Below are 429,400 nucleotides of genomic sequence, written 5' to 3' on the forward strand. Positions count from 1 at the left end.
CAGTGTGCAAAGGCTGCAGACAGTGACTCAGTGGTTGTGTATGTTCTCAGCTGGGAGGTGCTGAGTGCTTTAAGGGACCACTGAGACAAAGTTTTTCCTCAAGGCTTTTACTCAAAGGGAATTGTACTTCTTGTTCTGTCATTTACCTTAACTTACTCCTGTCATCGTTCTTACCCTCAGATCCATATCTCCAAGAAGTTTGGCTTCACCAAGTTCAACCCTGATGTATTTGAAGAGATGATGGCTACAAAGCGTCTGATCTCAGATGGCTGTGGGGTGAAGTACATCCCCAGCAGAGGCCCTCTGTCCCGCTGGAAGGCTATTCATGCTGTGTAGATGTTCTCAGAGGCAACCAATAAAAGTGGGTTTGATTACAAAAGTGACGACTTTTACTTTATTTCACGAGTCCAATCACACAAACGAAAAGGGTGAGGGGGGAGGCAGAGCGAGATTTGACGGAGCTGCCTCAGTTCTGTTCTCTCTATTCTAACTTTCCGCCAATGATTCATTGACGGAAAAACCTGTCCATGACCTGAATATCTTTAATATCTGAATGGCCAAATATATTGACTTGCAGATCGTAAACTTCATGTGACCACAGGCCCAGGCAAGGACCGGATTTCAAAGTTTTACAGTGTACTGGCCCAAAGATCTATAATGACACATGAGTAAAAGCTAGACTGAGATATTTACACACTTTAATCTAAATAGCATTAGAGAATTATGTAGCCAGCACTGTGGCCGAGGATAAAGAGCATGTGATGGAGGCTCTGCGCAGAGCCAAGTTTAAGTTCCCTGGACGCCAGAAGGTAAGGCAGCACATGGTTGATCTCAACACTCAAACCTTGTGGTGATGTCTTTATTATTTAACAGTTCAAATATTGTGACGTGAAACACTTGGAGGACAGAAGTGGAAAGAGTTATCATGCATCCCCTAAAACTGCAGCTTATTAAGCCGACTGGTCTTGCTGCAGTGCAGTTCCAGTGTGCAAAGGCTGCAGACAGTGACTCAGTGGTTGTGTATGTTCTCAGCTGGGAGGTGCTGAGTGCTTTAAGGGACCACTGAGACAAAGTTTTCCTCAAGGCTCTTACTCAAAGGGCGTTGTACTTGTTCGGATTGTTCTCACCCTCAGATCCATATCTCCAGGAAGTTTGGCTTCACCAAGTTCAACCCCGAAGAATTTGATGAGATGGCTACGAAGCGTCTGATGGCTGTGGGGTGAAGTATATCCCCAGCAGAGGCCCTCTGTCCCGCTGGAAGGCTCTTCATGTTGTGTAGACTTTCTAAGAGGCAACCAATAAAAGTGGGTTTGATTTTTAAAAAAGTGACGACTTTGACTTTATTTCACTGAAGTTCTATTTATGAAATTTATCCAGACTCAGCCAGTGGTATAGGGAATTTTCAAAGCAAGTAGAAATGCATGGTCTTGACAGTTATTAGGAAAACATGCAATATGTCTAGAACTTGTTTAGACGATTTTATTTTTTTGGATCTGTCAAGCCAAACAATGCCCTGCCATTCTACAACTAACTATACAATACTATTATTTTGACCAAGTCTGAGTTTACAAGTGTCCAATCACACAGACAGCGAGGGGGGAGGCAGAGTGAGATTTGACTGAGCTGCCTCAGTTCTATTCTCATTTTCAGCCAACGATTCACTGACGGCAAAACCTGAATATCTGATTAGCCAAATATATTGACATGCAGAGTGTAAATGTCATGTGACCCTAGGCCAATGAAAGGACCAGATTTCATTAAAGTTTTTTTAGTGTACTGACTCAAGCCGAGATATTTACACACTTTAACCAAAATATTTTGATGCATTCATGAAATTATAGAGTGACAAAGAAAACTGTTGACAATTTATTGCTATTTTTACCTGCTACAACAAAGGGAAACACCAAACCTTTATGAAGAGAACAAAAGACACTGGCATGTGTAGCCCTCTTTGAAATAAATAGCTGCAGACTTCTTTTTTTGGATTTATCCACGCCTACCGGGATCTGGGGTCAAAAACTCAAGATTAGTAATAGGATGTGACACATATTTTAGTTGACGAAATATTAAAACAAAAAGTGAGTGCAGGTGAGGCGGACACAGAAACTGAAGCCCGGTACAAACAGTGTTGCCAACTTGGCGACTTTCCAAATCCTCTTGGCGACTTATATTTGTCCAAAGCGACTAGCGACAAATCTAGAAACATTTTCTGGTGTTTTGGAGACACTGACGTGAAAGAAAGTAAAGTTCTGCAGTGACTGCCTTCAACGAGCGACGGGTGCTGCCGTGAGCCCCTCCGCCGTCCCAAAGCACTCACAGGCGGCCAGTAGCCTTGCACAGCAGTCCCAGCTGCAGAGAGGTGAGCCACACTCTGCGTCCTCCAGCCGCCGCTGATCCCTCCCTGGTTTACAGAGCGGGATGTAAATGTTGTAGCCGTCTATACAATTTATAGTTATGTCAAAAAAATGTAACTTTTTTACTGACTTGTTGTAGGCTCCTAGGTGGAGCATACGGTTAGAAACTAAGAAAACCCCCCCAAAACTTAAAACAAAACAAAGTAACTCTGCCTGAGTGTCTCTTTTGGATCACTTTGCCGCTCCCAAGCCTGAGGGTTGGACGTAGAGCTAGCAATTCCACCCCATATAACAGCCTTTTGATTAAGTTTTAAATTCTAACATTTAACAATACAGGACAAAATCGATTTATGTTGAACATCCAGGGAAGGGACATAGTCAGTGACCTCATATAAGTACCCGGGTGTTCACCTGGACTGGATCGATCATGCCACTGCAGACTGTATCTGCTTCGGAGACTGAGGTCTTTTGGAATGCAGGGGGCGCTCCTGAAGAATTTTTATGACTCTGTGGTGGCATCTGCCATCTTCTTTGGAATAGTTTGCTGGGGCAGCAGCATCTCAACCGCTGACAGGAAGAGACTGGACTGACTGATTAGGAGGGCCAGCTCTCTCCTGCGATACCCACTTGACCTAGTGGAGGTGAGGGGACCAAGGAGTATGATGGCGAAGCAGTATTCTCTAATGGAAAACCAGTCCCACCCCTGCAGGACACCATCACAGCCCTGGGCAGCTCCTTAAGCACAATACTGATCAACCCTAAGTGTCTGAAGGAGAGGTATCACAGGTCGTTCCTTCCTGAAGCAGTAAGACTGTACAACAGGCTCTGCTCCAAGTAAAACTACATGCACCACCACTATGGGCCGTCACTTTAACATTCTCAACTGTGCAATATTCACTGTACTATATTCATTTGTATAAGAATTCTGTGCATTATAAACCGTTATGTGCAATCCATTCACTGTACATATTCTGACACATAATATATTTATTTACACTGTACAAACAGATTTAATCACATTTATAGTTCTATATATTGTTGTATATTTTCCATTTCTTTATATTCCTATACCCAAGTACTGCATGCTACTCATGTGATGTCTTCTGTTGCTGTAAGATTGACAATTTGTCTAATAAATTACTTCTTATTCTTAAGTCATTCATGTTTGTCTGTGCATCTGCTCGCACTCTTTCCCTGGTGTAATCGACAACTGTGTCATTTGGGAGCACTTATATTGCACATATACCAAATATCTAACACTTATTTAATGATTGCTATTAGCTAGGTATCGGTCAGCCTACTTTGTGTACCCCTGAGCAGGGCAGTTGCAGACCGAGCAGGTAGGTGTGTCCTTCTGCTGGACGGCCGTTGTTATATCCAAATATGGAAGTTAAAGGTAATCTGACTCCAAAATGCCCAATGGCGAAAAAAACTGTTAGAAACCAGGTGTTCACAGAAGAAAAGCCCTGCTAACATTTATTTAGCCCATATTTTGGAAACTCTAACCACGTTTAATATGACAATCCAATATTTTAATAAAATATCCATTATCAAGTGCTCAGGGTGGTTAAGATCTTCTTGTGCTTTGCAGCTCATGTCTTCTCAACCAGCTGTGGGAAAAGGCAGTGTTGACTGCCCAGCAAACTCAATTAGTGCTGGCCCTCTGTTGCTGAAACAACTGGACCAAAACAACTTTACCACTGTCATTTTAACTTTCTGATTGTCACCAAAATATTGGCCCCATTACCAGTAGCAGAGTTTTCTTTCCCTAATCTTCAAATTATTTATGGTCCCCCTTATGGTGTTCTTGTATGATGCTTGTTTGTAAGCATTTCAATTCCAAGATACACTCTTTGCTGACATAATGTCTGGACATGTACGGTATCTTGTTGCGGCTGGACCACATGTTGTTAGGGCCAAATATTCCACATAACCCTGCACTGCAGAAATGTTTGATCTGATGTTTAACAATTTTGGGATTTTGGAGACAAGTTTCCGGCCTTGCAGCTCATCCTGCTTGTCAAATGTCTGCAGCTATAAGTTCAATATGCTTGTTCACTCCTGACTGGGCAAATCTGACTGAGAACAAGTCCGGAGCTCAGACAAATAATTTTTTTTATTATTTCTGGATCATGACAGGAGAATAAAACTCTTCGAAATACCATGAAATTACATGATTACTTGTTCTGTTTACTTTATTTTTAGGCTCATGATATTGAAATTAATATTGCTGCTGCAATTATATATAGGATGATAATTTCTCCTTTCCTTTCATAAAGGATGGTCGGGTGTTTCCTATACTAGAGATCAGTTAGAATGAAGCCTCTTTCCCCATCATTTAGTGAAATCTAACAGCTCTTATTATGGCAGCTACTGAAATACTTCCAGGTCATTTCAATCAGTTGGGAACCTTCCAAAGCTAAATGGTTAGGCTGCTCTATCGTACCCATGGTCCAGTGTTTCCTGTGCTAATGGAGATCAGTTAGAGAGCATTGAAGCTCCTTGCCTTATCATTTGGAGAATTTCATTGGAGAACAGCTCCTATTATTATGGCGGCTGAAATACTTCCAAGTTATTTCACTCAGTTAGGAAGGTTCCTGGGCAAAGGACTGTTCGAATGCACTCCATATTTCAGAAGCTGCTGTTGTTTGAATTCTCTAAACGATGATTCATAGTATTTTCTGTTACTAAGTAACCGACTGTAGCTGTACGGATGAACTGGATGTTTTCTTAACTGGAGTCTGGGGAACAAAATAGGCTTGTTTTAATTCATTAGTGAGTTTTTCACTACAGTATCAAGCAACTGGGGGCTTTAACATACAGTGTAGGAGCCATTTAGCATGTTTATTTTATATTCTAAATGTATGTAAATAGCAATGTGTATTTGTTTGTAAACTAACATTTTGACCACTTGATGGTAGTATGCACTTGATTATGAAGTAACACTGCTCAGTTGATGTTGGTCAGGTGTTTAAAGGTCATAGTTGTGTTCAGCCCCACTGAGCATATTGTTGAATTGTTATTAGAACAAACTTTTTTATAGTGCAATGCTAGATGTGGTGGGAAGGAATGACTAGGTAAGTTGGGTACCCTATACACTCACTCACGTAGGTACTCTCTTTTGTTTAGAAACACTAGTCAGTTTGGTTGTTACCACCCTTGCCAATCAGCTTAGGCTTTCAGCGAGCATATTTGAGTGGGATGCAGCTGATTTAGCTATGTTGCGAGAAGCAAAAACGCAGCAGCTTCGGTCCCAGGGTCTGCCTTCCCTTACTGATGGCGACATCAGTAAACAACTATCCAGGGAGGACATGGCTCTCCACTGTCGGAGGAGGACCCGTGGTGAGGAGACCACCATTCACCTGCTGGAGGAGCTGTTGGGGATCTTGATGGACAGCAGAGGTAACGACTCCCTTGGTGTTCCCCTGTTTGACAGAGAGAGGATTGAGCACATCTGGCGTGTCCAGAGAAAGCACGTCAAACGCATCTAGGACCCACCAGGTGTTGCTCTATACATCAAAACAGGGGAGCTCACAAAGGGAGGTGTACGGTTATCTGTGTACAGATGTGCCAGAGGTTCTACATCAGGGGTGCCCAATACGTCGATCGCAATCTACCGGTCGATCGCAAATGTAGTATGGGTAGATCACATACCACATGCACGATTGGACAAGAGGCAGTCACCTGGACGCTCCGGCGCTCTCAGAGCTAATATACGAACGCGCCAATTGACGTACCCGCCCTTAAAACCACCAAGTGTGTACACTGGGAATTCGGACACAGGGTCTAGCAAGCTATCCAGTTGGCTAGTTAGCCTCCGATTTATTTCTTCTAAACGTAAGAAAGGGTATAAAAATGAGTGGGGGAGCTGGACCAAGTAAGACGTCAAAAACCTACCACTTCAATACGGAATGGGAGGACGACTTTTTTTTCACAATGTCATATTCGAATTGCGTTTGCCTCATCTGCCAGCCTACCATTGCTATTCTGAAGAAGGGAAATGTGGAGCGGCATTTTCGGACTGTTGAGAAAGAGAAAGGTGAAGGAACTAAAATCCCAGTTGTCCGGACAGCAGTAATTTTTCTCACATCTGACCACAACAGCGAAGGCAGCCAATGAAGCATCATTCCGGGTGAGTCACTTCATTGTTAAGCACAAGAAGTCCTTCCAAGACGGAGAGATGGTAAAAGAGGCATTCGTTGAAGCAGCTGACTCATTGTTCAGAGACTTTAAAAACAAACCAGAAATATTATCTTCAGTCAAAGCTCTCCAGCTATCCAGAAGGATAGTTACACGGCGCAGTAAAGCCATAGCCGAAGATTTAACCCAGCAACTTTGGAAGGATATCTCGGACTGCAAGTGTTTCTCACGGCAATTTGACGAGTCTACAGACGTGAGTGACACAGCCCAGTTGTGCATTTTTATTCGGGATGGTGTTTCCCGAATGCAAACGAGGAGCTGTTAAAGGGGACATATTATGCCCATTTCACCACAGTTGATATGGCTCCTTGGGGTCTTAATGAAATGTCTATAACATTTTTTGGTAAAAAAACCACAAGGATAATTTAAAACAGCACCCTTTTAACCCTGTCTAAAACAGCCTTCCTCAGATTGACCTGTTTTGAGTGCCCCCCCCCCCCCCCACCGCCCCGCCCCTGCTCTCAGCAACAACCCATCCCACTTCTCACTGCCCCGCCCCCGACACACACACACACACAGACACACATCTTAAATCCCCCCTTTGCATATTTAAGGTTGTTAAAATCATTTTAAGTCACTGTCCTACACATATATTTCTGTATCTGTTTGTTGTGTTTCTTCATTGAAGCTACAATTTTCTAAATACTACACCTTCTGATAAAGATGTACATTATTTAAATACATGCATTAGATATGTGTGTATACACTATAATTGTATGTGTATATTTCTTGATACAGGGCATATATTCTGAGCGCACACACACATCCAGTTTCACGTCTTAAATCTACCCTTAGCATATTTAAGGTTCGTAAAATAATTTTAAGTCACTGTCCTACACATATATTTCTGTATCTGTTTGTTGTGTTTCTTCATTGAAGCTACAATTTTCAAACTACTACACCTTCTGATAAAGATGTACATTATTCAAATACATGCATTTGATATGTGTGTATACACAATATAATTGTATGTGTATATTTATTCTTAGAGGGCATATATTCTGAGCACACACACACACACACACAGATCGTGGAGGGGCTACAGCTCTGGAGGCTAACACTGCTGCAACTTTTGCGGCGAAATGCACTTAAAACCCCGGGTATGAGTTTATTGAGCAACGGATGTAATGGGGTGTTATTATATTCCAGCTAACTTTAAGAAACCCTGCAGTGAGTATCGTCTCAAGGGGATGTTCCAATTGCCGACAATGAGGAGGGGGGGATATGTATTTCTAGTGCCTTCTTATTTTCATTTTATAGCCAATGATTAGGCTAAAGGCCGAATTATAGTCGGGTTGCACGCACGCACGCATGCACGCAAGACACGCAACACGCCCCTTTCGTGCCCTCTGCGGGCTTGCGTGCGTCCGCCAATTTTTCTAACTACACGACAAAGCGACGCGAGCCTCACGCAGCCCGCAAGGCTTGTGATTGGTCTGCTTACTACATCCCGTCCGGAGTCTAACTTCCGGTTTCATGCCCCACAATACGCGGAAATCACGGAAGATTTAGAAGAACGAATATGACCACTTGTATAACCCGTCACTGACTGGCCGATTTGTCCGCCAGAAATAGGCTATGAGGAGCCGGAGTAGCGATGTAAATAAACAGTCGACGAAGAAGAAGACGTCTCTTCTTTGTGTGTTTTGACTTTACTCCGCCTAGGGTTCTGGCGGTGAATTGTGTTGCAACACGCGCAGCACGTTAGAGAAGTATAAACCAAAACGAGTCCGTTGATGCAGCTGCGTTGCCTTCCGCGGTTGCAGTTGCAGGACTATAATTCTGCCTTTAATCAGTACTTACAAAAGGAGTAATGTTTTATGTACCTTTTATTTTCATGTGTATATGTTGTATATAAGTATTCTGGTCTGTGAACCCCCCTGTCGCGCTGTGGTACGTGCCGCTCAGGAACCTGTCTCTCTGTCTGCATTTGGAGCTGAAAGAGACAGGTATGGTTATGGAGTGTTCCACTTCTAAGTGTCATTGTTACGTTTAATGCATGTGTAGCAAAGCGGTAAATGAAAGGTTGCCCACAACGCCACCTGAGGAGTTTCACCTCAGGAATATAACTATTGATAATGTGTGCAACAGCACAGGTTCGTTTAAATCACTCGGGGCAAGGGACGTTTAAATCAATAATAAACCAACTTTAATAAACACAAATACACATAATCGAAACACAAAAAAAAACCTAACACTTGAGTTAAAAATGAATAACTAACTGGACAGGGCTGTGACTTACCGCAGCGGCGAGAACCAAACAAAAGGGGGAAGGGGCTAATAAAACAAACCACCCGTGACACAGCACACCAAACAAAACAGGTTGTGAAGAAAACTCCCTCCACCAGGAATTGGGTCGCCGCCTCCGGGCCACAGCACCTGACCACAACAAAAATATTATTAAAACAAGTCAAGGTTTAAAACACATTTAAACAAACAAACAACAAAATAACACATACAAACCCGATAGAACTGAGTTAAATGTAACTATAAGATATGGGCGTCCCCCTGCACCTGTTCCCTCCACGTGCCGTGAAGGCGTAGCGTGAAGTATAGATCAAGGGTGTTGGTTAACAAGGACACGGAGCTGGTCAGTTCACATAATAGTTCTTGTGATATTAAAATCAACAATATAAAACCGGAGTTTCAGTAAGTGGACCCCAAACCCCAGGGGTGCCAGAACAGCAGGTTCCAGGTCTGTACACACGGGGCTGCTGGACGCCGATGAGGGGGGCAGGACCTCACCCACCGTGTCAGGCCAAGGCAGTGTCTCCGTAACCCGGAGGGAAGGAGTGTTGTTAGCCGCCGCCAAGTCCTGTAGCATTAGCTGTAAGGTGGAATCAGTGTCAGCTATGGCATGGTAGAAGCAAGGGCGGCAGACAACGTTACTCACCCCGCTGGCGCGCTACCGCACTCGTCTTCCCTGGTGGAGCGACTCCACGCTGTAAGCCAGGCCGGCAATGCGACAAGGTGTCTAAAGCCTGAAACATGCTTCTGCGACTGCGTCTGCGTCTTTTCACGCCGCTGTGGCGCAAGACTCGTTGTCATTCATGCTTCCCCAACCGTTGCGCGTCTTACAAAGCAATTCCGCGCCAGAACACTAGGCGGAGTAATGCTTTTTGTCGAAGACGACCTGAGAGACGCCTTCTTTCTTCTTCATCGATTGTTTATTTACATAGCTACTGCGGCTCCTTGTAGCCTTTTTCAGGCGGACAAATACGCCAGTCAGTGACGGGTTATACAAGTGGACATACTTTCGGATCTCTTCTGCCAAACGCTCTTCTATTTGGTCCATATTCATTCTTCTAAATCTCCCGTTGTTTCTGCCTGTATGGGGCATGAAACCGGAAATGCAGCTCCAGAAGGGATGTAGAGCAGACCAATCACAGCCTTGCGGGCTGAGTGAGCTTGCAGAGCTTTGCCGTAAATTTTAGAAAAGTGGGGCGACGCCCGTCAGCACGTAAGAAGGGATACATAAGCACGTAAGGGACCCGGAAGGGCTCTTGCGCTTACAGGCCCGTGAAAACGCAGAAGCATGTTTCAGGCTTTAGTCAAGAGGCACCCACAGCCACGCTATCCTGCTGTCCGACCAAGGTCCCGGAACGAAACAACAGCACCAGGGGGACCGCAAGTAAGAGTGGGCTGCTGCCTTAAATAGGTGCCGACAGCGCCCCCCTTGACGGGGAGGGCGCATGCAGGCACAGCGCCCCAAGTGGCAGGGAGGGCACCCGCATCTGGCCACACATGCTACTGTGACAGCTTTCTGAAAGAGCAATATAAGATGGCTGTAACGTGTAAAGCGCGGAGTTTGAAGAGTTATTTCAGAAGTTAGGGCTGCAGTGTTTTCCCTTTGAAGTGCGCCGATTCGTGCCGCAGCAACCCGCGGTATTATGGGAAATGTAGTTTTCTTGTGGGATTTGTACAGAACGAATGTGAAGTGCATTGTTTCTTTTCAAATGTTGTTTGTGAACCCACATTAAGTCATTGTGTATACTCTGTGATGGGTTAGACATGTAAGGCAGGGAATATTTATTTTGTCCTTTGGTTTACATAATTATTTCATGCATCCTTGACAGCAGTCTAAGGAGATGTGAACTGATGCAGTCCCTGTTACATGTTTCATCATTACAGGTATGATTGTCAAATTAATCACTATACGATCATTGCAATTGACTGGTTTTGTTTATAATGTATATATATTTTGTTATACTCTGTCTGCATTTGGAGCTGAAAGAGACAGCAGTCTAAGGAGATGTGAACTGATGCAGTCCCTGTTACATCATTACAGCCTAAAGAGCCAGTAAAAAGATATCCAAAGAGAGCTGTGGTGTCGGGGTGATTTTGTGGTGTGTCGCAGACTCGCTACACGGAGGTGGCAACGAGCTAATGGTGACCGGCACCGGTGCGTGCAGCTCAGGGTACGTGGAGCAAATCTGTACGGGCCATAAAAGTTATAGGGCGCAGCTCTCTCCCCCCTCCTCCTCCTCTGCTTCGCCGCCTGGGCATCACAGGAGAGGTTGTCCGCTGAGCGAGCGCCAAAGCACGGGTACAATGCAGCCGGAGACCAGGACTGCAGTAAAGTGAGCCGTCATCTGGGAAGCCAGCCGCCACTCGGGTTTTTGTTGCGCGTCTACAAGTGCCTCATACGGTTAAGCGGTAAAGCCGTTTCACCCAACCATGCTGTTTTACCGTAAAGCCACAAGTAGACGCGCAAAAAAAACGTTCCGGTGCTATTTTATAACAAAGCTCCACAAACAGCTGTTTTAAGTTATACCTGCTGTTTCAACCGGGCGACACACACAGAAGCAACGACTCGGGTTAGCCTCCCGGCCGGGGTTCCACATGCAAAAACGTGCACAAGCAGCCATTTGAAGCAACTTTAAACACAAACTAACAGCTAACTAGCGTTAGCCCGCTGCTGCTAACCGTAGCGGGACACACACAGGGGACACACAGGCTGGAGATTTGTCACAGATCGATAATGATCAATGATGAAAATGAGACATACCCTTCAGACGTGGGGAACCGGGCACTGATTGCTGTGAGGCTAACGCCACCTAGCTTACATGTCACCGTCAATTACCGAAACAAAACAACAGCTTTTCTAGTTGAAGACACTCACTGCGACACGAGACACGCACCGTCAACGCTCCCCTGTCCATGGGGAGATCAGTCAGGCGGCTGCTGCCAACCATAAACAATAACCGACAGGTCCACCAAAAGCGAGCCACAGACATGGGTCCAGCAGCCAAACATCACCTAAAGAGCCCGAGCTGAGGAGGGGGCTTACCCTGTGACTTACCCCGACCGCAGGCTCTGCTTCTCTGCCAGATCTCTGCCTCTCACCCCGCTCACCAGCTGGTTATTGTCCCGCAGCCTCGACCTGAGGAGGGTGCTGTGTCTCCTCCTCCACCAGATCTCCGCCTCCGGGGGGGGGGGGGGGGGGGGGCTATGCCATGTAGACCGACTGTGACGTCAATTCTGGTCGTATTCCCATTCGACACACTATGGTATAGTTTCTTACATAGAGGAAAACAAATCAAGGGAGTTGTTTTTTTCCAGAGTTTTTGGGACGGTAGACATGCCAGATACCCACACTAACGTGTAGAAGCACCGCAAAAGTGGATTTTTCATAATATGTCCCCTTTAACAATACTGCCCATGAAAGAACACACGTGAGGAGGACATTTTTCAGTCTTTCAAAATCTTTAAAGAGAAAACCCAGCACCCAGTGTGCAAAATGGATTCATTGCCAAGTGCAGGGAGGACAATGCTTTTCCCGGACTTCCTCAATTACTATGGCATAGTACACCAACAAGCGTTATGCGCAAAAATGCTCAACATGAAAGAGATAATGGTTGCGGCAACGAAGATCGCCTGTTCTATTTGCGCCAGATCTCTTCAGAGACGGCTATTCCGTGCGCATCTGGAGAAGGCTGACTGTGAGTGCTCTGAGTTATTGCTAAAAACTGACATGAGATGGCTTAGTCGAGGGAAATTCCTGCAAAGATTTCGAGAACTTGAGGCTTCCGGTGTCATGGTGGAATGAGGACATCCTCTGTTAACTCTCCTCACCTATTTTGAACTTCATTCTGTTTAAAACACGTGTTTAGTTTAAAGTCACGTCGCACTCCTTTACTGAAACCTTCTTCTCCATTATTCATTACTGTTTAACCGGTAAATATGTCAAAGAAAGCCGGTAGAGGTACACAAGGTGGCAAGAATGATCTGGCCATGCCACCCGAAGTCGGTGCTAGCAATCAAACGTCGGACAATCCTAGCTTGGAGCTAACGCACTGGCGTTGAAAGAACTGCGAGATGGCATCAAAGAGGATGTGGCTACGGTGAGGGACGAGATATTATCAGAGCTACGTTCATCTGTTTAGACCCTCCAAACAACCGTCTCCATGCACGTTGAAAAAATTGCAAGCATCGAAACCTCTCTGATGGATGTGGATCTGAGAGTTACTGAGCTTGGAACTTCCCACACCGCATTGCAAGCTGAAAACTCCAAGCTACACGCTAAACTGGACACTATTTATTGGATTTTTACAAAGATAATGCACAGTCAGCATTTGAAATACATCCTACATAACTCCGATCCCATGTGCCCTCCCCCCGACCCCTTGACACGACACACCACCAAATATTTAAATAAATGTCTGTATACAATATTGAGTAAATAACACACAAAACAAATAAACATGTAATGTACACTCCTTATAAAACCAAGTACATCAGCACTGTGCTATACTAAAGGAATTATGAATCGACCCGATCTGTTATTTCGGCCTCCATACCCTTTCAAATGTATCTGTAACTCCCCTCAGTGTATATTTAACCTTTTCAAGCTTCAAATAGAACATGATCTCTTTATGTAACGTTTTGTGGAAGGAGATGGACCCAGGAACAGAGGTATTTAACAAAGCGTATTTAATATAAAAATAATCTTAACTAGCCAAAAACACAAAACATAAACACTAATAGAGTGGAAAAACTTCAAAGACAAGAACAAGAGGACAAAAACAATAGGAAGCTTACAAGAGGCTCAGGAGATCAGGACAGGGTAGGAACACAGGAAAGGACAGCACTATGGAACATCAAGAACAGCAAGACAGCAAGAATGGCAACACAGCAACAACAATCCGACAAGGACAAAGGGAAGGACAGAGGCTTATATACACAGGGGGAAGGCAGGGCCAATTAAACACAGGTGAAATACATGAGGACTTGGACACACAAGGAACAGAGACTACAAAATAAAGCAGGAATAGAAACAGAGTGCAAACATGAAAACAACTCAAACATAAACAACAGAGATCTAACAGATAAACAGAAAACACTTACAGAATTCAGCCTGACAAATACAATCTAAATTGCCAGACTGTTACACTTTAAGCCATCTTAAATCGTGTGAGATGGTGGCACCGGCCTATTCCAGTTAAGGAGGATAAGGCGCCAAGCTAGCAGAGTGGTAAAGGCGATCACCACATGCATGCCAAACAGCCATACTGTGTCTTCAGGCATCACCCCAAAGAGTGCAATAACAGGTTGAGGTTCAATCGTCTCCATCCGGAGATTAAGGAGTTTTTCCGTGTAGCTAAACAGCAGAATGCAACCAACTAAACGACGATCAGTGGCTGCTAGACTTAGCATTTTTAACCGATCTGACCAACATGTTGAATGACCTTAATGTAGAGCTGTAAGGAAAAGACACAACCATAATCAATATGATCATCCCAGAAATGCTTTCAAACGGAAAATGCACATCTGTCCTCAAAGGTGCAGCGCCAGGATTTGGAACTTCCAGAACCTCACATCGGAGCTGGAGACGCAAGGCAAGGCATGTGTGCAACTTGACAATGCAAGCTACAAAGAGCAGATTGAGAACTGTCTGTCAGAGTTTGACAGACGCTTTCAAGACTTTGTTTTACTGGTGCCAGTAGCTAGATTCAAGTGCTACCCTTTTCGAGAAGATACTGAGGTTGATTCACTCGCATCAGAAATTGGAACACTTTCACCTGAACTCATCTGTAGTGGAGGATGAGATTTTGACACTACAAGCTGACATTCAGCTTAAGTCCAGGGCTCATGGACAATTCTGGAACTTACTCACAGAGGGAAAGTACCCCAACATGAGGAAATGTGCTACCTCCTTGACTGCATTATTCGGCTCTACTTATTTATGCGAATCAGACTTTTCCCACACAAAGATTATTAAGTCCAAATACCATTCCACCTCGACTGATCACTTGGAGGTGTGCTTGAGGCTGGCTATCAGCAGCTACTGTCCGGACTATGCATCCCTGGCTGACTCTATTCATGCAAATCGTCAGAATAAGGTAGGTACCCTACTGTAAATCTGTTGATAGGTAAGCTAAATGTGCTGTGGCTTCTGCTACGTGCTCAGGACCACGGATAGCTCTGCTGGTGTATGGGTGCCTGTGCTGCGGCTGTGCTATTCTAAATCTATTGAAATGTAGTCTATTGTGCTGTAGCTTCTGCTGTGTATGTGTGGTCTGGACCATGGATAGCTCTGCTGGTTGTGTGTAAGGGTTCATGTGCTGCTGAGGGTTGCTAACCCTAACCCTGTTGAAACTGAGGCTATAGTACTGTGTTGCTGTGTGCTCAGGACTATGTACAGCTCTATTGGTTAGTTTGGTCTCTTAGCTTGATTGCTTCTTGTGCTTTTTACATGTAGGGAAGTGAATGGACAGTTTGAATCTATGAAAGAGGGAGAGAGAGATCACACCTGCATGTTCTACACATGGACTGGAACTACAAACTATTTTACAAGTAAAAGCAAATAACTATGAGAGAGAGCCTACTGTACATAGTAATTTAAGTAAGAGTTACAACTATAGCTCCATGTTACCTTTAGTTTATTAATAAATCTCTTATTTTATATTTAAACAATGTAGGGTAACCTTAATTTGTTCTTATTTCAGTACATTTTTGTGTTGGTAGCAAAGCCAATATGGTTTATTTGGTTGGTAGGTCATATTGAGCTGGTCATTTCAAAAGTAGCTCACAAGCCTATAAAGTGTGGGCACCCCTGCTCTACATCATTAGTCTTTTCATCTACACCTCAACCGCTTTACACCAGATTTGTGTCTGTCAGACATTTAAGTTTATATGTTGTATAGCTCAAGAATATTTACTTGTTTGATATTTAATATGTATTTACTGTGTACTTTTAGGGACGAGTGCCAACAGTCTGAACTTTCAGATATATCTCCTGGAAGGGCTTTGAAGATGGAGCCAGGACCCTGGGGTTGCTGCTATGTCCACTGGACCATCTTCTTTACGGAGCTACTCGGGTGACCTGATTCACTGTGTCAACAGTTATGAGAAGCTGTTTGGCAGGAAGGTGATACCAGAGTTCTGTCCACCCTCACAATACACTGGTGAGCATTTGTGATTACATTAGTAATTTACATCATTTTTTAAACCCTTTATTAACTGTATCAACTTTAGTAAACAATTCAATTTGCTTCTGTTGTTTCGGGAGAGCTGATAGGGATGCAGTATCTGTTCCCGCAGACTGACTCAGGCACTGCAGGATATGCAACCTGATTCAGAGGAAGCTACAAAACTAATTGAAGAGCATGACATGGAGGACGACATTGAGGAAGATGAGGGCTTTGCGGATATAACAGAAGATCCATTAGTGTTGAACCTGGGGGTTCTTCAGGCTTCAGCCTCTTAGACTACTGCCTGTATTTCTGAATCATGTTCACAGAGGTCCCCTAAATTTTGTGTCCTTCAGATCACCAAGAAGCTCGCTGGAACAGCTAAAGGGCCAGTGCACTGGCTAACCTCTGGGGGTAATGAGTACGGTCAGGTACTCATCAGTGTGATGACCGCTCAGGAGGGAGCTGGCCTGGACTTGATGGCAGCAGACCTGGGGAAGAGGTACCAGCAGGCTGGTGTGGATCCCCCTGTTGCCTTATATGTGGACTGTGGCCTCTGCACAGAGGCAGGAGAGACCAAGCTGAAGGCCAGATTCAGCTGGTGGCCAGACATTATTATAAGGCTGGATATCTGGTACTTCATGCGCAGACCTGCCCTGGGATGCACAACAGATGCTCATCAGCTGTACCCAGGATTTATGTCTGCGAGCATATTTGAGCAGCTGATTTAGCTATGTTGCGAGAAGCAAAAAGGCAGCAGCTTTGGTCCCAGGGTATGCCCTTCCTTACTGATGGCGACATCAATAAACAACTCTCCAGGGGGGAGATGACTCTCCACTGTCGGAGGAGGACCCTTGGTGAGGAGACCACCATTCGCCTGCTGGAGGAAATGCTGGGGTTGTTGATGGGCAGCAGAGGTAACGACTCCTTTGGTGTGTCCCTGTATGACAGCGAGAGGATGGAGCACATCTTGTGTGTCCAGAGAAAGCACGTCAAATGCATCCAGGACCCACCAGGTGTTGCTCTATACATCAAAACAGGGGAGCTCACAAAGGGAGGTGTGCGGTTACCTGTGTACAGATGTGCCAGAGTCTTTTCATCTACAGCTCAACCGCTTCATACCAGGTTTGTGTCTGTCATACATTTAAGTTTGAATAGTCCAAGAATATTTCATCGTTTTATATTTAATGTGTACTTTTAGGGATGAGTGCCAACAGTCTGAACTTTCATATATATCTCCTGGAAGGGTTTCACAGATGGAACCTCGACCGTGGGGTTGCTGCTCTGTCCACTGGACCATCTTCTTTGCGCAGCTACTCAGGTGACCTGCTTCACTTTGTCAATGACAATTATCAGAAGCTGTTTGGCAGGAAGGTGGTACCAGAGTTCTGTCCACCCTCACGGTACACTGGTGAGCATTTGTGATTACATTAGTAATTTACATCAGTTTTTAAACCCTTTATTAGGGTTAGGGTTATTTGCTTCTGTTGTTTCAGACCTCATAGGGATGCAGTATCTGTTCCGTCAGACTGGTCAGGCACTGCAGGATATGCACCCTGATTCATAGGAAGCTGCAACCCTGATAGAACAGCATGACGTGGAGGACGACATGGAATAAGATGAGGGCTTTGCTGATATTACTGAAGATCCCATAGTGTTGAACCTGGGGGTTCTTCAGGCTTCAGCCTCTCAGACTCCTGATCCCTCCGCCAATTCATCTGGCCTTCTGTCCCTGGCTCCTGGCACATCCACCCTAGTTCCTGGTACTTCCAACCTGGCACCTGGCACATCCACCCTTGCACCTGGCTCATCCTCTATGGCTCTTTACACTGTAGCCTCTAGTTCATCCTCTGAAGATCAAGATGATATCCACACCGAAGATGAAGACATGGTAAGTCTAGCGGTGTTCGTTTTAGAATATGTATGTAGATATGAGCATGCTTCTTAACTATTTTTGATTACATATGTCAAAATATTTAATCAATAAACAAACAAAGTATTGTGAGTGAAATCCTTACATCTTCTAAACTGTTGAATTTTTTTTACAGGCTGTGGATGACCAAAATCTCCCCGGACACCAGCATGTGGACAGACTTGCTGAGTATTTGTTGGGGCTTCGGGATAAGACCTCTCTTTGTCTCAGCAACCAACAGGCGAATGCAATAGTGTCACTTTGGGATATGCTGAATGAAGGTGACAATCAGCGGGTGGTTTATGCTGCACGACATCAGGAGAGACTTTTGAGTTGATGGTTCAGAAAGCCAAAGAAGCTGTCGGTTGGTGGAAACATTTACAATAGACTCTGCAATATACACCCAAGCCCGGCAAAGAAGGGTATGAGGGCTGATTCAAGATTGTCAATCATTTTTAGGGACTACCGTAAAATAAGGCAGCTTATTGTTGGCAACTGCCGGGTGATGCAGGGAACTGAAATTCAGATGATGGAGGTGATACAGAAAACCCTCATCCGGTGGCATAATAAGAGGCAGTAAAAGCAGGAGCTCTCTGTGCTGCTCCAGGGCACTGAATTGCCTCCAGACCTCCCAGAATCAGAAGAGCCTCTTCAGTATGCAAGAGTGCTCCATGCTGCACCCTTGCCGGCACGACAGGAAAATCAGTACCAGCTGCCGCAGAGTACGGCAGTTCAGGCACAACAGAGGCAGACGGGATTAAAGGCCAATGTATGCTTCTCCGTTTTGACGGACACGGACATATAGGACCGCCTTTTCCAACGTGGAACGCCCTCTCCGGGCCTCTCCGCGGCTCCTCGGAGAGCTTTTCGTGCAGCTCAAATTTTTCTAACTACACGTCAAAATGGCGGACAGCCCACGGATAGCACTTGGCTGTGATTGGGCCACTAAAAACATCATTTCCGCCCGGCGTCATTTCCGGACCTCTAACTTCCTGTTTCATTCCCTAAATCACAATAAACCTAAATCACAACTAAGACTCTATGATTAATGTGACAAGTGTGTCAAGCCAGCGGCGTTGTCCGGCTGACTGTGGCTGGTTAGAGCACTTACAGCATGTGTGTACGGTCACATACGGTTATAACGAACTTTGATAATGGGGATAGCGGGCTAGCCACCATGCTAACTGCCGTGGGAACAGCGCAAAAACCCTCTCACTTTAATCCCACGGCTCTCATGACACTGTTTCTCAAACACCGTCAGGTTAGAAGCAAACACTTGGTAGTAGTTAGTATCGGGTGTCCGTGCTGACTGTGTGTGGAAGCTGGGGGGGAAGCTAGCTGTCTCCGTGTAGCTTCAAGCTGTTGCAGCTGTTGAATTAGCAACGCAGTTTTGAAACAAGACCGGGGAACCGCTGCGTTAAGACACGATAACATAAGCATTTTGACCCGTTGGGTGTCACTTTATTTCAGCAAAACTGTCGCGTCATCAACAGCCCTTTTCTGTTGTCATCGTTCACTGTGTGTGAGGAGCCGGGAGGACGTAAATAAACCAGCGTGGACTACTTCTATATACCTCATGAGGTAGGCTTCTCTAAGCTCGACTTCCGTGGCGCCAACCACTGTTCTGGCGGTGAATTGTTTTCGGAACAAAAAGGCTCGTAGAACTATAAATCAAAAAGTGCCCGTCCGCTCCGTCCGTCCGTCCTTCCGCAACGGACTCGGAGAAGCATACAGAGGCCTTTAGGAGAGTTATAACACTTACGTCTATCCAGTTCTCCCAACAAAATGAATAGACAAGCTTAAATCGGGCCTAAGCACGCCCCTACAATTGGCACAAACCATGATTGTTATTGATCACCGTTACTCCAACGTTCTCTCAACATATCAGCTACACATCTGTACATTTAAGTCATGAACGTTATATATTGACGTACATATGGTTCTGACATGCAGTACAACTACAAACTGCATTTTAATTTTGTTTCAATTCTTAAGCACTGAAAATCAACCATTTGTCGTTTTTACAAAGATTTTTCTAGATTTGTTAAGTAGATATATCTAGATTTGTTTGAGGTTTTTAAATAAAACCAACATGGAAAACTAAATGTGAAAACTTCCTTCTATCCACATGCACGCACGTACACACGTAGGCACGCGCGAGTAGGCACATCAGTGGGCCGCGGAATACTTTCTAGTCAGAATGGTGGTCCCCCGGACAAAACCAGTTGAAAACCCCTGGTGTAGCAGCAGATGAAGATGTAAACACGAATTGAGAGCTTTTGGTGACGCTGGTGTTGATGTGTTGTAAGCATAGACATGCGATAGTGTCGTCGCCATGCACTAAACTTGACCTCGCCTCCGGCGATTTGACAAGCGTGTTTGTTGATCCAGGATTTGAGAAGGAATAATTAGACACTTATACATGAAGTTCTGGAAATTGAACATTTATTGTAAAATAATGAAATACTTACAGAGAGTCTCTGGGGTTCTGCCGGACACGTCACCAGGTTCACTGGATCATGTCGAGAAGAAGCTCAGTTCAATCCTAAGTCCACAGTATATATAATCAGACACAGGGTGGGCACAGAGGCGGTTCTTTTTCCCTGAGGGAATTCAGCCATTGGCCAGATGTACACTGTTTCCTCAAAGTGCAGTTTTTTGCAAGCACATCACTTTCAACTGACCAGGTGTCCCACTACTGTGGCCTTGGCAAACAGGGAGCTTGCTACAGTGGAGAGACCCAGCAGATTAAGCATTTCAGGAGGATTTCATACCTTTTTCTCACCATGTTTCATGAAGCACCTCATTGTATTAGTTCTGGCACGTCCTCTCTCTTTTCTGAGCATCCGTGCTTTCATTATTTCAAATCTCAAGATGAATTTCCATCACACACTTTTCTCTGAATTGTATTTTGGGTCAGATTGACATTCAGATTGACACCTGCTCTTTCTGTGGTCGTGCTCTGGGCCTGACCCTGCGTCTGAGTCAAAAAGATTATACATCATTCTAAATATAAGAAACAGTTGTAGCACTATTGATTATATGGATTATACAGTTAATATTTGTTCACAGGATATAGGTAAAATATAATCACAAGATACAGAGAAACATAGATATCTCAACAATAGCCACAGCGACCTTTATATGTTGCATTATCCCTCAGAGATTTCTGTGTTGCTGTGAACACAACTGACCACTTGGGGCCTGTACTACAAAGTGAGTTCAAATCCTGCTATGTAGTACAGGACAGAGACCTTCTGCCACATTGTTCATCTTCCATATATCCTGAAAAATATAAACTAATTAGGTTCAATCAACAGTTGAACTCGGATCAATGGATTCAATGTCCAGAGTGTTGACCATTACACTATGGAGGCACAACATAGAGCAACCAAGTCAACACTGCCAGTCCTTCAGGTTTGCTGCAGATACACATTACAGACCAGGTATCCTTTTACCGTGCTTCTGCATGTCCTTCCTCCTCACTCACCCACTGACCTGCGCTCACTTTACACATTAACGATAGACACTGATCATAAGTAGTTAGCAGCCATGTTGTGTCTTGTGTAGCTCACATGGCAATGCCATCTCTTCACTGGATAAGCATTTACTGTGTCGGCAGCAACTAAAGAGACTCAACAGAAACTGTCTGCCCCTGACCACCTACAGGAGTTAAATCAAAAGTAAGCAGGAGCCAAGTACACAGACCTAATTGAAATGAATACAAGCACTACATACACAACAAATATAATGATAAAATGTAGTCTATGAAATATGAGGTTACTCAGATCAAAAGCTCTACTGAGCTTGGCTTTGTTGTGTAACAAGTAAGGAGGAAGTTCAAAAAGTGCAGCAGTTGAAGTATTTGGTTACAAAGAAAAACTAACTCAAAGTAAACATGGGAATCAGTTATGTCAGTGGTGTCTGTAATGTGTCAGTGTGTGTATAAAAATAAGACTCAAACAATTATCAATATTGTGCCACTGCCATGTCCATATGGTGGTTGACCTTGTGAAGGGGAAAGCGGAGAGAAGGGAGAGCCCCGTCTTCAGCCCTCTTAAATACTTGTCAGCACAGGTGTGCCACATCCCTGCTGATTACTATGGTCTCTCTCTGCCAACAGGAGCCTGAAACACAAGCACAACACCACAGCAGGTTTGTCACATCTCCGCCCCACCCATATAAGAACAGAGTCCTTTAGGTGGAGTGCAAAGGACCTGTTATCTAGTATCTACTTAAAGTATGTTTAAATAAAAGGCAGCATGTTCTTGTAGTCTTCACAATTTTACACTACTTTTTTGAACAACTACTCAATAAATTTAAATTGGTTACCGGGATGTTAAAGTACCTATCTACTGTTGGGATTTTAAATTTTACGTTGTCTGTGTTGTAACAATTCGCCCTGTTTAAAACCCCAGGGGAAAATTACTACGCATTATTTTCAAGGCACGGGTGGATTAGTCCCGCTGCATACGGCGCACGCCGACTGCCCAACTTATAACAAACGAATAATCACCGGTTAGACCAATATTCTTGTCATAGGTCCCACCACACATAAGATAATATATATAAACCAAATAAATCAAGACAAGTTGCGTACGATTATCTGTATTTACCAAACAACAACACCCCCACATATCCCATCAACACGTCCCCGCAAACAAAGTCGGACATGAAAACATAAGCACGCTATTTATACAAAACCCAAACATCAATATTTCCCCCACCCCAAGTTCATCACATAATCCCGAAGCGACGTCCCCCCAAACAAAAGATAAGCAGGTGTGGCGTGGTGAGTTGTCGCAAACCGTCCCAACAGTGTCCACGATGTCCTCACCCCTTCCAGGAGCCCAGAAAACGTTCAATACTTGCAGTAATCCCTTAAAAGTCTCTCAGGCAATAATCCCGCTTCTTCAGAAAATCCCATGAAGGTTTTAAGTGGTCGCCGATCCCTCGAACCTCTGGTCGCTCCGCCAACCAGCACCAAAAAAACAAAGAACCCCCTGCTGGACGTCACTTCCCCCATATTTATCATATTTGCCGCTACAGAAACCCAAATGCACATCATAACACATATAATTAACAAATACATACAAAGATCCCATCCCTCATCCTTATAATTTGAAGGCGTCTGACCCATGAAATATGTACATTTTATTGATACATAAAGTGCACTGAGGTGACCTTTACAGTGTGTCTGACTGAACTCTATAAACAACAAAAAATTAGGGGGGAAGCAGGAGCAGTTTGAGCCAAATATTAGGCCTTCACACAAATGATTTATAATAACCTTTTCTTCTTAGTGTTTAATCTTGAAATTACCTAGAAATGTGTGTGCGTCAACACGCTGGTCAGTCTCACACCTGTCTTGATAAAAGGTCTGAGTGACATTGTTTTGGTTAAGTTGTTTCGACTGTTAAACAAACAGAACATACAGCCGATAAAGCAGGAACACAATATTCTTGCCAAGAGGATGGACTACGCCTGCGCACTATTGAGTAAGCACCAAGGAAGACTTCCCCTCGTTATAGACCAATTCTGTTCTATCTACTGTTATAAAATATTACAGATGCCGTCTGTTTGATAGGACTCGTGACTTCTCCGGTGCTGCTAGAGTGCCAGGGTAGTGTGTTGGATGCCCATTGTTTTGCTGTAAACGTTGCATACCTTTTCATTGCTTCTGAATAAATACTTGAATTAGACCAGACCGGCTCTTCTCATATTTAGGATAAACGAACACGCAACGACACTACCTAGGTACGTAAGAAGCAATTTTTAAGATTTGGGAGAAGGAAACACTGAAAAAGGATGCGTTAAGCAACTTATGTCTTAAGGTAATGCTCACTGATAGACTCAATGTAAATAACCCCACTCACTCACTGTTTTAATCGCACACTAGATGCGCTGTGCTGTATGAAATACTTTGTCAAAGTTTACTTTATCTGATATATTTCATCATTGTGTTTTCACAGCCTGAGCTTACCCCCCACAACGAGGCAGTCACTGCACATTTGAGATATGCCTTTAATTTGGCTTTTTCGAATTTAAAAACCCTGTCAAAATGAACACCAAGACTCCTAACAATATTAGGAGCCAGAGGGCCAATACAATAACATCAGTCTTATTGTTATTTAATTTTGGGGAAGTTTGAATTCATCCAGGATTTTATGTCATTTAGGCAGTCAAGCTGGGGCTGCAGTAAAATCTTAGTTTCAAGGTTCAGGGGCAAGTATAACTGAATGTCATCTACAAAGCAGTGAAAAGAGACATTATATTTAAAAAATATGCTATACAGGGTCTAGAAAGGATCCTTGAGGTACCCCACATGTAAGTGAGGCCTTCAGTCACTTACATGTATGTAGTTACCCAGGTGGACAGAGAAACTCCTATCTGTTAAGTATGACTGACACCTCCTTAGTGCTGTATCTTTAATCCCTACAGAGTTGATAGCAGGATTGCGTGATCGTGTGTTAGCATCGAGGTCCTCTCTCAAGGCCGATATATGCTACTCCGTTTTGACGGAGACAGACACATGGGAACACCTTCTCCGACGTTGAACGCTCTCTTTGAGCACCTCGGGGAGCCCTCGGAGAGCTCTACGTACACCTCAGATTTTTCTTACAACCCCTTGGCTGTGATTGGTCCGCTAATCATTTCCGAACGACATCATTCTAGAATATCACATTTGCGGACCTCACACTTCCTGTTTCATTCCCTATATCACAATACCTCTGTCTCCTCTTCTGTTGTTGTTCTCGTCTCATAAAATACGTTACAAGCAAGTCCTCTTCCATGTCAAGCAGCTCCAGCTCCATCAACAGCCTTTGTCTGTTAGTTGCCATCGTTCAATGTGTGTGAGGAAAGCCGGGAGGAGGTAAATAAACAATCGACGACTTCCACTGTACGTACAAAGACGTCATGAGGAAGTCTTCTCTAAGCTCGTCTTCGACAAAAAAAACGTTGCACCACCTACTGTTCTTGCCCTGAATTGTTTTCAGCACCCACAGCCTTCGGAGAACCATAAATGAAAAAGAGTCTGTCGTATCCGTCAGTCCGTAACGGAGTCGGAGTAGCAGATTTTAGCCTTCAGGCTCTGGAATTTTTTCCTCCTGCCTCACAATCTTCTCTCTATGCGCTTTGATGGTGTTGCGCAATGGAGCTGAATCGGCTGGGTCCATGCTGGCCAGTTTGTACATCAAGGGCAGATGTGAAGTTACCTAAAGGAACAGAGACAAGCGTGAGTGTCAAAGTAAAACAGGAAGTGACCTATAACATGATACAGGAAATATTGTGTTTGTGTGTGTGTAACCATGACAAACACAAGCTATATGCTATTTACTACTGTAGATGTCTGTATTATGTGAAACTCAATTAGTGGATCTGTCTCCTCAGAATCAGGTTGCATGTCCTGAAGAAACCAGTCTGTAGACGCAAGTACTGAACCCAGATGAGCTCCCCTGAAACAATAGAGATGAAGTAAATCAATTACGGAACTTAATTAATTGCATAAATTAAAGATATAGAGCCAGCTATTCTCTGGGGAGTTTTGTTGCTGGACAACGTAATATTCTGGCTGATGGGGACTCTCAGGTATTTAAGAGTCTGCCGTCAACCTGTGGATGGGTTGATGTAATGTTTTAATCTCCTGAATCCAGTATCACTTCTCGTGTTTTGTTCAGGTTATCTCCGGGTTTTTGACTTCTTCCCTAAAGGCTGACTCATTGTTTTTGGCGATCCTGCCCAAAACGATGGCTCTGCCCAAATGAAAAGCAAACTGTCAGAAGTGGTTTCGATAGCAGCGGCTGATTATTCTACCTCTCTCCAACATTTCCAACATTTGACCAATCACAACACAGAAATGTGGAAACGTTGAAGCAGCAAAAGTGAGTATAGAGGTCACAGACAGCGGCGCTGGGGCTGCCTCTGACAGCGAGGGGACAGTGACAATGCATGAAGGGGGCCACCGCCGGTGGTAACGGTAAGCCAGCTTTACGTAAGCATGTTACGACGCTAAAGCTAACAAGTCATTCATTGAAAACTACCAAAGTTATATATCAGTATGAATATGTGGGTTACAGTATGAAAACAGCTTACTCTCAGTATTTACACATTTAATACAGTGGTATGACATAACTATAAATATAAGAGTAATTTCATGTTCATGTTGTCATATACATTTTAGCTTTCTATGTTACAAACACTTTCACCATTATTTCACTTTTTATCTCCCGCTAGGCAAAAAAAACACACTCAGGTTATGAGGGAACTTGTTCTTGTTCTCGTGTTCGTATTTTAATCATCCAAAACTGTAGGATTATAAAATTCAGAGACAGCTGTGATTTCCTCAATCTATAGAATTTAACCGAATTATTATTATAGGCTCGTGTTTGTACTGAGACTGTTCGGTTCTGTCGGTCGATCTGTATAATACTGGATTCAGTTCAGCACAAAGATCACAGATCTATATAGTCTACATTAGATGATCAGACATCGCTGAACCCTCGCTTCCTCCTCATCCTTCCATTCGCGTTCATCCATCACGCAGAATCACGCACCAGTTTCACGGCAGTATTTATATATTTATGTATTTATCACGCTGGGATATTATTTGGAAAGTGAATAGTTTTTCTTAATTTCTTCTAAGTGATCTCCAGTGCGCTTTGTGCACCTGATGGCATGGTCACGTTAACTGCAGTGATTTGATCGGCTCTGTTACTCCGCTGTTTATTTGCTGTAAGTTGTTATATATATTTTTCAATTAAAAGGTTTGTATGGAACATATATGTTGCGAGAGCACAACTTAAGCTATTGGTTTTAATGTAAATGATGGGGTGGATCAATAATCTGGCTTTAGTTCACCTACTCCAGCTGCATCAGCACTTTCCCATCTCCAAAATGTTCGTACGCATGGGTCAGAGTTTGCGTGGAAATACGGACATTTTCCCAATGTTTGGGTGAGAAGAGGGCATACGTACGTTTCAGGCCCTGTTTTGTGCGTTATGCGGTTTTAAATGAGAACTCTGGGCTTTTATTGTTTTTGAGTGGTGGCATCACCTGCTTAATCCCCAATTACTCAATAGGCTCTAATTCCCTAGCTGCTGATTCTATCAGTTCAGTAAATTTGATAGGGTTTAGGAACTCTGCATCATCAGAGCAGGTGTCTGTATTTTTGTATAAAGATTTGTAAAACTCAGCAAAGGAATCTGCTATTTTATCGGGTTTTGTAACAAACGTTTCTTCTGATTTTATTTTCTGTACTGTATAAGATGATTGCTGTTTTCTAAATCTAAATGCTTATGATCTGCTTGCCTTGTTACCGTGTTCATGGTAGCTTTGGTTTGTGAATCTTACACTTGCCTCCATTTTATCTGATAGTAGGCTGTTTTTATCTGATAGTAGGGTTGCGTTTAGGTCATTTAGTCGACTGGCCGCCGAAGATTTGTTATGTTTATTTTCAAAATCTTTTATTTTATCTTCAAGTTCTGTGTTTAGCCTCTTTTTCGCTTCTCCTAGCACATGTACATGAAATAATATGGCCTCTGATGTATGCTTTGGCACAATCCCACAATATAAAGTGTCGTTTCAGCCGAGGTACTGATATCCAAGTATTCCTTGAGTTCTGCTGTGATAAAGGAGGTAAATTCTTTATCATTAAGGAGAGATGCATTAAGTCTCCGTTGTTTAGATGTTGGTCTTTGGACTAGGTCCCATTTTAATGCCACAGGTGCGAGATCAGATATAGTTATAGACAGAATCGCAATGTCCACTATCCTATGTGAAACTTGCTTCTCCATATATCTACTTTCTGATGCAGAATTTTCTTTTTCTGAACAGGGCTATGGAGACCTTATAACTGATAACTTTTATACTTATGCGATGTGCAATTTTCATATTTTGGGAGTTCGTGCCGAGAGATGGGAAGCAGAAGCAACAGTCAGCAAATGGGTCGTGTATCTTGTTATGTAGAGTGTGGGGAGTTGGACTACTAGATAATGGAACCAATAGGGGTGGGGTAAACAAGAATAGATGATGAGATTGTTGTTCTTATGTCCAACATAGGATACCTGGGGAACATGATCAGAACAAGGGAAATACAACAGTTGTAACTGGCATATGTCTGTAAAGTCAAACAGCTCCTTAGGTAAAATAGTGTCTGAGTTGCACGCAGAGCTAATAATTTATTAAATGTAAAATAGAGTAGGAAATAATAGTGTGCCAATATGTGAAAGTGCTAAACTCATTGGGCAGTCTTTACTGCGATTAACAGCCTCAGTGGATGGGATAATTTTCTTCCAAACATACTCTATAGTATAGGTCTGTCTTCGTTGTGTGAAATCTGGAGTCTGGATAACTTTGGCAACTGTTTTGGGGTCCGCTTTAATTATTTTAGTGGCCAAACCTGAGCTTTCACTTCGGGTGGGGGAGGGTTGGTCCAGTTCACCTGGTGGGCTCTGTCTTGTGGTGCTTGTAGGCCACGATGAGCTACCGCCGGATTTATATTTGTATTTTGAAGCTTTTTCTGTCAAAACAACATAGCTTGCATAGCTTTTGGCCTCATTAAGTTGTCTTCGGTGAGCTTTGAGGCTGATATTTATGTAATAGTAGCTGTTTTTTGATGAAAATATTGTCGGTTCTAAATTTGCGTTTTACTCCATATCTTGCTCACTACCCGAGTGGGTGTTTTTAATGACAGTTAGCAGCACAACAACAGCAATAAGAATAATAATCGTGATTATTATACTGATGAAGCAGATGACAACGTTCAAAAACATGGTATGTGATTTACAAGTTGATATGAGAGGTTGTCTCTGATGTTAAGTAGAATAAATGTCCTCATGAGGGTCAGGAATTGAAAGATTTCAGGAGCGCAGGTAGGTTGGAGAAGAAAATGTAATTGCACAAGAAACTATTCTCATAACTACGTAATGTGAATAAAAATAGGAGGAAATTCTTATGATTGATGAGCATGCACCTGCGCTTTCCTGGAGTCGAGAGTTCGGAATGTTCAAAAACATCAAAAGTGATATATTTGTGGCAACTAGAAATACATTTATCAAATAGAAATAGATCAAACATTTTCCCTTTTGCCTCCTCTTTTCTCTTCTTCCCCTTCTTTGACGACTATTGTTCCCCAGCTTGAAGGCAGTGACCTTAAGTTCACACCGTACGCGGAAGCGACGCCGAAGCGCCGCGCCGTGCTAATCCCTAGCGCTCCGGCACTTGGCTGTTTACACCGGACTCTGAAGTGCCGTGCAGCGCTAATGATATCACCCGTTGACCCAGTAGTATAAAAGCATATACTTACTTGCTGCTCCAACTTTCGCTGCAACAGCGTCCCAACATTTGTCTTTTTTGGTGTTGTGCCGAGGATCATACAACTCACTCTACTTCTCCACTTCAATTAAATCAAATCAAATCAAATCAAAGTTTATTGTCTCTTGCACCAATGATAGCGTCATCAGAGCAGTGAAATTCTTGTGACATGGCAGGCAACATCTACGCAGTAGACGACTTTACAAAATAGAAAAATAACATACTATGTAACATAACATGTAACATAACATCATAACATATAACATAGTCAAGTGAAGCAGCAGTTTACAATTATTAATTTAATATCATCCATCTTCAAGAACTTCTCCGCTGTTTGCGCCGTTCAATGTCGGGTGTCGAGGGTGAATTACGTATTCTCCACTCAAGCCTATGTGGAGAATACGTAGCCCCCCCCTCTCTTTTTTTCATCTTTATGACTGCTCTCTTTTATAAGACCCCTCTGTAACGATCGTGCACTTCATACATTGCCTTATAAATTGTAAAAGTGTGTTCAGTTATTCTAGTAGATCTCCTGTGATTTATGTTCAAAGTGTTTCCATGTTTTCACACTGTTTCTGTTTCCTGTTTTATTTTGTAGTCTCTGTTCCTTGTGTGTTGTTTCTGTCTTCACTTCCTGTAGGTGATTGTCTTCCCAGTCCTCATGTGTTTCACCTGTGTTTAATTGGCCCTTCCTTCCCTCTGTGTATATAAGCCTCTGTCCTATCCTTTGTCCTTGTCGTATTGTTCTTGCTTCTTGTGTTGTTGCTCTTCTTGCTGTCTTTCGTTGTTGCTGTTCTTGCGTTGTGGCTGTGCTCGCTGTCTCGCTGTTCTTGCTGTCCTAGATGTTCCATGTTGCTGTCCTTTCCTGTGTTCCTGCCCTGTTCTGATCTTGTAAGCCTCCTTGTGCCTTTGTCCTTGTTTTTGCCTTTGCGTTTTTCCACTCTATTAGTGTTTGTGTTTTTTGGGTAGTTTAGATTATTTTTATATTAAATACTCTTTTTGTTAAATACCTCTGTTCCTGGGACCATCTCCTTCCGAAAACCCTAACCCCCTGGACTTACTCCTGAGTTTCTCCTGCCAGCCTTTCCTGTAATTGAGCAAGAATATGAAAAGAAAAATGGAAGGTGTAGAAGGAAATCAGGTTACACAACATCATTATCACACAAGTAATTGGAGAGGACGGAGGACCCAAACTAATTTGGGGAGGTGTTGCAAAGAGAATCTCATAAGGTGAAAGATTAGACCATGTTCGTTTCATCATCCTCATGTACATCAGCACCAGAGGCAGGATCTTTGTCCGTGTGCGACCTGTGTTTTCACAGCACTTTGAAAGCTTAGTTTTGAGTGTGCCGTTCTCGCGTTACACAGCTCCACCACTGGCTGGATGATATGCACAGTGTGTTCACACATCTATACCTAGATGAGATTCAAGTTGTTTGACAGCCTTGTTTACGAAGTATCTGCCGTTGTCACCGGAAATTGTGCTAGGAGTTCCCCATCGTGAAAGATGTCTCTTAACAATGCTTTGTTGACCACACTTACAGCTTGTTTTGAGGCAGGAAAGGCCTCAACACATTTTTACCACATGTCGACCATCACTAAGCAGTGAGATTTACCTTCTCATGGTGATACCTCTATGAAGTCCATCATCAGATCCATCAACAAGCGTTGGGTGTGCTGCCTGGCTGGTTACAGCCACTGGCTTGCCGACATTGTGTGTGGCGCAGACAACGCATGCCTGACAGTATTTTTGAGCATAGGTGAAGAAACCTTTTGTAAACCAATGTTCTTGGTCTCCCCATTTTAGATGATATTTATGTGAGCTAACTTAGCATAATGAGGGAAGAAATGTTTAAGCCATCATGGTTTGTTGTCAGGTCCATACCACACACCAGTTCGGAACATAGCACCAGAGGTCTTCCATAGGGAGATCTCAGGAGGAATGACAGTGAACTGTACCGCAGAGAGAGAGGAGGACATATCAGAAGTGGTAAATACTGTCTGTTTATCAAAAACAGGAAATTACATATCAGATGTGAGTGTGACAGCCTGTTTTTCGAAAGAGGAAGTGGGAGGCGAGCCGCAGCTTTAGCAGCAGCATCCGCTTTGGCACTGCCTCAAGACACCACTTGCGTAGCCCTTGTATGTGCCAGGACATTTGCATACAGCAACCGTCTTTGGGAGCAACATGTCAGACAGAAGATCTGTGAAGAGACTGTGATGTGCTATCTTTTTACCAGAAGATGTGAAGAGATGTGAGAAGTTTCTGTTTTGCCAAAGGGCGCCAAAATCGTTAGTTACACCAAATGCATATCTGGAGTCAGTGTAGACTGCAAGTGTTTTACCAGTAGCCAATTTGCATACTTACGTGAGAGCAAAGAGCTCTTCTGCTGAGAGGTGATGAGAAAAAGAACTCAAGAGGTGGATATCGTTATCTGAACAAACCGGGAAACCAACACAGTTAGTACCAGAGACAGGGTCACGTCAAATCAAAGTTAAAAAGTGGTTTGTCAGAAAGGTCAGGTCGTGGTGAACACTGGTCTTGAAGTTCAGCAACACAGTTGTGTTCTTCCCTGTCGTCCGGAAATTTTTCTTGCAATATTATGACAAAATTGCACCTAGAGCTTCTTTTTCATTCCCATTATATAACAATAAAAAACAAGTTTCAATGGTCAGGAAAGACTCGCAATCAAAGCAAGAAAGGATATTCAACCCGGAGATCATCAGTGGAGGATGAGAGTGAACATTCAAATGACATTTGATATTCGAAACACTACTATATTCATGTAAAATTAACATATCACCCTAAAAATGTCATATTTGGAGAGAAGGATGAAAGAGCAGGGAGAAATTACTCACCATGAAGGAAGAAACAGTATATGAAACCCCGACATTATTACTGAAGGACATTATTGAATTATTGTAATGATTTTTTTCTTGCTATTTTATGACAAAATTGCACCTTGAGTGTCTTTTCCTTAACATTATATAACAATAAAAAACAAGTTGCAATGGTCACAAAGCAACCATACTATTGATGATGGTGGTGATTCACATGTATAAATAAGGTATTGTGGGTTGAGTTAATCGCTTACGGCCATACCACCCTGAACACGCCCGATCTCGTCCGATCTCGGAAGCTAAGCAGGGTCGGGCCTGGTTAGTACTTGGATGGGAGACCGCCTGGGAATACCAGGTGCTGTAAGTTTTTTACAATTTTCTTTGCAACCAGCAGAGGGCACTGTTGCTGCTGCTTTAAAGGAGAAACGCCTTTGAAAGAGCATGAAAGACTCAGCATCAAAGAAAACCAGGATATGGAACACACACACATCGTCACTGAAGGCAGAGAGTAAACATTCAAATGACTTTTGATATTCGAAACACTACTTTATTCATGCACTAGTAACCTATCACTCTCAAAATGTCATATTTGCAGAGAAGGATGAAAGAGCGGGGAGTTTACTCACCATCAAGGAAGAAACAGTATATGAAACCCTGACATTATTACTGATGGAAATTGTCATGATTTTGTTTCTTGCAATATTATGACCAAATTGCACCTTCAGATTCTTTTTATTTAACATAAACAACAACAAAAGATAACTTTCAATGGACACAAAATAAAAGGAAAGTGTTGATTATGGTGATGATTCTCTGTATTGCCAGCCGAGCTTGGTGTTGCTCCTGCTTCAGAGGAGACACATTTTGGAAAGAGCAGGAAAGACTCGCAATCAAAGCAAGAAAGGATATTCAACCCGGAGATCATCAGTGGAGGATGAGAGTGAACATTCAAATGACATTTGATATTCGAAACACTACTATATTCATGTAAAATTAACATATCACCCTAAAAATGTCATATTTGGAGAGAAGGATGAAAGAGGAGGGAGAAATTACTCACCATGAAGGAAGAAACAGTATATGAAACCCCGACATTATTACTGAAGGACATTATTGAATTATTGTAATGATTTTTTTCTTGCTATTTTATGACAAAATTGCACCTTGAGTGTCTTTTCCTTAACATTATATAACAATAAAAAACAAGTTGCAATGGTCACAAAGCAACCATACTATTGATGATGGTGGTGATTCACATGTATAAATAAGGTATTGTGGGTTGAGTTAAACGCTTACGGCCATACCACCCTGAACACGCCCGATCTCGTCCGATCTCGGAAGCTAAGCAGGGTCGGGCCTGGTTAGTACTTGGATGGGAGACCGCCTGGGAATACCAGGTGCTGTAAGCTTTTTACAATTTTCTTTGCAACCAGCAGAGGGCACTGTTGCTGCTGCTTTAAAGGAGAAACGCCTTTGAAAGAGCATGAAAGACTCAGCATCAAAGAAAACCAGGATATGGAACACACACACATCATCACTGAAGGCAGAGAGTAAACATTCAAATGACTTTTGATATTCGAAACACTACTTTATTCATGCACTAGTAACCTATCACTCTCAAAATGTCATATTTGCAGAGAAGGATGAAAGAGCGGGGAGTTTACTCACCATCAAGGAAGAAACAGTATATGAAACCCTGACATTATTACTGATGGAAATTGTCATGATTTTGTTTCTTGCAATATTATGACCAAATTGCACCTTCAGATTCTTTTTATTTAACATAAACAACAACAAAAGATAACTTTCAATGGACACAAAATAAAAGGAAAGTGTTGATTATGGTGATGATTCTCTGTATTGCCAGCCGAGCTTGGTGTTGCTCCTGCTTCAGAGGAGACACATTTTGGAAAGAGCAGGAAAGACTCGCAATCAAAGCAAGAAAGGATATTCAACCCGGAGATCATCAGTGGAGGATGAGAGTGAACATTCAAATGACATTTGATATTCGAAACACTACTATATTCATGTAAAATTAACATATCACCCTAAAAATGTCATATTTGGAGAGAAGGATGAAAGAGCAGGGAGAAATTACTCACCATGAAGGAAGAAACAGTATATGAAACCCCGACATTATTACTGAAGGACATTATTGAATTATTGTAATGATTTTTTTCTTGCTATTTTATGACAAAATTGCACCTTGAGTGTCTTTTCCTTAACATTATATAACAATAAAAAACAAGTTTCAATGGTCACAAAGCAACCATACTATTGATGATGGTGGTGATTCACATGTATAAATAAGGTATTGTGGGTTGAGTTAATCGCTTACGGCCATACCACCCTGAACACGCCCGATCTCGTCCGATCTCGGAAGCTAAGCAGGGTCGGGCCTGGTTAGTACTTGGATGGGAGACCGCCTGGGAATACCAGGTGCTGTAAAGTTTTTACAATTTTCTTTGCAACCAGCTGAGGGCCCTGCTGCTGCTGCTTTAAAGGAGAAACGCCTTTGAAAGAGCATGAAAGACTCAGCATCAAAGAAAACCAGGATATGGAACACACACACATCATCACTGAAGGCAGAGAGTAAACATTCAAATGACTTTTGATATTCGAAACACTACTTTATTCATGCACTAGTAACCTATCACTCTCAAAATGTCATATTTGCAGAGAAGGATGAAAGAGCGGGGAGTTTACTCACCATCAAGGAAGAAACAGTATATGAAACCCTGACATTATTACTGATGGAAATTGTCATGATTTTGTTTCTTGCAATATTATGACCAAATTGCACCTTCAGATTCTTTTTATTTAACATAAACAACAACAAAAGATAAGTTTCAATGGACACAAAATAAAAGGAAAGTGTTGATTATGGTGATGATTCTCTGTATTGCCAGCCGAGCTTGGTGTTGCTCCTGCTTCAGAGGAGACACATTTTGGAAAGAGCAGGAAAGACTCGCAATCAAAGCAAGAAAGGATATTCAACCCGGAGATCATCAGTGGAGGATGAGAGTGAACATTCAAATGACATTTGATATTCGAAACACTACTATATTCATGTAAAATTAACATATCACCCTAAAATTGTCATATTTGGAGAGAAGGATGAAAGAGCAGGGAGAAATTACTCACCATGAAGGAAGAAACAGTATATGAAACCCCGACATTATTACTGAAGGACATTATTGAATTATTGTAATGATTTTTTTCTTGCTATTTTATGACAAAATTGCACCTTGAGTGTCTTTTCCTTAACATTATATAACAATAAAAAACAAGTTTCAATGGTCACAAAGCAACCATACTATTGATGATGGTGGTGATTCACATGTATAAATAAGGTATTGTGGGTTGAGTTAATCGCTTACGGCCATACCACCCTGAACACGCCCGATCTCGTCCGATCTCGGAAGCTAAGCAGGGTCGGGCCTGGTTAGTACTTGGATGGGAGACCGCCTGGGAATACCAGGTGCTGTAAGCTTTTTACAATTTTCTTTGCAACCAACAGAGGGTACTGTTGCTGCTGCTTTAAAGGAGAAACGCCTTTGAAAGAGCATGAAAGACTCAGCATCAAAGAAAACCAGGATATGGAACACACACACATCATCACTGAAGGCAGAGAGTAAACATTCAAATGACTTTTGATATTCGAAACACTACTTTATTCATGCACTAGTAACCTATCACTCTCAAAATGTCATATTTGCAGAGAAGGATGAAAGAGCGGGGAGTTTACTCACCATCAAGGAAGAAACAGTATATGAAACCCTGACATTATTACTGATGGAAATTGTCATGATTTTGTTTCTTGCAATATTATGACCAAATTGCACCTTCAGATTCTTTTTATTTAACATAAACAACAACAAAAGATAACTTTCAATGGACACAAAATAAAAGGAAAGTGTTGATTATGGTGATGATTCTCTGTATTGCCAGCCGAGCTTGGTGTTGCTCCTGCTTCAGAGGAGACACATTTTGGAAAGAGCAGGAAAGACTCGCAATCAAAGCAAGAAAGGATATTCAACCCGGAGATCATCAGTGGAGGATGAGAGTGAACATTCAAATGACATTTGATATTCGAAACACTACTATATTCATGTAAAATTAACATATCACCCTAAAAATGTCATATTTGGAGAGAAGGATGAAAGAGCAGGGAGAAATTACTCACCATGAAGGAAGAAACAGTATATGAAACCCCGACATTATTACTGAAGGACATTATTGAATTATTGTAATGATTTTTTTCTTGCTATTTTATGACAAAATTGCACCTTGAGTGTCTTTTCCTTAACATTATATAACAATAAAAAACAAGTTGCAATGGTCACAAAGCAACCATACTATTGATGATGGTGGTGATTCACATGTATAAATAAGGTATTGTGGGTTGAGTTAAACGCTTACGGCCATACCACCCTGAACACGCCCGATCTCGTCCGATCTCGGAAGCTAAGCAGGGTCGGGCCTGGTTAGTACTTGGATGGGAGACCGCCTGGGAATACCAGGTGCTGTAAGCTTTTTACAATTTTCTTTGCAACCAGCAGAGGGCACTGTTGCTGCTGCTTTAAAGGAGAAACGCCTTTGAAAGAGCATGAAAGACTCAGCATCAAAGAAAACCAGGATATGGAACACACACACATCATCACTGAAGGCAGAGAGTAAACATTCAAATGACTTTTGATATTCGAAACACTACTTTATTCATGCACTAGTAACCTATCACTCTCAAAATGTCATATTTGCAGAGAAGGATGAAAGAGCGGGGAGTTTACTTATGGAGGACCATACATGACTTAAGTAAAAATAAATAAATAAATAAATGTATAAATAAAAACAGAAATAAATAAATAAATGAATAAATAAAAATGGAAATAAATAAATAAATACAGAAATAAATAAATAACTATGTTAATACCAAGAGAAATGTCAAAATAAATGTCTTAAATATATTTGCACATTTATTTATTCCCTGATACATTTCCTTTTCATTTGCAGTGTCCTTATGCTAATGAGAAAGGCGGGCCTAACCGCAGTCTCATGCAGGATTGGTCACAGGAGTGTAATGATCCAGCCCTACGTCTGCCTCTCAATGCTGACTGGTGTCCAGTAGCTGTTTGCAGCGTTGAGCCAGTTCACACTTAAAATGAACTAGTTCAAGTTCAGAGGGTTAGTTAAGGTTATTTTTTATTGGGATGATTTAGGTGTCAGTAGTCCTGACTGTGAGCGTCACGTGTTGTACTGAGCACAAGGAGCGAGCCGAGAGGAGAAGGAGGAAACAGAAACTCCAGCTCGTTACAAACCACCTGCAGCTTCTGCTCTGATCATGAAGCAGCTGATCTCTGAGCAGATGTGACCAGAGAAACTCTGTGTTTTCACTGTTTCCACTGTTCTACAAAGTCACTGACCGGCTGCTTCACGGTGAAGAGCTCAAGTCTCAGTCACTTCCCGTGTCTCTGAGCGAGTGTGTGGAGCAGCGCAGGGGCTGTGTGTGTGTAGCTCAGTTGACCAATCCTGCTCGAGACTAAGGTTGGGCCCGCCTTTCTCATTAGCATAAGGACACTGAAATCGAAAAATAAAAGTTGGAATAAATGTGGAAATAAATAAATAAATGTGGAAATAAATGCAGAATTAAATAAATCAATGTGTTAAACTTATTTCCACATTTATTTATTTATTTCCACTTTTATTCTAACTTTTATTTATTTCCACATTTATTTATTTCCACATTTCAGTGTCCTTATGCTAATGAGAAAGGCGGGCCTAACCTCAGGATTGGTCAACTGAGCTACACACACACACAGCCCGCTCCGTCTCCCACTCGCTCAGAGACACGGGCAGTGACTGAGACTTGAGCTTTTCACCGTGAAACAGCCGCTCAGTGACTTTGTAGAACAGTGGAAACACAGAGTTTCTCTGGTCACATCTGATCAGAGATCAGCGGCTTCATGATCAGAGCAGAAGCTGCAGGTGGTTTGTAACGAGCTGGAGTTTCTGTTTCCTCCTTCTCCTCTCAGCTCGCTCCTTGTGCTCAGTAGAACACGAGACGTGACGCTCACAGTCAGGACTACTGACACCTAAATCATCCCAATAAAAAATAACCTTAACTAACCCTCTGAACTTGAACTAGTTCATTTTAAGTGTGAACTGGCTCAACGCTGCAAACAGCTACTGGACACCAGTCAGCATTGAGAGGCAGACGTAGGGCTGGATCATTACACTCTTGTGACCAATCCTGCATGAGACTGCGGTTAGGCCCGCCTTTCTCATTAGCATAAGGACACTGCAAATGAAAAGGAAATGTATCAGGGAATAAATAAATGTGCAAATATATTTAAGACATTTATTTTGACATTTCTTTTGGTATTAACATATTTATTTATTTATTTCTGTATTTCTTTATTTATTTCCTTTTTTATTTATTTATTTATTTCTGTATTTATTTATACATTTATTTATTTATTTATTTTTACTTATGTCATGTATGGTCCTCCATATTTACTCACCATCAAGGAAGAAACAGTATATGAAACCCTGACATTATTACTGATGGAAATTGTCATGATTTTGTTTCTTGCAATATTATGACCAAATTGCACCTTCAGATTCTTTTTATTTAACATAAACAACAACAAAAGATAAGTTTCAATGGACACGAAATAAAAGGAAAGTGTTGATTATGGTGATGATTCTCTGTATTGCCAGCCGAGCTTGGTGTTGCTCCTGCTTCAGAGGAGACACATTTTGGAAAGAGCAGGAAAGACTCGCAATCAAAGCAAGAAAGGATATTCAACCCGGAGATCATCAGTGGAGGATGAGAGTGAACATTCAAATGACATTTGATATTCGAAACACTACTATATTCATGTAAAATTAACATATCACCCTAAAAATGTCATATTTGGAGAGAAGGATGAAAGAGCAGGGAGAAATTACTCACCATGAAGGAAGAAACAGTATATGAAACCCCGACATTATTACTGAAGGACATTATTGAATTATTGTAATGATTTTTTTCTTGCTATTTTATGACAAAATTGCACCTTGAGTGTCTTTTCCTTAACATTATATAACAATAAAAAACAAGTTGCAATGGTCACAAAGCAACCATACTATTGATGATGGTGGTGATTCACATGTATAAATAAGGTATTGTGGGTTGAGTTAATCGCTTACGGCCATACCACCCTGAACACGCCCGATCTCGTCCGATCTCGGAAGCTAAGCAGGGTCGGGCCTGGTTAGTACTTGGATGGGAGACCGCCTGGGAATACCAGGTGCTGTAAGCTTTTTACAATTTTCTTTGCAACCAGCAGAGGGCACTGTTGCTGCTGCTTTAAAGGAGAAACGCCTTTGAAAGAGCATGAAAGACTCAGCATCAAAGAAAACCAGGATATGGAACACACACACATCATCACTGAAGGCAGAGAGTAAACATTCAAATGACTTTTGATATTCGAAACACTACTTTATTCATGCACTAGTAACCTATCACTCTCAAAATGTCATATTTGCAGAGAAGGATGAAAGAGCGGGGAGTTTACTCACCATCAAGGAAGAAACAGTATATGAAACCCTGACATTATTACTGATGGAAATTGTCATGATTTTGTTTCTTGCAATATTATGACCAAATTGCACCTTCAGATTCTTTTTATTTAACATAAACAACAACAAAAGATAAGTTTCAATGGACACAAAATAAAAGGAAAGTGTTGATTATGGTGATGATTCTCTGTATTGCCAGCCGAGCTTGGTGTTGCTCCTGCTTCAGAGGAGACACATTTTGGAAAGAGCAGGAAAGACTCGCAATCAAAGCAAGAAAGGATATTCAACCCGGAGATCATCAGTGGAGGATGAGAGTGAACATTCAAATGACATTTGATATTCGAAACACTACTATATTCATGTAAAATTAACATATCACCCTAAAATTGTCATATTTGGAGAGAAGGATGAAAGAGCAGGGAGAAATTACTCACCATGAAGGAAGAAACAGTATATGAAACCCCGACATTATTACTGAAGGACATTATTGAATTATTGTAATGATTTTTTTCTTGCTATTTTATGACAAAATTGCACCTTGAGTGTCTTTTCCTTAACATTATATAACAATAAAAAACAAGTTTCAATGGTCACAAAGCAACCATACTATTGATGATGGTGGTGATTCACATGTATAAATAAGGTATTGTGGGTTGAGTTAATCGCTTACGGCCATACCACCCTGAACACGCCCGATCTCGTCCGATCTCGGAAGCTAAGCAGGGTCGGGCCTGGTTAGTACTTGGATGGGAGACCGCCTGGGAATACCAGGTGCTGTAAGCTTTTTACAATTTTCTTTGCAACCAACAGAGGGTACTGTTGCTGCTGCTTTAAAGGAGAAACGCCTTTGAAAGAGCATGAAAGACTCAGCATCAAAGAAAACCAGGATATGGAACACACACACATCATCACTGAAGGCAGAGAGTAAACATTCAAATGACTTTTGATATTCGAAACACTACTTTATTCATGCACTAGTAACCTATCACTCTCAAAATGTCATATTTGCAGAGAAGGATGAAAGAGCGGGGAGTTTACTCACCATCAAGGAAGAAACAGTATATGAAACCCTGACATTATTACTGATGGAAATTGTCATGATTTTGTTTCTTGCAATATTATGACCAAATTGCACCTTCAGATTCTTTTTATTTAACATAAACAACAACAAAAGATAACTTTCAATGGACACAAAATAAAAGGAAAGTGTTGATTATGGTGATGATTCTCTGTATTGCCAGCCGAGCTTGGTGTTGCTCCTGCTTCAGAGGAGACACATTTTGGAAAGAGCAGGAAAGACTCGCAATCAAAGCAAGAAAGGATATTCAACCCGGAGATCATCAGTGGAGGATGAGAGTGAACATTCAAATGACATTTGATATTCGAAACACTACTATATTCATGTAAAATTAACATATCACCCTAAAAATGTCATATTTGGAGAGAAGGATGAAAGAGCAGGGAGAAATTACTCACCATGAAGGAAGAAACAGTATATGAAACCCCGACATTATTACTGAAGGACATTATTGAATTATTGTAATGATTTTTTTCTTGCTATTTTATGACAAAATTGCACCTTGAGTGTCTTTTCCTTAACATTATATAACAATAAAAAACAAGTTGCAATGGTCACAAAGCAACCATACTATTGATGATGGTGGTGATTCACATGTATAAATAAGGTATTGTGGGTTGAGTTAAACGCTTCCGGCCATACCACCCTGAACACGCCCGATCTCGTCCGATCTCGGAAGCTAAGCAGGGTCGGGCCTGGTTAGTACTTGGATGGGAGACCGCCTGGGAATACCAGGTGCTGTAAGCTTTTTACAATTTTCTTTGCAACCAGCAGAGGGCACTGTTGCTGCTGCTTTAAAGGAGAAACGCCTTTGAAAGAGCATGAAAGACTCAGCATCAAAGAAAACCAGGATATGGAACACACACACATCATCACTGAAGGCAGAGAGTAAACATTCAAATGACTTTTGATATTCGAAACACTACTTTATTCATGCACTAGTAACCTATCACTCTCAAAATGTCATATTTGCAGAGAAGGATGAAAGAGCGGGGAGTTTACTTATGGAGGACCATACATGACTTAAGTAAAAATAAATAAATAAATAAATGTATAAATAAAAACAGAAATAAATAAATAAATGAATAAATAAAAATGGAAATAAATAAATAAATACAGAAATAAATAAATAACTATGTTAATACCAAGAGAAATGTCAAAATAAATGTCTTAAATATATTTGCACATTTATTTATTCCCTGATACATTTCCTTTTCATTTGCAGTGTCCTTATGCTAATGAGAAAGGCGGGCCTAACCGCAGTCTCATGCAGGATTGGTCACAGGAGTGTAATGATCCAGCCCTACGTCTGCCTCTCAATGCTGACTGGTGTCCAGTAGCTGTTTGCAGCGTTGAGCCAGTTCACACTTAAAATGAACTAGTTCAAGTTCAGAGGGTTAGTTAAGGTTATTTTTTATTGGGATGATTTAGGTGTCAGTAGTCCTGACTGTGAGCGTCACGTGTTGTACTGAGCACAAGGAGCGAGCCGAGAGGAGAAGGAGGAAACAGAAACTCCAGCTCGTTACAAACCACCTGCAGCTTCTGCTCTGATCATGAAGCAGCTGATCTCTGAGCAGATGTGACCAGAGAAACTCTGTGTTTTCACTGTTTCCACTGTTCTACAAAGTCACTGACCGGCTGCTTCACGGTGAAGAGCTCAAGTCTCAGTCACTTCCCGTGTCTCTGAGCGAGTGTGTGGAGCAGCGCAGGGGCTGTGTGTGTGTAGCTCAGTTGACCAATCCTGCTCGAGACTAAGGTTGGGCCCGCCTTTCTCATTAGCATAAGGACACTGAAATCGAAAAATAAAAGTTGGAATAAATGTGGAAATAAATAAATAAATGTGGAAATAAATGCAGAATTAAATAAATCAATGTGTTAAACTTATTTCCACATTTATTTATTTATTTCCACTTTTATTCTAACTTTTATTTATTTCCACATTTATTTATTTCCACATTTCAGTGTCCTTATGCTAATGAGAAAGGCGGGCCTAACCTCAGGATTGGTCAACTGAGCTACACACACACACAGCCCGCTCCGTCTCCCACTCGCTCAGAGACACGGGCAGTGACTGAGACTTGAGCTTTTCACCGTGAAACAGCCGCTCAGTGACTTTGTAGAACAGTGGAAACACAGAGTTTCTCTGGTCACATCTGATCAGAGATCAGCGGCTTCATGATCAGAGCAGAAGCTGCAGGTGGTTTGTAACGAGCTGGAGTTTCTGTTTCCTCCTTCTCCTCTCAGCTCGCTCCTTGTGCTCAGTAGAACACGAGACGTGACGCTCACAGTCAGGACTACTGACACCTAAATCATCCCAATAAAAAATAACCTTAACTAACCCTCTGAACTTGAACTAGTTCATTTTAAGTGTGAACTGGCTCAACGCTGCAAACAGCTACTGGACACCAGTCAGCATTGAGAGGCAGACGTAGGGCTGGATCATTACACTCTTGTGACCAATCCTGCATGAGACTGCGGTTAGGCCCGCCTTTCTCATTAGCATAAGGACACTGCAAATGAAAAGGAAATGTATCAGGGAATAAATAAATGTGCAAATATATTTAAGACATTTATTTTGACATTTCTTTTGGTATTAACATATTTATTTATTTATTTCTGTATTTCTTTATTTATTTCCTTTTTTATTTATTTATTTATTTCTGTATTTATTTATACATTTATTTATTTATTTATTTTTACTTATGTCATGTATGGTCCTCCATATTTACTCACCATCAAGGAAGAAACAGTATATGAAACCCTGACATTATTACTGATGGAAATTGTCATGATTTTGTTTCTTGCAATATTATGACCAAATTGCACCTTCAGATTCTTTTTATTTAACATAAACAACAACAAAAGATAAGTTTCAATGGACACGAAATAAAAGGAAAGTGTTGATTATGGTGATGATTCTCTGTATTGCCAGCCGAGCTTGGTGTTGCTCCTGCTTCAGAGGAGACACATTTTGGAAAGAGCAGGAAAGACTCGCAATCAAAGCAAGAAAGGATATTCAACCCGGAGATCATCAGTGGAGGATGAGAGTGAACATTCAAATGACATTTGATATTCGAAACACTACTATATTCATGTAAAATTAACATATCACCCTAAAAATGTCATATTTGGAGAGAAGGATGAAAGAGCAGGGAGAAATTACTCACCATGAAGGAAGAAACAGTATATGAAACCCCGACATTATTACTGAAGGACATTATTGAATTATTGTAATGATTTTTTTCTTGCTATTTTATGACAAAATTGCACCTTGAGTGTCTTTTCCTTAACATTATATAACAATAAAAAACAAGTTGCAATGGTCACAAAGCAACCATACTATTGATGATGGTGGTGATTCACATGTATAAATAAGGTATTGTGGGTTGAGTTAATCGCTTACGGCCATACCACCCTGAACACGCCCGATCTCGTCCGATCTCGGAAGCTAAGCAGGGTCGGGCCTGGTTAGTACTTGGATGGGAGACCGCCTGGGAATACCAGGTGCTGTAAGCTTTTTACAATTTTCTTTGCAACCAGCAGAGGGCACTGTTGCTGCTGCTTTAAAGGAGAAACGCCTTTGAAAGAGCATGAAAGACTCAGCATCAAAGAAAACCAGGATATGGAACACACACACATCATCACTGAAGGCAGAGAGTAAACATTCAAATGACTTTTGATATTCGAAACACTACTTTATTCATGCACTAGTAACCTATCACTCTCAAAATGTCATATTTGCAGAGAAGGATGAAAGAGCGGGGAGTTTACTCACCATCAAGGAAGAAACAGTATATGAAACCCTGACATTATTACTGATGGAAATTGTCATGATTTTGTTTCTTGCAATATTATGACCAAATTGCACCTTCAGATTCTTTTTATTTAACATAAACAACAACAAAAGATAAGTTTCAATGGACACAAAATAAAAGGAAAGTGTTGATTATGGTGATGATTCTCTGTATTGCCAGCCGAGCTTGGTGTTGCTCCTGCTTCAGAGGAGACACATTTTGGAAAGAGCAGGAAAGACTCGCAATCAAAGCAAGAAAGGATATTCAACCCGGAGATCATCAGTGGAGGATGAGAGTGAACATTCAAATGACATTTGATATTCGAAACACTACTATATTCATGTAAAATTAACATATCACCCTAAAATTGTCATATTTGGAGAGAAGGATGAAAGAGCAGGGAGAAATTACTCACCATGAAGGAAGAAACAGTATATGAAACCCCGACATTATTACTGAAGGACATTATTGAATTATTGTAATGATTTTTTTCTTGCTATTTTATGACAAAATTGCACCTTGAGTGTCTTTTCCTTAACATTATATAACAATAAAAAACAAGTTTCAATGGTCACAAAGCAACCATACTATTGATGATGGTGGTGATTCACATGTATAAATAAGGTATTGTGGGTTGAGTTAATCGCTTACGGCCATACCACCCTGAACACGCCCGATCTCGTCCGATCTCGGAAGCTAAGCAGGGTCGGGCCTGGTTAGTACTTGGATGGGAGACCGCCTGGGAATACCAGGTGCTGTAAGCTTTTTACAATTTTCTTTGCAACCAACAGAGGGTACTGTTGCTGCTGCTTTAAAGGAGAAACGCCTTTGAAAGAGCATGAAAGACTCAGCATCAAAGAAAACCAGGATATGGAACACACACACATCATCACTGAAGGCAGAGAGTAAACATTCAAATGACTTTTGATATTCGAAACACTACTTTATTCATGCACTAGTAACCTATCACTCTCAAAATGTCATATTTGCAGAGAAGGATGAAAGAGCGGGGAGTTTACTCACCATCAAGGAAGAAACAGTATATGAAACCCTGACATTATTACTGATGGAAATTGTCATGATTTTGTTTCTTGCAATATTATGACCAAATTGCACCTTCAGATTCTTTTTATTTAACATAAACAACAACAAAAGATAACTTTCAATGGACACAAAATAAAAGGAAAGTGTTGATTATGGTGATGATTCTCTGTATTGCCAGCCGAGCTTGGTGTTGCTCCTGCTTCAGAGGAGACACATTTTGGAAAGAGCAGGAAAGACTCGCAATCAAAGCAAGAAAGGATATTCAACCCGGAGATCATCAGTGGAGGATGAGAGTGAACATTCAAATGACATTTGATATTCGAAACACTACTATATTCATGTAAAATTAACATATCACCCTAAAAATGTCATATTTGGAGAGAAGGATGAAAGAGCAGGGAGAAATTACTCACCATGAAGGAAGAAACAGTATATGAAACCCCGACATTATTACTGAAGGACATTATTGAATTATTGTAATGATTTTTTTCTTGCTATTTTATGACAAAATTGCACCTTGAGTGTCTTTTCCTTAACATTATATAACAATAAAAAACAAGTTGCAATGGTCACAAAGCAACCATACTATTGATGATGGTGGTGATTCACATGTATAAATAAGGTATTGTGGGTTGAGTTAAACGCTTACGGCCATACCACCCTGAACACGCCCGATCTCGTCCGATCTCGGAAGCTAAGCAGGGTCGGGCCTGGTTAGTACTTGGATGGGAGACCGCCTGGGAATACCAGGTGCTGTAAGCTTTTTACAATTTTCTTTGCAACCAGCAGAGGGCACTGTTGCTGCTGCTTTAAAGGAGAAACGCCTTTGAAAGAGCATGAAAGACTCAGCATCAAAGAAAACCAGGATATGGAACACACACACATCATCACTGAAGGCAGAGAGTAAACATTCAAATGACTTTTGATATTCGAAACACTACTTTATTCATGCACTAGTAACCTATCACTCTCAAAATGTCATATTTGCAGAGAAGGATGAAAGAGCGGGGAGTTTACTTATGGAGGACCATACATGACTTAAGTAAAAATAAATAAATAAATAAATGTATAAATAAAAACAGAAATAAATAAATAAATGAATAAATAAAAATGGAAATAAATAAATAAATACAGAAATAAATAAATAACTATGTTAATACCAAGAGAAATGTCAAAATAAATGTCTTAAATATATTTGCACATTTATTTATTCCCTGATACATTTCCTTTTCATTTGCAGTGTCCTTATGCTAATGAGAAAGGCGGGCCTAACCGCAGTCTCATGCAGGATTGGTCACAGGAGTGTAATGATCCAGCCCTACGTCTGCCTCTCAATGCTGACTGGTGTCCAGTAGCTGTTTGCAGCGTTGAGCCAGTTCACACTTAAAATGAACTAGTTCAAGTTCAGAGGGTTAGTTAAGGTTATTTTTTATTGGGATGATTTAGGTGTCAGTAGTCCTGACTGTGAGCGTCACGTGTTGTACTGAGCACAAGGAGCGAGCCGAGAGGAGAAGGAGGAAACAGAAACTCCAGCTCGTTACAAACCACCTGCAGCTTCTGCTCTGATCATGAAGCAGCTGATCTCTGAGCAGATGTGACCAGAGAAACTCTGTGTTTTCACTGTTTCCACTGTTCTACAAAGTCACTGACCGGCTGCTTCACGGTGAAGAGCTCAAGTCTCAGTCACTTCCCGTGTCTCTGAGCGAGTGTGTGGAGCAGCGCAGGGGCTGTGTGTGTGTAGCTCAGTTGACCAATCCTGCTCGAGACTAAGGTTGGGCCCGCCTTTCTCATTAGCATAAGGACACTGAAATCGAAAAATAAAAGTTGGAATAAATGTGGAAATAAATAAATAAATGTGGAAATAAATGCAGAATTAAATAAATCAATGTGTTAAACTTATTTCCACATTTATTTATTTATTTCCACTTTTATTCTAACTTTTATTTATTTCCACATTTATTTATTTCCACATTTCAGTGTCCTTATGCTAATGAGAAAGGCGGGCCTAACCTCAGGATTGGTCAACTGAGCTACACACACACACAGCCCGCTCCGTCTCCCACTCGCTCAGAGACACGGGCAGTGACTGAGACTTGAGCTTTTCACCGTGAAACAGCCGCTCAGTGACTTTGTAGAACAGTGGAAACACAGAGTTTCTCTGGTCACATCTGATCAGAGATCAGCGGCTTCATGATCAGAGCAGAAGCTGCAGGTGGTTTGTAACGAGCTGGAGTTTCTGTTTCCTCCTTCTCCTCTCAGCTCGCTCCTTGTGCTCAGTAGAACACGAGACGTGACGCTCACAGTCAGGACTACTGACACCTAAATCATCCCAATAAAAAATAACCTTAACTAACCCTCTGAACTTGAACTAGTTCATTTTAAGTGTGAACTGGCTCAACGCTGCAAACAGCTACTGGACACCAGTCAGCATTGAGAGGCAGACGTAGGGCTGGATCATTACACTCTTGTGACCAATCCTGCATGAGACTGCGGTTAGGCCCGCCTTTCTCATTAGCATAAGGACACTGCAAATGAAAAGGAAATGTATCAGGGAATAAATAAATGTGCAAATATATTTAAGACATTTATTTTGACATTTCTTTTGGTATTAACATATTTATTTATTTATTTCTGTATTTCTTTATTTATTTCCTTTTTTATTTATTTATTTATTTCTGTATTTATTTATACATTTATTTATTTATTTATTTTTACTTATGTCATGTATGGTCCTCCATATTTACTCACCATCAAGGAAGAAACAGTATATGAAACCCTGACATTATTACTGATGGAAATTGTCATGATTTTGTTTCTTGCAATATTATGACCAAATTGCACCTTCAGATTCTTTTTATTTAACATAAACAACAACAAAAGATAAGTTTCAATGGACACGAAATAAAAGGAAAGTGTTGATTATGGTGATGATTCTCTGTATTGCCAGCCGAGCTTGGTGTTGCTCCTGCTTCAGAGGAGACACATTTTGGAAAGAGCAGGAAAGACTCGCAATCAAAGCAAGAAAGGATATTCAACCCGGAGATCATCAGTGGAGGATGAGAGTGAACATTCAAATGACATTTGATATTCGAAACACTACTATATTCATGTAAAATTAACATATCACCCTAAAAATGTCATATTTGGAGAGAAGGATGAAAGAGCAGGGAGAAATTACTCACCATGAAGGAAGAAACAGTATATGAAACCCCGACATTATTACTGAAGGACATTATTGAATTATTGTAATGATTTTTTTCTTGCTATTTTATGACAAAATTGCACCTTGAGTGTCTTTTCCTTAACATTATATAACAATAAAAAACAAGTTGCAATGGTCACAAAGCAACCATACTATTGATGATGGTGGTGATTCACATGTATAAATAAGGTATTGTGGGTTGAGTTAATCGCTTACGGCCATACCACCCTGAACACGCCCGATCTCGTCCGATCTCGGAAGCTAAGCAGGGTCGGGCCTGGTTAGTACTTGGATGGGAGACCGCCTGGGAATACCAGGTGCTGTAAGCTTTTTACAATTTTCTTTGCAACCAGCAGAGGGCACTGTTGCTGCTGCTTTAAAGGAGAAACGCCTTTGAAAGAGCATGAAAGACTCAGCATCAAAGAAAACCAGGATATGGAACACACACACATCATCACTGAAGGCAGAGAGTAAACATTCAAATGACTTTTGATATTCGAAACACTACTTTATTCATGCACTAGTAACCTATCACTCTCAAAATGTCATATTTGCAGAGAAGGATGAAAGAGCGGGGAGTTTACTCACCATCAAGGAAGAAACAGTATATGAAACCCTGACATTATTACTGATGGAAATTGTCATGATTTTGTTTCTTGCAATATTATGACCAAATTGCACCTTCAGATTCTTTTTATTTAACATAAACAACAACAAAAGATAACTTTCAATGGACACAAAATAAAAGGAAAGTGTTGATTATGGTGATGATTCTCTGTATTGCCAGCCGAGCTTGGTGTTGCTCCTGCTTCAGAGGAGACACATTTTGGAAAGAGCAGGAAAGACTCGCAATCAAAGCAAGAAAGGATATTCAACCCGGAGATCATCAGTGGAGGATGAGAGTGAACATTCAAATGACATTTGATATTCGAAACACTACTATATTCATGTAAAATTAACATATCACCCTAAAAATGTCATATTTGGAGAGAAGGATGAAAGAGCAGGGAGAAATTACTCACCATGAAGGAAGAAACAGTATATGAAACCCCGACATTATTACTGAAGGACATTATTGAATTATTGTAATGATTTTTTTCTTGCTATTTTATGACAAAATTGCACCTTGAGTGTCTTTTCCTTAACATTATATAACAATAAAAAACAAGTTGCAATGGTCACAAAGCAACCATACTATTGATGATGGTGGTGATTCACATGTATAAATAAGGTATTGTGGTTTGAGTTAAACGCTTACGGCCATACCACCCTGAACACGCCCGATCTCGTCCGATCTCGGAAGCTAAGCAGGGTCGGGCCTGGTTAGTACTTGGATGGGAGACCGCCTGGGAATACCAGGTGCTGTAAGCTTTTTACAATTTTCTTTGCAACCAGCAGAGGGCCCTGCTGCTGCTGCTTTAAAGGAGAAACGCCTTTGAAAGAGCATGAAAGACTCAGCATCAAAGAAAACCAGGATATGGAACACACACACATCATCACTGAAGGCAGAGAGTAAACATTCAAATGACTTTTGATATTCGAAACACTACTTTATTCATGCACTAGTAACCTATCACTCTCAAAATGTCATATTTGCAGAGAAGGATGAAAGAGCGGGGAGTTTACTCACCATCAAGGAAGAAACAGTATATGAAACCCTGACATTATTACTGATGGAAATTGTCATGATTTTGTTTCTTGCAATATTATGACCAAATTGCACCTTCAGATTCTTTTTATTTAACATAAACAACAACAAAAGATAAGTTTCAATGGACACGAAATAAAAGGAAAGTGTTGATTATGGTGATGATTCTCTGTATTGCCAGCCGAGCTTGGTGTTGCTCCTGCTTCAGAGGAGACACATTTTGGAAAGAGCAGGAAAGACTCGCAATCAAAGCAAGAAAGGATATTCAACCCGGAGATCATCAGTGGAGGATGAGAGTGAACATTCAAATGACATTTGATATTCGAAACACTACTATATTCATGTAAAATTAACATATCACCCTAAAAATGTCATATTTGGAGAGAAGGATGAAAGAGCAGGGAGAAATTACTCACCATGAAGGAAGAAACAGTATATGAAACCCCGACATTATTACTGAAGGACATTATTGAATTATTGTAATGATTTTTTTCTTGCTATTTTATGACAAAATTGCACCTTGAGTGTCTTTTCCTTAACATTATATAACAATAAAAAACAAGTTGCAATGGTCACAAAGCAACCATACTATTGATGATGGTGGTGATTCACATGTATAAATAAGGTATTGTGGGTTGAGTTAATCGCTTACGGCCATACCACCCTGAACACGCCCGATCTCGTCCGATCTCGGAAGCTAAGCAGGGTCGGGCCTGGTTAGTACTTGGATGGGAGACCGCCTGGGAATACCAGGTGCTGTAAGCTTTTTACAATTTTCTTTGCAACCAACAGAGGGTACTGTTGCTGCTGCTTTAAAGGAGAAACGCCTTTGAAAGAGCATGAAAGACTCAGCATCAAAGAAAACCAGGATATGGAACACACACACATCATCACTGAAGGCAGAGAGTAAACATTCAAATGACTTTTGATATTCGAAACACTACTTTATTCATGCACTAGTAACCTATCACTCTCAAAATGTCATATTTGCAGAGAAGGATGAAAGAGCGGGGAGTTTACTTATGGAGGACCATACATGACTTAAGTAAAAATAAATAAATAAATAAATGTATAAATAAAAACAGAAATAAATAAATAAATGAATAAATAAAAATGGAAATAAATAAATAAATACAGAAATAAATAAATAACTATGTTAATACCAAGAGAAATGTCAAAATAAATGTCTTAAATATATTTGCACATTTATTTATTCCCTGATACATTTCCTTTTCATTTGCAGTGTCCTTATGCTAATGAGAAAGGCGGGCCTAACCGCAGTCTCATGCAGGATTGGTCACAGGAGTGTAATGATCCAGCCCTACGTCTGCCTCTCAATGCTGACTGGTGTCCAGTAGCTGTTTGCAGCGTTGAGCCAGTTCACACTTAAAATGAACTAGTTCAAGTTCAGAGGGTTAGTTAAGGTTATTTTTTATTGGGATGATTTAGGTGTCAGTAGTCCTGACTGTGAGCGTCACGTGTTGTACTGAGCACAAGGAGCGAGCCGAGAGGAGAAGGAGGAAACAGAAACTCCAGCTCGTTACAAACCACCTGCAGCTTCTGCTCTGATCATGAAGCAGCTGATCTCTGAGCAGATGTGACCAGAGAAACTCTGTGTTTTCACTGTTTCCACTGTTCTACAAAGTCACTGACCGGCTGCTTCACGGTGAAGAGCTCAAGTCTCAGTCACTTCCCGTGTCTCTGAGCGAGTGTGTGGAGCAGCGCAGGGGCTGTGTGTGTGTAGCTCAGTTGACCAATCCTGCTCGAGACTAAGGTTGGGCCCGCCTTTCTCATTAGCATAAGGACACTGAAATCGAAAAATAAAAGTTGGAATAAATGTGGAAATAAATAAATAAATGTGGAAATAAATGCAGAATTAAATAAATCAATGTGTTAAACTTATTTCCACATTTATTTATTTATTTCCACTTTTATTCTAACTTTTATTTATTTCCACATTTATTTATTTCCACATTTCAGTGTCCTTATGCTAATGAGAAAGGCGGGCCTAACCTCAGGATTGGTCAACTGAGCTACACACACACACAGCCCGCTCCGTCTCCCACTCGCTCAGAGACACGGGCAGTGACTGAGACTTGAGCTTTTCACCGTGAAACAGCCGCTCAGTGACTTTGTAGAACAGTGGAAACACAGAGTTTCTCTGGTCACATCTGATCAGAGATCAGCGGCTTCATGATCAGAGCAGAAGCTGCAGGTGGTTTGTAACGAGCTGGAGTTTCTGTTTCCTCCTTCTCCTCTCAGCTCGCTCCTTGTGCTCAGTAGAACACGAGACGTGACGCTCACAGTCAGGACTACTGACACCTAAATCATCCCAATAAAAAATAACCTTAACTAACCCTCTGAACTTGAACTAGTTCATTTTAAGTGTGAACTGGCTCAACGCTGCAAACAGCTACTGGACACCAGTCAGCATTGAGAGGCAGACGTAGGGCTGGATCATTACACTCTTGTGACCAATCCTGCATGAGACTGCGGTTAGGCCCGCCTTTCTCATTAGCATAAGGACACTGCAAATGAAAAGGAAATGTATCAGGGAATAAATAAATGTGCAAATATATTTAAGACATTTATTTTGACATTTCTTTTGGTATTAACATATTTATTTATTTATTTCTGTATTTCTTTATTTATTTCCTTTTTTATTTATTTATTTATTTCTGTATTTATTTATACATTTATTTATTTATTTATTTTTACTTATGTCATGTATGGTCCTCCATATTTACTCACCATCAAGGAAGAAACAGTATATGAAACCCTGACATTATTACTGATGGAAATTGTCATGATTTTGTTTCTTGCAATATTATGACCAAATTGCACCTTCAGATTCTTTTTATTTAACATAAACAACAACAAAAGATAAGTTTCAATGGACACGAAATAAAAGGAAAGTGTTGATTATGGTGATGATTCTCTGTATTGCCAGCCGAGCTTGGTGTTGCTCCTGCTTCAGAGGAGACACATTTTGGAAAGAGCAGGAAAGACTCGCAATCAAAGCAAGAAAGGATATTCAACCCGGAGATCATCAGTGGAGGATGAGAGTGAACATTCAAATGACATTTGATATTCGAAACACTACTATATTCATGTAAAATTAACATATCACCCTAAAAATGTCATATTTGGAGAGAAGGATGAAAGAGCAGGGAGAAATTACTCACCATGAAGGAAGAAACAGTATATGAAACCCCGACATTATTACTGAAGGACATTATTGAATTATTGTAATGATTTTTTTCTTGCTATTTTATGACAAAATTGCACCTTGAGTGTCTTTTCCTTAACATTATATAACAATAAAAAACAAGTTGCAATGGTCACAAAGCAACCATACTATTGATGATGGTGGTGATTCACATGTATAAATAAGGTATTGTGGGTTGAGTTAATCGCTTACGGCCATACCACCCTGAACACGCCCGATCTCGTCCGATCTCGGAAGCTAAGCAGGGTCGGGCCTGGTTAGTACTTGGATGGGAGACCGCCTGGGAATACCAGGTGCTGTAAGCTTTTTACAATTTTCTTTGCAACCAGCAGAGGGCACTGTTGCTGCTGCTTTAAAGGAGAAACGCCTTTGAAAGAGCATGAAAGACTCAGCATCAAAGAAAACCAGGATATGGAACACACACACATCATCACTGAAGGCAGAGAGTAAACATTCAAATGACTTTTGATATTCGAAACACTACTTTATTCATGCACTAGTAACCTATCACTCTCAAAATGTCATATTTGCAGAGAAGGATGAAAGAGCGGGGAGTTTACTCACCATCAAGGAAGAAACAGTATATGAAACCCTGACATTATTACTGATGGAAATTGTCATGATTTTGTTTCTTGCAATATTATGACCAAATTGCACCTTCAGATTCTTTTTATTTAACATAAACAACAACAAAAGATAACTTTCAATGGACACAAAATAAAAGGAAAGTGTTGATTATGGTGATGATTCTCTGTATTGCCAGCCGAGCTTGGTGTTGCTCCTGCTTCAGAGGAGACACATTTTGGAAAGAGCAGGAAAGACTCGCAATCAAAGCAAGAAAGGATATTCAACCCGGAGATCATCAGTGGAGGATGAGAGTGAACATTCAAATGACATTTGATATTCGAAACACTACTATATTCATGTAAAATTAACATATCACCCTAAAAATGTCATATTTGGAGAGAAGGATGAAAGAGCAGGGAGAAATTACTCACCATGAAGGAAGAAACAGTATATGAAACCCCGACATTATTACTGAAGGACATTATTGAATTATTGTAATGATTTTTTTCTTGCTATTTTATGACAAAATTGCACCTTGAGTGTCTTTTCCTTAACATTATATAACAATAAAAAACAAGTTGCAATGGTCACAAAGCAACCATACTATTGATGATGGTGGTGATTCACATGTATAAATAAGGTATTGTGGGTTGAGTTAAACGCTTACGGCCATACCACCCTGAACACGCCCGATCTCGTCCGATCTCGGAAGCTAAGCAGGGTCGGGCCTGGTTAGTACTTGGATGGGAGACCGCCTGGGAATACCAGGTGCTGTAAGCTTTTTACAATTTTCTTTGCAACCAGCAGAGGGCCCTGCTGCTGCTGCTTTAAAGGAGAAACGCCTTTGAAAGAGCATGAAAGACTCAGCATCAAAGAAAACCAGGATATGGAACACACACACATCATCACTGAAGGCAGAGAGTAAACATTCAAATGACTTTTGATATTCGAAACACTACTTTATTCATGCACTAGTAACCTATCACTCTCAAAATGTCATATTTGCAGAGAAGGATGAAAGAGCGGGGAGTTTACTCACCATCAAGGAAGAAACAGTATATGAAACCCTGACATTATTACTGATGGAAATTGTCATGATTTTGTTTCTTGCAATATTATGACCAAATTGCACCTTCAGATTCTTTTTATTTAACATAAACAACAACAAAAGATAACTTTCAATGGACACAAAATAAAAGGAAAGTGTTGATTATGGTGATGATTCTCTGTATTGCCAGCCGAGCTTGGTGTTGCTCCTGCTTCAGAGGAGACACATTTTGGAAAGAGCAGGAAAGACTCGCAATCAAAGCAAGAAAGGATATTCAACCCGGAGATCATCAGTGGAGGATGAGAGTGAACATTCAAATGACATTTGATATTCGAAACACTACTATATTCATGTAAAATTAACATATCACCCTAAAAATGTCATATTTGGAGAGAAGGATGAAAGAGCAGGGAGAAATTACTCACCATGAAGGAAGAAACAGTATATGAAACCCCGACATTATTACTGAAGGACATTATTGAATTATTGTAATGATTTTTTTCTTGCTATTTTATGACAAAATTGCACCTTGAGTGTCTTTTCCTTAACATTATATAACAATAAAAAACAAGTTGCAATGGTCACAAAGCAACCATACTATTGATGATGGTGGTGATTCACATGTATAAATAAGGTATTGTGGTTTGAGTTAAACGCTTACGGCCATACCACCCTGAACACGCCCGATCTCGTCCGATCTCGGAAGCTAAGCAGGGTCGGGCCTGGTTAGTACTTGGATGGGAGACCGCCTGGGAATACCAGGTGCTGTAAGCTTTTTACAATTTTCTTTGCAACCAGCAGAGGGCACTGTTGCTGCTGCTTTAAAGGAGAAACGCCTTTGAAAGAGCATGAAAGACTCAGCATCAAAGAAAACCAGGATATGGAACACACACACATCATCACTGAAGGCAGAGAGTAAACATTCAAATGACTTTTGATATTCGAAACACTACTTTATTCATGCACTAGTAACCTATCACTCTCAAAATGTCATATTTGCAGAGAAGGATGAAAGAGCGGGGAGTTTACTCACCATCAAGGAAGAAACAGTATATGAAACCCTGACATTATTACTGATGGAAATTGTCATGATTTTGTTTCTTGCAATATTATGACCAAATTGCACCTTCAGATTCTTTTTATTTAACATAAACAACAACAAAAGATAACTTTCAATGGACACAAAATAAAAGGAAAGTGTTGATTATGGTGATGATTCTCTGTATTGCCAGCCGAGCTTGGTGTTGCTCCTGCTTCAGAGGAGACACATTTTGGAAAGAGCAGGAAAGACTCGCAATCAAAGCAAGAAAGGATATTCAACCCGGAGATCATCAGTGGAGGATGAGAGTGAACATTCAAATGACATTTGATATTCGAAACACTACTATATTCATGTAAAATTAACATATCACCCTAAAAATGTCATATTTGGAGAGAAGGATGAAAGAGCAGGGAGAAATTACTCACCATGAAGGAAGAAACAGTATATGAAACCCCGACATTATTACTGAAGGACATTATTGAATTATTGTAATGATTTTTTTCTTGCTATTTTATGACAAAATTGCACCTTGAGTGTCTTTTCCTTAACATTATATAACAATAAAAAACAAGTTTCAATGGTCACAAAGCAACCATACTATTGATGATGGTGGTGATTCACATGTATAAATAAGGTATTGTGGGTTGAGTTAATCGCTTACGGCCATACCACCCTGAACACGCCCGATCTCGTCCGATCTCGGAAGCTAAGCAGGGTCGGGCCTGGTTAGTACTTGGATGGGAGACCGCCTGGGAATACCAGGTGCTGTAAAGTTTTTACAATTTTCTTTGCAACCAGCTGAGGGCCCTGCTGCTGCTGCTTTAAAGGAGAAACGCCATTGAAAGAGCATGAAAGACTCAGCATCAAAGAAAACCAGGATATGGAACACACACACATCATCACTGAAGGCAGAGAGTAAACATTCAAATGACTTTTGATATTCGAAACACTACTTTATTCATGCACTAGTAACCTATCACTCTCAAAATGTCATATTTGCAGAGAAGGATGAAAGAGCGGGGAGTTTACTCACCATCAAGGAAGAAACAGTATATGAAACCCTGACATTATTACTGATGGAAATTGTCATGATTTTGTTTCTTGCAATATTATGACCAAATTGCACCTTCAGATTCTTTTTATTTAACATAAACAACAACAAAAGATAAGTTTCAATGGACACGAAATAAAAGGAAAGTGTTGATTATGGTGATGATTCTCTGTATTGCCAGCCGAGCTTGGTGTTGCTCCTGCTTCAGAGGAGACACATTTTGGAAAGAGCAGGAAAGACTCGCAATCAAAGCAAGAAAGGATATTCAACCCGGAGATCATCAGTGGAGGATGAGAGTGAACATTCAAATGACATTTGATATTCGAAACACTACTATATTCATGTAAAATTAACATATCACCCTAAAAATGTCATATTTGGAGAGAAGGATGAAAGAGCAGGGAGAAATTACTCACCATGAAGGAAGAAACAGTATATGAAACCCCGACATTATTACTGAAGGACATTATTGAATTATTGTAATGATTTTTTTCTTGCTATTTTATGACAAAATTGCACCTTGAGTGTCTTTTCCTTAACATTATATAACAATAAAAAACAAGTTGCAATGGTCACAAAGCAACCATACTATTGATGATGGTGGTGATTCACATGTATAAATAAGGTATTGTGGGTTGAGTTAATCGCTTACGGCCATACCACCCTGAACACGCCCGATCTCGTCCGATCTCGGAAGCTAAGCAGGGTCGGGCCTGGTTAGTACTTGGATGGGAGACCGCCTGGGAATACCAGGTGCTGTAAGCTTTTTACAATTTTCTTTGCAACCAGCAGAGGGCACTGTTGCTGCTGCTTTAAAGGAGAAACGCCTTTGAAAGAGCATGAAAGACTCAGCATCAAAGAAAACCAGGATATGGAACACACACACATCGTCACTGAAGGCAGAGAGTAAACATTCAAATGACTTTTGATATTCGAAACACTACTTTATTCATGCACTAGTAACCTATCACTCTCAAAATGTCATATTTGCAGAGAAGGATGAAAGAGCGGGGAGTTTACTCACCATCAAGGAAGAAACAGTATATGAAACCCTGACATTATTACTGATGGAAATTGTCATGATTTTGTTTCTTGCAATATTATGACCAAATTGCACCTTCAGATTCTTTTTATTTAACATAAACAACAACAAAAGATAAGTTTCAATGGACACAAAATAAAAGGAAAGTGTTGATTATGGTGATGATTCTCTGTATTGCCAGCCGAGCTTGGTGTTGCTCCTGCTTCAGAGGAGACACATTTTGGAAAGAGCAGGAAAGACTCGCAATCAAAGCAAGAAAGGATATTCAACCCGGAGATCATCAGTGGAGGATGAGAGTGAACATTCAAATGACATTTGATATTCGAAACACTACTATATTCATGTAAAATTAACATATCACCCTAAAAATGTCATATTTGGAGAGAAGGATGAAAGAGCAGGGAGAAATTACTCACCATGAAGGAAGAAACAGTATATGAAACCCCGACATTATTACTGAAGGACATTATTGAATTATTGTAATGATTTTTTTCTTGCTATTTTATGACAAAATTGCACCTTGAGTGTCTTTTCCTTAACATTATATAACAATAAAAAACAAGTTGCAATGGTCACAAAGCAACCATACTATTGATGATGGTGGTGATTCACATGTATAAATAAGGTATTGTGGTTTGAGTTAAACGCTTACGGCCATACCACCCTGAACACGCCCGATCTCGTCCGATCTCGGAAGCTAAGCAGGGTCGGGCCTGGTTAGTACTTGGATGGGAGACCGCCTGGGAATACCAGGTGCTGTAAGCTTTTTACAATTTTCTTTGCAACCAGCAGAGGGCACTGTTGCTGCTGCTTTAAAGGAGAAACGCCTTTGAAAGAGCATGAAAGACTCAGCATCAAAGAAAACCAGGATATGGAACACACACACATCGTCACTGAAGGCAGAGAGTAAACATTCAAATGACTTTTGATATTCGAAACACTACTTTATTCATGCACTAGTAACCTATCACTCTCAAAATGTCATATTTGCAGAGAAGGATGAAAGAGCGGGGAGTTTACTCACCATCAAGGAAGAAACAGTATATGAAACCCTGACATTATTACTGATGGAAATTGTCATGATTTTGTTTCTTGCAATATTATGACCAAATTGCACCTTCAGATTCTTTTTATTTAACATAAACAACAACAAAAGATAAGTTTCAATGGACACAAAATAAAAGGAAAGTGTTGATTATGGTGATGATTCTCTGTATTGCCAGCCGAGCTTGGTTTTGCTCCTGCTTCAGAGGAGACACATTTTGGAAAGAGCAGGAAAGACTCGCAATCAAAGCAAGAAAGGATATTCAACCCGGAGATCATCAGTGGAGGATGAGAGTGAACATTCAAATGACATTTGATATTCGAAACACTACTATATTCATGTAAAATTAACATATCACCCTAAAAATGTCATATTTGGAGAGAAGGATGAAAGAGCAGGGAGAAATTACTCACCATGAAGGAAGAAACAGTATATGAAACCCCGACATTATTACTGAAGGACATTATTGAATTATTGTAATGATTTTTTTCTTGCTATTTTATGACAAAATTGCACCTTGAGTGTCTTTTCCTTAACATTATATAACAATAAAAAACAAGTTGCAATGGTCACAAAGCAACCATACTATTGATGATGGTGGTGATTCACATGTATAAATAAGGTATTGTGGGTTGAGTTAATCGCTTACGGCCATACCACCCTGAACACGCCCGATCTCGTCCGATCTCGGAAGCTAAGCAGGGTCGGGCCTGGTTAGTACTTGGATGGGAGACCTCCTGGGAATACCAGGTGCTGTAAGCTTTTTACAATTTTCTTTGCAACCAGCAGAGGGCCCTGCTGCTGCTGCTTTAAAGGAGAAACGCCTTTGAAAGAGCATGAAAGACTCAGCATCAAAGAAAACCAGGATATGGAACACACACACATCATCACTGAAGGCAGAGAGTAAACATTCAAATGACTTTTGATATTCGAAACACTACTTTATTCATGCACTAGTAACCTATCACTCTCAAAATGTCATATTTGCAGAGAAGGATGAAAGAGCGGGGAGTTTACTCACCATCAAGGAAGAAACAGTATATGAAACCCTGACATTATTACTGATGGAAATTGTCATGATTTTGTTTCTTGCAATATTATGACCAAATTGCACCTTCAGATTCTTTTTATTTAACATAAACAACAACAAAAGATAACTTTCAATGGACACAAAATAAAAGGAAAGTGTTGATTATGGTGATGATTCTCTGTATTGCCAGCCGAGCTTGGTGTTGCTCCTGCTTCAGAGGAGACACATTTTGGAAAGAGCAGGAAAGACTCGCAATCAAAGCAAGAAAGGATATTCAACCCGGAGATCATCAGTGGAGGATGAGAGTGAACATTCAAATGACATTTGATATTCGAAACACTACTATATTCATGTAAAATTAACATATCACCCTAAAAATGTCATATTTGGAGAGAAGGATGAAAGAGCAGGGAGAAATTACTCACCATGAAGGAAGAAACAGTATATGAAACCCCGACATTATTACTGAAGGACATTATTGAATTATTGTAATGATTTTTTTCTTGCTATTTTATGACAAAATTGCACCTTGAGTGTCTTTTCCTTAACATTATATAACAATAAAAAACAAGTTGCAATGGTCACAAAGCAACCATACTATTGATGATGGTGGTGATTCACATGTATAAATAAGGTATTGTGGTTTGAGTTAAACGCTTACGGCCATACCACCCTGAACACGCCCGATCTCGTCCGATCTCGGAAGCTAAGCAGGGTCGGGCCTGGTTAGTACTTGGATGGGAGACCGCCTGGGAATACCAGGTGCTGTAAGCTTTTTACAATTTTCTTTGCAACCAGCAGAGGGCCCTGCTGCTGCTGCTTTAAAGGAGAAACGCCTTTGAAAGAGCATGAAAGACTCAGCATCAAAGAAAACCAGGATATGGAACACACACACATCATCACTGAAGGCAGAGAGTAAACATTCAAATGACTTTTGATATTCGAAACACTACTTTATTCATGCACTAGTAACCTATCACTCTCAAAATGTCATATTTGCAGAGAAGGATGAAAGAGCGGGGAGTTTACTCACCATCAAGGAAGAAACAGTATATGAAACCCTGACATTATTACTGATGGAAATTGTCATGATTTTGTTTCTTGCAATATTATGACCAAATTGCACCTTCAGATTCTTTTTATTTAACATAAACAACAACAAAAGATAAGTTTCAATGGACACAAAATAAAAGGAAAGTGTTGATTATGGTGATGATTCTCTGTATTGCCAGCCGAGCTTGGTGTTGCTCCTGCTTCAGAGGAGACACATTTTGGAAAGAGCAGGAAAGACTCGCAATCAAAGCAAGAAAGGATATTCAACCCGGAGATCATCAGTGGAGGATGAGAGTGAACATTCAAATGACATTTGATATTCGAAACACTACTATATTCATGTAAAATTAACATATCACCCTAAAAATGTCATATTTGGAGAGAAGGATGAAAGAGCAGGGAGAAATTACTCACCATGAAGGAAGAAACAGTATATGAAACCCCGACATTATTACTGAAGGACATTATTGAATTATTGTAATGATTTTTTTCTTGCTATTTTATGACAAAATTGCACCTTGAGTGTCTTTTCCTTAACATTATATAACAATAAAAAACAAGTTGCAATGGTCACAAAGCAACCATACTATTGATGATGGTGGTGATTCACATGTATAAATAAGGTATTGTGGTTTGAGTTAAACGCTTACGGCCATACCACCCTGAACACGCCCGATCTCGTCCGATCTCGGAAGCTAAGCAGGGTCGGGCCTGGTTAGTACTTGGATGGGAGACCGCCTGGGAATACCAGGTGCTGTAAGCTTTTTACAATTTTCTTTGCAACCAGCAGAGGGCACTGTTGCTGCTGCTTTAAAGGAGAAACGCCTTTGAAAGAGCATGAAAGACTCAGCATCAAAGAAAACCAGGATATGGAACACACACACATCATCACTGAAGGCAGAGAGTAAACATTCAAATGACTTTTGATATTCGAAACACTACTTTATTCATGCACTAGTAACCTATCACTCTCAAAATGTCATATTTGCAGAGAAGGATGAAAGAGCGGGGAGTTTACTCACCATCAAGGAAGAAACAGTATATGAAACCCTGACATTATTACTGATGGAAATTGTCATGATTTTGTTTCTTGCAATATTATGACCAAATTGCACCTTCAGATTCTTTTTATTTAACATAAACAACAACAAAAGATAACTTTCAATGGACACAAAATAAAAGGAAAGTGTTGATTATGGTGATGATTCTCTGTATTGCCAGCCGAGCTTGGTGTTGCTCCTGCTTCAGAGGAGACACATTTTGGAAAGAGCAGGAAAGACTCGCAATCAAAGCAAGAAAGGATATTCAACCCGGAGATCATCAGTGGAGGATGAGAGTGAACATTCAAATGACATTTGATATTCGAAACACTACTATATTCATGTAAAATTAACATATCACCCTAAAAATGTCATATTTGGAGAGAAGGATGAAAGAGCAGGGAGAAATTACTCACCATGAAGGAAGAAACAGTATATGAAACCCCGACATTATTACTGAAGGACATTATTGAATTATTGTAATGATTTTTTTCTTGCTATTTTATGACAAAATTGCACCTTGAGTGTCTTTTCCTTAACATTATATAACAATAAAAAACAAGTTGCAATGGTCACAAAGCAACCATACTATTGATGATGGTGGTGATTCACATGTATAAATAAGGTATTGTGGGTTGAGTTAAACGCTTACGGCCATACCACCCTGAACACGCCCGATCTCGTCCGATCTCGGAAGCTAAGCAGGGTCGGGCCTGGTTAGTACTTGGATGGGAGACCGCCTGGGAATACCAGGTGCTGTAAGCTTTTTACAATTTTCTTTGCAACCAGCAGAGGGCCCTGCTGCTGCTGCTTTAAAGGAGAAACGCCTTTGAAAGAGCATGAAAGACTCAGCATCAAAGAAAACCAGGATATGGAACACACACACATCATCACTGAAGGCAGAGAGTAAACATTCAAATGACTTTTGATATTCGAAACACTACTTTATTCATGCACTAGTAACCTATCACTCTCAAAATGTCATATTTGCAGAGAAGGATGAAAGAGCGGGGAGTTTACTCACCATCAAGGAAGAAACAGTATATGAAACCCTGACATTATTACTGATGGAAATTGTCATGATTTTGTTTCTTGCAATATTATGACCAAATTGCACCTTCAGATTCTTTTTATTTAACATAAACAACAACAAAAGATAACTTTCAATGGACACAAAATAAAAGGAAAGTGTTGATTATGGTGATGATTCTCTGTATTGCCAGCCGAGCTTGGTGTTGCTCCTGCTTCAGAGGAGACACATTTTGGAAAGAGCAGGAAAGACTCGCAATCAAAGCAAGAAAGGATATTCAACCCGGAGATCATCAGTGGAGGATGAGAGTGAACATTCAAATGACATTTGATATTCGAAACACTACTATATTCATGTAAAATTAACATATCACCCTAAAAATGTCATATTTGGAGAGAAGGATGAAAGAGCAGGGAGAAATTACTCACCATGAAGGAAGAAACAGTATATGAAACCCCGACATTATTACTGAAGGACATTATTGAATTATTGTAATGATTTTTTTCTTGCTATTTTATGACAAAATTGCACCTTGAGTGTCTTTTCCTTAACATTATATAACAATAAAAAACAAGTTGCAATGGTCACAAAGCAACCATACTATTGATGATGGTGGTGATTCACATGTATAAATAAGGTATTGTGGGTTGAGTTAATCGCTTACGGCCATACCACCCTGAACACGCCCGATCTCGTCCGATCTCGGAAGCTAAGCAGGGACGGGCCTGGTTAGTACTTGGATGGGAGACCGCCTGGGAATACCAGGTGCTGTAAGCTTTTTACAATTTTCTTTGCAACCAGCAGAGGGCCCTGCTGCTGCTGCTTTAAAGGAGAAACGCCTTTGAAAGAGCATGAAAGACTCAGCATCAAAGAAAACCAGGATATGGAACACACACACATCATCACTGAAGGCAGAGAGTAAACATTCAAATGACTTTTGATATTCGAAACACTACTTTATTCATGCACTAGTAACCTATCACTCTCAAAATGTCATATTTGCAGAGAAGGATGAAAGAGCGGGGAGTTTACTCACCATCAAGGAAGAAACAGTATATGAAACCCTGACATTATTACTGATGGAAATTGTCATGATTTTGTTTCTTGCAATATTATGACCAAATTGCACCTTCAGATTCTTTTTATTTAACATAAACAACAACAAAAGATAACTTTCAATGGACACAAAATAAAAGGAAAGTGTTGATTATGGTGATGATTCTCTGTATTGCCAGCCGAGCTTGGTGTTGCTCCTGCTTCAGAGGAGACACATTTTGGAAAGAGCAGGAAAGACTCGCAATCAAAGCAAGAAAGGATATTCAACCCGGAGATCATCAGTGGAGGATGAGAGTGAACATTCAAATGACATTTGATATTCGAAACACTACTATATTCATGTAAAATTAACATATCACCCTAAAAATGTCATATTTGGAGAGAAGGATGAAAGAGCAGGGAGAAATTACTCACCATGAAGGAAGAAACAGTATATGAAACCCCGACATTATTACTGAAGGACATTATTGAATTATTGTAATGATTTTTTTCTTGCTATTTTATGACAAAATTGCACCTTGAGTGTCTTTTCCTTAACATTATATAACAATAAAAAACAAGTTGCAATGGTCACAAAGCAACCATACTATTGATGATGGTGGTGATTCACATGTATAAATAAGGTATTGTGGGTTGAGTTAAACGCTTACGGCCATACCACCCTGAACACGCCCGATCTCGTCCGATCTCGGAAGCTAAGCAGGGTCGGGCCTGGTTAGTACTTGGATGGGAGACCGCCTGGGAATACCAGGTGCTGTAAGCTTTTTACAATTTTCTTTGCAACCAGCAGAGGGCCCTGCTGCTGCTGCTTTAAAGGAGAAACGCCTTTGAAAGAGCATGAAAGACTCAGCATCAAAGAAAACCAGGATATGGAACACACACACATCATCACTGAAGGCAGAGAGTAAACATTCAAATGACTTTTGATATTCGAAACACTACTTTATTCATGCACTAGTAACCTATCACTCTCAAAATGTCATATTTGCAGAGAAGGATGAAAGAGCGGGGAGTTTACTCACCATCAAGGAAGAAACAGTATATGAAACCCTGACATTATTACTGATGGAAATTGTCATGATTTTGTTTCTTGCAATATTATGACCAAATTGCACCTTCAGATTCTTTTTATTTAACATAAACAACAACAAAAGATAACTTTCAATGGACACAAAATAAAAGGAAAGTGTTGATTATGGTGATGATTCTCTGTATTGCCAGCCGAGCTTGGTGTTGCTCCTGCTTCAGAGGAGACACATTTTGGAAAGAGCAGGAAAGACTCGCAATCAAAGCAAGAAAGGATATTCAACCCGGAGATCATCAGTGGAGGATGAGAGTGAACATTCAAATGACATTTGATATTCGAAACACTACTATATTCATGTAAAATTAACATATCACCCTAAAAATGTCATATTTGGAGAGAAGGATGAAAGAGCAGGGAGAAATTACTCACCATGAAGGAAGAAACAGTATATGAAACCCCGACATTATTACTGAAGGACATTATTGAATTATTGTAATGATTTTTTTCTTGCTATTTTATGACAAAATTGCACCTTGAGTGTCTTTTCCTTAACATTATATAACAATAAAAAACAAGTTGCAATGGTCACAAAGCAACCATACTATTGATGATGGTGGTGATTCACATGTATAAATAAGGTATTGTGGGTTGAGTTAATCGCTTACGGCCATACCACCCTGAACACGCCCGATCTCGTCCGATCTCGGAAGCTAAGCAGGGACGGGCCTGGTTAGTACTTGGATGGGAGACCGCCTGGGAATACCAGGTGCTGTAAGCTTTTTACAATTTTCTTTGCAACCAGCAGAGGGCCCTGCTGCTGCTGCTTTAAAGGAGAAACGCCTTTGAAAGAGCATGAAAGACTCAGCATCAAAGAAAACCAGGATATGGAACACACACACATCATCACTGAAGGCAGAGAGTAAACATTCAAATGACTTTTGATATTCGAAACACTACTTTATTCATGCACTAGTAACCTATCACTCTCAAAATGTCATATTTGCAGAGAAGGATGAAAGAGCGGGGAGTTTACTCACCATCAAGGAAGAAACAGTATATGAAACCCTGACATTATTACTGATGGAAATTGTCATGATTTTGTTTCTTGCAATATTATGACCAAATTGCACCTTCAGATTCTTTTTATTTAACATAAACAACAACAAAAGATAACTTTCAATGGACACAAAATAAAAGGAAAGTGTTGATTATGGTGATGATTCTCTGTATTGCCAGCCGAGCTTGGTGTTGCTCCTGCTTCAGAGGAGACACATTTTGGAAAGAGCAGGAAAGACTCGCAATCAAAGCAAGAAAGGATATTCAACCCGGAGATCATCAGTGGAGGATGAGAGTGAACATTCAAATGACATTTGATATTCGAAACACTACTATATTCATGTAAAATTAACATATCACCCTAAAAATGTCATATTTGGAGAGAAGGATGAAAGAGCAGGGAGAAATTACTCACCATGAAGGAAGAAACAGTATATGAAACCCCGACATTATTACTGAAGGACATTATTGAATTATTGTAATGATTTTTTTCTTGCTATTTTATGACAAAATTGCACCTTGAGTGTCTTTTCCTTAACATTATATAACAATAAAAAACAAGTTTCAATGGTCACAAAGCAACCATACTATTGATGATGGTGGTGATTCACATGTATAAATAAGGTATTGTGGGTTGAGTTAATCGCTTACGGCCATACCACCCTGAACACGCCCGATCTCGTCCGATCTCGGAAGCTAAGCAGGGTCGGGCCTGGTTAGTACTTGGATGGGAGACCGCCTGGGAATACCAGGTGCTGTAAGCTTTTTACAATTTTCTTTGCAACCAACAGAGGGTACTGTTGCTGCTGCTTTAAAGGAGAAACGCCTTTGAAAGAGCATGAAAGACTCAGCATCAAAGAAAACCAGGATATGGAACACACACACATCATCACTGAAGGCAGAGAGTAAACATTCAAATGACTTTTGATATTCGAAACACTACTTTATTCATGCACTAGTAACCTATCACTCTCAAAATGTCATATTTGCAGAGAAGGATGAAAGAGCGGGGAGTTTACTTATGGAGGACCATACATGACTTAAGTAAAAATAAATAAATAAATAAATGTATAAATAAAAACAGAAATAAATAAATAAATGAATAAATAAAAATGGAAATAAATAAATAAATACAGAAATAAATAAATAACTATGTTAATACCAAGAGAAATGTCAAAATAAATGTCTTAAATATATTTGCACATTTATTTATTCCCTGATACATTTCCTTTTCATTTGCAGTGTCCTTATGCTAATGAGAAAGGCGGGCCTAACCGCAGTCTCATGCAGGATTGGTCACAGGAGTGTAATGATCCAGCCCTACGTCTGCCTCTCAATGCTGACTGGTGTCCAGTAGCTGTTTGCAGCGTTGAGCCAGTTCACACTTAAAATGAACTAGTTCAAGTTCAGAGGGTTAGTTAAGGTTATTTTTTATTGGGATGATTTAGGTGTCAGTAGTCCTGACTGTGAGCGTCACGTGTTGTACTGAGCACAAGGAGCGAGCCGAGAGGAGAAGGAGGAAACAGAAACTCCAGCTCGTTACAAACCACCTGCAGCTTCTGCTCTGATCATGAAGCAGCTGATCTCTGAGCAGATGTGACCAGAGAAACTCTGTGTTTTCACTGTTTCCACTGTTCTACAAAGTCACTGACCGGCTGCTTCACGGTGAAGAGCTCAAGTCTCAGTCACTTCCCGTGTCTCTGAGCGAGTGTGTGGAGCAGCGCAGGGGCTGTGTGTGTGTAGCTCAGTTGACCAATCCTGCTCGAGACTAAGGTTGGGCCCGCCTTTCTCATTAGCATAAGGACACTGAAATCGAAAAATAAAAGTTGGAATAAATGTGGAAATAAATAAATAAATGTGGAAATAAATGCAGAATTAAATAAATCAATGTGTTAAACTTATTTCCACATTTATTTATTTATTTCCACTTTTATTCTAACTTTTATTTATTTCCACATTTATTTATTTCCACATTTCAGTGTCCTTATGCTAATGAGAAAGGCGGGCCTAACCTCAGGATTGGTCAACTGAGCTACACACACACACAGCCCGCTCCGTCTCCCACTCGCTCAGAGACACGGGCAGTGACTGAGACTTGAGCTTTTCACCGTGAAACAGCCGCTCAGTGACTTTGTAGAACAGTGGAAACACAGAGTTTCTCTGGTCACATCTGATCAGAGATCAGCGGCTTCATGATCAGAGCAGAAGCTGCAGGTGGTTTGTAACGAGCTGGAGTTTCTGTTTCCTCCTTCTCCTCTCAGCTCGCTCCTTGTGCTCAGTAGAACACGAGACGTGACGCTCACAGTCAGGACTACTGACACCTAAATCATCCCAATAAAAAATAACCTTAACTAACCCTCTGAACTTGAACTAGTTCATTTTAAGTGTGAACTGGCTCAACGCTGCAAACAGCTACTGGACACCAGTCAGCATTGAGAGGCAGACGTAGGGCTGGATCATTACACTCTTGTGACCAATCCTGCATGAGACTGCGGTTAGGCCCGCCTTTCTCATTAGCATAAGGACACTGCAAATGAAAAGGAAATGTATCAGGGAATAAATAAATGTGCAAATATATTTAAGACATTTATTTTGACATTTCTTTTGGTATTAACATATTTATTTATTTATTTCTGTATTTCTTTATTTATTTCCTTTTTTATTTATTTATTTATTTCTGTATTTATTTATACATTTATTTATTTATTTATTTTTACTTATGTCATGTATGGTCCTCCATATTTACTCACCATCAAGGAAGAAACAGTATATGAAACCCTGACATTATTACTGATGGAAATTGTCATGATTTTGTTTCTTGCAATATTATGACCAAATTGCACCTTCAGATTCTTTTTATTTAACATAAACAACAACAAAAGATAAGTTTCAATGGACACGAAATAAAAGGAAAGTGTTGATTATGGTGATGATTCTCTGTATTGCCAGCCGAGCTTGGTGTTGCTCCTGCTTCAGAGGAGACACATTTTGGAAAGAGCAGGAAAGACTCGCAATCAAAGCAAGAAAGGATATTCAACCCGGAGATCATCAGTGGAGGATGAGAGTGAACATTCAAATGACATTTGATATTCGAAACACTACTATATTCATGTAAAATTAACATATCACCCTAAAAATTTCATATTTGGAGAGAAGGATGAAAGAGCAGGGAGAAATTACTCACCATGAAGGAAGAAACAGTTTATGAAACCCCGACATTATTACTGAAGGACATTATTGAATTATTGTAATGATTTTTTTCTTGCTATTTTATGACAAAATTGCACCTTGAGTGTCTTTTCCTTAACATTATATAACAATAAAAAACAAGTTTCAATGGTCACAAAGCAACCATACTATTGATGATGGTGGTGATTCACATGTATAAATAAGGTATTGTGGGTTGAGTTAATCGCTTACGGCCATACCACCCTGAACACGCCCGATCTCGTCCGATCTCGGAAGCTAAGCAGGGTCGGGCCTGGTTAGTACTTGGATGGGAGACCGCCTGGGAATACCAGGTGCTGTAAGCTTTTTACAATTTTCTTTGCAACCAGCAGAGGGCACTGTTGCTGCTGCTTTAAAGGAGAAACGCCTTTGAAAGAGCATGAAAGACTCAGCATCAAAGAAAACCAGGATATGGAACACACACACATCGTCACTGAAGGCAGAGAGTAAACATTCAAATGACTTTTGATATTCGAAACACTACTTTATTCATGCACTAGTAACCTATCACTCTCAAAATGTCATATTTGCAGAGAAGGATGAAAGAGCGGGGAGTTTACTCACCATCAAGGAAGAAACAGTATATGAAACCCTGACATTATTACTGATGGAAATTGTCATGATTTTGTTTCTTGCAATATTATGACCAAATTGCACCTTCAGATTCTTTTTATTTAACATAAACAACAACAAAAGATAAGTTTCAATGGACACAAAATAAAAGGAAAGTGTTGATTATGGTGATGATTCTCTGTATTGCCAGCCGAGCTTGGTGTTGCTCCTGCTTCAGAGGAGACACATTTTGGAAAGAGCAGGAAAGACTCGCAATCAAAGCAAGAAAGGATATTCAACCCGGAGATCATCAGTGGAGGATGAGAGTGAACATTCAAATGACATTTGATATTCGAAACACTACTATATTCATGTAAAATTAACATATCACCCTAAAAATGTCATATTTGGAGAGAAGGATGAAAGAGCAGGGAGAAATTACTCACCATGAAGGAAGAAACAGTATATGAAACCCCGACATTATTACTGAAGGACATTATTGAATTATTGTAATGATTTTTTTCTTGCTATTTTATGACAAAATTGCACCTTGAGTGTCTTTTCCTTAACATTATATAACAATAAAAAACAAGTTGCAATGGTCACAAAGCAACCATACTATTGATGATGGTGGTGATTCACATGTATAAATAAGGTATTGTGGGTTGAGTTAATCGCTTACGGCCATACCACCCTGAACACGCCCGATCTCGTCCGATCTCGGAAGCTAAGCAGGGTCGGGCCTGGTTAGTACTTGGATGGGAGACCGCCTGGGAATACCAGGTGCTGTAAGCTTTTTACAATTTTCTTTGCAACCAACAGAGGGTACTGTTGCTGCTGCTTTAAAGGAGAAACGCCTTTGAAAGAGCATGAAAGACTCAGCATCAAAGAAAACCAGGATATGGAACACACACACATCATCACTGAAGGCAGAGAGTAAACATTCAAATGACTTTTGATATTCGAAACACTACTTTATTCATGCACTAGTAACCTATCACTCTCAAAATGTCATATTTGCAGAGAAGGATGAAAGAGCGGGGAGTTTACTCACCATCAAGGAAGAAACAGTATATGAAACCCTGACATTATTACTGATGGAAATTGTCATGATTTTGTTTCTTGCAATATTATGACCAAATTGCACCTTCAGATTCTTTTTATTTAACATAAACAACAACAAAAGATAAGTTTCAATGGACACAAAATAAAAGGAAAGTGTTGATTATGGTGATGATTCTCTGTATTGCCAGCCGAGCTTGGTGTTGCTCCTGCTTCAGAGGAGACACATTTTGGAAAGAGCAGGAAAGACTCGCAATCAAAGCAAGAAAGGATATTCAACCCGGAGATCATCAGTGGAGGATGAGAGTGAACATTCAAATGACATTTGATATTCGAAACACTACTATATTCATGTAAAATTAACATATCACCCTAAAAATGTCATATTTGGAGAGAAGGATGAAAGAGCAGGGAGAAATTACTCACCATGAAGGAAGAAACAGTATATGAAACCCCGACATTATTACTGAAGGACATTATTGAATTATTGTAATGATTTTTTTCTTGCTATTTTATGACAAAATTGCACCTTGAGTGTCTTTTCCTTAACATTATATAACAATAAAAAACAAGTTTCAATGGTCACAAAGCAACCATACTATTGATGATGGTGGTGATTCACATGTATAAATAAGGTATTGTGGGTTGAGTTAATCGCTTACGGCCATACCACCCTGAACACGCCCGATCTCGTCCGATCTCGGAAGCTAAGCAGGGTCGTGCCTGGTTAGTACTTGGATGGGAGACCGCCTGGGAATACCAGGTGCTGTAAGCTTTTTACAATTTTCTTTGCAACCAACAGAGGGTACTGTTGCTGCTGCTTTAAAGGAGAAACGCCTTTGAAAGAGCATGAAAGACTCAGCATCAAAGAAAACCAGGATATGGAACACACACACATCATCACTGAAGGCAGAGAGTAAACATTCAAATGACTTTTGATATTCGAAACACTACTTTATTCATGCACTAGTAACCTATCACTCTCAAAATGTCATATTTGCAGAGAAGGATGAAAGAGCGGGGAGTTTACTCACCATCAAGGAAGAAACAGTATATGAAACCCTGACATTATTACTGATGGAAATTGTCATGATTTTGTTTCTTGCAATATTATGACCAAATTGCACCTTCAGATTCTTTTTATTTAACATAAACAACAACAAAAGATAAGTTTCAATGGACACAAAATAAAAGGAAAGTGTTGATTATGGTGATGATTCTCTGTATTGCCAGCCGAGCTTGGTGTTGCTCCTGCTTCAGAGGAGACACATTTTGGAAAGAGCAGGAAAGACTCGCAATCAAAGCAAGAAAGGATATTCAACCCGGAGATCATCAGTGGAGGATGAGAGTGAACATTCAAATGACATTTGATATTCGAAACACTACTATATTCATGTAAAATTAACATATCACCCTAAAAATGTCATATTTGGAGAGAAGGATGAAAGAGCAGGGAGAAATTACTCACCATGAAGGAAGAAACAGTATATGAAACCCCGACATTATTACTGAAGGACATTATTGAATTATTGTAATGATTTTTTTCTTGCTATTTTATGACAAAATTGCACCTTGAGTGTCTTTTCCTTAACATTATATAACAATAAAAAACAAGTTGCAATGGTCACAAAGCAACCATACTATTGATGATGGTGGTGATTCACATGTATAAATAAGGTATTGTGGGTTGAGTTAATCGCTTACGGCCATACCACCCTGAACACGCCCGATCTCGTCCGATCTCGGTAGCTAAGCAGGGTCGGGCCTGGTTAGTACTTGGATGGGAGACCGCCTGGGAATACCAGGTGCTGTAAGCTTTTTACAATTTTCTTTGCAACCAGCAGAGGGCCCTGCTGCTGCTGCTTTAAAGGAGAAACGCCTTTGAAAGAGCATGAAAGACTCAGCATCAAAGAAAACCAGGATATGGAACACACACACATCATCACTGAAGGCAGAGAGTAAACATTCAAATGACTTTTGATATTCGAAACACTACTTTATTCATGCACTAGTAACCTATCACTCTCAAAATGTCATATTTGCAGAGAAGGATGAAAGAGCGGGGAGTTTACTCACCATCAAGGAAGAAACAGTATATGAAACCCTGACATTATTACTGATGGAAATTGTCATGATTTTGTTTCTTGCAATATTATGACCAAATTGCACCTTCAGATTCTTTTTATTTAACATAAACAACAACAAAAGATAACTTTCAATGGACACAAAATAAAAGGAAAGTGTTGATTATGGTGATGATTCTCTGTATTGCCAGCCGAGCTTGGTGTTGCTCCTGCTTCAGAGGAGACACATTTTGGAAAGAGCAGGAAAGACTCGCAATCAAAGCAAGAAAGGATATTCAACCCGGAGATCATCAGTGGAGGATGAGAGTGAACATTCAAATGACATTTGATATTCGAAACACTACTATATTCATGTAAAATTAACATATCACCCTAAAAATGTCATATTTGGAGAGAAGGATGAAAGAGCAGGGAGAAATTACTCACCATGAAGGAAGAAACAGTATATGAAACCCCGACATTATTACTGAAGGACATTATTGAATTATTGTAATGATTTTTTTCTTGCTATTTTATGACAAAATTGCACCTTGAGTGTCTTTTCCTTAACATTATATAACAATAAAAAACAAGTTGCAATGGTCACAAAGCAACCATACTATTGATGATGGTGGTGATTCACATGTATAAATAAGGTATTGTGGGTTGAGTTAATCGCTTACGGCCATACCACCCTGAACACGCCCGATCTCGTCCGATCTCGGAAGCTAAGCAGGGTCGGGCCTGGTTAGTACTTGGATGGGAGACCGCCTGGGAATACCAGGTGCTGTAAGCTTTTTACAATTTTCTTTGCAACCAGCAGAGGGCCCTGCTGCTGCTGCTTTAAAGGAGAAACGCCTTTGAAAGAGCATGAAAGACTCAGCATCAAAGAAAACCAGGATATGGAACACACACACATCATCACTGAAGGCAGAGAGTAAACATTCAAATGACTTTTGATATTCGAAACACTACTTTATTCATGCACTAGTAACCTATCACTCTCAAAATGTCATATTTGCAGAGAAGGATGAAAGAGCGGGGAGTTTACTCACCATCAAGGAAGAAACAGTATATGAAACCCTGACATTATTACTGATGGAAATTGTCATGATTTTGTTTCTTGCAATATTATGACCAAATTGCACCTTCAGATTCTTTTTATTTAACATAAACAACAACAAAAGATAAGTTTCAATGGACACAAAATAAAAGGAAAGTGTTGATTATGGTGATGATTCTCTGTATTGCCAGCCGAGCTTGGTGTTGCTCCTGCTTCAGAGGAGACACATTTTGGAAAGAGCAGGAAAGACTCGCAATCAAAGCAAGAAAGGATATTCAACCCGGAGATCATCAGTGGAGGATGAGAGTGAACATTCAAATGACATTTGATATTCGAAACACTACTATATTCATGTAAAATTAACATATCACCCTAAAAATGTCATATTTGGAGAGAAGGATGAAAGAGCAGGGAGAAATTACTCACCATGAAGGAAGAAACAGTATATGAAACCCCGACATTATTACTGAAGGACATTATTGAATTATTGTAATGATTTTTTTCTTGCTATTTTATGACAAAATTGCACCTTGAGTGTCTTTTCCTTAACATTATATAACAATAAAAAACAAGTTGCAATGGTCACAAAGCAACCATACTATTGATGATGGTGGTGATTCACATGTATAAATAAGGTATTGTGGGTTGAGTTAATCGCTTACGGCCATACCACCCTGAACACGCCCGATCTCGTCCGATCTCGGAAGCTAAGCAGGGTCGGGCCTGGTTAGTACTTGGATGGGAGACCGCCTGGGAATACCAGGTGCTGTAAGCTTTTTACAATTTTCTTTGCAACCAGCAGAGGGCCCTGCTGCTGCTGCTTTAAAGGAGAAACGCCTTTGAAAGAGCATGAAAGACTCAGCATCAAAGAAAACCAGGATATGGAACACACACACATCATCACTGAAGGCAGAGAGTAAACATTCAAATGACTTTTGATATTCGAAACACTACTTTATTCATGCACTAGTAACCTATCACTCTCAAAATGTCATATTTGCAGAGAAGGATGAAAGAGCGGGGAGTTTACTCACCATCAAGGAAGAAACAGTATATGAAACCCTGACATTATTACTGATGGAAATTGTCATGATTTTGTTTCTTGCAATATTATGACCAAATTGCACCTTCAGATTCTTTTTATTTAACATAAACAACAACAAAAGATAACTTTCAATGGACACAAAATAAAAGGAAAGTGTTGATTATGGTGATGATTCTCTGTATTGCCAGCCGAGCTTGGTGTTGCTCCTGCTTCAGAGGAGACACATTTTGGAAAGAGCAGGAAAGACTCGCAATCAAAGCAAGAAAGGATATTCAACCCGGAGATCATCAGTGGAGGATGAGAGTGAACATTCAAATGACATTTGATATTCGAAACACTACTATATTCATGTAAAATTAACATATCACCCTAAAAATGTCATATTTGGAGAGAAGGATGAAAGAGCAGGGAGAAATTACTCACCATGAAGGAAGAAACAGTATATGAAACCCCGACATTATTACTGAAGGACATTATTGAATTATTGTAATGATTTTTTTCTTGCTATTTTATGACAAAATTGCACCTTGAGTGTCTTTTCCTTAACATTATATAACAATAAAAAACAAGTTGCAATGGTCACAAAGCAACCATACTATTGATGATGGTGGTGATTCACATGTATAAATAAGGTATTGTGGGTTGAGTTAATCGCTTACGGCCATACCACCCTGAACACGCCCGATCTCGTCCGATCTCGGAAGCTAAGCAGGGTCGGGCCTGGTTAGTACTTGGATGGGAGACCGCCTGGGAATACCAGGTGCTGTAAGCTTTTTACAATTTTCTTTGCAACCAGCAGAGGGCCCTGCTGCTGCTGCTTTAAAGGAGAAACGCCTTTGAAAGAGCATGAAAGACTCAGCATCAAAGAAAACCAGGATATGGAACACACACACATCATCACTGAAGGCAGAGAGTAAACATTCAAATGACTTTTGATATTCGAAACACTACTTTATTCATGCACTAGTAACCTATCACTCTCAAAATGTCATATTTGCAGAGAAGGATGAAAGAGCGGGGAGTTTACTCACCATCAAGGAAGAAACAGTATATAAAACCCTGACATTATTACTGATGGAAATTGTCATGATTTTGTTTCTTGCAATATTATGACCAAATTGCACCTTCAGATTCTTTTTATTTAACATAAACAACAACAAAAGATAACTTTCAATGGACACAAAATAAAAGGAAAGTGTTGATTATGGTGATGATTCTCTGTATTGCCAGCCGAGCTTGGTGTTGCTCCTGCTTCAGAGGAGACACATTTTGGAAAGAGCAGGAAAGACTCGCAATCAAAGCAAGAAAGGATATTCAACCCGGAGATCATCAGTGGAGGATGAGAGTGAACATTCAAATGACATTTGATATTCGAAACACTACTATATTCATGTAAAATTAACATATCACCCTAAAAATGTCATATTTGGAGAGAAGGATGAAAGAGCAGGGAGAAATTACTCACCATGAAGGAAGAAACAGTATATGAAACCCCGACATTATTACTGAAGGACATTATTGAATTATTGTAATGATTTTTTTCTTGCTATTTTATGACAAAATTGCACCTTGAGTGTCTTTTCCTTAACATTATATAACAATAAAAAACAAGTTGCAATGGTCACAAAGCAACCATACTATTGATGATGGTGGTGATTCACATGTATAAATAAGGTATTGTGGGTTGAGTTAATCGCTTACGGCCATACCACCCTGAACACGCCCGATCTCGTCCGATCTCGGAAGCTAAGCAGGGTCGGGCCTGGTTAGTACTTGGATGGGAGACCGCCTGGGAATACCAGGTGCTGTAAGCTTTTTACAATTTTCTTTGCAACCAGCAGAGGGCCCTGCTGCTGCTGCTTTAAAGGAGAAACGCCTTTGAAAGAGCATGAAAGACTCAGCATCAAAGAAAACCAGGATATGGAACACACACACATCATCACTGAAGGCAGAGAGTAAACATTCAAATGACTTTTGATATTCGAAACACTACTTTATTCATGCACTAGTAACCTATCACTCTCAAAATGTCATATTTGCAGAGAAGGATGAAAGAGCGGGGAGTTTACTCACCATCAAGGAAGAAACAGTATATGAAACCCTGACATTATTACTGATGGAAATTGTCATGATTTTGTTTCTTGCAATATTATGACCAAATTGCACCTTCAGATTCTTTTTATTTAACATAAACAACAACAAAAGATAACTTTCAATGGACACAAAATAAAAGGAAAGTGTTGATTATGGTGATGATTCTCTGTATTGCCAGCCGAGCTTGGTGTTGCTCCTGCTTCAGAGGAGACACATTTTGGAAAGAGCAGGAAAGACTCGCAATCAAAGCAAGAAAGGATATTCAACCCGGAGATCATCAGTGGAGGATGAGAGTGAACATTCAAATGACATTTGATATTCGAAACACTACTATATTCATGTAAAATTAACATATCACCCTAAAAATGTCATATTTGGAGAGAAGGATGAAAGAGCAGGGAGAAATTACTCACCATGAAGGAAGAAACAGTATATGAAACCCCGACATTATTACTGAAGGACATTATTGAATTATTGTAATGATTTTTTTCTTGCTATTTTATGACAAAATTGCACCTTGAGTGTCTTTTCCTTAACATTATATAACAATAAAAAACAAGTTGCAATGGTCACAAAGCAACCATACTATTGATGATGGTGGTGATTCACATGTATAAATAAGGTATTGTGGGTTGAGTTAATCGCTTACGGCCATACCACCCTGAACACGCCCGATCTCGTCCGATCTCGGAAGCTAAGCAGGGTCGGGCCTGGTTAGTACTTGGATGGGAGACCGCCTGGGAATACCAGGTGCTGTAAGCTTTTTACAATTTTCTTTGCAACCAACAGAGGGTACTGTTGCTGCTGCTTTAAAGGAGAAACGCCTTTGAAAGAGCATGAAAGACTCAGCATCAAAGAAAACCAGGATATGGAACACACACACATCATCACTGAAGGCAGAGAGTAAACATTCAAATGACTTTTGATATTCGAAACACTACTTTATTCATGCACTAGTAACCTATCACTCTCAAAATGTCATATTTGCAGAGAAGGATGAAAGAGCGGGGAGTTTACTCACCATCAAGGAAGAAACAGTATATGAAACCCTGACATTATTACTGATGGAAATTGTCATGATTTTGTTTCTTGCAATATTATGACCAAATTGCACCTTCAGATTCTTTTTATTTAACATAAACAACAACAAAAGATAACTTTCAATGGACACAAAATAAAAGGAAAGTGTTGATTATGGTGATGATTCTCTGTATTGCCAGCCGAGCTTGGTGTTGCTCCTGCTTCAGAGGAGACACATTTTGGAAAGAGCAGGAAAGACTCGCAATCAAAGCAAGAAAGGATATTCAACCCGGAGATCATCAGTGGAGGATGAGAGTGAACATTCAAATGACATTTGATATTCGAAACACTACTATATTCATGTAAAATTAACATATCACCCTAAAAATGTCATATTTGGAGAGAAGGATGAAAGAGCAGGGAGAAATTACTCACCATGAAGGAAGAAACAGTATATGAAACCCCGACATTATTACTGAAGGACATTATTGAATTATTGTAATGATTTTTTTCTTGCTATTTTATGACAAAATTGCACCTTGAGTGTCTTTTCCTTAACATTATATAACAATAAAAAACAAGTTGCAATGGTCACAAAGCAACCATACTATTGATGATGGTGGTGATTCACATGTATAAATAAGGTATTGTGGGTTGAGTTAATCGCTTACGGCCATACCACCCTGAACACGCCCGATCTCGTCCGATCTCGGAAGCTAAGCAGGGTCGGGCCTGGTTAGTACTTGGATGGGAGACCGCCTGGGAATACCAGGTGCTGTAAGCTTTTTACAATTTTCTTTGCAACCAGCAGAGGGCCCTGCTGCTGCTGCTTTAAAGGAGAAACGCCTTTGAAAGAGCATGAAAGACTCAGCATCAAAGAAAACCAGGATATGGAACACACACACATCATCACTGAAGGCAGAGAGTAAACATTCAAATGACTTTTGATATTCGAAACACTACTTTATTCATGCACTAGTAACCTATCACTCTCAAAATGTCATATTTGCAGAGAAGGATGAAAGAGCGGGGAGTTTACTTATGGAGGACCATACATGACTTAAGTAAAAATAAATAAATAAATAAATGTATAAATAAAAACAGAAATAAATAAATAAATGAATAAATAAAAATGGAAATAAATAAATAAATACAGAAATAAATAAATAACTATGTTAATACCAAGAGAAATGTCAAAATAAATGTCTTAAATATATTTGCACATTTATTTATTCCCTGATACATTTCCTTTTCATTTGCAGTGTCCTTATGCTAATGAGAAAGGCGGGCCTAACCGCAGTCTCATGCAGGATTGGTCACAGGAGTGTAATGATCCAGCCCTACGTCTGCCTCTCAATGCTGACTGGTGTCCAGTAGCTGTTTGCAGCGTTGAGCCAGTTCACACTTAAAATGAACTAGTTCAAGTTCAGAGGGTTAGTTAAGGTTATTTTTTATTGGGATGATTTAGGTGTCAGTAGTCCTGACTGTGAGCGTCACGTGTTGTACTGAGCACAAGGAGCGAGCCGAGAGGAGAAGGAGGAAACAGAAACTCCAGCTCGTTACAAACCACCTGCAGCTTCTGCTCTGATCATGAAGCAGCTGATCTCTGAGCAGATGTGACCAGAGAAACTCTGTGTTTTCACTGTTTCCACTGTTCTACAAAGTCACTGACCGGCTGCTTCACGGTGAAGAGCTCAAGTCTCAGTCACTTCCCGTGTCTCTGAGCGAGTGTGTGGAGCAGCGCAGGGGCTGTGTGTGTGTAGCTCAGTCTACCAATCCTGCTCGAGACTAAGGTTGGGCCCGCCTTTCTCATTAGCATAAGGACACTGAAATCGAAAAATAAAAGTTGGAATAAATGTGGAAATAAATAAATAAATGTGGAAATAAATGCAGAATTAAATAAATCAATGTGTTAAACTTATTTCCACATTTATTTATTTATTTCCACTTTTATTCTAACTTTTATTTATTTCCACATTTATTTATTTCCACATTTCAGTGTCCTTATGCTAATGAGAAAGGCGGGCCTAACCTCAGGATTGGTCAACTGAGCTACACACACACACAGCCCGCTCCGTCTCCCACTCGCTCAGAGACACGGGCAGTGACTGAGACTTGAGCTTTTCACCGTGAAACAGCCGCTCAGTGACTTTGTAGAACAGTGGAAACACAGAGTTTCTCTGGTCACATCTGATCAGAGATCAGCGGCTTCATGATCAGAGCAGAAGCTGCAGGTGGTTTGTAACGAGCTGGAGTTTCTGTTTCCTCCTTCTCCTCTCAGCTCGCTCCTTGTGCTCAGTAGAACACGAGACGTGACGCTCACAGTCAGGACTACTGACACCTAAATCATCCCAATAAAAAATAACCTTAACTAACCCTCTGAACTTGAACTAGTTCATTTTAAGTGTGAACTGGCTCAACGCTGCAAACAGCTACTGGACACCAGTCAGCATTGAGAGGCAGACGTAGGGCTGGATCATTACACTCTTGTGACCAATCCTGCATGAGACTGCGGTTAGGCCCGCCTTTCTCATTAGCATAAGGACACTGCAAATGAAAAGGAAATGTATCAGGGAATAAATAAATGTGCAAATATATTTAAGACATTTATTTTGACATTTCTTTTGGTATTAACATATTTATTTATTTATTTCTGTATTTCTTTATTTATTTCCTTTTTTATTTATTTATTTATTTCTGTATTTATTTATACATTTATTTATTTATTTATTTTTACTTATGTCATGTATGGTCCTCCATATTTACTCACCATCAAGGAAGAAACAGTATATGAAACCCTGACATTATTACTGATGGAAATTGTCATGATTTTGTTTCTTGCAATATTATGACCAAATTGCACCTTCAGATTCTTTTTATTTAACATAAACAACAACAAAAGATAAGTTTCAATGGACACGAAATAAAAGGAAAGTGTTGATTATGGTGATGATTCTCTGTATTGCCAGCCGAGCTTGGTGTTGCTCCTGCTTCAGAGGAGACACATTTTGGAAAGAGCAGGAAAGACTCGCAATCAAAGCAAGAAAGGATATTCAACCCGGAGATCATCAGTGGAGGATGAGAGTGAACATTCAAATGACATTTGATATTCGAAACACTACTATATTCATGTAAAATTAACATATCACCCTAAAAATGTCATATTTGGAGAGAAGGATGAAAGAGCAGGGAGAAATTACTCACCATGAAGGAAGAAACAGTATATGAAACCCCGACATTATTACTGAAGGACATTATTGAATTATTGTAATGATTTTTTTCTTGCTATTTTATGACAAAATTGCACCTTGAGTGTCTTTTCCTTAACATTATATAACAATAAAAAACAAGTTGCAATGGTCACAAAGCAACCATACTATTGATGATGGTGGTGATTCACATGTATAAATAAGGTATTGTGGGTTGAGTTAATCGCTTACGGCCATACCACCCTGAACACGCCCGATCTCGTCCGATCTCGGAAGCTAAGCAGGGTCGGGCCTGGTTAGTACTTGGATGGGAGACCGCCTGGGAATACCAGGTGCTGTAAGCTTTTTACAATTTTCTTTGCAACCAGCAGAGGGCCCTGCTGCTGCTGCTTTAAAGGAGAAACGCCTTTGAAAGAGCATGAAAGACTCAGCATCAAAGAAAACCAGGATATGGAACACACACACATCATCACTGAAGGCAGAGAGTAAACATTCAAATGACTTTTGATATTCGAAACACTACTTTATTCATGCACTAGTAACCTATCACTCTCAAAATGTCATATTTGCAGAGAAGGATGAAAGAGCGGGGAGTTTACTTATGGAGGACCATACATGACTTAAGTAAAAATAAATAAATAAATAAATGTATAAATAAAAACAGAAATAAATAAATAAATGAATAAATAAAAATGGAAATAAATAAATAAATACAGAAATAAATAAATAACTATGTTAATACCAAGAGAAATGTCAAAATAAATGTCTTAAATATATTTGCACATTTATTTATTCCCTGATACATTTCCTTTTCATTTGCAGTGTCCTTATGCTAATGAGAAAGGCGGGCCTAACCGCAGTCTCATGCAGGATTGGTCACAGGAGTGTAATGATCCAGCCCTACGTCTGCCTCTCAATGCTGACTGGTGTCCAGTAGCTGTTTGCAGCGTTGAGCCAGTTCACACTTAAAATGAACTAGTTCAAGTTCAGAGGGTTAGTTAAGGTTATTTTTTATTGGGATGATTTAGGTGTCAGTAGTCCTGACTGTGAGCGTCACGTGTTGTACTGAGCACAAGGAGCGAGCCGAGAGGAGAAGGAGGAAACAGAAACTCCAGCTCGTTACAAACCACCTGCAGCTTCTGCTCTGATCATGAAGCAGCTGATCTCTGAGCAGATGTGACCAGAGAAACTCTGTGTTTTCACTGTTTCCACTGTTCTACAAAGTCACTGACCGGCTGCTTCACGGTGAAGAGCTCAAGTCTCAGTCACTTCCCGTGTCTCTGAGCGAGTGTGTGGAGCAGCGCAGGGGCTGTGTGTGTGTAGCTCAGTTGACCAATCCTGCTCGAGACTAAGGTTGGGCCCGCCTTTCTCATTAGCATAAGGACACTGAAATCGAAAAATAAAAGTTGGAATAAATGTGGAAATAAATAAATAAATGTGGAAATAAATGCAGAATTAAATAAATCAATGTGTTAAACTTATTTCCACATTTATTTATTTATTTCCACTTTTATTCTAACTTTTATTTATTTCCACATTTATTTATTTCCACATTTCAGTGTCCTTATGCTAATGAGAAAGGCGGGCCTAACCTCAGGATTGGTCAACTGAGCTACACACACACACAGCCCGCTCCGTCTCCCACTCGCTCAGAGACACGGGCAGTGACTGAGACTTGAGCTTTTCACCGTGAAACAGCCGCTCAGTGACTTTGTAGAACAGTGGAAACACAGAGTTTCTCTGGTCACATCTGATCAGAGATCAGCGGCTTCATGATCAGAGCAGAAGCTGCAGGTGGTTTGTAACGAGCTGGAGTTTCTGTTTCCTCCTTCTCCTCTCAGCTCGCTCCTTGTGCTCAGTAGAACACGAGACGTGACGCTCACAGTCAGGACTACTGACACCTAAATCATCCCAATAAAAAATAACCTTAACTAACCCTCTGAACTTGAACTAGTTCATTTTAAGTGTGAACTGGCTCAACGCTGCAAACAGCTACTGGACACCAGTCAGCATTGAGAGGCAGACGTAGGGCTGGATCATTACACTCTTGTGACCAATCCTGCATGAGACTGCGGTTAGGCCCGCCTTTCTCATTAGCATAAGGACACTGCAAATGAAAAGGAAATGTATCAGGGAATAAATAAATGTGCAAATATATTTAAGACATTTATTTTGACATTTCTTTTGGTATTAACATATTTATTTATTTATTTCTGTATTTCTTTATTTATTTCCTTTTTTATTTATTTATTTATTTCTGTATTTATTTATACATTTATTTATTTATTTATTTTTACTTATGTCATGTATGGTCCTCCATATTTACTCACCATCAAGGAAGAAACAGTATATGAAACCCTGACATTATTACTGATGGAAATTGTCATGATTTTGTTTCTTGCAATATTATGACCAAATTGCACCTTCAGATTCTTTTTATTTAACATAAACAACAACAAAAGATAAGTTTCAATGGACACGAAATAAAAGGAAAGTGTTGATTATGGTGATGATTCTCTGTATTGCCAGCCGAGCTTGGTGTTGCTCCTGCTTCAGAGGAGACACATTTTGGAAAGAGCAGGAAAGACTCGCAATCAAAGCAAGAAAGGATATTCAACCCGGAGATCATCAGTGGAGGATGAGAGTGAACATTCAAATGACATTTGATATTCGAAACACTACTATATTCATGTAAAATTAACATATCACCCTAAAAATGTCATATTTGGAGAGAAGGATGAAAGAGCAGGGAGAAATTACTCACCATGAAGGAAGAAACAGTATATGAAACCCCGACATTATTACTGAAGGACATTATTGAATTATTGTAATGATTTTTTTCTTGCTATTTTATGACAAAATTGCACCTTGAGTGTCTTTTCCTTAACATTATATAACAATAAAAAACAAGTTGCAATGGTCACAAAGCAACCATACTATTGATGATGGTGGTGATTCACATGTATAAATAAGGTATTGTGGGTTGAGTTAATCGCTTACGGCCATACCACCCTGAACACGCCCGATCTCGTCCGATCTCGGAAGCTAAGCAGGGTCGGGCCTGGTTAGTACTTGGATGGGAGACCGCCTGGGAATACCAGGTGCTGTAAGCTTTTTACAATTTTCTTTGCAACCAGCAGAGGGCACTGTTGCTGCTGCTTTAAAGGAGAAACGCCTTTGAAAGAGCATGAAAGACTCAGCATCAAAGAAAACCAGGATATGGAACACACACACATCGTCACTGAAGGCAGAGAGTAAACATTCAAATGACTTTTGATATTCGAAACACTACTTTATTCATGCACTAGTAACCTATCACTCTCAAAATGTCATATTTGCAGAGAAGGATGAAAGAGCGGGGAGTTTACTCACCATCAAGGAAGAAACAGTATATGAAACCCTGACATTATTACTGATGGAAATTGTCATGATTTTGTTTCTTGCAATATTATGACCAAATTGCACCTTCAGATTCTTTTTATTTAACATAAACAACAACAAAAGATAAGTTTCAATGGACACAAAATAAAAGGAAAGTGTTGATTATGGTGATGATTCTCTGTATTGCCAGCCGAGCTTGGTGTTGCTCCTGCTTCAGAGGAGACACATTTTGGAAAGAGCAGGAAAGACTCGCAATCAAAGCAAGAAAGGATATTCAACCCGGAGATCATCAGTGGAGGATGAGAGTGAACATTCAAATGACATTTGATATTCGAAACACTACTATATTCATGTAAAATTAACATATCACCCTAAAAATGTCATATTTGGAGAGAAGGATGAAAGAGCAGGGAGAAATTACTCACCATGAAGGAAGAAACAGTATATGAAACCCCGACATTATTACTGAAGGACATTATTGAATTATTGTAATGATTTTTTTCTTGCTATTTTATGACAAAATTGCACCTTGAGTGTCTTTTCCTTAACATTATATAACAATAAAAAACAAGTTGCAATGGTCACAAAGCAACCATACTATTGATGATGGTGGTGATTCACATGTATAAATAAGGTATTGTGGGTTGAGTTAATCGCTTACGGCCATACCACCCTGAACACGCCCGATCTCGTCCGATCTCGGAAGCTAAGCAGGGTCGGGCCTGGTTAGTACTTGGATGGGAGACCGCCTGGGAATACCAGGTGCTGTAAGCTTTTTACAATTTTCTTTGCAACCAGCAGAGGGCCCTGCTGCTGCTGCTTTAAAGGAGAAACGCCTTTGAAAGAGCATGAAAGACTCAGCATCAAAGAAAACCAGGATATGGAACACACACACATCATCACTGAAGGCAGAGAGTAAACATTCAAATGACTTTTGATATTCGAAACACTACTTTATTCATGCACTAGTAACCTATCACTCTCAAAATGTCATATTTGCAGAGAAGGATGAAAGAGCGGGGAGTTTACTTATGGAGGACCATACATGACTTAAGTAAAAATAAATAAATAAATAAATGTATAAATAAAAACAGAAATAAATAAATAAATGAATAAATAAAAATGGAAATAAATAAATAAATACAGAAATAAATAAATAACTATGTTAATACCAAGAGAAATGTCAAAATAAATGTCTTAAATATATTTGCACATTTATTTATTCCCTGATACATTTCCTTTTCATTTGCAGTGTCCTTATGCTAATGAGAAAGGCGGGCCTAACCGCAGTCTCATGCAGGATTGGTCACAGGAGTGTAATGATCCAGCCCTACGTCTGCCTCTCAATGCTGACTGGTGTCCAGTAGCTGTTTGCAGCGTTGAGCCAGTTCACACTTAAAATGAACTAGTTCAAGTTCAGAGGGTTAGTTAAGGTTATTTTTTATTGGGATGATTTAGGTGTCAGTAGTCCTGACTGTGAGCGTCACGTGTTGTACTGAGCACAAGGAGCGAGCCGAGAGGAGAAGGAGGAAACAGAAACTCCAGCTCGTTACAAACCACCTGCAGCTTCTGCTCTGATCATGAAGCAGCTGATCTCTGAGCAGATGTGACCAGAGAAACTCTGTGTTTTCACTGTTTCCACTGTTCTACAAAGTCACTGACCGGCTGCTTCACGGTGAAGAGCTCAAGTCTCAGTCACTTCCCGTGTCTCTGAGCGAGTGTGTGGAGCAGCGCAGGGGCTGTGTGTGTGTAGCTCAGTTGACCAATCCTGCTCGAGACTAAGGTTGGGCCCGCCTTTCTCATTAGCATAAGGACACTGAAATCGAAAAATAAAAGTTGGAATAAATGTGGAAATAAATAAATAAATGTGGAAATAAATGCAGAATTAAATAAATCAATGTGTTAAACTTATTTCCACATTTATTTATTTATTTCCACTTTTATTCTAACTTTTATTTATTTCCACATTTATTTATTTCCACATTTCAGTGTCCTTATGCTAATGAGAAAGGCGGGCCTAACCTCAGGATTGGTCAACTGAGCTACACACACACACAGCCCGCTCCGTCTCCCACTCGCTCAGAGACACGGGCAGTGACTGAGACTTGAGCTTTTCACCGTGAAACAGCCGCTCAGTGACTTTGTAGAACAGTGGAAACACAGAGTTTCTCTGGTCACATCTGATCAGAGATCAGCGGCTTCATGATCAGAGCAGAAGCTGCAGGTGGTTTGTAACGAGCTGGAGTTTCTGTTTCCTCCTTCTCCTCTCAGCTCGCTCCTTGTGCTCAGTAGAACACGAGACGTGACGCTCACAGTCAGGACTACTGACACCTAAATCATCCCAATAAAAAATAACCTTAACTAACCCTCTGAACTTGAACTAGTTCATTTTAAGTGTGAACTGGCTCAACGCTGCAAACAGCTACTGGACACCAGTCAGCATTGAGAGGCAGACGTAGGGCTGGATCATTACACTCTTGTGACCAATCCTGCATGAGACTGCGGTTAGGCCCGCCTTTCTCATTAGCATAAGGACACTGCAAATGAAAAGGAAATGTATCAGGGAATAAATAAATGTGCAAATATATTTAAGACATTTATTTTGACATTTCTTTTGGTATTAACATATTTATTTATTTATTTCTGTATTTCTTTATTTATTTCCTTTTTTATTTATTTATTTATTTCTGTATTTATTTATACATTTATTTATTTATTTATTTTTACTTATGTCATGTATGGTCCTCCATATTTACTCACCATCAAGGAAGAAACAGTATATGAAACCCTGACATTATTACTGATGGAAATTGTCATGATTTTGTTTCTTGCAATATTATGACCAAATTGCACCTTCAGATTCTTTTTATTTAACATAAACAACAACAAAAGATAAGTTTCAATGGACACGAAATAAAAGGAAAGTGTTGATTATGGTGATGATTCTCTGTATTGCCAGCCGAGCTTGGTGTTGCTCCTGCTTCAGAGGAGACACATTTTGGAAAGAGCAGGAAAGACTCGCAATCAAAGCAAGAAAGGATATTCAACCCGGAGATCATCAGTGGAGGATGAGAGTGAACATTCAAATGACATTTGATATTCGAAACACTACTATATTCATGTAAAATTAACATATCACCCTAAAAATGTCATATTTGGAGAGAAGGATGAAAGAGCAGGGAGAAATTACTCACCATGAAGGAAGAAACAGTATATGAAACCCCGACATTATTACTGAAGGACATTATTGAATTATTGTAATGATTTTTTTCTTGCTATTTTATGACAAAATTGCACCTTGAGTGTCTTTTCCTTAACATTATATAACAATAAAAAACAAGTTGCAATGGTCACAAAGCAACCATACTATTGATGATGGTGGTGATTCACATGTATAAATAAGGTATTGTGGGTTGAGTTAATCGCTTACGGCCATACCACCCTGAACACGCCCGATCTCGTCCGATCTCGGAAGCTAAGCAGGGTCGGGCCTGGTTAGTACTTGGATGGGAGACCGCCTGGGAATACCAGGTGCTGTAAGCTTTTTACAATTTTCTTTGCAACCAGCAGAGGGCACTGTTGCTGCTGCTTTAAAGGAGAAACGCCTTTGAAAGAGCATGAAAGACTCAGCATCAAAGAAAACCAGGATATGGAACACACACACATCGTCACTGAAGGCAGAGAGTAAACATTCAAATGACTTTTGATATTCGAAACACTACTTTATTCATGCACTAGTAACCTATCACTCTCAAAATGTTATATTTGCAGAGAAGGATGAAAGAGCGGGGAGTTTACTCACCATCAAGGAAGAAACAGTATATGAAACCCTGACATTATTACTGATGGAAATTGTCATGATTTTGTTTCTTGCAATATTATGACCAAATTGCACCTTCAGATTCTTTTTATTTAACATAAACAACAACAAAAGATAAGTTTCAATGGACACAAAATAAAAGGAAAGTGTTGATTATGGTGATGATTCTCTGTATTGCCAGCCGAGCTTGGTGTTGCTCCTGCTTCAGAGGAGACACATTTTGGAAAGAGCAGGAAAGACTCGCAATCAAAGCAAGAAAGGATATTCAACCCGGAGATCATCAGTGGAGGATGAGAGTGAACATTCAAATGACATTTGATATTCGAAACACTACTATATTCATGTAAAATTAACATATCACCCTAAAAATGTCATATTTGGAGAGAAGGATGAAAGAGCAGGGAGAAATTACTCACCATGAAGGAAGAAACAGTATATGAAACCCCGACATTATTACTGAAGGACATTATTGAATTATTGTAATGATTTTTTTCTTGCTATTTTATGACAAAATTGCACCTTGAGTGTCTTTTCCTTAACATTATATAACAATAAAAAACAAGTTGCAATGGTCACAAAGCAACCATACTATTGATGATGGTGGTGATTCACATGTATAAATAAGGTATTGTGGGTTGAGTTAATCGCTTACGGCCATACCACCCTGAACACGCCCGATCTCGTCCGATCTCGGAAGCTAAGCAGGGTCGGGCCTGGTTAGTACTTGGATGGGAGACCGCCTGGGAATACCAGGTGCTGTAAGCTTTTTACAATTTTCTTTGCAACCAGCAGAGGGCCCTGCTGCTGCTGCTTTAAAGGAGAAACGCCTTTGAAAGAGCATGAAAGACTCAGCATCAAAGAAAACCAGGATATGGAACACACACACATCATCACTGAAGGCAGAGAGTAAACATTCAAATGACTTTTGATATTCGAAACACTACTTTATTCATGCACTAGTAACCTATCACTCTCAAAATGTCATATTTGCAGAGAAGGATGAAAGAGCGGGGAGTTTACTCACCATCAAGGAAGAAACAGTATATGAAACCCTGACATTATTACTGATGGAAATTGTCATGATTTTGTTTCTTGCAATATTATGACCAAATTGCACCTTCAGATTCTTTTTATTTAACATAAACAACAACAAAAGATAACTTTCAATGGACACAAAATAAAAGGAAAGTGTTGATTATGGTGATGATTCTCTGTATTGCCAGCCGAGCTTGGTGTTGCTCCTGCTTCAGAGGAGACACATTTTGGAAAGAGCAGGAAAGACTCGCAATCAAAGCAAGAAAGGATATTCAACCCGGAGATCATCAGTGGAGGATGAGAGTGAACATTCAAATGACATTTGATATTCGAAACACTACTATATTCATGTAAAATTAACATATCACCCTAAAAATGTCATATTTGGAGAGAAGGATGAAAGAGCAGGGAGAAATTACTCACCATGAAGGAAGAAACAGTATATGAAACCCCGACATTATTACTGAAGGACATTATTGAATTATTGTAATGATTTTTTTCTTGCTATTTTATGACAAAATTGCACCTTGAGTGTCTTTTCCTTAACATTATATAACAATAAAAAACAAGTTGCAATGGTCACAAAGCAACCATACTATTGATGATGGTGGTGATTCACATGTATAAATAAGGTATTGTGGGTTGAGTTAATCGCTTACGGCCATACCACCCTGAACACGCCCGATCTCGTCCGATCTCGGAAGCTAAGCAGGGTCGGGCCTGGTTAGTACTTGGATGGGAGACCGCCTGGGAATACCAGGTGCTGTAAGCTTTTTACAATTTTCTTTGCAACCAGCAGAGGGCCCTGCTGCTGCTGCTTTAAAGGAGAAACGCCTTTGAAAGAGCATGAAAGACTCAGCATCAAAGAAAACCAGGATATGGAACACACACACATCATCACTGAAGGCAGAGAGTAAACATTCAAATGACTTTTGATATTCGAAACACTACTTTATTCATGCACTAGTAACCTATCACTCTCAAAATGTCATATTTGCAGAGAAGGATGAAAGAGCGGGGAGTTTACTCACCATCAAGGAAGAAACAGTATATGAAACCCTGACATTATTACTGATGGAAATTGTCATGATTTTGTTTCTTGCAATATTATGACCAAATTGCACCTTCAGATTCTTTTTATTTAACATAAACAACAACAAAAGATAACTTTCAATGGACACAAAATAAAAGGAAAGTGTTGATTATGGTGATGATTCTCTGTATTGCCAGCCGAGCTTGGTGTTGCTCCTGCTTCAGAGGAGACACATTTTGGAAAGAGCAGGAAAGACTCGCAATCAAAGCAAGAAAGGATATTCAACCCGGAGATCATCAGTGGAGGATGAGAGTGAACATTCAAATGACATTTGATATTCGAAACACTACTATATTCATGTAAAATTAACATATCACCCTAAAAATGTCATATTTGGAGAGAAGGATGAAAGAGCAGGGAGAAATTACTCACCATGAAGGAAGAAACAGTATATGAAACCCCGACATTATTACTGAAGGACATTATTGAATTATTGTAATGATTTTTTTCTTGCTATTTTATGACAAAATTGCACCTTGAGTGTCTTTTCCTTAACATTATATAACAATAAAAAACAAGTTGCAATGGTCACAAAGCAACCATACTATTGATGATGGTGGTGATTCACATGTATAAATAAGGTATTGTGGGTTGAGTTAATCGCTTACGGCCATACCACCCTGAACACGCCCGATCTCGTCCGATCTCGGAAGCTAAGCAGGGTCGGGCCTGGTTAGTACTTGGATGGGAGACCGCCTGGGAATACCAGGTGCTGTAAGCTTTTTACAATTTTCTTTGCAACCAGCAGAGGGCCCTGCTGCTGCTGCTTTAAAGGAGAAACGCCTTTGAAAGAGCATGAAAGACTCAGCATCAAAGAAAACCAGGATATGGAACACACACACATCATCACTGAAGGCAGAGAGTAAACATTCAAATGACTTTTGATATTCGAAACACTACTTTATTCATGCACTAGTAACCTATCACTCTCAAAATGTCATATTTGCAGAGAAGGATGAAAGAGCGGGGAGTTTACTTATGGAGGACCATACATGACTTAAGTAAAAATAAATAAATAAATAAATGTATAAATAAAAACAGAAATAAATAAATAAATGAATAAATAAAAATGGAAATAAATAAATAAATACAGAAATAAATAAATAACTATGTTAATACCAAGAGAAATGTCAAAATAAATGTCTTAAATATATTTGCACATTTATTTATTCCCTGATACATTTCCTTTTCATTTGCAGTGTCCTTATGCTAATGAGAAAGGCGGGCCTAACCGCAGTCTCATGCAGGATTGGTCACAGGAGTGTAATGATCCAGCCCTACGTCTGCCTCTCAATGCTGACTGGTGTCCAGTAGCTGTTTGCAGCGTTGAGCCAGTTCACACTTAAAATGAACTAGTTCAAGTTCAGAGGGTTAGTTAAGGTTATTTTTTATTGGGATGATTTAGGTGTCAGTAGTCCTGACTGTGAGCGTCACGTGTTGTACTGAGCACAAGGAGCGAGCCGAGAGGAGAAGGAGGAAACAGAAACTCCAGCTCGTTACAAACCACCTGCAGCTTCTGCTCTGATCATGAAGCAGCTGATCTCTGAGCAGATGTGACCAGAGAAACTCTGTGTTTTCACTGTTTCCACTGTTCTACAAAGTCACTGACCGGCTGCTTCACGGTGAAGAGCTCAAGTCTCAGTCACTTCCCGTGTCTCTGAGCGAGTGTGTGGAGCAGCGCAGGGGCTGTGTGTGTGTAGCTCAGTTGACCAATCCTGCTCGAGACTAAGGTTGGGCCCGCCTTTCTCATTAGCATAAGGACACTGAAATCGAAAAATAAAAGTTGGAATAAATGTGGAAATAAATAAATAAATGTGGAAATAAATGCAGAATTAAATAAATCAATGTGTTAAACTTATTTCCACATTTATTTATTTATTTCCACTTTTATTCTAACTTTTATTTATTTCCACATTTATTTATTTCCACATTTCAGTGTCCTTATGCTAATGAGAAAGGCGGGCCTAACCTCAGGATTGGTCAACTGAGCTACACACACACACAGCCCGCTCCGTCTCCCACTCGCTCAGAGACACGGGCAGTGACTGAGACTTGAGCTTTTCACCGTGAAACAGCCGCTCAGTGACTTTGTAGAACAGTGGAAACACAGAGTTTCTCTGGTCACATCTGATCAGAGATCAGCGGCTTCATGATCAGAGCAGAAGCTGCAGGTGGTTTGTAACGAGCTGGAGTTTCTGTTTCCTCCTTCTCCTCTCAGCTCGCTCCTTGTGCTCAGTAGAACACGAGACGTGACGCTCACAGTCAGGACTACTGACACCTAAATCATCCCAATAAAAAATAACCTTAACTAACCCTCTGAACTTGAACTAGTTCATTTTAAGTGTGAACTGGCTCAACGCTGCAAACAGCTACTGGACACCAGTCAGCATTGAGAGGCAGACGTAGGGCTGGATCATTACACTCTTGTGACCAATCCTGCATGAGACTGCGGTTAGGCCCGCCTTTCTCATTAGCATAAGGACACTGCAAATGAAAAGGAAATGTATCAGGGAATAAATAAATGTGCAAATATATTTAAGACATTTATTTTGACATTTCTTTTGGTATTAACATATTTATTTATTTATTTCTGTATTTCTTTATTTATTTCCTTTTTTATTTATTTATTTATTTCTGTATTTATTTATACATTTATTTATTTATTTATTTTTACTTATGTCATGTATGGTCCTCCATATTTACTCACCATCAAGGAAGAAACAGTATATGAAACCCTGACATTATTACTGATGGAAATTGTCATGATTTTGTTTCTTGCAATATTATGACCAAATTGCACCTTCAGATTCTTTTTATTTAACATAAACAACAACAAAAGATAACTTTCAATGGACACGAAATAAAAGGAAAGTGTTGATTATGGTGATGATTCTCTGTATTGCCAGCCGAGCTTGGTGTTGCTCCTGCTTCAGAGGAGACACATTTTGGAAAGAGCAGGAAAGACTCGCAATCAAAGCAAGAAAGGATATTCAACCCGGAGATCATCAGTGGAGGATGAGAGTGAACATTCAAATGACATTTGATATTCGAAACACTACTATATTCATGTAAAATTAACATATCACCCTAAAAATGTCATATTTGGAGAGAAGGATGAAAGAGCAGGGAGAAATTACTCACCATGAAGGAAGAAACAGTATATGAAACCCCGACATTATTACTGAAGGACATTATTGAATTATTGTAATGATTTTTTTCTTGCTATTTTATGACAAAATTGCACCTTGAGTGTCTTTTCCTTAACATTATATAACAATAAAAAACAAGTTGCAATGGTCACAAAGCAACCATACTATTGATGATGGTGGTGATTCACATGTATAAATAAGGTATTGTGGGTTGAGTTAATCGCTTACGGCCATACCACCCTGAACACGCCCGATCTCGTCCGATCTCGGAAGCTAAGCAGGGTCGGGCCTGGTTAGTACTTGGATGGGAGACCGCCTGGGAATACCAGGTGCTGTAAGCTTTTTACAATTTTCTTTGCAACCAGCAGAGGGCACTGTTGCTGCTGCTTTAAAGGAGAAACGCCTTTGAAAGAGCATGAAAGACTCAGCATCAAAGAAAACCAGGATATGGAACACACACACATCGTCACTGAAGGCAGAGAGTAAACATTCAAATGACTTTTGATATTCGAAACACTACTTTATTCATGCACTAGTAACCTATCACTCTCAAAATGTCATATTTGCAGAGAAGGATGAAAGAGCGGGGAGTTTACTCACCATCAAGGAAGAAACAGTATATGAAACCCTGACATTATTACTGATGGAAATTGTCATGATTTTGTTTCTTGCAATATTATGACCAAATTGCACCTTCAGATTCTTTTTATTTAACATAAACAACAACAAAAGATAAGTTTCAATGGACACAAAATAAAAGGAAAGTGTTGATTATGGTGATGATTCTCTGTATTGCCAGCCGAGCTTGGTGTTGCTCCTGCTTCAGAGGAGACACATTTTGGAAAGAGCAGGAAAGACTCGCAATCAAAGCAAGAAAGGATATTCAACCCGGAGATCATCAGTGGAGGATGAGAGTGAACATTCAAATGACATTTGATATTCGAAACACTACTATATTCATGTAAAATTAACATATCACCCTAAAAATGTCATATTTGGAGAGAAGGATGAAAGAGCAGGGAGAAATTACTCACCATGAAGGAAGAAACAGTATATGAAACCCCGACATTATTACTGAAGGACATTATTGAATTATTGTAATGATTTTTTTCTTGCTATTTTATGACAAAATTGCACCTTGAGTGTCTTTTCCTTAACATTATATAACAATAAAAAACAAGTTGCAATGGTCACAAAGCAACCATACTATTGATGATGGTGGTGATTCACATGTATAAATAAGGTATTGTGGGTTGAGTTAATCGCTTACGGCCATACCACCCTGAACACGCCCGATCTCGTCCGATCTCGGAAGCTAAGCAGGGTCGGGCCTGGTTAGTACTTGGATGGGAGACCGCCTGGGAATACCAGGTGCTGTAAGCTTTTTACAATTTTCTTTGCAACCAGCAGAGGGCCCTGCTGCTGCTGCTTTAAAGGAGAAACGCCTTTGAAAGAGCATGAAAGACTCAGCATCAAAGAAAACCAGGATATGGAACACACACACATCATCACTGAAGGCAGAGAGTAAACATTCAAATGACTTTTGATATTCGAAACACTACTTTATTCATGCACTAGTAACCTATCACTCTCAAAATGTCATATTTGCAGAGAAGGATGAAAGAGCGGGGAGTTTACTCACCATCAAGGAAGAAACAGTATATGAAACCCTGACATTATTACTGATGGAAATTGTCATGATTTTGTTTCTTGCAATATTATGACCAAATTGCACCTTCAGATTCTTTTTATTTAACATAAACAACAACAAAAGATAAGTTTCAATGGACACAAAATAAAAGGAAAGTGTTGATTATGGTGATGATTCTCTGTATTGCCAGCCGAGCTTGGTGTTGCTCCTGCTTCAGAGGAGACACATTTTGGAAAGAGCAGGAAAGACTCGCAATCAAAGCAAGAAAGGATATTCAACCCGGAGATCATCAGTGGAGGATGAGAGTGAACATTCAAATGACATTTGATATTCGAAACACTACTATATTCATGTAAAATTAACATATCACCCTAAAAATGTCATATTTGGAGAGAAGGATGAAAGAGCAGGGAGAAATTACTCACCATGAAGGAAGAAACAGTATATGAAACCCCGACATTATTACTGAAGGACATTATTGAATTATTGTAATGATTTTTTTCTTGCTATTTTATGACAAAATTGCACCTTGAGTGTCTTTTCCTTAACATTATATAACAATAAAAAACAAGTTGCAATGGTCACAAAGCAACCATACTATTGATGATGGTGGTGATTCACATGTATAAATAAGGTATTGTGGGTTGAGTTAATCGCTTACGGCCATACCACCCTGAACACGCCCGATCTCGTCCGATCTCGGAAGCTAAGCAGGGTCGGGCCTGGTTAGTACTTGGATGGGAGACCGCCTGGGAATACCAGGTGCTGTAAGCTTTTTACAATTTTCTTTGCAACCAGCAGAGGGCCCTGCTGCTGCTGCTTTAAAGGAGAAACGCCTTTGAAAGAGCATGAAAGACTCAGCATCAAAGAAAACCAGGATATGGAACACACACACATCATCACTGAAGGCAGAGAGTAAACATTCAAATGACTTTTGATATTCGAAACACTACTTTATTCATGCACTAGTAACCTATCACTCTCAAAATGTCATATTTGCAGAGAAGGATGAAAGAGCGGGGAGTTTACTCACCATCAAGGAAGAAACAGTATATGAAACCCTGACATTATTACTGATGGAAATTGTCATGATTTTGTTTCTTGCAATATTATGACCAAATTGCACCTTCAGATTCTTTTTATTTAACATAAACAACAACAAAAGATAACTTTCAATGGACACAAAATAAAAGGAAAGTGTTGATTATGGTGATGATTCTCTGTATTGCCAGCCGAGCTTGGTGTTGCTCCTGCTTCAGAGGAGACACATTTTGGAAAGAGCAGGAAAGACTCGCAATCAAAGCAAGAAAGGATATTCAACCCGGAGATCATCAGTGGAGGATGAGAGTGAACATTCAAATGACATTTGATATTCGAAACACTACTATATTCATGTAAAATTAACATATCACCCTAAAAATGTCATATTTGGAGAGAAGGATGAAAGAGCAGGGAGAAATTACTCACCATGAAGGAAGAAACAGTATATGAAACCCCGACATTATTACTGAAGGACATTATTGAATTATTGTAATGATTTTTTTCTTGCTATTTTATGACAAAATTGCACCTTGAGTGTCTTTTCCTTAACATTATATAACAATAAAAAACAAGTTGCAATGGTCACAAAGCAACCATACTATTGATGATGGTGGTGATTCACATGTATAAATAAGGTATTGTGGGTTGAGTTAATCGCTTACGGCCATACCACCCTGAACACGCCCGATCTCGTCCGATCTCGGAAGCTAAGCAGGGTCGGGCCTGGTTAGTACTTGGATGGGAGACCGCCTGGGAATACCAGGTGCTGTAAGCTTTTTACAATTTTCTTTGCAACCAGCAGAGGGCCCTGCTGCTGCTGCTTTAAAGGAGAAACGCCTTTGAAAGAGCATGAAAGACTCAGCATCAAAGAAAACCAGGATATGGAACACACACACATCATCACTGAAGGCAGAGAGTAAACATTCAAATGACTTTTGATATTCGAAACACTACTTTATTCATGCACTAGTAACCTATCACTCTCAAAATGTCATATTTGCAGAGAAGGATGAAAGAGCGGGGAGTTTACTCACCATCAAGGAAGAAACAGTATATGAAACCCTGACATTATTACTGATGGAAATTGTCATGATTTTGTTTCTTGCAATATTATGACCAAATTGCACCTTCAGATTCTTTTTATTTAACATAAACAACAACAAAAGATAAGTTTCAATGGACACAAAATAAAAGGAAAGTGTTGATTATGGTGATGATTCTCTGTATTGCCAGCCGAGCTTGGTGTTGCTCCTGCTTCAGAGGAGACACATTTTGGAAAGAGCAGGAAAGACTCGCAATCAAAGCAAGAAAGGATATTCAACCCGGAGATCATCAGTGGAGGATGAGAGTGAACATTCAAATGACATTTGATATTCGAAACACTACTATATTCATGTAAAATTAACATATCACCCTAAAAATGTCATATTTGGAGAGAAGGATGAAAGAGCAGGGAGAAATTACTCACCATGAAGGAAGAAACAGTATATGAAACCCCGACATTATTACTGAAGGACATTATTGAATTATTGTAATGATTTTTTTCTTGCTATTTTATGACAAAATTGCACCTTGAGTGTCTTTTCCTTAACATTATATAACAATAAAAAACAAGTTGCAATGGTCACAAAGCAACCATACTATTGATGATGGTGGTGATTCACATGTATAAATAAGGTATTGTGGGTTGAGTTAATCGCTTACGGCCATACCACCCTGAACACGCCCGATCTCGTCCGATCTCGGAAGCTAAGCAGGGTCGGGCCTGGTTAGTACTTGGATGGGAGACCGCCTGGGAATACCAGGTGCTGTAAGCTTTTTACAATTTTCTTTGCAACCAGCAGAGGGCCCTGCTGCTGCTGCTTTAAAGGAGAAACGCCTTTGAAAGAGCATGAAAGACTCAGCATCAAAGAAAACCAGGATATGGAACACACACACATCATCACTGAAGGCAGAGAGTAAACATTCAAATGACTTTTGATATTCGAAACACTACTTTATTCATGCACTAGTAACCTATCACTCTCAAAATGTCATATTTGCAGAGAAGGATGAAAGAGCGGGGAGTTTACTCACCATCAAGGAAGAAACAGTATATGAAACCCTGACATTATTACTGATGGAAATTGTCATGATTTTGTTTCTTGCAATATTATGACCAAATTGCACCTTCAGATTCTTTTTATTTAACATAAACAACAACAAAAGATAACTTTCAATGGACACAAAATAAAAGGAAAGTGTTGATTATGGTGATGATTCTCTGTATTGCCAGCCGAGCTTGGTGTTGCTCCTGCTTCAGAGGAGACACATTTTGGAAAGAGCAGGAAAGACTCGCAATCAAAGCAAGAAAGGATATTCAACCCGGAGATCATCAGTGGAGGATGAGAGTGAACATTCAAATGACATTTGATATTCGAAACACTACTATATTCATGTAAAATTAACATATCACCCTAAAAATGTCATATTTGGAGAGAAGGATGAAAGAGCAGGGAGAAATTACTCACCATGAAGGAAGAAACAGTATATGAAACCCCGACATTATTACTGAAGGACATTATTGAATTATTGTAATGATTTTTTTCTTGCTATTTTATGACAAAATTGCACCTTGAGTGTCTTTTCCTTAACATTATATAACAATAAAAAACAAGTTGCAATGGTCACAAAGCAACCATACTATTGATGATGGTGGTGATTCACATGTATAAATAAGGTATTGTGGGTTGAGTTAATCGCTTACGGCCATACCACCCTGAACACGCCCGATCTCGTCCGATCTCGGAAGCTAAGCAGGGTCGGGCCTGGTTAGTACTTGGATGGGAGACCGCCTGGGAATACCAGGTGCTGTAAGCTTTTTACAATTTTCTTTGCAACCAGCAGAGGGCCCTGCTGCTGCTGCTTTAAAGGAGAAACGCCTTTGAAAGAGCATGAAAGACTCAGCATCAAAGAAAACCAGGATATGGAACACACACACATCATCACTGAAGGCAGAGAGTAAACATTCAAATGACTTTTGATATTCGAAACACTACTTTATTCATGCACTAGTAACCTATCACTCTCAAAATGTCATATTTGCAGAGAAGGATGAAAGAGCGGGGAGTTTACTCACCATCAAGGAAGAAACAGTATATGAAACCCTGACATTATTACTGATGGAAATTGTCATGATTTTGTTTCTTGCAATATTATGACCAAATTGCACCTTCAGATTCTTTTTATTTAACATAAACAACAACAAAAGATAAGTTTCAATGGACACAAAATAAAAGGAAAGTGTTGATTATGGTGATGATTCTCTGTATTGCCAGCCGAGCTTGGTGTTGCTCCTGCTTCAGAGGAGACACATTTTGGAAAGAGCAGGAAAGACTCGCAATCAAAGCAAGAAAGGATATTCAACCCGGAGATCATCAGTGGAGGATGAGAGTGAACATTCAAATGACATTTGATATTCGAAACACTACTATATTCATGTAAAATTAACATATCACCCTAAAAATGTCATATTTGGAGAGAAGGATGAAAGAGCAGGGAGAAATTACTCACCATGAAGGAAGAAACAGTATATGAAACCCCGACATTATTACTGAAGGACATTATTGAATTATTGTAATGATTTTTTTCTTGCTATTTTATGACAAAATTGCACCTTGAGTGTCTTTTCCTTAACATTATATAACAATAAAAAACAAGTTGCAATGGTCACAAAGCAACCATACTATTGATGATGGTGGTGATTCACATGTATAAATAAGGTATTGTGGGTTGAGTTAATCGCTTACGGCCATACCACCCTGAACACGCCCGATCTCGTCCGATCTCGGAAGCTAAGCAGGGTCGGGCCTGGTTAGTACTTGGATGGGAGACCGCCTGGGAATACCAGGTGCTGTAAGCTTTTTACAATTTTCTTTGCAACCAGCAGAGGGCCCTGCTGCTGCTGCTTTAAAGGAGAAACGCCTTTGAAAGAGCATGAAAGACTCAGCATCAAAGAAAACCAGGATATGGAACACACACACATCATCACTGAAGGCAGAGAGTAAACATTCAAATGACTTTTGATATTCGAAACACTACTTTATTCATGCACTAGTAACCTATCACTCTCAAAATGTCATATTTGCAGAGAAGGATGAAAGAGCGGGGAGTTTACTCACCATCAAGGAAGAAACAGTATATGAAACCCTGACATTATTACTGATGGAAATTGTCATGATTTTGTTTCTTGCAATATTATGACCAAATTGCACCTTCAGATTCTTTTTATTTAACATAAACAACAACAAAAGATAACTTTCAATGGACACAAAATAAAAGGAAAGTGTTGATTATGGTGATGATTCTCTGTATTGCCAGCCGAGCTTGGTGTTGCTCCTGCTTCAGAGGAGACACATTTTGGAAAGAGCAGGAAAGACTCGCAATCAAAGCAAGAAAGGATATTCAACCCGGAGATCATCAGTGGAGGATGAGAGTGAACATTCAAATGACATTTGATATTCGAAACACTACTATATTCATGTAAAATTAACATATCACCCTAAAAATGTCATATTTGGAGAGAAGGATGAAAGAGCAGGGAGAAATTACTCACCATGAAGGAAGAAACAGTATATGAAACCCCGACATTATTACTGAAGGACATTATTGAATTATTGTAATGATTTTTTTCTTGCTATTTTATGACAAAATTGCACCTTGAGTGTCTTTTCCTTAACATTATATAACAATAAAAAACAAGTTGCAATGGTCACAAAGCAACCATACTATTGATGATGGTGGTGATTCACATGTATAAATAAGGTATTGTGGGTTGAGTTAATCGCTTACGGCCATACCACCCTGAACACGCCCGATCTCGTCCGATCTCGGAAGCTAAGCAGGGTCGGGCCTGGTTAGTACTTGGATGGGAGACCGCCTGGGAATACCAGGTGCTGTAAGCTTTTTACAATTTTCTTTGCAACCAGCAGAGGGCCCTGCTGCTGCTGCTTTAAAGGAGAAACGCCTTTGAAAGAGCATGAAAGACTCAGCATCAAAGAAAACCAGGATATGGAACACACACACATCATCACTGAAGGCAGAGAGTAAACATTCAAATGACTTTTGATATTCGAAACACTACTTTATTCATGCACTAGTAACCTATCACTCTCAAAATGTCATATTTGCAGAGAAGGATGAAAGAGCGGGGAGTTTACTCACCATCAAGGAAGAAACAGTATATGAAACCCTGACATTATTACTGATGGAAATTGTCATGATTTTGTTTCTTGCAATATTATGACCAAATTGCACCTTCAGATTCTTTTTATTTAACATAAACAACAACAAAAGATAACTTTCAATGGACACAAAATAAAAGGAAAGTGTTGATTATGGTGATGATTCTCTGTATTGCCAGCCGAGCTTGGTGTTGCTCCTGCTTCAGAGGAGACACATTTTGGAAAGAGCAGGAAAGACTCGCAATCAAAGCAAGAAAGGATATTCAACCCGGAGATCATCAGTGGAGGATGAGAGTGAACATTCAAATGACATTTGATATTCGAAACACTACTATATTCATGTAAAATTAACATATCACCCTAAAAATGTCATATTTGGAGAGAAGGATGAAAGAGCAGGGAGAAATTACTCACCATGAAGGAAGAAACAGTATATGAAACCCCGACATTATTACTGAAGGACATTATTGAATTATTGTAATGATTTTTTTCTTGCTATTTTATGACAAAATTGCACCTTGAGTGTCTTTTCCTTAACATTATATAACAATAAAAAACAAGTTGCAATGGTCACAAAGCAACCATACTATTGATGATGGTGGTGATTCACATGTATAAATAAGGTATTGTGGGTTGAGTTAATCGCTTACGGCCATACCACCCTGAACACGCCCGATCTCGTCCGATCTCGGAAGCTAAGCAGGGTCGGGCCTGGTTAGTACTTGGATGGGAGACCGCCTGGGAATACCAGGTGCTGTAAGCTTTTTACAATTTTCTTTGCAACCAACAGAGGGTACTGTTGCTGCTGCTTTAAAGGAGAAACGCCTTTGAAAGAGCATGAAAGACTCAGCATCAAAGAAAACCAGGATATGGAACACACACACATCATCACTGAAGGCAGAGAGTAAACATTCAAATGACTTTTGATATTCGAAACACTACTTTATTCATGCACTAGTAACCTATCACTCTCAAAATGTCATATTTGCAGAGAAGGATGAAAGAGCGGGGAGTTTACTTATGGAGGACCATACATGACTTAAGTAAAAATAAATAAATAAATAAATGTATAAATAAAAACAGAAATAAATAAATAAATGAATAAATAAAAATGGAAATAAATAAATAAATACAGAAATAAATAAATAACTATGTTAATACCAAGAGAAATGTCAAAATAAATGTCTTAAATATATTTGCACATTTATTTATTCCCTGATACATTTCCTTTTCATTTGCAGTGTCCTTATGCTAATGAGAAAGGCGGGCCTAACCGCAGTCTCATGCAGGATTGGTCACAGGAGTGTAATGATCCAGCCCTACGTCTGCCTCTCAATGCTGACTGGTGTCCAGTAGCTGTTTGCAGCGTTGAGCCAGTTCACACTTAAAATGAACTAGTTCAAGTTCAGAGGGTTAGTTAAGGTTATTTTTTATTGGGATGATTTAGGTGTCAGTAGTCCTGACTGTGAGCGTCACGTGTTGTACTGAGCACAAGGAGCGAGCCGAGAGGAGAAGGAGGAAACAGAAACTCCAGCTCGTTACAAACCACCTGCAGCTTCTGCTCTGATCATGAAGCAGCTGATCTCTGAGCAGATGTGACCAGAGAAACTCTGTGTTTTCACTGTTTCCACTGTTCTACAAAGTCACTGACCGGCTGCTTCACGGTGAAGAGCTCAAGTCTCAGTCACTTCCCGTGTCTCTGAGCGAGTGTGTGGAGCAGCGCAGGGGCTGTGTGTGTGTAGCTCAGTTGACCAATCCTGCTCGAGACTAAGGTTGGGCCCGCCTTTCTCATTAGCATAAGGACACTGAAATCGAAAAATAAAAGTTGGAATAAATGTGGAAATAAATAAATAAATGTGGAAATAAATGCAGAATTAAATAAATCAATGTGTTAAACTTATTTCCACATTTATTTATTTATTTCCACTTTTATTCTAACTTTTATTTATTTCCACATTTATTTATTTCCACATTTCAGTGTCCTTATGCTAATGAGAAAGGCGGGCCTAACCTCAGGATTGGTCAACTGAGCTACACACACACACAGCCCGCTCCGTCTCCCACTCGCTCAGAGACACGGGCAGTGACTGAGACTTGAGCTTTTCACCGTGAAACAGCCGCTCAGTGACTTTGTAGAACAGTGGAAACACAGAGTTTCTCTGGTCACATCTGATCAGAGATCAGCGGCTTCATGATCAGAGCAGAAGCTGCAGGTGGTTTGTAACGAGCTGGAGTTTCTGTTTCCTCCTTCTCCTCTCGGCTCGCTCCTTGTGCTCAGTAGAACACGAGACGTGACGCTCACAGTCAGGACTACTGACACCTAAATCATCCCAATAAAAAATAACCTTAACTAACCCTCTGAACTTGAACTAGTTCATTTTAAGTGTGAACTGGCTCAACGCTGCAAACAGCTACTGGACACCAGTCAGCATTGAGAGGCAGACGTAGGGCTGGATCATTACACTCTTGTGACCAATCCTGCATGAGACTGCGGTTAGGCCCGCCTTTCTCATTAGCATAAGGACACTGCAAATGAAAAGGAAATGTATCAGGGAATAAATAAATGTGCAAATATATTTAAGACATTTATTTTGACATTTCTTTTGGTATTAACATATTTATTTATTTATTTCTGTATTTCTTTATTTATTTCCTTTTTTATTTATTTATTTATTTCTGTATTTATTTATACATTTATTTATTTATTTATTTTTACTTATGTCATGTATGGTCCTCCATATTTACTCACCATCAAGGAAGAAACAGTATATGAAACCCTGACATTATTACTGATGGAAATTGTCATGATTTTGTTTCTTGCAATATTATGACCAAATTGCACCTTCAGATTCTTTTTATTTAACATAAACAACAACAAAAGATAAGTTTCAATGGACACGAAATAAAAGGAAAGTGTTGATTATGGTGATGATTCTCTGTATTGCCAGCCGAGCTTGGTGTTGCTCCTGCTTCAGAGGAGACACATTTTGGAAAGAGCAGGAAAGACTCGCAATCAAAGCAAGAAAGGATATTCAACCCGGAGATCATCAGTGGAGGATGAGAGTGAACATTCAAATGACATTTGATATTCGAAACACTACTATATTCATGTAAAATTAACATATCACCCTAAAAATGTCATATTTGGAGAGAAGGATGAAAGAGCAGGGAGAAATTACTCACCATGAAGGAAGAAACAGTATATGAAACCCCGACATTATTACTGAAGGACATTATTGAATTATTGTAATGATTTTTTTCTTGCTATTTTATGACAAAATTGCACCTTGAGTGTCTTTTCCTTAACATTATATAACAATAAAAAACAAGTTGCAATGGTCACAAAGCAACCATACTATTGATGATGGTGGTGATTCACATGTATAAATAAGGTATTGTGGGTTGAGTTAATCGCTTACGGCCATACCACCCTGAACACGCCCGATCTCGTCCGATCTCGGAAGCTAAGCATGGTCGGGCCTGGTTAGTACTTGGATGGGAGACCGCCTGGGAATACCAGGTGCTGTAAGCTTTTTACAATTTTCTTTGCAACCAGCAGAGGGCACTGTTGCTGCTGCTTTAAAGGAGAAACGCCTTTGAAAGAGCATGAAAGACTCAGCATCAAAGAAAACCAGGATATGGAACACACACACATCGTCACTGAAGGCAGAGAGTAAACATTCAAATGACTTTTGATATTCGAAACACTACTTTATTCATGCACTAGTAACCTATCACTCTCAAAATGTCATATTTGCAGAGAAGGATGAAAGAGCGGGGAGTTTACTCACCATCAAGGAAGAAACAGTATATGAAACCCTGACATTATTACTGATGGAAATTGTCATGATTTTGTTTCTTGCAATATTATGACCAAATTGCACCTTCAGATTCTTTTTATTTAACATAAACAACAACAAAAGATAAGTTTCAATGGACACAAAATAAAAGGAAAGTGTTGATTATGGTGATGATTCTCTGTATTGCCAGCCGAGCTTGGTGTTGCTCCTGCTTCAGAGGAGACACATTTTGGAAAGAGCAGGAAAGACTCGCAATCAAAGCAAGAAAGGATATTCAACCCGGAGATCATCAGTGGAGGATGAGAGTGAACATTCAAATGACATTTGATATTCGAAACACTACTATATTCATGTAAAATTAACATATCACCCTAAAAATGTCATATTTGGAGAGAAGGATGAAAGAGCAGGGAGAAATTACTCACCATGAAGGAAGAAACAGTATATGAAACCCCGACATTATTACTGAAGGACATTATTGAATTATTGTAATGATTTTTTTCTTGCTATTTTATGACAAAATTGCACCTTGAGTGTCTTTTCCTTAACATTATATAACAATAAAAAACAAGTTGCAATGGTCACAAAGCAACCATACTATTGATGATGGTGGTGATTCACATGTATAAATAAGGTATTGTGGGTTGAGTTAATCGCTTACGGCCATACCACCCTGAACACGCCCGATCTCGTCCGATCTCGGAAGCTAAGCAGGGTCGGGCCTGGTTAGTACTTGGATGGGAGACCGCCTGGGAATACCAGGTGCTGTAAGCTTTTTACAATTTTCTTTGCAACCAGCAGAGGGCCCTGCTGCTGCTGCTTTAAAGGAGAAACGCCTTTGAAAGAGCATGAAAGACTCAGCATCAAAGAAAACCAGGATATGGAACACACACACATCATCACTGAAGGCAGAGAGTAAACATTCAAATGACTTTTGATATTCGAAACACTACTTTATTCATGCACTAGTAACCTATCACTCTCAAAATGTCATATTTGCAGAGAAGGATGAAAGAGCGGGGAGTTTACTCACCATCAAGGAAGAAACAGTATATGAAACCCTGACATTATTACTGATGGAAATTGTCATGATTTTGTTTCTTGCAATATTATGACCAAATTGCACCTTCAGATTCTTTTTATTTAACATAAACAACAACAAAAGATAAGTTTCAATGGACACAAAATAAAAGGAAAGTGTTGATTATGGTGATGATTCTCTGTATTGCCAGCCGAGCTTGGTGTTGCTCCTGCTTCAGAGGAGACACATTTTGGAAAGAGCAGGAAAGACTCGCAATCAAAGCAAGAAAGGATATTCAACCCGGAGATCATCAGTGGAGGATGAGAGTGAACATTCAAATGACATTTGATATTCGAAACACTACTATATTCATGTAAAATTAACATATCACCCTAAAAATGTCATATTTGGAGAGAAGGATGAAAGAGCAGGGAGAAATTACTCACCATGAAGGAAGAAACAGTATATGAAACCCCGACATTATTACTGAAGGACATTATTGAATTATTGTAATGATTTTTTTCTTGCTATTTTATGACAAAATTGCACCTTGAGTGTCTTTTCCTTAACATTATATAACAATAAAAAACAAGTTGCAATGGTCACAAAGCAACCATACTATTGATGATGGTGGTGATTCACATGTATAAATAAGGTATTGTGGGTTGAGTTAATCGCTTACGGCCATACCACCCTGAACACGCCCGATCTCGTCCGATCTCGGAAGCTAAGCAGGGTCGGGCCTGGTTAGTACTTGGATGGGAGACCGCCTGGGAATACCAGGTGCTGTAAGCTTTTTACAATTTTCTTTGCAACCAGCAGAGGGCCCTGCTGCTGCTGCTTTAAAGGAGAAACGCCTTTGAAAGAGCATGAAAGACTCAGCATCAAAGAAAACCAGGATATGGAACACACACACATCATCACTGAAGGCAGAGAGTAAACATTCAAATGACTTTTGATATTCGAAACACTACTTTATTCATGCACTAGTAACCTATCACTCTCAAAATGTCATATTTGCAGAGAAGGATGAAAGAGCGGGGAGTTTACTCACCATCAAGGAAGAAACAGTATATGAAACCCTGACATTATTACTGATGGAAATTGTCATGATTTTGTTTCTTGCAATATTATGACCAAATTGCACCTTCAGATTCTTTTTATTTAACATAAACAACAACAAAAGATAACTTTCAATGGACACAAAATAAAAGGAAAGTGTTGATTATGGTGATGATTCTCTGTATTGCCAGCCGAGCTTGGTGTTGCTCCTGCTTCAGAGGAGACACATTTTGGAAAGAGCAGGAAAGACTCGCAATCAAAGCAAGAAAGGATATTCAACCCGGAGATCATCAGTGGAGGATGAGAGTGAACATTCAAATGACATTTGATATTCGAAACACTACTATATTCATGTAAAATTAACATATCACCCTAAAAATGTCATATTTGGAGAGAAGGATGAAAGAGCAGGGAGAAATTACTCACCATGAAGGAAGAAACAGTATATGAAACCCCGACATTATTACTGAAGGACATTATTGAATTATTGTAATGATTTTTTTCTTGCTATTTTATGACAAAATTGCACCTTGAGTGTCTTTTCCTTAACATTATATAACAATAAAAAACAAGTTGCAATGGTCACAAAGCAACCATACTATTGATGATGGTGGTGATTCACATGTATAAATAAGGTATTGTGGGTTGAGTTAATCGCTTACGGCCATACCACCCTGAACACGCCCGATCTCGTCCGATCTCGGAAGCTAAGCAGGGTCGGGCCTGGTTAGTACTTGGATGGGAGACCGCCTGGGAATACCAGGTGCTGTAAGCTTTTTACAATTTTCTTTGCAACCAGCAGAGGGCCCTGCTGCTGCTGCTTTAAAGGAGAAACGCCTTTGAAAGAGCATGAAAGACTCAGCATCAAAGAAAACCAGGATATGGAACACACACACATCATCACTGAAGGCAGAGAGTAAACATTCAAATGACTTTTGATATTCGAAACACTACTTTATTCATGCACTAGTAACCTATCACTCTCAAAATGTCATATTTGCAGAGAAGGATGAAAGAGCGGGGAGTTTACTTATGGAGGACCATACATGACTTAAGTAAAAATAAATAAATAAATAAATGTATAAATAAAAACAGAAATAAATAAATAAATGAATAAATAAAAATGGAAATAAATAAATAAATACAGAAATAAATAAATAACTATGTTAATACCAAGAGAAATGTCAAAATAAATGTCTTAAATATATTTGCACATTTATTTATTCCCTGATACATTTCCTTTTCATTTGCAGTGTCCTTATGCTAATGAGAAAGGCGGGCCTAACCGCAGTCTCATGCAGGATTGGTCACAGGAGTGTAATGATCCAGCCCTACGTCTGCCTCTCAATGCTGACTGGTGTCCAGTAGCTGTTTGCAGCGTTGAGCCAGTTCACACTTAAAATGAACTAGTTCAAGTTCAGAGGGTTAGTTAAGGTTATTTTTTATTGGGATGATTTAGGTGTCAGTAGTCCTGACTGTGAGCGTCACGTGTTGTACTGAGCACAAGGAGCGAGCCGAGAGGAGAAGGAGGAAACAGAAACTCCAGCTCGTTACAAACCACCTGCAGCTTCTGCTCTGATCATGAAGCAGCTGATCTCTGAGCAGATGTGACCAGAGAAACTCTGTGTTTTCACTGTTTCCACTGTTCTACAAAGTCACTGACCGGCTGCTTCACGGTGAAGAGCTCAAGTCTCAGTCACTTCCCGTGTCTCTGAGCGAGTGTGTGGAGTAGCGCAGGGGCTGTGTGTGTGTAGCTCAGTTGACCAATCCTGCTCGAGACTAAGGTTGGGCCCGCCTTTCTCATTAGCATAAGGACACTGAAATCGAAAAATAAAAGTTGGAATAAATGTGGAAATAAATAAATAAATGTGGAAATAAATGCAGAATTAAATAAATCAATGTGTTAAACTTATTTCCACATTTATTTATTTATTTCCACTTTTATTCTAACTTTTATTTATTTCCACATTTATTTATTTCCACATTTCAGTGTCCTTATGCTAATGAGAAAGGCGGGCCTAACCTCAGGATTGGTCAACTGAGCTACACACACACACAGCCCGCTCCGTCTCCCACTCGCTCAGAGACACGGGCAGTGACTGAGACTTGAGCTTTTCACCGTGAAACAGCCGCTCAGTGACTTTGTAGAACAGTGGAAACACAGAGTTTCTCTGGTCACATCTGATCAGAGATCAGCGGCTTCATGATCAGAGCAGAAGCTGCAGGTGGTTTGTAACGAGCTGGAGTTTCTGTTTCCTCCTTCTCCTCTCAGCTCGCTCCTTGTGCTCAGTAGAACACGAGACGTGACGCTCACAGTCAGGACTACTGACACCTAAATCATCCCAATAAAAAATAACCTTAACTAACCCTCTGAACTTGAACTAGTTCATTTTAAGTGTGAACTGGCTCAACGCTGCAAACAGCTACTGGACACCAGTCAGCATTGAGAGGCAGACGTAGGGCTGGATCATTACACTCTTGTGACCAATCCTGCATGAGACTGCGGTTAGGCCCGCCTTTCTCATTAGCATAAGGACACTGCAAATGAAAAGGAAATGTATCAGGGAATAAATAAATGTGCAAATATATTTAAGACATTTATTTTGACATTTCTTTTGGTATTAACATATTTATTTATTTATTTCTGTATTTCTTTATTTATTTCCTTTTTTATTTATTTATTTATTTCTGTATTTATTTATACATTTATTTATTTATTTATTTTTACTTATGTCATGTATGGTCCTCCATATTTACTCACCATCAAGGAAGAAACAGTATATGAAACCCTGACATTATTACTGATGGAAATTGTCATGATTTTGTTTCTTGCAATATTATGACCAAATTGCACCTTCAGATTCTTTTTATTTAACATAAACAACAACAAAAGATAAGTTTCAATGGACACGAAATAAAAGGAAAGTGTTGATTATGGTGATGATTCTCTGTATTGCCAGCCGAGCTTGGTGTTGCTCCTGCTTCAGAGGAGACACATTTTGGAAAGAGCAGGAAAGACTCGCAATCAAAGCAAGAAAGGATATTCAACCCGGAGATCATCAGTGGAGGATGAGAGTGAACATTCAAATGACATTTGATATTCGAAACACTACTATATTCATGTAAAATTAACATATCACCCTAAAAATGTCATATTTGGAGAGAAGGATGAAAGAGCAGGGAGAAATTACTCACCATGAAGGAAGAAACAGTATATGAAACCCCGACATTATTACTGAAGGACATTATTGAATTATTGTAATGATTTTTTTCTTGCTATTTTATGACAAAATTGCACCTTGAGTGTCTTTTCCTTAACATTATATAACAATAAAAAACAAGTTGCAATGGTCACAAAGCAACCATACTATTGATGATGGTGGTGATTCACATGTATAAATAAGGTATTGTGGGTTGAGTTAATCGCTTACGGCCATACCACCCTGAACACGCCCGATCTCGTCCGATCTCGGAAGCTAAGCAGGGTCGGGCCTGGTTAGTACTTGGATGGGAGACCGCCTGGGAATACCAGGTGCTGTAAGCTTTTTACAATTTTCTTTGCAACCAGCAGAGGGCACTGTTGCTGCTGCTTTAAAGGAGAAACGCCTTTGAAAGAGCATGAAAGACTCAGCATCAAAGAAAACCAGGATATGGAACACACACACATCGTCACTGAAGGCAGAGAGTAAACATTCAAATGACTTTTGATATTCGAAACACTACTTTATTCATGCACTAGTAACCTATCACTCTCAAAATGTCATATTTGCAGAGAAGGATGAAAGAGCGGGGAGTTTACTCACCATCAAGGAAGAAACAGTATATGAAACCCTGACATTATTACTGATGGAAATTGTCATGATTTTGTTTCTTGCAATATTATGACCAAATTGCACCTTCAGATTCTTTTTATTTAACATAAACAACAACAAAAGATAAGTTTCAATGGACACAAAATAAAAGGAAAGTGTTGATTATGGTGATGATTCTCTGTATTGCCAGCCGAGCTTGGTGTTGCTCCTGCTTCAGAGGAGACACATTTTGGAAAGAGCAGGAAAGACTCGCAATCAAAGCAAGAAAGGATATTCAACCCGGAGATCATCAGTGGAGGATGAGAGTGAACATTCAAATGACATTTGATATTCGAAACACTACTATATTCATGTAAAATTAACATATCACCCTAAAAATGTCATATTTGGAGAGAAGGATGAAAGAGCAGGGAGAAATTACTCACCATGAAGGAAGAAACAGTATATGAAACCCCGACATTATTACTGAAGGACATTATTGAATTATTGTAATGATTTTTTTCTTGCTATTTTATGACAAAATTGCACCTTGAGTGTCTTTTCCTTAACATTATATAACAATAAAAAACAAGTTGCAATGGTCACAAAGCAACCATACTATTGATGATGGTGGTGATTCACATGTATAAATAAGGTATTGTGGGTTGAGTTAATCGCTTACGGCCATACCACCCTGAACACGCCCGATCTCGTCCGATCTCGGAAGCTAAGCAGGGTCGGGCCTGGTTAGTACTTGGATGGGAGACCGCCTGGGAATACCAGGTGCTGTAAGCTTTTTACAATTTTCTTTGCAACCAGCAGAGGGCCCTGCTGCTGCTGCTTTAAAGGAGAAACGCCTTTGAAAGAGCATGAAAGACTCAGCATCAAAGAAAACCAGGATATGGAACACACACACATCATCACTGAAGGCAGAGAGTAAACATTCAAATGACTTTTGATATTCGAAACACTACTTTATTCATGCACTAGTAACCTATCACTCTCAAAATGTCATATTTGCAGAGAAGGATGAAAGAGCGGGGAGTTTACTCACCATCAAGGAAGAAACAGTATATGAAACCCTGACATTATTACTGATGGAAATTGTCATGATTTTGTTTCTTGCAATATTATGACCAAATTGCACCTTCAGATTCTTTTTATTTAACATAAACAACAACAAAAGATAAGTTTCAATGGACACAAAATAAAAGGAAAGTGTTGATTATGGTGATGATTCTCTGTATTGCCAGCCGAGCTTGGTGTTGCTCCTGCTTCAGAGGAGACACATTTTGGAAAGAGCAGGAAAGACTCGCAATCAAAGCAAGAAAGGATATTCAACCCGGAGATCATCAGTGGAGGATGAGAGTGAACATTCAAATGACATTTGATATTCGAAACACTACTATATTCATGTAAAATTAACATATCACCCTAAAAATGTCATATTTGGAGAGAAGGATGAAAGAGCAGGGAGAAATTACTCACCATGAAGGAAGAAACAGTATATGAAACCCCGACATTATTACTGAAGGACATTATTGAATTATTGTAATGATTTTTTTCTTGCTATTTTATGACAAAATTGCACCTTGAGTGTCTTTTCCTTAACATTATATAACAATAAAAAACAAGTTGCAATGGTCACAAAGCAACCATACTATTGATGATGGTGGTGATTCACATGTATAAATAAGGTATTGTGGGTTGAGTTAATCGCTTACGGCCATACCACCCTGAACACGCCCGATCTCGTCCGATCTCGGAAGCTAAGCAGGGTCGGGCCTGGTTAGTACTTGGATGGGAGACCGCCTGGGAATACCAGGTGCTGTAAGCTTTTTACAATTTTCTTTGCAACCAGCAGAGGGCCCTGCTGCTGCTGCTTTAAAGGAGAAACGCCTTTGAAAGAGCATGAAAGACTCAGCATCAAAGAAAACCAGGATATGGAACACACACACATCATCACTGAAGGCAGAGAGTAAACATTCAAATGACTTTTGATATTCGAAACACTACTTTATTCATGCACTAGTAACCTATCACTCTCAAAATGTCATATTTGCAGAGAAGGATGAAAGAGCGGGGAGTTTACTCACCATCAAGGAAGAAACAGTATATGAAACCCTGACATTATTACTGATGGAAATTGTCATGATTTTGTTTCTTGCAATATTATGACCAAATTGCACCTTCAGATTCTTTTTATTTAACATAAACAACAACAAAAGATAACTTTCAATGGACACAAAATAAAAGGAAAGTGTTGATTATGGTGATGATTCTCTGTATTGCCAGCCGAGCTTGGTGTTGCTCCTGCTTCAGAGGAGACACATTTTGGAAAGAGCAGGAAAGACTCGCAATCAAAGCAAGAAAGGATATTCAACCCGGAGATCATCAGTGGAGGATGAGAGTGAACATTCAAATGACATTTGATATTCGAAACACTACTATATTCATGTAAAATTAACATATCACCCTAAAAATGTCATATTTGGAGAGAAGGATGAAAGAGCAGGGAGAAATTACTCACCATGAAGGAAGAAACAGTATATGAAACCCCGACATTATTACTGAAGGACATTATTGAATTATTGTAATGATTTTTTTCTTGCTATTTTATGACAAAATTGCACCTTGAGTGTCTTTTCCTTAACATTATATAACAATAAAAAACAAGTTGCAATGGTCACAAAGCAACCATACTATTGATGATGGTGGTGATTCACATGTATAAATAAGGTATTGTGGGTTGAGTTAATCGCTTACGGCCATACCACCCTGAACACGCCCGATCTCGTCCGATCTCGGAAGCTAAGCAGGGTCGGGCCTGGTTAGTACTTGGATGGGAGACCGCCTGGGAATACCAGGTGCTGTAAGCTTTTTACAATTTTCTTTGCAACCAGCAGAGGGCCCTGCTGCTGCTGCTTTAAAGGAGAAACGCCTTTGAAAGAGCATGAAAGACTCAGCATCAAAGAAAACCAGGATATGGAACACACACACATCATCACTGAAGGCAGAGAGTAAACATTCAAATGACTTTTGATATTCGAAACACTACTTTATTCATGCACTAGTAACCTATCACTCTCAAAATGTCATATTTGCAGAGAAGGATGAAAGAGCGGGGAGTTTACTCACCATCAAGGAAGAAACAGTATATGAAACCCTGACATTATTACTGATGGAAATTGTCATGATTTTGTTTCTTGCAATATTATGACCAAATTGCACCTTCAGATTCTTTTTATTTAACATAAACAACAACAAAAGATAAGTTTCAATGGACACAAAATAAAAGGAAAGTGTTGATTATGGTGATGATTCTCTGTATTGCCAGCCGAGCTTGGTGTTGCTCCTGCTTCAGAGGAGACACATTTTGGAAAGAGCAGGAAAGACTCGCAATCAAAGCAAGAAAGGATATTCAACCCGGAGATCATCAGTGGAGGATGAGAGTGAACATTCAAATGACATTTGATATTCGAAACACTACTATATTCATGTAAAATTAACATATCACCCTAAAAATGTCATATTTGGAGAGAAGGATGAAAGAGCAGGGAGAAATTACTCACCATGAAGGAAGAAACAGTATATGAAACCCCGACATTATTACTGAAGGACATTATTGAATTATTGTAATGATTTTTTTCTTGCTATTTTATGACAAAATTGCACCTTGAGTGTCTTTTCCTTAACATTATATAACAATAAAAAACAAGTTGCAATGGTCACAAAGCAACCATACTATTGATGATGGTGGTGATTCACATGTATAAATAAGGTATTGTGGGTTGAGTTAATCGCTTACGGCCATACCACCCTGAACACGCCCGATCTCGTCCGATCTCGGAAGCTAAGCAGGGTCGGGCCTGGTTAGTACTTGGATGGGAGACCGCCTGGGAATACCAGGTGCTGTAAGCTTTTTACAATTTTCTTTGCAACCAGCAGAGGGCCCTGCTGCTGCTGCTTTAAAGGAGAAACGCCTTTGAAAGAGCATGAAAGACTCAGCATCAAAGAAAACCAGGATATGGAACACACACACATCATCACTGAAGGCAGAGAGTAAACATTCAAATGACTTTTGATATTCGAAACACTACTTTATTCATGCACTAGTAACCTATCACTCTCAAAATGTCATATTTGCAGAGAAGGATGAAAGAGCGGGGAGTTTACTCACCATCAAGGAAGAAACAGTATATGAAACCCTGACATTATTACTGATGGAAATTGTCATGATTTTGTTTCTTGCAATATTATGACCAAATTGCACCTTCAGATTCTTTTTATTTAACATAAACAACAACAAAAGATAACTTTCAATGGACACAAAATAAAAGGAAAGTGTTGATTATGGTGATGATTCTCTGTATTGCCAGCCGAGCTTGGTGTTGCTCCTGCTTCAGAGGAGACACATTTTGGAAAGAGCAGGAAAGACTCGCAATCAAAGCAAGAAAGGATATTCAACCCGGAGATCATCAGTGGAGGATGAGAGTGAACATTCAAATGACATTTGATATTCGAAACACTACTATATTCATGTAAAATTAACATATCACCCTAAAAATGTCATATTTGGAGAGAAGGATGAAAGAGCAGGGAGAAATTACTCACCATGAAGGAAGAAACAGTATATGAAACCCCGACATTATTACTGAAGGACATTATTGAATTATTGTAATGATTTTTTTCTTGCTATTTTATGACAAAATTGCACCTTGAGTGTCTTTTCCTTAACATTATATAACAATAAAAAACAAGTTGCAATGGTCACAAAGCAACCATACTATTGATGATGGTGGTGATTCACATGTATAAATAAGGTATTGTGGGTTGAGTTAATCGCTTACGGCCATACCACCCTGAACACGCCCGATCTCGTCCGATCTCGGAAGCTAAGCAGGGTCGGGCCTGGTTAGTACTTGGATGGGAGACCGCCTGGGAATACCAGGTGCTGTAAGCTTTTTACAATTTTCTTTGCAACCAGCAGAGGGCCCTGCTGCTGCTGCTTTAAAGGAGAAACGCCTTTGAAAGAGCATGAAAGACTCAGCATCAAAGAAAACCAGGATATGGAACACACACACATCATCACTGAAGGCAGAGAGTAAACATTCAAATGACTTTTGATATTCGAAACACTACTTTATTCATGCACTAGTAACCTATCACTCTCAAAATGTCATATTTGCAGAGAAGGATGAAAGAGCGGGGAGTTTACTCACCATCAAGGAAGAAACAGTATATGAAACCCTGACATTATTACTGATGGAAATTGTCATGATTTTGTTTCTTGCAATATTATGACCAAATTGCACCTTCAGATTCTTTTTATTTAACATAAACAACAACAAAAGATAACTTTCAATGGACACAAAATAAAAGGAAAGTGTTGATTATGGTGATGATTCTCTGTATTGCCAGCCGAGCTTGGTGTTGCTCCTGCTTCAGAGGAGACACATTTTGGAAAGAGCAGGAAAGACTCGCAATCAAAGCAAGAAAGGATATTCAACCCGGAGATCATCAGTGGAGGATGAGAGTGAACATTCAAATGACATTTGATATTCGAAACACTACTATATTCATGTAAAATTAACATATCACCCTAAAAATGTCATATTTGGAGAGAAGGATGAAAGAGCAGGGAGAAATTACTCACCATGAAGGAAGAAACAGTATATGAAACCCCGACATTATTACTGAAGGACATTATTGAATTATTGTAATGATTTTTTTCTTGCTATTTTATGACAAAATTGCACCTTGAGTGTCTTTTCCTTAACATTATATAACAATAAAAAACAAGTTGCAATGGTCACAAAGCAACCATACTATTGATGATGGTGGTGATTCACATGTATAAATAAGGTATTGTGGGTTGAGTTAATCGCTTACGGCCATACCACCCTGAACACGCCCGATCTCGTCCGATCTCGGAAGCTAAGCAGGGTCGGGCCTGGTTAGTACTTGGATGGGAGACCGCCTGGGAATACCAGGTGCTGTAAGCTTTTTACAATTTTCTTTGCAACCAGCAGAGGGCCCTGCTGCTGCTGCTTTAAAGGAGAAACGCCTTTGAAAGAGCATGAAAGACTCAGCATCAAAGAAAACCAGGATATGGAACACACACACATCATCACTGAAGGCAGAGAGTAAACATTCAAATGACTTTTGATATTCGAAACACTACTTTATTCATGCACTAGTAACCTATCACTCTCAAAATGTCATATTTGCAGAGAAGGATGAAAGAGCGGGGAGTTTACTCACCATCAAGGAAGAAACAGTATATGAAACCCTGACATTATTACTGATGGAAATTGTCATGATTTTGTTTCTTGCAATATTATGACCAAATTGCACCTTCAGATTCTTTTTATTTAACATAAACAACAACAAAAGATAACTTTCAATGGACACAAAATAAAAGGAAAGTGTTGATTATGGTGATGATTCTCTGTATTGCCAGCCGAGCTTGGTGTTGCTCCTGCTTCAGAGGAGACACATTTTGGAAAGAGCAGGAAAGACTCGCAATCAAAGCAAGAAAGGATATTCAACCCGGAGATCATCAGTGGAGGATGAGAGTGAACATTCAAATGACATTTGATATTCGAAACACTACTATATTCATGTAAAATTAACATATCACCCTAAAAATGTCATATTTGGAGAGAAGGATGAAAGAGCAGGGAGAAATTACTCACCATGAAGGAAGAAACAGTATATGAAACCCCGACATTATTACTGAAGGACATTATTGAATTATTGTAATGATTTTTTTCTTGCTATTTTATGACAAAATTGCACCTTGAGTGTCTTTTCCTTAACATTATATAACAATAAAAAACAAGTTGCAATGGTCACAAAGCAACCATACTATTGATGATGGTGGTGATTCACATGTATAAATAAGGTATTGTGGGTTGAGTTAATCGCTTACGGCCATACCACCCTGAACACGCCCGATCTCGTCCGATCTCGGAAGCTAAGCAGGGTCGGGCCTGGTTAGTACTTGGATGGGAGACCGCCTGGGAATACCAGGTGCTGTAAGCTTTTTACAATTTTCTTTGCAACCAGCAGAGGGCCCTGCTGCTGCTGCTTTAAAGGAGAAACGCCTTTGAAAGAGCATGAAAGACTCAGCATCAAAGAAAACCAGGATATGGAACACACACACATCATCACTGAAGGCAGAGAGTAAACATTCAAATGACTTTTGATATTCGAAACACTACTTTATTCATGCACTAGTAACCTATCACTCTCAAAATGTCATATTTGCAGAGAAGGATGAAAGAGCGGGGAGTTTACTCACCATCAAGGAAGAAACAGTATATGAAACCCTGACATTATTACTGATGGAAATTGTCATGATTTTGTTTCTTGCAATATTATGACCAAATTGCACCTTCAGATTCTTTTTATTTAACATAAACAACAACAAAAGATAAGTTTCAATGGACACAAAATAAAAGGAAAGTGTTGATTATGGTGATGATTCTCTGTATTGCCAGCCGAGCTTGGTGTTGCTCCTGCTTCAGAGGAGACACATTTTGGAAAGAGCAGGAAAGACTCGCAATCAAAGCAAGAAAGGATATTCAACCCGGAGATCATCAGTGGAGGATGAGAGTGAACATTCAAATGACATTTGATATTCGAAACACTACTATATTCATGTAAAATTAACATATCACCCTAAAAATGTCATATTTGGAGAGAAGGATGAAAGAGCAGGGAGAAATTACTCACCATGAAGGAAGAAACAGTATATGAAACCCCGACATTATTACTGAAGGACATTATTGAATTATTGTAATGATTTTTTTCTTGCTATTTTATGACAAAATTGCACCTTGAGTGTCTTTTCCTTAACATTATATAACAATAAAAAACAAGTTGCAATGGTCACAAAGCAACCATACTATTGATGATGGTGGTGATTCACATGTATAAATAAGGTATTGTGGGTTGAGTTAATCGCTTACGGCCATACCACCCTGAACACGCCCGATCTCGTCCGATCTCGGAAGCTAAGCAGGGTCGGGCCTGGTTAGTACTTGGATGGGAGACCGCCTGGGAATACCAGGTGCTGTAAGCTTTTTACAATTTTCTTTGCAACCAGCAGAGGGCCCTGCTGCTGCTGCTTTAAAGGAGAAACGCCTTTGAAAGAGCATGAAAGACTCAGCATCAAAGAAAACCAGGATATGGAACACACACACATCATCACTGAAGGCAGAGAGTAAACATTCAAATGACTTTTGATATTCGAAACACTACTTTATTCATGCACTAGTAACCTATCACTCTCAAAATGTCATATTTGCAGAGAAGGATGAAAGAGCGGGGAGTTTACTCACCATCAAGGAAGAAACAGTATATGAAACCCTGACATTATTACTGATGGAAATTGTCATGATTTTGTTTCTTGCAATATTATGACCAAATTGCACCTTCAGATTCTTTTTATTTAACATAAACAACAACAAAAGATAAGTTTCAATGGACACAAAATAAAAGGAAAGTGTTGATTATGGTGATGATTCTCTGTATTGCCAGCCGAGCTTGGTGTTGCTCCTGCTTCAGAGGAGACACATTTTGGAAAGAGCAGGAAAGACTCGCAATCAAAGCAAGAAAGGATATTCAACCCGGAGATCATCAGTGGAGGATGAGAGTGAACATTCAAATGACATTTGATATTCGAAACACTACTATATTCATGTAAAATTAACATATCACCCTAAAAATGTCATATTTGGAGAGAAGGATGAAAGAGCAGGGAGAAATTACTCACCATGAAGGAAGAAACAGTATATGAAACCCCGACATTATTACTGAAGGACATTATTGAATTATTGTAATGATTTTTTTCTTGCTATTTTATGACAAAATTGCACCTTGAGTGTCTTTTCCTTAACATTATATAACAATAAAAAACAAGTTGCAATGGTCACAAAGCAACCATACTATTGATGATGGTGGTGATTCACATGTATAAATAAGGTATTGTGGGTTGAGTTAATCGCTTACGGCCATACCACCCTGAACACGCCCGATCTCGTCCGATCTCGGAAGCTAAGCAGGGTCGGGCCTGGTTAGTACTTGGATGGGAGACCGCCTGGGAATACCAGGTGCTGTAAGCTTTTTACAATTTTCTTTGCAACCAGCAGAGGGCCCTGCTGCTGCTGCTTTAAAGGAGAAACGCCTTTGAAAGAGCATGAAAGACTCAGCATCAAAGAAAACCAGGATATGGAACACACACACATCATCACTGAAGGCAGAGAGTAAACATTCAAATGACTTTTGATATTCGAAACACTACTTTATTCATGCACTAGTAACCTATCACTCTCAAAATGTCATATTTGCAGAGAAGGATGAAAGAGCGGGGAGTTTACTCACCATCAAGGAAGAAACAGTATATGAAACCCTGACATTATTACTGATGGAAATTGTCATGATTTTGTTTCTTGCAATATTATGACCAAATTGCACCTTCAGATTCTTTTTATTTAACATAAACAACAACAAAAGATAACTTTCAATGGACACAAAATAAAAGGAAAGTGTTGATTATGGTGATGATTCTCTGTATTGCCAGCCGAGCTTGGTGTTGCTCCTGCTTCAGAGGAGACACATTTTGGAAAGAGCAGGAAAGACTCGCAATCAAAGCAAGAAAGGATATTCAACCCGGAGATCATCAGTGGAGGATGAGAGTGAACATTCAAATGACATTTGATATTCGAAACACTACTATATTCATGTAAAATTAACATATCACCCTAAAAATGTCATATTTGGAGAGAAGGATGAAAGAGCAGGGAGAAATTACTCACCATGAAGGAAGAAACAGTATATGAAACCCCGACATTATTACTGAAGGACATTATTGAATTATTGTAATGATTTTTTTCTTGCTATTTTATGACAAAATTGCACCTTGAGTGTCTTTTCCTTAACATTATATAACAATAAAAAACAAGTTGCAATGGTCACAAAGCAACCATACTATTGATGATGGTGGTGATTCACATGTATAAATAAGGTATTGTGGGTTGAGTTAATCGCTTACGGCCATACCACCCTGAACACGCCCGATCTCGTCCGATCTCGGAAGCTAAGCAGGGTCGGGCCTGGTTAGTACTTGGATGGGAGACCGCCTGGGAATACCAGGTGCTGTAAGCTTTTTACAATTTTCTTTGCAACCAGCAGAGGGCCCTGCTGCTGCTGCTTTAAAGGAGAAACGCCTTTGAAAGAGCATGAAAGACTCAGCATCAAAGAAAACCAGGATATGGAACACACACACATCATCACTGAAGGCAGAGAGTAAACATTCAAATGACTTTTGATATTCGAAACACTACTTTATTCATGCACTAGTAACCTATCACTCTCAAAATGTCATATTTGCAGAGAAGGATGAAAGAGCGGGGAGTTTACTTATGGAGGACCATACATGACTTAAGTAAAAATAAATAAATAAATAAATGTATAAATAAAAACAGAAATAAATAAATAAATGAATAAATAAAAATGGAAATAAATAAATAAATACAGAAATAAATAAATAACTATGTTAATACCAAGAGAAATGTCAAAATAAATGTCTTAAATATATTTGCACATTTATTTATTCCCTGATACATTTCCTTTTCATTTGCAGTGTCCTTATGCTAATGAGAAAGGCGGGCCTAACCGCAGTCTCATGCAGGATTGGTCACAGGAGTGTAATGATCCAGCCCTACGTCTGCCTCTCAATGCTGACTGGTGTCCAGTAGCTGTTTGCAGCGTTGAGCCAGTTCACACTTAAAATGAACTAGTTCAAGTTCAGAGGGTTAGTTAAGGTTATTTTTTATTGGGATGATTTAGGTGTCAGTAGTCCTGACTGTGAGCGTCACGTGTTGTACTGAGCACAAGGAGCGAGCCGAGAGGAGAAGGAGGAAACAGAAACTCCAGCTCGTTACAAACCACCTGCAGCTTCTGCTCTGATCATGAAGCAGCTGATCTCTGAGCAGATGTGACCAGAGAAACTCTGTGTTTTCACTGTTTCCACTGTTCTACAAAGTCACTGACCGGCTGCTTCACGGTGAAGAGCTCAAGTCTCAGTCACTTCCCGTGTCTCTGAGCGAGTGTGTGGAGCAGCGCAGGGGCTGTGTGTGTGTAGCTCAGTTGACCAATCCTGCTCGAGACTAAGGTTGGGCCCGCCTTTCTCATTAGCATAAGGACACTGAAATCGAAAAATAAAAGTTGGAATAAATGTGGAAATAAATAAATAAATGTGGAAATAAATGCAGAATTAAATAAATCAATGTGTTAAACTTATTTCCACATTTATTTATTTATTTCCACTTTTATTCTAACTTTTATTTATTTCCACATTTATTTATTTCCACATTTCAGTGTCCTTATGCTAATGAGAAAGGCGGGCCTAACCTCAGGATTGGTCAACTGAGCTACACACACACACAGCCCGCTCCGTCTCCCACTCGCTCAGAGACACGGGCAGTGACTGAGACTTGAGCTTTTCACCGTGAAACAGCCGCTCAGTGACTTTGTAGAACAGTGGAAACACAGAGTTTCTCTGGTCACATCTGATCAGAGATCAGCGGCTTCATGATCAGAGCAGAAGCTGCAGGTGGTTTGTAACGAGCTGGAGTTTCTGTTTCCTCCTTCTCCTCTCAGCTCGCTCCTTGTGCTCAGTAGAACACGAGACGTGACGCTCACAGTCAGGACTACTGACACCTAAATCATCCCAATAAAAAATAACCTTAACTAACCCTCTGAACTTGAACTAGTTCATTTTAAGTGTGAACTGGCTCAACGCTGCAAACAGCTACTGGACACCAGTCAGCATTGAGAGGCAGACGTAGGGCTGGATCATTACACTCTTGTGACCAATCCTGCATGAGACTGCGGTTAGGCCCGCCTTTCTCATTAGCATAAGGACACTGCAAATGAAAAGGAAATGTATCAGGGAATAAATAAATGTGCAAATATATTTAAGACATTTATTTTGACATTTCTTTTGGTATTAACATATTTATTTATTTATTTCTGTATTTCTTTATTTATTTCCTTTTTTATTTATTTATTTATTTCTGTATTTATTTATACATTTATTTATTTATTTATTTTTACTTATGTCATGTATGGTCCTCCATATTTACTCACCATCAAGGAAGAAACAGTATATGAAACCCTGACATTATTACTGATGGAAATTGTCATGATTTTGTTTCTTGCAATATTATGACCAAATTGCACCTTCAGATTCTTTTTATTTAACATAAACAACAACAAAAGATAAGTTTCAATGGACACGAAATAAAAGGAAAGTGTTGATTATGGTGATGATTCTCTGTATTGCCAGCCGAGCTTGGTGTTGCTCCTGCTTCAGAGGAGACACATTTTGGAAAGAGCAGGAAAGACTCGCAATCAAAGCAAGAAAGGATATTCAACCCGGAGATCATCAGTGGAGGATGAGAGTGAACATTCAAATGACATTTGATATTCGAAACACTACTATATTCATGTAAAATTAACATATCACCCTAAAAATGTCATATTTGGAGAGAAGGATGAAAGAGCAGGGAGAAATTACTCACCATGAAGGAAGAAACAGTATATGAAACCCCGACATTATTACTGAAGGACATTATTGAATTATTGTAATGATTTTTTTCTTGCTATTTTATGACAAAATTGCACCTTGAGTGTCTTTTCCTTAACATTATATAACAATAAAAAACAAGTTGCAATGGTCACAAAGCAACCATACTATTGATGATGGTGGTGATTCACATGTATAAATAAGGTATTGTGGGTTGAGTTAATCGCTTACGGCCATACCACCCTGAACACGCCCGATCTCGTCCGATCTCGGAAGCTAAGCAGGGTCGGGCCTGGTTAGTACTTGGATGGGAGACCGCCTGGGAATACCAGGTGCTGTAAGCTTTTTACAATTTTCTTTGCAACCAGCAGAGGGCACTGTTGCTGCTGCTTTAAAGGAGAAACGCCTTTGAAAGAGCATGAAAGACTCAGCATCAAAGAAAACCAGGATATGGAACACACACACATCGTCACTGAAGGCAGAGAGTAAACATTCAAATGACTTTTGATATTCGAAACACTACTTTATTCATGCACTAGTAACCTATCACTCTCAAAATGTCATATTTGCAGAGAAGGATGAAAGAGCGGGGAGTTTACTCACCATCAAGGAAGAAACAGTATATGAAACCCTGACATTATTACTGATGGAAATTGTCATGATTTTGTTTCTTGCAATATTATGACCAAATTGCACCTTCAGATTCTTTTTATTTAACATAAACAACAACAAAAGATAAGTTTCAATGGACACGAAATAAAAGGAAAGTGTTGATTATGGTGATGATTCTCTGTATTGCCAGCCGAGCTTGGTGTTGCTCCTGCTTCAGAGGAGACACATTTTGGAAAGAGCAGGAAAGACTCGCAATCAAAGCAAGAAAGGATATTCAACCCGGAGATCATCAGTGGAGGATGAGAGTGAACATTCAAATGACATTTGATATTCGAAACACTACTATATTCATGTAAAATTAACATATCACCCTAAAAATGTCATATTTGGAGAGAAGGATGAAAGAGCAGGGAGAAATTACTCACCATGAAGGAAGAAACAGTATATGAAACCCCGACATTATTACTGAAGGACATTATTGAATTATTGTAATGATTTTTTTCTTGCTATTTTATGACAAAATTGCACCTTGAGTGTCTTTTCCTTAACATTATATAACAATAAAAAACAAGTTGCAATGGTCACAAAGCAACCATACTATTGATGATGGTGGTGATTCACATGTATAAATAAGGTATTGTGGGTTGAGTTAATCGCTTACGGCCATACCACCCTGAACACGCCCGATCTCGTCCGATCTCGGAAGCTAAGCAGGGTCGGGCCTGGTTAGTACTTGGATGGGAGACCGCCTGGGAATACCAGGTGCTGTAAGCTTTTTACAATTTTCTTTGCAACCAGCAGAGGGCCCTGTTGCTGCTGCTTTAAAGGAGAAACGCCTTTGAAAGAGCATGAAAGACTCAGCATCAAAGAAAACCAGGATATGGAACACACACACATCATCACTGAAGGCAGAGAGTAAACATTCAAATGACTTTTGATATTCGAAACACTACTTTATTCATGCACTAGTAACCTATCACTCTCAAAATGTCATATTTGCAGAGAAGGATGAAAGAGCGGGGAGTTTACTCACCATCAAGGAAGAAACAGTATATGAAACCCTGACATTATTACTGATGGAAATTGTCATGATTTTGTTTCTTGCAATATTATGACCAAATTGCACCTTCAGATTCTTTTTATTTAACATAAACAACAACAAAAGATAACTTTCAATGGACACAAAATAAAAGGAAAGTGTTGATTATGGTGATGATTCTCTGTATTGCCAGCCGAGCTTGGTGTTGCTCCTGCTTCAGAGGAGACACATTTTGGAAAGAGCAGGAAAGACTCGCAATCAAAGCAAGAAAGGATATTCAACCCGGAGATCATCAGTGGAGGATGAGAGTGAACATTCAAATGACATTTGATATTCGAAACACTACTATATTCATGTAAAATTAACATATCACCCTAAAAATGTCATATTTGGAGAGAAGGATGAAAGAGCAGGGAGAAATTACTCACCATGAAGGAAGAAACAGTATATGAAACCCCGACATTATTACTGAAGGACATTATTGAATTATTGTAATGATTTTTTTCTTGCTATTTTATGACAAAATTGCACCTTGAGTGTCTTTTCCTTAACATTATATAACAATAAAAAACAAGTTGCAATGGTCACAAAGCAACCATACTATTGATGATGGTGGTGATTCACATGTATAAATAAGGTATTGTGGGTTGAGTTAATCGCTTACGGCCATACCACCCTGAACACGCCCGATCTCGTCCGATCTCGGAAGCTAAGCAGGGTCGGGCCTGGTTAGTACTTGGATGGGAGACCGCCTGGGAATACCAGGTGCTGTAAGCTTTTTACAATTTTCTTTGCAACCAGCAGAGGGCCCTGCTGCTGCTGCTTTAAAGGAGAAACGCCTTTGAAAGAGCATGAAAGACTCAGCATCAAAGAAAACCAGGATATGGAACACACACACATCATCACTGAAGGCAGAGAGTAAACATTCAAATGACTTTTGATATTCGAAACACTACTTTATTCATGCACTAGTAACCTATCACTCTCAAAATGTCATATTTGCAGAGAAGGATGAAAGAGCGGGGAGTTTACTCACCATCAAGGAAGAAACAGTATATGAAACCCTGACATTATTACTGATGGAAATTGTCATGATTTTGTTTCTTGCAATATTATGACCAAATTGCACCTTCAGATTCTTTTTATTTAACATAAACAACAACAAAAGATAACTTTCAATGGACACAAAATAAAAGGAAAGTGTTGATTATGGTGATGATTCTCTGTATTGCCAGCCGAGCTTGGTGTTGCTCCTGCTTCAGAGGAGACACATTTTGGAAAGAGCAGGAAAGACTCGCAATCAAAGCAAGAAAGGATATTCAACCCGGAGATCATCAGTGGAGGATGAGAGTGAACATTCAAATGACATTTGATATTCGAAACACTACTATATTCATGTAAAATTAACATATCACCCTAAAAATGTCATATTTGGAGAGAAGGATGAAAGAGCAGGGAGAAATTACTCACCATGAAGGAAGAAACAGTATATGAAACCCCGACATTATTACTGAAGGACATTATTGAATTATTGTAATGATTTTTTTCTTGCTATTTTATGACAAAATTGCACCTTGAGTGTCTTTTCCTTAACATTATATAACAATAAAAAACAAGTTGCAATGGTCACAAAGCAACCATACTATTGATGATGGTGGTGATTCACATGTATAAATAAGGTATTGTGGGTTGAGTTAATCGCTTACGGCCATACCACCCTGAACACGCCCGATCTCGTCCGATCTCGGAAGCTAAGCAGGGTCGGGCCTGGTTAGTACTTGGATGGGAGACCGCCTGGGAATACCAGGTGCTGTAAGCTTTTTACAATTTTCTTTGCAACCAGCAGAGGGCCCTGCTGCTGCTGCTTTAAAGGAGAAACGCCTTTGAAAGAGCATGAAAGACTCAGCATCAAAGAAAACCAGGATATGGAACACACACACATCATCACTGAAGGCAGAGAGTAAACATTCAAATGACTTTTGATATTCGAAACACTACTTTATTCATGCACTAGTAACCTATCACTCTCAAAATGTCATATTTGCAGAGAAGGATGAAAGAGCGGGGAGTTTACTCACCATCAAGGAAGAAACAGTATATGAAACCCTGACATTATTACTGATGGAAATTGTCATGATTTTGTTTCTTGCAATATTATGACCAAATTGCACCTTCAGATTCTTTTTATTTAACATAAACAACAACAAAAGATAACTTTCAATGGACACAAAATAAAAGGAAAGTGTTGATTATGGTGATGATTCTCTGTATTGCCAGCCGAGCTTGGTGTTGCTCCTGCTTCAGAGGAGACACATTTTGGAAAGAGCAGGAAAGACTCGCAATCAAAGCAAGAAAGGATATTCAACCCGGAGATCATCAGTGGAGGATGAGAGTGAACATTCAAATGACATTTGATATTCGAAACACTACTATATTCATGTAAAATTAACATATCACCCTAAAAATGTCATATTTGGAGAGAAGGATGAAAGAGCAGGGAGAAATTACTCACCATGAAGGAAGAAACAGTATATGAAACCCCGACATTATTACTGAAGGACATTATTGAATTATTGTAATGATTTTTTTCTTGCTATTTTATGACAAAATTGCACCTTGAGTGTCTTTTCCTTAACATTATATAACAATAAAAAACAAGTTGCAATGGTCACAAAGCAACCATACTATTGATGATGGTGGTGATTCACATGTATAAATAAGGTATTGTGGGTTGAGTTAATCGCTTACGGCCATACCACCCTGAACACGCCCGATCTCGTCCGATCTCGGAAGCTAAGCAGGGTCGGGCCTGGTTAGTACTTGGATGGGAGACCGCCTGGGAATACCAGGTGCTGTAAGCTTTTTACAATTTTCTTTGCAACCAGCAGAGGGCCCTGCTGCTGCTGCTTTAAAGGAGAAACGCCTTTGAAAGAGCATGAAAGACTCAGCATCAAAGAAAACCAGGATATGGAACACACACACATCATCACTGAAGGCAGAGAGTAAACATTCAAATGACTTTTGATATTCGAAACACTACTTTATTCATGCACTAGTAACCTATCACTCTCAAAATGTCATATTTGCAGAGAAGGATGAAAGAGCGGGGAGTTTACTCACCATCAAGGAAGAAACAGTATATGAAACCCTGACATTATTACTGATGGAAATTGTCATGATTTTGTTTCTTGCAATATTATGACCAAATTGCACCTTCAGATTCTTTTTATTTAACATAAACAACAACAAAAGATAAGTTTCAATGGACACAAAATAAAAGGAAAGTGTTGATTATGGTGATGATTCTCTGTATTGCCAGCCGAGCTTGGTGTTGCTCCTGCTTCAGAGGAGACACATTTTGGAAAGAGCAGGAAAGACTCGCAATCAAAGCAAGAAAGGATATTCAACCCGGAGATCATCAGTGGAGGATGAGAGTGAACATTCAAATGACATTTGATATTCGAAACACTACTATATTCATGTAAAATTAACATATCACCCTAAAAATGTCATATTTGGAGAGAAGGATGAAAGAGCAGGGAGAAATTACTCACCATGAAGGAAGAAACAGTATATGAAACCCCGACATTATTACTGAAGGACATTATTGAATTATTGTAATGATTTTTTTCTTGCTATTTTATGACAAAATTGCACCTTGAGTGTCTTTTCCTTAACATTATATAACAATAAAAAACAAGTTGCAATGGTCACAAAGCAACCATACTATTGATGATGGTGGTGATTCACATGTATAAATAAGGTATTGTGGGTTGAGTTAATCGCTTACGGCCATACCACCCTGAACACGCCCGATCTCGTCCGATCTCGGAAGCTAAGCAGGGTCGGGCCTGGTTAGTACTTGGATGGGAGACCGCCTGGGAATACCAGGTGCTGTAAGCTTTTTACAATTTTCTTTGCAACCAGCAGAGGGCCCTGCTGCTGCTGCTTTAAAGGAGAAACGCCTTTGAAAGAGCATGAAAGACTCAGCATCAAAGAAAACCAGGATATGGAACACACACACATCATCACTGAAGGCAGAGAGTAAACATTCAAATGACTTTTGATATTCGAAACACTACTTTATTCATGCACTAGTAACCTATCACTCTCAAAATGTCATATTTGCAGAGAAGGATGAAAGAGCGGGGAGTTTACTCACCATCAAGGAAGAAACAGTATATGAAACCCTGACATTATTACTGATGGAAATTGTCATGATTTTGTTTCTTGCAATATTATGACCAAATTGCACCTTCAGATTCTTTTTATTTAACATAAACAACAACAAAAGATAAGTTTCAATGGACACAAAATAAAAGGAAAGTGTTGATTATGGTGATGATTCTCTGTATTGCCAGCCGAGCTTGGTGTTGCTCCTGCTTCAGAGGAGACACATTTTGGAAAGAGCAGGAAAGACTCGCAATCAAAGCAAGAAAGGATATTCAACCCGGAGATCATCAGTGGAGGATGAGAGTGAACATTCAAATGACATTTGATATTCGAAACACTACTATATTCATGTAAAATTAACATATCACCCTAAAAATGTCATATTTGGAGAGAAGGATGAAAGAGCAGGGAGAAATTACTCACCATGAAGGAAGAAACAGTATATGAAACCCCGACATTATTACTGAAGGACATTATTGAATTATTGTAATGATTTTTTTCTTGCTATTTTATGACAAAATTGCACCTTGAGTGTCTTTTCCTTAACATTATATAACAATAAAAAACAAGTTGCAATGGTCACAAAGCAACCATACTATTGATGATGGTGGTGATTCACATGTATAAATAAGGTATTGTGGGTTGAGTTAATCGCTTACGGCCATACCACCCTGAACACGCCCGATCTCGTCCGATCTCGGAAGCTAAGCAGGGTCGGGCCTGGTTAGTACTTGGATGGGAGACCGCCTGGGAATACCAGGTGCTGTAAGCTTTTTACAATTTTCTTTGCAACCAGCAGAGGGCCCTGCTGCTGCTGCTTTAAAGGAGAAACGCCTTTGAAAGAGCATGAAAGACTCAGCATCAAAGAAAACCAGGATATGGAACACACACACATCATCACTGAAGGCAGAGAGTAAACATTCAAATGACTTTTGATATTCGAAACACTACTTTATTCATGCACTAGTAACCTATCACTCTCAAAATGTCATATTTGCAGAGAAGGATGAAAGAGCGGGGAGTTTACTCACCATCAAGGAAGAAACAGTATATGAAACCCTGACATTATTACTGATGGAAATTGTCATGATTTTGTTTCTTGCAATATTATGACCAAATTGCACCTTCAGATTCTTTTTATTTAACATAAACAACAACAAAAGATAACTTTCAATGGACACAAAATAAAAGGAAAGTGTTGATTATGGTGATGATTCTCTGTATTGCCAGCCGAGCTTGGTGTTGCTCCTGCTTCAGAGGAGACACATTTTGGAAAGGGCAGGAAAGACTCGCAATCAAAGCAAGAAAGGATATTCAACCCGGAGATCATCAGTGGAGGATGAGAGTGAACATTCAAATGACATTTGATATTCGAAACACTACTATATTCATGTAAAATTAACATATCACCCTAAAAATGTCATATTTGGAGAGAAGGATGAAAGAGCAGGGAGAAATTACTCACCATGAAGGAAGAAACAGTATATGAAACCCCGACATTATTACTGAAGGACATTATTGAATTATTGTAATGATTTTTTTCTTGCTATTTTATGACAAAATTGCACCTTGAGTGTCTTTTCCTTAACATTATATAACAATAAAAAACAAGTTGCAATGGTCACAAAGCAACCATACTATTGATGATGGTGGTGATTCACATGTATAAATAAGGTATTGTGGGTTGAGTTAATCGCTTACGGCCATACCACCCTGAACACGCCCGATCTCGTCCGATCTCGGAAGCTAAGCAGGGTCGGGCCTGGTTAGTACTTGGATGGGAGACCGCCTGGGAATACCAGGTGCTGTAAGCTTTTTACAATTTTCTTTGCAACCAGCAGAGGGCCCTGCTGCTGCTGCTTTAAAGGAGAAACGCCTTTGAAAGAGCATGAAAGACTCAGCATCAAAGAAAACCAGGATATGGAACACACACACATCATCACTGAAGGCAGAGAGTAAACATTCAAATGACTTTTGATATTCGAAACACTACTTTATTCATGCACTAGTAACCTATCACTCTCAAAATGTCATATTTGCAGAGAAGGATGAAAGAGCGGGGAGTTTACTCACCATCAAGGAAGAAACAGTATATGAAACCCTGACATTATTACTGATGGAAATTGTCATGATTTTGTTTCTTGCAATATTATGACCAAATTGCACCTTCAGATTCTTTTTATTTAACATAAACAACAACAAAAGATAACTTTCAATGGACACAAAATAAAAGGAAAGTGTTGATTATGGTGATGATTCTCTGTATTGCCAGCCGAGCTTGGTGTTGCTCCTGCTTCAGAGGAGACACATTTTGGAAAGAGCAGGAAAGACTCGCAATCAAAGCAAGAAAGGATATTCAACCCGGAGATCATCAGTGGAGGATGAGAGTGAACATTCAAATGACATTTGATATTCGAAACACTACTATATTCATGTAAAATTAACATATCACCCTAAAAATGTCATATTTGGAGAGAAGGATGAAAGAGCAGGGAGAAATTACTCACCATGAAGGAAGAAACAGTATATGAAACCCCGACATTATTACTGAAGGACATTATTGAATTATTGTAATGATTTTTTTCTTGCTATTTTATGACAAAATTGCACCTTGAGTGTCTTTTCCTTAACATTATATAACAATAAAAAACAAGTTGCAATGGTCACAAAGCAACCATACTATTGATGATGGTGGTGATTCACATGTATAAATAAGGTATTGTGGGTTGAGTTAATCGCTTACGGCCATACCACCCTGAACACGCCCGATCTCGTCCGATCTCGGAAGCTAAGCAGGGTCGGGCCTGGTTAGTACTTGGATGGGAGACCGCCTGGGAATACCAGGTGCTGTAAGCTTTTTACAATTTTCTTTGCAACCAGCAGAGGGCCCTGCTGCTGCTGCTTTAAAGGAGAAACGCCTTTGAAAGAGCATGAAAGACTCAGCATCAAAGAAAACCAGGATATGGAACACACACACATCATCACTGAAGGCAGAGAGTAAACATTCAAATGACTTTTGATATTCGAAACACTACTTTATTCATGCACTAGTAACCTATCACTCTCAAAATGTCATATTTGCAGAGAAGGATGAAAGAGCGGGGAGTTTACTCACCATCAAGGAAGAAACAGTATATGAAACCCTGACATTATTACTGATGGAAATTGTCATGATTTTGTTTCTTGCAATATTATGACCAAATTGCACCTTCAGATTCTTTTTATTTAACATAAACAACAACAAAAGATAACTTTCAATGGACACAAAATAAAAGGAAAGTGTTGATTATGGTGATGATTCTCTGTATTGCCAGCCGAGCTTGGTGTTGCTCCTGCTTCAGAGGAGACACATTTTGGAAAGAGCAGGAAAGACTCGCAATCAAAGCAAGAAAGGATATTCAACCCGGAGATCATCAGTGGAGGATGAGAGTGAACATTCAAATGACATTTGATATTCGAAACACTACTATATTCATGTAAAATTAACATATCACCCTAAAAATGTCATATTTGGAGAGAAGGATGAAAGAGCAGGGAGAAATTACTCACCATGAAGGAAGAAACAGTATATGAAACCCCGACATTATTACTGAAGGACATTATTGAATTATTGTAATGATTTTTTTCTTGCTATTTTATGACAAAATTGCACCTTGAGTGTCTTTTCCTTAACATTATATAACAATAAAAAACAAGTTGCAATGGTCACAAAGCAACCATACTATTGATGATGGTGGTGATTCACATGTATAAATAAGGTATTGTGGGTTGAGTTAATCGCTTACGGCCATACCACCCTGAACACGCCCGATCTCGTCCGATCTCGGAAGCTAAGCAGGGTCGGGCCTGGTTAGTACTTGGATGGGAGACCGCCTGGGAATACCAGGTGCTGTAAGCTTTTTACAATTTTCTTTGCAACCAGCAGAGGGCCCTGCTGCTGCTGCTTTAAAGGAGAAACGCCTTTGAAAGAGCATGAAAGACTCAGCATCAAAGAAAACCAGGATATGGAACACACACACATCATCACTGAAGGCAGAGAGTAAACATTCAAATGACTTTTGATATTCGAAACACTACTTTATTCATGCACTAGTAACCTATCACTCTCAAAATGTCATATTTGCAGAGAAGGATGAAAGAGCGGGGAGTTTACTCACCATCAAGGAAGAAACAGTATATGAAACCCTGACATTATTACTGATGGAAATTGTCATGATTTTGTTTCTTGCAATATTATGACCAAATTGCACCTTCAGATTCTTTTTATTTAACATAAACAACAACAAAAGATAAGTTTCAATGGACACAAAATAAAAGGAAAGTGTTGATTATGGTGATGATTCTCTGTATTGCCAGCCGAGCTTGGTGTTGCTCCTGCTTCAGAGGAGACACATTTTGGAAAGAGCAGGAAAGACTCGCAATCAAAGCAAGAAAGGATATTCAACCCGGAGATCATCAGTGGAGGATGAGAGTGAACATTCAAATGACATTTGATATTCGAAACACTACTATATTCATGTAAAATTAACATATCACCCTAAAAATGTCATATTTGGAGAGAAGGATGAAAGAGCAGGGAGAAATTACTCACCATGAAGGAAGAAACAGTATATGAAACCCCGACATTATTACTGAAGGACATTATTGAATTATTGTAATGATTTTTTTCTTGCTATTTTATGACAAAATTGCACCTTGAGTGTCTTTTCCTTAACATTATATAACAATAAAAAACAAGTTGCAATGGTCACAAAGCAACCATACTATTGATGATGGTGGTGATTCACATGTATAAATAAGGTATTGTGGGTTGAGTTAATCGCTTACGGCCATACCACCCTGAACACGCCCGATCTCGTCCGATCTCGGAAGCTAAGCAGGGTCGGGCCTGGTTAGTACTTGGATGGGAGACCGCCTGGGAATACCAGGTGCTGTAAGCTTTTTACAATTTTCTTTGCAACCAGCAGAGGGCCCTGCTGCTGCTGCTTTAAAGGAGAAACGCCTTTGAAAGAGCATGAAAGACTCAGCATCAAAGAAAACCAGGATATGGAACACACACACATCATCACTGAAGGCAGAGAGTAAACATTCAAATGACTTTTGATATTCGAAACACTACTTTATTCATGCACTAGTAACCTATCACTCTCAAAATGTCATATTTGCAGAGAAGGATGAAAGAGCGGGGAGTTTACTCACCATCAAGGAAGAAACAGTATATGAAACCCTGACATTATTACTGATGGAAATTGTCATGATTTTGTTTCTTGCAATATTATGACCAAATTGCACCTTCAGATTCTTTTTATTTAACATAAACAACAACAAAAGATAAGTTTCAATGGACACAAAATAAAAGGAAAGTGTTGATTATGGTGATGATTCTCTGTATTGCCAGCCGAGCTTGGTGTTGCTCCTGCTTCAGAGGAGACACATTTTGGAAAGAGCAGGAAAGACTCGCAATCAAAGCAAGAAAGGATATTCAACCCGGAGATCATCAGTGGAGGATGAGAGTGAACATTCAAATGACATTTGATATTCGAAACACTACTATATTCATGTAAAATTAACATATCACCCTAAAAATGTCATATTTGGAGAGAAGGATGAAAGAGCAGGGAGAAATTACTCACCATGAAGGAAGAAACAGTATATGAAACCCCGACATTATTACTGAAGGACATTATTGAATTATTGTAATGATTTTTTTCTTGCTATTTTATGACAAAATTGCACCTTGAGTGTCTTTTCCTTAACATTATATAACAATAAAAAACAAGTTGCAATGGTCACAAAGCAACCATACTATTGATGATGGTGGTGATTCACATGTATAAATAAGGTATTGTGGGTTGAGTTAATCGCTTACGGCCATACCACCCTGAACACGCCCGATCTCGTCCGATCTCGGAAGCTAAGCAGGGTCGGGCCTGGTTAGTACTTGGATGGGAGACCGCCTGGGAATACCAGGTGCTGTAAGCTTTTTACAATTTTCTTTGCAACCAGCAGAGGGCCCTGCTGCTGCTGCTTTAAAGGAGAAACGCCTTTGAAAGAGCATGAAAGACTCAGCATCAAAGAAAACCAGGATATGGAACACACACACATCATCACTGAAGGCAGAGAGTAAACATTCAAATGACTTTTGATATTCGAAACACTACTTTATTCATGCACTAGTAACCTATCACTCTCAAAATGTCATATTTGCAGAGAAGGATGAAAGAGCGGGGAGTTTACTCACCATCAAGGAAGAAACAGTATATGAAACCCTGACATTATTACTGATGGAAATTGTCATGATTTTGTTTCTTGCAATATTATGACCAAATTGCACCTTCAGATTCTTTTTATTTAACATAAACAACAACAAAAGATAACTTTCAATGGACACAAAATAAAAGGAAAGTGTTGATTATGGTGATGATTCTCTGTATTGCCAGCCGAGCTTGGTGTTGCTCCTGCTTCAGAGGAGACACATTTTGGAAAGGGCAGGAAAGACTCGCAATCAAAGCAAGAAAGGATATTCAACCCGGAGATCATCAGTGGAGGATGAGAGTGAACATTCAAATGACATTTGATATTCGAAACACTACTATATTCATGTAAAATTAACATATCACCCTAAAAATGTCATATTTGGAGAGAAGGATGAAAGAGCAGGGAGAAATTACTCACCATGAAGGAAGAAACAGTATATGAAACCCCGACATTATTACTGAAGGACATTATTGAATTATTGTAATGATTTTTTTCTTGCTATTTTATGACAAAATTGCACCTTGAGTGTCTTTTCCTTAACATTATATAACAATAAAAAACAAGTTGCAATGGTCACAAAGCAACCATACTATTGATGATGGTGGTGATTCACATGTATAAATAAGGTATTGTGGGTTGAGTTAATCGCTTACGGCCATACCACCCTGAACACGCCCGATCTCGTCCGATCTCGGAAGCTAAGCAGGGTCGGGCCTGGTTAGTACTTGGATGGGAGACCGCCTGGGAATACCAGGTGCTGTAAGCTTTTTACAATTTTCTTTGCAACCAGCAGAGGGCCCTGCTGCTGCTGCTTTAAAGGAGAAACGCCTTTGAAAGAGCATGAAAGACTCAGCATCAAAGAAAACCAGGATATGGAACACACACACATCATCACTGAAGGCAGAGAGTAAACATTCAAATGACTTTTGATATTCGAAACACTACTTTATTCATGCACTAGTAACCTATCACTCTCAAAATGTCATATTTGCAGAGAAGGATGAAAGAGCGGGGAGTTTACTCACCATCAAGGAAGAAACAGTATATGAAACCCTGACATTATTACTGATGGAAATTGTCATGATTTTGTTTCTTGCAATATTATGACCAAATTGCACCTTCAGATTCTTTTTATTTAACATAAACAACAACAAAAGATAACTTTCAATGGACACAAAATAAAAGGAAAGTGTTGATTATGGTGATGATTCTCTGTATTGCCAGCCGAGCTTGGTGTTGCTCCTGCTTCAGAGGAGACACATTTTGGAAAGAGCAGGAAAGACTCGCAATCAAAGCAAGAAAGGATATTCAACCCGGAGATCATCAGTGGAGGATGAGAGTGAACATTCAAATGACATTTGATATTCGAAACACTACTATATTCATGTAAAATTAACATATCACCCTAAAAATGTCATATTTGGAGAGAAGGATGAAAGAGCAGGGAGAAATTACTCACCATGAAGGAAGAAACAGTATATGAAACCCCGACATTATTACTGAAGGACATTATTGAATTATTGTAATGATTTTTTTCTTGCTATTTTATGACAAAATTGCACCTTGAGTGTCTTTTCCTTAACATTATATAACAATAAAAAACAAGTTGCAATGGTCACAAAGCAACCATACTATTGATGATGGTGGTGATTCACATGTATAAATAAGGTATTGTGGGTTGAGTTAATCGCTTACGGCCATACCACCCTGAACACGCCCGATCTCGTCCGATCTCGGAAGCTAAGCAGGGTCGGGCCTGGTTAGTACTTGGATGGGAGACCGCCTGGGAATACCAGGTGCTGTAAGCTTTTTACAATTTTCTTTGCAACCAGCAGAGGGCCCTGCTGCTGCTGCTTTAAAGGAGAAACGCCTTTGAAAGAGCATGAAAGACTCAGCATCAAAGAAAACCAGGATATGGAACACACACACATCATCACTGAAGGCAGAGAGTAAACATTCAAATGACTTTTGATATTCGAAACACTACTTTATTCATGCACTAGTAACCTATCACTCTCAAAATGTCATATTTGCAGAGAAGGATGAAAGAGCGGGGAGTTTACTCACCATCAAGGAAGAAACAGTATATGAAACCCTGACATTATTACTGATGGAAATTGTCATGATTTTGTTTCTTGCAATATTATGACCAAATTGCACCTTCAGATTCTTTTTATTTAACATAAACAACAACAAAAGATAACTTTCAATGGACACAAAATAAAAGGAAAGTGTTGATTATGGTGATGATTCTCTGTATTGCCAGCCGAGCTTGGTGTTGCTCCTGCTTCAGAGGAGACACATTTTGGAAAGAGCAGGAAAGACTCGCAATCAAAGCAAGAAAGGATATTCAACCCGGAGATCATCAGTGGAGGATGAGAGTGAACATTCAAATGACATTTGATATTCGAAACACTACTATATTCATGTAAAATTAACATATCACCCTAAAAATGTCATATTTGGAGAGAAGGATGAAAGAGCAGGGAGAAATTACTCACCATGAAGGAAGAAACAGTATATGAAACCCCGACATTATTACTGAAGGACATTATTGAATTATTGTAATGATTTTTTTCTTGCTATTTTATGACAAAATTGCACCTTGAGTGTCTTTTCCTTAACATTATATAACAATAAAAAACAAGTTGCAATGGTCACAAAGCAACCATACTATTGATGATGGTGGTGATTCACATGTATAAATAAGGTATTGTGGGTTGAGTTAATCGCTTACGGCCATACCACCCTGAACACGCCCGATCTCGTCCGATCTCGGAAGCTAAGCAGGGTCGGGCCTGGTTAGTACTTGGATGGGAGACCGCCTGGGAATACCAGGTGCTGTAAGCTTTTTACAATTTTCTTTGCAACCAGCAGAGGGCCCTGCTGCTGCTGCTTTAAAGGAGAAACGCCTTTGAAAGAGCATGAAAGACTCAGCATCAAAGAAAACCAGGATATGGAACACACACACATCATCACTGAAGGCAGAGAGTAAACATTCAAATGACTTTTGATATTCGAAACACTACTTTATTCATGCACTAGTAACCTATCACTCTCAAAATGTCATATTTGCAGAGAAGGATGAAAGAGCGGGGAGTTTACTCACCATCAAGGAAGAAACAGTATATGAAACCCTGACATTATTACTGATGGAAATTGTCATGATTTTGTTTCTTGCAATATTATGACCAAATTGCACCTTCAGATTCTTTTTATTTAACATAAACAACAACAAAAGATAACTTTCAATGGACACAAAATAAAAGGAAAGTGTTGATTATGGTGATGATTCTCTGTATTGCCAGCCGAGCTTGGTGTTGCTCCTGCTTCAGAGGAGACACATTTTGGAAAGAGCAGGAAAGACTCGCAATCAAAGCAAGAAAGGATATTCAACCCGGAGATCATCAGTGGAGGATGAGAGTGAACATTCAAATGACATTTGATATTCGAAACACTACTATATTCATGTAAAATTAACATATCACCCTAAAAATGTCATATTTGGAGAGAAGGATGAAAGAGCAGGGAGAAATTACTCACCATGAAGGAAGAAACAGTATATGAAACCCCGACATTATTACTGAAGGACATTATTGAATTATTGTAATGATTTTTTTCTTGCTATTTTATGACAAAATTGCACCTTGAGTGTCTTTTCCTTAACATTATATAACAATAAAAAACAAGTTGCAATGGTCACAAAGCAACCATACTATTGATGATGGTGGTGATTCACATGTATAAATAAGGTATTGTGGGTTGAGTTAATCGCTTACGGCCATACCACCCTGAACACGCCCGATCTCGTCCGATCTCGGAAGCTAAGCAGGGTCGGGCCTGGTTAGTACTTGGATGGGAGACCGCCTGGGAATACCAGGTGCTGTAAGCTTTTTACAATTTTCTTTGCAACCAGCAGAGGGCCCTGCTGCTGCTGCTTTAAAGGAGAAACGCCTTTGAAAGAGCATGAAAGACTCAGCATCAAAGAAAACCAGGATATGGAACACACACACATCATCACTGAAGGCAGAGAGTAAACATTCAAATGACTTTTGATATTCGAAACACTACTTTATTCATGCACTAGTAACCTATCACTCTCAAAATGTCATATTTGCAGAGAAGGATGAAAGAGCGGGGAGTTTACTTATGGAGGACCATACATGACTTAAGTAAAAATAAATAAATAAATAAATGTATAAATAAAAACAGAAATAAATAAATAAATGAATAAATAAAAATGGAAATAAATAAATAAATACAGAAATAAATAAATAACTATGTTAATACCAAGAGAAATGTCAAAATAAATGTCTTAAATATATTTGCACATTTATTTATTCCCTGATACATTTCCTTTTCATTTGCAGTGTCCTTATGCTAATGAGAAAGGCGGGCCTAACCGCAGTCTCATGCAGGATTGGTCACAGGAGTGTAATGATCCAGCCCTACGTCTGCCTCTCAATGCTGACTGGTGTCCAGTAGCTGTTTGCAGCGTTGAGCCAGTTCACACTTAAAATGAACTAGTTCAAGTTCAGAGGGTTAGTTAAGGTTATTTTTTATTGGGATGATTTAGGTGTCAGTAGTCCTGACTGTGAGCGTCACGTGTTGTACTGAGCACAAGGAGCGAGCCGAGAGGAGAAGGAGGAAACAGAAACTCCAGCTCGTTACAAACCACCTGCAGCTTCTGCTCTGATCATGAAGCAGCTGATCTCTGAGCAGATGTGACCAGAGAAACTCTGTGTTTTCACTGTTTCCACTGTTCTACAAAGTCACTGACCGGCTGCTTCACGGTGAAGAGCTCAAGTCTCAGTCACTTCCCGTGTCTCTGAGCGAGTGTGTGGAGCAGCGCAGGGGCTGTGTGTGTGTAGCTCAGTTGACCAATCCTGCTCGAGACTAAGGTTGGGCCCGCCTTTCTCATTAGCATAAGGACACTGAAATCGAAAAATAAAAGTTGGAATAAATGTGGAAATAAATAAATAAATGTGGAAATAAATGCAGAATTAAATAAATCAATGTGTTAAACTTATTTCCACATTTATTTATTTATTTCCACTTTTATTCTAACTTTTATTTATTTCCACATTTATTTATTTCCACATTTCAGTGTCCTTATGCTAATGAGAAAGGCGGGCCTAACCTCAGGATTGGTCAACTGAGCTACACACACACACAGCCCGCTCCGTCTCCCACTCGCTCAGAGACACGGGCAGTGACTGAGCTTTTCACCGTGAAACAGCCGCTCAGTGACTTTGTAGAACAGTGGAAACACAGAGTTTCTCTGGTCACATCTGATCAGAGATCAGCGGCTTCATGATCAGAGCAGAAGCTGCAGGTGGTTTGTAACGAGCTGGAGTTTCTGTTTCCTCCTTCTCCTCTCAGCTCGCTCCTTGTGCTCAGTAGAACACGAGACGTGACGCTCACAGTCAGGACTACTGACACCTAAATCATCCCAATAAAAAATAACCTTAACTAACCCTCTGAACTTGAACTAGTTCATTTTAAGTGTGAACTGGCTCAACGCTGCAAACAGCTACTGGACACCAGTCAGCATTGAGAGGCAGACGTAGGGCTGGATCATTACACTCTTGTGACCAATCCTGCATGAGACTGCGGTTAGGCCCGCCTTTCTCATTAGCATAAGGACACTGCAAATGAAAAGGAAATGTATCAGGGAATAAATAAATGTGCAAATATATTTAAGACATTTATTTTGACATTTCTTTTGGTATTAACATATTTATTTATTTATTTCTGTATTTCTTTATTTATTTCCTTTTTTATTTATTTATTTATTTCTGTATTTATTTATACATTTATTTATTTATTTATTTTTACTTATGTCATGTATGGTCCTCCATATTTACTCACCATCAAGGAAGAAACAGTATATGAAACCCTGACATTATTACTGATGGAAATTGTCATGATTTTGTTTCTTGCAATATTATGACCAAATTGCACCTTCAGATTCTTTTTATTTAACATAAACAACAACAAAAGATAAGTTTCAATGGACACGAAATAAAAGGAAAGTGTTGATTATGGTGATGATTCTCTGTATTGCCAGCCGAGCTTGGTGTTGCTCCTGCTTCAGAGGAGACACATTTTGGAAAGAGCAGGAAAGACTCGCAATCAAAGCAAGAAAGGATATTCAACCCGGAGATCATCAGTGGAGGATGAGAGTGAACATTCAAATGACATTTGATATTCGAAACACTACTATATTCATGTAAAATTAACATATCACCCTAAAAATGTCATATTTGGAGAGAAGGATGAAAGAGCAGGGAGAAATTACTCACCATGAAGGAAGAAACAGTATATGAAACCCCGACATTATTACTGAAGGACATTATTGAATTATTGTAATGATTTTTTTCTTGCTATTTTATGACAAAATTGCACCTTGAGTGTCTTTTCCTTAACATTATATAACAATAAAAAACAAGTTGCAATGGTCACAAAGCAACCATACTATTGATGATGGTGGTGATTCACATGTATAAATAAGGTATTGTGGGTTGAGTTAATCGCTTACGGCCATACCACCCTGAACACGCCCGATCTCGTCCGATCTCGGAAGCTAAGCAGGGTCGGGCCTGGTTAGTACTTGGATGGGAGACCGCCTGGGAATACCAGGTGCTGTAAGCTTTTTACAATTTTCTTTGCAACCAGCAGAGGGCACTGTTGCTGCTGCTTTAAAGGAGAAACGCCTTTGAAAGAGCATGAAAGACTCAGCATCAAAGAAAACCAGGATATGGAACACACACACATCGTCACTGAAGGCAGAGAGTAAACATTCAAATGACTTTTGATATTCGAAACACTACTTTATTCATGCACTAGTAACCTATCACTCTCAAAATGTCATATTTGCAGAGAAGGATGAAAGAGCGGGGAGTTTACTCACCATCAAGGAAGAAACAGTATATGAAACCCTGACATTATTACTGATGGAAATTGTCATGATTTTGTTTCTTGCAATATTATGACCAAATTGCACCTTCAGATTCTTTTTATTTAACATAAACAACAACAAAAGATAAGTTTCAATGGACACAAAATAAAAGGAAAGTGTTGATTATGGTGATGATTCTCTGTATTGCCAGCCGAGCTTGGTGTTGCTCCTGCTTCAGAGGAGACACATTTTGGAAAGAGCAGGAAAGACTCGCAATCAAAGCAAGAAAGGATATTCAACCCGGAGATCATCAGTGGAGGATGAGAGTGAACATTCAAATGACATTTGATATTCGAAACACTACTATATTCATGTAAAATTAACATATCACCCTAAAAATGTCATATTTGGAGAGAAGGATGAAAGAGCAGGGAGAAATTACTCACCATGAAGGAAGAAACAGTATATGAAACCCCGACATTATTACTGAAGGACATTATTGAATTATTGTAATGATTTTTTTCTTGCTATTTTATGACAAAATTGCACCTTGAGTGTCTTTTCCTTAACATTATATAACAATAAAAAACAAGTTGCAATGGTCACAAAGCAACCATACTATTGATGATGGTGGTGATTCACATGTATAAATAAGGTATTGTGGGTTGAGTTAATCGCTTACGGCCATACCACCCTGAACACGCCCGATCTCGTCCGATCTCGGAAGCTAAGCAGGGTCGGGCCTGGTTAGTACTTGGATGGGAGACCGCCTGGGAATACCAGGTGCTGTAAGCTTTTTACAATTTTCTTTGCAACCAGCAGAGGGCCCTGCTGCTGCTGCTTTAAAGGAGAAACGCCTTTGAAAGAGCATGAAAGACTCAGCATCAAAGAAAACCAGGATATGGAACACACACACATCATCACTGAAGGCAGAGAGTAAACATTCAAATGACTTTTGATATTCGAAACACTACTTTATTCATGCACTAGTAACCTATCACTCTCAAAATGTCATATTTGCAGAGAAGGATGAAAGAGCGGGGAGTTTACTCACCATCAAGGAAGAAACAGTATATGAAACCCTGACATTATTACTGATGGAAATTGTCATGATTTTGTTTCTTGCAATATTATGACCAAATTGCACCTTCAGATTCTTTTTATTTAACATAAACAACAACAAAAGATAAGTTTCAATGGACACAAAATAAAAGGAAAGTGTTGATTATGGTGATGATTCTCTGTATTGCCAGCCGAGCTTGGTGTTGCTCCTGCTTCAGAGGAGACACATTTTGGAAAGAGCAGGAAAGACTCGCAATCAAAGCAAGAAAGGATATTCAACCCGGAGATCATCAGTGGAGGATGAGAGTGAACATTCAAATGACATTTGATATTCGAAACACTACTATATTCATGTAAAATTAACATATCACCCTAAAAATGTCATATTTGGAGAGAAGGATGAAAGAGCAGGGAGAAATTACTCACCATGAAGGAAGAAACAGTATATGAAACCCTGACATTATTACTGAAGGACATTATTGAATTATTGTAATGATTTTTTCTTGCTAGTGGCAGTAGAGTCATTGGTGAAAGTGTGTGAGGTTGTGTGTGTGTGTGGAGGGCGGGGGGGGGGGGGATCACTGTGGAGCAGAGTTCAGCAGGGTGACAGCCGCAGGGATGAAGCTGTTCCTGAACCTGCTGTTCCTGAACCTGCTGGTCCAGGAACGGAGGACCCTGTCCGCAACTGAGCAGCTGCCATACCATACTGAGATGCAGTTGGTGAGGATGCTCTCGATGGTGCAGCGGTAGAAATTCACCGGAATCGGAGGAGACAGATGGGCCATCCTCAGTCTCCTCAGGAAGAAGAGACGCTGTTGAGCTTTCTTGACCAGGGTTGAGGTGTTGAGGGTCCAAGAGAGGTCCTCAGAGAAGTGGACACCCAGGAACTTGAAGCTGGTGATACTACGACCTCCGTCCCGTTGATATGGATGGGGGTGTGTGTGCCGCCTTTCTTCCTGTAGTCCACGTTGAGCTCTTTGGTCTTCTTGGTGTTGAGAGCCAGGTTGTTGTCAGTGCACCACGCCGCTAGGTGCTGGACGTCTTCTCTGTAGGCCCACTCATCGTTGTTGCTTATGAGGCCAATCACCGTAGTATCGTCTGCAAACTTGACAAAAGAATTAGTTACATGTACAGGTATGCAGTCATACGTGAATAGTGAGTAGAGGAGAGGACTTAGCACACAGCCCTGTGGCACGCCGGTGTTCAGGATGAGGGTTGAGGAGGTGTAGTTCTCTAACCTAACAGACTGGGGTCTGTTGGATTGGAAGTCCAGTATCCAGTTGCAGAGGGAAGAGTTGATGCCTAGGTCGCTGAGTTTTGTGATCAGTTTGGAGGGGATGATCGTGTTGAAAGCTTAACTGAAGTCTATGAACAGCATTCTTACATAGGAGTTGTTATTGTCCAGGTGAGAAAGTGCGGAGTGTAGTGCCGTGGAGATGGCAACCACCGTACTCCTGTTCTGGCGGTAGGCGAATTGGAAGGGGTCCAGTGTGGGTGGTAAACAGGTTTTGAGGGGAGCCAGGACCATCCTCTCGAAGCACTTCATAATGGTGGGGGTGAGTGCAACAGGACGGAAGTCGTTAAGGCTCGCTGCAGTGGAGTGTTTAGGCACCGGCATGATGGAGGTGGTTTTAAAGCAGGTGGGGACAGCTGCTTGGGCCAGTGACAGGTTGAATATGTCAGTCAAGACCTCAGCTAGCTGCCCAGCACAGGCCCTGGGCACGCGTCCGGGGATGCCATCAGGGCCAGCAGCCTTACGTGCATTGATCTTGCTCAGTGCAGCACACACGTCGATGGAGGAGAGTGTGAGGGGCTGGTGGTCTGTAGTGAGCACAGCCTTGATGGTCGCCTCCTGGTTGTCCCTGTCAAAACGAGCATAAAAGCTGTTAAGCTCGTCAGGGAAGGAGGCATCGCTGTTTTGGGGGGTGGTGTTGGTGGGTTTGTAGTCAGTTAAAGCCTGGATGCCTTGCAACATACGTCTGGGGTCGGAGTTGTTCTTGAAGTGCTCCTCAATCCTTAGCTTGTGGCAGTGCTTGGCCTTCTTGATGCCCCTCTTCAGGTCAGCCCTGGATGAACTTTAGGCCTGAGCATCACCTGATCTGAAAGCGGTGTCTCGTGCCTTCAGCAGTAGACAGACCTCTCTGTTCATCCATGGCTTCTGGTTAGGGTATGTAGTGATTTGTTTGAGGGTGGTGACACTGTTGATGTTGGTGTTGATGTGGTCCAGAACGGAAGAGGCATATGAGTCGATGTCCGTGTGGGAGTCCAGTTTGGCCTGAACGGAAACGCCCTCCAGTCTGTGAGTTTGAGTGTCTGCTCCCTCTGGCCACACTTTAACTGTCCTCACTGTGGGTTTCACACGTTTGATGAATGGTGTGTATTTGAGGAGTAGAAACAAGGAGAGGTGGTCAGACTGTCCTAGATGGGGGAGGGGGGCGGCTTTGTAAGCACCAGCCATGCTGGTGTAAACATGGTCCAAAGTCTTGACTCATCTCGTTGCACAGGAGATATGTTGGTGGAATTTGGGGAGTACATTCTTCAGGCTGGAGTGGTTGAAATCACCCGCAACAATAAAGGCTGCCTCCGGGTGTGAAGTCTGTCGTTTGCTAATGGCAGCATGCAGTTCTTTCATTGCCAGCTTAGCATTAGCATCGGGGGGGATGTAGGCTGCAGTCACAACAGTCGCTATAAACTCTCTGGGCTGATAGAACGGTCTGCACTTAACCATGAGATATTCCAGGTTAGGAGAGCAGTGACTCTCAATGATGACAGTGTCCATGCACCAAGCTTTGTTCACAAAGATGCACAGTCCCCCACCTCTGGTCTTACCGGAGTCATCAGCTGTTCTGTCCGCCTGGAGGAGGTAGCGCCCCGTTAGCTCGACGGCGCTATCTGGGACGCTGCTGTTGAGCCATGTTTCTGTGAAAATCATGATGTTGCAGTCCATAATCCATTTGTGTGTGGTGATCCGCAGCCGCAGCTCATCCATTTTGTTATGTTCCTCTCCGGGAGTGGCTACCACACCAAAAGATGGCTGCCGGGAAAACTATCTCCCAGAATGCACTACTCAGACAGGTGTAAATGCTTCAGCCTACTGATTAAAGCTGGAGCTCAGGTGTGGGAGGGAGAGAGAACAAAGGATTGGACTCACACATCAAGCAGGCTGCATCATACGTGGCACAGACTTAGCTCGGCATCTGAGGAACTTTGACTTTGCAACTACAGTTGGAAGGATTCAAGTTAGGAGCAACTTTATGGAGCCTATGTTTTGCCTTTGAAAAACTCTTATGTTTTGCTTCCTGAAAGACATTTTGTTATTGAAAGAACTGGATTTTCGTTTGAAAGCACTTTTGCCTGCTCTGTCCTGTTGTGACGTACTGCTCTACACCCTGCTTATTGGTAAAACCTCTCATTATACCACACTATGGACACCACAGTTGTGTTGCTGGACCATGTCATATTCTGGCTGATGTGTACTCCCAGGTATTTAAGAGTCTGAACTGCCATCACCCTCTCTCCATTGATGTTGACTGGCTGATGCCATTTATGTTTTAACCTGCTGAAGTCCAGTATCACTTCTGTTTTGTTCGGGTTATGAGGTTGTTGCTCCAGCTCTCAAGGTTTTTCGACCTCTTTCCTGAAGGCTGACTAGGCTGACTCATTGTTTTTGTAGCTCCTGCACATTGCCTTGGCTCTGCCCAAATTAAAAGCACAATGTCAGAAGTGGGATTCGATCCAACATCTCCAGAGGAAACTGCGACCTGAACGCTTGCAGCCGTTGGATCGTCCGGGGAAATGTTTGAAATGATTAAGAATACGGACCCCATAGCCAATCTCGTTCGTGTCTTCAACATTCAGCGGCTAACCGCAGCGGTGAATTCTCCCCCACGCTCAACATTTCTCTAAGATTTGACCATCAAATGAAATGTTTGAGACAGCAGCTATGAGCAGGGCTGCCTCTGGTGCGTGAGACGCGGGGGAACGTGAGGGGGCGGTCCTAGAAGACGTGCTGACCCGAGAGGACCTGCGCCGGAGGGTACGCTACGCTAGCTTTATGTGAGCATGGTTCGATGCTAAAGCTACCAAGTCATTAATTTGAAACTACCGAAGTTACACATCAAAATGGTTGCATGACTTGCCCTTGAGTATAGAAGTTCTTCCACCTGTCTTGTCATCTTGTCAAATCCATTTATTTAGCTAAATGCGTTAAAATAAACTCTGTTGTCTGATAGGGATTTCGCTGGTTGTCATCGACGTATGGAGGGCCACCATTGCTATATAGTATTTTAGGTATAGGTTTTCCCAAGACTATTAACAATATTAAAATCCATTCATGTCTAATATAAAATTTGAAACCTCAATATTATTGATTCATGTACAGCGGCTGTTTGAACTAATACCTTAAGGTTTGATTGTGTTCTGAATGTATATTCCTTGCTGTGTATAAACAGGCTCAACACTCTCAGACACATGCTCAGGCTTCGGTGCCTGTCCTCAGCACCACAGCAGTGTGTGCCACTGTGTCAGTGAGTAATTTAACATTTAATTTCATACTATGGAGCATAAGCAGCGTCATTCATCATAATAAAATGCTAATGTTGATCCATTGTTTTGTTATTGCACAGACTGCTGACTCTGGGCCAGAGACTGAAACTCACCTGCCCCGTTTGTGCTCAGAGGGCTTGCCACCTGAAGACCACAAAAGGGGAGTCTCTGTTCAAGATGGGGCCAAAAGAAAAACTAGAGCTTCAAGACAAAATGAGGCTCTGGTACTTTCCACCACAGGCTTCGGCTCCAGACGAAGGTGAAGGTGGTCTGTCCAGAACCTTGCCTGTGGATGGCACCAACTAACAGGAGCGGGTCCTGGAGGTGGACAGGATGTATAATATGGTGACAGAGAAACTAAGCTGCACCAAATGTAGATCCAGCCACGTGTCCTGCAGCGAGACTGTCCTGACACAACTGGTTTTGGCTCACAAGTCAGAATTTCGGGTCATCCTCAAACAGAAGTGAGTAACGTCTCTCCTGCCTCAAATAGAAATGCAGTATGTAAAATACAATTACTGATATATCTGTCTATGTTCAAGGTTTGCATGTGACATCCGGGTAATCCGAAATCTGCGGGAGAGAGACCTGGGTAACAGCCCAACGCAGCTTTTAAAGCCGCTGAAGGAGAACCACACAGAGGAGCTGTTGAGTCGTGCAATGATGTACACCACAGAATGTGTGGACTTCCACGAGCGACCCACACTGCTGCCCCTGTCGTTCCCGGAGCCTCCAGAGCCTGCTGTGGTGCCGAGCTGTAGGCTCCTGTCAGTTTACAGCAAGGACATTTTGACGAGGCTGGATGACGTCAAGGCCAGGATTACCTCCACATATGGCAATGTCCTCAAGATGGATTCCCTCAAAAAGGTTAAAAAAAATAAATTCTTTCAAATCTGCTAACTATATTAGGATTAAGAAGTAATTTATTAGTCCCTAAAAAATGTGGGAAATGTTACAGCAGCAGAAAGACATAAAAATAAGTAGCATGCAGTACTTGGGTGAGGGATATAAAGAAGTATAGTACAATGAATATTGCACCGTTGAGAAGTGTTAAAGTGACAGTCCATAGTGGGGTTGCATGTAGTTTTACTAGGAGCAGAGGTGGTTGTATAGTTTTGTAGATATATTATTAACTACTGCCTGTATTTCTGAATCATGTTCACAGAGGTCCCCTAAATTTTGTGTCCTTCAGATCACCAAGAAGCTCGCTGGAACAGCCAAAGGGACAGCCCACTGGCTGACCTCTGTGGGTAATGAGTACGGTCAGGTACTCATCAGTGTGATGACCGCTCAGGAGGGAGCTGGCCTGGACTTGATGGCAGCGGGCTTGGTGAAGAGGTACCAGCTGGCTGGTGTGGATCCCCCTGTTGCCTTATATGTGGACTGTGGCTGCTGCACCGAGGCAGGAGAGACCAAGCTGAAGGCCAGATTCAGTGGGTGGCCGGACATTATTATAAGGCTTGATATCTGGCACTTCATGCGCAGACTTGCCGTGGGCTGCACAACAGATACTCATCAGCTGTACCCAGGCTTTATGTCTCGCCTTTCAGCGAGCATATTTGAGTGGGATGCAGCTGATTTAGCTATGTTGCGAGAAGCAAAAAGGCAGCAGCTTCGGTCCCAGGGTCTGCCCTCCCTTACTGATGGCGTCATCGACAAACAACTCTCCAGGGAGGAGATGGCTCTCCACTGTCGGAGGAGGACCCGTGGTGAGGAGACCACCATTCGCCTAGTGGAGGAGCTGCTGGGGTTGCTGATGGGCAGCAGAGGTAACGACTCCAGTGGTGTTCCCCTGTTTGACAGAGAGAGGATGGAGCACATCTGGCGTGTCCAGAGAAAGCATGTCAAATGCATCTAGGACCCACCAGGTGTTGCTCTATACATAAAAACAGGGGAGCTCACAAAGGGAGGTGTGCGGTTACCTGTGTACAGATGTGCCAGAGGCTCTACATCACTAGAGTCGTTTCATCTACAACTCAACCGCTTCATACCAGGTTTGTGTCTCAGACATTTAAGTTTATATGCTGAATAGTCCAAGAATATTTCATCGTTTGATATTTAATATGTATTTAATGTGTACTTTTAGGGACCAGTGCCAACAGTCTGAACTTTCAGATATATCTCCTGGAAGGGCTTCACCGATGGAACCACGACCGTGGGGTTGCTGCACTGTCCACTGGACCATCTTCTTTGCGCTGCTACTCGGGTGACCTGGTTCAGGGTCTCAACGACAACTATCAGAAGCTGTTTGGCAAGAAGGTGGTACCAGAGTTCTGTCCACCCTCACGGTACACTGGTAAGCATTTGTGATTACATTGGTAATTTACCTCCATTTTTAAACCCTTTTTTAACTGTATCAACTTTTGTAAACAATCTAATTTAATTCTGTTGTTTCAGGAGAGCTCATAGGGATGCAGTTTCTGTTCCGGCAGACTGGTCAGGCACTGCAGGATATGCACCCTGATTCAGAGGAGGCTGTAACCCTGATAGAACAGCATGACGTGGAGGACGACACGGAGCAAGATGAGGGCTTTGCTGACATAATTGAAGATCCCACTGTGTTGAACCTTGGGGTTCCTCAGGCTTCAGCCCCTCAGACCTCTGATCCCTCTGCCATTTCATCTAGTCTTCCGTCCCTGGTTACTGGCACATCCACCCTGGCTCCTGGCACATCCACCCTGCCACCTCGCTCATCATCTGTGGGTCTTTACACTGAAGCCTCTGGTTCATCCTCTGGAGATCAAGATGATATTCACGCTGAAGATGAAGACATGGTAAGTCTAGCTGTGTTCGTTTTAGAATATGTTTGTAGATATGAGCATGCTTCTTCACTATTTTTGATTACACATGTTAACATATTTTATCAATAAACAAACAAAGTATTGTGAGTGAAATTTTTACATCCTATAAACTGTTGAATCTTTTTTACGGGCTGTTGATGAACAAAATCTCCCCGGATACCAGCACGTGGACAGACTTGCTGAGTATTTGGTGGAGCTTCGGGATCAGACGTCACTATGTCTCAGCAACCAACAGGCGAGTAGGATAGTGTCACTTTGGGACAATCTGAATCCACGTGACAAGCAGCGGGTGGTTTATGCCGCACGACATCAGGAGAGACTTTTGAGTGGACGCTTCAGAACACCAAAGAAGCCCTCAAAAACCCCTGGTGTGGAGAGTACCACCCGCTGCATGTTAGGTGCGAGTAGCACACCTGCCCAGTGGCCTGACTGCTGCCGGTTGGTGGAAACCATCTTCATCAGACTGTGCAATATTCACCAAAGCCCGACAAAAAAGGGTAAGAAGGCTACTTCTCGGTGGTCCTTAATTTTGAGGGATTACCGCAAGATAAGGCAGCTTGTTGTCGGCAACTGCCGGGTGATGCAGGGTTCGGAAATTCAGCTGGTGGAGGTGAATCAGAGCACGCTCATCCAGTGGTATAATAACCGCCAGAGGAAACAGGAGCTCTCTGTGCTGCTCCAGGGCACTGCATTGCCTCCAGCCCTGGCAGAATCCGATGAGCCTCTTCAGGGGGCAAGAGTGCTCCCTGCTGCACCCACGCCGGCCCGGAACGAACATCAATACCGGCTGCCGCAGAGTACAGCAGGTCAGGCCAAACAGAGGCAGACGGGATCTGGTCAGCTCCCAGTCAACATAAGGCCAAAGGAACCAGTGAAGAGACAGTTATATGCCACCCCACCAGCCCCAGCACCAGGACCCATCATTACACCTCACATCTTCACACCATCCGGACTGGTTCAGGTTGTCTTTCCTTTGCCTGTAGGCAGCTTTCCTCAAACCAGTGCGCCTATCAGCACAGTGGAAGCTGGCCCCACCCCTAAAAGGCCATATAGGCGAACAGTGACCGGCAACACTTGCAAAAAGTGTGGCCAGTTCCGCACTTCTGTCACTGGACACCGCCAGTACCATGGAAAGGTGTATTGCCCTCAGTTTGAAGCCTTAACGAAAGACCAATGGTTGGAGGAAATGAGGAAAAATATGTAAATAGTTCATATTTGTAAATAATAGTTTTATTGTAAATAGTTTTTTTAAATGTTTGTATTTAATTCTGGGTACTACTGCGTTCGTCAGTTCCAAATGCCCTGTTTTTATCTGTCTTTTCCAATGCCCTGTTTTTATCTGTCTTTTCCATATGCCCTGTTTTTATCTGTCCGTGTAAATTCAATGTTTCTATAATTCTTATTTCTATGAACACATAAAACTGGTTTACAGCAATATATGAGTGGGTGTTTTTAATGACAGTTAGCAGCACAACAACAACCTCAATAAGAATATTAATGGTGATTCTTATAATGATGAAGCACATTCAATAACAGAAACATGGTATGTGATTTACAAGTTGATATGGGACATGGTCTCTGATGTACAGTAGAAGAAATGTCCTAATGAAGGACCGGAATGGAACGATCCTCCACTCCTGTCATGTGATGAGTCCTGTGGAGTGGGAGGTAGTGCAGGTAGGGGTTATTACACAAGGAACTTTTCTCATAACAATATAATGTGTAGAAAAATAGGAGGAAATTCTTAATCTTATGAGGAATGAGCACGCACCTTTGCATTCCCGGAGTCCAGGGTTCGAGTCCCACACAGGCAATGTCCAAAAACATCAAAAGTGTTATATTTGTGTCTAGGCAGCTAGAAATACATTTATCTAATAGAAATGTATACAAAACTTCACATCGCTCCTTTCCTTTTCCTTCTTTCCCTTTTTCCTCCCTTTTCTCCTCTTTTTTCTTCTTCCCCTTCCTTCCCCCTTCCTTCCCCTTTCTTCCCCTTCTTTGACGGACTATTGTTCCCCAGCTTGAACGCAGCGCCTTAGACCGCTCGGCCATCCTGACCATATTTTATCAAAAGGCTATCGATTTCTTCAGATTTTAACCAGGTGTTGAAGCGCGCTATGTTTGCTTACCGTCGCCTGAACACTTGGAAAAACTACTCAAGGCTTCAAGATGCACGGAACTTTGCATAATCTCCTGACATTCTCCGGAAGGGGCTCTACGTGAGAACACAAATGCCAACTCAGAGGCTCTGGACTTTCTACTGTGTCTCTCCTGCCTGCGCCCCCCCCCCGAGTAAAAACTCCAGATTATGTCCGATCGAGCCTATGTGAGAAAAAAGTAGGGGATTAACTGGAAGATAAACCGCAAGTGAGTGGTTGTGGTTTAAATGTTTCTAAAACATGACAGAGACGCAAAACTTAAAAAAACTAAAAGAACGAAAAACAGTTCAGGACGAATTCGCGTAGACTACACAGTCGAAGAGCTCAACAAGAATCGAGAGCTTTTCTTTTTTTTTTTGCTCCATAGGATCCTCTAAGAACTGTGATGTCATGTTTCGAAGGAATTGATTGGTCAGAGGGCGGTGCTTTTATACTGGTTGATCGTTCATCTCCAATTCAACCGGCTCAAGGGCAGGTCAGCCGTTCAGCATAAGTTACTATTAAGAAGTGAATGAGTTCTGTAGGAGGACAAACCCCTAATTTAACAGGAATTAAAGCTGATCAGCTGATGAACAGCCTACTTCAGTTAAATTGTTGTTTTCAATAAATTGCCTGCTCACAACTTTTGTGCTCTTGTTCCCATTTCTTCTTTTTGCATTTTGAAACTCTACTTAGAACCTTCCTAAGATTCAACAGTGCAAAATGCAAATTCATGCAATTTTTTAACTGGTCTTAAGATTTTGATCAGGAGTGTATTACAGACCAGGTATCCTTTTACCGTGCTGCTGCATGTCCTCCAGAATCTAAAGAAAGACTCAACAGAAACGGTCTGCCCTTGACCACATACATGAGTTATATCAAAAGTAAGCAGGAGACAAGTACATAGACCTAATGGAAATGAATACAAGCACTTAGGGGACAAGTTGAGATGTTTGTTAAACTCCTGAAGTTGGCAGACGACACAACGGTCATCGGCCTCATCAGGGACGGTGATGAGTCTGCGTACAGACGGGAGGTGAAACAGCTGGCCTTTTGGTGTAGTGAGAACCACCTGAAGCTGAACAAGCTCAAAACTGTGGAGATGATAGTGGACTTTAGGAGGAGCCCGTCAACACTGCTGCCAGTCACTATACTCAACAGCACAATGTGACTGCTGTGGAGACCTTCCGATTTTTGGGATCCACAATCTCCCACGACCTAAAGTGGGCCTCCAACATTGATACCATCACCAAAAAGGCCCAGCAGAGTATGCACTTCCTGGACCAGATCAGGAAATTCAACCTGCCTCAGGAGCTGTTGATCCAGTTCTACACTGCTATCATCCAGGCTGTTCTCTGCGCGCGCATGCATCGCTTTCTGCTTTGGATCGGCCACCAAACAGGTTCTGACCAAATCAGGATGTCAAGTCATTAAATCTTGCTATCAAACACAAGATCAAGCTCTTGTATAAAGTCAGGAAAAAATGCTTGACAACATTGGTGTTAATGAGATGAGTAGTGGTTCCATGGTGTAATGGTCAGCACTCTGGACTCTGAATCCAGCGATCGGAGTTCAAATCTCGGTGGGACCTTATTTTGAGAGAGACCCACAGTTGTCAAGTCCCTCGGCACTTGATGACTCTGTTCAGCAAAGACGTGACTTATTACCCATTAATAGATGACCTTTGATTTAGTTCAAATTTAGGCTCTCAAGGTTTTTCGCCATCTTCCCTGATGTGGAGAAACATGTCATTGTTTTTGGAGATCCTGCCCATTACGTTGGCTCTGCCCAAATTAAAAGCACAATGTCAGAAGTGGGATTCGAACCCACGCCTCCAGAGGAGACTGCGACCTGAACGCAGCGCCTTAGACCGCTCGGCCATCCTGACCATATTTTATCAAAAGGCTATCGATTTCTTCAGATTTTAACCAGGTGTTGAAGCGCGCTATGTTTGCTTACCGTCGCCTGAACACTTGGAAAAACTACTCAAGGCTTCAAGATGCACGGAACTTTGCATAATCTCCTGACATTCTCCGGAAGGGGCTCTACGTGAGAACACAAATGCCAACTCAGAGGCTCTGGACTTTCTACTGTGTCTCTCCTGCCTGCGCCCCCCCGAGTAAAAACTCCAGATTATGTCCGATCGAGCCTATGTGAGAAAAAAGTAGGGGATTAACTGGAAGATAAACCGCAAGTGAGTGGTTGTGGTTTAAATGTTTCTAAAACATGACAGAGACGCAAAACTTAAAAAAACTAAAAGAACGAAAAACAGTTCAGGACGAATTCGCGTAGACCACACAGTCGAAGAGCTCAACAAGAATCGAGAGCTTTTCTTTTTTTTTTTGCTCCATAGGATCCTCTAAGAACTGTGATGTCATGTTTCGAAGGAATTGATTGGTCAGAGGGCGGTGCTTTTATACTGGTTGATCGTTCATCTCCAATTCAACCGGCTCAAGGGCAGGTCAGCCGTTCAGCATAAGTTACTATTAAGAAGTGAATGAGTTCTGTAGGAGGACAAACCCCTAATTTAACAGGAATTAAAGCTGATCAGCGAAAATGCTGCTTCATAGTACAGGACAGAGACCTTCTGCCAGATGTTCATCCTCCATATTTCATGAGAACTAACTTGAGGTTCAACCGAGACTTGAACTCGGAGCACTGGATTCAAAGTCCAGAGTGCTGACCATTACACCATTGAACCACGACATCGAGCAATCGAATCATTAACGGGGCCAGCTCAGGATTGCTGCAGACACATACACTCCTGATCAAAATCTTAAGACCAGTTAAAAAATTGCATGAATTTGCATTTTGCACTGTTGGATCTTAGGAAGGTTCTAAGTAGAGCTTCAAAATGCAAAAAGAAGAAATGGGAACAAGAGACCAAAAGTTGTGAGCAGGCAATTTATTGAAAACAACAATTTAACTCAAATAGGCTGTTCATCAGCTGATCAAAAGTTTAAGACCACAGCCTTTAAAAGCCAAAATCTGTGCAAAAATTTGGATTCCATGTCCTTTCCTGTCAAGTAATCACACTGTGAAGATCTCTTGATGGCAAAGGCAAAAAAGCTCACCGTCTTTGAACGTGGTAGGATTGTTGAACTGCATAAACAAGGCCTCTCACAACGTGCCATCGCTGCTGAGGTTGGACGCAGTAAGACAGTCATTTTGCATTTCTTAAAAGATCCTCAGGGTTATGGAACAAAAAAATCAAGTGGTAGACCCAAAAAAATCTCACCGGCGCTGAGCCGGAGGATCCGAATGGCTGTCCGTCAAGACACGGGACGATCCTCGTCCCAAATTAAGACCATTACTGGTGCTGACTGCAGCCCATAACCATCAGACGGCATCTGCGAAGGAAGGGCTTCAAAAAAAAAAAACGTATTCAAAGTCTCCTTCAACGCCACAAAATTGCCCATTTAGACTTTGCAAGGGAGCACCAAACATGGGACATTCAAAGGTGGAAGAAAGTTTTATTCTCTGACGAGCAAAAATGTAACCTTGATGGTCCTGATGGCTTCCAACGTTACTGGCATGACAAGGAGATGCCACCTGAGATGTTTTCTACGCGGCACAGTGGAGGGGGCGCCATCATGATCTGGGGTGCTTTTTCCTTCAATGGAACAATGGAGCTCCAGGTTGTGCAGGGGCGTCAAACAGCAGCTGGCTATGTGGGGATGTTGCAGCGGGCATCCCTCATGACTGAGGGCCCTCGTCTGTGTGGTAACGACTGGGTTTTTCAGCAGGACAACACTCCAATTCACAATGCTCGTCTGACCAAGACTTTTTTCCAGGAGAATAACATCAGTCTTTTGGACCATCCTGCGTGTTCCCCTGATCTTAATCCAATTGAGAACATTTGGGGATGGATGGCAAGGGAAGTTTACAAAAATGGACTTCAGTTCCAGACAGTGGATGCCCTTCCTGAAGCCATCTTCACCACTTGGCGCAACATTCGCACTAGCCTTTTGGAAACACTTGCATCAAGCATGCCAAAACGAATTTTTGAAGTGATCAACAATAATGGTGGAGCTACTCATTACTGAGTCAGTTTTTGACACTTTAATTTCTGTTTTAGGATTTTTTCTTTTTTTTTTGAACTGTGGTCTTAAACTTTTGATCAGCTGATGAACAGCCTACTTCAGTTAAATTGTTGTTTTCAATAAATTGCCTGCTCACAACTTTTGGGCTCTTGTTCCCATTTCTTCTTTTTGCATTTTGAAACTCTACTTAGAACCTTCCTAAGATTCAACAGTGCAAAATGCAAATTCATGCAATTTTTTAACTGGTCTTAAGATTTTGATCAGGAGTGTATTACAGACCAGGTATCCTTTTACCGTGCTGCTGCATGTCCTCCAGAATCTAAAGAAAGACTCAACAGAAACGGTCTGCCCTTGACCAATTACATGAGTTATATCAAAAGTAAGCAGGAGACAAGTACATAGACCTAATGGAAATGAATACAAGCACTAGGGGACAAGTTGAGCTGTTTGTTAAACTCCTGAAGTTGGCAGACGACACAACGGTCATCGGCCTCATCAGGGACGGTGATGAGTCTGCGTACAGACGGGAGGTGAAACAGCTGGCCTTTTGGTGTAGTGAGAACCACCTGAAGCTGAACAAGCTCAAAACTGTGGAGATGATGATAGTGGAGCCCGTCAACACTGCTGCCAGTCACTATACTCAACAGCACAATGTGACTGCTGTGGAGACCTTCCGATTTTTGGGATCCACAATCTCCCACGACCTAAAGTGGGCCTCCAACATTGATACCATCACCAAAAAGGCCCAGCAGAGTATGCACTTCCTGGACCAGATCAGGAAATTCAACCTGCCTCAGGAGCTGTTGATCCAGTTCTACACTGCTATCATCCAAGCTGTTCTCTGCGCATGCATCGCTTTCTGCTTTGGATCGGCCACCAAACAGGTTCTGACCAAATCAGGATGTCAAGTCATTAAATCTTGCTATCAAACACAAGATCAAGCTCTTGTATAAAGTCAGGAAAAAATGCTTGACAACATTGGTGTTAATGAGATGAGTAGTGGTTCCATGGTGTAATGGTCAGCACTCTGGACTCTGAATCCAGCGATCCGAGTTCAAATCTCGGTGGGACCTTATTTTGAGAGAGACCCACAGTTGTCAAGTATGGAGGACCATACATGACTTAAGTAAAAATAAATAAATAAATAAATGTATAAATAAATACAGAAATAAATAAATAAATAAATAAATAAAAAAGGAAATAAATAAATTAATACAGAAAAAAATAAATAAATATGTTAATACCAAAAGAAATGTCAAAATAAATGTCTTAAGTATATTTGCACATTTATTTATTCCCTGACACATTTCCTTTTCATTTGCAGTGTCCTTATGCTAATGAGAAAGGCGGGCCTAATCGCAGTCTCATGCAGGATTGGTCACAAGAGTGTAATGATCCAGCACTACTGCCTCTCAATGCTGACTGGTGTCCAGTAGCTGTTTGCAGCGTTGAGCCAGTTTACACTTAAAATGAACTGGTTAGGGTTCAGAGGGTTAGTTAAGGTTATTTTTCATTGGGATGATTTAGCTGTCAGTAGTCCTGACTGTGAGCGTCACGTCTCGTGTTGTACTGAGCACAAGGAGCGAGCAGAGAGGAGGAGGAAACAGAAACTCCAGCTCGTTACAAACCACCTGCAGCCTCTGCTCTGATCGTGAAGCCGCTGATCTCTGAGCAGATGTGACCAGAGAAACTCTGTGTTTCCACTGTTCTACAAAGTCACTGACCGGCTGTTTCACGGTGAAGAGCTCAAGTCTCTGTCACTGCCTGTGTCTCTGAGCGAGTGTGTGGCGGAGCGCAGGGGCTGTGTGTGTGTAGCTCAGTTGACCAATCCTGCTCGAGACCGCGGTCAGGCCCGCCTTTCTCATTAGCATAAGGACACTGAAATCGAAAAATAAAAGTTGGAATAAATGTGGAAATAAATAAATAAATGTGGAAATAAATGCAGAATTAAATGAATCAATGTCTTAAACTTATTTCCACATGTATTTATTTATTTCCACATTTATTCCAACTTTTATTTATTTCCACATTTATTTATTTTTCGATTTCAGTGTCCTTATGTAAATGAGGCAGGAGGTCCCAGCCTCAATCCCGAGCCGGATTGGTCAACTGAGTGATCCAGACAGAAGTAATCTATACCTAGTGAACCTCCTTGTAGTGCTAGCGTAACATGTCATCATTTGCAGTGTCCTTATGCAAATGATGACCGGGTTCGGACCCAGAAGCCGTCCCATACGGATCCGGGCCTACAGCCAAAACAGAAGGTTGTGATTTAAAACCTGACGGAGCGATTCTATTTTTAACCGGCGCAGCTTTGTAATCATTACGGTAGTGGTTTAGCGGAGTATCTGTTTTTTTAACAGGCGCAGCTTTTGTAGTGATTACGTTAGTGTTTTAGCGGATAAGGAAACGCATTGACCAATTGCATGCGAGTTAAGGCATCCCGCGCGATACTGCTCAGCCAATCAAGTCTGTGCATCTCAGGCGGTAAAAATTTAGACTATACAGTGCAGACAGAGACAGAGCGAGTAAGAGGTAAGTTGCACACGAGAGGGCGTTAGAATCAAAAAGAAAGATAGGGAGACAGGTAGAGAAAACACAGGGAGAGAAACGGAGTACTGAAATGGAGAAAGGGAGAGAAACGTAATGAACAAATAGCGCTCTCCAAAAAAAGTAAAGTTGGGCAATCCGGAATGGACCGACTCATTTCTGTTCATACTTCCCACTGGGAGCACTAAACCTGTGTGTCTTATATGATCAGAAACTGTGGCACTTATTAAAAGTGCCAATGTGAAACGCCATTATGAGACAAAACATAAAGGTTAAGAACAAACATATCCAGTTAAATCTGAAGTGAGATCACAGAAAATAAGTGGTCTCAGAGCCAAATATGACCAGTCCCCCAGGATCCTGAGCCACTCATTCACTGCCCAACAACGTGCTCATGAGTGTTCCTTCAGAGTTGCTTGGATTTTGGGTCGACACAAAAAGCCATTTACTGATGGAGGGTTTGAAATACGGTCCTACTTTTATTTAGTTAATTAGAGAACATTATACATGTGTGCAATCATACATATATGTTCAGTTCTATGTTATGTGACAATAAATATTGTCAATTTATTTTTAATCGTACTGAATTCATTTGATTTGACAGTCAGGTATTGAGTACATGCAGTTGCTGATACAACTGCTAGGCTACTTAAATATATATCACACTAAATAGTTAGAAATTATGATCTTCCAGACCTTTGCTTAAAGAAATTTTCTCAAACTGGACCTCGTGAAAGTTTAGTGGAATACCCCTGATGGCTTCAGACCAGAGACCACTGGCAGACCTGCTGCGGGATGTGGCTAACCAGCTTGAGAACTGTGAGTTTCTTTTGTTTATATCTGTAAACAGTTTAACTAACAGTTGTATCCAACTTTTGCCAACGTATTGTATGACACTGAATTAGCCACCCATGTGATGATCGTCGCTTTGGTATTTTTTGTGCAGCGCCGGGTACCAGTAGCATGCTTACTGCATCCACACCATCCAGGAATGTGACACCAAGGCACCCAGTGGACGGTAAGTTTCTGCAGCGAACACAATGTGAGCTAAATCCATCCCACACTGTTAGTTAGCTTACATTTGTAAGACTTGTCACTTCTCTTGATCCTAGCCGAGGTGTCAAGACTCTTTGCTCCATACTCCCATGGCGAGAGAAGCTCCACAAGGCGGCGACCCCTTGGTGTGCCCACACTCTCCTCTTTCACCCGTACCTTTTGCTGTCTCGAGGATAAGAGTGGTAACATTGTCCCCAGCCGATTCACAAAAGAAAAACTTGCTTCTGCAGGGTTAGGGGAAAAACGTTTGACGTTTCAAGGTATGTTAAACATCATGATGAGGATTGACACATGCTTCTTCAGCTGTCAGTATATTTTTACGCTGCATGTCAATTTTGTATCCAATAAATAAAATGCAATAACCTTAAAAACATGAAGGATCTTTTATGTCACACCAGTGATTTGCATTATGTTTCCATTTCAGGTAGTCAAACAAATCCCAATGATTTTAGGGAGTTTATTTTAACAGCCTATCCAAAACTCCGACAAGGGGGTGGATTTGAGTTGCTCAGGATTGCAGGAACAACAAGGAGTCGCAATCTGAACCTCATCCCTTGTCCCAATGAGGGCTACAATGTTAAATATTTAAAAGATACACAAATTGGTCATGCAGTTCTTTTCATTCGACCACTCCAAAGGAGCCTGGATCTCGAGGCTGTAAGTTCCTCCCTTTAATACTGCTGTTCTTCCCTAAAATGCAGAGTATAAAGTATTTCTTGTATTGAGTCTTACAATTATCTGTTTTTTACAGGCATGTCAACCAGAAAGCATGGTTGGACCACCTGCTAAATGCATTTCTTGTGGAGAGGAGTTTTCTTTTTCAGAAATAAAAGATCACAGTGATGAATGCATGAGGTACTGCCCTACAGAACTAAAACATAGTTTGTCAAGCACATTGTGTAACATTAATCATGTTACACGATATAAAACATACTAACCCTAACAACAAAAATTATCTATTTTTACCCAAGACCACCACAGAGCAGTGGTGAGGGAGAGGTAGGCACAGAAAGGGCCAGCTCCTCCCGAAGTCAAGATATTTTTGTGCGTACATTGAGGAGACGAGAGGAGAGTGAGCCGGCGAGGGCCAGCAGCTCAACCTGTACCATGCCACCTCAGGGAGATGTGCCTGCCCCAGAGCTAATTGATCTGGATCCCTTTGGGGAGAGAAGCATCTCTGGTTGGTTACATATTTTGAAAATTACATAAAATATTTCAATGAATAGTTGCACTCACATATCAATTGATCCAATGTTAATTATAAAATGTGTAAATCTATTTTTAGATTGGAAAATTGCCACCAATGCCAAAGAAGCAGCAAGGGCATATAAAGAAGCCATTTTGAGCCAGCATGCTTCTAGGAAAGCACTGAGTCTCATTATGGATCTTGGGGACAGTGCAGAGGACAGGGAAAGGGCAATCCTTTCATTTTATAAGATGGCTCATGTTGAGTGGGCCTGCCCCTTGACATGCACTCTTATTGGTAACACACTTACTTACTAACTAACTAACTTACTTACAAATGACCAAATCCTATTTTCTGTTAACTGAAATCTGTGCTGTGTTTTGCTTTTTCAGGAGATCCAGCAATTGGCGATGGTGTGACTCGCCATTTCTTCTCAACCATCATGCACAAACTTCAGAATGGTTTTGAGATTAATTTCGGTAAGTACAAATTTTAATTTTCACTATCTCATATATTTGACTTGTGTTTTATGACACACTCCAGATTCGACCACTGTAGATGTGTTAGAAGCTTCTTCTTTTGTTGCTTTGTTAAGGTACTATCCCGTATGTCAGTAAGGTTGTTTGTACGGGTTCCAGGCTGAAACCAGATCACCCCAAGAATGTGAATGTAGCTTATTTTAACCTGTAAGTTTCTGCAGGATAAAGTCAACCAGGTTATCCAGTGGCTGATTGACAATCCCTTTACTATTGCTGTTTGACAGTTGAAAATCTACGTGATTTGACTTTTCTATTTTCATTTAAGTGCCAGGGGGAACTCTGCTTTTTGAGGGTGAAAAGGATCATCTGCTACCCTCCACTTCCCTTGTCCTTTTGGAGAGTGATTTATTTGTTGTTGCTGGAAGAATGATTGGGCATTCATTTCTTCATGATGGGCCATGCCTGAGTGGACTGAGCCCAGCGATCCTGCATGTGCTCTTTGGTGGATCCCCAGAAGAAGCAACAATCGATATTAAGGACTGTGCTGACCTTGACATCCGAGAGACAATCAAAGTGGTACGATACATATTTTGTCAATAAGATTTAAAATCACTAGGGCTAAGACAATATAAATAATATTTTAAGTCAGGAAGAAATGATTAAGAAATGCCTAAACATAAATTAATTAAATAAGAAAAATAATTCAGTAGGTCAATGTTAGGATTCTTCCACAATCACATCTTACAGTTAATAGGGATGGCTAAACCAACAGATTTACCATGTTATAAACTACTACCATGCTAATCACATGACATTTTAATCTAATTTAAATGTTTGATGTGGTTTGATTTGACAACTTGATGATTTATCTACGGACTATTAATCTTGAGAAATCCAGAAATCTAATCGAATTGATTCAAATTGTCAATAGCTGGATGGCAGAGAAGAGTTATCTTCAGAACAAAAGATCAGTATCAATGAGTTGGCACTGTCCTGGGATTTGCCTCCGGTCACAAGTGAGAACAGGAGATGGCTTCTTGACAAGATGTTACTTCATGCTGTGAGTATTCTGTCCTTAAGACTTCATATAAATCACACTAACTAATCAAGAGCTTTGATGAAAGACTGTAATTTTGCCCTTTTTTTGTCAGATACCTCCCAGATGTTTGTTGATGAGAAATGAATGATAGCTTATATGGCAATAGGTTGAAGATTAGTAAGGCTTCATGACTTTGAGTGTGATACAAATGTTTTGCAGGTCCTACGAAGAACCTCAAAACAAGTGAAGCAATTACGAAAGGGGTTAAAAGAGACACTGGTGTGGCCTTTGCTGAATGACAGGAAAGACACAATTCCTCTCGTCTTTCCAAGAGCATCAGAATTAGAGTACACACCACGGGTAAGTGAACTCAGGCTGCTACTAATCGTACAGTATCTTTCTGTCAAGAAGACTACTAATTCAGGAGTTCCTATCTTAAACATGTTTTATTTTCTACCCTCTGGCAACCACTGGTTTCAGTTTATTACACCTAAAATAACCTGGAGAGATTTGAAATATTTTGCAGATGAATAATCAGTAGGTGTTTGTTCCCTCTTACAAATGTACTTTATCATTGGATAAGCAAGCTCTGCACAAAATGTTGTTCTGAAGTCCCTGCGAGTAATTTTCATAGAAACAACGGCTGCATGAAAGGAAGGAAATCAATCCAAAAAATGATTTTGAAAACTCAACAGGAATGAAAAGTTCACATCATGGCCATCTTACACATGCAAATCCACCAGTATGGCCCTTACAAAACTGCTTACCACCACATACTTTTATAATAATTGTAATTATTAGAATTAATAACTTCTTATATTTCCAGTACTGTACTTTATTGTGCTATATATACACTCTGGACAGCATGAAAAAACAAGTGTTAACTGATTCCCCAAGTCCTCCACCTGCTTCCACCTGCTGAAACTTCCACATCATTACAAGGAGTATTTTAATTTTGAAAGAGACATTGTTGCTGCGATTTGTAGCACAGACACTGGGTTTGGTATGGTCTAGAGTCTAGACCATACCAAATTAAATATGCTGTACTATCTCACAAACATGCCTGCTTTATTGCACCAGTGTTATTCAGTTGCAAAAATTTACTGTCTAGAGTCTAGACTGTAGACTCTAGACAGTATAGTTTTAGTTCATTATGATGTTCACTGATTTAGTTAATTATGCCTCTGTCAGTTAATCACTGTTCACTAAGTGAAATTGTTTCAAAGCCAGTTGTTGCTGTTATTTATTAAATATATTATTCAGAAAAAAAATGTAGAAGCTCCTTATTTCTACTTATGTTAAAATTACCTCATCCATATGAAACAAATCTAATATCTATCAAAACATTGTGATTTAGCAATGGAAATTAGAACTGCACTAAAGCCAAGCACTGTCTTTTTATGTAACTCACAAATTCTTCATCATGGAGCTTGTGAGGGAGGAATTTACTGGATCATTTCTGATAATAAGCTCACAGTTTGGACATAGACATCAACAACATCAGACAGAGGGCCACTGGGGTCTGGTAGACTTTCAGCTTCCTGCTCAGTCAGTGGGCGCTGCAGCTGAACTTCAGGGATCACAACACCAGGTTGACGGTGACCACATGGTCCAGTCCAGTCGATTCCAAACTCCATGTCAACCTGCAATTGGTGGAGCTCTTGTTAAAGGGTTAGTTTAGCCAAAATCTCAGTTAAAATGGCAAAAATCCTTACAGAATTATAAACCACCTTCAGTCAATTAGATTTACAGGAACTAGATTGAAACAAAACTTGTTTTATCATCTCTTGGGATTCTGGACAAATCTTAGATGAATAACATCGGCATCAAGAAGAGAGATTGTTTAGAATTCTCAAAGAGCCAACAAATTAATTTAGAGTACTGATGCAGGTTTACATTTACTTTGGAATAGACCTTTTACTGTATTATTTTCTACTGCTAAAGGTTGTTACAACAGTTTTTGTAATTTCCGATAAAGTAGTGAGAATGTGGACATTGTTCCATGTAGGACAGTTACAGAAAAAAAAAATTGCCTGTATATGTTCTGGCTGGGCCTCATGTTCATGGCGAGTCCACAGTTGCAACGGGGATTGGTTTCCCTCAGTGCGTAGTCGGTGACAGTTCCAGCCACGCTGGAAAAACTGAAGGTGCTTCTGTATGCGGGGCAGAAAGCACCAGTGCAGAGCATAGAGATGGATCTCGTTGACAGGATTGAGAAGACCTTCTCTCTCAAGGTTAGTAAAGATGGCGTAGAAGAGATCAAGCACTCCCACATAAACGTCTCTCCAGAGCCTCTCTATTCTGATGAAGAAAAAGTAGTGTTTCTACAATGAACAAAAAACAACTTTTTATCTTTTACCTAGTTTTGGAATATGGCAAGATTGGCATTGATGGTAAGCACGGTAAATAATAACAATGAACTCAATTTAAAGTCCTGTTTTTAATCTGTCCAAATGGAAGTTAGACAAAATGATAATGATATAAATTATATATATTCGTGAACTTGATTACGATAAGATTAAGATAAGACTTCAAATGCTATCAAATGATACTGAAGAGAATGTATGGATAATTACAGATGGGTGGGAAATGGGTCAAAACTTCAACCATACCCAAAACAGTGAAACAAGTGTTATTTTGATAAATGTTTTAATGACAGATGTACCTTTGATTATGGACACTCCTGCCAGCAATGTGGGAATTCCTGTTCAGTCCTCTGTTAGCCACGATGTAGCGTGCAACGTCAACATTTTCCCCGCCTTTATCTGACCTGACACGTGATGGCAAGCCGTAGACATCAACAGCCTCCAAGAAGCTACTTAAGACTGTTGCTGCCCGATTGTTGGTGGCTGAACTCAAGTACACAATTAAACGACTAAAGCCGTCAATACCACCATGCACAACGAAACGCCATCTGAAATACATATGTATGAGCACAGACAAAGATCACTAAAACTACCTGTATCAAGCATTTCTTTGTGAAGTTTTGGCCAATAGGCATATTTAATATTTGAACAGAGCTAATGTATCAAAATTCTTTAAACATATAAACATGTTCCCTCCATAGGACTGAAAACATGAATAGAAATCCTGACAAAGTATCAGGTAACGACTTCTATATATTAAATTCAAGTTCACAATGTGATTTACATTGCAATACACCAAAACAAACACACACACACACATATCTAAACAGCCAGTGGATTTATACAAGGCCCTAGTGAGTATTTTTGATACCAGCTGTGTGTTGTAGAGATTTTAATCATGTGATATTATCTTACTACAGTTCTACACAATTCAGTCACAAAGTATTTGGTCACTGAGATTTTCTTTTTTGACATCTGTAGTAGAAATATTAACTAAACATGGTTGACAAATTATTTTGTATTTAGATAGTAAGCGTTTGAAGACTTGATAAGAGACTTTTATGATTTGTATTTACATACACCAAATGTTTAAGACTTCAGCGGTTTTATGATCGGAACTGTTTATGATGTGAATACGGTGAGACCATTTGTGACTTAATTACCCATCAAAGGAAAGAGTGGATGTCTTCTTATCACCTAAGGAACACATGTGAATCAGCTGCTAATGTTTAGATTCCTCTCCTTCCCCCACCATGGAACCAGTCTGGATTGGTTCAGAGGGACAGCCCTCAATCCTCCTATATAAGATCTGTGTTTTTGACTGTTCTGCATCCTCACTCTGACACCCTTGTGGTTTCCCTGTGTTGATCCTTTCTGCAGAAAGCCCCTTATTAAATACATGTTGATAACTTTGTTGTTTCCAGCCTCTTGTATTTCCAGATTTCTATCACACATCCATACAACCCTTTTTCAGTACAGAAAAGTCAGGCTCAATTGTAATAAAATCCAATAAATACTGTGACACAAACATCAATTGTATCACTGTTTATGTCTGTCTAATCACTTGTAGATATAGATCACTAAAAAGCCAAACGAACAGCCTTACTTTTATTTTCTATGCAAGTAATATAAGCCAGGTAAAAAATTGATTTCCAAACAAGAATTTTGATGGAACAAATTATGTATTTCATCCACCATGAATAAATCGAAGTTTGAATTGCAATGATGCGGATTGTTCATTTAAAACTGAAGATGGATCAATCTTTTGTAACTGCTCTGGATAAACAGTATACTGGGGAGTAAGTATCTTACAGTAATAAAATCTATAGTGAAGAGGATGTTTATCAAGTAAAATTTAGCAATGCTACAGATGATTCATGTTTTTAAGATACCTTATCAGTTTGTGATTTCCGTCGATATGCCATAAACTGTTCGGTGCTGGTACAAAGTACTTCCTGCGCCTTTGTGGGTTCAGCTGAAGTGTGCGCACCACAACTCCATTAGGATCCACGCGCCTCATGGATTCCTGGACACGTTGTCCTATATACAGGACAAAGCACAGATAAGGTGTACTCTAAAAACGTTAACCATTCCTGAATCTGTAAGTAACATCACAAAATCTGGACTAGCAGTCTGAAAAGCAGCTTCTATTCGACATTTTTAATAAATCAGCAAGTAGGCCAAATCCAAATTTATTGGTGAAAAATCCCAGGACACATAAATGGGTAATGACTACTAACACTTACTTTGTATGTTTATGCCTTGTGCTTTCAGGTGACCAACCATCATTTTGTATCCAGAGTTGGGATGATGCTGCAAAATTTGGGTCACAGTTGCATCCAGATCGTTGTCCTCCAATGGAGTTAATAATTCATGGACTCTGATCAGATTATCTGACAAACTGAAGAGGCTAATTAATGGCAACCATGGTCCATGTGTATGAACTAATGCTGAAACATAAAGTTGCTGATCGCAAGGAAGAAATCAATTCAGTCTCTAAGAATTATAGCCATTGGGACACTACTTCAGTCAACAACAACTATATATGTATTTATATATTCTTCAGAGAAGAAATGTTAAATAGGGATGCACCGATATGGAAATTCTTGGCCGATACCGTTGTTTAAAACAACTATCTATACAATAGACGATACCGATACTTGTTTATTTTGTTTTTGTTGTTCACCCTTTTGTGCCAGGAAAATAATTAAATCATTATTTAAAAAGTACTATTTTAAATTATTTCAGCCATTTTCACTCTTATGTTTTAATAAGCACAAATGCAATCAGATTTATGAAACAATCTTTGGTTTAACTAAACTTTATTTAACGGAGACATATTATGCCCATTTTACCACAAGTTGATATGGTTCCTTGGGGTCTTAATGAAATGTCTGTAACCAATTTTGGTAAAGAAACCAAAAGGATAATTTTAAACAGCACCTTTTTACCCTGTCTAAAACAGATTGACCTGTTTTAAGTGCCAATAGTTACTCCCGCTTACCAGCGCTTTATTGAATTTCTTCACTTTGACGCGAACGGAGGCGTAGCTGAGGTGAGCTGCTAGGAGGGCCCGAAGCGAGTCCAGAGTTTCCGCCGCCGAACGCCGTACCCGTTCCGGTCCGCGGGCCGCCTTCCGCACCGGCGACAACCACCGCCCGGCGAACCAAGAGACAGAAAGCCCGGTGCGCTGGTGCGGATATTGTAGGGGTATAATATACGATGTAACAATTAAGTTAATACTAAACGCAGTACAATTACCTTATCCCATAATGTGCCATCCTCCGACGAATGGTTCTCTCGCTCACACTGAACAGGTGTGCTATGTCCCCAGCAGTGTAACCCAAATGGAGGTGAGCTTCGATAATATCGGGGGGCAAAAATAATGACGGGCGTCCAAAGGTTGCGTCTTCGTCTTCTGTCTCTGAGAGGATGCATAGTTGGCGGGCAACTTCTTGAAGACTGGCCAACACTGCTGGGTCGACGTCCAGTTCCATTTCAGCGTTGAGCTGAGCTAAATCGTTCACCAATCCATCCAGACGAAACTGAATATAGTCCTTTGGTGCATGGTTCTCTACATCGTTCGCTAATGACCTTAAACCATTTGCGATGCCTCGTAAAAAAGACGACATTTATAAACCACTGTTGGATAGAATACATACCTAAAATGTAACTGGTTAAGTGGGCTGATATCAAACAGCTGCTGGATACCAGTCAGCATCGAAAGGCAGAAGTAGTAGAACTGGATCATTACACTCCTGTGACCAATCCTGCATGAGACTGCGGTTAGGCCCGCCTTTCTCATTAGCATAAGGACACTGCAAATGAAAAGGAAATGTATCAGGGAAAAAATAAATGTTAAAATATATTTAAGACATTTATTTTGACATTTCTTTTGGTATTAACATATTTATTTATTTTTTTCTGTATTAATTTATTTATTTCCTTTTTTATTTATTTATTTATTTCTGTATTTATTTATACATTTATTTATTTATTTATTTTTACTTATGTCATGTATGGTCCTCCATAGTCAAGTCACTCGGCACTTGATGACTCTGTTCAGCAAAGACGTGACTTATTACCCATTAATAGATGACCTTTGATTTAGTTCAAATTTAGGCTCTCAAGGTTTTTCGCCATCTTCCCTGATGTGGAGAAACATGTCATTGTTTTTGGAGATCCTGCCCATTACGTTGGCTCTGCCCAAATTAAAAGCACAATGTCAGAAGTGGGATTCGAACCAACGCCTCCAGAGGAGACTGCGACCTGAACGCAGCGCCTTAGACCGCTCGGCCATCCTGACCATATTTTATCAAAAGGCTATCGATTTCTTCAGATTTTAACCAGGTGTTGAAGCGCGCTATGTTTGCTTACCGTCGCCTGAACACTTGGAAAAACTACTCAAGGCTTCAAGATGCACGGAACTTTGCATAATCTCCTGACATTCTCCGGAAGGGGCTCTACGTGAGAACACAAATGCCAACTCAGAGGCTCTGGACTTTCTACTGTGTCTCTCCTGCCTGCGCCCCCCCCCCCCGAGTAAAAACTCCAGATTATGTCCGATCGAGCCTATGTGAGAAAAAAGTAGGGGATTAACTGGAAGATAAACCGCAAGTGAGTGGTTGTGGTTTAAATGTTTCTAAAACATGACAGAGACGCAAAACTTAAAAAAACTAAAAGAACGAAAAACAGTTCAGGACGAATTCGCGTAGACTACACAGTCGAAGAGCTCAACAAGAATCGAGAGCTTTTCTTTTTTTTTTTGCTCCATAGGATCCTCTAAGAACTGTGATGTCATGTTTCGAAGGAATTGATTGGTCAGAGGGCGGTGCTTTTATACTGGTTGATCGTTCATCTCCAATTCAACCGGCTCAAGGGCAGGTCAGCCGTTCAGCATAAGTTACTATTAAGAAGTGAATGAGTTCTGTAGGAGGACAAACCCCTAATTTAACAGGAATTAAAGCTGATCAGCGCAAATGCTGCTTCATAGTACAGGACAGAGACCTTCTGCCAGATGTTCATCCTCCATATTTCATGAGAACTAACTTGAGGTTCAACCGAGACTTGAACTCGGATCACTGGATTCAAAGTCCAGAGTGCTGACCATTACACCATTGAACCACGACATCGAGCAATCGAATCATTAACGGGGCCAGCTCAGGATTGCTGCAGACACATACACTCCTGATCAAAATCTTAAGACCAGTTAAAAAATTGCATGAATTTGCATTTTGCACTGTTGGATCTTAGGAAGGTTCTAAGTAGAGCTTCAAAATGCAAAAAGAAGAAATGGGAACAAGAGACCAAAAGTTGTGAGCAGGCAATTTATTGAAAACAACAATTTAACTCAAATAGGCTGTTCATCAGCTGATCAAAAGTTTAAGACCACAGCCTTTAAAAGCCAAAATCTGTGCAAAAATTTGGATTCCATGTCCTTTCCTGTCAAGTAATCACACTGTGAAGATCTCTTGATGGCAAAGGCAATAAAGCTCACCGTCTTTGAACGTGGTAGGATTGTTGAACTGCATAAACAAGGCCTCTCACAACGTGCCATCGCTGCTGAGGTTGGACGCAGTAAGACAGTCATTTTGCATACCTTAAAAGATCCTCAGGGTTATGGAACAAAAAAATCAAGCGGTAGACCCAAAAAAATCTCACCGGCGCTGAGCCGCAGGATCCGAATGGCTGTCCGTCAAGACACGGGACGATCCTCGTCCCAAATTAAGGCCATTACTGGTGCTGACTGCAGCCCATAACCATCAGACGGCATCTGCGAAGGAAGGGCTTCAAAAAAAAAAAACGTATTCAAAGTCTCCTTCAACGCCACAAAATTGCCCATTTAGACTTTGCAAGGGAGCACCAAACATGGGACATTCAAAGGTGGAAGAAAGTTTTATTCTCTGACGAGCAAAAATGTAACCTTGATGGTCCTGATGGCTTCCAACGTTACTGGCATGACAAGGAGATGCCACCTGAGATGTTTTCTACGCGGCACAGTGGAGGGGGCGCCATCATGATCTGGGGTGCTTTTTCCTTCAATGGAACAATGGAGCTCCAGGTTGTGCAGGGGCGTCAAACAGCAGCTGGCTATGTGGGGATGTTGCAGCGGGCATCCCTCATGACTGAGGGCCCTCGTCTGTGTGGTAACGACTGGGTTTTTCAGCAGGACAACACTCCAATTCACAATGCTCGTCTGACCAAGACTTTTTTCCAGGAGAATAACATCAGTCTTTTGGACCATCCTGCGTGTTCCCCTGATCTTAATCCAATTGAGAACATTTGGGGATGGATGGCAAGGGAAGTTTACAAAAATGGACTTCAGTTCCAGACAGTGGATGCCCTTCCTGAAGCCATCTTCACCACTTGGCGCAACATTCGCACTAGCCTTTTGGAAACACTTGCATCAAGCATGCCAAAACGAATTTTTGAAGTGATCAACAATAATGGTGGAGCTACTCATTACTGAGTCAGTTTTTGACACTTTAATTTCTGTTTTAGGATTTTTTCTTTTTTTTTTGAACTGTGGTCTTAAACTTTTGATCAGCTGATGAACAGCCTACTTCAGTTAAATTGTTGTTTTCAATAAATTGCCTGCTCACAACTTTTGGGCTCTTGTTCCCATTTCTTCTTTTTGCATTTTGAAACTCTACTTAGAACCTTCCTAAGATTCAACAGTGCAAAATGCAAATTCATGCAATTTTTTAACTGGTCTTAAGATTTTGATCAGGAGTGTATTACAGACCAGGTATCCTTTTACCGTGCTGCTGCATGTCCTCCAGAATCTAAAGAAAGACTCAACAGAAACGGTCTGCCCTTGACCACCTACATGAGTTATATCAAAAGTAAGCAGGAGACAAGTACATAGACCTAATGGAAATGAATACAAGCACTAGGGGACAAGTTGAGCTGTTTGTTAAACTCCTGAAGTTGGCAGACGACACAACGGTCATCGGCCTCATCAGGGACGGTGATGAGTCTGCGTACAGACGGGAGGTGAAACAGCTGGCCTTTTGGTGTAGTGAGAACCACCTGAAGCTGAACAAGCTCAAAACTGTGGAGATGATAGTGGACTTTAGGAGGAGCCCGTCAACACTGCTGCCAGTCACTATACTCAACAGCACAATGTGACTGCTGTGGAGACCTTCCGATTTTTGGGATCCACAATCTCCCACGACCTAAAGTGGGCCTCCAACATTGACACCATCACCAAAAAGGCCCAGCAGAGTATGCACTTCCTGGACCAGATCAGGAAATTCAACCTGCCTCAGGAGCTGTTGATCCAGTTCTACACTGCTATCATCCAGGCTGTTCTCTGCGCGCGCATGCATCGCTTTCTGCTTTGGATCGGCCACCAAACAGGTTCTGACCAAATCAGGATGTCAAGTCATTAAATCTTGCTATCAAACACAAGATCAAGCTCTTGTATAAAGTCAGGAAAAAATGCTTGACAACATTGGTGTTAATGAGATGAGTAGTGGTTCCATGGTGTAATGGTCAGCACTCTGGACTCTGAATCCAGCGATCCGAGTGCAAATCTCGGTGGGACCTGATTTTGAGAGAGACCCACAGTTGTCAAGTCCCTCGGCACTTGATGACTCTGTTCAGCAAAGACGTGACTTATTACCCATTAATAGATGACCTTTGATTTAGTTCAAATTTAGGCTCTCAAGGTTTTTCGCCATCTTCCCTGATGTGGAGAAACATGTCATTGTTTTTGGAGATCCTGCCCATTACGTTGGCTCTGCCCAAATTAAAAGCACAATGTCAGAAGTGGGATTCGAACCAACGCCTCCAGAGGAGACTGCGACCTGAACGCAGCGCCTTAGACCGCTCGGCCATCCTGACCATATTTTATCAAAAGGCTATCGATTTCTTCAGATTTTAACCAGGTGTTGAAGCGCGCTATGTTTGCTTACCGTCGCCTGAACACTTGGAAAAACTACTCAAGGCTTCAAGATGCACGGAACTTTGCATAATCTCCTGACATTCTCCGGAAGGGGCTCTACGTGAGAACACAAATGCCAACTCAGAGGCTCTGGACTTTCTACTGTGTCTCTCCTGCCTGCGCCCCCCCCCCCCCGAGTAAAAACTCCAGATTATGTCCGATCGAGCCTATGTGAGAAAAAAGTAGGGGATTAACTGGAAGATAAACCGCAAGTGAGTGGTTGTGGTTTAAATGTTTCTAAAACATGACAGAGACGCAAAACTTAAAAAAACTAAAAGAACGAAAAACAGTTCAGGACGAATTCGCGTAGACTACACAGTCGAAGAGCTCAACAAGAATCGAGAGCTTTTCTTTTTTTTTTTGCTCCATAGGATCCTCTAAGAACTGTGATGTCATGTTTCGAAGGAATTGATTGGTCAGAGGGCGGTGCTTTTATACTGGTTGATCGTTCATCTCCAATTCAACCGGCTCAAGGGCAGGTCAGCCGTTCAGCATAAGTTACTATTAAGAAGTGAATGAGTTCTGTAGGAGGACAAACCCCTAATTTAACAGGAATTAAAGCTGATCAGCGCAAATGCTGCTTCATAGTACAGGACAGAGACCTTCTGCCAGATGTTCATCCTCCATATTTCATGAGAACTAACTTGAGGTTCAACCGAGACTTGAACTCGGATCACTGGATTCAAAGTCCAGAGTGCTGACCATTACACCATTGAACCACGACATCGAGCAATCGAATCATTAACGGGGCCAGCTCAGGATTGCTGCAGACACATACACTCCTGATCAAAATCTTAAGACCAGTTAAAAAATTGCATGAATTTGCATTTTGCACTGTTGGATCTTAGGAAGGTTCTAAGTAGAGCTTCAAAATGCAAAAAGAAGAAATGGGAACAAGAGACCAAAAGTTGTGAGCAGGCAATTTATTGAAAACAACAATTTAACTCAAATAGGCTGTTCATCAGCTGATCAAAAGTTTAAGACCACAGCCTTTAAAAGCCAAAATCTGTGCAAAAATTTGGATTCCATGTCCTTTCCTGTCAAGTAATCACACTGTGAAGATCTCTTGATGGCAAAGGCAATAAAGCTCACCGTCTTTGAACGTGGTAGGATTGTTGAACTGCATAAACAAGGCCTCTCACAACGTGCCATCGCTGCTGAGGTTGGACGCAGTAAGACAGTCATTTTGCATACCTTAAAAGATCCTCAGGGTTATGGAACAAAAAAATCAAGCGGTAGACCCAAAAAAATCTCACCGGCGCTGAGCCGCAGGATCCGAATGGCTGTCCGTCAAGACACGGGACGATCCTCGTCCCAAATTAAGGCCATTACTGGTGCTGACTGCAGCCCATAACCATCAGACGGCATCTGCGAAGGAAGGGCTTCAAAAAAAAAAAACGTATTCAAAGTCTCCTTCAACGCCACAAAATTGCCCATTTAGACTTTGCAAGGGAGCACCAAACATGGGACATTCAAAGGTGGAAGAAAGTTTTATTCTCTGACGAGCAAAAATGTAACCTTGATGGTCCTGATGGCTTCCAACGTTACTGGCATGACAAGGAGATGCCACCTGAGATGTTTTCTACGCGGCACAGTGGAGGGGGCGCCATCATGATCTGGGGTGCTTTTTCCTTCAATGGAACAATGGAGCTCCAGGTTGTGCAGGGGCGTCAAACAGCAGCTGGCTATGTGGGGATGTTGCAGCGGGCATCCCTCATGACTGAGGGCCCTCGTCTGTGTGGTAACGACTGGGTTTTTCAGCAGGACAACACTCCAATTCACAATGCTCGTCTGACCAAGACTTTTTTCCAGGAGAATAACATCAGTCTTTTGGACCATCCTGCGTGTTCCCCTGATCTTAATCCAATTGAGAACATTTGGGGATGGATGGCAAGGGAAGTTTACAAAAATGGACTTCAGTTCCAGACAGTGGATGCCCTTCCTGAAGCCATCTTCACCACTTGGCGCAACATTCGCACTAGCCTTTTGGAAACACTTGCATCAAGCATGCCAAAACGAATTTTTGAAGTGATCAACAATAATGGTGGAGCTACTCATTACTGAGTCAGTTTTTGACACTTTAATTTCTGTTTTAGGATTTTTTCTTTTTTTTTTGAACTGTGGTCTTAAACTTTTGATCAGCTGATGAACAGCCTACTTCAGTTAAATTGTTGTTTTCAATAAATTGCCTGCTCACAACTTTTGGGCTCTTGTTCCCATTTCTTCTTTTTGCATTTTGAAACTCTACTTAGAACCTTCCTAAGATTCAACAGTGCAAAATGCAAATTCATGCAATTTTTTAACTGGTCTTAAGATTTTGATCAGGAGTGTATTACAGACCAGGTATCCTTTTACCGTGCTGCTGCATGTCCTCCAGAATCTAAAGAAAGACTCAACAGAAACGGTCTGCCCTTGACCACCTACATGAGTTATATCAAAAGTAAGCAGGAGACAAGTACATAGACCTAATGGAAATGAATACAAGCACTAGGGGACAAGTTGAGCTGTTTGTTAAACTCCTGAAGTTGGCAGACGACACAACGGTCATCGGCCTCATCAGGGACGGTGATGAGTCTGCGTACAGACGGGAGGTGAAACAGCTGGCCTTTTGGTGTAGTGAGAACCACCTGAAGCTGAACAAGCTCAAAACTGTGGAGATGATAGTGGACTTTAGGAGGAGCCCGTCAACACTGCTGCCAGTCACTATACTCAACAGCACAATGTGACTGCTGTGGAGACCTTCCGATTTTTGGGATCCACAATCTCCCACGACCTAAAGTGGGCCTCCAACATTGACACCATCACCAAAAAGGCCCAGCAGAGTATGCACTTCCTGGACCAGATCAGGAAATTCAACCTGCCTCAGGAGCTGTTGATCCAGTTCTACACTGCTATCATCCAGGCTGTTCTCTGCGCGCGCATGCATCGCTTTCTGCTTTGGATCGGCCACCAAACAGGTTCTGACCAAATCAGGATGTCAAGTCATTAAATCTTGCTATCAAACACAAGATCAAGCTCTTGTATAAAGTCAGGAAAAAATGCTTGACAACATTGGTGTTAATGAGATGAGTAGTGGTTCCATGGTGTAATGGTCAGCACTCTGGACTCTGAATCCAGCGATCCGAGTGCAAATCTCGGTGGGACCTGATTTTGAGAGAGACCCACAGTTGTCAAGTCCCTCGGCACTTGATGACTCTGTTCAGCAAAGACGTGACTTATTACCCATTAATAGATGACCTTTGATTTAGTTCAAATTTAGGCTCTCAAGGTTTTTCGCCATCTTCCCTGATGTGGAGAAACATGTCATTGTTTTTGGAGATCCTGCCCATTACGTTGGCTCTGCCCAAATTAAAAGCACAATGTCAGAAGTGGGATTCGAACCCACGCCTCCAGAGGAGACTGCGACCTGAACGCAGCGCCTTAGACCGCTCGGCCATCCTGACCATATTTTATCAAAAGGCTATCGATTTCTTCAGATTTTAACCAGGTGTTGAAGCGCGCTATGTTTGCTTACCGTCGCCTGAACACTTGGAAAAACGACTCAAGGCTTCAAGATGCACGGAACTTTGCATAATCTCCTGACATTCTCCGGAAGGGGCTCTACGTGAGAACACAAATGCCAACTCAGAGGCTCTGGACTTTCTACTGTGTCTCTCCTGCCTGCGCCCCCCCCCCGAGTAAAAACTCCAGATTATGTCCGATCGAGCCTATGTGAGAAAAAAGTAGGGGATTAACTGGAAGATAAACCGCAAGTGAGTGGTTGTGGTTTAAATGTTTCTAAAACATGACAGAGACGCAAAACTTAAAAAAACTAAAAGAACGAAAAACAGTTCAGGACGAATTCGCGTAGACCACACAGTCGAAGAGCTCAACAAGAATCGAGAGCTTTTCTTTTTTTTTTTGCTCCATAGGATCCACTAAGAACTGTGATGTCATGTTTCGAAGGAATTGATTGGTCAGAGGGCGGTGCTTTTATACTGGTTGATCGTTCATCTCCAATTCAACCGGCTCAAGGGCAGGTCAGCCGTTCAGCATAAGTTACTATTAAGAAGTGAATGAGTTCTGTAGGAGGAGAAACCCCTAATTTAACAGGAATTAAAGCTGATCAGCGCAAATGCTGCTTCATAGTACAGGACAGAGAGCTTCTACCAGATGTTCATCCTCCATATTTCATGAGAACTAACTTGAGGTTCAACCGAGACTTGAACTCGGATCACTGGATTCAAAGTCCAGAGTGCTGACCATTACACCATTGAACCACGACATCGAGCAATCGAATCATTAACGGGACCAGCTCAGGATTGCTGCAGACACATACACTCCTGATCAAAATCTTAAGACCAGTTAAAAAATTGCATGAATTTGCATTTTGCACTGTTGGATCTTAGGAAGGTTCTAAGTAGAGCTTCAAAATGCAAAAAGAAGAAATGGGAACAAGAGACCAAAAGTTGTGAGCAGGCAATTTATTGAAAACAACAATTTAACTCAAATAGGCTGTTCATCAGCTGATCAAAAGTTTAAGACCACAGCCTTTAAAAGCCAAAATCTGTGCAAAAATTTGGATTCCATGTCCTTTCCTGTCAAGTAATCACACTGTGAAGATCTCTTGATGGCAAAGGCAAAAAAGCTCACCGTCTTTGAACGTGGTAGGATTGTTGAACTGCATAAACAAGGCCACTCACAACGTGCCATCGCTGCTGAGGTTGGACGCAGTAAGACAGTCATTTTGCATATCTTAAAAGATCCTCAGGGTTATGGAACAAAAAAATCAAGCGGTAGACCCAAAAAAATCTCACCGGCGCTGAGCCGCAGGATCCGAATGGCTGTCCGTCAAGACACGGGACGATCCTCGTCCCAAATTAAGACCATTACTGGTGCTGACTGCAGCCCATAACCATCAGACGGCATCTGCGAAGGAAGGGCTTCAAAAAAAAAAAACGTATTCAAAGTCTCCTTCAACGCCACAAAATTGCCCATTTAGACTTTGCAAGGGAGCACCAAACATGGGACATTCAAAGGTGGAAGAAAGTTTTATTCTCTGACGAGCAAAAATGTAACCTTGATGGTCCTGATGGCTTCCAACGTTACTGGCATGACAAGGAGATGCCACCTGAGATGTTTTCTACGCGGCACAGTGGAGGGGGCGCCATCATGATCTGGGGTGCTTTTTCCTTCAATGGAACAATGGAGCTCCAGGTTGTGCAGGGGCGTCAAACAGCAGCTGGCTATGTGGGGATGTTGCAGCGGGCATCCCTCATGACTGAGGGCCCTCGTCTGTGTGGTAACGACTGGGTTTTTCAGCAGGACAACACTCCAATTCACAATGCTCGTCTGACCAAGACTTTTTTCCAGGAGAATAACATCAGTCTTTTGGACCATCCTGCGTGTTCCCCTGATCTTAATCCAATTGAGAACATTTGGGGATGGATGGCAAGGGAAGTTTACAAAAATGGACTTCAGTTCCAGACAGTGGATGCCCTTCCTGAAGCCATCTTCACCACTTGGCGCAACATTCGCACTAGCCTTTTGGAAACACTTGCATCAAGCATGCCAAAACGAATTTTTGAAGTGATCAACAATAATGGTGGAGCTACTCATTACTGAGTCAGTTTTTGACACTTTAATTTCTGTTTTAGGATTTTTTCTTTTTTTTTTGAACTGTGGTCTTAAACTTTTGATCAGCTGATGAACAGCCTACTTCAGTTAAATTGTTGTTTTCAATAAATTGCCTGCTCACAACTTTTGGGCTCTTGTTCCCATTTCTTCTTTTTGCATTTTGAAACTCTACTTAGAACCTTCCTAAGATTCAACAGTGCAAAATGCAAATTCATGCAATTTTTTAACTGGTCTTAAGATTTTGATCAGGAGTGTATTACAGACCAGGTATCCTTTTACCGTGCTGCTGCATGTCCTCCAGAATCTAAAGAAAGACTCAACAGAAACGGTCTGCCCTTGACCACCTACATGAGTTATATCAAAAGTAAGCAGGAGACAAGTACATAGACCTAATGGAAATGAATACAAGCACTAGGGGACAAGTTGAGCTGTTTGTTAAACTCCTGAAGTTGGCAGACGACACAACGGTCATCGGCCTCATCAGGGACGGTGATGAGTCTGCGTACAGACGGGAGGTGAAACAGCTGGCCTTTTGGTGTAGTGAGAACCACCTGAAGCTGAACAAGCTCAAAACTGTGGAGATGATAGTGGACTTTAGGAGGAGCCCGTCAACACTGCTGCCAGTCACTATACTCAACAGCACAATGTGACTGCTGTGGAGACCTTCCGATTTTTGGGATCCACAATCTCCCACGACCTAAAGTGGGCCTCCAACATTGACACCATCACCAAAAAGGCCCAGCAGAGTATGCACTTCCTGGACCAGATCAGGAAATTCAACCTGCCTCAGGAGCTGTTGATCCAGTTCTACACTGCTATCATCCAGGCTGTTCTCTGCGCGCGCATGCATCGCTTTCTGCTTTGGATCGGCCACCAAACAGGTTCTGACCAAATCAGGATGTCAAGTCATTAAATCTTGCTATCAAACACAAGATCAAGCTCTTGTATAAAGTCAGGAAAAAATGCTTGACAACATTGGTGTTAATGAGATGAGTAGTGGTTCCATGGTGTAATGGTCAGCACTCTGGACTCTGAATCCAGCGATCCGAGTGCAAATCTCGGTGGGACCTGATTTTGAGAGAGACCCACAGTTGTCAAGTCCCTCGGCACTTGATGACTCTGTTCAGCAAAGACGTGACTTATTACCCATTAATAGATGACCTTTGATTTAGTTCAAATTTAGGCTCTCAAGGTTTTTCGCCATCTTCCCTGATGTGGAGAAACATGTCATTGTTTTTGGAGATCCTGCCCATTACGTTGGCTCTGCCCAAATTAAAAGCACAATGTCAGAAGTGGGATTCGAACCCACGCCTCCAGAGGAGACTGCGACCTGAACGCAGCGCCTTAGACCGCTCGGCCATCCTGACCATGTTTTATCAAAAGGCTATCGATTTCTTCAGATTTTAACCAGGTGTTGAAGCGCGCTATGTTTGCTTACCGTCGCCTGAACACTTGGAAAAACTACTCAAGGCTTCAAGATGCACGGAACTTTGCATAATCTCCTGACATTCTCCGGAAGGGGCTCTACGTGAGAACACAAATGCCAACTCAGAGGCTCTGGACTTTCTACTGTGTCTCTCCTGCCTGCGCCCCCCCCCGAGTAAAAACTCCAGATTATGTCCGATCGAGCCTATGTGAGAAAAAAGTAGGGGATTAACTGGAAGATAAACCGCAAGTGAGTGGTTGTGGTTTAAATGTTTCTAAAACATGACAGAGACGCAAAACTTAAAAAAACTAAAAGAACGAAAAACAGTTCAGGAGCGAATTCGCGTAGACCACACAGTCGAAGAGCTCAACAAGAATCGAGAGCTTTTCTTTTTTTTTTTGCTCCATAGGATCCTCTAAGAACTGTGATGTCATGTTTCGAAGGAATTGATTGGTCAGAGGGCGGTGCTTTTATACTGGTTGATCGTTCATCTCCAATTCAACCGGCTCAAGGGCAGGTCAGCCGTTCAGCATAAGTTACTATTAAGAAGTGAATGAGTTCTGTAGGAGGACAAACCCCTAATTTAACAGGAATTAAAGCTGATCAGCGCAAATGCTGCTTCATAGTACAGGACAGAGACCTTCTGCCAGATGTTCATCCTCCATATTTCATGAGAACTAACTTGAGGTTCAACCGAGACTTGAACTCGGATCACTGGATTCAAAGTCCAGAGTGCTGACCATTACACCATTGAACCACGACATCGAGCAATCGAATCATTAACGGGACCAGCTCAGGATTGCTGCAGACACATACACTCCTGATCAAAATCTTAAGACCAGTTAAAAAATTGCATGAATTTGCATTTTGCACTGTTGGATCTTAGGAAGGTTCTAAGTAGAGCTTCAAAATGCAAAAAGAAGAAATGGGAACAAGAGACCAAAAGTTGTGAGCAGGCAATTTATTGAAAACAACAATTTAACTCAAATAGGCTGTTCATCAGCTGATCAAAAGTTTAAGACCACAGCCTTTAAAAGCCAAAATCTGTGCAAAAATTTGGATTCCATGTCCTTTCCTGTCAAGTAATCACACTGTGAAGATCTCTTGATGGCAAAGGCAAAAAAGCTCACCGTCTTTGAACGTGGTAGGATTGTTGAACTGCATAAACAAGGCCACTCACAACGTGCCATCGCTGCTGAGGTTGGACGCAGTAAGACAGTCATTTTGCATATCTTAAAAGATCCTCAGGGTTATGGAACAAAAAAATCAAGCGGTAGACCCAAAAAAATCTCACCGGCGCTGAGCCGCAGGATCCGAATGGCTGTCCGTCAAGACACGGGACGATCCTCGTCCCAAATTAAGACCATTACTGGTGCTGACTGCAGCCCATAACCATCAGACGGCATCTGCGAAGGAAGGGCTTCAAAAAAAAAAAATGTATTCAAAGTCTCCTTCAACGCCACAAAATTGCCCATTTAGACTTTGCAAGGGAGCACCAAACATGGGACATTCAAAGGTGGAAGAAAGTTTTATTCTCTGACGAGCAAAAATGTAACCTTGATGGTCCTGATGGCTTCCAACGTTACTGGCATGACAAGGAGATGCCACCTGAGATGTTTTCTACGCGGCACAGTGGAGGGGGCGCCATCATGATCTGGGGTGCTTTTTCCTTCAATGGAACAATGGAGCTCCAGGTTGTGCAGGGGCGTCAAACAGCAGCTGGCTATGTGGGGATGTTGCAGCGGGCATCCCTCATGACTGAGGGCCCTCGTCTGTGTGGTAACGACTGGGTTTTTCAGCAGGACAACACTCCAATTCACAATGCTCGTCTGACCAAGACTTTTTTCCAGGAGAATAACATCAGTCTTTTGGACCATCCTGCGTGTTCCCCTGATCTTAATCCAATTGAGAACATTTGGGGATGGATGGCAAGGGAAGTTTACAAAAATGGACTTCAGTTCCAGACAGTGGATGCCCTTCCTGAAGCCATCTTCACCACTTGGCGCAACATTCGCACTAGCCTTTTGGAAACACTTGCATCAAGCATGCCAAAACGAATTTTTGAAGTGATCAACAATAATGGTGGAGCTACTCATTACTGAGTCAGTTTTTGACACTTTAATTTCTGTTTTAGGATTTTTTCTTTTTTTTTTGAACTGTGGTCTTAAACTTTTGATCAGCTGATGAACAGCCTACTTCAGTTAAATTGTTGTTTTCAATAAATTGCCTGCTCACAACTTTTGGGCTCTTGTTCCCATTTCTTCTTTTTGCATTTTGAAACTCTACTTAGAACCTTCCTAAGATTCAACAGTGCAAAATGCAAATTCATGCAATTTTTTAACTGGTCTTAAGATTTTGATCAGGAGTGTATTACAGACCAGGTATCCTTTTACCGTGCTGCTGCATGTCCTCCAGAATCTAAAGAAAGACTCAACAGAAACGGTCTGCCCTTGACCACCTACATGAGTTATATCAAAAGTAAGCAGGAGACAAGTACATAGACCTAATGGAAATGAATACAAGCACTAGGGGACAAGTTGAGCTGTTTGTTAAACTCCTGAAGTTGGCAGACGACACAACGGTCATCGGCCTCATCAGGGACGGTGATGAGTCTGCGTACAGACGGGAGGTGAAACAGCTGGCCTTTTGGTGTAGTGAGAACCACCTGAAGCTGAACAAGCTCAAAACTGTGGAGATGATAGTGGACTTTAGGAGGAGCCCGTCAACACTGCTGCCAGTCACTATACTCAACAGCACAATGTGACTGCTGTGGAGACCTTCCGATTTTTGGGATCCACAATCTCCCACGACCTAAAGTGGGCCTCCAACATTGACACCATCACCAAAAAGGCCCAGCAGAGTATGCACTTCCTGGACCAGATCAGGAAATTCAACCTGCCTCAGGAGCTGTTGATCCAGTTCTACACTGCTATCATCCAGGCTGTTCTCTGCGCGCGCATGCATCGCTTTCTGCTTTGGATCGGCCACCAAACAGGTTCTGACCAAATCAGGATGTCAAGTCATTAAATCTTGCTATCAAACACAAGATCAAGCTCTTGTATAAAGTCAGGAAAAAATGCTTGACAACATTGGTGTTAATGAGATGAGTAGTGGTTCCATGGTGTAATGGTCAGCACTCTGGACTCTGAATCCAGCGATCCGAGTGCAAATCTCGGTGGGACCTGATTTTGAGAGAGACCCACAGTTGTCAAGTCCCTCGGCACTTGATGACTCTGTTCAGCAAAGACGTGACTTATTACCCATTAATAGATGACCTTTGATTTAGTTCAAATTTAGGCTCTCAAGGTTTTTCGCCATCTTCCCTGATGTGGAGAAACATGTCATTGTTTTTGGAGATCCTGCCCATTACGTTGGCTCTGCCCAAATTAAAAGCACAATGTCAGAAGTGGGATTCGAACCCACGCCTCCAGAGGAGACTGCGACCTGAACGCAGCGCCTTAGACCGCTCGGCCATCCTGACCATGTTTTATCAAAAGGCTATCGATTTCTTCAGATTTTAACCAGGTGTTGAAGCGCGCTATGTTTGCTTACCGTCGCCTGAACACTTGGAAAAACTACTCAAGGCTTCAAGATGCACGGAACTTTGCATAATCTCCTGACATTCTCCGGAAGGGGCTCTACGTGAGAACACAAATGCCAACTCAGAGGCTCTGGACTTTCTACTGTGTCTCTCCTGCCTGCGCCCCCCCCCGAGTAAAAACTCCAGATTATGTCCGATCGAGCCTATGTGAGAAAAAAGTAGGGGATTAACTGGAAGATAAACCGCAAGTGAGTGGTTGTGGTTTAAATGTTTCTAAAACATGACAGAGACGCAAAACTTAAAAAAACTAAAAGAACGAAAAACAGTTCAGGAGCGAATTCGCGTAGACCACACAGTCGAAGAGCTCAACAAGAATCGAGAGCTTTTCTTTTTTTTTTTGCTCCATAGGATCCTCTAAGAACTGTGATGTCATGTTTCGAAGGAATTGATTGGTCAGAGGGCGGTGCTTTTATACTGGTTGATCGTTCATCTCCAATTCAACCGGCTCAAGGGCAGGTCAGCCGTTCAGCATAAGTTACTATTAAGAAGTGAATGAGTTCTGTAGGAGGACAAACCCCTAATTTAACAGGAATTAAAGCTGATCAGCGCAAATGCTGCTTCATAGTACAGGACAGAGACCTTCTGCCAGATGTTCATCCTCCATATTTCATGAGAACTAACTTGAGGTTCAACCGAGACTTGAACTCGGATCACTGGATTCAAAGTCCAGAGTGCTGACCATTACACCATTGAACCACGACATCGAGCAATCGAATCATTAACGGGACCAGCTCAGGATTGCTGCAGACACATACACTCCTGATCAAAATCTTAAGACCAGTTAAAAAATTGCATGAATTTGCATTTTGCACTGTTGGATCTTAGGAAGGTTCTAAGTAGAGCTTCAAAATGCAAAAAGAAGAAATGGGAACAAGAGACCAAAAGTTGTGAGCAGGCAATTTATTGAAAACAACAATTTAACTCAAATAGGCTGTTCATCAGCTGATCAAAAGTTTAAGACCACAGCCTTTAAAAGCCAAAATCTGTGCAAAAATTTGGATTCCATGTCCTTTCCTGTCAAGTAATCACACTGTGAAGATCTCTTGATGGCAAAGGCAAAAAAGCTCACCGTCTTTGAACGTGGTAGGATTGTTGAACTGCATAAACAAGGCCACTCACAACGTGCCATCGCTGCTGAGGTTGGACGCAGTAAGACAGTCATTTTGCATATCTTAAAAGATCCTCAGGGTTATGGAACAAAAAAATCAAGCGGTAGACCCAAAAAAATCTCACCGGCGCTGAGCCGCAGGATCCGAATGGCTGTCTGTCAAGACACGGGACGATCCTCGTCCCAAATTAAGACCATTACTGGTGCTGACTGCAGCCCATAACCATCAGACGGCATCTGCGAAGGAAGGGCTTCAAAAAAAAAAAACGTATTCAAAGTCTCCTTCAACGCCACAAAATTGCCCATTTAGACTTTGCAAGGGAGCACCAAACATGGGACATTCAAAGGTGGAAGAAAGTTTTATTCTCTGACGAGCAAAAATGTAACCTTGATGGTCCTGATGGCTTCCAACGTTACTGGCATGACAAGGAGATGCCACCTGAGATGTTTTCTACGCGGCACAGTGGAGGGGGCGCCATCATGATCTGGGGTGCTTTTTCCTTCAATGGAACAATGGAGCTCCAGGTTGTGCAGGGGCGTCAAACAGCAGCTGGCTATGTGGGGATGTTGCAGCGGGCATCCCTCATGACTGAGGGCCCTCGTCTGTGTGGTAACGACTGGGTTTTTCAGCAGGACAACACTCCAATTCACAATGCTCGTCTGACCAAGACTTTTTTCCAGGAGAATAACATCAGTCTTTTGGACCATCCTGCGTGTTCCCCTGATCTTAATCCAATTGAGAACATTTGGGGATGGATGGCAAGGGAAGTTTACAAAAATGGACTTCAGTTCCAGACAGTGGATGCCCTTCCTGAAGCCATCTTCACCACTTGGCGCAACATTCGCACTAGCCTTTTGGAAACACTTGCATCAAGCATGCCAAAACGAATTTTTGAAGTGATCAACAATAATGGTGGAGCTACTCATTACTGAGTCAGTTTTTGACACTTTAATTTCTGTTTTAGGATTTTTTCTTTTTTTTTTGAACTGTGGTCTTAAACTTTTGATCAGCTGATGAACAGCCTACTTCAGTTAAATTGTTGTTTTCAATAAATTGCCTGCTCACAACTTTTGGGCTCTTGTTCCCATTTCTTCTTTTTGCATTTTGAAACTCTACTTAGAACCTTCCTAAGATTCAACAGTGCAAAATGCAAATTCATGCAATTTTTTAACTGGTCTTAAGATTTTGATCAGGAGTGTATTACAGACCAGGTATCCTTTTACCGTGCTGCTGCATGTCCTCCAGAATCTAAAGAAAGACTCAACAGAAACGGTCTGCCCTTGACCACCTACATGAGTTATATCAAAAGTAAGCAGGAGACAAGTACATAGACCTAATGGAAATGAATACAAGCACTAGGGGACAAGTTGAGCTGTTTGTTAAACTCCTGAAGTTGGCAGACGACACAACGGTCATCGGCCTCATCAGGGACGGTGATGAGTCTGCGTACAGACGGGAGGTGAAACAGCTGGCCTTTTGGTGTAGTGAGAACCACCTGAAGCTGAACAAGCTCAAAACTGTGGAGATGATAGTGGACTTTAGGAGGAGCCCGTCAACACTGCTGCCAGTCACTATACTCAACAGCACAATGTGACTGCTGTGGAGACCTTCCGATTTTTGGGATCCACAATCTCCCACGACCTAAAGTGGGCCTCCAACATTGACACCATCACCAAAAAGGCCCAGCAGAGTATGCACTTCCTGGACCAGATCAGGAAATTCAACCTGCCTCAGGAGCTGTTGATCCAGTTCTACACTGCTATCATCCAGGCTGTTCTCTGCGCGCGCATGCATCGCTTTCTGCTTTGGATCGGCCACCAAACAGGTTCTGACCAAATCAGGATGTCAAGTCATTAAATCTTGCTATCAAACACAAGATCAAGCTCTTGTATAAAGTCAGGAAAAAATGCTTGACAACATTGGTGTTAATGAGATGAGTAGTGGTTCCATGGTGTAATGGTCAGCACTCTGGACTCTGAATCCAGCGATCCGAGTTCAAATCTCGGTGGGACCTGATTTTGAGAGAGACCCACAGTTGTCAAGTCCCTCGGCACTTGATGACTCTGTTCAGCAAAGACGTGACTTATTACCCATTAATAGATGACCTTTGATTTAGTTCAAATTTAGGCTCTCAAGGTTTTTCGCCATCTTCCCTGATGTGGAGAAACATGTCATTGTTTTTGGAGATCCTGCCCATTACGTTGGCTCTGCCCAAATTAAAAGCACAATGTCAGAAGTGGGATTCGAACCCACGCCTCCAGAGGAGACTGCGACCTGAACGCAGCGCCTTAGACCGCTCGGCCATCCTGACCATGTTTTATCAAAAGGCTATCGATTTCTTCAGATTTTAACCAGGTGTTGAAGCGCGCTATGTTTGCTTACCGTCGCCTGAACACTTGGAAAAACTACTCAAGGCTTCAAGATGCACGGAACTTTGCATAATCTCCTGACATTCTCCGGAAGGGGCTCTACGTGAGAACACAAATGCCAACTCAGAGGCTCTGGACTTTCTACTGTGTCTCTCCTGCCTGCGCCCCCCCCCGAGTAAAAACTCCAGATTATGTCCGATCGAGCCTATGTGAGAAAAAAGTAGGGGATTAACTGGAAGATAAACCGCAAGTGAGTGGTTGTGGTTTAAATGTTTCTAAAACATGACAGAGACGCAAAACTTAAAAAAACTAAAAGAACGAAAAACAGTTCAGGAGCGAATTCGCGTAGACCACACAGTCGAAGAGCTCAACAAGAATCGAGAGCTTTTCTTTTTTTTTTTGCTCCATAGGATCCTCTAAGAACTGTGATGTCATGTTTCGAAGGAATTGATTGGTCAGAGGGCGGTGCTTTTATACTGGTTGATCGTTCATCTCCAATTCAACCGGCTCAAGGGCAGGTCAGCCGTTCAGCATAAGTTACTATTAAGAAGTGAATGAGTTCTGTAGGAGGACAAACCCCTAATTTAACAGGAATTAAAGCTGATCAGCGCAAATGCTGCTTCATAGTACAGGACAGAGACCTTCTGCCAGATGTTCATCCTCCATATTTCATGAGAACTAACTTGAGGTTCAACCGAGACTTGAACTCGGATCACTGGATTCAAAGTCCAGAGTGCTGACCATTACACCATTGAACCACGACATCGAGCAATCGAATCATTAACGGGACCAGCTCAGGATTGCTGCAGACACATACACTCCTGATCAAAATCTTAAGACCAGTTAAAAAATTGCATGAATTTGCATTTTGCACTGTTGGATCTTAGGAAGGTTCTAAGTAGAGCTTCAAAATGCAAAAAGAAGAAATGGGAACAAGAGACCAAAAGTTGTGAGCAGGCAATTTATTGAAAACAACAATTTAACTCAAATAGGCTGTTCATCAGCTGATCAAAAGTTTAAGACCACAGCCTTTAAAAGCCAAAATCTGTGCAAAAATTTGGATTCCATGTCCTTTCCTGTCAAGTAATCACACTGTGAAGATCTCTTGATGGCAAAGGCAAAAAAGCTCACCGTCTTTGAACGTGGTAGGATTGTTGAACTGCATAAACAAGGCCACTCACAACGTGCCATCGCTGCTGAGGTTGGACGCAGTAAGACAGTCATTTTGCATATCTTAAAAGATCCTCAGGGTTATGGAACAAAAAAATCAAGCGGTAGACCCAAAAAAATCTCACCGGCGCTGAGCCGCAGGATCCGAATGGCTGTCCGTCAAGACACGGGACGATCCTCGTCCCAAATTAAGACCATTACTGGTGCTGACTGCAGCCCATAACCATCAGACGGCATCTGCGAAGGAAGGGCTTCAAAAAAAAAAAACGTATTCAAAGTCTCCTTCAACGCCACAAAATTGCCCATTTAGACTTTGCAAGGGAGCACCAAACATGGGACATTCAAAGGTGGAAGAAAGTTTTATTCTCTGACGAGCAAAAATGTAACCTTGATGGTCCTGATGGCTTCCAACGTTACTGGCATGACAAGGAGATGCCACCTGAGATGTTTTCTACGCGGCACAGTGGAGGGGGCGCCATCATGATCTGGGGTGCTTTTTCCTTCAATGGAACAATGGAGCTCCAGGTTGTGCAGGGGCGTCAAACAGCAGCTGGCTATGTGGGGATGTTGCAGCGGGCATCCCTCATGACTGAGGGCCCTCGTCTGTGTGGTAACGACTGGGTTTTTCAGCAGGACAACACTCCAATTCACAATGCTCGTCTGACCAAGACTTTTTTCCAGGAGAATAACATCAGTCTTTTGGACCATCCTGCGTGTTCCCCTGATCTTAATCCAATTGAGAACATTTGGGGATGGATGGCAAGGGAAGTTTACAAAAATGGACTTCAGTTCCAGACAGTGGATGCCCTTCCTGAAGCCATCTTCACCACTTGGCGCAACATTCGCACTAGCCTTTTGGAAACACTTGCATCAAGCATGCCAAAACGAATTTTTGAAGTGATCAACAATAATGGTGGAGCTACTCATTACTGAGTCAGTTTTTGACACTTTAATTTCTGTTTTAGGATTTTTTCTTTTTTTTTTGAACTGTGGTCTTAAACTTTTGATCAGCTGATGAACAGCCTACTTCAGTTAAATTGTTGTTTTCAATAAATTGCCTGCTCACAACTTTTGGGCTCTTGTTCCCATTTCTTCTTTTTGCATTTTGAAACTCTACTTAGAACCTTCCTAAGATTCAACAGTGCAAAATGCAAATTCATGCAATTTTTTAACTGGTCTTAAGATTTTGATCAGGAGTGTATTACAGACCAGGTATCCTTTTACCGTGCTGCTGCATGTCCTCCAGAATCTAAAGAAAGACTCAACAGAAACGGTCTGCCCTTGACCACCTACATGAGTTATATCAAAAGTAAGCAGGAGACAAGTACATAGACCTAATGGAAATGAATACAAGCACTAGGGGACAAGTTGAGCTGTTTGTTAAACTCCTGAAGTTGGCAGACGACACAACGGTCATCGGCCTCATCAGGGACGGTGATGAGTCTGCGTACAGACGGGAGGTGAAACAGCTGGCCTTTTGGTGTAGTGAGAACCACCTGAAGCTGAACAAGCTCAAAACTGTGGAGATGATAGTGGACTTTAGGAGGAGCCCGTCAACACTGCTGCCAGTCACTATACTCAACAGCACAATGTGACTGCTGTGGAGACCTTCCGATTTTTGGGATCCACAATCTCCCACGACCTAAAGTGGGCCTCCAACATTGACACCATCACCAAAAAGGCCCAGCAGAGTATGCACTTCCTGGACCAGATCAGGAAATTCAACCTGCCTCAGGAGCTGTTGATCCAGTTCTACACTGCTATCATCCAGGCTGTTCTCTGCGCGCGCATGCATCGCTTTCTGCTTTGGATCGGCCACCAAACAGGTTCTGACCAAATCAGGATGTCAAGTCATTAAATCTTGCTATCAAACACAAGATCAAGCTCTTGTATAAAGTCAGGAAAAAATGCTTGACAACATTGGTGTTAATGAGATGAGTAGTGGTTCCATGGTGTAATGGTCAGCACTCTGGACTCTGAATCCAGCGATCCGAGTTCAAATCTCGGTGGGACCTGATTTTGAGAGAGACCCACAGTTGTCAAGTCCCTCGGCACTTGATGACTCTGTTCAGCAAAGACGTGACTTATTACCCATTAATAGATGACCTTTGATTTAGTTCAAATTTAGGCTCTCAAGGTTTTTCGCCATCTTCCCTGATGTGGAGAAACATGTCATTGTTTTTGGAGATCCTGCCCATTACGTTGGCTCTGCCCAAATTAAAAGCACAATGTCAGAAGTGGGATTCGAACCCACGCCTCCAGAGGAGACTGCGACCTGAACGCAGCGCCTTAGACCGCTCGGCCATCCTGACCATGTTTTATCAAAAGGCTATCGATTTCTTCAGATTTTAACCAGGTGTTGAAGCGCGCTATGTTTGCTTACCGTCGCCTGAACACTTGGAAAAACTACTCAAGGCTTCAAGATGCACGGAACTTTGCATAATCTCCTGACATTCTCCGGAAGGGGCTCTACGTGAGAACACAAATGCCAACTCAGAGGCTCTGGACTTTCTACTGTGTCTCTCCTGCCTGCGCCCCCCCCCGAGTAAAAACTCCAGATTATGTCCGATCGAGCCTATGTGAGAAAAAAGTAGGGGATTAACTGGAAGATAAACCGCAAGTGAGTGGTTGTGGTTTAAATGTTTCTAAAACATGACAGAGACGCAAAACTTAAAAAAACTAAAAGAACGAAAAACAGTTCAGGAGCGAATTCGCGTAGACCACACAGTCGAAGAGCTCAACAAGAATCGAGAGCTTTTCTTTTTTTTTTTGCTCCATAGGATCCTCTAAGAACTGTGATGTCATGTTTCGAAGGAATTGATTGGTCAGAGGGCGGTGCTTTTATACTGGTTGATCGTTCATCTCCAATTCAACCGGCTCAAGGGCAGGTCAGCCGTTCAGCATAAGTTACTATTAAGAAGTGAATGAGTTCTGTAGGAGGACAAACCCCTAATTTAACAGGAATTAAAGCTGATCAGCGCAAATGCTGCTTCATAGTACAGGACAGAGACCTTCTGCCAGATGTTCATCCTCCATATTTCATGAGAACTAACTTGAGGTTCAACCGAGACTTGAACTCGGATCACTGGATTCAAAGTCCAGAGTGCTGACCATTACACCATTGAACCACGACATCGAGCAATCGAATCATTAACGGGACCAGCTCAGGATTGCTGCAGACACATACACTCCTGATCAAAATCTTAAGACCAGTTAAAAAATTGCATGAATTTGCATTTTGCACTGTTGGATCTTAGGAAGGTTCTAAGTAGAGCTTCAAAATGCAAAAAGAAGAAATGGGAACAAGAGACCAAAAGTTGTGAGCAGGCAATTTATTGAAAACAACAATTTAACTCAAATAGGCTGTTCATCAGCTGATCAAAAGTTTAAGACCACAGCCTTTAAAAGCCAAAATCTGTGCAAAAATTTGGATTCCATGTCCTTTCCTGTCAAGTAATCACACTGTGAAGATCTCTTGATGGCAAAGGCAAAAAAGCTCACCGTCTTTGAACGTGGTAGGATTGTTGAACTGCATAAACAAGGCCTCTCACAACGTGCCATCGCTGCTGAGGTTGGACGCAGTAAGACAGTCATTTTGCATATCTTAAAAGATCCTCAGGGTTATGGAACAAAAAAATCAAGCGGTAGACCCAAAAAAATCTCACCGGCGCTGAGCCGGAGGATCCGAATGGCTGTCCGTCAAGACACGGGACGATCCTCGTCCCAAATTAAGGCCATTACTGGTGCTGACTGCAGCCCATAACCATCAGACGGCATCTGCGAAGGAAGGGCTTCAAAAAAAAAAAATGTATTCAAAGTCTCCTTCAACGCCACAAAATTGCCCATTTAGACTTTGCAAGGGAGCACCAAACATGGGACATTCAAAGGTGGAAGAAAGTTTTATTCTCTGACGAGCAAAAATGTAACCTTGATGGTCCTGATGGCTTCCAACGTTACTGGCATGACAAGGAGATGCCACCTGAGATGTTTTCTACGCGGCACAGTGGAGGGGGCGCCATCATGATCTGGGGTGCTTTTTCCTTCAATGGAACAATGGAGCTCCAGGTTGTGCAGGGGCGTCAAACAGCAGCTGGCTATGTGGGGATGTTGCAGCGGGCATCCCTCATGACTGAGGGCCCTCGTCTGTGTGGTAACGACTGGGTTTTTCAGCAGGACAACACTCCAATTCACAATGCTCGTCTGACCAAGACTTTTTTCCAGGAGAATAACATCAGTCTTTTGGACCATCCTGCGTGTTCCCCTGATCTTAATCCAATTGAGAACATTTGGGGATGGATGGCAAGGGAAGTTTACAAAAATGGACTTCAGTTCCAGACAGTGGATGCCCTTCCTGAAGCCATCTTCACCACTTGGCGCAACATTCGCACTAGCCTTTTGGAAACACTTGCATCAAGCATGCCAAAACGAATTTTTGAAGTGATCAACAATAATGGTGGAGCTACTCATTACTGAGTCAGTTTTTGACACTTTAATTTCTGTTTTAGGATTTTTTCTTTTTTTTTTGAACTGTGGTCTTAAACTTTTGATCAGCTGATGAACAGCCTACTTCAGTTAAATTGTTGTTTTCAATAAATTGCCTGCTCACAACTTTTGGGCTCTTGTTCCCATTTCTTCTTTTTGCATTTTGAAACTCTACTTAGAACCTTCCTAAGATTCAACAGTGCAAAATGCAAATTCATGCAATTTTTTAACTGGTCTTAAGATTTTGATCAGGAGTGTATTACAGACCAGGTATCCTTTTACCGTGCTGCTGCATGTCCTCCAGAATCTAAAGAAAGACTCAACAGAAACGGTCTGCCCTTGACCACCTACATGAGTTATATCAAAAGTAAGCAGGAGACAAGTACATAGACCTAATGGAAATGAATACAAGCACTAGGGGACAAGTTGAGCTGTTTGTTAAACTCCTGAAGTTGGCAGACGACACAACGGTCATCGGCCTCATCAGGGACGGTGATGAGTCTGCGTACAGACGGGAGGTGAAACAGCTGGCCTTTTGGTGTAGTGAGAACCACCTGAAGCTGAACAAGCTCAAAACTGTGGAGATGATAGTGGACTTTAGGAGGAGCCCGTCAACACTGCTGCCAGTCACTATACTCAACAGCACAATGTGACTGCTGTGGAGACCTTCCGATTTTTGGGATCCACAATCTCCCACGACCTAAAGTGGGCCTCCAACATTGACACCATCACCAAAAAGGCCCAGCAGAGTATGCACTTCCTGGACCAGATCAGGAAATTCAACCTGCCTCAGGAGCTGTTGATCCAGTTCTACACTGCTATCATCCAGGCTGTTCTCTGCGCGCGCATGCATCGCTTTCTGCTTTGGATCGGCCACCAAACAGGTTCTGACCAAATCAGGATGTCAAGTCATTAAATCTTGCTATCAAACACAAGATCAAGCTCTTGTATAAAGTCAGGAAAAAATGCTTGACAACATTGGTGTTAATGAGATGAGTAGTGGTTCCATGGTGTAATGGTCAGCACTCTGGACTCTGAATCCAGCGATCCGAGTTCAAATCTCGGTGGGACCTGATTTTGAGAGAGACCCACAGTTGTCAAGTCCCTCGGCACTTGATGACTCTGTTCAGCAAAGACGTGACTTATTACCCATTAATAGATGACCTTTGATTTAGTTCAAATTTAGGCTCTCAAGGTTTTTCGCCATCTTCCCTGATGTGGAGAAACATGTCATTGTTTTTGGAGATCCTGCCCATTACGTTGGCTCTGCCCAAATTAAAAGCACAATGTCAGAAGTGGGATTCGAACCCACGCCTCCAGAGGAGACTGCGACCTGAACGCAGCGCCTTAGACCGCTCGGCCATCCTGACCATGTTTTATCAAAAGGCTATCGATTTCTTCAGATTTTAACCAGGTGTTGAAGCGCGCTATGTTTGCTTACCGTCGCCTGAACACTTGGAAAAACTACTCAAGGCTTCAAGATGCACGGAACTTTGCATAATCTCCTGACATTCTCCGGAAGGGGCTCTACGTGAGAACACAAATGCCAACTCAGAGGCTCTGGACTTTCTACTGTGTCTCTCCTGCCTGCGCCCCCCCCCGAGTAAAAACTCCAGATTATGTCCGATCGAGCCTATGTGAGAAAAAAGTAGGGGATTAACTGGAAGATAAACCGCAAGTGAGTGGTTGTGGTTTAAATGTTTCTAAAACATGACAGAGACGCAAAACTTAAAAAAACTAAAAGAACGAAAAACAGTTCAGGAGCGAATTCGCGTAGACCACACAGTCGAAGAGCTCAACAAGAATCGAGAGCTTTTCTTTTTTTTTTTGCTCCATAGGATCCTCTAAGAACTGTGATGTCATGTTTCGAAGGAATTGATTGGTCAGAGGGCGGTGCTTTTATACTGGTTGATCGTTCATCTCCAATTCAACCGGCTCAAGGGCAGGTCAGCCGTTCAGCATAAGTTACTATTAAGAAGTGAATGAGTTCTGTAGGAGGACAAACCCCTAATTTAACAGGAATTAAAGCTGATCAGCGCAAATGCTGCTTCATAGTACAGGACAGAGACCTTCTGCCAGATGTTCATCCTCCATATTTCATGAGAACTAACTTGAGGTTCAACCGAGACTTGAACTCGGATCACTGGATTCAAAGTCCAGAGTGCTGACCATTACACCATTGAACCACGACATCGAGCAATCGAATCATTAACGGGACCAGCTCAGGATTGCTGCAGACACATACACTCCTGATCAAAATCTTAAGACCAGTTAAAAAATTGCATGAATTTGCATTTTGCACTGTTGGATCTTAGGAAGGTTCTAAGTAGAGCTTCAAAATGCAAAAAGAAGAAATGGGAACAAGAGACCAAAAGTTGTGAGCAGGCAATTTATTGAAAACAACAATTTAACTCAAATAGGCTGTTCATCAGCTGATCAAAAGTTTAAGACCACAGCCTTTAAAAGCCAAAATCTGTGCAAAAATTTGGATTCCATGTCCTTTCCTGTCAAGTAATCACACTGTGAAGATCTCTTGATGGCAAAGGCAAAAAAGCTCACCGTCTTTGAACGTGGTAGGATTGTTGAACTGCATAAACAAGGCCTCTCACAACGTGCCATCGCTGCTGAGGTTGGACGCAGTAAGACAGTCATTTTGCATATCTTAAAAGATCCTCAGGGTTATGGAACAAAAAAATCAAGCGGTAGACCCAAAAAAATCTCACCGGCGCTGAGCCGGAGGATCCGAATGGCTGTCCGTCAAGACACGGGACGATCCTCGTCCCAAATTAAGGCCATTACTGGTGCTGACTGCAGCCCATAACCATCAGACGGCATCTGCGAAGGAAGGGCTTCAAAAAAAAAAAATGTATTCAAAGTCTCCTTCAACGCCACAAAATTGCCCATTTAGACTTTGCAAGGGAGCACCAAACATGGGACATTCAAAGGTGGAAGAAAGTTTTATTCTCTGACGAGCAAAAATGTAACCTTGATGGTCCTGATGGCTTCCAACGTTACTGGCATGACAAGGAGATGCCACCTGAGATGTTTTCTACGCGGCACAGTGGAGGGGGCGCCATCATGATCTGGGGTGCTTTTTCCTTCAATGGAACAATGGAGCTCCAGGTTGTGCAGGGGCGTCAAACAGCAGCTGGCTATGTGGGGATGTTGCAGCGGGCATCCCTCATGACTGAGGGCCCTCGTCTGTGTGGTAACGACTGGGTTTTTCAGCAGGACAACACTCCAATTCACAATGCTCGTCTGACCAAGACTTTTTTCCAGGAGAATAACATCAGTCTTTTGGACCATCCTGCGTGTTCCCCTGATCTTAATCCAATTGAGAACATTTGGGGATGGATGGCAAGGGAAGTTTACAAAAATGGACTTCAGTTCCAGACAGTGGATGCCCTTCCTGAAGCCATCTTCACCACTTGGCGCAACATTCGCACTAGCCTTTTGGAAACACTTGCATCAAGCATGCCAAAACGAATTTTTGAAGTGATCAACAATAATGGTGGAGCTACTCATTACTGAGTCAGTTTTTGACACTTTAATTTCTGTTTTAGGATTTTTTCTTTTTTTTTTGAACTGTGGTCTTAAACTTTTGATCAGCTGATGAACAGCCTACTTCAGTTAAATTGTTGTTTTCAATAAATTGCCTGCTCACAACTTTTGGGCTCTTGTTCCCATTTCTTCTTTTTGCATTTTGAAACTCTACTTAGAACCTTCCTAAGATTCAACAGTGCAAAATGCAAATTCATGCAATTTTTTAACTGGTCTTAAGATTTTGATCAGGAGTGTATTACAGACCAGGTATCCTTTTACCGTGCTGCTGCATGTCCTCCAGAATCTAAAGAAAGACTCAACAGAAACGGTCTGCCCTTGACCACCTACATGAGTTATATCAAAAGTAAGCAGGAGACAAGTACATAGACCTAATGGAAATGAATACAAGCACTAGGGGACAAGTTGAGCTGTTTGTTAAACTCCTGAAGTTGGCAGACGACACAACGGTCATCGGCCTCATCAGGGACGGTGATGAGTCTGCGTACAGACGGGAGGTGAAACAGCTGGCCTTTTGGTGTAGTGAGAACCACCTGAAGCTGAACAAGCTCAAAACTGTGGAGATGATAGTGGACTTTAGGAGGAGCCCGTCAACACTGCTGCCAGTCACTATACTCAACAGCACAATGTGACTGCTGTGGAGACCTTCCGATTTTTGGGATCCACAATCTCCCACGACCTAAAGTGGGCCTCCAACATTGACACCATCACCAAAAAGGCCCAGCAGAGTATGCACTTCCTGGACCAGATCAGGAAATTCAACCTGCCTCAGGAGCTGTTGATCCAGTTCTACACTGCTATCATCCAGGCTGTTCTCTGCGCGCGCATGCATCGCTTTCTGCTTTGGATCGGCCACCAAACAGGTTCTGACCAAATCAGGATGTCAAGTCATTAAATCTTGCTATCAAACACAAGATCAAGCTCTTGTATAAAGTCAGGAAAAAATGCTTGACAACATTGGTGTTAATGAGATGAGTAGTGGTTCCATGGTGTAATGGTCAGCACTCTGGACTCTGAATCCAGCGATCCGAGTTCAAATCTCGGTGGGACCTGATTTTGAGAGAGACCCACAGTTGTCAAGTCCCTCGGCACTTGATGACTCTGTTCAGCAAAGACGTGACTTATTACCCATTAATAGATGACCTTTGATTTAGTTCAAATTTAGGCTCTCAAGGTTTTTCGCCATCTTCCCTGATGTGGAGAAACATGTCATTGTTTTTGGAGATCCTGCCCATTACGTTGGCTCTGCCCAAATTAAAAGCACAATGTCAGAAGTGGGATTCGAACCCACGCCTCCAGAGGAGACTGCGACCTGAACGCAGCGCCTTAGACCGCTCGGCCATCCTGACCATGTTTTATCAAAAGGCTATCGATTTCTTCAGATTTTAACCAGGTGTTGAAGCGCGCTATGTTTGCTTACCGTCGCCTGAACACTTGGAAAAACTACTCAAGGCTTCAAGATGCACGGAACTTTGCATAATCTCCTGACATTCTCCGGAAGGGGCTCTACGTGAGAACACAAATGCCAACTCAGAGGCTCTGGACTTTCTACTGTGTCTCTCCTGCCTGCGCCCCCCCCCCCCGAGTAAAAACTCCAGATTATGTCCGATCGAGCCTATGTGAGAAAAAAGTAGGGGATTAACTGGAAGATAAACCGCAAGTGAGTGGTTGTGGTTTAAATGTTTCTAAAACATGACAGAGACGCAAAACTTAAAAAAACTAAAAGAACGAAAAACAGTTCAGGACGAATTCGCGTAGACCACACAGTCGAAGAGCTCAACAAGAATCGAGAGCTTTTCTTTTTTTTTTGCTCCATAGGATCCTCTAAGAACTGTGATGTCATGTTTCGAAGGAATTGATTGGTCAGAGGGCGGTGCTTTTATACTGGTTGATCGTTCATCTCCAATTCAACCGGCTCAAGGGCAGGTCAGCCGTTCAGCATAAGTTACTATTGTGATTTCCCTTGTTAAGAAGTGAATGAGTTCTGTAGGAGGAGAAACCCCTAATTTAACAGGAATTAAAGCTGATCAGCGCAAATGCTGCTTCATAGTACAGGACAGAGAGCTTCTACCAGATGTTCATCCTCCATATTTCATGAGAACTAACTTGAGGTTCAACCGAGACTTGAACTCGGATCACTGGATTCAAAGTCCAGAGTGCTGACCATTACACCATTGAACCACGACATCGAGCAATCGAATCATTAACGGGACCAGCTCAGGATTGCTGCAGACACATACACTCCTGATCAAAATCTTAAGACCAGTTAAAAAATTGCATGAATTTGCATTTTGCACTGTTGGATCTTAGGAAGGTTCTAAGTAGAGCTTCAAAATGCAAAAAGAAGAAATGGGAACAAGAGACCAAAAGTTGTGAGCAGGCAATTTATTGAAAACAACAATTTAACTCAAATAGGCTGTTCATCAGCTGATCAAAAGTTTAAGACCACAGCCTTTAAAAGCCAAAATCTGTGCAAAAATTTGGATTCCATGTCCTTTCCTGTCAAGTAATCACACTGTGAAGATCTCTTGATGGCAAAGGCAAAAAAGCTCACCGTCTTTGAACGTGGTAGGATTGTTGAACTGCATAAACAAGGCCACTCACAACGTGCCATCGCTGCTGAGGTTGGACGCAGTAAGACAGTCATTTTGCATATCTTAAAAGATCCTCGGGGTTATGGAACAAAAAAATCAAGCGGTAGACCCAAAAAAATCTCACCGGCGCTGAGCCGCAGGATCCGAATGGCTGTCCGTCAAGACACGGGACGATCCTCGTCCCAAATTAAGACCATTACTGGTGCTGACTGCAGCCCATAACCATCAGACGGCATCTGCGAAGGAAGGGCTTCAAAAAAAAAAAACGTATTCAAAGTCTCCTTCAACGCCACAAAATTGCCCATTTAGACTTTGCAAGGGAGCACCAAACATGGGACATTCAAAGGTGGAAGAAAGTTTTATTCTCTGACGAGCAAAAATGTAACCTTGATGGTCCTGATGGCTTCCAACGTTACTGGCATGACAAGGAGATGCCACCTGAGATGTTTTCTACGCGGCACAGTGGAGGGGGCGCCATCATGATCTGGGGTGCTTTTTCCTTCAATGGAACAATGGAGCTCCAGGTTGTGCAGGGGCGTCAAACAGCAGCTGGCTATGTGGGGATGTTGCAGCGGGCATCCCTCATGACTGAGGGCCCTCGTCTGTGTGGTAACGACTGGGTTTTTCAGCAGGACAACACTCCAATTCACAATGCTCGTCTGACCAAGACTTTTTTCCAGGAGAATAACATCAGTCTTTTGGACCATCCTGCGTGTTCCCCTGATCTTAATCCAATTGAGAACATTTGGGGATGGATGGCAAGGGAAGTTTACAAAAATGGACTTCAGTTCCAGACAGTGGATGCCCTTCCTGAAGCCATCTTCACCACTTGGCGCAACATTCGCACTAGCCTTTTGGAAACACTTGCATCAAGCATGCCAAAACGAATTTTTGAAGTGATCAACAATAATGGTGGAGCTACTCATTACTGAGTCAGTTTTTGACACTTTAATTTCTGTTTTAGGATTTTTTCTTTTTTTTTTGAACTGTGGTCTTAAACTTTTGATCAGCTGATGAACAGCCTACTTCAGTTAAATTGTTGTTTTCAATAAATTGCCTGCTCACAACTTTTGGGCTCTTGTTCCCATTTCTTCTTTTTGCATTTTGAAACTCTACTTAGAACCTTCCTAAGATTCAACAGTGCAAAATGCAAATTCATGCAATTTTTTAACTGGTCTTAAGATTTTGATCAGGAGTGTATTACAGACCAGGTATCCTTTTACCGTGCTGCTGCATGTCCTCCAGAATCTAAAGAAAGACTCAACAGAAACGGTCTGCCCTTGACCACCTACATGAGTTATATCAAAAGTAAGCAGGAGACAAGTACATAGACCTAATGGAAATGAATACAAGCACTAGGGGACAAGTTGAGCTGTTTGTTAAACTCCTGAAGTTGGCAGACGACACAACGGTCATCGGCCTCATCAGGGACGGTGATGAGTCTGCGTACAGACGGGAGGTGAAACAGCTGGCCTTTTGGTGTAGTGAGAACCACCTGAAGCTGAACAAGCTCAAAACTGTGGAGATGATAGTGGACTTTAGGAGGAGCCCGTCAACACTGCTGCCAGTCACTATACTCAACAGCACAATGTGACTGCTGTGGAGACCTTCCGATTTTTGGGATCCACAATCTCCCACGACCTAAAGTGGGCCTCCAACATTGACACCATCACCAAAAAGGCCCAGCAGAGTATGCACTTCCTGGACCAGATCAGGAAATTCAACCTGCCTCAGGAGCTGTTGATCCAGTTCTACACTGCTATCATCCAGGCTGTTCTCTGCGCGCGCATGCATCGCTTTCTGCTTTGGATCGGTGTGACGGCCTGCTGGCCTGTGCCGGTATTGTATCTAACCCCCTGTTTGTGCCCTCTGATCGCTGTATGCAGATTGGCTGATGAGCTGTAACTGGATGCACCCGGCGCGCAGGTCCCGGACTGGTTAAAAGGCTCTGGCTCCTCCTCCATCGGGGTGGTTGGACCTGCAGCAGAGACGGCTGGAGGCTGGTCTTGGCCCAGCAGCGGGGGTGTTGTGTTAATCTTTTGTTTCGTACCTGTGCGTCGTGTATTGATTGGTTGCAGACGTTTTTGTTAACTTGACTTGGGCTGAACAATTGTAGGGAACGAAATCTGAAATAAAACCTTAGTATTACCTGGTACCACGTCCGTGTTTTGTATGTCATTCCCACCCTAGGTTGTGACATATGGGGGCTCGTCTAAAACACCAGTAAATGTTCTTGGGTACGTAAAGCGTCATCTTGTTATGATTTTTGATTAACTTGGATTTGTAAAATCGGATCAATAAATTACCTTGATTAGGATTAGTGCGTGTCTTCGGATGCGTGTTTTTTTTTATTTTTGTTTGTTGTTTTTGGGTGGCAGAAGATCTAGAGCGGTTGTCTCGGGGGCACTTCCGATTTCCACTGAGTCACTATCAACCGGTGATTTGTTTGGATTTACGGGCTGCGTGCTTAAAATCCCCGGTCTCACGCCACCTGAAGAAAAGCAGGGTCTACTGCTGAGATAGGTACTGGGGTAATTTGTTGATCTCTGTAGCAAATCAAAGGTTAATTGGGGAATATTGATTTTGTTTGAATATGGCGTCAAAAATTGTGACTGGTTTTATCCAAACTCCTTCGGCTGAATTATTAAACTCGTTAACTAAAGACCAGTTAATCGAGGTTGCGGACAATTATAACATCGTCGTTTCCGTGATACAAAGGAGATTAAAAGAGAGCGTTAGGTGTGTAGTTGTGGCCGGGTTAGTGGATCAGCAGGTGCTTATAACTACAGCTCCTCTCAGGTGCTAGTGGACAGCTCCTCTCTGGTTCGCGCACCTTTGATGGTGGCAGCATCAGAGGGGGAGGAGCTTAACACAACCGATGATTGTGTGTTACAAGGACGTTTAAAGAATTCCGAGACATTGCTAGCCATGTCGTCAGTCCTAAAACATTTAAATTCGATTCAGAGCCAAGAGCTCACTGATTTGCTTGGGGAGTTTAAAGTGTTGTTCTCTGATGTGCCTACACAGACTGATTTGCTGGAGCACGATATCGATGTGGGGGGTGCTGAGCCCATCCGGCAGCGTTTTTATCGAGTGCCTATCGGGAAAAAGGAAAGTCAGGACGAAGAGGTTCAGTATTTGCTTGACAATAACTTAGCTGAACCGTCTTTCTCCAGCTGGTCTTCGCCATGCTTATTGGTTAAAAAGTCTGACGGTACGTTTCGTTTTTGTACTGATTATCGCAAACTAAATGCTGTAACCAAACCTGATTCGTTTCCTTTACCTCGTATAGAGGATTGTATTGATGAAGTCGGAGCAGCCAAATTCGTCACAAAATTAGATCTCCTTAAAGGATATTGGCAAGTGCTGTTAACTGAGAGGGCTCGTGAAGTTTCCGCTTTTATCACACCTAAAGGGTTATTTTCGTATCGTGTCATGTCATTTGGGTTGCGTAATGCCCCAGCGACATTTCAAAGATTAATGAATCGTGTTGTGGCTGGGCTGGAAGGGGTAACTGTTTATTTGGATGATGTGGTTACGGTCAGTAATACCTGGTCATCACATCTGGAGCGCTTGCGACTGCTCCTCGCGCGCCTGGCACAGGCACGGCTCACGGTTAATCTAGCCAAGTGTGAGTTTGCTGGAGCGACCGTGACCTACCTGGGTAAGGTAGTGGGGCAGGGGCAAGTGCTCCCCATCCGGGCCAAAGTGCAGGTTATTGACGAGTTCCCTGTTCCTGCTACAAAACGCGAATTAATGCGCTTCCTCGGGATGGTGGGTTTTTACCGCTGCTTCTGCAGAAACTTTTCGTCCGTAGTCGCGCCATTGACTAGTTTGTTAAAAGCAAAGGCCACTTATACGTGGACAGACACCTGTCAAAACGCGTTTGACTCGGTTAAAGCTCTGTTAAGCTCTGCACCCGTTTTGATGGCTCCACGACTGGACAAACCATTTAAAATTCAAACGGATGCCAGTAACGTCGGCGCTGGAGCGGTGTTGATACAAGAAAATGACACTGGCGTAGAACATCCTGTATGTTTCTTTTCGCGAAAATTCAAGAATTACCAATTGAATTATTCTGTGATTGAAAAGGAGGCCCTCGCGCTCGTATGGGCACTCCAGCATTTCGAGGTGTATGTGGGTGGGCATTGTTCGGCCGTGGTTATTTACAGCGACCATAACCCACTGACCTTTCTACATTCTCTCCAGAACCCAAACCAACGGCTGATGAGATGGAGTCTCTTTCTTCAGCCATACAACTTGGATATTCGCCACATTAGGGGCTCTGACAATGTAGTTGCAGATGCATTGTCACGAGCCCCTATGTGTGCTGAGTAATGTTTATATGTTTAACTGAATTTTGTTTTTGTTTATTGTGTAAACATTGGGACAGGTGAAAACCTGGGGGGGGGTTTCCATCTTTTTAGGGGGAGGGTGTGACGGCCTGCTGGCCTGTGCCGGTATTGTATCTAACCCCCTGTTTGTGCCCTCTGATCGCTGTATGCAGATTGGCTGATGAGCTGTAACTGGATGCACCCGGCGCGCAGGTCCCGGACTGGTTAAAAGGCTCTGGCTCCTCCTCCATCGGGGTGGTTGGACCTGCAGCAGAGACGGCTGGAGGCTGGTCTTGGCCCAGCAGCGGGGGTGTTGTGTTAATCTTTTGTTTCGTACCTGTGCGTCGTGTATTGATTGGTTGCAGACGTTTTTGTTAACTTGACTTGGGCTGAACAATTGTAGGGAACGAAATCTGAAATAAAACCTTAGTATTACCTGGTACCACGTCCGTGTTTTGTATGTCATTCCCACCCTAGGTTGTGACATCGGCCACCAAACAGGTTCTGACCAAATCAGGATGTCAAGTCATTAAATCTTGCTATCAAACACAAGATCAAGCTCTTGTATAAAGTCAGGAAAAAATGCTTGACAACATTGGTGTTAATGAGATGAGTAGTGGTTCCATGGTGTAATGGTCAGCACTCTGGACTCTGAATCCAGCGATCCGAGTGCAAATCTCGGTGGGACCTGATTTTGAGAGAGACCCACAGTTGTCAAGTCCCTCGGCACTTGATGACTCTGTTCAGCAAAGACGTGACTTATTACCCATTAATAGATGACCTTTGATTTAGTTCAAATTTAGGCTCTCAAGGTTTTTCGCCATCTTCCCTGATGTGGAGAAACATGTCATTGTTTTTGGAGATCCTGCCCATTACGTTGGCTCTGCCCAAATTAAAAGCACAATGTCAGAAGTGGGATTCGAACCCACGCCTCCAGAGGAGACTGCGACCTGAACGCAGCTCCTTAGACCGCTCGGCCATCCTGACCATATTTTATCAAAAGGCTATCGATTTCTTCAGATTTTAACCAGGTGTTGAAGCGCGCTATGTTTGCTTACCGTCGCCTGAACACTTGGAAAAACGACTCAAGGCTTCAAGATGCACGGAACTTTGCATAATCTCCTGACATTCTCCGGAAGGGGCTCTACGTGAGAACACAAATGCCAACTCAGAGGCTCTGGACTTTCTACTGTGTCTCTCCTGCCTGCGCCCCCCCCCGAGTAAAAACTCCAGATTATGTCCGATCGAGCCTATGTGAGAAAAAAGTAGGGGATTAACTGGAAGATAAACCGCAAGTGAGTGGTTGTGGTTTAAATGTTTCTAAAACATGACAGAGACGCAAAACTTAAAAAAACTAAAAGAACGAAAAACAGTTCAGGACGAATTCGCGTAGACCACACAGTCGAAGAGCTCAACAAGAATCGAGAGCTTTTCTTTTTTTTTTTGCTCCATAGGATCCTCTAAGAACTGTGATGTCATGTTTCGAAGGAATTGATTGGTCAGAGGGCGGTGCTTTTATACTGGTTGATCGTTCATCTCCAATTCAACCGGCTCAAGGGCAGGTCAGCCGTTCAGCATAAATTACTATTAAGAAGTGAATGAGTTCTGTAGGAGGACAAACCCCTAATTTAACAGGAATTAAAGCTGATCAGCGCAAATGCTGCTTCATAGTACAGGACAGAGACCTTCTGCCAGATGTTCATCCTCTATATTTCATGAGAACTAACTTGAGGTTCAACCGAGACTTGAACTCGGATCACTGGATTCAAAGTCCAGAGTGCTGACCATTACACCATTGAACCACGACATCGAGCAATCGAATCATTAACGGGACCAGCTCAGGATTGCTGCAGACACATACACTCCTGATCAAAATCTTAAGACCAGTTAAAAAATTGCATGAATTTGCATTTTGCACTGTTGGATCTTAGGAAGGTTCTAAGTAGAGCTTCAAAATGCAAAAAGAAGAAATGGGAACAAGAGACCAAAAGTTGTGAGCAGGCAATTTATTGAAAACAACAATTTAACTCAAATAGGCTGTTCATCAGCTGATCAAAAGTTTAAGACCACAGCCTTTAAAAGCCAAAATCTGTGCAAAAATTTGGATTCCATGTCCTTTCCTGTCAAGTAATCACACTGTGAAGATCTCTTGATGGCAAAGGCAAAAAAGCTCACCGTCTTTGAACGTGGTAGGATTGTTGAACTGCATAAACAAGGCCTCTCACAACGTGCCATCGCTGCTGAGGTTGGACGCAGTAAGACAGTCATTTTGCATATCTTAAAAGATCCTCAGGGTTATGGAACAAAAAAATCAAGCGGTAGACCCAAAAAAATCTCACCGGCGCTGAGCCGGAGGATCCGAATGGCTGTCCGTCAAGACACGGGACGATCCTCGTCCCAAATTAAGGCCATTACTGGTGCTGACTGCAGCCCATAACCATCAGACGGCATCTGCGAAGGAAGGGCTTCAAAAAAAAAAAATGTATTCAAAGTCTCCTTCAACGCCACAAAATTGCCCATTTAGACTTTGCAAGGGAGCACCAAACATGGGACATTCAAAGGTGGAAGAAAGTTTTATTCTCTGACGAGCAAAAATGTAACCTTGATGGTCCTGATGGCTTCCAACGTTACTGGCATGACAAGGAGATGCCACCTGAGATGTTTTCTACGCGGCACAGTGGAGGGGGCGCCATCATGATCTGGGGTGCTTTTTCCTTCAATGGAACAATGGAGCTCCAGGTTGTGCAGGGGCGTCAAACAGCAGCTGGCTATGTGGGGATGTTGCAGCGGGCATCCCTCATGACTGAGGGCCCTCGTCTGTGTGGTAACGACTGGGTTTTTCAGCAGGACAACACTCCAATTCACAATGCTCGTCTGACCAAGACTTTTTTCCAGGAGAATAACATCAGTCTTTTGGACCATCCTGCGTGTTCCCCTGATCTTAATCCAATTGAGAACATTTGGGGATGGATGGCAAGGGAAGTTTACAAAAATGGACTTCAGTTCCAGACAGTGGATGCCCTTCCTGAAGCCATCTTCACCACTTGGCGCAACATTCGCACTAGCCTTTTGGAAACACTTGCATCAAGCATGCCAAAAACGAATTTTTGAAGTGATCAACAATAATGGTGGAGCTACTCATTACTGAGTCAGTTTTTGACACTTTAATTTCTGTTTTAGGATTTTTTCTTTTTTTTTTGAACTGTGGTCTTAAACTTTTGATCAGCTGATGAACAGCCTACTTCAGTTAAATTGTTGTTTTCAATAAATTGCCTGCTCACAACTTTTGGGCTCTTGTTCCCATTTCTTCTTTTTGCATTTTGAAACTCTACTTAGAACCTTCCTAAGATTCAACAGTGCAAAATGCAAATTCATGCAATTTTTTAACTGGTCTTAAGATTTTGATCAGGAGTGTATTACAGACCAGGTATCCTTTTACCGTGCTGCTGCATGTCCTCCAGAATCTAAAGAAAGACTCAACAGAAACGGTCTGCCCTTGACCACCTACATGAGTTATATCAAAAGTAAGCAGGAGACAAGTACATAGACCTAATGGAAATGAATACAAGCACTAGGGGACAAGTTGAGCTGTTTGTTAAACTCCTGAAGTTGGCAGACGACACAACGGTCATCGGCCTCATCAGGGACGGTGATGAGTCTGCGTACAGACGGGAGGTGAAACAGCTGGCCTTTTGGTGTAGTGAGAACCACCTGAAGCTGAACAAGCTCAAAACTGTGGAGATGATAGTGGACTTTAGGAGGAGCCCGTCAACACTGCTGCCAGTCACTATACTCAACAGCACAATGTGACTGCTGTGGAGACCTTCCGATTTTTGGGATCCACAATCTCCCACGACCTAAAGTGGGCCTCCAACATTGACACCATCACCAAAAAGGCCCAGCAGAGTATGCACTTCCTGGACCAGATCAGGAAATTCAACCTGCCTCAGGAGCTGTTGATCCAGTTCTACACTGCTATCATCCAGGCTGTTCTCTGCGCGCGCATGCATCGCTTTCTGCTTTGGATCGGCCACCAAACAGGTTCTGACCAAATCAGGATGTCAAGTCATTAAATCTTGCTATCAAACACAAGATCAAGCTCTTGTATAAAGTCAGGAAAAAATGCTTGACAACATTGGTGTTAATGAGATGAGTAGTGGTTCCATGGTGTAATGGTCAGCACTCTGGACTCTGAATCCAGCGATCCGAGTTCAAATCTCGGTGGGACCTGATTTTGAGAGAGACCCACAGTTGTCAAGTCCCTCGGCACTTGATGACTCTGTTCAGCAAAGACGTGACTTATTACCCATTAATAGATGACCTTTGATTTAGTTCAAATTTAGGCTCTCAAGGTTTTTCGCCATCTTCCCTGATGTGGAGAAACATGTCATTGTTTTTGGAGATCCTGCCCATTACGTTGGCTCTGCCCAAATTAAAAGCACAATGTCAGAAGTGGGATTCGAACCCACGCCTCCAGAGGAGACTGCGACCTGAACGCAGCGCCTTAGACCGCTCGGCCATCCTGACCATGTTTTATCAAAAGGCTATCGATTTCTTCAGATTTTAACCAGGTGTTGAAGCGCGCTATGTTTGCTTACCGTCGCCTGAACACTTGGAAAAACTACTCAAGGCTTCAAGATGCACGGAACTTTGCATAATCTCCTGACATTCTCCGGAAGGGGCTCTACGTGAGAACACAAATGCCAACTCAGAGGCTCTGGACTTTCTACTGTGTCTCTCCTGCCTGCGCCCCCCCCCCCCCGAGTAAAAACTCCAGATTATGTCCGATCGAGCCTATGTGAGAAAAAAGTAGGGGATTAACTGGAAGATAAACCGCAAGTGAGTGGTTGTGGTTTAAATGTTTCTAAAACATGACAGAGACGCAAAACTTAAAAAAACTAAAAGAACGAAAAACAGTTCAGGACGAATTCGCGTAGACCACACAGTCGAAGAGCTCAACAAGAATCGAGAGCTTTTCTTTTTTTTTTGCTCCATAGGATCCTCTAAGAACTGTGATGTCATGTTTCGAAGGAATTGATTGGTCAGAGGGCGGTGCTTTTATACTGGTTGATCGTTCATCTCCAATTCAACCGGCTCAAGGGCAGGTCAGCCGTTCAGCATAAGTTACTATTGTGATTTCCCTTGTTAAGAAGTGAATGAGTTCTGTAGGAGGAGAAACCCCTAATTTAACAGGAATTAAAGCTGATCAGCGCAAATGCTGCTTCATAGTACAGGACAGAGAGCTTCTACCAGATGTTCATCCTCCATATTTCATGAGAACTAACTTGAGGTTCAACCGAGACTTGAACTCGGATCACTGGATTCAAAGTCCAGAGTGCTGACCATTACACCATTGAACCACGACATCGAGCAATCGAATCATTAACGGGACCAGCTCAGGATTGCTGCAGACACATACACTCCTGATCAAAATCTTAAGACCAGTTAAAAAATTGCATGAATTTGCATTTTGCACTGTTGGATCTTAGGAAGGTTCTAAGTAGAGCTTCAAAATGCAAAAAGAAGAAATGGGAACAAGAGACCAAAAGTTGTGAGCAGGCAATTTATTGAAAACAACAATTTAACTCAAATAGGCTGTTCATCAGCTGATCAAAAGTTTAAGACCACAGCCTTTAAAAGCCAAAATCTGTGCAAAAATTTGGATTCCATGTCCTTTCCTGTCAAGTAATCACACTGTGAAGATCTCTTGATGGCAAAGGCAAAAAAGCTCACCGTCTTTGAACGTGGTAGGATTGTTGAACTGCATAAACAAGGCCACTCACAACGTGCCATCGCTGCTGAGGTTGGACGCAGTAAGACAGTCATTTTGCATATCTTAAAAGATCCTCGGGGTTATGGAACAAAAAAATCAAGCGGTAGACCCAAAAAAATCTCACCGGCGCTGAGCCGCAGGATCCGAATGGCTGTCCGTCAAGACACGGGACGATCCTCGTCCCAAATTAAGACCATTACTGGTGCTGACTGCAGCCCATAACCATCAGACGGCATCTGCGAAGGAAGGGCTTCAAAAAAAAAAAACGTATTCAAAGTCTCCTTCAACGCCACAAAATTGCCCATTTAGACTTTGCAAGGGAGCACCAAACATGGGACATTCAAAGGTGGAAGAAAGTTTTATTCTCTGACGAGCAAAAATGTAACCTTGATGGTCCTGATGGCTTCCAACGTTACTGGCATGACAAGGAGATGCCACCTGAGATGTTTTCTACGCGGCACAGTGGAGGGGGCGCCATCATGATCTGGGGTGCTTTTTCCTTCAATGGAACAATGGAGCTCCAGGTTGTGCAGGGGCGTCAAACAGCAGCTGGCTATGTGGGGATGTTGCAGCGGGCATCCCTCATGACTGAGGGCCCTCGTCTGTGTGGTAACGACTGGGTTTTTCAGCAGGACAACACTCCAATTCACAATGCTCGTCTGACCAAGACTTTTTTCCAGGAGAATAACATCAGTCTTTTGGACCATCCTGCGTGTTCCCCTGATCTTAATCCAATTGAGAACATTTGGGGATGGATGGCAAGGGAAGTTTACAAAAATGGACTTCAGTTCCAGACAGTGGATGCCCTTCCTGAAGCCATCTTCACCACTTGGCGCAACATTCGCACTAGCCTTTTGGAAACACTTGCATCAAGCATGCCAAAACGAATTTTTGAAGTGATCAACAATAATGGTGGAGCTACTCATTACTGAGTCAGTTTTTGACACTTTAATTTCTGTTTTAGGATTTTTTCTTTTTTTTTTGAACTGTGGTCTTAAACTTTTGATCAGCTGATGAACAGCCTACTTCAGTTAAATTGTTGTTTTCAATAAATTGCCTGCTCACAACTTTTGGGCTCTTGTTCCCATTTCTTCTTTTTGCATTTTGAAACTCTACTTAGAACCTTCCTAAGATTCAACAGTGCAAAATGCAAATTCATGCAATTTTTTAACTGGTCTTAAGATTTTGATCAGGAGTGTATTACAGACCAGGTATCCTTTTACCGTGCTGCTGCATGTCCTCCAGAATCTAAAGAAAGACTCAACAGAAACGGTCTGCCCTTGACCACCTACATGAGTTATATCAAAAGTAAGCAGGAGACAAGTACATAGACCTAATGGAAATGAATACAAGCACTAGGGGACAAGTTGAGCTGTTTGTTAAACTCCTGAAGTTGGCAGACGACACAACGGTCATCGGCCTCATCAGGGACGGTGATGAGTCTGCGTACAGACGGGAGGTGAAACAGCTGGCCTTTTGGTGTAGTGAGAACCACCTGAAGCTGAACAAGCTCAAAACTGTGGAGATGATAGTGGACTTTAGGAGGAGCCCGTCAACACTGCTGCCAGTCACTATACTCAACAGCACAATGTGACTGCTGTGGAGACCTTCCGATTTTTGGGATCCACAATCTCCCACGACCTAAAGTGGGCCTCCAACATTGACACCATCACCAAAAAGGCCCAGCAGAGTATGCACTTCCTGGACCAGATCAGGAAATTCAACCTGCCTCAGGAGCTGTTGATCCAGTTCTACACTGCTATCATCCAGGCTGTTCTCTGCGCGCGCATGCATCGCTTTCTGCTTTGGATCGGTGTGACGGCCTGCTGGCCTGTGCCGGTATTGTATCTAACCCCCTGTTTGTGCCCTCTGATCGCTGTATGCAGATTGGCTGATGAGCTGTAACTGGATGCACCCGGCGCGCAGGTCCCGGACTGGTTAAAAGGCTCTGGCTCCTCCTCCATCGGGGTGGTTGGACCTGCAGCAGAGACGGCTGGAGGCTGGTCTTGGCCCAGCAGCGGGGGTGTTGTGTTAATCTTTTGTTTCGTACCTGTGCGTCGTGTATTGATTGGTTGCAGACGTTTTTGTTAACTTGACTTGGGCTGAACAATTGTAGGGAACGAAATCTGAAATAAAACCTTAGTATTACCTGGTACCACGTCCGTGTTTTGTATGTCATTCCCACCCTAGGTTGTGACATATGGGGGCTCGTCTAAAACACCAGTAAATGTTCTTGGGTACGTAAAGCGTCATCTTGTTATGATTTTTGATTAACTTGGATTTGTAAAATCGGATCAATAAATTACCTTGATTAGGATTAGTGCGTGTCTTCGGATGCGTGTTTTTTTTTATTTTTGTTTGTTGTTTTTGGGTGGCAGAAGATCTAGAGCGGTTGTCTCGGGGGCACTTCCGATTTCCACTGAGTCACTATCAACCGGTGATTTGTTTGGATTTACGGGCTGCGTGCTTAAAATCCCCGGTCTCACGCCACCTGAAGAAAAGCAGGGTCTACTGCTGAGATAGGTACTGGGGTAATTTGTTGATCTCTGTAGCAAATCAAAGGTTAATTGGGGAATATTGATTTTGTTTGAATATGGCGTCAAAAATTGTGACTGGTTTTATCCAAACTCCTTCGGCTGAATTATTAAACTCGTTAACTAAAGACCAGTTAATCGAGGTTGCGGACAATTATAACATCGTCGTTTCCGTGATACAAAGGAGATTAAAAGAGAGCGTTAGGTGTGTAGTTGTGGCCGGGTTAGTGGATCAGCAGGTGCTTATAACTACAGCTCCTCTCAGGTGCTAGTGGACAGCTCCTCTCTGGTTCGCGCACCTTTGATGGTGGCAGCATCAGAGGGGGAGGAGCTTAACACAACCGATGATTGTGTGTTACAAGGACGTTTAAAGAATTCCGAGACATTGCTAGCCATGTCGTCAGTCCTAAAACATTTAAATTCGATTCAGAGCCAAGAGCTCACTGATTTGCTTGGGGAGTTTAAAGTGTTGTTCTCTGATGTGCCTACACAGACTGATTTGCTGGAGCACGATATCGATGTGGGGGGTGCTGAGCCCATCCGGCAGCGTTTTTATCGAGTGCCTATCGGGAAAAAGGAAAGTCAGGACGAAGAGGTTCAGTATTTGCTTGACAATAACTTAGCTGAACCGTCTTTCTCCAGCTGGTCTTCGCCATGCTTATTGGTTAAAAAGTCTGACGGTACGTTTCGTTTTTGTACTGATTATCGCAAACTAAATGCTGTAACCAAACCTGATTCGTTTCCTTTACCTCGTATAGAGGATTGTATTGATGAAGTCGGAGCAGCCAAATTCGTCACAAAATTAGATCTCCTTAAAGGATATTGGCAAGTGCTGTTAACTGAGAGGGCTCGTGAAGTTTCCGCTTTTATCACACCTAAAGGGTTATTTTCGTATCGTGTCATGTCATTTGGGTTGCGTAATGCCCCAGCGACATTTCAAAGATTAATGAATCGTGTTGTGGCTGGGCTGGAAGGGGTAACTGTTTATTTGGATGATGTGGTTACGGTCAGTAATACCTGGTCATCACATCTGGAGCGCTTGCGACTGCTCCTCGCGCGCCTGGCACAGGCACGGCTCACGGTTAATCTAGCCAAGTGTGAGTTTGCTGGAGCGACCGTGACCTACCTGGGTAAGGTAGTGGGGCAGGGGCAAGTGCTCCCCATCCGGGCCAAAGTGCAGGTTATTGACGAGTTCCCTGTTCCTGCTACAAAACGCGAATTAATGCGCTTCCTCGGGATGGTGGGTTTTTACCGCTGCTTCTGCAGAAACTTTTCGTCCGTAGTCGCGCCATTGACTAGTTTGTTAAAAGCAAAGGCCACTTATACGTGGACAGACACCTGTCAAAACGCGTTTGACTCGGTTAAAGCTCTGTTAAGCTCTGCACCCGTTTTGATGGCTCCACGACTGGACAAACCATTTAAAATTCAAACGGATGCCAGTAACGTCGGCGCTGGAGCGGTGTTGATACAAGAAAATGACACTGGCGTAGAACATCCTGTATGTTTCTTTTCGCGAAAATTCAAGAATTACCAATTGAATTATTCTGTGATTGAAAAGGAGGCCCTCGCGCTCGTATGGGCACTCCAGCATTTCGAGGTGTATGTGGGTGGGCATTGTTCGGCCGTGGTTATTTACAGCGACCATAACCCACTGACCTTTCTACATTCTCTCCAGAACCCAAACCAACGGCTGATGAGATGGAGTCTCTTTCTTCAGCCATACAACTTGGATATTCGCCACATTAGGGGCTCTGACAATGTAGTTGCAGATGCATTGTCACGAGCCCCTATGTGTGCTGAGTAATGTTTATATGTTTAACTGAATTTTGTTTTTGTTTATTGTGTAAACATTGGGACAGGTGAAAACCTGGGGGGGGGTTTCCATCTTTTTAGGGGGAGGGTGTGACGGCCTGCTGGCCTGTGCCGGTATTGTATCTAACCCCCTGTTTGTGCCCTCTGATCGCTGTATGCAGATTGGCTGATGAGCTGTAACTGGATGCACCCGGCGCGCAGGTCCCGGACTGGTTAAAAGGCTCTGGCTCCTCCTCCATCGGGGTGGTTGGACCTGCAGCAGAGACGGCTGGAGGCTGGTCTTGGCCCAGCAGCGGGGGTGTTGTGTTAATCTTTTGTTTCGTACCTGTGCGTCGTGTATTGATTGGTTGCAGACGTTTTTGTTAACTTGACTTGGGCTGAACAATTGTAGGGAACGAAATCTGAAATAAAACCTTAGTATTACCTGGTACCACGTCCGTGTTTTGTATGTCATTCCCACCCTAGGTTGTGACATCGGCCACCAAACAGGTTCTGACCAAATCAGGATGTCAAGTCATTAAATCTTGCTATCAAACACAAGATCAAGCTCTTGTATAAAGTCAGGAAAAAATGCTTGACAACATTGGTGTTAATGAGATGAGTAGTGGTTCCATGGTGTAATGGTCAGCACTCTGGACTCTGAATCCAGCGATCCGAGTGCAAATCTCGGTGGGACCTGATTTTGAGAGAGACCCACAGTTGTCAAGTCCCTCGGCACTTGATGACTCTGTTCAGCAAAGACGTGACTTATTACCCATTAATAGATGACCTTTGATTTAGTTCAAATTTAGGCTCTCAAGGTTTTTCGCCATCTTCCCTGATGTGGAGAAACATGTCATTGTTTTTGGAGATCCTGCCCATTACGTTGGCTCTGCCCAAATTAAAAGCACAATGTCAGAAGTGGGATTCGAACCCACGCCTCCAGAGGAGACTGCGACCTGAACGCAGCTCCTTAGACCGCTCGGCCATCCTGACCATATTTTATCAAAAGGCTATCGATTTCTTCAGATTTTAACCAGGTGTTGAAGCGCGCTATGTTTGCTTACCGTCGCCTGAACACTTGGAAAAACGACTCAAGGCTTCAAGATGCACGGAACTTTGCATAATCTCCTGACATTCTCCGGAAGGGGCTCTACGTGAGAACACAAATGCCAACTCAGAGGCTCTGGACTTTCTACTGTGTCTCTCCTGCCTGCGCCCCCCCCCGAGTAAAAACTCCAGATTATGTCCGATCGAGCCTATGTGAGAAAAAAGTAGGGGATTAACTGGAAGATAAACCGCAAGTGAGTGGTTGTGGTTTAAATGTTTCTAAAACATGACAGAGACGCAAAACTTAAAAAAACTAAAAGAACGAAAAACAGTTCAGGACGAATTCGCGTAGACCACACAGTCGAAGAGCTCAACAAGAATCGAGAGCTTTTCTTTTTTTTTTTGCTCCATAGGATCCTCTAAGAACTGTGATGTCATGTTTCGAAGGAATTGATTGGTCAGAGGGCGGTGCTTTTATACTGGTTGATCGTTCATCTCCAATTCAACCGGCTCAAGGGCAGGTCAGCCGTTCAGCATAAGTTACTATTAAGAAGTGAATGAGTTCTGTAGGAGGACAAACCCCTAATTTAACAGGAATTAAAGCTGATCAGCGCAAATGCTGCTTCATAGTACAGGACAGAGACCTTCTGCCAGATGTTCATCCTCTATATTTCATGAGAACTAACTTGAGGTTCAACCGAGACTTGAACTCGGATCACTGGATTCAAAGTCCAGAGTGCTGACCATTACACCATTGAACCACGACATCGAGCAATCGAATCATTAACGGGACCAGCTCAGGATTGCTGCAGACACATACACTCCTGATCAAAATCTTAAGACCAGTTAAAAAATTGCATGAATTTGCATTTTGCACTGTTGGATCTTAGGAAGGTTCTAAGTAGAGCTTCAAAATGCAAAAAGAAGAAATGGGAACAAGAGACCAAAAGTTGTGAGCAGGCAATTTATTGAAAACAACAATTTAACTCAAATAGGCTGTTCATCAGCTGATCAAAAGTTTAAGACCACAGCCTTTAAAAGCCAAAATCTGTGCAAAAATTTGGATTCCATGTCCTTTCCTGTCAAGTAATCACACTGTGAAGATCTCTTGATGGCAAAGGCAAAAAAGCTCACCGTCTTTGAACGTGGTAGGATTGTTGAACTGCATAAACAAGGCCTCTCACAACGTGCCATCGCTGCTGAGGTTGGACGCAGTAAGACAGTCATTTTGCATATCTTAAAAGATCCTCAGGGTTATGGAACAAAAAAATCAAGCGGTAGACCCAAAAAAATCTCACCGGCGCTGAGCCGGAGGATCCGAATGGCTGTCCGTCAAGACACGGGACGATCCTCGTCCCAAATTAAGGCCATTACTGGTGCTGACTGCAGCCCATAACCATCAGACGGCATCTGCGAAGGAAGGGCTTCAAAAAAAAAAAATGTATTCAAAGTCTCCTTCAACGCCACAAAATTGCCCATTTAGACTTTGCAAGGGAGCACCAAACATGGGACATTCAAAGGTGGAAGAAAGTTTTATTCTCTGACGAGCAAAAATGTAACCTTGATGGTCCTGATGGCTTCCAACGTTACTGGCATGACAAGGAGATGCCACCTGAGATGTTTTCTACGCGGCACAGTGGAGGGGGCGCCATCATGATCTGGGGTGCTTTTTCCTTCAATGGAACAATGGAGCTCCAGGTTGTGCAGGGGCGTCAAACAGCAGCTGGCTATGTGGGGATGTTGCAGCGGGCATCCCTCATGACTGAGGGCCCTCGTCTGTGTGGTAACGACTGGGTTTTTCAGCAGGACAACACTCCAATTCACAATGCTCGTCTGACCAAGACTTTTTTCCAGGAGAATAACATCAGTCTTTTGGACCATCCTGCGTGTTCCCCTGATCTTAATCCAATTGAGAACATTTGGGGATGGATGGCAAGGGAAGTTTACAAAAATGGACTTCAGTTCCAGACAGTGGATGCCCTTCCTGAAGCCATCTTCACCACTTGGCGCAACATTCGCACTAGCCTTTTGGAAACACTTGCATCAAGCATGCCAAAAACGAATTTTTGAAGTGATCAACAATAATGGTGGAGCTACTCATTACTGAGTCAGTTTTTGACACTTTAATTTCTGTTTTAGGATTTTTTCTTTTTTTTTTGAACTGTGGTCTTAAACTTTTGATCAGCTGATGAACAGCCTACTTCAGTTAAATTGTTGTTTTCAATAAATTGCCTGCTCACAACTTTTGGGCTCTTGTTCCCATTTCTTCTTTTTGCATTTTGAAACTCTACTTAGAACCTTCCTAAGATTCAACAGTGCAAAATGCAAATTCATGCAATTTTTTAACTGGTCTTAAGATTTTGATCAGGAGTGTATTACAGACCAGGTATCCTTTTACCGTGCTGCTGCATGTCCTCCAGAATCTAAAGAAAGACTCAACAGAAACGGTCTGCCCTTGACCACCTACATGAGTTATATCAAAAGTAAGCAGGAGACAAGTACATAGACCTAATGGAAATGAATACAAGCACTAGGGGACAAGTTGAGCTGTTTGTTAAACTCCTGAAGTTGGCAGACGACACAACGGTCATCGGCCTCATCAGGGACGGTGATGAGTCTGCGTACAGACGGGAGGTGAAACAGCTGGCCTTTTGGTGTAGTGAGAACCACCTGAAGCTGAACAAGCTCAAAACTGTGGAGATGATAGTGGACTTTAGGAGGAGCCCGTCAACACTGCTGCCAGTCACTATACTCAACAGCACAATGTGACTGCTGTGGAGACCTTCCGATTTTTGGGATCCACAATCTCCCACGACCTAAAGTGGGCCTCCAACATTGACACCATCACCAAAAAGGCCCAGCAGAGTATGCACTTCCTGGACCAGATCAGGAAATTCAACCTGCCTCAGGAGCTGTTGATCCAGTTCTACACTGCTATCATCCAGGCTGTTCTCTGCGCGCGCATGCATCGCTTTCTGCTTTGGATCGGCCACCAAACAGGTTCTGACCAAATCAGGATGTCAAGTCATTAAATCTTGCTATCAAACACAAGATCAAGCTCTTGTATAAAGTCAGGAAAAAATGCTTGACAACATTGGTGTTAATGAGATGAGTAGTGGTTCCATGGTGTAATGGTCAGCACTCTGGACTCTGAATCCAGCGATCCGAGTGCAAATCTCGGTGGGACCTGATTTTGAGAGAGACCCACAGTTGTCAAGTCCCTCGGCACTTGATGACTCTGTTCAGCAAAGACGTGACTTATTACCCATTAATAGATGACCTTTGATTTAGTTCAAATTTAGGCTCTCAAGGTTTTTCGCCATCTTCCCTGATGTGGAGAAACATGTCATTGTTTTTGGAGATCCTGCCCATTACGTTGGCTCTGCCCAAATTAAAAGCACAATGTCAGAAGTGGGATTCGAACCCACCCCTCCAGAGGAGACTGCGACCTGAACGCAGCGCCTTAGACCGCTCGGCCATCCTGACCATATTTTATCAAAAGGCTATCGATTTATTCAGATTTTAACCAGGTGTTGAAGCGCGCTATGTTTGCTTACCGTCGCCTGAACACTTGGAAAAACGACTCAAGGCTTCAAGATGCACGGAACTTTGCATAATCTCCTGACATTCTCCGGAAGGGGCTCTACGTGAGAACACAAATGCCAACTCAGAGGCTCTGGACTTTCTACTGTGTCTCTCCTGCCTGCGCCCCCCCCCGAGTAAAAACTCCAGATTATGTCCGATCGAGCCTATGTGAGAAAAAAGTAGGGGATTAACTGGAAGATAAACCGCAAGTGAGTGGTTGTGGTTTAAATGTTTCTAAAACATGACAGAGACGCAAAACTTAAAAAAACTAAAAGAACGAAAAACAGTTCAGGACGAATTCGCGTAGACCACACAGTCGAAGAGCTCAACAAGAATCGAGAGCTTTTCTTTTTTTTTTTGCTCCATAGGATCCTCTAAGAACTGTGATGTCATGTTTCGAAGGAATTGATTGGTCAGAGGGCGGTGCTTTTATACTGGTTGATCGTTCATCTCCAATTCAACCGGCTCAAGGGCAGGTCAGCCGTTCAGCATAAGTTACTATTAAGAAGTGAATGAGTTCTGTAGGAGGACAAACCCCTAATTTAACAGGAATTAAAGCTGATCAGCGCAAATGCTGCTTCATAGTACAGGACAGAGAGCTTCTACCAGATGTTCATCCTCCATATTTCATGAGAACTAACTTGAGGTTCAACCGAGACTTGAACTCGGATCACTGGATTCAAAGTCCAGAGTGCTGACCATTACACCATTGAACCACGACATCGAGCAATCGAATCATTAACGGGACCAGCTCAGGATTGCTGCAGACACATACACTCCTGATCAAAATCTTAAGACCAGTTAAAAAATTGCATGAATTTGCATTTTGCACTGTTGGATCTTAGGAAGGTTCTAAGTAGAGCTTCAAAATGCAAAAAGAAGAAATGGGAACAAGAGACCAAAAGTTGTGAGCAGGCAATTTATTGAAAACAACAATTTAACTCAAATAGGCTGTTCATCAGCTGATCAAAAGTTTAAGACCACAGCCTTTAAAAGCCAAAATCTGTGCAAAAATTTGGATTCCATGTCCTTTCCTGTCAAGTTATCACACTGTGAAGATCTCTTGATGGCAAAGGCAAAAAAGCTCACCGTCTTTGAACGTGGTAGGATTGTTGAACTGCATAAACAAGGCCACTCACAACGTGCCATCGCTGCTGAGGTTGGACGCAGTAAGACAGTCATTTTGCATATCTTAAAAGATCCTCAGGGTTATGGAACAAAAAAATCAAGCGGTAGACCCAAAAAAATCTCACCGGCGCTGAGCCGCAGGATCCGAATGGCTGTCCGTCAAGACACGGGACGATCCTCGTCCCAAATTAAGACCATTACTGGTGCTGACTGCAGCCCATAACCATCAGACGGCATCTGCGAAGGAAGGGCTTCAAAAAAAAAAAACGTATTCAAAGTCTCCTTCAACGCCACAAAATTGCCCATTTAGACTTTGCAAGGGAGCACCAAACATGGGACATTCAAAGGTGGAAGAAAGTTTTATTCTCTGACGAGCAAAAATGTAACCTTGATGGTCCTGATGGCTTCCAACGTTACTGGCATGACAAGGAGATGCCACCTGAGATGTTTTCTACGCGGCACAGTGGAGGGGGCGCCATCATGATCTGGGGTGCTTTTTCCTTCAATGGAACAATGGAGCTCCAGGTTGTGCAGGGGCGTCAAACAGCAGCTGGCTATGTGGGGATGTTGCAGCGGGCATCCCTCATGACTGAGGGCCCTCGTCTGTGTGGTAACGACTGGGTTTTTCAGCAGGACAACACTCCAATTCACAATGCTCGTCTGACCAAGACTTTTTTCCAGGAGAATAACATCAGTCTTTTGGACCATCCTGCGTGTTCCCCTGATCTTAATCCAATTGAGAACATTTGGGGATGGATGGCAAGGGAAGTTTACAAAAATGGACTTCAGTTCCAGACAGTGGATGCCCTTCCTGAAGCCATCTTCACCACTTGGCGCAACATTCGCACTAGCCTTTTGGAAACACTTGCATCAAGCATGCCAAAACGAATTTTTGAAGTGATCAACAATAATGGTGGAGCTACTCATTACTGAGTCAGTTTTTGACACTTTAATTTCTGTTTTAGGATTTTTTCTTTTTTTTTTGAACTGTGGTCTTAAACTTTTGATCAGCTGATGAACAGCCTACTTCAGTTAAATTGTTGTTTTCAATAAATTGCCTGCTCACAACTTTTGGGCTCTTGTTCCCATTTCTTCTTTTTGCATTTTGAAACTCTACTTAGAACCTTCCTAAGATTCAACAGTGCAAAATGCAAATTCATGCAATTTTTTAACTGGTCTTAAGATTTTGATCAGGAGTGTATTACAGACCAGGTATCCTTTTACCGTGCTGCTGCATGTCCTCCAGAATCTAAAGAAAGACTCAACAGAAACGGTCTGCCCTTGACCACCTACATGAGTTATATCAAAAGTAAGCAGGAGACAAGTACATAGACCTAATGGAAATGAATACAAGCACTAGGGGACAAGTTGAGCTGTTTGTTAAACTCCTGAAGTTGGCAGACGACACAACGGTCATCGGCCTCATCAGGGACGGTGATGAGTCTGCGTACAGACGGGAGGTGAAACAGCTGGCCTTTTGGTGTAGTGAGAACCACCTGAAGCTGAACAAGCTCAAAACTGTGGAGATGATAGTGGACTTTAGGAGGAGCCCGTCAACACTGCTGCCAGTCACTATACTCAACAGCACAATGTGACTGCTGTGGAGACCTTCCGATTTTTGGGATCCACAATCTCCCACGACCTAAAGTGGGCCTCCAACATTGACACCATCACCAAAAAGGCCCAGCAGAGTATGCACTTCCTGGACCAGATCAGGAAATTCAACCTGCCTCAGGAGCTGTTGATCCAGTTCTACACTGCTATCATCCAGGCTGTTCTCTGCGCGCGCATGCATCGCTTTCTGCTTTGGATCGGCCACCAAACAGGTTCTGACCAAATCAGGATGTCAAGTCATTAAATCTTGCTATCAAACACAAGATCAAGCTCTTGTATAAAGTCAGGAAAAAATGCTTGACAACATTGGTGTTAATGAGATGAGTAGTGGTTCCATGGTGTAATGGTCAGCACTCTGGACTCTGAATCCAGCGATCCGAGTTCAAATCTCGGTGGGACCTGATTTTGAGAGAGACCCACAGTTGTCAAGTCCCTCGGCACTTGATGACTCTGTTCAGCAAAGACGTGACTTATTACCCATTAATAGATGACCTTTGATTTAGTTCAAATTTAGGCTCTCAAGGTTTTTCGCCATCTTCCCTGATGTGGAGAAACATGTCATTGTTTTTGGAGATCCTGCCCATTACGTTGGCTCTGCCCAAATTAAAAGCACAATGTCAGAAGTGGGATTCGAACCCACGCCTCCAGAGGAGACTGCGACCTGAACGCCAGCAGCCGTCGGATCGTCCGGGGAAATGTTTGAAATGTTGAGGAAGATCTGACCTGACAGCCAATCAGGTCGGCGTCCTCAACATTCAGCGGCCAATCGCAGCGGCGAAATGTTCCCTTCGCTCGAACATTTCAAACATTTGACCAATCACAAGGCTTAAATGTTGAAATGTTTGAGACAGCTGATGTGGGCGCGGATGCCTCCGGGAGGGGGCAAGCAGGGGGCGGTCCCAGAGGAGCGGGCGACCTGAGGGGACCCGCGCCGGAGTTTACGCTACGCTAGCTTGAGCACGGTCCGACGCTAAAGCTAAGTCATTCATTCGAAACTACTAAGTTACACTTCAAAATGGTAAGAATTTACACATCGAATAGAGTTGCATGACTTGCCCTTAAGTAAAGCAGTTCTTCCACCTGTCTTGTTAAGTTGTCATATCCACGTATTTAGCTAAATGCGTTAAAATAAACTCTGTTATCTGACGGCGATTTCGCCGGTTGTCATGGACGGATATTTGTTAATGTTATTTATTTAAGTTGGCTCTAGGGTTAACGTAGTAACATAGAAATAATTTCCCCTGTTGTCATGTTGTCATTGACGTTATTTTCGTTTTCCACGTTATAAACTGGCTTTCTTTTTCTTGTGTCGACCGAGGGGTGGGGGTGGGGTGGTTAATCTGGGGTTTGGGGAGTTACAGTATGAATACAGTTTGCTCTCAGCACTTACACATTTAATACAGGGGTATGACATAACTATACATATAAGAGTAATTCCTCCTGTCACCTAATGTTGTCATATACGTGTATTTAGTTTTCTTACAAACACTTTCACCGTTTTTTCTCTTTTTATTCTCTGCCATTGTTGCTATTGTAATAGGATATATATATATGTATATGTCATGTTCTCATAAACATGTATTTAGCTACCTTCTATAACATGCTTTAGTTTTCATCTGTCATAATACCCTTATGCCACATCTGAGTTTTCCATAGGATTATTACAATATTACAAGACTGATGGTCTGGCTTTTTCATGTACTTACAATTTAAAATGTATTTTAAAAGTTCATGCATTTCTGTCACCAAAGGCAACATCTTGGGGTATGACATAACTACACATATAAGAGTAATTCCTCCTGTCACCTAATGTTGTCATATACGTGTATTTAGTTTTCTTACAAACACTTTCACCATTATTTCACCTTTTATCTGCTGCCATTGTTTGCTATTGTAATAAGATATATATATATATATATATATATATATATATATATATATATATATATGTATATGTCATGTTCTCATAAACATGTAATTAGCTACTTTCTATAACATGCTTTAGTTTTCATCTGTCATAATACCCTTATGCCACAACTGAGTTTTTCATAGGATTATTACAATATTACAAGACTGATGGTCTGGCTTTTTCATGTACTTACAATTTAAAATGTACTTTAAAAGTTCATGCATTTCTGTCACCAAAGGCAACATCTTCGAAATCACATAAGGGAATGGCAGACTCAGAGTGGATGTCACGGCTGAGGAAGTTTGCCAACACTGGGTCCTGGCCTGCAGGGGAGGGAAACAGGCCAGCTCCCAGGCAGAAGAAGTGGTACCAGCTTTATCAAATGGTATATGTACATAAATTACCCTAATTTGCATGGTTATATACTATCACAATGAATGTTATACATAAAAAGCAGTAACTTAAGTTGTATGTACTTAATTAAAATGTACATCTATTATTTTTAGATTGAGAAATGTCCAAAGATGGGACATTCACATCAGTCTTTGTTTGGTCATGTGAGACATTGTACATGTGGATTCCACACTCAGAAGGTAATCCTTTTCAATATAAGTAATATATATATATATATATATATATATATGTATATATATATACACAACACTAATGTATGTACTCATGACACAACAGCCAACCACAGCAAGTACTACCCAGGGTCCCACAGGGCAACAGGCAGTAGCAGTGGCTCCTGTCCTTCCAGGCACAGTGGAGCGACAGGCAGTAGCAGTGGCTCCCACCCTTCCAGGCACAGTGGTGCAACAGGCAGTAGCAGTGGCTCCTGTCCTTCCAGGCACAGTGGAGCGACAAGCAGCAGCAGTGGCTCCCACCCTTCCAGGCACAGTGGTGCAACAGGCAGTAGCAGTGGCTCCTGTCCTCCCAGGCACTGTGGGGCAGAAACAAAGTACAGCAGGCAGTGCAGTCCCAAAGCAGCGACCCCTGTTGAATTTGTCAATGGTATTCAGAGATTAATTAACATTCACTGAATGATTGTTTACAATATAACCCTCTCGTGACACAGCCTTTTGCTCTATTGCCTTTCAGTTTACAAAGCCTAGATTTGGTGGCTCCCACGTCACGGCTGCAAAGCCAAATCTTAGTGCTAGCAGGAGAGTAACACAGGTAAATAAAGATCAAATTGCACCTCTTTACATTGTGTTTTTAAGACAACTCACTTAGACTGAATGCTTTACAGACCCAAGCCACCAACCTCCCCACAACTTCTCCGGCCAGCATTGCTATCTTAGTAAGTATTTTAAGTATAGGTTTTCCCAAGACTATTAACAGTATTAAAAACCATTCAAGTCTAAAATAAAATTTGAAGCCTCAATATTATTGTTTCATGTAGCGCGGCTGTTTGAACTAATACCTTAAGTTTCGATTGTGTTGTCAATGTATCTTCCTTGCTGTGTATTTACAGGCTCCAGACCCTCAGACACATGCTCAGGCTTCGGTGCCTGTCCTCAGCACCACAGCAGTGTGTGCCTCTGTGTCAGTGAGTTATTTAACATTTAATTTCATACTGTGGAGCATAAGCAGCGTCTTTCATCATAATAAAATATGTTGATCCATTTTTTTGTTATTGCACAGACCGCTGACTCCAGGACAGAGACTGAAACACAGCTGCCCCGTTTGTGGTCAGAAGGCTTGCCTCCTGTGGACCATAAATGGATTGTGAAGTCTCTGTTCAAGATGGGGCCAAGAGGAAAACTAGTGCTTAAAGAGAATCTGAGGCTCTGGCACTTTCCACCACAGCCTAGTGGCCTTTACCATCAGGCTCCGGGTCCAGACCGCTTTTTTGCCCATCCACTTCTGGTCTGGATGCCTTACAAGCTGTGGAAGGTGAAGGTGGTCTGTCCAAACCTTGCCTGTGGAGGGCACCAGCTAACAGGAGCGGGTCTGCACAAGAGGGCACGCCGAGTCCTGGACGAGGACAGGATGTACAACATGGTGACAGAGACACTAACCTGCACCAAATGTAGATCCAGCCACGTGTCCTGGAGTCAGACTGTCCTCAAACAACTGTCCAAGGCACAGCAGAGACAATTCCGGGTCATCCTCACACAAAAGTGATTACCGTTAATTTACTCTCTTGCCTTTTCAAGTAGAAATGCAGTATATAAAATACAATTACTGATATATCTGTCTATGATCAAGGTTTGCATGTGACATCCGGGTGATCCGAAAACTGCGGGAGAGAAGCCTTGGTAACAGCCCAACGCAGCTTTTAAAGAAGCTGAAGGAGAACCACACAGAGGAGTGGATGAGTCGCGCATTGATGTACACCGACGAGTGTGTGGACTTCAGCGAGCGACCCGCACTGCTGCCCCTGTCGTTTCCCGAGGCTCCAGAGCCTGCTGTTGTGCCGAGCTGTAAGTGGCTCCTGTCTGTTTACTGCCAGGACATTTTGACGAGGGTGGATGACATCATGGCCAGGATTACCTCCACATGTGGCACAGTCCTCAAGATGGATTCCACCAGAAAGGTAAAATAATCTTTTTCTTTCAAATCTGCTGATTATATTAAGATTAATAAGTAATTGATTAGTCCCTCAATGGGGAAATTTAGAATGTTACAGCAGCAGAAAGAAATAAAAATAAGTAGCATGTAGTACTAGGGTGAGGGATATAAAGAAGGATATAGAAATATAGTACAGTGAATTTTGCACCGTTGAGAAGTGTTAAAATGACAGTCCATAGTGAGGGTGCATGTAGTTTTACTAGGAGCAGAGGTAGTTGTATAGCCTTATGGATATATTATTAACTACTGCCTGTATTTCTGAATCATGTTCACAGAGGTCCTCTACATTTTTTGTGCTTCAGATCACCAAGAAGCTCGCTGGAGCAGCCAAAGGGACAGCCCACTGGCTGACCTCTGTGGGTAATGAGTACGGTCAGGTACTCATCAGTGTCATGACCGCTCAGGAGGGAGCTGGCCTGGACTTGATGGCAGCGGGCTTGGTGAAGAGGTACCAGCTGGCTGGTGTGGATCCCCCTGTTGCATTATATGTGGACTGTGGCTGCTGCACCGAGGCAGGAGAGACCAAGCTGAAGGCCAGATTCAGTGGGTGGCCGGACATTATTGTAAGGCTTGATATCTGGCACTTCATGCGCAGACTTGCCCTGGGATGCACAACAGATGCTCATCAGCTGTACCCAGGATTTATGTCTCGCCTTTCAGCGAGCATATTTGAGTGGGATGCAGCTGATTTAGCTTTGTTGCGAGAGGCAAAAAGGCAGCAGCTTCGGTCCCAGGGTCTGCCCTCCCTCACTGATGGCGACATAGACAAACAACTCTCCAGGGAGGAGATGGCTCTCCACTGTCGGAGGAGGACCCGTGGTGAGGAGACCACCATTCGCCTGCTGGAGGAGCTGCTTGGGTTGCTGATGGGCAGCAGAGGTAATGACTCCAGTGGTGTTCCCCTGTTTGACCGAGAGAGGATGGAGCACATCTGGCGTGTCCAGAGAAAGCACGTCAAATGCATCCAGGACCCACCAGGTGTTGCTCTATACACCAAGACAGGGGAGCTCACAAAGGGAGGTGTGCGGTTACCTGTATACAGATGTGCCAGAGGCTCTACATCACTCGAGTCATTTCATCTACACCTCAACCGCTTCATACCAGGTTTGTGTCTGTCAGACATTTAAGTTTATATGCTGAATAGTCCAAGAATATTTCATCGTTTGATATTTAATATGTATTTAATGTGTACTTTTAGGGACCAGTGCCAACAGTCTGAACTTTCAGATATATCTCCTGGAAGGGCTTCACCGATGGAACCACGACCGTGGGGTTGCTGCACTGTCCACTGGACCATCTTCTTTGCGCTGCTACTCGGGTGACCTGGTTCAGGGTCTCAACAACAACTATCAGAAGCTGTTTGGCAAGAAGGTGGTACCAGAGTTCTGTCCACCCTCACGGTACACTGGTAAGCATTTGTGATTACATTGGTAATTTACCTCCATTTTTAAACCCTTTTTTAACTGTATCAACTTTTGTAAACAATCTAATTTAATTCTGTTGTTTCAGGAGAGCTCATAGGGATGCAATATCTGTTCCGGCAGACTGGTCAGGCACTGCAGGATATGCACCCTGATTCAGAGGAGGCTGTAACCCTGATAGAACAGCATGACGTGGAGGACGACACGGAGCAAGACGAGGGCTTTTCTGACATATTTGAAGATCCCACTGTGTTGAACCTTGGGGTTCCTCAGGCTTCAGCCCCTCAGACTTCTGATCCCTCTGCCATTTCATCTAGTCTTCCGTCCCTGGTTACTGGCACATCCACCCTGCCACCTCGCTCATCATCTGTGGGTCTTTACACTGAAGCCTCTGGTTCATCCTCTGAAAATCAAGATGATATTCACGCTGAAGATGAAGACATGGTAAGTCTAGCTGTGTTCGTTTTAGAATATGTTTGTAGATATGAGCATGCTTCTTCACTATTTTTGATTACACATGTTAACATATTTTATCAATAAACAAACAAAGTATTGTGAGTGAAATTTTTACATCCTATAAACTGTTGAATCTTTTTTACAGGCTGTTGATGAACAAAATCTCCCCGGATACCAGCACGTGGACAGTCTTGCTGAGTATTTGGTGGAGCTTCGGGATCAGACGTCACTGTGTCTCAGCAACCAACAGGCGAGTAGGATAGTGTCACTTTGGGACAATCTGAATCCACGTGACAAGCAGCGGGTGGTTTATGCCGCACGACATCAGGAGAGACTTTTGAGTGGACGCTTCAGAACACCAAAGAAGCCCTCAAAAACCCCTGGTGTGGAGAGTACCACCCGCTGCATGTTAGGTGCGAGTAGCACACCTGCCCAGTGGCCTGACTGCTGCCGGTTGGTGGAAACCATCTTCATCAGACTGTGCAATATTCACCAAAGCCCGACAAAAAAGGGTAAGAAGGCTACTTCTCGGTGGTCCTTAATTTTGAGGGATTACCGCAAGATAAGGCAGCTTGTTGTCGGCAACTGCCGGGTGATGCAGGGTTCGGAAATTCAGCTGGTGGAGGTGAATCAGAGCACGCTCATCCAGTGGCATAATAACCGCCAGAGGAAACAGGAGCTCTCTGTGCTGCTCCAGGGCACTGCATTGCCTCCAGCCCTGGCAGAATCCGATGAGCCTCTTCAGGGGGCAAGAGTGCTCCCTGCTGCACCCACGCCGGCCCGGAACGAACATCAATACCGGCTGCCGCAGAGTACAGCAGGTCAGGCCAAACAGAGGCAGACGGGATCTGGTCAGCTCCCAGTCAACATAAGGCCAAAGGAACCAGTGAAGAGACAGTTATATGCCACCCCACCAGCCCCAGCACCAGGACCCATCATTACACCTCACATCTTCACACCATCCGGACTGGTTCAGGTGGTCTTTCCTTTGCCAGTAGGCAGCTTTCCTCAAACCAGTGCGCCTACCAGCACAGTGGAAGCTGGCCCCACCCCTAAAAGGCCATATAGGCGAACAGTGACCGGCAACACTTGCAAAAAGTGTGGCCAGTTCCGCACTTCTGTCACTGGACACAGCCAGTACCATGGAAAGGTGTATTGCCCTCAGTTTGAAGCCTTAACGAAAGACCAATGGTTGGAGGAAATGAGGAAAAATATGTAAATAGTTCATATTTGTAAATAATAGTTTTATTGTAAATAGTTTTTTTAAATGTTTGTACTTAATTCTGGGTACTACTGCGTTCGTCAGTTCCATATGCCCTGTTTTTATCTGTCTTTTCCAATGCCCTGTTTTTATCTGTCTTTTCCATATGCCCTGTTTTTATCTGTCTGTGTAAATTCAATGTTTCTATAATTCTTATTTCTATGAACACATAAAACTGGTTTACAGCAATATATGAGTGGGTGTTTTTAATGACAGTTAGCAGCACAACAACAACCTCAATAAGAATATTAATGGTGATTCTTATAATGATGAAGCACATTCAATAACAGAAACATGGTATGTGATTTACAAGTTGATATGGGACATGGTCTCTGATGTACAGTAGAAGAAATGTCCTAATGAATGACCGGAATGGAACGATCCTCCACTCCTGTCATGTGATGAGTCCTGTGGAGTGGGAGGTAGTGCAGGTAGGGGTTATTACACAAGGAACTTTTCTCCTAACAATATAATGTGTAGAAAAATAGGAGGAAATTCTTAATCTTATGAGGAATGAGCACGCACCTTTGCATTCCCGGAGTCCAGGGTTCGAGTCCCACTCAGGCAATGTCCAAAAACATCAAAAGTGTTATATTTGTGTCTAGGCAGCTAGAAATACATTTATCTAATAGAAATGTATACAAAACTTCACATCGCTCCTTTCCTTTTCCTTCTTTCCCTTTTTCCTCCCTTTTCTCCTCTTTTTTCTTCTTCCCCTTCCTTCCCCTTTCTTCCCCCTTCCTTCCCCTTTCTTCCCCTTCTTTGACGGACTATTGTTCCCCAGCTTGAACGCAGCGCCTTAGACCGCTCGGCCATCCTGACCATGTTTTATCAAAAGGCTATCGATTACTTCAGATTTTAACCAGGTGTTGAAGCGCGCTATGTTTGCTTACCGTCGCCTGAACACTTGGAAAAACTACTCAAGGCTTCAAGATGCACGGAACTTTGCATAATCTCCTGACATTCTCCGGAAGGGGCTCTACGTGAGAACACAAATGCCAACTCAGAGGCTCTGGACTTTCTACTGTGTCTCTCCTGCCTGCGCCCCCCCCCCCCCCCGAGTAAAAACTCCAGATTATGTCCGATCGAGCCTATGTGAGAAAAAAGTAGGGGATTAACTGGAAGATAAACCGCAAGTGATGGGTTGTGGTTTAAATGTTTCTAAAACATGACAGAGACGCAAAACTTAAAAAAACTAAAAGAACGAAAAACAGTTCAGGACGAATTCGCGTAGACCACACAGTCGAAGAGCTCAACAAGAATCGAGAGCTTTTCTTTTTTTTTTTGCTCCATAGGATCCTCTAAGAACTGTGATGTCATGTTTCGAAGGAATTGATTGGTCAGAGGGCGGTGCTTTTATACTGGTTGATCGTTCATCTCCAATTCAACCGGCTCAAGGGCAGGTCAGCCGTTCAGCATAAGTTACTATTAAGAAGTGAATGAGTTCTGTAGGAGGACAAACCCCTAATTTAACAGGAATTAAAGCTGATCAGCGCAAATGCTGCTTCATAGTACAGGACAGAGACCTTCTGCCAGATGTTCATCCTCCATATTTCATGAGAACTAACTTGAGGTTCAACCGAGACTTGAACTCGGATCACTGGATTCAAAGTCCAGAGTGCTGACCATTACACCATTGAACCACGACATCGAGCAATCGAATCATTAACGGGACCAGCTCAGGATTGCTGCAGACACATACACTCCTGATCAAAATCTTAAGACCAGTTAAAAAATTGCATGAATTTGCATTTTGCACTGTTGGATCTTAGGAAGGTTCTAAGTAGAGCTTCAAAATGCAAAAAGAAGAAATGGGAACAAGAGACCAAAAGTTGTGAGCAGGCAATTTATTGAAAACAACAATTTAACTCAAATAGGCTGTTCATCAGCTGATCAAAAGTTTAAGACCACAGCCTTTAAAAGCCAAAATCTGTGCAAAAATTTGGATTCCATGTCCTTTCCTGTCAAGTAATCACACTGTGAAGATCTCTTGATGGCAAAGGCAAAAAAGCTCACCGTCTTTGAACGTGGTAGGATTGTTGAACTGCATAAACAAGGCCTCTCACAACGTGCCATCGCTGCTGAGGTTGGACGCAGTAAGACAGTCATTTTGCATATCTTAAAAGATCCTCAGGGTTATGGAACAAAAAAATCAAGCGGTAGACCCAAAAAAATCTCACCGGCGCTGAGCCGGAGGATCCGAATGGCTGTCCGTCAAGACACGGGACGATCCTCGTCCCAAATTAAGGCCATTACTGGTGCTGACTGCAGCCCATAACCATCAGACGGCATCTGCGAAGGAAGGGCTTCAAAAAAAAAAAACGTATTCAAAGTCTCCTTCAACGCCACAAAATTGCCCATTTAGACTTTGCAAGGGAGCACCAAACATGGGACATTCAAAGGTGGAAGAAAGTTTTATTCTCTGACGAGCAAAAATGTAACCTTGATGGTCCTGATGGCTTCCAACGTTACTGGCATGACAAGGAGATGCCACCTGAGATGTTTTCTACGCGGCACAGTGGAGGGGGCGCCATCATGATCTGGGGTGCTTTTTCCTTCAATGGAACAATGGAGCTCCAGGTTGTGCAGGGGCGTCAAACAGCAGCTGGCTATGTGGGGATGTTGCAGCGGGCATCCCTCATGACTGAGGGCCCTCGTCTGTGTGGTAACGACTGGGTTTTTCAGCAGGACAACACTCCAATTCACAATGCTCGTCTGACCAAGACTTTTTTCCAGGAGAATAACATCAGTCTTTTGGACCATCCTGCGTGTTCCCCTGATCTTAATCCAATTGAGAACATTTGGGGATGGATGGCAAGGGAAGTTTACAAAAATGGACTTCAGTTCCAGACAGTGGATGCCCTTCCTGAAGCCATCTTCACCACTTGGCGCAACATTCGCACTAGCCTTTTGGAAACACTTGCATCAAGCATGCCAAAACGAATTTTTGAAGTGATCAACAATAATGGTGGAGCTACTCATTACTGAGTCAGTTTTTGACACTTTAATTTCTGTTTTAGGATTTTTTCTTTTTTTTTTGAACTGTGGTCTTAAACTTTTGATCAGCTGATGAACAGCCTACTTCAGTTAAATTGTTGTTTTCAATAAATTGCCTGCTCACAACTTTTGGGCTCTTGTTCCCATTTCTTCTTTTTGCATTTTGAAACTCTACTTAGAACCTTCCTAAGATTCAACAGTGCAAAATGCAAATTCATGCAATTTTTTAACTGGTCTTAAGATTTTGATCAGGAGTGTATTACAGACCAGGTATCCTTTTACCGTGCTGCTGCATGTCCTCCAGAATCTAAAGAAAGACTCAACAGAAACGGTCTGCCCTTGACCACCTACATGAGTTATATCAAAAGTAAGCAGGAGACAAGTACATAGACCTAATGGAAATGAATACAAGCACTAGGGGACAAGTTGAGCTGTTTGTTAAACTCCTGAAGTTGGCAGACGACACAACGGTCATCGGCCTCATCAGGGACGGTGATGAGTCTGCGTACAGACGGGAGGTGAAACAGCTGGCCTTTTGGTGTAGTGAGAACCACCTGAAGCTGAACAAGCTCAAAACTGTGGAGATGATAGTGGACTTTAGGAGGAGCCCGTCAACACTGCTGCCAGTCACTATACTCAACAGCACAATGTGACTGCTGTGGAGACCTTCCGATTTTTGGGATCCACAATCTCCCACGACCTAAAGTGGGCCTCCAACATTGACACCATCACCAAAAAGGCCCAGCAGAGTATGCACTTCCTGGACCAGATCAGGAAATTCAACCTGCCTCAGGAGCTGTTGATCCAGTTCTACACTGCTATCATCCAGGCTGTTCTCTGCGCGCGCATGCATCGCTTTCTGCTTTGGATCGGCCACCAAACAGGTTCTGACCAAATCAGGATGTCAAGTCATTAAATCTTGCTATCAAACACAAGATCAAGCTCTTGTATAAAGTCAGGAAAAAATGCTTGACAACATTGGTGTTAATGAGATGAGTAGTGGTTCCATGGTGTAATGGTCAGCACTCTGGACTCTGAATCCAGCGATCCGAGTTCAAATCTCGGTGGGACCTGATTTTGAGAGAGACCCACAGTTGTCAAGTCCCTCGGCACTTGATGACTCTGTTCAGCAAAGACGTGACTTATTACCCATTAATAGATGACCTTTGATTTAGTTCAAATTTAGGCTCTCAAGGTTTTTCGCCATCTTCCCTGATGTGGAGAAACATGTCATTGTTTTTGGAGATCCTGCCCATTACGTTGGCTCTGCCCAAATTAAAAGCACAATGTCAGAAGTGGGATTCGAACCCACGCCTCCAGAGGAGACTGCGACCTGAACGCAGCGCCTTAGACCGCTCGGCCATCCTGACCATGTTTTATCAAAAGGCTATCGATTACTTCAGATTTTAACCAGGTGTTGAAGCGCGCTATGTTTGCTTACCGTCGCCTGAACACTTGGAAAAACTACTCAAGGCTTCAAGATGCACGGAACTTTGCATAATCTCCTGACATTCTCCGGAAGGGGCTCTACGTGAGAACACAAATGCCAACTCAGAGGCTCTGGACTTTCTACTGTGTCTCTCCTGCCTGCGCCCCCCCCCCCCCCCGAGTAAAAACTCCAGATTATGTCCGATCGAGCCTATGTGAGAAAAAAGTAGGGGATTAACTGGAAGATAAACCGCAAGTGATGGGTTGTGGTTTAAATGTTTCTAAAACATGACAGAGACGCAAAACTTAAAAAAACTAAAAGAACGAAAAACAGTTCAGGACGAATTCGCGTAGACCACACAGTCGAAGAGCTCAACAAGAATCGAGAGCTTTTCTTTTTTTTTTTGCTCCATAGGATCCTCTAAGAACTGTGATGTCATGTTTCGAAGGAATTGATTGGTCAGAGGGCGGTGCTTTTATACTGGTTGATCGTTCATCTCCAATTCAACCGGCTCAAGGGCAGGTCAGCCGTTCAGCATAAGTTACTATTAAGAAGTGAATGAGTTCTGTAGGAGGACAAACCCCTAATTTAACAGGAATTAAAGCTGATCAGCGCAAATGCTGCTTCATAGTACAGGACAGAGAGCTTCTGCCAGATGTTCATCCTCCATATTTCATGAGAACTAACTTGAGGTTCAACCGAGACTTGAACTCGGATCACTGGATTCAAAGTCCAGAGTGCTGACCATTACACCATTGAACCACGACATCGAGCAATCGAATCATTAACGGGACCAGCTCAGGATTGCTGCAGACACATACACTCCTGATCAAAATCTTAAGACCAGTTAAAAAATTGCATGAATTTGCATTTTGCACTGTTGGATCTTAGGAAGGTTCTAAGTAGAGCTTCAAAATGCAAAAAGAAGAAATGGGAACAAGAGACCAAAAGTTGTGAGCAGGCAATTTATTGAAAACAACAATTTAACTCAAATAGGCTGTTCATCAGCTGATCAAAAGTTTAAGACCACAGCCTTTAAAAGCCAAAATCTGTGCAAAAATTTGGATTCCATGTCCTTTCCTGTCAAGTAATCACACTGTGAAGATCTCTTGATGGCAAAGGCAAAAAAGCTCACCGTCTTTGAACGTGGTAGGATTGTTGAACTGCATAAACAAGGCCTCTCACAACGTGCCATCGCTGCTGAGGTTGGACGCAGTAAGACAGTCATTTTGCATATCTTAAAAGATCCTCAGGGTTATGGAACAAAAAAATCAAGCGGTAGACCCAAAAAAATCTCACCGGCGCTGAGCCGGAGGATCCGAATGGCTGTCCGTCAAGACACGGGACGATCCTCGTCCCAAATTAAGGCCATTACTGGTGCTGACTGCAGCCCATAACCATCAGACGGCATCTGCGAAGGAAGGGCTTCAAAAAAAAAAAACGTATTCAAAGTCTCCTTCAACGCCACAAAATTGCCCATTTAGACTTTGCAAGGGAGCACCAAACATGGGACATTCAAAGGTGGAAGAAAGTTTTATTCTCTGACGAGCAAAAATGTAACCTTGATGGTCCTGATGGCTTCCAACGTTACTGGCATGACAAGGAGATGCCACCTGAGATGTTTTCTACGCGGCACAGTGGAGGGGGCGCCATCATGATCTGGGGTGCTTTTTCCTTCAATGGAACAATGGAGCTCCAGGTTGTGCAGGGGCGTCAAACAGCAGCTGGCTATGTGGGGATGTTGCAGCGGGCATCCCTCATGACTGAGGGCCCTCGTCTGTGTGGTAACGACTGGGTTTTTCAGCAGGACAACACTCCAATTCACAATGCTCGTCTGACCAAGACTTTTTTCCAGGAGAATAACATCAGTCTTTTGGACCATCCTGCGTGTTCCCCTGATCTTAATCCAATTGAGAACATTTGGGGATGGATGGCAAGGGAAGTTTACAAAAATGGACTTCAGTTCCAGACAGTGGATGCCCTTCCTGAAGCCATCTTCACCACTTGGCGCAACATTCGCACTAGCCTTTTGGAAACACTTGCATCAAGCATGCCAAAACGAATTTTTGAAGTGATCAACAATAATGGTGGAGCTACTCATTACTGAGTCAGTTTTTGACACTTTAATTTCTGTTTTAGGATTTTTTCTTTTTTTTTTGAACTGTGGTCTTAAACTTTTGATCAGCTGATGAACAGCCTACTTCAGTTAAATTGTTGTTTTCAATAAATTGCCTGCTCACAACTTTTGGGCTCTTGTTCCCATTTCTTCTTTTTGCATTTTGAAACTCTACTTAGAACCTTCCTAAGATTCAACAGTGCAAAATGCAAATTCATGCAATTTTTTAACTGGTCTTAAGATTTTGATCAGGAGTGTATTACAGACCAGGTATCCTTTTACCGTGCTGCTGCATGTCCTCCAGAATCTAAAGAAAGACTCAACAGAAACGGTCTGCCCTTGACCACCTACATGAGTTATATCAAAAGTAAGCAGGAGACAAGTACATAGACCTAATGGAAATGAATACAAGCACTAGGGGACAAGTTGAGCTGTTTGTTAAACTCCTGAAGTTGGCAGACGACACAACGGTCATCGGCCTCATCAGGGACGGTGATGAGTCTGCGTACAGACGGGAGGTGAAACAGCTGGCCTTTTGGTGTAGTGAGAACCACCTGAAGCTGAACAAGCTCAAAACTGTGGAGATGATAGTGGACTTTAGGAGGAGCCCGTCAACACTGCTGCCAGTCACTATACTCAACAGCACAATGTGACTGCTGTGGAGACCTTCCGATTTTTGGGATCCACAATCTCCCACGACCTAAAGTGGGCCTCCAACATTGACACCATCACCAAAAAGGCCCAGCAGAGTATGCACTTCCTGGACCAGATCAGGAAATTCAACCTGCCTCAGGAGCTGTTGATCCAGTTCTACACTGCTATCATCCAGGCTGTTCTCTGCGCGCGCATGCATCGCTTTCTGCTTTGGATCGGCCACCAAACAGGTTCTGACCAAATCAGGATGTCAAGTCATTAAATCTTGCTATCAAACACAAGATCAAGCTCTTGTATAAAGTCAGGAAAAAATGCTTGACAACATTGGTGTTAATGAGATGAGTAGTGGTTCCATGGTGTAATGGTCAGCACTCTGGACTCTGAATCCAGCGATCCGAGTTCAAATCTCGGTGGGACCTGATTTTGAGAGAGACCCACAGTTGTCAAGTCCCTCGGCACTTGATGACTCTGTTCAGCAAAGACGTGACTTATTACCCATTAATAGATGACCTTTGATTTAGTTCAAATTTAGGCTCTCAAGGTTTTTCGCCATCTTCCCTGATGTGGAGAAACATGTCATTGTTTTTGGAGATCCTGCCCATTACGTTGGCTCTGCCCAAATTAAAAGCACAATGTCAGAAGTGGGATTCGAACCCACGCCTCCAGAGGAGACTGCGACCTGAACGCAGCGCCTTAGACCGCTCGGCCATCCTGACCATGTTTTATCAAAAGGCTATCGATTTCTTCAAATTTTAACCAGGTGTTGAAGCGCGCTATGTTTGCTTACCGTCGCCTGAACACTTGGAAAAACTACTCAAGGCTTCAAGATGCACGGAACTTTGCATAATCTCCTGACATTCTCCGGAAGGGGCTCTACGTGAGAACACAAATGCCAACTCAGAGGCTCTGGACTTTCTACTGTGTCTCTCCTGCCTGCGCCCCCCCCCCCCCCGAGTAAAAACTCCAGATTATGTCCGATCGAGCCTATGTGAGAAAAAAGTAGGGGATTAACTGGAAGATAAACCGCAAGTGAGTGGTTGTGGTTTAAATGTTTCTAAAACATGACAGAGACGCAAAACTTAAAAAAACTAAAAGAACGAAAAACAGTTCAGGAGCGAATTCGCGTAGACCACACAGTCGAAGAGCTCAACAAGAATCGAGAGCTTTTCTTTTTTTTTTTGCTCCATAGGATCCTCTAAGAACTGTGATGTCATGTTTCGAAGGAATTGATTGGTCAGAGGGCGGTGCTTTTATACTGGTTGATCGTTCATCTCCAATTCAACCGGCTCAAGGGCAGGTCAGCCGTTCAGCATAAGTTACTATTAAGAAGTGAATGAGTTCTGTAGGAGGACAAACCCCTAATTTAACAGGAATTAAAGCTGATCAGCGCAAATGCTGCTTCATAGTACAGGACAGAGACCTTCTGCCAGATGTTCATCCTCCATATTTCATGAGAACTAACTTGAGGTTCAACCGAGACTTGAACTCGGATCACTGGATTCAAAGTCCAGAGTGCTGACCATTACACCATTGAACCACGACATCGAGCAATCGAATCATTAACGGGACCAGCTCAGGATTGCTGCAGACACATACACTCCTGATCAAAATCTTAAGACCAGTTAAAAAATTGCATGAATTTGCATTTTGCACTGTTGGATCTTAGGAAGGTTCTAAGTAGAGCTTCAAAATGCAAAAAGAAGAAATGGGAACAAGAGACCAAAAGTTGTGAGCAGGCAATTTATTGAAAACAACAATTTAACTCAAATAGGCTGTTCATCAGCTGATCAAAAGTTTAAGACCACAGCCTTTAAAAGCCAAAATCTGTGCAAAAATTTGGATTCCATGTCCTTTCCTGTCAAGTAATCACACTGTGAAGATCTCTTGATGGCAAAGGCAAAAAAGCTCACCGTCTTTGAACGTGGTAGGATTGTTGAACTGCATAAACAAGGCCTCTCACAACGTGCCATCGCTGCTGAGGTTGGACGCAGTAAGACAGTCATTTTGCATATCTTAAAAGATCCTCAGGGTTATGGAACAAAAAAATCAAGCGGTAGACCCAAAAAAATCTCACCGGCGCTGAGCCGGAGGATCCGAATGGCTGTCCGTCAAGACACGGGACGATCCTCGTCCCAAATTAAGGCCATTACTGGTGCTGACTGCAGCCCATAACCATCAGACGGCATCTGCGAAGGAAGGGCTTCAAAAAAAAAAAATGTATTCAAAGTCTCCTTCAACGCCACAAAATTGCCCATTTAGACTTTGCAAGGGAGCACCAAACATGGGACATTCAAAGGTGGAAGAAAGTTTTATTCTCTGACGAGCAAAAATGTAACCTTGATGGTCCTGATGGCTTCCAACGTTACTGGCATGACAAGGAGATGCCACCTGAGATGTTTTCTACGCGGCACAGTGGAGGGGGCGCCATCATGATCTGGGGTGCTTTTTCCTTCAATGGAACAATGGAGCTCCAGGTTGTGCAGGGGCGTCAAACAGCAGCTGGCTATGTGGGGATGTTGCAGCGGGCATCCCTCATGACTGAGGGCCCTCGTCTGTGTGGTAACGACTGGGTTTTTCAGCAGGACAACACTCCAATTCACAATGCTCGTCTGACCAAGACTTTTTTCCAGGAGAATAACATCAGTCTTTTGGACCATCCTGCGTGTTCCCCTGATCTTAATCCAATTGAGAACATTTGGGGATGGATGGCAAGGGAAGTTTACAAAAATGGACTTCAGTTCCAGACAGTGGATGCCCTTCCTGAAGCCATCTTCACCACTTGGCGCAACATTCGCACTAGCCTTTTGGAAACACTTGCATCAAGCATGCCAAAACGAATTTTTGAAGTGATCAACAATAATGGTGGAGCTACTCATTACTGAGTCAGTTTTTGACACTTTAATTTCTGTTTTAGGATTTTTTCTTTTTTTTTTGAACTGTGGTCTTAAACTTTTGATCAGCTGATGAACAGCCTACTTCAGTTAAATTGTTGTTTTCAATAAATTGCCTGCTCACAACTTTTGGGCTCTTGTTCCCATTTCTTCTTTTTGCATTTTGAAACTCTACTTAGAACCTTCCTAAGATTCAACAGTGCAAAATGCAAATTCATGCAATTTTTTAACTGGTCTTAAGATTTTGATCAGGAGTGTATTACAGACCAGGTATCCTTTTACCGTGCTGCTGCATGTCCTCCAGAATCTAAAGAAAGACTCAACAGAAACGGTCTGCCCTTGACCACCTACATGAGTTATATCAAAAGTAAGCAGGAGACAAGTACATAGACCTAATGGAAATGAATACAAGCACTAGGGGACAAGTTGAGCTGTTTGTTAAACTCCTGAAGTTGGCAGACGACACAACGGTCATCGGCCTCATCAGGGACGGTGATGAGTCTGCGTACAGACGGGAGGTGAAACAGCTGGCCTTTTGGTGTAGTGAGAACCACCTGAAGCTGAACAAGCTCAAAACTGTGGAGATGATAGTGGACTTTAGGAGGAGCCCGTCAACACTGCTGCCAGTCACTATACTCAACAGCACAATGTGACTGCTGTGGAGACCTTCCGATTTTTGGGATCCACAATCTCCCACGACCTAAAGTGGGCCTCCAACATTGACACCATCACCAAAAAGGCCCAGCAGAGTATGCACTTCCTGGACCAGATCAGGAAATTCAACCTGCCTCAGGAGCTGTTGATCCAGTTCTACACTGCTATCATCCAGGCTGTTCTCTGCGCGCGCATGCATCGCTTTCTGCTTTGGATCGGCCACCAAACAGGTTCTGACCAAATCAGGATGTCAAGTCATTAAATCTTGCTATCAAACACAAGATCAAGCTCTTGTATAAAGTCAGGAAAAAATGCTTGACAACATTGGTGTTAATGAGATGAGTAGTGGTTCCATGGTGTAATGGTCAGCACTCTGGACTCTGAATCCAGCGATCCGAGTTCAAATCTCGGTGGGACCTGATTTTGAGAGAGACCCACAGTTGTCAAGTCCCTCGGCACTTGATGACTCTGTTCAGCAAAGACGTGACTTATTACCCATTAATAGATGACCTTTGATTTAGTTCAAATTTAGGCTCTCAAGGTTTTTCGCCATCTTCCCTGATGTGGAGAAACATGTCATTGTTTTTGGAGATCCTGCCCATTACGTTGGCTCTGCCCAAATTAAAAGCACAATGTCAGAAGTGGGATTCGAACCCACGCCTCCAGAGGAGACTGCGACCTGAACGCAGCGCCTTAGACCGCTCGGCCATCCTGACCATGTTTTATCAAAAGGCTATCGATTACTTCAGATTTTAACCAGGTGTTGAAGCGCGCTATGTTTGCTTACCGTCGCCTGAACACTTGGAAAAACTACTCAAGGCTTCAAGATGCACGGAACTTTGCATAATCTCCTGACATTCTCCGGAAGGGGCTCTACGTGAGAACACAAATGCCAACTCAGAGGCTCTGGACTTTCTACTGTGTCTCTCCTGCCTGCGCCCCCCCCCCCCCCCGAGTAAAAACTCCAGATTATGTCCGATCGAGCCTATGTGAGAAAAAAGTAGGGGATTAACTGGAAGATAAACCGCAAGTGATGGGTTGTGGTTTAAATGTTTCTAAAACATGACAGAGACGCAAAACTTAAAAAAACTAAAAGAACGAAAAACAGTTCAGGACGAATTCGCGTAGACCACACAGTCGAAGAGCTCAACAAGAATCGAGAGCTTTTCTTTTTTTTTTTGCTCCATAGGATCCTCTAAGAACTGTGATGTCATGTTTCGAAGGAATTGATTGGTCAGAGGGCGGTGCTTTTATACTGGTTGATCGTTCATCTCCAATTCAACCGGCTCAAGGGCAGGTCAGCCGTTCAGCATAAGTTACTATTAAGAAGTGAATGAGTTCTGTAGGAGGACAAACCCCTAATTTAACAGGAATTAAAGCTGATCAGCGCAAATGCTGCTTCATAGTACAGGACAGAGACCTTCTGCCAGATGTTCATCCTCCATATTTCATGAGAACTAACTTGAGGTTCAACCGAGACTTGAACTCGGATCACTGGATTCAAAGTCCAGAGTGCTGACCATTACACCATTGAACCACGACATCGAGCAATCGAATCATTAACGGGACCAGCTCAGGATTGCTGCAGACACATACACTCCTGATCAAAATCTTAAGACCAGTTAAAAAATTGCATGAATTTGCATTTTGCACTGTTGGATCTTAGGAAGGTTCTAAGTAGAGCTTCAAAATGCAAAAAGAAGAAATGGGAACAAGAGACCAAAAGTTGTGAGCAGGCAATTTATTGAAAACAACAATTTAACTCAAATAGGCTGTTCATCAGCTGATCAAAAGTTTAAGACCACAGCCTTTAAAAGCCAAAATCTGTGCAAAAATTTGGATTCCATGTCCTTTCCTGTCAAGTAATCACACTGTGAAGATCTCTTGATGGCAAAGGCAAAAAAGCTCACCGTCTTTGAACGTGGTAGGATTGTTGAACTGCATAAACAAGGCCTCTCACAACGTGCCATTGCTGCTGAGGTTGGACGCAGTAAGACAGTCATTTTGCATATCTTAAAAGATCCTCAGGGTTATGGAACAAAAAAATCAAGCGGTAGACCCAAAAAAATCTCACCGGCGCTGAGCCGGAGGATCCGAATGGCTGTCCGTCAAGACACGGGACGATCCTCGTCCCAAATTAAGGCCATTACTGGTGCTGACTGCAGCCCATAACCATCAGACGGCATCTGCGAAGGAAGGGCTTCAAAAAAAAAAAACGTATTCAAAGTCTCCTTCAACGCCACAAAATTGCCCATTTAGACTTTGCAAGGGAGCACCAAACATGGGACATTCAAAGGTGGAAGAAAGTTTTATTCTCTGACGAGCAAAAATGTAACCTTGATGGTCCTGATGGCTTCCAACGTTACTGGCATGACAAGGAGATGCCACCTGAGATGTTTTCTACGCGGCACAGTGGAGGGGGCGCCATCATGATCTGGGGTGCTTTTTCCTTCAATGGAACAATGGAGCTCCAGGTTGTGCAGGGGCGTCAAACAGCAGCTGGCTATGTGGGGATGTTGCAGCGGGCATCCCTCATGACTGAGGGCCCTCGTCTGTGTGGTAACGACTGGGTTTTTCAGCAGGACAACACTCCAATTCACAATGCTCGTCTGACCAAGACTTTTTTCCAGGAGAATAACATCAGTCTTTTGGACCATCCTGCGTGTTCCCCTGATCTTAATCCAATTGAGAACATTTGGGGATGGATGGCAAGGGAAGTTTACAAAAATGGACTTCAGTTCCAGACAGTGGATGCCCTTCCTGAAGCCATCTTCACCACTTGGCGCAACATTCGCACTAGCCTTTTGGAAACACTTGCATCAAGCATGCCAAAACGAATTTTTGAAGTGATCAACAATAATGGTGGAGCTACTCATTACTGAGTCAGTTTTTGACACTTTAATTTCTGTTTTAGGATTTTTTCTTTTTTTTTTGAACTGTGGTCTTAAACTTTTGATCAGCTGATGAACAGCCTACTTCAGTTAAATTGTTGTTTTCAATAAATTGCCTGCTCACAACTTTTGGGCTCTTGTTCCCATTTCTTCTTTTTGCATTTTGAAACTCTACTTAGAACCTTCCTAAGATTCAACAGTGCAAAATGCAAATTCATGCAATTTTTTAACTGGTCTTAAGATTTTGATCAGGAGTGTATTACAGACCAGGTATCCTTTTACCGTGCTGCTGCATGTCCTCCAGAATCTAAAGAAAGACTCAACAGAAACGGTCTGCCCTTGACCACCTACATGAGTTATATCAAAAGTAAGCAGGAGACAAGTACATAGACCTAATGGAAATGAATACAAGCACTAGGGGACAAGTTGAGCTGTTTGTTAAACTCCTGAAGTTGGCAGACGACACAACGGTCATCGGCCTCATCAGGGACGGTGATGAGTCTGCGTACAGACGGGAGGTGAAACAGCTGGCCTTTTGGTGTAGTGAGAACCACCTGAAGCTGAACAAGCTCAAAACTGTGGAGATGATAGTGGACTTTAGGAGGAGCCCGTCAACACTGCTGCCAGTCACTATACTCAACAGCACAATGTGACTGCTGTGGAGACCTTCCGATTTTTGGGATCCACAATCTCCCACGACCTAAAGTGGGCCTCCAACATTGACACCATCACCAAAAAGGCCCAGCAGAGTATGCACTTCCTGGACCAGATCAGGAAATTCAACCTGCCTCAGGAGCTGTTGATCCAGTTCTACACTGCTATCATCCAGGCTGTTCTCTGCGCGCGCATGCATCGCTTTCTGCTTTGGATCGGCCACCAAACAGGTTCTGACCAAATCAGGATGTCAAGTCATTAAATCTTGCTATCAAACACAAGATCAAGCTCTTGTATAAAGTCAGGAAAAAATGCTTGACAACATTGGTGTTAATGAGATGAGTAGTGGTTCCATGGTGTAATGGTCAGCACTCTGGACTCTGAATCCAGCGATCCGAGTTCAAATCTCGGTGGGACCTGATTTTGAGAGAGACCCACAGTTGTCAAGTCCCTCGGCACTTGATGACTCTGTTCAGCAAAGACGTGACTTATTACCCATTAATAGATGACCTTTGATTTAGTTCAAATTTAGGCTCTCAAGGTTTTTCGCCATCTTCCCTGATGTGGAGAAACATGTCATTGTTTTTGGAGATCCTGCCCATTACGTTGGCTCTGCCCAAATTAAAAGCACAATGTCAGAAGTGGGATTCGAACCCACGCCTCCAGAGGAGACTGCGACCTGAACGCAGCGCCTTAGACCGCTCGGCCATCCTGACCATGTTTTATCAAAAGGCTATCGATTTCTTCAAATTTTAACCAGGTGTTGAAGCGCGCTATGTTTGCTTACCGTCGCCTGAACACTTGGAAAAACTACTCAAGGCTTCAAGATGCACGGAACTTTGCATAATCTCCTGACATTCTCCGGAAGGGGCTCTACGTGAGAACACAAATGCCAACTCAGAGGCTCTGGACTTTCTACTGTGTCTCTCCTGCCTGCGCCCCCCCCCCCCCGAGTAAAAACTCCAGATTATGTCCGATCGAGCCTATGTGAGAAAAAAGTAGGGGATTAACTGGAAGATAAACCGCAAGTGAGTGGTTGTGGTTTAAATGTTTCTAAAACATGACAGAGACGCAAAACTTAAAAAAACTAAAAGAACGAAAAACAGTTCAGGAGCGAATTCGCGTAGACCACACAGTCGAAGAGCTCAACAAGAATCGAGAGCTTTTCTTTTTTTTTTTGCTCCATAGGATCCTCTAAGAACTGTGATGTCATGTTTCGAAGGAATTGATTGGTCAGAGGGCGGTGCTTTTATACTGGTTGATCGTTCATCTCCAATTCAACCGGCTCAAGGGCAGGTCAGCCGTTCAGCATAAGTTACTATTAAGAAGTGAATGAGTTCTGTAGGAGGACAAACCCCTAATTTAACAGGAATTAAAGCTGATCAGCGCAAATGCTGCTTCATAGTACAGGACAGAGACCTTCTGCCAGATGTTCATCCTCCATATTTCATGAGAACTAACTTGAGGTTCAACCGAGACTTGAACTCGGATCACTGGATTCAAAGTCCAGAGTGCTGACCATTACACCATTGAACCACGACATCGAGCAATCGAATCATTAACGGGACCAGCTCAGGATTGCTGCAGACACATACACTCCTGATCAAAATCTTAAGACCAGTTAAAAAATTGCATGAATTTGCATTTTGCACTGTTGGATCTTAGGAAGGTTCTAAGTAGAGCTTCAAAATGCAAAAAGAAGAAATGGGAACAAGAGACCAAAAGTTGTGAGCAGGCAATTTATTGAAAACAACAATTTAACTCAAATAGGCTGTTCATCAGCTGATCAAAAGTTTAAGACCACAGCCTTTAAAAGCCAAAATCTGTGCAAAAATTTGGATTCCATGTCCTTTCCTGTCAAGTAATCACACTGTGAAGATCTCTTGATGGCAAAGGCAAAAAAGCTCACCGTCTTTGAACGTGGTAGGATTGTTGAACTGCATAAACAAGGCCTCTCACAACGTGCCATCGCTGCTGAGGTTGGACGCAGTAAGACAGTCATTTTGCATATCTTAAAAGATCCTCAGGGTTATGGAACAAAAAAATCAAGCGGTAGACCCAAAAAAATCTCACCGGCGCTGAGCCGGAGGATCCGAATGGCTGTCCGTCAAGACACGGGACGATCCTCGTCCCAAATTAAGGCCATTACTGGTGCTGACTGCAGCCCATAACCATCAGACGGCATCTGCGAAGGAAGGGCTTCAAAAAAAAAAAATGTATTCAAAGTCTCCTTCAACGCCACAAAATTGCCCATTTAGACTTTGCAAGGGAGCACCAAACATGGGACATTCAAAGGTGGAAGAAAGTTTTATTCTCTGACGAGCAAAAATGTAACCTTGATGGTCCTGATGGCTTCCAACGTTACTGGCATGACAAGGAGATGCCACCTGAGATGTTTTCTACGCGGCACAGTGGAGGGGGCGCCATCATGATCTGGGGTGCTTTTTCCTTCAATGGAACAATGGAGCTCCAGGTTGTGCAGGGGCGTCAAACAGCAGCTGGCTATGTGGGGATGTTGCAGCGGGCATCCCTCATGACTGAGGGCCCTCGTCTGTGTGGTAACGACTGGGTTTTTCAGCAGGACAACACTCCAATTCACAATGCTCGTCTGACCAAGACTTTTTTCCAGGAGAATAACATCAGTCTTTTGGACCATCCTGCGTGTTCCCCTGATCTTAATCCAATTGAGAACATTTGGGGATGGATGGCAAGGGAAGTTTACAAAAATGGACTTCAGTTCCAGACAGTGGATGCCCTTCCTGAAGCCATCTTCACCACTTGGCGCAACATTCGCACTAGCCTTTTGGAAACACTTGCATCAAGCATGCCAAAACGAATTTTTGAAGTGATCAACAATAATGGTGGAGCTACTCATTACTGAGTCAGTTTTTGACACTTTAATTTCTGTTTTAGGATTTTTTCTTTTTTTTTTGAACTGTGGTCTTAAACTTTTGATCAGCTGATGAACAGCCTACTTCAGTTAAATTGTTGTTTTCAATAAATTGCCTGCTCACAACTTTTGGGCTCTTGTTCCCATTTCTTCTTTTTGCATTTTGAAACTCTACTTAGAACCTTCCTAAGATTCAACAGTGCAAAATGCAAATTCATGCAATTTTTTAACTGGTCTTAAGATTTTGATCAGGAGTGTATTACAGACCAGGTATCCTTTTACCGTGCTGCTGCATGTCCTCCAGAATCTAAAGAAAGACTCAACAGAAACGGTCTGCCCTTGACCACCTACATGAGTTATATCAAAAGTAAGCAGGAGACAAGTACATAGACCTAATGGAAATGAATACAAGCACTAGGGGACAAGTTGAGCTGTTTGTTAAACTCCTGAAGTTGGCAGACGACACAACGGTCATCGGCCTCATCAGGGACGGTGATGAGTCTGCGTACAGACGGGAGGTGAAACAGCTGGCCTTTTGGTGTAGTGAGAACCACCTGAAGCTGAACAAGCTCAAAACTGTGGAGATGATAGTGGACTTTAGGAGGAGCCCGTCAACACTGCTGCCAGTCACTATACTCAACAGCACAATGTGACTGCTGTGGAGACCTTCCGATTTTTGGGATCCACAATCTCCCACGACCTAAAGTGGGCCTCCAACATTGACACCATCACCAAAAAGGCCCAGCAGAGTATGCACTTCCTGGACCAGATCAGGAAATTCAACCTGCCTCAGGAGCTGTTGATCCAGTTCTACACTGCTATCATCCAGGCTGTTCTCTGCGCGCGCATGCATCGCTTTCTGCTTTGGATCGGCCACCAAACAGGTTCTGACCAAATCAGGATGTCAAGTCATTAAATCTTGCTATCAAACACAAGATCAAGCTCTTGTATAAAGTCAGGAAAAAATGCTTGACAACATTGGTGTTAATGAGATGAGTAGTGGTTCCATGGTGTAATGGTCAGCACTCTGGACTCTGAATCCAGCGATCCGAGTTCAAATCTCGGTGGGACCTGATTTTGAGAGAGACCCACAGTTGTCAAGTCCCTCGGCACTTGATGACTCTGTTCAGCAAAGACGTGACTTATTACCCATTAATAGATGACCTTTGATTTAGTTCAAATTTAGGCTCTCAAGGTTTTTCGCCATCTTCCCTGATGTGGAGAAACATGTCATTGTTTTTGGAGATCCTGCCCATTACGTTGGCTCTGCCCAAATTAAAAGCACAATGTCAGAAGTGGGATTCGAACCCACGCCTCCAGAGGAGACTGCGACCTGAACGCAGCGCCTTAGACCGCTCGGCCATCCTGACCATGTTTTATCAAAAGGCTATCGATTACTTCAGATTTTAACCAGGTGTTGAAGCGCGCTATGTTTGCTTACCGTCGCCTGAACACTTGGAAAAACTACTCAAGGCTTCAAGATGCACGGAACTTTGCATAATCTCCTGACATTCTCCGGAAGGGGCTCTACGTGAGAACACAAATGCCAACTCAGAGGCTCTGGACTTTCTACTGTGTCTCTCCTGCCTGCGCCCCCCCCCCCCCCCGAGTAAAAACTCCAGATTATGTCCGATCGAGCCTATGTGAGAAAAAAGTAGGGGATTAACTGGAAGATAAACCGCAAGTGATGGGTTGTGGTTTAAATGTTTCTAAAACATGACAGAGACGCAAAACTTAAAAAAACTAAAAGAACGAAAAACAGTTCAGGACGAATTCGCGTAGACCACACAGTCGAAGAGCTCAACAAGAATCGAGAGCTTTTCTTTTTTTTTTTGCTCCATAGGATCCTCTAAGAACTGTGATGTCATGTTTCGAAGGAATTGATTGGTCAGAGGGCGGTGCTTTTATACTGGTTGATCGTTCATCTCCAATTCAACCGGCTCAAGGGCAGGTCAGCCGTTCAGCATAAGTTACTATTGTGATTTCCCTTGTTAAGAAGTGAATGAGTTCTGTAGGAGGAGAAACCCCTAATTTAACAGGAATTAAAGCTGATCAGCGCAAATGCTGCTTCATAGTACAGGACAGAGAGCTTCTGCCAGATGTTCATCCTCCATATTTCATGAGAACTAACTTGAGGTTCAACCGAGACTTGAACTCGGATCACTGGATTCAAAGTCCAGAGTGCTGACCATTACACCATTGAACCACGACATCGAGCAATCGAATCATTAACGGGACCAGCTCAGGATTGCTGCAGACACATACACTCCTGATCAAAATCTTAAGACCAGTTAAAAAATTGCATGAATTTGCATTTTGCACTGTTGGATCTTAGGAAGGTTCTAAGTAGAGCTTCAAAATGCAAAAAGAAGAAATGGGAACAAGAGACCAAAAGTTGTGAGCAGGCAATTTATTGAAAACAACAATTTAACTCAAATAGGCTGTTCATCAGCTGATCAAAAGTTTAAGACCACAGCCTTTAAAAGCCAAAATCTGTGCAAAAATTTGGATTCCATGTCCTTTCCTGTCAAGTAATCACACTGTGAAGATCTCTTGATGGCAAAGGCAAAAAAGCTCACCGTCTTTGAACGTGGTAGGATTGTTGAACTGCATAAACAAGGCCACTCACAACGTGCCATCGCTGCTGAGGTTGGACGCAGTAAGACAGTCATTTTGCATATCTTAAAAGATCCTCGGGGTTATGGAACAAAAAAATCAAGCGGTAGACCCAAAAAAATCTCACCGGCGCTGAGCCGCAGGATCCGAATGGCTGTCCGTCAAGACACGGGACGATCCTCGTCCCAAATTAAGACCATTACTGGTGCTGACTGCAGCCCATAACCATCAGACGGCATCTGCGAAGGAAGGGCTTCAAAAAAAAAAAACGTATTCAAAGTCTCCTTCAACGCCACAAAATTGCCCATTTAGACTTTGCAAGGGAGCACCAAACATGGGACATTCAAAGGTGGAAGAAAGTTTTATTCTCTGACGAGCAAAAATGTAACCTTGATGGTCCTGATGGCTTCCAACGTTACTGGCATGACAAGGAGATGCCACCTGAGATGTTTTCTACGCGGCACAGTGGAGGGGGCGCCATCATGATCTGGGGTGCTTTTTCCTTCAATGGAACAATGGAGCTCCAGGTTGTGCAGGGGCGTCAAACAGCAGCTGGCTATGTGGGGATGTTGCAGCGGGCATCCCTCATGACTGAGGGCCCTCGTCTGTGTGGTAACGACTGGGTTTTTCAGCAGGACAACACTCCAATTCACAATGCTCGTCTGACCAAGACTTTTTTCCAGGAGAATAACATCAGTCTTTTGGACCATCCTGCGTGTTCCCCTGATCTTAATCCAATTGAGAACATTTGGGGATGGATGGCAAGGGAAGTTTACAAAAATGGACTTCAGTTCCAGACAGTGGATGCCCTTCCTGAAGCCATCTTCACCACTTGGCGCAACATTCGCACTAGCCTTTTGGAAACACTTGCATCAAGCATGCCAAAACGAATTTTTGAAGTGATCAACAATAATGGTGGAGCTACTCATTACTGAGTCAGTTTTTGACACTTTAATTTCTGTTTTAGGATTTTTTCTTTTTTTTTTGAACTGTGGTCTTAAACTTTTGATCAGCTGATGAACAGCCTACTTCAGTTAAATTGTTGTTTTCAATAAATTGCCTGCTCACAACTTTTGGGCTCTTGTTCCCATTTCTTCTTTTTGCATTTTGAAACTCTACTTAGAACCTTCCTAAGATTCAACAGTGCAAAATGCAAATTCATGCAATTTTTTAACTGGTCTTAAGATTTTGATCAGGAGTGTATTACAGACCAGGTATCCTTTTACCGTGCTGCTGCATGTCCTCCAGAATCTAAAGAAAGACTCAACAGAAACGGTCTGCCCTTGACCACCTACATGAGTTATATCAAAAGTAAGCAGGAGACAAGTACATAGACCTAATGGAAATGAATACAAGCACTAGGGGACAAGTTGAGCTGTTTGTTAAACTCCTGAAGTTGGCAGACGACACAACGGTCATCGGCCTCATCAGGGACGGTGATGAGTCTGCGTACAGACGGGAGGTGAAACAGCTGGCCTTTTGGTGTAGTGAGAACCACCTGAAGCTGAACAAGCTCAAAACTGTGGAGATGATAGTGGACTTTAGGAGGAGCCCGTCAACACTGCTGCCAGTCACTATACTCAACAGCACAATGTGACTGCTGTGGAGACCTTCCGATTTTTGGGATCCACAATCTCCCACGACCTAAAGTGGGCCTCCAACATTGACACCATCACCAAAAAGGCCCAGCAGAGTATGCACTTCCTGGACCAGATCAGGAAATTCAACCTGCCTCAGGAGCTGTTGATCCAGTTCTACACTGCTATCATCCAGGCTGTTCTCTGCGCGCGCATGCATCGCTTTCTGCTTTGGATCGGTGTGACGGCCTGCTGGCCTGTGCCGGTATTGTATCTAACCCCCTGTTTGTGCCCTCTGATCGCTGTATGCAGATTGGCTGATGAGCTGTAACTGGATGCACCCGGCGCGCAGGTCCCGGACTGGTTAAAAGGCTCTGGCTCCTCCTCCATCGGGGTGGTTGGACCTGCAGCAGAGACGGCTGGAGGCTGGTCTTGGCCCAGCAGCGGGGGTGTTGTGTTAATCTTTTGTTTCGTACCTGTGCGTCGTGTATTGATTGGTTGCAGACGTTTTTGTTAACTTGACTTGGGCTGAACAATTGTAGGGAACGAAATCTGAAATAAAACCTTAGTATTACCTGGTACCACGTCCGTGTTTTGTATGTCATTCCCACCCTAGGTTGTGACATATGGGGGCTCGTCTAAAACACCAGTAAATGTTCTTGGGTACGTAAAGCGTCATCTTGTTATGATTTTTGATTAACTTGGATTTGTAAAATCGGATCAATAAATTACCTTGATTAGGATTAGTGCGTGTCTTCGGATGCGTGTTTTTTTTTATTTTTGTTTGTTGTTTTTGGGTGGCAGAAGATCTAGAGCGGTTGTCTCGGGGGCACTTCCGATTTCCACTGAGTCACTATCAACCGGTGATTTGTTTGGATTTACGGGCTGCGTGCTTAAAATCCCCGGTCTCACGCCACCTGAAGAAAAGCAGGGTCTACTGCTGAGATAGGTACTGGGGTAATTTGTTGATCTCTGTAGCAAATCAAAGGTTAATTGGGGAATATTGATTTTGTTTGAATATGGCGTCAAAAATTGTGACTGGTTTTATCCAAACTCCTTCGGCTGAATTATTAAACTCGTTAACTAAAGACCAGTTAATCGAGGTTGCGGACAATTATAACATCGTCGTTTCCGTGATACAAAGGAGATTAAAAGAGAGCGTTAGGTGTGTAGTTGTGGCCGGGTTAGTGGATCAGCAGGTGCTTATAACTACAGCTCCTCTCAGGTGCTAGTGGACAGCTCCTCTCTGGTTCGCGCACCTTTGATGGTGGCAGCATCAGAGGGGGAGGAGCTTAACACAACCGATGATTGTGTGTTACAAGGACGTTTAAAGAATTCCGAGACATTGCTAGCCATGTCGTCAGTCCTAAAACATTTAAATTCGATTCAGAGCCAAGAGCTCACTGATTTGCTTGGGGAGTTTAAAGTGTTGTTCTCTGATGTGCCTACACAGACTGATTTGCTGGAGCACGATATCGATGTGGGGGGTGCTGAGCCCATCCGGCAGCGTTTTTATCGAGTGCCTATCGGGAAAAAGGAAAGTCAGGACGAAGAGGTTCAGTATTTGCTTGACAATAACTTAGCTGAACCGTCTTTCTCCAGCTGGTCTTCGCCATGCTTATTGGTTAAAAAGTCTGACGGTACGTTTCGTTTTTGTACTGATTATCGCAAACTAAATGCTGTAACCAAACCTGATTCGTTTCCTTTACCTCGTATAGAGGATTGTATTGATGAAGTCGGAGCAGCCAAATTCGTCACAAAATTAGATCTCCTTAAAGGATATTGGCAAGTGCTGTTAACTGAGAGGGCTCGTGAAGTTTCCGCTTTTATCACACCTAAAGGGTTATTTTCGTATCGTGTCATGTCATTTGGGTTGCGTAATGCCCCAGCGACATTTCAAAGATTAATGAATCGTGTTGTGGCTGGGCTGGAAGGGGTAACTGTTTATTTGGATGATGTGGTTACGGTCAGTAATACCTGGTCATCACATCTGGAGCGCTTGCGACTGCTCCTCGCGCGCCTGGCACAGGCACGGCTCACGGTTAATCTAGCCAAGTGTGAGTTTGCTGGAGCGACCGTGACCTACCTGGGTAAGGTAGTGGGGCAGGGGCAAGTGCTCCCCATCCGGGCCAAAGTGCAGGTTATTGACGAGTTCCCTGTTCCTGCTACAAAACGCGAATTAATGCGCTTCCTCGGGATGGTGGGTTTTTACCGCTGCTTCTGCAGAAACTTTTCGTCCGTAGTCGCGCCATTGACTAGTTTGTTAAAAGCAAAGGCCACTTATACGTGGACAGACACCTGTCAAAACGCGTTTGACTCGGTTAAAGCTCTGTTAAGCTCTGCACCCGTTTTGATGGCTCCACGACTGGACAAACCATTTAAAATTCAAACGGATGCCAGTAACGTCGGCGCTGGAGCGGTGTTGATACAAGAAAATGACACTGGCGTAGAACATCCTGTATGTTTCTTTTCGCGAAAATTCAAGAATTACCAATTGAATTATTCTGTGATTGAAAAGGAGGCCCTCGCGCTCGTATGGGCACTCCAGCATTTCGAGGTGTATGTGGGTGGGCATTGTTCGGCCGTGGTTATTTACAGCGACCATAACCCACTGACCTTTCTACATTCTCTCCAGAACCCAAACCAACGGCTGATGAGATGGAGTCTCTTTCTTCAGCCATACAACTTGGATATTCGCCACATTAGGGGCTCTGACAATGTAGTTGCAGATGCATTGTCACGAGCCCCTATGTGTGCTGAGTAATGTTTATATGTTTAACTGAATTTTGTTTTTGTTTATTGTGTAAACATTGGGACAGGTGAAAACCTGGGGGGGGGTTTCCATCTTTTTAGGGGGAGGGTGTGACGGCCTGCTGGCCTGTGCCGGTATTGTATCTAACCCCCTGTTTGTGCCCTCTGATCGCTGTATGCAGATTGGCTGATGAGCTGTAACTGGATGCACCCGGCGCGCAGGTCCCGGACTGGTTAAAAGGCTCTGGCTCCTCCTCCATCGGGGTGGTTGGACCTGCAGCAGAGACGGCTGGAGGCTGGTCTTGGCCCAGCAGCGGGGGTGTTGTGTTAATCTTTTGTTTCGTACCTGTGCGTCGTGTATTGATTGGTTGCAGACGTTTTTGTTAACTTGACTTGGGCTGAACAATTGTAGGGAACGAAATCTGAAATAAAACCTTAGTATTACCTGGTACCACGTCCGTGTTTTGTATGTCATTCCCACCCTAGGTTGTGACATCGGCCACCAAACAGGTTCTGACCAAATCAGGATGTCAAGTCATTAAATCTTGCTATCAAACACAAGATCAAGCTCTTGTATAAAGTCAGGAAAAAATGCTTGACAACATTGGTGTTAATGAGATGAGTAGTGGTTCCATGGTGTAATGGTCAGCACTCTGGACTCTGAATCCAGCGATCCGAGTGCAAATCTCGGTGGGACCTGATTTTGAGAGAGACCCACAGTTGTCAAGTCCCTCGGCACTTGATGACTCTGTTCAGCAAAGACGTGACTTATTACCCATTAATAGATGACCTTTGATTTAGTTCAAATTTAGGCTCTCAAGGTTTTTCGCCATCTTCCCTGATGTGGAGAAACATGTCATTGTTTTTGGAGATCCTGCCCATTACGTTGGCTCTGCCCAAATTAAAAGCACAATGTCAGAAGTGGGATTCGAACCCACGCCTCCAGAGGAGACTGCGACCTGAACGCAGCTCCTTAGACCGCTCGGCCATCCTGACCATATTTTATCAAAAGGCTATCGATTTCTTCAGATTTTAACCAGGTGTTGAAGCGCGCTATGTTTGCTTACCGTCGCCTGAACACTTGGAAAAACGACTCAAGGCTTCAAGATGCACGGAACTTTGCATAATCTCCTGACATTCTCTGGAAGGGGCTCTACGTGAGAACACAAATGCCAACTCAGAGGCTCTGGACTTTCTACTGTGTCTCTCCTGCCTGCGCCCCCCCCCGAGTAAAAACTCCAGATTATGTCCGATCGAGCCTATGTGAGAAAAAAGTAGGGGATTAACTGGAAGATAAACCGCAAGTGAGTGGTTGTGGTTTAAATGTTTCTAAAACATGACAGAGACGCAAAACTTAAAAAAACTAAAAGAACGAAAAACAGTTCAGGACGAATTCGCGTAGACCACACAGTCGAAGAGCTCAACAAGAATCGAGAGCTTTTCTTTTTTTTTTTGCTCCATAGGATCCTCTAAGAACTGTGATGTCATGTTTCGAAGGAATTGATTGGTCAGAGGGCGGTGCTTTTATACTGGTTGATCGTTCATCTCCAATTCAACCGGCTCAAGGGCAGGTCAGCCGTTCAGCATAAGTTACTATTAAGAAGTGAATGAGTTCTGTAGGAGGACAAACCCCTAATTTAACAGGAATTAAAGCTGATCAGCGCAAATGCTGCTTCATAGTACAGGACAGAGACCTTCTGCCAGATGTTCATCCTCCATATTTCATGAGAACTAACTTGAGGTTCAACCGAGACTTGAACTCGGATCACTGGATTCAAAGTCCAGAGTGCTGACCATTACACCATTGAACCACGACATCGAGCAATCGAATCATTAACGGGACCAGCTCAGGATTGCTGCAGACACATACACTCCTGATCAAAATCTTAAGACCAGTTAAAAAATTGCATGAATTTGCATTTTGCACTGTTGGATCTTAGGAAGGTTCTAAGTAGAGCTTCAAAATGCAAAAAGAAGAAATGGGAACAAGAGACCAAAAGTTGTGAGCAGGCAATTTATTGAAAACAACAATTTAACTCAAATAGGCTGTTCATCAGCTGATCAAAAGTTTAAGACCACAGCCTTTAAAAGCCAAAATCTGTGCAAAAATTTGGATTCCATGTCCTTTCCTGTCAAGTAATCACACTGTGAAGATCTCTTGATGGCAAAGGCAAAAAAGCTCACCGTCTTTGAACGTGGTAGGATTGTTGAACTGCATAAACAAGGCCTCTCACAACGTGCCATCGCTGCTGAGGTTGGACGCAGTAAGACAGTCATTTTGCATATCTTAAAAGATCCTCAGGGTTATGGAACAAAAAAATCAAGCGGTAGACCCAAAAAAATCTCACCGGCGCTGAGCCGGAGGATCCGAATGGCTGTCCGTCAAGACACGGGACGATCCTCGTCCCAAATTAAGGCCATTACTGGTGCTGACTGCAGCCCATAACCATCAGACGGCATCTGCGAAGGAAGGGCTTCAAAAAAAAAAAATGTATTCAAAGTCTCCTTCAACGCCACAAAATTGCCCATTTAGACTTTGCAAGGGAGCACCAAACATGGGACATTCAAAGGTGGAAGAAAGTTTTATTCTCTGACGAGCAAAAATGTAACCTTGATGGTCCTGATGGCTTCCAACGTTACTGGCATGACAAGGAGATGCCACCTGAGATGTTTTCTACGCGGCACAGTGGAGGGGGCGCCATCATGATCTGGGGTGCTTTTTCCTTCAATGGAACAATGGAGCTCCAGGTTGTGCAGGGGCGTCAAACAGCAGCTGGCTATGTGGGGATGTTGCAGCGGGCATCCCTCATGACTGAGGGCCCTCGTCTGTGTGGTAACGACTGGGTTTTTCAGCAGGACAACACTCCAATTCACAATGCTCGTCTGACCAAGACTTTTTTCCAGGAGAATAACATCAGTCTTTTGGACCATCCTGCGTGTTCCCCTGATCTTAATCCAATTGAGAACATTTGGGGATGGATGGCAAGGGAAGTTTACAAAAATGGACTTCAGTTCCAGACAGTGGATGCCCTTCCTGAAGCCATCTTCACCACTTGGCGCAACATTCGCACTAGCCTTTTGGAAACACTTGCATCAAGCATGCCAAAACGAATTTTTGAAGTGATCAACAATAATGGTGGAGCTACTCATTACTGAGTCAGTTTTTGACACTTTAATTTCTGTTTTAGGATTTTTTCTTTTTTTTTTGAACTGTGGTCTTAAACTTTTGATCAGCTGATGAACAGCCTACTTCAGTTAAATTGTTGTTTTCAATAAATTGCCTGCTCACAACTTTTGGGCTCTTGTTCCCATTTCTTCTTTTTGCATTTTGAAACTCTACTTAGAACCTTCCTAAGATTCAACAGTGCAAAATGCAAATTCATGCAATTTTTTAACTGGTCTTAAGATTTTGATCAGGAGTGTATTACAGACCAGGTATCCTTTTACCGTGCTGCTGCATGTCCTCCAGAATCTAAAGAAAGACTCAACAGAAACGGTCTGCCCTTGACCACCTACATGAGTTATATCAAAAGTAAGCAGGAGACAAGTACATAGACCTAATGGAAATGAATACAAGCACTAGGGGACAAGTTGAGCTGTTTGTTAAACTCCTGAAGTTGGCAGACGACACAACGGTCATCGGCCTCATCAGGGACGGTGATGAGTCTGCGTACAGACGGGAGGTGAAACAGCTGGCCTTTTGGTGTAGTGAGAACCACCTGAAGCTGAACAAGCTCAAAACTGTGGAGATGATAGTGGACTTTAGGAGGAGCCCGTCAACACTGCTGCCAGTCACTATACTCAACAGCACAATGTGACTGCTGTGGAGACCTTCCGATTTTTGGGATCCACAATCTCCCACGACCTAAAGTGGGCCTCCAACATTGACACCATCACCAAAAAGGCCCAGCAGAGTATGCACTTCCTGGACCAGATCAGGAAATTCAACCTGCCTCAGGAGCTGTTGATCCAGTTCTACACTGCTATCATCCAGGCTGTTCTCTGCGCGCGCATGCATCGCTTTCTGCTTTGGATCGGCCACCAAACAGGTTCTGACCAAATCAGGATGTCAAGTCATTAAATCTTGCTATCAAACACAAGATCAAGCTCTTGTATAAAGTCAGGAAAAAATGCTTGACAACATTGGTGTTAATGAGATGAGTAGTGGTTCCATGGTGTAATGGTCAGCACTCTGGACTCTGAATCCAGCGATCCGAGTTCAAATCTCGGTGGGACCTGATTTTGAGAGAGACCCACAGTTGTCAAGTCCCTCGGCACTTGATGACTCTGTTCAGCAAAGACGTGACTTATTACCCATTAATAGATGACCTTTGATTTAGTTCAAATTTAGGCTCTCAAGGTTTTTCGCCATCTTCCCTGATGTGGAGAAACATGTCATTGTTTTTGGAGATCCTGCCCATTACGTTGGCTCTGCCCAAATTAAAAGCACAATGTCAGAAGTGGGATTCGAACCCACGCCTCCAGAGGAGACTGCGACCTGAACGCAGCGCCTTAGACCGCTCGGCCATCCTGACCATGTTTTATCAAAAGGCTATCGATTACTTCAGATTTTAACCAGGTGTTGAAGCGCGCTATGTTTGCTTACCGTCGCCTGAACACTTGGAAAAACTACTCAAGGCTTCAAGATGCACGGAACTTTGCATAATCTCCTGACATTCTCCGGAAGGGGCTCTACGTGAGAACACAAATGCCAACTCAGAGGCTCTGGACTTTCTACTGTGTCTCTCCTGCCTGCGCCCCCCCCCCCCCCCGAGTAAAAACTCCAGATTATGTCCGATCGAGCCTATGTGAGAAAAAAGTAGGGGATTAACTGGAAGATAAACCGCAAGTGATGGGTTGTGGTTTAAATGTTTCTAAAACATGACAGAGACGCAAAACTTAAAAAAACTAAAAGAACGAAAAACAGTTCAGGACGAATTCGCGTAGACCACACAGTCGAAGAGCTCAACAAGAATCGAGAGCTTTTCTTTTTTTTTTTGCTCCATAGGATCCTCTAAGAACTGTGATGTCATGTTTCGAAGGAATTGATTGGTCAGAGGGCGGTGCTTTTATACTGGTTGATCGTTCATCTCCAATTCAACCGGCTCAAGGGCAGGTCAGCCGTTCAGCATAAGTTACTATTGTGATTTCCCTTGTTAAGAAGTGAATGAGTTCTGTAGGAGGAGAAACCCCTAATTTAACAGGAATTAAAGCTGATCAGCGCAAATGCTGCTTCATAGTACAGGACAGAGAGCTTCTGCCAGATGTTCATCCTCCATATTTCATGAGAACTAACTTGAGGTTCAACCGAGACTTGAACTCGGATCACTGGATTCAAAGTCCAGAGTGCTGACCATTACACCATTGAACCACGACATCGAGCAATCGAATCATTAACGGGACCAGCTCAGGATTGCTGCAGACACATACACTCCTGATCAAAATCTTAAGACCAGTTAAAAAATTGCATGAATTTGCATTTTGCACTGTTGGATCTTAGGAAGGTTCTAAGTAGAGCTTCAAAATGCAAAAAGAAGAAATGGGAACAAGAGACCAAAAGTTGTGAGCAGGCAATTTATTGAAAACAACAATTTAACTCAAATAGGCTGTTCATCAGCTGATCAAAAGTTTAAGACCACAGCCTTTAAAAGCCAAAATCTGTGCAAAAATTTGGATTCCATGTCCTTTCCTGTCAAGTAATCACACTGTGAAGATCTCTTGATGGCAAAGGCAAAAAAGCTCACCGTCTTTGAACGTGGTAGGATTGTTGAACTGCATAAACAAGGCCACTCACAACGTGCCATCGCTGCTGAGGTTGGACGCAGTAAGACAGTCATTTTGCATATCTTAAAAGATCCTCGGGGTTATGGAACAAAAAAATCAAGCGGTAGACCCAAAAAAATCTCACCGGCGCTGAGCCGCAGGATCCGAATGGCTGTCCGTCAAGACACGGGACGATCCTCGTCCCAAATTAAGACCATTACTGGTGCTGACTGCAGCCCATAACCATCAGACGGCATCTGCGAAGGAAGGGCTTCAAAAAAAAAAAACGTATTCAAAGTCTCCTTCAACGCCACAAAATTGCCCATTTAGACTTTGCAAGGGAGCACCAAACATGGGACATTCAAAGGTGGAAGAAAGTTTTATTCTCTGACGAGCAAAAATGTAACCTTGATGGTCCTGATGGCTTCCAACGTTACTGGCATGACAAGGAGATGCCACCTGAGATGTTTTCTACGCGGCACAGTGGAGGGGGCGCCATCATGATCTGGGGTGCTTTTTCCTTCAATGGAACAATGGAGCTCCAGGTTGTGCAGGGGCGTCAAACAGCAGCTGGCTATGTGGGGATGTTGCAGCGGGCATCCCTCATGACTGAGGGCCCTCGTCTGTGTGGTAACGACTGGGTTTTTCAGCAGGACAACACTCCAATTCACAATGCTCGTCTGACCAAGACTTTTTTCCAGGAGAATAACATCAGTCTTTTGGACCATCCTGCGTGTTCCCCTGATCTTAATCCAATTGAGAACATTTGGGGATGGATGGCAAGGGAAGTTTACAAAAATGGACTTCAGTTCCAGACAGTGGATGCCCTTCCTGAAGCCATCTTCACCACTTGGCGCAACATTCGCACTAGCCTTTTGGAAACACTTGCATCAAGCATGCCAAAACGAATTTTTGAAGTGATCAACAATAATGGTGGAGCTACTCATTACTGAGTCAGTTTTTGACACTTTAATTTCTGTTTTAGGATTTTTTCTTTTTTTTTTGAACTGTGGTCTTAAACTTTTGATCAGCTGATGAACAGCCTACTTCAGTTAAATTGTTGTTTTCAATAAATTGCCTGCTCACAACTTTTGGGCTCTTGTTCCCATTTCTTCTTTTTGCATTTTGAAACTCTACTTAGAACCTTCCTAAGATTCAACAGTGCAAAATGCAAATTCATGCAATTTTTTAACTGGTCTTAAGATTTTGATCAGGAGTGTATTACAGACCAGGTATCCTTTTACCGTGCTGCTGCATGTCCTCCAGAATCTAAAGAAAGACTCAACAGAAACGGTCTGCCCTTGACCACCTACATGAGTTATATCAAAAGTAAGCAGGAGACAAGTACATAGACCTAATGGAAATGAATACAAGCACTAGGGGACAAGTTGAGCTGTTTGTTAAACTCCTGAAGTTGGCAGACGACACAACGGTCATCGGCCTCATCAGGGACGGTGATGAGTCTGCGTACAGACGGGAGGTGAAACAGCTGGCCTTTTGGTGTAGTGAGAACCACCTGAAGCTGAACAAGCTCAAAACTGTGGAGATGATAGTGGACTTTAGGAGGAGCCCGTCAACACTGCTGCCAGTCACTATACTCAACAGCACAATGTGACTGCTGTGGAGACCTTCCGATTTTTGGGATCCACAATCTCCCACGACCTAAAGTGGGCCTCCAACATTGACACCATCACCAAAAAGGCCCAGCAGAGTATGCACTTCCTGGACCAGATCAGGAAATTCAACCTGCCTCAGGAGCTGTTGATCCAGTTCTACACTGCTATCATCCAGGCTGTTCTCTGCGCGCGCATGCATCGCTTTCTGCTTTGGATCGGCCACCAAACAGGTTCTGACCAAATCAGGATGTCAAGTCATTAAATCTTGCTATCAAACACAAGATCAAGCTCTTGTATAAAGTCAGGAAAAAATGCTTGACAACATTGGTGTTAATGAGATGAGTAGTGGTTCCATGGTGTAATGGTCAGCACTCTGGACTCTGAATCCAGCGATCCGAGTTCAAATCTCGGTGGGACCTGATTTTGAGAGAGACCCACAGTTGTCAAGTCCCTCGGCACTTGATGACTCTGTTCAGCAAAGACGTGACTTATTACCCATTAATAGATGACCTTTGATTTAGTTCAAATTTAGGCTCTCAAGGTTTTTCGCCATCTTCCCTGATGTGGAGAAACATGTCATTGTTTTTGGAGATCCTGCCCATTACGTTGGCTCTGCCCAAATTAAAAGCACAATGTCAGAAGTGGGATTCGAACCCACGCCTCCAGAGGAGACTGCGACCTGAACGCAGCGCCTTAGACCGCTCGGCCATCCTGACCATGTTTTATCAAAAGGCTATCGATTACTTCACATTTTAACCAGGTGTTGAAGCGCGCTATGTTTGCTTACCGTCGCCTGAACACTTGGAAAAACTACTCAAGGCTTCAAGATGCACGGAACTTTGCATAATCTCCTGACATTCTCCGGAAGGGGCTCTACGTGAGAACACAAATGCCAACTCAGAGGCTCTGGACTTTCTACTGTGTCTCTCCTGCCTGCGCCCCCCCCCCCCCCCGAGTAAAAACTCCAGATTATGTCCGATCGAGCCTATGTGAGAAAAAAGTAGGGGATTAACTGGAAGATAAACCGCAAGTGATGGGTTGTGGTTTAAATGTTTCTAAAACATGACAGAGACGCAAAACTTAAAAAAACTAAAAGAACGAAAAACAGTTCAGGACGAATTCGCGTAGACCACACAGTCGAAGAGCTCAACAAGAATCGAGAGCTTTTCTTTTTTTTTTTGCTCCATAGGATCCTCTAAGAACTGTGATGTCATGTTTCGAAGGAATTGATTGGTCAGAGGGCGGTGCTTTTATACTGGTTGATCGTTCATCTCCAATTCAACCGGCTCAAGGGCAGGTCAGCCGTTCAGCATAAGTTACTATTAAGAAGTGAATGAGTTCTGTAGGAGGACAAACCCCTAATTTAACAGGAATTAAAGCTGATCAGCGCAAATGCTGCTTCATAGTACAGGACAGAGACCTTCTGCCAGATGTTCATCCTCCATATTTCATGAGAACTAACTTGAGGTTCAACCGAGACTTGAACTCGGATCACTGGATTCAAAGTCCAGAGTGCTGACCATTACACCATTGAACCACGACATCGAGCAATCGAATCATTAACGGGACCAGCTCAGGATTGCTGCAGACACATACACTCCTGATCAAAATCTTAAGACCAGTTAAAAAATTGCATGAATTTGCATTTTGCACTGTTGGATCTTAGGAAGGTTCTAAGTAGAGCTTCAAAATGCAAAAAGAAGAAATGGGAACAAGAGACCAAAAGTTGTGAGCAGGCAATTTATTGAAAACAACAATTTAACTCAAATAGGCTGTTCATCAGCTGATCAAAAGTTTAAGACCACAGCCTTTAAAAGCCAAAATCTGTGCAAAAATTTGGATTCCATGTCCTTTCCTGTCAAGTAATCACACTGTGAAGATCTCTTGATGGCAAAGGCAAAAAAGCTCACCGTCTTTGAACGTGGTAGGATTGTTGAACTGCATAAACAAGGCCTCTCACAACGTGCCATTGCTGCTGAGGTTGGACGCAGTAAGACAGTCATTTTGCATATCTTAAAAGATCCTCAGGGTTATGGAACAAAAAAATCAAGCGGTAGACCCAAAAAAATCTCACCGGCGCTGAGCCGGAGGATCCGAATGGCTGTCCGTCAAGACACGGGACGATCCTCGTCCCAAATTAAGGCCATTACTGGTGCTGACTGCAGCCCATAACCATCAGACGGCATCTGCGAAGGAAGGGCTTCAAAAAAAAAAAACGTATTCAAAGTCTCCTTCAACGCCACAAAATTGCCCATTTAGACTTTGCAAGGGAGCACCAAACATGGGACATTCAAAGGTGGAAGAAAGTTTTATTCTCTGACGAGCAAAAATGTAACCTTGATGGTCCTGATGGCTTCCAACGTTACTGGCATGACAAGGAGATGCCACCTGAGATGTTTTCTACGCGGCACAGTGGAGGGGGCGCCATCATGATCTGGGGTGCTTTTTCCTTCAATGGAACAATGGAGCTCCAGGTTGTGCAGGGGCGTCAAACAGCAGCTGGCTATGTGGGGATGTTGCAGCGGGCATCCCTCATGACTGAGGGCCCTCGTCTGTGTGGTAACGACTGGGTTTTTCAGCAGGACAACACTCCAATTCACAATGCTCGTCTGACCAAGACTTTTTTCCAGGAGAATAACATCAGTCTTTTGGACCATCCTGCGTGTTCCCCTGATCTTAATCCAATTGAGAACATTTGGGGATGGATGGCAAGGGAAGTTTACAAAAATGGACTTCAGTTCCAGACAGTGGATGCCCTTCCTGAAGCCATCTTCACCACTTGGCGCAACATTCGCACTAGCCTTTTGGAAACACTTGCATCAAGCATGCCAAAACGAATTTTTGAAGTGATCAACAATAATGGTGGAGCTACTCATTACTGAGTCAGTTTTTGACACTTTAATTTCTGTTTTAGGATTTTTTCTTTTTTTTTTGAACTGTGGTCTTAAACTTTTGATCAGCTGATGAACAGCCTACTTCAGTTAAATTGTTGTTTTCAATAAATTGCCTGCTCACAACTTTTGGGCTCTTGTTCCCATTTCTTCTTTTTGCATTTTGAAACTCTACTTAGAACCTTCCTAAGATTCAACAGTGCAAAATGCAAATTCATGCAATTTTTTAACTGGTCTTAAGATTTTGATCAGGAGTGTATTACAGACCAGGTATCCTTTTACCGTGCTGCTGCATGTCCTCCAGAATCTAAAGAAAGACTCAACAGAAACGGTCTGCCCTTGACCACCTACATGAGTTATATCAAAAGTAAGCAGGAGACAAGTACATAGACCTAATGGAAATGAATACAAGCACTAGGGGACAAGTTGAGCTGTTTGTTAAACTCCTGAAGTTGGCAGACGACACAACGGTCATCGGCCTCATCAGGGACGGTGATGAGTCTGCGTACAGACGGGAGGTGAAACAGCTGGCCTTTTGGTGTAGTGAGAACCACCTGAAGCTGAACAAGCTCAAAACTGTGGAGATGATAGTGGACTTTAGGAGGAGCCCGTCAACACTGCTGCCAGTCACTATACTCAACAGCACAATGTGACTGCTGTGGAGACCTTCCGATTTTTGGGATCCACAATCTCCCACGACCTAAAGTGGGCCTCCAACATTGACACCATCACCAAAAAGGCCCAGCAGAGTATGCACTTCCTGGACCAGATCAGGAAATTCAACCTGCCTCAGGAGCTGTTGATCCAGTTCTACACTGCTATCATCCAGGCTGTTCTCTGCGCGCGCATGCATCGCTTTCTGCTTTGGATCGGCCACCAAACAGGTTCTGACCAAATCAGGATGTCAAGTCATTAAATCTTGCTATCAAACACAAGATCAAGCTCTTGTATAAAGTCAGGAAAAAATGCTTGACAACATTGGTGTTAATGAGATGAGTAGTGGTTCCATGGTGTAATGGTCAGCACTCTGGACTCTGAATCCAGCGATCCGAGTTCAAATCTCGGTGGGACCTGATTTTGAGAGAGACCCACAGTTGTCAAGTCCCTCGGCACTTGATGACTCTGTTCAGCAAAGACGTGACTTATTACCCATTAATAGATGACCTTTGATTTAGTTCAAATTTAGGCTCTCAAGGTTTTTCGCCATCTTCCCTGATGTGGAGAAACATGTCATTGTTTTTGGAGATCCTGCCCATTACGTTGGCTCTGCCCAAATTAAAAGCACAATGTCAGAAGTGGGATTCGAACCCACGCCTCCAGAGGAGACTGCGACCTGAACGCAGCGCCTTAGACCGCTCGGCCATCCTGACCATGTTTTATCAAAAGGCTATCGATTACTTCAGATTTTAACCAGGTGTTGAAGCGCGCTATGTTTGCTTACCGTCGCCTGAACACTTGGAAAAACTACTCAAGGCTTCAAGATGCACGGAACTTTGCATAATCTCCTGACATTCTCCGGAAGGGGCTCTACGTGAGAACACAAATGCCAACTCAGAGGCTCTGGACTTTCTACTGTGTCTCTCCTGCCTGCGCCCCCCCCCCCCCCGAGTAAAAACTCCAGATTATGTCCGATCGAGCCTATGTGAGAAAAAAGTAGGGGATTAACTGGAAGATAAACCGCAAGTGATGGGTTGTGGTTTAAATGTTTCTAAAACATGACAGAGACGCAAAACTTAAAAAAACTAAAAGAACGAAAAACAGTTCAGGACGAATTCGCGTAGACCACACAGTCGAAGAGCTCAACAAGAATCGAGAGCTTTTCTTTTTTTTTTTGCTCCATAGGATCCTCTAAGAACTGTGATGTCATGTTTCGAAGGAATTGATTGGTCAGAGGGCGGTGCTTTTATACTGGTTGATCGTTCATCTCCAATTCAACCGGCTCAAGGGCAGGTCAGCCGTTCAGCATAAGTTACTATTGTGATTTCCCTTGTTAAGAAGTGAATGAGTTCTGTAGGAGGAGAAACCCCTAATTTAACAGGAATTAAAGCTGATCAGCGCAAATGCTGCTTCATAGTACAGGACAGAGAGCTTCTGCCAGATGTTCATCCTCCATATTTCATGAGAACTAACTTGAGGTTCAACCGAGACTTGAACTCGGATCACTGGATTCAAAGTCCAGAGTGCTGACCATTACACCATTGAACCACGACATCGAGCAATCGAATCATTAACGGGACCAGCTCAGGATTGCTGCAGACACATACACTCCTGATCAAAATCTTAAGACCAGTTAAAAAATTGCATGAATTTGCATTTTGCACTGTTGGATCTTAGGAAGGTTCTAAGTAGAGCTTCAAAATGCAAAAAGAAGAAATGGGAACAAGAGACCAAAAGTTGTGAGCAGGCAATTTATTGAAAACAACAATTTAACTCAAATAGGCTGTTCATCAGCTGATCAAAAGTTTAAGACCACAGCCTTTAAAAGCCAAAATCTGTGCAAAAATTTGGATTCCATGTCCTTTCCTGTCAAGTAATCACACTGTGAAGATCTCTTGATGGCAAAGGCAAAAAAGCTCACCGTCTTTGAACGTGGTAGGATTGTTGAACTGCATAAACAAGGCCACTCACAACGTGCCATCGCTGCTGAGGTTGGACGCAGTAAGACAGTCATTTTGCATATCTTAAAAGATCCTCGGGGTTATGGAACAAAAAAATCAAGCGGTAGACCCAAAAAAATCTCACCGGCGCTGAGCCGCAGGATCCGAATGGCTGTCCGTCAAGACACGGGACGATCCTCGTCCCAAATTAAGACCATTACTGGTGCTGACTGCAGCCCATAACCATCAGACGGCATCTGCGAAGGAAGGGCTTCAAAAAAAAAAAACGTATTCAAAGTCTCCTTCAACGCCACAAAATTGCCCATTTAGACTTTGCAAGGGAGCACCAAACATGGGACATTCAAAGGTGGAAGAAAGTTTTATTCTCTGACGAGCAAAAATGTAACCTTGATGGTCCTGATGGCTTCCAACGTTACTGGCATGACAAGGAGATGCCACCTGAGATGTTTTCTACGCGGCACAGTGGAGGGGGCGCCATCATGATCTGGGGTGCTTTTTCCTTCAATGGAACAATGGAGCTCCAGGTTGTGCAGGGGCGTCAAACAGCAGCTGGCTATGTGGGGATGTTGCAGCGGGCATCCCTCATGACTGAGGGCCCTCGTCTGTGTGGTAACGACTGGGTTTTTCAGCAGGACAACACTCCAATTCACAATGCTCGTCTGACCAAGACTTTTTTCCAGGAGAATAACATCAGTCTTTTGGACCATCCTGCGTGTTCCCCTGATCTTAATCCAATTGAGAACATTTGGGGATGGATGGCAAGGGAAGTTTACAAAAATGGACTTCAGTTCCAGACAGTGGATGCCCTTCCTGAAGCCATCTTCACCACTTGGCGCAACATTCGCACTAGCCTTTTGGAAACACTTGCATCAAGCATGCCAAAACGAATTTTTGAAGTGATCAACAATAATGGTGGAGCTACTCATTACTGAGTCAGTTTTTGACACTTTAATTTCTGTTTTAGGATTTTTTCTTTTTTTTTTGAACTGTGGTCTTAAACTTTTGATCAGCTGATGAACAGCCTACTTCAGTTAAATTGTTGTTTTCAATAAATTGCCTGCTCACAACTTTTGGGCTCTTGTTCCCATTTCTTCTTTTTGCATTTTGAAACTCTACTTAGAACCTTCCTAAGATTCAACAGTGCAAAATGCAAATTCATGCAATTTTTTAACTGGTCTTAAGATTTTGATCAGGAGTGTATTACAGACCAGGTATCCTTTTACCGTGCTGCTGCATGTCCTCCAGAATCTAAAGAAAGACTCAACAGAAACGGTCTGCCCTTGACCACCTACATGAGTTATATCAAAAGTAAGCAGGAGACAAGTACATAGACCTAATGGAAATGAATACAAGCACTAGGGGACAAGTTGAGCTGTTTGTTAAACTCCTGAAGTTGGCAGACGACACAACGGTCATCGGCCTCATCAGGGACGGTGATGAGTCTGCGTACAGACGGGAGGTGAAACAGCTGGCCTTTTGGTGTAGTGAGAACCACCTGAAGCTGAACAAGCTCAAAACTGTGGAGATGATAGTGGACTTTAGGAGGAGCCCGTCAACACTGCTGCCAGTCACTATACTCAACAGCACAATGTGACTGCTGTGGAGACCTTCCGATTTTTGGGATCCACAATCTCCCACGACCTAAAGTGGGCCTCCAACATTGACACCATCACCAAAAAGGCCCAGCAGAGTATGCACTTCCTGGACCAGATCAGGAAATTCAACCTGCCTCAGGAGCTGTTGATCCAGTTCTACACTGCTATCATCCAGGCTGTTCTCTGCGCGCGCATGCATCGCTTTCTGCTTTGGATCGGCCACCAAACAGGTTCTGACCAAATCAGGATGTCAAGTCATTAAATCTTGCTATCAAACACAAGATCAAGCTCTTGTATAAAGTCAGGAAAAAATGCTTGACAACATTGGTGTTAATGAGATGAGTAGTGGTTCCATGGTGTAATGGTCAGCACTCTGGACTCTGAATCCAGCGATCCGAGTTCAAATCTCGGTGGGACCTGATTTTGAGAGAGACCCACAGTTGTCAAGTCCCTCGGCACTTGATGACTCTGTTCAGCAAAGACGTGACTTATTACCCATTAATAGATGACCTTTGATTTAGTTCAAATTTAGGCTCTCAAGGTTTTTCGCCATCTTCCCTGATGTGGAGAAACATGTCATTGTTTTTGGAGATCCTGCCCATTACGTTGGCTCTGCCCAAATTAAAAGCACAATGTCAGAAGTGGGATTCGAACCCACGCCTCCAGAGGAGACTGCGACCTGAACGCAGCGCCTTAGACCGCTCGGCCATCCTGACCATGTTTTATCAAAAGGCTATCGATTACTTCACATTTTAACCAGGTGTTGAAGCGCGCTATGTTTGCTTACCGTCGCCTGAACACTTGGAAAAACTACTCAAGGCTTCAAGATGCACGGAACTTTGCATAATCTCCTGACATTCTCCGGAAGGGGCTCTACGTGAGAACACAAATGCCAACTCAGAGGCTCTGGACTTTCTACTGTGTCTCTCCTGCCTGCGCCCCCCCCCCCCCCCCGAGTAAAAACTCCAGATTATGTCCGATCGAGCCTATGTGAGAAAAAAGTAGGGGATTAACTGGAAGATAAACCGCAAGTGATGGGTTGTGGTTTAAATGTTTCTAAAACATGACAGAGACGCAAAACTTAAAAAAACTAAAAGAACGAAAAACAGTTCAGGACGAATTCGCGTAGACCACACAGTCGAAGAGCTCAACAAGAATCGAGAGCTTTTCTTTTTTTTTTTGCTCCATAGGATCCTCTAAGAACTGTGATGTCATGTTTCGAAGGAATTGATTGGTCAGAGGGCGGTGCTTTTATACTGGTTGATCGTTCATCTCCAATTCAACCGGCTCAAGGGCAGGTCAGCCGTTCAGCATAAGTTACTATTAAGAAGTGAATGAGTTCTGTAGGAGGACAAACCCCTAATTTAACAGGAATTAAAGCTGATCAGCGCAAATGCTGCTTCATAGTACAGGACAGAGACCTTCTGCCAGATGTTCATCCTCCATATTTCATGAGAACTAACTTGAGGTTCAACCGAGACTTGAACTCGGATCACTGGATTCAAAGTCCAGAGTGCTGACCATTACACCATTGAACCACGACATCGAGCAATCGAATCATTAACGGGACCAGCTCAGGATTGCTGCAGACACATACACTCCTGATCAAAATCTTAAGACCAGTTAAAAAATTGCATGAATTTGCATTTTGCACTGTTGGATCTTAGGAAGGTTCTAAGTAGAGCTTCAAAATGCAAAAAGAAGAAATGGGAACAAGAGACCAAAAGTTGTGAGCAGGCAATTTATTGAAAACAACAATTTAACTCAAATAGGCTGTTCATCAGCTGATCAAAAGTTTAAGACCACAGCCTTTAAAAGCCAAAATCTGTGCAAAAATTTGGATTCCATGTCCTTTCCTGTCAAGTAATCACACTGTGAAGATCTCTTGATGGCAAAGGCAAAAAAGCTCACCGTCTTTGAACGTGGTAGGATTGTTGAACTGCATAAACAAGGCCTCTCACAACGTGCCATTGCTGCTGAGGTTGGACGCAGTAAGACAGTCATTTTGCATATCTTAAAAGATCCTCAGGGTTATGGAACAAAAAAATCAAGCGGTAGACCCAAAAAAATCTCACCGGCGCTGAGCCGGAGGATCCGAATGGCTGTCCGTCAAGACACGGGACGATCCTCGTCCCAAATTAAGGCCATTACTGGTGCTGACTGCAGCCCATAACCATCAGACGGCATCTGCGAAGGAAGGGCTTCAAAAAAAAAAAACGTATTCAAAGTCTCCTTCAACGCCACAAAATTGCCCATTTAGACTTTGCAAGGGAGCACCAAACATGGGACATTCAAAGGTGGAAGAAAGTTTTATTCTCTGACGAGCAAAAATGTAACCTTGATGGTCCTGATGGCTTCCAACGTTACTGGCATGACAAGGAGATGCCACCTGAGATGTTTTCTACGCGGCACAGTGGAGGGGGCGCCATCATGATCTGGGGTGCTTTTTCCTTCAATGGAACAATGGAGCTCCAGGTTGTGCAGGGGCGTCAAACAGCAGCTGGCTATGTGGGGATGTTGCAGCGGGCATCCCTCATGACTGAGGGCCCTCGTCTGTGTGGTAACGACTGGGTTTTTCAGCAGGACAACACTCCAATTCACAATGCTCGTCTGACCAAGACTTTTTTCCAGGAGAATAACATCAGTCTTTTGGACCATCCTGCGTGTTCCCCTGATCTTAATCCAATTGAGAACATTTGGGGATGGATGGCAAGGGAAGTTTACAAAAATGGACTTCAGTTCCAGACAGTGGATGCCCTTCCTGAAGCCATCTTCACCACTTGGCGCAACATTCGCACTAGCCTTTTGGAAACACTTGCATCAAGCATGCCAAAACGAATTTTTGAAGTGATCAACAATAATGGTGGAGCTACTCATTACTGAGTCAGTTTTTGACACTTTAATTTCTGTTTTAGGATTTTTTCTTTTTTTTTTGAACTGTGGTCTTAAACTTTTGATCAGCTGATGAACAGCCTACTTCAGTTAAATTGTTGTTTTCAATAAATTGCCTGCTCACAACTTTTGGGCTCTTGTTCCCATTTCTTCTTTTTGCATTTTGAAACTCTACTTAGAACCTTCCTAAGATTCAACAGTGCAAAATGCAAATTCATGCAATTTTTTAACTGGTCTTAAGATTTTGATCAGGAGTGTATTACAGACCAGGTATCCTTTTACCGTGCTGCTGCATGTCCTCCAGAATCTAAAGAAAGACTCAACAGAAACGGTCTGCCCTTGACCACCTACATGAGTTATATCAAAAGTAAGCAGGAGACAAGTACATAGACCTAATGGAAATGAATACAAGCACTAGGGGACAAGTTGAGCTGTTTGTTAAACTCCTGAAGTTGGCAGACGACACAACGGTCATCGGCCTCATCAGGGACGGTGATGAGTCTGCGTACAGACGGGAGGTGAAACAGCTGGCCTTTTGGTGTAGTGAGAACCACCTGAAGCTGAACAAGCTCAAAACTGTGGAGATGATAGTGGACTTTAGGAGGAGCCCGTCAACACTGCTGCCAGTCACTATACTCAACAGCACAATGTGACTGCTGTGGAGACCTTCCGATTTTTGGGATCCACAATCTCCCACGACCTAAAGTGGGCCTCCAACATTGACACCATCACCAAAAAGGCCCAGCAGAGTATGCACTTCCTGGACCAGATCAGGAAATTCAACCTGCCTCAGGAGCTGTTGATCCAGTTCTACACTGCTATCATCCAGGCTGTTCTCTGCGCGCGCATGCATCGCTTTCTGCTTTGGATCGGCCACCAAACAGGTTCTGACCAAATCAGGATGTCAAGTCATTAAATCTTGCTATCAAACACAAGATCAAGCTCTTGTATAAAGTCAGGAAAAAATGCTTGACAACATTGGTGTTAATGAGATGAGTAGTGGTTCCATGGTGTAATGGTCAGCACTCTGGACTCTGAATCCAGCGATCCGAGTTCAAATCTCGGTGGGACCTGATTTTGAGAGAGACCCACAGTTGTCAAGTCCCTCGGCACTTGATGACTCTGTTCAGCAAAGACGTGACTTATTACCCATTAATAGATGACCTTTGATTTAGTTCAAATTTAGGCTCTCAAGGTTTTTCGCCATCTTCCCTGATGTGGAGAAACATGTCATTGTTTTTGGAGATCCTGCCCATTACGTTGGCTCTGCCCAAATTAAAAGCACAATGTCAGAAGTGGGATTCGAACCCACGCCTCCAGAGGAGACTGCGACCTGAACGCAGCGCCTTAGACCGCTCGGCCATCCTGACCATGTTTTATCAAAAGGCTATCGATTTCTTCAGATTTTAACCAGGTGTTGAAGCGCGCTATGTTTGCTTACCGTCGCCTGAACACTTGGAAAAACTACTCAAGGCTTCAAGATGCACGGAACTTTGCATAATCTCCTGACATTCTCCGGAAGGGGCTCTACGTGAGAACACAAATGCCAACTCAGAGGCTCTGGACTTTCTACTGTGTCTCTCCTGCCTGCGCCCCCCCCCCCCCCCGAGTAAAAACTCCAGATTATGTCCGATCGAGCCTATGTGAGAAAAAAGTAGGGGATTAACTGGAAGATAAACCGCAAGTGAGTGGTTGTGGTTTAAATGTTTCTAAAACATGACAGAGACGCAAAACTTAAAAAAACTAAAAGAACGAAAAACAGTTCAGGACGAATTCGCGTAGACCACACAGTCGAAGAGCTCAACAAGAATCGAGAGCTTTTCTTTTTTTTTTTGCTCCATAGGATCCTCTAAGAACTGTGATGTCATGTTTCGAAGGAATTGATTGGTCAGAGGGCGGTGCTTTTATACTGGTTGATCGTTCATCTCCAATTCAACCGGCTCAAGGGCAGGTCAGCCGTTCAGCATAAGTTACTATTGTGATTTCCCTTGTTAAGAAGTGAATGAGTTCTGTAGGAGGAGAAACCCCTAATTTAACAGGAATTAAAGCTGATCAGCGCAAATGCTGCTTCATAGTACAGGACAGAGAGCTTCTGCCAGATGTTCATCCTCCATATTTCATGAGAACTAACTTGAGGTTCAACCGAGACTTGAACTCAGATCACTGGATTCAAAGTCCAGAGTGCTGACCATTACACCATTGAACCACGACATCGAGCAATCGAATCATTAACGGGACCAGCTCAGGATTGCTGCAGACACATACACTCCTGATCAAAATCTTAAGACCAGTTAAAAAATTGCATGAATTTGCATTTTGCACTGTTGGATCTTAGGAAGGTTCTAAGTAGAGCTTCAAAATGCAAAAAGAAGAAATGGGAACAAGAGACCAAAAGTTGTGAGCAGGCAATTTATTGAAAACAACAATTTAACTCAAATAGGCTGTTCATCAGCTGATCAAAAGTTTAAGACCACAGCCTTTAAAAGCCAAAATCTGTGCAAAAATTTGGATTCCATGTCCTTTCCTGTCAAGTAATCACACTGTGAAGATCTCTTGATGGCAAAGGCAAAAAAGCTCACCGTCTTTGAACGTGGTAGGATTGTTGAACTGCATAAACAAGGCCACTCACAACGTGCCATCGCTGCTGAGGTTGGACGCAGTAAGACAGTCATTTTGCATATCTTAAAAGATCCTCAGGGTTATGGAACAAAAAAATCAAGCGGTAGACCCAAAAAAATCTCACCGGCGCTGAGCCGCAGGATCCGAATGGCTGTCCGTCAAGACACGGGACGATCCTCGTCCCAAATTAAGACCATTACTGGTGCTGACTGCAGCCCATAACCATCAGACGGCATCTGCGAAGGAAGGGCTTCAAAAAAAAAAAACGTATTCAAAGTCTCCTTCAACGCCACAAAATTGCCCATTTAGACTTTGCAAGGGAGCACCAAACATGGGACATTCAAAGGTGGAAGAAAGTTTTATTCTCTGACGAGCAAAAATGTAACCTTGATGGTCCTGATGGCTTCCAACGTTACTGGCATGACAAGGAGATGCCACCTGAGATGTTTTCTACGCGGCACAGTGGAGGGGGCGCCATCATGATCTGGGGTGCTTTTTTCTTCAATGGAACAATGGAGCTCCAGGTTGTGCAGGGGCGTCAAACAGCAGCTGGCTATGTGGGGATGTTGCAGCGGGCATCCCTCATGACTGAGGGCCCTCGTCTGTGTGGTAACGACTGGGTTTTTCAGCAGGACAACACTCCAATTCACAATGCTCGTCTGACCAAGACTTTTTTCCAGGAGAATAACATCAGTCTTTTGGACCATCCTGCGTGTTCCCCTGATCTTAATCCAATTGAGAACATTTGGGGATGGATGGCAAGGGAAGTTTACAAAAATGGACTTCAGTTCCAGACAGTGGATGCCCTTCCTGAAGCCATCTTCACCACTTGGCGCAACATTCGCACTAGCCTTTTGGAAACACTTGCATCAAGCATGCCAAAACGAATTTTTGAAGTGATCAACAATAATGGTGGAGCTGCTCATTACTGAGTCAGTTTTTGACACTTTAATTTCTGTTTTAGGATTTTTTCTTTTTTTTTTGAACTGTGGTCTTAAACTTTTGATCAGCTGATGAACAGCCTACTTCAGTTAAATTGTTGTTTTCAATAAATTGCCTGCTCACAACTTTTGGGCTCTTGTTCCCATTTCTTCTTTTTGCATTTTGAAACTCTACTTAGAACCTTCCTAAGATTCAACAGTGCAAAATGCAAATTCATGCAATTTTTTAACTGGTCTTAAGATTTTGATCAGGAGTGTATTACAGACCAGGTATCCTTTTACCGTGCTGCTGCATGTCCTCCAGAATCTAAAGAAAGACTCAAAAGAAACGGTCTGCCCTTGACCACCTACATGAGTTATATCAAAAGTAAGCAGGAGACAAGTACATAGACCTAATGGAAATGAATACAAGCACTAGGGGACAAGTTGAGCTGTTTGTTAAACTCCTGAAGTTGGCAGACGACACAACGGTCATCGGCCTCATCAGGGACGGTGATGAGTCTGCGTACAGACGGGAGGTGAAACAGCTGGCCTTTTGGTGTAGTGAGAACCACCTGAAGCTGAACAAGCTCAAAACTGTGGAGATGATAGTGGACTTTAGGAGGAGCCCGTCAACACTGCTGCCAGTCACTATACTCAACAGCACAATGTGACTGCTGTGGAGACCTTCCGATTTTTGGGATCCACAATCTCCCACGACCTAAAGTGGGCCTCCAACATTGACACCATCACCAAAAAGGCCCAGCAGAGTATGCACTTCCTGGACCAGATCAGGAAATTCAACCTGCCTCAGGAGCTGTTGATCCAGTTCTACACTGCTATCATCCAGGCTGTTCTCTGCGCGCGCATGCATCGCTTTCTGCTTTGGATCGGCCACCAAACAGGTTCTGACCAAATCAGGATGTCAAGTCATTAAATCTTGCTATCAAACACAAGATCAAGCTCTTGTATAAAGTCAGGAAAAAATGCTTGACAACATTGGTGTTAATGAGATGAGTAGTGGTTCCATGGTGTAATGGTCAGCACTCTGGACTCTGAATCCAGCGATCCGAGTTCAAATCTCGGTGGGACCTGATTTTGAGAGAGACCCACAGTTGTCAAGTCCCTCGGCACTTGATGACTCTGTTCAGCAAAGACGTGACTTATTACCCATTAATAGATGACCTTTGATTTAGTTCAAATTTAGGCTCTCAAGGTTTTTCGCCATCTTCCCTGATGTGGAGAAACATGTCATTGTTTTTGGAGATCCTGCCCATTACGTTGGCTCTGCCCAAATTAAAAGCACAATGTCAGAAGTGGGATTCGAACCCACGCCTCCAGAGGAGACTGCGACCTGAACGCCAGCAGCCGTCGGATCGTCCGGGGAAATGTATGAAATGTTGAGGAAGATCTGACCTGACAGCCAATCAGGTCGGCGTCCTCAACATTCAGCGGCCAATCGCAGCGGCGAAATGTTCCCTTCGCTCGAACATTTCAAACATTTGACCAATCACAAGGCTTAAATGTTGAAATGTTTGAGACAGCTGATGTGGGCGCGGATGCCTCCGGGAGGGGGCAAGCAGGGGGCGGTCCCAGAGGAGCGGGCGACCTGAGGGGACCCGCGCCGGAGTTTACGCTACGCTAGCTTGAGCACGGTCCGACGCTAAAGCTAAGTCATTCATTCGAAACTACTAAGTTACACTTCAAAATGGTAAGAATTTACACATCGAATAGAGTTGCATGACTTGCCCTTAAGTAAAGCAGTTCTTCCACCTGTCTTGTTAAGTTGTCATATCCACGTATTTAGCTAAATGCGTTAAAATAAACTCTGTTATCTGACGGCGATTTCGCCGGTTGTCATGGACGGATATTTGTTAATGTTATTTATTTAAGTTGGCTCTAGGGTTAACGTAGTAACATAGAAATAATTTCCCCTGTTGTCATGTTGTCATTGACGTTATTTTCGTTTTCCACGTTATAAACTGGCTTTCTTTTTCTTGTGTCGACCGAGGGGTGGGGGTGGGGTGGTTAATCTGGGGTTTGGGGAGTTACAGTATGAATACAGTTTGCTCTCAGCACTTACACATTTAATACAGGGGTATGACATAACTATACATATAAGAGTAATTCCTCCTGTCACCTAATGTTGTCATATACGTGTATTTAGTTTTCTTACAAACACTTTCACCGTTTTTTCTCTTTTTATTCTCTGCCATTGTTGCTATTGTAATAGGATATATATATATGTATATGTCATGTTCTCATAAACATGTATTTAGCTACCTTCTATAACATGCTTTAGTTTTCATCTGTCATAATACCCTTATGCCACATCTGAGTTTTCCATAGGATTATTACAATATTACAAGACTGATGGTCTGGCTTTTTCATGTACTTACAATTTAAAATGTATTTTAAAAGTTCATGCATTTCTGTCACCAAAGGCAACATCTTGGAGTATGACATAACTACACATATAAGAGTAATTCCTCCTGTCACCTAATGTTGTCATATACGTGTATTTAGTTTTCTTACAAACACTTTCACCATTATTTCACCTTTTATCTGCTGCCATTGTTTGCTATTGTAATAAGATATATATATATATATATATATATATATATATATATATATGTATATGTCATGTTCTCATAAACATGTAATTAGCTACTTTCTATAACATGCTTTAGTTTTCATCTGTCATAATACCCTTATGCCACAACTGAGTTTTTCATAGGATTATTACAATATTACAAGACTGATGGTCTGGCTTTTTCATGTACTTACAATTTAAAATGTACTTTAAAAGTTCATGCATTTCTGTCACCAAAGGCAACATCTTCGAAATCACATAAGGGAATGGCAGACTCAGAGTGGATGTCACGGCTGAGGAAGTTTGCCAACACTGGGTCCTGGCCTGCAGGGGAGGGAAACAGGCCAGCTCCCAGGCAGAAGAAGTGGTACCAGCTTTATCAAATGGTATATGTACATAAATTACCCTAATTTGCATGGTTATATACTATCACAATGAATGTTATACATAAAAAGCAGTAACTTAAGTTGTATGTACTTAATTAAAATGTACATCTATTATTTTTAGATTGAGAAATGTCCAAAGATGGGACATTCACATCAGTCTTTGTTTGGTCATGTGAGACATTGTACATGTGGATTCCACACTCAGAAGGTAATCCTTTTCAATATAAGTAATATATATATACATATATATATATATATGTATATATATATACACAACACTAATGTATGTACTCATGACACAACAGCCAACCACAGCAAGTACTACCCAGGGTCCCACAGGGCAACAGGCAGTAGCAGTGGCTCCTGTCCTTCCAGGCACAGTGGAGCGACAGGCAGTAGCAGTGGCTCCCACCCTTCCAGGCACAGTGGTGCAACAGGCAGTAGCAGTGGCTCCTGTCCTCCCAGGCACTGTGGGGCAGAAACAAAGTACAGCAGGCAGTGCAGTCCCAAAGCAGCGACCCCTGTTGAATTTGTCAATGGTATTCAGAGATTAATTAACATTCACTGAATGATTGTTTACAATATAACCCTCTCGTGACACAGCCTTTTGCTCTATTGCCTTTCAGTTTACAAAGCCTAGATTTGGTGGCTCCCACGTCACGGCTGCAAAGCCAAATCTTAGTGCTAGCAGGAGAGTAACACAGGTAAATAAAGATCAAATTGCACCTCTTTACATTGTGTTTTTAAGACAACTCACTTAGACTGAATGCTTTACAGACCCAAGCCACCAACCTCCCCACAACTTCTCCGGCCAGCATTGCTATCTTAGTAAGTATTTTAAGTATAGGTTTTCCCAAGACTATTAACAGTATTAAAAACCATTCAAGTCTAAAATAAAATTTGAAGCCTCAATATTATTGTTTCATGTAGCGCGGCTGTTTGAACTAATACCTTAAGTTTCGATTGTGTTGTCAATGTATCTTCCTTGCTGTGTATTTACAGGCTCCAGACCCTCAGACACATGCTCAGGCTTCGGTGCCTGTCCTCAGCACCACAGCAGTGTGTGCCTCTGTGTCAGTGAGTTATTTAACATTTCATTTCATACTGTTGAGCATAAGCAGCGTCTTTCATCATAATAAAATATGTTGATCCATTTTTTTGTTATTGCACAGACCGCTGACTCCAGGACAGAGACTGAAACACAGCTGCCCCGTTTGTGGTCAGAAGGCTTGCCTCCTGTGGACCATAAATGGATTGTGAAGTCTCTGTTCAAGATGGGGCCAAGAGGAAAACTAGTGCTTAAAGAGAATCTGAGGCTCTGGCACTTTCCATCACAGCCTAGTGGCCTTTACCATCAGGCTCCGGGTCCAGACCGCTTTTTTGCCCATCCACTTCTGGTCTGGATGCCTTACAAGCTGTGGAAGGTGAAGGTGGTCTGTCCAAACCTTGCCTGTGGAGGGCACCAGCTAACAGGAGCGGGTCTGCACAAGAGGGCACGCCGAGTCCTGGACGAGGACAGGATGTACAACATGGTGACAGAGACACTAACCTGCACCAAATGTAGATCCAGCCACGTGTCCTGGAGTCAGACTGTCCTCAAACAACTGTCCAAGGCACAGCAGAGACAATTCCGGGTCATCCTCACACAAAAGTGATTACCGTTAATTTACTCTGTTGCCTTTTCAAGTAGAAATGCAGTATATAAAATACAATTACTGATATATCTGTCTATGATCAAGGTTTGCATGTGACATCCGGGTGATCCGAAAACTGCGGGAGAGAAGCCTTGGTAACAGCCCAACGCAGCTTTTAAAGAAGCTGAAGGAGAACCACACAGAGGAGTGGATGAGTCGCGCATTGATGTACACCGACGAGTTTGTGGACTTCAGCGAGCGACCCGCACTGCTGCCCCTGTCGTTTCCCGAGGCTCCAGAGCCTGCTGTTGTGCCGAGCTGTAAGTGGCTCCTGTCTGTTTACTGCCAGGACATTTTGACGAGGGTGGATGACATCATGGCCAGGATTACCTCCACATGTGGCACAGTCCTCAAGATGGATTCCACCAGAAAGGTAAAATAATCTTTTTCTTTCAAATCTGCTGATTATATTAAGATTAATAAGTAATTGATTAGTCCCTCAATGGGGAAATTTAGAATGTTACAGCAGCAGAAAGAAATAAAAATAAGTAGCATGTAGTACTAGGGTGAGGGATATAAAGAAGGATATAGAAATATAGTACAGTGAATTTTGCACCGTTGAGAAGTGTTAAAATGACAGTCCATAGTGAGGGTGCATGTAGTTTTACTAGGAGCAGAGGTAGTTGTATAGCCTTATAGATATATTATTAACTACTGCCTGTATTTCTGAATCATGTTCACAGAGGTCCTCTACATTTTTTGTGCTTCAGATCACCAAGAAGCTCGCTGGAGCAGCCAAAGGGACAGCCCACTGGCTGACCTCTGTGGGTAATGAGTACGGTCAGGTACTCATCAGTGTCATGACCGCTCAGGAGGGAGCTGGCCTGGACTTGATGGCAGCGGGCTTGGTGAAGAGGTACCAGCTGGCTGGTGTGGATCCCCCTGTTGCATTATATGTGGACTGTGGCTGCTGCACCGAGGCAGGAGAGACCAAGCTGAAGGCCAGATTCAGTGGGTGGCCGGACATTATTGTAAGGCTTGATATCTGGCACTTCATGCACAGACTTGCCCTGGAATGCACAACAGATGCTCATCAGCTGTATCCAGGATTTATGTCTCGCCTTTCAGCGAGCATATTTGAGTGGGATGCAGCTGATTTAGCTTTGTTGCGAGAGGCAAAAAGGCAGCAGCTTCGGTCCCAGGGTCTGCCCTCCCTCACTGATGGCGACATAGACAAACAACTCTCCAGGGAGGAGATGGCTCTCCACTGTCGGAGGAGGACCCGTGGTGAGGAGACCACCATTCGCCTGCTGGAGGAGCTGCTTGGGTTGCTGATGGGCAGCAGAGGTAATGACTCCAGTGGTGTTCCCCTGTTTGACCGAGAGAGGATGGAGCACATCTGGCGTGTCCAGAGAAAGCACGTCAAATGCATCCAGGACCCACCAGGTGTTGCGCTATACATCAAGACAGGGGAGCTCACAAAGGGAGGTGTGCGGTTACCTGTATACAGATGTGCCAGAGGCTCTACATCACTCGAGTCATTTCATCTACACCTCAACCGCTTCATACCAGGTTTGTGTCTGTCAGACATTTAAGTTTATATGCTGAATAGTCCAAGAATATTTCATCGTTTGATATTTAATATGTATTTAATGTGTACTTTTAGGGACCAGTGCCAACAGTCTGAACTTTCAGATATATCTCCTGGAAGGGCTTCACCGATGGAACCACGACCGTGGGGTTGCTGCACTGTCCACTGGACCATCTTCTTTGCGCTGCTACTCGGGTGACCTGGTTCAGGGTCTCAACAACAACTATCAGAAGCTGTTTGGCAAGAAGGTGGTACCAGAGTTCTGTCCACCCTCACGGTACACTGGTAAGCATTTGTGATTACATTGGTAATTTACCTCCATTTTTAAACCCTTTTTTAACTGTATCAACTTTTGTAAACAATCTAATTTAATTCTGTTGTTTCAGGAGAGCTCATAGGGATGCAATATCTGTTCCGGCAGACTGGTCAGGCACTGCAGGATATGCACCCTGATTCAGAGGAGGCTGTAACCCTGATAGAACAGCATGACGTGGAGGACGACACGGAGCAAGACGAGGGCTTTGCTGACATATTTGAAGATCCCACTGTGTTGAACCTTGGGGTTCCTCAGGCTTCAGCCCCTCAGACTTCTGATCCCTCTGCCATTTCATCTAGTCTTCCGTCCCTGGTTACTGGCACATCCACCCTGGCTCCTGGCACATCCACCCTGCCACCTCGCTCATCATCTGTGGGTCTTTACACTGAAGCCTCTGGTTCATCCTCTGAAAATCAAGATGATATTCACGCTGAAGATGAAGACATGGTAAGTCTAGCTGTGTTCGTTTTAGAATATGTTTGTAGATATGAGCATGCTTCTTCACTATTTTTGATTACACATGTTAACATATTTTATCAATAAACAAACAAAGTATTGTGAGTGAAATTTTTACATCCTATAAACTGTTGAATCTTTTTTACAGGCTGTTGATGAACAAAATCTCCCCGGATACCAGCACGTGGACAGTCTTGCTGAGTATTTGGTGGAGCTTCGGGATCAGACGTCACTGTGTCTCAGCAACCAACAGGCGAGTAGGATAGTGTCACTTTGGGACAATCTGAATCCACGTGACAAGCAGCGGGTGGTTTATGCCGCACGACATCAGGAGAGACTTTTGAGTGGACGCTTCAGAACACCAAAGAAGCCCTCAAAAACCCCTGGTGTGGAGAGTACCACCCGCTGCATGTTAGGTGCGAGTAGCACACCTGCCCAGTGGCCTGACTGCTGCCGGTTGGTGGAAACCATCTTCATCAGACTGTGCAATATTCACCAAAGCCCGACAAAAAAGGGTAAGAAGGCTACTTCTCGGTGGTCCTTAATTTTGAGGGATTACCGCAAGATAAGGCAGCTTGTTGTCGGCAACTGCCGGGTGATGCAGGGTTCGGAAATTCAGCTGGTGGAGGTGAATCAGAGCACGCTCATCCAGTGGCATAATAACCGCCAGAGGAAACAGGAGCTCTCTGTGCTGCTCCAGGGCACTGCATTGCCTCCAGCCCTGGCAGAATCCGATGAGCCTCTTCAGGGGGCAAGAGTGCTCCCTGCTGCACCCACGCCGGCCCGGAACGAACATCAATACCGGCTGCCGCAGAGTACAGCAGGTCAGGCCAAACAGAGGCAGACGGGATCTGGTCAGCTCCCAGTCAACATAAGGCCAAAGGAACCAGTGAAGAGACAGTTATATGCCACCCCACCAGCCCCAGCACCAGGACCCATCATTACACCTCACATCTTCACACCATCCGGACTGGTTCAGGTGGTCTTTCCTTTGCCAGTAGGCAGCTTTCCTCAAACCAGTGCGCCTACCAGCACAGTGGAAGCTGGCCCCACCCCTAAAAGGCCATATAGGCGAACAGTGACCGGCAACACTTGCAAAAAGTGTGGCCAGTTCCGCACTTCTGTCACTGGACACAGCCAGTACCATGGAAAGGTGTATTGCCCTCAGTTTGAAGCCTTAACGAAAGACCAATGGTTGGAGGAAATGAGGAAAAATATGTAAATAGTTCATATTTGTAAATAATAGTTTTATTGTAAATAGTTTTTTTAAATGTTTGTACTTAATTCTGGGTACTACTGCGTTCGTCAGTTCCATATGCCCTGTTTTTATCTGTCTTTTCCAATGCCCTGTTTTTATCTGTCTTTTCCATATGCCCTGTTTTTATCTGTCTGTGTAAATTCAATGTTTCTATAATTCTTATTTCTATGAACACATAAAACTGGTTTACAGCAATATATGAGTGGGTGTTTTTAATGACAGTTAGCAGCACAACAACAACCTCAATAAGAATATTAATGGTGATTCTTATAATGATGAAGCACATTCAATAACAGAAACATGGTATGTGATTTACAAGTTGATATGGGACATGGTCTCTGATGTACAGTAGAAGAAATGTCCTAATGAATGACCGGAATGGAACGATCCTCCACTCCTGTCATGTGATGAGTCCTGTGGAGTGGGAGGTAGTGCAGGTAGGGGTTATTACACAAGGAACTTTTCTCCTAACAATATAATGTGTAGAAAAATAGGAGGAAATTCTTAATCTTATGAGGAATGAGCACGCACCTTTGCATTCCCGGAGTCCAGGGTTCGAGTCCCACTCAGGCAATGTCCAAAAACATCAAAAGTGTTATATTTGTGTCTAGGCAGCTAGAAATACATTTATCTAATAGAAATGTATACAAAACTTCACATCGCTCCTTTCCTTTTCCTTCTTTCCCTTTTTCCTCCCTTTTCTCCTCTTTTTTCTTCTTCCCCTTCCTTCCCCCTTCCTTCCCCTTTCTTCCCCTTCTTTGACGGACTATTGTTCCCCAGCTTGAACGCAGCGCCTTAGACCGCTCGGCCATCCTGACCATGTTTTATCAAAAGGCTATCGATTTCTTCAGATTTTAACCAGGTGTTGAAGCGCGCTATGTTTGCTTACCGTCGCCTGAACACTTGGAAAAACTACTCAAGGCTTCAAGATGCACGGAACTTTGCATAATCTCCTGACATTCTCCGGAAGGGGCTCTACGTGAGAACACAAATGCCAACTCAGAGGCTCTGGACTTTCTACTGTGTCTCTCCTGCCTGCGCCCCCCCGAGTAAAAACTCCAGATTATGTCCGATCGAGCCTATGTGAGAAAAAAGTAGGGGATTAACTGGAAGATAAACCGCAAGTGAGTGGTTGTGGTTTAAATGTTTCTAAAACATGACAGAGACGCAAAACTTAAAAAAACTAAAAGAACGAAAAACAGTTCAGGACGAATTCGCGTAGACCACACAGTCGAAGAGCTCAACAAGAATCGAGAGCTTTTCTTTTTTTTTTTGCTCCATAGGATCCTCTAAGAACTGTGATGTCATGTTTCGAAGGAATTGATTGGTCAGAGGGCGGTGCTTTTATACTGGTTGATCGTTCATCTCCAATTCAACCGGCTCAAGGGCAGGTCAGCCGTTCAGCATAAGTTACTATTGTGATTTCCCTTGTTAAGAAGTGAATGAGTTCTGTAGGAGGAGAAACCCCTAATTTAACAGGAATTAAAGCTGATCAGCGCAAATGCTGCTTCATAGTACAGGACAGAGAGCTTCTGCCAGATGTTCATCCTCCATATTTCATGAGAACTAACTTGAGGTTCAACCGAGACTTGAACTCGGATCACTGGATTCAAAGTCCAGAGTGCTGACCATTACACCATTGAACCACGACATCGAGCAATCGAATCATTAACGGGACCAGCTCAGGATTGCTGCAGACACATACACTCCTGATCAAAATCTTAAGACCAGTTAAAAAATTGCATGAATTTGCATTTTGCACTGTTGGATCTTAGGAAGGTTCTAAGTAGAGCTTCAAAATGCAAAAAGAAGAAATGGGAACAAGAGACCAAAAGTTGTGAGCAGGCAATTTATTGAAAACAACAATTTAACTCAAATAGGCTGTTCATCAGCTGATCAAAAGTTTAAGACCACAGCCTTTAAAAGCCAAAATCTGTGCAAAAATTTGGATTCCATGTCCTTTCCTGTCAAGTAATCACACTGTGAAGATCTCTTGATGGCAAAGGCAAAAAAGCTCACCGTCTTTGAACGTGGTAGGATTGTTGAACTGCATAAACAAGGCCTCTCACAACGTGCCATCGCTGCTGAGGTTGGACGCAGTAAGACAGTCATTTTGCATATCTTAAAAGATCCTCAGGGTTATGGAACAAAAAAATCAAGCGGTAGACCCAAAAAAATCTCACCGGCGCTGAGCCGGAGGATCCGAATGGCTGTCCGTCAAGACACGGGACGATCCTCGTCCCAAATTAAGGCCATTACTGGTGCTGACTGCAGCCCATAACCATCAGACGGCATCTGCGAAGGAAGGGCTTCAAAAAAAAAAAACGTATTCAAAGTCTCCTTCAACGCCACAAAATTGCCCATTTAGACTTTGCAAGGGAGCACCAAACATGGGACATTCAAAGGTGGAAGAAAGTTTTATTCTCTGACGAGCAAAAATGTAACCTTGATGGTCCTGATGGCTTCCAACGTTACTGGCATGACAAGGAGATGCCACCTGAGATGTTTTCTACGCGGCACAGTGGAGGGGGCGCCATCATGATCTGGGGTGCTTTTTCCTTCAATGGATCAATAGAGCTCCAGGTTGTGCAGGGGCGTCAAACAGCAGCTGGCTATGTGGGGATGTTGCAGCGGGCATCCCTCCTTGGGATCCACAATCTCCCACGACCTAAAGTGGGCCTCCAACATTGACACCATCACCAAAAAGGCCCAGCAGAGTATGCACTTCCTGGACCAGATCAGGAAATTCAACCTGCCTCAGGAGCTGTTGATCCAGTTCTACACTGCTATCATCCAGGCTGTTCTCTGCGCATGCATCGCTTTCTGCTTTGGATCGGCCACCAAACAGAATAGGAACAGACTACAAGGACAGTCAGGTCTGCAATGAAAAAATCATTGGTGCCAGCCTGCCCTCCAACCAGGACTTGTACATCTCCAGAGTCAGGAAAAGGGCAGGAAACATCATTGCAGACCTATCACACCCTGGACTTAACCAGGTCTAGCTCTTCCCCTCATGTAGGCGCTAGAGAGCACTGAAGGCCAAAACTACCAGTCACCAGAACAGCTTCTTTCCTCTGTCCATCACTCTGATGAACACTTAATCCATCATACAGTGTCGGGAACATCCGTGTGCAATAATTCGCTACCTTTATATTCTAAATTATATATTCATTACATGGTGTAATGGTCAGCACTCTGGACTCTGAATCCAAGTTCAAATTTCGTTGGGACCTGATTTTGAGAGAGACCAACAGTTGTCCAGTCCATCAGCACTTGATGACTCTGTTCAGAAAAGACGTGACTTAGTACCCATTAATAGATGACCTTTGATTGAGTTCAGTGATGTGTGTTGTGTTATGATTCAACTGGCCAAACCTTTGGGCAAACTGTTTTCATAAGTTTGAGTGACGTGTTCCTGCCTCGTGGGTTAGATCAGTCTGTGTTGAGTGCATTACTTTTGACTGAAGATCAACCTGGAACTATGAAATATAAATATTTATTGGTCAATAAATGAACAAGGTATTTGTAAGAGCCAAAACAGGTGTTACTAGATGAAAAAGTAATGAAAGGAAAAATCCCACAAGCTGTGATTTAAGGCCTGTTATGGTGGCTAATGCATGGCAAAGATAAAAAATAAAAACAATGTGACAAATATCGACTGAAGGACAGGGGGTCTGAACATGTTTATGCCATGCCATGCAGAACCTTTTGGATTGTCCTACCCTACAGGTGTTAGCAGTCTTTTACTTAATACAGTGCCAATAAATCAAATCAGGAATTTAGAGGAGAATCAGCACTTTGTTAAAACCGTGCAGGGGGGCGGTGTGGCCTAGGGGGTAGAGTGGGCGTTCTCCAACATGAAGGTTGCCGATTCAATCCCCACTCTTCCCCATCTGCATAACGAAGTGTCCTTGGCAAGATACTGAACCCCTAAATGGCCCCTCATAAATGTTGAGTGTACTAAAAATGTAAGTCGCTTTGGACAAAAGCGCCAGCTAAATGACATGTAATATAATGTACTTTATCAGACAGCAATACACGGTTCATTGGTGTGAGTTCTCACAGACAGTAAACATGATGACAACTATTTGACAACATGAACAACCTGTAAAACTACATTGTCACTAGTGACAGTGTGATTTCACCAGGCTCACTTGTCTGATAGCTTTTCTCCGCAGTTCCCACTCATTCCACTCATATGACTTGACTATGTTTGTCTCCACTGGGTGTAGGTCAGTCTGCGTGCTGCTCTCACACTTAGTGATGGGCTTCACCAGCAAACTCTCTCCTGGCTGTGTAGCATGGATTAAAAGTATTATTTAATTCCGCCAGAAATCCTTCTGTTTTTGTTAATTAATGATTTTGTACTGTGTGTTTCACATGTGTTTGGTGCCCTCTGTTGGTCGCGAGTGGCTATAGTATTTATCCTCCCGGTTTTCACCAGAATGTTCTAGATCTGGCTGAGACCGGTACGTATCGTTTACAGCGCGACACTAGGTGACTAATCTGTAAGTTATTTAAAATGTGTCATGTGTTTCATACGATCATAGTAGTCGAGTTGCTTCATTTTTTTATGGTTTATTTTCATTTTTGAGTTAGTTCAGAGTGTTACAGCAAGCTAGCAAACATGTATTAAGTTTGCTGGCTTGCATTTTGCAGAGACAGAGGAAACCAACTACAAGGACAGAAAATAATACTAGAAACACTAACTGGGACTAGACTAAACTCAGTGTCATTTTGTGTCCTGAAGAATGCCTTCTGAACTGTGAATTTTTTTTTGTTAGGCATTTGACCAAATGAATGTTTTCTGTTCTTTTGCTGAACCTCTGAACAGTTTTGTTGCATAAGACTCATGTTGATTTTGTAAATAGAAGATTTGATTATTTTAATGATGTGTTTGATCGAATGTGAGACATTCAAAGGTAATTGTAAATTATAGTTTTGTTATTTATTTTTATGAATACTTGGAGTATTTTGGAACTTATTATTTTTTATATAGGTCTTTTTGTTTTTATTAGACTCCAGAATGTTCTAGATCTGTCTGAGACCGGCATTTGACCAAATGATGAATGTTTTCTGTTCTTTTGCTGAACCTCTGAACAGAAATAAAAGTCCTGTGTCAAGAAAAGAACAAGTCCTGGTCATCCATTTTTAGACACAACACAGAGAAAATCACCACCAGAGAGAGACCGGTTACAGCTGCATCTGCAAAACCACAAGTTAGAAACAGATACTGTCACAGTATTATTTTTAATGCGACCACCAGATCATGCCGAAGTGACGAGAACAGTTTTCAGACATGACCTTCAGAAAAACTCTTTTGTCCAGACTTTCTCCAGAGGTTACACTTCACACATGAACAACACAGCAGTAAATTCTTCGCTGTTAATTCTGCGGAGGATCTCTTGCTGTGTTCACACATCTGCTGACTTTGTAAGAAGTGCTTACACTTCCTCCAGAAGATCTCAGTGCAGTTCAGTGCAGATCCTTTGGAGCTAAAAGCATAAAGCTTCACTCTCTGTGTCATGAATCTGTTTTTTGGGGCTTTTACGATGGAAAAATAACAGCAAAAAGGAGTTAGTCTGATAATCTGCATTAAATTGTAAAAATGTTACAGCACGTGGCAGATTTTTATTTTATTTTAATGTTATTTCCAAATCATGTTCCATCCAGGTTTGGTATAAATCAATGGCGTTATGAGTAATCCGAATTGCAAATGAAGTAAGCTCCTTGTCAGAGGTAATAGTTACAGTGATGAAAAACATACAATACAAATTATTTGTAGTGGGTACAGCTGTCTTTGACTGAACGATTTCTTTCAGCAGCTTCATCTGTGACGTGAGCTCCGTCTGCAGGAATTCAACACGCTTGGCACACAGACATGCATCAGTCTGATAGTGAAAGTAAAACACATTTATTCTTTAAACATATCACTCAGGAACGTAATACATCACTTCAGCTATTCTTCATTTATACAGAATAAATTAGAAAAATGGTGTATTGAAAAAAACACAGACGACAACTACCAGCTACTGTTATCTCACCAGTAACATTTTGAGGAATACTTCGTGCTGCCTGATGTTGTAGAGAGCCTGTCTGAGCAAGACAGAGGACACGTCAAGTTCTTCAGGCTGATGGTCAGTGTCCGTCAGCTTCTCCAGCACAGCCGTGTATTTCCATGCCAAACTCTGTGACGCACTCAGCTCCTTCTCCTGATGACTGGAAGACTTTCATTTAGAACGTCCAGCACTGCAGAGTGAATGTAGAAGGACATATTATAATTATCAAAGGCAGTATTGGTGATTACAACCGTCTGATGATGAAGTTGAAGACACGTGTAACTCTGTATTATTCCTCCAAACAGAAACATGTCCTTTGGCCCACTGTCACGTGAACACTGTCACCGTGGCAACCAGCTCTCAACAACCTGCGGAGACTAGCTAGCTGTGCCGTTGATACAAGCTGTAGTTAAGATAAGTTACAGTTACTTTTAGAAATGTCGCGGGCTCACGCGGAAAACGTGATTAAAAACATCATCCGTGAGATAGTGCAGGAGTGTGCGGTGAGGGGACATGTCGTGTCGGACACTTTGGTTGCTTTCATGGTCAGTATTACCCGAATACTAAGCTAGCTAACTACCGCTAGATGCTATCGCCCCGTGGTTAATACAGGCTGAGAGACTAAAGTAATTTATAAACGTATAGTGGTGTTTTGTGATGTGTCTCGTCAGCCATGGTGACTGTCAACTCATTTTTTACACTGTTACTGCACGTTTAGGTGAAAGCTGTTGTTCTGGACCCAAGAAATGGATTCAATGTTGATCGCACACTGACCAAGCAAGATGTCCAGAAACTTGAGGAGGTTACTTTTGATCTGTTTTTAACAAGTGTTCAGATTAATGTAAAATATGTAAATCCTATATATTGTATTGACTAATATAAAGTGTAATATTGACTGTACATTTTATTTTGCTGATTTACTCATAGTCCAAAAGTGTTGACATTTTAAGTGTTTTATTATATCAAAGATACATTTGTAAACTTTGTAATAATATAATGTAAATCCTTGCCGTAGAGCCCTACAGAGCACATGACCTCAGAGTAGTTAATCAAAACAACAGCCCAGTTTCTAATCTGCAATATTTTTTTCAGTTGTGTCTGGATAAACTGATGGAAAAGTGCAGCCCCTCCCTTGACACGATCAAAATGCAAGTGTATTTTGATGTAAATTACGCTTCCCGACGTAAGTAATTGCAACAACATTCACACTAATGTCTCCTGCTATTGCAGTCATGATGACAGACTTCTCTTGAACCTCTTGAGCCTATCTTGAAGACAGTCAGAGATATATAGGCCAAAAACTGAAATGGAAAATCATCATTCAATAATTTTTATTTAAAACACAGATGTTTAACTCTAGTCCAGTCTTGTTTTAGGAATATCATCACAAATTGTCCTACCTGCTTTGTTCAATAAGCCATAGACCGATCAAACAATGCAAAAAAAGAAATGTCTTTTGGAACTGTCAAACTGGAGCATATATAAAACATTTGGTCTTTTTGTCTTTTTGGTTGTGTGTTGAGAGTGTCTTTAGAATTGATTTAAATGAGTAAGAAAGTTTATTTTGCAATATGGATATCTTGACTAGGCAAGTACTTTATGTGTTTGTACAGGCGAGTTTCTCGAGGAACTCCAGCGGGTGGTGGACTCCAGGCTAAGCCAAGTTAGCAGAGATATCACTGACAGCAGGGTGAAAACACGAGAGGAACTAGATGCTCTGTACCGTAAAATCATCACATACATCGTGCTGCGCTCCTGCATGGGTTCACCTACAGATGACAAAACTCTGCAAGAGGCTACAGGTTTTACACCAACTTGTTATTTCACCGTGTCTAGAGAATATCCATTAAGTTAAAGTGTAGAGATGGCATTAGGTGGGAATGTAGGATAAAGGGTAATGCAACCAATTTTAACAACACACAAATATTGTTCCAGTTTTGCAAACACAAACCAGATCTATGAATGGTTCCTAAAGTATATCAAGTACACCAAATCATAGCCTGCCCCACAGAAAACTAGAATGGCACTCAGAGAGCACATACAGATTTAGTTTTTCAAGGTCCAAGAATTATTTCTGTAGAAATTCACAAAATGTTTTGAAACAACTATATTTCACAAAGTGAAAAATAAAAAGTCCTAGATCTGCTAAATGACCCGGATCCGCACCAATATTTGATGTAATCTTTCCTCACCCATATCACACCTCTCCACCAAGTTTTGTGGTAATCCATTCAGTAGCTTAATCATGCTAATTAACAAACAAACAGACAAAAACATAACCATATAGTAGTATAGTAAATATTGTGACATGCTATTGACAAGCGAGGAGGACGACAGGGTCAAGTCTCTTGTCAACAAGACGACATGACCCCTGTGCACAAAGGCAGCTCCATAAGGAAAAACCTCTGGTCTGCACAGACCACAGACCCCATCTAACACCTTTGCAATGAACTGGATAATATTTATTATCACACAACATTAGTGTTGTATGTCATGAACACATTGTATCCTGACTGTTGGTTTCTCTTTGTGCCAGCTGCTCTGCAAAGTGTCTTTCCTCCGACTGAACTGGGAACCTTCATGGTGCTTTCAAAGAAGGAGAAGGAGAAGCAGCTTAATGAACTTACCATGATTGTAACAGGGATCCGAATCTTCAACAAAGCCAGCAGGAAGAGGGGGGAGGAAACTGACCTTCGTGAACTAAGTACACTACACCAGCCTATTGACATAAAAAGAAATGTGTTCACTGCTCTGAAAAATCCTGTTTGCATCTCCCTTCATGCCCTGGCCTACTAGTACTCGTCTGACCTCCTCCACCCTATTCTCTGTCCGAAATCTATGGCCCTCGCACATAGATTTGCATCCATCCCTTCAGAGCCTATTGTGACATGGCATTCAGTGCAGCAGCCCCCACCCTCTGGAATACTCTCCCAGCAGAAATCCACAATGTCCAGTCTCTGGACACTGAGTTTAGTCTAGTCCCAGTTAGTGTTTCTAGTATTATTTTCTGTCCTTGTAGTTGTTTTCCTCTGTCTCTGTAAAGCCTCCTTGGGTAATTTGAAAGGCACTCGATAATTACAGACATTAAGGTATTATTATTATTACAATTTTTTATGTAAAAATAGCCCCTTCTGCTTAGATTACAGAGAGGGGCTGGTTGAGGGTAAAACGTCTCATGTTCTTTTGAGTAGGTTTAAAGTATCAGCCAAGTGAGCAGCTTTTAGTTTGAAGTCCAGGTTAAAGGTGATGTTAAGTTCCCATAGTGGAGCAGTTGCTACAATCTGGTAGCCTGGATGCCAGACGAACTTAGCCCCGCCCACAACATTTTTGGTCGGGCAGTTCGGTCTGGAGTCGCTCCATTGGGAAAAAATTATGGCCCGACCGGGCCAATCAGATTGTCAGGGCGGGCTTTATACTATGATTGACAGATGATCAACGGTGACGTAATCAACCACGTCATCAAAGTGCCCTTGGATTGAATTCGTTTTCAACAAACATGCCTGCCGCTGGCGAGCTGAGATGTGTAGATGCTGCCATTGAGTCTGTTTTAGAAGACATCGACAGCGCATTCATTTTGAAAGAGGAACACAGAACGTGGAGGCGACGCCAGAGCACCGCGCTAATCCCTATCGCCCCGGCGCTTGGCTGTTCACAACGGACGCTGAAGCGACGCTGAACCGCCGGGCAGCGCTAATAATATCACCCGTTGATCCAGTAGATCGCTGCACGGCTTTGTGCCAGTCACACCGGAGGCTGAAGCACCGCGCTGCGCCAAGGCTGCCTCGCGGTGCTTCAGCCTCCGGTGTGACCGGCACAAAGTTTTAACATGGGAGTGGATGGGAGCCAGCTGTTATTTAAGGCTTGGCGCTGCGCTGAAGCGTCCGGTGTGAACCCGGCGTTAGTAAATAACTCACAATGCGTTGCTTAGCATACGTCACATACTACGTTGCTCTGATTGGTTGTAGGTCTATCCAATTGAGCGAAGAGGAATTTTACTTCCTGGTCAGTTGAAACACGCCCCATAATTTTTTCTCAATGGAGCGACTCCAGACCGAACTGCCCGACCAAAAATGTTGTGGGCGGGGGTAAATTCGTCTGGCATCCAGGCTAACAATCTGGTAGAATCCTGCCCAGAAAAGTGTTTTATCACTTCACTGTGTAAAGTTACACATACATACATGTGTCTTAAACTTCATCATCAGACGGTTGTAATCACCAATACTGCCTTGGATAATTATAATATTTCCTTCTACATTCACTCTGTAGTGCCGGACGTTCTAAATGAAAGTCTTCCAGTCATCAGTAACAGTATGGAGAAGGAGCTGAGTGCGTCACAGAGTTTGGCATGGAAATACACGGCTGTGCTGGAGAAGCTGACGGACTCTGACCATCAGCCTGAAGAAATTGACGTGTCCTCTGTCTTGCTCAGACAGGCTCTCTACAACATCAGGCAGCACGAAGTATTCCTCAAAATGTTACAGGTGAGATAACAGTAGCTGGTAGTTATCGTCTGGGTAACTGTGTTTTTTTCAATACACCATTTTTCTAGTTTATTCTGTATAAATGAAGAATAGCTGAAGTGATGTATTACGTTCCTGAGTGATATGTTTAAATAATAAATGTTTTTTGCTTTCATTATCAGGCTGATGCATGTCTGTGTGCCAAGCGTGTTGAATTCCTGCAGACGGAGCTCACATCACAGATGAAGCTGCTGAAAGAAACCGTGCAGTCAAAGACAGCTGTACCCACTGCAAATGTTTTTGTGAGTTTTTTCCATCACTGTAACTATTACCTCTGCCAAGGAGCTTACTGTTTTTTGGAATGTTTGGTCATTTATAATTAGGCTTACTCATTATGCCATTGATTTGTACAAAACCTGATGAAATGATGGAACATGGGGCAGGGTAGAACAATTAAATTCTTGGTGTGGAGAAATATTTTCTTAATTTCCCTACAATTAATATATTAAAATAAAATAAATATCCGACACACAGAATTTATGTTTTTGAATTTGTACAATTTGGTGCAGATTATCAGACTACTTTCTTTATGCTGTTATTTTTCCAAAAGCCTTAAAAAAACTGATTGCTTGGCTGTGATGGAGGTTTGCACTCTACTGGGTGTTGTTACTGTAATTCTGTTACATTTTCTCCAAAAGGAGCAGTTCAACATTTCGGCAAGTACACATGATTGCTTGTACATTGAGAGTTAGTTTAAACAGTCCTCTGCCTGTGTTTGGTTCAGGATGTGTTTAGCCTATAGTAGTAACCCACTGTGACAACAGAGTTTGGCATTTTGTCCAGCGCCATATAAGTATATAATTGTATATATTTGGAGGATCAGGGGTGAAACTACTGCACACCCACTTACAGGTGCCACCTCCACCTTTTGGATGGTACTAGCTGTCAATCACACAATTTCTACAGTGCTTTATCGTCTATTTGACTCTAAATTGGACCATAATTTACTAAATGAGGATCATGCTGTTTCGAAGAAAACTTGAAACTAGAGATAAGCATAAACTCTGTATGAAAATGTTAGCTGACGTTATAAATCAAGTGAGATGTAGAGTAATTTTCTCATAGACTTCTATAGAAACAGACTTGTTTTTGGAGTCGCCCACTGCTGGTCATTCTAGAGAATACAGGTTTCAGGCACTTCCGCATCTGCTTCAATTTCCAGACCTGGAGTCTATGTCCATTTTTATATAAAGTCAATGTCTTAGTCTGATTCACAGTAGTGGTTCCTCTCGCTTGGTTATAGGTTACAGTTGAATTGTAATAATAATCATAATCATAATAAACAATTGCCTAAATTTGGTAATTTCTCTTATTTTCTCTCAGCCATTGTTCAAAGCCCTGTCAGACGTGTGGTCTGGACTTCGGGATGAGGCTGAGCTTCTGAGCATCCTCAATAACATCAAGCTCAGTCTGCAGCCCCTCATCACCTCTCAGGCCAAACATTTTTCTGAAGCTTATCTGGATGACCTGCTGGAGGCGTCAGAGGTGAAGACAGATGAACAGAGACTGACTGAGTCCTCAGGTATATCCGATGTCACAAATAGTCGTACTTTGTCAGTCTCTATTAAGTAATAAATTCCACATTTCAAAAGTCATAAAACTGGATTCCACAAAAGAAAAATGTCCAAGCCAAAGTGACTTGAGCTTACAAGCAGCTGGATTTCTTGCTTTTATGTTTCAGATGAGCGCATTATTCAAGCTGAGATGAAGACACAGGAGTGGCTCCTGCCTGAAGCAACATCTAGTTTTAATGATCTGTTGTTACAGTATAATGGAGTCTGTGGCTACACACTTGTGAACCGTGACGGGCTTCTTCTTCCAGGTACTGCTCTCATTATTACTCTTTAATTATCATTTTATCATTAACCACCTCAACTGACTTGTTTCAGTGTCGTGCAGCAAAAAAAGAATAATGCTGGACACATTTATCCATGGTCTTATCCTCAATAGATAATAAAAAGTTTACATAATCAAATGTTCAGACTCATCACTTTCCTCATGCTGTCCAATGATGCAGCTTCTCTTTTCAGCCTCTGTCTGAAACACTATATAGATTATAGCACCTGTCTATCTAAAGCCCTCTATCTAATTTGTCTTTTAAGTTTTGTCCTTTTAAGTAATGTCCCATTTCTTTTGCAGGTAATCCACACATTGGAGTCATGATTCATAAAGAGAAGCTTTATGCTTTTAGCTCCAAAGAAGCAGCCTTGAAATTTGCCTCTCGTCCAGACGACTTCATTGCTGAGGTCGCAGAAAAAGCCAAGCTCTCTCCTGAGCTCTTTCAGCTTCTCAAACTCCACCAACAGCTCTCCTGTGTCAGTCCATACTCTGAGGTGAGTCTTTTTTCTCGGGAATTAAACATAGGATTTGATAGTGTAGCTGTTTTCAAACATGCACTGAACTCCGGAGATCCTCTGGAGGAGGTGGATGTGTGACAGCACTTAGATGTCAGCAGATGTCAGCAGATGTGTGAACACAGCAGGAGATCCTCCCTAGGATTAACCGCCATGAATTTCCTGCTGTGTTGTTCATGTGTGAAACGTTACCTCTGGAGAAAGTCTGGACCCAAGATTTTCTCTGAAGGTTACGTCTGGAAACGGTTCTCGTCACTTTGGCATGATCTGGTGGTCGCATTAAAATTAACACTGTGACAGTATCTGTTTCTAACTTGTGGTTTTACAGATGCAGCCAGGAGAGAGTTTGCTGGTGAAGGCCATCACTAAGTGTGAGAGCAGCACGCAGACTGACCTACACCCAGTGGAGATAAACATAGTCAAGTCATATGAGTGGAATGAGTGGGAACTGCGGAGAAAAGCTATCAGACAGGTGAGCCTGGTGAATTCAAACTGTCACTAGTGACCATGTAGTTTTATAAGTTGCTCTTTTTGCTCTTTTTTGGCATAAAAAACATCCAGGATAAATAAGCAGGAGCTTAGACTGAAAATACACATTGATTTGATTGGCCCTGGCCCAACTTATACTGCAACAAAATGCAGCACAATGTCATGTGGTGCTGCACTGACCTATCACGTAGATGCTAGTGCACTTTGCTAGTCGGGTACTTTGTATTACTGCTATTTATCTCATGAAGAAAAAAAGGTTGTAAAATCATGTTAACGAGCACACACACCTTTGAACCGTGTATTGGTGTCTGATAAATGCAATAGTCTGTCACTAATGGACTTCCCTGGTAATATCTCACCCCCAAATGATGTAGCCAAGTGCACGGTTTTAACAAAGCACTTATTCTCATCTAAATTCCTGAGGTAATTTATTGAAAAATGATAATTCCTGATGTAATTTATTGAAACTGTATTAAGTAAAATACTGCTAACACCTGTAGAAACAGTTTGAATTGGAGGGGAAATAACTCCCAGCTAAAATATGTACAGATATACACACCACATTAAAGAGGCAAATCAAGTTACCTTTTGTCTACTAACAGCTGTTTTGGCTCTGCCATATATTACCAATAAATGTTTTCTATTTCATAATTCCAGGCTAATCTTCGTACCAAAGTGACGCACTCAGCACAGACTGATCTGAGCCACATGAGGCGGGAGAACGTCACTCAGACCTGGCTGCCCAAGGACGCCGCCTGTCAAAGCAAGAGAGACGGTGAGAGCAATGTGCCCAGGCCTCAGGTCTACCTGGCAGGTCTGAGGGGACAAAGAGACGGACACATGGTCAAAACTAACCTGACCAGATCTGTGGATGAATAATCAAGGTGTGTAAAAACAGATTGTTGTCGAGTAAAATAGCTTATGTAATACATATAATAATTTTTTATTAATTTTGCTCTTGGGAGGTCCGGAGGAGACGGCACACATCTTTATAAAGGACAAAGCCAGAATCCGATAATGTATAATTGAAATCATGTATTTCTTCAATATTTCTTCACTGTATGTTTCCTCATTTAAATCTAGGCACATTAAAAGGGTGGTGGCCTGGACAATATGATAAGCATTAACCTGCAGCTTGTAAAAGATCCCTTTATAATCCAATCCTTACAAGATTCCTATAACTTTCATAACTTCTTTGCTGTAATACTTTTACACGCAGTGTGTTTTAGTGAGAGACTGCAGAGGAACTTTATTTTCTATGGAATATTGCCTATAAACTAGTATTCCAATTGATGGCTACTATGTGTAGATGGTTCAATTGTTGTATAAATGCCTTAATTAAAGAATATATGTATATGTTTAACAAAAAATAGAGACACAAAATTGAATCGTTGACTCATTTTCAGTGTCATTCTTGACTCCACCCTCTCCTTCCAATCCCACATCAAATCCATCACGAAATCCGGCTTCTTTCACCTCAAAAACCTCTCCAGACACCGGCCTTCACTCACCTACTCCTTGGCAGAAACCCTCAGCATGCCTCCGTCACCTCAATGGAGTCCTGTCCAGTGTACCAGACAATGTTCTGAAAAGACTTGAGCGCTAGGCCTGTTAGCACATCATCCCGACCCCTCCACTGGCCGGGAGGCAGTGGAGGTGCCCGGCCGGTTTGCTGCAGCTCCTCTCCTGATCGTCAGTCGCTCCGTCGCCCATGGCCCGCTCGCTGTAGGCTGGCATCACCCTCCACAAGAAGGTCTATAGTGCGATCTTTATTGTAGTTAATTATTGTGAATTCAAATGTAATTAGAAATGGTCAGACAGTAGAGGTTTTCTGGAAAATATGAAATATTACATTTCTAAGTCATATGTCAGAACAAGATCAAGATTGCGATTAAAACAGTGAGTTAGTGTGGTTATTAACATGTTGAATAAAACCACTGGATTCTATCAGTGAATTAAATGCAGAACTAAGGCTTTCATTAGCAATATTGTGATTTGCAACTAGGATGTACGAGGGTTAGGATGAGACTTTCCAATGTACCTGTAGGTTGAGTGTTGAATGATAAGTCTGATTTAAAGATGGCTGTGACCCCTCCACCTCTGCCTGTGCTCGAGGACTGTGAGTTTAATTTGGGTGGGGGGCTTTGCTTTATTTAAACCCACATATTCAGCCAGGTTTCAGTCAAACAGAATCAATCAAATTGGTGATCCATTATCAGATCATCACATGTAGACCTTTTGAGCTGAATGACCTTCTATTAAATCTGCAACATTTTATCGTTATATTTTTGGTTCTATAGTATTTTTTTTCATTTTCATTAGCTTTGTATGTATTAGTTGTCTCCTGCTTACTTTTGAGTATATTGTGTATCTGCAGCAATCCTGAAGAGTGGCGGTAATGATTCAGTGCTCTATGTTGTTCCTCCATGGTGTAATGGTCAGCACTCTGGACTATGAATTCAGTGATCTGAGTACAGATCTCAGTGGAACCTGAGATTCACTTTATGTAAACCCTTCTCATCAGGGTGTCTCTCATATCTACAATGTGGAAGGGGGTCTGTTGTATTCATATGAACACAGAAATGTGTAACATTAACGTGAGAGATAATCTAACGTTAAAAGTTCTCTTTGGTTATCACATGTCTATGTTTCCAGACCATAGACCGGGGTCACCAAAATATTGTGACATCTTCGTCTATGGGAGATATTCGTGTTGAATCCTCCCAATAAGATAGATAATTTAAAGGCGTTGACATGCACAGCCGGTTAGTACGTACAGGCGACCTAGGCAATTGCCTCCAACTTTGACAAGGGTGGCAAAATGTGTGTTGCTGAGGAATGTGTCAATCACGCTGCAGCGACAGCCACCTCTTTCAGCTTCTCCCTTTATTCTTTACCTTTATTTAACATTATTTCAGACTCATAGGTAGTTCCTCACACAGTATTGCTTGTAACTTATTACTTGCTGATGCCGTTTTGACTCTTACTGCTGAATTATTGAAAAGGATTATCATATCTTATCTTCGAACTGTTAATTATACATTAAGTGATATTGATACACATACAGTCAGGATGGCCGAGCGGTCTAAGGCGCTGCGTTCAGGTCGCAGTCTCCTCTGGAGGCGTGGGTTCGAATCCCACTTCTGACATTGTGTTTTAATCTGGAGCCAGCATGTTATGAATATGTTAAAAGTTCTGGACATCTTTACGTGGTGTCAGTTCACACCTTTGGGCTAAGTGGGAAAAAATCTAACAATTAAACGCATACGTCTTCATTTGGTCAGTGTCTGTTCGCAGTGTACCTCTATACATAGTGCCTGTTGGATCCTAAAATAGACCATGCCTTCTGTTGCATGACTCATGAAGTTTGTCTTATCCACAACCTACTACCGACAACCCCCACTAGAGGGCAGCCAGGACTAGTGAAGAGAAAGCATTTTCTGTGATAAAATAACATTACGTGTCATTTAGCTGAGGCTTTTATCCAAAGTGACCTTAGTTAGTGCATTCAACTATACACTAAGTTAATGGTAGGCCAATGCTGAAACAGTAAATACACAGATTTATCCTCGAGAGTGTCTCAATAATCACTGCTGCAAGAAGAAGAAACCAGCTCACACCTGTGGATCGGTTTGTTTGTGACTGCTCAACACATTTGACTTCAGGAGAGCAGTTCAGTAATCATTCTGTAACAGTCTTTACAAGCTAAATTTATTTATAGGCTTTGATTCTGCTCTGACCAACAATCTAATGACTAAGACAAGTTTTTGTGAAGCCAGCGTTACCAAAAAACGTTTTGTTTATTTATTCTTTATTTTTTCCACAATAAGTTTCTGTTCATTTTCTTATACCATCATAAACCTAAAAACATACATCGACAACTATTTGAGACCAGAAGTACGTACACAACGTAGACATACATATCCCCATCCACACACACATTCACCCTGCATTGATACCAGATAGAATACAAATAAGATTAAATACATTTCCCAACTTTGTTTACAATCTACTTTCAGGTAAATCCCTGACATCCATCTTTCATGATGGTCATGTATGGTTCCCAGAGCCAAACTAATTCTTTCCGCTTGCCCTTAGCAATGTAAGTTAGTCTTTTCAGACCGATACAGTCAGTCAGCTTCCTTATAAACATTCTCAATGCTGGAGAATGGCATAAGCAGCTGTTGATTTAAAGGTACGTGGGTCAATTCCTGTGTCTATTTACCAAAACTGTTACCTAGTATTATGAATCTTTCAAATGCCACTAAGTCACTTCATATTTAATAAAAATTGGACAGTGACTTATTTACAATACCACATATCCAAATGGTAAAACATTCTGTTCGTAATGCTTACACAGATTGCTTACATTTTGAGAAAAATAAACAATTTAATGCTGTAGAAAATTAGAACAAATTTATTACAAAATATACTGTAAATCTTAACACAAAGAACCCCAAACACCAGTAACCACGAAGAAATTAATAAAATAAACCAATCAACAGACAGACAGAAGTGAAAAATAATAAATAAATGAAATACAAAGAATAATTTAAATAGTAAGAAAATAATTTCAGCAATAAACTATTGCAACAATACTTTATTTTTAAAACTAATACACTAATAACAAAGAAATACATCATATTTGTTTTGCCCGCTTCTTATGCATCTCAACCATCCACTGGTCATGTGTATTATATACATTAAGTGTTAAAAGGACAGAACAGATAATATAATAATAATATTGACTGTGGTCATTTTCATGATTACAGGGGTGGTGTCACTGACGCTCATCCACAGCCTGAGAAATATAAGAGTATATCAAAATTAGAAAAAAAACATCACAGACACAAAGGTAACAAACTTGTCACAGTGTAATTTGTCGCAAAAATACTCATCAGTTGTTGCTCTGGTGCAACTGGGGTGGTAGGGAAAGGAAGGATGGAGGCTGAGCTGGTGGTGACAGCTTATGGGCCAGACAATACCCTGAATCCAAAGCTTGGGAAACAAAACAAAATATAGAATAGAAATAAAACAAAAAATCTAGTAAAACCGATTTTGATAAATCACACAAAAAAACAACCCTTAGCAACAGTTGTTGAGCTGCAGCAGGAGTGACTATTGCAGCGGTCAATTTAAAGATGGAGAATGGACTCACTGACTTCGAAAGATTGAGTCGGAAATGAGGACAAGTGATTTGACACGAGACAGATTAGACCAGGGGTCTTCAACGTTTTTCAGGCCAAGGACCCCCAAACTGGTGGAGAGATGGAGCAAGGACCCCCTACTGTATATATTGTATAAAATTGTGTTTTATATTAAACTCTGCCTAGTGCCATATATAACCATAGCCACCCTGTTATTGTGCATTCAATACTAAGCCAGTCAAATATTACACGGGTTCATATGTTCATGTTTTTAATTTAAACATGTGCAAGGTACAGGGTGGCCATGCCACTGCTTTTTATATACATACATCTTGCATACAACACTGAGCTATTAAAGTAATTCACAGATTATTGTTTTTGTAGAAGAGACAGTGAATCCTCAAGCCATCTGTGGATATGCCCACATTAGTGAGATATCGGACTCTGATAGGTAGCACACAACTTATCTAACCTTCGACTGATGGAGGTTGTCAGGCAGAGGTTCAAATCAGCCTCACAATATGTTGGATGCATGTTAATGTGTATTTACACACATTTAAAATTTGTTGGAAAAAAATTGGTTCGAAAATGAATCCAAAATTATCAAAATTATAAAAAATTGTCTACTCAACCAAACATTTTGCAACCCCCCTGCAGTACCTCCGCGGACCCCCTAGGGGTCGCGCACCCCCTGTTGAAGAACTCTGGATTAGACAGTCCTCCGCTCTCTCGGCAAAACAAAACGTTGATGTTAGAAGTGGGATTCGAACCTACGCCTCCAGAGGAGACTGCGACCTGAACGCAGCGCCTTAGACCGCTCGGCCATCCTGACAAGATACGTACAAATAATAGAACAACATCTTGTTCTAAATTATTACCATGCTTACTTCCTGAGTTCACAGCCTGCTGTAGTGTCATACTAAGTAAGTGGCTCTATTTATCTACAGCCAGGACAGATCATTGTGTTTGTCATTGCTATCCTAACTCCGAATTCACTCAATAACAAAGAGCTACCTACCTATCATAGTTGTTTCAGACATGGATATGACATGAAACAAAAGTCAACATTTCCGTTTTATTGACAGGAGTCCAACTCAGCGTCGACTGCAGCCTTCTGTTCGACTCAAGTCCCTCCCACCGAGACATATACCGAACAAGCTTCAGGTTTCACGAGGGAGGGAAAACAAAAAGAAAACAAACCTAGGAAACCCCAGAACCAGAGAGCTGGTAAGTGGCGTTTGGCGTCATTCTTTTAAATGAGCGACTCGAGGAAATAACTCGGACCGGGTTTCTGTCTCTATGTAGCGAATGTCTGTGTGTGTGTGTGTGTGTGTGTGTGTGTGTGTGTGTGTGTGTGTGTGTGTGTGTGTGTGTGTGTGTGTGTGTGTGTGTGGTACACTGAAACAGCTCACATTTCAACAAGTCCTCCACTTCAGAAGGACAGTGTATGGAGGCAGTATGGGAACGGTTAAGATTATAGTTATGTTATATATATTGTGTATAGGTAAGTAAACCTCATTAGTGTGCTGGTTGAAAGCAGAAGGGCTGAACATGATGAATTTCCCACTATTTACCGTGACGTCATGTTCTGTTTAAGCCCCTGCATTCTGAATATGAACATGAGCAGCATTTGAATCCTCTCCTCCCCCTGGATCTGCCACATGGCTCCTTTTCTGTGTGGCTCTGTCTGAGGGTAGCATGAGTCAAACAATCTAATGTTTGAGTGTGGAGACGTATGCTCAGCCACAGAAGCAGAAATCTTGAAAACACATGACTTGCATGCTATTTTAAGGATCTATGAACAGCCGTGCATGTAGCACCTGACCAAATATAACACACCTTTTCATTTTTACATTATAATCTCTGCAGATATGTTGTGTAAGTTAGCTTCTTGACATGTTAGTACTAGTGAACTTTGGAAGCTACATGGCTGAGCAGCTTTAGTACCACACTTTACAAACAGACATGACAGTGATATTAGGATTAGGGGATAAAAGAGAAATGCCAGTGTTGTTCCTATTTGCTTAGGCACTCACACACTTATCTCAAGACCTGTCGCTCATCTTATCATCTAACTCTTAACAACTAACCAGTATTTGACAAAATGTGTTTATCTGTTAGCTCGCCCTGCACTAGCCTTCCACAGCCACTCATCAAAAGTGTTGATGTTTGGGGAAGTCATTTTATGTTTCCATCAAAGAAAACAGGAAGTTCCACTGTGAGAGCTGAGTCAGACAACAGGAAGATAGGACAGAGAGACAGATAGGACTGAGACCAGAGTACGCAGTGGCTTTGTCTAACTGCAGTTAACTTTGACATTTCACTAACAAACACTATATAAGCCCACTGTTACTTCATTGAGTTGCTGACTGATTGATCAGCAGCTCAATGACTACAGTAAGATTTAAATATTTACAATATTGTTTTCATTAGCATATAATTACTAAGAATGGGGGTTTCTTTACTTTAGATTGAGCCATTTATCATCTAAAATAATTAACCAATTAAAACATGAGCACTTTCAAGAATGAATAAGGATACATACAACAAAAGAGAGAAAAACAAAACACAACCCCAGCTAATAAAAAAAGCAGGGAAGACCCCTACCCCACTAGAAGACAATCACAATTTACAATGAATCAGACATACCAAGCAGAAATACAGACAGAACATTTACAGCAAAATAAATCTAAAATGAATAGGGATAAAAATCTAACTGTCCTTCTGTGTTTTTGTCATTGTTCTCAAATGTTACAGTCTCTTATAACTCTGTACCATGAGGTGGTCTTCTCTCCTCCTGCTCTCCTTCCTCTCTGGTGCGATGGTGGTTCAGGGGGGTTCGGACTTTAGAGTCTGTGCCTTCAACCTCCATCACTTTGGGGATTCCAAGTCTAAGAAGAGCACTGTCATGCACACTCTTACCAGGGTAAGTCAGATGGTTTACCTGATATAGTCTTAAATTTATATTTATTTGTCTTAAACATGATGGGAAAATTATTTTATTTATTCCCTTTTAGATTATAGCCCTGGAATTACTGTGAAATTATTTGGAATTCACAGTGTATCAGTAAATTACTGTCTGGATACTGAAATTAGTCAAAAATGCAAAGTAAGAGGGCAAGGGGTTAGTGAACGAGGGGGTCATTAATTTGTGTCTGAGACAGACTAAGAAATAAATGACAATGGGTATATAAGAGCATATACTATCATTATTGCTGTGTAACAAAGCATTTGGCTGAGCCAGTGGGAAAGGGTGTACCTTAACCGCTATTACTTCAGTTTCTATGATGATGATGGTGAACAGTGAGAACATATGATATCAGCTCAGGGGGCTTTTTTGAGCATTACTAGATGTTCAGTATGAATAATAGTTTTACATATTCAACAAATGACAAGTCAATGTTTTTACCAGTTTCTTGAAAAGCATCCATGATTTCAGATGAGCTCTTTAGTGACAGTACTAACAAGCAAGACAAGCCACTTGACATTTAGCAGCAAACTCCTTTAGTACACTGCAGCACTCATAGTACGCTGGCAGAAAACCTTCTCATCGTCTTTTTCTATATTATGTATCTGTTCCAGATCATCGCTCGCTGTGATGTGTGTTTGCTTCAGGAAGTGAGAGATAGTAAAGAGAAGGCTTTACCAATGCTGCTTACAAGCCTCAACAGGTGAAAAATCATTTGGTTTCACACAAACACAGAGAACTGAAAAAGCAGTATTAACAGCTGTGTCCACTTTCCTGTTGGTGTCTCTTTGATCCTCAGCTATGATGCCAAACATAAGTACGATGCTGTGGCCAGTGAGAGGCTGGGCAGATCTGAATCATACCAGGAGCAGTACGTGTTTGTTTACAGGTGAGCTTAACTGGCCACTTTGCTGCTTGCTCAGAGCATCTGAGTACAGACTCTAATGTTGAGGTTGTTCTGTGTCTGTTTACCGATGTGTGCAGGACTGATACAGTGAGTCTCACTGACCAGTATCAGTATCCCGATGATCGACCAGGAGATGTTGATGCTTTCTCCAGAGAACCTTTTGTTGTCCGCTTCAAAGCCCCCAAGACAAGTCAGTTATTAAACACTCAGGTTTGCCATGTAAGAAAATAAAACATATGGTGATGTTTCAGCAAATAAACACCTGTATCCTTCCTCTCTTATCCACATATTCAGCTATAAAGGAGTTTGTCCTCATACCCCAGCACACCACTCCAGTCAACACCACTAAGGAGCTTGATGCATTGTATGATGTCTTACAACATGTGAAAAAGATGTGGAAAACTGAGGTAAAAGCTTGGATCCTTTTTAAATAACAGAATTTCAAAAGATGTTTTGTAAGATTTTGTGACCATGAGTGTTGTTGTGTTTGTGTGCATGTGAGCAGAATGTGATGCTTCTTGGTGACTTCAACGCTGACTGCGGCTACCTCGCTAAGAAGAACAGGAAGAATGTGCGTCTGATTACAGACACAGATCTCGTTTGGCTCATCGAAGATAAAACTGACACCACCGTGCGATCGACAACCTCCTGCACCTACGACAGGTGACTTCACACTATTTACTACAGGCTATAAGCTTTTCAACATCATGTACGTGTAAATTTGGACTCACTTAACTTAAAGGTGGTGCATTTGCACTGCTTAGTGCGCTATCACAGTGGCTGTTGGTTTGGGTATCTGTGTGTACTAAATCCTTCCACTTGCTATAGCTGCTTTCATACATGCACTGAATTCAGTAAATATATTGTCCAGACATTCTCTGGACGGGCTGTGCGTGAGAATACCAATTTCAGAGTGAGAGCCTCAGACACATATTTTCTCTGTCCTTATGATTCGATTTAAGAAAACAGCAGGAGATCCTCTGGAGTGAAGATGATTTTTCTCACACGTGAGAGATGCAAAACTAAACTAAATAGACGACGAAAGGCAGAACCAAACATAGAACCTTAGAAGACACTGACAAAGATGTCAAGAGAGCTTTTGATGATAAGGGCAAACGCTGGTGCGGTAAACAAAAACACTTGGATTAATAGGTAACATCCTGCCTCTGCCTGCTGCAGCACCCCTCAGCTGAATACTTTGGAAATTCCTGTTTTGTTGTGAAAACGTCGAGCGGAGAAGCTCCTGCTGCGCTGTTCATGTGCGACATAGCAAAGCCACTGATCCCAACAACTCCTTTCAAATGAATTTATTTCATACCAAAATTATACTGTTTTAAATTCTCTCAAATAAATATGGTTTACTTGGTAGTACCCTACTTCATCTGCTATAAAATGTAGAGTAACATTTGTCTATCATGTCATAATGCACTGATAGAGGCTATAGATTTAATTTTAAAAAGTAAAATGTATTATAATAGTAATTTTATCAATTAATGTTATTATTATTGAAAACCATGTCAATATAACAACCTTCACGAAGACCTCTGCTGGTTTATTTAGGTAGGGAATATGGAACTTTATCTTAACCTCAGGCCAGAGGGAAACAATTCATTCATTAAGTGAATTGTTCTCATGGGTGTCACTTTATTCAGCAAAAACTGTCGCGTCACCTACATCCTTTTTTTTATTTGTACGTATCTTGTCAGGATGGCCGAGCGGTCTAAAGGCCTCAGTATGCTTCTCCGAGTCCGTTTCGGAATGACGGACGGACGGACGGATCGGACGGACCCTTTTTGATTTATAGTTCTACGAGCCTTTTTGTTGTGAAAACAATTCACCGCCAGAACAGTAGATGGCGAAACGGAAGTCGAGCTTAGACAAGCCTACCTCATGAGGTATATTGGCCTGTTTTCTTGTTTGTTTTGTTTTTAACAGGAAAACAAATTATAGCAGACCTTTCACTCTTCAATATGCCTTACTTATTTTAAATGAGAATATACAGTTTTATTAAGATGTACTTAGTTATGTCCATTCTCTGTGTTACAGGATTGTTGTGCATGGGGCAGCATTTACAAGAGAAATTGTGCCTCTTTCCGCCAAACCATATAACTTCCAAACAGAATACAGACTCACAGAGGAGCAGGTAACAGTTTGTGTGTGAGACCAACTGCAGTAAACCAGTAAAATATGCAAAACCCCAAAAATAAAAGTAAAACTCTGGTATGTGGTTGTGTGTGTGGTTTGCAAACTGTTTCATCTGTGGTTTCTGCTCAGGCGCTGGAAGTCAGTGATCACTACCCAGTGGAAGTTCTGCTGAAGGTCGTCAAGTCAAGATTCCCTTTCAATGATGCAACTTCTCTAACCAGCACAAAGCTCCTCTCTTTGTTTGTCATCAGCCATCTTGTCTCTCAAGTGTTCACATGACAACTGAACAAATACCCTTTGCAGCTTTGTTTTTTAAGACAATCTCAGAACAGATTTCTTCATGGACTGATGAGAACTGTATAATTATCAAATGTGTAGACGTGCCAAACATTAGCACGTTAAAACTCCACAGAAATGGCCCTCCAGGTTTCAAATTCAGGGTTAGAAAATAATAAAAACTGGAAATTTACACGCTTCACTTACTTGAGTTTAAATATTCATCTAAAAAAAAATGAGCCAAAGATTTGTGTGATATGATGTTGCGAAAGCCATCAGCATTGAGAATGGAACCCAGTTTTGACACGTTGAACCAAATTTAGCAGGCCATCTCGTCAGCCTCAGGTTGCCAGACACAGTTTCTGGAGGAGAAGTTGTGTTTACCTCCAGATACTCTTTTGGACCCACCAACAACTACCCCGGGTACTCAACAACACATACAACGCAGCGGCGGTTGTCACTTCAGCCAGCAGTCCTCTCCTCTCTTCCAGAGTGGAATGGGCAAATATCTTTTAGATGGTGTTTACTCATGTTGCTCACATGAGTCAAACAAGTTAACGCAAAAGACAGCACGTTCACACATGTACAAATATGCAAGCGAGGAGGCGACAAAGCACTCTTATTAAATGTTGATGTCTTATGAATTGAATAAACAAAGCACTTTTTAAATACTTTTGCTGAGATTTTGGTTTGGTTCTCTCATTGTGTGTGTGTTGGGAATAGATGTTCTCCCTCTTTGTTTTCTCATTATCACAGAGCTTTTTTAATTTAATTTAAAACCTTGATAGTGTTGGGGGACATGGTGTACTGTGAAAAAGAAATAAAGCATCCTTTTCGCGATTAAACGATGCACTGTAATATAACAAACTGGTTAGGATTGAGGATGTTCTAACAATCACTAAACTAAATCTTTAGCTACGACTCACTGCAAATCCAAGAATTTGGTGAGTTGAGTGAAAATTTGGAAAAAACAACTGTCCAATATAAATACTTTATTTTATACTTGAGTCCTTTACACTGTAAAGTCTGTATATTTGTCAACTTCACGTCAGATCTAATAAACTGTCTATTTATCACATTCAGAACATAGAACGATGAGTTCAGTCCTTTAATGTCAAAATGATTGTTCACACAACACATCCAGTTACCTTGCTTCAAATTATAGTAAGTTTGTTAGCATATTTCCCAGCACACACTGTGCACTATTTTAGGTAAAGGTAAACTAAATAAATAGATTTACAAAATACAGACTCAACCCCACACTTCGATATCAGTCATAGCTGATCGAGCACAAAATATTGTTGCCATGGAAGACAACTGCACTTTTCCAACATCTGATTAACGCGATTTAGGTTGGTAAACACAAGATATATCATCAATTGTCTCTTCCTCATAAAAACATTTGATATGGAAATAAAAGCCACATTAGTGTATCTTTCCTGTCTGAGCTCATCATTAGCGGTAATTCTGAGGTGTTTGACTGAGTTTTCCTCTGTTCAGTAGTTTTAAATCCATAGAAGCTCTCTGGTGAGAGAGTAAAGTAAAAAGCTGTGACTATAGTTTTACTTCCAGCACCGCTCAGATCTCCATCCTCTCAGGAGTGAGCAGTTTCCTGCTTTGATGAGATCCAGTGTTTGTTGTTTGGAAAGTGGAACTGCTCCTGGAACAGACGCTGTGAATGCACATTCCTCTTCAGAGGTAGGTGCCATCATGATTTTTACTCGGGCCATCTTTGCTCAATTTAAATTTTTCTCAATTGTATTTTTGCCTAATTGTATTCCGTGACGGTGTGTCGTTCTCAATTAATTCTGCGCCACACACCGCTAGTGCTACACTCAGAGCGCTCCTCAGCTGAATGCGAGCTCCCTCCGAAGGTTTACAGCTCACCTTCCTGTGCTCTGCGCGCACCTCTGCGGATAGGCAGCCTGTATACACACGGTTGAATTTAGGCTTTAAAACACGGTGGAAATGACCACATTTTGACAATATAAATGTCGGAGCTTGCGGACACTTGGATGACACCACATGAGCAGTATGGGGGCATGTTATTTCATTTTTCTGTATTTTTATGTCTGAAGATAAGCCCCTAATATCTGCAGTTGTATTGGATTCAGCTGCTACATTATTTACCCCTGAAACTCCAGTAGTGTTTTGTGGACTCAAATGGGGCATATCTAACACCTCTTCCTCTTACTGCGGCGGCGACTAGGGCTAGGGAGGAGATCGGACGCTTAGGTCGAGCCTCGTCGTCGTTGTCGTGGTCAAGAGGTCTCCTTGCGGCGGCAGCTTTCACAGACTTCATAACCGCGGCAGACGCCTCCGTGTGGGGGATATGCTCCCCTTCTTCCGCTTGCCCGGCAACCAGTTGGGGTTGATCTCTCTCCATATCACGAAGGCGTTGTAGGAAGAGACGTCGAGTTGCAGTTGTAGTCCAAGACGATGACCTGGTTTCCCGTCCTCACGGTCGCTGACGCTGGCCTCCGCATGCTCAGGAGCACCACGTTGCTGTTTTTCTTTGGGATGTAGGACATCAGAGTGGCGGTGGACGTGAATGCGAATGTGGATGAGAGCACCTCTCTTCCCTCGACCGCGAGCAACCTGGTCGGGAGCTCAGGCTTGTTCTTCCGAAACGTGGGGGCGGTGTTGCCTAGGGGTTAGAGTGGTCGTTCTCTAACAAGAAGGTTGGTGGTTCAATCCCCACTCTTCCCCATCTGCATGCCGAAGTTTCCTTGGCAAGATACTGAACCCCTAAAAATTGGCCTCTCATAGATGTTGAGTGACCTAATTGTAAGTCGCTTTGGACAAAAGCGTCTGCCAAATGACATGTAATGTAATGTAATGTGCCGATCTTCCTCTCCAGGAACTGCCGCGCAGGTTCGTAGGAGGTGAAGTAATTGTCGCACGCGACGTTGGGGCCGTGCAGTCACTCCGTGACATTGAGCACTACCTACAACCCCTGGCTCCTTTCTGGGAATCCGCCGCTCGGCTTTCTGGTGTAGACTTGCATCTTCCAAGCGTAGTTGGATTTTATGATTCCGAAAATAGATAATTCATTCAACTCTGGCACATGGTTTAAAAATACAGATTAAACAGTAAATAGTGTGGATGAGAGCGACACAGTTACAAGGTTGGTCTTGTGCAACGTGTGGAGTACACAATTGAAATAGATGGCAGATATAAAAAGGGGGAAGAACTTACAGGCTCCGGAGGACTAGGGTTGCAAAGGGCCGGAAAATTTTCGGTAAATCTCCGGAAACTTTCCATGGGAATATTAAGCTCGGGAATTTTGGAAATTTTGAAAAAAAAAAAACGCAAACTAAACGCTGAGCAATAAAAACATCGTTCAAAATTCTATTTTAATAATGTATGGAATGCAGCACACGCTGCACGTTGAATTTCAACCCTCCACTGTGCATTCTTCCATCACATGCACAGATAATTGCCAGCATCCTGAACACTACAGCAGGGCTATTGAGGCATGCTGTAGTGTGGAGGACTAGTCAGGTAAGTTCCAATGATATTACTGGGGAAAAAACATAAGCATGCTGATTGAGGACTGTTCATCTAGCCTATTTCTATTCATTTATCCATCAATTGTAAAATATTTTTAAAGACGATTCCAATTGTTGGGCCAACTATTTATATCTCTGGCATTGCATTAGTGTTTCTTTTTTCTCATCATATTATACAGAACAATGCCACATACACTATCTCCTGTATGGAGACATTTCACCCCAGCCAATGTAGTAGGAAAGGCTGTGTACATTTGAAAATACTGTGCAAAGACCTATGTTAAGAATGACACAAATATGCAGAAGCATATAGTCAAGTGCCCAAAGTTTCCTCAGGGCTCAAATCCGCCTATAACATAACAATATGTTTATATTTATGTCTATATATGACAAATTAAATACAGTTAGTATAAATTACCCACAACATTTTCAGTTTATTCCCATTAATTCCCATGAATTCCCATTAATTCCTGTATATTCCCGCATACTCCTTTTAATTCCCATGGAAAGTTTCCAACTTGGAATATTCCCGGAATTTTGCAACCCTACTCAGGGGCAGCTGTGGCTGAGGGGTAGAGTGGTCGTCCTCCAACCTGAAGGTCGGTGGTTCGATCCCCAGTCTGACCCATCTGCATGCCGAAGTGTCTTTGGGCAAGATGCTGAACCCTGAATGCCCCCCCCATAGAATAACAAAGTGCTGCGAATGAATGAATGAATGGGTGAATTTATGGGTGAAAACTGTAAAGCACTTTGAGTGGTCATCAAGACTACAAAAGCGGTATATAAATACAAGAAAGAAAGAAAGACCCAATTAAAGTTAGAATCTCATGTGTAAAACCATCATTTCACACTTCCTAACACTGGTGCGTTTCCAGTAGTGAATTATCACTGCAAGCTTTATAATACCATAAAGTAATTGAGGAGGGTCTCATTTACGAAGCCAATAACTCAAATATTTAAGCCATTACACTAGGATTGCACAGTACACACCAACAATGCGTTGCTCATTTAAACAAGTATAAATTAAAAGAATACTAGGATACAAGGAAACCAGAAATCAAACAAATGAAACATAAAAAAAACTAATTCTAAACAAGAGGCCAAATAATCTAAATGAATGCTTAATGTAGGAAATGAATCTTTTGAGGGTTGTCTTATCAATATTTCTATCCCTTCCAGCTTTTCTTAAGGACTTCTTTCCTTGCATGACCTCACCGGCTGCACTCTCCATCTCTGCGAGGGGTGTTTGGCCCCAGGTTGTCTTCCTGGTGTATAGTTTCTTGGCATGATGGCTTTTCTACAATGTTTATGAGATTAAAAATAAAACATATATAATGTAATATAATACAAAAATATGTTTAAGACTAAATTTAACTTGTGCTTCATGGTGGGGTAAAGTGAGACAGTGTCCCACTTTACCCCACAGCATTTGTCCCACTTTACCCCACAGCCACCCTTTTAGAAAAACAATATCTCTTAGCAATTCAGGCTAATCTTCAGCTAGCATCAATCACATGGTTTTATATGTTGGAAGTTCATCAACATGTATGATATAAGTTTTTCTACCTGATTCAATTTGTTTTGACACAACAGTTGATTAACTTCAAAGCAAGAATATTTACTTTTACATGCAAAAAAATTTTTGTGAAAAAACATACTTTCCACAGTACCAGCACCAACTTCTCCTTCATGGCAAGGGGGGAATGGGAGGGGCTTGAAAACATAATGGTCAAATGACCACTCTCACATTACCCCGCTCTCCCCTATCCTGGGATGAATCCAGCAGCGACAGGAGGACTCATGAAGCTTAACCCATCCAGTAAAAGCTTGTTCAACAACTTTACTCACAAAAACACCGGACAAGCTTGCGTCATCCTGCGTCAGATAAATGTCTCGTTCTTGCTTTGTCAGCTGTATATCACCAGATGTGCTTTGAGGTAACGCCCATGTCATCTGGTGATAGTCCGAACACAGAATAAACGCTGTATACTTAATACCAGTTTACAAATCTGACGCTCCTCTTCATGGGAGACACGGGGAGCATTGAAGAACACACACGCGTCACCAGCTCCACTCGGAGTGCTTTTGTTTGACGCTGTTGATCATTACAACGCGCACACACCAAACAACAGGCACATGAAAACATCCCTCACATCAACAAGGCGGAAGCTCGAGCGGTGTTTTTGTGAGTAAAGTTGCTGAACGTGCTTCTAATGGACGCTGCTGGTTAAAGTCAGCGGACGTGATTTTAAAATATCTTCTCGTTGTTCTCGATGATCAGGTTCTGTCATCGGAGAATGAAAACAACCCAAACGGTCAACAGAGAACGGGCGTGTTTGTTTATCGTAGTTTCTGTAATGCAAGTGTTGTTTATCAGTGTGAAATCAACAGATGATCTGTCCGAAATGTGTCGAGTGTGTTGTCAACATGACACATGTGTGACGAGGCAAATCTGGAAAACTAACTTAGCGTCTTCAAAGTCGAACAACGTGTTGTGTATTTTTTCTCTTCTGTCAGATGGCTGCGTGCTTTGTAGGTGCTGTGTCAGTCGAAGGAGTACATAAAGTTCCCTGTGTAACTATGACAACTCTGGCATATTATAATAGTGATAAATAATAATAATAAAACTATTTATATTTTTTGGTATTTTCACAAACAATGTGGTGTGGTGATTCAGGCAATTATGGACGCTTCATGAAACATCATCATTAAAACTAAAGTGCAATTTATGTCAGGATCATCTTCAGACTAAATATAAATGTGAAAGAAATGCCACCACGGGAATCGATCAGCTGTGGGTCCACATAAAAACAATCATTGTGTCATTGCCACTGTCCACTGCGCCACTGATCAGGGTGGTGGTTCAATTCACCTCTATCTTTAACTAACTGTGACGCCTGTGCACATCTTACCATGAGTTACTGTTTCAGGGAACACCCCCAGGTTAACTTGTGACAGTCACAATTTAACCGTAAAGTCGGAGTTATCGGTATGGTTGTTTAACCATTTAAATTTATATTGCTGTCTCAACGTGATGCTGACACGGACACATGAACTCGGTAGGGGTTTTTGTAGGATTTTTATTTCAAGGAGACCTTCAGTAGATCACCGCACTCCACACACAGGCGCTTTGTGAAAATGACGAATCTGCCACCGGCTCTGAAAACGACCGTCAACATCTGGAAAAAGGTAACCAAATCGCCAGTTGATCTTGCCGCGAGTTAAACTGGAACACCGCCAGTTAAACTGACGGTCGAAGGACGGCTCGTATTCATTAAAATAAGCGTGTAACCTGTTTTCTACCTTACTACGAAAGTGGCGCGTTATGTGATTTAAGAACGTTTCGCTCATGACTTATCGATCCTGGAAGTTCGAATCTGTGAATATGTTTCCAACTTTAATAAATAATAATAATAATACATTTTATTTGTAAGTCACTCCTCATCCGAGAATCTCAGAGTGCCTCAAGTACATAGTTAAAATCAAAGTCCTAAAAACTCAACTCAAAGTAAAAACGCCTTCCTGAATAAAAAGGTTTTTAGGCCAGTCTTAAAAGAGTCCAGGGTCTGTGTTGCCCTCAGGTGGTCAGGGAGACGTTTCATAGGCGGGGCGCTGCGGAGCAAAAGGCCCGGTCGCCCATAAGGCGGAGCTTGGTGTTGGGACCCCGAAGGAGCGAGCTACTTGTAGATCTGATAGTGCGGGTGGAGGTTTGGGGAGTGATAAATTCTTGTAGGTAGGGAGGTGCATGTCCATTTATGCATTTATGGGTGAGGAGTAGGACTTTGTAGTCAATCCGGGTTGAGACAGGGAGCCAGTGGAGTGAGTGGAGAATTGGTGTTATGTGCTCATATTTACAGACTCTCATCAGGATCCTGGCAGCGCTGTTTTGAATGAATTGCAGTTTTTGGATGTTCTTGCCAGTGATCCCAGTGAAAAGTGAATTGCAGTAGTCCAGTCTAGAGGAGATGAATGTGTGGACGAGCTTCTCTGCATCTGACAGGGTTAAAGTGGGGTGCAGTTTGGAGATGTTTTTGAGATGGTAAAAGGAGGTTTTGCACAGGTGTTTTATATGGTCATTAAAGGTCAGGTGAGGATCAAACCTAACTCCCAGATTAGTGACTGTGGAGGAGAGGGGTATGACCTGACCGTCGAAGGTGAGCTGAGTTATGGAGGATGACTGAACCTGGTGTGGAGTGCCAACAAGGAGGGCTTCAGTTTTGCTACTGTTTAACTGGAGAAAGTTGCTGCTCATCCATGTCTTTATCTCCCCAAGACAGGCGGTGAGACATGAAATGGCTGCAGAGGGGGTTGGGGCAGTCTGGACTTGCATCTTCCCAGTGAGACATATTCAGTTCTGCCAGAGAGGTAGGACTGAAACCACTTGAGTGCAGAGTCTGATAGTCCAACAGCGTTGTAGAGGCGCTCTAGGAGGAGAGTGTGATCCACTGTGTCAAATGCAGCAGTCAGGTCCAGGGGGATGAGGAGTGAGGTTGATCCTGCATCGGCTGTCATCAGCAGGTCATTCGTAACCCTGAGCAAAGCCGTTTCAGTGCTGTGGGCTGAACGAAATCCTGACTGAAACTTTTCAAACAAGTTGTTATGTTTGAAGTGGTCCTGAAGTTGAGAAGTGACTACCTTCTCTAACACCTTGTATAGGAAGGCAAGGTTGGAGATAGGCCTGTAATTAGCTAGAACCTCCGGGTCCAGGGTGGGTTTCTTGAGAAGGGGAAGGATGACAGCAACCTTGAGAGTAGGTGCGACACAGCCAGACTGAAGGGAAAGGTTAACAACCTTGGTGATGAAAGGACTGAGAGTGGGGATATGTGACTTGAGCAGAGCAGTGGGAATGGGGTCCAGGGTACAGGTACAGGATCATTTTTTTGAGGATTGCCTCAACATGGCTCTCCTGAACCTCAGCGAGATGTAGAGGAGACAGCACACTCATAGATAAGGTGTTACCGAGGTCTTACTGATCCAGGAAGTAACACCTGCCCTTTGCTATGAAATGAAAGCTTAACTGCCTAAAGACGGAACCTGCAGAATGTCTTATCATATTAACGACGGTAAGCAGCAGAATTTCGCTTTAACCTCTGAATGTTGCATAAGAGCAGGAGTGAACCAGTAGATTGTTAAGATGTCACAGATAAATCGGCCCCATATGTTTTCTGGGAATGAAACAGTGCAGCAGATAATGTGTTGTCTTCTATGACGTGTCCCTTAAACATCTAATTACATTACATTTCATTTAACTGAGGCTTTTAATCCAAAGCAACTTCCAATAAGTGCTTCAACCTTGAGGGTTCAAACCCTGAACATCTCATGTGTCTGTGGTGAAAAACTGTGAGACAGCAGCAGAGTGCAGAATCTTCTCCTGTAGCAGTTTTATTAAAGACATGATAAGTGCAGGCTTCAACAGACACCTGAGAATTAGAGATCAGTTCTCTGTTTGCTGTATACTGGTGTTATCATGGAAGTTTCACTGTCACAGAACTACTGTGAAAATGGTCTGTGTTTGAGTTGTGTTCAACTTTCTCTTTCAGATATCGATGAAGAGTGGAGTCTGAATATTTTGAAAAACAACAATCACGTGAACAAACCCCCACCTCTGAACACGTTAGAAGTTTGGTGAAAACTCTTGGTAAAATCATTTGTCCACTTCCTGCAGTCATCATGTGATCAGTTATCATGTCAGATAAACAACATCTGCTCACACATGAAACCACCTCTTAGCTGCGTGAGCGTGGTGTATTACAGTATCTTATTACAGCCAACAACACATGTAGGTTACACCCTTATATCAAATCCACTGGATCTCACTGAACCGTTAAACCGTTTCCGAACTTTGAAAGGAAACAGAAATAAACATGAACTTTGGACTTTGAGATCCAGATCATGGTATATCCAAGTGCTAGAAAACAGGTCAACTGGACCTGGTTAAGTTTGCTTGAGGTTACCTGAGAGTTGTTGTTGTATATGGCTGAGAGGTGTTTCTTAACCCTCCTCCTCTACTCAGAGATGTTTTTTCTAATTTTAAGTAATGTTGACAGGTCCCCTGCTTTTCTGTGCGGTTTCTAAAGCTGAGTCCTCTTTGTTTCCAGATGTCTCCCTCTTTTTGGGATTTAAAAATCATCTCCAGACGGATCTCAGTGATGATGACTTCAGCTCAAGAAAACTGCCAGCCTGACGTTCAACATGAATTTGAGAAGTAATCATTTGGAGGCTGCATCTCTGTTGGTAAAGTTGCATCACTCTGTTCCTTGTCACCTACAGTTCTGATCCTTTTTTTCTCTCTCTGTCACTTATTAACCCTTTTGTAGACATGTCCTGCAGAGGATCTCCGGAGAATTAGGAGCGTGACTTTCACTGCAGTCCTCTTTCACACATGCACAATGCAGCAGGAGATTCTCCAGGCAGTTAACAACAATCACAAAGTCTCTGTGGGAGTAAAGTGAGGGGTGGTGCAGCAGGCAGAGGCAGGATGTGACATATTAATCCCTCTGCGGAGATCACATGATTTAGTTTACAGCACATCCACACCGCTGTCGGCTCTTATCACAACAAACACTTTTGACATCTTTTTCGGTGACAGCACTTTTTCACCCAGAGATATTTGTTTTCATTTTTTTTTTATTAATTTTTTTCCATCAGCATAAGCAAAATTCTAACAGGCGGCCCTTTGAGTCACATTTCCTAGCAGTTGTACATAAAATAAACAATAAATAGAAAAACCTTAATGAGTGGGCTGCCCAGAAGAATCCTGACTATGGGCAGCACTGATGTAGCTCCACCTTAACAGTTGCAGACTACTCAGCTTTTCATTTAATGATGAATATTTGGGCTGGATACTGTTCTCCTTCAATAATCTCCCTCCAGAAACAATCAAACCATTGTTGTCTGTTTAAACTGAAGAGCCCTCTCGGTTTCCCATCCATTGTTTTCGTAGGAAGTTCAGTGGAATTGTTTTCGAATAAAAAATATAAAATACATCATAAAATTAACCTATATACATCCATCTATCATTGAATGAACTTACAAAGATCTTAATACTAACTCAAAGGTTGTCAAAATATATTACAAAAAACAAACCTGAAAGAATAAATATTTGGTCGTTTTAGTGTATAGACGTCTCCTGTTCTCTCCTCTCCTCTCTTTCCGTTTCCGGTGTGAGTGAGTGGCGCGGAGATTTTGAACTGGGTTATGCCTATTTACGGTTATTTCCTTTTACTTTTTTCCCATCTCATCTTTGCATGGAGAGGTAAGTTTTGGCGGCTGCACTCAGCGGCTGCACTCAGCAGCTCAGGGGCCGCGGCAGCGCCTAGCGCCGAAGCGGAGGAGTCCGCTCCCACCGCATCGGTGGACGCTCCTCGCGCTGAAGTGGCAAAGTCCACCCATGGTAGAGTATTGAGTAGTGGTGATGCCGTGAGTGGGGGGGACGTTTCACAGCCTTGAGGAGAGACTTCAGAGGGGCAGAGTCAGTCAAAGAAATGACGTGTATCTGAGGAAAAAAAATCCTCTCAGTCTGCAGCTGCAGAGACTTCACAGGCAGGAGAACGAGTTGAGGAGGTAGGTTCCTCAGATGCCACGGAGCACTTTGAGAACATCAATGAGGGACAGAGTCTGTCAGTTAGTCAGGCTGCATGTGAAGAAATGGAGGACGAGTCAGACTTAGAGAGTGTATCATCTGTTGGGACCCCAGCTAGAAGTACCTCTCTTTACACGCTGGAAGAAATTAACAGTTTTCTAGATGAAACCTTCGGGAGGGCTGTTCAAGCAGAGGAATATTTTTAGGACACTGATAAATTAATTAGATCTGTGGCTGTTTTAAAAAGACTGGTTGGGTTTGATCAGTTGGACGAGAAGAAACGTTTCCATCTAAAAAAACACTTGACAACCCTGAGGAAAGATGCTAAAGGGAAAACAATGAGAAAAACGAGGAGCAGCTGCTGTTAAAAGGGCAGAAATAGAAAGTACAGTGATGCTTTTCTTGAACGTACGTATATGCCCCTAATCAAGGCTCAGAGAAAGTCCGCTTTTTTAATTTACTAGAAAATGAACTTAAAAATTATCAGCAGGATCATTTAATTATCGGAGGAGATTTCAACTGCACTTTGGATTTTACTGTGGACCGGACCACTGAGGAACCTCACCCCCAGTCATCACAGACCCTTAATAGTCTCATTGCACAACGTGATCTGATTGACACTTGGAGGATTAAGCATCTACAAGCCAGACAGTATTCATGGATGAGGGTCAGAGATAACAGGGTGACTGCAGCCAGAATGGACATGTTTCTCATATCCCAAAACCTTAGATCCAGACTTAGTCAGAGCAGCATTAGCCCTGTAGGTTTTACAGACCATCATCTGGTTAGTATAGACCAAGTAATTTCACCAGGGGAGAGGGTAAAGTCCTACTGGTGTTTCAATAACAAGCTGTTGCAGGACACTGCTTTCTGTCAAGCCTTTGAGATCTTTTGGCAGCAATGGAAAAATAAAAGAAAACAGATTTCAGTTCTTTAAAGCGCTGGTGGGAGATAGGCAAGGCACAAATTCGCCTGTTTAGCCAACAGTACACCTCTTACTCCACTGCCACATCTAAAGCAGTCATTCAAGAACTAGAGGCCAGTATCACAAAAATAGAGGAGGGCTTAGTTCAAGATACCACCACAGGTCAAACATTTCTGAAAGAAAAAAAGTTGAAATTGAGCTCATACCTGCAGGAGAGGGTTAAGGGAGCTCTCGTAAGGTCTCGGGTACTTCATCTAAATGACATGGAAGCGCCAACTGCTTTCTTTTTCGATCTTGAGAGATCAGTTGCGCAGAGGAGACAGCTTACCTGCCTTAGACTCCCAGGGGGCAGAATAACCACCTGCCCAGGCGAGATGAGGAGCCATGCGGTTTTTACACTGACCTGTTTGGTGCGGAAAGTTGCTGCATGGAGTCCCGTGAGGAGCTGCTGCAGGGCCTAACACAGCTTAGCCTCGAGGAGAAAGCGGCCCTCGACTCTGAGCTAACTCTGCAGGAGCTGACAGAAGCCGTGAACCAGATGGCATCAGGACGAGCGCCAGGAATTGATGGTCTCTCCAATTATCTTTTAAGGAGGTTCTGGAGCATCATTGGTCCGGACCTGCATGGCGTCTTCTTGGAGTGTATGAGAACAGGTTCACTTCCTGTCTCTTGTCAGCGAGCAGTCATTTCCCTGCTGCCAAAGAAAGGAGATTTGGAGGCCCGTTGCTCTCCTGTGCACGGACTATAAGGTGCTTTCGAAGGCCTTAGCCAATAGACTAAAATATTTTGGAGATGATTGTCCACAGGGACCAAGCGTACTGCATACCAGATCGGACAATCATGGACAATGTTTTTCTTTTACGAGATGTTATTGATTTATGTAAAAAATAGGATTTTGTGTGTGGAATTGTTTCGTTAGATCAAGAGAAAGCTTTTGATCGGGTGAATCACTCTTATTTATTTGCCACATTAAGAGCTTTTGGTTTAGGTGATTGGTTTCTTGCATGGCTCAGCCTATTATATAACGGTGCACAATGTTTGATAAAGATGGGGACAGGGCTGAGTAGACCAATCCCTGTACAGCGAGGGATAAGACAAGGCTGTCCAATTTCTGGGCAGCTATATGAACTTGTCATCAAGCCCATGCTGTGCAGGTTGAGGGGTAAGATCAGTGGTCTCTCGCTGCCTGGTTTCCCAGATCCTGATTTGTCCCTCACTGTCTCTGCATATGCAGATGATTTAAATGTGTTAGTCTCTAACCAACATGATGTATCTAATTTACAAGAAACACTTTCACTGTAGGTTAAGGCTTCCTCTGCACGGGTGAACTGGGAAAAGAGTGAGGCTTTGTTTGTGGGAAAGTGGAGAGGTCAGGTAATACCAGGTCTGCCTGGTGGTCTTGAGTGGGGGAAGGAGGGTTTAAAAGTTTTGGGTGTCTTTTGGGGAAATGAGGGGTTTGTAACAAAAAACTGGGAGGGAGTGAAGGAGAAAGTGTGTGCTCGGTTGTACAAATGGAAATGGCTGCTACCCCAGCTGTCATATAGAGGAAGAGCTTTGGTTGCCGACAGCTTGGTCCCCTCGACTCTCTGGCACAGGCTCACGGCACTGACACCTCCAAGAGAACTAATGGATGATATACAAAGAGCCATACTGGACTTTTTCTGGACTGGTAAACACTGGGTTCGGGCAGCAGTCCTCTATCTGCCGGTAGCTGAAGGAGGGCAGGGACTGTTGGATATCCAGTCCAAAATTGCCGCTTTTCGACTTCGGGCAGCACAAAGACTACTCTACAACTGTGGCCCGAGATGGTGTGACACGGCCCGTCTGCTGATGAAGAGAGCTGGTAGCTTAGGGTACGACAAGCATCTGTTCCTATTACGATCTGAGGACATAGATCTCACTGGGCTGACTCCGTTCTACAAATCGGTGATAGAGGCATGGCAGATTTTTCGTTTCAGACGAGAAAAGAATGTGACACCTGGATTGTGGTTGTTTGAGGAACCGCTGTTCTTTAACGACTTCATGAGGTCTGAAATACTGCAGTCTGCCAGCCTCAGAGCCAACCTCAGACGAGCTGGCTGCACCAAACTGGGCCATCTGATAAAGATGACAGCAACATCGTTGGACACCCTGAGAGAGAACAGCAACATCCAGTCAACCAGACTGAGCAATAAAGTGTTGGAGGAGGTCTGTGCCGCCCTGCCGCAAACCATGAGAGTTTTTGCAAGGAGCCATGCTCTCTGTGACCAGTGGTGTGAAGAATCAGAATACAGTTTTCCCTCCCTGTTCATCAACCCAGCTGTAGGGGAGTGGCAGGAGATGGGTTGTCAGCTGTTGTCCTTCCAAACTCCTCAACTGAACAGCTGTCAGACTGTGGAAAAAAAGTCTGTTTATCAGACCTGTGTAAAGGTTCGCAATTTGCACTCGCTGGAAGGGATGAGAGAGTCGAGGAGGACTGGGCTGTTGGAGCCACACACTTCTCCAAAAGGCAGTTGGCAGTCATTGTACATGCTCCCCATTGAAGGACGGACAGCAGACCTCCAGTGGAGGGTAGTGCACGGGGCGATAGCTACAAACGGATACAGAGCACACCTTGATCCGGAGCTGGGGGAGGGGTGTACCTTTTGTTCTCAACCTGAAACACTAGAACATTTATGTATATTTATTTGTGTCCTCGGCTGGAAGCACTTTTTGATTTGTTAAAAGGATGGTTTCAGGGCCTAGGAGAGGTATTTTCATTTGGTTTGTTCATCTATGGTTCGGAAATATTCTGTAAAAAAGAAAGCTACACACAACCTGTTAAACTTTGTCTCTGGTTCTGCCAAATTAGCCATTTGGCTGACACGTAGGAACCAGGCCCTGAACACTGGCAGCTTGTATCCGGCTCCTATGCTGGTGGGACTTCTGAAAGCCAGACTCAAAGTAGAACACGCATACTACAGGATGATGGACAATATGCTGACATTTAGTCGCATATGGGCTGTTGGGGGGATTCTATGCTCTCTTGGGGAAGATGAGCAACTGAATATTATCCTTTAATTTGAAAAACTACAGTTTGTATGGATATGTGCATGGGTATGTACATGCGTGTATATGTATATATATTTGTGTGTGTGTGTGTGTATGTGTGTGTGTATTTACGTAGATATCGAAAGAAACTATATGAATTATTTACTAACCTTGTTTGTTTGGGTTTTACATCTGATGGTCGATGTAAGAAGTGTATTTGTTCCTAGAAATGCATAATAAATGGATTTTGAAAAACCAAAACCTCTCCTCTCCTCTCCTCTCCCAGTTTTTGACAATGTCAACATGTCAACCAAGGTTAACTAAGATGAAAACATTTGCCCTGTCCTTCACAGATATTTTTGGTCAAAGTCTTCAGTGGGAAAACGCTGAGTTGTCATCAAACTGAGTACCTGATAGGGAAAGAATGCTGTCCTCTTTGTCCATCTGGTAAGATCCTGAAGGAATAGGCTGGAAGTTTCTTTTCAATGTTTTAGCTTCTTCTGTTGTAAATAATAAAAATGAAAGTGCAGCACATATTACAATGTTACGTTATAACCTGCACATCCTCAAGATGATTTGTCTGTTCAACAAACATCTCATGAAATTAAATTCTTTTCAACAGGAAATCGTGTTAAAACACACTGCACAGAGTCCAGGAGCACTTCCTGTTTGCCCTGTGTGAATGACACCTTCATGAATCTTCCCACTGGACTTAACAAGTGTTTCCCCTGCACAACCTGTGGTCCAGGTAGATTTCTTTGCAGACATTTACTGTAGGTTTAAAATCAGTAAGGAGGCATGTTACTGCAAGTCTTACAGTGTGTGAGCTGAGATGGAGCTGAGCTGTTCTGATGATGTTCTTTTACAGTATCACTCTGTTAGTCTGTTTAGAATAGTTTCCTGCATATGAAACTTGGATAGTGAATGAGGAGTCACAAGGGACATTTCTTGCATAACTAAGTCACAAGACATTGCACATGATGAAGTTCATAATTTTAGTTCTTCTCTGCTGTGGTCTGCAGTTTCTCTCAGTGGAACTCGCAGTAATGGAGGAAGTGAGACTTCTTACAATAGTCAGTTGTTAACTTCATTTCCTTGTTCCTGCCACCAGGAGATCAGTCCACTTTACGGCAGTTTTATACTTCACCCTTGAAAACTTTTATTTTATTTCCTAAAGATGTCATAAGAACTAAAGATTAGTTTTAATGATATTTTGCCAGACATAAAAAGCATATTTGCTTCTCATAGAATACATAGTTCAGCAGTTTTGTATCAGTGTTAATTTTGGCAGCTATTTTTGATTTAGTCTTAGTCTTAGTCTTTTGACGAAAATGCATATTAGTTATAGTCACATTTAGTCATTTTTATCCTTCTTAGTTTTAGTCTAGTTTTAGTCGACGAAAACTAATTACATTTTAGTCTAGTTTTAATCACATTTAGTAGCCACATTAAACTCCTTTTCTTCCCTTCTCAGGCCCAGGGACACTGTGTTGTGTCTAAAACTGCAAAATAGTCTAGCTTGCAGTACTTAGGTTGTCCATTAGATATGCCTACCAGCATAGGTCTATAGCAGGGGTCGGCAACCTTTACTTTCAAAAGAATAATTTTGCCCCCGCTTCACCCAAATAAAATTTGTCTGGAGCCGCAAAACATATTTGATAACAAAGCTAATAAAGTTTAATATAAAGTTATACTATACTAAACTATAGTTTGTTGCATTTACGAAATTATAGAACGACAATAAAGAAAACTCTTGACATTTTATTGCTATTTGTACCTGTTACAACAAAGGAAAACACAGAACACTTATGATGAGGAGAAAATACACAGGCAAGTGTGACCTACTTTGAAATAAATTAAACACAGAACTTTGTAGGGCTATTTGAATAAGAAGTACCCTATTTAGAAATAAATCAAAACATATAGCTGCAGCCTAATAGCTTAAAAATATATATTTAGTTTTAAATGTGAAAACAAAGAGTGAGAGCAGGTTAGACTGGAGGCAGACACAGAAACTGAAGCTCGGTACAAACCACCTGCAGCTTCTGCTCTGATCAAGAAGCTGCTGCGCTGATCTCTGAGCAGCTGAGACCAGAGAAACTCTGTGTTTTCACTGTTTCCAATAGTTAAGAAGCAGCTTCACATGTACGAGCTCAGATCTTGTGTCTCTGAGCGAGTGAGCGGGGCGGGGGGCGGAGCCTCGGGACCGGTGCGCTATCTGCGGGGCACACACACACACACACAGACGCACACACTCACTCGACCGCTCCTGATACTTCATGACGGCCTGATACGATGATGTTTAAAACAAGTATTATGACTTAGTCAACCACCAACATTTTCGTCTCGTCTCGTCAATGAAAGATAAAACAGATTTAGTCATAGTTTTTATTTTCAAACATCCGTTTTCGTTACGTCTTCGTCTCGTCTTTGTCACGGAAAAAAGATCGTTAACGAATATTTCTCGTCATCGTTTTCGTCAACGAAATTAACACTGTTTTGTATGTTCATATGTGCCCTCCTTCATATGTATCCTCTATGTTTCGACAGATTCTGGTCTGAAGACAAACACTTCATGCACAGCAACAACAGATTCAGTTTGTGAACCTCTGGAAGGATTCTACTGCATAGACCCCACAGGGAACCACTGTGCAGCAGCACAGAAACACAAACAATGTCAACCAGGGCAGTACATCAAACACAGAGGTGCGTTTTCTAATGCTGACTTAAAGTTTTCAAAACTGTGAAAAGCTATGAAGAAGACAGAGCAGGTTATATGAGCCATCCAGTCAATGAATTGTCAAGCAGATTTCAAATATTTCAACTCAATGTGTGAGATGTGAATTTTTCATCCAGACACGTCTTTGCATTGACTTTGAATGTAATCTCAACGTTCGGTATAAAAGCACCATTAGGATCAGCATAAGACATGTCTAGACTTAAATAGGGAGCGGTCGACCAAACTTTCTGCATTCCTTGTGAGATTTGAGTACTCGTTCTGGTAACACAATTCCATTCATAAAATGAGGCTCTGCGTTCTGTTGTTCAATGCATACATACCCGACCCCACATTTCACTCCAGTAGGCAGATATATTGTACCTGGAGCATGCACAGTCAATGTGTATAGTCAACGCATACACACAATTCGGGCTGCATACAGACATCTACATATGGGTCTGTGCATCTGTTTTATCCATATAAAGATAATGGGTTAGATACATGTCTATGTCCATTTAGGAAAGTTCATCAAAACAGCCATAAAGACTTTGGCTGTGGACAGTGGACACAAGTAGATGGACGGACAAATCAAAATCCCATCTTCCTGTGCAACTGTGATAATAATAATAATAATAATAATAACGTCCTTTCAAAAAAGAGAGAGAGTTGAGTGGCAGTCTGACCCAATTAACATAGTTGGGCGATTTTGAAAAACAGCCTAATATACAGTGTTATTTCAAATTTGTATTATTCATATTTTTTGTCTTACTACATTTTGCCCATGCACTGCTTTCCCTGTGCTGCTGTGTTGACTGGGAAATGGAGGATTATTAATAAGGTACATCTTATCTGACCTTATCTTTACACATTACTCAAACCAATGTTAAAAAGCAAAAACAAAACATATATAAAAACAAATAGTGTATATAGTCATAAAAGACAGTGCATTGATCCAGGTGTGATGAGATAAAAGAATGTAAAATAGTTTCTGTATCTATGAAATGTATAATAGAATAACATAACTCTGTCAATGTTCCTTAGTTTATAGAATCCTGTTTGTATGTTTAGTGGCATGTTACTCTACATTTCATCACACCTCACATAAAAAGGAGAGAATTTGAAGAAAGAAATGTTTGCTGTTCAAAATCATCAATGATCAAATATTTATTTACCTTTGGAAATCAGACAGGTCTGATGTCAAATACCACTTTGCTATATAATCCTAATATGATGTGTACACTAGTAACTGTGTATAGTTTGTGTTTGTACAGGAACACCCCTCACAGACTCTCAATGCTCTGAGTGCAGTGATGGAACATTTTCTGATGGGACGCGTACGTCTTGTCAACCACACACACAGTAAGTAAAGAGTCACACCAGACATGGACGGGCCTGGTTTCTTACACTAACAGTGAATCTGTGGTGTCTCTACATGGTCCTGTGAAAATGTCCCCTGTCGTTCCAGATATGAATCACAAAACCCAGAGCTGATTCAACCAGGAACAGCTTCAACTGACGCTGAATGTGGAAATTCCAGTTCAACTTCCAGAGCAAGAATCATCGTTCCACTGGTTGTTTTGGGTGCTTTGGTGGCTGCAGTCGCCTTGTTTTCCTGGAACAGATATCGTTCAGGTATGATGTGTGTGTGTGGTGGAAGAAAATAATAAGACCTCCATCAAGTCATGATGTTGTTGATTAAGAGCTTTGTTTTGTTTCTATTACAGGAAAAATAACAGTTGCATCCATTTCAACAACAGTACGTTTGTTACTCTGTTTTTCACAGTGTGTGTTCTGACTGTGTATATGTTCTGTCCTTGAAGACAATACTTGGTTGATAAAGGTAATTTTATTATTTTATTTAATATTTCAGGAAAAGGAAAACGCATCTGAAAGAGAAACTGAGATGATGACGGGGTGAAAAGCATCGGGTGAGACATCAGCGTGTTCTACATTTAAATATTCATTAGTTGAGGACTGTCAAGAGCTGCCTTCAGACATGTCACAAATCAACACCGGGGTCGGCTCTTATCACCAAATGCTCTCTTGGCGTCGTCTTCAGTGTCTTCTTCGTGTATGGCACCGCTTTTTTATGCAGAGAGATTTGTTGTTTTCCTTTTTTCCTTTTTTTATTTTTGCAACAGTAACATGTTTGAAGCTTCAACATACCCACTCGCTCGTGATGATTCCTGCTGTATTGACACATAAGTTAGAGCTTACGAGAGACACTCTGGAGATAGTCATGAGGCTCTCACTCTGAATTTTGCATCCTCAAATGCAGCCCCTCTGGAGAATATCAGGAGATTATCTGGAGGTTAGTGCATGTGTGAAGTCTGTTAACATGTACAAGAGGTTTCCATTTTAATTCCACATATTTCTCTCCTCAGCTAAAGAGATAAACCTACAAGAACAAGTAAACTGTTTGTTCACTGCTGTTGGGACATGGCTTTTGTGAAACCAAAAGCTTCCTCTTCGGCCTACATGGGGAGTCAAAGGCCTTAAACCGCATGTTCCTTCGTTTCAGAGAAAACCAGAAGCAAAGGAACTCCCAGGATCCCAGGATGCCTGAACTTCACACAGAGGTGTGAAAACCAACAGGAGACAAAACTTTCATCTCCTATTGGTCACTCTGGGCCCCATTACCTGTGGGGATTACCGGGACCATATAAGGCCAGGTCTCCCCCTCTTCTAGCTCAAGAAGAATGGACAAACATTTCCATCTCTAGATGTGCAAAGCTGGTAGAGACATACCCCAAAAGACATGCAGCTTTAATTGCAGCTAAAGAGGGTTCTCCCAGGTATTGACTCAGGAGGGGTGAATACTTATGCACCCAACTTTTTTGTTAGACTCACAATTAAAGGTGCTTTGCACCTTCAAAATAATATGCATATTGTCTTGATCAAATGGGAAAAAGTCTGTTAAAGTCTATTTGAATTTCAGTTTGTAACAGTACAAAATGGGAAAAAGGCCAAGTGGGGTGAATACTTGTGCAAAGCACTGTACATTTGTTTTTCAGAAGCGAAACATTTTCCAAACCACTGGTTTGGTTTTTAACAATGTGTTTTAACAGCTTGTTATATTATCTGTTGTTTAAAATATGTCAAATAAATATAATGGCGAATTAAGTACAATAATTATATATATCAGAGTATATGTATGAAGTAAAAAAGTTGGAATACAAAAGTACAAGTGCTAACATGATGTCAAATAGAAAATAAATATTTGTGACATTGCGTAGTGTAAACTGTCCAATCTGCAGAGGAGGAATTATCATGCTTATCTTGCATATGCTCTTCTCTTGAGGTCAAAGCAAAGCTAATTCTAGCCAGGTTTTGATAAACCATTTGTTGGCCGTGTGCAAGCAGCCCAGAATAATTCATTGTAGAAAAGAAGATAAAATGTCCCTAAAAGACACAAAAACCTGTGAGGTGTGTTTTTCTCCAGCAGAACAATAGATACTCATTAAGCTTGATGAAGAATTCAAACTCTTATTCATCAAGAAAGGAAACACTCACACTCAACAAGGCGAAGGAGACGTCATGGCGGAAAATATCGGACTTTCTTACAACAGATGAGGATTATTAGCCTGGATGCCAGACGAACTTAGCCCCGCCCACAACATTTGAGGTCGGGAAGTTCGGTCTGGCATTGCTCCGTTGGGGAGAAACTATGCCCGAACAGAAGCTGTTCAGACCAATCACATTGTCAGGGCGGGGTTTATACGATGATGGATAGATGGTCAACAGTAACGTAATCAACCACGTCACCAAAGAGCGCTTGGGTTGAATTCGTTTTCCACAAACATGCCTGCAGGTGGAGAGCTGAGATGTGTAGATGCTGTCATTGAGTCTGTTTTAGAAGAAATCGACAGTGCATTCATTTTGAAAGAGGAACAGAGAAACGCGATCGAGGCATTTGTAGATCGAAAATATGTTTTTGCCGTCCTTCCTACAATGAAAACCCAGTGGTCATTGTGGTTTCTCCTTTGGTTGCCCTCATGGAGGACCAAGTGAAAGAGGCGACAGAAATGGGCATCACGCGATGCAACTCGGCGTGCACGACGAGGTGGACATTACCAGCGGTCGTTGCCAGCTCCTTTTCGGAAGCCCGGAATCCTGGCTGCTGAACAAGAAGTGGAGGGACATGCTAGGCTCCGATGTTTTCAAGCCAACGTAATAGGTATCGTCGTGGATGATGTTCATCTAACTTACAAATGGTAAGAGAAACTCTTGACTGTCTGACTTAGTTTACTCACAATCTTGTGATATGAATCAAATGTTGTAAACATATTATCATAGGTGTCGATGTAAGTTTGCTTACAGTTTGCTTCTGTGGACAACAACAATGCGTCGCTTATCATACGTCACATACTACGTTGCTCTGATTGGTTTTAGGTCTATCCAATTGAGCGAAGAGGCACTTTTTTTCCTGGTTCGGATGAAACACGCCCCATAATCACAGCCCAATGGAACAGTATCAGACTCATATTCTGACTAGAATTATGAATATGACAACGTCAGGCTAGAGGATTATACAACCTTGTGAAAAATAAAACTTATGAGGAGTGAACCCACAGACAGAGAAGGAAGATTCTTAACACTGATCTAACAAAGTGAGCAAAATGTCAGTAGAATTACAGGCTGCATTATTTTATTACAAACAAATGCTTTTCACAGGTGATGTTAATCTTTCTCCACAGCACACATTGTTTATATTACATGTTTTTTTGCATCGTTATCGCCTAATTTGCATAATTATAATGGACGCTGTAGGACGTACAAAAAGTGAGAAAAAAAAACCCTAAATATGTTTAGACCGACATATGAGCTTTCTTATACGGAAGAATATTTTTGAGATAACGAAAATAAACAAGCGTGGACTTCTTCTATATACATCATGAGGTAGGCTTCTCTAAGCTCGTCTTCCGTTGCGCCAACTACTGTTCTGGCGGTGAATTGTTTTCAGCACAAACAGCTCTTAGAACAATAAATGAAAAATAGTCCGTCCGATCCATATGGTCCGATCCGTCCGTCCTGTGGCCTAGTGGTGGAAATTAGGACTATGGACAGAGAATCCAACGGTGGTCTCTGGTTCGACTCCACGGAGTGACAACACAAAAACATACCTGGACGGACAACACCTGGGGCCCGTTTCACAAAGCAGGTTTAGTGAAAACTCTGAGTTAGTTAACCCTGAGATGAGGGAAACTCTGGTTTTTCAGTTTCACAAAGCCAGTTCAGCTTTACTCTGAGTCAGTTACCCTGGCAACATACTCCGTGAACCTAACCTGCTCGCTGGCAGGTTTTCTTCAACTAACCCCGAGTTTCTCCTGCTCTTAAGTTGAAGCCTGCAGACTGAAGGCAGTGGCAGACATGGCGTGTCCTTTTATTGAAGAGCCAGTTGATGTCGAGGCGCAGATACTCCGCAGACATCTCCACCGGGAGAGGATTATTAGACCCCGATTGGATGTTTTATCATTCCCTGATGAGTATCTGTTTGAGCGTTTCCGTTTCTCTGCATCATCTATAATTTATATAAACGATATTCTCAGCCCTCACATCGCTCACATGACGCATCGTGGAAATGCTCTCAGTTCCGAGCAAATTCTTTGTATTGCACTTCGTTTTTTTGCCAACGGCAGTTTTTTGTATAACGTCGGTGATGCAGAGCAGGTGTCCAAGGCAACTGTCTGTCGGGCTGTCCGAAATGTGACACTTGCACTGAAACGGCTACTATGCACGTTTGTAGTGTTCCCAAGTCACAGACCCACCAGACTTCTCAAAGAAGAGTTCCACAGAATTGCAGGTATCAGTCTAAGCAGTAATTCATTTATGTCATAAAGCTTTGAGACTTGAAGCACTAATCAGTCAATTTGATATATTTTAGGGTTTCCAGGTGTGATTGGCTGCATAGATGGCACTCACATTCCTATCATCGCTCCTTCAATAAATGAAGGAGATTATGTGAATAGGAAATCTGTCCACAGCATTAATGTGCAGGTAGGCCTAAATAGTAGCCTTTAACATTCCAAATTAAATACACTACACCATACAGCTAATTACTGTTCTCCACTGTGAAGATCATATGTGATGGAGCCCACATGATTAACAATGTGGAAGCGAAGTGGCCTGGGTCTGTGCATGACTCACGAATGTTTCGTGAGTCGACACTGAGTGCCAGATTTGCCGGTGGTGAGTTTATATATATAATTTATATACAGTATATAGTTATATCCTATGATCAAATATTTTGTTTCCTCCTATTGCAACTGAAACAAACTGTATCTTGTATTATCATAGTAGAGTTCGATGGTTACCTACTCGGAGACAGAGGGTACCCCTGCCAGCACTATCTGCTGACCCCTTACCCTGACCCTGAGCCTGGCCCACAGCGACACTACAACTTGGCTCACTGCAGGACACGAGCCAGAGTGGAGATGACCATCGGGATACTCAAGGCCCGGTTCCAGTGCCTTCGTAGGCTCAGGGTCACCCCAGAGAGAGCTTGTGACATTATAGTGGCATGTGTGGTTCTCCACAACATTGCCACTATTAGAGGAGAACAATGTCCTACTCTTTCCCCCTGTGATCCAGGTATTAATCATACCCCCCCTGCTGATACACGAGATGGAAGAGCTGTTAGAGACATGATATGTGTCAATCATTTCTAACTGACCCATCACCTCCCCAATGTTCAAGAACGACAATATGCATCTCATTTTATGAGGTCTTCTTTATTTCCTAAAAGGACAAATTTTGTACAGTTGTTAATCCTTTGTTGTTGAAACAATTAAAAAACATCCACCTGTGGGCACGTCACCCACCTTTAACTGATGGTCCAGCAGTTGTATTTCCTTTTCTGTTTTGGTGATCTGCAGCCTTATGTGCTCCATTTCTAGGTGTGATTTGTTTATTTGAGATTCTAAATATACCTTGTAAAGTTGTTTCACAGGGAGCTATAGGAACATAAATGACATTGAATTTCAGTGCCATGTCTATTTAGTGTCATTGTAAGTTGTGGGTCAATGCTGAACAACATCTTACTGAGGTAAGCTGTGCTGTGGAGGTTGATGGACCTTCTTCCCCATTGTAATTTCCAGCATGGCTCTGTTAGAGAGAAAGAAGTTGCAAGTTGTATTGTGGAACAACACTATTAACTGAGCCAAAGTTATTTAAAAAAAAAAAAGGTGTATACTTCAGCAGGCCTCTCTGCATCTTCCCTCTCTGTGGCAGCTGATAAGGTTTCTTCATCATCCTCCTGTAATGAAACAGAATGTGTGTGTTATATTCTACCAATTATGAAAAATCTGTGGAATATTAAGAGTACTTACAACAGCATGGAGGTCTCTTATGGCAGAAGGCTCAACGAGACAGATTACACCATCAGTAACTGGTAGAAAATGAAGATTAGACAGTTGATGATTACCCAGAAAAGTGCCCCACCTAATTTAAACACAATTTTTCAAACTCTGAGTCACCTTAAAATAGATTGATATCTGAAAGCAAAAGCAGCCAATTGCAAAGAACTGTAGCTTACTGCTACAAGAAAAATCAGTGTGCCAACTAAGTTGTGTCTAAGATGAATGGGTGGCCATTACTGAGCGAACACTAGAAAAAGGATTAACGTACATGCCATTCATTTGAATAACTTACCTCTTATGTAGGCCCCTGTGACCTGGGGCGTGGGTGGGTCCGATGAACTCCCCCCAGAGATGCCCTCAGCAATGGGTCGTCCACTGTTCTGACTGAGGGCCATCTTTTCAGCCTCTGTGAGAGGTGGTGGTGGTGGACCGCCACCTGTTTTGCGGGCCTCAGCCTTTTTTCTGTTGGCTATAATGGAGGTCAAATTTAAATACATACAGAAAACACAACTTTGGAGACTTGTATGTATAAAAGGCATTTAGGTGTTGCTTTCATAGAGACAATATTAAATACTGGCAGTGTTGGGATTTCTCTTTTTTTTGCAGATTTCCCTAATTACTTAAATATATCCATCACATGTTGAATGTAGCCACTAAATGCTGTTTAATGAGGGCAGGCTAAACAACATCACAATTGCTTGTACTTTATTATACCTTACCTGTTTGAACTACATTTTTATATTTCATCTTTAGCTGCTGCCAAGTCCGTTTGGTGCCTGTTGGGTTGCACCTGTGCTCACAGACACACATATGGAATATAATTGTTGAATAAGTGGAACATTCAAGACAAAACATTTCTTTTTTTTCTCAAATTAATACTGACGCATTGACTCGGTCAGCAATTTCCTGCCACGCAAGATCCCGCGCTTTTGCTGCTGCCACAGTATTGCTTCTTTTTAAAAATATATGCTCACTTTCTGCATACGCAGTCATTAATATTTCCAACTCCACTGGGGAGAAGTAGGAGGATCGAGGCTGTTTACCACTTGTTGCCATGGTGAATCATGTTATCTGTGTTCCATTGATGAAGGCTTTTTATATCCTCATGCACAAGCTTCACTCAGGGTTACCTTGACTCTGAGTTGATTGAACTAAGTGTTATCACCTGTTCTGAAACCGAAAACTTAGAGTTTGACAGCTCAGAGTTGCTCAACCCAGAGTTAAGGTTTTAACTCAGAGTTTGTTGAACCTGCTTTGTGAAACGGGCCCCTGGATCTGTTCCCCACTGTCTACCACCCCACTGTCTAAGTGCTCCAGAGCAAGGCACCTTACTCCCCCAACACCTGCTTCCCGGGCGCTGTGCATGGCTGCCCACTGCTCTGTCACACACACACCACCAGATGGGACAAAAGCAGAGAAAAATGTTATCCCCATTTGCATGTCGTGTGTGTGTGCATTAGTGTGGGACCAATAAATGTAGCTTCTTCTTTTTTGCGGCTTTGCGCACGCGCGATTCATTTGCAGTCTGGAGGACGCAGAGCGTGGGTCTCCTCTCTGCTCTGACTGCAGCTGGGACCGCTGCGAAGGCTACTGGTACACTGACCGCTTTGGGACGGCGGAGGGGCTCACGGCAGCACCCGCTGTTCGATGTAGGCAGTAACTGCAGAATGATACGTGTCTCCAAAACACCAGAAAAAGTCGCTAGATTTGTCGGTAGTCACCAAGTTTGCCTGCTGTGACACGAGTGGGCAGGGACCGTCTACAAAGTGCAACAACGTAAAAAAGATATTACAAAAATATTCAATAACTTCACTCTATTACTGTATATTCTTATAGACCTATTGAGCCGGGAAGTCTGTGGGTAGCATGAGTCAAACAATCTAATGTTTGAGTGTGTAGACGTATGCTCAGCCACAGAGCTCCGTCACAATGAAGCAGCAATCGTGAAAACACATGACTTGCATGCAATTTTAAGTATCTATGAACAGCCGTGCATGTAGCAACTGACCAAATATAACACACCTTTTTAATTTTTGCATTATAATCTCTGCAGATATGTTGTGTAAGTTACCTTCTTGACATTGTAGTACTTGTGAACTTTGGAAGCTACATGTCTGAACAGCTCTAGTAGGGGAGAGCTGGGTAATGTGGGACATCAGGTAATGTGAGACAACCCCCTGTATCTAGGCAACGGAACACATTTGTGGTCTTTTTACCATTATGTTTTCAAGCCCCTCCCATTCCCCCCTTGCCATGAAGGAGAAGTTGGTGCTGGTGTTGTGGAAAGTATGTTTTTTCACAAAAATGTGTTTTTTGCATGTAAAAGTAAATTGTCTTGCTTTGAAGTTAATCAACTGTTGTGTCAAAACAAATTGAATCAGGTAGAAAAACTTATATCATACATGTTGATGAACTTCCAACATGCTAGCTGAAGATTAGCCTGAAATGCTAAGAGATGTTGTTTTTTCTAAAACGGTGGCTGTGGGGTAAAGTGGGACAAATGCTGTGGGGTAAAGTGAGACAGTGTCTCACTTTACCCCACCATGAAGCACAAGTTAAGTTTAGTCTTAAACATATTTTAGTGTTATATTACATTATATATGTTTTATTTTTAATGTCATAAATATTGTAGAAAAGCCATCATGCCAAGAAACTACACCAGGAAGAGAACCTGGGCCAAACACCCCTCGCAGAGATGGAGAGTGCAGCCGCTGAGGTCATGCAAGGAAAGAAGTCCTTAAGACATTACTGGATGCTCAGTATGAATAATAGTTTTCAACAAATGACATGTCAATTTTTTTACCAGTTTCTTGATAAGCATCCATGATTTCAGTACTAACAAGCAAGACAAGACACTTGACATGTAGCAGCAAACTCCTTTAGTACACTGCAGCACTCATAGTACGCTGGCAGAAAACCTTCTCATCGTTTTTTTCTATATTATGTATCTGTTCCAGATCATCGCTCGCTGTGATGTGTGTTTGCTTCAGGAAGTGAGAGATAGTAAAGAGAAGGCTTTACCAATGCTGCTTACAAGCCTCAACAGGTGAAAAATCACTTGGTTTCACACAAACACAGAGAACTGTAAAAGCAGTATTAACAGCTGTGTCCACTTTCCTGTTGGTGTCTCTTTGATCCTCAGCTATGATGCCAAACATAAGTACGATGCTGTGGCCAGTGAGAGGCTGGGCAGATCTGAATCATACCAGGAGCAGTACGTGTTTGTTTACAGGTGAGCTCAACTGGCCACTTTGCTGCCACTTTGCTGCTTGCTCAGAGCTTCTGAGTACAGACTCTAATGTTGAGGTTGTTCTGTGTCTGTTTACCGATGTGTGCAGGACTGATACAGTGAGTCTCACTGACCAGTATCAGTATCCCGATGATCGACCAGGAGATGTTGATGCTTTCTCCAGAGAACCTTTTGTTGTCCGCTTCAAAGCCCCCAAGACAAGTCAGTTATTAAACACTCAGGTTTGCCATGTAAGAAAATAAAACATATGGTGATGTTTCAGCAAATAAACACCTGTATCCTTCCTCTCTTATCCACATATTCAGCTATAAAGGAGTTTGTCCTCATACCCCAGCACACCACTCCAGTCAACACCACTAAGGAGCTTGATGCACTGTATGATGTCTTACAACATGTGAAAAAGATGTGGAAAACTGAGGTAAAAGCTTGGATCCTTTTTAAATAACAGAATTTCAAAAGATGTTTTGTAAGATTTTGTGACCATGAGTGTTGTTGTGTTTGTGTGCATGTGAGCAGAATGTGATGCTTCTTGGTGACTTCAACGCTGACTGCGGCTACCTCGCTAAGAAGAACAGGAAGAATGTGCGTCTGATTACAGACACAGATCTCGTTTGGCTCATCGAAGATAAAACTGACACCACCGTGCGATCGACAACCTCCTGCACCTACGACAGGTGACTTCACACTATTTACTACAGGCCATAAGGCTTTAAGGTTTTCAAGATCATGTACGTATAAATTCAGACTCATGTCACTTAAAGGTGGTGTATTTGCACTGCTTAGTGCGCTGTCACAGTGGCTGTTGGTTGCACTGAACTCAGTAAATATATTGTCCAGACATTCCCTGGACGGGCTGTGCGTGAGAATACCAATGTCGGAGTGAGAGCCTCAGACACATATTTTCTCTTTCCTTATGATTCGATTTAAGAAAACAGCAGTAGATCCTCTGGAGTGAAGATGATTTTTCTCACACGTGAGAGATGCAAAACTAAACTAAATAGACGACGAAAGCCAGAACGACACATAGAACCTTAGAAGACACTGACAAAGATGTCAAGAGAGCTTTTGATGATTAGGGTCAACGCTGGTGCGGTAAACAAAAACACTTGGATTAATAGGTAACATCCTGCCTCTGCCTGCTGCAGCACCCCTCAGCTGAATATTGAAATTTCTGTTTTGTTGTGAAAACGTCGAGCGGAGAAGCTCCTGCTGTGCTGTTCATGTGCGACATAGCAAAGCCACTGATCCCAATGACTCCTTTCAAATGAATTTATTTCATACCAAAATTATACTGTTTTAAATTCTCTCGAATAAATATGGTTTACTTGGTAGTAGCCTACTTTATCTGCCATAAAATGTAGAGTAACATTTGTCTATCATGTCATAATGCACTGATAGAGGCTATAGATTTAATTAAAAAAGTAAAATGTATTATATTAGTAATTTGATCAACTATTGTTATTATTATTGAAAACCATGTCAATATAACAACCTTCACGAAGACCTCTGCTGGTTTATTTAGGTAGGGAATATGGAACCTTATCTTAACCTCAGGCCAGAGGGAAACAATTCATTCATTAAGTGAATTGTTCTTAAGACATTAAAGTTCTGTCACCTTTAACTTTTATTATGAGAATTTCTTCTGACTTCCTGTTCAATCAGTCCTTTAATCTCATTCAGCTGTTTTCATTTTATTTGCAAGGGAAAACTGAAAAATTGAAACTGAATCAAACCAAAAAATGAGCAGCTTTTCCACTTTGTTTTTCATGTTGCTTTTAATGTTTAAAGATGTTAGGAAAATGCTCAATTGGCCTGTTTTCTTGTTTGTTTTGTTTTTAACAGGAAAACAAATTATAGCAGACCTTTCACTCTTCAATATGCCTTACTTATTTTAAATGAGAATATACAGTTTTCTTAAGATGTACTTAGTTATGTCCATTCTCTGTGTTACAGGATTGTTGTGCATGGGGCAGCATTTACAAGAGAAATTGTGCCTCTTTCCGCCAAACCATATAACTTCCAAACAGAGTACAGACTCACAGAGGAGCAGGTAACAGTTTGTGTGTGAGACCAACTGCAGTAATCCAGTAAAATATGCAAAACCCCCAAAATAAAAGTAAAACTCTGGTATGTGGTTTATGTGTGTGGTTTGCAAACTGTTTCTTCTGTGGTTTCTGCTCAGGCGCTGGAGGTCAGTGATCACTACCCAGTGGAAGTTCTGCTGAAGGTCGTCAAGTCAAGATTCCCTTTCAATGATGCAACGTCTCTAACCAGCACAAAGCTCCTCTCTTTGTTTGTCATCAGCCATCTTGTCTCTCAAGTGTTCACATGACAACTGAACAATATACTCTGTGGAGCTTTGTTCCTGAGGACAATTTCAGGACAGATTACTTCATTGACTGATGAGAACTGTATAATTATCCAATGTGTAGACGTGCCCAACATTAGCATGTTAAACCTCCACAGAAATGGCCCTCCAGGTTTCAAATTCAGGGTTAGAAAAGAATAAAAACTGGAAATTACACAACTGTTATATAATTCAACATATTTCACAGTTATTCATCTACCCATGTGCCTGCAGGAGTCCTCAGTATGATAACGAATCTTTGCATCATTGCGCTATAACAATAAAAAAACGACAGAAAAACTGTTTACTTAATGATAAAGATGACGATGTTAGGCCAAGAATGACAATGGAATTAACGCCAAACAAGTCAACAATGTGACGCAATAGATGCAAAATTAGCTTCATTCACTTCACTAACTTGAGTTTAAATATACAACTAAATAAACATGAGTGAAAGATGTTTGGTGATTTGATGTCACGAAAGCCAATCAGCGTTTAGAATGGAACACACTGTTGTCGCAGTTTCTGGAGGAGAAGGTAAATCACCAAGTTGTGTTTACCTCCAGCTGCTCTTTTGGACCCACTCACAACTAAGCTAGCTACTCAGGCATTTCTACAACATGTACAACGCAGCGACAGTTGTCACTTCAGCCAGCAGTCCTCCTCTCCTTTATTCCAGAGTGGAATTGGCAAATATCTTTTAGATGGTGTTTACTCATGTTGCTCACATGAGTACAAACTCAAAAGAGAGCAAGATCACACATATACAAATGTGCAAGCGAGGAGGAGACAAAGCACTCTTATTAAATGTTGATGTCTTATTAAGGGCATAAACAATGCACTTTGTAAATACTTTAGCTGAGTTTTGTTTTTTTCTATCATTGTGTTTGTGCTGGGAAAAAGATTTCAAACTTCTGATTTTGGTGATTGAGGTTGGAAAACATACCATCAATTCTTTCTTGATTTATTGGATGTGTTGAGCTTCCTGTGTCTTCCTGTTGATGCTTGATCCATCTACGCGGGTTACTCACAAGATAAATCTCCTTATGATGGCTGTAGCATATCCCACGAAAGATGGTCGAGACTTTCAAATGATATTTTCAGGTTTATCTGAACCTGGCTATGAGCTATTATCAGTGATGTCACATGATTCCCCCAGTTGTCATTCTTGGGAATGACAATTGGGGGCTTTAAAGAGTCAAAGAAAGTTGAATGGCAGAGTTTACCTCCCAACCCGAGAAGCCCATCCATGTCAAGAAATAGATCAAGCTGGTGCAGGTTGTTGTGATGTGGTAGTTTGCTTTCTTTGCTCAACAGCTTTATTTCCTTCCCGTAGGCCTTGCTTTTCACATTCTGAGGTATAAAATGTTCAGCACATTCCTGTCCACTCACTAAGGAAGGAGCATGTGATCTGATCTTCTTAGCTCGCAGCTGAAGGCGGGCCACTGCGTTGGTGCATCTGTACCATGAAAAGCACTTGGACAGACGATCCCCAAGACTTTGGTTCTGTGGTTTTTGTCAACAGTGTCTGGTTTCCGACATCTTTATCTCATATGGACAGATCCAGCACCATATTCTTTGGTGTTGGCAATTCTCGAGTTCCATTGTCGTGTACCTCCTCAATATCACCTATCTAAATGATTTTGTTCATTTATTTTGTTAAGTCTTTCTTGTATTTCTCATCCTTGTTGAACTTTCGTCTTCGCTGACTTAGTCAGATTTCAGCGAGCTTTTTGTTATTAGGTAAGTATGGCTGTTGCTTGAATGACAGAGGCATCTCATAATGTCCCTTGTCTTTTTTCCTTATGCTTCCTTTAAGTTTATCAAGGAATATGAGATCCTGTTGTGAGACAGTCTTGTCATCTCCTTTCGTGTCCTTAAAGTCTGACTCCAGGATAATTATAATATCCATAGGCGTTACTGAAGGACACAGGCGGGATTCTGTTTCATCCAGGCATGGGGTTGAACCTCCAACAATGCTCCACCCTAAATCTGTGAGGATGGCATAGGGCTCGTTATCTTTTCCAGATAACACCTGTCTGGGTGCTAATGTTCATGGACAGTTATATCCGATCAGAAGTCCTATATCACAATCAAGGAAAGGTGGCATCTTATTGACAAGTCCTTCTAGGTGAGCCCATTGTTTTGCCGTTTCATGTGTGGGTATATGATAACGGTTCAGTTGAATGTGGTATTTACTGTAGGAGGGAGGTAGGTCAATGTGAAAGCTTGAATTGTAGCCTCTTACACGCAGTCCAAATACTCTTTGACTCTTCAGATTGGTATTTTCTCCAAGCATAGTGGTCAGATTTTATTTTAGAGGGTAGGTATCTGCTTGTAATTGATTGCTTAATTCTTCGTCGATGAAGGTGCTGTTACTTTGGGTGTCTAACAATGCATAAACGAGCTGCTCTTTAGATGGGTTTTTGGCTGTGGACACCCATACTGGGACGGTCATGGAGGGGCTGTATGACTGTCCCACTCTAGTGACATTAAGGTACTGAAACTACTGTGGTTTCATTTACCCTGTTTTGAGTTGTCAAACTGCATACAGTCCCCTCTCCACCTGAGTGTGCTCTGTAGGAATCATCATGGAGACAGGTAGGGTGCTTTATCTTACATACATCACACGTTTGCTGGTGACGACATTCCCTTGCGTTGTGACCTCGTTTCATACATCCGAAGCATAGCTTATACTCCATCACATATGATCGTCGCTCCTTAAGAGACTTCCTCGTGTCTGGGCACCTTGGCTACTGATGCTTATCATCTTTGCAACACATGCAGAGGGGTTAGGATTTGACATTGTTTCCTCATGCTTTATCACCGTTTGTGATGGTTTGCATTGTAAGGACTTTGGCTTTGTTTCCTTTTTTTCTCTTTGTGCTTCCTTTGTCATGCAATGTGTTAGATGAGTGAAGAGCATGTAGAGAAGTGACCGGGTTGCATGATATCTCGGCTTCCATTTTCACAAAGATAGCAAAGTCCTCAAAGGAGGGAAAATCATTTCCTTCAATTAGTGTGACAGTGACCTGACGATTCCAAGGGGCTGCGAACTAATCCGGGAATTTATGTATCAACTTTTGGGTTTCTTCAGTCACTTTTCTAGACCCTTTATATGTGGCATGGCTTGCAGGCAGGCGTTTAAGAAGTCTGAGAATGTCCTTAACCCTTCAGCCTTCAAGCTCTCTGGACAACAAATGGATGACCTTAGCGTTGGTCTAGCTTTTTCCCTGCATCTCTGTATGCTTCATCCTCATCACGTAAAAGGTGCCTTCAAGGCATTTGTGTGCTGAGCCAGTGACAAATTTCTTTCAAAAACTAAGCTTATGACAGCTGAAGAAATACGTTTGCGGTCGATGAGTGACATGAATGAAGCCCTCCATTCAATATAGAGAATTGGGTCTACACTAAACACTGTGGGCACCAGTGACGGTGCGTCAATACAGGGCGCTGGGGCGCCGCCCACCCTACAATTTTGAGATGAAAAAAAAAAAAAAAAAAAATGACATGTCAAAAAACATTATATATCAAATAATTTAACAAGAAATGTACTGTTTTAAAGCGTTAGATGTGTGCCGGAGACCGTAAGCCCCTGTCAAAAACCACTTAAATGTGACCAAATATAATATATTGCCATTCGTTGAATGATAACATACGATAACGTCACTGAGAGAGAAGCCACTCCTCCCTGTGGGCGCCGGGCAAGTGGAAGTCTATGGAAGCCAAAAAAAGGGGCAGGAACATTTGAGCAAGGACAGTTCTCATTGGCGGATGTTCGAGCCATTCAATCGACGATCGGATGTCGATAAAAAGAAACTAAAAGAAATGGGACCTGACCGTCCGGATTTAAAACAGAGATGACCTCATTGACTGCTTTGAAAGAATTCGAGCATCAGATGGCTTTGATGACAAGACCAGCCACGAAGCAGGAGGCCACATCAGGCTACTGGAGGATCCTGATTTCAACTTCTTCCTTAAACTGTTTCATCGGATAATGCCACACGTGGACATTCTCTATGCCAAGCTCCAGAACAGAAACATAGATTCAGTCCATATAAATCGCTGCATCCAGCAGTTCCAAGAGGACATACAAAAAATCAGGTAATTTCATTATTGTTATTATTCTGTAAGCTTAGTCATAACATTCTTATTTTACATTAACCATAGTTAATCACCAAATGTGATTTTTAAATTATTATTATTTTTATTTACAGAGATTCAGTCCATGCAATGGTGGTGGAGCACAGAAGTGGCTCTGAGCAGCCGAGGAAGCGCCAGGCTATCGATCAAGATGAGCTTAAAAGGATTGCCTCAGAGGTGAGTGTCAAAATCAGCAGATGCCTGTGTTAAAGTTCAATGTTTTGTCTTTCCCACAGCAGAACACATGTTGGAAATTGTGAGATTTGTGTGGATATCATATCAGACTATACTTTATCTAAAATACCAATTCGAAATGTTGATGAGCCATCAGACCTAATTCCTGGCTTTTGTGTGTCATGGAGTGGGGGTGTGTGTGTGTTTCATAGCACCAGGCTAGTTCCTGGCTTTTGTGTGTCTAGAGCCAGAGCTGTTAGACTCTGATTGTTGGCTTTTGTCTGCAGCCAGGACAAGATGGTTGAAGTCAAAGGTTATTAGCATCTAAATGCCCCACACCTTATCTGTCTGTCTCTCTCTATATTTATCTGTAGGTAGGTATGCGACACCATACTTGGACACACCAAGGAACGCTTTGCCTTCAAGGACCACCTCATCAGTGCCACCTTACTGGACAGCCCCCAGTTTGACCACTACCTCGATGCATTCCCTGAAGTTGCTCTGGCCACAACATTGAAGACCTATCCTGTGCTCGATGGAAGTAGGCTGAAGACAGAGCTTACCCTCATCTATGGCTCAGAAGAATTCCGAACCTGTCGTGGTGCTGTGGATCTTTACCAGTTGTTCAAAGACAATAACCTTTCTGAGGTATTTTCAGAGACAGAAACACTGCTTAAAATCATCATCACAACTCCCATGGCCACTGCTGAGGCTGAGAGGTGTTTTTCAACACTGAAAAGGGTTAAAACCTTTCTCAGGAACACAATGACTCAGGACAGACTGAATGCCTTAGCCATGCTCTCAATGGAAAAAAGGCTTGTCACAGACATGATTGACTTTAACCAGAAGGTGATAGAGAGATTTGCCAGCTTGAAAGAGAGGAGGGCTAAGTTTCTTTACAAGTAGTGGGGCCTACTCTTGACAAACAACAAATGTAAAATGTTATGTCTCTTCTGCTCTAAACCTCTTTCGTGTGAGGGTGTGGGCACCTTTTTTATTCTGTTCATCTCTGAAACCCTACCCAATGTCTCTTACCTATGTCCCTACCATTCTGTTCTGAACTGTCATGCCCAAAGTAACAGGTTATTGTTGTTGGATACTAGTGTTGAGCGCTGTATGTTATTGAAATAAAGCTATGTTTTTTTTAATATTCTAATCAAAACCTCAGTTTTTTTTTCTCATTGCGGTGGGCTATTTAAACCGCGCCGCCCAAGTGCGCCCCCCCCAAAAAAAATGTCACCAGCCGCCACTGGTGGGCACCGCTATTGGGACTCTGTTTATTGCTTATCTCTCTTGGATTGCTTGGGGCCAGCTGAGACATGTCAGTCTGAGGTGCTGGTGCAACAATGTGAGGGTTCTGGTGGTGATCAGAAGGGATGTAAATGCGTGATCTGTTGTTTTGCTGTGTGGGCTGAATATCGGTTTCCATTCTGATTTCTGTCGTAGAACATCAGTCTTGCACGAGCAGCCTGCATGTCTTTTTCAGCCTGTAGACGCTCCAATTCATACCTCCGCATGTCTAATTCTTTCCTGTGTTGCTCTTCCATTGTTCTTATTTTCTGCTTTTGCTTTAATTCAACTTGCATTATTTTGTATTGAGCTTCCTTTGCAGCTAATTCTGCAGCTGCATCAATTATCTTTGCTACAATGCTCGCAGTTTCAGAGCGGTGACTGGCACCTGACAGTGAAGCGCTACTATATATAGAGTAGGCATAGTCATTATCTGCGTCAAATTTACCATCTATTGCTGATAAATGTTCAGAAATGACTTTCAATGTCATTAGAAACAGCTTCACATGCGTCAATTTTACGTCTCAGTTCAGTGGATGGTGTGGCATGCACTCTCATTTCACTGTACACTTCGATGCTATCACTCATTCCTTTTTCAATGTTGTCTGCCAGTGTAGCCAACTCTGCTTCTGATATGTTGGTCTTCAGGTTTTGTTTGGACTTCGTGATTAGCATTTTCCATTGTTCATAGAGGCTAAGCTGTCTTTTTCATTTTTAGTTAATTCCTCCTTTTGATAGATGAGCATTTTCTCTGTGGCCACACTAGGCCGCTCTGATCGACAGGGTAATGTTAACCCATAAGCATCATTCATTTTAAGTTGAAGCTCAGCTGGCTGTTTTTAAACAAGTTAATTGGGTAGTACCTGAAATACTGAATGATGGAATTCATTCACTGCACAGATTTAGAAAATATAAACTGTGCATGGTCCCTTTTGATCTATGTCGTGTATCAAAAGGTTAAAATCATGTCTGCTGACTTTAACAACAGCATCAGGAGGACACATGAAGCTCAACACATCCAATAAAAGCACATTCACCAAATTAACTCACAAAAACACTGCACAGGCTTCAACCTTGTTGAGGGATGTTTTCATATGACACGTGTTTGGTGTGTGCGCATTGTAATGATCACCAGCGTCAAACGAAAGCTCTTTGCGTGGAGCTGGCCAGTGGCCACGCTTGAGTATTCCTCATAACTCCCTGTGTCTCCTATGAACGATGAGCATCAGTTTGTGAAGCCCGTTATAAGGTCTGCAGGTTTTATTCTGTGTTTGGACTATCACCAGATAACATGGGCAAACCACATCTGGTGTTATACAGCTGACAAAGTAAAAAACGCTTAATTAAGGTGAAGCGCACAGAATTTATCAGCAGCTCGGTGGCAAAATGACATTGTCATCAGGCCAGAAGCTAATACTGCTGTACCATGTCGATTGACTCCTGTTCAAGTATTTTGTACTATGTATTTTTCTTTTTATCAATATGATTTATATTGTTGTCTAAACGTTTAGCTATGAATATATAAATGAAATCACACAAGATAATCAGCATACAAAAGTTCTCGATCTGTCACAGAACATAAAACATCTTGAAAACACCACAGATCATTAAAAGAGTCCAGGTCACCTGCTGCTTTATAAAAACTAAAATCAACCAATATTCTTGATTTAATCATGTTGATGCAGACAGGGACCGGCTCAATGTGGACGTCCTGCTCTACCTTCCTCTTCCTGGTTATATACACGGCCATCTTAGCCTGCCCTAAAACAAAGTTTAAAAGCTGGCTTTTATGTTTTTGTTTGCGAGTGTATTTAAAACCATAAAACCCTGCTTGTTAAAAACCTCTTTAAAACTGGTAAAAACCACTTGTAAAAACAGAAACAAATCAGACAGACGGTGACACTCATAAAAACAGTGAAAGAGAGTTTCTTTTACATTACAAAACGGGCATTTGTCTTCCACTGAATTCTTAATTATTGATAAAAAAGCGTTCACTGCTATGATGCCGTGGAGCAACCTCCACTGGAGGTCTCCATGTCTCTTACTCAGTGGAGGTTTGTACAGCGACCTCCACTGAGGTCCGGTTTCTTGGGCTCCGGCAAAATAGCTCCTCCAAGGAGTGTCTCTCCGTCCATTCAGTTTTTTAATGTTTAGTGTTTTTACCATTAGTCTGTATAGAGTTTTTCCGGCAACTCCCTCCAGGGGGACCGGGCGAGCAGGCTGAATCAGAGGTCCAGAACAGTCATTTAAATCCATTGCCAGGAAAGTGGCGGGGAAAGGGTCCTCAGCATTGGGGGAAATGGACCCATCCTTAAAAGAGTTTAAAAGCAAGATGTCCTGATCTGCAAGTCTTGTCCTCCAGTGGCCAAGCACCCTCTCCATTGTCCGTTCGGATCTGTTGCCAAGTTTGTTGGCCAGCCCTGTGGGGTCTTCCAGTTCAGGACCGGCTAGCTCCACCACCTGACCCAGCGTAGAGACCCCGGCAGCCTGCAGCAGTCTGGAGAGGGTGCCTTGTGCCCAGCGGGGGGGATCTAGAATGGTCCCGTACAGGACAGGCTCTTGCAGCAGCCAGTGCAGGGAGTCCCCCTGTAGCCTTCGCTCTTTTTTTAACAGGTAACACACTTTAAAAACACTCTTATAAAAACCAGGAAGAGATGTTGAGACTATCTTGTTATCATTCATTAAAAACAGGCTAAAATCCAGACCCAGGCTGTTAAAATGTTGCAGGATGCACCGGGACAGAGGTCTCCACAGAGCGTCCCTTGGTCCGGTCAGCAATCTCTGTAAGAACTGAAGACGGAAGGCAGCGCCCCTGCTGGCCAGATGGACCAGGCCCTGCCCCCCCTCCTCTGTAGGAAGGAAAAGGACACTCTGTGGGATCCAGTGCATCCTGCCCCAAAAGAAATCTATTAAAACCCGTTGTACCTCTGCCAGGAGAGAAGGTGGAGGATCGACACAGGCCAGCCGGTGCCACAGGGTAGATGAGACCAGGTTGTTTATTATTAATGTCCGGCCTCTGTATGACATCTTGGGCAACAGCCACTTCCATTTTATCAATCGACCTTTAACCTTCTCTAGGACATTGTCCCAATTTCTCCTAATGTGGGTCTCATCTCCCAGGAAGACACCGAGGTATTGGATTCCTCCTTTCTTCCAGGCCAGACCTCCAGGCAGCCTGAGCCGATCCCCCAGCTTCTCTCCAACCATCAGAGCCTCGCTCTTCCCCCAGTTCACCTTTGCAGAAGAGATAAAACCAAAGTCATTTACAGTGTCAGATAAAATATCAATGTCTTTTTGTGTGTTCACAAGTATAATGAGATCATCTGCATACACAGATAATTTAAAAGACACACTGCACTGGGGGAAACACACACCTTTTAAAACCTTCCTTAGCTTATGGAGCAGAGGCTCGATGGCCAGAGAGTACAACATCCCAGAGAGAGCGCAGCCCTGCCTCACCCCTCTCCCAATGTTAAAGGGAGCACTCAGCCCACCATTTATTTTAAGAACACTCGCAATGTCTGTATAGAAAACCCGGATCATGGCTATAAAACCTGGGTTGAACCCAAAAGCAGCCAGAGTCTGCCATAAGTACTGGTGTTCAACCCGGTCAAAAGCCTTTTCCTGGTCTATGGAAATAAGACCAGTCTCTATTGCCAATGAACTGGAGAGGTCCAAAACATCTCGAATCAAAGTGACATTGTCACTTATGAGCCTGCCGGGTACACAGTAAGTCTGGTCAGGGTGGATGACGGACGCCATCACCTCCCTTAGTCTGAGGGCCAGAGCTTTGGACAGGATTTTGTAATCCGTGCACAACAGAGAGACCGGCCTCCAGTTCTTTAACTCTTGAAGGTCTCCCTTCTTCGGCAGCAGGGTGATGACGGCCCTCCTGCAGCTCAGAGGTAGCCTTCCGTTCTGTAAACTGTCATTGACTACCTCGAGCAGATCCTGTCCTAAGATGTCCCAGAAGGACTTAAAGAATTCAGCAGGAAGGCCGTCTATCCCTGGAGCTTTGCCGCTCTGCAGGCTCATGGTGGCTCTGTGCAGCTCTTCCTTCGTAATGTCTGCAGCTAGCTTTGTGTTGCTGTTCCTGCTAACCTGAGGGAGACCATTCAGAAAACTGCTGTGCACATCTGGATAACTTGACCACTCACTCTTAAAGAGGTCTCTATAGAAACCGGTAGCACACTTCCTGATCTCAGACGAGTCTGAGACTTCCGAGCCGCTACCCGTTCGTAAACAGTGAATGGTCTTCCTTTGTCCATTTTTCTGCTCCAACCCTAAGAAGAACTGGGAGGGGGCATCCATCTGGGAGATGTTCATAAACCGGGACCTGACCAGAGCCCCCTGTGCTGAGACCCCCAGCAGGTTGGCTATAGCCGACTGTTTGGTCTTGAGGGAGTCTAAATGCCCTCGATTTCCTGTAGAAGCTACTAAAGATTGTAATTCTTCTACCTGTCTCTCCAGATCCCTCATTGTCCGGGTTAAATCTCTACTGACATTGCGAGTGAACTGCTGGCAAAGTTGTTTTGTTTGCGTTTTCCCGAAGTCCCACCACTGCTGAATGCTACGGAAGGCAGGCCTGCTCTCTCTGTGGGAAAACCAAAACAACTTAAAAGCATTTCTAAAAGCCTGGTCGTTTAAAAGAGCTGTGTTAAAATGCCAATAGGCGCTCTTTAAACGAACATTTCTAATAAAAAACGAGCAAGAGACTAAACAATGATCAGTAAAACCCACCGGCTGAATAAAACACCTTTTAAAAATATTTAAATGGTGTTTAAAACAATAGAGTTGATCCAGTCTAGCCAGGGATAAAACATTGTCTCTGGCATGGCTCCAGGTGTATTGTCTGTCATCAGGGCTGGACTGGCAATCGGGCATACCGGGCATTTTCCCGCTGGGCCGACGTCCCTCGAGGGCCGATGGCCGGCCCCGGGTTTATTTTATTTTTTTTTCCAAAAAAAAAAAAATAAATAAACTGACCGGCGGCCCACGATGTCATGTTGACGGCCCTCGGCCCATGCATGTGGGGGGGGGGGGGGGGGGGGGGGGTACTAAATTTGTGTCTCAGATGTCACTTCGGCACTATTCGGTGGGTAACCTAACCAATACGCCGCCATACGCATTGAAACGGTGCCTGCTGAAGTCAAGTGCACAAGTGCGCCATCTGAGACAGAACCAATTATTACGCCCCACCCCTTCCTGTATTTAGCTATGCGCGCGAGAGTGGAAGACGGCAATGGACAAACCAAAGCGTAAAGGTGGAGCTGAAAAGCTCAGGGCCAAAAGGCTCAAAAATCTAGCCGCAGACGCCGGAAAATGTGCTAAAATAACTGACATGTTCAGTGGAGGTGCTTCGGGAGCCCCCTCCACCTCAGGTGAATCAAGCACCACCAGCACCAGTGGACAGGGCGAGGAGGCTAGCTGTAGCGATCCACCCATGGAGACAGCACAGATGGTGGAAGGGGGTGACGGTAGTATTAGCCATGAACAGGGAGGAGGAGATGATGAGTCCGAACCCGAGGCTCATGGACTGAGTGAGCCGCTGCCGGTGCACCAGGTAAGCAGCTATTAACATAAGGATAATACGTTTAGATGATGGATTTGAATTTAGCCAGCCGCAGCGATATGAAAATGATGCGTAATAGATGTGACAAACGGCTATGCTAATATGCTAATGAAAATGCTAGATGAGTAGTCACGCTGCACGCTATCATGCCTGACGGATAAGCAAGCACACAGCATAGCCCCACGATACACGCCGTTCACAGGTGGAATGCTGTAATAATAGTCGTTGGAAAGTTTTTATTACCACGTAGTATTACACTACTATGGCATTACACCAGGGATGCCGGGGTGGCGGCCCGCGGGCCGGATCCGGCCCGACTGTATGTCACATCCGGCCCGCGGGTGATAAGGGTAGAATATTTTGTAGTATTTGATTTTTTTTGAAAAAAAAAAAAAGTACTAAGATGTCCAGAGGGTCAGTGAATGGGTCGCGGTGGGACATGTGATAGTTCTTGACAAATGGCTGTGGGGCTGTGTGGAATGACGGGCTCTCATTGGCTGGTTGTTGGTGGCTCAGGGGTTAATGAGGAAGCGGAGGGAGAACACGAGTGTTGATGTGCGGAGTGAGGAGACGACGCACGGACATCTGAATGAAGTTATGAAAATAGCCGCTGCTCAGAAACTTTCCCCCGACATCGACAAGCTGGTGAAAGTTAAAAGGTGTCTGGCTTCAACAAGAAGCTGAAGTAGGCTGGTCTCCCCATTTATCATAATCCAGTGTGTTATGGGTGGGAGGGAATAAAAGGGGTTGGGGTGGACTGATAGCCAGGCTGGTGCCATATAGTCATATGGGTGTGTGGAAATATGGGTTGGGGTTGACTGGTGATGACTGGCAAAGTTAATGTGCCTTATCTGTTGTTGAGCCAATTTAATCTTTTTAGATAGCTCATATTTGGCTAATTTTTCAAGAACATTTTTGTTTTACTTATTCCTACTGGATATTCAATCACATGGCCTATTGTTGGACTACTTTATTCTGGCGCTTACTTTCTGTGACTCGTTTAGACCTACTGGCCTTCTTTTAATTTGCCAGACTGTTGAGGCAGATGTTGACTACTTTTGCCGTCCAGACCGTGCTACAATGCAAACTTTTTTGAACCACCATCCAAAGCAAGATGCTCCAAACACAATAGGAAAGGTCTTCACAAACAAAGGAGGTACAAGCAGGAAGTGGCTGACATACTGTGATCAACGTCCTGCTTTATTTTGTTTTGTATGCTTGGCCTTTAGCAAGCCCTCGGATAACAGTGTATTCATTACTGGAATGTCTGACTGGAGACATGCTCACCAGAGAGCAGAAGAGCATGAAAAAAGCATGGCACATAGAGCTTGTGCTGAAGCTTATTTTCTAAACTGCTCAAAATCTGACATAAACAGCCTGCTTAGAGGAAGACAGCTAACTGCTCATAGAGAGCAGATCAAGAAGAGACGGCAGGTGTTAGACCGTGTGGTGGAAGTGGTCAGAGTGATTGGAAAGAGGGGGCTAAGCTACAGGCATGGAGACAATGAGGCTGCTTATACTCTAGAGGACAGCAGCCTTGATCATGGCAACTTTTTGGAGATGATACTTTTGCTGGGGAAATATGATGTGGCATTGAAAGAACATCTCAGTGACATAATTCATAAAAGCAAAAAGCTCCATGAATCTGCATCAGGCTCAAGAGGCAGGGGTTCCCTTGTCACTCTGCTGTCTAAATCGACTGTCAACTCAGTGATTGACACAATCCTTAAGATGATCAAAGACAACATCGGCACGGAAATTCAAAAAGCCGGCATGTTTACTGTACAACTGGACACAACACAGGATATCACAGCACAAGACCAGTGCTCAGTTGTGCTTCGGTACGTCACTGATACTGTACACGAGAGGCTTGTTGCTGTGGTAAGGTGCAGTTCATCCACAGGAGAGGCCTTTGTTCAGTTGTTGAGTGATGTGCTTGATGGTCTGAACTTAGACAAAAGCCTGTGCATCGGAAATGCCACAGATGGAGCTGCCAACATGCAGGGAAGATACAGAGGCTTCTCTTCACTCTTGTCATCACAATCTCCTCACCATGTCCATGTGTGGTGCTACTCTCATGTGCTCAATCTCGTTCTTTCTGACACCACTGAAATTGTGATAGAGAGTGGATCTCTTTTTCATCTCCTGAATGACATCGCTGTGTTCATCCGAGAATCTCATCAGAGAATGAACGTATGGGAGAAGGAAAGCCACAGCAGCAGGCACAAGCGCATAGGACCCATTGGAGAGACACGCTGGTGGGCAAAGCATGATGCCTTAAAGAAAGTGTTTGGCTCATTTGGGAAACCGCAGGACTGTCTCTACATTGATGTTCTGTGCACCCTTTCAGCCATTCAAGACCAGACGGCAGTGAAGTCAAATGTAAGATCCAAAGCAAGGGGATACAAAGATGGCCTTCTCAGACACGAGACCATCCTGACCGCGCAATTATTCTTGCAGATATTTGAGAAGACCACCCCACTATCCAAATACCTCCAAACAGGCGGGATGGACATCCTCTCTGCCCACAGGATGGTGATGTCCACACACAAGGCCCTTAAGGAGATGGGAAGAGATTTCCAGGCAGTCAAGGATGCAACAGAGAGTTTTGTGAAGTGGGCAAATGACAAGCTGGAGGAGCAGGATGAGGAGATGGGCATGGAGGTGGAGGTTTCACTACAGCAGAGGAGGCCAAAGAAGAAGAAGTCCATGTCAGGAGAGATGCCCAGGATGAAACTTCCAATGACCCAAGCAAGACGTATGAGGTTAAAGTCCATAGCCAAATTATGGACACCGTTATTGAGGCCATGCAAAGACGATTCCTCGATAACGGCAATCTGTATGCGGACCTCTCAATTCTGGACCCCCAAAACTTCCCAGATATCAAAACCAGTGGTCTTCCTGAGTCTGCACTGAAAGACCAAAGCAGATGTCTCATCAAATTTAACAATTCGGCAACCATATCAAATTTACAATCTGAACTTGAAAGCTTGGCAAGCCAGTGGGACATGCTGAAGCATCCACCACTAGATGAGTACACATCCCGTACTGTGGAGGAAGGACCTGGGGGAGACCCAGAGGAGATGAAAATTGTCAGCAAAGCCTGTGCCTCATGTAAAAACTGCCCCCTGTGTTGCTACCAGATTCTCCTCAGATTCAACCTGCTCACAGACGCATACCCTCTTCTTTCTCTGTCCTACAAATATCTGCTGACACTCTCAGTGACACAGGTAGCCTGTGAAAGATCATTTTCAACTTTGAAATTCGTCAAGAGCAGGCTGAGAAGCAGCTTATCTGCTGGTAAATTGGAGGCCTTCATGCTGATGTCAACAGAAAAGGACATCCTCATGGGATTGGACACAGACAGTGTCATAGACAGAGTGGCCGAAAAAAGTGAACTGCTTCGGAAGCTCCTACTCTACTAAAGTAAGACAATATTTTTAATATCAGTTTAGTTTTGTTTCTCTTCAAAATTACCTATACTTGATAGTAAGGAATAAAAGGCATAACACTTTCATTGTTGATTGTCTTCTTTTTCCTTTTAGGAAGCCTCTGTCTCAGGTTGTGGCGACGACTTGCTTTCACAAAGTAAGTATTATAGTTATGGAAATTAATGTAATTGTTTGGCTTGAAATTAAAACTTTTTCCCTTTCCCCCCCTTTAACATGCATTACATCCTTTTCTGTTATTTACTGTTTTTAGGGTTCCATTTCAGGATTGTGAGATTGGATTGTGAGGAATGTTTTTGGAGATCGACAGACGTTTGGTTTCTGGGTAAGTGAGAAGAAATCAATCTGATTCAAACACAAACGCACACAAGCACACACACACACACACACACACACACATGTAATGTATTCAAGTCTCACTTCTCTATGTCTTCCTCTTTATGAAATCCTGTCCCTCTAGGGCTTCACATGTACATAGTTCTTACTGGATTGACGGGGTTTGTGAGCGTTGGTTCCGGTGAAGTCAGCTATTCACCAAGTGAGTAAACATTTACACCTCACCAGAACATAATAAACGTGTTGCAAACCAGATTTTTTATGAGCTTGTATGTGCTTAACATCAAAGTGTGCATGCAACCCCCTCCTCTTCTCTATCTGTGTGTGTGTGTGTGTGTCTATCTGTAGGTTTCATGAGTGTTTGATGGACTGTAGTCGGTGTAGACAGACAAGGCAATGCACCAAGTGAGTAAACATATAAACATATACACATTACCACCACATAAAAGTGTTACAAATCTGATGTTGTATGTGCCTAACATCAGAGTGGGTATGTCCCCCCCCCCGCTCTGTGTGTGTGTGTGGCTATCTGTAGGTTTCATGAGTGTTTGATTGACTGTAGTGTGTGTGCCCAAAGAGCTGATTGGAACTGAAGAGCGCAGACAAGGCTATGCACCAAGTGAGTAAACATATCCACATTACCACGACATAAAAGCGTTAAAAATCTGATGTTGTATGTGCCTAACATCAGAGTGGGTATGTGCCCCCCCCCCCTCTCTCTCTGTCCAAGGAGCTGATTGCACTGAAGAGAGCAGATAAGGCCAGTTCATCGGCAGCTGCCAGGGGCTCTCTTCTCTCAACGTCCAGGTTTTCTGCCAGCTATCATGACAAATTTATAGATTCATTTTAAATAAACAATTGAGTGTGAAGTCACTGCACATTTCCTGGTGTTTTTTTGGTACCTGAAAGAGAGTTTTTTTAGTTAAATTGTGCACCTTTTCCACTAGGCCAGAACGTTTGTACATTTAGAAGACATAAGTTACGTCAATTTAATGGCAGATGTGCTCCGCTAATTATGTGGGCCGGTCTGAGCCAAAAAATGCCCGGGCCGTTTTGTTCTCCCAGTCCAGCCCTGTCTGTCATTACTGTTAAAAACCCTCCACACATCAGAAAGAGCATGTGCCTCAGTCAATTGGTTCATTCTGAGGCCTGATGCAGGATGTGGCTCTAAATGATTCCTGTCTAAAGTGGGATTTTCTGTGCAGTTAAAATCACCTCCTAAAAACATAAAATCATCACCACTACAGGTTTGAACAGTGTCATCTAAAATGTTTAAAAGTGCCATCTTGTCCACCCCTTTCGTGGGCGCATAGACATTTAAAAACACCAGCTTGACATTTTCATATTTAGCTTGGACCTTCAACAAAACACCTGGAATAATTTCTTCCACATTAAAAGAAAGTGGTAAAAAACTCCTGGCAAAAAGAATACCCACCCCCCCACTGCAGCTGGACTTGTGGCTTAAAATCACTTCCCCATTAAAAGCCCTCTTCCAGTCGCTCGCATTGTCTTCTGTGCTGTGGGTTTCTTGTAAAAACATAATATCTATTTTGTTAATATCCATCAGTTTAAAAACTGCCGCTCTTTTAAAATCAGCTCTGGCTCCGTTCACATTTAAAGTGCTGATTTAAAATCACACATGGATAAAAGAAAGAGAAAAGCAATCAGAAAACAGGTCAGTAAAGGAGAAGAGTAAAATTACTTTTTAAAACTCATCATCATCAGGGATCATTTGGCCTTTTACTCTCAACATGAGTTTCCTGAGTCTATAAATCTGTTAAATACTCATCGCTGCCTGTTTTTCTGGTGAGCGGTTTGGAGGATTTTAAAAACAGTTTGAGGTCAGGGAAGTGATCCTCAACCGAGGGCAGCCTCTGGCCTTTAGTGGTCTCCAGGAAGGTTCTGATGTCAGAGGGTGGGTAGAGGCCGTCCTCGTCCTCCTGAGAGGAGGGAGCGCTCCCCTGGCTGGACCTCACCCCACGGCTTGCCTTGCAGGCTTTGGCATTGCTGTGCCCAGAGCCTGAACTCTTCCTCTTCTGTGTTAATTTAAACATTTCATCATCACTGATGCCTTCCTCCATGTCCTCACACAGCATTTCAGCGCTGCTCCCTTTCCCCTCAGTTTCGTTGATTTCAATAGACTCTGGCTGGCTGTCAGTTTTTTTGTTTGCCTGCTCAGACACTTCGTTTACAGGGGGGCTTCCCCCCTGGACTCTCACCTCCGGGAGCGGACTCTCCGGAGCTTTGGAGGCTACCTGAACCACTTCAGTCTCCGCAGCCCCCCCCCCTCCATCAGAGGGGCGGGAGGTTCTGTAGGCGGAGCCCCGCCAACAGCAACCCCCGACTGTGTTGCTCGCGGAAGCTCCCCGTCAGCGGCAGCGGGAGCCGCGGCAGCCGCCGCAGCTGGAGCTGCCCCTGCCGGAGCCGCAGGAGCTGCCGCTGCCGCAGGAGCTGCCGCTGCCGGAGGCGCCGGAGCTGCCGTAGCCGCCGCTGCGGCAGCCGGAGCTGCGGCAGCCGGCCTCTGCGTTCCACCCTTCCCCGGGCAGGAGCGGGCCAGGTGCCCCTCCTCCCCGCACTCAAAACACTTCATTGCCTCGGATGACACAAAAACCATATAATTAAAACCCTCAATTTTAAACGAGAAGGACATGTTGATCTCCTTAGTATTGTCCCTGAGGACCATGCACACCTGCCTCCGGTGACTCACTACGTGCCTGAGTTTTGGAGATTTACTCCCAAGAGACACCATTTTTATTTGGGACACAATCTGCCCGTACCGAGACAGTTCCTTGGCCAGAGTTTCGTTTTTAATAAAAGGGGGTGCATTAGATATCATTACCCGCCTGGCTGGATTCACGAGTGGGAGAACAGGATTAAACGTGTCGTGGATCACCACTCCTGTCTCCACCACCTCGCTCACCTTCGCCGTGCTATCTAAAAACATGACGATAGCTCCGTTCATCCTGGAGGCCGACTTGACCGAGTCACAGCCGACCACCTCTCCCACAGCCAGCGCGGCCTCTGCCACACTGCATGCTACTGCGGGGATCAGTTTAATGGCATGCCGGCGAGTCAGACTCTCAAAGTCTGCTGCCGCTGCCGCTGCCACAGGCATGCTGCCTGTTAGCACTCACACTCACTCACACTCACTCACACACTCACTCAGCAAACTATTATAAACAGAAAAAAACAACTATACAACTAAAGACGAACAAATAAACATACACCTAAATGATAAAGCTCAGCAAAGTAAGTCTTAAACCCACTATACCTTTCACCCTCACACACAGCTCTCACCCCCACGCACACTCCGCCATGACAGAGAGAGAGAGAGAGAGAGAGAGATTTTTAAAACCTTTATTTTCTAAATTTATACAAAACTACTGTCAATGTTCCAATGAAAATAAGTGGATCTGTACAGTACATTTCAGAACAATATTAAAACCTACCTAGAAAACAATATTAAATATTAAAACATCGTCAATCACAGAACATATTAAGTCATTAAAATTCCACTGTTTGATATAGTTCTTCATTTCTTTAAAAAACCTACAAAACTACCCAGAATCTGGCCTACAGCAAATAGAATAAAACAGGAAGAGCTTCTTGTCCTGTCCTGTCCTCTACTCTGTGTTTTCTGCTGGTGTAGATGGACATTTTTGCTTCTCCTACTATCCAATTTAATAATTTCCACTTGCACTGGTTGGACTTTTACAATCTTAAAAAGCGTGGAAAACTGTCTCTGCTTCTCCACAAAACGGACAATTGCATATGACTGCTGGGTTGATGATAAAACAGTTAACAGCGATGGCACTGTGTAAAATCCTCCATTGCAGGTCTCTAGTCCTTTTCTTCAAAAGTGGTTTGTATAAAACCCTCCACACTGGTTTGACATTGCTGTCCACATCCAGTCTTCTCCTCTACACCGTGTCAGGCCTCACATCCAGTTTGCTTCTGTCCAGGGTTAAAACACAACATTCACACATGGCTCTCCCTTTGGCTGTGTACAGGTCCATCTGTTTCCAGTCCGTTTTATTTAAAAAAGGTCCTATGAGCCCATCCAGATTTGGAGTAAAATCCAACTCTGGGAAAGGGACGCTGTCTTCGGGGTTCAGCCTTATCCATTTAAAAAGCTCCATGTCTTAAAAGGTGACTGATAAAAAGAAGATATTCCATACAGTTTAAAAAGCTTAAAATCCATTAAGAACAGTGCCATGTCTGAAACCAGACCAATTTTCCCCCTCAGGATGCTGTTTGTCACTTGTCTCCGAAAACATCCTGTGGACTTGCGAGATATTTCTGGATGAACTGTAATCTAAAAGTGGCTATTCTGCTTGGAATGTGCACCAGCCCTTCCCCCCCTCCTCCTTTGGTAAAAACAATACACATTGGGGCTCCCAGTGTAATCTGTTCCAAAATAAATCTGTTTTTATGTGTTAAAGTATATATAAAGGCCCTCCACAAAGCAAGAGCTGCCTGCTATTCAAAACTAATAGAAGAGAATAAAAACAATCCCAGGTTTCTCTTCAGCAGTGTAGCCAGTGTGACAGAGAGTCACAACTCCTAGGAACCCAGTATTCCTCGATACCTAAATAGCAATATCTTTATGACCTTTTTTAATTATAAAATTCAAACTATTAGAAATAAAATCAACCATCTCCTGCCCTCAATTGGCACTAATACCCTACCAAGAACAGAAATATCAGAAACGGCTGAAAATCCTACCCATTATTTATCAGATGTCCTAATACAAAACCTTGACCTTAGCTATGAGACATGGGCTGAGGCAAACCTCTCCAGAGTCTTCCAGAGGTAAAGGTGCACAACCCGGTCAAAAGCCTTTTCCTGCAGTTGTTATGCCTAATGAACTAAAGAAGTCCACAATATCCCAAATTAAAGACACCGGAAGCCAGTTTTGATTCCTCCAGGTATGAGTCCAGGTATATTATCTTTTATTGTCATTCATCCCTCTCCACACATCACAAAGGTCATGGGCCTGCAGCAGCTGCCTCAGTGCACGCCGCAATCCCCTCTGGGGTTCTAGATGGTTCCTGTCTAAAACATCATCTTCTGTAGAATTTTAAATCTCCTCCTAAAAATTTAAAATCTTCAAGTTTAACTTGGTTTAACTTGGTTAAAACCATGTCTATAACCTTTAAAAAAAACACCTACTCCACTTCTAAAGACTCTGGTGTAAAGCTCTTGGAGAAGATGCCGCCCACCACCCTCCCTTCTTGTGCTTAGGTGGCTAAGGACCACCTGCCCTTCCCACTCTCTTTTCCAGTCATTCTCATTTTTTGACTCACTACGAGTTTCTTTAAAAAGAAACACTTCAGTTCTTTAAAGTTTCATTTGCTGGAACATCAGAGACCTCTTCGCCGCGTCTCTGGCTCCGTTTATATTCAACAAACTACCACAAAAACAGGACTGTTTGGTAACCAGGATGTAAAACTTTATTCATCATCTTCATCTTCTTCTTGTGCTCTTCTGGCTTCCTGTCCTGAAGTCGGAGGATTCACTGTCAGCAGGTTCGGTCTCCATGTTGGACTCAGACTCTGCTGTTCCTCTCCCTCCTTTCTTCACTGTTCCTTTGTTTTGCCTTTGAGCTTCCACTGTTGCTCCTGGTCTTTCTTTTCAGATGAGGAACTTTAATCACCTCCTCATCACCCTCCATGTCAATATCGCTTACCCGATCTACCTGTTGGACCCCCCCTGTTCCCCCTCACCTACCTGATCTACCTGTTGGAACCCCCCTGTCCCCTCCTTGTCTTTCCTCACTCAACTGATCTACCTGTTGGACCCCCCCCCCCCTGTCCTTCTTCACTCACCTGATCTACCGGTTGGACCCCTTTTGTCCCCTCCTGTCCTTCCTCACTCACGTGACCTTCCTTTGGGACCTCCCCTGTCCCCTCCTCACTAACCTAACCTTTGTGTTCCTTTGGGGGGGGGGGGGGGGGGGGTCACAGGGGATGGTGTCAGGACTGTCCCACTGTCTTTTGAAGCGACAGTAAAACTCATTAAAGTCATTGGCCAGGTGTGAAATGTTAGTGGAGTGGGGAGTTCTAGGCTTACAATTTGTAATCAGCCTAAAGGCCTATGTATGCTTCTCCGTTTTGACGGACATGGACACATGGCAACGCCTTCTCCGAGCTCCTCGGAGAGCTCTTCGTTCACCTCTGATTTTTCTAACTATCCGTATATAGCACAATAAACCCAAACACAACTACGATTCTGCGATTAATGTGAGAAGTATGTTAAGCCAGCGGAGTTGTCCGGCTTAAGGCCGATATATGCTGCTCATTTTTTATGGACACGGACAGATAGGACCGCCCTCTTCGCCGTGGAACGCTCCCTCTCCGGGCTCCACGGAGAGCTCTTCGTACAGCTCTGATTTTTCTAACTACACGTCGGCATGTCTGAGAACCTACGGATACTCCTTGGCTGTGATTGGTCCGCAACGACAGCATTTCGGAAAGACATAATTTCCGGACCTCAAACTTCCAGTTTCCTTCCCTATATCACAATAAACCCAAACAAAACTACGATTCTACGAATAAAGTGACACCCACTGGGTGTCACTTTATTTCAGCTAAAACTGTCCTTTTTACGCGTATTCGGAGTCAATTACGATTCTCTAAGCTCGTGCCAAGCAAGTTCTCTTTCATGTCAAGCAGCTCCAGCTCCATCAACAGCCTTTGTCTGTTAGTTGCCATCGTTCACTGTGTGTGAGCAAAGCTGGGAGGAGGTAAATAAAGAATCGTGGACTTCTTCTACATACGTCCTGAGGTAGGCTTCTCTAAGCTCGTCTTCCGTTGCGCAACCTACTGTTCTGGCGGTGAATTGTTTTCAGCACACACAGCCTTGGAGAACCATAAATGAAAAAGAGTCCGTCCGATCCGTCCGTCCCCCCGCGTGTAACGGACTCGGAGTAGCATACATCGGCCTTAAGCCCTCTCCAGACAGAGGCAGAGTCATTGACTGAGAACTGGTGTTGGAGTTTCAGAGAGTACAGACGTTTAGCTTCTCTCACCTCCTTGCTAAACCTGTATTTCGACTCTATAAACCTGTCTCTGACCCCGCTCCTGAACGCCTCTTCCTTCTCCAATCTAATGTTAAAGGAGCACTCAGCCTGGCATTTATTTTGTATGGAAAACCCGGATCATGACTATAAAGCCTGGGCTGAACCCAAAAGTAGAGTCTGCCATAAGTACTGGTGTTTAACCCGGTCAAACGTGTCGTAAAGGTCATTTATCCTAAATATATATAAATATGAGAAGAGCCGAACTCGGTTTGGTTGAATCAAGTTTTTATTTAGAAAGCAATGACAGGGTATGAAAAGTTCAGCAGAGCATGGGCATCCAACACACTGCCCGGCACTCTAGCAGTCCCGGACAGTCTCGAACTGATCAGAACGCATCAAAGAGCCGGCGTCTGTATTAATTTATAACAGTAGGTAGTCCATCCTCTTGGCGTTGGTATAAGGAGGTGAGCAGGAGCCTCTCCCAGTCACGCTCCTCTGAGAGTTGCTAGACAAAATGTTCACTTTATGACAGCCTTGACACAGCTGAAGCCATGTAGTGTTGTGCATTGGAGTAAAAATATTATGTTCCTGTTATATCGGCTGAAATGTTCTGTTTGTACAGACATTCGAAACAACTAAACCAAAACAACGAAACAACAATGTGACGCAAACACATTCTAATTTCAAGATTAAATACTAGGAAGGAAAAGGTTATTATTAAATCATTTGTGTGAAGGCCATTATCTTGCTCAAACTGTTCATGCTTTATTGTTAAGACTACAGCTATAATTTGAAATGCTTCTATTTTTATTTATTTAGAGTTCAGTCTGACCCACTCTAGCTAAAATTTTAATTCCTAACAAAAGCCTTTTCCTGGTCCATGGAAATTAGACCAGTCTCTATTGCTAATGAACTGGAGAGGTCCAAAACATCTCAAATAAAAGTGAAATTGTCACTTATGAGCCTGCCCGGCACACAGTAAGTCTGATCGGGGTGGATGATGGACGCCATTACCTCCCTCAGTCTGAGGGCCAGAGCTTTGGACAGGATTTTGTAATCTGTGCACAACAGCGAGACCGGCCTCCAGTTCTTCAACTCTTGTAGGTCTCCCTTTTTCTGCAGCAGGGTGATGATGGCCCTCCTGCAGCTCAGAGGTAGCCTTCCATTATGTAAACTGTTGTTGACTACCTTGAGCAGATCCTGTCCTAAGATGTCCCAGAAGGACCTAAAGAAATCAGCAGGAGGGCCATCTATCCCTGGAGCTTTGCCGCTCTGCAGGCTCATGGTGGCTCTGTGCAGCTCTTCTTTAGTAATGTGTGCGGCTAGCTCCGTGTTGTTGCTCCTGCTTACCTGAGGGAGACCATTCAGAAGGCTGCTGTGCACATCTGGATTACTTGACCATTTACTCTTAAAGAGGTCTCTATAGAAACCGGTAGCACCGTTCCTGATCTCAGATGAGTCTGAGACTTCAGAGCCGCTACCCGTTCGTAAACAGTGAATGGTCTTCCTTTGTCAATTTTTCTGCTCCAACTCAAAAAAGAACTGGGAGGGGACATCTATCTGTGAGATGTCTACCTGACCAGATTTACTGAGACGCCCAGGCATGGCTCCAGTTGTATTACGGCGCACATCCTGTTGTATTATCTTTGATTACTGTTAAGTTCAATCTGAGACATGATGCAGGATGTAACTCTTAGTGATTCCTGTCTAAAGTGGGATTTCCATTGTAGTTAAAATCACCTCCTAAAAACATAAAATCATCACCACTACAGGTTTCAACAGTATCATCTAAAATGTTTAAAAGTGCCACCCTGTCCACCCCATTCGTGGGCGCATAGACATGTTGGGCCAGAGCCCAGCGGGGGGCCCCCAGACACTGGAGCCGAGAGGAACAAAGGGTTGTTAAACTTTGGGCGGGAAAACATCCTCCTGCAGGCTCAAGAATCTCCCCCTGGTGGTGGAAAAATGTCCTGGGGTTTTCCCAGAAACCCCTGCTCAGTTCCAGGCCCCGCCCACTCTGATCTGACCTCTGACACTCAATTGGCTTAAAGCCAGCATCATCCTATGACCAACTCCTCAAGGAGGAGGACCTCTCAGGTAGAACAAAACCACTGAGACATCAATAATCGCAGCCATTTTACCCTGCTCTGAAGACAACACCAGGCCCCCTTCGGGGCCTCCCAGCTGATTTAGTTGCTAAAGGGGGCAACCAGAGTTATTTTCTTTCATTTCTTTCATTGTCTTTTATCTCAGTCGACGTTTTTATTTTCAAAAGGACTTTTGCTCTTTTAACTTGAAAAGACCAAACAGGAAATTGCACGCGGAACAATCTCAGACTGTTCCACTTTCCCCACGGACTTTTCTTTTCCCAACGATCTACAAACGGCTTCCACTGAGCCGCTGAGGAGCACGAGCTCCACATCCCTGAAGAAGAGACGATGTTTCATCCCGTAGAGGAGCAAGACGAATCCGTTCCTATTCGGCCCAGCCGACGCCGCTGCAACCAAGGAACCAGCGCCACCGAGCTTGAGAGGCCACGATCATTCACTGGACTTCTGGAAAATCCGCGCGCCACGCGCAAGCAACACCGCGAAGGTCACAGTAAGAGGCTTTATTGTCTGGGCAGATGTTAATCTAATACGTAGCGTATTGTTTTAATACTTGAACGTATTTGTTTTGTATGAGACCGCCGAGTCTCTAATGTTTAGCGGCGACTCGCCACTTCCGGTTTCCGGTTACGGCCTTGTGCCACAGTTTTTAAGCGCCGTGAGCAGCGTCTCCAGCTCTTTGTGACCGTTTGAACAACTTTAAAGAGACTTTACCGGTCAAACCTCAGCACACAACGCCACTTGGGTGCTGAGTGGTAAAGTAAATGTAACTTGTCTCTGACGGTGCTTTTAAGAGCTTTGCTCTCTCCTTGTATGCTCTCTCTCTCTCTCCTTCTAAACCGACCTATACACACATCCGATCTGTATTTAGAATACAGTTCATGTAACATAGTTAAATCTATATTCAGAGAGGCTGGACACATCTGGAAGCCATGCGGCCGAACGCCAAAGCAGAGACAAAGAATTCTCTTTGTCTGAAAATCCCTTTGTGTAATTCATGTGACGACCACCAGTGTGAGCTCCGGCCACATGGTGTCATTAACATAGACTCCATTTTGAATAACGCAAGTTAAACCACCATTTTGAATCTATTATTGCCACGCCTCCTCTCTCCCTCTCCTCCCATTCTGGCTCTAAATTCATAATGGCTCCGCCATCTTGTTTTGTAGTCAATCCGCCATTTTGAGAGTTTTTAGGCCTTGATTCCACGAATCATGATCGGCCGCCATCTTAGATGTGACGTCACCAAGTGACTGCGTCATCGCCACGCCCCCTTCTTTTTCTCTCTCTCTCTCTCTCGCTCTCTCACACACCCACACACACAGACACACCCACACAGACACACATTGATAGACACAGACAGATACACACACAGATACACATAGATGAATACATGTGTTTTTCTAAATTGTGATAAGCGGCTGCTGTTGTTATCTTTGAAATATGGGAGTTTGTTAAAATGATGAATCATTAAATAACACTAACTTTATTTCACATGCATACACATAGACACACACACACAGAGAGACACTTTGACACAGACACACACACACACACCGAGACAGACATACATAGGTAGACCGCCGGTTTTACATGTATTTTCTGAATTGTGATAAGTGCTGCTGCTGTGTTTATCTTTGAAATATCGGAGCTTGTTAAAATGATGAATCATTGAATAACATTATAACTTTATTTCCCCTTTTTAATAAATGCTTTTGTAATTAAAGTATCTGTAGTCTGTGATTATTTGTGCATATGTATGTGATTGCAGCTGGATTATGATTGCCTGTGCTCGAACTTAGAAACCTTCACTGTTAATTAAATAATTATTAATATTAAATATTGAGATTATTGATTTGACATTTATCATTATGAGACTGATAACTATAGTTTGACTCGTTGGTCCCTGTAACCAGGGTGGTGCCCCGTGACAATAAGCAATGATTACAGATTTGTATTATTCTTAATTGATAATTTTATTGTTTTCATTAATTATTTGAACTATTATTAATGGATAACCGTATCATTTCTAATTAAATGTGTTACATTTCTTAATTAATAGCTTTATCATTTTTGATTATTTTTAAGAAATAATTGTTATTTTAATAATCATATTTCATGATTATTAATAATTAGCCAACGTCAATTCTACTCCTACTATTGCACAACAGACATTTAAAAACACCAGCTTGACATTCTCATTATCAGCTTGCACCTTTAACAATAAACCTGGAATAATCTCTTCTACATTAAAAGAAAGTGGTAAAAAACTCCTGGCAAAAAGAATCACCCCCACATACACTGCAACTGGACTTGTGACTTAAAACCGCTTCCCCATTAAAAGCCCTCCTCCAGTCACTCTTATTGTCTTCGGTCCTGTGGGTTTCTTGTAAAAACATACTGTCTATTCTGTTAATATCCATGAGTTTAAAAACAGTGTGTGTTTGTGTGTGTGTGTCATTTTTAGCATTTCGTCATCGCTCATGCCTTCATCCAGCTCCTCAAACAAAATTTCAGCACTGCGCTGTAACAGGTTCTCCTCAGTTCCGTTCTTTCATTTATGGTCTTGTCTTTTTCAATTGGCTCTGGCTGGCTGTCAGCTTGTTTACCTGCCTGCTCAGAGACATTGTTTTAAAAAGGGAGCTCCCCGCTGTACTCCCACCTCCGGGAGCGGACTCTCCGGAGCTTCGGAGGCTACCTGAACGGCCTCAGTCTCCGGAGCCCCCCCTCCACCCGAGGGTCGGGAGGCTCTGTAAGCAGAGCCCCACCAACAGCAGCCTCGGGCTGGGCAGCTTGCGGAAACTCCCCGCCGTTTAACTGGCGGCCATATCAACTGGCGTATGTTTACCTTTTTCCAGATGTTGATGGTCGGTTGCAGAGCCGGTCGCAGATTCGTCATTTTCACAAAGCGCCTGTGTGTGAAGTCTGGTGATCTACTGAAGGTCTCGCTGATATAAAATCCTACAGAAACCCTTCACGAGTTAATGTGGCCGCCCCTCTCTCCATCAACGGGACCACGGTGGAGCGAGTCAGCAGCCTCAGGTTCCTCGGGGTCAACATCAGTGATGACCTGTCCTGGACCCATCACACAGACTCCATCAGGAAGAAGGCCAGACAGCGGCTCTTCTTCCTCCGCAGGCTGCGGAGGCTCAACATGGATGCCAGGATTCTCTGCAACTTCTACAGGTGCACCATAGAGAGCATCCTGACTGGCTGCATCACCGCCTGGTATGGCAGCTGCACCGCCCTGAGCCGTAAGGCTCTACAGCGGGTGGTGTCTTCCTAGCACATCACCAGGTCGGCGCTACCATCCATGGAGGACCTCTACACCCAGCGGTGTAGGAAGAGGACCAACCAGATCATTAAAGACCCCTTTCACCCCAGCCATTTTGCACTATTGCACACACTTGCACTATTGTTTCTCTTTTTTTTCTTCAGGTGTATATAAATATTTAAGATATGTATATTTTATTTCTATTTCAATTTGTTTTGTATTCTATTTTATCCTGTTTTATTTTTATTTTTCTGTCTGCTTTTAATATTCTGAGCATTGTCATAAGAGAGCCTGTGACCCAAGCATTTCATTGCAAGTAACTGCTTAAATGTAATCGTTGTGTACATGACAATGACAAACTCTTGAATCTTGAATCTTGATCTCATTACGCCACTGTGATGCTGAGATAGTCATCCCGCCTCAGATAAATGTCTCGTTCTTTGCTTTGTCAGCTGTATACGAGATGTGCTTTGAGGTAACGCCCATGTCATCTGGTGATAGTCCGAACACAGAATAAACGCTGTATACTTAATACCAGTTTACAAATCTGATGCTCCTCTTCATAGGAGACACAGGGAGTTATGAAGAACATACACGCATGACCAGCTCCACTTAAAGTGTTTTGTTTGACGCTAGTGATCATTACAATGCGCTTACACCAAACAAGTTGCCCATGTAAACATCCCCTCATATCAACAAGGCGGAAGCTCAAGCAGTGTTTTTATGAGTAAAATTGGTGAACGTGCTTCTAATGGACGTGTGAAGCTTCACGTGTCCTCCTGTCGCTGCGGTTAAAGTCAGCAGACAGGATTTTAAAAGATGTTCTTGTTGTTCTCGATGATCAGGTTCATTCATCGGAGAATGAAAACAACCCAAACGCTCATCAGAACGGGTGTGTTTGTTTTTCGTAGTTTCTGTAATGCAAGTGTTGTTTATCTGTGTGAAATCAACAGATGATCTGTCCGAAGTGTGTTGTCAACATGACACATGTGTGATGAGGCAAATCTGGAAGACTAACTTAACGTCTTCATTGTCAACGTGTTGTGTATTTCTTCTCTTCTGTCAGATGGCTCCGTTGCTTTGCTGGTGCTGTGTCAGTCGCATGAGTAAATAAAGTTCACTGTATAATTATGACAACTCTGGCAAATTATAATAGTAATAAATAACAATAATAAAACTATTTATATTAGGGATGCACCGATATGGAAATTCTTGGCCGATACCGATACCGATATTTAAAATAACAATCTGGCCGATAGCCGATACCAATACCGATATTTGTTTATTTTCTTTTTGTTATTATTCATTCACCTTTTTGTGCCAGAAAAATAATTAAATCATTATTTAAAAAGCAGATTTATGAAACAATCTTTGATTTAACTGAGACATATTATGCCCATTTTACCGCAAGTTGAAATGGTTCCTCGGGATCTTAATGAAATGTCTGTAACATATTTTGGTCAAAATACGACAAGGATAATTTAAAACAGCACCTTTTTACCCTGTCTAAAACAGCCCTGTTAAAGTATCATTATAGAGAACGCTCTTCTCATTGATTTACGGTAGCAGTATTTCCCGTTTATTAGATGTGTTACGGCTTCTGTGTGTATGACGTATGTTGTCAATTCCCTAGTCACCTGTGCATGAGACGGATGAATAGAGCCGATGCAAATGAGAATAAAGTACTTAAACAGACGCTACGCTCATACTTTTTACACCAAGTTACACTGCATGAGTCAAGATAACTTAACAAGCCCTCCTCAGTTTTACCTGTTTTTAGTGTCGGGCAGAAATCACATCGCGTCAACACCCACCGTGGCCCTTCGCGATGCTTGTTTTAATAAAACAGTCGGATTCCCCTGGTCTGCACCAGTTCTCAGTCAGCTGCTAGGGCTGCCCAGGGTGCCCCCCCGCGCGAACAGAGGGTTCCCCCAGCGGTCGCCGTAGCTGAGGTGATCTGCGAGAAGGGCCCGACACGCGTCCAGAGTGGCCGCCGCTGACCGCGTACCCAGTCCCCTTCAACGGCCCGCCTTCCGCGCCGGCGATGGACACCGCCCCGCGGTCCAAGATAAAGAAAGCCCCCCCACCAGTGACGCCGTGAGGTGCCACTGGATGAGGACCTCCCGGTGCCGCACACTGAGCCTCCGGTGGCGCGGAGAGGAGGGCGACGGAGCGACTGCTCCCCCAGCCGCGGTACGTGCCCAGCGGCTTTACCACAAATATGAACATCGGCCAATGATATCGGTGAAAGTCAAGTTTATTACCGATAAGCCGATATCAGTAAACGAGGCGAATATCGGCCGCTACCGATGTTCGGCCGATAAATCGGTGCATCCCTAATTTATATCTAAGCACATCTGGTGATATACATCTGACAAAGCAAAGAACATGACATTTATCTGACGCGCGAAGAGAACCCAGCGGCTCGGTGGCGTAATGATATCGTCATCAGGCCAGAAGCTTTTAGTGCTTCGGCTCGTTGTTTCGTATCCCGTTCAAGATTTTTGTACTATTTTCTTTTTTTTAACCATTTGATTTATATTGCTGTCTCAACGTGATGCTGACAAGGACACATTAACTTGTGAAGGGTTTCTCTAGGATTTTTATTTCAATGAGACCTTCATTAGATCACCGCACCTCACACACAGGCGCTTTGTGAAAATGACGAATCTGCGACCGGCTATGCAACCGCCCATCAACATCTGGAAAAAGGTAAACATATCGCCAGTTGATATGTCCGCCAGTTAAACTGGGACACCGGAGCTGCCGCCGCAGGAGCGCACAAGGTGCACCTCCTCCCTGCACTTTGTGTCTCTGATGTCACACAAAAACCATATAATTAAACCCCTCAATTTAAATAGAGAATGACAGGTACAGATCCTTGGTGTTGTCTCTGAGGAGCATCATCCTCGTGGCTGGGTTAACGAGTGGGAGAATAGGGTTAAAAGCAGGGGCGTCGTTAGGCCTGTTTTAGGGGGGCTGAAGCCCTTCTAAAATGTTGTTCAGCCCCCCCAAATAATTATTGAGGTTTTTTTTCAATTTTTTTTTTTTAATTAAACTATTGCTTTACACATGGACAAGTTATTTATAACTCTAACATGCAACATATGTGAGTGCGTTTCTGGTTTCTATGTTTTCTCCCCCTTCAAATTACAATCCAATAGCCTCTCATCATACTTAACGATAAAAGACCGGGCACTAGGACCTTGGGGAGTCTGCATCGCTGCTGCGCTGGCTTTCTCACTCTGCCAAGTAACATCTCTCATCAAGACAGCAGGATCTGTAGTTGTTAACGATTGTTACCTGCTTAAATTTAGGTTTACTTGAGGCAAATGAAAGGGAATATTGTAATGAGCTATGTTAACACTAAGCTAGCTAGCTAGCTATTTTGTTAGAAAATGTCTCCAGTGAGCAAGAGTGTAAACGAGCAAATTTGAAATGTAAGAAATAACTATCGACAGCTCTCTATTCTTTGCATTAATATCTATCTCTAGTATTTTAAAACAATAATATCAGTGCCTATAGAATGTTGTTGTTCATAATCAGTTCATATTTGTGTTGTCAAATTTCACAATGACCCTGAAATTCCGTCTCTTCTGTTATCTTATACTGAATGAATGCAAGCAAAGATACAGAGAAAAATCACACTCTTTCTGATTGAACCAATCTATGAACTGTATGAAACATGGATATCCGCAGCCCCAAATGAGCCCAAAAAAAATTGGGGGAAACATTCCGTCTCCTTAGGGGCTAAGACCCCCTTTCTTTCAATCCTAGAAACGCCCCTGGTTAAAAGTATGGTGGATCACCTTCACCGTATTGTCCAGACACTTGACAATGGCCCCGTTAATATGGGAGGCCGACTTGACCGAGGAAATAACCAGAAGATTGTTAAGATGTCGCAGATAAATTGGCCCTATATATTTTCTGGAACTGAAACAGTGCAACATATACAGTGTTGTCTACTATGACTACTACTATGAGATCTCATTACATTTAATTTAAGTGACGCTTTTAATCTGTCAGATAACTACTGTGAACATGGTCTGTCTTTAAATTTTGTTCAACTTTCACTTTCAGATATCGTTCTGATATCTGAAAGAGTGGAGTCTGAATACTTTGAAAAACAACAATTACTTGAACGCACCCCCACCTCTGGGACCACGTCAAAGTTTGGTGAAAACCCTCAGTAAAATCACTCGTCCACATCCTGCAGTCATCATGTTATCAGTTATCATGTCCGATAAACATCTGCTCACACATGAAAACCTTCAGCACACCAGACAGCTCATGTGCCTCGGTCAGTTGGTTCATTCTGAGACATGATGCGGGATATGGCTCTATGTGATTCCTGTCTAAAGTGGGATTTCCTGTGCAGTTAAAAGAGACCGTGCGCGTCTTCCGCTTTCCTGGCTAAACTTCAACCCGAGGCTTGCCTTGCAGGCTTTGGCATCGCTGTGCCCAGACCCTGACATTTTCCTCTTCTGTGTTACTTAGCACAAGAGGTGGGACCAAGTCATTTTTTTGCAAGTCCCAAGTAAGTCTCAAGTCTTTGCCCTCAAGTCCCGATTCAAGTCCAAAGTCAAGACTGACAAGTCTCAAGTCAAGTCCAAGTCCTGCAGTTTGAGTTTCGAGTCTTTTTGAGTCCTTTTGATCACTGAGTAATAATATATTTACACAGATCATGTATGCTTTTTAAATCTGTATTTATTTATTAAAACAAGTGCAATTGAAATTTTTTTGCTGACATTGCACTTCCCTATTGCACTATTAACCAATCATTTTTAACATTTAACTCATATTTTGCAAGAGTATTCTTCATTTTAAACCACTCCTACAGAATGAACACATTTGAAAAAAAGTGAAACTGTAATTATTTGTACAAAAGTGCTAACATTGTATTTAGCATTTTAACTAGTTCCACAGCAGTTTCTGTCCTGTCCTGTGCTTATCTCATCTCATTTATCTCACCTCATATTGTCTGTGTGTGTGTACATGTGAGAAACATAACAAATACTTGAACATAACAATGAACGGGGTTGTGCTTTTTATATGTCAGGGCCCTATGCTGCATTGCATTTGCAAAAGACCAAATTGGCCAAAAGTCTGTCAGTCATTTGTGCACGATGGGGACGTAGTATGATTCCACCAAGTGCCGCTGCGAGCCATTTTGGTGCCCTAAGCATAACTCCTCTATAATTACATTAAATAATCATCAATAAGTACAAACAAGAATAGTCAATCTTCTTTAACTTTTTTTGAGCAATTTAATATATCTCTTGTTCTGCCTTTTTTGTGATATACATGGCTAAAAGGTACCTAATATTTCTATACTGAAATAATATCGGCATTATAATTGTAAGCTAATTTATTTAATGACGTTATTGTTGAGGGTTGATTTGTATTTCCGGTTTTAAGTGGGTTGTTGGTAGTGACTCTTATTTTGAAAGGGGGTTTTAAAGGAAGTGGGTGCTGTCATGAGTGAAGTTGTAAAATGAACTGAGGATAAACGGGTGTGCTGTCCCGAGCGCATGACCTGCTCTCGTGTCCTTTGTCTTATGAAACAACCAAACGCTCGGCTACATAATTATTATAACTATGATGATTTTTCAGTTGCTTTTTTTTTGGTGCCCCCTCAGGACTTGGTGCCCATGACAGAGAGAGAGAGAGAGAGAGAGAGAGAGAGAGAGAGAGAGAGAGAGAGAGAGAGAGAGAGAGAGAGAGAGAGAGAGAGAGAGAGAGAGAGAGAGAGAGAGAGAGAGAGAGAGAGAAACAGAAAGTATACTACGAAGAAACGAATACCTTTTCGCTCCGATTTATGGATCCTGGACATTCGAATCTGTGAGTAAACACCCGTCCGTCACTGTGAAATGAAAACTAACTGCCTATTGACGGAACCTGCAGAGTGTCTTATATCTTATCACATTAACCACGGACAGCAGACTGAATTTCTATATAACCTCTGTATGTTGCATTATAAAGAGCGGGAGTGAGCCAGTAGATTGTTAAGATGTTCCAGATATATCGGCAACATCTTTGCTGAAAGGAAACAGTGAAACAGATACGTAAAGCTTAAACATCTCATTACGTTACATTTCATTTAGTTGACGCTTTTATCCAAAGCTGCAGCAGTTTTATTAAAGACGAGAATTATAAGTTCGGTAAAGATGTAAGCATATTCACACATATTCACTAGATGTCAACTATCTGCTTGCTGTGTACTGGTGTTATCATGGACGTTTCAATGTCAGGGAACTATGGCTATCTCTGTGGTCAAGTCAGCCGACAGGGAAATTCTACTGCACCCATATACTGACATTTATGGTAATCGGATTCGAACTGACAGAAACGGGAAGGAGTACTCGAAGTTAGAAGAAAAACATCCGGTTTTCAAAATAAACTGACATGGAGCGTATACAAAAAACATGATTGAAAATAAAATGGATTGGATTATATTCACAAGAAGTTTATACCATCTTACCTGTGTCATTTTTATGAATAGCAGTTTTACTGTATCAATTTAGAGATTTTACAAAATAAAAGTCACACATTTTTAGCTTCAAGTAGCAGATATCGGGATATTTAAAGTACTATAAAAATACTTTGCTCAATAATTCCAGAGAGACACTGATATGCCTGTGTTCAGGACCTCTCAGACTATCCACATACTGAAGATCAAACATTTTTACTGTACAGATTAAGAGATTTTGCAAAGTAAAGTCCAACATTTCCACTGTGGAATAGATCATTATTGGATATTTCAAAGTACTGTAACATACTTTGCTCAATTATTCCAGAGAGAGACTGATATGACTGTGTTCAGGACCTCTCTGACTATCCACATAATGAAGATCATAATTTTTTACTCTATCGATTAAGAGATTGTCAAAGTAAAATCCAACATTTCCATTCAGGAATATTTGGATTTGCAGAAAATTGAAGGCTACTAGTTTACTAGTGCGCTGCATCCATGTTGGACTAGCTAACATGCCAGAGCTGTTAAAGCTTACTAGTTAGCTGGTAAGACTTTCAGCATTACTATTTCAGTCCAGAGGGCTACTAGTGCGGCAAAAAAAACACTAGTAGGGACTTCAGTGCTACTAGTGCGATGCGTAGTGCTAATATTAAAGTTTCTGTTGTAACTAGTTGAACAAAAGTGCCACTAGATGCTGAAAAGAGTGACTAGTAAGATTTTTTATTCAACTATAAAAATGCCGAACTAGTGCGAACAAATTTCCAATTCTTGCTGACAAAGACCGTACTAGGGGAGGGGACTGACATGTTAAATTAAGGATATGGAATAAATGCTCCAACGACTTGCCATAGGGAAATACTGTTAATGTCTGTTAACATGGTCTGTGTTTGAGTTGTGTATAACTTTCACTTTCAGGTATCGATGAAGGGTGGAGTCTTAATATTTGGAAAAAAAACATCACGTGAACACACCCCCACCTTTGAACACATCAGAAGTTTGGTGAATACTCTTGGTAAAATCACTTGTCCACTTCCTGCACTCAACGAGTGATCATTCAGAAAAAAAACATCTGCTCACACATGAAACCAACTCTTGGATGTGTGAGCGTGGTGTGTTACAGTATCATTATTACACTATTATTACAGCCAACAACCCATGTAGGCTACACACTTATCTCAAATCCACTCGATCTCACTGAACCGTGGAACCATTTGCGAACTTTGAAAGGGAACATGAATAAGCATGAACTTTGGACTGTGAGCAGAGAAATGGGCTGTAAAAGCTGACCTGACTCCAGTGCTAGGTGTAATGATTAATGTTATCTGCCTGTGAAGACACTCAGTCATCCAGATCATGATATATCAGAGTGCAAGAAAACAGGTCAACTGGACTTGGTTAAGTTTCCTTGAGGTTACCTGAGAGGCTGGCCCCACCCTGCTGTTGGTTTCACTGGGAGTTGTTGACACACCTGCCCCCTGGGGGTCATGTGTCCTAACGTGTGAATTGCAGTGAAACTTCCTGGGGAGGGAAGTCAGGACTCTGTTGTATGTTGTTGAGAGGTTGTGTCTTAACCCTCCTCTTCTGTTCAGATATGTTTTTTCTAGTTTGACGTACATGACTTCCTTCACTCCTCTTTCAAAACATCTGTCTTTCCTGGCTAAAATGTGGACTTCCTTTTTTGTTCAAATGAACGTCCATTGTCCTTTAGATGTAGGCAGACTGCTGAGTCCAGACCTGAGTCACCAGTTCTCCTGTGCTTTGCCATGTGTTAATGAAGAGGTTGTTTAGTTTCCCAATTGTAAAGGTCTGAGCATTCCTCACTACATTCAACTGCATGTACCACGTTGCTGTGCTTCTGTCAGGGTGTTTGGTCTTATGGGTGGACCAGCAAACAGTTAGAAATAAAGAAGCCTCTTGGATAACACGTGAAACGTCTTCAAGAAACTCAACCAAGTCCTGTTTACCTATTTTTTTGCACTTGAATATTAATGTTACCACTCACTGAAAATTAAAGAAAGACAGACTTTATTAGATTAGCAGCAGTAATGTTGATAGGTCCCCTGCTGTTCTGTGCGGTTTGTAAATCTGAGTCCTCTTTGTTTCCAGATGTGTCCCTCTTTTTGGGGATTTAAAAATCATCTCCAGCCGGATCTCAGTGATGGTGACTTCAGCTCAAGAAAACTGCCAACTTGCCGTTCAACATGAATCTGAGAAGTAAACATTTGGAGGCTGCATCTTTGTTGGTAAAGTTGCGTCACACTGCCCCTCGCCACCTACAGTTCTGATCCTCTTTTCCTCTCTCTGTCACTTATTAGCCGTTTTGTAGACATGTCCTGTGGAGGATCTCCATAAAATTTGGGGCCTTACTTTCTCTGCAATTTTCCTTTCACACATGCACAACAGGAGGAGATTCTCCGCTCAGACAAGTTCACAACAAAAACGTAGTAGGGGAGAGCGGGGTAATGTGGGACATCGGGTAATGTGAGATATGTTTCGTATCTAGGCAACGAAACATATTTGTGGTCATGTGACCATTATGTTTTCAAGCCCCTCCCATTCCCCCCTTGCCATGAAGGAGAAGTTGGTGCTGGTGCTGTTTGTTTTTTGATAAAAATGTGTTTTTTGCATGTAAAAGTAAATTTTCTTGCTTTGAACTTAATCAACTGAATCAGGTAGAAAAACTTATATCATACATGTTGGTGAACTTCCAACATATAAAACCATGTGATTGATGCTAGCTGAAGATTAGCCTGAATTGCTAAGAGAAGTTGTTTTTTCTGAAACGGTGGCTGTGGGGTAAAGTGGGACGAATGCTGTGGGGTAAAGTGAGACAGTGCCTCAAGTTTAGTCTTAAACATATTCTAGTATTATATTACATTATATATGTTTTATTTTTTAATGTCATAAACATTGTAGAAAAGCCATCATGCCAAGAAACTATACACCAGGAAGACAACCTGGGGCCAAACACCCCTCGCAGAGATAGAGAGTGCAGCCGCTGAGGTCATTCAAGGAAAGAAGTCCTTAAGAAAATCTGGAAGGGATAGAAATATTCCAGCTTCCATGGCCTTGCTCCAGTTAAGTGCCGTGAACTGGCATTTGAATACGCAGAGAAAAACAATATACCTGTCCCTGCCAATTGGACAGAGAAACAATGAGATCACATGAATCATAATAATCATAAATGTGCTTAATTGACCAATCCCCATGATTCTGTTACTAGTCCGATATTAGTGGTTGTCAATCTAGCTGTCGGGATTTTAACTATTACCACATGTGTTGTTATGGTAGTATTAAAGTGGAAAAAGTAAGTGGACCACTTTGCCCTGTAGCTGGGGTAAAGTGGGACACAAGCCCACTTTTTTAAAACAATCATATTTTCACTGCCGTTTGTCCTGAAGACATTCTGATAATTTGTATTTCTAGAAAACATCCTGAATTAATGGGAAATGTGTAAATGTTGTGATATATAAACAAAATATAAATAGTTTTATTGTTATTATTTATCACTATAATAATTTGCCAGAGTTGTCATAGTTACACAGTGAACTTTATTTACTCCTTCGACTGACACAGCACCAACAAAGCACGCAGCCATCTGACTGAAGTCAAGAAATACACAACACGTTGTTCGACAATGGAGACGTTAAGTTAGTTTTCCAGATTTGCCTCGACACACATGTGTCATATTGACAACACACTCGACACACTTCGGACAGATCATCTGTTGATTTCAACCAGATAAACAACACTTGCATTAAAGAAACTACGAAAAACAAACGCATCCGTTCTGTGATGAGCGTTTGGGTTGTTTTCATTCTCCGATGAATGAATCTGATCATCGAGAACAATGAGAACATCTTTTAAAATCCCGTCCGCTGACTTTAACCGCAGCGACAGGAGGACACGTGAAGCTCCACACGTCCATTAGAAGCACGTTCACCAACTTTGCTCATAAAAACACTGCTCGAGCTTCCGCCTTGTTGATGTGAGGGATGTTTACATGTAGCACTGGTTTGGCGTGTGCGCATTGTAATGATCAACAGCGTCAAACAAAAGCACTTTGCGTGGAGCTGGTGACGCGTGTGTGTTCTTCAATGCTCCCTGTGTCTCCCATGAAGATGAGCGTCAGATTTGTAAAGCCTGGTATAACGTTTATAGCGTTTATTCTGAGTTCGGACTATCACCAGTTGATCTGGGCGTTACCTTGGAGCACATCTGGTGTTGTACATCTGACAAAGCACAAAACGAAACATTTATCTGACGCGCGATGAAGATTTCAGCAGCTCGGTGGCGTAGTAAGATCGTCAGCAGGCTAGAAGCTTATAGTGCTTCAGCTCGTTGTTTCGAATCCCGTTCAAGGTTTTTGTACTATTTTTTTTTTTTTTACCATTTAAATTTATATTGCGGTCTCAAAGTGATGCTGACACGGACACATGAACTCGTGAAGGGTTTTTGTAGGATTTTTATTTCAGCAAGACTTTCAGTAGATCACCGCACTTCACACTCAGGCGCTTTGTAAAAATGACGAATCTGCCACCGGCTCTGAAAAAGAGCGTCAACATCTGGAACGTCGCCAGTTGCCATGCGCGCCAGTTAAACTGGAACACCGGCGGCTGCACTCAGCGACGGCCATAGCGCCGAAGCGGAGGAGTCCGCTCCCACCGCGTCGGTGGACGCTCCTCGCGCTGAAGTGGCAAAGTCCACTCGCGGTAGAGTTTTGAGTGGTGGGGATGCCGTGAGTGGGGGGGACGTTTCACAGCCTGGAGGAGAGACTTCAGAGGGATAGAGTCATTCAAAGAAATTACGTGTGACTGAGGATGTAAACAAATCCCTTCAGTCTGCAGCCGCAGAAATTTCACAGGAAAGAGAACAAGTTGAGGAGGTAGGTTCCTCAGATGCCACGGAGCACTTTGACAACATCAATGGGGGACAGAGTCTGTCAGTTAGTCAGGCAGTCAGGCCACATGTGAAGAAATGGAGGACGAGTCAGACTTAGAGAGTGTATCATCTGTTGGGACCCCAGCTAGAAGTACCTCTCTTTACACGCTGGAAGAAATTAACAGTTTTCTAGACGAAACCTTCGGGAGGGCTGTTAAAGCAGAGGAATATTTTGAGGACACTGATAAATTAATTAGATCTGTGGCTGTTTTAAAAAGACAGGTTGGGTTTGAACAGTTGGACGAGAGGAAACGATACCGTCTAAAAAAAACACATCACGACCCTGAGGAAAGATGCGAAAGGGAAAACAATGAGAAAGACGAGAAGCACGGCAAAATAATCAGGCTTCACATGGTGTTTTCTCACTCTTCAATGACCTCTGATCTCATTTTTTTCTATGAGACCTGGATGGTGGTGGTTCGAGGAACCGCTGTTTTTGTTTTTTATAACTTTATGAGTCCGAAATACTGCAGTCTGCCAGCCTCAGAGCCAACCTCGGACGAGCTGGCTGCACCAAACTGGGCCATCTGTTAAAGATGACAGCAACAACGATAAACACCCTGCAACATCAAGTCTACCAGACTGCTCAACAAAGTGTTGGAGGAGGGCTGTGCCGACCTGCCGCAAACCAGGAGTTTTTTGGCAAGGAGCCATACTCTGTGTGACCAGTGTGAGCAGTCGGAAAACCGTTTTCCCCTGCCTGTTCATCACCCCAGCTGTAGGGGAGTGGCAGGAGAGGGGTGGTCAGCTGTGGTCTTCCCAACCCCGCACCTGGACACCTTTTCAGACTGTGGAAAGAAGTCTGTTTTCCCAGAACTGTGTAAAGGTTCACATTTTTCACTCGCTGGAAGGGATGAGAGAGTCGAGTTGGACTGGGCGGTTGGAGCCACACACTTCTCCGAAAGGCAGCTGGCAGTCCTTGTACAAGCTGCCCATTGAAGAACGGACAGCAGACCTCCAGTGGAGGGTGGTGCACGGGACGGTAGCTACAAACCGATACAGAGCGCAGCTTGAACCCGGAGCTGTGGGAGGGGTGTACCTTTTGTTATCAACCTGAAACACTTGAACAGTTTTTTTTTTTCAGGGCCCTCAGCCTGACGCACGTTCTAATTTGTTGAAACGATGGTTTCAGGCCTGGGAGAGGTATTTTCATTTGGTTTGTTCATTTACGGTCCGAAATATTTTGTAAAAAAGACAGCTATAAACAACATGTTAAACATGTTAAGTTTGTATGGATGTGTGCATGGGTATGTACATGCGTGTTTGTATATATATATTTATGTGTATATGTGTATGTGTGTGTATATATATGCATATATCGGAAAGAAGCTATATGTATTATTTACTAACATTTTTTGTTTGGGTTTTACACCTGGTGTTTGATGTAAGAAGTGTATTTTGTTCCTGGGAATGCACAATAAATGGATTTTGAAAAACCTCTCCTCTCCCCTACTCTCCTCTCCTCTCCTTTCCAGTTTTTGACAATGTCAACATGTCAACCAAGTTTCACTAAGGTGAAAACATTTGCCCTGTCCTTCACAGATATTTTTGGTCAAAGTCTTCCGTGTGAATATGCTGAGTTGTCATCCAACTGAGTATCAGACAGGGAAAGAATGCTGTCCTCTTTGTCCCCCAGGTAAGATCCTGAACGAGAACAATAGGCTAGAATTTATTTATTTATGTTTTGGCTTCTTCTATTGTAAGTAATACAAATGAAATTGCAGCACATGTTACAATGTTACGTTATAACCTTCCTCAAGATGATTTGTCTTTGTTCAACAAACATTTCATGAAAGTAAATAGTTTTCTCTTCTACAGGAAATCGTGTTAAAACACACTGCACAGAGTTCAGGAGCACTTCCTGTTTGCCCTGTGTGAATAACACCTTCATGAATCTTCCCACTGGACTTACCAAGTGTTTCCCCTGCACGACCTGTGGTCCAGGTAGATTTGTGTGCTGACATTTACTGTAGGTTTAAAATCATTAAGGAGGCATGTTACTGCAAGTCTTACAGTGTGTGAGCTGACACGGGGCTGAGCTGTTCTGATGATGTTTTACAGTGTCACTGTGTTAGTCTGATTAGAATAGTTTCCTGCATATTACTGATTTGGCATAGATGAAACTGGGATAGTGGATAAGGAGTCACAAGAGCCTCTTCTTGCATAACTAAGTCACAAAACATATCCCATGATGAGGTTCGTATTTTTAGTTCTTCTTTTTTACAGTCAAGTTATGAGACTCTGCTGTGCTCTGTGGTTTATCTCAGTGGGACTTGCAGTAATGGCAGAAGTGTGACATTTTACAAAAGTCAGTTGTTCACTTCATATCTCCTTGTTCCTGCCACAAGGAGATCAGTCCACTCTGTTGTGTTAACGGCTGTTTTATACTTCACCCTCGTAGACTTATAGATTGGACAATTTATTTTATGTCCTAAAGATATAATAAGAACTAAAGATTAGTTTTAATGATATTTTGCCAGACAAAAAAGGCATATTTGCTGTCTCATAGAATACATAGTTCAGCATTTTTCTATCTTCATATGTGCCCTCCTTCATATGTATCCTCTATGTGTCGACAGCTTCTGGTCTGCAGACAAACACTTCATGCACAGCAACAACGGATTCAGTTTGTGAACCTCTGGAAGGATTCTACTGTATAGACCGCATAGGGAACAACTGTGCAGCTGCACAGAAACACAAACAATGTCAACCAGGGCAGTACATCAAACTCAGAGGTGAGTTTTCTAATACTGACTTAAAGATTTTATCTTTCAAAACTGTGAAAAGCTATGAAGAACACAGAGCAGCTTATTTGAGCCATCCAGTCAATGAATTGTCAAGTGGATTTCCAATGTTTCAACTAAAGGTTTTGGCATGGTGTTAAATGTGACACCCAGGGCGAGAGATATGAATTTTTCATCCTGACACGTCTTTGCATTGACTTTGAACGTAATCTGGACGTTCGTTATAAAAGCACCATTAGGAATAGCATAAGACATGTCTAGACTTAAATAGAGAGGGGCAGACCAAACTTTCTGCATTCCTTCTTAGCTGAGAGTTGAGAACTCGTTCAGGTCACACAGTTCCATTCTTAAAATGAGGCTCTGCGTTGTTCTGGCGTTCAGTGCATACGTACCTGACACCACATTTCACTCCAGTAGGCAGATATATTGGACCTGGAGCGTGCACAGTCAATGTGTACAATCAACGTGGACACACAATTTGGTCTGCATACAGACATCCACATATGGGTCTGTGTATTGTTTTACCCATCTTCCTGTGCAACTATGGTAATAATAGCAATAATAATAATAACCTTCTTTCAAAAGAGAGAGAGAGCTGAGTGGCAGTCTGACACAATTAACAATAATTTGACAATTTTGAAAAACAGCCTTATGTATAAGGTGTTGTTTAATTTAGTTATTATTCATATTTTTATTCTTACTACAATTTGCCCCTGTGCTGCTGTGTTGACTGGGAAATGCAGGATTGTTAAAGGTACATCTTATCTTACCTTAATTTACACATTACTCAAACCAATGTTGCAAAGCAAAAAAAAAGCATATATAAAAACAAATAGTGAATATAGTCATTAAAGACAGTTCAGTGATCCAGGTGTGATGAGATAAAAGAATGTAAAATAGTTTTTGTATCTTTGAAATGTAACATAGAAGAACAGAATTCTGTCAATGTTCCTTAGTTTATAGAATCCTGTTAGTATGTTTAGTGGCATGCTGCTCTACAGTTCATCACACCTCACATAAAAAGGAGAGAATATGAACAAAGAAATGTTTGCTGTTCAAAAACATCAATGATCAAATATTTGTTTACCTTTGGAAATCAGACAAGACTGAACTACTTTTCCTTCCAGGGAAAGACTCTCCCATCCACGACCTGACTATTAACTTTGACAACTCTGTGTTAACCCCCACTCAGACGGCTAGGAACCTGGGCGTAACACTCGACAGCCAACTCTCCCTTACTGCCAACATTACTGCAACAACACGGTCCTGTAGATTCATGCTGTACAACATCAGGAGAATACGCCCCCTTCTCACTCAGAAGGCGGTGCAGGTTCTGGTCCAGGCTCTGGTCATCTTACGTCTAGATTACTGTAACTCCCTCCTGGCAGGTCTACCTGCTAGCAGGTCTACCTGCTAGGAGCCAGAATGCAGCAGCTCGACTGGTTTTTAACCAACCTAAATTCACTCACACTACTCCTCTCCTCCGCTCCCTTCACTGGTTACCAGTGGTTGCTCGCATCCGGTTCAAAACACTAGCACTTACGTACCATGCTGTGAACGGATCAGGTCCAGTCTACATCCAGGACATGGTCAAACGTTACACCCCAGCTCGTTCAGTCCGCTCTGATTTGGCTAATCGGCTCGTTGCTCCCTCACTGCGAGCTAAACACTCATCAAAAACACGACTGTTTGCCGTCCTGGCTCCTAAATGGTGGAATGAGCTCCCCATTGACATCCGGACATCAGAAAGTTTACACATCTTCCGCCGAAAACTAAAAACATACCTCTTCCGACTTCACCTTGAATAAAAAAAATACTAACAACTTTTGAAACTAACACTTTAGTAGCACTTAAATGGCACTTACTTATAGCACTTTGTAGTTTTGCTTTATTTTGAAGAAATTGTACTTTATTGATTCTTATCGTCCTTGGTATGTACCCTCGGGTTTGAATGCACTTATTGTAAGTCGCTTTGGATAAAAGCGTCAGCTAAATGAAATGTAATGTATGATGTCAAATACCACTTTGCTATATAATGCTAATATGATGTGTACACTAGTAACTGTGTATAGTTTGTGTTTGTACAGGAACACCCCTCACAGACTCTCAGTGCTCTGAATGCAGTGATGGAACATTTTCTGATGGGACGCGTACGTCTTGTCAACCACACACACAGTAAGTAAAGAGTCACACTAGACATGGACGGGCCTGGTTTCTTACACTAACAGTGAATCTGTGGTGCATCTACATGGTCCTGTGAAAATGTTCACCTGTCGTTCCAGATGTGAATCACAAAACTTTCAGCTGATGCAACCAGGAACACCTTCAACTGACGCTGAATGTGGAAATTTAAAAAAGGCACCAACTGCAATCATCGTTGTAGTGGTTGTTTTGGGTCTTTTGGTGGTTGGTTCATTAGTCACCTGGTTTTTGTGGAAAAGACATCTTGCAGGTACGATGTGTGTGTGGTGGAAGAAAATGTTCTCATGGATGATAAGACCTCCGTCAAGTCATGATGTCGTTGGTTAATAGCTTTCTCCTTTGTTTTGTTTCTTTTACAGGAAAAAGATCAGCAACCATTTAACCAAGGGTACGTTTGTTACTCTGTTTTTCACAGTGTATGTTCTGACTGTGTGTATGTTATCTGCTTGATGACAATACTTGTTTGATGAAGGTAATTTGATTATTTAATTTAACATTTCACTAAAAGGGAAAGACAACCAGAAGCGAAACTGGGAAGATGATGGAGTGAAAAGCAACAGTTGAGGACTGTCTAGACTAGAGCCACTTCTAGACATGACCTCCAGAGGATGTCTACAGAATTGGGTCCAGACTCTCGCTGGTGTTTTTGAATGTTTGAAAGAAGCAACACTTCCTCCTCTGGCTGTGTGTGGGAGAGCCCCGTGGCAATCACCACTGCCACACTGGAGCCCAAGGTGGGGCTCGACGCAGCCAGAGACGCGGAACGGCAGGAAGGAGCGGCGACCAGACGGGAGCTGGAGGAGAGGGACCTGATGCTGGCGGAGCGTCAGCTGGCTCTGTTGGGACCCACACCCAACACTGGAGGCGACGGCGAGCGGGGCTCCAATTCCGCGTCCCAGCCCCGCTTCAGAGAAGTCAGCGGGGCTGGGAACAGATGTCAACTTTTTTGTTCCATCACTGTTTGTGTCACAATTAAGTGTAATTAGGTATTTTGCACCTTCAAAGTACTACGTATATTGTGTTGATAAAATGGGAAAAAGTCTGTTTAAGTCTATTTGAATTCCAGTTTGTAACAGTACAAAATGGGAAAAAGTTCAAGTGGGGTGAATACTTATGCAAAGCACTGTACATTTGTTTTTCAGAAGCGAAACATTTTCAAAACCACTGGTTTGGTTATCAACAATGTGTTTTAACAGCTTGTTATATTATATGTTTTTTTAAATATGTCGAATAAATGTATTGGAGTATAAAATATAATAATTATATATCAGAGTAGATGTATGAAGTAAAAAAGTTGGAATACAAAAGTGAAAGTGCTACGTGATGTCAAATGAAAAATTAATATTTGTGACATTGAGAAGTGTAAACTCTCATATCTGCAGAGGAGGATCTATCATGCTTATCTTGACGTGCATATGCTCTTCTCTTGAGGTCAAAGCAAAGCTAACTCTAGCCAGGTTTTGATAAACCATGTGTTTGCCATGTGCAAGCAGCCCAGACTAATTCATTGTAGAAAAGATGATAAAATGTCCCTAAAAGGCGCAAAAACCTGTGAGGTGTGTTTTTCTCCAGCAGAGCAACAGATAATCATTAAGCTTGATGAAGAATTCAAACTCTTATTCATTAAGAAAGGAAACACTCACACTCAACAAGGCGAAGGAGACATCATGTCAGAAAAGATCTGACTTTCTTACAACAGATGAGGATTATAGAACCACGTGTGAAAAATTAAAAATAGAACTGGCATCAGAGGGAGCCTCCACCTTCACCAGATGATTAATCAGCACAGCTAAGGGCTGTTATCTGATTGATCCTCTAGTTCAGAAGGCTGCAGCCACATCCAATTCAATTGGATTGAATGCTGACCACTCGTGCCTTTGCTCTCACAGCGAGAACCCCTTTATAAGCAAAGTGGTGAGTAGATAATGAGTGACTTTTTGTTTGTGGGTGAACTATCCCTTTAAGCTCTAAACATTGGACACTATCTCTTGTCGAGGCAGCCTCCTGAGAAGCTGATCTCACACTAAACATGTGGCAAGGACGGCTTCTTCTTTCCAGTTCCTGACTAAACAAAACCTTGAAATTAGAAGGGCAACACCAGACAGGCCTGTGTGAGAGATAAAGGATAGAAGAGTCTGGAGCATGGGACTTTGAGTTGTGGGCAGTATGCTTCACAGGGGGTTGAGGAGGAGTAATTTGACTTGGACTGCACCGATAGAACAATTTTTTTTCATACTCGATTAATATAAGTTAATCAAAAATGTAATTTGTGTAATTTATATTCATTTAATCATCTATTAAATACAAACAAGTATGACAAGTATCCACTGCAAGGCAATATTCCGCAGCAAAAAATAGCCTGAACTGCTAATCTGCCTTTTACAGTTCCATACTAAATCTCTACAAAATAAAATCCAAGACATTGTTCCAGTCAAGTAAAAGGAATATGTCAAGCTACATTGAGCTGTCCAACAACAAAATAAATAAAAAAAAGTAAAATTCATGGAACTTTCTGGAGGAACACTATAAATTGAAGTTAAGCAGTCTATCAAAAAATCATCTTAGGGTAAAATTAGTGCAATTTGAACTTTTAAAAAGGAATAATTCATCTCTCAGTAACAAAACACATCCAAGTACATAAAGATGTAGTTTGAGTTTCCCCTTTTTAAATGTTCCATTAACTAGATTTCACATATGAACAATTTAAACAGAACAACCTCAACAGATATAAACAACTAAACAGCTTTAACTTTTCTCTTTGTTCCCACTTCCTCTTCCTTGTACTGCCAGGAAATAGGACTACCGTAAAGACGAACAAAGCAGCGCAGGTTAAAAATACAAACGCTCCGTCAGAATCTAGTAATAATAACAGGTCTGGGTCCATATAGAACAGAGTCTGGGTCGGGCCCGCCTGTTGGGCGATTTGTTTCGCTTCAGCTTCACTCTTCGGGTGAAATGATGCTCTGATGGGGTGCAGCCACCTTCCTTGTAACACGTCGACTCACATTACGCAATCAACGTATTTACGTAACCGATTACGTTGATTACGTCGACGCCACACCCCTGCCCATGTAAACAACCTAAAGGGAACATGAACCCTAAACAAGAAGAAGAAGAAGAAAAGGAAGAAGCTGAAAAGAGTTTCACAAATTCAGAATATTCAGATCAATAGTAAGATCGAATCACAAGTGAAGCCTCCGTCCAATCAGAGTAAAGTACAAAACCAGTTATAGTTTCATTTTCATCGAACCAAGTAGTAATCCAAGTTAGCAGGGATCGTCAACAAAGTGCAACGCCGAAAACATATACTGCAAAAATGTTAAATATTATCACTGTTGAATCACCAAAATTATTACACCGACAAACGGTATTTTCTTGTTCATACCACAACTCTAATATTAGAGAAAACATATTCAGGCTTACTTTTGAGGATTTTTATTATTAATAATCATGAACTCCACCCTTGTACAGTGTTACTTGCTACCTGTTTCTAGTTTGTTGCTAGTTTCAGTTTGGATTTAAATCAAATAGGATCAGTCTTTGTCTTTGTCTCTGCCTGCTTGTATTCGTGATCCTGCCACTTATTTAATTTTTTTCAATAAATTCTGTTTCATTGGACTTGATCTGCCTCACTCCTTGGTTCCACCTGCTCACCACACCCTGACTAAATGGTCTCCTGGTCAGACTTCAGCCCTCGTTTGGGAAAAATATGTCTTGGCATTTTGAGGATTATTAATAATAATGAATGACTCCACCTATGAGGAGTGTAGGGTCACCAAAATAACTTCAACTATAAATGGTCTCCTCTTGGTTAGACTGGGATGGTTGAGGCTCAGGGGTGGGTCTTCTTTAATATGCTCTAAACTTGTCCTTGTAGGTTGATGCTCTTTGCAAATCTACTGAAGTTGCTGTGGCTGTCATAAGAGATACTGAACAGAAGCTGAATTTTCTTCTGCGCTACATTGAATTTCAGAGTTTGAGGCCTGATGAACTCAGACGAGGCAAATGTCATGGAAAAACTGTCACTGTACCAGTCTGTTAATCTGTAATTAATCTCATCACGAGTATGACTGGACAAGACAGTTTTAGCAACAGTGTTTCAAATGGGATTCAATCATCAACATGTTAACAACTACATGCCAAACATGCGGGCCGATTCATCATCATTATATCACCGGTGGAAAATTGCACAAGAGAGCAGTCTTAGAAAGGATGAGTATAACTTATTCATTAGGCAATTTATTATTATAACTTAAGTTTTGTAGACTGGAATGGTCTCTCTATATTTAAGATGGGTGTTTGAAATGTGGACATATACACCTTGTGTTATTGTAATCCTTGATGTGATAGTAGAAAGAATTTGTTTCAAACAAAACATTTGGTGTAGCATCTTTCCTTTTTTGGCTGGTACTGTTTGGGGAATGCAGAATATGTGCTGTTTACATGAGATCTCTGTGTTACAAAAGTAAGTAACACTTGGTATTGTGTGCTGTGCAACAACTGAAACTGAAGATGGGAGGGGCAGATATTTTATTTTAATGTTGGGGGGGACAATAAAATAAATGTCTTCTCTTCTTGCTTTCCCACCCAGCTCTCCTCTCTTCCCCATTTTTCATTAATCACCCCATCAAGTCAAGGAGATGGACGCCCACATTGAATCTTGTTCTAGTGGTTTCTTGCAGTTAATGAGGGATTTTTTTTCTCTCCACAGTTGTCAAAGTGTTGCTTATTGTGGGAACTGTTGGGTTTAAGGTCTCAACCTTACTTTGTAAAGGGCCTTGAGACAATTCATGTAATGATTTTGCACTTTACGAATATATTTTAATTGAATTGAAAGTGTGTCTTATAAGTCCAGGAGCCTATATATGCCCAATATCAGTGAAGCAACACCCATAGAGCCAAATCAAGCTTATCAAATTAATTCGATTTTTTTTATCTAAGAAGTTGATCTGTAATATTTTGCTGTAAGTGTTTAAAAATCCAAACATTATGAAGCCTAGAAATAATTAACATGTATTAACATAATGCATTTTGTATTTTAATCTTTTATAAACTCAGTCTTCATCTATACTGGAAATATCACCATGGTAGCCTTTTAACATGTAGTCAGAAAAAATGATGCACGTAGAACCTATTACTTTGAATAAAAGTTTAAACTAACAATTTAGTAGTACTTAAATGGCACTTTCTTATAACACCTTTAAGTTTAGCTTTCTTGAAGAAATAATACTCTCTTGATTCTCGTTGTTCTGTGTTTGTACCCTCATGGTTGAATGCACAAGCATCAGCTAAATGTGATGTAATGTAATGTACTTAGGGTTAAAAAATCCAATGTTATAGGATTATTTTTGTCTGAAAGGTACAATTTTTAATCATGACCTAGCAATCTTTGATTTGAAAATTCACTGGGTTATGAACATTTTAATATGGATACACCTCCTGCCTTACATGTGCATTAGAAGACGTGGCTGTATGTACTAGGTGGCCTGGGTTAGATATACAGCAAACAAGATGCAGTGTGGTTAAATGGAAATGTTTTTTTTTCCGATTGAGTGGTTCAAAATAACAGGAGGAAATGATTTATGTGTGAAGTTAGTCTGCCAAGGCATATTTATACAAAGTGATGGTTGAAGTCCAACAAGGACATGTATATGTATATTGGAGGACGAGTAAAGGGAGAGAACAGGTGAGGTGAGGGAAGTTTGTTGTGGTGTCCAAATAGTAAGAGCAGCTTGGTAACTAAAATAGTTTGGATGACAAAAACAATGTTCTTTACGAGGTAATGAAGTGAAACTAAAACTATAAAAACTGAGAGAGTAAAGAGCTTTAAATATTTAAGGTCTTTGATTTATGAAAGAATTACATGAGTTATATACATATTCAAAAAGTAATAGATAAATGTAAGGAAGTGCTAAATATGCTGAGGTGCTTAGTGTACAGGGGCAGGTAAAACAGATTTGAAGGCCATATACAGTGGTTCATAAGATCATCATTAGATCGTGGTTGGATGGTGTATGGATCAGCAGCAAGCACATCTCTCCAAAAATGTGATAGAATTCAATACCAAGCAATGAGATCATGAAAAGGTGCTTATAAAACAACCCGACCAGCAGCATTACAGGTAGAAAGGGGAGAAATGCCTCTAGATATGAGAAGGACTAAAGGAAAATTTACAGGGATCCAGTAAAGAACATCCAACACAGGATGTTCTTTACTGGATCCCACAGGAAACTTTAAAACCTTGTTTAAAACCAAGCTTTGGATGGACAGTAGCACAAAGAGCAACAGAACTTAACATAGCAGAATTAGACTTCAGTCCAACACGACCATTAGCAGCAATAGCACCTTGGATACTAATGCTAATGTGGATTTCACATTATAAAAAAATGTAAACAATAATGACAGTAACAGCAGTTATATTAAGGTTTATACAGATGCATCAAATAATCTATTCAGTAAGGTGGGAGTAGCAATTATAATTCTAGAATTTCATATTAAAATAGGGAAAAGATCAGTGAGGGGCTCAGTATACAGGAGAAATTATTGCAATAATGTTAGCACTCCAGTGGATACAGGACAAGCAGCCATTAATGCAATTATTTGTTCAAATCCAAGTTCAGCATTATCCAGAAGACACAACAATCACTCAGACAGCAGACTGGAATTTTTGATTGAAATACAACAAATACTAATGCTAAATTCAAATGATGGAAGTTAAACTCCATGTTTTTTTATGGAGCCGGCACATATTGGTGTTAAGAGAAATAAAATGTCAGATAAACTTGCAAAGGAGGCTGTAGAGAAATGAGATGGGCAGGAAGAAACAGATGAAGAAACAATAATAACTAGAGACTTACATTTGGACACACAGGAATACACTGTGCAGGAAGACATGATGATACAGAAAAATATCATTATTGTTGCAAAGAGGAAACAGTTCATTTTATAGTACACTGTCCAAAATATGAGCAAGAAAGATTTGATTTTGGTGAGAAACACATCATTATTTTTGTAACGTCTCTTTTTGGTGTTGCACTTTGCAGACGGTCTACGACCAGTAAGCCTAAATTCGGGCAGTGCTCTAGTTGGTTGATAAGGTACTATCAGCTCTTTAATGTATGGTGCCATATGATAAGGGCCTTGAAGGTGAGGAGGAACATTTTAAATTCTAATAGATTTAACCGGAAGCCAGTGTAGTGAAGCTAATACAGGATAAATGTGGTCTCTCTTCTTAGTTCTTGTCAGGACACGTGCTGCAGCATTTTTAGCAAGATGCAGAGTCTATAACGACTTACTGCTGGAGCCTGATAATAAGGAATTACAATAATCAGGTCTGGATGTAACAAAGGCATGGCCTAGTTTTTCTACATCTTTTTGAGAAAGGACATGTCTGATTTTCGAGATGTTACACAAGTGAAAGAAAGCGGTCCTAGAAATGAGTTTTTAAGTGAGAATTAAAGGATAAATCGGGATCGAAGATCACTCCCAAGTTCCTGACTGTTTCATTGGAAGCAGGGCAATGTCATCTAGCGCAGGTGTTTAGGGCCAAGTATTAGAACCTCTGTTTTATCTGAGTTAACAAGCATATTGTTGCCTCAACGTAATCTTGATACGGACACATATATATATATATATATATACACTACCGTTCAAAAGTTTGGGGTCACTTGGAAATATCCTTATTTTTCAAAGAAAAGCACTGTTTTTTTCAATAAAGATAACATTAAATCAATCAGAAATACACTCTATACATTGTTAATGTGGTAAATGACTATTCTAGGTGGAAACATCAGCTGAAAACTGTTTAGCTGGTGAGAGAAGCTATAAAACTGGCCTTCCTTTGAGCTAGTTGAGTATCTGGAGCATCACATTTGTGGGTTCGATAATGCTCTCAAAATGGCCAGAAAAAGAGAACTTTCATGTGAAACTCGCCATCTATTCTTGTTCTCAGAAATGAAGGCTATTCCATGTGAGAAATTGCGAGGAAACTGAACATTTCATACAACGGTGTGTACTACTCCCTTCAGAGAACAGCACAAACGGGCTCTAACCAGATTAGAAAGTGAAGTGGGAGGCCCCGGTGCACAACTCTGCAAGAAGACAAGTATATAAGAGTCTCTAGTTTGAGAAATAGACGCCTCACAGGTCCTCAACTGGCAGCTTCTTTAAATGGCCTTCTAGGCAGAGTGGCAAAGAAAAGGCCATATCTGAGACTGGGAAATAAAAAGAAAAGATTGATATGGGCAAAAGAACACACATTGGACAGAGGAAGATTGGGAAAAAAGTGTTATGGACATACGAGTCAAAGTTTGAGGTGTTTGGATCACACAGAAGAACATTTGTGAGACGCAGAACAGGTGAAAAGATGCTGGAAGAGTACCTGACGCCATCTGTCAAGCATGGTGGAGATAATGTGACACGATGCGGGATATGGCTCTATGTGATTCCTGTCTAAAGTGGGATTTCCTGTGCAGTTAAAAGAGACCGTGCGCGTCTTCCTGAGAGAGAGCGCTTCCCTGACTACACTTCACCCCGAGGCTTGCCTTGCAGGCTTTGGCATCGCTGTGCCCAGACCCTGAATTTTCCCTCAGCACACACACTTACTCCGCAAACTAATCTAAACAAAAAAATACAACTAGACAACTAAAGACGAACAAATAAACATACACCTAATTTATAAAGCTCAGTCTTAAACCCACTATACCTTTCACACTCACACACAGCTCTCAGCTCCCCCCTCACTCCGCCATGACAGAGAGAGAGAGAGAGAGAGAGAGATAGACAGAGAGAGAGAGAGAGACAGAGAGAGAAACAGAAAGTATACTACAAAGAAACGAATACCTTTTCGCTCCGATTTATGGATCCTGGACATTCGAATCTGTGAGTAAACACCCGTCCGTCACTGTGAAATGAAAACTAACTGCCTATTGAAGGAACCTGCAGAATGTCTTATATCTTATCACATTAACGACGGACAGCAGACTGAATTTCTATATAACCTTGGTATGTTGCATTATAAAGAGCAGGAGTGAGCCAGTAGGTTGTTAAGATGTTCCAGATATATCGGCAACATCTTTGCTGAAAGGAAACAGTGCAACAGATACGTCCAGCTTAAACATCTCATGACGTTACATTTAATTTAGTTGACGCTTTTATCCAAAGCTGCAGCAGTTTTATTAAAGACTAGAGAGGTGCAGGTATCAACAACCACCTGAGATTTAGAAGTTCGGTAAAGATGGAAGCATATTCACACATATTCACTAGAGGTCAACTATCTGCTTGCTGTGTACTGGTGTTATCATGGAAGTTTCAATGTCAGGGAACTATGGCTATCTCTGTGGTCAAGTCAGCCGACAGGGAAATTCTACTGCACCCATATACTGACATTTATGGTAATCGCATTCGAACTGACAGAAACGGGAACGAGTACTCGAAGTCAGAGGAAAAACATCCGGTTTTCAAAATAAACTGACATGGAGCATATACAAAAAACATGATTGAAAATAAAATGGATTGGATTATATTCACAAGAAGTTTATACCATCTTACCTGTGTCATTTTTATGAATAGCAGTTTTACTGTATCAATTTAGAGATTTTACAAAATAAAAGTCACACATTTTTAGCTTCAAGTAGCAGATTTCGGGATATTTAAAGTACTATAAAAATACTTTGCTCAATAATTCCAGAGAGACACTGATATGCCTGTGTTCAGGACCTCTCAGACTATCCACATACTGAAGATCAAACATTTTTACTGTACAGATTAAGAGATATTGATAAAGTAAAGTCCAACATTTCCACTGTGGAATAGATCATTATTGGATATTTCAAAGTACTGTAAACATACTTTGCTAAATTATTCCAGAGAGAGACTGATATGACTGTGTTCAGGACCTCTCTGACTATCCACATAATGAAGATCAAAAATTTTTACTGTATCGATTAAGAGATTTTCAAAGTAAAATCCAACATTTCCATTCAGGAATAATTGGATTTACAGAAAATTGAAGGCTACTAGTTTACTAGTGCGCTGCATCCATGTTGGACTAGCTAACATGCCAGAGCTGTTAAAGCTTACTAGTTAGCTAGTAAGACTTTCAGCATTACTATTTCAGTCCAGAGGGCTACTAGTGCGGCAAAAAAAACACTAGCAGGGACTTCAGTGCTACTAGTGCGATGCGTAGTGCTAATATTAAAGTTTCTGTTGTAACTATTTGAACAAAAGTGCCACTAGATACTGAAAAGAGTGACTAGTACGATTTTTTGTTCAACTATAAAAATGCCGAACTAGTGCGAACAAATTTCCAACTCTTGCTGACAAAGACCAAACTAGGGGAGGGGACTGACATGTGAAATTAAGGATATGGAATAAATGCTCCAACGACTTGCCATAGGGAAATATTGTTAATGTCTGTTAACATGGTCTGTGTTTGATTTGTGTATAACTTTCACTTTCAGGTATCGATGAAGGGTTGAGTCTTAATATTTGAAAAAAAAAATCACGTAAACACACCCCCACCTCTGAACACATCAGAAGTTTGGTGAATACTCTCTTTGTGTTACAGTATCATTATTACAGTATTATTACAGCCAACAACCCATGTAGGTTACACCCTTATCTCAAATCCACTTGATCTCACTGAACCATGGAACCATTTGCGAACTTTGAAAGGGAACAGAAACATGAACTTTGGACTGTGAGCAGAGCAATGGGCTGTAAAAGCTGAGCTGACTCCAGTGCTAGGTGTAATGATTAATGTTATCTGCCTGTGAAGACACTCAGTCATCCAGATCATGATATATCAAAGTGCTAGAAAACAGGTCAACTGGACTTGGTTAAGTTTCCTTGAGGTTACCTGAGAGGCTGGCCCCACCCTGCTGTTGGTTTCACTGGGAGTTGTTGACACACCTGCCCCCTGGGGGTCAATGGTCCTAACGTGTGAATTGCAGTGAAACTTCCTGGGGATGGAAGTCAGGACTCTGTTGTATGTTGTTGAGAGGTTGTGTCTTAACCCTCCTCTTCTGTTAAGATATGTTTTTTCTAGTTTGACGTACATGACTTCCTTCACTTCTCTTTCATAACATCTGTCTTTCTTGGCTAAAATGTGGACTTCCTTTTTTGTTCAAATGAACGTCCATTGTCCTTTAGATTTAGGCAGACTGCTGAGTCCTGACCTGAGTCACCAGCTCTCCTGTGCTGTGCCATGTGTTAATGAAGAGATTGTTTAGTTTCCCCAATTTACAGGTCTGAGCATTCCTCACTACATTCAACTGCATGAACCACGTTGCTCTGCTTCTGTCTGGGTGTTTGGTGTTTGGGGTGGACCAGCAGACAGTTAGAAATAAAGAAGCCTCTCGGATGTCACGTGTATTGTCTTCAAGAAACTCAACCAAGTCCAGTTTACCTATTTATTAGTCCTTGGATATTAATGTTACCACTCACTGAAAATGAAAGAAAGACAGACTTTATTAGATTAGCAGCAGTAATGTTGATAGGTCCCCTGCTGTTCTATGCAGTTTGTAAATCTGAGTCCTCTTTGTTTCCAGATGTCTCCCTCGTTTTGGGATTTAAAAAACATCTCCAGCCGGATCTCAATGAGGGTGACTTCAGCTCAAGAAAAGGGTTAGGGAAACTGCAGAGAAAACCCTAACCCTAACCCTAACCCTAACCAACTTGCCGTTCAACATGAATCTGAGAAGTAAACATTTGGAGGCTGCACCTTTGTTGGTAAAGTTGCGTCACACTGCTCCTCGTCATTTACAGTTTTGATCCTCTTTTCTTGTCTCTGTCACTTATTAGCCGTTTTGTAGACATGTCCTGTGGAGGATCTACAGAGAATTGGGTGACTGACATTCTCTGCAGTTTCCCTTTCACACATGCACATCGCAGCAGGAGATTCTCCGCTCAGACAAGTTCACAACAACAATGTATTAATCCCTCTGCAGAGATCACATGATTTTGTTAACAGCACATCCTATCAAAACAAATACTTTTGACATCTTTGTCGGTGACAGCACTTTTTTCACCCAGAGATATTTGTTTTTCTTTTTGTTTTATAAATTTTTCCAACTGCATAATTGATTAATGAAAGAATACATATTTGGTCGCTTTAGTGTTCAGTCGTCTCCTCTCCTCTCTCATTTATTGTCAACATGTCAACCAAGTTTAACTGAGATGAAAACATTTGCCCTGTCCTTCACAGATACTTTTGGTCAAAGTCTTTGGTGTGACTACACTGACTTGTCATCCAACTGAGTATCAGATAGGGAATGAATGCTGTCTTCTTTGTCCCTCTGGTAAGATCCTGAAAGAGAAGAATAGGCTAGAATGTTTTTTTTAATGTTTTGGCTTCTTCTGTTGTAAGTAATACAAATGCAGCACATGTTACAATGTTACGTTATAACCTGCACTTCCTCAAGATGATTTGTCTTTGTTCAACATACATCTCATGAAATTAAATGGTTTTCTTTTCAACAGGAAATCGTGTTAAAACACACTGCACAGAGTTCAGGAGCGCTTCCTGTTTGCCCTGTGTGAATGACACCTTCATGAATCATCCCACTGGACTTAAAAAGTGTTTCCCCTGCACGACCTGTGGTCCAGGTAGATTTGTGTGTTGACATTTACTGTAGGTTTAAAATCATTAAGGAGGCATGTTACTGCAAGTCTTACAGTGTGTGAGCTGACACGGAGCTGAGCTGTTCTGATGATGTTTTACAGTGTCACTGTGTTAGTCTGATTAGAATAGTTTCCTGCATATTACTGATTTGGCATAGATGAAACTGAGATAGTGGATAAGGAGTCACAAGAGCCTCTTCTTGCATATCTAGGTCATAAGACATTGCACATGATGAAGTTCATATTTTTAGTTCTTCTTTTTTACAGTCAAGTTATGAGACTCTGCTGTGCTCTGTGGTTTCTCTCAGTGGGACTTGCAGTAATGGCAAAAGTGAGACATTTTACAAAACTCAGTTGCTCACTTCATATCTCCTTGTTCCTGCCACCAGGAGATCAGTCCAATGTGATGTGTTTACGGCAGGTTTATCCTTCATCCTTGTAGACTTATAGATTGGAAAATGTATTTTATTTTATTTCCTAAAGATGTAATAAGCACTAAAGATTAGTTTTAATGATATTTTGCCACACAAAAAAGTCATAGTTATTTTCTCATAGAATACATACTTCAGCAGTTTTGTATGTTCATATGTGCCCTCCTTCATATGTATCCTCTATGTGTCGACAGATTCTGGTCTGAAGACAAACACTTCATGCACAGCATCAACGGATTCAGTTTGTGAACCTCTGGAAGGATTCTACTGTATAGACCGCATAGGGAACAACTGTGCAGCAGCACAGAAACACAAACAATGTCAACCAGGGCAGTACATCAAACACAGAGGTGCGTTTTCTAAAGCTGACTTAAAGATTTTATCTTTCAAAACTGTGAAAAGCTATGAAGAACACAGAGCAGCTTATTTGAGCCATCCAGTCAATGAATTGTCAAGTGGATTTCCAATGTTTCAACTAAAGGTTTTGGCATGGTGTTAAATGCGACACCCAGGGCGAGAGATATGAATTTTTCATCCTGACACGTCTTTGCATTGACTTTGAATGTAATCTGGACGTTCGTTATAAAAGCACCATTAGGAATAGCATAAGACATGTCTAGACTTAAATAGAGAGGGGCAGACCAAACTTTCTGCATTCCTTCTTAGCTGAGAGTTGAGAACTCGTTCAGGTCACACAGTTCCATTCTTAAAATGAGGCTCTGCGTTGTTCTGGCGTTCAGTGCATACGTACCTGACACCACATTTCACTCCAGTAGGCAGATATATTGGACCTGGAGCATGCACAGTCAATGTGTACAATCAACATGGACACACAATTTGGTCTGCATACAGACATCCACATATGGGTCTGTGCATTGTTTTACCCATCTTCCTGTGCAACTATGGTAATAGCAATAATAATAATAACCTTCTTTCAAAAGAGTGAGAGAGCTGAGTGGCAGTCTGACACAATTAACAATAATTTGACAATTTTGAAAAACAGCCTAATATATAAGGTGTTGTTTAATTTATTTATATTCATATTTTTATTCTTACTACAATTTGCCCATGCACTGCTTTCCCTGTGCTGCTGTGTTGACTGGGAAATGGAGGATTATTAAAGGTTCATCTTATCTGACCTTATCTTTACACATTACTCAAACCAATATTACAAAGCATATATTAAAACAAATAATGAATATAGTCATAAAAGACAGTTCAGTGATCCAGGTGTGATGAGATAAAAGAATGTTTTCTGTATCATTGAATATAACATAGAAGAACAGAATTCTGTCAATGTTCCTTAGTTTATAGAATCCTGTTTGTAAGTTTAGTGGCATGCTGCTCTACATTTCATCACACCTCACATAAAAAGGAGAGAATTTGAAGAAAGAAATATTTCCTGTTCAAAAACATCAATGATCAAATATTTGTTTACCTTTGGAAATCAGACAGGTCTGATGTCAAATACCACTTTGCTATATAATGCTAATATGATGTGTACACTAGTAACTGTGTATAGTTTGTGTTTGTACAGGAACACCCCTCACAGACTCTCAGTGCTCTGAATGCAGTGATGGAACATTTTGTGATGGGACGCATACGTCTTGTCGACCACACACACAGTAAGTAAAGAGTCACACCAGACATGGACGTGCCTGGTTTCTTACACTAGCAGTGAATCTGTGGTGCCTCTACATGGTCCTGTGAAAATGTTCACCTGTCGTTCCAGATGTGAATCACAAAACCTTCAGCTGATGAAACCAGGAACAGCTTCAACTGACGCTGAATGTGGAAATGACAGTTTGAAAAAGGCAGCAACTGCAATCATCGTTGTAGTGGTTGTTGTGGGTCTTTTGGTGGTTGGTTCAATAGTCACCTATTTTTTGTGGAAAAGACATCTTGCAGGTACGATGTGTGTGTGGTGGAAGAAAACGTTCTCATGGATGATAAGACCTCCGTCAAGTCATGATGTCGTTGGTTAAGAGCTTTTTCCTTTGTTTTGTTTCTTTTACAGGAAAAAGATCAGATGCGCCCCTTTAACCAAGGGTACGTTTGTTACTCTGTTTTTCACAGTGTATGTTCTGACTATGTACAGTGCCTTGCATAAGTATTCACCCCCTTTGGACTTTTCTACATTTTGTCATGGTATAACCACAGATTAAAATTTATTTCATCGTGAGTTTATGTAATGGACCAACACAAAATAGTGCATCATTTGGAAGTGGGGGGAAATATTACATGGATTTCACAATTATTTACAAATAAAAATCTGAAAAGTGTTGAGTGCATATGTATTCACCCCCTTTACTGTGAAACCCCTAACAAAGATCTGGTGCGACCAATTGCATTCACAAGTCACATTTGCAAGTCACATAATTAGTAAATAGGGTCCACCTGTCTGCAATTTAATCTCAGTATAAATACACCTGTTCTGTGACGGACTCAGAGTTTGTTGGAGATCATTACTGAACAAACAGCATCATGAAGACCAAGGAGCTCACCAAACAGGTCAGGGATAAAGTTGTGGAGAAATATGAAGCAGGGTTAGGTTATAAAAAAATATCCAGAGCTTTGAACATCTCTCTGAGCACCATAAAATCCATCATAAGAAAATGGAAAGAATATGGCACAACCGCAAACCTACCAAGAGGAGGCCGTCCACCCAAACTGAAGAGTCGGACAAGGAGAAAATTAATCAGAGAAGCAACCAGGAGGCCCATGGTTACTCTGGAGGAGTTGCAGAGATCCACAGCTGAGGTGGGGAATCTGTCCACAGGACAACTATTAGTCGTCTACTCCACAAATCTGGCCTTTATGGAAGAGTGGCAAGAAGAAAGCCATTGTTGAAAGGGATCCATAAAAAATCCCGTTTGGAGTTTGCCAGAAGCCATGTGGGAGACACAGCAAACATGTGGAAGAAGGTGCTCTGGTCAGATGAGACCAAAATTGAACTTTTTGGCCTCAATGCAAAACGCTATGTGTGGCGAAAACCCAACACTGCCCATCACCCTGAGCACACCATCCCAACAGTGAAACATGGTGGTGGTAGCATCATGCTGTGAGGATGCTTCTCTTCAGCAGGTACAGGGAAACTGGTCAGAATAGAGGGAAAGATGGATGGAGCCAAATACAGGGAAATCCTTGAAGAAAATCTGATGCAGTCTGCAAAAGACTTGAGACTGGGGCGGAGGTTCATCTTCCAGCAGGACAATGACCCTAAACATACAGCCAGAGCTACAAAGGAATGGTTTGGATTAAAGAATGTTAATGTCTTAAAATGGCCCAGTCAAAGCCCAGACCTCAATCCAATAGAGAATCTTGGCAAGACTTGAAGATTGCGGTTCACAGACAGTTTCCTTCCAATCTGACTGAGCTTCATCTTTTTTGCCAAGAAGAATGGACAAACCTTTCCATCTCTAGATGTGCAAAGCTGGTAGAGACATACCCCAAAAGACTTGCAGCTGTAATTGCAGCGAAAGGGGGTTCTACCAAGTATTGACACAGGGGGGTGAATACTTATGCACCCAACAGATGTCAACTTTTTTGTTGTCATTATTGTTTGTGTCACAATAAAATTTATTTTGTACCTCCAAAGTACTATGCATGTTTTGTTGATCAAACGGGAAAAAGTTTATTTAAGTCTATTTGAATTCCAGTTAGTAACAGTACATAATGGGAAAAAGTCCAAGGGGGGTGAATACCCATGGAAAGTCTACCCATGGAAAGTCTCCGGAAAGTTACCGGAAATTTACCGGAAATTTACCGGAAATTGTCCGCCCCTTTGCAACCCTAGTTGAAACTGTCTACAGCCACTCCCAGACATGACCTCCGGAGGATGTCTACAAAATTGGGTCCAGACTCTCGCTGGTGTCAAGCACCACTGCCACACTGGAGCCCAACGTGGGGCTCGACGCAGCCAGAGAAGCGGAGCAGCAGGAGTGAGAACTCGTAAGGATGATGGAGGACCTGGTGGCCGCATACCGGGAGGAGGGAGCGGCTCTGTTCGGACCCACACCCAACACTGGAGGCGACGGCGAGTGGGGCTCCAATTCCGCGTCCCAGCCCCGCTTCAGAGAAGTCAGCGGCCGGCGTGCCACCGATTCCGCGCCCCCGCGCAGGGCTGAGGCTGGTGGAGGCTGCATTTTTGATGGGGGTATGTTGAGATGAGGGGCTGGGAGAGCACCTTCACCTGCACCACAGAGGAAAATCTTTATGTAAGACTACTTTTGCACCAAACAGATGTCAACTTTTTTGATTCATCATTGTTTGTGTCACAATTAAGTGTAATTGGGTATTTTGCACCTTCAAAGTACTGTGCATATTGTGTTGATAAAATGGGAAAAAGTCTGTTTAAGTCTATTTGAATTCCAGTTTGTAACAGTACAAAATAGGAAAAAGTCCAAGTGGGGTGAATACTTATGCAAAGCACTGTACATTTGTTTTTCAGAAGCGAAACATTTTCAAAACCACTGGTTTGGTTATTAACAATGTGTTTTAACAGCTTGTTATATTACATGTTTTTTTAAATATGTCGAATAAATGTAATGGAGAATAAAATATAATAATTATATATCAGAGTAGATGTATGAAGTAAAAAAGTTGGAATACAAAAGTGAAAGTGCTACGTGATGTCAAATGAAAATTAATATTTGTGACATTGAGAAGTGTAAACTGTCCAATCTGCAGAGGAGGAGCTATCATGCTTATCTTGACGTGCATATGCTCTTCTCTTAAGGTCCAAGCAAAGCTAACTCTAGCCAGGTTTTGATAAACCATGTGTTGGCCATGTGCATACAGCCCAGAATAATTCATTGTAGAAAAGAAGATAAAATGTCCCTAAAAGACGCAAAAACCTGTGAAGTATGTATTTCTCCAGCAGAGCAACAGATAATCATTTATCTTGATGAAGAATTCAAACTCTTATTCATCAAGAAAGGAAACACTCACACTCAACAAGGCGAAGGAGACGTCATGGCAGAAAATATCTGACTTTCTTACAACAGATGAGGATTATACAACCAAGTGTGAGAAATTTTAAATAAAAGTGGCATCAGAGAGAACCTCCACCTTCACCAGATGATTAATCAGCACAGCTAAGGGCTGTTATCTGATTGATCCTCTGGTTCAGAAGGCTGCAGCCACATCCAATAAAATTAGATTGAATACTGACCACTTCTTCACACTGCACAAGCTCTCGCGCCTATGCTTTGACAGCGAGAACCCCTGTATAAGCAAAGTGGTGAGTAGATAATGAGTGACTTTTTGTTTGTGGGTGAACTATCCCTTTAAGCTCTAAACATTGGACACAATCTCTTGTCGAGTCAGCTTTCATGAGAAGCTGATCTCACACTAAACATGTGGCAAGGACGGCTTCTTCTTTCCAGTTCCTGACTAAACAAAACCTTGAAATTAGAAGGGCAACACCAGACAGGCCTGTGTGAGAGATAATGGATAGAAAAGTCTGGAGCATGGGACTTTGAGTTGTGGGCAGTATACTTCACAGGGGGCTGAGGGGGAGTAATTTGACTTGGACTGCACCGATATATTTTTTTTTTTTTTCATACTCGATTAATATAAGTTTATCAAATATGTAATTTGTGTAATTCATATTTATTTAATCATCTATTAAATACAAACAAGTATGCACTGCAAGGCAATATTCCGCAGCAAAAAATAGCCTGAACTGCTAATCTGCCTTTTACAGTTCCATACTAAATCTCTACAAAATAAAATCCAAGACATTTATTGACATACACACACTTTAACGTGTGGTCAGATACACATACCATGTCCTTTGAGCATTAACCACACACACACACACACACACACACACACACACACACACACACACACACACACACACACACACACACACACACACACACACACACAAGGCAGAGGACCAACATCTGAGGGAGGTAAGGCAGATAATGAGCAGACCTCCCTCACACACACACACACACACACACACAATGTCACCTCAACTTCAGATGTTTCATGCTCCTTATCAAACAGGGAATTAGAGGAGGTTTGCATGCCTTTTCTCACAGTATTTCATGAATTACTTCATTGTATTAATTCGGAGACGTCCTCTCTCCTGTGAGATCATCAGTCTTAGAATGCTTTGAGGCCAGAACACTATGACCTCTGGTAACCATAGCAATGGCGCGCACCTACAGTATCATCAACACGCGATGCCAGGAGGAGGACTGCCTTGTGCTCCGACCAACGAGGCACTGCCCCGTGTAAGATACAGCAGCTTCCGTCTAGTCTCGACCAATCCAAGAACCTCTGTCACGCCCAGTATATCGATATATAAACAATGTGCGCACTTTGTCTAGGCGCCATTTTTCCTGAGCAGCTTACTGCGTAGGATTAGTGGTCAATGCATGACCATTTGCTTAACACCGCAGTTTTCCTGACCTGTGACATCTGAATAAACCTGCTTAATTTTAACTTGAGAACGACGACTCCTGCCTTTGATTTCCACCCGCAACACATTGTTCCAGTCAAGTAATAGGAATATATCAATCTACATTGAGCTGTCCAACAACAAAATAAATAAAAAAACTAAGTAAAATTCATGGAACTTTCTGGAGGAACATCAAAACACTATAAATTGAAGTTAAGCAGTCTATCAAAAAATCATCTTAGGGTAAAATTAGTGCAATTTGAACTTTTCAAAAGGAATAATTCATCTCTCAGTAACAAAACACACCCAAGCACATAAAGATGTAGTTTGAGTTTCCCCTTTAAAAATTTTCCATTAACTAGATTTCACATATGAACAATTTAAACAGAACAATCTCAACAGATATTAACAACTAAACAGCTTTAACTGTTCTCTTTGTTCTCACTTCCTCTTCCTTGTACTGCCAGGAAATAGGACTACCGTAAAGGCGAAAAAAGCAGCGCAGGTTAAAATACAACCGCTCCGTCAGAATCTAGTAATAATAATAACAGGTCTAGGTCCATATAGAACAGAGTCTGGGTCTGGCCCGCCTGTTGGAGACATATGCTTTAATGATCGTGGGCGATTTGTTTCGCTTCAGCTTCACTCTTCGGGTGAAATGATGCTCTGATGGGGTGCAGCCACCTTCCTTGGACACGTCGACTCACATTAAGCAGTCGACGTATTTACGTAACCGATTACGATGATTACGTCGACGCGTCACCCCATGTAAACAACCTAAACCCTGAAGAAGAAGAAGAAGAAGAAGAAGAAGAAGAAGAAGAAGAAGAAGAAGAAAAGGAAGAAGCTGTAAAGAGTTCCACAGATTCAAACTATTCAGATCAATAGTAAGATCTAATCACAAGTGAAGCCTCCTTCCAATCAGAGTAAAGTACAAAACCAGTTATAGTTTCATTTTCATCGAAACGAGCAGGAATCCAAGCTGGCAGGGAGCGTCAACAAAGTGCAACGCCGAAAATGTTTACTGCAACATTTTTAAATATTATCACTGTTGAGTCACCAAAATTAATACACAGACAAACGGTATTTCCCCGTTCAGACCACAACCCTAGTATTAGAGAAAATATATTCAGACTTACTTTTGGGGATTTTTTATTATTAATAATAATGAACTCCACCCTTGTACAGTGTTACCTGCTACTTGTTTCTAGTTTGTTGTTAGTTTCTGTTTGGATTTAAATCAAATATGATCAGTCTTTGTCTGTGTCTCTGCCTGCTTGTATTCGTGATCCTGCCCCTTATTTTAAATAAATTCTGTTTTCGTTGGACTTGTTCTGCCTCACTCCTGCATTTGGTTCCACCTGCTCTCCACATCCTGACTAAATGGTCTCCTGGTCAGATTTCAGCCCTCATTTGGGAAAAAAGAGTCTTGGCATTTTGAGGATTATTAATAATAATGAATGATTTCACCTATGAGGAGTGTAGGGTCACCAAAATAACTAGACCTATAAATGGTGTCCTCTTGGTTAGACTGAGATGGTGATGGCTCAGGGATGGGTCATCTTTAATATGCTCTAAACTTGTCCTTGTAGGTTGATGCTCTTTGCAAATCAACTGAAGCTGTGTCTGTCATAAGAGATACTGAATAGAAGCTGAATTTCCTTCTGCGCTACAGTGAATTTGAGTTTGAGGCCTGATGAACTCAGACGAGGCAAATGTCATGGAAAAACTGTAACTGTACCAGTCTGTTAATCTGTAACTATGACTGGACAAACCAGTTTTAGCAACTGTGTTTCAAAACAGACTCAATCATCAACATGTTAACAACCACATGCCAAACATTCTGGCAGATTCATCATCATTATATCTCCGGTGGAACATTGCACAAGAGAGCAGATGGCCAGGCAAGTCTTAATAATTCCAGAATTTCATATTTAAATAGGGGAAAAGATCAGTGAGGTGCTTGATCTACAGTGGATAGATAGATACAGTGGACACACGACCATTAAGAGCAATACTTTTTTCAGATTCAAGGTCAGCATTATCCAGGATACACAACAATCATTCAGACAGCAGACTGGACATTTTGGTGGAAATACAACAAATACTTATACTAAATTCAAATGATGGAATTTAAACGCCATAGTTTTTTATGGAGCCGGCATATATTGGTGTTAAGGGAAATAAAATGTCAGATAAACTTGGAAAAAAGGCCGTGGAGAATAGCTGCACTGATGCGTCAGTCAGCTTCAGTAAAGCAGAGACTTAGAGCATCATTAAACAGAGGTTGAAGGAAAGGTGGCTGACGCAATGGGAGGAAGACAGGAAGGCAAGATAGTTTTACCAAATTCAAAAGAAAGTGGGAGAAATTAGACACACAGGACTAAACACTGCAGGAAGACATTATACAGAAAAATGTCATTATTGTGGGGAAGAGGAAATAGGTCACTTTATAGTACACTGTCCTAAATATGAGCAAAATAAAATAACTGAAAAAGCAAGTCTTATCGAATACTATTTGATTATCTTAGAAGTCAATTATAATTGAGAGAATATACGTTTTTTTAAAGAATAGATAATGTATTTATGAAACATCCCGCCAGTAAAACCTAAAAGAAGAAGGTTTCGTTTGAGTTTTGATGTCGTTTTGTTTATTTGTTATTGATCGGAAAAGTCTGAATCAATGACTGCGATTGTGCTGACGAGCCGTTCCGTGGAAGGTGTCTGTGAACGCAGCACAGGTGGCGGAATTGAAGTAATTTTGAGAACACACCCTGTCGAGAGCACGAGAAAACTATTGTGTCAATAGTCAATGCTATCTGAGGATGAAGGTGGAGGGAGTTGGGGAAAAAGTAGCAGGAAAATAGAAAAAGGAGAAATAGAGTAAATTCATCACAGAAGTCAAAAGGAGAGAAAGATCAGCAGGCAATGGCAAAAGCAATGAGAATGGGTAGTAGCAGCCAGTCAGAAGAATGTAAAGTGATCTTTAGATTGAAGGAAGGAGAGGCAGGATTTTGTTCACTCAACCCTGTTAGGCTTGCCAGGGCATTGCGGGAAGAACTAGGTGAGATTCTGAATGCAAGGATTCTTGCAGATGGGAAACTACTCGTGATTTGCAAGTCTGCTACTCAGTTGGCAAGGCTGTTTCACTGGAAGCGATAGGGATGAGGCAAGTGGAAGGATTTGGTATGAAAGGTGTGATTTGTGGGGACTCACTTGAAATAGCTGGTCAGGGGCGTAGATGGTGCAGAGATCACTGAAGCAAGTCGGATAATAGTTTTTCATGGCAGAGCTAAGCGTGACTCAACAGTAGTGGTGTTATTAACCTTTGAGGAAACACATCCCAGAACGAGTGTGGGCCTTGGATAAAAGCGTCTGCTAAATGAAATGTAATGTAATGGTAGTTGTGGTGCACCTATTGCTGTGACGTGAGGGTGCAGCGGTACAGAGAGATGAATAAAGGGACTCATATGCTGAGGCTGTTAAAAAGTTAATAAATGTGGTGAAGCGCAGAAAATGAGGAGGAATAAAGGGCAGGCTCCCCTCCAGTAACACCTGTAGCAGAAGATTCAATGGTAATAATGGTTACATTTCCTTGCCTTTATTGTTGAGGCATTGTGTGACATGAAGCAGAACAAAAATATTAATATGTGGTTAGAAGTGTGGTGGAAACTGTTGAGAGGGTCTTGGGGGGGGGGGGGGGGGGGGGTTGAGCCATGTACACTTTACAAACCTGTGTTTTTTAGAGACAGATAGGTAAAAACTAGCACAGAGACTGTAAGACTTCGGGGGTAGGATGTGCAGTATTTATAAGGGAAGGAATTCAATACAGGAGGGGGGATGTGCTATCAGAGCTTGAGTGAGTTGGGAGAGGAGTATGGACCTCAACAGCAAGATTTTCAGTAATACATTATTGCAACCCGTGTCTACAGTTGGATATGGACAAATTTGGCAAAAATAATGGCTCCAGTGCGGTCCCCAGTGGTGAAGTCAGGAGATTTTAATGCCACTAATCCTTTATGGGGCAGCAAAAGTAAAGACATGAATAGTCATTTTTAGAAGGTTTCTCAATAAGCATTTACTTTACATGCTGAATGATGGAAGGCCGACAATGTTTCAAGATGTCAATGGTAATGTATTCCGCAAAGATTTTACTTTTGCCTAAGCTGAATTAGATAGATGTGGGGAGTGGGACGTTATGGCTGGGTGCACATTGGGGAGAGATCATTTTCCCATTTTAAGTAATCTTGGCAGGGTTTTGAAGATGGGGAGGGAAATTTCAAACAGGCTAACTGGGACATGTTTAAGAGCAAATCTCCATCGATTTGGGAGATGTTAAGTGAAGGTAGTGTGGAAGAGTGGAGTTAGTCTATAAGTCCTGTTATAAGAAGAGCGGCTGAAAAGTACATTCAAATGAAAGCAAATAAAAAAAAGAGAGGAAGATAGTGCCATGATGGAATAAGGCTTGTAATGATGCAGTACAGGCCCAAACAGAGCATACTGTATATAGGCAGCTGAGAAAGAGTCCAGCTGAGAGACATGTCATTGAAATGCAGAGGCCAGGAGAGTAATAAAAAGGGCTAAGAAAGAAAGTTTCCAGAATTTCTGCTGCTCTATGAGCACTTAAAATACTGTTAAACAAGATTGGAGTATGATCCACAGAATGGCTGGGATTAATAGGGGGAGGCCTATTCCTGTTTTTAAGGAAGGAGATTAATAAGTCATGAATAATAAGAAGAAATCTGACCTGTTGGTCAGAACTTTTCAGAAAAGACATTGTGTCAGTAATGTGGGTAGAGAGGGGACTCTGAGGAGAGGAACAATGCTAGAGCATGAGGGACACAAACTAGAAGTAAACAATGATAATAGTGATGGGATAAATGTATTCTTTTCTATAAAGCTTCTATAAAGAGCTGCAACGTGCAATAAGTCGAGGGCGCAACACCACCCCTGAGGGAAATGGGCTTGGATATCAGGTTTTCAAAAACATGGAAATCTTAAAGCATTAGAAGAGATGTTGTCTATGATAAAAAGTGTGGGAACAAGGGTCAATCCCAGGAGAGTGGAAACATGCAGAGGTTTTGGGGGGGGAACAGAGTTTGGCCAGATATAGTTGGAGAGATCTTAATGATGGTCCCTAAATTGGAAGCAGCGTGGGTTTTTTATGGGTGCCAGCTCTTGTTTGGACTGAGAGCAATGACGTGGTTGATAGGGCAGCAAAGGCAAGTTTGGGCAGAAATACAATAGATGTTCAAGTGCCAATTGGAAGGATGTACAACCATGCCTTGAAACGACAATATCAAAAATAACAAGGTTAAGGCTCGGACATTGTGGACTAGCAAGTGGGTTGGTGCTTGTGAGAAAGACAGAGACGGCAACTGTGACCACTGTGGAGTCTGTCCAACATATTTTGATATATTGTCCACTCCATGTCAAAGAAAGGAGGGATACTGAAACTTTTTATATATAAACACTGCTTGGTGACGGGATGTACAAGACGGAGGGGGATAGGGAAGTCTTGCACTCCCTTAAAACTACATATTTATATCTCAATATATAAACTGAGGGCATAAACTGCAGTGACGTTTACCTACCGGTGGGAGGCAGCAATGCAGTAAATAGTGCCGGAAAGAAGAAGAAGAAGAAGAAGAAGTAGTATCTGTTTGGAATAATGGTTTAAAACCAGTGAATAACTGTCCAACGTCACCGCAGTATGCGAAACTGATGCGAACGCATCTCGAGGATATGGTGTGGGCGTCACTTGTGTTCGGTAGGAGCCACAGAGATCCTCGACTCGTTGAAACAAACGTTGGCTCAGTGTTGACCACTCCCTTAAAGTACATCCGCTGTTTGTTTTCTTCAGCAGTGCTCGTCGCTGTGTTCTCGGGCCCAGGCTCCTGTTGTGATACACAGGAGTATCGAACCCAGGCTGGAGAGTGCTGCCCAATGTGCCACGAAGGTACGAGACACTGCGGCGTCAAATCGTCATAGTGAAAGTGAAACTTTTCTGGATCTCCCATATGAGTGAGAGAAACGAGCGGCTCACTATAACCACAAAATAGGGCGCTCCAGTTTAACTGGTGATTGATATGTTGTCGTTTTTCCAGATGTTATGAGATCGTCATTTTACAAAGCGCCTGTGTCTGAAGTGCGGTGATACACTGAAGGTGTCGTTGAAACCTCAAACAAAAACCCATCACGAGTCAAGTTATAAATCAAATAGGTAAAAAAAAACTTGAACGGGATTCACAACGACGAGGCAAAGCACTATGAGCTCCTGGCCTGATGACTGTGAGAAAGCCACCTAGCCGCTTGTCAGTTGTATAACACCAGATGTGCTTTAAGGTAACGCCCATGTTATCTGGTGACAGTCCGAACACAGTATAAAACCTGCAGACCTAATAACAGGCTTCACAAACTGATGCTCATCGTTCATAGGAGACAGGGAGTTATGAAGAATACTCAAGCGTGGCCAGCTCCACGCAAAAAGCTTTCGTGTGTGCATCGCATTACAATGCACATACACCAAGCTCGTGTCATATGAAAACATCCCTCACATCAACAAGTTGGAAGCTCGTGCAGTGTTTTTGTGAGTAAATTTGGTGAATGTGCTTCTATTGGACATGTAAGGCTTCATGTGTCCTCCTGTCGCTGCTGGTTAAAGTCAGTAGACGTGATTTAAAAGATGTACTCGATGTTCTCGATGATTGGGTCATAGGTGACTGAAAACAAGCCAAACACTCATCAGAAAAACAGGTGTGGTTTTTTAATCTGTGTGCAATCAATAGATGATCTGTCCGAAGTGTGATGAGTGTGTTGTCAACATGACATGTGTGACGAGGTAAATCTTGAAAACTAACATCTTTATTGTCGAACAACATGTTGTGTATTTCTTCTCTTCGGTCAGATGACTACGTGCTTTGTTGGAACTGTGTCAGTCCAAGAAGTAAATAAAGTTCCCTGTGTAACTATGACAGCTCTGGCAAATTATAATAATAATGATAAATAATGATAATAGATGTCAGTATCATCTTCAGACAAAACCACTTAGAAGTGGGGCTAAATATAAATGTGAGAGAAATCTCATCTCATCTCATCGTCATCCGCTTATCCGGGGTCGGGTCGCGGGGGGAGCAGCTCAAGCAGGGGGCCCCAGACTTCCCTTTCCCGGGCCACATTGACCAGCTCTGACGGGGGGATCCCGAGGCGTTCCCAGGCCAGTGTTGAGATATAATCTCTCCACCTAGTCCTGGGTCTTCCCCGAGGTCTCCTCCCCACTGGACGTGCCTGAAACACCTCCCAAGGGAGGCGCCCAGTGGGCATCCTTACCAGATGCCCGAACCACCTCAGCTGACTCCTTTCTAAGTAAAGGAGCAGCGGCTCTAATCCGAGTCCCTCACGGATGACTGAGCTTCTCACCCTATCTCTAAGGGAGACGCCAGCCACCCTTCTGAGAAAACTCATCTCGGCCGCTTGTACCCGCGATCTCGTCCTTTCGGTCATCACCCAGCCCTCATGACCATAGGTGAGGATAGGAACGAAGATCGACCGGTAGATCGAGAGCTTTGCCTTGCGGCTCAGCTCTCTTTTCGTTACAACGGTGCGGTAAAGCGAACGCAATACCGCCCCCGCTGCTCCGATTCTCCGGCCAATCTGTGAGAGAAATCCCATCATGGAAATCAATGCGCTGTGGTCCACATAAAAACATTTACAGTGATGGCGCTGCAACCTTTATGTTCCGATGACTGTGAAGTCTGTGAACCACTTTTTTTGTTTTTATTGTTTCAGTGACCGCAAACTCGGAATTGTCGTTCTTACTTCATACATTTGGACACCGCTGTGACCCGTGTGCTTACTACACGTACAACATCATGAAAAACTGCTATGTCTACTATACAGAGAAAGCCAAACCCATCAATATTTTTGTGTGTTTACTATTTGTGTACGCTTTGTGTGCTTGTTGATATTCTGGTTGTGTGAAGCAAGAATACAAAGACGTAATGAGAGGCCTGTAAGAGCTTTTCGTGTGTCATGGTTTTCTGGTTTGGTTTAAGGCTTTTTATTTAGTGTGTACAAATAACAGAAAATGAAGCACAAGGGGACTAGTTCAAATAAGAAAACAAATATAAAAAAAAGAGGACTCTTAAAACCTTATTGTAAACCAAAATGCAAAGGCAAAAATACATTAAACAACAACACAACTAGTTCAAACAAAAGACATAAATTCTCTAATAACAATTCAACAGGAATTATATCTCGTAATGTAAATATAGCTAGTCTGACTCTCAGACAACAGGAATATTATCTCTTAACACAAATTTGATGGAAGAGTTAGTTTGGGGAGCACTAAGGACATACAGCTGCCCCGACTGACACAGCTGTGCATTATTGATAATCAGCCCAAAGTGCTTCATGCCGCTCCAATCAGGATCTCCGTCTTTATCTCCACTGCAGGCCAGGAAGAAGGAGGAGCATCTGGGGATTTCAATGAATACAGAAACACAGACACGCAGACAAGGGACGGCTACAGCCATAAAATCCATTGTGCATTAAAACGTGTAGTGTAATATGTATTTTTTAACCGGCTAATTACCACAGGCTTTTAAGGTAGCTTGATTGATTGTTATAAATGCCAAAATAATAAAAGTGAAGATGAGTGTGCAGGTGTGCATTTGTGTTGCATCTACACACAATAAAGGCCTTGCACCAAACCAGCTAACCATGACACTAATTTTTATTTCTGACTAAAAGCTCTTACAGGCCTCTCATTACTTTTGATTGTACTCTTGCTTCACACCAATCAGGATATCAACGACTAAACGAGACGTGCACTAATAGTAAGCACGCGGAAATATTTGATGCTTTTGCTTTGTCTATATATAGCAGTAATAATTTTGGATGTGTGATAAGCACACAGGGCACAGCGGTGTCCAAATGTGTGAAGTATGAACGACAATTTTACCGTTAAGTTGTGACAACCACACATGATAAATGGTTCACAGGCTTCACAGGCTTCACAGTCATCGGAACATAGAGGTGACGCTCCTCTTCGGCCTGATCATTGGCATAGTGGGGAGCGCCATTGTTATTATGTCAGATGCTTTTATGTGAACCACAGCGCATCGATTCCCGTGGTGGGATTTCTGTCACATTTTTATTTAGCCCCACAAAGTGGTTTTGTCTGAAGGTGATACTGGCACAAAAAGGCACTTTATTGTTAATGAAGATGTTCCCTGAAGCGTCCTCAATTGCCTGTATCACACACAACTTTGTTTGTGAAAATACAAAAAATATAGTTGTATTATTAGTATTTATCACTATTATCATCGTTAAACAGTGTACTTTATTGGTTAAATGCACCTATCGTAGGTCGCTTTGATTAAAAGTGTCAGCTAAAATAAATTTAATGTAATGTCATGAGCTGCAGTATTGAAATAATTGTGAAAAAATATTGACCCAAGTTCTGTCCTAACCCAGATGAAAAGAAAGTGGCTTGATGATAAAACAAAACCTGAGTTTATGCCAAAGTTAGCGGGTTAAGCCACTAATCCTGCATCCTTGATCCTGTTGTAATACAAGCATGAACATTGTGCTGTCTTCAACAGGCACCTTCGTTCAGAGTGACTGCACACCGATGTCAGGCACACGCTGCAGACCCTGTGACAATGGGTCTTATATGAGTCAACCCAATGGTCTCAAGAAGTGTTTTTCCTGCTCTTCCTGTGTAGCAGGTACAGTTAGTTACATAACAAATATTTAACAAATTAAAAGTATGGTCTGTTATTTAAATGTAAAGTAAAGGCAGTATATTTTAATCATAATGATCATCAAACATTTATCTTTTTTTTTTAGATAATGGTCTCTTTGTCTGGCAGAGGTGTACAAACAAAACTGACACAGTTTGTGATGTGTTAAATGGATTCTTCTGCAAAAGTCTGGCTGAAGATACAGGATGCAGTTTGGCAGAGAAGCACACACGCTGTACTGCTGGTCAGAGAATAAAAGAACCTGGTAATAACAAAATTAAGTGTCTTGTTTGACATTTTTTCCAAGTCTGAAAAACTCTGGATTTTGTTACTAGATGTTGGTTCTGTAATGAATGTAATAATCCCATTTTTTCCTTCTTTCTCTAAGGAACCGACAAAACTGATACAGTGTGTGAAGACTGTCTAATGGGATTTTTTTCACATGATGGTGTGAAGTGTACACCTTGGACAATGTAAGACATTTTCTTTCTTTCCCACTGAGTTGGTGACAGACAGTGGCTGTAGGCACTATGTTGCTACGGTTGTTTTTCCCTCTATCCCTTTGTCTGTCTCATTCTTGTGAACACGATTTCTTAGAAGCACCTTTTTTTTTCCTCTTTTTACAAATATTCACTCAAAGTTAAGGATGACTTTTGAGGCCACTCTGAGCTCAATCTCAAGAACGCCTAGAGACAATCATTTCAAGTAATTCTCAAATTTTCTCTCAGACTCACAAATTATCGGATTGGATTTTGGTGGTTAAAGGTCATGGGGGCCTTACAAAACATGTTCTGACTTAAGGCGTCTTGATATCTGAAATCTGCCTTTAGGGAATATCCTCAGATTTTGACTAGAGGTCACCTGGACTCAAAGATTAACCGATTAGATTTCATTTGCCATGAATCTGGAAATAAAACATGTGTAGACTTTGACTGCACTGGTTGGTAGATGCATACATCCATATGGTGATAATTCTAGTTTTATTATCAAATGACTCTGATCAGTAGCTGATCATCTGTACCCTGAGGTTTATCATCATCAGTGTGAGATGTTCAGAAGGGTTAAAAATTAAAGGAAATAAGTTGAGAAACATAAAAAATGCAGATGCTTCTACATGGTTGCATGGCAGAGTACAGTAACCATTTGCAGTCACTCATGCTCTGTGGCTTGCCTAGAAAGACTGAACAGGCCCAGTTGATTCTGGTCTTGCACTGAAAATCTCAGTTGCTTTAAAAGAGGTTCAATTGTTGGCACAGATCAGAAATCCAGCTCACTCGGCTGGTGTTTCAGTAGGAGCAGCCACTGATGTGACACATGTATTTAGATCCATGGGAAATACGTCTACAGGTTCAGAAATTGTGTTAGACAAGTGCATGTTTGATGAGCGTGATGCTCGTGCCTTAGTGTGATATGGAAGAAAGAAAAAAGAAAAGCAACTCTTCCTCAGGCAGGTCGTGATCAGACTGTGTCAGCAACAACAGTCCGTCACCTGTTACATACAGTGCCTTGCATAAGTATTCACCCCCTTGGACTTTTTCCCATTATGTACTGTTACTAACTGGAATTCAAATAGACTTAAATAAACTTTTTCCCGTTTGATCAACAAAACATGCATAGTACTTTGGAGGTGCAAAATAAATGTTATTGTGACACAAACAATATTGAGAACAAAAAAGTTGACATCTGTTGGGTGCATAAGTATTCACCCCCCTGTGTCAATACTTGGTAGAACCCCCTTTCGCTGCAATTACAGCTGCAAGTCTTTTGGGGTATGTCTCTACCAGCTTTGCACATCTAGAGATGGAAAGGTTTGTCCATTCTTCTTGGCAAAAAAGATGAAGCTCAGTCAGATTGGATGGAGACCGTCTGTGAACCGCAATCTTCAAGTCTTGCCATAGATTCTCTATTGGATTGAGGTCTGGGCTTTGACTGGGCCATTTTAAGACATTAACATTCTTTAATCCAAACCATTCCTTTGTAGTCTGTATGCTGTATGTTTAGGGTCATTGTCCTGCTGGAAGATGAACCTCCGCCCCAGTCTCAAGTCTTTTGCAGACTGCATCAGATTTTCTTCAAGGATTTCCCTGTATTTGGCTCCATCCATCTTTCCCTCTATTCTGACCAGTTTCCCTGTACCTGCTGAAGAGAAGCATCCCCACAGCATGATGCTACCACCACCATGTTTCACTGTTGGGATGGTGTGCTCAGGGTGATGGGCAGTGTTGGGTTTTCGCCACACATAGCGTTTTGCATTGAGGCCAAAAAGTTCAATTTTGGTCTCATCTGACCAGAGCACCTTCTTCCACATGTTTGCTGTGTCTCCCACATGGCTTCTGGCAAACTCCAAACGGGATTTTTTATGGATCCCTTTCAACAATGGCTTTCTTCTTGCCACTCTTCCATAAAGGCCAGATTTGTGGAGTAGACGACTAATAGTTGTCCTGTGGACAGATTCTCCCACCTCAGCTGTGGATCTCTGCAACTCCTCCAGAGTAACCATGGGCCTCCTGGTTGCTTCTCTGATTCATTTTCTCCTTGTCCGACTCTTCAGTTTGGGTGGACGGCCTCCTCTTGGTAGGTTTGCGGTTGTGCCATATTCTTTCCATTTTCTTATGATGGATTTTATGGTGCTCAGAGAGATGTTCAAAGCTCTGGATATTTTTTTATAACCTAACCCTGCTTCATATTTCTCCACAACTTTATCCCTGACCTGTTTGGTGAGCTCCTTGGTCTTCATGATGCTGTTTGTTCAGTAATGATCTCCAACAAACTCTGAGTCCGTCACAGAACAGGTGTATTTATACTGAGATTAAATTGCAGACTATTTACTAATTATGTGACTTGCAAATGTGACTTGTGAATGCAATTGGTCGCACCAGATCTTTGTTAGGGGTTTCACAGTAAAGGGGGTGAATACATATGCACTCAAACCTTTTCAGATTTTTATTTGTAAATAATTGTGAAATCCATGTAATATTTCCCCCCACTTCCAAATGATGCATTATTTTGTGTTGGTCCATTACATAAACTCACGATGAAATAAATTTTAATCTGTGGTTATACCATGACAAAATGTAGAAAAGTCCAAAGGGGGTGAATACTTATGCAAGGCACTGTATAGATGATATTATAGCAGGGCTGCAGTGCATGAAGATGAATTTTCATGTTAGACTGCAATGGTGCTACGGAGATACTGCGAAAAGGAAACCTAGTGGATTACATATAGGAAACATGGATACGTGATCAAAGTGCACGTTTCACTTTTAAACTTAGTATGATTTGACACGTGAAGTTAATGTGTTTTTACTTTTTTCAACTTGGAAATACTCTATTGATACATTACATCGATTTATAAGATCTCTTAAGTCCTTATTCAAACAAAGCTTAAAAACTGACTGGACAAAAAGCCACTAAATTTGGTTCACTGTGCAGTTCTGGAGAAATACAATTTTGGGGCTTTGAGAGTTTTTAATTATTTGCAAATTTATGCCTATTTTATAAAATTTTGAATGGTTTTATCTTTGATTATTGGATTATTGGATCATCACTGTTATCTTCTGTATAAGATATATAACTTAAAGAATCTGTTGAAATGTGCTTGGCAGTGTTCTCAATGAGCTCTGTTCCTTTTATTTATTTCTATTCATTTTACAAACATCTTTTGATGTGCTTTAGTGCTTGTATTATATTTTGTGTTCATCTTTGTATAATCTTGTGTTGTTACTGACTTTGTTGTGTTTCTATTCTTACCTGTAAAAAGATGCAGATGTGAACAAGCTTTAAGCTATAATCTGTTACAGTGCATCAAATGGGGACATTTTATTTAACTGTAAATGGTCCCTCTCAAATTAAGTAAAATATTGTTTGACTTCTCTTATCCAACAGTTGTTCAGAAACCCAAGTTCAGGTCGAAGATGGCAGTCCACGTGCTGATGTCAGTTGCTCAAGTGCATCAACAAATACTTCTGAGAATTTTGTTTTTTTTGTTTGGCTTTGTTACATTTGTTTTTGCGTGTGACCACAATAAACCCTTTTTTCTTCCCTAATAACATCAACTTACTGTCATTTACTCTTCATAATGGCCCGATCAAATATTCAATAATTAAATGGACTAGTGGCAGAAAGTTGGACTATGGGCAGAGAATCCAACGGTGGTCTCTGGTTCGACTCCACGGAGTGACAACACAAAAAACATACCTGGACGGACAACACCTGGATCTGTTCCCCTGTGCCTACCCCAGCCCACTGATGAAGTGCTCTTGAGCAAGGCACCTTATTCCCCGGGCGCTGTGCATGGCTGCCCACTGCTCTGTGTGTCCTCCTATGTACACCAGATGGGACAAAAGCAGAGAACAAATTTTCCCCCATTTGCAAGTCGTATGTGTGTGGGACCAATAAATGTATCTTATCTTAACACATTCCACTAACTATTATATTTTCCCACTATTTGTGAATCTTTTTGTATCCCTTACACCAGCTGATGATTATGAGTTATGCTACCTGCCATCTGATAAGAAATAAGCTGAGTAATTGCATTTTTTATTTTAAAGATGTATTTTAGTCATCAGTACCTATTGATGGTTTTGAGAGTAAACAAACTTAAAAAAAAAAGTGGTAAATTTATCAGAAATAGGACACTTGATATTAATAGACAAATTCAGTGCAGCAACTGGAATAGGCTTTTAATTAATTAGGGGCCCTTATGGATTCGGAAATCTTTGATCGCTCTTCTGAAAAGTCTTAGTTTAATACACTTAAAAAGAAACATGCCTAAATCCAGTAAAGAATAGAATCATACATATCCAAATTCAAAATTAAGATTTTAAAACAGATGCATATTAACTGGAATCTTTCAAACATTGAATTAACATGCTCTGGATGTGTGATCCCTTTGATCACTACTGTTGTACAGTAAATAATGATGTCAGCAATGAAACTAAGCAATTGTGATTCCTTTAAAGTATCCAGCTTTTATTTGTTATAAAGGTGAAAAAAACAATAAAATATTGCCTTCACCCTGACTTTGGCCACTAATTTCATTTTTATCAATATTTGAGAGAGATGTACACATTAGGCTACTTGGTGATAAATGCTTCTTGGGTTCCTCTGGCTACTTCTCACTGTTTCTATTACCTTATTATTATTATTAGTTAGTTCCATTGTTATTAAATATATGTTTGACACATTAAAGAAATGCGAATTGCTGGACAAACCTTTTTAACTCAGTTATTCAAACATTGGGATTTGAAAATTTGGATTATCTGAAAAGTGTCACTCATGAAATAAATTGACAAAAATCATAAACATCTGCAGATTTGTTGGGACTGTTACATCACACGACTTTTGATAATTTGAAAAGCCCCCCCAAAAAACATTATATTAAACATTTCTAAAAAATTTAAAAGTCAGGTTATAAGCTGTTGTTTCTACAAAAGATTTAATATAGTGCTTTTTAAATAATGATTTAATTATTTTCCTGGCACAAAAAGGGGAATGAATAACAACAAAAACAAAATAAACAAATATCGGTATCGGCTATTGGCCAGATTGTTGTTTTAAATATCGGTATCGGCCAAGAATTTCCATATCGGTGCATCCCTAGTTTTAATGATCTGTTGCTACAGTATAATGGAGTCTGTGGCTACACACTTGTGAACCGTGATGGGCTTCTTTTTCCAGGTACTGCTCTCATTATTATTTTTCAATTATCCTTTTATCATTAACCAACTCAACTGACTTGTTTCAGGGTTGTGCAGCAAAAAAAATTAAAGGTTAATGTTGAACACATTTATCCATGGTCTTATCCTCATTAAATAAAATGTTTAAGGTTTACATAATCGATGTTCAGACTCATCACTTTGCTCATGCTGTCCATTGCTGCAGCTCCTCTTTTCAGCCTCTGTATCAAACCCTTTATAGGTTATAGCTCCTGTCTATCTAAAGCCCCCCCTCCTATTATGTAAATGTTGTACATTCTGATGTCACATGACATCCCTATGATGTAAAAGCGTTAAATATTTTTGTCCTTTTAAGTTTAGTCCTTTTAAGTAATGTCCCATTACTTTAGCAGGTAATCCACACATTGGAGTCATGAGACAGAACAGCTTTATGCTTTTAGCTCCAAAGAAGCAGCCGTCTTGTCCAGACGACTTCATTGCAGAGGTCACAGAAAATTCCAAACTCTCCCCTGAACTTTTAGCATAGGTTCTCTAAATTGAATTGAGTTGGGGGACAGACAAGGCTTCGTCACCCATCAGCAATTTGAATGTATATAAAATATGTAAAATTGTATATGTAAGAGAGTTAACCCGGATAGCTTATTTACCTAACTTAATGGAAAGAAGTTTCCATTAAGAGTATAGCTCGGAGTATACTCATGTTGAGTAAAGTCCGAGTTCAGATTAAGTGTGAGATTGTGTGTGTAGTTGTTGGAGAGTGGAGTTAGGGTCCAATGAAAAGGTAATTTTTTGGATGGTACTTAATCTTCAGGTAGAGGGAAGATGATGGGTGAATTTTCTAGAGGTAAAGAGATTTGTTGAAACCAGGAGAGTTCCAACAGGAAGAATTAGCTTGTATGGTTAATCCAGGACAGAGTGGATCGCGTTCCAATCCGAGCAGGTTAGATTGGTTATGATAATCCACTTCAGGCTCCAGGGATCATCTTCTTTGCCTCATGGTCCAGGACAATTGTGAAATAAATCAAGCCGTTTCTTGAATCAACTTTCCAGAGACTAGTTTATCTTTTTGTGATCTCATTACTACAGTTACTCTCCCTTCACAGGCTTCCACTCCATGCTGCCTTTGTTTGATTTTCCCTCTCCTTTCTAGCTCACAGGTCTGTCCAATTTATCATCTCTCTCGCCTCTCCTTTCCCTGTTGAGGAGTAAAGGGCCATTCTGTCTTTTTAGATTTGTCATTTCTGCTACACTTCTCACCTTCTCGACAAGACCAAGCTTAATGGTGCCTCAGAGTTCTGAATCCATTATTCAGGCTCAATCTAGAAACTTAGGAAATCTTCCTCCTCCGAGCTTTCCTGAATGATTTCTAGTACTCTATGTCATTCCAGTTGCTCCAAGTCTTAGGCACTAGGGTAGAAAGGTTAGAGGTTACAGACATACACAGTTTTTACATCCTGACCGGTATCCTCAAAAACAAATTGGTAGTTAGTTACACGGTAAGGTCCTTTCCACTTTTTTGCCAGCTTAGAGGTGAATTTTTATCCTTAGCATGTGACTGAAGGAAATTTTTAACCAAGACTCTTTGTATAGTTTTGAATCCAACATTACAGCGTTTTTTGTTGTAGTTCCTCAGTTGCCTTTGTTTTGATTTCCTTATATTTTACTCAACATCTGCTTTGAGTTGTTTTAGTTGATGGACAGCATCCTAAACAGGTGCATCAGGTGGGTAAATCTTTCCTTTCAGAACTTTATCCATTAGACAATTGACCTTCCTAACAATTTGTAGTTTTACCGGGTTACCCCTGAGTTTCATGAACATCAGAGTTTATGGCAAATCTGATCTCCACATTAGGTTCTTTATGTTGCTCCTCACAATGGGGAATCCTTGAAAGAGCATCAGGAGCACCATTCAGTTTTTCCTTCATGTATTCCAAAAAAAAGTTGAACCGTTGCAATCTTAGTGCCCATCTGATCAAACCACTTGAGGTTTTTGTTGAGGAAAGGACCCAGGTCAAGGCAGAATGGTCTGTAATGAAAGTAAAGAGATTTGGCTCCAGAAAGTGTTGCCATCTCTGTGTAGTCCAAATGATTGCAAGGCACTCTTTTTCTGTTACAGAGTAATTTCTCTCAGCTTGGTTCAAAGTTCGACTGGCGTAAGCATGAACGACTTCGCCTACAATGTCGTCTCTCTGCGTCAACAAAGTACCGGTATTACTTGCATCAGTATAAACAAAGAAAGGAATGTCTAGATTTGGTTGAAATCAAACTGGACTTAAATTTCTCAAACGAATCTTGGCATGCTTGACTTCAGAAGAAAGATCCTTTCTTTCTTGAGATCGTTTAAGGGCTCAGCAATTTTTTAGAAGTCTGGTACAAATTTTTGATACCATCCGGCAAGCCCCAAGAAACTCAGAACCTCCTTGAGGTTAGTCGGTACTGAATTGGACCGAATTGTCTAGAATTTGTAAAGATCAGCACTGACTCCTTGATCAGAGACAGTATGTCCCAGGAATCTGATTTCTTGCTGACAGAATCTAGACTTCTTGAGATTTATGGTAAGATTAGCTTTTTGGAGTCTATCAATTACTGTTCGCAGACATTCGAAATGATGAGTCACAGATGACGAATAAACAATTATGTCATCTAGATATACTAGACAGATTTGACCCCCAGGCCCACCAAGAATTTCTCCATTAGTCGTTGAAAGATGGCCGATGCATTCTTGGACATAAGGGCATGACATTGAAATGATACAAGCCAGAATGAGTGACAAAGGCAGTGTTTTGTTTTACTATGAGGATCAATGGGTACCTGCCAGTATCCACTATTTAAATCAATTGTGAAGAAAAGGGAGGCTCCAGAGAGGGACGCAGGTATTTCATTGATGTTTGGGAGGGGATATGCATCTGTTTCAGTGACAGCATGGATTTTCCAAAAATCTACAGGGAACGCCAATGCAGAATAGGAAGGTTCATTAACTCCAGCATTAATCATATCTCTTAATTGTTCTTTCACAATGGCTAGTTACCAGGGTTCATTCGGTAAGGCCTTTGTTTGATAGATACACAGTTTGTAGTATAGATGGTGTGCTGAAGAGTATCAGTTTTTCCAGGCTGATTGGGGCAAACCTGTGAGCTAGACTCAAGGAGCCGTCATTATTGTTTCTTTTCTCCATCTTGTAAGTGAGCATGTGACACAGCAAGGTTGATGTAATCTTTGGCTTTCAGTCTCACTGGTTCCAGAGAGAGAATGGAGGTGGAACAGAGCTTATCAGTAAAAGATTCCATACTGGACTGGTCTTTGACCTACTGATGTTTGATTGATTTCATGAGCTTTATTCCCTGGGGGATGGCCACTGCCTGGCCGAGGGATAAGTAACAGGGGTTGGACTTGAAACTGTAAACTTTATCGGGCACATTGATTATCATACCAACACTAGAAATTAAATCAAGACCAAGAACCATACCATAGGCTAGAGCTTCTGACCCAAGTACGACTGTAGTTAGAGTGGACAATTGTCCATGGCTCACAGTTGTGTCCAACTTATCATCTGCCTAGCCCCTCCTTTTCCTGTTGAGGAGTGAAGGGCCATTCTGTCTTTTAGTTTTCTCTTTACTGCTACAAACTCAAACACAAATGTCTGCCCCCCTAGTATAAAGTCAGCAATTGTGTGAACACAGCAGAAGATCCAACGCATGATTAACAACAAGCGTTTTGTTGATGAGGCTTCTCACATGCAACAGACACACAAAAAAAGAAAGAATTGAACTTTGTCAAAATGAAAAATTTTAGCCACACGTAGAAGACACTGACGAAGATGTAGTTTGTCGTGATTAAAGCTGATCCTGGTTTCAATTTTCCATAAACAAAAGCATGTGATCTCTGCAGCAGAAATATTACGTTACATCCTGCCTTTGTCTGCTGGAGATGTCTGAAAACGGTTCATGTCACTTTGGCATGATCTGGTAATCATATTAAAAATAACTGTTTCTAACATGTGGTTTTGCAGATGCAGCCAGCAGACAATTTGCCGGTGAAGCCCATCACTAAGTGTGAGAGCAGCACGCAGACTGACCTACACCCAGTAGGGACAAACATAGTCAAGTCATATGAGTGGAATGAGTGGGAACTGCGGAGAAAAGCTATCAGACAGGTGAGCCTGGTGAATTCAAACTGTCACTAGTGACCATGTAGTTTAATAGGTTGTTCTTTTTGGTCTTCTTGCCATCAAAAAACATCCAGGATAAATAGGCAGGAGCTTAGACTGAAAATACACATTGACTTGATTGGCCCTGGCCCAACTTATACTGCAACAAAATGCAGCACAATGTCATGTGTTGCTGCACTGACCTATCACATACATGCTAGTGCACTTTGCTGGTCGGGTACTTTGTATTACTGCTATTTATCTCATGAAGAAAAAATTGTTTTCAAAAAACGTGTATTAGTGTCTGATAAATGACCAATTTAGCCAAGTGCACGGCTTTAACAAAGCACTGATTCTCATCCAAATTCCTAATGTTATTTAGTGACACTGTATTAAGTAAAATACTTTGAAACAAAACCGGATTAGAGGAAAATAACCTCCAGCTAAAATATGTACAGATATACACACCACATTAAAGAGGCATATAAAGTTACCTTTTGTCTACTAACAGCTGTTTTGGCTCTGCAATATATAACCAATAAATGTTTTCTATTTCATAATTCCAGGCTAATCTTCGTACCAAAGTGACGCACTCAGCACAGACTGATCTGAGCCACATGAGGCGGGAGAACATCACTCAGACCTGGCTGCCCAAGGACGCCGCCTGTCAAAGCAAGAGAGACGGTGAGAGTAACGTGCCCAGGCCTCAGGTCTACCTGGCAGGTCTGAGAGGACAAAGAGATGGACACATGGTCAAAACTAACCTTACCAGATCTGTGGATGAATAATCAAGGTGTGTAAAAACAGATTGTTGTCGAGTAAAATAGAATATGTGATTGCATATACATTTTTTTTTATTAATTTTGCTCTTCTGAGGTCTGGAGGTGACGGCACACATCTTTATAAAGGACTAATGCAGAATCAGATAATGTTAAAGGATTTGTAAAACATGCATTTCCTCATTTAAATCTATGCACATTTAAAGGATGGTGGCCTGGGAAATATGATAACCAATTATTTTTTGGATGGATTATTGCATACTATCCAAAGAAGTATTCCTATTGATAGCTGCTATGTGTATATGCTTCAATTAATGTTCTATACAGGCCTCAATTCATGAATATTCTTTATATGTATAAGTTTTAATGAAAAATAGAGACACAGCATTTAATCCTTGATTTATTTTCACATTTTTAACCTTAGTGTCATTGTTGACTCCACCCTCTCCTTAGAAGCCGACGTCAAATCCATCACCAAATCCGCCTTTCTTCACCTCAAAACCATCTCCAGACACCGGCCTTCACTCCCTGACTGTGGCAGAAACCTTCATTCTTTCACCTCCTGCCTGGATTACTAAAATGGAGAATGACTGGATTTACTGGATGATAATAGATTATGTCAATTGTCTCATTAACACGACACACAGAAGACATGAGGAAAGATAACCACAAATTGAAAGAAATTTTAATAAATATTTATCTAGATAAACGGTGAATGTTTCATTAACAGAAGAGAACTGCAGCTGTGGAAATAACGCAGATTACCTGTTTATTAACAATGATTAAAGTGGACCTTTATGCTAGTGCTAACTTAAGCTAAAGCTTTGGTGATGCTAAACAAGAGTCACACTCACTGAGCGGAGAGGACTGATCTGGGGTTTCTGAGGACTGTTTTTGGATTAATGAGAGGATTTAAACGCTGCTGCTGTCTGGTTTCATCTGTTCAATCCATCAACTGTTTGTCTATCTTGGAGGTTTCCAATAAAATGGCTAATTATCAGAATCAAAGATGTTTTACTTTCAGCTTCTTTTGTAGATAGTATGCAAACATATTTCTATCATTTCAATACTGTAGAAGCCCAATTTATGAAAACTTATGTTGTTGTTTGTTGCCTTCAAAGGCCTTGACATTTCAATCACAACACAACACACATCACTGAACTCAATCAAAGGTCATCTATTAATGGGTAATAAGTCACCATTAGACCATGGAACCAGTACACATGTCATAAACACCTATGTTGTGAGGTGTTTTACTCTCTTTATACAAGAGTGTGGTCTTGTTTTTTATAGTGCTTCATGATTTGATGTCCAGATTTTGTAATGCTTTCACTCAAAACCTTGCACTTGCACTCAAATGCTCCAGTTTGAGCATACATGTTTCTCTTCATGTTCTGGAAATGTTGGCTTGTACTCAGACGTTATGTTTCTTGAACACATTACGCTGCGCTCCAGCTTCAGCTTTTAGATTGTTTTTAGTAACAAGTCTGTTGAATTCTCCAACCAATAGAATCCAGCAAATCTGAGACAGTATCACTACACTTGGTATTCTATTACTTTTTCCAGCAATTTCTAGACATGAATTGATAACTTTCCTGTATTGTACTACACATGGCTGTGGAGCAAATGTCAAAAGAATTATGTCCTTAAATTAATTTACAGTATTATCTGATGAACACAAATAAATAGATTAGAGGGAGGGAGGACAAGCGGCAGCATAGTAAAAGGATATTTGGTCTATAATGTGAATCTGCATCAATTAGAATTGCGGTAATCATTTGGCAGACACGTTGTGGTTCCATGGTGTAATGGTCAGCACTCTGGACTTTGAATCCAGTGATCCGAGTTCAAGTCTCGGTGGAACCTCAAGTTAGTTTATGTTCTCATGAAATATGGAGGTTGTGGAATTTGCCATAATCAGGTTAAGTACGGGCCTCGTTCTAATCTGCGTTTATCACCATGGTAATTTATAATGAACGGCTAACCTAATTGGAGATGAGAGATCACCCAGTATAAAAGCATCGCCCACTGACCAATCACTTCCTTTGAAACATGACATCACCGTTCTTAGAGGATCCTGAGGAGAAAAAAAGGGATCCAAGATACAAGTTGTTGGTATAGAAAATTATTTTGGTCAGCTGATCAAGGGTGATCAGAGAGTGGCTTCCTAAATAATTGGTAAGATTCCCAGCTGTTCCTAAAATGTCTGTTCTTGTTAGGGTATTAGTGCAAAGTGAGGGCAGGAGATGGTTGATTTTATTTTTAACAGTGATCTCATGTTTAAGCGTCCACATTTAAAAGTATTTGTTTGTTGTGTTGTTGCAGAGGTTGTGTTGTTTTGTTTGTTTGTTTGTTTTCACTTTGTTTTCATTTTTTTGCACATTAAAAACATTGTCTCTCACCCAGACTCTCACTGGACACCCTCCAGTCTGAACGTTCACTGTATATCAGTATGATTAAAGATTTATAAGTAAAACTGACCCACACACAGTACTGTGCAGCAGTCACACTTACTGTTGAGGGAAGAACTCGTTTCTTTCATGACCCCTTCAAGTTCGTGAAATCTCAAACAAGTTTGGAATGTTACCCCGACTGATGTGGCCACTCACAGTAGTCGAAGATCCCCTCACAAGGGTTGAGAATATGGAACGAATGATCAACTCCTGCGTGAGAAAGTGGTTAGGAGTCCAAAGATGTTTAACCAACATTGGCCTGTTTGGACACGGCATTCTCAAGCTGCCTATCTCAAATCTTGTAGAGAACTTTAAATGCACCAAGATAAGTCTGGCAATAACCCTCTCAGAGTCCCGAGACAAATCTGTACGTGCTGTTAGACCATCTTTGGAAACAGGATGGAAATGGAAACCAAAAGAAGTAACTAACAAGCAAAAGCAGCACTTGAGCATGCTGACATTGTGAGCCACGGTCAGCAGGGAAGAGGAGGTTTGTGTCTAGTTTACAGTCTGGTCTACTCAGTACGATTGCCATACATCCACAAATGCCAGTTAAAACTTTACTGTGTCAAAGGAAAGGCTTATGTTTACCTGTCCAGAAGCGCCTCTGACTTCTCTGGACTCAAAGACATCTGGGATAGCACAGTGGAAATGTGTACTGGGGTCAAACGCATAAGTGTTTCAGATCTTTTTTGGAAGAAATGGACGCTGTGTGCTCCAGACCAAAGATGAAAAGGACCATCCAGACTGTTACCAGCAACAAGTCCAAAGGCCAGGGTCTGTCATGGTATGGGGTTGTGTCAGTGCCCTGGTTGAAGGTCACCTACACTTCTGTGATAGCACCATTAATGCTATAGGGTACATAGAGATTTTGGAGCAGCATATGGTTCATTCAAGACGACATCTTTTCCAGAGACATCCATGCATATTGCAACAAGACAATGCAAAACCACATTCCGCACACATTAGAAAGGCATGGCCGGGAAGAGGAGGCTGGTCTGGCCTGCCTGCAGACCAGACTTGTCCCTAATAAACAATGTGTGGTGCATTTCGAAACGAAAAATGGGACATCAGAAACCCTGGACTGTTGCACGCCTTAAGACTTGTTTGCAGGACGAATGGGACAAAATGACCCCTGACACGTTTCATCACTTGGTGTCTTGAGTCCCACAACGTCTTTTAAGTGTTGTGAAAAGGAATGGCAACATTACAAAGTGGTAAACCATTTTATTACAGAAACACATAAAAATACAAAATACACTCATGTGAGGTTATTTAAAAGGTTAATGACAGCAGGAAAAATGTGTTCTTGCATCTGTTTTTCCTCTATCTAGGAAGCAGCGCGACCTGAAAGAACGGGGTGACTGTGGTCAGCCAGAATCGACTTGGCCTTCTTCAAAGACCTGCCCTCGTGCAGGTTATGACCTGTTCATTAAGGAGGTGCCTGCTATCTTGCTGCACAGTCTGACAATGTTTTGTAGTTGGTTCCTATTTTTCAAGGCTAGTAACCCACACCAACAAATAAAAGAAAAGGTAGGAACTTATTAATTAAAAAAAACAATAAAACATTTTCATAAAGGCGCTGTCAACATATTGACAACTAAAAACCTTTTCGATAAAATTACATTAGCTGATGAGGTTTTCCTACACAGCGCCCATGTGATGCTCAAAGGTCAGCTTGTGGTGTCCGAAGATATTTGTACAACTTGTACAGCCTGACCATTAATCCCCACAGGAGAGATGACGTTTAGATTCTTCCTGAAATCTATGATCATCTTCTTGGTTTTGGCAACATAAATATCTAAAAACTCACAACTTACACCAGTCAATGAAATATGTAACTACAGGGTCATCAGAGCTTTAAAAGTGACACAATGACTGAATGATCAGCAAACTTTAAAATATGTGGCCCTTATACTGGATTTGACGTATATTACTATATAAAACAAATAATAGAGGTGAGAGGACACACCACTGCAGTGAACCAGTGAAATACAGAAGATCAAGGTTAATATGTTTGAGACCTGACAGTTAAAAAATCAATCAGTCAACTTATCAGTCAATGTTGTGGGTGCTTTTTAACCTTTTACCAAAATGTGTGGCTGCATGCACTTGAAGCAGAAGAACAATCAATAAAAAACAGTTGCAGAAAGCTTGTGTTTATTTTTTCACTTTGAAAGGCATCGTTGGGTGACCTTGGTGTGGAAGAACTTGACTGGCCCGCAGAGAGCACTGACCTCAACCCCATCAACACCTTTGGGATGAACAAGAATGGAGATTGCGAATCAGGCCCTCTTGTCCAACATCACTGTCTGACCTCATAAATGCTCTTGTGGATGAAAAGGCAAACATTTCCACAGACTCACTCCGAAATCTTTTGGAAGGCCTTCCCAGAAGAGTGAAGCTGTTACAGCTGCAAAGGGGGGACCAACTCCATATTTATACCTGGATTTAGAACGGGATGTAATAAAAGCTCCAGTAGGTGTAATGAATAGGTGTCCCAATATAGACAATATATATATATATATATATATATATATATATATATATATATATATATATATATATATAAATAGTCCATATAGTGTATCTAACACTGTGTTTAAACTATAGTCCATTAGCAACAGCAAAAACTGAATTAGTGTTATTGTAACACAAATGAGTCAATACCCTAATATTGTCTGCACTACTTTTTATTAGAATACTTTTATTCAGGTTTGATTCTGCTATTGATAGATGAATATAATGTGTAATCTTTCTGTAGTGTAACAAGCTCAACTGTGTTGACCAAATGTACAGGTTTTATAGGAGGATTTAATCCTCCATAAATTAAACTGTCTGAAAATGTCCTACGTTTATGCTTCCTACTGTTCATATTACAATTTTAGGTCTTAACAATGTTGTACTGTCATGTTGCATTACTTTTCATCTTTTCCATGGAAAGATTTTCCAGGGACTCTCTCGACAAAAAACTGAAAGTGTGTTCCACTCAAGAGTTCACTTACAACAACCTCTGACCTGTAGTAAACTCTGTATTTTTCACAAACTAACATGTGCTCATCCTGGTCTGCAATGAGCACAACTTACCTCACCTCACATTTCCTAGAACCCAGTGTTCAAAGGGTCTCTAAATACAGAAACATCTGATGTTGATGATGATATGTAATGGCTGCAAAACTGTGGGATTCTATACAAAAATGGTGTACTACTGACGTCTAGTGGCTGGAGTCAGTTTAACATACTGTCACATAACCTGCCTTCTTAAACATGTTTTAACTTTTATTAATTTGAACAGCCATTTAGTTTATTTAGAAATAGGTGTGTAGTGTACAAATGTACAGTAAATAAAATTATTGAAACCAAAATTCGTCAAAGAAACTTTCAGATGCCGCTAAGCATTGGTGGACCTTGGATCACATGACCTCCTCTGCACCACAATGACCTGGTAAGAAGACTAAAATGACACATGCACAAGAAGAAGAGCTCAATGACCAAACTCATACAGAGAAGAGATGGTATGTGTGCCGGAGAGCTGAGACCTGCCGAGGACATCAGACCCATGGAAATGACGATCCAGTCTGATTATCAGGTTACCACAGAGGAACAGGTGAAATAATGGAGGTATTACAGGTTTTTCCATTATTGATATTCAATTAACGTCTTTTTCATTCAGGTTAGCAATAATTTCAACGTTTATCCAGGACTTGATCTTACTTTCAATCATCAGTTCATTCTGCGGAAGAATCTTTTTGCAAAAAAAAACAACAAAAAAACAAACCCTGCTGCGATCTGACGTCCATCCCGAGGTTCACTAGTTGCCCTGATGTGGTTCTTTTTCTTTTTATAGGCATAGACAAGTTATAAATCCAGAAAAGACAATCACAACATACATTATCTCAAGGTACTACACAGTAAGGTGAAGCAAGTTCTTACAAATTTATAGAGAAACCCAACCGTTCCCAGAATGAGCAAACACTTGGCAGCTGAGGGAAGACATTTGTAGAAATAGACTCAATTTGGGCAAGGGGGGAGAGAGACCATAAACAGTTGTGTAGCCATCATATATAAGTTCTGGTAGACTGGTTGCTATAATGAAAATAAGAGAGAGTGAGAGAGTGAGAGAGAGAGCGAGAGAGAGAAAAGGGGTATTCTTCATCTTGTCCTATGTATACAGTACAAGTTTAATATATAATATACAACAACTTTTATTAATTTAGTTAAACCAAACAATCTGACAATTAAAGTTACAGCTATACTTGTAATGCAATATTAGATATAGAGATGAGTTATAAACATATATTTAAGATGATAATTATTCAAAGTTCACGCAT

General features: G+C 41.7%; 12 protein-coding genes, 4 long non-coding RNA genes and 170 other non-coding genes across 213 annotated transcripts in view; 130 read left to right on the forward strand and 56 right to left on the reverse strand.

Annotated features, from left to right (window-relative positions):
• LOC128443220 (small nucleolar RNA SNORA70) overlaps positions 1–91 on the forward strand; it is a 133-nt gene extending 42 nt beyond the window's left edge. Inside the window, exon 1 of the small nucleolar RNA XR_008339006.1 lies at positions 1–91. This exon is cut by the window's left edge and continues 42 nt beyond it. This is a non-coding gene — a small nucleolar RNA (small nucleolar RNA SNORA70).
• rpl10 (ribosomal protein L10) overlaps positions 1–379 on the forward strand; it is a 4,039-nt gene extending 3,660 nt beyond the window's left edge. Inside the window, exon 6 of the mRNA XM_053425344.1 lies at positions 181–379. Coding sequence (XP_053281319.1) covers positions 181–336 — 156 coding nt within the window. The 3' untranslated portion in view covers positions 337–379. The remainder of the gene's footprint in view (positions 1–180) is intronic.
• A 561-nt stretch (positions 380–940) lies between these two features.
• LOC128443221 (small nucleolar RNA SNORA70) lies at positions 941–1,073 on the forward strand. Its single transcript, XR_008339007.1, has one exon. It is a non-coding gene; the product is annotated as a small nucleolar RNA SNORA70 (small nucleolar RNA).
• Positions 1,074–32,281: 31,208 nt separating this feature from the next.
• Positions 32,282–32,400, forward strand: LOC128443203 (5S ribosomal RNA). Its single transcript, XR_008338990.1, has one exon. It is a non-coding gene; the product is annotated as a 5S ribosomal RNA (ribosomal RNA).
• A 923-nt stretch (positions 32,401–33,323) lies between these two features.
• LOC128443235 (5S ribosomal RNA) lies at positions 33,324–33,442 on the forward strand. The gene has a single exon (XR_008339021.1). It is a non-coding gene; the product is annotated as a 5S ribosomal RNA (ribosomal RNA).
• A 923-nt stretch (positions 33,443–34,365) lies between these two features.
• LOC128443208 (5S ribosomal RNA) lies at positions 34,366–34,484 on the forward strand. Its single transcript, XR_008338995.1, has one exon. It is a non-coding gene; the product is annotated as a 5S ribosomal RNA (ribosomal RNA).
• A 923-nt stretch (positions 34,485–35,407) lies between these two features.
• Positions 35,408–35,526, forward strand: LOC128443247 (5S ribosomal RNA). The gene has a single exon (XR_008339032.1). It is a non-coding gene; the product is annotated as a 5S ribosomal RNA (ribosomal RNA).
• A 923-nt stretch (positions 35,527–36,449) lies between these two features.
• LOC128443258 (5S ribosomal RNA) lies at positions 36,450–36,568 on the forward strand. Its single transcript, XR_008339043.1, has one exon. It is a non-coding gene; the product is annotated as a 5S ribosomal RNA (ribosomal RNA).
• A 2,650-nt stretch (positions 36,569–39,218) lies between these two features.
• Positions 39,219–39,337, forward strand: LOC128443270 (5S ribosomal RNA). Its single transcript, XR_008339054.1, has one exon. It is a non-coding gene; the product is annotated as a 5S ribosomal RNA (ribosomal RNA).
• A 923-nt stretch (positions 39,338–40,260) lies between these two features.
• LOC128443172 (5S ribosomal RNA) lies at positions 40,261–40,379 on the forward strand. The gene has a single exon (XR_008338961.1). It is a non-coding gene; the product is annotated as a 5S ribosomal RNA (ribosomal RNA).
• A 923-nt stretch (positions 40,380–41,302) lies between these two features.
• LOC128443205 (5S ribosomal RNA) lies at positions 41,303–41,421 on the forward strand. Its single transcript, XR_008338992.1, has one exon. It is a non-coding gene; the product is annotated as a 5S ribosomal RNA (ribosomal RNA).
• A 2,650-nt stretch (positions 41,422–44,071) lies between these two features.
• LOC128443183 (5S ribosomal RNA) lies at positions 44,072–44,190 on the forward strand. The gene has a single exon (XR_008338972.1). It is a non-coding gene; the product is annotated as a 5S ribosomal RNA (ribosomal RNA).
• Positions 44,191–45,113: 923 nt separating this feature from the next.
• Positions 45,114–45,232, forward strand: LOC128443195 (5S ribosomal RNA). Its single transcript, XR_008338983.1, has one exon. It is a non-coding gene; the product is annotated as a 5S ribosomal RNA (ribosomal RNA).
• Positions 45,233–46,155: 923 nt separating this feature from the next.
• On the forward strand, positions 46,156–46,274 carry LOC128443207 (5S ribosomal RNA). The gene has a single exon (XR_008338994.1). It is a non-coding gene; the product is annotated as a 5S ribosomal RNA (ribosomal RNA).
• A 2,650-nt stretch (positions 46,275–48,924) lies between these two features.
• On the forward strand, positions 48,925–49,043 carry LOC128443219 (5S ribosomal RNA). Its single transcript, XR_008339005.1, has one exon. It is a non-coding gene; the product is annotated as a 5S ribosomal RNA (ribosomal RNA).
• Positions 49,044–49,966: 923 nt separating this feature from the next.
• On the forward strand, positions 49,967–50,085 carry LOC128443230 (5S ribosomal RNA). Its single transcript, XR_008339016.1, has one exon. It is a non-coding gene; the product is annotated as a 5S ribosomal RNA (ribosomal RNA).
• Positions 50,086–51,008: 923 nt separating this feature from the next.
• On the forward strand, positions 51,009–51,127 carry LOC128443231 (5S ribosomal RNA). Its single transcript, XR_008339017.1, has one exon. It is a non-coding gene; the product is annotated as a 5S ribosomal RNA (ribosomal RNA).
• Positions 51,128–53,777: 2,650 nt separating this feature from the next.
• Positions 53,778–53,896, forward strand: LOC128443232 (5S ribosomal RNA). The gene has a single exon (XR_008339018.1). It is a non-coding gene; the product is annotated as a 5S ribosomal RNA (ribosomal RNA).
• A 923-nt stretch (positions 53,897–54,819) lies between these two features.
• Positions 54,820–54,938, forward strand: LOC128443233 (5S ribosomal RNA). The gene has a single exon (XR_008339019.1). It is a non-coding gene; the product is annotated as a 5S ribosomal RNA (ribosomal RNA).
• Positions 54,939–55,861: 923 nt separating this feature from the next.
• Positions 55,862–55,980, forward strand: LOC128443234 (5S ribosomal RNA). Its single transcript, XR_008339020.1, has one exon. It is a non-coding gene; the product is annotated as a 5S ribosomal RNA (ribosomal RNA).
• A 923-nt stretch (positions 55,981–56,903) lies between these two features.
• Positions 56,904–57,022, forward strand: LOC128443209 (5S ribosomal RNA). Its single transcript, XR_008338996.1, has one exon. It is a non-coding gene; the product is annotated as a 5S ribosomal RNA (ribosomal RNA).
• A 923-nt stretch (positions 57,023–57,945) lies between these two features.
• Positions 57,946–58,064, forward strand: LOC128443236 (5S ribosomal RNA). Its single transcript, XR_008339022.1, has one exon. It is a non-coding gene; the product is annotated as a 5S ribosomal RNA (ribosomal RNA).
• A 923-nt stretch (positions 58,065–58,987) lies between these two features.
• On the forward strand, positions 58,988–59,106 carry LOC128443237 (5S ribosomal RNA). The gene has a single exon (XR_008339023.1). It is a non-coding gene; the product is annotated as a 5S ribosomal RNA (ribosomal RNA).
• A 923-nt stretch (positions 59,107–60,029) lies between these two features.
• LOC128443165 (5S ribosomal RNA) lies at positions 60,030–60,148 on the forward strand. The gene has a single exon (XR_008338955.1). It is a non-coding gene; the product is annotated as a 5S ribosomal RNA (ribosomal RNA).
• A 923-nt stretch (positions 60,149–61,071) lies between these two features.
• Positions 61,072–61,190, forward strand: LOC128443238 (5S ribosomal RNA). The gene has a single exon (XR_008339024.1). It is a non-coding gene; the product is annotated as a 5S ribosomal RNA (ribosomal RNA).
• Positions 61,191–62,113: 923 nt separating this feature from the next.
• LOC128443239 (5S ribosomal RNA) lies at positions 62,114–62,232 on the forward strand. Its single transcript, XR_008339025.1, has one exon. It is a non-coding gene; the product is annotated as a 5S ribosomal RNA (ribosomal RNA).
• A 923-nt stretch (positions 62,233–63,155) lies between these two features.
• LOC128443240 (5S ribosomal RNA) lies at positions 63,156–63,274 on the forward strand. Its single transcript, XR_008339026.1, has one exon. It is a non-coding gene; the product is annotated as a 5S ribosomal RNA (ribosomal RNA).
• Positions 63,275–64,197: 923 nt separating this feature from the next.
• Positions 64,198–64,316, forward strand: LOC128443199 (5S ribosomal RNA). Its single transcript, XR_008338987.1, has one exon. It is a non-coding gene; the product is annotated as a 5S ribosomal RNA (ribosomal RNA).
• Positions 64,317–65,239: 923 nt separating this feature from the next.
• LOC128443241 (5S ribosomal RNA) lies at positions 65,240–65,358 on the forward strand. The gene has a single exon (XR_008339027.1). It is a non-coding gene; the product is annotated as a 5S ribosomal RNA (ribosomal RNA).
• Positions 65,359–66,281: 923 nt separating this feature from the next.
• On the forward strand, positions 66,282–66,400 carry LOC128443200 (5S ribosomal RNA). The gene has a single exon (XR_008338988.1). It is a non-coding gene; the product is annotated as a 5S ribosomal RNA (ribosomal RNA).
• A 923-nt stretch (positions 66,401–67,323) lies between these two features.
• Positions 67,324–67,442, forward strand: LOC128443242 (5S ribosomal RNA). The gene has a single exon (XR_008339028.1). It is a non-coding gene; the product is annotated as a 5S ribosomal RNA (ribosomal RNA).
• A 2,650-nt stretch (positions 67,443–70,092) lies between these two features.
• LOC128443243 (5S ribosomal RNA) lies at positions 70,093–70,211 on the forward strand. The gene has a single exon (XR_008339029.1). It is a non-coding gene; the product is annotated as a 5S ribosomal RNA (ribosomal RNA).
• A 923-nt stretch (positions 70,212–71,134) lies between these two features.
• On the forward strand, positions 71,135–71,253 carry LOC128443245 (5S ribosomal RNA). Its single transcript, XR_008339030.1, has one exon. It is a non-coding gene; the product is annotated as a 5S ribosomal RNA (ribosomal RNA).
• A 923-nt stretch (positions 71,254–72,176) lies between these two features.
• On the forward strand, positions 72,177–72,295 carry LOC128443206 (5S ribosomal RNA). Its single transcript, XR_008338993.1, has one exon. It is a non-coding gene; the product is annotated as a 5S ribosomal RNA (ribosomal RNA).
• A 923-nt stretch (positions 72,296–73,218) lies between these two features.
• On the forward strand, positions 73,219–73,337 carry LOC128443201 (5S ribosomal RNA). Its single transcript, XR_008338989.1, has one exon. It is a non-coding gene; the product is annotated as a 5S ribosomal RNA (ribosomal RNA).
• A 923-nt stretch (positions 73,338–74,260) lies between these two features.
• Positions 74,261–74,379, forward strand: LOC128443246 (5S ribosomal RNA). The gene has a single exon (XR_008339031.1). It is a non-coding gene; the product is annotated as a 5S ribosomal RNA (ribosomal RNA).
• Positions 74,380–75,302: 923 nt separating this feature from the next.
• Positions 75,303–75,421, forward strand: LOC128443248 (5S ribosomal RNA). Its single transcript, XR_008339033.1, has one exon. It is a non-coding gene; the product is annotated as a 5S ribosomal RNA (ribosomal RNA).
• Positions 75,422–76,344: 923 nt separating this feature from the next.
• Positions 76,345–76,463, forward strand: LOC128443249 (5S ribosomal RNA). Its single transcript, XR_008339034.1, has one exon. It is a non-coding gene; the product is annotated as a 5S ribosomal RNA (ribosomal RNA).
• Positions 76,464–77,386: 923 nt separating this feature from the next.
• LOC128443250 (5S ribosomal RNA) lies at positions 77,387–77,505 on the forward strand. The gene has a single exon (XR_008339035.1). It is a non-coding gene; the product is annotated as a 5S ribosomal RNA (ribosomal RNA).
• Positions 77,506–78,428: 923 nt separating this feature from the next.
• Positions 78,429–78,547, forward strand: LOC128443251 (5S ribosomal RNA). The gene has a single exon (XR_008339036.1). It is a non-coding gene; the product is annotated as a 5S ribosomal RNA (ribosomal RNA).
• Positions 78,548–79,470: 923 nt separating this feature from the next.
• Positions 79,471–79,589, forward strand: LOC128443252 (5S ribosomal RNA). Its single transcript, XR_008339037.1, has one exon. It is a non-coding gene; the product is annotated as a 5S ribosomal RNA (ribosomal RNA).
• Positions 79,590–82,239: 2,650 nt separating this feature from the next.
• LOC128443253 (5S ribosomal RNA) lies at positions 82,240–82,358 on the forward strand. Its single transcript, XR_008339038.1, has one exon. It is a non-coding gene; the product is annotated as a 5S ribosomal RNA (ribosomal RNA).
• A 2,650-nt stretch (positions 82,359–85,008) lies between these two features.
• Positions 85,009–85,127, forward strand: LOC128443254 (5S ribosomal RNA). Its single transcript, XR_008339039.1, has one exon. It is a non-coding gene; the product is annotated as a 5S ribosomal RNA (ribosomal RNA).
• A 923-nt stretch (positions 85,128–86,050) lies between these two features.
• LOC128443255 (5S ribosomal RNA) lies at positions 86,051–86,169 on the forward strand. The gene has a single exon (XR_008339040.1). It is a non-coding gene; the product is annotated as a 5S ribosomal RNA (ribosomal RNA).
• Positions 86,170–88,819: 2,650 nt separating this feature from the next.
• Positions 88,820–88,938, forward strand: LOC128443256 (5S ribosomal RNA). Its single transcript, XR_008339041.1, has one exon. It is a non-coding gene; the product is annotated as a 5S ribosomal RNA (ribosomal RNA).
• Positions 88,939–89,861: 923 nt separating this feature from the next.
• LOC128443257 (5S ribosomal RNA) lies at positions 89,862–89,980 on the forward strand. The gene has a single exon (XR_008339042.1). It is a non-coding gene; the product is annotated as a 5S ribosomal RNA (ribosomal RNA).
• Positions 89,981–90,903: 923 nt separating this feature from the next.
• Positions 90,904–91,022, forward strand: LOC128443259 (5S ribosomal RNA). The gene has a single exon (XR_008339044.1). It is a non-coding gene; the product is annotated as a 5S ribosomal RNA (ribosomal RNA).
• A 923-nt stretch (positions 91,023–91,945) lies between these two features.
• LOC128443261 (5S ribosomal RNA) lies at positions 91,946–92,064 on the forward strand. The gene has a single exon (XR_008339045.1). It is a non-coding gene; the product is annotated as a 5S ribosomal RNA (ribosomal RNA).
• Positions 92,065–94,714: 2,650 nt separating this feature from the next.
• On the forward strand, positions 94,715–94,833 carry LOC128443262 (5S ribosomal RNA). The gene has a single exon (XR_008339046.1). It is a non-coding gene; the product is annotated as a 5S ribosomal RNA (ribosomal RNA).
• A 923-nt stretch (positions 94,834–95,756) lies between these two features.
• On the forward strand, positions 95,757–95,875 carry LOC128443263 (5S ribosomal RNA). The gene has a single exon (XR_008339047.1). It is a non-coding gene; the product is annotated as a 5S ribosomal RNA (ribosomal RNA).
• A 923-nt stretch (positions 95,876–96,798) lies between these two features.
• Positions 96,799–96,917, forward strand: LOC128443264 (5S ribosomal RNA). Its single transcript, XR_008339048.1, has one exon. It is a non-coding gene; the product is annotated as a 5S ribosomal RNA (ribosomal RNA).
• A 923-nt stretch (positions 96,918–97,840) lies between these two features.
• LOC128443265 (5S ribosomal RNA) lies at positions 97,841–97,959 on the forward strand. The gene has a single exon (XR_008339049.1). It is a non-coding gene; the product is annotated as a 5S ribosomal RNA (ribosomal RNA).
• A 923-nt stretch (positions 97,960–98,882) lies between these two features.
• LOC128443266 (5S ribosomal RNA) lies at positions 98,883–99,001 on the forward strand. The gene has a single exon (XR_008339050.1). It is a non-coding gene; the product is annotated as a 5S ribosomal RNA (ribosomal RNA).
• A 923-nt stretch (positions 99,002–99,924) lies between these two features.
• Positions 99,925–100,043, forward strand: LOC128443267 (5S ribosomal RNA). The gene has a single exon (XR_008339051.1). It is a non-coding gene; the product is annotated as a 5S ribosomal RNA (ribosomal RNA).
• A 923-nt stretch (positions 100,044–100,966) lies between these two features.
• On the forward strand, positions 100,967–101,085 carry LOC128443268 (5S ribosomal RNA). The gene has a single exon (XR_008339052.1). It is a non-coding gene; the product is annotated as a 5S ribosomal RNA (ribosomal RNA).
• Positions 101,086–102,008: 923 nt separating this feature from the next.
• Positions 102,009–102,127, forward strand: LOC128443269 (5S ribosomal RNA). The gene has a single exon (XR_008339053.1). It is a non-coding gene; the product is annotated as a 5S ribosomal RNA (ribosomal RNA).
• A 923-nt stretch (positions 102,128–103,050) lies between these two features.
• On the forward strand, positions 103,051–103,169 carry LOC128443271 (5S ribosomal RNA). The gene has a single exon (XR_008339055.1). It is a non-coding gene; the product is annotated as a 5S ribosomal RNA (ribosomal RNA).
• Positions 103,170–105,819: 2,650 nt separating this feature from the next.
• LOC128443204 (5S ribosomal RNA) lies at positions 105,820–105,938 on the forward strand. The gene has a single exon (XR_008338991.1). It is a non-coding gene; the product is annotated as a 5S ribosomal RNA (ribosomal RNA).
• A 923-nt stretch (positions 105,939–106,861) lies between these two features.
• Positions 106,862–106,980, forward strand: LOC128443272 (5S ribosomal RNA). The gene has a single exon (XR_008339056.1). It is a non-coding gene; the product is annotated as a 5S ribosomal RNA (ribosomal RNA).
• Positions 106,981–107,903: 923 nt separating this feature from the next.
• On the forward strand, positions 107,904–108,022 carry LOC128443273 (5S ribosomal RNA). The gene has a single exon (XR_008339057.1). It is a non-coding gene; the product is annotated as a 5S ribosomal RNA (ribosomal RNA).
• A 923-nt stretch (positions 108,023–108,945) lies between these two features.
• On the forward strand, positions 108,946–109,064 carry LOC128443274 (5S ribosomal RNA). Its single transcript, XR_008339058.1, has one exon. It is a non-coding gene; the product is annotated as a 5S ribosomal RNA (ribosomal RNA).
• Positions 109,065–111,714: 2,650 nt separating this feature from the next.
• Positions 111,715–111,833, forward strand: LOC128443275 (5S ribosomal RNA). The gene has a single exon (XR_008339059.1). It is a non-coding gene; the product is annotated as a 5S ribosomal RNA (ribosomal RNA).
• Positions 111,834–112,756: 923 nt separating this feature from the next.
• Positions 112,757–112,875, forward strand: LOC128443166 (5S ribosomal RNA). Its single transcript, XR_008338956.1, has one exon. It is a non-coding gene; the product is annotated as a 5S ribosomal RNA (ribosomal RNA).
• Positions 112,876–113,798: 923 nt separating this feature from the next.
• Positions 113,799–113,917, forward strand: LOC128443167 (5S ribosomal RNA). Its single transcript, XR_008338957.1, has one exon. It is a non-coding gene; the product is annotated as a 5S ribosomal RNA (ribosomal RNA).
• Positions 113,918–114,840: 923 nt separating this feature from the next.
• Positions 114,841–114,959, forward strand: LOC128443168 (5S ribosomal RNA). The gene has a single exon (XR_008338958.1). It is a non-coding gene; the product is annotated as a 5S ribosomal RNA (ribosomal RNA).
• A 923-nt stretch (positions 114,960–115,882) lies between these two features.
• On the forward strand, positions 115,883–116,001 carry LOC128443169 (5S ribosomal RNA). Its single transcript, XR_008338959.1, has one exon. It is a non-coding gene; the product is annotated as a 5S ribosomal RNA (ribosomal RNA).
• Positions 116,002–116,924: 923 nt separating this feature from the next.
• Positions 116,925–117,043, forward strand: LOC128443171 (5S ribosomal RNA). Its single transcript, XR_008338960.1, has one exon. It is a non-coding gene; the product is annotated as a 5S ribosomal RNA (ribosomal RNA).
• Positions 117,044–117,966: 923 nt separating this feature from the next.
• LOC128443173 (5S ribosomal RNA) lies at positions 117,967–118,085 on the forward strand. The gene has a single exon (XR_008338962.1). It is a non-coding gene; the product is annotated as a 5S ribosomal RNA (ribosomal RNA).
• A 923-nt stretch (positions 118,086–119,008) lies between these two features.
• Positions 119,009–119,127, forward strand: LOC128443174 (5S ribosomal RNA). Its single transcript, XR_008338963.1, has one exon. It is a non-coding gene; the product is annotated as a 5S ribosomal RNA (ribosomal RNA).
• Positions 119,128–120,050: 923 nt separating this feature from the next.
• On the forward strand, positions 120,051–120,169 carry LOC128443175 (5S ribosomal RNA). Its single transcript, XR_008338964.1, has one exon. It is a non-coding gene; the product is annotated as a 5S ribosomal RNA (ribosomal RNA).
• Positions 120,170–121,092: 923 nt separating this feature from the next.
• LOC128443176 (5S ribosomal RNA) lies at positions 121,093–121,211 on the forward strand. The gene has a single exon (XR_008338965.1). It is a non-coding gene; the product is annotated as a 5S ribosomal RNA (ribosomal RNA).
• Positions 121,212–122,134: 923 nt separating this feature from the next.
• Positions 122,135–122,253, forward strand: LOC128443177 (5S ribosomal RNA). The gene has a single exon (XR_008338966.1). It is a non-coding gene; the product is annotated as a 5S ribosomal RNA (ribosomal RNA).
• Positions 122,254–124,903: 2,650 nt separating this feature from the next.
• Positions 124,904–125,022, forward strand: LOC128443178 (5S ribosomal RNA). The gene has a single exon (XR_008338967.1). It is a non-coding gene; the product is annotated as a 5S ribosomal RNA (ribosomal RNA).
• Positions 125,023–125,945: 923 nt separating this feature from the next.
• LOC128443179 (5S ribosomal RNA) lies at positions 125,946–126,064 on the forward strand. Its single transcript, XR_008338968.1, has one exon. It is a non-coding gene; the product is annotated as a 5S ribosomal RNA (ribosomal RNA).
• Positions 126,065–126,987: 923 nt separating this feature from the next.
• On the forward strand, positions 126,988–127,106 carry LOC128443180 (5S ribosomal RNA). The gene has a single exon (XR_008338969.1). It is a non-coding gene; the product is annotated as a 5S ribosomal RNA (ribosomal RNA).
• A 923-nt stretch (positions 127,107–128,029) lies between these two features.
• Positions 128,030–128,148, forward strand: LOC128443181 (5S ribosomal RNA). Its single transcript, XR_008338970.1, has one exon. It is a non-coding gene; the product is annotated as a 5S ribosomal RNA (ribosomal RNA).
• Positions 128,149–129,071: 923 nt separating this feature from the next.
• LOC128443182 (5S ribosomal RNA) lies at positions 129,072–129,190 on the forward strand. The gene has a single exon (XR_008338971.1). It is a non-coding gene; the product is annotated as a 5S ribosomal RNA (ribosomal RNA).
• Positions 129,191–130,113: 923 nt separating this feature from the next.
• Positions 130,114–130,232, forward strand: LOC128443184 (5S ribosomal RNA). Its single transcript, XR_008338973.1, has one exon. It is a non-coding gene; the product is annotated as a 5S ribosomal RNA (ribosomal RNA).
• Positions 130,233–131,155: 923 nt separating this feature from the next.
• On the forward strand, positions 131,156–131,274 carry LOC128443185 (5S ribosomal RNA). Its single transcript, XR_008338974.1, has one exon. It is a non-coding gene; the product is annotated as a 5S ribosomal RNA (ribosomal RNA).
• Positions 131,275–132,197: 923 nt separating this feature from the next.
• Positions 132,198–132,316, forward strand: LOC128443187 (5S ribosomal RNA). The gene has a single exon (XR_008338975.1). It is a non-coding gene; the product is annotated as a 5S ribosomal RNA (ribosomal RNA).
• Positions 132,317–133,239: 923 nt separating this feature from the next.
• On the forward strand, positions 133,240–133,358 carry LOC128443188 (5S ribosomal RNA). The gene has a single exon (XR_008338976.1). It is a non-coding gene; the product is annotated as a 5S ribosomal RNA (ribosomal RNA).
• A 923-nt stretch (positions 133,359–134,281) lies between these two features.
• LOC128443189 (5S ribosomal RNA) lies at positions 134,282–134,400 on the forward strand. Its single transcript, XR_008338977.1, has one exon. It is a non-coding gene; the product is annotated as a 5S ribosomal RNA (ribosomal RNA).
• A 923-nt stretch (positions 134,401–135,323) lies between these two features.
• LOC128443190 (5S ribosomal RNA) lies at positions 135,324–135,442 on the forward strand. The gene has a single exon (XR_008338978.1). It is a non-coding gene; the product is annotated as a 5S ribosomal RNA (ribosomal RNA).
• Positions 135,443–136,365: 923 nt separating this feature from the next.
• On the forward strand, positions 136,366–136,484 carry LOC128443191 (5S ribosomal RNA). The gene has a single exon (XR_008338979.1). It is a non-coding gene; the product is annotated as a 5S ribosomal RNA (ribosomal RNA).
• Positions 136,485–137,407: 923 nt separating this feature from the next.
• Positions 137,408–137,526, forward strand: LOC128443192 (5S ribosomal RNA). Its single transcript, XR_008338980.1, has one exon. It is a non-coding gene; the product is annotated as a 5S ribosomal RNA (ribosomal RNA).
• A 923-nt stretch (positions 137,527–138,449) lies between these two features.
• Positions 138,450–138,568, forward strand: LOC128443193 (5S ribosomal RNA). The gene has a single exon (XR_008338981.1). It is a non-coding gene; the product is annotated as a 5S ribosomal RNA (ribosomal RNA).
• A 923-nt stretch (positions 138,569–139,491) lies between these two features.
• LOC128443194 (5S ribosomal RNA) lies at positions 139,492–139,610 on the forward strand. The gene has a single exon (XR_008338982.1). It is a non-coding gene; the product is annotated as a 5S ribosomal RNA (ribosomal RNA).
• Positions 139,611–140,533: 923 nt separating this feature from the next.
• Positions 140,534–140,652, forward strand: LOC128443196 (5S ribosomal RNA). Its single transcript, XR_008338984.1, has one exon. It is a non-coding gene; the product is annotated as a 5S ribosomal RNA (ribosomal RNA).
• Positions 140,653–143,295: 2,643 nt separating this feature from the next.
• LOC128443197 (5S ribosomal RNA) lies at positions 143,296–143,414 on the forward strand. The gene has a single exon (XR_008338985.1). It is a non-coding gene; the product is annotated as a 5S ribosomal RNA (ribosomal RNA).
• A 923-nt stretch (positions 143,415–144,337) lies between these two features.
• On the forward strand, positions 144,338–144,456 carry LOC128443198 (5S ribosomal RNA). The gene has a single exon (XR_008338986.1). It is a non-coding gene; the product is annotated as a 5S ribosomal RNA (ribosomal RNA).
• A 10,700-nt stretch (positions 144,457–155,156) lies between these two features.
• LOC128442302 (uncharacterized) lies at positions 155,157–165,574 on the forward strand. The gene is made up of 16 exons (XM_053424697.1): positions 155,157–155,315; positions 155,432–155,609; positions 156,595–156,668; positions 158,715–159,134; positions 161,538–161,619; positions 161,747–161,818; positions 161,913–162,116; positions 162,281–162,513; positions 162,608–162,711; positions 162,828–163,036; positions 163,142–163,339; positions 163,435–163,521; positions 163,847–164,097; positions 164,453–164,581; positions 164,780–164,920; positions 165,458–165,574. The coding sequence occupies exons 1-16, from the start codon at positions 155,157–155,159 to the stop codon at positions 165,572–165,574; spliced, it is 2,658 nt and encodes an 885-aa protein (XP_053280672.1).
• Positions 156,013–156,095, reverse strand: trnal-cag (transfer RNA leucine (anticodon CAG)). Its single transcript has one exon. It is a non-coding gene; the product is annotated as a tRNA-Leu (tRNA).
• On the reverse strand, positions 156,837–156,908 carry trnaq-uug (transfer RNA glutamine (anticodon UUG)). Its single transcript has one exon. It is a non-coding gene; the product is annotated as a tRNA-Gln (tRNA).
• On the forward strand, positions 159,252–159,323 carry trnaq-cug (transfer RNA glutamine (anticodon CUG)). The gene has a single exon. It is a non-coding gene; the product is annotated as a tRNA-Gln (tRNA).
• LOC128443164 (uncharacterized) lies at positions 165,457–170,701 on the reverse strand. 2 transcript variants are annotated; one of them, XM_053425958.1, is made up of 6 exons: positions 170,188–170,701; positions 169,173–169,306; positions 168,819–168,966; positions 167,226–167,474; positions 166,594–166,861; positions 165,457–166,203 (listed from the first exon to the last, which is right to left on the reverse strand). In XM_053425958.1, exons 1-6 carry the CDS (start codon positions 170,556–170,558, stop codon positions 166,006–166,008), a joined length of 1,368 nt encoding a protein of 455 aa, XP_053281933.1. In that variant the 5' UTR covers positions 170,559–170,701; the 3' UTR covers positions 165,457–166,005. The 2 variants fall into 2 exon arrangements, with proteins under 2 accessions (XP_053281933.1, XP_053281934.1); XM_053425959.1 differs by lacking the exon at positions 170,188–170,701 and adding an exon at positions 169,931–170,041.
• A 448-nt stretch (positions 170,702–171,149) lies between these two features.
• On the reverse strand, positions 171,150–171,232 carry trnal-cag (transfer RNA leucine (anticodon CAG)). Its single transcript has one exon. It is a non-coding gene; the product is annotated as a tRNA-Leu (tRNA).
• Positions 171,233–171,978: 746 nt separating this feature from the next.
• Positions 171,979–172,050, reverse strand: trnaq-uug (transfer RNA glutamine (anticodon UUG)). Its single transcript has one exon. It is a non-coding gene; the product is annotated as a tRNA-Gln (tRNA).
• A 2,355-nt stretch (positions 172,051–174,405) lies between these two features.
• trnaq-cug (transfer RNA glutamine (anticodon CUG)) lies at positions 174,406–174,477 on the forward strand. Its single transcript has one exon. It is a non-coding gene; the product is annotated as a tRNA-Gln (tRNA).
• A 214-nt stretch (positions 174,478–174,691) lies between these two features.
• Positions 174,692–174,774, reverse strand: trnal-cag (transfer RNA leucine (anticodon CAG)). The gene has a single exon. It is a non-coding gene; the product is annotated as a tRNA-Leu (tRNA).
• Positions 174,775–175,521: 747 nt separating this feature from the next.
• Positions 175,522–175,593, reverse strand: trnaq-uug (transfer RNA glutamine (anticodon UUG)). Its single transcript has one exon. It is a non-coding gene; the product is annotated as a tRNA-Gln (tRNA).
• Positions 175,594–177,948: 2,355 nt separating this feature from the next.
• trnaq-cug (transfer RNA glutamine (anticodon CUG)) lies at positions 177,949–178,020 on the forward strand. Its single transcript has one exon. It is a non-coding gene; the product is annotated as a tRNA-Gln (tRNA).
• Positions 178,021–178,234: 214 nt separating this feature from the next.
• On the reverse strand, positions 178,235–178,317 carry trnal-cag (transfer RNA leucine (anticodon CAG)). Its single transcript has one exon. It is a non-coding gene; the product is annotated as a tRNA-Leu (tRNA).
• Positions 178,318–179,061: 744 nt separating this feature from the next.
• trnaq-uug (transfer RNA glutamine (anticodon UUG)) lies at positions 179,062–179,133 on the reverse strand. The gene has a single exon. It is a non-coding gene; the product is annotated as a tRNA-Gln (tRNA).
• Positions 179,134–181,488: 2,355 nt separating this feature from the next.
• Positions 181,489–181,560, forward strand: trnaq-cug (transfer RNA glutamine (anticodon CUG)). The gene has a single exon. It is a non-coding gene; the product is annotated as a tRNA-Gln (tRNA).
• Positions 181,561–181,774: 214 nt separating this feature from the next.
• Positions 181,775–181,857, reverse strand: trnal-cag (transfer RNA leucine (anticodon CAG)). The gene has a single exon. It is a non-coding gene; the product is annotated as a tRNA-Leu (tRNA).
• Positions 181,858–182,601: 744 nt separating this feature from the next.
• Positions 182,602–182,673, reverse strand: trnaq-uug (transfer RNA glutamine (anticodon UUG)). Its single transcript has one exon. It is a non-coding gene; the product is annotated as a tRNA-Gln (tRNA).
• Positions 182,674–185,028: 2,355 nt separating this feature from the next.
• trnaq-cug (transfer RNA glutamine (anticodon CUG)) lies at positions 185,029–185,100 on the forward strand. Its single transcript has one exon. It is a non-coding gene; the product is annotated as a tRNA-Gln (tRNA).
• A 214-nt stretch (positions 185,101–185,314) lies between these two features.
• Positions 185,315–185,397, reverse strand: trnal-cag (transfer RNA leucine (anticodon CAG)). The gene has a single exon. It is a non-coding gene; the product is annotated as a tRNA-Leu (tRNA).
• Positions 185,398–186,141: 744 nt separating this feature from the next.
• Positions 186,142–186,213, reverse strand: trnaq-uug (transfer RNA glutamine (anticodon UUG)). Its single transcript has one exon. It is a non-coding gene; the product is annotated as a tRNA-Gln (tRNA).
• A 2,355-nt stretch (positions 186,214–188,568) lies between these two features.
• trnaq-cug (transfer RNA glutamine (anticodon CUG)) lies at positions 188,569–188,640 on the forward strand. Its single transcript has one exon. It is a non-coding gene; the product is annotated as a tRNA-Gln (tRNA).
• A 214-nt stretch (positions 188,641–188,854) lies between these two features.
• On the reverse strand, positions 188,855–188,937 carry trnal-cag (transfer RNA leucine (anticodon CAG)). Its single transcript has one exon. It is a non-coding gene; the product is annotated as a tRNA-Leu (tRNA).
• A 744-nt stretch (positions 188,938–189,681) lies between these two features.
• Positions 189,682–189,753, reverse strand: trnaq-uug (transfer RNA glutamine (anticodon UUG)). Its single transcript has one exon. It is a non-coding gene; the product is annotated as a tRNA-Gln (tRNA).
• A 2,355-nt stretch (positions 189,754–192,108) lies between these two features.
• Positions 192,109–192,180, forward strand: trnaq-cug (transfer RNA glutamine (anticodon CUG)). Its single transcript has one exon. It is a non-coding gene; the product is annotated as a tRNA-Gln (tRNA).
• A 214-nt stretch (positions 192,181–192,394) lies between these two features.
• trnal-cag (transfer RNA leucine (anticodon CAG)) lies at positions 192,395–192,477 on the reverse strand. The gene has a single exon. It is a non-coding gene; the product is annotated as a tRNA-Leu (tRNA).
• A 744-nt stretch (positions 192,478–193,221) lies between these two features.
• trnaq-uug (transfer RNA glutamine (anticodon UUG)) lies at positions 193,222–193,293 on the reverse strand. Its single transcript has one exon. It is a non-coding gene; the product is annotated as a tRNA-Gln (tRNA).
• Positions 193,294–195,648: 2,355 nt separating this feature from the next.
• Positions 195,649–195,720, forward strand: trnaq-cug (transfer RNA glutamine (anticodon CUG)). Its single transcript has one exon. It is a non-coding gene; the product is annotated as a tRNA-Gln (tRNA).
• Positions 195,721–195,934: 214 nt separating this feature from the next.
• trnal-cag (transfer RNA leucine (anticodon CAG)) lies at positions 195,935–196,017 on the reverse strand. Its single transcript has one exon. It is a non-coding gene; the product is annotated as a tRNA-Leu (tRNA).
• Positions 196,018–196,761: 744 nt separating this feature from the next.
• On the reverse strand, positions 196,762–196,833 carry trnaq-uug (transfer RNA glutamine (anticodon UUG)). The gene has a single exon. It is a non-coding gene; the product is annotated as a tRNA-Gln (tRNA).
• Positions 196,834–199,188: 2,355 nt separating this feature from the next.
• Positions 199,189–199,260, forward strand: trnaq-cug (transfer RNA glutamine (anticodon CUG)). The gene has a single exon. It is a non-coding gene; the product is annotated as a tRNA-Gln (tRNA).
• A 214-nt stretch (positions 199,261–199,474) lies between these two features.
• trnal-cag (transfer RNA leucine (anticodon CAG)) lies at positions 199,475–199,557 on the reverse strand. Its single transcript has one exon. It is a non-coding gene; the product is annotated as a tRNA-Leu (tRNA).
• A 760-nt stretch (positions 199,558–200,317) lies between these two features.
• Positions 200,318–200,389, reverse strand: trnaq-uug (transfer RNA glutamine (anticodon UUG)). Its single transcript has one exon. It is a non-coding gene; the product is annotated as a tRNA-Gln (tRNA).
• A 5,365-nt stretch (positions 200,390–205,754) lies between these two features.
• On the forward strand, positions 205,755–205,826 carry trnaq-cug (transfer RNA glutamine (anticodon CUG)). Its single transcript has one exon. It is a non-coding gene; the product is annotated as a tRNA-Gln (tRNA).
• A 214-nt stretch (positions 205,827–206,040) lies between these two features.
• On the reverse strand, positions 206,041–206,123 carry trnal-cag (transfer RNA leucine (anticodon CAG)). The gene has a single exon. It is a non-coding gene; the product is annotated as a tRNA-Leu (tRNA).
• Positions 206,124–206,866: 743 nt separating this feature from the next.
• trnaq-uug (transfer RNA glutamine (anticodon UUG)) lies at positions 206,867–206,938 on the reverse strand. The gene has a single exon. It is a non-coding gene; the product is annotated as a tRNA-Gln (tRNA).
• A 2,356-nt stretch (positions 206,939–209,294) lies between these two features.
• On the forward strand, positions 209,295–209,366 carry trnaq-cug (transfer RNA glutamine (anticodon CUG)). Its single transcript has one exon. It is a non-coding gene; the product is annotated as a tRNA-Gln (tRNA).
• Positions 209,367–209,580: 214 nt separating this feature from the next.
• trnal-cag (transfer RNA leucine (anticodon CAG)) lies at positions 209,581–209,663 on the reverse strand. The gene has a single exon. It is a non-coding gene; the product is annotated as a tRNA-Leu (tRNA).
• Positions 209,664–210,424: 761 nt separating this feature from the next.
• Positions 210,425–210,496, reverse strand: trnaq-uug (transfer RNA glutamine (anticodon UUG)). Its single transcript has one exon. It is a non-coding gene; the product is annotated as a tRNA-Gln (tRNA).
• Positions 210,497–215,861: 5,365 nt separating this feature from the next.
• Positions 215,862–215,933, forward strand: trnaq-cug (transfer RNA glutamine (anticodon CUG)). Its single transcript has one exon. It is a non-coding gene; the product is annotated as a tRNA-Gln (tRNA).
• Positions 215,934–216,147: 214 nt separating this feature from the next.
• trnal-cag (transfer RNA leucine (anticodon CAG)) lies at positions 216,148–216,230 on the reverse strand. Its single transcript has one exon. It is a non-coding gene; the product is annotated as a tRNA-Leu (tRNA).
• A 743-nt stretch (positions 216,231–216,973) lies between these two features.
• On the reverse strand, positions 216,974–217,045 carry trnaq-uug (transfer RNA glutamine (anticodon UUG)). Its single transcript has one exon. It is a non-coding gene; the product is annotated as a tRNA-Gln (tRNA).
• A 2,356-nt stretch (positions 217,046–219,401) lies between these two features.
• trnaq-cug (transfer RNA glutamine (anticodon CUG)) lies at positions 219,402–219,473 on the forward strand. Its single transcript has one exon. It is a non-coding gene; the product is annotated as a tRNA-Gln (tRNA).
• A 214-nt stretch (positions 219,474–219,687) lies between these two features.
• trnal-cag (transfer RNA leucine (anticodon CAG)) lies at positions 219,688–219,770 on the reverse strand. Its single transcript has one exon. It is a non-coding gene; the product is annotated as a tRNA-Leu (tRNA).
• Positions 219,771–220,513: 743 nt separating this feature from the next.
• On the reverse strand, positions 220,514–220,585 carry trnaq-uug (transfer RNA glutamine (anticodon UUG)). Its single transcript has one exon. It is a non-coding gene; the product is annotated as a tRNA-Gln (tRNA).
• Positions 220,586–222,940: 2,355 nt separating this feature from the next.
• Positions 222,941–223,012, forward strand: trnaq-cug (transfer RNA glutamine (anticodon CUG)). Its single transcript has one exon. It is a non-coding gene; the product is annotated as a tRNA-Gln (tRNA).
• Positions 223,013–224,810: 1,798 nt separating this feature from the next.
• On the forward strand, positions 224,811–225,315 carry LOC128441797 (uncharacterized). The gene is made up of 3 exons (XR_008338767.1): positions 224,811–224,905; positions 225,027–225,113; positions 225,211–225,315. It is a non-coding gene; the product is annotated as an uncharacterized LOC128441797 (long non-coding RNA).
• Positions 225,316–231,806: 6,491 nt separating this feature from the next.
• trnaq-uug (transfer RNA glutamine (anticodon UUG)) lies at positions 231,807–231,878 on the reverse strand. Its single transcript has one exon. It is a non-coding gene; the product is annotated as a tRNA-Gln (tRNA).
• A 2,355-nt stretch (positions 231,879–234,233) lies between these two features.
• Positions 234,234–234,305, forward strand: trnaq-cug (transfer RNA glutamine (anticodon CUG)). The gene has a single exon. It is a non-coding gene; the product is annotated as a tRNA-Gln (tRNA).
• A 214-nt stretch (positions 234,306–234,519) lies between these two features.
• On the reverse strand, positions 234,520–234,602 carry trnal-cag (transfer RNA leucine (anticodon CAG)). Its single transcript has one exon. It is a non-coding gene; the product is annotated as a tRNA-Leu (tRNA).
• A 749-nt stretch (positions 234,603–235,351) lies between these two features.
• Positions 235,352–235,423, reverse strand: trnaq-uug (transfer RNA glutamine (anticodon UUG)). Its single transcript has one exon. It is a non-coding gene; the product is annotated as a tRNA-Gln (tRNA).
• Positions 235,424–237,778: 2,355 nt separating this feature from the next.
• On the forward strand, positions 237,779–237,850 carry trnaq-cug (transfer RNA glutamine (anticodon CUG)). Its single transcript has one exon. It is a non-coding gene; the product is annotated as a tRNA-Gln (tRNA).
• A 214-nt stretch (positions 237,851–238,064) lies between these two features.
• On the reverse strand, positions 238,065–238,147 carry trnal-cag (transfer RNA leucine (anticodon CAG)). Its single transcript has one exon. It is a non-coding gene; the product is annotated as a tRNA-Leu (tRNA).
• Positions 238,148–238,896: 749 nt separating this feature from the next.
• On the reverse strand, positions 238,897–238,968 carry trnaq-uug (transfer RNA glutamine (anticodon UUG)). The gene has a single exon. It is a non-coding gene; the product is annotated as a tRNA-Gln (tRNA).
• A 2,355-nt stretch (positions 238,969–241,323) lies between these two features.
• On the forward strand, positions 241,324–241,395 carry trnaq-cug (transfer RNA glutamine (anticodon CUG)). Its single transcript has one exon. It is a non-coding gene; the product is annotated as a tRNA-Gln (tRNA).
• A 214-nt stretch (positions 241,396–241,609) lies between these two features.
• Positions 241,610–241,692, reverse strand: trnal-cag (transfer RNA leucine (anticodon CAG)). The gene has a single exon. It is a non-coding gene; the product is annotated as a tRNA-Leu (tRNA).
• Positions 241,693–242,441: 749 nt separating this feature from the next.
• On the reverse strand, positions 242,442–242,513 carry trnaq-uug (transfer RNA glutamine (anticodon UUG)). Its single transcript has one exon. It is a non-coding gene; the product is annotated as a tRNA-Gln (tRNA).
• Positions 242,514–244,868: 2,355 nt separating this feature from the next.
• On the forward strand, positions 244,869–244,940 carry trnaq-cug (transfer RNA glutamine (anticodon CUG)). Its single transcript has one exon. It is a non-coding gene; the product is annotated as a tRNA-Gln (tRNA).
• Positions 244,941–245,154: 214 nt separating this feature from the next.
• trnal-cag (transfer RNA leucine (anticodon CAG)) lies at positions 245,155–245,237 on the reverse strand. Its single transcript has one exon. It is a non-coding gene; the product is annotated as a tRNA-Leu (tRNA).
• A 748-nt stretch (positions 245,238–245,985) lies between these two features.
• trnaq-uug (transfer RNA glutamine (anticodon UUG)) lies at positions 245,986–246,057 on the reverse strand. The gene has a single exon. It is a non-coding gene; the product is annotated as a tRNA-Gln (tRNA).
• A 2,355-nt stretch (positions 246,058–248,412) lies between these two features.
• Positions 248,413–248,484, forward strand: trnaq-cug (transfer RNA glutamine (anticodon CUG)). Its single transcript has one exon. It is a non-coding gene; the product is annotated as a tRNA-Gln (tRNA).
• A 214-nt stretch (positions 248,485–248,698) lies between these two features.
• Positions 248,699–248,781, reverse strand: trnal-cag (transfer RNA leucine (anticodon CAG)). The gene has a single exon. It is a non-coding gene; the product is annotated as a tRNA-Leu (tRNA).
• Positions 248,782–249,545: 764 nt separating this feature from the next.
• trnaq-uug (transfer RNA glutamine (anticodon UUG)) lies at positions 249,546–249,617 on the reverse strand. Its single transcript has one exon. It is a non-coding gene; the product is annotated as a tRNA-Gln (tRNA).
• A 5,365-nt stretch (positions 249,618–254,982) lies between these two features.
• On the forward strand, positions 254,983–255,054 carry trnaq-cug (transfer RNA glutamine (anticodon CUG)). The gene has a single exon. It is a non-coding gene; the product is annotated as a tRNA-Gln (tRNA).
• Positions 255,055–255,268: 214 nt separating this feature from the next.
• trnal-cag (transfer RNA leucine (anticodon CAG)) lies at positions 255,269–255,351 on the reverse strand. Its single transcript has one exon. It is a non-coding gene; the product is annotated as a tRNA-Leu (tRNA).
• A 743-nt stretch (positions 255,352–256,094) lies between these two features.
• On the reverse strand, positions 256,095–256,166 carry trnaq-uug (transfer RNA glutamine (anticodon UUG)). Its single transcript has one exon. It is a non-coding gene; the product is annotated as a tRNA-Gln (tRNA).
• Positions 256,167–258,521: 2,355 nt separating this feature from the next.
• trnaq-cug (transfer RNA glutamine (anticodon CUG)) lies at positions 258,522–258,593 on the forward strand. The gene has a single exon. It is a non-coding gene; the product is annotated as a tRNA-Gln (tRNA).
• A 214-nt stretch (positions 258,594–258,807) lies between these two features.
• trnal-cag (transfer RNA leucine (anticodon CAG)) lies at positions 258,808–258,890 on the reverse strand. Its single transcript has one exon. It is a non-coding gene; the product is annotated as a tRNA-Leu (tRNA).
• A 764-nt stretch (positions 258,891–259,654) lies between these two features.
• On the reverse strand, positions 259,655–259,726 carry trnaq-uug (transfer RNA glutamine (anticodon UUG)). Its single transcript has one exon. It is a non-coding gene; the product is annotated as a tRNA-Gln (tRNA).
• Positions 259,727–262,081: 2,355 nt separating this feature from the next.
• Positions 262,082–262,153, forward strand: trnaq-cug (transfer RNA glutamine (anticodon CUG)). The gene has a single exon. It is a non-coding gene; the product is annotated as a tRNA-Gln (tRNA).
• A 214-nt stretch (positions 262,154–262,367) lies between these two features.
• Positions 262,368–262,450, reverse strand: trnal-cag (transfer RNA leucine (anticodon CAG)). The gene has a single exon. It is a non-coding gene; the product is annotated as a tRNA-Leu (tRNA).
• Positions 262,451–263,199: 749 nt separating this feature from the next.
• On the reverse strand, positions 263,200–263,271 carry trnaq-uug (transfer RNA glutamine (anticodon UUG)). The gene has a single exon. It is a non-coding gene; the product is annotated as a tRNA-Gln (tRNA).
• Positions 263,272–265,626: 2,355 nt separating this feature from the next.
• Positions 265,627–265,698, forward strand: trnaq-cug (transfer RNA glutamine (anticodon CUG)). The gene has a single exon. It is a non-coding gene; the product is annotated as a tRNA-Gln (tRNA).
• A 214-nt stretch (positions 265,699–265,912) lies between these two features.
• Positions 265,913–265,995, reverse strand: trnal-cag (transfer RNA leucine (anticodon CAG)). Its single transcript has one exon. It is a non-coding gene; the product is annotated as a tRNA-Leu (tRNA).
• A 763-nt stretch (positions 265,996–266,758) lies between these two features.
• On the reverse strand, positions 266,759–266,830 carry trnaq-uug (transfer RNA glutamine (anticodon UUG)). Its single transcript has one exon. It is a non-coding gene; the product is annotated as a tRNA-Gln (tRNA).
• Positions 266,831–269,185: 2,355 nt separating this feature from the next.
• Positions 269,186–269,257, forward strand: trnaq-cug (transfer RNA glutamine (anticodon CUG)). The gene has a single exon. It is a non-coding gene; the product is annotated as a tRNA-Gln (tRNA).
• Positions 269,258–269,471: 214 nt separating this feature from the next.
• Positions 269,472–269,554, reverse strand: trnal-cag (transfer RNA leucine (anticodon CAG)). The gene has a single exon. It is a non-coding gene; the product is annotated as a tRNA-Leu (tRNA).
• Positions 269,555–270,304: 750 nt separating this feature from the next.
• Positions 270,305–270,376, reverse strand: trnaq-uug (transfer RNA glutamine (anticodon UUG)). Its single transcript has one exon. It is a non-coding gene; the product is annotated as a tRNA-Gln (tRNA).
• Positions 270,377–272,731: 2,355 nt separating this feature from the next.
• trnaq-cug (transfer RNA glutamine (anticodon CUG)) lies at positions 272,732–272,803 on the forward strand. The gene has a single exon. It is a non-coding gene; the product is annotated as a tRNA-Gln (tRNA).
• Positions 272,804–273,017: 214 nt separating this feature from the next.
• Positions 273,018–273,100, reverse strand: trnal-cag (transfer RNA leucine (anticodon CAG)). Its single transcript has one exon. It is a non-coding gene; the product is annotated as a tRNA-Leu (tRNA).
• Positions 273,101–273,864: 764 nt separating this feature from the next.
• trnaq-uug (transfer RNA glutamine (anticodon UUG)) lies at positions 273,865–273,936 on the reverse strand. The gene has a single exon. It is a non-coding gene; the product is annotated as a tRNA-Gln (tRNA).
• Positions 273,937–276,291: 2,355 nt separating this feature from the next.
• On the forward strand, positions 276,292–276,363 carry trnaq-cug (transfer RNA glutamine (anticodon CUG)). The gene has a single exon. It is a non-coding gene; the product is annotated as a tRNA-Gln (tRNA).
• Positions 276,364–278,153: 1,790 nt separating this feature from the next.
• Positions 278,154–278,658, forward strand: LOC128441796 (uncharacterized). Its single transcript, XR_008338766.1, has 3 exons — positions 278,154–278,248; positions 278,370–278,456; positions 278,554–278,658. It is a non-coding gene; the product is annotated as an uncharacterized LOC128441796 (long non-coding RNA).
• Positions 278,659–285,077: 6,419 nt separating this feature from the next.
• On the reverse strand, positions 285,078–285,149 carry trnaq-uug (transfer RNA glutamine (anticodon UUG)). Its single transcript has one exon. It is a non-coding gene; the product is annotated as a tRNA-Gln (tRNA).
• Positions 285,150–287,908: 2,759 nt separating this feature from the next.
• Positions 287,909–299,997, forward strand: cfap206 (cilia and flagella associated protein 206). Of its 8 annotated transcripts, none has more exons than XM_053424221.1 (13): positions 287,909–288,722; positions 289,177–289,224; positions 290,281–290,364; positions 290,655–290,745; positions 291,176–291,364; positions 292,099–292,266; positions 293,829–294,043; positions 294,205–294,324; positions 295,406–295,604; positions 295,764–295,904; positions 296,222–296,415; positions 296,765–296,908; positions 297,583–298,296. In XM_053424221.1, exons 4-13 carry the CDS (start codon positions 290,673–290,675, stop codon positions 297,802–297,804), a joined length of 1,665 nt encoding a protein of 554 aa, XP_053280196.1. In that variant the 5' UTR covers positions 287,909–288,722; positions 289,177–289,224; positions 290,281–290,364; positions 290,655–290,672; the 3' UTR covers positions 297,805–298,296. The 8 variants fall into 8 exon arrangements, with proteins under 8 accessions (XP_053280196.1, XP_053280195.1, XP_053280197.1 ...); XM_053424218.1 differs by lacking the exons at positions 287,909–288,722; positions 289,177–289,224 and adding exons at positions 289,591–290,107; positions 298,332–299,997 and having other exon boundaries at positions 297,583–297,809; XM_053424216.1 differs by lacking the exons at positions 287,909–288,722; positions 289,177–289,224 and adding exons at positions 289,591–290,107; positions 298,419–299,997 and having other exon boundaries at positions 297,583–297,809.
• trnal-cag (transfer RNA leucine (anticodon CAG)) lies at positions 299,992–300,074 on the forward strand. Its single transcript has one exon. It is a non-coding gene; the product is annotated as a tRNA-Leu (tRNA).
• Positions 300,075–300,719: 645 nt separating this feature from the next.
• On the reverse strand, positions 300,720–303,405 carry LOC128442048 (uncharacterized). The gene is made up of 2 exons (XR_008338793.1): positions 303,091–303,405; positions 300,720–301,923 (listed from the first exon to the last, which is right to left on the reverse strand). It is a non-coding gene; the product is annotated as an uncharacterized LOC128442048 (long non-coding RNA).
• dnase1l1 (deoxyribonuclease I-like 1) lies at positions 302,767–309,040 on the forward strand. 4 transcript variants are annotated; one of them, XR_008338792.1, is made up of 10 exons: positions 302,767–303,299; positions 304,830–304,998; positions 305,655–305,743; positions 305,840–305,929; positions 306,025–306,137; positions 306,242–306,354; positions 306,453–306,610; positions 307,654–307,842; positions 307,994–308,090; positions 308,222–308,244. XR_008338792.1 is itself a non-coding variant. In XM_053424226.1 (10 exons), exons 3-10 carry the CDS (start codon positions 304,849–304,851, stop codon positions 308,369–308,371), a joined length of 960 nt encoding a protein of 319 aa, XP_053280201.1. In that variant the 5' UTR covers positions 302,769–302,995; positions 303,100–303,299; positions 304,830–304,848; the 3' UTR covers positions 308,372–309,040. The 4 variants fall into 4 exon arrangements, 3 of the variants coding, with proteins under 3 accessions (XP_053280201.1, XP_053280200.1, XP_053280199.1); XM_053424226.1 differs by lacking the exon at positions 307,654–307,842 and having other exon boundaries at positions 302,769–302,995; positions 303,100–303,299; positions 308,222–309,040; XM_053424225.1 differs by lacking the exon at positions 307,654–307,842 and having other exon boundaries at positions 302,769–302,995; positions 303,158–303,299; positions 308,222–309,040.
• On the reverse strand, positions 302,822–302,904 carry trnal-cag (transfer RNA leucine (anticodon CAG)). Its single transcript has one exon. It is a non-coding gene; the product is annotated as a tRNA-Leu (tRNA).
• Positions 309,041–313,816: 4,776 nt separating the features above from the next.
• Positions 313,817–329,346, forward strand: LOC128442052 (tumor necrosis factor receptor superfamily member 14). 10 transcript variants are annotated; one of them, XM_053424235.1, is made up of 12 exons: positions 313,817–314,065; positions 314,956–315,069; positions 317,421–317,518; positions 317,979–318,114; positions 323,750–323,843; positions 324,019–324,144; positions 325,947–326,102; positions 327,372–327,474; positions 327,581–327,747; positions 327,840–327,871; positions 327,986–328,043; positions 328,637–329,346. In XM_053424235.1, the coding sequence occupies exons 4-11, from the start codon at positions 318,073–318,075 to the stop codon at positions 328,031–328,033; spliced, it is 768 nt and encodes a 255-aa protein (XP_053280210.1). In that variant the 5' UTR covers positions 313,817–314,065; positions 314,956–315,069; positions 317,421–317,518; positions 317,979–318,072; the 3' UTR covers positions 328,034–328,043; positions 328,637–329,346. The 10 variants fall into 10 exon arrangements, with proteins under 10 accessions (XP_053280210.1, XP_053280212.1, XP_053280214.1 ...); XM_053424237.1 differs by lacking the exon at positions 314,956–315,069 and adding an exon at positions 316,154–316,245; XM_053424239.1 differs by lacking the exon at positions 314,956–315,069 and adding an exon at positions 316,158–316,245.
• Positions 329,347–331,257: 1,911 nt separating this feature from the next.
• LOC128442049 (putative nuclease HARBI1) lies at positions 331,258–332,848 on the forward strand. The gene is made up of 4 exons (XM_053424228.1): positions 331,258–331,918; positions 332,000–332,112; positions 332,193–332,304; positions 332,413–332,848. The coding sequence occupies exons 1-4, from the start codon at positions 331,486–331,488 to the stop codon at positions 332,781–332,783; spliced, it is 1,029 nt and encodes a 342-aa protein (XP_053280203.1). The 5' UTR covers positions 331,258–331,485; the 3' UTR covers positions 332,784–332,848.
• Positions 332,828–334,735, reverse strand: LOC128442051 (uncharacterized). 4 transcript variants are annotated; one of them, XM_053424231.1, is made up of 8 exons: positions 334,357–334,735; positions 334,193–334,263; positions 333,766–333,942; positions 333,444–333,502; positions 333,308–333,370; positions 333,157–333,219; positions 332,937–333,068; positions 332,828–332,853 (listed from the first exon to the last, which is right to left on the reverse strand). In XM_053424231.1, exons 1-8 carry the CDS (start codon positions 334,527–334,529, stop codon positions 332,833–332,835), a joined length of 759 nt encoding a protein of 252 aa, XP_053280206.1. In that variant the 5' UTR covers positions 334,530–334,735; the 3' UTR covers positions 332,828–332,832. The 4 variants fall into 4 exon arrangements, with proteins under 4 accessions (XP_053280206.1, XP_053280207.1, XP_053280205.1 ...); XM_053424232.1 differs by having other exon boundaries at positions 332,828–333,068; positions 334,517–334,735; XM_053424230.1 differs by having other exon boundaries at positions 332,828–333,068.
• A 1,649-nt stretch (positions 334,736–336,384) lies between these two features.
• Positions 336,385–339,114, forward strand: LOC128442050 (deoxyribonuclease gamma). The gene is made up of 7 exons (XM_053424229.1): positions 336,385–336,519; positions 336,616–336,705; positions 336,812–336,924; positions 337,029–337,141; positions 337,240–337,397; positions 338,677–338,773; positions 338,906–339,114. Exons 1-7 carry the CDS (start codon positions 336,416–336,418, stop codon positions 339,053–339,055), a joined length of 825 nt encoding a protein of 274 aa, XP_053280204.1. The 5' UTR covers positions 336,385–336,415; the 3' UTR covers positions 339,056–339,114.
• A 14,103-nt stretch (positions 339,115–353,217) lies between these two features.
• On the forward strand, positions 353,218–354,923 carry LOC128442058 (uncharacterized). The gene is made up of 6 exons (XR_008338794.1): positions 353,218–353,837; positions 353,952–354,023; positions 354,159–354,236; positions 354,383–354,439; positions 354,570–354,653; positions 354,765–354,923. It is a non-coding gene; the product is annotated as an uncharacterized LOC128442058 (long non-coding RNA).
• Positions 354,924–372,138: 17,215 nt separating this feature from the next.
• On the forward strand, positions 372,139–384,347 carry LOC128442055 (tumor necrosis factor receptor superfamily member 14). The gene is made up of 10 exons (XM_053424248.1): positions 372,139–372,278; positions 373,828–373,924; positions 375,019–375,155; positions 379,396–379,489; positions 379,672–379,797; positions 380,433–380,588; positions 382,685–382,772; positions 382,880–383,049; positions 383,159–383,187; positions 383,308–384,347. Exons 3-9 carry the CDS (start codon positions 375,114–375,116, stop codon positions 383,179–383,181), a joined length of 699 nt encoding a protein of 232 aa, XP_053280223.1. The 5' UTR covers positions 372,139–372,278; positions 373,828–373,924; positions 375,019–375,113; the 3' UTR covers positions 383,182–383,187; positions 383,308–384,347.
• Positions 384,348–391,534: 7,187 nt separating this feature from the next.
• LOC128442054 (tumor necrosis factor receptor superfamily member 14) lies at positions 391,535–399,448 on the forward strand. Of its 3 annotated transcripts, none has more exons than XM_053424247.1 (8): positions 391,535–391,679; positions 394,349–394,529; positions 395,005–395,098; positions 395,280–395,405; positions 396,046–396,201; positions 397,389–397,476; positions 397,584–397,759; positions 397,869–399,448. In XM_053424247.1, the coding sequence occupies exons 2-8, from the start codon at positions 394,488–394,490 to the stop codon at positions 397,892–397,894; spliced, it is 708 nt and encodes a 235-aa protein (XP_053280222.1). In that variant the 5' UTR covers positions 391,535–391,679; positions 394,349–394,487; the 3' UTR covers positions 397,895–399,448. The 3 variants fall into 3 exon arrangements, with proteins under 3 accessions (XP_053280222.1, XP_053280220.1, XP_053280221.1); XM_053424246.1 differs by adding an exon at positions 393,260–393,342 and having other exon boundaries at positions 391,537–391,679; positions 397,584–399,448; XM_053424245.1 differs by having other exon boundaries at positions 397,584–399,448.
• A 3,625-nt stretch (positions 399,449–403,073) lies between these two features.
• Positions 403,074–423,566, forward strand: LOC128442056 (tumor necrosis factor receptor superfamily member 14). Of its 3 annotated transcripts, XM_053424251.1 has the most exons (9): positions 403,074–403,083; positions 407,896–408,036; positions 408,130–408,225; positions 411,872–411,997; positions 412,119–412,277; positions 412,401–412,485; positions 421,700–421,843; positions 422,404–422,630; positions 423,070–423,566. In XM_053424251.1, the coding sequence occupies exons 2-7, from the start codon at positions 407,991–407,993 to the stop codon at positions 421,725–421,727; spliced, it is 540 nt and encodes a 179-aa protein (XP_053280226.1). In that variant the 5' UTR covers positions 403,074–403,083; positions 407,896–407,990; the 3' UTR covers positions 421,728–421,843; positions 422,404–422,630; positions 423,070–423,566. The 3 variants fall into 3 exon arrangements, with proteins under 3 accessions (XP_053280226.1, XP_053280225.1, XP_053280224.1); XM_053424250.1 differs by lacking the exons at positions 421,700–421,843; positions 422,404–422,630; positions 423,070–423,566 and adding an exon at positions 415,898–417,033 and having other exon boundaries at positions 408,133–408,225; XM_053424249.1 differs by lacking the exons at positions 403,074–403,083; positions 421,700–421,843; positions 422,404–422,630; positions 423,070–423,566 and adding an exon at positions 415,898–417,033.
• An 844-nt stretch (positions 423,567–424,410) lies between these two features.
• On the forward strand, positions 424,411–424,482 carry trnaq-uug (transfer RNA glutamine (anticodon UUG)). The gene has a single exon. It is a non-coding gene; the product is annotated as a tRNA-Gln (tRNA).
• The last annotated feature ends 4,918 nt before the right edge of the window (positions 424,483–429,400 follow it).

Source organism: Pleuronectes platessa, chromosome 6 (genome assembly GCF_947347685.1).
Source record: "Pleuronectes platessa chromosome 6, fPlePla1.1, whole genome shotgun sequence".
In the NCBI taxonomy this organism is placed as follows: Eukaryota; Metazoa; Chordata; class Actinopteri; order Pleuronectiformes; family Pleuronectidae; genus Pleuronectes; species Pleuronectes platessa.

Coding starts and splice junctions, on each gene's coding strand:
- LOC128442302 (XM_053424697.1), top strand. CDS start 155,157: ATGTTTGTTAAACTCCTGAAGTTGGCAGACGACACAACGGTCATCGGC. Junction 156,669..158,714: donor TTCAACCGGCTCAAGGGCAG/GTCAGCCGTTCA, acceptor AAACTCCTGAAG/TTGGCAGACGACACAACGGT. Junction 163,522..163,846: donor TGGTTTTGAGATTAATTTCG/GTAAGTACAAAT, acceptor TTTTCATTTAAG/TGCCAGGGGGAACTCTGCTT.
- LOC128443164 (XM_053425958.1), bottom strand. CDS start 170,558: ATGTCGTCTTTTTTACGAGGCATCGCAAATGGTTTAAGGTCATTAGCG. Junction 167,475..168,818: donor GGAAATCACAAACTGATAAG/GTATCTTAAAAA, acceptor TATGTATTTCAG/ATGGCGTTTCGTTGTGCATG. Junction 166,204..166,593: donor CCCAGCCAGAACATATACAG/GCAATTTTTTTT, acceptor CACCAATTGCAG/GTTGACATGGAGTTTGGAAT.
- cfap206 (XM_053424218.1), top strand. CDS start 290,000: ATGTCGCGGGCTCACGCGGAAAACGTGATTAAAAACATCATCCGTGAG. Junction 291,365..292,098: donor AACTCTGCAAGAGGCTACAG/GTTTTACACCAA, acceptor TCTTTGTGCCAG/CTGCTCTGCAAAGTGTCTTT. Junction 296,416..296,764: donor GTGTCAGTCCATACTCTGAG/GTGAGTCTTTTT, acceptor GTGGTTTTACAG/ATGCAGCCAGGAGAGAGTTT.
- dnase1l1 (XM_053424224.1), top strand. CDS start 304,849: ATGAGGTGGTCTTCTCTCCTCCTGCTCTCCTTCCTCTCTGGTGCGATG. Junction 305,744..305,839: donor CTGCTTACAAGCCTCAACAG/GTGAAAAATCAT, acceptor TTTGATCCTCAG/CTATGATGCCAAACATAAGT. Junction 305,930..306,024: donor CAGTACGTGTTTGTTTACAG/GTGAGCTTAACT, acceptor CGATGTGTGCAG/GACTGATACAGTGAGTCTCA.
- LOC128442052 (XM_053424235.1), top strand. CDS start 318,073: ATGAATTTGAGAAGTAATCATTTGGAGGCTGCATCTCTGTTG. Junction 318,115..323,749: donor TGGAGGCTGCATCTCTGTTG/GTAAAGTTGCAT, acceptor TGTCCTTCACAG/ATATTTTTGGTCAAAGTCTT. Junction 327,748..327,839: donor CTGGAACAGATATCGTTCAG/GTATGATGTGTG, acceptor TTTCTATTACAG/GAAAAATAACAGTTGCATCC.
- LOC128442049 (XM_053424228.1), top strand. CDS start 331,486: ATGGCGTGTCCTTTTATTGAAGAGCCAGTTGATGTCGAGGCGCAGATA. Junction 331,919..331,999: donor AGAGTTCCACAGAATTGCAG/GTATCAGTCTAA, acceptor GATATATTTTAG/GGTTTCCAGGTGTGATTGGC. Junction 332,305..332,412: donor GAGTGCCAGATTTGCCGGTG/GTGAGTTTATAT, acceptor GTATTATCATAG/TAGAGTTCGATGGTTACCTA.
- LOC128442051 (XM_053424230.1), bottom strand. CDS start 334,529: ATGGCAACAAGTGGTAAACAGCCTCGATCCTCCTACTTCTCCCCAGTG. Junction 333,943..334,192: donor TAAAAATGTAGTTCAAACAG/GTAAGGTATAAT, acceptor CCTCCATTATAG/CCAACAGAAAAAAGGCTGAG. Junction 333,371..333,443: donor TAAGAGACCTCCATGCTGTT/GTAAGTACTCTT, acceptor GTTTCATTACAG/GAGGATGATGAAGAAACCTT.
- LOC128442050 (XM_053424229.1), top strand. CDS start 336,416: ATGTATCTGTTCCAGATCATCGCTCGCTGTGATGTGTGTTTGCTTCAG. Junction 336,706..336,811: donor CAGTACGTGTTTGTTTACAG/GTGAGCTCAACT, acceptor CGATGTGTGCAG/GACTGATACAGTGAGTCTCA. Junction 337,398..338,676: donor ACCTCCTGCACCTACGACAG/GTGACTTCACAC, acceptor TCTGTGTTACAG/GATTGTTGTGCATGGGGCAG.
- LOC128442055 (XM_053424248.1), top strand. CDS start 375,114: ATGAATCTGAGAAGTAAACATTTGGAGGCTGCATCTTTGTTG. Junction 382,773..382,879: donor TCTTGTCAACCACACACACA/GTAAGTAAAGAG, acceptor CTGTCGTTCCAG/ATGTGAATCACAAAACTTTC. Junction 383,050..383,158: donor GTGGAAAAGACATCTTGCAG/GTACGATGTGTG, acceptor TTTCTTTTACAG/GAAAAAGATCAGCAACCATT.
- LOC128442054 (XM_053424245.1), top strand. CDS start 394,488: ATGAATCTGAGAAGTAAACATTTGGAGGCTGCACCTTTGTTG. Junction 395,406..396,045: donor CTGCACGACCTGTGGTCCAG/GTAGATTTGTGT, acceptor ATGTGTCGACAG/ATTCTGGTCTGAAGACAAAC. Junction 396,202..397,388: donor GCAGTACATCAAACACAGAG/GTGCGTTTTCTA, acceptor GTGTTTGTACAG/GAACACCCCTCACAGACTCT.
- LOC128442056 (XM_053424249.1), top strand. CDS start 407,991: ATGCGAACGCATCTCGAGGATATGGTGTGGGCGTCACTTGTGTTCG. Junction 408,037..408,129: donor GTGGGCGTCACTTGTGTTCG/GTAGGAGCCACA, acceptor TGTTTTCTTCAG/CAGTGCTCGTCGCTGTGTTC. Junction 412,486..415,897: donor AAGTGTACACCTTGGACAAT/GTAAGACATTTT, acceptor CTTATCCAACAG/TTGTTCAGAAACCCAAGTTC.